At 44.5% G+C, this 433,771-nt stretch overlaps 4 protein-coding genes and 1 long non-coding RNA gene across 9 annotated transcripts; 1 reads left to right on the top strand and 4 right to left on the bottom strand.

The window, feature by feature from the left end:
• Positions 1–25,375: 25,375 nt before the first annotated feature.
• MTHFD2 (methylenetetrahydrofolate dehydrogenase (NADP+ dependent) 2, methenyltetrahydrofolate cyclohydrolase) lies at positions 25,376–49,185 on the bottom strand. Its single transcript, XM_029604153.1, has 8 exons — positions 49,011–49,185; positions 36,564–36,748; positions 34,054–34,176; positions 33,360–33,512; positions 31,215–31,322; positions 31,040–31,132; positions 29,199–29,324; positions 25,376–28,067 (listed from the first exon to the last, which is right to left on the bottom strand). Exons 1-8 carry the CDS (start codon positions 49,100–49,102, stop codon positions 27,928–27,930), a joined length of 1,020 nt encoding a protein of 339 aa, XP_029460013.1. The 5' UTR covers positions 49,103–49,185; the 3' UTR covers positions 25,376–27,927.
• Positions 49,186–65,894: 16,709 nt separating this feature from the next.
• Positions 65,895–118,616, top strand: MOB1A (MOB kinase activator 1A). Of its 3 annotated transcripts, none has more exons than XM_029604156.1 (6): positions 65,895–65,988; positions 84,128–84,294; positions 93,242–93,335; positions 101,641–101,774; positions 113,966–114,129; positions 114,617–118,616. In XM_029604156.1, exons 1-6 carry the CDS (start codon positions 65,981–65,983, stop codon positions 114,692–114,694), a joined length of 645 nt encoding a protein of 214 aa, XP_029460016.1. In that variant the 5' UTR covers positions 65,895–65,980; the 3' UTR covers positions 114,695–118,616. The 3 variants fall into 3 exon arrangements, with proteins under 3 accessions (XP_029460016.1, XP_029460017.1, XP_029460014.1); XM_029604154.1 differs by lacking the exon at positions 65,895–65,988 and adding an exon at positions 66,033–66,249; XM_029604157.1 differs by lacking the exons at positions 65,895–65,988; positions 113,966–114,129; positions 114,617–118,616 and adding exons at positions 66,020–66,249; positions 112,592–112,719.
• A 23,045-nt stretch (positions 118,617–141,661) lies between these two features.
• BOLA3 (bolA family member 3) lies at positions 141,662–152,956 on the bottom strand. Its single transcript, XM_029604152.1, has 4 exons — positions 152,797–152,956; positions 151,952–152,075; positions 150,252–150,340; positions 141,662–141,972 (listed from the first exon to the last, which is right to left on the bottom strand). Exons 1-4 carry the CDS (start codon positions 152,830–152,832, stop codon positions 141,907–141,909), a joined length of 315 nt encoding a protein of 104 aa, XP_029460012.1. The 5' UTR covers positions 152,833–152,956; the 3' UTR covers positions 141,662–141,906.
• Positions 152,957–179,061: 26,105 nt separating this feature from the next.
• On the bottom strand, positions 179,062–419,720 carry TET3 (tet methylcytosine dioxygenase 3). Of its 2 annotated transcripts, none has more exons than XM_029604150.1 (12): positions 419,448–419,720; positions 415,461–416,275; positions 379,721–379,777; positions 265,629–268,275; positions 233,062–233,152; positions 214,526–214,619; positions 213,172–213,380; positions 212,655–212,805; positions 206,935–207,024; positions 206,064–206,201; positions 203,356–203,692; positions 179,062–184,837 (listed from the first exon to the last, which is right to left on the bottom strand). In XM_029604150.1, exons 2-12 carry the CDS (start codon positions 415,776–415,778, stop codon positions 183,045–183,047), a joined length of 5,925 nt encoding a protein of 1,974 aa, XP_029460010.1. In that variant the 5' UTR covers positions 415,779–416,275; positions 419,448–419,720; the 3' UTR covers positions 179,062–183,044. The 2 variants fall into 2 exon arrangements, with proteins under 2 accessions (XP_029460010.1, XP_029460011.1); XM_029604151.1 differs by lacking the exon at positions 419,448–419,720 and adding an exon at positions 417,295–418,156.
• LOC115092818 lies at positions 282,935–290,212 on the bottom strand. 2 transcript variants are annotated; one of them, XR_003857088.1, is made up of 2 exons: positions 287,640–290,212; positions 282,935–283,829 (listed from the first exon to the last, which is right to left on the bottom strand). It is a non-coding gene; the product is annotated as an uncharacterized LOC115092818 (long non-coding RNA). The 2 variants fall into 2 exon arrangements; XR_003857089.1 differs by having other exon boundaries at positions 289,734–290,212.
• Positions 419,721–433,771: the final 14,051 nt, after the last annotated feature.

The raw sequence follows: 433,771 nt of genomic DNA, 5'->3' as shown, positions 1-433,771 counted from the left end.
ACGCCGACCCCTAGTTTTATAACTTGCGCGCTCAAGTTATAAAATCGGGTGACCGTGTGTGCGCGCCGGGTAGCACACGCACACCTTTTTAAAATCTACCCCTGAGGGAACAATGCAATAAAGTGCACCCAGCCTAGCACACAGGTTTACATGTGGTTGGACGCACTAGATTAGCACTCGATGCAATAAGATTAGTGCATCCAAAACAGGCACCCGAACAAATACATAGCCAATAGCACCCATCACATGTAAATTCCATGCAGATGAGGCTATTACTATTACTCCTGATGCAGAAAATTGCTGGGCGCCCAACACACACTTTTTAACGTGGCAATTTTAACTCCAACCCCGGAGATGGCGTAAATTATGAGAAATTAAAAAATAATGTCCTCTGTGGTTCCTCCTACTTAGTATCATTGTGACACTTAAATTTACTGCTTGCGGTGTTGAAAAATAAATGTATATTGGCTTGATTAAAAAAAAAATAAATCTTATGGCCAGACAATTTAGATGCCCATAGCAAAGGGGTGCTTAGCTATGGGTATCTTCAGCAACCACAGCAAAATCGGCCAGAAGAAGCGGGATAATAATAACAGACACTCGTACTGAGCGCCCGTTGCAAAGATGGGCACCCGATGAATCTGAGTGTTAAGGACGCACAAGTCTCCCCTAGTGCATCCATTTTTACACAGCACTTCATTTAACTTCTGCATCGGGCACCCAGGGGATGTGGTTGCGTGGGCGTTAGGAAAACAGGCGCTCAGTACAAGCACCCATTTTCAATGCACATCTTATTGCATTGGCCCCACAGCCTCCCTAAAAGCTAATCCCCCTCCATCCAAGTTCATCATATTTAGATCAGAGCACCTGTTCTCTTGCTCCTTATAAAGCAAATGCTTATTCCCATAGATTTAATTTCCAATTTATATTCCACCTTTCATAACTGGATCTCCATTACTTTATAGGTTCTTGTATCTTCATCTCCATCTTTTCTCTTAAAGCCAAAGGGGCTGATGCAATATCATACGTATAAAATGCATCCAAACTGGGACCTGTTTTTTCAGTGCACGCACATCCACCTCTCCTGGGTGTGTGATGCTATATTTTAATGAGCTGTCATGTTAAAAAGCAGCGGACGCCCAGAAGAGCTGTAGCTGTGTGCGGGTGCTCAATATGAGCGTCTTGTTTTCTTGCCCCACAGGAATACTAGAGAGCGCAATCTGGTCTTTTGCTCTTTGGCAGATTTGTTTTATACATGTGTTCATTTCCGTTGCATTGTTTAATGCATGCATGTATGTTTCTGTGCATTTAATTTGTGTGTGTGTGTGTGTGTGTGTTTGTGTGTGTTTTTTTAAAGAGACAACAGGGGCTGTCTTCTCAGGCTACTCCTCTCCTCTCCCGTAGTTGCTAATCTGCTCCTAGCAGCCCCCTAGAGTGCCTCAGTAGGGGGAACCACAGAAAGCGGGCACCCAGTACAGCAGGATATTAGTCCTCACATATGGGTGACATCATCAGATGGAGCCCTGTCATGGAACACTTTTGTCAAAGTTTCTAGAACTTTGACTGGCACACTGAGCATGCCCAGCATGCCATTAACCCTACAGCCACCAGGGGTCCCCCCTCAGTCTCATTTGTAGCAAAAGTACGAGCGAAAAATAAAATAATAAAACGTAATCGAACCCAACTCCACAAGGTGGCGGGCGGGTTTCGTGAGGACTACATCCTGCTGCCCTGGGAGAACACCTGTTACAGGTAAGCAACTCTGCTTTCTCCCAGGACAAGCAGGATGGTAGTCCTCACATATGAGTAAATAGCGAGCTACAGGCTGTCGTACGTATATTTATTTATTTATTTATTTTTGGGGGTTTTTTATATACCAATCTTCTTGCATTGGATGCAAATCAAACCGGTTTACAGTGAAACAATTCAACTTGCCTAAGAGCATTACATGGAACAAAGAACATGGAACAAATAAGAATGCTTGTGAGCATTCCATAAAAAAACGAGGAACATTTAAACATTTAGAAACCTTTGGTAACAATTCTTATACAAAATGTGAGTAAATGTGTCATCACTGTTAAGACGAAATCAGGCGAATGATTGTCTCGATTGAGAAGGAATACTGGGATGGGAGAGTGAGGGCGAACACAGGGAATGGAAGATAGGGTGGAGGGGCGAATAGAAAAGAAGGTGTAAGGTGGGGGAGGATTTAAAGGTTAATTAATAACATATAGAACCAATCAAAGTTGTCGTGGGTAGTACATTGTGGGCCTTCAAGGAAATGCAAGGCTGAATAGCCATGTTTTCAGTTTTTTCTTGAAAGAAATCTGGCAGGAGTCTTGTCTGAGTTCTGGTGGGAGTGTGTTCCAATGGGTAGGACCTGCAGTGGATAGTGCCCTATTACTTAGCGAGGATTTGGCTTGAGGGATGAAAAGGGTGCCTTGGTAAGCTTTTCTGATTGGTCTCGTGGATTTGTTGGTGCGTAGCTGAAATGTGAGATCCATTGGGGCTGAGTTGTATAAGGATTTATGCATGATGGTCAGGACTTTGTATAGAATTCTGTATTTGATCGGTAGCCAATGGAGGTTGTAGAGGATAAGTGTGATGTGGTCTCTCTTATTAGAGTTGGTCAAGATCCTGGCCGCAGAGTTCTGTAACATCTGTAGAGGCTTAATGGTGGTAGCTGGTAGACCGAGTAGCAGAGAGTTACAGTAATCAATTTTGGTAAGGATAGATTGTAGAACCAGGCGGAAATCTTGAAAGTGCAGGAGCGGTTTTAGCTTTTTCAGAACTTGTAATTTAAAGAAGCAATCTTTTGTCGTGTTGTTTACAAATTTTTTCAGGTTGAACTGATTGTCGAGGAGCACTCCTAGGTCTCTTACGAAGGCTGAGTTTTTGAGGTTGTTCAGGATAGTTGATGTGAGGTTGGAGGGAGAGTTGAAGACTATTTGTGGTTGACCATTTATGGGTGAGGCTGTTTCTCTAGACAAGGGGTTGTCTTCCTGGGAGATGAAGAGGTATTCCGTCTTGTCTTTGTTGATTACTAAATTGAGTTTAGTGAGGAGGGCGCTGATTTCATGAAAGCAATTCTCCCAGAAGATTTAAAGAATTTTGTAGGGATTTCTTAATCGGGATGAGAATTTGGACATCGTCCGCGTAAATGAAGTGTTTGATTTTCAGCTTAGAAAGGAGGAGGCAGAGAGGTAGCAGATAGATGTTAAAAAGGGTAAGGGAGAGGGAAGAGCCTTGAGGGACTCCCAGGTTTGAGCTGATTGATTGTGATTCTTTGTTATTGATTTTTACCTTGAATGATCTGTTGCTGAGAAAAGAGCGGAACCAGTCGAGGGCAGCGCCTGAGATACCAATATCAGCTAGTTGGTGGAGAAGGATTGAGTGGTTGACCATATCAAAGGCCGCCGAGAGGTCGAGGAGAATAAGTAGGTGTGGTTGTCTTTTTTCTGAGCTCAATAGAATGGAGTCCAAGAGAGAAATCAGAAGGGATTCTGTGTTTCGGGATTTACGAAATCCGTATTGCAATGGAGCCAGAATAGTGTGATCTTCCAGGTAGTCCGTGAGTTGTTTATTTACTATTTTTTCAATGATCTTGGCGATGAAGGGTAAGTTGGCTATGGGACGGAAGTTGGATGGATCATCTGTTGACAAATTAGGAATTTTTAGTAGAGGCTTCAGTATGGCTTGCTTGAGAGAGTCGGACACTTGACCTTGGGTTAGTGAGCAGTTGATTTCTGCGATGGGTTTCGCTATGGTATTTGGAATTGAGATGAGAAGGTTTGATGGGATGGTGCCTAGCGGATGAGAAGAGGGTTTGAGTTTCTTTAGGATATTCATAACTTCGAGAGAAGAGGTAGTCTCGAAGGATTCTAGCCTATAGTTCTGATGTGATCTTGTGGTTTGCGAGATGGGTGTGAGTGGATTGGGGTGGAGAAGTGTTTGGTGAGATTTATAATTTTTTTCTCGAAGAAGGCGGCGAATTCTGTGGCTTTGGAGAGAGCTTGCTCGTCTGGAATGGAAGGAGGAGAGGGTTTGGTGAGAGCGGAGACGTATGAAAAAAGAGCTTTAGAGTCGAAGATGAAGTGGTGAATTTTTTTAGCGAAAAAGTCTTTCTTTGTTTTGAAGATAGTGTTCCTTCGTATTTGTTGAGTGTGGACTTGTAGCTTGCTAGAGTTGTGGTTGAAGGATTTCTGCGCCAGATATGTTCTTTGTTTCTGAGCTCAGATTTGATGGCCTTCAGTTCAGGAGTGAACCAAGGTTTTCTGTTATCCTGGGCCTTGTGAAGCACCTTGGTAGTTAGTGGGCAGGTTTAGTCTGCGACTTTGTTAGTAATCGCGTGCCAAGACGTGACAGCTGAGTTCACATTGGAGAGGTCGAGCTGTGTTAGTTCCTTCTCAAGATGATTGGTTATGACTTCAGTGGAGCAGGGTTTCCTGAACTGAATAGTGGTTTTGGGGAATGGAGGGGGCAATGTGTCTGCTGTCTTAAGGACTGTTGTGATGATTAGGTGGTCCGACCAGGGTACTGGTGTGCAGGTTGGACGAGATGAGAGAGAGATGCCTTCATTCACGAAAATCAGATCCAACGTATGGCCTGCTTTGTGAGTTGGGTTGTCAATGATCTGTTTGAAACCCAAGTGTTTGAGTGAGGATAGGAAGGATTCGCAGTTATTGGAACGTTTGTTCAGGTCTACATGTAAATTAAAGTCTCCTATAATTAGTGCAGGGGAGTCATAGTTGATGTGTTTGGCTATATATTCTATCAAGGGAGATGGGTCGGCTTCTAAGTTTCCTGGTGGGGCATAGATCAGGCATATTTGGAGCTATTTGGATTTGAAGTAAGCACATTCCAGGTTCGAGATTGAGTGGGATTGTTGCAGGGTTATCTTCAGGTGTTTCTTCGCTGCGAGAAGAAGTCCGCCTCCTCTTTTTTTAGGTCTGGGGATCGAAAAGATGTCGTAGGTTTGAGTGGGGAGTTGATTTATAAGTACTGCGTCCGTGGGTTTTAACCAGGTTTCTGTGATGGCACAGATGTCTGGGTTGGCCTCTGAGAGATAATCATTTAGAATGTGGGATTTTTTAGATAGGGATTGGGCGTTGAAGAGAGTCAAAGGGGTAGATTTTCAGACGAGCGCGAACAGCCTACTTTTGTTTGCGCTCCAGGCGCAAACAAAAGTACGCTGGATTTTAGTAGATACGCGCGTAGTCGCGCGTATCGGCTAAAATCCTGGATCGGCGCGCGCAAGGCTATCAATTTCGTATAGCCTGCGCGCGCCGAGCCGCGCAGCCTACCCCCGTTCCCTCCTAGGCCGCTCCGAAATCGGAGCGGCCTAGAAGGGAACTTTCCTTTGCCCTCCCCTCACCTTCCCCTCCCTTCCCCTACCTAACCCACCCGCCCGGCCCTGTCTAAACCCCCATCCTACCTTTGTCGGGGGATTTCCCCGCGCGCCAGCGGGCCTCCTGCGCGCCGGGCCGCGACCTGGGGGCGGGAACGGAGGGCGTGGCCACGCCCCCGTACCCGCCCCCAAAACGCTGCCGACACGCCCCCGCAACGCCGCGCGCTCCGGCCCCGCCCCTGACACGCCTCCCGACACGCCCACTCCGAAAACCCCGGGACTTACGCGAGTCCCGGGGTTCTGCGCGCGCCGGTGAGCCTATGTAAAATAGGCTCACCGGCGCGCAGGGCCCTGCTCGCGTAAATCCGCCCGGTTTTGGGCGGACTTACGCGAGCAGGGCTCTGAAAATCCGCCCCAAAGAGAATAGAGAGAGGCCTAGTAGTTGTGTAAGTGGTGAAATGATTATAGGGATTAGTCTCTTCTGTTGGATGAGATGAATCTGTGGAGGTTTCTCTTTGTATCTAAGGTGTTTGCTGATGATAGGGATGGTACAGGAGTGCATTTTGAGAGAGAAGTGAGCTCTTTAAGGCCTTAGACCAACAGATAGAAAGCAAGTCTGAGTCTGAGGGGGGGGGCCAAGTAGCACCGAATATGTGCAACAGGCACAACAACTTGGTGCAGCTGGCAACTATGAGCCTGAAATTCACAACAGGTCATGGTAGGATGAGTTGGGTTGTAAAGATGGAAGAATTTCTTAGTACATACAGGGTAAAGCCAGATTGGTGTCATTCGGTTTTGTCTAGGCACTAATGGACTGCGAAGGAGTAGAGATACGTCCATGTCACAGTCTCATAGGTGTTGGCATCAGTTTTATACGGTTGTATGTTACTGATGTTACTATGGTCTTTTTAAAATGCCTTTACTTATCCTAGAAATGGAAGGATCCCTTGCTGATGGCAGAATGCAATGCATTTGTTAAAGCAGGCAAAGAAAGGTGTTATTTTCATCGTAACACGAGATTAGTTTAGTAAAGAAACCTGAGTCATGTGGATGTCATGTTGGACTGCAGATCTTGCAGATAACATGCAAGCTGTATGCTACAGTCCAAGATGTGTAAAGGTCAAGCCCTTGAGTGAGAGTAAGATCCTTGAAGAGTATGGACTGAGTTTGTGGAAATCAGTAATCACCTGAAGAAGGTATGCGAATAACCAACAATGCGAGTAAATGTTATGGTTACAAGGAAAGAATTTTGTAGGAAGAAATCTATATTTATTTATTTATTTGAAAGTGTTTGTATACCGCTTTTACAAATACAAATTTAGTCAAAACGGTTTACAGTTTAAAACGTACATAATCTCAATAAAAGACAATAAAATAGACACATTTCTGCGGTCTAATCTACCACAAACAGTGAAGCTCTTTATACGAGCTTTAGAAAAGTGCCATAACTCGCTTTGATCTTAACTGGGTGTTAGAAGTGGTTGGGAATAAGGGGATGTAAATAACCTGGTGTGCCACCTGCAGTGCCTCTGAGAAATACTGAGTCCAGCAGATGGTGACAGTGTAAAACCTGCACACTCAGAATTAGTTTAAAAAAAACCTCGCAGGGTTGTAGTGCAAGGTCTACAGTATTGTGGTATGCCATGACTGATGGTTGTAGAGAGCTTAAGGTGAAATAAGCTTGTCCTGAAGCAACTCACCAGGGATTGAACCAATACGGAACATCCCTCATACCTGTATGAGGTACAGCAATGGCACTGAAGCAACTTTGGGCAGAGGAAATCTGAGACCAGAGTTGAAGAATTGCCATAAAGAGTGGACTGTGGATGAAGCTCGTCCCTGTGCACTACCAGGCAGAATCCTGCCATATAGAATGGTAAGAATTTTGCATGGAAGTGTTCATGAAACTACAAGGACTGGAGGAACGGCAGCAGAAAGATGGAAGTAGATGTGGCACCGTCTGAAGGGGGCCATGAGTATCATGGAGCCTGTGTTATGTTGCAGATTCATGAGAGCCTTGCTATAAGTGGCATCTGATGGGACATTTATAGCAGACCTATATCTTGAGGAAGAGCTAAGGCATCCCTGGATGGTGCTCATCTGTTCATGTGTTGGGAGTAGAAGCACCCATCTTGCGGTTCAGATGGGACGCAAGAATGAATGGTTGATGAAGTCTGTTAGTGGATGGTTCTGCTCGCAACAGGGGATCCAAGCACCACCCAAGGGGCTGGAATTGTTGGTTGAGTCGAGACGTTAATACATTCCATACACATACCAAGATTGGTGCTTAACACAATGGAATACCGTATGGACTAGGGTAAAATCTCTGTCTTTTCTGGCAGAGGTGGTAAGAGATTGAACTGCCATGTTTGTTCAAGTATTAACGTGCAACCTGGTGGTCTACGAATGAAGACCATCTGGTTGGACAAGCAATTCTTGAAAGCCTAGAAAACGTACCAACTCTTCCAAAAACTCCAGGAAATAGTCTTTATAGAACACTGAGGGCTATATGTAAGTATGGAGTTTGAAAACTTGTGATCTGGGCAATCCAACATAGGAGGGAGATGTCCATAGTGTAGGTCACCTTAGTGCTAAATGCCTGAATGGTAGATTTGCAATCAGCTTTGTCTTGTGTCCACAAAAGACGACACTGAGACTGAAAGTTCAACATGTCAAGCTCCTAGCCATTTATGCCAGTGTGGTGATATGAATTGTTGAGATTATATGTTCTAGCTAGAGCAATAGTTGAATCAAGAGTGTCGCTCGATTGCGAGTAGCTGGCAAGGATAGCGTGACTACACAATTATTCGGGAGAATCCTTTGGCTAATGTAAGGTGTAATTCAGCTCTGAAAGAGGAGATGAGGAGATGGTGCAGAGAGGGATTTCAGATAAGAAAGTAGAAACTCCTCTGAGCACAGTATCCTTATGAGAGAACTCTAATGAGTCAAGGGTACACATCTGGACTAGCTTTGTAAAGATAGATGTCCAGATACAGAGAAGAAGGTGACACTTCAGAGTAATTGTGCAGTCACTACTGGTCAGTTCCTTAAAATTACTCGGGTGCCGAGGAAACACTAACGAACAGTAGTGTGTGTATATGAAAGAAACGTATGTTTATGAATGACCATAGAACAGATTCAGTCTCACTGATACAGAAAGGAAGCCTGGTGCCCAGTGACATCATCATAAGCCTGTCCTGGCAAGGAAATGTGTGTAGGGCAGACCGGTGGAAAAGAAGTCGGAGACGACTGTCCTTTTTTTTTTTTTTAAGCAGAACTCTCCCCTGGTAGGAAAATGGATTATGGTTCTGGGATACCATAGGTACGGTACTCACGGCTTCACAATGAAAAGGTGAGTCCAGGGTGTAGGTATTAATCTTTGTCGGTTTCCTACTGAATTCAAGTGAGAAAATGATCTGTTTGCTGGAATAATGTAAAATGTAGCCAGAGGAGCAGCCTGTGGAGCTGACTGCGCTCTAAGTGTCCTTGCTTGCTGTGTAATTCCCTTCTGAGGAGCCCTAGTCCCTCGAGTATGGGACGCAGGGGGATAGTACTTGCATGGTCTGTAAAATTGTCTCCTGACGTCCCTTTGTGTTCCCCTGCGGGTATCAGAGGGTACATCTGGGGAAACAGAGGACAATTGATACAGGGTGTCATGAAAGTCTTAATTGAGCCATGCATCTTAGATCTTGTCCCCGAACAGGTTGTCTCCTGTACAGGGAAGATCTGATAAGTTTATCTTGTACTTCTGGGTGTAGGTCTGAAGCTTTAAGCCAGGCCCAGCGTCTACTGATATCGTGTACTGATATCGCCATTATTTCTTTTGGAGGATCCACAAATTGTAGAATCTCCAACATCTGGTGGAGAGCGTCTGCCTTCGTAACCAGTGGAAAAGGTATTGTTTCAGACATCTCCTTTACAAAATTTGCAAAGGAGAGGTCTTCTGGAGGAGAACGCCACCTCTCTTCCAGCGGGGAGGGCTCTGAGAGTAATTCCTCGGAAGTATGGAAAGAGTCATTGGAGGATTCATCTTCCCAAGAATTGTAGGGGGCTTCCCCTTCTCCCTGTGGACCTCCCTAGGGAGGAAGCACATTAAATCCAAGTGGTCGGGAAGGCCTCGATGGATGGTGGAATTTCTTCGATGGAGGCTGAACTGGCATCGACGGAATCGGTGGTGGCATGGATGGCATGGAAGCGAATGAAGTATGTTTAGGCCATGATATCCCTGATGGTTCCGGTGTAGGTTCTGGCATCTGTGGATTCCATGGAGGGATCTGACTGGGAACCGCCTCATCTTCCTCTGAGGAACCCGGTATGGGGATCGTGACCTGCAGAGGTCTCGATGGATGACCCGCCTGCATATCAGGCATCATAGGACGAGTAAATACGGCACCAATGAGCGTATCTAGGCACTCGAAAAGTGGTGCGAACATCGAGGGCGCCAATTGCGGTGCCAGTATGGGGATCAGCACCAGTGGTGAATGTATGCCCCGAAGGGCTTTCAGCATTGTCTCTTAGACCATTTCGTCCAATTGCCTCTTTGAGGTTGGCATAGTTAGCTCTGTGCCTAGGGTAGGAGGCAGGCTAGGTGTTACTGACTCCTCCACAGGGATCTGTGGAGGCTCAGTACCCAGCACCGATATCGGTGGAAAACGCCTCAGGGACCTGGGTCCAGAGGAAGATGGGGGCTCCTCTCCCCGGGTTTTCTTTGTGGGCGGCTCGATAGCCGTCGATGCTGCTATGGAATCGGTGCCGGCACCAGTCGGGGACTCATGTCTGTGCTGGTGTTGGTTTTTCCCTCGATGCTCAGCCCAGTCTTTCTCCGGCGCTGAGGATGATGACATCGATGTCCTTGAGGGGGTTGGTAACGGACGGTCACCTGCCCCGTGATGCTGCTGGCTAAGCGTCCCTGAGGTTGATGGACCCTTTTTGGACTGCATGCTTTGAACCAAAGAGCTGCCCCATTTTCTCCAATCGAGCATGGCGTCCCTTTGGGGTCATCTGTGCACAACTCTGGCACCGATGAACATTGTGCGAGGGTCCTAAGCACAAATCACAAGTTTCATGCGGGTCCGTTATGGACATGGTCCTCTGACATTCAGGGCATTTTCTAAATCCGGTCGCCATTAGGAAAAAATTGGCACATGCACAGTCGATGACCATTGGGCACCAAAGAAAATGCCGGCGGGAATTGACCGCAAAACCTGGGGATGTCGATGGGGGATGCTGGTGAGGGTAATTTTATGAAGAATGAACTTCGAAAGCTCCATGAGGAAAAGTTGTGAGAATTTCTCACAGAGCTCCTAACCACGAGGCAACTTGCTGTGCGGAAAAAAAGAGACTGAGGGAGGACCCCTGGTAGCTGCAGAGTTAGTGGCATGCTGGGCATGCTCAGTATGCCAGTCAAAGTTCTAGAAGTGTTACCCATATTTGAGTACTACCATCCTGCTTGTCCTGGGAGAAAAGCAGTATATTTGTTTTTTTAGTTGAGCCCTTGACACATGACAAGACTTGCCAGCTCCGGGGCTGGTGTTAAATTACTGTGTTAAAAAGTACGCAGACACACAGCCATTTTTTGCATTGGAGTAATAGATAATAGCCTCATCTACATGGCATGTACATGTGATGAGCACTATTAGCTACGTGCATGATAGATGCACTAATTCCCTTATCGCATCGGGTGTTAGTCTACTGCGTCCAAAACATGCGTCCAACTGCATCAGCCCCACAAATTGTTAGTACATGCCATCCATTTACCTTTAAAGTTAAATGAAGTATTGTCATATTTGCAAGCTTTCCCTACAGACATTCAGAACTAGTACAACCCAACAGGCAAGCTAGGCGGTTGCCATTAAGGGGTAGCAGAGAGCAGCCATGTGGGGTCACAAGCACTGCTGATCCTGCTCACAGCCGAGAGAAGCAGAGGCTCGGCGGGTCATGAGTGGCACCTCTGTGTATGTGCGTGAGTGAGATGGCTTGTGTTCAAGAGAGCAATGGTGTTAGTGAGAGAGAGATTCCTTGTCTCATTCACACAAGCTCCCTAAGGGGCAGATTTTAAAACATAAGTGCGGGCATACATTTGTATGCGCAACCCGGTGCGAGCAAATGTACACCCGATTTTATAACATGCGCGTGCAGCTGCACGCATGTTATAAAATCAGGGGTCGGCGCGCGCAAGAGGGTGCACAATTGTGTACCTTGCGCATGCCGAGCCGTGCTGCCTTTCTCCGTTCCCTCCCAGACTTCTCCGAATCAGAGCAGCCTTGGAGGGAACTTCCCTACCCCCCACCCTACCTTCCCTTCCCTTCACTCTCCCGCCCCCCAGCCCTAAGCTAAACCCCAGTAAAAAAGTTATTTTACCTAGTTATGCCTACCGGCCAATGGCCAGCCCACGATCCCGGGCACAGCAGCAAATGGCTGCTGTGCCTGGAGGCTCCAGCCCCGCCCTCAAACAGACATGCTTCCTGGGGCTTTACACACGCTGCCGGGCGCGCATAGGGTTTTGAAAATCTGCCCCTAAGTGTGTCTAAGAGAAGGGGCCTGGCTGACTGAATGCAGTCAGGGCCTTGGGAGGGGGGTTTACGTGCGAGGCAGAAGGCTCAACTAGGGCACCTAATACCCTTGCACTAGCCCTGCATGGATGACCTCAGTGTATTCTCCACTTGCCCAATCTGTTTCACAGGAAAGCTCTGAACAATTTTTCAGAATTGTGAAGAGGCACCATGGGACGCCATTCTAAGAACATAAGAAATTGCCATGCTGGGTCAGACCAAGGGTCCATCAAGCCCAGAATCCTGTTTCCAACAGAGGCCAAACCAGGCCACAAGAACCTGGCAATTACCCAAACACTAAGAAGATCCCATGCTACTGATGCAATTAATAGCAGCGGCTGTTCCCTAAGTAAACTTGATTAATAGCCATTAATGAACTTCTCCTCCAAGAACTTATCCAAACCTTTTTTGAACTCAGCTACACTAACTGCACTAACCACATCCTCTGGCAAGAAATTCCAGAGCTTTATTGTGCGTTGAATGAAATAGAATTTTCTCCGATTAGTCTTAAATGTGCTACTTGCTAACTTCATGGAATGCCCCCTAGTCCTTCTATTATTCGAACGTGGATACAAATGTGACTTGGGTTGTTCCACAGAGAGATCTCTCCCACCTTTCTCCAGCAACAAGCATGCCCTCCTCCTCACCCTCAATATGATTGTCCATCACTTCCCCCTACTTTATCCTCACTTACATATATGACTTTCCAAAGAACATTTAATGAAAATGTTTGCCTGGTTTTCAGCCTAAAATAAGTTTCCCTGGATTTGGTTAAAGAACCCTGAATGCTGGCATTTGATACTTTTAACTCAAAAAGTTTCACAATCTTGTAAGGAACATTTTGAATTAGGATAAGCTGAACTAACAGACCTTGCCTCCTACTACTGCACTGGGCTTAGATAGATAAAAAGTTTCCCTTTCTTCAATGTGGTTCCTTGTGCCAGGAAAGGCTAAGGTCCCCTCCCCCTCCTTTTCCAATCAGATGCTCTATCCAGAAAGAAACAGTATCACAAGCCCTGCCACAGGTAGCTACTAATAAAAAAAAAAAGAAAAAAGAAACAGGGAGCAGGGAATTGGAAGTAACACTTGCAGTTAATATTTGCAAACAATTTGCAAAACTATGTAATTGGTTGGGACCTCTCACCCCCAAATTCAATCCAAAGTGTGTTTAGTTTTCAGCACCCTACCCAGGGCTTGATCTGCCCAATAAAGTTTCCAGTTAAAATAAATATCAGTTCACACGCACCTACTTCTATTTTCTTACTGGCTGAAACCCACAAAAGATTTTACAAATTGTCAAGGGTCCTGTGTCACTCTCTCCTCCTTTACCCCCACCAGTCTCATTCTCTCCCTTTTCTCTATTTGCCACTAGCTTCTCTCCCACCCACCCTTCCTAATCTTATTGCTTCAGTGCTGCATTAAGCCACATCTAGTCCCAGGCTGCTGCTTATCTTCCAACACACATGGGCCTTCTAGTGCCCCTTCCCCACTTCTCGCGCACATGGTCCAGGGCATTCTGTCCTCTGACAGATTTGCTTCTGGTGCGTTAGACGTGTGAGGCAGCTGAATGTCTTTACCAGGCCCCTCTAGGGTATACAGATTTAGGTCCTTAAATCTCATGTGGATGTTGCTATAGACTCTCTGCCAATTTGGTAGCCTTTTTAGGATTGCCTTTCAGAAGTCTATGCATCCTAGGCAGCCCTCTGGCTCTGGCCACCACTTTCACAGGTTCACTACTTTGAGATTAAGTCACCCTTACTTCAATCCCCTCTTCACCTAATCAAAGAAATGAATCAGGCTTTGACTTGACTATCTCCCTTGCAAAAAGTCAATAAATAAATTATTCACTAGCAGATTTTATATACTCAGTTACTTAAAGATGGAGTGCTAAAAGGGATAGGGAGAGATACCTTAGACATGGTCACTCGCTACAGCTGGTGTGGATTCTTGGCATTGTGGGCAGATAATTGCCAGCTGTTAGGTTACTATGGCATTAAATTCAGAATTAGGGCCAAGTGAAAATACATTTGGATTGTGTTCTTGGCTGTTTTAAAGAAATCAAACACAAAATCACTGTTGCAGGGGTAATTTTTCTAAATTAAAAAAAAGAAATAGTAGGTTGGGCTTAGGTGCAACTTTGCCTCCAGATACATGGAAAGGAGTAGTTTATAAGTCAGCTATAGAATTTGCAGGAGGGTTAAAATAGCTTTCTATCCCTGCCAGCAATCCCTATTACAGTTGTCATCTACTGTAGCTGAAGACTGGAAGGTGGCCCATTTAACCCCAATATTTAGAAAGGGCTCCAGCAGTGATCCAGGAGGCTATAGCCTGGTGAACCTAGCTTCAGTACCAGGAAAAATTGTGACTGTTATAAAGAAACCATATCTATGTTCTGTGATTGTATTAACAGGACACAGCCCACATGGCTTTATCCAAGGGAAGTCTTGCCTCACAAATCTGCTACATTTTGTTTGAAGGTGTAAATAAACATGTGGCTAAAGGTGAACCGGTAGATGCAGTGTATTTGGATTTTCGGTGTTCAACGAAGTCCCTAAGAAAACTAAAAAGGCATGGGATAGGTGATGTTCTTTTGTGGACTACAAACTGGTTAAAAGGAAATTTGAGATTAAGATTAAATGGTCCCTTTTCACAGTGGAAAAAGGTAAACAGTGGTGTGGCTCAGGGATCTATTCTTGGACCTGTGCTTTTTAAAATATGTATAAATGATCTGGAAAGTGAGGTGATCACATTTGCTGATAACAAAATGTTTTACACTAGGCCCTTATGCACCAGCGACATGAGGGTGGCCTGCTGCTAAGGCAGCTGCTCAGCCACCTCCTGCACCTTCTTCCAGGTATCCCACAAGTACCGGCTCATGTAGAGCAGCAATGCAGGCAATAAGCATGCTGCTTTGAAATACTTTCCTCTCAAGAGTGTCCAGCGCTCTAGGATCCTTCGCTGCGGGTGCTGAGGAACGAGTCCCAGCGTGCTTGGCCCTTGAGGGAGATTCCATCACCACTGACTGCTTGGACAACTGATGCTTATCGACTGCAACAGCCTTCTGGATGAGGTAACCCCCTGTTGGGAATGAGAGAGTAAGGTACTCTGACACAATATCTATGACATCATTTATTAATGTGACATCATGGTAATATACATTATTTACAGAAAGTTATTTACATACCACATGATTGCATATGCCATCCAGCACCCTTCGTGTCATCAGCCTTGTATCAAGGAGTCGTCAGGTCAGCAAAGGCGAGAAGGGGGTTTTCAGTGTCCAGCACTCTATACGTCTATAGAGGCAATATCTCCTACTCCCGCCGGAAACCAGAAAGTCCTGCTCTTTTATACCGTGCCGTAAACAAGTGTGCGTGTGAGAGAGAAATGATTGATCACTATCCTGCCCCCCCCCCCCCCCCCCCCCCATGTTATGTGTCAACAGTTGCTACTGCCCACTCGGACTCATCCTGTCCCTGGCATGTAGGCGGTTGATCAGACTGCCTTATTCCTGACAGGGAGCCAGAAAGCTGAGCTGCACAACCTGTTTAACAAGGACATGTTTATCCTACACTCCACCCTTGATCAATCATTCTCCAATGCAGGCACCACTGCATACGAAGCCACTGTAGTGGTATATTTACTTTGACGTGCTATTTTATGCACTCGATAGGTAAGATAACATGTACACACTAGGCACAGGAGGCATACACACATTACAATAAGGATAGGATGAAAAATCCAATTCAGAGTCGTAGTAGTAGAGGAACGTCCGAAAAACACATCCCACTAAGAATGAGAGGTGTCTTTAATCAATTATAGAAACATAGAAACATAGAAACATAGAAATGACGGCAGAAGAAGACCAAATGGCCCATCCAGTCTGCCCAGCAAGCTTCCCTCATTTCTTCTCCCATACTTATCTGTTTCTCTTAGCTCTTGGTTCTAATTCCCTTCCACCCCCGCCATTCATGTAGAGAGCGGTGATGGAGCTGCATCCAAGTGAAATATCTAGCTTGATTAGTTAGAGGTAGTAGGGGTAGTAACCGCCGCAATAAGCAAGCTACACCCATGCTTATTTGTTTTTACCCAGATTATGTTATACAGCCCTTATTGGTTGTTTATCTTCTCCCCTGCCGTTGAAGCAGAGAGCTATGCTGGATATGCATCGAAAGTGAAGTATCAGGCACATTTGGTTTGGGGTAGTAACCGCCGTAACAAGCCAGCTACTCCCCGCTTTGTGAGTGTGAATCCTTTTTTCTTCTCCCCTGCTGTTGAAGTTATGCTGGATATGCGTGAAGTATCAGTTTTTCTTTTCCCCTGCCGTTGAAGCAGAGAGCTATGCTGGAAATCCGTGATGTATCAGTCTTTCTCCCATGCCGTTGAAGCAGAGAGCCATGCTGGATATGCGTCGAGAGTGAAGTATCAGGTACATTTGGTTTGGGGTAGTAACCGCCATAACAAGCCAGCTACTCCCCGCTTTGTGAGTGCGAACCCTTTTTTCTTCTCCCCTGCCGTTTAAGCAGAGAGCTCTGCTGGATGTGTGAAGTAACAGTTTTTCTTTTCCCCTGCTGTTGAAGCAGAGAACTTACGCGAGTCCCGGGGCTCGCGTAAGTCCCAGGGTTTTCTGAGGGGGGCGTGTCGGGGGCGGGCCTGGTCGTCGCGGCGTTTAGGGGGTGTGTCAGCAGCGTTTTGGGGGCGGGTACGGGGCGTGGCTACGGCCCGGGGCGGTCCGGGGGCGTGGCCACACCCTCCGTACCCGCCCCCAGGTCGCGTCCCGGCGCGCAAGAGGCCCGCTGGCGCGCGGGGATTTACGCCTCCCAGAGGGAGGCGTAAATCCCCCGACAAAGGTAAGGGGGGGGCTTAGACAGGGCCGGGTGGGTGGGTTAGGTAGGGGAAGGGAGGGGAAGGTGAGGGGAGGGCAAAAGGAAGTTCCCTCCGAGGCCGCTCCGATTTCGGAGCGGCCTCGGAGGGAACGGGGGTAGGCTGCGCTGCTCGGCGCGCGCCGGCTATACAAAATCAATAGCCTTGCGCGCGCCGATCCAGGTTTTTAGTAGATACGCGCGGCTCCGCGCGTATCTACTAAAATCCAGCTTGCGCCTGATGCGCCAGCAAAAGTAGGCCAATTCGCGCTATTTGAAAATCTACCCCATACAGTTTCATGGAATGGAATTATGAAACCAGTTACATTATCAGGTAATATTAGAAGGCTACAGTGTGCCAAAGGTTGCTGCAATGAGCCATCATCGGGTAATGTGGAATACATTAAAGGGCAAGCCAATCCCATTAGTGTAGGGTACATATTGTATTGTCAATAGTGTGATTATTGGTGGTCCGTATCCAATTGTTAGTATGCAAAACTTGTATTAGCACACTTCCTCTTTCAGGAAGATAGACTGGGAAAGGAAGTGATGTAAATTTGCATACAGCATCTGTTAATGTATTGGAGGCGTTATAAAACGTGATTCAGCCTGTACACCAATTTGTGTCACATATCGTATACTGTGGCTGTGGCAGCCCGCCTACAGGATATTGGTATGGTACATATGATTGGAACAATTCCTTCCAAATAGGAGAATTACTCATGTATAGTTTGGTTTGTATCATCTCTATCTGTTGCATACGGGATTGTGTCCAATTAACAAATGCAGTCAGATTATGTCCCATTTCCCAAGTGGCATTCCACCCTTCTATAACCAAATCATTATTTAAATGCAAATACTTCTGCACATACTGTTGCATGGGTGCGGGGTCGGGACTCCAATCTGCAATAATGTTAGTGATGAGGCCTGTATCCCCTCCGGCCGTGGCAATTCTGTTCACTAATACCTCTATGTCCATAGTATTTAATGCTCCCATTCCTCCCAATAGTGTATCATACCATGCTCATTTATATCGTGTAAGTTTGGGTCGGTGGGGAAACGTTATGTTAAATTTCAACACATGTTTTGTAACATATGGTATAAAAGGAATGCATGTCTCGGGGAATCGGACCACCAGCTGGGAATGACTAGTAACTTCTTTTGTAGGTAGCATCGTCCAAAAGTACCCAAAGCGGATTCAATTTGTAATTACAGTAGCATTTTCACATACTAGCACCCAGTCATTAATACTTGTAAGTGTCATATTGAGTGATTGGATTGGGGTGGAATTGCATATCTTCTCCTTCCACATAGCTCGGGTATATTGTAGGCAAGGAGCCGAATAGTTACGACACTGTATGGCGGTGTAACTGGCTATAGAAAACTGATCCCCGCTGTGATACTTGACGAGTAATCTAGTGATTTTGTCCTGTGTTGTCTTTGCTTTCACTACTTTTGCAGTTGTGGTGATGTTCCAAACCACACAAGCATCGTATGCTTTACATGTGAAATTATCCTGCGTCCGAGAGGAGGTGCTGTTCTTCCACTTGATAGTCCCCCATCTGGAGGTTACTTCTACAGGCTGTGCACCACACCAATGATGGCAAAGAGGTTGATCGCCATAAACGGGAGGTACAAGCCAACCTGTAGCGAGAGAACACATCGTTAGTTATTCCCTTAGTTTACATCGGATACTGGGTACCTGTATCCAATGTTCATCGCCTTCTGGTAGTACAGTCAGTACTGCATCTTTGCCAACAGCTAAAATTTCACCTTTCCTAGGTTCTCTATGAGGTGTGAAGATCCATATTTTAGCTCCTGGATGTAGTTTACTTGGATTGGAGGTGCTTCCAAAGGCACCTTGTCCTCAGGGAGTGGAATTGGGAATTCCCCATAGCATTTGGTCTGTTACATAGGAAATAATAATCAATTGTACCATTTTGGTTTGGGCAGGAACTTAAATTTCTTTATTTGTCAAGTTGTGATACAGTACATATATGGGACCACGGTAGTCAGAATCAATGATTCCCCCCAATACAGTTATGCCTTGTTTTGCCCAACTAGATCGAATACACAACCATCCGAAATGTTGCTTAGGGATGCTGCACCCAATCTGTAAATCATACAATAAAGATTCATGGGGAGGTATCACTATAGCAGTGGGATTGGTTACATCATATCCCGCAGCTTCATAACTATTTTGGCGGGGCAATTCGACATTTCCCGAAGCCGTGGCCCAGCAAATGATATTTCGGATCTGAGTAGAAGCGGGTTCCTGATTATATAACTTCTGGAAAGGAGTCTTTCCGTCCTTTTTTAAAGGTCTATTATTTAGCAGCTGTATAGCTGTGGACAATACAGATTTCCACCCCTTCATGGTGGCAGATTTTGTAAGAGAGCGTAACATTTTTTAATAACCCATTCATACGCTGAATAAGGCCGGCAGCTTGCGGATAATATGGAATGTGAAAGATCCATTCAATGTAGTTGTCTCTAGCATATTGCTGCACTAAGTTACCAGTAAAGTGAGTCCCTCTATCGCTCTGAACTTGTTTTGGTATTCCATAATACCGACTCATTTCATTTAAAAGTTTTAACGTAGCTTTCTGATTAGCCTCTGGTGCAGGCACAGCCATCATGATTCCACTAAATGTATCTACTGCTGTACATAAATATACATCTCCTCAACATTTTTGTAAAGGGCCTATAAAATCTATTTGCCAAATAGTGGCAGGACTTAAACCACGATGGATATGCCCCTGCTCAATAGCTTGTGGTGACCTTGGATGTGTCAATTGACAATATTCACATCGTGTGAGTATGTTTTGAAAATCAGAGAGGGATCCTGGTATCCCTCTGTCTTAGGCCCACCTGTGAGTAGCTTCCACCCCCAAGTGGCCACTTTTTTCATGTGCCCATTTCCATAGCCCCTGCTCGTTTGTGGTCGTGACACTGGCTCGGATTTTTGCGTGTTTATCTGCAATGGAATTGTACAGATTAGATAAAGAAACATCTTTCACATGTGCATCTACATGGAACACTGTAACATGCTTTTTGTGACACTCAGCCCAGATTTTTTGCCAAAGGTCAGCGCCCCATACCGGGCGGTGATGTATCTTCCATTGACCTTTATGCCATTTTGGCATCCCTTTCATGACTGCCCAACTGTCAGTATAAATGTGGCAATCCGTTTCCCCTTTTTGTAAAGCCATCCATATGGCATAAAGTTCTGCAAACTGGCTAGATTTGCCTTTCCCTTCCTCCTGACTTACTTCGTTTGTATGGGGATTATACACTACAGCCTTCCATAATCGCTCGGTTCCCTTCATTCTAGCTGAACCATCTGTAAACCAAGCATGTAACTGCTGTTCTTTGGGTAATTGGTCAAATGGTACCCCAGTAGTAACCGGAGAAGGAGGAATATCCAATGTTTCTATCTGTTCTTTTTCTTGATTAATAGGAATTTCTGCTACCTGTTCATGGAGCATGGAGTGCCCAGCCAAGCCTGATTTCGTCCTTTCCTGGATATACCATTTCCATTTTGCAATGGAAGCTTCTTGCACATATCCTAGCTGATGGGTATGCGGGGTGCAGTGTACCCACTGCATAATTGGGATTAAAGGGCACATAAGGATTTCATGGTTCTGAGTTAATTGGTCCGTGTCTAACAAAGTCCAGTAACATGCTAGTAACTGCTTCTCAAAGGCTGAATACTGCCATGCAGCATCAGGTAATTTCCTGCTCCAAAACCCTAACGGTACTCGTTTACCGTCTTGTTTCTGCCACAGACTCCAGTCCGCATGACAAGATGAAAATGAAACATAATTCTACTGGCCCCTCCCTGATAGGCCATAAGTCTAATGCTGTTTGGATAGTGACCTTAGCCTGATCAAAAGCATCTTGTTGTAATCGTCCCCATTCGAATTTTTCCTTTTTTCGAGTGACTTTATACAATGGGGACAATACTTGCCTCAAATGTGGAATGTGCTGTCGCCAGAATCCAAATAGTCCTATAAACGTCTGGGCTTCTTTTTGATTTCACGGCAGGGAAAACAACAATAATCCTTTGCCTTTGGTAAGATTTCTCTTTTACCATTCGACCACTGTAGCCCCAAAAATTTCACAGTTGTTGCTAGGTCCTTGTATTTTATTCTTGTTAATTTTCCAACCTCTATTCTCCATATTTTCTACTACTTGTGCTAGAGCTATCGCTACTTGCTCTTCTGTATCCCCTTGTACTAATATATCATCAATGTAATGAGTTAATTGTATGTCTTTTGGACAATCATACCTTTCTAAATCTTCTGCCACCCTCCGGTGACATATGGTAGGGCTATGTAAGTATCCCTGAGATAGTCTAGTGAAGGTATACTGTCATCCTTCCCACGTGAAGGCAAATTGTTCTTGGTTTTCTTTACAGATAGGAATTGTGAAAAAAAGCATTTGCTAAATCAATTACAGCATACCACTTCCCCGAATGTTGCTGTATCTGCTCTACCAATGTTACAATATCGGGGACCACGGCAGTCAGAGGGTCCGTATTTTTGTTCAAAGCCCTGTAATCTACTGTCATTCTCCATGAACCATCTGATTTCTTCACTGGCCAGATGGGATTATTCCAACCGCTAGTGGTTGGAATTAGCACCCCCGCTTCCTGTAAATCCTTAATTGTTTGTTATCTCTTTATGTCCTCCAGGTATCCGGTATTGCTTTTGGCATACCGGACCCCCTTGTTTTAGGCAAAGCTATTTCTGGTCCCACAGTTCTACCCACTATTATTGCTCTGGATAGCTATACTGGTCTATTGTTTTCAAATGCTACTTGCTTACTTGGCGCCTTTCCAAACACCATTTGCCCACATGTTGTATTCAACTTAAGTCCCTGTAATAGATCCATCCCAATTATATATTCCTTAATGGGTACAATTGCTACCTTAGCTTGAGGAATTTTGTATCCTCCCACGACTAAAGAAATTATGGTTCATTTTCCTATCACAGTTTTTCCTCCGAGACCCGCTAATTCTACCTTTTGCCCCCCATGTTTCTTGGGATTTCCAAATATTAACGTGGCCTCCGCCCCCATATCTACTAAAGCCATCACCTGCTGTGCCCCATGTCACCATTGTATTTCTACCCCAATATGGGGGCGATTATCCACGGTGACGGCAGCGATTTGGGGGGGTATGGCCTTTTTCCTATTGTACCCAGGATAAGTCCTGATACAGTCTGGTACTATTGGCCTCCTGAGGTGGGGCGCTGGGTTGTACGGACTCAGACTCATTTATGAAGGGGTTTGTAGCATTTACCTCTTGTTCTTTTTCTCTTGCAACAATTGGTTCATCTTTGTTAGTAACACTGTTCCCCCCTTTCCACGTAAACTTTGTTTACCCTTGCATTTTTGTAGATACAATTTATACATGTCTTTGGTTGGAATACCATCTATTTTCTCTTTAGCCACTCCGGCAGCTATCAATGCTGCAAACATATCTCTCCTCGACACCCTTGCGTCCGTATCTTGGTTTCGGAGATCCCTGTATCCCTTTCGAATACCTTCTCCTCTGTCACATACTTTGCCTTTAAATGTGAAAGTCTTATCATTGCACTCTTGTATCCCTAAATCTAGGACCTCTCTGATTGCCCGAATCAAATCTCCAATTTTCTTCCCAGCCGTATTTAATAGCAAGGTCAACATAATGGACCTGTGTGCTGGGATTATGGTACGCATAATCTCTGCCCGAGCCGTACCGGGCACAGGTAGGTCCAGGAAATCTCCCTGCAAATTCCTCAGACACCATGTTTGCATGGTAATTTCTTTGATACGCTGTATGATATCATGCATATTATATAATGGTTTGTTACTGATGGGCCAATCTAATACAGTGCTATACCTTGTTTTAGTGGCAGCGGCAACTACTTGAAACAAGTCCGTCACATCCCCTTGCCAAACTACTGTTCTGATAGCTGCCCTTACCTCGGGATCGGTAGAAATCATAGTGAATCTTAACATCTTTTTGATCAATCATGTCTCCCGCCCCCGATTCGTATAATCTCACTAGCCAGCAGTCAATAGGTTCTCCTGGTTTTTGCCCCATGCGATCCAATATCTCACTCACTTCTTGTTGGGTGAAGTCCTCCATTACTTGTGTACCCTCCTGTTCTATAGCTCTACCATCGCTGGTCTGCTTTAATTTACGCCTGACTATGGGACAGGCTTGCTCTACGGGGGGAGGGGGTATTACTGCCTCCTCCTCACTGTCGGTAGAGTCCCATATGTCCCCATCCCATATCTCTGGATCCCAGTCATCTTTCATAATACATGCTCGTATTTTAGAATGATTTACTCTTCCTCTTCGTTTTCTATATTTGTGTTGTACTACCCGCACAGTGGCTCATTCGGCCACCGTCCGATAATGTTCTGCCTTCTGTTTAAACGTCTCTAAGTGACACCTAAGCATAACATTATCTTTGAGGAGGTTGTCTTTCTCTCGCTCAAGTTAAACTAATTTCTCTTGCAACACGCTTTTTTGTTCATGACATTTCCTATATCCTGTTAATACTACCCATCCTCTCCGTCCCACTGCCCCCAATTCTTTTCCTTTTATTACAGGGACCTGTTGGAGTTGATTTACAATATCTAAAGGTTCTCCTCCTATATCCCAAGCCTCCACGAGCCCTGTATTCGTAGCCCATCCCTGGGCCAACATTTTATATGTGGTTTTTTCCCATCCGGGAATTTTTAGATCTACCGGGCTTGGTGGTTCGGATGTCTCTTTTCTGTTTTTCCTTTTAAATAGAGACATCCTGTTCAGTGATGCCAAATGTTGGGAATGAGAGAGTAAGGTACTCTGACACAAGATCTATGACATTATTTATTAATGTGACATCATGGTAATATACATTGTTTACAGAAAGTTATTTACATACCACATGATTGCATATGCCATCCAGCACCCTTCGTGTCATCAGCCTTGTATCAAGGAGTCGTCAGGTCAGCAAAGGCAAGAAGGGGGTTTTCAGTGTCCAGCACTCTATACGTTTATAGAGGCAATATCTCCCACTCCTGCCGGACACTGGAAAGTCCTGCTCTTTTATACCGTGCCGTAAACAAGTGTGCGTGTGAGAGAGAAATGATTGATCACTATCCCCCCATGTTATGTGTCAGTTGCTACTGCCCACTCGGACTCATCCTGTCCCTGGCATGTAGGTGATCAGACCCGCCTTATTCCTGACAGGGACCCAGAAAGCTGAGCTGCACAACCTGTTTAACAAGAACATGTTTATCCTACACACACCCCCCCCCCCCCCCCCCCCATCTGCCTTATTAATGGGAGGCACCGTGAGGGGATGTTCCCATATCTTCGGCAGCAGCTCCTGAGAGATCTCATGTACCAGGCTCCACCAACTGGAGAATGTCAAGTATTTTGTGCCTTTGGCATAACTAAAGAGGGATAACTTCCGCCATCACCTTCACAAACCCTGCAAAGGTAAAGTCCTCAGGCAGAGACTCCCTTCCCTCCTCTGAAGGGTCTTAAGGCAGGCCCCTCTGAGCAGGACTCCTAAATGTCATCCCCCAGGAGTTATAGGGTGCATTATCCTCACTAAAGGTGACAGGGGATGGGTCCCTAGGTGCACAGCCTACGTCCATAGGAGCAGGGACTGGTAGAAGTGGATATATATGGGGGGGGGGGGGGGGGGGGGGGCAGCAGGCCTCAATGAAGCTTACTCCTTGGAGAAACCAGCAATGACCACCTGCTTGCACTGATGCCAGCTGGGTCAGTAATGCACTGATGCACACATTGAACTTCCCCAGAAACAGTATGACAGGAGGCACCAGGTCTGGTGCAGTCTGTGGCACACAAATGCTGCAGGTCTTGATCCACTGCTAGCTGGATTCAACACTCCAGCTCCACATTGAATGCTACTGCTGCCAAAATGGAGAGGAAGGAGGGTTAGCTGGACCTTTGGACCCTCTAGGTGGCTTGGTGACTGGCATCAGGACTGGTGGAGAGAGTCATGGACCTCCAGCACCAATGGAGGACTGGAACTCCTTGGTGCAGGGTCACTTCGGGGCATTGCAGCAAAAGCTGGTGCATCCCCATGTATCCACAGGGCCTGTGCCAATGCTTCTTCAGCTTACTTCTATGCTCAGCCCAGTCCTTCCCCAGTGCCAAGGCCAATGATGAGGAGCCAGACGTCAAGAAAATGTAGACAGCTCAACACTTACTGAACTGAGCAATCATAGCAGAGATGTATTGCTTCCAAAAAGGATGACACTGACCAGCATGTGCACCAGAGACCAAGACATCACCAGTGTAATCTTTTTCCTTAAATGGAGAAAATGGTTCTTGCTTTAAGAGATCCCAAAAGTTATCCTTCCAGATTAAAGGCACCAGTTGACAATTTTACACAGTTTGTGGGTTCAGATCTAACCTAAATCCATAGCATGCGAGTCACAGAAGTCCCAAATACTGTAATAAAAACTTTCAAGGAAGAGATCAGCCATAAAATGCTAAAATATTGAGTTGCTTGTTTATGGTGTAATACTCAGCCCATTAATAGTACTTCAAGATGCATCCAGTATACTTTACTGTACAGGAATAAAGAGAAGACAAGAAATGTGTGTTCAGTACCTTTATCAGTCATTTCAAATTTTCCACAATACATTTCCATGCTTGCAAACAGCTTCAGCAGGAAATCTGCCGTGTCTTATTGCCATTCAAGGTGGTCACTCTCTCAGTTCTTTGGTTTGAGAGAAAATAGTTGAATTTTACAGAGTATTTCCCACTGATTCATAGATCTAAATGGCCAATGAGCCTTTGACAATAAATGCCCTGTTCCCAAACTTTAAAAAAAAAAAAGTGATGCTTAAAAACTAAACATTTTACACAAGATACAAAGGCTAAACTGTTGGTTTTAAATTCTACAATATGCAGTTTTGTTTTTCCCAACATTTTGACCTAACATACTTCAGGCTCAAATGAACCTGCAAATGAATTTATAACCTATAAAGGCCTCTTCTGCAAAACTTCATAAGGTGCAAAAACATGCACAAGAGTAAAGCTCTGCAAGCAGCAGGATATTTTCCAAAGCCTGCTCAGATTTATTATGCAGCACAAAAAAAATACATCTTCAGATTTTCAGCCATTTACAGGGGTCAAAAAAGTGTACAGTAATGTGGCCATTACTAATGCAGAAAACCCCAAATTGTCTAATCAGAGGCCTATATCACAGGGTCTGCCACAAACTAGGATGTCAACAGCAGAATTCTGGCAATGTGACTAGAAATTGCAATTGCAATTAACATAAAACTACTTTTGTCCTTTCAGAATATTTTTGCATTTTAATATACCTTAGTTTTCTATTAGATCAGCTAGTCTATTTTGCCTGTTTCCACATTATCAGGCCGATGCAATATCAGCATGTAACACACGTGCATCCAAATTGGGCACTCATTTTTTGAACACATGCTTGATGCAATAGGCAGATGAGCTGCCACACGAAAAGGGACAGGCAATGGGTAATTTGTGCATCCCTAGCACTCTCAGGTGCCCAGGAGATGTGGCTGTGAATCTAGAACAGCCTGGCCAGAGCTCCCCCCACCCCCCCACCACTGGCAGGGCTGTTCCTGATTGGTCCTTTTCAATTACATGTGACAGTGAATGGACCAATCAGCAGGAAGTGAAAGAGTAAATATATCAAGTGCCCAACACTTAATTATTCACTCTTTCACTGCCGGCAGGAGGCCAATTGAGCCAAACCTTGGGGACAGAAAGCAGGGTTTTTTTGTTAAGCCCTTGAGTGGGACAATTATACTTTCTGTGGTTCCTCCTATTTGGTTTCACTAAGATACTAATAGGAGGAATCACTGAAAGCAGGAAGTTTTCATCACCCCTTGAGCACCGCATGCTTTAATGACTGTTCCTAGGCAGGGCATTAATTTTGCAGCATTAAAGTGGGCACTGTGGCCATGTGACAATTTTTTTTTTTTTTGCATAGAGGATAATAGCCTCATCAACATGAATTTACATGTGATGAGCGCTATTAGCTACACGCTGATTTGGATGTACTAATCCAGTTATTGCATGAGGTGTTTTGGACATGCATCCACGCGTGTGTAAAGCCGTGTGCTTGGCCGAGCACAGTATATTGCATCAGCCTGTATGTGACTTGACACTAACTGCTCCAAATAATGCTACTCCTGCAGTTTGTAGTCACAAAGCTGAGATGAATTACACAGCAGAGATTTAAATGAGCTATGACAGTGTCCTAGCTGTTTAAATGGACAGCTGATAAAAGGGGAAAATAGACCCTAGAAATGTCAATTAGCAGGGAGCTTGAAAAGTAGAAGCAAGTCCCCTATTACCATTCAACATCTCCATAGTTTTCATGGAGATATTCTACACCTGAAACTAAGGCCAAACTCTCTTGTAAGTCACCTGGAAATTGGGAGTTTCCCTTCCTGTATTGTGCTCCCTTTTGTTTACCAACTGTACTTTGTATTCCCCCCCATCATGACCCTTGCAAGTCTCATGCAAACCATTAAGGGATTCTCACCCACAGTTTAGGAAATACTACTCAAAACCAGTGACATTACACGAAGAATCACACCTGCTTTGCAGAAGGTCAGTTACGTCCTACACCAGGGGTGGACAATTCTGGTTCTCGAGGGCTGCAAACCAGTTGGGTTTTCAGGATATCCCTAATGAATATTCATGAAATAGATCTGCATACAACTGAGGCAGAGTGCATGCAACTCAGAGATATCCTGAAAACCCAACTGGTTTGTGGCCCTCGAGAACCAGAATTGACCACCCCTGTTCTACACCACACCCTCTGAATGACATTAAGACAAGCTTTCTGAATCATACTGTAACACCTAGACTCCTTACTCTCCTCTACCAACAGCATGCCCAGCTGACAACACTGGATGTCTGGGTTTGGGGGCAGAGGGGTTGCATAAAACTAGCTGGAAATTATGAAAAACAGCAAATTCTTTGGAATCATTATCCTGCCAGAAGCAGCACCAAGATATGGATGCTCCATGCACGTGTAATAAATAACTGATAACGTCAAAGTCACTTCTGTACAATAAATAAAAATATTGCATTTCTATCGGCCTGTTTTTGGGAGTTGTTTGGAATGTTAGAGTCAGTTGTGAAGAGACGGTGTTAAACTGCCACAGCTTGCAGCTCCTGAGGTTTCAGCATCTTCTTAGCAGCAATGATTGTGTTCTTCATTAACATGGCCACCGTCATGGGGCCAACTCCCCCAGGGACTGGAGTGATGTAACTTGCCTTCTTTCTTACCCCTACAAGGATAAAAATGCACACATGATCAGAATGCAAGGCTGGATACCCCATAGCGCTTTGATGAAAAATGCTGATTATAGCAATTCCTTAGTGGAGACATGGGCTGAAGCTTCTGGCTACTCAGAAGATGAAATATTTAATAGCAACCAATTTGTCTCAACATAAGCCTCATTTTATAAAGGTAAACTGGCTTCTCAGAATGTATTTTGGATTTTCTCAAACATGAATTGCTTTCACCAAGCCTAAGAATTTGGTTAAATGAAGATGCAGTGATCTTTCATCTTTCTGACTAACAAAATCATTGATCAAATTGTGTTATGGTGTTATCGTGGGTGTTAGGGCCCTAGCATCTGTGATAATGCCATAAAACGTGATAAATAATGCATCACAAGATGTGCCTGCAAATTCTAAAAATTTAGTCAAAAGGGAGGAGTTTGGGCAGAGTTTATGAAAATGAGGGGTGTTTAATGTTGCATGTGATAGTGTTAACGCATGCTATCGCACGATTTAATGCTGAAAATACCTACACCTTTTTTCATGGTGTCATGCCCGAAATGGGATTTGCAAATCCCGTTTCGGGGGGGAGGGGAGCCTTTGAGGAGGCACATTAGTCAACTTTTTATATCACTGTAAGCGGTGCCATTCTGAACTCAAGGTGATAATTTAGTGGTGGCCTAGGTTTTGGTGGGGAGGGGGGTGGAAGCCAGTTTTACATGCACAGGGATTTATAGCCCACCAATCGAGAGTTCTTAATGGGGCTGAGCAGAAAACACTAGGCATACAGAAAACTATTTTTGGATTTGAGGAAAAACTTAGCTTTAGGATAGTACTGAGGTACTTTCAAGCGATGGAATTCCTAGAATTTACTTATCAGTAAAGAAATTCATAGCACAGAGATCCACCTCAACAATCACTTCATACAGTTAATTCCTTGGATGTTTTAGGAAAACCCATATCCCACATGGACAATTCAGGCCAAATTCAGAAGATATTGTAGCTCAACTGTCCAGCATTTCACTTTTGCTTTTCGAATTTGGAAGACATGCAAGATTTTCTGAGTACCAGACTGCTGGTGGATGGGTCAAAGTTTCTTCAAAAGGAAGCTGCTGCCACAACCTAGTCCATCTTACCCTCAAAATCAACATCTCCCACCAGCTTGGGTTTGCCAGTGACTGGATCCTGCACACGGTTTATCCCCACATCGATGACTGCTGCGCCTTCCTTAATCATATCTGCTGTGATCAGATTTGGAATGCCTGCATTTTGGAAATAAATTGGTTCAGTGGGCAGAGAAGACAAGATGTGCCATGCTGGGTCCGACAAGCTCTATCAAGCACAGCATCCTGTCTGACAGTGGCCAGTTCTGTTAATGAGTACCTGGTAGATCCCAAAAGCAGATCTATTTCAAGTTGTTGCTCCCAGGGATAAGATAGTTTTCCCAAGTCTACTTGTTTATGGATGTTTTCCCAAGTCTAGCAGCTGTTTATGGATGTTTTCAGGAATTTTAATTCTCAAACCCAGCTGGGCCAGCTGCCTCAATCACATCTTCTGGCAACAGATTTCACCAGCCTGATTGTGCACGGGGGGGGGGGGGGGGGAATGGGGGGGGGGATGGACATTTATTTTAAATCTGCTGCTATATTTCTCCTGGTTTTATTATTTGAAAGGGTAAATAATTGTCCCCTATTTACTTGTTCCACCCCACTTGTGATTTTATAAATCTATTACATTCCCTCATTTCTTTTCCAAGTTAAGAGCCCTAGCCCATTTAACCAATGATAATCAGAGCATTGGTCCTCCGTTCTCCCTACCCTGATATCAGCTTACTAGGATCACAACAGCGGTGCTTCAAGGCTACTTCCTCCTTGGTTGCCAGACTTCCAGCCTTGTACTTTGAACTACATAGGACATCAGTGCCACATGATTTAAAAAGTTTGACATCAGGGCTTGGCATTAGAGGACATGGCCTGAAGCGTTTCTGCTTTGCTCTTAGAAAACTGAGATCAAGGCAGGCTGGGGAAAGAGTGTGGACGACCAATGCACTGCCCCAGATGCTCTGGCTAATATTGCTACATGGCCCCGGGGTAAAAGAGAAGGACGTGGCCTATGGTGTACTGCTGCTCTGAGATAGAGGGGGAAAAGAATGAAGGATCAAAGGCAGGCTAGAGAGGGAATCTCAGGGGTTATGGAAAAAAGGTGAGGGAGAGGAGTAGAAGAGTTTCAGGGAGTTTGATAAGTGAGATCAAAGGTACTGTGGGATGTACTTGGAAAGAGTGAGGACTGAAGGGAGTGAGGATAGATGTCAGGGGAGGAAGGAATCATCAAGTCCTGATGTCCTCTTTTCTCCTGTGTCTATCCTCCTCCATCCCTTTTCCCTCCCCCCCCCCCCACCCCAATCAGATTCCTCTCCCTATCTACAGGGCCATCTGCCTTCAAAGCACCATTCACTAAAGAGCCAAACTGAACTCACGTCAAAAGACAAAGTAAAAAATATACAATATGCAAAATTAGGCAACTTTTCCACATAATTTCAAAAACTGCCACAAAATTTGCTAATCTTGAAAAATCTGCCACAAAGCCAGGGGCTTGAACATAGTCAAGTTACATGATTACCAAAGGAGGGGGAGGTGAATGTAAAATAAACCACCAAGTTATGAGAACCTTTTCTAGGGTAACAGTAAAGTCCTTGGTTTGGAGCCAGAAGATTGCACATACAAATTTATACTCCAAGTTGGAAAATTAAACTGACACTGTACGGTGAAAAGTGGCGTTTTCAGAGGGCATGTGAGATTAGCAAAGAGACATGCCCATATCTGAAAATATTTATCAGCTATGTACTACACAAAACTGAAAACCTATCCCCTCCCAACTTGGGGACATTTTCTTGTATACATAGCAGGCTCGCCTATGACTATCTGGAACATTGCATCCTTACTGCTTTAATTTTTAAAGAACTGGAAAGCAGACTTACCTGCAGCTGCCACCACAATATCTGCCAGCTTGGTGTGCTGTTTGAGCTGTTCCTTTGGAGTATAGCGGTGCGATATTGTTACTGTTGCATCACCTGTAGATGAAAAAAAATTCAGAGCCCTCCTTGTAATGGACCCACAAATTTACTAGTTCAAGTAATGGTTAGTGTTACTCACCTCCAGGACGTTCATGTCCACCATCTGTGTGTAGCAGCATAGCAATGGGCATGCCCACGTTCTTTGACCTGCCAGCCACAACTACATTCTTCCCTAAGGTCGGGATGCCTAAAGATCAAGAAACAGGAAGTTACAAGCCATAACCAATAATGGGAATTACTAAGTGCATCATGGAGAACATTCTCTTGTGCCCCGATACCTCCTATTGTACCTCTCTGGGACAAAAGCCCTGTTAAAGAACTGCCCCTCAAGCAGCAATTAACTGCTGAGAAATAGCCAAGTAGTTTAATGTAGGTGTAACATGTCTCAGCTCATTTGCTGTTGGTCTACTTGAAAATAGGAAAAAAATGTTTCTACTTCATGGTGAATTTATGAAAGATATAGATTCTTTAAGCTGTGTAATATGATTTTAAAGGCAAAGCTGTCCTGGATAAGGAGAGATGTTCTAAGCTGTCACACTATTTCCCTGCCATCTATTGTTAGTTTCTAATACAATGTCATATCTTACCCAAAATGTATTTTCTGTAACTTATCGCTCCAATTTTTTGCATAACTGTCACTTTTTTTTCAGAAATCTCCAAAACTGCCTTCTGCAAGTTTATAGCAATTCACTGCTACTGCCAATAACCCTTAGTGCTTGAAATTAGCCATTAACACATTTGTCTTGATAAATTGCAATATCTAGCAGTTGTAAATCAATGCGATGCACATTTAAAAATAGTACAAATAGTAAATCAAAACAAAAGTAATAAATTAACTTGTTCAATGGTAAAATTATCTATTTTGTTAGCTATTACTACAAATAGCAAACTTAAATGGTAAAACAGTTAAAATCAAGGTAAAATATATTAAACAAAACATCTTAAATGTAATAGATAGTAAAGGGAAAATAAAATGGATGATAAAAAATGATAGTTAAAACTTGCAGACAAAAGCCTCACTAGAAAAACAAAGTCCTTGTTTATCCTGAACAAACCATGACCAGATGACAGATGTCAAAGGGGCTGTTTAAAGGACAACTATAAACATATCTACAGGGATTGTCCAAAAACGTATTGGAATGAACTAAAAGTATACAAGATAAAAATCTCATTGCCCATGTTCTATATGGTGATGCTTTTGGAAATGTACATAACATAAGAAATTGCCATGCTGGGTCAGACCAAGGGTCCATCAAGCCCAGCATCCTGTTTCCAGAGGCCAAACCAGGCCACAAGAACCTGGCAATTATCCAAACACTAAGAAGATCCCATGCTACTGATGCAATTAATAGCAGTGGCTATTCCCTAGGTAAACTTGATTAGTAGCAGGTAATGGACTTCTCCTCCAAGAACTTATCCAAAGCTTTTTTGAACCCAGCTACATTAACTGCACTAACCATATCCTCTGGCAACAAATTCCAGAGCTTTATTGTGCGTTGAGTGAAAAATAATTTTCTCCGATTAGTCTTAAATGTGCTACTTGCTAACTTCATGGAATGCCCCCTAGTCCTATTATTCGAAAGTGTAAATAACAGAGTCACATCTATTCGTTCAAGACCTCTCATGATCTTAAAGACCTCCATCATATCCCCCCCCCCTCAGCCGTCTCTTCTCCAAGCTGAACAGCCCTAACCTCTTCAGCCTTTCCTCATAGGGGAGCTGTTCCATCCCCTTTATCATTTTGTTTGCTCTTTTCTGTACCTTCTCCATCGCAACTATATCTTTTTTGAGATGCGGCGACCAGAATTGTACACAGTATTCAAGGTGTGGTCTCACCATGGAGCGATATAGAGGCATGACTTTTTCTGTTTTATTAACCATTCCCTTCCTAACTTTTGTATTTCATAAGAGAATTTGTCCAATTTTCTGCTCTTGGTTGCTAAGCTTACAATTGCTTCTAGATTGAAGCATGCAAGTTACCCCCAAACCTCCAACTGGTAGATTAAAATATGGCAAATTCTAGAGCTAGAATAGTTAGCTCTAGTAAAAATGATGCATTTGAATATACCATGAAACCTTTTCTAAAATATGCTGAATGCCATGCTATTCCTAATGTAACTTGATTCTTGACTGTAAAAATCTTTTCCACAAGATTATGTCTGATATGCTTCTGTTACATATACATATTGGATTATTGTTAAAGAATTTAAAAGAAAGTTCCTACCAGTTCGCTTGATGATTTCCCATACACCCCAAGGTGTTGCTGGAAGCATGGAGTACTGGTCCAAACACATACGTCCCACGTTTACTACATGAAACCCATCCACATCTTTCTCAGGGATCACAGCATTACACACTTTTCTTTCATCAATGTGCTCTGAAAAAACACAGTACCTTTACTATAAGGAGTAAATGAACTATTACATGATGTGAGACCCACCAAAACCAAGATGATGCAACAGAGGTCCTTTATCCAGATTTACAATAAAGGTTCCAGGGAATATTATCAGGAAAAACTGGCATGTAAATGCTATACTAACAGGAAAAAAAAACCTGCAGCAAAAAAAAAAAACAAAAAAAAAAGCTTAATGTAAGATTTCATTTCTTCCTGCCCACTAAGTTAGTTTCTCATAAATGATCACTGAAACTGACAAATGCTCATTACAACAGAAACAGGATGTGATTATGTAAGCAACAAAAAACATGACCCAACAGGCACTCTGACTGAAAGAAGCTTGTATTATTTGTTATGACATGGGACAGAATAATGTCTGAATTTCTGAAATTCAAGGACTCCAGCCCAGTCCAGTCTCGTCTCAGTACTGCCACTTACTACAGGTGGCTATGACAAGCTGATAGTGAGGAACATGAACAGAAAGAACTGTTATCAAGGCTTGATTCACAAGAAGCCACCTTACCAGGCAGGGGAAGTTGCACCAGAAGGCCATCCACTTTGTCATCATTATTCAGCTTGCTGATCAGTTCTAGCAATTCCTCTTCTGTGACGGAGGCTGGTTTCAAGATTGTTTCACTACTGATTCCTATATATTTCAGAGAAATTGAGTAATTAACTTGGTAACAAGTAAATCTAAACAGACACCAAATGTCCCGTTCTGAGATTAGGATCTCAAAACAGGGGAAAATATTCACAAGAAATTTGCATTGTAAGAAAAGTGAGTTGGATTTCTTTTTCAGAAGTAGAACAATCTATAGACTGCCATTTCCTATGGCAGTTCACCTCTGAGATGGGGTATTGCCACCTGCCCCAGACCAACCCTAAAGGGTCAATGCAATGTTCTTAAAAGCCACATGTAGTCAGGGACCTTGCATCTGAGAAGAAAGTCTAAGAATGCTGTGAAATAGCATTTTAAAAGGCTAATTTTTCAACTCAAGACCAACTATTGCCTTATAACACTTGGGATCAGAAAAATACTCGTTCTACAAATTGCCAAGAAAATTCAGATTTAATATGATTTAGGGCTTTTTGCTTTGCAGATATTGGCCAAATTCAAAGAGCATTAGGTGACAGTAGTATCCATTCCACACTTGCTGATCATGGGGCAGTCTCAACTGTTTTATTGAAATGCATAAGTTTTTTTATTTTTTGGTTTTTTTTTTAACTTTTAAACAATTCTGAGGTCTAAATGTACCTGCACCCTATCAAATACCTGCCCTTCTTGGTGGTACAACTTGGCAACCTCAGGTGATTGGTTTAGAGATTACTACAATTGCAATTGTTAATCTACCCATATTAACTGCATTATAGAAACAGGAGCTGCAATGTAAAACAAATGTGAAAAAGCAGTTCCAGTAATAAAAAATGTCTTACAGCTTCTGCTTCTCCACAGATAAACATAGTAAGGTAGCTTTCAGGGATAGTGCTACATAGTGGCAGTTAATATATTGTAAGTTACAGTATTTGGATAGTTATTGTGACAGCAGCCAGGCACTTACTTACTCCTGCAATCCCTGCAATTATCACACAGTGGGTGTGGCAAACAGTCTTACCAAATCATTATGACCTCAGATGTCCTTACACAAAAAAAGTTCCAGCAGAGATGCCAAGGGGACATCACAAACAAGAAAGGAAGGAAACGCTGGCTTAACCTTCTGCAGGACACAATCGCTGCCCAGACCCTAAACTTGGTCATGCATGATTCAATCAACTAAACTTACTGAACCTATTGAATTACAAACTTTGCGCTCACTGCACTCCCAGTAGATCATGTTACATACAAGAAAGCCCAGTCCTTCATACTGTCCACAATGCAGAAGCTACTCTATATAATTAAGACTTTGAGGCATAGGAATAACTGCCTCCTTATCTAAGTGCAACTGTTTTTCTTTTTCAGTAGAGTTTTAAAGGGGGTGCACAGAAGGAGGATATATGGGAGAAAAACACTGATGCACAAAAGTTCAATGCTAGTTTTGTTTATTGTATTACTGTTAAGTATGTCCTGATATCTTCTGCTTTGTAAAAGCTATTTGATTTAAAAAAAATTTAAACTCTAGCCAATGTGCAAGTTAAAGTCCTACAAGCAGGACTTTGAAACTCAAGGTGCATATTTGCACTGGCTATTTAAGAAACTCGGGAGCAGGGCCCATTTCCTATGGCAGGCAACCAACTGCAAGCAAATTAGGATAGAAATTTTAATGGCTTTTAGGATTAAGATACCCAACTAGACTGAATAAAATACATGAAGGCAGAGTAATTCAGAGTTTGAAAGAATATCAAACATGCAAACTACACCATAAGAGGATACTCCACAGAACCTATGCCAGAAATTTTCATTTGCAGCACAATCGTTGGAGTCTCCCCCTGTTGTGGGGTAAGTTAATAAGATATCCTGTTACATGTATTACAGCTAATAGTCCCACTACAAAAAAACAGAAATCCAAGTCATGTCCTCAAAGTAAATGTTGCACTTCTACAGTAGTCTCTCTGCTATACCAATTTAAACTGTTGCCACAGTTAAGAGAACCCACTGAATTTAAAATAAGCTTTGCATATATTTCATGCTCCACTTCATACCAGCACTGTCTACCTACAGCTTAAGTGCACCTAGAATGTAGGTATTGGAGCTTTTGAATTCTACAACTTCAGCAATTGCCACTACTGGATAATATCCTGTAATTGTGCTATCCAGCAAGTTCACATCTGACGGATTACCGCTCTCCTGATTGACTAGATAGTAAAGATTCTCGGCTAACAAGTGAACATGCAGCAAACGCTTCCTGACAGCATAGACACCATGCAGCTACATTCCTTGCCTCAGCATGGCATCTGAGCTAGAAATCACAGCTTCACTACTGGGTTCCGGGTACCGTTCCAAGATACAAATATATAACAATGCGCATTGCAAGACAGATGACTTTTGGAAGGCCAGAGAAGCCAAGCTAAAACTAAATATGGTAAAGACAACCCTACCTACATCTGCAGCAGCTTTGGTTTTGTTAAGTACATAGGAGTGACTTGCAGGATTTTCTCCAACTAGAACTACGCTGAGGTGAGGTCTCTTATTACCAGCTGCAACCCACTGTTCCACATCATGTCGAGCTTCCTGCCGGATCTGCCGTGCTAATTTCCTTCCAGAAATGACAACCGCTTCATATCTGCAAGAGAAGAAATGAATCAACCTCAATGCTTCTCATTCCAATAGAAAAAGAGAAAATGTGTTTCAAGTCCAGTTTAAGAATCAGCACAACCACTTAAGACATAGCACTTGTACCCTGGTAGAGAAAGCTTTGCTAAATACTATCCTTAAAGTGACATCTTGTGGCCAATCAGATACACTGGAAGCAGCTGCACAGTTTAAATTTCACTTTACTATAGCAGTGTTTCCCTACCAGTCTGATTTTCAGGATATCTTTAATGAATATATATATATGAGTTGATTAGCATACATTGCACACTCAGGGTATGCAAATCTATCGCATGCATATTCATTGTGTTAATACTGAAAACCCAACTGGATAGATGTGCTTCTAGAAGAGGGTTGGTATATGTTGCACTATAGGGACTGCTTTTTATAAGAAAGGTATAGTAAAAAAAAAAAAAAAAAGAAAGAAAAACTCACACTACAAAGGCCATGCATTATAAATTGCTTCTAGAGCTAGTGACACTGGGAAGAGAAAGAGTACCCTGTTTAACCAGCTGCTCTTATTTCAACCCTTACTGCATGCTGCAAGGAGCAGTCTCTTACTTAACACCAGGCAGAAGTTTAAATAAGTTGAATTATACATCCAATGCATAGACAAATGGCTGAAACTGAGAAGGCACTACTGTTGTTCACAAGATGCAAAACACCTTTTTATTTTGAAGTACTAGTGCACACTTATCAGCAAAGTACATGTTCAATAAACAGAGCATGCTCATATCATGGGTATGGTTATCAATCTCAGGTGTTTAACAGAGGAGGCATAGCATGGTGTGTTTAGTTTGCCACCTGTATTCTATACAAACATGAAATGTTAAGTTGCACAACAAAAGTATGCACAGAATGGTGTTAAGGATAGAAATCACTACAAATCTCAATGTTTTGCTGAATACAGGAGTGGTTTAGTGCAAACCTATGCTTAAAACGTTTTGCCCTCTTGCTACATGTAATAAAATTGAATGTACTTCAGAAGGATGTGTACACTTGTCCCTTAACATTCTATTTCCATGATGGGCCACTTCATACATTCCTAGACCAAACTGGTCTCAGGAATACAAGTACCATTGCCAACACATTCCAGGAATCAGATAACCCTTACAGTATGGAGAATTCAGCAAAGATGAAGGCTAAATTTAGAATTAATTTGAAAATGTCACAGCTGCCATTTACACCAAGTGAAAGAAATACCCTAGGTTTACTTCTACTTCATTTCAGTTGTGCATGTCCTTGCAGACTACAACTATGGTGTTTGTATAGGATGACAAGGCACAGGCATTTTCAGACAAATCTGATACCGGAAAAAGTTACCGTAATTTCTCACTTCAGTAAACACTGGGAGCAAGCCTTACAACTCAGTCTATAAAGGAAAGATTCTGTTTTGGTAGTCACTTGTTTGCTGACTGACAACAAATCTAACAGCAAAACTAAAAGGTTAATCCTAAGAGACTATATTTAAAAAATATATATGTCTTGATTAGATTGTAAGCTCTATTAAGCAGAGACTGTTTGTACATTGCTGTGTACATCAAGCAGCACTACAGAAGTAGTAGAAATAGTAAACTTGTCTTAATTTCCTTTAATCCTGCCAGACCAGTGGGATATGTCCTACCAGCAGTTGAAGACAAAAGTTCAAAGCTGACTTCACTATCCCATATACGTCTGGTGCTGCCTTGAGCTTCTCAGTATCCTATGTCAAAGCCAAGATAGCCAAAGGCAATTGTTTTAGTTTCTCAATCACTACAAGCAAAAGCAGACAGACATTCACCCAGGAATCAATCACCAAGATCACAATTAGGCCAGCTGCCTTCAGAGTGAGCAACATACTTGCTATTAGATTTCTGAACCTATCAAGCTGAGAGCCTTGATCACCACAGCCTCCTTGGGTGGGTTTTGAACTAGTCTGGCAAGACTAAAGGAAATTAAGTTTAAATTGTATATTCCTTATTGTCCATGCCAGACTAGTGGGATGTACCAAAGCTGCACCTAGACAGGGCAGGAGAAAGCCAGTTAGCTCCCCATGACTCCTGCAAAGGCATAGCCTTTGACCTGCACACCCATCCTGAGATTTAGAGCAGGGATGCAATGGAGGCAAAGGTGCTAGCCACCATTATCTTCTCTGAAGAGACTTCCTCCTGCACACTCAATGAGAGGGGAACAAGCCAAACGCTTCCTTTAATTATCCCTGAAATTAATGCTTTAGAAACCACTGTGCTTTAAGAGATCAAAGATATGAGAAGAAATTGATCACCCATAAACAAAGGTGACCCTACATTGGAGTTGAAGTGGCCATCCCTGTCCCAGCCTACAATCACCCGACTTTCTCACCATCATAAATGAGAACACCCCAATTTAAGAGAACTGAAACACTTCTCTCCAAAGAAGAAGATACACTGCTTTAAAATGATCAAAGGCACCAAGGAGACTGACTTCAACAAAAGAAGTTACCTTAATAGCTTGAGAGGCATATGAAATCCCTTCAAAACTAAGCTCACTTCCAAACTAGGAGAACTCTCATAGCTGAGGACTTGTGTTGACTCCTAGGAGGGAAGTATCTAATTTCCGTGTAGAAAGCTTCCATGACTGTCCCTTGCAGCAAGCTAGAGTCAAGTCTCAAAACCATGGGGTGCACCCGTATTAAAGCAGCGCATGTCCGCTCAGTGTCCACCAGCAAAATAGATTTCACTTACCAGTGTGCTCTGCTCCCCTCCCTGACTTTACCCTTACATTGCATATTTAGGGTGCGTCCCACCTTTGTTTTGCATCCCCCCTTTTCCTTTGTAGTATATCCTTTCCCTCCTTGGTTGTCCAAGGCAGACCTGCAGCAACACCAGTCTATATGAGGGTGTGAGGCATCTTTGCCCATCCAACCTTGAGCCTCGGGGGTCATGTCTTGGGCATCCAAAACCCCAAAGCATCTCTTGCCAGGATGATGGTCCTTTTCCCTTACTGCTGACCACCCCCCAGCAATGTTGAAGAAACATAGGCAAGCTCTATAGTTAATTTAGATAGGTTGTTTTGTCTTTCAGTTCTTTAGGCCAGGAATACTAGGTGTCTGGTCTTAGTTAACAGGTTCAGTGACCCAAAGAAGCTTCTAAGTTTATAGTTTTAGTTTGGTATCTTGGCTTAAAGGTAATGAAATAGAATCACACCACCAAAAGGGGAAGGACTACCTTTGGTGGCCCCCACCAGCTTAAATAGGTCTGTTCTCAGATTTCTGAGTTATGCCTTCATTCCAAACTCCTCTGGTGGAAGGATAAGATTTAAAGAATGTATCCTTCAAAAGGAAAATGTCTTCCTGTAAATTAACCTTGCAGAGGCAATCTCAGGTCCACTATGTTCTCTTTCACACCACTGAAGATTAACTAGACACTAAGAATCATTGCTGTGCAGCCTGGTTGACTTAGCCAAGATTTTAACAGAATGGAAAGGATCTTTTTAGGGAAGAAAACTTGAAGCAACACCCCTGCCTGAACATTAAGGGAAAGTCCAGGCATCTGTCAGAAATAAACACTGAAGACAGGCATTGATCAAGGCCACAGCTACATCCTCACCTTCCTCGACATCTCTGCACCGTTTGACACTATCACAACCTCCTCCTATCCAGTCTCACTGTTGGCATTTCTGGCACAGCCCTCCTTTGGCTTGCATCATACCTAGCCAACAGAAAATTCTCCATCAAAATCAGCAACTCAGAATCCTCTTGCTACTCCCTCACCCAAGGAGTTCCACAAGGCTCTAACCCTCTCCTCCACCCTATTTAATATATACCTCCTACCACTCTGCCACCTCCTAACCGACCTGGGACTCAAATTTTACATCTACGCAGATGACGTACAAATCATCATCCCGATACAAGACTATTTCAGAAACTCTAAAGTTCTGGGAGAAATGTCTAAACTCCATGAACAATTTACTCCACTCTCCACCTAGCTCTGAACTCCAAGACTGAGCTACTTCTCACATCCAACCATCAAAGCCTGAAGCCATCACTCTAGTGACCCAGCCTTCAACTCCATTGCTTCTCAACCCTACGTACGAGACCTTGGAGTCCAAATTGACCAATCACTAAATATGAAAAAACACATCAACAAAGTCCTGAAGGAAGGATTCCACAAGCTCAACATCATGAAAAAGCTCAAACCGCTTCTCCACACCCACCACCTCCGCACTCATTCAGGCAACCCTCTCATCCAAACTTGAATACTGCAACTCCCTCTTTCTTGGCCTCCCCTACTCCATTATAAGACCACTACAAATGCTGCAGAACGCTGTAGCTAGAACCATCACCCATGCACGCAAATCCGACCACATCACCCCTATCCTCAAAGACCTTCACTGGCTCCCTATCCCTCTCGCATCCTCTTCAAAACCCTGACCATTATTCACAAATCCATTTACACACATAATTCGAACTGGCTTGACGAGCCCTTCCATGTCATACAATCCAGCCATCCCACTCGAACTAACCGCAATGGCATGCTCCATATCCCCTCCCTCAAAAAGGCACACCTATCTTCCACAAGAGATCGAGCCCTGTCTATTGCAGGCCCCACCCGCTGGAACAAACCACTTGTGAATCTCCACCTTGAGCCCTGTACCAACAAATTTAAAAAAAAAAAGCCCTGGCTCTTTAAAATGGCATACCCAGAACAGGACCCTCCTCCTCTACTCTTCCCACTTGCATCCCCTTTCCAATTATTCTTGATATATTTACCTTGAAACCTGTAACCATGTAATCATTACTCCTGCAGCTGTTTTGTTGGTGTTATGACATTACCTTGTAACGATAATCATGTTATTTATTATGCATTCTTTGTTCCTCTCCTTCTGCCTTTCCTTAACTATTTACTTTCTCTTAGCCTCAGCTATCCCACCCCACCCTTGTTTTATGTAAACAGATATGATGTTCACACTAATACCGGTATAGAAAAGCATCTAAATAAAGACAGGATGCTGGTAATAGTTCTACCAGAATATTTAGCCTCCTAGCTCCTGCTTTCCTTTTTCACCTAAAGAACTTGCTCCTCTTGTAACTTCACCAGGCTGATCTGAAATCCACTTATAAAAGCACTCCATCTGGCCTCTAGTGGGCAAAGGTCACTTCTGCCAGTCCTTATACTTCAGAGTCATAACAGCATCAGGTCAAAACATTTTTCTGTACAATTACAGCATTGGCCATGTGAGTTGATGCTAAGGTCCTATAAGGGAACTCAGTACCAGACCAAATGACTCACAAGGGTGAGGTCTATTAGCTTCCTTAGTTTGTTCACATCAGCTAATAGTGTTACATTGAATGCTATCCCCCGAGCTGTCTTCTGAGCTAGAAGCCAGGATTTCTGGAATGCTAGATGGCTGACCATTGACCTAGATATACTGGCTCTCCACTATATTCCTGTCCCCACTTCATTTGTCCCGGATCATAACTCCCCTCTAAACCTATAAGACTCATGTCTACAGTGCGAAAGAACCATAAACTAAACAAAACTCAAAATCATTCCTTGCAGGAATGAACTGTGAAAGAACCATTAGATTGGGCTCCTTATAACCACCCTAGCCTTGTGACAGTGAGCTACTAAATATTCCTGAAAGGACAGTGAATTAAGTGAAATACATGTGGGTCTTTACCCAAGGTACTATATTCAGGTCCACTGCTCTGATGCCTAGAACTTGCAGAACAGACCATGCTTGGATGTATATGGAAATAGAAGAATCTGACACTAAGAGTGAGGCCTTGAGCTCAAGACATCCAAGGCCATAAGATCATTTTCTTCTGAGATGTAAGGGCTTCCCCTATACTCCAGACCAGGAAGGACAAATTACTATTTGAGATGAATCAGCATGGAGTTCGCACACATGCATAATCCTGGGCTTTCCAGCTCCACTTCAGCCCTCTGACTAACAAGGAGAGCTTTACTACCCTTGACCAACAGGTATCTGGAGTCCTAGGGGCCGATGCAATAATTTTCGCAGCAGGCGCTGACTTTTCAGCGCCCGCTTTAACGCACGCATGGTGCCCGCAAGGGGGGCACCATGCAATAGGCAAATTAGGGGGTCATATTAGCAAGGAGGTGCTAGGGTTGCTTCAGCGAACTTAACACCTCCTTGCTAATGCGACCCCACAGCTGCCGGTTATGAAGACTGATGCCAGTAAACTCTGCATCTGTTTTCATAACCGGCCGTCTGCCAGTATTGAAAATGGACGCAGAGTTTTATCAGCGTCTGTTTTTCATTACTGGCAGACGGCTGGTTATGAAAACAGATGCCAAGTCTACCGGTGGTCTGCAAAGGTTTTTTTTTTTGTTTTGTTTTTTTGACTGAAGTACATAAAAGCATTTTTTTCTGCTTTTCTGTACTTCTTTTACATGCGCTCAGCTATTAACACCTGCTCCAGGCAGGTGTTAATAGCTTTAATAGCTGAGCGCACATTTATTTTTTTGCATTTGGAGTGAATGAGTAATAGCCTCATTCACATGCATTTGCATGTGATGAGTGCTCTCTCATTCACTCCGCGTCGGACGTGCGTTAAATGGGTGTTAATCCCCCTATTGCATTAGGGGGTGGATTAGCGCCTATTTAACCCGCGTCCGACTGCAGGTTATACACTGTGCTCGGCTGAGCGCACTGTATTGCATCGGCTCCCTAGTTAACACATCCTGATAGCTGCCAGTGAGGGATCCAGGATAATGCTTCTGAGAAACATCTGGTATTGAACCCCTGGAGGGGATAAAAGGGAATGCCCCTATGTATCTATGTAGGGAACTCCCTAAGAAAAGGTGTACCATTCTCCACTGGGACCCAGGTTGCGGGAGAGAGAGAAATACTGAAGAGCTGAAGGCAGTGCCAGACCTTTTTAAGGATAGCAAAGTCAGCTTTGAGGTTTTTTTTCTGTCTTCATTTACTGGTAGGATTTAACTCAACTGTCTTGACTGGTCTGGCATAGACTATAAGGAAGAAAAACTTAAGTGTGTTCTAGTTTCCCCTTTTCCTTAGGAACAAGGGAGACTGTGGATATAACCAGCACCTTCAATTGTGAAAAATATGTGCAACAGCAGACAAAGTTCTGCTGATTCACCAGCAAATAATGGTCCCCAAGTTTCATATTTTAAGGCACAGGCAGGGCCAAAGTTGCTTATGTGTTAATGTTATTTTCTATCACTATTCCAAAATATAAGAGATGTGGCTGGACTCGATCCATAGAACAGCATCATTCTGGGAGCGCCAAAACTGAATATGCAGGCTTGAATGTCCTAGCAACATTGCTAATGTGTAGGCACCTTAGCCTAAGAATAACATGCAGTGATATAGCTGCTGCCAACATACAGGTCGATACAGTAACGTTCAGTTAAAGATTCCCCGTCTGTAACATGCTGGGAGCGCACAATACAGACGAGTAAGGCGGTCCAGCAATACAGTCTCCAGTTTCACGCGTCCTTAGCGCTTCCTAAAATAAACACATAACCCTTTCCGCACCCAGCATGTAAATGAACGAAAAAGCTGTATAATGAAGGAATTAGCTATTCCCCTCCGATACTGTAACAGGCGCTGATATTATCTCCTCAGTAACCTGCTGTTCTGCCGCGGCCTTAACCTGCTAGTTTACCGCCTCCCCCTAGTAGGAGTTAGTGTAGTGTAAAAAACATTGCTTACCCGCCCTGGTCCCGTCCGGTCTCCGGTCCAGCCGTCCGGTGTAGCCCCAGTCCGGTCTCCTGCAGCCCCGTCCGGTCCCCTCCTCCCGAAGCAAAAAAAACCAAAACGAAAAAGTAGCAAGGCTCGGGCCTGCTACGGTAGTCCCTTCTCCCTTCCTCCCGATTTCGCGGGTAAGCGGCAGCAGGGGGGGGGGGGGGGGGGGGAGCGGGATCCGGGGGGGCAGCAAAGAAGCAAAAAAAGCGGCATCCGGGATCCGGGGGCAGCAGCGGCAGCGGGATCCGGGGGCAGCAGCGGCAGCGGGGGGGGCAGCAAAGAAGCAAAAAAAGCGGCATCCGGGATCCGGGGGCAGCAAAGAAGCAAAAAAAGCGGCATCCGGGATCCGGGGGCAGCAGCGGCAGCGGGATCCGGGGGCAGCAGCGGCAGCGGGATCCGGGGGCAGCAGCGGCAGCGGGGGGGGCAGCGGGATCCGGGGGGGCGAGTAGGAGGCGGCGTGTTCGATCGGGCGGGTGGGTAGGTGGCAAAAAAAGATGGCCGCCTGCACGGAGGGGGGGGGAAGCGTGCAATTGGCCGCCAAACGTCGTGACGTCACGTCTTCAGCGGCCAATTGCATGCTTTCCCCGTGCAGGCGGCCATCTTTTCTTGCCACCTACCCGCCCGATCGAACACGCCGGATCTCGCTGCCGCCCCGGATCCCGCTGCCCCCCCCGCTGCCGCTGCTACCCCCGGATGCCGCTTTTTTTGCTTCTTTGCTGCCCCCCCCCGCTGCCGCTGCTGCCCCCGGATCCCGCTGCCTCCGGATCCCGGATGCCGCTTTTTTTGCTTCTCGCTGCTGCCGCCCCTGGATCCTGCTGCCGCTGCCGGACCCCCCGGATCCCGCTGCCGCTCCCCCCCTGCTGCCGCTGCTACCTACCCGCCGCTCCCGGATCCTGCTGCCGCCCCGGATCCCGCTGCCCCCCGCGCTGCTGCCCCCGGATCCCGGATGCCGCTTTTTTTGCTTCTCGCCGCCGCCTGCCCGCCCGGACCCACGGCCCTCCGACAGGTATTTAAAAAAAAAAATTATTTTTTATATAACACACAGGTTTTTGGTTTTTTGTTTTTTTACACTTTTTACACTTCCTGGTGCCTGTCATTTCAAATGTCATTTGAAATGACAGGTACCAGCGCACCCAGGTTACTGTATAGGCGCTGTATTAAGCGCCTATACAGTAAAATGGGTTGCGCGGGCATAACCCTTCCCTAACGCTTCACAGCCTCGGCATGCATTTGCATGCGATTAGAAGAGAGTATCAGGCGCTAGGTCTAGAGAACTGTGCGTGCGGGGAGGAAGGGTGCGCCTGACACTGCCGCACTGTTTTTACCGCGGCCTTACTGTATCGAACTGATAGGCAGGGAATTTTGAGCCCAGAATGTATATAAACACAGGACTGCACATTCAATATAAACAATAACTCATTTTACACATCTGGCTTTAAAAAGCAAAAGAACTTCCTGGTACTGTAGAGAATTATGCTTCTAACTCATCTGACATTTCACTAGTATGGCAGAAGAAACTGCCTATTAGTTGTATAATTCATTTAACTGTAGCTGAAATTCTTTAGAAGGTATACCACACATCAAAATAAATATGATAGAAAAGTATTTATAGCATCTCAAGTCTGTACATATCTAGTAAACCCTAATCTAAAAGTTCTTAGGCCATGTCTGAATCAGATTGCCAGATATAACTTCTACAAATTGTAGTCTATATTTTAATATTCATTTAAACCAGAAGTTCTCAACTCATTCCCGGGACACCTAGCCATTCAGGATATCCACAATGAACATGCACAAAATGGATTTACATGTAATGGAGGTAGTGCATGCAAAATCTTCCTCATGCATATTCACTGTGGATATCCTGAAACCTTGACTGGCAAGGTGTGTACCAACAACTGAGTTCAGAACCACTGATTTAAAAACTATTAGACTATAATCATGCTTGGATCAAGACGTGCAGTTGCCATGTTAATCCACCTGAATACACAGAATCGAAGGTTAACAAAAACAAAGGAAAGCTATATAAGGCAGCGTCTTTTTATTGGACCAACTTAACACATTTATTGAATAGCTTTTAGGAGATATTCTCTTCCTCAGGTCAAAAAATCGTGCTACCAATGTTGTCCATATAAAATATTAAGGGCCACATTTTAAATCACTTATGTGCGTAGGTGGGCCTTATGCGCCCCGGGCCAATTTTCAAAGGCCCGGCCACGTGCATAAGTCCAGGGGTTAGTGAAAGGGGCGGTCAGGAGGCAGGGCTAGAGGCAACAGGCACAGCATGCCGACATGCTCAACTTGCTCCTGCTCAGGAGCAGGCGCAAAAGGGGGGGTTCCCTCCAATTAAGGAGCGGACTGGGAGGGAACGTAAATGCAAAAATCTCCCCCCCCCTTGCACACGCCGACCCAGCATTTTATAACATGTGCACGTCCATGTGTGCGCACACAATGTTTTAAAATCTACCCTTAAGAGAACATAAAACCCTGTATAATAAATGCTGTTCTTGGATTCTTTTCTCCTAGGTCAGGGAAGGCCAGCTCCAGTTCTCAAGAGCCACAAACAAGCCTAGTTTTCAAGATATCAACAATGAATATGCATGAGATCGATTTGGAGAAAGCACATGCAAATTTATCTCCTGCATATTAGTTCTTGATATCCTGAAAACCTGACCCATTTGTGACTCTTGAGGACCAGAGTTGGCCACCTCTGTCCTAAGATAGGTACCCTTTATGACTGCTTCAGTAAATTTGCTGCACAAAGACTGGAGGTTTCTAACTAGTATGTGCGAGCTCCAGGGCCATCAGGAATTTTGAGGCCCCATACAGCCAAAATGTCTGGGCCACAAGCATTCAGTGGATAAAGTATATGCAACAATGTTTATACCTATGTGTAGACGTCCCCCCAGTAATAAATAGATAATGCACCGGCAAAACAAACTTGTTACTTACCCTTTGCGCTCCGGGGACTCCGCGGCTCCTCGGCCTCCAGCTAGCAAGCAGACAGCGACGGCCCGCGCGCTTTGCCGGCGCATACTGTCTGACGCGGCGGTGACGTCACAGCCGCGTCAGACAGTGAACGCTGGCAGGACAGAGCGCGCGGACGAGTCTCTGTCTGCGGTGCTCTGTAAATCAATGCTATGCGTGTCTAAAAGACACGCATAGCATTGATTCTCTCCCTTCTCTGGGGCCCGCACCCAGGGCCGGCTCCAGGTTTCAGTAGGCCCCTGGGCGACAGACTGTCGGAGAGAGCCTCAGTGGGCCTCTTTGCCATGAACTAATACATCCCCCAAGCGCACCTGCCGCCTGGCGGCTGCGGGCCCCCATATGTGGCAGTAGATCCTGGGGCCCCATACTGCAGGCCCAAGAATACTGCCCTGATGGCGGCCCTGGCGAGCTCTAGTATAATCAAATTCAAACTGAAGGTCAAGAAACAGATAAGAGAAAACCTGTGATTAGTTAACAGGAAATGCCATTTTGGGGTGCCAATACAGTCAATTGTTACAGCACAATTACAGCTTTTACAACTAAATATGATTTAATACCTCTGACTCCTGTATAGGAAAACATTAGGAGGCACACAGCAAAGGACAGAGTACGTTAGATCCTGGGAAAGGACACAGGAATAAATCAAATCTAAAGTATTAAGATCTAGTTTCCAAGTAACAAAAGTACAGGACATGCTCTGCAACAGGACAGAGAAAGTGGTGAGACATACAGAAAAGGCTGAGTGCCAGGATGGGAAAGAGACGTGAATAATAATTTAAAGATTAGACAATCCATATAAGGCAGAGCACTCTTATGTTTGGCCAAGACACTGGAGCAGATGAGACTGCTACACAGAAACTGAATAGGAAAGCCGATGAGAATCCTAAGGTCCATCTAGTCTACCCAATTTCATTCCTGGGGCAGCTTCAGACCCCACATAACCACTCTTCATTTCTTTGCTTATCCCCTGGGTTCTTAATTTCTGTTATGTTTTGGCTCCCCACAACCTCCTTTGAGAGGCTACTCCATACATCTTTGGAGGTAACAGGTGAGCAGGGAGAAGAAACTGGTAGTAGGAATGGGCGGTAACAACTTAAAACCGTGCAACAGAGCGGCAGGATTTCATCAGCCATCCTACAGTTCCCCCTGTCCACCGCCAGGGGCGCCGCCAATTTCCCGGAGCACCAGCCACACAACCCCCATAGAAACACATTTGCGAGAGCACGCCCGGGCTCCAGAGCCGCCAGCTCCAGGAGTAAGGTCACATACCCCCGAGTAAGTGTTACGCTACAGCACAGCCACAGATCTAAAGCCTGTCCCAGCAGCCGGGGATGGGGGGGGGGGAGGAATAGAGAGTCAGCAAGTAGTTCATCCCAGATACACAACGCTGGTCTGTCCACTCCTCACGCCCACCGAAGCAGAAAGGAGGAAGCAAACCAGGTCCTCCTAGAAGGATAGCGGCTGTCCTGGAGGATGAGGGGGAGCAGGGATTCAGAGCAACGTAAAAATGCAACGGGAGAAATGGTGGTAGTGGGCGCGGCCCAACTTACCTGGCGGCGGTGAGGTGGAGACGGCGGCTCTGGGTGCGCACCACGGCGCGGCACACAGAATGCAGGGCCCAGAGGGGAGTGAGCGTTGCCATGGGGATGGTGGGTAGCAGCGGCCACAGAGCCCAGGCTGCGACCGACAGACTTGATTAAACGGGAGGGAACGGCGCGCGTTCTCTCCCTTATAAAGCCTCGCTGACGTCAAATGTACGCCTCGGGGGAAAAATCACGCCTACTCACCGGGTCGCGAGCCAGAAACCGCTTCGCGAGCTCGCCCGGGTCACGAGACTTTCCGAGGCCTGCCCACCTGGGTCACGTCAGACTCCCAAGCCGATGACTCGTTGGTTAGGAGAACCGTCAATCCTACCATTAACGGAGTCCAAGAACCTGGAGGGGCGGGGCAGGGCAGGCTTCTTTGGCATTTGGGAGAAGGCGCTCGATGACGGTACAGTGAGCGTGCTTTGTGACAGAAGGCCGTTGATGGGCGGAGCCGAAAAGAGAAGATCGTCTTTGGAAAATGTGCAAGCTGGTATTATATTGCATAAGCAGCAGTTCTCGGAGGCTACGTACAGGGCTATGGAAAGATTTAAACGGTGTGCATACAAATGTGCAGAGAGAGAGAGATACAGGCCACAATGACAATTTTAGTCTGCTTACTAGGCTCCTGCACCAAAAAGCTTGCAATCGAAGTATTTACTGGTTAGTTAACTTTTTATACCACTATAGGAGGGTCATCTAGTAACGCCAGGTGAGGTTTTGGTGGTGGTGGTCTAGGATGGGGGGGGGGGGGCAGTTTTACATGCACAGTCAGATGGACGAACAGTACAGTACACAACATTAAAGATTTGATATGATTTGGAATGAGAAAAGATACACAAAGATGAGATTTCTACAGTGTACTGATGTGTACCGTGCTATTCATAGGTCTGACTGAGCATGTAAAACTGGCCCCCAAACCCTAGACCATCACCAAAACCTCACCTCTAGTTACTAGATGCCCCTCCTATAGTGGTATAAATAGTTAACTAATATGTATGCCACCCTAAAGGATCTCTTTCTCTGGCAAAAAAAAATTATAAATAAATTGCAATCTAAATTTTGCACTGTGTTTTTGTGGCTTTTGCCTACTGACTATCAACGTTTAGTCCTGCTTCTAACAAACTAGTAATTTTTACCCTTTGTGACCATCTAACACAGCTATTTTTGGCTCCTAGGCTGTTTTTTTTTGGTTTTGTATTGTTTCTCTGGAAAACTAGCTGATTTTTGTAGGTTACATTGTATTTTAATAGACAATTGACCCATATTCGGTATTGCATTGTTCAATTCTTTTGGGAGAGGGTATTAATATTGCATTTATGACTCTCACCACTGAAGGTTGTGGTGTGTCTGGTATTTGGGGGGGCTTGGGATTTATGTTTTTATGTCTTCAAATGCTAAGTCAATACATCCTTGGTCTTATCCTTTGGGTGGGAATTGCTTTGTTAGGAATTTTTGAGCAGGGTATAATAAGCATGTGAGATTTTACATTTGTTTTTATTTTTAAGAAGATTGCTTCCATGTTATTTCTGGATTTGTTTTTATATATGGAGGCTTAGACTGGGAGGCCTCTTTGAATTGTATTTCTCCTTTTTTTTCCTTCTCTTGCACCTAACACGCTCTGTTGCATGACCTAGAATGTTTCTGGCAATGGCTCTGATAAAGGATTTTAAAATGTTTTACAATACTTGCAAAGTCATACAATTAACATTGCTTTCTTACGAGAAACTAAACCCTCCAATCTTCAACATTCTAAGCTAAAATATCAATGAACGGGAGAGGCCTATTTTACTTCTTCTGGCTCTGCTCAAACTGAAGTTGCTTTCTTAATGGATAAAACATTACCTTTTCAGTTTTTTAAATTATTGCTGACCCCAAAGGCCACTGCTTAATAATATAAGGCACTTTGTATGATATCCCTTTGTTAATATGTAATTTGTATGCCCCAAATGTCTATCCATAATCTCTTTTTTTTTTTTCAAACTATTTCTCAACTTTTGAGTGGTTTTGATATTTCTTCAGTGTTGATTTTCACAGTGCGCACGCATGATGAATCACTGGGGTGCGGTGCAGGCAGAGACTTCAGGGAGTTTCTTACTTATGTTTATAATCTAGATTGGAATGATCCCTGGTGGGAACTGCATCCTCTGGAAAGAGCCTGCCTGCTCGTATGTCGTGTCCACGCTAGTCACTCGAGCTTAGATTATCTCTTACTTTCTCAAGCCCTTTTTTCCTACGGTCTCAGAGGTGCATAATGGTTTTACAGTGATTTCTGACAACTCTTTAGTCTGATTGTCACTTGAGGGTCTTAGTGATGCCTCAATTAGGGGTAGATTTTCAAACTATGCGAATAGGCCTACTTTTGCTGGCGCATCAGGCGCAAGCAAAAGTACGCTGGATTTTAGTAGATATGCGCGGAGCCGCGCATATCCACTAAAATCCTGGATCGGCGCGCGCAAGGCTATCAATTCTGTATAGCCGGCGCGCGCCGAGCCGCGCAGCCTACCCCCGTTCCCTCCAAGGCCGCTCCGAAATCGGAGCGGCCTTGGAGGGAACTTCCTTTTGCCCTCCCTTCCCCTCCCTAACCCACCCACCCGGCCCTGTCTAAGCCCCCCCCCCTTACCTTTGTCGGGGGATTTACGCCTCCCAGAGGGAGGCGTAAATCCCCGCGCGTCAGCGGGCCTCCTGCGCACCGGGATGCGACCTGGGGGCGGGTCCGGAGGGCGCGGCCACGCCCCCGGGCCGTAACCACGCCTCCGGGCCCGCCCCCGAAACGCTCCCGGCACGCCCCCTAAACGCCACGCGGTTCGGGCCCGGCCCCCGACACGCCCCCCTCAGAGAACCCCGGGACTTACGCGAGTCCCGGGGTCTGCGCGCGCCGGTGAGCCTATGTAAAATAGGCTCACCGGCGCGCAGGGCCCTGCTCGCCTAAATCCGCCCGGATTTGGGCGGATTTAGGCGAGCAGGGCTCTTAAAATCCGCCCCTTAGTGTTTTTCTTCCCATTTTTTTATGATCAATCTTTTCATGCTTATCTTGGTTACAGATAGAGAGACTATTTACATTTCAACGGCCAACAACAACAGAATCCACCTCTTTTCTGGGAGACTACTAAAGTGGTTCTTCAGGGAGATATTGTTAATTAGGAAAGGAAGCATAAAGAGATTGTCTCTCCAAGGTCAATATGGAATTATCAGTTACATATTGAAAAACTCCATTTTTATGTCTCATCCTTCCCATGTTAATAGAGCCAAATTTTTGACCTCTTAATTCATCATTGAACTAAAATGGTGTTTTCTTTATTACAAATCCCTTTTTATTTTTTGAGTCTGAATACAAAGTGGACAGAATACTTGCTCGAATTACTAAATCACAGTATTATTCTCCAGTCCTTAACTCTGATTCCCACTTTCTTACTCCTTGCTGCATTAGGGGTTAACCTCGTTTCTCATGCCGTGCTGGACACTAGAACCTGAGGGCTCAGTCTGAGGTTGGCATAGATGGAAGATGCCTAAGTTTCCTGCTTTCTCTTTCATTGGCCTGGATTCACTTCTCCAGATAGTAGACCATGCATTCCTAGGGCAACCCAGAGATGACTGTCACAATTATAACATGGAATATGCTGTGCAGTGACTGCAACAGATATATCCATTCAGGGGCAGACTTCCAGAAAATATCAGGGTGGGATATATTTTTAAAACCAGCCCATGGGGTATCAGACTCCCTCCTGCACTTTCCCTGCAGCATGTGTTTCAGTGGCTTCCAAAAGCACATCAAGTCAATCCTGTGACCTAGAGACTGGCAGAATTGAGCCAAAAAATCTCCAACATAAAATTTCTCATTTTTCCTGTGTGACCAAGATGAGATATTCTGCTACTGTGTAGTTTTTATGTCGTGATTAGCAGCCTAGCTTATTCTTTCTAATAGGTGTACTGATGTTTTAGGGCCTGGTGTAATATTTGCATTGTTGCCTTTTCATAGGTAGGGTTGTTACTGTTTGAGTGCTGGCAGTTAGTGCTGTTTTGGTTTATGGGAGGGTTTCTATATTGTAATTGTAATTCATGTCTTCCCAAGCGCCAAGCCCACACCCAGTGCGAGCTGCAGTAGGCCTAATACCTTATGAGTTCCAAGTGTCTTTAATTTTGGTTTTGTGTTGTCATTTTTCAGGGTTTTCCGGTTGGTAGTGCATTAAATATAATTGTGAAGGGTAGCGGTTATGTGAGCCCTTTGTGTTGCAGCATAGTTGATACAGCCTCGAGTCCTACCCACGAGGCCTATGCTGGCAGCTGGCAAACATGCCCTGTAGTGGGACAGTCTAGAACTTCATCTTTACCAGCCACCTTTCCCACAGGTAGAGCCCTTGGGTTCTGGCGGCTGGCAGGACTTAGGTGGATCCCTAAGGCGGAGAAGATAACCAAAGTCCAAGAATACACCAGGTTCAGGGCAGACAGCAGACTAATGGAGTCAGAGACAGGCCAAGGACAGGGCAGGCAGTTGGCAAAAGTGGTCAGGTCCAGGGAAGGAGTCAGATCCAGGCAGCTGGAAATCGTAGTCCGGTCCAGGCAAGGGGTGAATTCCAGGTGGCAGGCAATCGTCATCAGGTCGATTCAAAAGGTCAAGGTTCAGAAAGTCAGGCCAAGGGTGGATGAAGACACACTGAAGACACGGGACAAGAAGGATAAGATGAGGAAGGCTGGAGAAGACCAGAAACAGGAACACAGGAATCAGGAACGCTAGGCAACACGCACTGCAAGACAGGAGACTCATTGCTGAGGTGAAGTAATACTGCAAGGTCCTTGCTTAAATAGGCTGGTAGACCTGACATCATTGGAGGGCACCACTTATAATATGTGCCTAAGGAGGCTCCAGGATAGGAGCAGCATGTGGTTGTGCCCGGAAGTGCTGAGGAGTCGGAAACATCTCAGCCATAGAAACATGCTGACAGCGTCCTGGGCTGTTCTCAATGGCATTGGGGTGAGTACAACAACTCACAGGGTCTTCCTGCAAGCCTTGTTCCTAACAATGATATACATATGTGTGTGTGTGTGTGTGTATGCCTGACACTGGCTGGCAGTGTGGTTTTCGCATTACTTGACAATGCATTCAAGAGTTGATTGGTTTGCCAGAGGCTATAATACCAGACTACGAATCCAAGATATAAATATGAGAGATGTAGCCAAACTTGTAGGGGATCCAAAAGATTTGCATGGATGGAACACATACAGGCCCTCAAACATAGAATAAAGAGACCATAAAAAAGAAATATGCAGACAAAAACTGAACAGGAAATGGCAATTAACCAGACTCCCTATGCAGTACAACAATGGAAAAGCAGAAATATCACTACTCATCATAAAACAAATTAAATCAAACAATATAAAAAATCATAATAGTAAAACCATCCTAAAAAGAAAACAAATATTTCAAAACAGATGATGAATAAAATATCCAATAATTAAAACTCAAAAATTGTTTAAAATTTCCCAAACACCAATAAAATGTTTCAAAAGACATCAAATATCACCCAATTATTAAAACTAATAAAGTTAAAATTTAAAAAATCCACCACTTTCCATCCCTGAGAAATTGATTCCAGTACCCTGAGATTGTGGTAGATTAATCATCATATACACTCTTATATACTTATTGATTCACACTCATGCTCCCTCATACACAATTTTACTTTCACACATGATGACTTTCTTCTTTCCTTTTGCCTATGAATAAGTAAAAATTAGAAGGTGAACTTTAAAAGCCCCGCGCACACCAAAACTGAGAGATGCAAATATATCAGACCAGCGCATGCTGAGTGGAGTTTAAAAGGTGCCCGCATACGCACATATATCCCGCTATACGCACAAATGAAAAGTTCCGAAAAAGGGGCAGGGCGTGAGCGTTGGCAAGACATGGGTGTTCCTGAATTTCAACTTCAATTTTGCATGCACATACGTGCCCAGGCGAGTGCCAGGATCCCCGGCTGCGTAACTTTACTTCTGCTATGGATGGTGGGTAAGTAGTAAAACAGATACAGGCAGATCAGCGGGGTTTTAAAGGTAGGGGCTAATAGGGGAGAAGGTGGGCTATTAAACTAGAGGGGTTTGGAAGTCCCAGCCCTTACCTAGTCAAACTAGGAACGAACTGGGAAAACTAGCAAGTGTCTATTAAAATCCTCCCACTTACATGGTAGAAGTGGCATTTGTGCGCGTCCACTTAAAATTGTGCACGCGGTCAGTCTAGTTTATAACGTGCGTGCATACACGTGTGTATGTTATAAAATGGCCACTTCCCAGGGTGCGGCTAATGAATGCGCACACGTTCTCCTGTGCTTGTTTAAAAATTGCTGTCTTTCTCTTTACTTACATTGGTGATCTGGCAGGAACAAGGAGAATGGAGTCTGGGTGGGCTGGAAGGTCCCGATGCTGCTTTTTTTTTTTTAATTATTATTTTTTCCCCATGGCTCAAGCATGAGGAGAGCCAGTGGCAGAAAACAACATGGGGTGTTCAGCCAGCAGCAGGTCTGCTGGCTACTTCCGACCGAGATAAGGCAGAGCCGGAGGGAAGGGAGACGGTGGGAGTGTTATCTGCCACTGCAGTGGTGGGGGATCTGGAGGGAGTAGGCCCAAGGAGTCACTGCTAGTGCAGGGAAAATGAAGCAGGAGTAAGCAGAGAGCCTTGGGAGGCTTCTGCTGTAGGAGAACAGCTGCTGGGGGCCTGTTGTTGGTTGCAGCGTCTCCACACACACGGTGCCACTACAATCAATACCAACCGTGTGATTAACTTGATCAGTCCACTGGGGCATGCCCAAAGGCCCGATAAGCCAATCCTTCCTTTCATCTACCATTTAGATGCCCAATCCCTTAGTCTTGCAATCCCTTACAACAGGCTTGGGATTTAACTACCGGTACTTTGAATAATTTTGTTTCATCCCCAGATCTGATCACTCCCTTTTCCAGAACACCGGTCCCAGTATAGATCCTTGGGACATTCCTCTATTTACCTTCCTCCACTGAAAGAAACGGCCGTTCAGTCATACTCTGTTTCCTATCTTTTAGCCAATTACCAATCCACAATTTGACAACGCCTCCTATCCCACGAATTTTCAGTTTCCTAATGAGCCTCTCATGAGGGTACTTTGTTAAAAGCCTTTTGAAAATCCAGATACAATATATCAACAGACTCACCCTTGTTCACAACTGTATTAATCCCTTCAAAAAATCATAAAGATTTGTAAAATGAGACTTCCATTTGCTAAATCCATGTTGGCTCTGCCACATCAATCTATGTCTGTCCAGATGGCCAGTAATTTTGTTCTTCAGAATAGCTTCCACCATTTAGCCTGCTACCGATAAGCTCACCAGTCTGTAGTTTTCTGCCACTCTCCAGTCCTCAGGGATGATAGCCGATTTGAACGAGATGTTAAACATTGTAGAAATAAGTCTGCAATTTCATTATTGAGTTCTTTCAGAATTCAGGAGTGTATTTAGGGACCTTCCTTTTCAGTTTTTGTTTTTTTTTTATTCCTCCTGGGAATTTCAATGGGAACAACATTTTAAAAAAATCAGACAAAAAATGAATTTTCACTGATTTTTCTCCTATTTGTTATAATAGTCATTTTTCCACTATTTTTTGTTATAACAGTGAAATTCCTAAGAAAAAAATAAAATGAAAACTGACAATGAAAGTCCCTAGGTGTTTACCATTCAGTCCTGGTGATTTGTTACTCTTTAGTTTATCTTCCTGGTTCACCATGATTTGCTTCAGTTCCTATGACTCATCACCCTGCGTAGATCTCACTGATACCCTTCTCAGTAAAGTCTGATTCAAAGAATGAATTTAGTTCATCTGCTATGGCTTTGTCTTTCCCGAGTGCCCCTTTTACCCCTTGTTGATTTAGTGGCTCATCCAATTCTCTCACAGGCTTCTTGCTTCAAACATATTTAGGCCGATGCTATATCATGCACTGAGCCTAGCGCACAGGCTAACAAGCCCTTGAATGCACATTTTGGATGTGCTAGGCTAACACCTGATGCGTTAAGGGGATTAGCGTGTCCAAAACATGCATCCAAACCAGCTAATAGCACTTATCACATGTAAATGCCATGATAATGAGGTTATTAGCTAGTACCCCCGATGTAAAAAATCACTGTGCGCCTGATGTGCATGTTTTAACATGGAAAAGTTAACACCAGCCACTGGGCTGGCATTGCCTTACGCGCTCCAAGCTATCTAAAAAAAAAAACTCTCCATAAAGCCACAAAAAAGCCGAAAATACTGCTTTTCTGTGGTTCTTCCTACTTAGTGTTGTCTCAATACTAAGTAGGAGAAACCACTGCTCCTGGGGGAATTCTGCGCTATTGTGGAATGCAGAACTTGCGCAGAATTCCTCCCTCAACTCACAGACTTCTTCCCTCGTTGCAGTTCCCGCAGATTTCCTCGCTTGCTGCCCTTCCTTGCACCGTTGCCTCGCGATTTCCTCCCGCCACGGAAAAGGAAAAAAAAGCCGGAAGCATGCCGCGCACGGACAGCGGCCAATCCGGGACAGCGAAGTCAGGTGGCGCATGGAGAGTGTGGGCATCGTATCGCAGCAGCTCGAGGTTAGCATGCTGTACCGTGCTTAAAACTATAAACAACGCTGGGGCTCCCTCCCGCTGTCCATGACTGGTCGGGTTAACCTGTTCAAAATGACCATTTTGCCTAAGTGGCTATATGTCTTCCAAAATCTAATTATTAGGCTTAAGGCTCGAGATATTAAAAAACTTGAAAGTGGCATGCGGAGGTTCTTCTGGCGAGGGAAGAGGTCTCGGATCCCCTTGAAACAATTGCAGGGCGGATGGGGTGGGGGTGGATTGAGCGTACCTGACCTGGGTCTTTATAATTGGGCTAGTAATTTACGAGTGGCTCGGGAGTGGTTACTTGGCGAGGGATACTTTGTTAATCTAGACTCTGAACGGGAAGTGTGTGGGGATAAAGATCTACGGTATGTCCTGCAGGCTTCCTGGGATAGATTGACCATCCCTGACCCCGTGGCTGCCTTGATACGCCCAATACGAGGCGCTTGGCTCCGGTTGCTAAAACTTTTGCAACTCTCGCAGGGATGTGTATTTTTCCTCCCATTGCAGGGCAACCCAGATTTTTCTCCAGGATCGACCTCTGTGGTGTTCCGGCGATGGGCAGCTCGTGGGATTACTCAGGTGGGCCATGTTTTAGACAGCGAAGGCCACTTGTTGCAGCCTGCTCAACTGTCCTCCCTGTATGGCTTTGGAAATATTTCAATGTTTTCCTATTTCCAAATTGCCCATTATGTACGCTCCCTTCCGGAGGCTGGCTTTCAGTTGAGTGGTTTTCAAGCTCTGGTGGCGTGTTTTTTACTAGAAGGAAACATTGTGCCTTCTCTTTCTCATTATGCCCACCTGCGGAAGCTCACTTATCGGAATCCCTGCCCTGATCTGGCAGACCGATGGCACAGGGACGGGGTATTTCAGGTCTCGGCCACCCAATTGGGAATTTGCTTTCGGCGTATAGCGAGAGTCTCTCCTAATTCCTACTACCGGGAGATGCAATTTAAATTTCTCTGGAGGGCGTATGTATCTACACCAGTGGCGTTCCACTCAAACTTGGTCTCTTCGGCCACCTGTGGGAAGTGTACCACGGGGGTGGGTACTCTCTCACATCTTTTTTGGGGGTGCCCCATAATCCAGCAGTTTTGGAAACGGGTGGTTGCTTATTTGGCAAGGCTGCTGGGTGTGTTCCTGCGAGCTTCACCATTGCTGATTCTTTTTGAGTCTGTCCCCCTGGCGCGATTACGGCCAGCGGGACATCGTCTGCTCTTCATGAAAGCTTGCTTTGTAGGTAAACGGATGATTCTTCTGCACTGGCGAGATACTGTGGCGCCTTCCTTCTGGGCATGGCGGAACCATTTCCACAGGCTTATGCAGATGGAACATTTGACAGCACGCGCCTCCCCTCGGCAACTCCGTCTCTTTTTGCACGTTTGGGAGCCGTATATTCAAGCATTGCCACATCGTGCACGGAGTTTGATTTTGAACAATTGACCATTGTTGCTTTGACCTCCGATCGTACGGGTCGCTATATTCTCCACTTTTGCATCACAGTATGAATGTAGGGTTGTTTGTCTGTTGGGGGGGGGGGGTTGACTTGGGGGATTACTTCTGTATTGATAAGTAATGGCGACTTCTCTGTTCTATTGTCCGCCGGACTCTGAAGGGTACCGATTCTTGTTTTGTTACATTTACTAAGCAATAAAAAATTGTTTATGCTAAAACTATAAACAATCGAAAATAGAAAGGGGGAGGGGGAATGGAGAAAGAGGGGAAGGGGAAAAGAGAGGAGGAGAAGAGGGAGAGAGAGAGAAGGGAGGGGAACAGAGGGGAGGGGGACGGGGGACAGAGAAAGAAGGGGGGAGGGGGAAAGAGAGGGGCTAAACCCAGGCCCTGGCCCTGAGAGTGTATGTTTAAGCCCTTGTGTTTGGTGGGTAGGTGTCTACCTGGGAGTCTGTATGTGTGTGAGAGAGAGTTGTATGTGGGGAGACAGAACATGTGTGTGACAGATGGCATGTGAGAGAAAGCATATGTCTGATATCATGTAAGAGAGACAGTGAGCATTTGGGGATTCATCCCAAGTCTCCCATACGACAGTGCATGATGCAACCATTAGAGAAACCATTTCCATGCCACAGAGGTGGAGGTGCAGTTGCATCAGAGCCCATGCAGTGAAGGGGCCCTGGTATGGATACTGAGGTGGGGAGGTTAGCAACAACTGCAGCAGTCCCTGCCAGCTTGGCTCATCTGTCAGCAGTGTCAAGTTGCCAGGGACTGGATCGCACTGAAATGCAGAAGAATTTGCCAAAAATATTGTGTTATTTTGAAAAATAAATGTGCAGAATTTTGCAAAATTCAGAAAATGTATGTGCAGAATTTTCAATTTTTTGTTGCAGAATTTTCAATTTTTTTGCACAGAATCCCCCCAGGGAGTAAACCACAGAAAGCAGCATGAAAAATAAAAATTTTGTTAGCGGACCAGTTAGGGAAACGGACGCCCATTGAGGGTCTGTTTTCCTAAGCAGCACAGCCACTTCTCCTGGGCGCCCAATGCCATAGACACGCTAGGAATGCACAATTTATCCCTAGCGTGTCCTTTTTAGTGCGACCCCCTCATTTAAATAATGCATCACGCGCTGGGCGTGCGTTACGAGAGTGGGAGCTCAGTCATGGGCGCCCATTTTATGCGAGACGATATTGCATCGGCCTGATTTAGTTTTATTTTGGATTTTTGCCTCACTGGCAAACTCGATTTCAAATTGTCTTTTGGCCTGCCTTATGAATATATATCTAATTTGTCAATGTTTAAGCTCAAGCTCTTTTCTGTTTTCCTCATTTGAATCCACTTTCCAGTTCTGTGGCACAATTTGCAGGCTACTGTCCATCAATACTCCAAGGAACTTGACAGTGGTTGACAAAGTTTGTAAAGCAGAATGGTATAATATTGACAAATCTAGGTGTGTGAAGTTAGTGGAAACCTATCCAAACAGACTCCAGCTATAATTACTGCCAAAAGGCGCTTCCAGCAAGTACTGACTTGGGAGGGCACAGACTGATCCAGTTGTTGGATTTCAGTTTTGTTTCTGAATATGTATAAACTTTGTCCACCATTAAAACATTTTTGTCCTGAAAGATCTTGAAGTATGTTGTGTTGATGAGGGCAAAAATAATTACTTAAATATATATAGAAGTCTGATGTACTGACAAGAAAATGTGAAAAAATAGTCAAGGGGGTGTAAACTTTCTATATCCCCTGAAGATATCATCATGTCCACTCTAGCCTCTCTCCCTCCCTTCCTATTTACTGTATGACAAGAGGGGAGGAGCTGGATTAGGGAGTACAGACCCTCATTCTGGTTCTGTCCTCTCTAACCTAACTCCCATGCTCTCGCGTTTCCTGCACAGTGTCTGGGAGGGGAAGGGTTGGAGCAGAAAGAGAGCTGTTGTGTTGTCCCAGATTGGAGTACTGGTGAAGAGTGATAAGGAAGAGCTCTGTGTTCTCATGCATAACAAAGGACCAGAGGCCGTGCCCAAAACTGCTGAGCTGCAGGCCATCTATTCTGGCATTGTCCCTTGCCTGGTACACAGAACCTTGCTATTGATGTGCCTGAGTCTTGTTACAAAACTGCAGCAGCCCTGTGTGGCAGGCTGAACCAGTGTTATACTGGGAGCATTCATGTTTTATAACAGTAAGGCCAGGGACAGTGTTTTATACTAACAGTGCCAAGAGGATCATAAAAGCAGGCTTAATGGAGCAAGGACTATGAATACAGTCTTGGTTTAGAAAGGTCTTCTTGACTGGAAGGTTGAAGAGAGTGTGGTGGTGCTGGACAACCACCAGGGCCAGAGGTTGCTGAGCTGAAAGGTCTGAAAATGGAAGATCTTGGAACACTAAGGGCCAGATAGTCAAACCTACACGTGGGCGTATATTTGTGCGCTCAACCCGGCGCGCACAAATCTATGCCCGATTTTATAACATGTGCACGCAGCCGCGCACTTGTTATAAAATCCGGGGTCAGCGCGTGCAAGGGGGTGCACACTTGTGCATGCCAAGCCCTAGGGAACTTTCCTTCCGCTCCCACCCACCTTCCCCTCTCTTCCTCTATCTAACCCACCCCCCTGCCCTACCTAAATCCCCCCCCCACCTTTGTTTTTGAATTTACGCCTGTCTCTGGGCAGGCGTAACTTGCGCGCGCCAGCCGGCTGCCAGCATGCGAACCGCCGGCACAGCCGCTGTGCCAGAGGCCTCAATCCCGCCCCCCCGCCCACGATCCCGCTCCTTTTTCAAAGCCCCAGGACATACGCGCGTCCTGGGGATTGCGCGCGTCGCCGGGCCTAAGTAAAATAGGCTCGGCATGTGCAGGGACAGGTTTTCGGAGTTGTGCGCGTTACCCTTTTGAAAATCTACCACTAAGAAAGCACCAGGAATGAGCATCATCTGTACTCCTGATCCTGAAAAACTGATAGCTATCAATGTCCACCAAACAGAATAAGACCTTTAGTAGCTTGGCCGCACATTTTACTTTCTGTATTTTGGGCGACTAACTAATAGGCGATGAGATGAGTGCTATTAGTTTTGGGGGGGATTGGCTGTGCATTTTCCACGCACTATTACTCCTTACAGTGTAAGGGGTAATGAGATCTTGAATCCCATTCTCCTCTCTCAGGGCATCTCTCCCCACTCAGTCCCTCAGTCTCTGCTCCTCCTCCCCCATCCTACATCCCTCCCCTTGCTTTATTTCCTCCCACCATGTTGCAGGCAGAACAGGGGGGGGAGACCAAATTTGCCACCACTGTGTGTAATTTTTATAAAGTGAGCAGAGGAATATAGCCAGGGAAAAAAAAAACCCACCAAGAAATCCTAGGCAGATGTACTATCCAGATTACATGATGCCCAGGGCAGGCTACGTTTCAGGCTGAACTTCATTTGAGGTTTTGCTCTTATCTACTCAAATGGGCTTAGTCCCAAAAAAGGGCAGAGGATTTCACCCTGTTTTAAAATGCTGTCATTCTGCCCCATTATCTCACTGCAGAACGCTATTTCTAGCCACTATCCATCCAACCAGCTTCCCTGCCATACTATCTCTTCAGTACCGGGCGATAATGAAAGAAAATACTTTTGCCCAATGTATGGCAGGGCTTTAGTCTTAACTAGGTTGAACATCCGTTTTGCTACAAGCAGCGTATTCTGTGTTAGAAAGGCGATGGGATTGATACATGCTCCCCTCCTTTTCTTGCATTTGCCACAGCTCGAGGAAAATCCCCCCTAAATTAAAACACTGTATAAACCTAGCAAACAAGATTTCCAGTTCCTTGGATCAGCGGATGATGATCTTCCTCAGCCCTCTTTATCCGTGCACTGCAGCTGGGGGTTCATATGAGCTGTGAAAGTCGGTGGAGGGTTTCTTAGTGTCAGGCTTGCAGCCCATATAATATTTATTTTCCTAACATCCAGTTGGGGATCCCGCAGCACAGAAAGTGGTGATGCATCAGGGGCGGATTGGCCTATTGGCCAATGGCACCTCTGGCCACAACTGCACTCCAGCTTCCTACAAAAGAAAAAAAAAAAGGCTGGTATTGACCGGCTCTGCCATGGGACACTTCTGTCTCAGTTGCTGCTTCCACAGCAGCACTGCATTGTCCTCACATTGGTCTGAGAGCTGCAGTGTGGTGGCCCTGCCCAACTAGGCCTCCCTGTCCCATGAGACAGCCAGACAACTCCAGCGGTTTTGTTTTGTTTTGTTTTTTGCTTGTTTGGTTTTTAATGCAGGCAGCTGTAGTTAGGGCCAGAGATGCCATTAGCCAATAGGACAGTCCAACTCTAGCTCTTGGTGCAACTTTCTGGGGGTGGAGAAATGGTCAAATTAAATTTATCTTCCCTCTTTCCAATTCTTATGGGCAAATACCGAGGTCAGGTTACACTATACCATGAAGAAGTGTAGTGTATTCAAGGGACGGGATGCTGCAGTACAAGGTAGCGCAGCAAGTGTCTCCATTCATAAGCACAACAAGCTTTGAGGCTACTGCTGTTCACAGGAGGTGGGTATGGGAGAAGAGGGTGGGAGGAGACCACAGAAGAGTGCAGCATGTGAGGCTGGATCCCTTCTCACCCAAGTCTTCCAAAGCACCTGTCTGATGACTGAGGCTGAGTTGGCTTGGCAGAGTTTTATTGCTTATCTTCTCTATAAGAGTGCAGTAGCCAGATCCCTTGATCTGACACTTGTAGTTAAAGGGGGGGTGGGGGGGGGGATGGGAGAGTTGAAGATCACCTAGGATCAATAGCACCTTTAATCCCTGCTACTCCGAAACAGTAACATGCACTGCAAAGTTCATTTCTCCACAACCACTCCTGACCTTGAGTTCACATGTGCTGGCTTTACAGTTGCATGTTATCCATGCCAACTGCCTGATCTGCTAGCTTTTTTGTATCTCGAGAGAGCTATCTGTAGCAAAAGATATTGGGTAAAAAATTGAGTTTTATTATCTCTGGTACAACTTAATAGTGCACAGTTCCAATAGCCTCATCCTGCAGTGCCACTGCACAGCCTGTCACAGCTTGGCTTTGACTCCTCTGTCAACTAAAAGCCAGACTGTGACAGGCTGTGCAGAGTGCCACTGCAGGACAAGGCTATTGGAACTGTGCATCATTAAGTTGTACCAGAGATACTTTCTCACCTTCTTTGTCAGAGAGACGGAAGAAAGTAGGGTTTTGTAGCGTGCACTGCATGACCAACCCAAAAGAGAGTGCTTGTTCTTCTGTCTATTTAGCCAGATGAAGACAACAGAAAAGCGTTGCCACTTACTGGCTGCCACTTTGGTTTCTAAATCATCAGTGAAGAAGAAAACTAATACTCACAGTACTGTGCTGCAGCTTTACTCGTCACTGCTAGCACGTTGGCACAGGGACACAGCAGCAGTCTGTGCAGTTGAGACAGGCAAGGTGAGCAGCAGATCTAGAAGATGACGGTTTCCATCACGTGACCAGCCTGACTGGCTCACTGGGGCATGCCCGAACACCTAATAGGCCAATCCACCCCTGTATCTATCTTTAGGCCTAAAGAGTACAGGTGCACTGTTTCCCAACCCTTTCTTGAAGGCACACCCTGCCAGTCTGATTCAAAAATGACACAATGGATACACATGAGATACATTTGCATACAATGGAGGCAATAGACACATCTATATGTATACCATGCATATTCATTGTGGTAATCCTGAAAACCTGACCCTCCAGGACAACATTGGGAAACACTGCAGTGGTGTGACTGTACAACAATCATTGTTTTCACACATTAAACAATTTGCTACATTTGTATGTTGGTCTCTGTCAGTCACACTCCAAAAAAGCATATCTGCATTGCCTTTCTGGGGCATTTAATAATTTATTTTGCTTTCTTAGGATTCTCTCTTCACAGAAAGAAGAAAAAGTCAAAATCCCTTTTTTGTCCAAGGAGAAAAATCCTCCCCCACCCCCATGCTCTACCTTGTCCCCTTTGGGACTGGGAACCTCCAAAAAGAGGGCTTGTACTGCTGATGTAAGTGGCTTGGCCTAGTGCCTGCATCAAAGCTTTTCCAGATCCTGCAGCAGCAGGAGAGAGACCTACCATCTATCTGCTAGAGACAGAGAATACTGGATCTCTGCAATGATGTCACAAGAAAAGACAGTGTATTCTACATCCATCTGTTGGTAGGGGAAATAACCCACCTCTAAGGACTGGACTAGTGTAACATGATCAAATGTAATGGTGCCTTAATTACCTTGAGACAACATGCAATAAAAATGATTTTCTCATGTGACACAAAGCTGGCAATTTTCTCTATCTAATGTGGGTAAAAATGTGTTTCCATGCATAAGATGGAATTTAAATCATTGCCCAACCCTGTGCGAGTGCTTTTATCCACTGAAAAACGTACATATGCTATTTGCTGCGAAAGGAGCGCTCCACGAGGGCAGGTCGCGATTGGGAGTGACGGTACATGCATGGCTTTTTCCCTGTCATGTCCTTACCTCTAGCAGTATTTCCTGCTTTTCCCCTAGAGGATCGCCAGGGACAGATTCATATTGTCTGCTGTGCTGTCACCATCTTGTGGGGCGTGAAATAGGGCAGCTGGTTATACACATGCCTAAGGGCTGCCGGGGATATAAAGGCCGGGTCGAGGACGGCACATACTGTCACTTTAGTTCATGCGCCAGCTCAGACTTCTAGGGGTACAAATAAACGTGAGGCGGCCCATCCCAGGGCTCCAGCTTATGTTAGCCCTTGTTTGCCGGTCGCTTGGAGGGGGGGGGGGGGGGGAACATCCCATTGCCTGGCAAATGGCGCTCGCTGACCACGGCCAACTCTTTTCACTCCCAGGGCTGGCTCGCGCGCCGCGCCTCCATGTGGAGGTAGGTGACAGCGAGGGGGAGGGGGGGAATGAGACGAAATCTCGCGAGAAGTGGATCCTTAACGGGACTTTGAGGACTTGTGAGGAAGCAGCAGAAGCGGCGGCGGCTCCAGGTCACGGTGCCGAGTTTTGGTCTGCGCGGCCCCTTCCGCGTGGTGTGGGGCGGGGGCAGCAGCAGCAGCAGCAGCAGCAGCAGCAGCGCCGCTTTATCCAGGAGCCTGAAGCGTGGCCGGTGACCCAGCGGGAAAATGAGTTTCCTTTTGTGAGTCTTCCGGGGGGGGGAGGAGAGGGAGGCTGCAGTTTCTTCTTCTTCCTGTTTCCAGGGCGGTCACCAGGCCTCGGCTATTCTATAACCGGTGGTGGCGGCGGCCCTCGGCTACAAAGTATCCTGTGATCCGAGCGCACGCCTCCCCCTTCCTTTCCTGTGGGTCTTACTGTATCGGAAGAGTGTAGGGAGAGGTCTTACCTGGGTAGGCGTAATTTGTAGTTACTGCGGGGAGAGGCTGGCATGCAAAGCCCAGGATGTGTTCTGACAGGAAGAGATCCCATGCCCAATCCCAGGCTATGGGTTCCGCGAGGGGGCACGTCCCGGTCTTTGGGATTTGAGCGGGTAGTGAAGTTCTATTTCTCTGCGGTGAAGCTTTTCAGGAAAGAGAGAGTGAAGTTCTCTGTGGACAGCATTCCACGTACACGGGCGATATTTGCCGCACCGTTGCAGGGAAAAAAAAGGACCTGCCTCTTCTAGCTCCAAAAGTACTGGAAAAACTTTCAGAACCTGGGCGTATCTTCCTGTGCTACTGCTATTGTGTGATAATATCTCCGGTTTTAATCCAGCTCAAACGGGAAATTTAAAATTTTTGGGAGGTGGGTGGAATTATGGGGCTGTTATGTAATGCTGTCCACTGAAAACTCCTGTTGCAGGTTAGCAACATTGCTTTCTCTGTGGACAAGCATTACAAAAAGCCACAAAAATGGGAACTCCCAAGCTTTAGGAAGTGCTTTAGTTTTGCTTTAAAAAACAAAAAAAATTATTGTAAGCCAATGCACTTCCCTACTTTCACTGATAAATTGAAGTTATTTTGAACTTGCATTTCCTACCATGTAGACAGATGGACTCGGTGGGTTATGCACCTCTACCAGCAGATGGAAGATCGAGCAAAATGACATCACAGGATATATACTCCTGCGATGACAGCCTGCCAGTATTCTCCATCTCCAGCACATGGTGGCACGTGCATCTCCCTTCTGGGGATTGCTTCAGCTTTTAGATGGAGAACTCTGAAAGGAAAATTGATTGCCCCCCCACTCAATGGTCTCTCCTCCAGTTGAGACATCCTGAGGTGATTTCCATCGTCCCTTAGATGTATGCCTTAGTCTGGTAGCTGGTTTTTCAGCCAGTGTAGACTTAGCTGATTGTACAGCTTAAAGGCAGGGGGTGCAGGAAGCCAAGTACAGTGGTGAGGCATATGCTCTCTCCCCCCTGCAGCCGGAGACTGTCTTTGTGCTCAGCTGGGAAGGGCTGAGCTCACACAAGTGTTAGGAGAAAAAAAAAAACTTACAGAGATAGTGAAGTTGTTTCCAGGGTTTCCCCTTCTTCAGTCTCTGAGCTCGGCATGCCATTCTGACTTTCATTCCGACCCGAGGTAGGTTCCAGAATGGGGGCATGTTCCGGGATTGGTTGAGCAGCCTTTTTTGGCTAGGCCCTGCTCTGAGGCTTTTCCACTTTGCACTGCATGGTAGGCTGTGACAGCGTTTTTGCACGTGCATTCAGCTGCCCTATTCTGGACGTTGGTTCAGTGAGGTTTCTGGTGCTGTGTGACTAAGTTGGGCATCCGGGTGCACTAACTGGCAGTGGTTGGGATGCCTCCCATTGCGACACCTAAAATTTTAAACGCCCAAAAAAATACTGAGCCCATAGCTAAGAAACCTAAGCACCTTGCCCTATGAATTGCCTGTCACCTATGGGTGTCTCAGCCTGGCATGCCCTCTAACTTGTGCCAGTGCTGTTTAGAGGCTCAGGGAGAATTACCTTCCTCTGATTTTTACTAAACATGATTCTTCCAAGCCTGATGAGGTTTTTGGGTAAAGATGTGTCAGGAGGCATGCCTGATATTGGAACTCCCTTGACGAGTTCCTCAGCAGGGGATGGCAGCTCAGTGGGTGCTGCACAAGTGCCTCCTGGCTTTGGTATGGATCCTTCTGCCTTTTCTTGGGTAGAATTTTTTTCAGGGATTACAATCCTTCCTTCAGGCTCAGCCCTCAGTCCCATCCTGTCAGACCAGATCCTCAGACAGTGGCCTCTCCCTCCTCCGGTACTACATTTAAGTACCAAAGTACACCTTGAGCTGCAGGTGTTCCTGACAAGAATCCTGAGGGCACTGATGATGAGGCATATTCTGACTCTCTAGTCAGAATATGCCTCATCATATGGCTCCAGCCCCAGGGGAAATTCCCCTGGGGCTGGAGCCATATAGAACTGTGTTGCGTTTCTTTTCATAGAGATGAACTGCCGGCCCTGATCTCCCAGACATTAAAGATACCAGGAGTCCCTGGGACGGATTCCATGTCTGAACCAGAGAAAAATCCCATTTTGGTTTCTTTGCATAAAGCCTCTTGTTTCTTCCTGGTTATGGAGCCATTCAGGAATTGATTGATCTTGAGTGGGATGCCTGGGAAGCAAATTTTAAAGGGGATTGGACCTTGGAAGGCTTATACCCCCTGGATCCAGTGGTGAGAGAGCACCTGCGTCTTCCAAAAGCGAATGCGCTTGTCTGTGCTGTCTCTAAATGGACAACTATCCCTGTGGAGGGAGGAGCAGCCTTGAAGGATGTGCATGATAGGAGAATTGAGGCCATCCTTAAACAAGCATTTGAAGCACTGGCAGTGACATTGCAGATAGCTTCCTGTTGTTCCTGGTGGCTCACTCTTGTTTGCTTCTCTCTCAGGAGGTTGATGACTCTGGAGTGAATTCCAGGGCAATTATGGAACCTGCCGCCGCCTTTTTAGCAGATGCAGGCTGCGATTTGGTCTGCTCCTCGGCCAGAGAACTGATTTCAATAATAGCAGCCAGATGACAGTTATGGCTGAGGAATTGGTCGGCCAATTCGACCTCCAAGGCTAACCTTACAAAATTCCCTTTAAAGGTTCGCTGTTATTTGGAAGTGAGTTGGAGAAGCTGGCTAGTAAGTGGGGCGAATCTCCGATTCCTTGGTTGCCAGAAGATGAGAAGCAGTTACTGCGCCCCTTTGGTACGAGGGGTTGTCTCAGAGGTTCCAAGCATTTTTGTCCCTACACAGGAACCACCTTTCAGAGGACTTGGCCTTTTGGCTGGTCTCAGTCCTTTTGTCCCAGGCAGCACAAGCAGGGTAGGGGCTCAGATAGTGGAGCCTCCTAATGAAGGTTGGCCGACCCATCCCTGGTAACAGGAGATAGGGGGATACCTCTCTCTCTTTTATCAGAGGTGGGTCGAGAACACATTGGACCAGTGGGTCCTGGAAGTGATACAAAAAGGATATGTACTGGAATTTCGTAGTGTCTTCTCGGAATGTGTTCATGTTGTCTCCCTGCCACTGCCCGCAGAAGAAGCAGGCGGTGGAGTCTACCCTGTCATAAGAAATTGCCATACTGGATCAGACCAAGGGCCATCAACCCCAGCATCCTGTTTCCAACAGTGGCCAATCCAGGCTACGAGAACCTGGCAAGTAACCAAAAACTAAGTATATCCCATGCTACTGATGCTAGTAATAGCAGTGGCTATTTTCTAAGTCAACTTGATTAATAGCAGGTAATGGACTTCTCCTCCAAGAACTAAACCCAGCAACACTAACTGCACTAACCACATTCTCTCTCAAGGCTCCTCGGTCCAAATGCTGTGAATTCCAGTACCCACATCTCAGGAAGATATGGGGTGATATTCCATTTATTTTGTTGTGGAAAGAAGGAGGGCTCCTTTCATCCCATCTTGGAACTCCAAGGGGTCAACCGTCATTTTGGGTGACTCATTTTCGCAAGGAAACATTGCGCTCAGTGATAAATGGCCATTAAGTCAGGGGGAATTCCTGACTTCCTTGGATCTGTCCGAGGCATACCTCCATATTCCTATTCGATTGGAATACCAGCGTTTTCTGTGCTTTGCGGTATTGGGATGCCATTATCAATTTTGGGTACTGCCTTTTGGTCTAGCCACCACTCCCAGAACCTTTTCCAAGGTTATGGTGATAGTAGCAGCATAGCTGAGAGAGGATGGGATGCTAGTACACCCGTATTTAGACAACTGGTTAATTTGAGGTAAGTCTCTCGAAGAGAGCCATCTGGTGACCTGCAAGGTAATATCACTGTTGCAGGACCTTGCCTGGATGGTGAACCTGACCAAGAGCAGTCTTTAGCCATCTCAGTCTTTGGAGTATCTGGGTGTGCAGTTTGACATGAAGCAGGGCAAATCTTTTTCTTCCAGAAGCTCGTATTCAGAAATTGATGTCCCAAGTGCGTTTCTTGGTGAACACTATATTTCTGACAGTATGGTCCTATCTACAGGTGCTCGGTTTAATGGCGGTGACCCTGGAAGTGGTGGCAAGGGTGCATATGCGTTCACTTCAGCACTCCCTGCTGTCTCGTTGAACTCTAAGTCTTGGGACTATTCGATTTATCTTCACCTGCCAATGGAAGTTCTGCTTTCACCTCCAGTGATGGTTGCAAGCTGATCACCTGAGAAGGGGCATCTTCCTGACATCGCTGGACTGGTTTGTGCTCATGAAAGATGAGAGCCTCCAGGGTTGGGGAGCTCACTGTCAGGAACTGTCGGTGCAAGGGCACTGGAATACAGAGGAGTCTCTCTGGAACCTCAATCACCTGGAAGTCCAGGCAGTCCAGCTAGCGTGCTTGCAGTTAAGAGACAGGCTGCAGGGTTGAGCGGTCTGGGTAATGTCAGACAATGTAACAATTGTGGCTTACATCAATCGGCAGGGAGGAACCAAGAGCAGCACACTGAGCCGACGATTTTAAAGTATTATCCACTATGATGCCTAGATCTTTTTCCTGGGTGGTAGCTCCTAATATGGAACCTAACATTGTGTAACTACAGCAAGGGTTATTTTTCCCTATATGCAACACCTTGCACTTGTCCACATTAAATTTCATCTGCCATTTGGATGCCCAATCTTCCAGTCTTGCAAGGTCCTCCTGTAATGTATCACAGTCTGCTTGTGATTTAACTACTCTGAATAATTTTATATCATCTGCAAATTTGATAACCTCACTCGTCGTATTCCTTTCCAGATCATTTATATATTTATATATATTGAAAAGCACCGGTCCAAGTACAGATCCCTGTGGCACTCCACTGTTTACCCTTTTCCATTGAGAAAATTGACCATTTAATCCTACTCTGTTTCCTGTCTTTTAACCAGTTTGTAATCCACGAAAGTACATCGCCTCCTATCCCATGACTTTTTAGTTTTCGTAGAAGCCTCTCATGAGGGTCTTTGTCAAACGCCTTCTGAAAATCCAAATACACTACATCTGCCGGTTCACCTTTATCCACATGTTTATTAACCCCTTCAAAAAAAATGAAGCAGATTTGTTAGGCAAGACTTCCCTTGGGTAAATCCATGTTGACTGTGTCCCATTAAATCATGTCTTTCTATATGCTCTACGATTTTGATCTTGAGAATAGTTTCCACTATTTTTCCTGGCACTGAAGTCAGGCTCACTGGTCTATAGTTACCCGGATCGCTCCTGGAGCCTTTTTTAAATATTGGGGTTACATTGGCCACTCTCCAGTCTTCAGGTACAATGGAGGATTTTAATGATAGGTTACACATTTTAACTAATAGATCAGAAATTTCATTTTTGAGTTCCTTCAGAACCCTAGGATGCATACCATCCGGTCCAGGTGATTTTCTACTCTTTAGTTTGTCAATCTGGCCTACTACATCTTCCAGGTTCACAGTGATTTCGTTCAGTTCGTCTGACTCATCACCCCTGAAAACCATCTCCGGAACTGGTATCTCCCCAACATCCTCATTAGTAAACACGGAGGCAAAGAATTCATTTAGTCTTTCTGCAATGGCCTTATCTTCCCTAAGAGCCCCTTTAACCCCTCTGTCATCTAATGGTCCAACCGACTCCCTCACAGGAGATCCTGCTCATTTTGGAATTGTTGCAGGATGGGTTGAATAAAGAATTGGCCCTTAATTCCTTGAAGATACAGGTAACAGCTCTTGCCTGTTTTCGGGGCCAGGTGAATGGTGAATCCTTGTCGTCTCATCCTGATGTGTCCCGCTTCTTGAGGGGAGTGAAACATCTTTGTCCTCCCCTGCGTTTTCCGGTTCCTTTGTGGAGTCTTAATCTGGTGTTTGGATTTCTTGGTGGTTCCTACATCTCTGCTGCTGTGGGGCTTCTCATTGCGGCTACTGAACGTAAAAAGTTTTTCTTGTGGTATTATGTTCTGCATGTCATTTTTCTGAGCTGCAGGCCTTGTCTTGACAGGAGCCGTTCCTTCAGGTGACTTCAGGAATGATACAGCTGCATACTGTTCCTTAGTTTTTTGCTTAAGGTCTAAGATTTTCACTTAATTCAATCCATTTCTTTGCCATCCTTGGATAAGGAAAGAGATGCAGAGGAATATTGCTTGTTGTGTTCCTTGGATGCCAAGAGAAATGTCATGAGGTATCTGGAGATTTCTAAACCTTTCCAAAAGACGTATCGCCTGTTTATCCTTTATGGTGGAGGAAAACAGGGCGAACCAACTTCGCAGGCTACCATAGCTCGCTGGATTAAGGAGGTGGTCACCGTTGCGTATATGGCTGCTGTAAAGCCATTGCTTACTCAGGTTAGGGCTCATTCCACTAGGGCTCAGACAGTGTCATAGGCAGAGCTTAGATTGTTGTAAGAAGAACATAAGAACATGCCATACTGGGTCAGACCAAGGGTCCATCAAGCCCAGCATCCTGTTTCCAACAGTGGCCAATCCAGGCCATAAGAACCTGTCAAGTCCCCAAAAACTAAGTCTATTCCATGTTACCATTGCTAATGGCAGTGGCTATTCTCTAAGTGAACTTAATAGCAGGTAATGGACTTCTCCTCCAAGAACTTTATCCAATCCTTTTTTAAACACAGCTATACTAACTGCACTAACCACATCCTCTGGCAACAAATTCCAGAGTTTAATTGTGTGTTGAGTAAAAAAGAACTTTCTCCGATTAGTTTTAAATGTGCCCCATGCTAACTTCATGGAGTGCCCCCTAGTCTTTCTACTATCCGAAAGAGTAAATAACCGATTCACATCTACCCGTTCTAGACCTCTCATGATCTTAAACACCTCTATCATATCCCCCCTCAGTCGTCTCTTCTTCAAGCTAAAAAGTCCTAACCTCTTTAATCTTTCCTCATAGGGGAGCTGTTCCGTTCCCCTTATCATTTTGGTAAAGTCTGACTGACTAGTACCCACTTTCAACTTCCCTCTCTGTTTCCCAAAGCTGGATTCAAACTCACAGCCCTTGATACTCCAAACACCTCTCCAGCCAGGCTAGGCCCGATCCACATGTCTCCCAGTGACATTTGCGGAGCTGCAACGTGGTCCTCCTTGCACACATTTTCCAGGTATTATTGTCTTGATATGCAGGCCCAGGGGGACGCAACCTTTGCACACGCGGTTTTGACTGGACTGAGGGCAGCCTCCCACCCTATTTGGGAGTAGCTTGGGTACATCCCACTGGTCCTGAGTCCATCTGTGTACGTGCTAGGAAAGGAGAAGTTACTACTTTACCTGATAATTTCGTTGTTTTTAATGTAGACAGATGGATTCAGCTTCTCGCCCTTGGCTGCCGAATCATTGTGTTATGGTTCTGTGTGGTTACATGTTCCAGGGGATTACTGGTAAGTATTCATCTAGACCCTAGACTAGTATTTATATGTTCTCGCCTGGTTCAGAGCTGCTTATTGTTTCAGTACAGAAATAGTTGTCTGTTTTTAATCGTTTTTTGCTAGCCTGTCCACAGTTGCTTTTGAAGAGAATAGTGGTAGGCTAATGTCACCGCAGGAGTATATATGCTGTGATGTCAGCTTGCTCCATCTCCATCTGCTGGTAGAAGTGCATAACCCCACTGGTTCTGAGTCCATCTGCCTACATTAAGGAAAACAAATTATCAGATAAATAGTAATTTCTCCTTGTTTAAAGCAGATTGTTCTAGTGATTGCTCATGGCTAGACTCATTATGCAGGCAGTAATACTTTGTAAAAGTATGTATGGTTGTCCATGTTGCTGCCCTGCAAATTTCTTGTGAAATGTGAGCAGTGGAACTTGCTTTCACTCATAATTGATGAACTGTAACCAAATATGCTAATGGGATGGAAATATATATATACATAGTGAAATCCAAGATAAGATTTGCCTTCCTACTAGTTGACCTTTTTCTATTTGCATCATAGAAAACAAACATTGGTGAGGTTTTCAATATGTTCTTTGACTTAAGTAAAAAGTAGTGCTTTTCTACAGTCAAGAGAATGGAGACATTGCTCTCGCAATGAAGTATGGGGTTTGAGAAAGAAAACTGGCAGTACTATTGTTTGGTTAAGATAGAAAGATGTTACAACCTTTGCTAGGAACTTTGGGTAGGTTTGCAAGAGAATCTTAGTAGGACCAAACCGTGATTAAGGAGTCAATCTCTGGAGGGATCAAAGGGAAACAGAGTTATATAGAGGAGACCTTCAGGGACATAGTAGAGAAGTCCCACCTACAATCTGGTAGCTCCTTTGCTGCCTTGGAGAAAGTTCACCTGGAAAGGGAGAACATCACCTTGGTGAGGCAGAAGGACCTGTGTTCAAAATGATGTAGTATCCTCTCACACTGAGGATATGTATCCAGGAGCACATGCCCAGGAGGGAAGGCAGTTGTAGTTGGTGATTTGATTATTAGGAAGCTAGATAGCTGGGTGGCTGGTGAACGTGATGATTGCTTGATAACTTGCCTGCCAGGTGCAAAGGTGGCGGACCTCACGCATCCTACATAAGATTTTAGATAGTGCTGTCTTGGTACATGTGGTATCAGTGAAATAGGAAAGTGCGTAAGGGAGATTGTGAAGCCGATTTTAGATAGAAAGTTGAAATCCAGAACTCCAGGTTAGCATTCACAGAAATGGTCCCTGTTCCACCTGCAAGATCCCAGAGGCAGGCAGAGCTCCAGAGTCTCAATGTGTGGATGAGATGATGGTTTGGGTAAGAGGGTTTTAGGAACTGGGCATTAGTCTGGGGGAAAAGGGGTCTTTTCTGAAAGGATGGGCTTCATCTTAACCAGGGTGGAACCAGGCTGCTAGCACTAACCTTTAAAAAGGAGATAGAGCAGCTTTTAAACTAGGTGATTGGGGGGGGGGGGGGAGAGCCAACAGTTGCTCAAATGTGCATGGTTCAGAAGGCTGTATCTTTGAAGGATACTAAAAGAACAGGGAGTTTAGGGCATACATTACCTGCTATTACCGGTAATTAAGTTGACTTAGAAAATAGCCACTGCTATTACTAGCAATGGTAACATGGAATAGACTTAGTTTTTGGGTTCTTGCCAGGTTCTTATGGCCTGGATTGGCCACTGTTGGAAACAGGATGCTGGGCTTGATGGACCCTTGGTCTGACCCAGTATGGCTTGTTCTTATATTCTTCTTACCTCTCCTAGTAGAGAGGTTGTAATAAATGCTAAAATAATCAGAAAGATTCCTGATAAGCAGGTTGTTAATGCAAACAAAAAACATACTTTGAAATGTCTATATACAAATGCAAGAAGTCTAAAAAAAGACGGGAGAGTTAGACTATATAGCACTGGATGAAGAGGTTTAATATAATTGGCATCTCAGAGACCTGGTAGAAGGAGGATAACCAATGGGACACTGTGTTACCAGGGTACAAATTATATCAAATGATTAAATTGATGGAGGGGTGGCACTATACTTTAAAGAAGATAAGTTCTGCAGGAACAAAATACAATGTTGAATCTTTATGGATCGAAATTCCAAAGGAAAAGGGGAATAAAATAGTAGTGGGTTTGTATTACCGTCCATCTGGCCAGAATGAAGAAATAGACGATGAAATGCTGAAAGAAAGTAGAGAAGCTAACAAAACCAGCAGCAGAGTAATAATGGGTGATTTCAGATACCCCAGTATTGACTGGGTGAATGTCACATGAGGGACATGCTAGAGAGGTAAGGTTCCTAAATGAAATAAATGACTGCTTCATAGAACAGCTAGTACAAGAACCAACAAGAGGGAAAACTCTTTTAAACAGGGTTTGTTTCAAGGGGTAACAGTGTTGGATCCACAGCAAAAGTGATCACAACATTATCAAATTTGACTTAATCACTGGAGGGAGGAAACTAAAGAAATCTACTTGCGACAGCATTTAACTTTCAGAAGGGTGACTGATAAACTGAGGGAAATGGTTAGGAAAAAACTGAAAGGAGCAGCTGTAAAAATTAAGAGTTTACATCAGGCATCAACATTGTTTAAAAATATCTACTTTGGAAGATGTCTTCCGCGCATTAAAAAAGGTGGAAGGATGGCTAAATGAGGTTTGAGAGGCTATAACAGCTAAAAGAACATCTTTCAAGAAATGGAAAAGGGATCTGAATAAAGAACACATGAAACAGCGTAAACACTGCAAAGCATTGATAAGGAAGGCAAAGATAGAATTTGAAAAGAAGCTTACCATGGAAGTAAAATAAACTTTTTTAGGTACATTTGAAGTAAAAAGCCTGCAAGGGCATCCGTTGGACCGTTAGAAGATCAAGGGGTACAGGGGCACTTAGGGATGACAAAGCCATAGCAGGGAGACTAAATTAATTCTTTGTGTTTGTTCTTCACTGAGGAAGATGTAAGAGAGATACACATGCCAGTCATGATATTCAAAGGTGGTGATTCAGCAGAACTGAAACACATCTCAGTGTACCTGGAAGATGTAATAGGGCAAATTGATAAACTGAAGAGTGGCAAATCACCTTGACCAGATAGTATACATCCCACGGCACTGAACGAACTGAAAAATGAAATTGTGGACCTGCTAAAATTAATTTGTAAACTATCATTAAAATAGTCTATGGGACCTGAAGACTGGCGGTTTGCCAATATAACACCAGTTTTTAAAATGGGATCAAGGAGTGACCCAGGTAGCTACAAACCAGAGTCTGACGTCTGTGCCAGGCAGTATGGTAGAAAATATCATAAAGAACAAAATTGCTGAACATATAGATAGGCATAGTTTAATGGGACAAAGCCAACATGGATTTAGCCAAGGGAAGTCTTTCCTCACCAATATGCTACATTTTTTTGAGGGTGTAAATAAAGGTGAGCCAGTTGATAAAGTGTATTTGAATTTCCAGAAAGCATTTGACTAAGTCACTTAGGAAATTTAAAAAGTCATGTGATGGGGACAGTGCCCTATTGTGGAGCTGATTAAAAGATAGAAAACAGAAATTAGGGCTAAATGGTAAAATTTCCCAATGGAGCATACCCCAGGGATCCGTTCTGAGACCACTGCTTTTTAATATATTTATAAACAACCTGGAAATGAGAGCAGTGAGTGAGGTGATCACATTTGCCAATGACACACAATTATTCAAAGTTCTTTAAATCACAAGAGGACCTTGCAAAATTGGGAGACTGGGCATGCAAATGGCAAACTAAATTTAATGGGGACAAATGCAAAGCGATGCACTTAGGGAAGAGTAACCCAAACCATAGCTACACAATGCAAGGTTCCACGTTAGATGTCACCATTCAGGAAAATGATCTAGGTATCATCGTTGATAATATATTGAAATCTTCTAGTGTGCAGCAGCAGTCAAGAAAGCAAATAGAATACTAGGAATTATTAGGAAAGGAATGGAAAATAAAACAGAATATCATATCACTTCATGGTGCAACTTCATCTTGAGCATTATGTACAGTTCTGGTCACCACATCTTAAAAGAGATATAGCAGAATTAGAAAAGATACAGAGAGGCAACCAAAATGATAAAGGGGATGGAACGATTCCCCTATGAGGAAAGGCTAACGAGGTTAGGGTTCTTCAGTCTGAAGAAGACTGCTGAGGGGAGATATTTTATAGATCTTTATCATAAGTGGAGTGGAATGAGTAAATGTTAATCAGCTGTTTACTCGTTACTAGGTGACACATTTAAAACTATACAGAGAAAATATTTTTTTACTCAACACATTATTAAGTTCTGGAATTCATTGCCAGAGGATGTGGTGAAAGCTATTAGTGTAGCTGCATTTAAAAAAGGTTTGGACAAGTACCTGGAGGAAAATTCCATAAACCATTATTAAGGTGGAGTTGCAGAAATCACCTCTTATCCTTGGGATAAGCAGCATAGATTCTATCTATCCCTTGGGGTCTTGCCAAGTACTTGTAACCTGGATTGGCCACTGTTAGAAACATTAATAGAAACAGAACGTTTGGTCTAAGTATGGCAAATCTTATGTACTTATGAGCATAAATTACTAAAGTTTGTAGCTTGCTAATTCTTCTTCCTGTTGTCCCGTATATATTTGTCTATAATAAGTTGATAGGTGATTTTGAGACCAAAATCCATTGAAATGCATTGATTCTTGTATAAGTTGAGGTTTAACATGAGTGATTTATCAGGAAGATAAGCATTCAAGAAAAGTCATGTTCAAATAAAAAAAAAAAACAAAAAAAAAAACATGCTGTGCGCTAACTTTGGGACAAATCAGTGGCACTGAATATTGGGGTTAGCCACTTAATTTTATGCAGCTATCTCTGCTCCTTTCCTCCAATTCGTGCTTATGCATGTGCATACCTCGAGAACTTTATAGTATATGTGGAAACATAGAAATGACGGCAGAAAAAGACCAAACAGCCCATCCAGTCTGCCCAGCAAGATCCAAAACTTATCTGTTTCACCGACCACCAAGTTCAGGGCCCTTGTTGATAATTGTTTTGATTCAAATTTCCTGCCACCCCCTGCCATTGATGCAGAGAGTAATGTTGGAGTTGCATCAAAGGTGAGCATAAGGCTTAATGGTTAAGGGTAGTAACCGCTGATCAAGCAAGTTACCCCAATGCTTATTTACCCAGACTGCACAGATCAATGCCTTGTTAGATGTTGTCTGAATATAAATCCTGCCATTGAAACAGAGAGCAACGCTGTATATGCATTCAAAATGAAATATCAGGCTTAATTGTTTTAGAATAGTAACCGCCGCAATAAGCAAGCTACCCCATGCTTATTTGTTTACCCGAACTGTGTAGTTCAGTCCTTGTTGGTTGTCGTATGAATGTGAATCCTCTTTTCCACATTTCCCCTTTGCCATTGAAGTAGAGAGCAATGTTGGAGTTGCATTAACCATGTGAAGGATTATTGAGTAAGGGTAGTAATCATCAGGGCGTAGCACCATTCCAGCAAACCACCCCCATGGCTCTTCTCTTCATTCCCATCCTCTAGCCTTTGTGGATCCACAGTATTCCATGCCCCTTTGAACTTCTTCACAGTTTGTCTTCACCACTTCCTCCGGAAGGGCATTCCAGGCATCCACCACCCTCTCCGTGAAGAAATACTTCCTGACATTGGTTCTGAGTCTTCCTTCCTGGAGTTTTAAATCATGACCCCCTAGTTCTACTGATTTTTTTTTTTTTTTCCAACGGAAAAGGTTTGTTAACCATGGATCATTAAAACCTTTCAAGAATCTGAAAGTCTGTGTCATATCACCCCTGCTCCTCCCCTCCTCCAGGGTATACATATTTAGGTTCTTCAATCTCTCCTCATAAGTCATTTTATGAAGACCATCTACCTTTTTGGCCGCCCTTCTCTGGACTGCCTCCAACCTATCTCTGTTCCTTTGGAGATACGGTCTCCAGAACTGAGCACAGTACTCCAGGTGAGGCCTCACCAAGGACCTGTGCAAGGGGATAAATAATCACTTCTTTTCTCTTACTAGATATTCCTCTCTATGCAGCCCAGCATTCTTCTGGCTTTAGCTTAAGTCAAATTGTCTTTTTTCAGGCCTATTTTCCAGCATAAATTTCTTGACTTATACTTTGGTATATATAGTAATTGCTAATAGGAACAACTGCCTGTTGGCAGTTCCATCAATTGTAACAAAAAGAAAAAAAAAGAAAGATTAAGATCTCATTGTTGAACAGGCTTTTTCATAGGAGTTTTTAGATGAAATAAGCCCTTCATTAAGTTTGCTACTGTTGGATAAGACGTTGGTCAGTCCATTACTAAAGTATGGTAAACCGAAAGCATACTCAAGTGATTTTTTTACAGCACTTAGATTTAAAAACTGACTGTGAAAGATGTAAGAGATATTGAAAGAATGTTATCTACCAAGCAATTGAAAGAGTCCAACTCTTGTGAGACACCAAACTGAGAACCTTGTCTATTTGCTTTTATACAATTTAAAGATGCTTGGCTTTTTACTGCTTTTATGTTTTGTGAATAGAGTAATGCTAGTGAACACAGGTTTGGATGAATGATGGAATTGTTTTGAGAGAAGAGGTCCAGAATAACAGGTAGATGCATAGGATTGGCATGTGCTAGAGCCCATAGACATGGGAACGAAATGTGCTGAGGCCAGAACTGCACTATTAGTATCTGTTACTCTGTCTTTCTTTGCTTTGATCAGAGGAAATGTGTTCCCCAATCTATCAGGAAAGCATCCTGGGTTAAGATCTCATTCAACGATAGTCTTGAGCAGTACATTGCAAGCTTGTTCCAGGGGGATGCAAAGACACCTATCTTTTGGGTCCTCCAGGCTTCAAAAATTTTAAACAGTATTCTGTTGAGTTCCCACTCATGAGGTTGCAGGTATTTACTAGATTGTCTGTACATATCTGAACTACTAAGTAAGATATCCAGCTCTCAATTACTGTTAGTAGTTTGTATACTGCTCTCATTTCCAAAAGGTTGATATACAGAATCCATTCTTCTGACCTCTGTGCATGCCCTTGTGTACACATTCTGTTGTCCCCCAGCCCTGGAGTGATGCATCTGTTGTAATTATATGGTTTAATTCTGGAGCTGTGAATGGTTTGCTCAGCTTGAAATGATTTTGACATTTCCACCATGTCAGGGACCTTGAAAGTGGATTTGAAACTGTTATCCTGGGCTTTAGTGATTGTGAAGGCTGATTCCATTGGCTCTTGAGAACCCACTGAGGTATTCTCATGTGAAACATGGAATGGTATAAATAATGGTTGCCAAATGACCTGACATCTTCAGAAAAATTAATGCCAAGACTGTGTTTCTTCTTGAAACTTTGTTGACCATGTCTTTTAAAGTATTAATTATTTTTCCTGAAAGGCATACTCTTTTTGTAGCCTCCTATATCTAATCTCTTGCCTATGAATTCCAGGCACTGAGCTGGTATCAGACTCAACTTGTCCCAGTTTATCTTGGAGCCTAAATGATTCAAGCATTTTGTAACATTTGTTAAATCCCTTTGAGACTGTTTGAAGGATGTGCTTGAGATCAACCAGTCTAAGTATGGAAAAAGTAACTTTCTTTAACCTCAGATGTGCCGCTTCTACCGCCAGGCACGTTGTAAAGCCTGTTGGTACCACTGAGAGCAGGAAGGGAAGAACTTTGTATTGGTAATGCTTTATCCCGAAGATTAAATGAAGAAGCTGTTTCCTTAGAAGGGAGATGCATATTTACAGGAGTTAAAGTCCAACGAATTTAGCCAAATGTGCTTGTCTAGAAGGATCATTCTAACAAATTCATCTTGAATTTTTCTTTTACGAGAAATACGTTTTTAGTTCCCTTAGATCCAATATTAGCCTTTGCCCTCCTGATTTCTTGGAGAATAGAAACCTTTCCCTTTTTGAATTTTTGGGAACTTATTCTATTGTTTGCTTCATGAACATGGAGTTTGTTTTTTTTAATATAGTGTGAGAATGACTGAGGTCAATTTTGAACTGGTGTCTCGAAATCTGAGAAAAGATCCTCTTCACATTATTGAAAGTATCCAAGTGTCGTAATCTTGCTCCATCTCTGGTAAAAGAACTGCAGTCTCCTCCCCCCCCCCCCCTCCCCCCTTCTAGATCAGCAGGAACAGCAATAGCTACATGAAGACTAACATGGCTAAAAGCATCCAAAGTAAGAGAGCCATCTATGATAGGGTGCATCAGTAATCCTATCTGGGGGACAATTTGGCACAAAAGTCCAAGAGATGCTGGGCATTTTGTTCTCTGGCAATCTTTATCTTGAATGACAAGGGTGTTTTCTCTTTAGTGATCTAGAAAAATGCTCAGATGAATCTGATGATGCTGAAGATTGAGGTGTTGAAGTATTATTTGACTGCGCTGATATTTTTTGTTTTCAGCGCTGATGTGTGCACTATGGAAGACGGTGCTAATAAAGGCCCTGTTGACACTGGCATCGATAATTTCACCATAGATGATGCTGAAAACTGCACAGCTGATGGCACAGGCACTTTTTTTGAGCTAGGCTCCTTTATTTGCGCCACTGTTGATAGTTCTAATTTGTGCCATTTTTTAATGCTTCTAAAAGCTCTGAAATCGAATAAAAAGATGGTTAACTTTTTTTTGCATTCTAGACTTTGATATAGGTCTGTTTACTTTGCTGTGATGATCAGGAAGCATCACATTTCCTTTTATGTGCATGCTTTTCAGTTCTTGAAGATTCTTTACCTGTACCAAACTCTAAAGCATCTTCATATTTCTTTATTTTATGGCTCTAGGACAGGAATGACCTCAAGAGTCAAAACAGGCTAGGTTTTCAGGTTATCCACAATGAATATACATGAGGTAGATCTGCATATAGTGGAGGCAATGCATGCAAATCTATCTCATATATATTCATTGTGGGTATCCTGAAAACCTGGCCTGTTTGTAGCTTTCGAGAACCAGAGTTGCCCGCCCCTACTGTAGGTGACATCCTTGCCAATGGGGCACACAAAGAGGAATCATGCGAAAGCCCCAAACATATTCCACAAATTTCATGTAAGTCTTGTGCTCCATTTTCTTAGCACATTGCTTACATGTTTTAAACAGAGCCTTTTTGAGTCTGCCATATTTTACATTTTTTTTGTTTTGGTTAGAGTGAAAGGAAAGCCAAAATAACCACAAATACTTAAAACAAAAAAATAAAAATAAATAAAATTCCTGACGTAATAGCAGATGAGATTAGCTGATCTTTCTATGTCTGACTGGGGTGTTGTCATTGGAACATGCACGCATGATCTGAAATCTTTTCCAGTATTTTCAGAGCTGGAAGAGACTGGTCCTTTTTCTGTTGTGATGCTGCAAATGATGTCACCCGCTTGTGGGATATTTTACAGTGGTTGTCCATGGAGAATGTCTTTTATGCACTAAGCGATTTTGACATAGCAGTGGGCCTCAGAGTATATGAAACCATGGCTGTTAGGGAATGCAGTTTTAAAGCAGTATTCAAGTGCCTGTATCACAAACAGACTGATGAACTGAAGCTCCTTAGCGCCCCACCCTCTCTACAGCTCTTCAAAAGACTCAGAGGGTTTAGGGAAGCTGTGAACTTCTAAGGAATTTTCTTCTTTTGGGTGTAGATATGATTCTGTACTTGTGTATTTATACATTCTGTAGCATATATACAGCAACTTGGTCAAGATGAAATGGTTAATGGGAATTGGGTTGGGAAGGGATGAGAAAAGTCATATCCAGTGCTTCCTAACTTCCCATTGAACTGGTTTCACTGTATTAGTTGAACAAATCAAAACAAGCACTGCTTCCTAAGCTGAAAAGAAGGGGCAGTTGGCAACCTGAATAATGCAAGGTAATGAAAAAACCTCTCATTAGAGGTGTGGCATTTGGGTGTACCTAGCCCTCAAGACATCATTATTTGTCAAAGCTTACCACATAACTTAGGATTGTATGTACTACACATTTTCTGCTTGAACAAAACCCTCAAGTAGAATGCAGAAGTAAAATCTGGAGACTCAGGTTCCGGTTTCACCTCCAACATGTACACTTACCTTGAGCTAGGATCTTAACTATCTTGTGCTCAGATATGACCTGTAAGCTTTCTGGGACAGGGAGTTTGTGACTTTTTTTTAACCTTGTACAGTATTGTGTACACTAGCAGTATAATGGAAAAAATTACCTAGATATAAGTAGATTTCTCTTTGTGTTCCTTTAGTGGAAGCCGCTCATCTAAAACATTCAAACCAAAAAAGAATATTCCTGAGGGATCCCATCAATATGAGCTCCTGAAGCATGCAGAGGCTACCTTGGGAAGCGGGAACTTGAGGCAAGCAGTCATGCTGCCAGAAGGCGAAGACCTCAATGAATGGATTGCAGTTAACAGTAAGAGCTTGGCGTGTGAGATCTGCATATATGTTAAAATGGGTATCCAAGGCAATTTTCATATGGTGCGGAGTAATGGGGTTGCTGTTAAAATCTTAACAAATGCATCATAGACCAAAATTAATGTATGAAGGCTTCAGGCAGGAAGCTTGTGGCAACTTGGGTGACCCCCTTTAGGACTACAGAGTAGCATGGAGTGGTTCTGTCTCATCAAAGGCTTCTTATTTGGCCTTCATTTGGTGGAGACTGTGTCTTGTTATTGCAGAAATTCCCAGAGGAAAGTGGTTGGTGGAATGGGAATCAGACGCACACAGCTCATTTTCCCGACGATAAACAGGCTGAATTATCCATTCTGGGTGATGTCCTCCAGGCGGCACGCGGCGGAGCTTTCTCTTAGAATGCAGAGGTTTGCTCCACATGCATGTGCAGTAGCTTCCCGTGCAATCCCATCTTCCGCCTCCAGTTTTTTTCCTTCTGTGCAGCTGGACAGTAGTGCAGGAGGCCTTTCTCTTACCTTCTCATTTTCGTCACTTCTAGCAATCCCCAAATAGCACTTTTAAGTGCTACCATGGCTCCAAAAATACCCAGGTTTAAACATTGCCAGTGTTTCAAAATTATGTCCATCACAGATGGACATAATTACTACTACCTGTGCCTCGGGCTGGATCACCAGCAGGCTTCATGCAGTGACTGTGGACGGGTGTCCTCATGGGCCAGGAGGCAGCGCACAGCCAAAATTGAATGGCTGCGGGAAAGTGAGGCTTCATTGGAGTCTTGTGCCCCCCCCCCCCCCCCCATCAAAAAGGCCACCATTCAGCCCAATCCTTGCCTGGGCACAAGATGCAGTGAATCTCACATGAAAAAAGGGTGGAGGCAATGGGCCTAATGGACACCTTGACCAAACATGGCCAGATGAGAAAAATTCCAAGAGCCAGAGCTATCACAGGCTGCTGAAAAGAGACACAAAACGATGGCATGTGCATCAAATTGCATTGCCGGGAGGGCAGGAGCCGGAGGGCCACCCGGCACATCCAAAGTACGACTCAGTGATGCAGAAGCCCAAGACGCGCCCTTCAGCACACTCCAAGCACGACACACCCAAATGCAACGTAAAAGTGGAGGGAGTTTGCGTCGCATCGACAGAATCAACTGACGCACAACACATCCTCAATTACCCGAAGCAAGAGTCAAAGGCATAGAAGCAAGCCCCTCCTGCGTCGCAGCTTCAGGAGCACCCGACACAATTGTCAAAGTGCACAAAGCAATCATCGAAGCAAACGACTGTCTACTAAGAAACCACAGCACATGCCACAACAAGAGATGAGTGGCAGTCACCAGTCCAAAGGGAAGCCTGTGGACTCGCATCCCTCCAAAAGTCATAAGTCATGGGATCCTTCGATAGTTTTCCTACCAGAAGAGCTCAAGGGGGGGGTAGGAGAGAGAGACCCATCTGCTAGCGAAGACATTCAGTCTTCTCCACTAGAGTTTGTCAGAGGGATCCTCTTCATCCTCCACAGAGTGTACTCTGTCATCCGTAACATGACAAAAAAGGCAATCCCCTCCAGGAGCCATTTGTCAAGAGATACAAGTCAACTCAAGACCAATGACCATTGGAGCACCATAGAGGGCCAGACTCCTCTATATTGATGGCAGCTATGCCTATGCCTCATAAAATGCACAGGAAATCGAATTCACGACCACGACCGGACAGGGAAACAGTCTTGACTCCACTCGGAGGAATACATTCTGCTACTCATGGGGAGTGGCCTCACCGGCTATGACCCAGATATCGGCCATTCTTAAAACCACCTTCTCCTTGATGGACATGGAGCGATATCCGCACTCTCTCCCTAATCTGTCAGAGGAGGAAGAATCCCCCCCCCCCCCCCCCCCCCCCCCCCCCGGAGCCTCTCTCATCTCCAGATGACTATAGCAAATTGAATAACTCAATGCATTCAGTTCTGCTGGCTCAATAAAAGCACACAGTTAGAGCCATGGCAGCTTCTATTGTACATCTTTACAATGTACCCTTATTGGACATCTGCAAGAGGACAACATGGTTTTCTAGCCACACTTTTTTTTTTTTTACATCTCACTACTGCCTCGACCAACAGTCAGCCTCGGACAGCTTGCTGGGTTCATCAATGTTGCATCATACCATGGGAGGTCAAGGCTGTCCTCAAATTAGGCGGGTTGCACATAGTACCTGTGCAAACTGAGATCCTTTCAGAAACACATCTCAATGATCAGGTGACTATGTGTATACTCATAGCAACCGATTGGGGGGGGGGGAGCAAATTTGCTTACCATAAACTGTGTTTTCCGTAAATAGGATAAATTTACCATGCAGCCCTGCCCTCTTCCCTGGACAGCTTCCTTTTTTCACATTGCTGCACTGTAGTAGCTTTCGTATCAACTGAGGGGAAGATTTGATCATGCGGGAAACCTGTGCACAGAGCAAAGCTCTGCATTCTAAGTGAAAGCTCCGCGCCTTGCTGCCTGGAGGACATCACCCAGAAAGCATGACTAATTCATCCTGCTATCTACAGAGAACACAGTTTGCTTACTGTAATCTTGCTTTTTCACGTAGATAAGCAGCTGAATTATCCATGCTGTCTGGATACATCGTCTGTGCCACTAGGTAGCGGAGCTCTCCAAGATTAGTAAAGTCTTTCAGCTAGGTGCTCCCTTTTGTGTCTTCCCGTATTTGCCTGAGGCTCCTCAGTCTGTTTTTTTTCCGTGCAACTGATCGCACGCGGAGCTCTTTTCTCTTGAGAAATTTTCTTGTGAGGTAAAAAAAAAAAAAAAATCCATCAAAATCACAGGAGGATCAATCCCAGTCAGGATATCTCGACCAGGGTTTAAATTCTGTGCCTGTGGCAAGATTATGTCTGTTACTGATGGCCATATATCTTGTTATCTCTGCCTGGGGTTGGATCATGACCAGGCAAACTGTGAGGACTGCAGCTGCATGTCCCCGAGGGCACAGCATCAGCGAGTTTCCAGGATCCAGCAACTAAAAGCAGGACCATCGGGCTCTTATGCCCCTTCTGAGGCCTCTCCTAAGATCCTCCCCAGACCCAAAGAGAAGAAAAGTCCCCTTCTCATAGACGGGCTTCTTCTGTGGACCTCCCCCCCCCCCCCCCCCCCCCCCGGTCAGAACACCCGCCGTTGATGCCCCGTCAAAAATCGACGCAGGGTGCGGGGTATGCATCAGTAGCATCATGGCCGCATGCAACATAGACGCCATCGACATACCGGTGCATCGATGCAAAGATACCGATGCGTCGCATCAACATCCTGCCGACGCACCACAGATACAATTGACTCACATCGGTGCACATCTAATTCCTCCGACTCCACCAAGGCAGCCTAAGCCCAAGAAGCACACCACTGGTCATAAGAGACCTAGAGAGGTATCACTTCTACTAGTCATCGACTCTGACCTGGATATTGCTCCTCCGAGATTCTCGGGCAGCGCATCATCTTCCCCAGGTACACTTTCGGGCTTTTCTTCATTCTCCATCGGCTGTACCACCTCCGGTCGTCCACTTGACCACTTGTCAGACCTCAGGGAAAAGTGACATGCACTAAAGACACACTGGCAGATATACTCAGGGCTGACCTACCACACATAGCAGATCCACCGCTTATCCCTTCTACCTCTGGATTAGCTAACCAAGCTATGTCCCAGATCACGACAATACTATCACATATTTTACAGTCGGTGGAGTAGTCAAATCAGCCACCTCTACATATTCCAGTGGTATCACCAAATGTTCCAGAAAACCCTGCTATTCCTGGTCCAGCTCCTAAAGACCTGCCAAAGGGGCCTTTCTCACCAGTGGAAGATCTTTTAGATATGGATTCTTCAACAGGCTATCCATCTGACCCAGCTGAGGTCCCACCTGAACCGGCCTCTCCACCAGAAGACCTCCCCTATTACCAATTTTTGGAAAAGGTAGGTCTAATGCTCAATGTGGAAACAAAATCCCATATTTACGGCAGGAAATGTTAGGGATTTAAAAAATCTTCAATGCTCCAAATGAGCCAGTAGCACTCCCGCAACACTCTGTACTGACTACATTGATGGAGAAGGCATGGGATAACCCACTATCTACTCCACCAACATCACGAAAAATAGGCCTAAAATACCGCATGAAGGACTCCTTCCCCCCCCCCCCCCCCCTTTCTATTTGGCAGTTCAACTCCCACATAATTCTATAGTGGTCGAGTCTGCAATGCAGAAAGCAAGGAAGTCGTGACTTCATTCGAACACCAGCTCGAGATAAGATATCTCAATGACTTTGCAAAAAAGTCATTTCAATGAGGTATGCTAAATGCACGTTTTCAAAACCACCAATTTTTCATGGCACAATATCTGTTTGAGAACTTACAGGCTCTAAAGCCACATCTGCAACAGGGATCCCCGGAAGCCGGTTTGCCCACAGAATACCATAATCTGGAAGAAGGTCTCCGACACCTACTTCGATCGGTTTACGAAGATTTGAGATTTCCTCCAAAACCTTGGAAAACGCTATAGCAGCAAGAAGGCTTGCATGGTTGAGATCCAGTGCCACCAGGGACGACGTACATAAGTTAGCAAACATTCCATGCCATCCTGATAATTTGTTTGGAGATAAATTTACCAAAATGGCAACAAAACTTAAAGAACAGAAAACAGCAGTTCTTTCACTGACATCCCCTCATCAGCCTTCGACATCCAGATGACAATATTCTTCTTCTACTTACAGAAGAACCAACTACAGAACGTACAAGCCGTACTCATTCTATAGGCCTCCAACTTATCAGCCTTCCAGGCAACAACCTTACCAACACCAGGCACCATGCCAACCACTTACCAACCCAGAGCCCCTTGTCAGCCCCGTCATCAAGCTGACCCTCAAAGACCCAGCCGGGTTTTTAGAAGTATGATCGCCACCGGCTCAGACATCTTTGGTAGGGGGCAGGTTGTCAAAGTTCCTCCCAGCCTGGAACCACATCACATCCGTTCAATGGGTCCTGACAATAATAAAACAAGGTTACTCTCTCCATTTCACATCCCTCCCAACCCTCCCACACTTAGTTCCTCAGAAGCATCAAGCAGTACATCGAGGACCTCTTCTTCAGGAAATCAAAATGCTCCTCAAGTACAAGTACATTTGGAAATTGTCTTCCCCACAATTTCATCAAGGGTTCTTATTCACAATACTTCCTTATTCCCAAGAAGTCAGGGGGGCTACGTCCCATCTTGGACCTATGCTCACTCAACAAATACCTTCACAAAGAGAAATTCAAAATGACTTCCCTCAACTCCATTCTTCCCTTCCTTCAACCCAACGATAGAATGTGTTCACTGGACTTGAAGGATGCATGTGCTCACATACCAATGCATCCCAACTCCTGGTGTTACCTCTGTTTCGAGATGGACAACCAACACTTTCAGTGCAAGGTTCTTCCATTTGGCCTCTCCTCTGCCCCCAGAGTCTTCAAATGTCTAGCAGTAGCGGTGGCACACCTCCGTTGACAGGGGGTTCAAATATTTCCTTATCTGGATGATTGGCTTATAGTAGCACCCAATCAGACTCTTTTATGGGACAATCTACTTCGAACTATTTCTTGCCTGGAAAATCTAGGTCTCCTGATCAACTACGAGAAGTCAAATCTACAACCAATGCAAACCTTACAATTCATCGGGGTCTACATTGACACCATTCAAGACAAGGCATTTCTGCCACACCCGCGAGCACTAGCTCTCTCCACCCTATCTTCAATTCTACTTCACAGTACAACTGTTCCGGCCTGCCAAATCCTAACTGTTCTAGGACACATGGTTCATCCATCTACATAGTCCCATACACACATGTGTTGCTTACAATGGGGGCTGAAGAATAAATGGACCCAGTTCCTTCATCCACTATCAACTCCCATCACCCTAACCATCAGCATGAAAAGGGACCTGCAATGGTGGCTACTCCCATCAACATTAATGACGGGATCACCTCTACGACCCCCCTCGACATCAGATAATACTCACCACAGACACCTCTCCCAAAGTCTGGGAAGCTCACCTAGACCATCTTCAAACTCAAGGACTATGGTCCACGAAGGAAAACACGCTACACAAACCCCTTCTAGAACGTGAAGCGGTCAAAAACCGCTCTTCGAGCCTTCGAAAAATCTCTGCAAGGGAAAACAGTGATGGTTCACACAATCAAGTCACAATGTTCTACATAAACAAAGAAGGAGGGTCCAGTTCTTGCAGGGAAACAGTCCAACTCCTGGAGTGGGCTCACCACAGGTCCATCTCTCTACAAGCAACTTACTTGCCCAGAATCAGCAATTCCAGAGCAGACAAACTAAGCAGAATATTTCACCCCCACGAATGGGAACTACATCAAGAGGTAGCGCATCGCATTTTCTCCACTTGGGGGGACCTTCCTTCCATCGATCTCTTCGTGACAGAGAATAACAGGAAAGTGGAGAACTTTTGCTCAGTCTATCCAAGCCCACACAGACTAGCTCAGGACGCGTTTCTCATAAACTGGTCTCGGGGTCTTCTGTACGCATTCCCTCCGATACCACTCATCTCTCGCACAGTCCAAAGATGCATCGAGGACGAGGCAGATTTTGATTCTCATTGAGTCAGCGTGGCAAGGACAACCACGGTACAACTATCAATACACAACCCAATTCCCCTGGACAACAACCCTCAGCTACTTACCCAGGAGAATGGATCACTACTTCATCCTCTTTCCCTCCTCCATGTACCTCATGGCATGGAGATTGAAAGGCTTGTGTTCCAAAACTTAAACATTCCTCCTTTTCTTCAGGACATACTAGTGTCCTTGAGAAAACCATCGACCAGACTCAACTACCACAGAAAGTGGTCATGCTACGCTTCCTGGTGCTCAACTGCAGGCATGGACCCATTCACATGCCCTCCAGAACGCCTTCTGACCTACCTCCATCTTCTCTACAGCGAAGGCCTAGCTATGACCTCACTCTGAATGCATATACATGCCATAGCAGCTTACCATAGTCCCCTAAACGGGCAACCTATATCATGTCATTCTCTTGTATCCAGATTCATGAAGGGGGTCTTACACTTATGTCCCCCCGACAAGAAAACCACCAGTGCCTTGGGATATCAATAAAGTCCTCAAGCAACTCATACTACCGCCTTTCGAACCATTGAACACTTGTCACCTACGATACTTCTTCTGGAAAGTACTCTTCTTAACTGCCTTCACATCGGCACGGCGGGTTAGTGAGCTTCAAGTCTTAGTTCACTACCCATGACAAAGTGACATTGCGCACACACCCAAATTTTCTACCAAAGGTGGTTTCCAGTTTTCACATTAACCAAACCATCACTTTACCCACTTTTCATCCAAAACCTCACGCCAATGACAATGAACGGAAACTTCATACGCTAGATTGTAAGCATGTGCTTGCTTATTACAAACAGTGCACCCATTCGCCCAACAGACCCTCACAATTCTTCCTCTCTTACAACCCGAACGCGCCAGGATGTCCAGTGTCAAAAAGAACTTTATCTTCCTGGATATCCAACTGTATACAATTCTGCTATCAAAAGCGTTCCGAGCAACTATCTGTGACACCAAAAGCGCATCAAGTTCGAGCAATAGCTGCTTCGGTTGCCCACCTCCATGAAGTGCCTCTCATAGACATCTGTAAAGTGGCAATGTGGCCATCACTACATACCTTCACATCTCATTACTGTTTGGACAAACAAATGGCGGACGATGCATGCATGGGGCGGACTATACTACAAAAGAGCACATGTTCCACACACAAAATGCCTTCATAAGAACTGTCCGCCTATAATTCCCGTATTGAGCGAAAATAAACAGGCTACACTCATATCAATATGCTCAATACGACAGCTGGGGACTCCCAGACAGCATGGCTAATTCAGCTGCTTATCTACGTGAAAAAAGCAAGTTTGCTTACCGTAAACGGTGTTTTCCATAGATAGATGAATTAGCCATGCTGACCCATCCGCCTCCCCGGACAGTTCCGACATGGCATACTAACTTGCTTTGATACGGACTGAGGAGCCTCAGGCAAACGTGGCAAGATACAAGAGGGAGCACCTAGCTGAAAGACTTTACTAATCTTAGAGAGCTCCGGCACCTAGTGGCACAGAAGATGTACCCAAACAGCTTGGCTAATTCATCTGCTATTATGGAAAACACCGTTTACGGTAAGCAAACTTCTGAAACTTTTTTTTTTTTTTTTTAAATTGTCACCACTCTTTCAGGGTAATTGCTCAGGTGATTTGGACCCCTGTGCTACTAACAAATAATTGACCTAGAGAAGCAAATGTTAGACTTTTCTTCCCACCCACCTTTCTTAGGCAGGAGTGCATTGTTGTCATTCACATATCGGTGGACAGGGGATCTGAATGCCATGTTGTACTGCTACTATCAAGCCTGGAATGCTTTTGAAAACTTTCCAGAATCACAGTGAAAGTTAAAGATTTCAGAATTATGCAGACAAGTAACTGGTGATTTTCTGCTAGGTTACTCACTGGAACGTTTTTGAACTTGCTTTCTTTTCCCCATTGAGGAAAAAGTGAAAGATGGAGGCTGCTGTGAACCTAACTTGCTATTGCTCTGATGCAGAATGGTGGTGTGTTTTTTTTTGTTTTTTGTTTTTTTTTGGTTTTCATCATGAAATGTGTTCTATCCAAATCTAAAGACTTGGGGGCATTAGTCAATGAAGAGTGTTTTCCATAGAGATATAGTGGATAGAAAGTCCATTTTTTTTTTTATTATAAGGAATATGTCTTATTTCATGTATGACAATTGTGGGATGCAAGTGAATCAAACAAGTAAAAATCCTGCTGTGCGCAATAAACTTCAGAAGTGGAGACTCTCTCTGAGGGAGGAGAAGTCTAAGTATGATCTTTTCCTTACAGCTGTGGATTTCTTCAACCAGATCAATATGTTATATGGAACCATCACAGAGTTCTGCACAGAAGTCAGCTGTCCTGTCATGTCTGCAGGGCCAAGGTAGGCAACCAAGCCATGCTGACAAACTAACGTGCATTCTATTCTGTATATTCAGCAGACAGCCTGAAGATATAATATAGTGGAAGCAGTATCCATTACTTGCTGCAGATTGTAAATGTGCATTGGGCAGGAGGCTAGGGGAGGAATTGGAAATGATTTGCTTTTTCCCTTGTTTGCTTTTAAAGAACAAGTTAGGCAAAGGAAAAATGGTTGGCGCAAATGGAAACAGAGCCCACAGCATCTCCTGCTTCCCCTATTGGTGCAATTGGACAAGTTCCACCAAAGTAATCTCTAATTTGTAAAGCATTGTGCAAGATAAATCAAGTGCCTATAAGTTCCCTATCTCAGAGAGCTTATAATTCTTATTTTATAGGCCCCATCACGTTGTGCCAGATTGTTTACCTCCTTCAAAGCTTATATTTTGAATCTTCATGAGTGTTCACTGTTTACAAAGTCAATCTGAAACAAAAATGAGGGAGCACAATAATCTCTGAGGGTGTTCTTTACATTTTAAGCACGCATGTCTTGTACAAATGTTTTTAATTAAGGTTTCTTGCTACTTTAGTGCTTTGTTTTAAAAAAAAAAAAAAACAAAAAAAAACCCAAAACTTATTTCCTCTTTATCCAATCAGACCAGTTCAGGCAAGACACAAATGGGTTATGCACACTAGCCAGGAGATGAGCTCAACAGACTCGCTAATATCACCTCTTATATACCTCCATGCTGACACCAGCCTGCCAGCATTCTCTTGTCTCCAGCAGATGGTCGATCAGCATTCTTTGCTGTGTGCTTGGGCCTGTTAGACTAAATAGGGAAAGCTTCTAGGCTCCTGAGGTGAAAGATTTGTGTTCTCCCTCCCCTTAGTGGAGCAGGATCCCTATCTATTTCAGCATTTAAAAAAAAGATTTAGGGGACAATCTCCAGAGGTGTCGGCAGTTGCTCCTTCTGTCTGTTGAGCAAGATAGGACCATGGGGCTTCCAGGGGGATTTGGAGTAACTTTTCTTTCCCCTTCCATCTTTTTTTGGGTGCTTCCTTCACTAAATCATTCACTCTTCTGAGACAGGGAGCTGTTGCTTTAAGGCCTCAAAGACAGAAAAAGTAGCAATACAGTCACAGAAGGTCTGCTCAATGATTCTGAGCCGTGGCAGTGATTGGACTCTTCGAGGACAGCGTTTCTGTATCCCCTGATAAGTTTGGGAACATTTGGGGAGCTTTTGGACAGGAACTGCTTTCTTCTTGCAGTGTCGTGGCATGAGCAAAATAGCAAAAAATACCACAATATTCCCCAGTGTAATCTTAAATACTTTGTTAAATTTTTTGTTAGATTTGTTGGACCTTCATGAGTACAACTTGAAAGTGTAAACAAGCTGTGTCCCTCTGGTCCACTTTTACTTTATTTATATTCTTATTTCATTTTTTAGTTTCTTAAAAATAGTCCCAACCCATGAAGGTCCCTTCCTGGGTCGCTTATCAGTACACGTCTTATTTCAACTGTTCATCAAGAGAGCAACAAAAAACTATCAAAACTTATCTTCAGTTAAGATTACACTGGGGAATATTGTGGTATTTTTTAATATTCTTTGGGATTTCCTCAGATTGCTGAGTTTTTTGTGGGGCTTTTTTGGATTTTTTGGAATGAGCAAAATAGCACCAGCAATGGAACATGGGTGAAAAAAATGCAGTTTACACGGCCTGCTATATTCCGAAAGTGCAGGTGGGCAGTGCATCCAGAGTATGTAAAGACTGCTCTGTGCCCAGGGTGAGTTGTTAAACTGTGGTTTTTTTTTTGTGGCCAGAGGGGTCTGGAGTGGGGGTTACCTTAGGAGGAGAGTGTGCACTGCAGTCTTTGCTGGAAGCCCTGACAGCGTTGTCGCAGCCACAGGGCTGTGGAGGGGACATTGGGTCCTTTCCTCTGTCCTGAGCATTATTTGGACCTTGCAGTGGGTCCTAGGCTAGTTTCCTCTGCAGCAGTAGTCCCTGCTGATCCTACTCTACATGTATACTTATTTCCCTGGGCAGTGACTTCCCAGGAAATTTTGAAGGGTTTGCATGCCTTTTACATGGGGCCTGGAATCATCTCTGTCCTACCAGCACCTCCTACTCGAGCCCTTCCTGCATTTCCGATCTCTGTTCTCTTGGGACAGAAGAGGGCTAGGACATTGACCGACAAGGTGGGACCAACAAGGACTTGTCTCCCTCAGACAATTCCCTGGACAAGTTTAAAACTTTCCTCCATGGAGATAGGAAAGGGGACTTTGAGGAAGGTGAGGTCCTTCCTAAAGGAGAGGACCACTCTTCCATGCTGTGCCTTTTTCCACAGGGATGAGTTAACATCCCTAATATCTGTCCTATTATACACTGCAGATCACAGATGACAAAAAGGATGAGGCCTCAGTTCCCAAAGAAGACCTTTATAAAGGGAGTTTGCACAGTCATGTTGTGTTTTGTTTTGTTTTTCCCCTCTGCATCAGGCAATACAAGATTTGATAGATTTAGAATGAGAACTCTGGAGGCCAAACTATATCCCTTGGATCCACAGGTGAAGGACAGGTTTTGGCTTCCTAGGGTGGATGCCTCTATGTGTTCGGTGACAAAGGGGACCACTATCCCAGTGGAAGGTGGCACTACTCTTAAAGATGCACAAGATAGAAAGATTTTCTTTGCTGAAACGGGCCTTTAAGGCTGTGAACATGACTCTTCAGGTTGCAGCTTGTTGCATTGTTGCAAGATCTGGGTTGTGTCTGGCTCAGCATGACCAGGAGGAGTTAGGGGAGGAGTCCCTGCCGTGGAGTCTTGTATGTCGCTGATGCCAGATAGGATTTGCTGCACTCTTTGGCCAGAGGGGTAGCAGCTTTAATAGTGGCTCAGAGACTACTCTGGATCTGAAATTGGTCAGCAGATTCTATCTCTGAGACTATTTTGACCAAATTGCTCTTCAAGGTGCAGCTCTTGTGTGGAGAAGATGGCAAAAGCCTGGGGCGACTCAAAAGTGCCAAAAACTCCCAGAGAACAGAGTGAGGGCACATTCTCGGAATTTCTCCTTTCATAGGTATCCAGGAGATTCAGGTAAGGCAGGAGTTTTGTAGATCAGAGATTTAGATCTTATGCTAAATTCCAGTCTTTTCACTCCAGGAGGGGGAGGTAAGAATGGATCCTCTGGAACTGCACTTTAAGTGCTTGGAGGCCCTGTCTCTGATACCAGAGGTAGGAAGCCATCTGTCACTGTTTTATCAGAGATGAGTCTGGATTATGTCGGACCAGTGGATCCTGAAGATCATAAAACATAATTGTGCTGTTTCTGATGCTTTTAAGGTTTCCCCTTGTCAATCGTCTTGGAAAAGAGAGACTATAAAGTTAGCTCTGCAAAGACATTTGGAATTGAAAGCTGTCATTCCTGTTCCGAAAGGCCAAGAAGGTTGGGAACGCCGTTCCATCTACTTTATGATACCAAAGAGAGACTGGTCCTTCATCCTATTCTGGATCTGAAGCAGGTCAAGGACTTAAAGGTGGCCCGCTTCTGGATGGAAACTTTAAGATCAGTAATTCTGGCAGTGCAGAAATAATTTGTGACATCCTTTGACTTAACAGAAGATAATCTTCGCATTCTAATCCAAAAGAATCATCAGCACTTCCTGTGTTTTGTGGTATTGGGCTGACATTTTCAGTTTTATGCCCTGCCCTGTGGGTTGGTCATAGCCCCAAGAACCTTTTCAAAGGTGATGGTAGTGGTGGCAGTAATGCTGCGTAAAGAAGATATTTTGATGCATCCATAGCTGTATGATTGGCTGATAAGAACAAAGTCCTTTCAAGAGAACATCTTGGTCTCTCAATGAGTAATCCTGGTGGTTACAGAACTTGGGATAGATTGTCAATTTTTCAAAGAGCAATCTTCAGTCATCTCAGAATCTGGAATATCTGAGTGTTCACTTTGATACAGAGGTATGTCATATATGACTTACACTACAGAGTTCAAAAGTTGTGTGGCCAGATCCAGGCATTGGGGACATCTAGAAGACTAATGGTGTGGTCCTGACTCCAGAGACTCAGATCCATGGCAGAGGCCTTAGATCTAGTGCCATGGGTTAGAGCACATATGAGCCCTCTTCAAAAGGCTTTGTTCTCCAGGTGAACTCCCCAGTCCCAAGACTATTTTACACTCGGTAAGGCAAAGGCTGCAGTGGTGGCTGGACAGCAGGAGCTTGGAACAGAGAGTGGAGTTGATAACCCCGACTTGGATCTTGGTGGTAACAGATACCAATCTGTCAGATTGGGGTATGCACTGTTTGCTGAGGGTCATTGATCCCCTAAGGAAGCAACCTTATCCATAAACCACCTGGAAACCAGGGTGGTTTGGCTGGCTCTCCTTAAATTCTTGCCTCGGATCGTAGGCGGGTGATTTGGATAATGGCTGTTACACCACTGTAGTAATATACATAAATCATCAAAGGGAACTCGGAGTCTTCAAGTTTAGTTGGAAATGGATTTACTCCTCCCATAGGTGGAAAGGAATTTTGAAGGCCTTATGTGAGACGCTGACAGGCGCAGACAATGTTCAGGCAGATTTCCTCAGTCGCAGTGTCATAGACTCGGGAATGGTCTCTGTCTTAGAAGGGCCTTCTATCAGATTGTCGCCAGTAGGGACTGCTGATCTGATGGCATCCAGCCAGAATGGGAAGGTACACAGAATTTTCAACTACAAGAGGGACACTCTCTTATGTGGAATCAACACCCTAGTTCAAGAATAGGGACTGGTATTTTTTTCCTCCTTGGCCCATAATAGGCAGACTGCTTCAGAAAATAGCCACACATCCAGGGATAATGGTACTATTTGCCTTGGATTGGCCTTGTTGACTGTGGTATGTGGATCTCCGGCGTCTACTGTGCGGCAGCCCTCTGAGGCTTCCTTCTCACAAAGTTGCTTTACAAGGGTTTGACATTTCATGAGGATCCAGATTGATTTTATCTTGCGGTCTAGTCTTTGAGAGGGCATGCTTAGTAGTGAAAGGTTATTCTCCAGCAGTGGTGGCTACACTCCTGAAGGCTAGGAAATTCTCCACTATCCTTTCTTATGCATGAGTTTGGAGACTTTTCAAGGATTTATGTTCTGGGCATCGGTGTTCCCCTTGCACAGCACTGATTCAATTCATCTTGGAATTTTTGCAAAATGGTCTAGGCGTCATAGTGGTGAAATCGTCGGTTCAGTGTGCTTTCTAATAATTCCCAAAAAGAATTGGAAATTATTAGAAAGGGAATGGTGAATAAAACTGAAAATGTCATATTGCCTATCTCTATGGTGAGACTGCACCTTGAATACTGTGTACAATTCTGGTCGCCGCATCTCAAAAAAGATATAGTTGCGATGGAGAAGGTACCGAGAAGGGAAACCAAAATGATAAAGGGGATCGAACAGCTCCCCTATGAGGAAAGGCTGAAGAGGTTAGGACTGTTCAGCTTAGAGAAGAGATGGCTGAAGGGGGGGGGGGATATGATAGAGGTGTCTAAAATCATGAGAGGTCTAGAACGGGTAAATGTGAATCTGTTTTTTATTCTTTCGGATACTAGAAGGACTACGGGGCACTCCATGAAGTTAGCATGTGGCACATTTAAAACTAATCTGAGAAGTTCTTTTTCATTCAACACACAATTAGCCTGGCAACAAATTCCAGAGTTTATGTGGTTAGTGCAGTTAGTGTAGCTGGGTTTAGAAAAGGTTTGGATAAGTTCTTGGAGGAGACGTCCATTACCTGCTATTAAGTTGACTTTGAAAATAGCCACTGCTATTACTAGCATCAGTAGCATGGGATAGACTTAGTTTTTGAGTACTTGCCAAGTACTTATAGACTGGATTGGCCACTGTTGGAAGCAGGTTGCTGGGCTTGATGGACCCTTGTCTGACCCAGTATGGCATGTTCTTATGGTCTCTCTAAACATTTGGCTCTTAAAATGTTGAAGGTGCAAGTAGCAGCACGCTCTTGCTATTGAGGCGGTATTCAAGGTAGACCACTGGCTTCTCATCCAGATATTTCTTGTTTCTTGAGGTACATTAAGCATATTCAACCTTTTGCTTTGGATTCCGGTCTCACCTTGGGATCTCAGTTTAGTTTTATCCTTCATTGGCAGGACTGCAATTTCCTCCTAAAGACTATTTCCTTGCAACTGCTAACATTAAATACGATCTTTCTGGTTTCTATTTATTCGCTTGGAGAATATTGGGTTTGCAGATGCTTTCTTGTAAGGAGCCTTTCTTTTTTTTTTTTTTAATTGGTTATGAAAAATAGGGTATAGATTTACATGGTTCCCTCCTTTGTTGCTGAAAGTGATTTTGGAATTTCATTTAAATCAGTTTCCTTACTTTCATTTAACAGACAGGCAGATTCTGAAGACTATGCACTTCTTCACCCCCTCGATATGAGGTGACATCTGTTAAGATGTCTCAAGGTTACTCGGTCCTTCAGGCATTGCGTTCATCTTTGTTCTATGTGGTGGAATATGGAGATATGAAGCGGCCTCTAAAGCTACAGTAGCATGCTGGACTAAAGAGGTGATTACCGCTGCTTATGAGGATTCCAGCACTCCCTTCCTGAACCAGGTATGGACTCATTCCACGAGGGTGCAAGCAGCTTCATGGGTAGAGTTGCGGTTGGTTTTTCTCTGGAGATCTGTAAAACGGCGAGTTGGTTGTCCTTGTGTACGTTTTCTAAACATTACCAGCTGGTTGTCTCAGCTAGAGAGGAAGCCTCCTTTGCTTTGGTGGGGCTTTTGAGGGGCTCAAGCAGAGTCCTGTCTTGTTAGAGAGTAGCTTGGGTACATCCTACTTTGCCTAGATTCATCTGACTAGATGAAGAGGAAAGTGAAATTACTTCTTACCTGATAATTTCCTTTTCTCAAATAGACTAGTCCAAGACCCTTACTATGCTGCCAGTATCTTTCAGTGTAATTATCTGTATGCCTTGCACAGAGTGTTTTTTTCAGGCATATCTGCAAAGTTGGGAAGCATAATGGCGGTTTATACTTCTCTGCAGGTGAGTCATTTCTTATTCACTGTAGGAAAATTCTTCCTTTTTGTTTTTTGCTTCTTATTTTCTTCTGGAAGTCCACTGGGTACTATACCTTGAAACCTCCCTTCCCCCCCCCCCCTCCCCCCAAAAAAATGGATTTTGGATTTTTATATTGAAATTGTCCACAGTTAGCTTGTTACAGGAATACTGACAGGCTAGTGTCAGCATGGATGTATGTAAGAGGTGACTTCAATGAGCCTATTGATCTGTCTCCATCTGCTGGTTGGCATGCATAACTAGCTTGTCTTGCCTGAACTGCTCTGACTATTCAAGGAAAGGAAAATATCAGGTAAAAAGTAATTTCACCACTTGCTTAGTCTGTCTACATTGTTTATCTATAATAATCAGACTTTCATCTATATAAAAGCTATAAACCAAAATAAGATTTTCCTCAACGTGAAAGATCTAGCCTAAAATCTGACATTTTCTCATTATTATTATGTTATTCTTGTTACCCATTAAGGTCTGTGGATTAGCAGGCAACAAATTTGTAAAATAAAATAGCTCTGCAATTCTTTTCTTTAACTTATTTGTGTGTGCACATGTATTTTGTTCTCTGGCCTCAGAATTGGTGTAAGCAAGTCAGTCCACTCTGATATCTTGGAAACATTTTTATTAGGATTTCCCAAACCAGTCAAGTTTAGAAGATACTGTTTCTACCATAAATATGCATGAAATTAAAATTTCAAATACAGGGTCTGCAATGCATACAAATTATTCTCATGCATTTTCTTTATTGATAACCTGAAAATCTGACTAGCTATGGGGGTCACCAAGATGGGTTTGGGAAACCTATTTTATTCCTTCTCATGCTTTATCCTGTGAGTATAGAGGAGACGCTAGTTTTTGTGGCTTGAGTTTTGATGAAATGCCTTCAGAGTTTTCTTTTTTTTGGGGGGGGGAGGGGGTTAATTTTTTGCCTGCGATAATTATTTTATTTTTTTTTTAACTTCCCCCTCATTTCTTTAGCAGAACAAAACTGCATGATCAATGCAGTCTATGCATTTATATTTAAATTATGTATAGAATAATAACTATACACATGCGTCTGTGGTTGTTGGGTTTTTTTGTTTTTTTTTTTAACCTGTTGCACTACCACAACCCTTGTTTAATCTCCAAATTTTACCCTCGCGTTCCCATCTTTTCTTGAATCCCAATAGTGTTTGCTCCTGTCCCATCTGTTGAGAATGGAGTTTGCAGTTTCTTCTACAATTAACTTTAATTAGCATAAAAATTGTTTAACAGGTATGAATATCACTGGGCAGATGGCACAAACATAAAGAAACCAATTAAGTGTTCTGCCCCAAAGTACATTGATTATTTGATGACATGGGTACAGGATCAGCTTGATGACGAAACTCTATTTCCATCAAAGATTGGTGAGTACAGTTGTAACAATCATTTTTATCCTGCTTGACTCTTTGCCATCTTTTACATATAGTGCCACCCCTACCACCAATATGATCTGCCCCATCACAATTTATACCCTGGTATCAGTGTGTCCCATTGATTATCCTCTTTCCAACATGTCTTTGAGATGCTTGTTAGGTCTGTAGTCTCATATAATGCTATACACGCCTTCGCCCCAGTCTTACTATTCAGACTTCTCTCATTTGCATACAGACATTTTAAAGTGTTCTGTATTTCCGTATTAACAGAAGATACAAGCAGTTTAGTTATTCACATGTTATGTTCTTCTATTTACATCCATCTGGACTAGTACTAATTTATTTAAATATTTTATAGACCACCTATTACCATTTCTAGGTGGTTACAATTTTACATTCATAAAAAATGAAATAGAATATGACAATAAATAAACTAATCACAACCTCTCTAGTGGGATATTCTAACTTTCCTGAGTTACAAGTATCCTTAGATGATTCTTCCTTCTGAACTATGCACTTGTGAGCCACTATCAGCTTTCCCCATAGTCTACTTTAAAAGCTGTTCTATCTTCTCTTTAAATGTTAGTACCAGCAGCCTGGTCCACCCTGCTTAAGGTGGCGCCCATCATGTCTGAATAGGCTTCGCCTTCCCCAAAATGTTGCCCGGTTCCTAACAAATCTAAAGGCCTCATCCCTATATTTTCATCTCATTCACACATTGAGACCCTGGAGTTCAGCCTGCTTCTGGGTCTTGTATGTCGAACAGGAGCATTTCTGAGAATGCAACCCTGGAGATTCTGGATTTCAGTTTCTTACCTAAAGACTTATATTTAACCCTCTTGCATCTTCCTATGATGGTAATACCAATATGTTCCTTGACAGTCAGTTTTTTCCCAGCGCACACTCAAATTCTATCTAGGTGGTCCTCTACCTTTGCATCAGGCAGGCAAGTTACCAAGCAAGCCTCATACCCATCAGCCACCCAGCTATCAGTATTATTAATGATCAAATCACCAACTACAATGGCAGTATTAATCCTTTCCTCCTAACCACATACTTCTGGAGACTCATCCTTGGTATGAGAAGATAAGGCATCACCTTGAGGGCAAGTCTTAGCTACAGAGTCACTTACTGCCACACTAAAGTGATGGTCTCCTTCCAGGTGACCTGGCTTCTCCAAAGTAGCACAAGTTGGTAGACTGGAGTTGGGTCGGCTCTCCTATGTCTTTGAAGGACTCTTCTCTGTACGTCTCCATCTGCCTCAGCTCCTCCAGGTTTGCCACTCTGGCATCCAGAGATTAGACTAGATCTCTGAGAGCCAGGAGCTCTTTGCACACATACAACTTATCACCAATAGGTAGATAATCGTACATGTGGCACTTGGTGCAAGAGATTGTATAGTCCCCATGGACTTCTGTCTGCATCTTCATTTTTATTGGGTTAATTTTTAAAGCTATTTATAGAGTGGTATATGTTTAAATCTAAGGGTTTTTAAAATTTGATTAGAGTATCAGTTCGATCAAATAAGTGACCTTTGCGAACTCACAATAAACTTAGAATTACATTCAAACCTTAAACTACACACAGGATTAATTCAAATTCTGTTTCCAAGAACATACAAAATTATACATTTTAAAATTAATTTCTAACCTTAAATTCTCTCTAGTCCTGTAAGCATACAGACACAATACAAAGTCAGGGAAAAAAAACAAAAGACCTTGGAAAAGTGACATGTATACCAATCCTTAGGAAAAGATATATCAAATGTTTATATAATGTTTTGTTAAAACTTCATGTGTTAAAAGAACCTGGGTAGACAAAGGACGTGCACTTAACTTCTCCCATGTCTGTGTTTTCTTATCGTGCATGCCAGACTAATCTAGATAAGTGGGGTATGTTGTCCTGCTGGCACATGGAAACTGAGAAAAAATATCTCAGAGCTGACTCCCCTATACATATCTGGTGCTGCCTTTGGTTCTTCAGTATTTCTCTGTCTCCAGCAGAGGCTGCAATTGTGTGGACTGGTACTACAGCTATGAGCAGGCTTTTAGTCCCAGTTTCCCGGGGGAGCATAGGCAAAGTCCTGGGGGTGCTCTGAGCTATGGTCCTATTAGATTCATTCTCCCTTCTCCCTTGGGAACAGACTGGGGTCAGAGTTTCCACAACAGTGGGTCAAGCACTGGGTAGTTTTTAATGACTGTTCCCTTGGTGGGTCCGGCAGCAGGAGCTACTGAGCAGTGGTCTTTGGGCTAAACTTCCTGGTATAGTGGATTCCTAGGGCAATGGTCTTTGGGCTGATTACCCTGGCAGGGTGGGATCCCAAAAAAGAAGCCATCTCCTATGGTGCTGTGCCAGATTTGGACTCTGTCTAGGGGTTGAAGGTGATTAACATTTAGTCTCCCTCTGGCTTCCATTTTCTTGTTGGGGGGGGGGGGGGATAAATGGAAATGAGGCGCTGTGGGTAAGTCACAATATCTCAGGAGGCGTATTCTGCCTGGCTTGTGAGGGCTCCTTTGGTGGAAGGCAGAGCTTGGTGCACATGGAACAGGACTTGATCAGCGTGCCCATTTTAGCAGAATTAGCAGCTATTTTACTGCCGCTTTGAGTCAAAAAAAAAAAAGAAGCTATATAAATAAGCATGCTAGATTCTCTCTTCATGCTGATAGTTGAATAGATACATTCCATGGAGAGGTGAAAAAGCTACAGATTTACCCTCAGGCATGGCAGAGTCTGCACAGCTCCAGTTAGCTATGGAGTAGTTACTGCAGCAGGTAATCTCCAGACATGTTGGTGTTCTTCTCACCTACTCTCTCTGTTCGTGGAGCAATCAAAGGAACAGCCTCTGGAACAGATTCTCTTCTCCTCTCCTCTACACAAAGGTTTACCAGAGGGGCTTTTAAGACCAAATTGTAGACTTGTGGTGTGGAAGATGTCTGCAACCTGTTTAGAAAAAAAATCCCAGGGTGTTTCTGCTTGGACAGCACCTTTTGACTCCTACTTGACCGCTTCCCAGCCATAATTCAGGTTCCCACATGGAAGAACTTTAGATTGGCCTTGGCAATATTTGAGGTGTTCCTCTGGTTGGGACAGTCTTAGGAAATTAGTAGAAAAGGAGAAGGAGATTGCTGTGCCTCTTTATAAGGGAGGATAATGCCTCTGTGGGTAGGTTAGCTTGTGACCCTTAATTCTGGGGCATGATCTCCTTCAGTTTTCTGAGGAGTAATGGGAGACAGTATGTAAGGGGATCTGCTACATCTGATTGTTGGTAATGGGATCTCCTTGATGTGAGCCACTTGCCTTGTGTGAGATTCCAGCCTTAAGGTGACAAAGACTGAGGAAAGAGAAAGATAAGGTATTGGATCACTAGTTGCCCTCGTCTTTTAAGACCATAATCATGGAAGCAATACAAGTGCAGGTAATAAAGAAGATAGAGGATTAGTTGTTCTAGTGGCTCCAGATTTGCCATAAAAGCCATGGTGCACAGATCTAAAGAGGCTATTAATAGATCAGCCTCTGCTTCTTCCACAGTTCAAGGGTCTGCTCCAAAAGGGGCCTGTGGAAATGGAGGCCTCAACTCTGTTCTCTCTAACGGCTTGGCTCTTGAAAGGGCAAGATTAGTGTAAAAAAGAGAGAGACTCTCCACCAGTAACTGGTACAATGTTAAATTCTAGGAAGAGATCCACTTCTTTATTATATAACAGTGAGGCGAATTTTTGAGAATTTTTGCAGGTGGCATGCATAAATTGGAAATATTTTTTCATTTTTACAAAGTGGTCTGGATAAGGGATTGGCCTTAAATTCTTTAAAGGTATGGTTGGCAGCCATTTCATGCTTCCGTGGGAAGATAAAGGGAAGCCTTATATCTTCCCATAGGGATATTTAATGTTTTCTCAGCAGGGTAAAAACATGTATAGCCTCCAGTCAGGACCATGATTCCACAATGGAATTTAAACTTAGTATTGCGGGCTTTAACTAAGCCTCTGTGTGAGCCTTTGAGTCAATCAACTATAAAGGATCTAAATTTAAAGACTATTTTTCTAGTGGCTATTTCTTCAGCCAAACATATTTCAGAATTGCAATCTTTGTTAAGTCAATTGCCTTTTCTGAGGTTCACTAAAGATTATTTAAGATCGGTCCCTTCCTTTCTTCCAAAGGTAATCTCCATTTTTTTCATATGAATCTGAACAAAGTGCTCCCTACATTCAGCAAAGAGGGGGAATGTAGGGCATAATTGCAACCTCTACGAATCTTAGATGTCAGATGTTTACTGACTTATCTTGAAAGAACCAAGGCTTTTTGCCAGTCTGACAGATTTGTTCTTTTCAGTGGACCATGAAAGGGAAAAGCAGCCTCAAAGGCATCTATTGCTAGATGGTTAAAGGACATAATTTCCTTGGCCAGGTTACGGTGGTATGTGCCGCAAAGGGAATTACGGTCTGTGAATAAAGGTCTTTTAGTGACCGCCTCAATGAGCTTGAACATGGTGTGTGAACGAGCGATTACAGTGGCAGGACCCGTATGCTGGACTTCAAAGCCGGAGGAGTTACAGCTAATGAGAGCGCATAAGCTATTTAGGAAAATGCTAAAAATCTGGCTTTTTAAGGAGGCTTATATCTAAAGTTAGAGACAGGGCTGAAGAGTTAAGCAACAAGAGGGTTTTGAGGGAAGGTCAAGAGTTGCTTATTCATGTTGTATGTTTTGTACTATTTTGTATTGGTGTTTTATTTATTTAAAAATTTTATGTATGTAAAATTTGTAAACTGCCTAGATTGATGATAGGCGGTATAGAAAAAGGAGAAAATATGTAAAATATGTTACAAGGAAAACAAGCACCAGGAATTATTAGGGCTCAGACATAATCCTAAGCTTAAAGAGGGGCAGTGAGCCCAGTAAAGACTTGCAAGGGTGCCACCTGGACTACTTAGGTCCATTTGTGAGGCATTATAGGTTGGATCTTCCTGCTAGACAGGATACGGTTTTTGGTTCTACAGTCGGAATTGTCATCAACCCACCCATCTTAGATGGGCTTTGGTATTTCCCATAGGTTTTGGGATCTGGTGAAGCAGAAGGAACCCCATCCTTTACAAGATTAAAAAAAAAAGAAAGAGATACAATATTTTCAATGTTTGAATAACAAGAGCCTTTCTGCAACTGTTTTAAAGGAGCTGGTGCTTGCTGTGACAATGAAAGCATAATTCCAATGCAAGAAAGACTTGATAACTATTTGCAATTGAGGAAAAATGTTTAGCTGTTTTTTGCTTTTTGCTATTGGCAGTCAAGTGTTTGAATTTTACAATAGCTTATAGCTATGATAGTATACTGGCTAGATATGTTCTATGCATGCCATACATACATGTGATGTCATTTAAAAAAACCAAAAAACCCCTCTACCTCCAACTGCTGGGTGAGAGGACATAACCCATAGGTTCTGAACTGGTGTAGCAGAAGTAAAGGAAGGAAAATTAACAGGTAAGACAATTTCTTCTCCTTCCCACCTGTTCTGGGTGGAGCTCTGGTACATCCCACTTGTCTGGACTGGTCTGGCATGGATGATAAGGAAGGTGAAATTAAACTTCCTCTTCATCCAGTCAGACCAGTCCGGACACATGGGTTATGCACACTGACCAGCAGATGGTAGACAAGCATCCTATGCTGTGGACTACGGCCTGGTAGGCTAAAAAGGAATCACTTCAGAAGCTCCTGAGGTGGAAGACTAGCTCTTCCTCCCTCAGTTGAGTGGGGAACTAGGCCTTAAGATCCAAGAAAAAGGGGTGCCTAAGGAGAGTGAATTGGTCTCCTCCCTCAGGGCACTTGGTCAGGACCAGGGAACTTCCAAGGGGATTGGAGTCTTTCTCTCCTCCCCCCCCCCCTCACAATTCTTCCACATCTCTATTCTTCTTATTTTCTTTCCCACCCAACACACACTTCAGCAAGGTGCCTTTTCCTTTATTGCCAGCATAGCAAGCAGTCAAATCTTAAAGTATCCAGAAAAAGAGGAGCTCATCAGAGGCAACCTAATTGCACAGTCCTATCTTCAGCTTCTAGGAACTGTGGCAGTGGCACTGGATTTGGTTCCGTGGACAAGGGCCCATGTGCACACACTTCAGAGTTCTATTTTCTCGCTGGGATCCTTAGTCCCAGGATTATGCATTACAGTTCCCAGTGACTGAGTCTGTCAGAAGTAGCTTGTAACAGTATTTGGATTGCAATCACTTGGAGCAGGGAGTGGATCTGGAGACCCCAACCTGGGTGACAATGACATTGGATGCTAGTCTGACAGACTGTGGAACCACTGTCTGGAGCAGTTTGCTCAAGGGTGATGGATTCCCAAAGAAGCCAGTTGATCCATCAATCAGTTGGAAGTCAGGTGATTCATTTTATCTCTTCTGTAGTTTGCTCAACACTTGGTAGGGGAGGCGGTCAGGAAAATGTCTGACGATGTCACAGTAATTGCATACATAAATCATCAAGGGACAAGAGTGTCCTCAGGTAGTGGAGATAAACTTGCTCGAGAGGAAAGAAATATCCATAAGTTTAAGAAGAATCTTAAAGCATGGTTATTCTCGCTAGCTTTTGACCTCTAATTAGTCTAAGAACTCCCGGCAAATCATCTGCTGGTTACTTCTGATTTCTTTGTTGTTCACTCTACTCTCTGATTTATATTGTTTATTGGCTGTACCATATTTTATATTCTATTCTGTTTTTATTACCATTATTTTTTTTACTTTTTATGTACTTTAATTTGTGATGTTTTTATGTTCACTGTTGAATTTTATTTGTAGTTTTATTACTGTACATCGCCTTGATTTTATAAAAAGAAGGGTGAATCATCAAATAACTAATTAAAGCAATTTGAAAGCCTTATCAGCATCACTCACTGCAGAGGCGAACACTGTTCAGGCAGATTATCTCAGCTGCAGTGTGGTCGAGCCAGGGAAATGGTTTCTGTTGTAGATGGAGTTGGCAGAAATATGAAAGTACAAAAAATTTTCATCCGTAAAAGAGACTCGTTCGTCTGGGATCGTTGCCTTGGTTCAGATCTGGCCTGTGAGAGAGGTTTTGTATGTATTTCCGTCTTGGTCTAAGATAGGCAGAATTCTTCAGAGGATATCGAGTCACCCGGGACTGGCCACAGTGCCCATGGTATGCAGATCTGATGCGTCTAAATTGCGGCAAACCTCTGAAGCTTCTGTCACGCAGAGAGTTGCTTTTGCAGGGTCTTATTTTTCACAAAGATCCAGATCGGTTTTGTCTTTTGATCTGGCCCTTGGGTATTTTTAGTGAAGAGAGCATTTTCTCAAGCAGTGGTAGCTATTCCACCATTTGGGCGTATACGAGCATCTTTAAGGATTAGAATATAAGAAATTGCCATGCTGGGTCAGACCAAGGGTCCAAGCCCAGTATCCTGTTTCCAACACAGGCCAAACCAGGCCACAAGAACCTGGCAATTACCCAAACACCAATACTGATGCAATTAATAGCAGTGGCTATTCCCTAAGTAAACTTGATTAATAGCAGTTAATGGACTTCTCCTCCAAGAACTTATCCAAACCTTTTTTGAACCCAGCTACACTAACTGCACTAACCACATCCTCTGGAAACAAATTCCATAGCTTAATTGTGCGTTGCGTGAAATTTTCTCCGATTAGTCTTAAATGTGCTACTTGCTAACTTCATGGAATGCCCCCTAGTCCTCCTATTATCCGAAAGTGTAAAGAACCGATTCATCTACTCGTTCAAGACCTCTCATGATCTTAAAGACCTCTATCTTATCCCCCCTCCGCCGTCTCTTCTCCAAGCTGAGCCCTAACCTCTTCAGCCTTTCCTCATAGGGGAACTGTTCTCTTTATCATTTTGGTTGCCCTTCTCTGTACCTTCTCCATCACATCTATATCTTTTTTTTTAGATGTGACCAGAATTGTACATAGTATTCAAGGTGCAGTCGCACCATGGAGCGATACAGAGGCATTATGACATTTTCCGTTTTATTTACCATTCCCTTCCTAATAATTCCTAACATTCTGTTTGCTTTTTTGACTGCTGCAGTACACTGAGCCAACGATTTTAAAGTATTATCCACTATGATGCCTAGATGCTTTTCCTGGGTGGTAGCTCCTAATATGGAACCTAACCGTGTAACTACAGCAAGGGTTATTTTTCCCTATATGCAACACCTTGCACTTGTCCACATTAAATTTCATCTGCCATTTGGATGCCCAATCTTGCAGTCTCGCAAGGTCCTCCTGTAATGTCACAATCCGCTTAATTTAACTGTTCTGAATAATTTTGTATCGTTTGTAAATTTGATAACCTCACTCGTCATATTCCTTTCGAGATCATTTATATATATATTGAAAAGCACCGGTCCAAGTACAGATCCCTGAGGCACTCCACTGTTTACCCTTTTCCATTGAGAAAATTGACCATTTAATCCTACTATCTGTTTCCTGTCTTTTAATCAGTTTGTAAACCACGAAAGGACATTGCCTCCTATCCCATGACGTTTTGGTTTTCTTAGAAGCCTCTCATGAGGGACTTTGTCAAATGCCTTCTGAAAATCCAAATACACTTCATCTACAGGTTCACTTTATCCACATGTTTATTAACCCCTTCAAAAAAATGAAGCAGATTTGTTAGGCAAGACTTCCCTTGGGTAAATCCATGTTGACTGTGTTCCATTAAACCATGTCTTCCTATATGCTCTACAATTTTGATCTTTAGAATAGTTTCCATTATTTTTCCTGGCACTGAAGTTACCCGTATTGCCCCTAGTGCCCTTTTTAAATATTGTGGTTACATTGGCCACCCTCCAGTTTTCAGGTACAATGGATGATTTTAATAATAAGTTACACATTTTAACTAATAGATCAGAAATTTCATTTTTGAGTTCCTTTAGTAACCTAGGATGCATACCATCCGGTCCAGGTGATTTGCTACTCTTTAGTTTGTCAATCTGGCCTACTACATTTTCTAGGTTCACGGTGATTTGGTTCAGCTCGTCTGACTCATCATCCTTGAAAACCATCTCCAAAACTGGTATCTCCCCAACATCCTCATTGGTAACACGGAAGCAAAGAATTAATTTAGTCTTTCTGCAATGACATTATCTTCCCTAAGAGCTCCTTTAACCCCTCGGTCATCTAATGGTCCAGCCGACTCCCTCGCAGGTTTCTTGCTTCGGATATATTTAAAAAGGTTTTTATGAGTTTTTGCCTCTATGGCCAACTTCATTTCAAATTGGTGTACTGGGCATGAGTGCACTCCTTAGACTTCCTCAATTCCTGAGGAATTCTTGCAAAAATATTTGATTAAAGGCTTGGCCCTTATCTTAAAGGTACAAGTTGTGGCTAGCTTCTGCTATAGAGGACATGTCTTGATTTTTGAGAGGAATTAAAAAGGTTAGGCCTCCACTGTAGCTCCCCGTTCCATCTTGGGATCTGAATTTGGTTCTGTCTTTCCTAGCAGAAGCCTCAATGTCTGTCCCTTAAGGGTATTTCTCTGAGGCTGCTTACACTGAAGTCTTACTGGCAATCTGTTCTGCTTGGAGGATTTCAGAGTTGCAAGCACTTCTTTGCAGAGAGCCCTTTTTTGATATCGAAGGATATGGTCTGGATTTGTACAGTTCCATCCTTTTTTTGCCAAAGGTAGTTTTAAATTTCAAGCTGAATTAGACTTTCTTTGCCTTCATTCAAAATGTGAGGAGAGCAAACTTCCTCGAGTCTTGGATGTCAGGAAAATCCTTTTGAGATATCTAAAGGTTTCTAAGGCCTTCCAGAAGTCAGATCATCTTTTTGTTCTGTATGGTGGAGTATTGTATGATGAAGCAGCCTCTAAGGCTTCAGTGGCGTATTGGATTAAAGAGGTAATTACAGTGGGCCTACAAGACTTCAGTACTCCATTGCCTAAACAGGTGTGAACTCATTCCACTAGAGCTCAGGCTACCTGTTGAGCGACAGTTGCGTTTGATATCTTTCTTGGAGATCTGTAAAGCGGCTATGTGGTCTTCCTTGCATACCTTTTTCTAAGCATTACCTCTTAAATGTTGGGTTCGGAGAAGAAACCTTGGAGGTTTTGGGTAGGGCTTGGGCAACATTCTGCCCTATTTGGGAGTTGCTTGTCTGGACTTGTCTGACTGATTGAAGAGGAAGATTATTTTACTTCTTACCTGATAATTTTCTTTCCTTTGAATACAGTCAGCCCAGTACAGGACCCTCACTGTGATGCTATTTTTTCAGTGTATTTTTGATGACAAATTGAACAGAAGATCAAACATCTTGATGTGCTTTAATGTTGAGGATATGGCCTTGTTTGAGGTGAGTGATAGCTTTCGTACTATGTAACTTTTGCTGGTTGGTGTATAACCCATCTGTCTGAACTGGTCTGAGTGAATTCAAGGAAAGGAAATGATCAGGTAAAAAGTAATTTCACCTTGCCTGTGCATTTTCTTTCCTTTAGTCCAGCCAGACCAGTCAGAACCCACCCAAGGAAGTTGCAGTAATCAAGAGCTCACAATTGAATGGGTTTAGAAATCTAACAGTGAGCTTATTGTTGCCCATTCTAAAGGCAGCTGGCCTAATTGTGAGCTTGGTGTTGGGATTCTTATTCCTGGGTTAATAACCATGGCATGATGTTTTTGGCTGTATCAGGTTTTGGTTATGTGGTGGTTTGGAAAGGAAAACAAACAGTTGCCTTCTATTGTCTTAGCTTTGCCATAGGATACTGAAGAGCTGAGGGCAGCACAAGACCTACAGTATATAGGTATAGTGAAGTCAGCTTTTGAGCTTTTTTTTTTTTCTCTCTGTGCATAGGCTGGCAGGAGGACATAATCCACTTGTCTGGACTGGTCTGGCAGGACTAAAGGAAAGGAAATTAACAGATAAGTGTTCACCTTCAACTCTCTCCAGAGACTCTGTACCAGAAGGAAATTGGACTTCCCAACATTGAATCAATTTTGGTGGGTAACCCCACACTGGAGCTTTCAATTAATATGAAAAGCCTCTGTTGTAATTTAATCTTTAGCGTTTATCAGGTGTTGCTTCCTTTTTATATATCTTTTACCCCAAGATTCTGAATTGCCCACCTTGGGCTTTCTTCTCCTTTTTTAGTGCTTTTCAACTAGGGCTGAAGCTTTAAAGCAGTGATTTAGTCTGTCCATCTATCTGAGGACCTGATAACTTCTTTAGTGATTTCTACACTTAATTTGAGTTTTTAGTTCATATTACTACAAGTTCTTTTGTCTTTAAGTACCATAATTTTCAGGTGTATTATTGCAGCAGTGCTTTCACTGCATATGAGGGTGTAGGAACCTCAGGAAGTCTTAGAATATAAGGAACAGAGAGAAAGACTAACACTAGTGTTATAGTACCCTACCCTAAGGGCTTAGGATTGAAGTGAGGGAGGACAATCTGACAGGAGAGGAGGAGGAAGGAATCCATACTAGGCAGTAGCCTTAGCAGAGGGTAGTTGATGTGGAGAGAGAGTTACCAATGAGCAGGGTCACTAACTAGGGGCCAATGCAATAATCTTTGCAGAAAGTGGACGCCGACTTTCTTAACGCATGCGTGGCGCCCGCGAGGGGGGTGCCATGCGATATGTAAATTAGGGGGTCGCGCTAGGAAGGAGGCGCTAGGGTCGCTTGTGCGAACTTAGCGCCTCCTTGCTAACGCGACCCGCCGCGACTGCTGGTTATGAAGACAGACACAGGTAAACTCAGCGTGGGTCTTCATAACTCTGCAGTCTGCTGAGATATTTAATTTTATATTTTTTTACTTTAAAAAGAAAGTACAGAGAAGCTCCAGGCAGGCGTTAATATCTGAGACGCACGTTTATCTTTTTGCATTTGGAGTGAATGAGCAATAGCCTCATTCACATGCATTTGCATGTGATGAGCGCTAACTCATTCACGCCGCGTCGGACACGCATTAAATAGGCGCTAATCCCCCTATTGCATTAGGGGGAGGATTAGCGCCTATTTAACCCGCGTCCGACAGCAGGTTAAACAGTGCACTCGGCTGAGCGCACTGTATTGCATTAGCCCCCAAGGGTGGGATGGTTTAAGGCAATTTACTGAACCTTGTATAGCTGAGGAGGATTTGGACAGGATGCCTTCCAGAGTACCTTTCTGCTCACAAATGCTGTATTTGGGCTGTAAAAGACATTAATGAGTCACCTTGGCATTTTAGGGGTTCCTTTTCCTAAAAATTTCATGTCCGTGGCAAAGACCATCCTGAAGCGTCTCTTCCGGGTTTATGCCCACATTTACCACCAGCACTTTGATTCAGTGATGCAACTCCAGGAGGAGGCCCATCTGAACACCTCATTTAAGCACTTCATCTTCTTTGTACAGGTATGTGTGGATAACTACAGGCCTACCTGCCTCACACTGCTAACTGCTCCAAAACAGTTTGGCTGATTTCTATAGCAGCAATGTGAGGAAACCCTCCTATAAAGAATGAATAGGCCTGGTCAATTTGTTCTCCATCTTTCACCAGCAAATTTGATTTTGTTTCAGACTATTTCAAAAACGTATTTCTTTACAAATTGATGGCTTTTTTTTTTTTATATATATAGTATTGTAGAACATAGTAAGCTAGCAACGCAGTTCTGACCTCCAAAAACTTTACTGTCTATGTAATTACTCTTATTACCTGCTCTGGGAGACAGGAGCTTGTCCTAGGTCTGGAGATGCTCAGAATCCAAGGTATATGGCTGGGGCTACTGCCTTTTCCAAAGTATTCCTCATAGCATTCCTAAAATGTCACAGAGAGCATGTTTGTGTCGTTCTTTTTTTTCAAATGTTAATTTGCAGTAAGATTTGTATTTATGTATCGTAGGAGTTCAACCTGATTGATCGCCGTGAATTGGCACCCCTTCAAGAGCTGATTGAGAAGCTTGGATCTAAAGACAGATAAATGTCCTCCCTGGAGGATCCCTGCCCCCTCAGGACTTGCTTACACAATTCTTTCCTGCTTCATGTACCAACTGCAGAGGGATTCTTTGTTTTTGTCACACAGTGTCTATTAGTGATGGCAATCTCAAGAAACACAAGTGCCATCGAACTTGTATCAGGCCTAAAGCACTTTGGAGCTGCAGTGTTACCAGGGTGTGAAAAATTCTGGGTTCCATACGCTGGGGCATTAGTTGAATGCGTGCCCATTGGCATGATGAAAGTATTTGAGTGGTTTAGGTCAAGCTGAGGGGGAGAAAACAAGGGAATGGAGCACATGGCTTGTTACTTTTTTTTTTGTTTTTTTTAATTCAGTGAAAAAATTTAGCATTTGGGGTCATGTCTAACTTTGCCTTGCTGCACAGTAGACAGGTGAGTCTGGGCATGTTCTTTGCTCACCTATCTGTTGAGCTAGATGATCCTCTGGATATTTGTCAGACTGGTGACCAAATAATTGTCCAATATTCCTTGCCCAGGCATGGAAGCCTCCTATCAAAATTGTGCAGTGAAAAACACCATAAACCTTTTTACTTGCGCTGTCAAAACCAACGGAAATATTGTGGGCACAACTTGTTCTGAGAAGAAAAAGGTGATGGTAGAATCTGAGATACCAGCCTCAGGGGAAACCCCTGTCAGGATTTTTTTTAGCATGATGTTGACATTTCCCAGTTTATTGTGCCACATTGGTCACCAGCCAGCGGTAGTTTTGGTTTTCTTTGCAGGGGTGACCCCTGTTTGCCAAAGAGTTCTCTGATTTATTTATTTTTGTAGTTATCTGGTATACATGGCCCCTGCTTACCTTCTGCAAAAGCACTGCTGCCACTTCATATTTTAGGAACTTGGGTGGCTCCAAAGGTGAAGCTACTAAAATTGTCAAAAGTATTTCAACAGAGAACTCCACTCTCTTTCTTCCTCCATTAGTACATAACATGACAATAGGCACCCTACTGCGGAGACCTTTAAATGGAAGAACATCAGGTATCATTTCTGCACAGTCCATTTTTGGCTAGCTAAGTTTAAATGCTTTGCTGCTGAGGAGAAAACAGTCAAATATGCAAGACAGAAGTTATGCAAAATAACGGTGTGTGCCATCCTGCAATCCCTCTCTTCTCATAGACGCTATAGGATACCAATTATTAAAGATTGGCTGCTTCTTAGATCACCATTCCTTAGTCTGTTTGTATGCAGTCTGTCAAAATCAGGTTCAGAGGAGTCCTTCTAATACGACAAAAAGCAGAGTGGAGGGAGGGAAATATCTAAGAAGCTACCACCTCAGAAAAAAAGATGGCAGCTGAGACCAGGCTTTTAAGGATGCAAGTATTGATCTAGTTTCTAGTTGGAGGAGACTGTGTCCTATATTTTGATGGACCTGCAGCAGTTCAGGATGCAGAGAAGCAAAGCAGCTTTGATATTGTCATAACTTTTTTTTTTTAATTGATTTGTGTTCACCACTAAAGATTGTCTGTCACTGTGATACAAACCTTTAGCACAGGAAAGAATGAGAGACATTTTTTGTATATGTGCTTTGTGTGTCCTTTGCTTCAGTATTGGCCGTCATCTGTGCTCAGAATGTTTTTGGCCAGGAGACTATTATGCTGATGTCACTGCAGCCCTCCGATGTGATCCAGTGTTTCACAAACAGCCATCAGACTTGAAAAGCAATTACTTAAAAATCATTATCTAACGTTGCTGGGGTTTATTTCATTTTTTTAAAATATTTCATTCAGTGCTGTTTAAGCTGCTCGGTGATGTTTCAATACTTTTGCAATTTTTTAATAAGTTTCCTATTTTTATTTAAAAGGTTTTCAGCTTTTGAAATACTTCATTAGCTATCAGTGGCTTCCTATCAGGTTTGGATGGGAGGGCTGCATAGTAAAGAGTTTGTGGCTTCCCCAAAGTGCGCAGCTATTTTTTTTTATTTTATTTTTTTAAATTCAGTGAGAACCAGCTTATTAAATATCTGTCTTGTAGACACTAAGGACCTGATTCATCCAGGGCTTTGCACATAGGCACTAAATGGGAGACCCTACCCCTCCAGAGACATCTGGGTACGAGTCCTCTTTTCACAGCACCCGTTATAAAACGCAGTTAGAAAATGGTTTAATTATGTGTCTGCCCTCTTTTCCTTCCCTTCTTAAGGAGTGAATAAGGACATAGTTGTTAGAATGTGGGGGAAGTGTACTGTGCATGAGCCATCTCTGCATGAGATAATAGGTACTGGAATGTTACCACATATTGTACCGCCATGGCTGACCTCTATCTGCAGCTTCCATCTCAAGTTTTACCATTCTGTCACACCTAATAATGTGTGGCACAGATTTATACTGAGCAATCACAGCAATCGGATTTTTTTACTGTACATATGCACCCATCAGTTGTGCACAATATTGAATACCACAATAAATAATGATGTATAAGTGGAAGGACCCCCGACACGGCCACGTTTCGCATCAGGGCTGCGTCAGGGGGACCAAAGAATTCACCAATTTGTATTCTGTGAACGCGAGCACCATGCCTGCTGTGTTCTCAAAAATAGTTCAGGACAGGCTGTCGCGAGGACAATACAGATAGTTGGAGCCACGGGGGTAGTCGTGACACCAGAGTAGTTGGTTGCCTTGCAAAAATTATTGGAGTCCGAAGGGACTTTCACAACTCAAGCCCTTGTGAGAAACCGGGGCATTGAAAGTGCTGAGACCATCGCGAAGAGTGTCCAAATGTCAGGTTATTAGGAGTGAGTCCAGCAGACTCCTCAGCCACGATGTCTCAGCAAACCTAAGGTATATACAGTAAGTAACTACTACTGTCATGTTAATGACCAAAGTCCATTTCCAAAAAAATGGAAAGTGTGTTGAATTAAATAAAAACTCATCTTGAAAAGGGTAAGTAGCATAGAAGGGAAACTCCTATGTTTAAATATGAGCAAATCCACTTGGGTACGGGTTTCTTAGAAAACAGAAAATAACTAATTAGGCTTCCTGGTGGAATTTGGAGAAGGAGTCTGCATTTTCATATTTGCTGGTTTGTTTTTATGTACTTCAAATGCTGGATAGAAAACTAGTTTTGGTGTATGCTTTTGGCTTGAATTGGTTCTTTTTTGTTTTTATTTTAGCTTGTTTTAAATAGGATCTCTTTTAGTTACTATCACATTTCATTTCTTTTTCCCTTTTTAGTGTCACTCCTGTTCCCTATGCGTTGGTTTCTGTTAAGTCGGTTGCCTGGTGCCTGCCCCTTTTGCCAGTTCTGAACTCCACTGCTGGGCTCTTTTTTGTGTCTCTGAAATCTGCTTTGGAATTGGAGAATTTGTGATAAGTGGACAGATCTGGTGCCTACCTCAAAACCATCAGATTACAGTGCACTTCAGTTTTGGACTGTGAATTAAACCACCTTAGATGTCTGTTGTGCCCCTTTAGAGAGTCGGTCTGCATGGGTTTAAAGAGATACTACCCCACTGCAATTTAGCTATCCTACCTGCTTCTCTTCTGGTGTAGTTTTCTCTTGCAAGTGTTAAACAAGCTTATCCTTTGGGTCCTAAGAGCCAGAGTTAGATCGATAATTGTGGAGGGGTAGGCACTGCTGAGAAAATAGATTAGAGCCACAATTATATCTGATGTTGGGATAGCCCTGGGAGGAACCATAACCTTAACATATTTAAAAGAAAAACTGGTTCAGCCTGCATCGTTTCAGACATGAAATGCTTTTGTTTAAAATATTTGACTGTAAAGTTACTATTTGTAAAATATTTTCAGCTGCTGCTTTGAGCCTTTGGTAACATCCATATTTTGAAACATTGACCTCACAGCCCCTAGAGCAGAGTCCCCGAACTTTTCAAAAGAAGGGCCACACACGGTATTTCAGACTGGAGGGAGGCCCCCCCCACCTTGCATTTTGTGGATGTAGATGCGTGGTTCTTTTGTTGATTTGAAATATTGGGAAAGGGACATCAGGGGCAGGATCCCCATAAATGTTAATGATATTTCTAGATTTCTCTGAACTATGGCAACTGTGCCACATCCTTGGGAATCCTGCCCTTATGTGATGTAGATCTGGATAGTGGGTGGGGGAACTCACCTTCTGTACTTCTCCCTTTTTTTTTTTTTTTTTACACCTCCTCACCTTTCGCTTTTACTCACTTTCTTTCACCCTCTCTTCCCTCTCCCCTTCTTCACTCACCTTCCATCTTCTTCCCTCCACTGCTCCCATCTCTTACTCACCTATCACCTTCCTCCCATTGTACTCTCTGTACCTTCTCGTTCACTCCCCTTCCTCTTCTCTCATCCCCCACCCACCTTGATCGTCACGGGAGAAGCTTGGCCTCTCCACCAGCTCCTGCTTCCAGTGCTGCAGCCTGGTGTTGCTGGTGAGGCCTGGCCTCCCCACCAGTGCATGCTGTCTTCTCGTTCTGCTGATGAAGCCTAGGAAACTCCACCAGCTTTACTACTGCCTCTGCACCAGGCTGTAGTTTGGGGATCCCTGCCCTAGTAGTGGGGAGCTGGGCGAGCTGCTTTTTCTCTTTCAAGGTTATACAGGGTAACATTTTAGTAAAACCTTTACTCTTATCACCCTCAACCCTGTATCTGGGTGCATTGCAAATTTGCCTTCAGGCCTTAAGTAGATTGTGTTAGAGTAGAGCTGTGAGAAACTAGCGTAGAAATTAGAGCAATGGGCTGCAAACCAGGGTTCAAATTCCACTTCCCCCACTGATGCTACTTGTGACCTTGGACAAGTCACTTTCACCTGTTGCCTCGGGTATCCACTTGGATTGTAAGTTCTTTGCAAAAGGGACTTATTTTACCTGAATTAATAATGCTGTAAACTGCCTTGAGCATTATTTGGAAAGGAGGGCTAAACATTTAAAATATATATTACACAACCTCATACAGGTGATATTCCCCCCCCCAAAGGCTGCTATCACCTCTATCCCAGCCATTTGCTATTCTTCCCTCCCCTGCTCCAACTTAAACCAATGCAAGCAATCTTGCTGTTTCTCCTTCCGTTCCATCTACCTGCTTATCTATTAACCATGGCTCCATTCGGTACCATGGCACTTAGTCCACTAGGCACACACGGGCTCTGCAGCAGCAGATGGGGTGCATTAGTCTGCACAGGCTACCAGCCACCATGTCTGTGTGTCTTGCAGCGGAGGGTACCCACATAACTTGGAGCTATGTGCCTAACCTCATGTGAACATGTGTAAGTTCCAAGCTATGTTCTGACTTGCCTATGAGGTTTCTGTGATCATTATTCCTTGCCATTGTAAGGTGGCAGGCTGCCTAACCCCATTTCTCCTCTCTGATTTGCTAAAATATACTGGCAGTAGCAGTCTATTCCAGCACTGCATTAAATTATTTTATAACTGTTTACAGAGAGCTAAAATCTGCACGTAGAAAATACTCACACTTTAGCCTGAATTCTCAAAGTAGATTTGCATGCATAAGTCTGTTTTGAAAATTAGGACAGAGTTGTGTATTTTCATTTATGCATGTAAATGATTCCCTGCCCTGAAATGCCCCTTTTTTTTGTGTTTGTAAAAATGAGACACTTTTACACACACAGGACTAGGGGGCATTCCATGAAGTTAGCAAGTAGCACATTTAAGACTAATCGGAGAAAATTATTTTTCACTCAATGCACAATAAAGCTCTGGAATTTATTGCCAGAGGATGTGGTTAGTGCAGTTAATGTAGCTGGGTTCAAAAAAGGTTTGGAGAAGTCCATTAACAGCTATTAATCAAGTTTACTTAGGGAATAGCCACTGTAGCATGGGATCTTCTTAGTGTTTGGGTAATTGCCAGGTTCTTGTGGCCTGGTTTGGCCTCTGGAAACAGGATGCTGGGCTTGATGGACCCTTGGTCTGACCCAACATGGCAATTTCTTATGTTCTTATGAGCAATTTTCAAAAGCCCATTACACACACACACAACCTATAGAAAACTGGGCCCAGTGGGCATTGTAATTTGCATGTGCCATTGCTAGTCCTAACATATCCAGACTGGTGCTTAGCCATTCCAGGTCTGCTGTGAATTGCCTTGGTGGTCCCACTTATCTATTTTGCATGAATCATTCTCCCTTTTGAGAACATGCTTCTGATCTGTCATTTTAGACCCTGTGTTCCAAGGCTGGGGCAATGTCTGGGATCATACTATGCTCCCTGGGTGAAAAACCTTTTAACTTTAGTGGCATTTTTAACATGTTCCTATTCTACAATGCAAGCTGTTTTCTACACTATGTGTGTGTGGGTTTTTTTGTTTTTCTTCATGGAACAATTTACTTTACGAACAATTGCAGCTGCATCTTGGACCTGCATCTGATCCTCAGCGAGGAGAATGGAATTCAGTGCAAGGCCTATGTTTTGTCTTAAAAAATCCTTTATTTTTTTCTATTCTCTGCCTTCTTCCTCCTCTCCCACCATTTTTAAATAAAAGTGTTTTATAGCCCCACCAGGCAGCTATAATCGTTTGTCATATTTACCTGTCTTAAAAGACTAGATGCACCCTATTTGTCCTTATCTGCTGTCAAATTCTTTGCTCCTACAACTAGAATGTTTACCTAATGACAAATTACAATTTCAGCACCATTTCAATGTTTTGTACAACCTAGTGTGACTTAGTTATGGTACCTTGTACGGTGTAATTCTGTTACCTTGGGCAATTTTGGGCAGAGATGAGCAAATGAGGTACCTTGGCCAAGACTGAACTGATTATAAAATGCCTTTCATGTTTCTAGGTATCTTATACTCTTCTATTGTATGTTTTTAAAATAGTGCTTGTAATGGGCATGTGGAGCTTCTTGGTGAGGAACTGGCAGAAGTGGGATTAGAGGTTTATAGGTCACCAGGCTACACTGGCCGTATAAAGGAAGGGTGTGCATAGAAAACTTTGTTTATTTCATTTTGTTTCAAAAGTATACTGTTTCATTTTAGCATACTATATTTTTATAATGTATGTACTTTACTAAATTTTGTGAATAGCATGTACTAAAAACATATTTCAGATAGGAAAAGTCATAAAATAATATAAAGATACAGCTGATGTTTTCATGGTGTCTTAAAATGGTAGCACATCACTAATGAGTTGTATTTTAGGCTTCCAAAGTAAAGCACCTTACTGTCAGCAGGCACAAATTTAATCAGTTTAAAAATGCCAGAGGAGAAAAAAAGCCCTTTTTGGTGAGATGAAGTGAAAAATGTTCTTCACCATTTGAGGGGAAGAGAAGTGATTAAGGGAAGCATGCTATTTTAATTACTATCCTTATAGCAAGATGCTTTTAACTACTAATTTTTATTGTGTCTGGGACAACATCACCAGAAATGCAAAGCTATTTTTCCCTTATTAGATGATAAATTAAAAAAAAATTTAAGTTAAGAATATGCCCACCAGCAGTCATGCTGGCAAATGCTCCACCCGCTAAGATCTCTCCCGATCCAGAATGCCCTATTTCTCTTCTTTCTTTGTATTCCATCTTGAGTAGAGGAGCATACAAAAGCCTCACTCCAATTCCCTCCAGCACCCTACCTTTCCCATGCCTAAATACAGGGCTCTGTAATCTAAATTACTAGCAACCTTGAGCCTCCTTGCGCCCCGCTGTGGTCTGTCTGACCAACCCAACTATGTGAGCACCTATGTTTCTGCTGTCTAAATATTAGACTTTAATATAAAATTTAATATTTAGACACTGCTAAGACTTCTAATTGTAGAACTTGCAACCTTCCACTCAGACCTAGTTTGATTTTAACATGCCAATATGATCTAAATAACTACCATTCTTAGGTAAAATAGGTCATATGGTCTTTCTGCTATCGGGTTTCTCTCGAGCCTGCCCATCCACACAACTGTTCAGCTGTACGTCTGCCACTCCTTCAGCGATCCCTGTGATTGTCCTAAGCTTTCTTGAATTCAGATCTGGCCTTGTTGTCACTGTCCTTTCTGTAAAGAGAGATTACTCCTCAGTTAACCCTCTCACCAGTATCCCATGACTACTGGTTCCAGAGTCTCTGTGCATTGATACTGCGAAGGTATTTAAATTTCTCCCTAGCATGTCTTCCTTTAGGATATATATGTTTAGATCTTTGTCTGTCCCCATATGCTTTGCTGTGAAAACCACTGACCATTTTAGTAGCAACTTTCTGGACCAACTCAATGTGGTTTATATCATTTCAAAGGTGCAATCCCCGGATTTGAACACAGTATTCCAAATGTTGGCTCATCAGACCATTAGTCTCCCTATGCACCCAAGCATCCGTTTGGCTTTTGCCTTCAGCATTTTAGCCACCTTGAGATTATTGGATACAATCCACCCTGATACCACTCTTGTTTTATGCATAGAAGTATTTCAACTCCTATACTGTACTGCTCACTGTTTTGCAGCCCAAATACAGGGCCCTGCTTGCTTTTTTTTTTTTACATTAAATGCCAGATGCCAGACCATTCCAAGCTTTACTAGATCCTTTATTATATTTTACACATCTTCCTGAGTATCTACCCTGTTACAGATATTGGTATCCTCTGCAACAATACAAATCTTTCCCAATATTTCTTCCACCATATCACTTTCAGAATTGTTAAAGAGAACCAGTCCAAGCACTAATCTCAGCAGCATACCAGTAGTAATACCCCTTTCTCAGTGGAAAAGTGCAACAAACAGGCACACAAGGATGGGTGATGTTATTAGCCTGGGCCGAGTCACATTATTTTTCTCTCATTGATCAGAAAGTTAAATTCTGCCTTCTGAGCATATGTGAGCCTTCCCACACTACCAACCCCCCCATGTGATTCTGCCTGTCTTTTTCTTTTTTGTCTTCATCGACTCAGCAAACGGTTGGGAAAATTCTCAGTGACACTGTGTCAAAATTGGAGAATGCTGATAGAAAACGCCTCTTCAGAGAGGAAAAGGAAGAGCCCATGTTAGACATGTTGACCCAATATGTCTTAATTTGGACTTGCATTCTTATTGCCTAAAATGCCACCAGCTGAACCATGATATGATTAACTGTGGCCTCTGTGAATAAATGTCCCCCAAGGGCACTAGCATACAGAGGACTCATCCTTAAATATGAGGAACTAAGCTCATCTGATTGGAGTACATAGGAAAACATCTAAAATTGAATTTGTCAAAGCATGAAGAAAAGCATAGGCACAGAGTCACTGCTTCAACAAACCATCGGCACCAAAATATTGGAGCCAAGACTACTCTGTGCCAAAGAGACATAGTTCTGAACCACTGGTGTGGAAAGATCAGAGCTTAGACCCTTCAGTACCAAGGAGTAACAGTGCTGAACCATTGGTGCCAAGAACAGTCAGCACTAAGGGAGAAGAGCAGAATCAGTGGTGCCAAGATTCACCATCACTGACTATGCTGACATGCTGCAAATAAGCTCCTTGGCACTAAACTCAGCATCAGATGTATCTCACAAGAAACATATAAAGAAAAGGAAGCACATAGAGTTGACAAATGACAAGTCATCACCTCCTCTCTTACAACTTCAACATAATTAAACCTGTAGGTCCCTGAATCCTACTGCAAGAACCTATACAGGAATGTAAAAACATACATGAAATAGATGCCTAAACAAGAGAAATAATTCATTCAACCAGTACTAGAAAGGCTAAGAGAAGAGCTTCATGCAAGACTTCCACCTTCCTTTTTTGAGAAGAAGAGAACAGAGAAAAAAAAACAGAAGTTGGATACAGCTTCATTTAAAGAAATAAAATCTGGTGAATCACAGAATTCATGTGACTCTATATATCAATACAATCTGAAGTACCATCCCAGGATCTACTATTGGACTCTATGCCCAACTACCCCAGGAAGTTAACCTCACCAGAAGACTCTACATAACCAACATTTTATGCAGAAAATGTTCGCTTCATTATCATTCGGCCTGAAGGAGGATGCTGAATAAACAAGTGACTTACAAGGAGTCTTAAGATTCATCCAACTACAGAAAACATATAAAGCTCTACCAATGTATAATACTCCTAATAAAGGTTCCAAGAAAAAGATGGGGAAAAAGCCTTTCACTGGTCCACTAGTACCAAAAACCATTGATATGAAATATAGAATACAGAAAATGCTCAACTCACAAAAAAGTACAGCTTCTTTCATGATTCCTTAATTGTGGAGACTGCAATGAAAAATGCCACGAATATGAAAATTTATGCAAATTCACTTCCAGGAAAAGGACCCAAGCCTTTGTCAATACAGTGGAAGAGAGTATATCAAGGAGCTACCTTACAAGCAAGAATTGGTGTGCACCAGATACAAATGATTCAATATATTTATATAACCTTGAAAAACCTCTACAAATGTTAAAATAAATAAATACATGTACCAGAATAACAAGCCTTCAAGTGGTTCCCTTTGTTAAACAGACTAGCAGCAGGTACACCCGTAACGTTACTGGCAATTCCACAACTGATAAGTCATTCATCCCAATCTTCAGTCTATGGCAGCATGAATATTGAGAGCAACAATCGAGCAGTTACAATTGCCACAAAGAGTAAACTAAATTCTCCAGAAAATCTTCCACAAGGAAATCGTACAACTTCAACTTCAAATAGAGAAGATTTGCTAAATGGTGCTACCAGCATGGAGAGCAACTATTCATATGCTTGATTTCAAAATTACTCCATTATTTAATTCACCTGATTGATGCAGGTCTCAAAACAAATTCCATCAAAGTGCAATAGCAGCTTACCCCATTTCCAGCTGAAGGTAAATGAATTTCTCAGCAGCTGATGGCTGCTAGATTCATATAAAAGGTTTGTGCACCTACAACCTTCACTAAGACATCCAGCACCAAAATGGATCCTAAATATTGTGTTGGCACAGCTAATAAAATTGCCATATGAACCATTGGCCACAAAAGAAATTAAATTTTTGGTATGGAAAATATTTTTAATAACAATACCATCAGCCAGATGTGCAAGTGAGCTACAGGCTGTAGTGACTTTGACCGTACACATGGATGTTCAAAAACAAAATACTCCTTAGAACTCATTCAAAATTCTTGCTGAAGGTGGTACCAAATTCCACCTAAATCAAGAGAGTACTTCCCAATTTTATTTCCAAACTACATACCAAACTTGCAGAACTGTCCTCTCCTGTTGAGACTGCGCACACTCAGAAAATCAAATCAACTTTTCATATCCTACAATATAGCTAAAAAAAAGGCTTAGCAGTGAAGAAACAAGATATTATCAAGATGGTTGACTCTGTTTCTCATTGCTATCTACCATTGGTCTGAGCATACCATAAGCAATAAAGGCACATCAAGTTTGAGCATTGGCCCATCTCAACTCCACAATTAGCCAAGATTAGCTGTAAGGCTGCCACATGGTCAATGATACACATTTTTACAAAACATTACTGTTGGATAAAGACCTCGCGTAAGGACAGTATATTTGGACAAGCAATGCTTAAGAACAATTTTTAAGTAATCAAACCAAACATCCTGCAGAAAAACCATTGGAAGCTTAAAAAAATAGCTCAAAGGCAACCCTCAGCTGGGGAATCTCATCCTGTGTGGCAGTTTGTTGTACTTGTCCATGCAGAAAATGAAGTTGCTTACCTGCAACAGGTGTTCCTTGTGAACAGCAAAACAAACAGCCACACAATCCTGCCCAATTCCCAGGAAAACTTTCTTGGCTTGGAAAAAGTCTGAGGCAGAATTGTGCATAGGGACACTAATTTGGGAAGACTTGAGTTTGCTTAGAAGGCAAAGTTTAACTTTCTAAACTGAGAGAAAAATGGCCCAACTCTGTGCTGTTGGATGACATCACCCATCTTGTATCGCTGTTTGTTTTGCTGTCCATGGAGAACACTTATTACAGGTAAGCAACTTTGCAATCCTTGGAGTGAAATCTATTTACTACTACCCTTGTTTTGTCTCCCACTCATCCAGTTTCTAACTCATTCACTTTAGAGTCCAGTTAATTTATTTATAAGTTGCCCATGTGTCAAAAGCCTTATTGAAATCCACATACACTACATCTAGTGCTCTTCCCTTATCAACTCTTTAGTCACCCAGTCAAAGAAATTGAGCCGATCCATCTGACAAAACTTTACAAAATCTAAGGCTGCATGTTTAAACCAGTTATCTAGTGGATTCCAGAAACTTTGGGGCAGATTTTAAAAGCCTTGTGTGCGTAAATCTGGCGGGAAGGGGGCGTTGGCAGTCTGGGGGCGGGACTGAGGCTTCCGGTACAGCGGCCATGCTGGGGGAGCGCGTGCCGGCAGCCGGCCATGGCACACAAGTTACACCTGTGACAGGCAGGCGTAAATAGCAAAATAAAGGTGGGGGAATTTAGGTAGGGCTGGGGGGAGGGGGCGGGTTAGATAGGGGAAGGAAGGGAAGGAAAATTCCCTCTGAGGCCGCTCTGATTTTGGAGTGGCCTCGGAGGGAACGGGGAAAGCCATCGGGGCTCCCCTAGGGCTCGGCGCACACAAGCACCCCCTTGCGTGCACCGACCCCGGATTTTTAACGTGCATGGCTGCACACGCATGTTAAAAAGTCGGGCCTAGATTTGTGGGCGCCGGGTTGCATGCACAAATCTATGCCTGCACGTACCTATTAAAATCCGGTTCATTATTCTCTCCCTAGCAGTGATTCCATTAATTTACTCACCACAGGTCAAAGTAACAGGCCTGTAGTTCCAAGCCTGCTGCATGCTGACCCTTTTGTGAAGAGAAACCCCCCAGCTGTTTGACGTCAGTCTTCTGCAACTACTAAAGCATTGAAAAGGTCAGGCAGAGAAGCTGCCAGAACTTCTCTAAGTTCTCTGAAAACCCTCAGATGTATCCTGTCTGGCCCAATCGCTTTATCTACTCAGGAACATAAACCTGAAATGATTTTCAGAAGAGTATCTCATTTACAATCCTATTTGTATCAGTTTGCTGTGGTCCTACTACCATTCCTTCAGGGAACACTGAACAGAAATATTAAACAATTCTGTTTTTTCCTCATCAGCCTCTACATTTATTCATTTAAAAAATTATGGATCACTTATCTACAATTCTAAGCAATTTACACAGTGCTCATTCAAAATATAAAATAAAACAAATTAACAAAATACAGTACAATGAATCATAATAGCAGTTTTACTCTACCTTGCTGGCGCCATAGGCAGCAGGGGCCGATCATTTATTATACCTTGTAGCCCTATGTTAACAGAGAAACTTTCAACGACTTCCTAAATGTTGTCACTACTTCATTTTATTTTTAATAAGGATGGTGGCCGTCTTATTCCTACCTTGCTGGCTACATACACATCAGGTAGTGATCATTCATTATACCTTGTAGGCTTGTGTAAACAGATAAGTTTTCCACAACTTCCTGAATGTTGTCATTACTATTACATTTTTGAATTGCGGTGGTAGCATATTCCACAGCATTGGCCCCTGAACATAAAATCGTCACTCTCTAGATTCTTATAACCTTCCAATTTGTATGATGGACCATCTAACTTTAGAGGCTGCACATAAGTTTCTCCATGGACAGTACAATTCCAGTGCAGCGCAATGTACACCATTAATGCTCTATACCACCCTCCACACTACTGGTGGCCAGTGATGTTTCATTAGCTATGATGTAATACGTTGATGAATTGGGAATCTTTTTAATAACTTTCATTGCAGAATTCTGCTGTACACACTGCAATGCTCTCATGGTATTCATAGGCAATCCTACATAAAGGGAGCTACAGTAGTCTATGGTTGATATTACTATGGAATATACATATTACTCCCCTTCCCCTCCTGGGCCTCACATTGCCACTCTTGAACTTCCTTCTATCCACTAACTTATCTAAAATAGTCTTCTCCCCCACCTGTTTTACCATATTTTTTTTCTTCCATTGAATCTTTGCTCTTAGCTAAGAACATGCCATACTGGGTCAGACCATGGGTCCATCAAGCCCAGCATCCTGTTTCCAACAGTGGCCAATCCAGGCCATAAGAACCTATATTGTCACCTGTCTTCCTTTTCCTGCAATCTCTTGTAATTTATTAATGCAAATTTTTTTCCCTCTTCCCTATTCAACTGCTACTTTAGAAAACCATAGCAGCCCGCTTTTTTCTTCTTCTACCTTTAACAAAATTGCCCTTACAATATCTCTCCAGTTTTGCCCACTGCTCCTCTACTTCCCCCAGATTTTTCCATCCAACTAATGACCCCTTGAGGTACTCTCCCTCTCCCCAACCATTTTTAACAGTTTTCCTGAAATTTAGGACCCTTAACTTAATGAACCATGCTGATGTCCTAATACTGTACCACACCATCCAGTGCAAACTGGATCCCACATAATTATCCATTACAACATTAAAAACATTGTCTCAGTTGGTAAGCACCAGGTTCCATTCTATTGCTAGTTGATGGAATAGTTTTCCTTGCAGAGAACCCAAGATTTCCCTACCTTTAGAAGACACCGTAACTGGGATGTCCCATTCAGCATACAGCAGTTTGAAATCAACCCAGCAATATCACCTCCCCGTTTCCATAGCAATTTTGTGAATATCCTCCATTAAATCTCTATCCATTTCTTCTGCCTGCAAAGGAGGTCTATAATTCACCAATTATAAATAGATGTTCTATCTCTTCTTTCCAGATTAACCCACTGTGCAGTTCTCTTGCTTTAATATTTTTTATATATAGTATCACTTCTCCCCTTTCTTCCTATGCTGTCCTTCCTGAATAGACTGCATACCGAAATAATGATATCCCAGTTATGGGGCAGATTTTCAAAGCCCTATGCGCGTAGGGCCTATTTTCAAAAGGCCCAGCAGCGCGCGCGTGTAAGTCCCGGGGCTTGAAAAAATGGGTGGTCTATGGGCATGGCCAGAGGCCTCTCCACGGCCGCTGGGACGGGGGATTGCGCACCAGCAGTTGGCCGGCGTAACTTGTGAAATAAAGGTACGGGGGGGGGGAGGTGGGCTGGGGGGCAGGACAGGTAGAGGAAGGTGGGGGGGGGGAAGCCAGCTGGTCTCCCGAGGGCTCGGTGAGCTCAAGGTGCACTAGTGTGCACCCCCTTGCGCACGCCGACCCCTGATTTTATAACATGCATGCAGCTGCGAGTGCATGTTATAAAATCGGGCATACATACCTTTTAAAATCTGCCCCTATGGTTTTTCCATCTATCATGTTTCTGTGATTGCCACTACATTCAAGTCTGCCTTCTCTTTGACTGCCTTAAGATTCAGGACTTTATCTCCTATACTACAGGCATTAGTATAGTTAGCTTTCCAGATGTTGCCCTTTTTTCCCATCTTTTATACAAATGTTTAATGACTTGCTTATCTGATTGCTTTTTTCATCCATCCCCCAACAATCCTAATTTAAAACCCTCCTCAGTAGGGTGTTCAGTCTGTTCTGGAAAAACACACTCTTGAGACGTGGCACAATTTCTGCTGAGAGCAATCCTTGGAGAGCCATCTGATGGGCCAGGAAGCTGAACACATCCATTATGACAGTCTACACAATCAGTTCCCTTTTGAATCAAACAGTTACAACAAGGGCCCTGAACGTGGTGGTTGATGAACAGATAGGATGGGAAATAGTGTGGAAGCTTGCTGGGCAGACTAGATGGGCCGATTGGTCTTTTTCTGCCATCATTGTCTATGTTAAGAATGCGAGTTTTCTCTGCCTCAGCCTTTATTCTCAACTGGAAAATTGAGGAGAAAATCACCTATATACTGTTTCACCTCTCCCGAAAAGTTACTTTTGATGGTTGCCGGGGATACCTAGCAATATCATTTCATGCCATCATGGATGAGCATACCCCGCAGATTTGCACACATCCTGCAATAGCATTTCTGGCCAGCAGATGGCGGTCTCTGTGCCCTTCAGAAGAGAGTCACCACCTACTCCCCACCTTCACTTCCTAGACCTAGTACTGCTGATCTACAGATTTGAGGATCACAAGCTATGGTTCCTCTTCATCCTGGGATGATTGTTTTCCATTTCTATTTCCTGTGCTGCACAGCTCATCAGTTCGAGGGAAGGTAGGATTGGGGTGAGGATTGTATTGGCTTTGGTAATCTGTGTCAAACTGTTGTCTTGGCAGTGCACAATTTCCTTCCCCTCTGCTGGCGTTTTACATCTTAGATGCTTCAAGAAGCAGTTCATGATGTAGTCTTTTTTTTTGTCTTGAATATGTCTAACCCTTTCCATCTGTTTTCTGAGTGAGTCAACCTGTAGGCACTTCCCACTGAACAGACTCCTTGCTATAGATCAGCACATCCATCTGGACAGAGACAGAAGTAACTGGTGGCAGCTTTGATGCATTTTCCAGCCATCCTTTTGCTCTTTTTAGGAACTTGGTACCTGTCTAAAGAAAAGAGACCTGCCAAAGTCCCTACCTCTTCCTCAGCTAACCTGCAATTAGATTATAGTTATAGCTGACTTCCTTTCTGTACCACCTACCCCTCAATTCCCTTTATGTAGCTCTTTGCTTGTTACATGTAATTGTGATATGGAGTGTGTTTTATAAAATGTGTTCTTTGTTTCTGGCTGGTGTGTAGTGAATAAATAATTCTGTAGCCTGCCAGACTTGGCTACATAAGTGCCTACCTTCTGCAGCTTGTCAGACAGACTCAACAGGCAAGTGGGTCTATCATCTCAACCTGTCAGATAACCCAGCCATGTTGATGCATATGGTATGTGTCATTCATAAAGGCTCTTTAAAGCATGTGTGATAGGTGGACTGTGGTCTGAAGCAAGAGATGGATCAACTGTTTGTCCATTTGGCCCACTACATTCCATCTGTCATTTGGAAAGAGACTCATCCCTTTCATCCATGCATTTCTATAGCTATCTCTAATCTTGGCAAGATTCTGGAGGACTCTAAAGTTCTAGAGAGCTTCCCCCCCCCCGAGTGTATCATTTTGACATAAAAGTGCTAGATGATATTTCAGTTTTATTCCCTGTAGTTTTAACTCTTTTATGATAGATTGGCTGCTAAAGAAACTTTCTTGTTGCAATAGCAAGACAGAAAAAGGTTAACCGTTTTTTTTTTGTTAGTTAAATACCATCAAAATTAGCTATTGCGACTGGAGCAGCGATCCATAACATAGGAAGCGCAGGTCCTGAGCTTAGGTTAAGTGGCCAGGCTCTAGGACAGGAATAGTGTTTACATTTGCAAGCTCTTCTACTTCTCAGCTAGTTTACATGACTGTCCTGTTCTAGATTATTTAAACTGGCTTTGCTCCCTCTTCTGTTCACAGTAAAAACCTACTCCAGGAGTAAATGTAGAATCATTTATGAGGATTTCTGTTGTAGACACTTTCATTGCAGGAGTATAATCTGATTCCTTTCATATACATTCATGCTGTTTTTATACTAATCTCAAGTGTAGTTTTGTGTGTCACTTTTGCTTCAGGCTCTTTTGCTAGTGCTCAGATGAGGAGATCGAAACATTCTGTATTAATCCTGGAGTAGCTAAGGCTAGATTAAATGCATATGACTAACATGAGGCATCCTGGATTTTAATTTTTTCTCTCTCTATGCACAACCTGTGCATTTTGCATGGACTATCCTAAGTAATAGCAAGCAACAGGATCCTCGAAGGTTCAAAAGCCCTCTACCATCAGCTTTAATAGAACAAACTTTGAGCCAGCTGTTTTTGAGCTCCTACAGTTTTTCCAGTTTGGTGAGGATCATATTGGCAACCTAATTCATTTCTAGCAGAAATCTGCCACTACTCCCTGCATAAGGCTGTTCTGTTGACCAGGGTTCATGCTGTAACTTTCAACCATTGGTACATATTTTTTCTCCCTACTTTACAAGAGACCTCTATCTTTTTAATGAGTTTTGATTACATAGTTTTTACTGTAAATTTTAAAAAGTCTACTTTTTATAAAGTGCATAGTATTAAAAGAAGGGGAGAGTTTCTTGGGTTCTCTCCTGCTCGCATTTCAATTTCTTGCATAACTAAGCTTGCCAGAGTCTGATAGCTTCAAACTATTTATCTGGTCAGTACCACTAACTAATGTCTTTTACTCTCTCAAATTATTTTCATTGGTTGGGGGGGTTTCCACTAAGTTACAAACTTTAAGTTTGATGTGTGCATTTGTTCTTTACCTTTACTGTGATGCCTGTAAAGTCAAATTATTTCCTTTTAGCAATGTTCAGTTTTTCTATGAATATTCAAATTCTCATAGATTCTAGGATTTTTGTTTTGTATTTTAAGTATATTTTTGAAAGTCCATTGTGGGCTTTGCTTACAGATCCATTTAAATTGCAAATAAATGTGTGGTACATTTGTTCATGTTACATGAATTTTAAGATTTGCCTTCCTATTTTTGTAGTTACACAACTTGCTATTAAAAATGTTTGCAGAAATCACCTCCCTGCCATGGTCATGTGTGGTAGCAGCAGCCCATGTAATAAGACATGTTGATATAAGTATGTAGTGTTAGGACCTACACTGCCTCCGTTGAGGGTAAGTTTGCAATCGCTGATCTAGGGACAGGACTATCTGTACCTTTCTTGGTGTCTGTGTTACGTGGTTATTGGGTTTATTTTTTGTTTTTAATTTATCACATTTACCACTTGGGTAGAAAAAGTAATTTGGTAATGTGTAGTCCCACAGCACAGCAGAAGAAACTGATTTGCCATCTGTTGTACTAGAGCCATAGTGGTCTGCATTCTGCTTCTACATTAAGCAAATCCTATTAATCCATGGAGTAGTTCAGTTACATTGGTGGTGTCCTTTAATACAGAACACGTATTGAGTATATTTTATTACAGGCTTTAGATATGGCTTTGTTTTTTCTTTAACTTATGTGTATCTCAGCAAAAAGCATACCTATAGTGTAACCTGTAGGCAACTTTTTTGTGGTTGGAGGAGGGAATGAGACAGTGGTGGAATAGCCACCTAGACTTTTTATTTTATTTGTTTGACACATTCTCACACAAATATTAGATCATTTTCAGATCAAATAACTGACATGTTTAAATATGAGGTTCACCTGTAAAGATGTCTTGATCTCTATGTAAAGTGAAATCTGCCTCTAAATGTTCTCCCGACACCAGCCCTCCCTTCTCCCTGCTTTTATAGTACAGAGATTGATGATGATGATGTTAGCAGTGGGTATCTATGCAGCTGTGGGATAAGTTTTGAGTAGGGCGGTGCCATACCCTGGCATTCTACTGTAAGGGCAGGGCCTCACTCAAGATCTAACCCAACATCGCATAGGGACAGGTACAAGAAATCAAAGGTGTTTATCACTTTTTAAAAGGTGGTAAAACAGATTTAAGCATGTCCCCTTCAGATCTTAAGTGAGAGGAATAAACTCGTGCGAGTGATTAGCACAGCTCCATCCTACAATTTGATGAGGTGAACTCTCAAATGGCACAGTACTACAAGCAGAAGGTAATGGGAACCCAAGGATTATCCAAAGGGAGAAAAAACCTTGCAGGAAGTACTTCTTCACCTCTCCTTTGTGACCTGGGCAACAGTTCAGAAGACGACATGGCTTGCAGCAATACTTGCTGTTGTCTCTATTAAAGATTTTACCATTGAATCATGGTTGAAGTTCTTTAACCTCCTCCCCTGTGAGCAGACATGTTTGGATAATCCGTGGGCTCCCATTACCTTCTGCGTGTAATACTGTGCCATTAGAGAGTTCACCTCATCACGCCGTAGGGTGGAGCTGTGCTAATCACTACCACAATTTTATTCCTCTCACTTAGGATCTGAAGGGGACATGTTTTACCACCTTTCTAAAAGTGATACAAAAAAAAACAAACCACCTTTGATTTCTTGTACCTGTCCCCATGCGACATCTGGGTAGGTTCTGAGTGAGTACCTGGTTGCCTTGGTGGGATCATATCAGTTAATGGCTCCCTAAATTGCATTCAGTGAAATCAGATTGACAGCATACTTCCCTTGCCAGAAAAAGCACATTACATCATATCAACTCTATATTTAAAAACTGAATACCCAGCACTGCCTAAAAGTGAATAACCATGTTTGCTGCTTTAAAACCTTTTTCTGTTCAGAAAGGTTGAGCTGACAAATTTGAAATGTATATATTGCTGGCAGTTTTATTAAATGGTACTGATGGCAGCAGCAGCACTCCACTTAGGGTTGTTCACAGAAGAAACCTTCCCCTTTCTGCTGACGTTTCCAGGAACCATCTGATGGTAATAGGCTAGACTTGCTGCCCCTCACTGCTATACTCATAAAGAATGGGGTAGTGTGTATGAGTGGGACAGCTGATGGACTCAAGTTTTTGTCAGGCATGGTAATGTAGAATATATGGCTGACACAGGATACTGGGTGAAACTCAGCCAGCATGTGCTTCCCCCTCCCCCAACTGCTTTATTGGCTGTTGGCTCTTAAATTATAGAAAATGTACACCCTGCTGGCTTATGTATCATTTCCCCATAATACTGAGGCTGTTCTACATCCTAAGTGAAGCAACAGCATAAAATGGTATTTCCTAGTGCGTCGCCAGATGGTCTCAGGACCGATGGGTTTATGCTTCCCTGCCAGCAGATGGAGACTGAGTCAGGTTTCAAAGCTGATATCACTCTAGCTACACACCTGCAGTGAACTCAGCCCTTCAATATTTCTCCAGCAGATGCAGACATGTTTTCACTATGGGGATTGCTGTACCTTTTGGGAGAAAAAAATTGAGCCCCTGCTCTCCTGTGGTGATACCTAAAGGTCCCTTCCCCAGTTGAGAATCCCTGAGCTGATTTCCAAGATCCCTCAGCAGAGTGCCTTGATCCGGTAGCTAGTTCCTGGCACGGATTTAGCTGCTGAAGCAGCTGAAAGGCAGCGGGTGCAGAAAGCAGAGCACAGCAGTGATGGCCAAAGCCCTCTGCCCCTGGAACCGGAGACAGCTGGTAAGCACTGAGCCCAGGTAAGTTTAAAAAATAAATAAATAAAGAGAATTTCCTCCTGATTCAGAGATGTTGGAGGGGTTTCGGTAAGACTTCCTCTGGTCTCCTTGCTCAGCGCACCATACTGACGTAGTTTTCGATCCTATTGGGGGTAAGGGGACGTGGGCTTCGAATGGGTTGATCAGACCCCTGGTGTGCTAGGCCTTGCTGTAGGCTTGGTTAGCAAACTGCAGAGTAGGCCGCAGCGGCACCATTTGTGCCTGTATTGCCCACCATAGATCTTCATTATGAGCAGTATATCAGTTCTGTGCACACACTGTGCACATAACGCCACACACGCCTAACTTACTAAAATACAAATAAAGCCGGGCACACTAGCTATGTGTGCTCCTCGCTGCAGCCCGCAGAGGTGACTGAAATCTGCGCATAAAGTTTTAAGCGAGCCATCCGAACTCGCAGTTAGCGACACCAATGGCTTCAGCAGCAATGAAACAAATGCCTTTCTACACAGCTTGTCATACTAGGGCTGTACATTCTGACCTGGATTCTTGCTTATGTCAGCACTGTGAGGAAGCCCAAGGAGACCTCCCACGACTTTGCTAAGAGCAGCTCCTCCCATTCAGAGGATGGGTCAGTCACAGCCTTAACCAGATGTACCCTGGATCCGAGTAACCCTGAGACTGGGTCAGAGGGAAATTTAGTGACACCTACCCCAGTACCTCCTGGGCTAGGCATGGACCTGGCTGCCTTCTCTTGGGTGGAATGCTTTCAAGGCCTTCAAACCTTCATACAGGTGCAGTCTGCTACCTCACACCTGTCCGGACGCAAACTCAGTCAGAAAGCTTTCCCTCTCCCAGTCCTATCGGCAGACCTCGAGGCATGCCTTGACTCACCAAGGGTATCCCTGGCAGGGACCCAGATGGTATAGACGAAGGATCCAGATTCCTTGGAAGATGGGAAAATCCCCCTGGTTTAGAATCGTATCAGACCATGTTATGGTTTTTTCCATAGAAACAAATTGCCAGCCCTGGTTTCCCAGACCCTGAAGATGCTGGGAGTTCCTGGGGCAGACTCTATAATGGAACCAAAGAAGAATCCCATTCTGATTTCCCTACAGTAAGGCTCTTGCTACTTTCCAGTACTGGAAGCCATCCACGAGTTGACTGACCTGGAATGGGATGCCCCAGAAGCAAGTTTTAAATATGGACGAGCGGTAGAAGCTCTATGCCCACTGGATCCGACGACGAGAGAACATTTGCGTTTCTCTAAAGTGGATGCACTGGACTCTAAACGAACAACTATCCTAGTGGAGAGAGGAGCGGCCTTAAAGGATGTGCATGATAGGTGGAAGCAGTCCATCCTTAAACAGGCCTTTGTTGCAATAGTAATGACCTTACTGATTGCTTCTTGTGCCCGGGTAGCTCATTTATGCCTGCTTCACTCTCAGGAAGTGGATAACTCAGGGGTGAATTCCAGAGCAGTTATGGAACCCGCCACCTTATTAGCTGACGCGGGCTCAGACCTAGTGCGTACCTTGGCCAGAGGAATGGCCTCAGTGGTGGCAGCCAGAAGACAGCTATGGCTGCGGAATTGATCAGCAGATGCAACCTCCAAGGCAAATCTTACAAAGATGCCCTTTAAAGGATCATTCCTCTGCAGAAGTGACTTGGTAAGGCTGGACAGTTAATGGTGTGAATCTCCAGAACCCCAGCTACCAGAAGATAAGAGAAAGCAGTTACAGTACCCCTCGCCTATGAGGGGGGGGGGGTGTCGACCCAGGGGATCAACGCTTTTGCCCCACAGAAAACTTGACAAGTCAGAGGTCTCTGTTCTTTTGGAGTCGGCAGCCCAAGAGAGAGTCAGGCTCAGGTTTAGGTTTGTCTCGACCCCCCCAATGAAGTTTTGCTGACCCACCCTCGGCACGAGGAGATGCGGGGGGGGCAACTGTCCCTCTTCTACCAACAGTGGGTCAAGATCACTTTGGACAAATGGATACTGGAGGTCATTCGAGAAGGATATGCACTGGAATTTCGCAGCACTCCTCGGGACATATTCATGATATCTCCTTGCCACTCCTCGCACAAGAAGCAGGCAGTGGAGACTACTATGTTAAGGCTCCTCAGAATGAGGGCTATAATCCCAGTACTTGCATCCCAGGAAAATATGGGGCATGACTCCATCTATTTCATCACAGCCAAGGAAGGAAGGTTCCTTTTACCCCATCCTGGACCTCAAGAGCATCAACCGAAATCTACGAGTGATTAATTTCCACATGGAAACCCTTGCTCTGTGATAATGGCATTACAATCAGGAGAGTTATTAACCACCCTGGACCTATCCGAGGCCTACCTACATATTCCAATCCAGCAAGAACAATGTTTCCTACGCTTTGCGGTACTGGGTCGCCATTATCAGTTTCAGGCACTGCCCTTTGGCCTGGCCACTACCCCCAGAAGATTATGGTGGTTGCAGTGGCAACATTGAGAGAGAGGGAATCCTGGTGCACCCTTACTTGGATGACCGCTTGATCCAGGCAAAGTCCATGGAAAAGCATCTCCGCGTGACCAACAGAGTGACCTCCTTGCTTTAGGAACGAGGTAAACTTGGACAAAATCAGTCTCACACCCTCCCAGTCCTTGGAATATCTGGAAGTCCAGTTTGACACCAAGCAGGGCAAGGTCTTCCTCCTGACCACGCAGATAAGGAAGTTGATGTCCTAAGTGCGTCTTGATGAAGATGATATGCCCAGCGGTGTGGAGCTATCTTCAAGTCCTCAGTTTGATAGCGGCAACTGTGGAAGTAATGCCATGAGCAAGGGCACACATGCAACCACTTCAACGCTCCCTGCTGTCACTATGGAACCCATTGTCTCAAAACTATTCAATTCGCCTCCATTTACCAATGGAAGTATGCTCTCTCCTCTAGTGGTGTCTGCAGGAAGCTCATCTGGGCAGAGGTGTACCCCTGTCCCCTCCGAACTGGCTGGTCCTCATGACAGATGCGAGCCTCCGGGGCTGAGGCGCTCACTGTCAGAAACAGATGACCCCGAGTTTTGGACCATGGAAGAGGCCCTCTGGAACAAAAACCGCTTGGAAGCACGGGCAGTCACATTGGCATGTCTACAATTCAGCCACATACTCCAGGGTCAAGCGGTCCAAGTAATATGGGACAACGCAACAATAGCCTACAACAACCGCCAGGGTGGAACCAAAAGCCAGCAAGTATCACAAGAGATCTCCTTATGGAATGGGTAGAAATACATTTACAGATTTCCTGCAATGTGGGAGGCTGAGATAAAGACAAAGTCAGAGCAGCCGTTCTAAGCAGGGAGAGTCTGGATCCAGGACAGTGGGCATTGTTGGCCAAAGTCTTTCAGCTGCTATATGCCTTCCCTCCATGTCCCCTCCTGGGCAGGGTCTTTCGCATAATCAAGTACCACAGAGGATTAGTCCTACTAGTAACTCCAGATTGATCCAGTCATCCGTGGTATATGGACATGCGGAGACTCCTGGTGAGGACCCTCTCTTGTGCCTCCCACTGCACAGGGACCGGCTACAGCAGGGACCGGTCCTTCACGAGGATCCAACTCTATTCTGTTTTATGGTCTGGCCCTTGAGAGGGCTCGCCTGAAGAAGCAAGGATATTCAGCGGCAGTAATTGCTACCTTACTCTGCATGCAGAAGTTCTCTATATCTCTAGCATATGTGTGGGTCTGGAGAGCATTTGAGCCTGGTGTAAGGAACACAGATTCCCCTTGGACGGTCATAATCCCACTAATTCTGGAATTTTTGCAGGACAGCTTGAATCAAGGTTTGACCCTTAACTCCTTGAAGGTCCAGGTAGCGGCTCTCTCCTGTTTCAGGGGTGAGATGAACGGAACCCACCTGTTGGCACACCCGGACATGGCCCGTTTTCTGAAAGGGGTGAAGCATCTCTGTCCACCCCTACAGAGGCCGGTTTACTTGTGGAATCTTAATCTGGTATTGGAGTTTTTGGCAGGACCCTCCTTTCAGCTGCTGCGCAGTCCTTCCTTGCATTTATTAACCCTGAAAATGGTGTTCCTGGTGGCTATGCTCGGCGCGTCGCATCGCTGAACTACAGGCATTGTCGTATCGGGAACCGTTCCTCCGGATGACTCCAGGAGCATTACAGCTTCAGACCGTTCCATCCTTCTTGCCCACATCAATCTCGGAGTTTCATTTGAAATCATTCCATTTCATTGCCATCCTTAGATAAGCACAAGGATGCGGAAGAATATTGTCTCCTCCACCATTTGAATGGCAGTAGGCTTTTGGTATGGTATCTGGAAGTTTCAAAACTGGTCCCAAAGATGGACTGCCTGTTTGTCCTTCATGGTGGAAGGAAGCAGGGCAAACCACCTTCACAGGCTACCATAGCTCGCTGGATTAAGGAGGTGGTCAGGAAAACCATTACCCCTTCAGGTTAAAGTTCATTCCACTATGGCTCAGGCAGTCTCATGGGTGGAAGCTAGACTGCTGTCTCCTGTCAACATCTGCTGAGCGGCGACGAGGTCCTCCTTGCACACCTTCTCCAAGGTCTATTGCTTGGATATTCAGGCCTGGGAGCACGTATTGCAAGGGCGTGTTGAGCAGACCGTGGGCAGCTTCCCGCCCTGATCAGGAGTAGCTTTTGTATATTCCATTGGTCCTGAATCCATCTGGCTACAAGCTAGGAAATGGAGAAGTTACTTACCTGATAATTTCAATGTCCTTAGTGTAGACAGATGGACTTAGCATCCTACCCACGACTGCCCAAGGATTCGTCAGAGTGGATATCGATGCCAAGAGTTTACAGATAAATTGTCATCCAGTCCCTACATTAGGGCATCTATAATCCTACTGGGGTTCAGTGTTTAAATTTGGTTGAGTACAGTTACATTTATCCATTTTTAATCAAGTTTTTTCGATTAGTACATCCACAGTGGTTTTTGAAGAGAATACTGAAGGGCTGAGGTCACTGCAGGGGTATATCTAGGGTAACAGGTTTGAAACCAGACTCAGTCTCCATCTGCTGGCAGGGGAGCATAAACCCATTGGTCCTGACTCCATCTGTCTACATTAAGGATACAAAATCATCAGGTAAGTAATTTCTCCACTGCCGAAGGTAAGTGTAGTTGGAACACCAAGATTAGATTGATATGTGTGTGTTATTTTGGTATAGCCAATACGAATCAATCAGAATTCAAGAAGTAAGGTCATTTGTTTTTTCTTGTTAAGCTGGCTGTTCCCCCAGAAGTGCAAGGTACAGTTTAAAAGTTGTATAGCTATAGTGTGCACAAGACCCTAGCAATGGGGGAATCAGCAGAGTGAGCTGCACAGGCTAGAAAGAGGCTTGGGCATAGACCTCCAGCCTCCTCCACCAGAAGATTCCATGTAGGCACCAGACAGCAGGACCCACCATGGAGCACACTTAACGTCTCCATTGGCACTTGCAGCGCAGCAGAGGTGGTGGTATGCTAGGGGACACATGACACTGGCACTATCGGGCTGGGGAAGCAAATGCTGGGGACTGCACACAAAGAAGGATATAGTAATCCCATGCTTCTGCAACTATTGTGCAGGTGGCTGTTAATATATATTATTGCTTTTCCTATCTCACTTTTAAAATAAAGCCAAGTACAGAAATTTTTTTGCTTTTGAAGGGAAAGGGGTTCTCCTTGTAGGGACAAACATGCTTGTAAGTTCTTTGACATCACATGCCTAAGTGCCAACACTAACTTATACACAGGACAAATATGAGTAAAGTGTATTAAAAATATTGCAGGGACAATTTTGAGAGAGCCTGCATAGCAGCAATGCTATGGGGAAACTACTCAGATCGTTTCCATATGAAAACTATCTACAAGATCCATAGGTACCTTGCCCCTGCCTTCTGTATGGGCAGAAAATAGCTGAAGAAACTCCACGCATTAATCTGAAAATCAATGTGTAAGCATTGTTTCCCTCATCAGCCCCAGCAAGGTCTCCCCCACATGCTGGCTAAAATGAGGCCAAGTTACCCAAAGTCTGTGCAGGGAAATGGCTTTGAAAACGACCACGCCGGGACACAATAAGGTTGCTGAAACCTCTGCTTTGTCATCTAAATTTTTAATTTATGTACTCGGGAAATATCCTGTTTCGTATAATATATTAAGTGAAACAAAAAATAAAGCTAGAGAGAAAAAAAAAAAAAAGCAGCCTGCATGTTGACGTGCCCAGGCCAGAAGAGGCCTGTGCTACACGTGGCATGGGAGCTCTTCAGGTGCACGCACAAGGTCGGATTCTAGCCGGTCGTGGTTTCCTTGTGCACGACATCAAACCATCCAAGTCAGCTTTTCAGTGTTTTGGCAGAGATGTGAAAATCCTTAGCCCATGCATTGCCTTAATCTCATTTTCAAGTGCCTGGGTAAAGAGACCCCAAGAAAACAATATATTACCACCAATGCATATCTTGTAACATAGTAACAGAACAGATGACAGCAGATAAAGATTGTTGGCTCGTCCAGTCTGCCCTCGCCCCCAGCTAACAGCCATCGAAGCTTGGCCGCTTGCAGGATATCACTTCTTATCCAAGTTCATTTTTGTTATTTTCTCTCAGGTTCTCCACCACGCTGGTCGGATGAGCACACAAGTTCCCCTACTTGGCCCAGCACCTAGGCCCTTCCATCCCCTTTCCTTACCAAAGTGCTTTGTAATAAACACAAACAACTATGAAATTACTGAATCTGTTGCCCAAACATCCGACCTTCTAGGTCCCTGTGACTTTACTTTCTCCTCGCCCCCATCTGTTAGCAGATCCTGCCACTTTCCTGCAAAGAGGTTTCACTGGACTGTTTTCTTTTGGGTGGGTGGAGAGAAAATATTTTCTTCAAGTAAATATTTTTTTTTTTTATTATTCAATCTCTTCCTATCACTCTGACTCGTAAACTCACAACTTAAGAAAGACAGAAAGATTAAACTATTCCACAACACTCTTCTCTTCTGGCACAGAGCAACACTGGATCCTCAATAACTGAGTTACAGAGAAATGGAGTGCATTAGATTTTAAATGAACAGCAGGGCTGGCGGAAGCACTAGGTGAACTAGGCGGATGAACCACCGGTCGGGGGGGGGCAGTAACATCGTGACTTCTTCCTGCCCATGCGACCCAGAAGAGGAAGTGGTGTGTCCGCTTGGGCGGGAAGAGAGGCCATGCAGGAGAAAGAACAGCACATCCCCTGGGTCGTTGTAGGAAGAGGCAGCATTGGCCCCAGGTTCATATGGCATTTGAGCACAGGAGAAGTAACAGCACCCCCGCCTCCATGCAGGCCCATCCCCTGGGCTGTCACAGGAAGAGCCATCATTTAGGCCAGGTTCAAGCGCAGGAGCAACAGCGCCCCCTTCCCCCTGCAAGAAATGGAGCACAATCAGCCCCTATGGCCTCAAAATAGAAATTGAAGAGTCCATCTGCCATGGGGGCTGAAAGAGGAGGCTGCCACTGGAATTGTACTTCTACTAGGGAGGGGGAGGAAGTGAATGAGTGAGAGTCTGTGTGTTTAGGGGTAAGCGTGTCTGTGACAGCATGTATGTGTGTATCTGTAAAAGCGTACCTGTGTGAGAGTATGTTCTATGACAGAGCGTGTGTGTTTATAAGAGAGAGACAGATTGCTAATACACGACAATCTCAGGGCATCTGGAAATCAAAGGTATGAACAGCTGGGATTTTTTTTATCCTTTTTCAAATATTTTATTGGTCTTTGGAAAATGTATACGAGTTTTAAATTATTAGATGTTGTTCTATTTGCCATCTTTTTTGAACTATTCTTTTATTAGAATAGTTTTACTTCTATAGATGATTTAATGTTTTCTGAGGAATTGTAACATTTCTGTTTTTCCATTGTTGCACTGCATAAGAGTCAGGCCTGTTGCGGTTAACAGTTCAGTTTTGGACTGCATATATTACATTACTATTTTATGGTTACTTTATTCTGCATTTTTGCGAGGATCTGTTTATAGTCTGCTAGTGTATAAATTCTGGGTAGGGATCTATAGCAGTTTGGCTTTTTCTGTTCCTAATAGTAGGTGTATTAGCTTTTTAGAGACTGGCCTAATAATTGCAGTTTTGCCTTTTCATAAGTAGGATCGTTATTGTTTGAGTGCTGGAAGTTATTGCAGTTTTTTGGGTTTTATTTTTCTATAACTTTTTATTTAACAATTTTCAGACATACAATTAATCTAAACAAAAGTACAAATATCCATCCAATGAAAGTGTACATTCTCAGCATGCAACCACGTATTGGAATTGCTGTGTCAACTGTCCAATACTGGCTGGGCAAGCCAGCAATTGTTAACATGTAAACCTGTGCATCAATAAAGGCAGGATATTTTCCTCAAGTCTAATACTTAAAACCCTAATTTACCAAATTATATTACAATTTTTACATGGCAGCTATATGCACCACTTGCCCCCAACAGTGATCCACTGACAGGCGAGACTTCCAAAACTATGCAATGGCGAATCTGGCAGCTAAAATTAAGTGGCTCGCTAACAGTCAGAGAGACCATGGGATGAGTGACCTCTACCATACCCCCAGCAAGCCCAGATTTGGGCAAATACCCAGGATATTGGACATCTTTTGGATGTCCAGGATATCCCAGGACAATGCCACCACATGTGAATAAAGGTGCCCTGTTCTCCACAAACCATCCAGAAACTGGTGTCATATGTCAAGAACATCTTTGCATAATAAACTGGAGTATGGTATGTCCGGTGGAGGAGTAAGAAAATTGGTTCTTACCTGCTAATTTTCATTCCTGTAGTACCACGGATCAGTCCAGACTGTGGGTCATGCCTCTCTTCCAGCAGATGGAGACAGAGAAAAACTTGAAAGGCACCCTCTCTTAACCCGGTGTGCCACCTGCATCCCTTCATATAAAGATTATCCAACCCGAATATAATAAGAACATTAAGAACAACGAATCAAGCAATAATTGAACTGTAACTGTAGAAGCGCAAAACTGAGAGCAACTTGTGGTACTTCCCCTTAGTGTTCTGCATTAAACTGAATATGAGCACGGACTCTAAACACCCACTCCCCCGGCGGGCGTCTGGATTGATCTGTGGTACTACACGAACGAAAATTAGCAGGTAAGAACCAATTTTCTTTTCCCTGTATGTACCCAGATCAGTCCAGACTGTGGGATGTACCAAAGCTTCCCTATGCAGGGTGGGATGATGAGAGTCCCGTGCGAAGAACTCCACTGCCAAAATTGCTGATATCTGGAGCCTGAACATCCAAGCAGTAGTGTCGTGTAAATGTATGTAACGTTTTCCAAGTAGCAGCTCTACAGATTTCTTGTGGCGAAACCAGCTGGCATTCAGCCCGAGAAGCCACTTGGGAATGAATGGAATGGAATGGGCTTTCAATGCCTCAGGAACGGGCCGGCCTTTACAAATGTAAGCGGAAGATATGGCTTCTTTCAACCATCGTGATATTGTAGGTTTAGATGCTTTCTGACCTCTCTTGGGACCACTCCACAAGACAAATGATCCGAAACTCTGAAAGGATTCGTGACTTCCAAATAACATAATAAGGCACGTCTAACATCTAACTGACGAAGTTCTCTCGCGTGTGGGACGTCAGCGGATAAGTTTGGAAAAGCTGGGAGCTCTACTGATTGACTTAAATGAAAAGTCGAAGCAACCTTTGGCAAAAAGGAAGGGACTGTTCTAAGATACTTCCGAGTCAGAAATTCTCAAAAAAGGTTCCCTACAAGAGAGGGTCTGTAGTTCGGAGATTCTGCATGCCGAGCAGATGGCCACCAAAAATACCGTTTTTAATGTGAGATCCTTCAACATTGCCTTTCTAAGTGGTTCAAACAGCGGGTCACACAAGACACGAAGCACCAAGTTAAGGCTCCAGGACAGGCATACAGGACGTACAGGAGGAATCAAATGCCTTACTCATAAGAACATGCCATACTGGGTCAGACCAAGGGTCCATCAACCCCAGCATCCTGTTTCCAACAGTGGCCAATCCAGGCCATAAGAACCTGGCAAGTACTCCTCTGAGGAAATGCACTACATCCGGATGCGAAGCTACTGAGCTACCGACGAGGGAGCCCAGGGCCACCACGTGTACACGAAGCGAATTAAAAGGCAAGCCCTCGGCTAAGCCGCTTTGCAAAAAGGCCAAAATATGGCAATCAAAGCCTACAGTGGCAAGATTCGATCCCGACACCAGGTCTCGAGAATTCTCCACACCTTCACATAAAAGAGAGGTAGACATTTTCCTGGCTTGTAGCAGAGTAGTTATGACGTCCTCTGAATACCCTTTCTTTCTTAATCTCCTCCTTTCAAAAGCTAGGCTGCTAGACAAAAGCGATCTGCCTGGTCGAAAAATACAGGGCCTTGCCGCAGAAGATGCCCGAGTCGTAGGGGACCGTCCACCGCCAGGTTGACTAGGGCCGCGAACCACGGACGTCGAGGCCACTCTGGAGCCACTAGAATCACGCTCCCTAGATGAACTTCTATCCTGCGGAGAACTTTGCCCACTAGTGGCCAAGGCGGGAACACGTACAAGAGAACAGAGGTCGGCCAGGGAAGCACCAGTGCATCGACTCCCTCTGCGCTGTGATCTCTTCTGCGACTGAAAAAGCGAGGGGCCTTGGCATTGTCTTGTGTCACCATCAAGTCCATTTGGGGTGTCCCCCACCTGCGTGCAATGAGATCCATTGCTCGGTCGGAGAGGTCCTACTCTCCTGGATCTATGCGTTTCCAACTCAGGAAATCTGCCTGTATGTTTTCCTTGCCGGCGATGTGAGATGCCGCGCAGCGCAAGATGTTCTTCCGCCCAAGCCATGAGATGCTCCGCCTCTTTGGCTACAGCTTGACTTTTTGTGCCTCCTTGATGGTTGATGTAGGCTATTGTCGTCACATTGTCGGACAGAACTCGGACCGCCTGACTGCGCAGTAACGGGAGAAAGTGCTGCAAGGCCAGCTGAACTGCTTTGGTCTCCAGGCGATTGATTGACCAGCTGGATTCTTCCTCGTACGAGCAGCCCTGAACAGAGTGGAATTGACAGACTGCTCCGGAGCCGGAGAAACTGGCATCCGTGGTCACAACTATCCACTTCAGGACTTCGAGATCCACCCCTCGAGACAGATTGTACGGGCACAGCCACTACCCAAGACCGGACCTGGCATGATCGGTGAGTTGTAGCGGGAACTGAAACTCCTCTGACTTGGGATCCCAATGGCAAAGCAACGCTCATTGTAATGGCCTCATATGAGCAAAAGCCCAGGGGACCACCTCCAAATGTGGAAGCCATAGAGCAGAGGACCTGGAGATAGTGCCAGGCATTGGGAGGCTGGAGCAACAACAAGCGCTGAACTTGCTCCATCAATTTGCTTCTCTGGTCCGGAGGGAGGAAAACCTTCCCCACACTGGTATTGAAGCGAGCGCCCAGGAAGTCCATTGTTTGAGAAGGGACAAAGTTGCTCTTTGCTTGATTGATCACCCAGCCGAGCGACTCAAAGAGCCTGACAATCTTGCCGACAGCGTCTATACAGAGATCCTTGGACTTCGCCCTGATGAGCCAGTCGTCTAGTTAGGGATGAATTAGAAGGCCTTGCTTCCTCAGGGTTGCTGCCACAACCCCCATAACCTTGGTGAATGTGCAAGGGGCTGTAGCCAGCCCGAACGGCAGTGCGCAGAACTGAAAATGCATACCTAGTATCATGAAGTGGAGATATCTGTGATGATCCTCATGGATTGGAATATGTAAGTATGCTAGTATCAGATCCAGAGACGCTTGGGGAACCGGCTGTATTGCCCTGAGAGCAAGGAGACGGTCGAGGGTCTGCCATATGATCTGAGCCTTGGGTTCTTGCCCCTCAGGGGGAGACCGTGAAGAAATCTTGGAGTGGCCAAGCAAATTCCAAAGCGTAACCTCGTTCTATGATGCTCAGGACCCATTGATCGGAAGTAATTCTGACCCATGCCTTGTAAAAATGGGACAAACGTCCCTTTACTCAAGGTAACGAGGGATGGGTTGGCCTGATCTCATTGAGAAGACATGGAGGCAAGGGGCGTGGCGGAACTTGTTTCGTGATTGTTCTGCGCCCTCTAAAGGAAGAATTCTAGAACAGAGTCCTCGGCACCGGCTTTCTCTGCCCTGCAGGCTGTGGTCTAGCCTGGCGAAACCTCAGTTGTCCTTGAAACAGAGATCGGGTTGATGGAAAACCCTGGAGGGCCTAAGCCTGTCCTCAGGGAGTTTATGGACTCTGTTTTCACTCAGACTTCAATTGCTCCAGATCCTCCCCGAAGAGGAACTTTCCTTTAAATGGCAACGTGCCTAGCTGAGTGTTAGAGGAAACGTCTGCTGACCAGTTACCCAGCCAAAGGAGTCTCTGTGCAGAAACAGCAGACGACATGGTGCGGGAGGACGTACGAAGGAGATCATATAGCGCATCCGCTCTATATGCCACCGCTGCTTCCAAGCGTTCCACTTGCTCTGACTCTCCGGGAGGAAGATCTCTTGAAGTTAATAATTGTTGTACCCATCGGAGACTCGCCCACAGCATGTAGCTACTGCACACCGCTGCACAAATACCCAGGGCTGAAACCTCAAAGATGTTTTTGAGAAGAACCTCAAGTTTTCTATCCTGAAGATCCTTGAGGGCTGCCGCCCCAGCAACAGGAATGGTGGTTTGCTTTGTGACCGCAGACACGGAAGCGTCAATATTAGGAGACTTCAAAAGCTCCAAGGAATCCTCTGGCAAGGGATAAAGTTTATCCAAAGCCCTACCTACTCTCAAGCCGGCATCTGGGACCTCCCACTCTCGTGTCATCAGCTGGTGCAGCATAGGATGAAATGGAAAGGCTTTAGCTGGAGCACGCAACCCCTCTAAGATCGGATCCACAGAATCCTGTGGGAGGATATCTTGTGGGAGATCCACCCTCAATTCAGATAAAACTGAGGGAATAAGAGGCTCCAACTCCTACCTGTGAAACAGGCGGACCACCTTCTGGTCATCACCAGAGGGGAGTGTTTAACCAGATCCTCCTCGGAACCCGTGCGGGGTGGGGGCAAGGATGGGGCCAGTGCGTCTGGAACTCCACCATCCGCTGTGTCCGCTCCTGCCGCGGATGATCCATGCAATTTAGCGACCCAAAGGGACGCCTGGGAATCTGCGCGCTTAGCAACTTTATTTGGAGGGTCAGCAGAACGACTCAAACGTGAAGCACCACTTTGCTGAGTCTGAGAAGCCAGGAAAGCCTTGTGCATGGGAAGCACAAAGTCCAGGGTGAATGCATTAGAACCAGCCCCTTCCCCCACCAGGGGATCGGGCTCACCCTCAAAAATATCCTGGTCAGAAGGGTCCCCAGGACTGATAGGCACCGGAGATAAATCAGGAGGTAGCTCCCAAAGCTCTGGCTTCTGCTGCTTTAAAAGATTCCAAAATGGCCGCCATTCCTGTGGTGAGTGGGAATGGATCGGCCCTAGGCTCCCAAGGTGCTGATCTTTTCAAAGCACCTCGGAGCTAACAAGCTGCCTGCCTCCTGTGCCGAACTGCCTTTCCCACTGGAGAGGCACTGAGAATAAAGGCCTGCAAGGGAGAGCCTGTTGAAAGACTCTCCACAGGCACTGCAACAAGATGGCTGCGGCATCGAGACAGAGCTAAAAGAATCGCGGCAGCAACAAAGAAACGGCAGAGAGGTAGAAGAGCGCGTGGTCAGTAGAAAGAAATGCCCCGACTCAAATCGCACGGCCAGACTTGAGAAAAAAAAAGCAACAGGCTGCTCTGTTTACTTTTTTTTTTTTTAAAATCGGCTCATGGCAGCAAGGAAGAGGGACCGGACCACCGGTATCTTCTCTTGAGCCTTACCTTGTGGGAGCCCCACGGGGCAACCAACCCCAGCTCCTTAGCCCTCAACCAGGGGGGGGGAACGGCCCACCAGGACCCCCTGGAAGGATTTTTTTTTTTTTTCCAAAGTTCCTTTTTTTTTTTCTTTTTTTAAAATCCTGATTCGTTGTCAATAGCTTTGTTTCCTTTGGGGTTTTTTTTTTTTGTTTTTTTTTAAAGGGATATAGTCCCAACCCTAAAATTAGGGCAAGATTGCAGGGTTTGCATCACCTTCATCTGCTAGAGACAGAGAAATACTGAAGGGATGCAGGTGGCACACAGGGATAAGAGAGGGTGCCCTTCAAGTTTTTCTCTGTCTCCATCTGCTGGAAGATAGGCATAACCCACAGTCTGCACTGATCCCGGTACGTACAGGGAACTAATCATCAATGCAACCCTTCTGCAGCATATGAAAATGCAATGTGCCACTGTCTAAATCCGTTTCCATGCTTTATCATCACGTTCTTTACCTAGACTATCATTCCATGCAGCTATATGCCGAGCTGGAGTTTCAGCCCCAAACTTATATATATATGTATTGTAAGTGATATTTTTACCTCAGAAGATTAAATGATCTTGTTCATGTAAAATCTATTATAAATGCATAATTTGTAAATGTGTGTGCAGAGGGTGTGACCGGGGGAAGCCTGAAAGTTTCACCTAGGGTGCCTAATACATTTGCACCAGCCCTGATGAACAGGCCACTATTTTAAACCAAAAATATGATTCTAAGAGTTTTGTGCTGCACGAGAAGAGTGGAGCAGGCCAAGCAGTATCATCTTTCACCTTTTACCTGATTAATCATTTGGTGCTGCTGCACTGTTCTCTTGTCTTTAAATTCTTCAGATTCTACATGGATTTCATACATTGCTCCACAACCTCCTGAAAGAAGTAACATTTACAGTCATGTTGGGAATTGCATCTGCCCTTCTGTAACTAAGATCATGATAGCAGAATATAAGGCACAATGCTACATGTTCTGTCTGGACTGAAACCCAAAGAAGCTGGTTCAAATGGTTTGTAAGCAACCACTGATTTCGGCTTTAGTCGATGAAAAAGTCCAATGTGGCTCATCTGTGTTGATCTGCCCTTTGACAATGAAGATGGTGCAATATTTAAAATGATTTAATAATAAATAAATTTGAAGTGGAAAGAAGGTTCAAAAACTGTGTGTGAGATTTCACTTATAGGTGAAGAAATACATACTCAAAGTTCTGCCTTGATACCATCTATTCAATTCATGTGTGACAATGGTGTAGAGAAAAAGAAAAGTATGCACCATACTGGAGGGACAAGATTAAACAGCACAATGCTTAAATGGGACAAAATGAATGGCAGTAACTTTAAGCTTCATATTCCCAAGGACTGTACTATTGGATAACAGATGCACAGCCTTATGGGGGCCCATCCTCAACTACAGAAAAAAAGTCAACTATTAAAATAGCTAAGGCTACTGAAATGTGATTTTGGAATACAGATTTTAGTTTGCCAACTAACTGCAAAATGGATATCTGAACAGGAAGAAAGTTTCTACAAGCACAGAGTTTTCCCATCAAAAAAACTTTCAACCATAGTCTAAGGGTTCAAAATATAGGGCAGGTTATTCAAATTTTATTTATAAGGAATTTTAGTTTTATTGCTATATGATCTGCTTTAGATACTGGTTAGGAGGCTTACATGGTTTCTAAGCTGGTGTTTATCACTCTTTGTTCTGAGAGTTCAGCACAAGCTCGGTCACATGTTTATAGCTAGGGGCTTTCTACCTAGTCAGGTGTTGCTCATGATAAAAGACAGAATGGGCTCACACTGCTACACACCTGGAGTTTTAAAATGTTCCAGGGTTCTCTGTGCTATGGTTCAGAAAACTTCAATTTTGTACCAGACCTGATGCTTCCTTACAGAGTGCCTAAACTTGATGCATAACAAACATGGCACATTAGTATGATGGAAAATATAAATATAAACTTTACCTCAGAATGCTCTCAACAATGAATGCATGCAGGCCTAAAAATCCATACAAAATTAACACAAGTTGGCCATACCAGACAAAATGTACTGAAGACATATACAATACCTTAGCACAGAAGATAGCCTTCGGTCCTTGAGGCTGCTAGCTCTTCAGATTTTCAGGATATTCACAATGACTATGCACAAGATGAATTTGCATGTAATGGCCACAATGCATGCAAATATATTGTATGCATATTCACTGCAGATGTCTTGAAAATCTAACCAGTTTTAGCACTTGAAGATTGGAGTTTCCTACTGCATTTCCATTCCTTCATTAATTCCTCTTTGAAGAGTGAAGGTCAGGTAAAACCACAACCTGTGTTTTGCTTGCCTTTAATGAGCTTTTGTTTGGCACTTTGGGGAGCTAATTTGGGATAACTGTTGAAAAAGGAGATGGTCCGAGTATCCAGATATCCAAGGCATGCTTGGGCACCATATTAGGACTCTGCACACAGCAGTCTTAATAAACATCAAGTTAATTACCTGAAATGTCCACTACTTTCACAAAGGAAGCCAATGGAAACTTTTCTTTAAGAATCTGGGTTATTTTGATCTCACCATTGGTACCTGAAGTTAAAGTCCTTTGTGTCCGAGACAGCAGAAGAATCTACCAAAAGTAGCATAGACAGAATACAGATATTAATATAGTTCTCAGATGAGACATACTTTAACCCAACCCATTAAAACTAGACAGTAAAGAAAAGAATATAACTCGCAGGGTACACTTTAAAAATAGAACTTACTTCTTTACATAGAGCTCCTCTTCAGATGTGACCATTAGACATAAATCAAATCAAAAGGGAACTACAACGGGCTTCATGTCCAACATGATAATTCTCGGGTTAATCAAATAAAAAATATCAAGACTGGCAGAGCCGTCAATACAGAAGCCAGGCATGCCAATCTACACCACCTTTTAAAGAGCAATGGAAACGTTTCTACCTCGATGTTTCTTTTGCTGCTATGTATTTGAGAATGACAATATTCTAATTGCTTTAGGATACTATTGACAAATTATTTCAAAGGGGGGATTGTTCTTTTGCAGCATTTATTTCCTTTGGCCACTGTAAACCGTGCCTATAAGCCAAGTTCCTGTATCCCCCATGACCCTCCCATCCAATCTTTAAAAGAGCACTCACTTGTCTCCATTAAATGTTAAACACTGGTTATGAGGGGAGGGAGAGAAAGCCCATTTAAAGAACCTTCCACTGCCACCATTAACATTTAAAGGGCCTTCTCTCTCAACTCCTTAAACCCCCATTATGTTTAAGAGGGCTCCTCCTAATCCACTGTTGAAGAGGACCCCCGCGTCAAGTTTCCTCACTCACTCCACTCCTGCAGAGCATCCGCCCTGCCCAGTTCATTACGGCGTCCGTAAGCGCTGCACAGACCTCCAAGCCGAGCCTAATCTCTCTTCGGTGTCAGCCATAGACTCTCAATGTTACAGAGCCGCCATAGGCTTAGGTTACGTCATATCCGCGCGCCGGGAGCGGGCAGAAATGGGACTATCCGGCGCGCGCTGGTGACGTCACGTGGCCCGCCGCGGAGGCCATATTGTGGTTGTCAGAAGAGAAGCGCGAGTGCGTGATGGTAGCCGAGTTTATTTTATTGGTTAAGTTACTTATTAATCAGGGGGCTGTGACCTAGGCTTTCATGTGCCTACAGATGGTCTTTTGTAAATATGTTGACCGAGAAAGCCTGCTGAAGTAGCAGGGTATGTGGATAATCTTGAAATAACTGGCAGAAGTTTACTCCTTGGGTATCATTTGCTGCAGTCTGAATTTTACAGAGTAGAATCCAAAATATAGAGACCATATATACCACCACTAATACAGAAAGAGACTGCTTAGAGCAGGAGTAGGCAAATGTATTTATTATTATTATTTATTAAAAAAGATTCCACATACCATGGTAATGTGCTAAGCGGTTTGCAATAATTAACAAAGAAAAAAATATACATACAGATCATATTCAAAATAAAATGACAATAAATACAAGACAAAAGCAATTAAGAGAATAGAAATTGAACATAAAAAAATATATTATTGAGCAGCATTAAACATTAAGTATTAAAATTCAATCCAGTTGAAAGGCCGCTTTCACTTGTTTTCTAAAAACACCAATATCTTTGGTAACACATTGTGCCAACAGTAGTATGTTCCAAAGGCCAGGCCCCACTACAGAGAACGACCTTTGATGTATCTCCTTTAAATGGGAGGTCTTAATGGAAGGAACTAGCAATAAGTTCTGATCTGAAGAATGCAACAATCGATTAGGAGCATAAGATTGCAGCAGGCTTCTAGATTTCAGGTATTTGTATACAATATATTTGTATGCAGATTGCCTCAATTTCATGCATATTCATTAGGGATATCATGAAAATCTTAGAAACCGAGAAACATGATGGCAGAAAAAGGCAATATGGCCCATCTAATCATCTTATCTGCCCAATTAATTTAGCTTTATAATTCCCATCACTCCCTTAGAGATCACCTGTATTTATCTCATGCTTTCTTGAATTCAGATACTGTTTATGTCTTCACCACCTCCAATTGGAGGCCGTTCTATGCTCCACCACCCTCTGTAAAGAAATAAGATTATTCCTGAGTCTACCCCCTTTTACTCTCATTCCATGACCCTTTGTTCTAGAAAGAGACGTGCTTCCTGTGCATAGAAACATTTGAGATATTTAAATATCTATCATATCTCCCCAATCTTTAACTACTTGCTGGCCCTCAAGCACTAGAATTATCCGCCCCTCGTCTAGGGAAAGTAACAGTGAAACACATATTTGAGCACTCACAGACTGCAATCTGGGGAGGACTCCCTCCTTTCCATATTTGCATTGAATTATTTTATATGATTCTAGTGCTGCCACTTCCCTCCGTGTGCTTTTGCCCCATTGCATCATTGGACTTGTAGTCCTGCCCTTCCTAGAGAAATCAGAATGACAAGTACAGAGATGCACTGACTCAGGTGGTAAACCCTATGTAAATCTCTCCTGGTACCAAGATAGTCTTCCTATCCAGAGACTGATGGTTGTATTACCCTTCCTTGTAGCCCTTTTTAATTGTAAACATAAAATTATATTTGTGACCCCTGATTATTTGGAATCAGTTTCCTTTATGAGTGCTGTATTTGTACATTGTCTGCTTTGTGCTGAAAGCATGTAGGGGGAAACCTTACCTGTGTATGGTAACCTGATCATGCATAGCCTTCAGAAATTTGTTCTGCTGTTCTGAGTAGTGTAGAAACAGAGAAAAATGATGATGGCTTATCTAGTCTGCCCATCCACCCAACTAATTTTGCTTTACATTTCCCATCACTTTCTGAGATCCCTTTGTTGCGCCCGTCGGTCGCAGATGGCTGCGACCTCTGTTGCTCACCTCTCTTTTGCCTGCTCCAGTGATTTCAAGGAGTCTTTCAGCCTTAGCCTACAAATGCCACTCTCCCCGGCGTCCCCGGGACAGCGTGGGTGATCCCAGACGCCATCTTGATGATGGAGTTACCTAGGGCGTGCTTGCGCATCAGCCTCCCTCTTGTTCCCATCAAGGCGGGAACCTCTGGGGTGTTCCCACCTGTGATGTCACCCACCAAGAGGTATTTAAACCCTACGCTTCCTGACATTCAGCGAGTTAGCAAGGACTTCCATCTTGTCTGATTCCACTCCTATGGAGATCGTCTCTTCACTTCACAGTATTCGTTCCTGACTACTGATATTGGACTTAAGGTACCCGCTCCTCGAGGGCCTATTGTGCTCTGGCTATCCACTCCTCAGAGGGCCATCTTGTCTGCAGGAATCTACTACTTCTGTCTGTGAGTACCATCATCTACCACCTTGGTGACAAGACCTCCAGTGTACCATGTTCCTCGGGCCACTACCAAGCGCTCTCTGTTACCTGCCTCATCTCTACCGAGTGAGTGCCCTCGTCTTCTCTGCTACGAGTGCTTCTCTCTCTTCTCCACCTGATTCACGGTGTAACCCGTGCTGCGGGCCACTACCAGATCACATCTAGAAGCATCTCCACTCCAGAAGAGCTGCCCTGGCCTACCCCGCTCTGCGGACCATTACCAGGAGGACCAGCTTCGCACCACTGCACTCCAGATTGAGTATATGCCTACCTAGTGGGATTCCTACGTTCCTGCTTAATGAAATCTATTACTGTTGTCTATTGAGGCTAGAGCCTGTCGTAGTGAGTCCACAGGGCTCCTCCTTGTGGGTGGAGCCAACTCTCACTACGACCCAGAGGTCCACAACCACATCGAACAATAACACCCTTATGTTTATCCCATGCTTTCTTGAATTCAGATACTGTTTTAATTTCTACCACCTTCACTGGGAGGCCGTTCCATGCATCCATCACCCTCTCTGTAAAGAAATATTTTCTAAGATTACTACTGAGTCTACCCTTTTCACCCTCATCCCATTATCTCTCGTTCTAGAGCCTCTTTCTACTGAAAAAGGCTTGTCTCCTGTACCTGGAAGCCTTGGAAATATTTAAATATCTCTATCATTTGTCCCCTGTCGCAGTGGTCCCCAACCCTGTCCTGGGGGCCACTAGCCAGTTGGGTTTTCAGGATATCCACAATGAATATGCATTAGAGAAAATTTGCATGCACTGCCTCCATAACATGCACATTTTCTCTCATGCATATTCATTGTGGATATCCTGAAAACCCGACTGGCTGGTGGGCCCCCAGGACACGGTTGGGGACCACTGCCCTATCTCACCTTTCCTCTAGGGCAGTGATGGTGAACTCCAGTCATTGAGTGCCACAGACCAGTTTTTAGGATATCTACAATGAATATGCATGAGAAAGATTTGCATGCACTGCCTCCATTGAATGCAAATCTATCTCATGCATATTCATTGTGGACATCCTGAAAACCTGGCCTGTTTGTGGCTCTCAAGGCCTGGAGTTCGCCATCACTGCTCTAGGATTATGTTCAGATCTTTAAGATTGTCCCCATGTGCTTTATAACAAAGCCTACTGATTATGGTAGTGGATTCTCCCTGGACTGACACCAACCAGTTTTTCTCCTGAAGGTGTGGTCTCCAGAACTGTACAAATACTTTCAATTTGTACAGTTTGTATCACCAGGGACCTATACAAGGGCAATTTCACCTCTCTTTCTCTGTTGAACATTCCTCTTCCTATGCAGCCAAGCATCTTTCTGGCTTTAGCTATTGCTATATCACCCATTTGGCCACCTTAAGACCATCAGATAAAATCATGCCCAGATCCTGTTCTTCTTTTGTGCTTAAATTAATTTTCCCTGCAATACCGTATCTTTCTCTTGGGTTTTTGCAGGCAGGAACAGTAACTTTAAAATGAGTGCCCCCATATAGGTGCATAAGTGGGCATGCAGTCACATATGCAGGAGTCTTATATCGACCAAGCAAGTGAATGCGCATTTTGTAAAATATGCTTAACGCACATATGTGTGCTCCTAATTTTAAGAATTTACACAAGCATTTGTTAATGGCGCATTTTCCTTGAGAATTGTTCACTTTTACACACACAAGTGAAGCAATTTTCTAACATGCACGCGTGAAGGAAATAACCAGTTTAACCAGCTCATCCACCATTTTGACCAGTCTAGCTCTAGGTCATCAAGCCCCCCCCCCCAGGTTCTTTAGCCTGCACTCCCCCCAGTTTGTCCAGACCCCTTATGCAGGCCATATTTGGCTATACATTGTTTTATTCAGACTTGCACCTGATAAATAGCAGAAGTAAATATGTGCAGGGAAGAGCCATGTACGCACTGAATTTGCAGAATATAAAATCGCTACTTACGTGTGTATGTTGCTCCCGCTCTGGAACATCCCTGTCCTGCCTCAACTCCACCCCTTTTTTCAAGATGAAAGATATTCACGCATTGGTACTTGCGCGCGTATGTGCGATATTTATAAAATCTCCCTAGCATGGGCCGGATTTTTAAAAAGTTGCGCGCGCAAATCCAGAGGCTTTACGCGCGTAACCAGTCCTACGCGCGCCGGGCCTATTTTAAAAAGACCCAGCGATGCGCGTAAAGCCCCGGGACGCGTGTAAGTCCCGGGGCTTTACAAAAAGGGTGGTCCGGAGGCGGGGCTAGAGGCCTCCGACAGAACGGCTATTGCGGCTTTGTCGGAGGATCGTGTTCCGGCAGGCTGCCGGCGCGCGCAAAATGTAAGACAAGAATCGGGGGGGTTAGAGTAGGGCCAGGGGGGCAAAGGTTAGGGGAAGGGGATGGGAAGGTTAGGTTAGGGGGAAGGGAAGTTCCATTCCAGGCCAGGGAGGGAATGGAGGAAGGCAGCGCAGCTCGGTGCGTGCAAGGTGCACAATTGTGCGCACCCTTGCGCGCGCCGAACCCGGATTTTATAACATGTGCGCACCTACACGCGTGTTATAAAATCGGGCATACATGTGCACGCGCCGGGTAGTGCGCTGCGCGCACTTCTTTTAAAATCTACCCCTATATGTGCATGCATTTCTGACTTTTTTGCACGCACAGCACTTTAAAAATTCCCCTTAATGCATAACTGCATTTTTTACCATTAACTCTTGGTTGCCAGACCCTAGACCATTCCTTGAGCTTTGTTAGATCCTTCCTCATGTTTTCCATACCTTCTTGGCTGTCTACCGTGTTGCAGATTTTGGTATCATAGGCAAAAAGACCGACCTTTGCTCATAAAAATGTTGAAAGGAACTGGTCCATGGACCAATCCCTGAGGCACCTTGCTAGTAACATCCTCCTCCTTGGAGGGAACATTTACTGCTACCTTTTGTCACCTCTCACTCAACCAGTTTCTACATCAGTCAGTCACTACAGGGCAGCGGTCAGTTTATTTATAAGTCATCTATATGTATCCATGTCAAAGGCTTTACTGAAATCCTAGTACCATCTAAATCTCTCCCTTGATCCAACTCTCTGGTTACCCAATCAAAGAAACTGATCGGTTTGTCTGACAGGATCTACCTTTTGTAAAATCGTGCTGCCTTGGATTATGCAATCCATTGGATTCCAGAAACTGCACTATCCTATCCTCTGTTTTAGCAACACAAATTCCATTAAGTTGCTCACTACAAACATCAGACTAACCCAGTCTGTAATCCCCAGCCTCCTCCTTATTTCCACTTTTATTAATAGAAATTGCATCCACCTGTCTGTAGTTCTCTGGAACTATTCCCAGCTCTAAAGAAGCATTGAAAATGTCAACCAAACTTCCCCAAGGTTCCCTTAGTACCTTCTGATATGTCCAATCCGGTCCATTGCCTTCTCTAATTTTAATTTAGTTGGCTCCTCATAAACATACTGTTCCGAAAATTGATTGAGGTTTACCTCGCTTCCAGTCTTATTTGTGTTTGTTTTATGTGGTCCTGCTACTGGCCCTTCCACACTGAACATCAAACTGAAATATTTGTTAAACAATTTTGCTTTTCCCTTATCAGGGTCTACGTATTTTTCCTTTTCACCTACCACTCTCACAATGCCACTTTTGTAGTTCCTCATATCACTAACATATCTAAAAAAAACATCTTGTTCTCCCCCATTTTACCATATTTCCATTTTTAATTTCATTTCAATTTTTGCATTCCTGACTGCTTTCCCAAATTCTCTTAGCTTTTCCAGATATTGGAGTCCGCCTTTCTCTTTTGATTATTTCTTGTACTTTATGAACACTAACCTTTTCTCCCTTACCTCTTCATCAACTTCTTCAGAAAACCATAATGGCCACTTGTTACTCTTTCCTTTATTTTCTTTCATCGAGGGATTAAGGAAATTGTGCAAAATAAAAAAAATATATATGGCAGACGTCATTAACTGAGTAGAAAGTGTGTTAATAAGAAAGTTCTTTTCATCATAACTTTAATGTTTGTTATGAAACTCCTGCCCACGGGTCCCCCCGTGAGCAGGTACTGCTTACCTCATGCTGCCTGTTTCCCCGACGCGGCACGGATGCCGCCGTCGGGCCTTCACCATGCGGCCGGAGCTGCGGACTTTGTTGCTCTCTGGCGGCCCGGAGGCTGCCCCTGTTATCATCTTCACCGCGGCTGGTGCCGCGGACTTCCCAGCATCCTCTTCGCGGCCGGAGCCACCACCGACTTCAACCTCTTCTTCGCGGCGTGAAGGCCGCAGTCCCGGGCTCGAGTGGCGGCTGGAGCCGCCCCTGGGGAGCTTGCCGGCCTGGCGGAGGGTAAGACCGTCAGCCATGGTGGAATATGCCGTCAACCCTCGGTTCGATCCTGGATCCGTCTGGGGTCGGGCTGAGGCCCATGGGCACACTAAACCCCCCGTTTCTAACAATGTTGATGTCTCCATGCTGTAATCCCAGCTGAGCCCATTAAAACGTTTTCCCTGGTTAGGCTCAGGAGGGATTCTAGCACCACTGGGGAAAGAGCTAATGTTTTGCATTGAACTCCCCTTCCTTTTTTTCTTTTTTTGTACCAGCTTCCTCCTGCTTTTTTTGGTCTCCCAGATTGATCAAAACCTGACCCTGCTAGGTAAGATTGCCACTCGGCTGCATGTCATAAGGAACAGGCTAATTGCAGGCTGTAGATTAAAACCAGGACTTGATTACCCTGGTACTTATGACATGGAGCCAGCTGACAGCTCTGCCTAGATGAGACAGATTTTGATTATGACTAGAGCTCCTGATTCTAGGAATTTATAAAATACAAATTTAGAGGGTTATTTTTCATGGAGTACTAAAAAGGTGTTTATTGGTGTTTTCAAGGCACAAATTAAAACTGTGTGCTCATTTTTAGGTGGATTCAATTTAAAAAGGGGTAAATCATTTTCCCTGTATGTATTGGATCAGTCCAGACTCCTGGGTTTTGCCTCCGCACCAGCAGATGGAGACAGCAAAATTTGACTGGCTCTGCTATATATACCAGGGTGCCACCCACAGTCTGACAGTATTCTCTGTCTCCAGCAGATGGTATGGGTGCAACACTCACAGTCTCTACTGATTCTTTAGTAAAAAAAAAAAAAAAAAAAGGAATAGAAGTAGACAGGGTTTAGTTTGGTTAATTAAGTTTTGTTTAAAAAAAAAAAAAAAAAAAGTAAACTAAGAGTCAGGATCGGTAAGGAGATCAGCCGGCTGAAGGTCTCTAGCCTCCCAGGGGGTTGGCAGGTCCTGAGGGGACCATCCCCCCTGGTTCTGCAGGCAGCTGTGGCTCAGGGTCGAGGGCCTGGGGTGATACCGGGGAGCCCGGATCACTCACCCCAGGCAGACCGCTTCAGGACCCGACCAAGATCAGCGGAACAGGTTGGAGTGAATAAAAGAAAACAAAAAACAAGCGGAGTAGCGAGGATCTCTCTTGTCTTTTCTGCCGCAGCGGTCAGGAAGCGTTTGTTTCATTCCCCCTCCCCCCCTCCCCTCCCGGTTACACAAAAAAAAAAAGTTTAATTTTTTGCTGTTCCCAGCCCTCTCATGCCGCGCGGTCCGTTCTGCAGTGTGTGTGTGGCTCGGGGTGCGCGCGCCTCTTGAGGGATGGGCTATGCTCAGCCTGCATCCCCAGATGGGAGGGAACGTCGAGGTCTGTCGGGGGAGTGGTTGTTCGTCGGCAGTCGGGGGCGATCGCGTTCGGGGAGCTGCTGGCGTCTGCTGCAAGGCCCTTACCGCTGAGCGCAGGAAAAGGTGCCATTTTGGACTCCATTTCTTTCGCAGGTCAACTCGCGGTGGGAGAGGGGAATTCCCCTCCTCCTCTCTCCTCAGCAGCCAGCCCCGAGGCCTGTTTCTCCTTCGGGAGCAGCTGCTGTGGGGCAAGATGTGGATAATACAATGGATTCTGAGGAGTCTTGTTCTTTTTCTTCTGATTTTATTCTGGCCATGCATAGGGCTTTCAAGGCGCGTTAAGGCATCTAAAAGATCCGCTGCCAAGCTGGGAACTCCTCAGGGCCGATTTCTCTGGGAAAAAAGCGACACCGGTCGGCGGACCATGGGTGGGGGGGGGGGGGGGTCTTCCAAAGCGAAGCGGCCCCTACAGTCCATACCACCACCAGAGCATTCAGACACAGCCTCTGACACCCCGGAGTAGGAAGATCCAGACATTCCGGCCCTGCCCCCGAGGGGGGTAGAGGGTGACGGTGATCAGCAGCAGGGTGCTGATAAGCAGGGCCACATCGCCAAGGGCAATGACCCGAAGGTGGTCTGCTTGTTCCGAAGGAAGAAACTTGGGCCTTTCATTCCTGCCATTTTGGGAGAATTAGGGATTGAGGCACCTCCTGCAGAGTCTCGCTTAGGGTCTATGGATCCAGTATTGTTGGGCTTGAGGGTCCCCCTACATCTTTTCCCTTTCATTTCTCTGCTAAGGACCTGCTTTTCAGGGAATGGGATACCCCAGATCTGGAGTTAAAGGTCTCAAAAGCAATGGATAAGCTTTATCCACTGCCGGAAGAGGCTCTGGAGGTTCTCCGAGTTCCGAAAGTGGATGCAGCAGTTTCTGCGGTCACGAAAAAAACTACTATTCCGGTTACCGGGGCCACAGCTCTCAAGGACCTACAAGATCGCAAGCTGGAGCTGCAGCTTAAGAAGATCTTTGAGGTCTCCGCTCTGGGGGTCAGGGCGGTGATGTGTAACAATTTTGCTCTGAGAGCAAGACTCCGCTGGGTGCAGCAACTGCTAGCCAATGAGGGCCTTTCGGAGGAAGAAGCCTGGCAGGCTGGCCGCCTAGAGGCAGTGGTGGCTTATAGTTCAGATGCTCTGATAGATCTTTTGTGCACTTCCGCTTGGTCCATGGTCTCGGCAGTCTCGGCACGGAGATTATTGTGGTGGCGGAACTGGTCTGCGGATGGGTCTTCCAAATCCCGTTTGGGTTCTTTACCATTTAAGGGCAAGCTGCTATTTGGAAAGGGACTTGAAGACATGATTCAATCCTTGGGCGAGAATAAGGTTCACCGTCTGCCAGAAGACAGGCCAAGGTCCAGAGGAACTTTTTCTTCCCAGTCCCGATTCCGGGGAGGTCGAAGATCTTGACCAGCTCAGGTGCCCACTTCTTCCTTTCGCCACAATACGGGCAAGCAGCAGGCCTGGTTGCAGCCCTTTCGCGGACGGCGTTTTGGCAGACCTGGGGCTTCCCAGGCAACTTCAGGTGGTAAACCTGCACAATGATGGCCTGCCGGTCCATTCCTTGGTACCGAAAGTAGGGGGCAGACTGTCTCTGTTTTATGAGGAATGGGCCCCAATCACGTCGGACCAGTGGGTGCTTTCTGTGATAAAACATGGCTACACTTTAGATTTTGCACGACGGCCCAGCCTGCGGTTTCTGATCTCCCCATGCGGGTATGCCGATGAACGTCAGGCAGTAAAGCAGACCTTACACCATCTTCTCGATCTGGGAGCGATTGTTCCAGTTCCTTCTCGGGAACAGCGGAGGGGCCGGTACTCCATATACTTCATCATTCCAAAAAAGAAGGGTTCCTTCCGACCCATCCTAGATTTAAAGAGAGTCAACAAATGCCTTCAGATCCCCTGCTTTCGCATGGAGACGTTGCAATTGGTCATTGCTTCCGTTCGACCAGGAGAATTCCTGGCATCTCTGGACCTGATGGAGGCGTATTTACACATCGGAATCAGGGCGGACCATCAAAAATTTCTAAGATTTTTTGTCTTGGGAAAACACTACCAGTTTCAGGCTCTGCTCTTCGGTCTTGCGACGGCTCCCAGAACATTCACCAAGATCATTGTGGTGGTGGCAGCACAACTACGCAGGGAGGGCTTATTGGTGCATCCGTACTTGGACGATTGGTTGATTCGGGCGGTCCGAAACTCTGTGTCCATCAGCGATCCTCCGGGTGCTGCAGTTGTTGAAGTCTCTTGGTTGGGTGGTCAACTTGGCCAAGTGTCACCTCATTCCCTCTCAATCATTGGAATTTTTGGGAGCTTTGTTCGACACCCATCAGGGAAGAGTTTTTCATACGTCGGACCGAAGTCTCAAACTACAGGGACAAGTAAGGACTTTGCTAATGAAACATCCTCTGATGGTCTGGGATTACTTGCAGGTCCTAGGTTCCATGACTTTGATGCTGGAACTGGTCCCGTGGGTGTTCGCGCACATGCGGCCCTTGCAATCAGCATTGCTTTCCCGGTGGAGCCCAATTTCCAAACAGTTCCACCTCCCTCTGCCGTTGACGAGTCCGCTCGGTCCAGCCTAGCTTGGTGGCTGTGCTTGGACAATCTGTGCTGTGGCATTCCCTTGATGGTTCCGGACTGGATGGTGTTTACCACGGATGCCAGCCTTTCTGGTTGGGGAGCAGTTTGTTTGCGGAAGTCGGTGCAGGGACTTTGGTCTCCAGAAGAGTCTCGGTGGTCGATCAATCATCTGGAGACCAGAGCGGTGTGACTGGCATTGCAAGCCTTCCTCTCTCTCGTCCAGGGGAAGTCGGTCAGGGTGTTGTCCGACAATGCAACCACAGTGGCCTACATCAGTCGTCAGGGTGGGACCAAGAGTCGTCCAGTAGTGTTGGAAGCTCGACTGTTGGTCCATTGGGCGGAGCAGAACTTGGCCAGCATAGCCGCATCCCAAATAGCAGGGGTCGACAATGTACACGTGGATTTTCTGAGCCAAAATCAGCTCGACCCCAGAGAGTGGGAACTGGCAGACAGGGCCTTTCAACTCATCTGCGACAGATGGGGCACGCCGTGCATGGATCTGATGGCGACATTCAAGAATGCCAAGGCGCCGCACTTCTTTGCACATCGCAGGGACACAGGGTCAGAGGGCGTGGATGCTCTTGCACTGTATGTGTTTCCTCCTTGGCCCTCTTATCGGCAAAGTGCTTCGTTGAATAGAGAACCACCCAGCGGTTGTGATCCTGGTGGCTCCCGAGTGGCCCCATCGACCGTGGTTCACGGATCTGGTCAACCTCGTGGTGGAGGGGCCACTGTGATTTCCGTTCATTCCGAACCTTCTTCACCAGGGGCCTGTTTGTTTCGATCAGGTAGATCGCTTTTGTCTAGCAGCATGGCGTTTGAGAGGCAGTGTCTAAAAGGCAAAGGTTACTCGGACGCGGTGGTGACTACTCTCCTGAGATCATGCAAAGTATTGACTTCGCTATCTTATGTGCGAGTTTGGAAGGTTTTTGAGTCATGGTGCATTGATTGTAGGATTGTTCCCACTCGGGCATCCGTGTCCAATATACTAGGCTTTCTGCAGGATGGGTTAGCTAAAGGCTTGTCCTGTAGCTCTTTGAAGGTGCAGGTGGCAGCCCTAGGCTGTTTACGCGGAACCATAGACGGGGTGACATTGGCGGCACACCCCGATGTTGCTCGTTTTCTTAGAGGGGCGAAGCATTTACGTCCACCGGTGAGTTCTCCTTGTCCAACCTGGAATTTGAATGTGGTTCTTAAGGCTTTATGTGTGCTCCCATTTGAGCCATTGAAGAGGGCTACTTTGAAAGACCTCATGTTGAAGGTGGTATTTCTGGTGGCTATTTCCTCGGCGCGTCGAGTTTCTGAACTACAGGCGTTGTCATGTCAGGAACCCTTCTTGAGGATTTCTGATTCGGGGGTTAGTTTGCAAACGGTACCATCCTTTCCTCTGAAGGTGGTTTCCTCCTTTCATTTGATTCAGTCAGTGGAACTCCCCTCGTTTTCTGATCTGGATAGATTGGATCCTCTTTCGAAGGATTTGAGAAAGTTGGATGTCCACAGGGCGCTGCTGCATTATCTGGAAGTTACCAACACTTTTAGGATCTCGGATCATCTCTTTGTTCTCTGGAATGGTCCAAAGTGGGGGCAGACTGTGGGTGGCACCCTGGTATATATGGCAAAGCCAGTCAAATTTTGCTCTGTCTCCATCTGCTGGTGCGAAGGCAAAACCCAGGAGTCTGGACTGATCCTTGGTACTACAGGAATGAAAATTATCAAAGGTAAGACATAATTTTCTTTTATCTTAAGCATTTTTCATACTGTGTTCCATGGCTTATGGCTAGCAGGGAGATGTTAGGGTGTTATGTGGCTGGGGGATGGAGATAAGGATGGGGTGGTAGTAGGGTGTGTATATGGGCAATGCTTGGGGTTGATAGTGTGTGTGGCTGGATGGGGTGACAGTCTGTGTGTATTTGGCTGGAGAGGGATGGAGATAAGGGTGGGGTGGTGCTTGGGATGGCAGGCTGCGTGTGTGTATGGCTGGAGAGGGTGGCAGGGCATATGTGTTCTGGAAGGCATGTGTGTGTAGCTATGAAAAAGAGAAACATGACAGCAGAAGACCATATGACCCATCTAGTCTGCTCACCCGTCCAATTAATTTAGCATTTTAATTTCCTTCACTTCCTTAGAGATCCCCTGTATTTATCTCATGCTTTCCTGAATTCAGATTCTGTTTTTGTCTCCACCACATCCACTGGGAGGCTGTTCCACACATCCACCACCCTCTCTGTAAAGAAATATTTGCTAAGATTACTCTTGGGTCTACCTCCTTTCAATCTCATTGCCTGACCCTTCATTCTATAGCCTCCTTTCCATTAAAGAGGCTATCATTCTGTGCATGGAAATCTTTAAGATGTTTGAATGTCTCTATCATATCTCCCCTATCTTGCCTTTCCTCCAGGGTGTACATGTTTAGATCTTTAGGTCTATCCCCATATGTTTTAGAACAAAGACCATTTTAGTAGTCACCCTCTGGACCAGCTCATTCCAATTTATATCCCTTTGAAGGTGCAGACTCCATAACTGTACACAGTATTCCAAGTGAGGTTTCACCAGGGACCTATATAGAGCGGCATCAGCTCCCTTTTTCTGCTGGCCGTTGCTTTATCCACCTGTTTGGCCACCTTAAGATCATCAGATACATTCACCCTCAGATCCTGCTCTTCCTTTGTGCTTAGAAGAATTTCACCTCCAATACTGTACCTTTTCCTTTGGCTTTTGCTTCCTAAAAGCATTACTCTGCATTTTTAGCATTAAATCATATCCGCCAGACCTTAAATCATTCCTAGATTCCCTCCTCATGTTTTCCATATCTTCCTGGCTGTCCACCCTGATACGGATTTTCGTATCTTTGGCAAAAAGACAAAGCTTCCCCAACAATGTTTCAGTTATGTTGCTCACAAAAATGTTGAAAAGTACCAGTCCATGGCCCGATCCCTGAGGCACACCACTAATAAAATCCCCCTCTTCAGAGAAAACTCTATTTACTACTACGTTTTGTCACTTCCCACTCAGCTAGTTATTAACCCAAACAATCACTCTATGATCCGTACCAAGGACACACAATTTATTTATAAGTCTTCTGTGCGGAACTATATCAAAGGCCTTACTGAAATCCAAGTGCACTACATCTAGCACTCTCCCTTTCATCCAACTCTTTGGTCACCCAAAGAAATTGATGAGATTTGTCTGACAAGATTTACCTTTGGTAATAACCATGCTGCCTTGGATCTTGCAATCCATTGGATTCCAGAAATTGCATTATCCTCTGTTTTAGCAGCGATTCCATTAGTTTTCTCACCACAGAGGTCAGACTAACCAATTTATAGTTCTCAGCCTCCTCCTTTCTTCCACTTTTATAAATAGGAACCACATCCGCCCTTTTCCAGTCCTCTGGGACTACTCCAGATACTAAAGAAGCATTGAACAGGTCACCAGCGGAGCTGCCAGGACATCTCTAAGATCCCTTAATACCCTCGGACGTATCCCATCTGCCCCATTGCCTTATCTACTTTAAGTTTAGTTAGCTCCTCATGAACACACTGCTCTGAGAACTGATTGAGGTTTACCTCACTTCCAGTCTTATTTGTGTTTGTTTTATGTGGTCCTGCTCCAGGCCCTTCCTCAGTGAACACCGAACAGAAATATTTGTTAAGCAATTTTGCTTTTTCCTCATCAGTCTCTACATATTCCTCCCCTTCACTTCAGAGTCTCACAATGCCACTTTTGCACTTCTTTCTATCACTAACATAAAATAAAAAGTCTTGTCCCCCTGTTTTACCATATTTGAAAGTTTGCATTCCTGACTACTCTCCCAGCTTCTCTTAACTTTTCCAGACATTGTCGCCTGTCTTCCTCTTTCTGGGATCTCTTGTAGTTTGCGAAGGCTAACCTTTTCTTCCTTACCTTTTCAGCTTCTTCTTTAGAAAGCCACACCAGCCTCTTTTTCCTCTTCCCTGTGTATGTGTGTACTCCTTCCGCTTCTATCCCCATTACTCTTCCCCATCTCCTCCCCCTTCCCTGCTCCTACTGCTGGTGCTCTTCCTTTGACTTGGTAGGGCTTGGGCTCCTTGCAAGTTCGCTACTTCCACACTCCCTTTCGTGGCCCTTGGGCTCCCTGCTGGCCTGATGCTGGTACCACGCCTCTGTTTTTTTGGCACCAGTGATGCTTGGGCTCCCTGCCAGCCTGCTCTAATGACATCAACTGGCCACTGCTCACAGCAGCTGGATGACATCACTGGCGCACTTCAAGGTAGGCCTATTTTCAGTTAAAACCGAAAAAAAAAACAAATTTCCCCATCAGGGGTGTTTTATCGGAGTTTTTCAGCTTTAACTGAAAATCAGAGGCCCTAATTATGACATCAGGCACTTTCATTCATTCACAGTTCCCCTTAAGTAGTACTGCTTTCATGTGATTATGTGCTGTCACTCAGCATTTCTCTATCATGTGGCAGAGCCTGGCAAAACAATTTAGGTGGCTTTTGTTTTGTTTCTTTTTTTCAATATGAATTTGTATGGTACTAAAAGTAAGGCTTGAATATTTCTTTTTACAATACATTTTTAGTAAAAGAAGGAGACGAGAGTTTAGTTTCTGTTCTGTTGCCTTTAATGGGAAGACAGCTGTGCAGTTGAACATCTGGAAAAAGCTGGGATTCACAAGTTCATTCTGGCACGGTTGACCCAACGTTTCCTTCTTCCATAGTAGATAAAGCAAGCACTAATTGGGGGGGGGAAGGGGCAGCGGGATTGTTATAAAAATAATTTTATTATGACAGTGGAGAACTTTGGGCAAGGGACTGTATAACCTCTCAGATGTTTATCAGGGGTCAGCAAGGCTTTTTGGCAGAGTGTCAAAAACCCCACCCAGTATCTCTTGCCGTGGAGAGAGTCCCCAGCTCCCTAAACAAATATTGCCCTGTTGCTCCTCCTACTCAGCCTGGGGGCCATGACAAGGAGTGGGCAAGCAGGGTGACTGCCCTGGCCACCAAGCCATGAGGCATCATGCCGCCCTTTTGAGTCAAGTCTGTGATCACATGAGCCTGAAAAGGAAATGAACTGCCGAAAGCAACCCTTGTCTAGCACCTGCCCTGCATTCCCCCACCTGCCACATCGCTCACTGTACAATGTCAGCAGTGGGAGACGTTTTGAAGCTTGCCAGCCAGAGGTGGTGAGCTTGTGCATTGTGAGATCGGTGCAGCTGGCCTGGGATGCTTGAAGATGCCTGTGGTGCCGGCTTTGTACAAAAAGTGGCATGTTGGGTGGGGTGGTCATGGGGGCATGCGTGCAGGAGATTGCCAAATCTTATTGTGTATTGTTATTTGGATCTTTGAAATTTCTGCTGAAACTGCTCTGTCCATGACAGCATAGCATGTTCCATCCATTGGGAACTGGACTGTAACGGCAGCCAGATAATGAAGGTTTTCGGAGAACTCGTTATCTCCAAGTGCTGCATTTTGAGGCTGTTTTTTTCATCTTTTTTTTAGTTCTTGCAATTACCTGCATGACTGGCTTGATATTATGCAGGATCGGACATACTCATGCTGGAGTCACTTGTTCAAAGAGCAGAATTTTTTGGTTGTGTTTCTTAACAGAGGAGCAATTATGGGGTAGATTAATCATTCCTGCCTCTGATGCATAATTTCCCAGTGGCTCCATAATTAACATTAGAAAGGTTATTATCCATAATCAGGGTGCCTCATAGTGGTTCTCTATATCACTTATTAGGTTGTATTCATATTATTTTCCACTAATTCTGTGCACTTAGTCCATATTGCTTGGCCACTGTATAACAAGGCAATGAGTTACAAGTAATAAAATTCATTTAACATACCATTTTTCCAAACAAAAATCAAAACTGTGTACCTGATCACTTTTTTGAAGCGCTAATAAACATAAAAGATGAATTAGGTAATTGAATGCATCACTGGTTACTAGAAAGCTGGAGTCTGTGCGGGCTGTAATACCGTGTATTGGGCCAGTGTAAAAATGATGGTGAGGTCCTGATAGGCAGGTCGTGCCTGCCAGCAGCACGGACCTGTGTGCTTTGGGAGCTAGCTGGTCAGTCCTCCCAGCAGTCTGGCCTACACTTCTCGCTGGCAGCCATCTTTCCTGCCTGAACGTATATAATTTCAGGGCTTTCAGTCAGCATTTCTCATTCTGCAGCCTCCTCATTGCAATCCTGCTTTGTCTCTTTTGCATTGGTTCCAGCATATTCCATTGCTTCTCCAGATCTGCTCATTCATCTCATCTGGTCTAGTTTTCAGTTCGCTTGTGCTTTATACTGTGTTCTTGCTTAATCCTGGTTTGGGGCCAATTACCTGTCCTGTCAGCCAGCAGCATTGGAGGATCAACCCAAGGGGAAGGTGGCTATTGCCAGGCACAACACACTCTTCTGCTATCACGGTTGGAACTCACCTTGCCGGTGTAGGGACCACGCCAGCCTCGGGATCACAACCCCAGTGAACGTGGCTGTCACAATCAGACATCATCATGCGTGCAGGAGCTTTCAGACCACACAGGTCTTTCTTCAGAGCTGTGGTATGTTGTCTTAAAGCTCCTGTCCAACACCGTCTTTGGATCCTTCTTACACTCGTTCCATGCAGAGGGGTTGCACCTCCGAGCTTCGTCAGGGCCAGCACAGCTGCAGCAGCCAAGGATATAGCACTAATGACCCCCCATTCTAAGAGGCTTTCTCCCTATTTGCTTAGGAAGTAATTCTCAATAGGTTTTATGTGCGTAAATGGGCTTCTGAAGATTGCTAATTTTTCGCGTGTAGCTCCTTTGAAAATGCACTCCTAAGTGCACAAGCCCCTATTAAACATTTTGGGTGAAGATAAAGGAATTTAGCCTGGCTCCCCTTTCACTGAACTGGAGAACGTTTGGTTAATAAATGAAACATGTTAACTTTTTCAAGAGTGTTTTTGGATTTAGGAGTCAGTGAATGAACTAATTGATACTTATAGAAAATATTTTTATTACCTTTTGCACATGTACCTCCAGGACAAAACCATATTGAGGTGAATTATACTTGTATACATGTAAAAAATAAATGAAAAAGGAAGCAACCTTGTATTAAGTAGTCACATTTTTTTTCTGACAATAACTAAAAACTTACAGTAAAACAATATCTTTTACAACAGCAAGTCATTTCCTTTTCTAGTTACTGGAGTTATTGGTAAATGTCTTTACAATGAATTGGGGAGGCAGCTAAGGTGCTAGTGACCTTCAAGCAGGTGTGGTTGTGATTAACATCATGCAAATTAACCCCTGAAATGTATGCAAAAATACATCATACATTCTGCATATCTTGCTTGAAGGACTGAAGGCGCACAGCAGGAACACTACTCTAGGGCTGCCAGCTGGCTTCCAGGGAGGCTGAGCAGCTCTTGGGTCTGTAATATTGGATGTAGGCCAGGGGCTTCCCAAATCTGTCCTGAGAACCTTCCAGCCAGTTGGATTTCCAGGATAGCCTCATGTCTGTGCATGAGATAAATGTGCATACATCAGGGGTACAGTATATGCAAATAAAAATTCACTATGGATATCCTGAAAACTTGACTGGCTTTGAGGTCACCAGGACAGGTAGGGAAGCTCTGATGGATGTAGGGACTCGCAGTTTTTTCTTCTCAAATGAAACCAACTCCACCATTCATATATAAGCAATAAGACGGATGTGACAACACCTGGCTCAGCTTGTCTCTCAGGACCCGGACTTCACTGGTGGTCCTTAACAGTATAAAGACACCTTGCCTTGGTTAGCAGTGACACTAATGAGCCATGCCTGAGGCTCCCTCTCCTTCCTCAGGGTGTGAGTACTCCCTCCAGGTCTCTGGCAGCCTGGCTGGGCTACCAGGGCACACCTATGATTTCAGCCTCTGAGCTGCAAAACCTGTAACCCAGCCTCTGTCTTGCCCCACAACCTGTCTCCTCAATAAATGTGACTTTTACAGGAACTTCTATTATAACAGGGTTTTTTTTCTGAAAAGAAACAACACTGAGTTTGAGTGCAAAAAATAAATATAAAATTTATTAAAACACCCACAATATTTTAAAGTTATCAGGAATAATACATTTCACAAACCAGCTGTTTGTGTAAATTATAATAAAATACAAAATCAAGGTAATAAAAAAAAAATAAAAAAAAAAGATCCATACTTGCAATTATTTTTAGGTATCCTAAAAATAAAATGACAGAAACACTGAACAAAACAAAGCATAAGGAAAAATACAAAAAAAAACCCAAAAACAGGAGCAGGTAAAATTATACAAAATAAAATTCGCATAAATTTATGGTACTAGGATTATCTACAGTTTAATACACATTAGTCCTATTGCCTTGAGACAACATAATCTACCAGTCCTCAACCTCAAATCAACTTCGTTTTCAAGTAGCCACTGTCACAAATCAAGAAAGAAAAATGTTCAAGTATGCTTCCCAAGTGGAAGTCCATTGGAGACCTCGTTACCAAGTATGAAGTTAAAGAGACAGCAGGAATCAAAGGAAAACCTAACACACCCACAAACTACAGCTCTACATTACTATACTGCATTAGTATGCCACAATCCCACCTCTTCTCCTTGTTTCTTTTTTATTATTCAAATACATAAAATATAAATGACATCATACCTATACATTTTTTTTTTACAACAAAAAATCCTAAATGACTGAAAGCTTAAACAGTAAGTAAATCTCTCTCTTGCTCTCTTTTTAGTGAACAACGGTGAGTAGTCCCTGAACAATGGATGTTAGAAAAAATGAGAAAAGAAATGGCAAATCAAATTGCTATAGAAAAAGTATCCCTGATATTAGAAGTGAAATGATTATAGTGAGGCCAGAAATGCTCTGTTCTTAGGCAAACTGGAAACCTTACCGGCTCGCGAGGCCGAGCCCGGAGAAGTGCGCCCACCAAAGCCCTCTGGCGAGAAGGCCGTGCTCCGAACTCTTTCACGACACGTCTGGCACTCGCCGGCATGGTGGGGCTTTTGGGAAGGGCAAGTGCTTGCTTGTCGGGATGGCGCTTTGTTCAAGGAGAATCTCATGTGAACTCTTCTGCATCGCAAAATGCAAACTCGCCGGGTCAAGTTAGGCAAGGCGAGATAACCCCTGGCCAACGTTTTTTAAATCCCAATTAACACTTCCCTGCCAGACATAACCGGATGCTGACGGTGAATGAATTCACTGCTTTTGGAAATTTTCTTCCTCCCCCCCCCCCCCAATTCAGATGTTGCCTAAGAAGAGAGCTGAAATAGCTGCTAATTATCTACATTGTCAAGTACAGTGTCAGATTAACAAAATACATACCCTAGTTTTTATATTTATTTACTATTATTATTATTATTATGTGAGCTATATCTGAATCATGAATTGTCACAATTAGCTATTTTGAGGTATTTTTTCTTACATATTGTGACAATGGGAAGCTTACATAAAGTTTACGTTTCTGTACAGTTTAAACATCAACTTACATGAGCCTAAATAAAAAAATATAGAGTAGCACCAAAACAGAAAAGAAAACGCATTGTGGAAAACTTTTAAGACACAGTTCTATTCACAAACACTGATTTACAATGAAAATCCCCAAACCATAATAAGCAATAAAATGAATGCATTAGAGGTTACCATGTCCTTAGGTTAAATGACTGTAGTTACAAGGCTAAGGAGTGGAGCTGTCTCAAAGTAAACACTTCTTAAGATATTTTAAAATTCCTCCAGTTCATTAAAAAAAATAGATGAATGCAAGATCTTAATATACAGTTCTTAGGAAGCTCGTTTCCGTTCCATGGAGTGCTCAGGATTATATAAAAGTGTAAAATATTTCCGGCACTAAAGGGGACACATTTGGTCAGAACTGAAGGTGTCTCATTGTCCGGTGAGGTGAAAAAGTGCCTGCCAGACTGGACATTAGGCATAAGCCAATTGGCTCCATTTTATTTGTAATTTTTGGATTGGTTGATCCAGTCTTGGTTTTACCCTCAGTGCGTGAGAGGATTTCTAATTCTGCTATTCCCTATGGTTGTCCCTAAGAAAAGTAGGACTACAAGTCCCTGCAGACTGTGGGCTAAAACCAGGACTGGATCGATCTGTCCTGAAAATCTGGGGCCAACTGGTGCCCCCAGATGTGAGCCTAGTTTACCTTGAAGAGGTCTTCGAGCTGGCAGGATCTGCTTTGTGCCAGTGGCAGAGTGGTGATGTTAGCCCATCCCCCTTCCCTCCCCCTGTCCCCCCCATCTTCCACAACAGAGGGAGGAGGGGGCAGAGGATATGGGATGATATCATGGCTATGTTGCAGCCTCTGCAAGGTGAACCAGTTCAGACCCGTTTCTATTTCAAATTTGCTGTGCAACCCAGCGGAACAATAAATCACCTTAAATTTTGAGAATGGCAGTTCGTCTTTTACGAGAATAAAGAAATACCCAGACCATAGGATTGCAGAAGTTCTGATCAGTTTTGATTCTTCAACAGAGCACAAGCTCAAGTAATGAATTTGTCTTATGCTTGGCATCAGGGAAGTTAGTATCTTAATTTATTTTAATATGAAGGATAACTTGAGCCAGTCAAGACTGTGTGAGTGTGCATATAGATAATTTTATATATATATATATATATAATTGTAAAAACGCTCTGGATTTTGAGACAGTGATTCTAAAAGATGTTGCTTAAAAATCTTGTGACCCGCTTAGATGTTTTACAACAATACAGGATGTAAATGATCTTAAATAAATTCTCGATCACTTTTATTTGTTCTGGGGGAGTTCTTTCACCCAGACAGTGCATGAACCAACATTATTAGCACCATTCTATTTCACTATATCATTCCACAGCCCGCCACGCATTCTTCTGCGAGGAGAAAGCCATGCTGGACACAGCAGTGCTAAGATTGCAAGGGCAGAGAATAGCTGAGGCTGATTGAAAGGGGATTTGCTTTTCTTAGGATAGCGTAAGACCTCATGAGGGCAGCTCTTACTGTTCAGTATTGGTTCAGTTCTTGGCAATTTCCCAATTTGTTTTTAGAAAGAAAATTAAGAAAAGTCCAGGTGCAAACCAGCAGGTGCAATTCTTTTTCTGACTTTTGAGGCACATGAATTATAACTGGAGAGGGGCCTGATTGCTACCCAGACCCCAGTGGATTTACAATGCACAGGCATTACAGACGTGTGATCTAAGTCCATCTTATAAATTCCTAAAAATCACACCCAGCAGTCGGATGTGATCACAGACACACTGTGGAACGGGTTTCACGGCTTCCCTATCCACACAGCACATATAATGATATAGCTTCCCTGCCTACCTGCTTAAGTGAGTGCCCCCAGCCTACAAACATTGGGTGTTGGGGCATGATGGGAGTGATATCAGCCATTTGAGAAGTGTACCTGCAAAAGTGGGCCCTCAAAACAGAGCTCACTTACTAATGCAATCATCTCCTGTTTCCTGCCTGAAGACTGATGAGGCTCACTCTATTAAAAGCCTGGCGTTCTGGGGTGAAAAGTACTTACAAAAAAAAAATCAAATTTATGATGTCACACCTGAGTGCTTATGCTTTAGCTGCATCTCCAACCATCAGCCAATCGGATTATTTCAGTTTTCCAAAATCCTTTTAAAAGTGAAAATGGAAACATACTGAAGGCAAGGATGCTGGAAAGACACCACTTAGTACTTATCAAGGTCTTAATAAAATGCAGACTGGTAACCCAACTGTGTTTTGGAGAGTGGTGCTAGGGGTAAGATTTACTGTCTGGGGGTTAACGACAGAAACGTTCAGCTGCTGCTGCACTAAGAGCGCTACTAATTAAAGAAAGCCAGCAGCACTCATCTCAAAAAGAAAAATAACTGAACCATCCCAGCTGAAGAGCCTTTTGTACATAATACTGCTGGTAGGTGAAATGCAATCAGTACTGGGGCTGCAAGGGTATTTTTTTTTCACATTTCTTAAGCATGATGAAATATTAGTGAAGGCTCCAATGATTTTATAAGTGCTGGAAATAAGTGCAAGCAAATACCACCTTTCAATGTCACCGTTGTATCTCAGTAATAAGGCATTTATTGCAGTGCAATTTGGTGGCAACCCAGAGCCTGCTGTGATTTAGAAAAAACCAACATGAACATTTCATTTAATCATGGTTTGCACCCTGCACAGAGGCGTTTGCAGTACTAGCACCACCTGGAGGTTATACCGGCTAAGAAATTCTCATCCTAAAAACTAAAATCACTGATGCACATTTTCAACAAATCATTCAATTGTGCTCCAAATTAAAAATATCCAGTGACGAGAGATGCTCAGGTTTTTTAAGGAAAAGATGTCAGCTGAGCTAAGGCTTACTGTATCTTATCTGGAGATTTATAATGTTTTACTGGTACTGAAAACCTTTTTTTTTTCAAGACACTTTTGGCAGGAAGATTAGCTCAGTAAGAGTTTTTGAGATATATATATTTTAAATCTACTTTTGCATTGCGTTATCAGCAGTTCTACATTACAGTAAAAAATACTATTAAAACAATGACTGCACTGATTATTAACACTCTGTTCTAAACAGAACAATTATTCTTCACTTACACTTCTAAGGCACTCGCCAAAATGTGCCCAGGGGATGCCAAGCTTTCCAATGTTATCCCACCTATTGCTTGAAATTGACAGAGTGGCATGTAAGCAGCATTGCCTGCCTGCTTGGAGGATTCTGGCACTACTGAGGTAGGAGACATCTGGCTTTGCACCTACTGCCTCCAGGCCACAGAGGGACACTAACTCCCAGCCCCAAGTAGTCTGTGCTGTGCGGTTCTGTGTGTCTGTACAGAGGAAAGCACAGCTACAAATTTCAGAATCTCCAAACTAGGTTAAAAAAAACCCACAACCACACTGAACTGTGTCAGGCTTGGTATGGTTCAACTCAGGGGGAATGAGGGGGGCTTTCATACAGATACATGTCACAAAGGATTGGCTGATCCAGTCCTGGATTTACACTACTACATGTCAGGACTCGTACATCGGATTTCTCTACAGAAAGTCAACATAAAGCCAGGACTGGCACAGGGAACCATGAAGGACGGGAAAGGGATCAGGGAGCATGGGTGGCCAGTAGCACCACTGACGGAGGCACTGCAGGAGTTCGGGGGGTGGGGGGTGGGGTGGCATGTTCCCTTGCAGGCTTTGACTGGTTTGGGAAATCTGGATTGCTCAGTGCAGCCATCGCAGAGATATCTGGAAAGAGCCGGGGGTTAATGAGGAAGTGAGAGAAAGGAAAATGAACCCAGTATCCAAGCCTTAGGCTTAATGTGCTTTCTGCTTTACTTCTCTGCGCAAAGCCAACTCTTGAGAAGCATCACAGAAGACTGAAAAGCCTTGCATCGGAGCTTAATGGTTACATGGTATTCCTGCCAAAGGTGTCCTTTTAAGATCCAAACCACAAAAGAATCAGAAATGGCTATGTGGGATGGATAGCCCTGCAAAAATTCAGCAGCCTGTGGTAGCCAAAACTCTTTCCCAGCTAACACAGTCTGTTATCATAGCGCTACCAGACAGTGCTATCAACTTTGCTATATACAAAACCAAAGAGAAAAAAAAGGATAGTTTTACACTCATCTGATCCATCAGGGATAGAACAGTAATGTACTGCAGGGCTATTACTGACGAAGAAGAGAGAAGAGGCAGATAAATAAAGGCTATCTGTCAGAATTGCATTGTCATGACTTAAGTTTTCCGTACTTAGTTGAAAAGGTACCGCACAGAGCAGTGACGCTGCACTCAGGAGCTCAGCCCATTCTTGCTGAAAACCTTATCTCTACTACAAACAGCTGCTGGAAAAGAGAGATCTCACAAATTTAAAAAAATAGATCCTTCCCCTACATTTTGTTGGGGTTGTCTGGTATTTTAATCATTTTCAGGGGCCTTGTGAGAGAAAATATTTTAAAATGCAAAGAGCAGTGGCATTCAGGTAAGATTAACATTGATCTTAGTTTCAGTCTCTCATGACGGGGTTGCCATGTCCCCTCCGGGCCAACTGACCAGGCTGATCAGGGCCTACGTCTACCCTATTGCAGGCATGGAGTTGGAGTCGTGATTTTCCCATTGATGTCCCTAAATAAAATCAGAACTACAACTCTGTGCATACAATGGGACAAAACCAGAATTGGACCAGGCTTTTCCTGTTGACCTGGGTTGAAGTGGCAACCCTCTGCCATGATGCAGATACACAGAACTGGAGGAAACGTGTGAGAATCTCAGACACTGACAGAGATTACTGAAGACTGAGATTGCTTGGGTGCATTAGGTGATACAAGAAAGGTTGAAATCTTAGAAGGCGATGACCACTGTTGCTTGAGGAGACAGGAAAAGGTTTGCCAAGCAGAGGAATACTGGGGAATTATTCCAGTACCCTGGGGTGAGTAATGACTGCTTCTGTACAGCCTGAAATAAATATGCTTTGGGTAAATTTTTTAAGCATTTTTCCCATAGACATGAAATGGGGGAAATCTGCCCCTGTAGGCAAGGTGACTTCACCAAAGGCACACAATTGCCAACAAAGTGAGCTCTAGAACTCGTGATTTAGAAAACAATCAGCAGTAAACACAACCTAGAAAATGCCAGACCAGGAAAGGTACACATTTTGGCTGCTGCCCCAGGTAAGCGAGGTTTGTTTGTGAGACCTCCCCTTCAATGTGCCAGGTGCGCGCCCTTCCTTTAAGGGAGTGCCTGTGTACCTCCTGGAGTGGACTGGTTATCCTCTTTCAGCTCGCTCCTGATTCTGCCTCAGCACTTGAAAATGTAGCACTGCTTCATGCTGCCCAGTGTCTCAAGCGCAGCCACATAACCACCCTTCACAGCAAGACAAGAAAAAGCATGAATCAAAAGCCAACTGGGATCCTCACAAAAAAGGGAAACCTTGTCAAGTCAAGAAGAAGAAGAAAAACTACAGAGAGAACTTCAAGAGCCTTCAGCAGCGAGGTTAGTGAGCGGTGCATAGTTTTTGTTAAGTTGGAAGCATGCTAATTTTTAACGCCTAAGATTTGAGGTAGTTTATATGTAGTGTAAAATCTCTTTGTTTTGAACATTGCATCTGCACTTCTCTCATTGTTCCCAAAAGCTCTTCTGCTTAATCCTCTAGTTCTCTTCCTGCCTCTAGGTTTTATGATACCCCCTTTCCCATTCCACAAACCTGGGAAATAACCACAGCAGAATTGTTGGTTAGCTTTCATGCCGACATCTACAGAAACGTGTACTGTTCAAAGGCGCTGATGCCACATAACACGACCAATTATTGCCTCTGCATCTTACAGGGCTGAGGGTTGGAGCCTTCAAAAGACTTAGCTGTAAGTTCCTCCAATACGTTTTATAACAATTTGTTGCCAGAGGATGTGGTTAGTGTAGCTGTGTTTAAAAAAGGATTGGATAAGTTCTTGGAGGAGAAGTCCATTACCTGCTATTAAGTTCACTTAGAGAATAGCCACTGCTATTACTAGCAACGGTAACATGGAATAGACTTAGTGTTTGGGTACTTGCCAGGTTCTTATGGCCTGGTTTGGCCTCTGTTGGAAACAGGATGCTGGGCTTGATGGACCCTTGGACTGACCCAGTATGGCATCTTCTAATAATAATATGGATTGATACAGCTCAGGATCTCACCATGCTTTATAGTTTATAGTATTTCAGGCTCACGTGGACAGGTCTGAGGGATAATTCTAGCTCTGTATCTCTGGCGCATTTATTGTGGAGGCACAGAAACACATGACCACATGAGGCATGCATGCACCGCATCTGCATTTCTCTCTCCCTGCACCTTCATTTTTTCATTTTATATCTCCACCTGCTGGTCGAAGGTGAGGGGAAAATTTCCTCTCAAACAATCCTCATCACCATTCTTAAGCCAGCTGGGGTCACTACTGAAGCACCATCTGTCTTCTCTCCTTTCCTGGAGCTCAAAGACCTAACCACAGCAGTGCCACATAAACCCCGCTCAGCTCATTGGGAAAGAGATTGCAACCCGAGGTACAGGTCCATTTCTGCAGGTGAAGTGTGGCAGTTCTGGAGAGTAAACCTGCAATCATTGAGGCTGGGGGAAACACATTGCTAAACTTCATTTTAAAAAAATTATGCTGGAACAACTTACAGAGAAGTGAATGGATAGTCATCCATGGAAGAGGAAGTCAAGTCTGAACACTGAATTTGCTATCTGGCCATGCTGCTTTCATCCCAAGTGAGGGACCGTAGAGTGTAGTTAATCTCACTCTGCACCAATGCGCCCATGCAGCTTTGAGGGAGCCCTGGTGTAGCGTTCTAGCAGCTGGGTTAGTTCCAGAGAAATCCTGGCTTCCTCACAGGCTCTAAGAAATCTCACTGGGCCAAAGATGGTCATTCCCAAGACAATTCAAGACCACACAAGGCCCTTCAGCAGACGTGACCACTGTGAACGTTTCTTTGGCATCACTTTCAGCTTTCTTACAATCCCACGTGCATCTGGATCTGAGTAGAAGTACTGGTGCAATAGTCAAACGGTAAAATGGCCTTTCAAAACAAAACTGTAGGTTTAACTTTTCCTCAAAAAAACTAGAAAATTAGCATGCTTACATTAGCTTGTTGTACTACGAAGTTCAGCGGCATTCCTATAAAATCTTTAATTTTGAATAATTCTAAAACCCTGATATGCTCCTGGCAAGAATTCTGACAGTAAAAGTTCATTTTTCTACTGCAAAAGAAATGGACCTTTACAAGTACAATCACATGTAGGACGGTCAAAGCCTACTAAATATTCTGCCGTTATTTACAGTTCTCCCTCAGTTATCTGTTTTCAAACATAATGGGCCTGATTTCTCAACGGCTTTTTTTTTTTCCCCACAGACGCGAGAATGAGCAAAATCCTTTTGATAAATCCATGCCTATACTGTTTTCATCCAGGTGAAAGTGCTTAAAAAAAAAAGAAAGAAAGAAAGAAAGAAAACCTTTCATTATTTACAGGTAAACGAGATCACATGAATTTGTTATAGGGATCCCGTTCGTTCTTCTGTGCCAGTGTGCTAGGAAGAAGATTACAGTAAAACATACGAGACGTTCATTCACAGCTCTCTGTAAAGGCACTGGAGAGTGCAGAGTGGACTAAATGGCTCATCCAGTTGTCAGGGTTGCATTTTTTTTTTGTTTTCTAAAAATAAAGAACCTTTTTTTGCATCAGAATGCCATTACTGCAGTCCTAGGGTGTGAGGACTGCTGACTGTGTGTTGTTTTAAAGGAACCACTGCTCCACTGGGCAAAAGTGGGATCCTGCGGATGTTACCCAGGAAGCACGTCTGCCCTCTTACCTCCAGGTTTCGCTAGCTTAGTGAAAATGATTTTTAGGGGTGGAGAGAATCTTTTTCTGTTTTGCTCTCACTCACAACCCATGCAAACTGCAAAGGGCTTAGTTTGTGCGTGTCGCGCCCATGATACAACCAGTGACCAAAACATTGGCTGGTGAGATCATGAACTAAGAGGCTTGGCTTTACCAGGCAGACACTGAGAGCATAAAGGGTTGCATTTCACTAGAAATCTAAAAAGGAAATCCTTATGTGGAAGTTGGACAGCAGTCACATCTGTCCCCTGCCCACATTAAAAAAAAAAAAAAAAAAATCCTTATTTTCACAGGGTGGCATTTCTGTAAGGAGAGGCCCCTTTAAGAGATTTTCCAATACTGCTAGGTTACATTTCTACAGGATAGCTTTATGCTATATATTTTCTGCTCAGACCACAAAATATACTTGTCTCCCCTAAACTGCTTGTTTGTTAGGACAGATGATACCAGCAGGTGACATGAATCAAGTTTTAGGCTAGCAACCTTTTTTTTTTTCAGTTGAAAAGCACCACTGTGCCGCCGTCATCATTCAACGTACGGCACAGGAAATGGCACCACATGAAAACCTGGGCTTTTAAAAAAAAACACCTTTGCATCTGAAAGTGTCGCTGTCGGACATCTGTCATCGTTTTAAGCATGCACCATGTAGGAGGGGGGAGGGACATGTGAAAACGGACTCGCAAGTCACTCCTGTAATTCAGTCTGCTGGGCCACTTCAGTGCAATAGGTACCGAAGATGAGGATGCCCCAGGGGACTGACAGCACCAGACAGAGCAACAGTGATGTACACAGAGCAAAACTTTAGCTATTCACAGTTTTTACCTTTGAGTAAAAGATACAGTAGCCCTTTTTTTTTGTCTGTTTCTGTCCTGCTGTGGGCAGAGCTTTTTGCTGCTGTAGCATTAATCGTGTGCCTTGTCTTCGCACCTCAATAATAAAATACTACTAACGTGTAAATTTCATTTAGAAGCACCCAGCTAGCATGTGCCTCCCCAAAAAAAGGTCTTGCTAACCAAATCCAATCGTCTACTATGTTATCCTGTAATTGTTTGGCTCATGTGGATTAAATTCAAATATAAAAGTCTCTTAGCAGATGGATACAAGAAAGCCAAGCTAGTTCTAATTAAGCTGTCTTCTGTAAAGCACTTCTAATGCCAATAGTTTAACGGAAAACTATGGATAAGGCGGAGAAGGGTGAAAGGACTGGGCTACATCCCTCTCTTCATGAGAGCTGCAGTGCGTAGAGAAGGGAGGTAAGAGTGCTCTGAGAGAGCCATGGGAGAGGACAAAATCCAGGCAAGGGACCCGGAGAAGCCCAAGTAGACAAAGGCCCTACTGTACAGGCATCACAACACTACTGAAGAAGCCTCGTGTGACTTCTAGGAACTTTGGAGTTCAGGATTACTGCAAAATCCCAGCACCCAGACATGGCCAGGTTAAAACTGCAGACACATCAGGCGTGCTTTATAGAAATGTAGCTCACTGAAATCAAGTATCTGCCGAGAGAGAACTATCTGCTGCTAAAACTTGTGGCTGTTGTTTTTTTCTTAGAGGATCCATTTTTTTTCCATTTCTTTTTCAAAAGGGATACTGTATCTGTACATGATTTATCAGGCTGCACAATATGCACATTATTTAATTAGAAATATGGTGTAAAACAGTTTCCAAATTACTTCAAAGAACATGTTTGGGTGGGTTCCAAGCTAAGATTCATACCAGCTTATAATGATCTGTACAGATTTCGCTGGTACTCTTTCATTTTTTTTATATATCTCTCTCTTTCTATATACATATATCAGTTTCATTGTTGCTATAAAAAAATCCAATAAATACATATTTAAATGTAATTAAAAACCTTTCCTCTGTGAAAGGATGCTATAAATTTCTTTCCATTCTTTTGATGTACAAGGATTGATTTAAAAAAAATGCAGAGATATAAATATTAGATTACTGAAAAATGTTCAGCAAATAGTTTGTTTTGTCTTGGTTTCCTCGAAGTGCAGTTTTAGGATTTGCACTTGAGCAGAATTTCCCCTACAAGTGTTGGAGGAAAGCACCACGTTGCAGCACCGTACTCCAGTGCCACAGACACTGAGGTAAAACAGCCCTGTCCAGCTGTGCCAGTCTCATATCCAGAGACTGTATGGTCCAGTCACCTTGGTACAGGCATAGGAGGACACAGTGGTAGAAGAGTTGGTTGGAATGGCCACCGCTTGCCGTACTGGAACAGAATCTTTCTTCTCTTGGTTTTGGGGTTCTAAAGGAGTAGCACCTCCCCATTTACGCTTTTTCCCAAAGGGTTTGATATCCTCCTGAAGTCCAAGCCTGGCTGCCTCTTCCTGCCTCGCTCTCGCTCTTTCCGCAAGCTGCTTCATCTTCGCCTCCCAAAGGGCCAAGCCATGATTGGGCTGGTTTAGGTTCTTGTGTTGATAGAATACCAGAGAGATGCGTGTAGGGTGACGCCGATTGGGTTTCTTCAATGGAGTGGTAGCGTGGAGCTCTCGCCTTGCACATTCAATCAAGATGGAGCCATGAGCTGGTGCAACAGCAACTCCACCGATATTTTCATCCAGGAAGTTGTGCTCACTGTCTGACCAAACCTCTTCCTCCTCTTCCTCCTTCACATTCTTTTCGGGCAAATCCTCCATGTTATCATCCAAACTATAAGGATCCCACTGCTTTTCTTGATAACTGAGACCAGGTAAAAGTGGGCTGCCTTCTGCCTGAAAAGAGCTACACAAGGTAGTGTCTGCTGCTGATGCACTGAATGAATTCCATGATTTCCCGTGCAACCCTGGGCTAGGTGTCGGAGTCTGCCGCTCATTGAACTTCAGAGAATTCCACAGCTTGTTTGGAAACAAAGAGCTTCCCTTATTGATAGCTGAACTAAAATTTAATTGCCCAATATTCCATGCCTTTTCCTGTAGGCTGGAGTTGGCAGACACAGGAAGGACTGAAGCGCTGTCATTCAGTTTGCAAGAACTCCACACTGTTCCCATGAGATTTGTGTTATGCTTTGATAGTTGCTCGTCACCAGGAAATAAATTCCACTGTTTGTCCTGGGAGCTGGGTAACCTGGCAGAGTTTGGATGTATAGAATAGGAACTCAGCTTGTCTTGCATGCTGCCATTCTCATTGGACGTAAACAGATCCCAAGAGCTATTTGTGCTAGCCCTTTCAGAAGATGACCCATTTCTGTTTGGTTTGTAGGACTCCCACAGGTGCTCTTGACTAGCATTCTGTGATGACGTGGATACCCCAGACAAATTAACGCTTGCATTTTGTAAATTTCCAGTGGCTCTCTGAACGGGATCTGTATGTGACAATGAATCCACTGGTTCCTGTTTAACTGCCCGATTAAAACAGCTCATGTTTTGTGCAAATGTTGTGGTTTCCATCGGAACTGGGGTAGTTCTATGAGACATGGATACTGCGTTCTGGCTCGCACATTCCTTAGGTCCTTGGAAAGTAGGCTGGTAGAGGGGATCATTTGGTACAGCGTGTGGTGTCTGCTCTGAGAACTCCATGCTCCGGTACCCAAGACTGGAACCATCTTGCAGCGCTGGGATGTCAGGCTTTTTCTCAAAGCTGCCGCTCAGCCACCCACCACTTCTTGAGTCTGTGGTACTGTAATTTAGAAACTGCGAGGGAAACATATGGTTGCTGGGAAAACTGTAATATCCAAAAGATGGAAGAGCAAATTTGGAATGAAACCCATTTATGGAAGGCAGACTAGGCTGTGCATAGTAGGAATGGTAAGAGTAAACACTATTCATGCTATAGGGATCTGAGGGCCTGCAGCTTCCTAGCACAGAGTAGCTTTCCACAACACCATTGCCACTGTACTTGAAGTTGCTGTAGTGATTCTGAGGTTCCACCTTGATCGGCTGCTGAGGAAGTGCGCTATTCAGTGGCACACCTGTATACAAAGTGCATAAGATGCATGCTGTTACAATACGCCCCAGGATGGCAAAAATAAGCATTGTTTCTTAGAAGATAATTACAAGGATCAGATCCAATTAGTTGCAACACTTTGCATTCTGTCCCAGTATATATATAGATCAGGAGAATGAGCATTTCTGCACAACAAAACTATCTTTTATTCAGGAAGAATTTAGGTCACTCTATACAACCTGGACTGGAATCTGGCTAAGATCTTGAGCTTCATACCCTCACAAAAATTGTACTAATGTTACTATCAAGTATTTATAGTAATGGCTGAAAAAGACCAACGTGGTTCATCTAGTCTGCCCAGCTGAGATGTGTTCACGTTGGGTAGATGTGCATACAAATTCCAATATGCAACCCAACCATGGCTCCCCCTTCCCCTGTGTCTTTTATCTAACCTCACAACTCTTTTCTTACTGCTGCCTTCCATCTAGAACTCTGCAGGATATATAATTCGTACACTTACCCCCTACCTTTCCAAAATTTGAGCATGCAGAGGGGCCAGCTGACTTGGATAAGGAAATTAAACTGGATCTTAAGTAGTCTGGATAAAGACATCAGCTTGACATCTCTCTTGAAATACGGAGTCACAAACTCTATTGTATGGACCTATAAGGAGCATCCAGTCCTCCTGAACTAGGACCTTGGTGGGTTTTTTTTTTTAAATTCGTGACATTAAATCACTGCTGTTGACTCCAGGAGGACAATATGCAAAGCACGATCCCCAGAGACACACAGTTGGAGAAACTCAACTATTTCTGGTTGCTCATCTTTTATCCTAAATCTTCTATAGAAAGTAGTAAAGACTCATTTTTGCTGCCAGTCTCTTAATAATTTTTAGTACCAACCACAAGTAAAAATTTGAAAGGAATCATAAAGCACAGGCAGCGGTATCAAATACCCTAAATCAGAGGATGCACTGTTTTTTTGGGGGACCTGGTAGTTTCCTCCTTATACTTCCAGCTCAGTTGGAACCAGGGTTGAGATCTGGTGCCGTAAGACTTCATTTACAAATACACGGGGTATTTTTCCTGTTGATAGCAGGGCTGAATTAGCCATGCTGTCATGGGGAACGTCCGTTAGGTGTTGAGAGGCGGAGAGTGCCAAAACTGTTACAGTCTGTCCTTTCCGTGAGCACGAACGCACACAGAGCTGTGTTTCTCCTCAGCCGGACAAACGATTAAAAAAAAAGAACAAAGAGAAATAGCGAATCTTCGACTCCGCAGCACACAGCAGGTATGCCTCGACCATCGGGCTTCAAACCATGTGCATTCGGCAAAATCATGTCCATCCCCGATGGACACTCGGCCTGTTACATTTGCCTCGGCCCTTCCCACGACCAGGCGACATGCAAGCACTGTGGCTGCTTGTCGCCTAGGGCTCAACGACAAAGAGCTAAAAAATTGAAAAATTGAGACACGCTGCACAGGGCTCATATTCCCACCGACGCACCCATTGACGCAGACTTCTTCGGTGCAGCCAACGAAGCACATGTTGTTGAAGCAACCATCGAAGCACTCATCATCGGCGTGCCCGTTGACGCAAACGACATCGTCGAGGTCATCGACGTCAAAGCAGCCATCGATGTAGGAATCTCCGACGCACGTGGTGCTGCCATCCTTGGAGCGTCCACAGGAACCAAGACCACTTGATCCGGAGAGTGACGTCCCCTCCAATCACACACTGCTTCCACGGCCAGAGCCACACAAGCGTGCATCGGACCCCAAAAAGCCAGAATCAACCACCAGGTCAGAGGAGGAATGGGTGGATGTGTCTTCTCACTCCACCTCCCAAGATTCCTCGTCTTCAACATTTGTACAAGTCTACTCTGATCTCTCAGCAATTTCCCAATGACATCACTCCTCCAAGCAGCTGCAGGAACCCTTGCATAAGAGAATAAAGGCACGAGAAGATGTGGGCCTTCAGAAATGACGCCCACAGGCTCCCAATTCAGACATTCTCCTAGCAGCGATTCCACACCACCGCAGACGGAATCAGCCACCGGCTCTACCGTCCCCAATACCAGACATGGCCCAGCAGGCCATCACTCTGATTTTGGCCGCCCTCACAGGGTTCTTCTCCTCTCTCCAAACGGGGTTCTCGTACCCGAATCCCATCCCACTCAGCCTCCATGTATCTCCACCACAGTCGCGGGAGCCCTCACCCTGTATATCACCAAGGAATACCTTGCCCTGATAACTGCCTATTTCAGGGCAGTTATCAGGGCAAGGTATTCCTTTACCCTGCCACCGAACCTCACCGATGTCAACTCCACAACTGGATTCTTCGCCTTCGTCACCAGGGTCATCCACAGGATACCCTTCCGACCCTCCAGAACAACCCCAGGAACCCTACTCCCCTCCAGAGGATCTCTCCTATCCTAAATTCATTGACAAAGTCGGAACCACCCTAAACATTGAGATCCATAAGCTACTAGATCCAAGAGCAGAAACCTTAGGCATTTTAAAAATATTCGACCTTCCCTCAGAACCAACGGTTCTCCCTTCCCACCACGTGCTAGATGTGGTCCTGGAGAAATCCAGGGAAACACCGTTCACCATGAAACTGTTTTCCAGGAAGACCGACTTAAAGTTTCACATGAAACAATCCCCATTATACATGCCACCTCAGCTACCATATGCTTCTATCTTGGTAGAGTCGGTGATGCAGCTAAAGAAGAAAACAAGATTACACTCCAACACTCCACCGGGGAAAAACCACCGATACCTCGATGAGTTTGTCAGGAGATCCTTCCAATCTTCCATGTTGGGCACTCGCATCCACCAACACCAATTTTAAATAGTACAATATTTGTACGAATGCCTCCAAGTCGTTAAAGGTCTTCTCCCAGATGCAGCTTCAGTGGTTCTCCTACCGTAACCGATTCAGGATATGGAGGAAGGTATATGCTATCTCCTGTGTACGATATATGAAGCCTTTGAAACATCATCCAGAGCATCGGCATTGGCAATAGCTGCACGGCGCTTGGCATGGCTTCAAGTCAGTGCAATACGTGAAGATGTGCACGAGAAGCTGGCCAACCTTCCCTGTCAGGGAGATAATTTTTTCGGCAGCCGATTACAAGAGACGGTCTCCCAGCTGAAAAAACAAAGTGTGGCGGTGCAATCCTTGACCAACCTGCCGGCCCACGCCGCATTGCCTCGATGAAACTTTACCCCTCTTCGCAGGCAATCACATCAGAGTCACCCTATTGGACCTACCCTCCATATTGTCCACCTACCTATTAAAAACAACACCAGCAATCGCAGCAGCAGCAACAATGGTGAGGTAGACCCAGAGCCCAGCAACAAAAGGGTCAGCAACCCCTTGCCAACCTGAAGGCCCCACCATCTTTTTAAACTCAGCGGGGCCACCACCCCCCACAGCAGGAGGGAGGATATCGTCATTCATCAGCACCTGGTCATGAATCACTACCGATCATTGGGTTTTGGAGACAGTAAGTCACGGTTATCAACTCCATTTCATATCCAGACCCCCCCCTACCCAACCTCACCCCCATCAGTAGAGTACGAAACAATCATCTACAGCTAGTGGAAGAAATCTCAACTCTTCAGCTTCAACATGCAATCCAAGTCCTATCCACATCACTCTAGAATGTGGGTTTTTATTCCCCTTATTTCCTAATACCCAAGAAATCAGGAGGTCTTCCTCAAATATTGAACCTACGCAAGTTGAAAAAGTTTCTGATCCGAGAAAAGTTCAAGATGGTCTCCCTCAAGACTTTCCTTCCGCTTCTTCAACCCAATGATTGGATGTGCTCCCAAGAAAGAGATCTAGGCATCATAGTGGATAACACATTGAAATCGTCGGTTCATTGTGCTGCGGCAGTCAAAAAAGTAAACAGAATGTTGGGAATTATTAGAAAGGGAATGGTGAATAAAACGGACAATGTCATAATACTTCTGTATCGCTCCATGGTGAGACCGCACCTTGAATACTGTGTACAATTCTGGTTGCTGCATCTCAAAAACGATATAGTTGTGATGGAGAAGGTACAGAGAAGGGCGACCAAAATGATAAAGGGGATGGAACAGCTCCCCTATGAGGAAAGACTAAAGAGGTTAGGTCTGTTCAGCTTGGAGAAGAGACGGCTGGGGGGATATGATAGAGGTGTTTAAAATCATGAGAGGTCTAGAACGGGTAAATGTGAATCGGTTATTTACTCTTTCGGAAAATAGAAGGACTAGGGGGCACTTCATGAAGTTAGCATGTGGCACATTTAAAACTAATCGGAGAAAGTTATTTTTCACTTAATGCACAATTAAACTCTGGAATTTGTTGCCAGGGGATGTAGTTAGTGCACTTAGTGTAGCTGGGTTTAAAAAAGGATTGGATAAGTTCTTGGAGAAGTCCATTACCTGCTATTAATTGAGTTGACTTAGAAAATAGCCACTGCTATTACTAGCATCAGTAGCATGGGATAGTCTTAATTTTTGGGTACTTGCCAGGTACTTATGGCCTGGATTGGTCACTGTTGGAGATAGGATGCTGGGCTTGATGGACCCTTTGTCTGACCCAGTATGGCATGTTCTTATGCAGTCCTCACAACAGACGCTTCACACAAAGGATGGGGTGCCCATCTGGACCACCTGCAAACAGAAGTTCAATGGTCCCCTTGTGAACAATCTTATCAAATCAACCTCCTGGAGTTGAGGGCTATCAGAAATGCTCTACAAACCTTTGTCACTCACTTACAAGGCAAGAGGGTCATGGTGTATACCGACAATCAAGTAGCCATGTTCTACATCAACAAGCAAGGAGGGTCTGGTTCATGGAACTTCTGCAGAGAAGCGATCCTCATCTTAGAATGGTCAGTCCGCCATTCAATCCTTCTACAAGCAACGTACCTCCAAGGAATCGACAACAATCGAGTGGGCAGATTGAGCCTAATATTTCACCCTCACAAGTGGTCGCTACACCAAAAGGTGCCCGACGACATTTTTGCCCACTGGGGAATTCCAACCATAGACCTCTTCGCCACGGAGCAGAACTGGAAGGTGCTACGTTTCTGCTTGGTGTTTCCCAGTCCTCTCCGCACAGCACAAGATGGCCTTTCTACTCCCTTGGTCGGAAGGACTGCTGTATGCCTTTCCCCCGATTCCACTCCTTACTCGCACAATTCAGAAGTGCATACAGGATGCAGCAGATCTAAATCTGATTGCTCCGGCATGGCCCAGGCAACCCTGGTACGCTTATCTCCTACGCTTGTCAGTTGAAACTCCCCTTACATTGGACTACAGGAGTGACCTCCTATCCCAAGAGGAGGGCTCCCTTCTGCACCCGATGCAGGATTCGCTGCATCTAATGGCATGGAGATTGAACGGTCATTACTAAGTGAGCAAGGAATCTCCCAGGGCGCTCAGGAGGTCCTCATTGTCGCCAGAAAACCCTCTACCAGACGAAATTATCAGTTGAAATGGAAGCGATACTCGACCTGGTGCGTTGGTCACCACTTCGATCCATTCGGCTGCTCGCCGGAAACCCTCCTAGATTACCTACGCATGCTGTATACAGCGAGAGTGGTGACGGCTTCAGTCAGAGTCCACTTCAGTGCCATTGCAGCCTACCACAAACCACATCTAAATCTTGTAACCCACTTGTTACAAGATTCATTAGAGGCCTCTGTCATCTTCGACCCGATGTCTAAACCACAGGTGGCCTGGGATCTCAATCTCATTTTGGAGCAGCTAATGGTGCCACCATTTGAACTCATGGAGTCATCGCACATAAAATACCTCACGTGGCAGGTGATTTTTCTTGTAGCAGTGACATCAGCAAGACGAATGAGTGAACTGCAAGCGCTAGTACATTAAACACCGTATCTACAGTTTTACCCCACAAGGTGGTGCTCCGGACTCATCCCTCCTTTCTACTGAAGGTGGTTTCGGCCTTCCATCTTAATCAGTCCATCAAACTCCCGACGTTCTTTCCAAAATCCCACCAGAATGACAGAGAACATCTATTGCACACACTAGACTATAAAAGAGCATTAGCCTACTACAAAAGTCGGACTCATTCTGACATCTGAGCATCGCAACAATCTGAGCATCGCAACAATTTGTCTCCTTTAGCCCGAACGCCCCTGGCCTACCAGTGGCAAAGCAAACTATTTCCAGCTGGATTTCCTAATGCATCCAGTTCTCCTATGACAAGAGAGACATTCCGCTCCCATATAAGCCAAATGCTCATCAACGACGAGCGGTCTCCACCTCGGTGGCCCACCTATGGCATGTACCACCCATGGACATCTGCAAAGCTGCCACCTGGTTGTCTCTCCTCACCTTTACATCTCACTACTGTCTGGACCGCAGACATCCAAAGATGCCAAACTGGGAAAGGCAGTGTTGCAGCATTTTACCACATAAACAGTCCAGGCGGGCTGTCCACGGCTTCTGGGTTACACTTGAGCAGGTATTGCAACAGTACACGAACCCTTGCACATCTGGGAGCTTGAGACTCCCATGACAGCATGGCTAATTCAGCCCTGCTATCAATGGGAAAAAGCAAGTTTGCTTACTGTAAACGGTGTTTCCGTAGATAGCAGGATGAATTAGCCATGCTGACCCACCTGCCTCCCTGGACAGCCACGCCAGCGCATATTAATGCATTCTTTCTGCTATTATACAGACTGAGGAGAATCTGCCTTCCTGCACGGGAACACACGCGCAGCCGCACAGAGCTCTGTAACAGCTTTGGCAAGCTCTACCTCTCAACTCCTGATAGACGTTCCCCATGACAGCATCCTGCTATCTATGGAAACACCGTTTACAGTAAGCAAACGTGCTTTTACCCATTTTATATGTCTTTTCCTCACTAAGGTTGGTCATCACACTGATGGTCCTTGGCTAGGGTCATGTAATTACACTCCCATCAGGGCATGCAATCTTGGTTTCTGAGTGTAGCCACTAGGTGTCGCTGCTGAGCGATAGCCAATACTTTCCTCCCCCCCCCCCTCTACAAGGGCTGTGAATATGTCCTCTGCAGGGCTGGTGCTTCCATTAGGTTAACTAGGCAGTTGCCTAGAGTGCCAAGATTTTGGGGGTGGCAAAATCCTGTCAGCATGAGGTCCAAAGTGATGCTGTATCAGAACCAATGCCACCAAAGAAGGGCGCACATTGCTGGAGCCACTGCCACCAGTAGGAGGGAGCACTGTGCTGAAGCTGCCAAGTTGGGGGGGAAGTGAATGATCAAAGGTTCACCTAAGGCGCCAAATATTCTTGCACTGGCCCTGGTCCTCCATAGCAACTCCAGCTCCAGTTGGCAAGCAGACTCCTGACCCAAGCCATGAACCCAGGTCCTCTGCACTGGTCCGGTCTAGAGGTGGCACTGCTACTGGACAGCACCTGTAACCCGAATGGGGCAGTGGTAAAGCTACTACTCACACGATGTAACAGATGCTTCAGTTACTACCTTCTCTCATCCTGAGAGAGTACAGTGCACCCTAAGCCGCCTTCTTTTCCTACTGCTGCTATTAATCATTTCTATAATTCTACTAAATGTATTCTTGGAAGAGATTCCTTGTTGGGCAAATCTTTGATGTTTTCCATCATTTCCATCCTACAATCATCCTTCACTGCAGTGGGGATAATCAGCCATCTGTCTAACCCTAAATCTCCACATCCAAAGCTTTCAGATGTGGGAATGCACAGCTACACACTTAAGCAAAATTCACATCATAAAAACAAAGTGCTAGCCTTCTACTCTCTCTCTCTTTCCCTGCCCTTGCTCTCCCCTCTGCCCTCCACCCTGAAAAGGAATTTATGAAAGTCACATGTGTAAAGCATGCAGTATACAGGCAACACACGTGTATTTCTGCAAGGGTGAAACCAACCATGGTGCATCCAGTGAGCATTAATAGCTGCCCCTCAACCAAGTCAAACTGCTTGACATCAGAACCACCATCTTATCTGGATTATGGGGATGCTTAATACAGGGCTGTGTTCATATTCTCCGATCTGTTGACTTACCCCTGCTTGCAGCTGTAAAACTATAACTTGAGTTTGTAAGGAGTGCAGGATTTGGTGGGAAAGGTAAAGGTAGTGGAGCCACTTGGCAATAGTGATCATAACATGATCAAATTTGAACTAATGACTGGAAGGGGGACAATAGTAAATCTACAGCTCTAACACTAAACTTTCAAACGGGAAACTTTGATAAAATGAGGAAAATAGAAAAAAACTGAAAGTCTAAGCTGCAAAGATTAAGAGTGTACAACCGGCATGGACATTGTTTAGAAATACAATCTTAGAAGCGCAGTCCAGATGTATTTCATGCATTAAGAAAGGTGGAACAAAGGCAAAAAGATTACTAGCATGGTTAAAAGGTGAGGTAAAAGAGGCTATTTTAGCCAAAAAAAATCCTTCAAGAATTGGAAGAAGGATCCATCTGAAGAAAAGAGGAAAAAGCATAAGCATTGTCAAGTTAAGTGTAAAACATTGATAAGACAGGTTAAGAGCATATGGAGTCTATAGTACTCATTTTTGCTTAATGTGATTCTATGATATCTTATGTAATCATAACAATGTGCTTGGAGAAGGGAGGGGGGAATGACTAACAACTAATAACTGATGTATAATGTTATTGTATCACTAAACAGAAGCGAACACCTCTCAATTAGTTGTAAAGTGTAACACTCTAGAGAGGGAAATAGTTTTATAACTATTTACCACCACCACCACATATCAAAGACTAGACTAGAGACAATATCATAGGCATTCGCTCACGGTGGACTTTTAATCCGCTGTCTCTCGCCCGCAATGGGCCGCAGGCAGTAATCAGCCTGTGAGCTCAAAGATTTTTTAATCATCTATTGTCTCATGTCTACTCATCCAACACTCCAAAATCCATTTTTTATTAGTAAATCTACCTTATAAATGGCCTGTGACCGACGGCCCGCAAATGCGCGGTAGAGACCAGCTCTACCGCGCATGTGCGGGCGAGCACGTCGCTCTGAGGCAGCTTCAGAAAGAAAAAAAATGGCGGCGTCCAGTGGCAGCAGCGGGCAGCGGCGGCGGTACCGGCAGCGGGCGGCGACGGCGGTAGCGAGCGGCGGCGGTAGCGACGGCGGTAGCGGCGACGGCGGTAGCGGGCGGTAGCGAGGGAGGGAGAAGAGAGAGAGAGGGAGGGACGGACTGAGTGGGAGGGAGGGACGGAGAGAGAGAGTGGGAGGGAGTGACTGAGTGGGAGGGAGGGACTGAGTGAGAGGGAGGGAGTGGGACTGAGTGAGAGGGAGAGGGGGGACTGAGGGAGGGAGTGGGACTGGGAGAGAGGGAGGGAGTGGGACTGAGGGAGAGTGAGTGGGACTGAGTGAGTGAGAGGGAGGGGGGAGGGAGTGACTGAGTGGGAGGGAGGGATTGAGTGAGGGGGAGGGACTGAGGGAGGGAGTGGGACTGAGGGAGAGAGAGGGAGGGAGGGAGTGGGACTGAGGGAGAGGACGGAGGGAGTGGGGACTGAGTGAGTGAGAGGGAGGGAGAGAGGGGGGAGGGAGTGAGTGAGACTGAGTGGGAGGGAGGGACTGAGTGATAGGAGAGGGAGGGTGGGGAGGAGTGGGTGAGGGAGGGGGTGGTGAAGAGTGAGGGGAGAGAGAAAGAGGGGGAGGTGAGAGACAGAGGGATGTAGCCCGTTTTAACGGGCTTAACGGCTTGTTTATATATAAACCATTAAAGTGCAAATTGTTCAAACAACTTATTTTGTATCTTTTCAATTGAAAGATACAAAATAAGTTGTTTGAACAATTTGCACTTTAATGGTTTATATATAAATTTACTAATAAAAAATGGATTTTGGAGTGTTGGATGGGTAGACATGAGACAATAGATGATTAAAAAATCTTTGAGCTCACAGGCTGATTACTGCCTGCGGCCCATTGCGGGCGAGAGACAGCGGATTAAAAGTCCACCGTGAGCGAATGCCTATGATATTGTCTCTAGTCTAGTCTTTGATATGTGGTGGTGGTAAATAGTTATAAAACTATTTCCCTCTCTAGAGTGTTACTCTTTAATGTTATTGTATTGCATATGAATATAAGAAAAATGCTGGCGGAAGTTTAATGTAACCACGAGTCCTTGTTATCTGTATTTTATTTTGCCAATAAAGCTTTAAATTTAAAAAAAAAAAAACAGGCTAAGAGAGAATTTGAAATGAAGTTGGTTGTAGAGGCAAAAACTCATAATAAAACTTTTTAAAATATATCGGAAGCAGGAAACCTGCGAGGGAGTCGACTGGATCGTTAGATGACTGAGGAGTTGAAAGGGGCTCTTAGGAAAGATAAGGCCATTGCAGAAAGACTAAATGAAGCTTCTGTGTTTAATAATGAGGATGTTGAGGAGATACCGGTTCCGGAGATGGTTTTCAAAGGTGATGAGTTAGATGAACTGAACCAAATCACTGTGAATCTGGAAAATGTAGTAGGCCAGATTGACAAACTAAAGATTAGCAAATCACCTGGACTGGATGGTATGCACCCCAGGGTTGTGAAGGAACTCAAAAATGAAATTTCAGATTTATTAGTTAAAATTTGTAACCTATCATTAAAATCATCCATTATACCTGAAAACTTGAGGGTGGCCAATGTAACCCCAATATTTAAAAAGGACTCTAGGGGTGATCCGGGAAACTATAGTCCAGTGAGCCTGACTTCAGTGCCAGGAAAAATAGTGGAAACTATTCTAAAGATCAAAATCGTAGAGTATATAGAAAGACATGGTTTAATGGAACACAGTCAGCATGGCTTTACCTAAGGCAAGTCTTGCCTCACAAATCTGCTTCATTTTTTGAAGGGGTTAATAATGGAGAAATTACTTACCTGATAATTTCGTTTTCCTTAGTGTAGACAGATGGACTCAGAACCAATGAGTATTGTGCTCTTCTGCTAGCAGATGGGAGATGGAGACAGATTTCAAAGCTGACGTCACTCTAGATATACCCCTGCAGTAATCTCAGCTCTTCAGTATTCTCTTCGAAAAGCCATTGTGGATATATCTTTGCTTAAATAACTTGATTAAACTTGAGTAGAACTTGAACTGGTTCAACTAATTTCCAAACTGGAGACCGCCAGTGCACTCAACCAATTAACGCGACACCAGATAAACTGTGGGTGTCTTGAACTAGGGATAGGCCACGGCTTAGTCTCGAGATTTGCTATCCAAGGTTCTCCTTTTCTGGGGCAGCCGTGGGCGGGATGCTGTCCATCTGTCTACACTAAGGAAAATGAAATTATCAGGTAAGTAATTTCTCCATTTCCTAGCGTGTAGCCAGATAGACTCAGGACCAATGGAATGTACAAAAGCTACTCCCAGTAGGGCGGGAGGCTGCCCGTGGCCCACTTAATACTGCCCTTGCGAAAGCTGTGCCTTCTCGGGCCTGAACATCCAGGCGGTTGAACCTGGAGAAGGTGTGTATGGAGAACCATGTCGCCGCCTGACAGATCTCAGCGGGCGACAGCAGCTTGGTTTCTGCCCAAGAGACTGCATGAGCCCTCGTAGAATGAGCCTTAACCTGTAGAGGTAAGGGCTTTCCTGTCTCTATGTAGGCTGCCTTGATTACTTCTTTGATCCAGCGGGCTATGGTCGCTCGCGAGGCCACTTCTCCTTGTTTCTTCCCGCTGTGAAGAACGAACAAGAGGTCCTTTTTGCGCACCGGTTCCGATCTTTCCAGGTACTGCACTAGGAGTCTGCCGACATTTAGATGGCGAAGAAAGCGTGAGTCTTCTGAGTCCTTATGTTCATCCGGAGATGTAGCGAGATGGTTTGGTTCAAGTGAAACTCGGAAACCACTTTTGGTAGGAAGGAGGGGACAGTGCGTAAGGTTCCAGGTGTAAACCTAAGGAACGGTTCCCGACCGGATAGTGCCTGTAGTTCAGAGATGCGACGAGCTGAACACATTGCCACCAGGAATACCATCTTCAATGTTAAGAGGCGTAGTGGCAGACTGCGAGTTGGTCTGAAGGAAGCCCCAGCTAGGAAGTCTAATACTAGATTGAGATTCCATAGAGGCACCGGCCACTTTAGGGGTGGTCGGAGTTATTTAACCCCTTTCAGTAAGCGGGACAAATCCGGATGGGTTGATAGCCGGATACCGCCCACTTCAGCTCTGAAGCAGGCCAGTGCGGCTACTTGGACCTTGAGGGAGTTGAGGGACAACCCCTTCTTCATACCGTCCTGTAGGAACTTCAGAATCATGGGAATCTTGGCTGACTGTGAGAGAATCCCGCGGTCCTCACACCAGGCTTCGAATACTCTCCAGATCCGTATGTATGACAGGAATGTGGAGAACTTGCGCGCTCGGAGCAGGGTGTCAATCACGGCCTTTGAGTAACCACGCTTCTTCAGGTGAGTCCTCTCAAGGGCAAGCCCATAAGAGAGAATCGAGATGGATCTTCATGGAGAATCGGGCCCTGCCGGAAAAGGTCCCTGTGTGGAGGTAGGCACAGAGGGTTCCCCGCAAGGAGTCTTTGCATGTCTGCATACCATGGTCGTCTTGGTCAATCCGGGGCCACTAGTAGAACTAGTCCCCTGTGATGTTCTATCTTGCGGATGACCCTGCCCAGTAGTGGCCATGGGGGGAAGGCGTACAGTAGGTCTTCCTCTGGCCAAGTTTGGATGAGAGCATCGATTCCTTGGGATTGTGGCTCTTATCTGCATCTGAAGAACCTGGGGGCTTGGGCACTGAGACGGGTGGCCAGTAGACCCATGGCTGGGAGGCCCTAGTGATTTACTATCAGTTGGAAGGCTGTGGTCGACAGCATCCATTCCCCTGGGTCCAAGCTCTCTCTGCTGAGGAAGTCTGCTGAGACATTGTCTTTTCCTGCGATGTGGGAGGCCGAGATCCCTTGTAGATTTATCTCCGCCCATGCCATGAGAGGGTCTATCTCCAGAGACACCTGCTGGTTCTTGGTTCCTCCCTGGCAGTTGATGTAAGCAACCGCTGTTGCGTTGTCCGATATTACTTGAATTGCTTTGCCTGAATTGCAGGCACGCTAGTCTGACTGCTCGAGCTTCTAGGCGGTTTATGTTCCATTCCGCCTCTTCCTTGTTCCATTGTCCCTGGGCTGTCAGTTCCTGACAGCGGGCTCCCCACCCTCGCAGGCTCGCATCCATGGTGAGCAAGACCCAGTTCGGTGGGGATAGGCTTACTCCTCTGTTTAGGTGGTCTTTCTGTGGCCACCACTGGAGCTGCTGGCAGTTGGAGGCAAATTGAGTAGTCCTGGGGCAGTGGGTTCCATCGTGACAGTAAGGAGTGCTGGAGCGGTCACATATGGGCCCTTGCCCAAGGGATGACCTCCAGGGTTGATGCCATGAGACCGAGGACTTGAAGATAGTCCCATACCTTGGGGCGTGCATTGGTCATCAATCGTCATAATTGTTCTTTCAGTTTCCTTCTCTTCGGAGGAGGGAGGAAGACTTTGTTCTGTTTGGTGTCAAAACGGGCCCCCAGGTACTCTAGCGATTGAGAGGGCTGCAGACTGCTCTTGCCCGTGTTCACAATCCAACCGAGTTCCTACAGTAGGCTCTTGACTCTGCTGGTCACCTGCCAGCTCTCTTCCAAAGACTTTAACCTGATTAGCCAATCATCCAGGTAAGGGTGTACCAAGATCCCTTCCTTCCTCAGTGTTGTCACCACGACCACCATGATTTTGGTGAAGGTTCTGGGGACAGTTGCTAGACCGAAGAGTAGTGCTCAGAACTGGTAATGGTGACCCAGTATCGCAAAGCGCAGGAAGCGCTGGTGATCCTGATGGACTGAGATGTGAAGGTAGGCTTTGGAAAGGTCCAGGGAGGTTAGAAACTCTCCCGGTTGTACTGCCATTATTACGGAGCGAAGAGTTTCCATGCAGAAGTGTAGAACCTGCAGAAATTGGTTGACGTTCTTGAGATCCAAGATGGGCCAGAATGATCCTTCCTTCTTGGGAACGATAAATTAGATGGAATAGCGCCCCGTATTTTATTGGGGCGTGGGAACCGATTATTGCCTTCAAACTGAGTAGTCTTGTTAGAGTGGTTTCTACTGCCAGTCTCTTGGAGTGGGAATGGCAGGGTGACATCATCAATTTGTCTTAAGGGATGTTGCAGAACTCCAGAGAGTAACCTTCTCGAATGTTTAGAACCCATTTGTCCAATGTTATCTTGACCCATCTTTGGTAGAAGAGGGCAAGTCGACCCCCTATATCCTCTTCCTGTGGATGGGTCGGCTCATTCTCATTGTGGAGCACGGCTGGAGCCTGCCCCCAAGCCTGCTTCTCTCTTGGTCTGTCTGTTCCAAAAGGGCTGGGACCTTCCGGAGGGATGACGTGCCTGGAACTGCAAGTTCCTGTAGGGTCAAAAGCACTGCGATCCTCTGCCCTTGGTTCTTCTGGGGGAGGGACGCTGAGATCTTTTACTCCTATTTTCCGGTAGATGAGGCACTGGGGATTCACCCCATTTGCTGGCTAACTTCTCCAATTCCCTTCCAAACAAGAGAGATCCTTTAAAAGGCATTCTTGTGAGATTCGCTTTAGATGTCACATCCGCAGACCAATTCCGTAGCCATAGTTGTCTTCTGGCTGCCACTACTGACGCAATGCCCCTGGCTGAGGTGCGCACCAGGTCTGAGCTTGTGTCCGTGAGGAAGACTGCTGCAGGTTCCATCGTCTCACCGGTATACATTTCGGAGTTATTTGCCTCTCTCTCGAGGAGCAAGCAGGAACGTGCCACCAGTGCGCAGCAAGAAGCAATCTGCAGTGTCATTGCTGTTGCGTCAAAGGCCTACTTAAGGATGGATTCCAATCGTCTGTCCTAAGTGTCCTTCAATACAGCCCCTCCCTCAACAGGAATCGTTGTTCACTTTGAGACAGCACACACCATGGCGTCCACTTTCGGGAAACGCAGGTGTTCCTTGGTCGCTGGTTCTAGAGGGTATAGGGCTTCCAAGGCCCGACCCCTTTTGAAGCTGGCCCATGCCAGACCCGACCCCTTTTGAAGCTGGCCCATGCCAGGCCCGACCCCTTTTGAAGCCGACCCATGCCAGGTCAATCAGTTCCTAGATGGTTTCCATCATTGGAAAGTAGTACGAGGCCTTACAAAGGGACATCAAGATGGGGTTCTTCTTTGGTTCTGCCATAGGGTCCGTGCCAGGAATACCCAGAGTCTTCAGAGTCTGGGAAACAAGGGTTGGTAATTCGTCCTTGTGGAAGAAGCGAAGCATGGCTCAGTATGGTTCCATTCCTGGAGGGATTTCTCCTTCTTCCAGGGAGTCACTCATCATCTGAGGTGTCTGGGTCCCTGTTAGGGAAGTTCTTGGTTAGGCGAGGCATGTCTCGAGGCATCCGAACCGGGCCGGGAGGATCTTGTGCTTCCAGCGGGGGTTGAGCCTGGGGTGCAGCTGGGGCTGATTGCGCCTGAAGGCTTGCAGCCCTTGGAAAAATTCCAACCAGTAGAAGGTCCCTGGGTCCATGTTAACCCCAAGGGGAGTCGGAGTAGGGGCCCCAGAGATTCTCTCCTTTGCGGAAGCCATCTCGGAGATGCATAGGTCCAGGGAGCTATTGTCAGTAGTTCCGGAATCATCTCTTGACAGTAAGGGGCCAGGCTTTGGTTCCCCCTGGGCTTCTTCGCAATGTTGACACAGGCAGGACTCCAATTCAAGCTGCATGGCTCTTATGTGGCAGGCTGTGCAAAGAGAGTGCCTTCTGGCCTTCTTGGGTGCTGGTGCCATTGTCTCTATGTGTTTGCGTGCGTGCGTGCAGTTGTAAACGTGGCTTTGCGTGTAGATATGTGCCCGGGTGTGCTCAGTTGTGCGTGCCGGGTGCACTCAGTTGTGCGCATGGGGTGTGCTCAGTTGTGCGTGCCGCTGTGCGCGCAGATATGCGCGCGTTTGTATTGGACATGCGCAAGTTAGGCGCATCGGCCATCCGGCCTGCCCCGCGTATACCGCCGGTCGAGAAGAGAAGATGGCACCAACGACTCCCCCCTCCTGCGTAAGATGGCGCCCCCCCGAGGGTCTCTACGTGTGTGGACCCTTGCACCGGATCGGGGCCTAGCCCAACCAAGGCTGCTCAACCCGATCGGTGCTCCCTTCTAACCTCGCTGGGGACGGATTCGGAACAGCAATCCGAGCTCTGGAGACCGGAGACCTGAATTTAAAATTTTTTCTTACCTGGTATCGGCGCATACCAATCGTGTGTCGGACGGTCTCCAGTTGCAGGAGGAGAGGGAATTACCTTCACCGCCATGCTCGTTTCTGCACCCACTGCCTTTCAGCCACACTGGGGGCTAAGTCCACGCCGGGAACCGACTACCGGGCCAAGGCACACCTCTGAGGGATGCCGGAGATCAACCTCAGGAATTCTCGACGGGGGGAGGGACCCTTAGGTATCACCACAGGAGAGCAGGGCTAGATCTTCCATAAGGTAAATTTTGTTTTTTCTTTGCTGTAATTCTTAACACTATTCTAGTGTGTGGGATAGTGTCCGCATCTGCTAGGAGACGGAGAGATACTGAAGAGCTGAGGTTACTGCAGGGGTATATCTAGAGTGATGTCAGCTTTGAAATCTGACTCCGTCTCCCATCTGCTAGCAGAAGAGCACAAAACCCATTGGTCCTGAGTCCATCTGGCTACACGCTAGGAAAACATGTGGATAAAGGTGAACCGGTAGATGTGGTGTATTTGGATTTTCAGAAGGCGTTTGACAAAGTCCCTCATGAAAGACTTCTAAGAAAACTAAAAAGTCATGGGATAGGAGGCAATGTCCTTTCGTGGGTTACAAACTGGTTAAAAGACAGGAACAGAGAATAGGATTAAATGGTCAATTTTCACAGTGGAAAAAGATAAACAGTGGAGTGCCTCAGGGATCTGTATTTGGATCAGTGCTTTTCACTATATTTATAAATGATCTGGAAAGGAATACAATGAGTGAGGTAATCAAATTTGCAGATGATACAAAATTATTCAGAGTAGTTAAATCACAAGCGGATTGTGATAAATTACAGGAGGACCTTGCGAGACTGGAAGATTGGGCATCCAAATGGCAGATGAAATTTAATGTGGACAAGTGCAAGGTGATGCATATAGGGAAAAATAGCCATTGTTGTAGTTACAGGATGTAAGATTCCATAATAGGAACTACCATCCTGGAAAAGGATCTAGGCATCATAGTGGATAATACATTGAAATTGTCAGCTCAGTGTGCTGTGGCAGTCAACAAAGCAAACAGAATGTTAGGAATTATTAGAAAGGGAATGGTGAATAAAATGGAAAATGTCTTAATGCATCTGTATTGCTCCATCGTGAGACCGCATCTTGAGTACTGTGTACAATTCTGGTTGCGCATCTAAAAAAAGATATAGTTGCACTGGAGAAGGTACAGAGAGGGGCAACCAAAATGATAAAGGGGATGGTATAGCTCCCCTATGAGGAAAGGCTAAAGACGTTAGGACTGTTCCACTGGAGAAGAGACTGCTAAGTGGGGATATGTTAGAGGTCTATAAAATCATAACAGGTCTAGAACGGATAAATGTGAATTGGTTATTTACTTTTTCAGATAACAGAAGGACTAGGGGGTATTCCATGAAGTTAGTATGTAGCACATTTAAAACTAATCGGAGAAAATTCTTTTTCTCTCAACGCACAATTAAGCTCTGGAATTTGTTGCCAGAGGATATGGTGTTAGTACAGTTAGTGTAGCTGGGTTTAAAAAAGGTTTGGATAAGTTCTTGGAGAAGAAGGCCATTAACTGCTATTAATCAAGTTGACTTAGGGAATATCCACTGCTATTATTGTCATTAGTAGTTTGAGATCTATTTTGGTTACAAGTATTTGCCAAGTTCTTGTAACCTGAATTGGCCACTGTTGGAAACAGGATGCTGGGCTTGATGGACCCTCGATCTGACCCTGTTTGGCAACTTATTAGGTTCTTATGAGTATTAAAAGCTGCACCCAACAGCCCAGGTATACTAAAAGTTGAGAGCACTTGGCCAGTCAAAAAGTCAAGCTTTAAAGCTGCAACACTCACTGGAGTCTTCAATGTGCCTGTATCTTGGCTCCTTTATTTCTTCTTTTGGGTTTATTCCTAGGTCTCCTATATTCATTGCCCTAATATATTTTAATTCTCTTTTAATTTTTTTTTTTTTGGTGGGGGAATTAAAAGTTTTATGTACATAGACCCTATATATATATTATTAAAAAATGTCCTTTTCGGAGTCCATTCTTCAGCTGCCCTTGCTGTATTCTTACCTTACGAGTGTCAATGCGAAACCTGCATGAGGTCCTGATGAAGAGCAGCACAGTAATGCTCCCAATTTACTTGCAATTTGTAAAGGTTAGAAGGACTGAAGGAAATAGGGCTTTTAATAACTTTACATTCTAATAACTCCCAAGGAGTGAGATAAATATCAGAGCACAGAAGGAAGGTCTTAATGATTTTTTTTCTTTTAATTGCAAACTGCATCATTCCCAATATTTCTGTTAGCTTGAAAGCTGCCGTACCAGGGCCATTACCTGTATTTTGCTGGAGTGTCTGTATATCCACTGTCTCCTGCTTGATTTTCTCTGGGGTAGCCAGTTTTTCCTTCTGCAGTTTCTTCTTCTCAGCTGCAGCTTTCTTGGCTTCCATCTGCCTCTGCCTGCAGGACTTTGCTGGCTCTGGTAGCTTCCTGACCTCACGGGGGAACGAGGTGAGCACCTGGATTGCCCCATTGTTCATCTTCTCGCGCTGGTTCTCCTCACTGCCGAACTCATCAGTGCTGGCAACTTTGTACAGCGGCAGCACGTGCAACTGCTCGTCGTCTGGGATCTGCCCAGTGACGCGATTGTCTTCTTTTGTCAAGGTGCACACCTGCAGCGAAAAGGCAGCTTTCACCGTTATGGTACAGAGTGGCCAGGGAAGAAACCCCTCCACCAGAAACTGTGTCGGAATGTAAATACTGGATTCTTTGCAGGTTGTGATGAGCATATAATAAATTAACCAAAAAGGATGTACAAGACCACACAGAGACCTGCACATCTGAAGACAGGACCTGTGTACTCCCAAGATCTTATCACAGCTCCTTTGGGAGGACGTGCATGTGGGTGGGGATCTGGGGGCCATGTGCACCAGGTTTTGGAAGGAGTCAGTCTGTGGTTCCCTGCTGATAACAGTCACTGCAGTGGCTGGGTGACAGAGGGAAGAAGGCAAGTAGCAGTTATCAATGCAGGTTCATGGCACAGTAAGCCCTAGCTAGGGCAGTTTCCAATTGAGCTGAAAACCACTGGGCTAAATTTAAAATAGATTTTGATGCATGCCCCAGAGAAGCCTAGAGCAGAAGACTGAGACACATCATGGAAAATGTCTTGCAAAATGGAATTTCTCTTTTGTACTGTTTTAAACTTTAACTTTTAATCTTTTCTTTTACTGTTTGTGTAACTCGGCTGGAGTTTCAGTAGAGCCATAGCACACTGCGACGCCATTTAATTGCTCAAATTCCAATTTTGCTGCTTCTTTGACTACAAATTGGGATAGAGTAGGAAGGGGGAGATCCGCCAATGAGGAGAAATACATTTTGTAGCAGATCTCCAGATATTACAGTCGCTTGACTTTCAGATTACTGCACAGTACCAATGAATCAATAAAGGGATTTATTTCACGAACTGACATCGCTGGATAATGTCTTCCTTTTTTTTTTTTTTTTTTGGACCCAGCAGTTTTCCAGCTTAATTGGAACCAGGGCTGGGAGTCTGGTGCCCTCAGTTTGGATTTTCCCCTTATTTTATATTCCAAGTCCCCCTCCTCCAATACCTAATCTGGTTATTGCAGCAGCGCTCTAGGGCTTCTTCTAGAGCCCTGCAATCATGGACCCTGAATCCTGCCACTAGGTGCTGTCCTTGAGCAACAGCAACAACTCCCTCAATGGGGGCTGTGAGCGCCGTCTCTGTGGTGTCCCCAGCCTCAGCCGAGACCCAGGGGGCCTTCTGCATGGCAGAGCTCCCTGCCACGGAGTCCCCGGATCAGCCCGGACAACGTCTCAGAAGGAGAGTTGCCAAGTCACCCGGCCTCTGGAGGGAAGCGCCATTTATTTATTTATTTGGGAACATCTGAAATTCTGCCTTTTCCCAAAGCTGGTCTCAAGGTGCATTACAATAAGTTTATATGAGCAGAGGCATTAGCATAGCTTACAAATGAAATCAGAACTTGCCATTAACGTATTATGGGGATTCAGCATAGACAAACCCATTTGTGAATAGTTTCGCGGCCCAGTTGTGTCCCTGTTGAGTGTATCACAGACCCTCGTTGGGTGTTCTTTAGGCGAGTCCTGATCTCTGACACCCTCCTTTCCCCATATTTGATGCCGTTTGTTACCGGTAGTTTCTCGGGTGGGGGCCAGCAACTTTCTCTTGCTACGTTAGCTCAGTTGGAACCAGAGTTGGGATCTGATGCCATGAGCCTTCATTCACCACTACTCAGGGATTTTTCTCCCCTGTTTTATATTGCCTCCCAACTTACTTTAGGCAATGCTGCTGAGGGCCTTACACCGCTCTCTCCTTCCAGAAGCCTACAATTGTAAATTCTAAATTCAGCCACTAGGTGTCACCACTGTGCAATGATTATGATTCTCTCCCCACCATCAAGGGCTATGATTGCTACCTTCACAGTTATCCCCAGCCCCAGCCAACCCAGTCAGTGGAAGTGCTACCGAGTCACCAGGCCAGCCCTTTTGGTACCTGTACTGACATCAAATGGAAGAAGCAGGGACCACAAATCCCACACTGCACTGGGCTGCGATGGTGAAAATTCAGGAATGATCAAAAGTCTCCCTCCAGAAACTGGGTCACTCTGCAGCTCTGAAGAATCATCCTGAGCTTTGTACTGCACTGCCTTGACCACTTGCAAAAAGACTCTTATTATAAATGCACACATGCTAGCACAGAAACCAGAAAAAAACCAGTAAGCTTAGCCATCTGACCTAAAGCCCATCCCAGGACACATGGGAAATATTCTGAAGAGGAACACTCAGAACAGGTTCAAACAGGATCAAATCATGCCCCATAAAAATTAAGGAAGTTGCGATCTCAGAATCGAGAACTGAAAATCTGACCCACTGATTGCACTCCTGTTTTTTTTTTTTGTTTTTTTTTTAAATTTTGCGGTGGTTTCAAAATGTGGCCATGCTAGCAAAAGATTCATGAGTGAACTTCTCCCAAAGAACTCCAACAGCTTCTTTGTTGCTTACCACGGTGCATCCATTGTAGAGATTGTGCTGGTCTTTGTGAGCATGCGCACAGAAATCCATGCAAGCCGTCACTCCAGAGAACGGGCGACCCTCTTTCAGGCCAAGCCGACAGTCTATTGCGGTGTCCTCATTCCTGACCTGCAGCAACAGGACATGGCAGAGAGTCAGCTCACGGCGATGGAGGTGACCAGTGGACAGCTCAGAACTAGGGAACCTTCCTTTTCAGTTTCTATTTTACTTTTCTCTGGAAGTTATCGGTATTTATTATAACGAACAAAAATGGGAGAATAATCAGTGGGGGGGGGGGGGGAAAGTGACATTTTATTCCATTGAAGATCTCCTGTTTTTGTTCATTATAATAAACACTGACAAATTCCTGGGAAAAACAAAATAAAATCTGGAAATGAAGGTCCCCTAGCCAAACCAAGCAGGGTATGCATGCATTGCAGGTGGCTATCGACACACATTGTGTGTGCTGTGGTCAGCCTCATGTCTTCAACCACCCCAGAAGGGCAACTAACCAGCAACGACACGCATCCCAGCGAGCTCTTCTGCGAGCACACCGTGATTTTACTCTTTCTTTCTACACAAAACAAGTGACCCTTTTTTTTTGGGCTCCTGCCTGTACCTAAGTCATCGGTACAGATCAGAAACTTCAGCATCCAACTGAGGGGGGGGGACGATTCCTCCTGACTTGCATTATATAACACTAGAGTCATTTTTCCAGTGCTCCTCACCTTCCTTCAGCACGGAGAACCTCCCCGAGCCCCCACCCCAAGCCATTCAATAAGCTTGGAAGAGATCACAGTAGAAAGCAGAGGCATGGGGGTGGGGATGGGTGGGGGAGGTGCCTGTGTCACTCTCTCATTACCTGATTATGATAAGCCTGGGGTGCCAGCCTTTTGTACAATGGAGCAACCTCGGTGGCCAGGTCCTGAAAGCTATTTCTGAGCACCTCTTCCTATTGAAAGAGAAAAGTCAACAGTCTTCATTACGCCCGGACCTCCCTGAAGCAGACATTACTTTTTTTCATTTTCTTTTCTTTGTTCCCTTCTGTGTATCCCACCCCCGAGCACGGTCTGTTACTTCCGGTCTGAACTGAGACCTTCACCCCGTTCCTCACCCTGGCACTTCCTGGTCAGCTCACTCTACTGCCCAGCTGCCGCGACAGAGCCACAGCGCTCGCTATATGGGGCAGAGGCTCCTGGGGCTTTCTGTTATCACTGAAACCGGATCCCGGACCTGCCTTGGTTCCTGTCACAGGAATCTCTGTCACTGCAGGTTTTAGAAAGCAGTTAAAAGCTGGAATGAAACAGGTACAGTGCAGCCTGCTTGGACAAAGTGACTCTCCTGAGGTCTCTTCCAGCGCTAATCTGTGATATTTTTCAAGACTGCCAGTGCCTACTGAGCTGCTTTACAACAATTTCTTTCAAAGCTAAACTTCATTACAGCTTAGTATGAAAGATCGTTTATCCATCTAATGCCTTTGATTTTTCCTCCCTTTAAATCCGCAGTACTACCCACATCAAGTGCTGAAAGCATTAACTTGCCTCTCGACTTTCATTTTCTCTCTGAGGGTCTTATTCCTAAGTATCCTTTTTATTCTGTCCAAACAAATGGTATTTCTTATGCTTTTATTCGTTTGCAACACAATACATGCACTGTTCCCTGGGGCCACTCTTCGGGCAATGCATGCTGCACCCATGCATTTCGTGCGCCAGGGTAGCTACTAGCTCAGACTCACAGCGATCAGCACAGCAGCACCCTTAATTTAAAACTGGTGGGAGGACCTATGTAAGAGGCTTTTCCAAGAATTTCAAACATATATTTTCTCCCCAGCAGCAAGTCACAAATAAAAAAAAAAAAAGTAGAAATGCTGGCAATATGATTTGACCTAACAGCTAATTATTAAAGAAACTTTTTTCAGTAGTAATGTGCCACTGAAGTGACAGGATGTGGCCCTCTCCAAATATATCCCATGGTTCTGTTAAACATGTCCAAACAGTCTCTCCCCACCAGGGCCTCTGTTGGCCTCCTCCACAGCAAACCCTCTCCCCTCTCCCAACACAAGAGCAGAAACAGACCGGGAGCCAGAATGGGTTTCTCACACAGTACAGCATTTTGCTGCCACTGGCCCATGGTTTACTCTTAAAGGGAGGGATGTTGTCAGTTGATAAAATGGGAAAAGCCTCTGTCAATTTATTACAGTCTTACATCAGCGTGATAACTACCCCAAAAGAAGAGGATAGGCCCCTCCCGCGGAGCTGGATCTAGGGTAACTACTGTGCTTCTGTGTTTACTAATGAGGATGTTGGGGAGATACCAGTTCCTGAAATGGTTTTCAAGGGTGATGAGTCAGACGAACTGAACCAAATCACTGTGAACCTGGAAGATGTAGTAGGCCAGATTGACAAACTAAAGAGTGGCAAATCACCTAGACCGGATGGTATACACCCCAGGGTTCTGAAGGAATTAAAAAATGAAATTTCAGATCTATTAGTAAAAATTTGTAACCTATCATTAAAATCATCCAGGAAACAGAGAGTAGGATTAAATGTGCAATTTTCTCAGTGGAAGGGAGTGGACAGTGGAGTGCCTCAGGGATCTGTATTAGGACCCTTACTTTTCAATATATTTATAAATGATCTGGAAAGAAATACGACGAGTGAGATAATCAAATTTGCAGATGACATAAAATTGTTCAGAGTAGTTAAATCACAAGCAGATTGTGATAAATTGCAGGAAGACCTTGTGAGACTGGAAAATTGGGCATCCAAATGGCAGATGAAATTTAATGTGGATAAATGCAAGGTGATGCATATAGGGAAAAATAACCCATGCTATAATTACACAATGTTGGGTTCCATATTAGGTGCTACAACCCAAGAAAGAGATCTAGGTGTCATAGTGGATAACACATTGAAATCGTCGGTACAGTGTGCTGCGGCAGTCAAAAAAGCAAACAGAATGTTGGGAATTATTAGAAAGGGAATGGTGAATAAAACGGAAAATGTCATAATGCCTCTGTATCACTCCATGGTGAGACTGCACCTTGAATACTGTGTACAATTCTGGTCACCGCATCTCAAAAAAGATATAATTGCGATGGAGAAGGTACAGAGAAGGGCTACCAAAATGATAAGGGGAATGGAACAACTCCCCTATGAGGAAAGACTAAAGAGGTTAGGACTTTTCAGCTTAGAGAAGAGACTACTGAGGGGGGATATGATAGAGGTGTTTAAAATCATGAGAGATCTAGAACGGATAGATGTGAATCGGTTATTTACTCTTTCGGATAATAGAAAGACGAGGGGGCACTCCATGAAGTTAGCATGGGGCACATTTAAAACTAATCGGAGAAAGTTCTTTTTTTCTTTTTTACTCAACGCACAATTAAACTCTGGAATTTGTTGCCAGAGGATGTGGTTAGTGCAGTTAGTATAGCTGTGTTTAAAAAAGGATTGGATAAGTTCTTGGAGGAGAAGTCCATTACCTGCTATTAAGTTCACTTAGAGAATAGCCACTGCCATTAGCAATAGTAACATGGAATAGACTTAGTTTTTGGGTACTTGCCAGGTTCTTATGGCCTGGATTGGCCACTGTTGGAAACAGGATGCTGGGCTTGATGGACCCTTGGTCTGACCCAGTATGGCATTTTCTTATGTTCTTATGTTCTTACCTGAAGACTGGAGGGTAGCCAATGTAACTCCAATATTTAAAAAGGGCTCTAAGGGCTATCCGGGAAACTATAGACCAGTGAACCTGACTACAGTGACAGGAAAAATAATGGAAACTATTCTAAAGATCAAAATCACAGAGCATATAGAAAGACATGGTTTAATGGAACACAGTCAGCATGGATTTACCCAAGGCAAGTCTTGCATTACAAATCTGCTTCATTTTTTGGAAGGGGGTTAATAAACATGTGGATGAAGGTGAACCGGTAGATGTAGTGTATTTGGATTTTCAAAAGGCGTTTGACAAAGTCCCTCATGAGAGGCTTCTAAGAAAACTGAAAAGTCATGGGATAGGAGGCGATGTCCTTTCATGGATTACAAACTGGTTAAAAGACAAGAAACAGAGAGTAGGAATAAATGGTCAATTTTCTCAGTAGAAAAGGGTAAACAGTGGAGTGCCCCAGGAATCTGTACTTGGACCGGTGCTTTTCAATATATTTATAAATGATCTGGAAAGGAATACAATGAGTGAGGTAATCAAATTTGCAGATGATACAAAATTATTCTGAGTAGTTAAATCACAAGTGGATTGGGATAAATTGCAGGATGACTTTGCATGACAGATGAAATTGCATGACAGATGAAATTTAATGTGGACAACTACAAGGTGTTGCATATAGGGAAAAATAACCCATGCTGTAGTTACACAATGTTAGATTCCATATTAGGAGCTACCACCCAGGAAAAAGATCTAGGCATCATGGTGGATAATACATTGAAATCGTCAAAAAAGCAAACAGAATGTTAGGAATTATTAGGAAGGGAATGGTGAATAAAATGTAAAATGCCATCATGCCTCTGTATCACTCCATGGTGAGACTGCACCTTGAGTACTATGTACTAGAGATGTATATTCATGGTTCAGGAGCGCTCAAAAACGAAATAAATGTTTCCGAAATTTCGGAAACATTTGTATTTCATGTTAGTATGTGCTAAATTCGGGAACCACGAAAAAAAACAAAAACGAAATGCGGAAAAACGTAATAACCCACGGGAGACCCAAACCGAACCACAAAAAAAAAAAAAGAAACATCACTACTGTGTACATTTCTGGTCACTGCATTTCAAAAAAGATATAGTTGCACTGGAAAAGGTACAGAGAAGGGCGACCAAAATGATAAAGGGGATGGAACAGCTCCCCTATGAGGAAAGGCTAAAGAAGATAGGGATGTTCAGCTTGGAGAAGAGAGATGGCTGAGGGGGGATATGATCGAAGTCTAAAATCATGAGAGGTCTAGAACAGGTAAATGTGAATCAGTTATTTACTCTTTCGGATAATAGAAGGACTAGGGGGCATTCCATGAAGTTAGCAGGTATTAATCAGAGAAAATTCTTTTCCACTCAATGCACAATAAAGCTCTGGAATTTGTTGTCAGAGGATGTGGTTAGTGCAGTTAGTATAGCTGGGTTCAAAAAAGGTTTGGATAAGTTCTTGGAGGAGAAGTCCATTAATGGCTATTAATCAAGTTTACTTAGGGAATAGCCACTGCTATTAATTGCATCAGTAGCATGGGATCTTCTTAGTGTTTGGGTAATTGCCAGGTTCTTGTGGCCTGGTTTGGCCTCTGTTGGAAACAGGATGCTGGGCCTGATGGACCCTTGGTCTGACCCAGCATGGCAATTTCTTATGTTCTTATCTTCAGGTCTTTGTGGTTTCAATTTGCATATCCAATGGGTTCTGACATTGTGTCCCATTAAAAAATGTAACCCTCCTGTTCCCCACAGCTTGGGCTGGACCCCTGCAAGAGGGAAATGAGTTCAGATCGCTTCCCCCCATCTATCAGGGTTGGTTGGGCCTGGGCATCATTGAAGTGGTGCTCTTAGGCCTGGGGAGGGAGAAAAGACAGCGCCTTCTACTTTGGGGGCTTCTGTCAGCCAAGGAGTGGGACGTGGCAATCTCCTCGGAGGAAGCAGCCCTCCAGATGTCTGGGGGGGGGGGGGGGACTGGGAAAAGATCAAATAAAAAGGCAATAACTTATTAATGAAATCAAATTGTCAAGAGGCAAAGGTTAAAAGAAAAGCAACGTTTGGGGGCTAAATTTCAAAACAATGCTCAGTTCCTAAATTAGTATCCAAAAGTAACTGCAAATAATTACAGTGCCTGACCTGTAACTCGCCTTGAGCTAGGATCTGGCAACAGAGAGCAACTCAATTTTAAATCCAGATCCAAATTCATTCGTCTAGATTTAGTAGCCTAAGTTAAGAGCCAATGCTGAAAACCAATGCCAAGCACTTAACTTTTTTTTCCACTGTAGCCACCCACTTTTTAGACTCCTAAATTTAGGCGCTTGGACCTAATTTTCAAAAGGGACTAATTTATGCCCCTAGCTCCCTAAGGGCCGGATTCATCAAGGTATTTTCCCATAGACGCAGAATGGGAGAAAAGCCTTAGTGAATCAGGCAGTAAGTTAGACACCTAGCCCTTTGAAAATTGATCCCATAACGAAGTATATGGCAATGATAAAATTAGTTAAAAGAAAACTATGAAACTGGGGTAGGGAACTCCAGTCCTGGAGTGCCACAAACAGGTCTGTTCTTCAGGATATCCTCAATGAAAATGCATGCACTACCTCTATTACATGCAACTATATCTCATGCATATTCATTGGGGATGGTCCGGAAAAAAGCCCTATTTGTGGTACTCCGGGACCGGAGTTGCCTAGCCCTGCCATAAAAAATAATTACACAGAGGTAATTCTAACAAATATTTAAAGGCACCGGATTTTGAGCCTACCAAGGTCCGTTCCTCAGGAAATAATGACAAATAAGTAAAAAGCAGCAAGCCTTATCTTTTCGGGGTTTCCCCTGCCCCTCCTGTGACCAGCATCCCTAACACAGCAAGAGTCTCACTCACCTCCTTGGGATTGTCCCCCACTAACCGGAACTTGCGCGGGGTTTTGCTTCGGGCGTATTTGCAGCCATTGAAATACATACTCCAGGAGCAGCCAAAGGAGAATGAGGCACCACAAGTGATGGGGTCTTTGCCCTGACATGCACACGTGCGGCTGCAATATAAAAACCCTTACACGTTACCAACAAAATCTGGCAGAGGTCAGGCCCACTGAGAGACATTTTACCGAACTTAAAAACCAAACAAGTCAATAAATTAACCTCGCTAAATTCTGGAAGCCATGTCTTTCATGGCTATGCTGCCAAGTGGAAAAAAAATTAGGCATCATTTAAGCTGATCGTTTATCTGTCACAAAATCACTAAAAGCATGTGCACAACAGAGCACGATCAGAGAGGTGCAGGAATGTCCGCGTCCAAGAACAGAACGGTAAGTAGTGCATTACAAGGGTGGGCAATGGCCAAGCCCTGAATTCACCTCAAAACTCCACTAAGCCAGGCAAGAGATAAAGGCAGGACTTACTCATCGTTCAGGCCACATCTGCGGGTGGTGGGGTTCCCATGCTTGGTGATGGTGTCAGTGAGCTCCTGGTACAGAGTGTCACCCAGGGAACGGGGAATCCCCTCCCAGGCCATTATCAAGATGATGATCACGGCGTTCTCACAGTGGTGGCCAGACCGATGACGCACCAAGCACAGCAGCTTCTCCTCCAGACTGTGTCTTCTGATCACCTGCAAGACAAAAACCCATCAGGAAACTTGGGCAGTGAGACAACAAGATTCTTGTTTAAAATTAAAAAAACAGAGAAACTTCAAAAGGCCAAGGGCATTTTCAAAACAAAAGTTAGAAGTCTAAGATATCTGGGGAAGGGACTTCCCTGGACTATGATAGCTATCTATATCTAAAGTTACATATTCCATCTCAGCTTAGCTTATGTTGTACAGAGTTGTGCACACTGTCAGAGCTATATAAAAATTAGAAATGATAAGAGGGTGTCAGGATCCAAAGCTTCTTGGGGGTTAAAGACACAAGGCAAAAGAACAGCTCCAGACATTTACAAGTATCACGTAAAGAGAATAAATGCACTGTGCTTATTGAATGTATTCACTCAGGAAACAGTTGTATTCTGCAGTGTGACACCGTGAAAGCTGAAAGGTTTAGAAAGGAAAAGAAATAAGCTACCAGTCCAGATCCAAAAAGTTGAACAGATGATACCCACCAGCTTCTAAATGTAGACATCTTGCAACCCTGTGATTACCAGAGATGATGCTCTGGAACATCTATTGTCCATCAGAGTGTGCCGCCTGGGCCTATGGTCCATCAGGGAGCATGATCTGTGTCTGTTGTCTGTCAGGGAAGGAACTCAATACCTGTGGTCCATCAGAGAGGACCGCTCATGTCTGCGGTCTTTCAGGAAACAAAGAATGTGCCTGTGGCTCTCTGAGTGATCAAAATTATGTGCACAAACTAGTGCAGATGTAATCTAAACCCATAGGCTTGCATCTTCTTGTGCATTTTCTCTACAGCTTTCATTGTGTGTGTGTGTGTGTGTGTGCCAGCCTGCTGTCATTCACCGACCTCTTCTCATCTTTGCACTCCTCCATGTGTCTTCAGCCCAAACCACTTTTCTGGGCTGCAGCAGAAAAGCCACGATTGTAATACTGTCCATTCCCCTTTGTGTGGAAGAGGTCTTCTCAGTCAGGTGTACTATTCCTCAGTCACTTTCTTCTGCTACGCTCATCCACATCCCATTTTCAGTTGTTTGTGTTAAATAAGTACAGATCAAATGGATACATCAATTCTGTATTTTCCCTTCATATCTGGAAGAGCTAAGAACCCCGCTCAAACCACACAGTGCTCCAGAGATGGTACTTACCCACTTAGCAATAGGACAGCCACGGGAGCTTTTGCCTTCCTTCCCTGTGTAAATTACCTTCTCAATTCTGATTGCTTTCCCCTTCTCTCCGTACCTAGTAAAGAACATGCGTACGTGTCAAAGACACATGTGCAGAACTGAAATCTCTAAGGCACAGCAAGGGCATTTTCTCTGGTGTATTATTTGGCATGGCAATGCCATAAGGCATGCATTCACTATAAAGCAGTGTTTCCCAACCAGTCTGGTTTTTCAGGATATCCATAATGAATATGCATGTGACAGATTTGCATACACTGGAGATGCCAGGCATGCAAATCTATCTCATGCATATTTATTACAGATCTTCTGGAAACCTGACTGGCTAGGTGGGCCTCCGAGAAGAGGGTTGGGAAATACTGCTATAAAGCATGAAGGGGTAAAGGCTGGCCTGACTGAACATTCAAATAGTAAAAAGGAATAAGAAATAACCCAGAAACAATCAAACCCACAAAAAAACAGTGGAGAGCAAAAACAATTCAAGCACACACTCACATCACCAAAATAACAAAAACAATTCAAGCACACACTCACATCACCAAAATATCTGGGAACAGCAAATGGCATGGAACCTTGGCTCAGTTTCATACCTAAGGTATCCACATACCAATCAACATTTGCCAGTCACAACGACTCCGCTTTATTAGAAACTCAGTGCAAAGAAAAGTATTAACACAAACAGTTCCTATTACACAGGTCCCGAAGCAGTTGATGGAAACAGCACTGTCGGGACCCGTTGGCAGTAAATAAGCATATGGGAGTTACAATGGATAACAAAAGGAAGAAAGCATTGATACTAAGCACTTGGATTGCATTTGGCTTTTTGTAACATTTTTCCCATTGTTGGGCTTTACAATTTTGAAATTTCTCCCTGAATACTGTGTGGAATACCTTTGCACTTTGAGCTTCTAATAAAGTGGAGTCTTTGTGACTGGAAAAAGATGATTGGTATGTGGGTACCTTAGGTATGAAACTGAGGCAAGGTTCCATGCTTGTTTGATGCCATTTGCTATACCCAGATATTTTGGTGATGTGAGTGTGTGCTTGAACACACTCTGACTGAACATTCCACAGTCTCTCATTCTGTGCTCAGCGCTAGTTTACACTAGGGGCAGGGACGACTACTTTGTGCTAGTGCAGGGATAGGTAACTTTGGTCCTGGAGTACCTCAAACAGGTCTGGTTTTCAGGATATCCACAATGCATATGCCTGTGGTATATTTGCATGCACTGCCTCCACTGTATGCAGATCTCTTGCATGCATTTTCATTGTGGATGTCCTGAAAACCAGTTCCATTGGTGACAATCCAGGACTGCAGTTGCCTACGTCTGTGCCAGATTCTTCCAGCAGACTGATAACAGCACACAAGACCTAGTAACCTTCTAACTCAACCTTGTTCTTGAGAACCATCTAGCCCAGAGGCAGGTAAGGTATTATTTCCTTGGAAGAGGAAGTGAGCAGGTAGCAAGGGAAAGAACAACAATGCTGTAGCTCTGTGGCGGCAAAGGCCCAGTGTTGTGTGTTTTAAGACACAAGAGATATATGCATGGCAGCTGGACTACCCTGCTGACATTGGCGTAAATGGCCTCTGAGCTAGAGCATAAGTTATCCAGCTCCAGGAGGATGATTTTCGGCCAGTCCTGTGTTTCCGACAAAACCCCTTTCTGATGCACTATGCAGCACTAATTTCAATGGGTAAAATCAGGGACTACACATAGCACCCTGCTTTAGGATGTAAATTCAAAGCTAGAACTGTCCAAAATGTTCCCTTCCTAGAGCTGAGCAACTTGGCAGCTCTGCAAGTGGACAAGATAAAAGTGCCCACCTCTGCCCTAGTCGGGTTTACAGGCTATACCTAATGAATACGCGTGATATGCATTTGCACACAATGGAGGGGCAGTGCATGCATATCTATCACCCCACACCTTCATTAGGGATATCTGGAAAACCTGACTTCCTGGGAGTAAGCTGCTTGTTTATGACCTAACTTATGTAACAAACACAGAGGGAAGGCGAAACAGTTCTTCTGCGAGGGGATATGATAGAGGTTTATAAAATCATAATCATGAATGGAACAGGTAAATAAGGAGTGGTTGTTTAACCTTTCAAGCAGAACCAAGACTAGGGTAATGGTTCCCAAAGCAGGCATGGAGGACCCCCAGCCATTTGGGCTTTCAGGATACCTGCAAGGAGTATGCAAGTGATAGATTTGCAAGCAATGAAAGCAATGCATATTCACTGTGGATATCCCAAAGACCAGGCTGGTTTGTGACTCTAGAGGACAGGAGTTGCCCTCCCCTGACCCAGACTGTCCACTGCTGGGTTTAATGAACCTTTTGTCTGATTCAGAATGGCACTTTTTATGTTATGTTCTTACGATAGACCTTTAGTCTGACCCAACATGGCACATTTTATGTTCTTCAAGGTAATGATACCATTGGAAAGTGAGTGGCAGGGTCGCCTGTTCTCTCCCTCTATGCCACTTTCTCCTAAAACCTATGCCAGGTAAACTAGACCACCGCTGGTCTTCAGGCTGGAAGGCCTCAAGGAATGAGCTCAGCAAGAAGACCTTCAGTTTAAAACTCAACATTTTTATTAAAACCACAACACAAGGGCAGAACATCTGTGATGGCTGGTTCAGACTCTGGAAAGCACAGATGCTCACGCTGCCATTCGTCACCAGAGCCCTCCTGCTCAGTGTGTCTCCACAGAGAGACGGGCGCAGCCTGCTGGGAAGAGGGTGAAATTATACAGCATTCCCCCGGTGGCTTAAAAAACATAATCAGCTTTTTACATCAGAGTTGATGTGATACATTTAGTATGTAAAATGAACCACACACCTTGACAAATACCACCTGAATAATGATGCTTTATATAGCTTACTGTCACTAGGCCTTCTGCTGGCCCTTTAAATGCAACTCTCAGGGATGGGCCGGAGTTAACAGGGCAGATCTGGGGTCCTTGGTTGACAGTAATACAGTTTTCTATAGGATCTTCTTTCTCTGCAGCCGTTTTAACAAACAAGCAGCTTTTTTTTACCTGTCTAACTGGTATTTTGGCTCAGCAGTGTAGAACTTAAAACAAACAGTCTAAAGGGTGTGTCTATTTTACACTAAAAGTGTTATAGAGTCAATGTGTCTAAAATATGTTTCCTAATACTTTGGCTAGTTCCCTAGACTTTTTTTTTTTCTACCCCTGAGTTAAACAGCATTCTTGTACTGTCATGCACACGTTTAGACACTCCACCTAGGATGGATTTGCTCATCAAGGGGAACATAAAAACTACAATAAAGTACTTTGGAGAGGTTGGAATGTAAACCACAGCTTCATGTATTTGCAGTATTTGGTCCCTCTCTTCCGGAAACCTTCAGTTGCCAGCACACACAAAGGCCGATGCAATAAACCAGCACGGAAAACAGCGCCCAGTGTTGAGCGTCAGCTTTCCTAACGCGCGCCCAGCCACCTCTCCTGGGCGCGCGACCGAATGTTTAAATGAGGGGGTCGCGCTGCCAAGGAGGTGCCAGGGTCAAATGTGCACCCCCTAGTGCCTCCCTGGCAGCGGGTTAGGAAAACGGACTCTCAATTTTACACGGATCGGTTTTCCTAACCTGACTGCCAGCACATTTTTTTTTTTTAATTTTACATTCTTGTCCTTTTTGTTCCTCTGCCTTAATATCGCCACGATATTAAGTCAGAGGTAGTAGGGAAAAAAAGCAGTATTTTCTGCTTTTCTGTACACTTTTTGGGATGCTCAGAAATTAACGCCTGCTCTGGGCACACTTTTTTTTTTTTTTAATTGGGGGAGAATAGCTATGAGCCTCATCAACATGCATTTGCATGTGATGAGCGTTATTAGTTTCGTGGGAGGAGGGGGGGTTGTACATCCACTTTGGACATGGTAATCCTCTTATAGAATAAGGGGCCGAGGACCTGCATCCAAAACCCACGTCCAACCATGCTGAGCGCCCTGTGTTGCGTCTAGAATGTAAAACTACTTAGGCAGCCCTTCCCCTGGGACAATCCTCAGGTTATCAGCAGCTGGAAGCATTTAATTTGGGCTGCAAGCAATGTGAATCCTTAAAGAAAAGCCTTTTTTCAGGTTCGTCTAGCCTGCGACTATGCCAACCAATTTCTCTTAAATTTGGCAGATTGAGAGGGGGGAGGGGATTCAAACCCTGTCTGCTGGTTTTGGGGGAAGGAAGGGAGTTAAGAGCAACGCCAGCATAATGAGAACCTGTTTCTGATTAAAGGAAGCAGGTCTCAAGAGAAAAAAAAAAAGAAACGTTTTGCACGGTTCTAGGAACCAGCTGCACCTTACTTGATCTCCGGTTTATATTATACCTTTCCTTTCTCACCGTTTAATCCCATGTACTTGCCCTGGGCTGCCACGAAGAGCAGAACAACGGCTGAACAAAATCAGATGGAGGAAACAGGAAAGTGTTTAGAGAACAGGGGGTAAGGAGGGGGAGGAGGAGGTGTGTGTGTGGAGCTGTGCGTGCCGTGGGTGAGGGATCCACTGAATCCCGAGTGATAGCCCTGGCTGTTAGGATGCTCCAACGGGCTAATTCACCTACCTTTCGAAGCCAGCTATGCTTCACAGTGCCCAGTGGCAGTGAGCGCCACAGGTTAATGATATGCAGTATGGGGAAGTACTGTCTTTTGCTGGTTTTTAAATTTTCTTTTTTTTTCCCCCCCCCCCTTCCCTTAACCGTCTATTCAGAGGTCTCAGAGTCATGCACAATATGAAGTAAAGGCACAGCCTCAGAGAGGCAACCTCTTGCAAGTCCCCTCTGATATGATGAGCAGAGGAGATAGGTCCCCGCCTCTGCTGGAGGATGTGAAGGGATGGCCCATCATGCAGGAGCAGCCGTGGCACTGGAAAAACGCTGGCCAGCCACAAAAGTAAATTCTCATGAAGCTTCTCAGCTTTATTTCCACCTGTAGCACCCCCCTCCCCCCCTTCTGATGGACCATTCAGCTCTGTGTCCGAGGGGGGGACGAGCTGAGTCAGTCCTTACCTTACCCCCAGTGCATGCAGGGAGAAAAAGCACAGAGAACCACTTCTCTGTGGCCACTGGCTCAGGAGATTCAATTCATTACATGTCTACAAGCCACTTTTAGCAGGCTCAATCTTTCAATGTCCAGAAAAGGCAGGGGAAACGTGCTTTTTGCAATGAGACTAACAGAAAGACCAACACCTACACAAACTATATATATAGTTTGCTCTGTGTAGGTGTTGGTCTTTCTGTTAGTCTCATATAAATAAATATATATATATATATATATATATATATATATATATATATATATATATATATATAAATAAATTATTTTGAATTACTTCTTTGGTTTATTTATGAGCAGTGGGCAGGCCTGAGTGGTCTGCACAGAAGTGAGATATTCCCGCCCTAGCATGAGTCTCAGAGGGATCACACCTTGGGTGTAAGAGAGCACCCTTAAAACCCCCTTGCCAGGGAAAGAGACACTCACCTCCCCTTTGCGGATTATGGTTTACTTGTTACATGTGTTTCCTTTATACACTGTTGCTCATTTTTTATTTAAAGCCACATATTATCCAGGTCTTCAGTTGTTTTCAGTTATCAACTAGTTCTTTTTTAGTTTTCTTTCCATTTCAGACAACTGTTTTCCTCCACCAGGGGAAATCATTCTGCTCAGAAAACTGACAAGGGAAATCAGAGCTACATCTCCTGCGTCCAGTGGGGTCAAACCAGGACTAGCTCCACCTCACCCTCCCTGCAGATGTAGTTTTACTTATTTGAAAAATGGACCTATTATCCACTTACATTCACGTTTCAGTTATAAGGTCATCCTCCCTAGTTATTTAGCCTATAGTTAGATTTAGTGACACAACCTGCTTTTCCCTATCACTTGCCACAGAGTTTCATTGCGCTGCAGGGAATCGCTGTCTCTGTTGTACAGGGGAAGCAGGGACTGTCTTACCAGAGTGAAAAGACCTGCAACTAATTAATCACGCTGTGGAGCACTTGTTACGTGAAACACTAAAGTGTAAGTGCTGTTAAATTGCTGGTGAGTGCTCAGATGGGCAGATACAGTAAAGTGCGGTCCGGTGGAGCGCACTGTTAGCCCCGGTTTGGCCGTTCGTTTTCGATGCGCTACTTTTACCCCTTATACAGTAAGGGGTAAATAGCGCGTCGAAAACGCACAGCCAACCCCCCGAAACTAATAGCGCCCGCAACATGCAAATGCATGTTGAGGGGCCTATTAGTGATTCCCGCACGATCCAGAAAGTAAAATGTGCAGCCAAGCCGCACATTTTAATTTCGGCCGGCGCCGGGGAAGTGTACAGAAAAGCAGAAAAAACTGCTTTTCTGTACACCCTCATAGTCGGAGGTCCCAAAAGTAAAATAAAATTTAAAAAAAAAAAATGTTTAATCTGCCCGCGGGTTGGAAGACGGACGCTAAATTTTGCCGGTGTCCGTTTTCCGAACCCGTGGCTGTCAGCGGGCTCGAGAAATGACGCCGGAAAAATTGAGCATTGGCTGTCAAACCCACTGACAGCTGCCGCTTCTGTCAAAAAGGAGGCACTAGGGACGCGTTAGTGTCCCTAGTGCCTCCTTTTACCTCGGGCCCTCATTTACATTTTTTTACTGAATCACGCGCCCAGGAGAGTGGGCGCTCGCCGGCTCTCCCGCAGGTTTTTCTGTATTGGCCTGTTGTGAGAAGGAAGGCCGGGCCTGAGCTCAGTGCAAATATTGCCGGCAGAAACTAACGCTCACTCGCTTAACTGCCTATGCAGATGCACTGCTGGGTCTGCCAGGGGGGATCCATATTTTCAAGACAGGCTGACCTGGTACCAGTTTTATCTCCCCTCCCCCACCCCCCGCCCCCTCATTATTGCAGTGCGGTGACTAAAACCAGGACTGGATCGGCCTGTCCATCAAAGAAAATATGGAGGTATCTGGCAAGCCCTTGAGAAGGCCTGCAGAAATTACTGGCCCCCATTTACTTGTTCAGCAGTCAGACTAATCCTGAAACCTTCTCCTGCAGTGACAGGCCGATGCAGTAATCTGGGCACTAAGAAAATGTGTGGTTTTCAGCGCACATTTTTAGTGCCCAGATTATTTTTTTTTTAAACTCCTGCTGCGGTAAGCGAATGCTACGTTAATGCGGCAGGACTTAAAAAAAACATCTAAACTTTACAATGAAGAAGACACATTTTAACTTAAGAACGGAGGTGTCATCCCTGAGAGGCTACTGCCACCACCACCTCTTAGCCGGATAAATACTGATTCTTGCAGGTATCTGGCGGCTGCTTCCCACTGCCAGACAGACAAATCAGTACTTGTTCAGCTAAGTAGCTGCCACTTACTTGGATAAGTTAGTATTTATCTAGTTAAGTGGTGGTGGTAGCTACCAGCATTTATTTGTAGAAATCCTGACTATCTTTTTTAATTTTTTACTTTTTTTTTTTTTTTCATAGTGCTGGAAAGTTAACTCCAGCCCAGACCCAGGATCTCCAGCGCTAAAAAAGGCACACTATCCAGATGCAGTCTCTCTGCAGTGGGGGGTGGGGGGGGGTACTGCTTAATGCCCTCATTTGCACATGAAAGACTTGGTTTAATGGAACAAAGTCAGCATGACTTTACCCAGGGCAAGTCTTGCCTCACAAATCTGCTTCATGTTTTTGAAGGAGTTAATAAACATGTGGATAAAGGTGAACCAGTAGATGTAGTGTACTTGGATTTTCAGAAGGCGTCTGACAAAGTTCCTCATGAGAGGCTTCTAGGAAAAGTAAAAAGTCATGGGGTAGGTGGCGATGTCCTTTCATGGATTACAAACCGGCTAAAAGACAGGAAACAGAGAGTAGGATTACATGGGCAATTTTCTCAGTGGAAGGGAGTGGACAGTGGAGTGCCTCAGGGATCAGTATTGGGACCCTTACTTTTCAATATATTTATAAATGATCTGGAAAGAAATACGACGAGTGGGATAATCAAATTTGCAGATGACACAAAATTGTTCAGAGTAGTTAAATCACAAGCAGATTGTGATAAATTGCAGGAAGACCTTGTGAGACTGGAAAATTGGGCATCCAAATGGCAGATGAAATTTAATGTGGATAAGTGCAAGGTGATGCATATAGGGAAAAATAACCCATGCTATAGTTACACAATGTTGGGTTCCATATTAGGTGCTACAACCCAAGAAAGAGATCTAGGCATCATAGTGGATAACACATTGAAATCTTCGGTTCAGTGTGCTGCGGCAGTCAAGAAAGCAAACAGAATGTTGGGAATTATTAGAAAAGGAATGATGAATAAGACGGAAAATGTCATAATGCCTCTGTATCGCTCCATGGTGAGACCGCACCTTGAATACTGTGTACAATTCTGGTCGCCGCATCTCAAAAAAGATATAATTGCGATGGAGAAGGTACAGAGAAGGGCAACCAAAATTATAAGGGGAATGGAACAGCTCCCCTATGAGGAAAGACTAAAGAGGTTAGGAATTTTCAGCTTGGAGAAGAGACGGCTGAGGGGGGATATGATAGAGATGTTTAAAATCATGAGAGGTCTAGAACGGGTAGATGTGAATCGGTTATTTACTCTTTCGGATAGTAGAAAGACTAGGGGGCACTCTATGAAGTTAGCATGTGGCACATTTAAAACTAATCGGAGAAAGTTCTTTTTTACTCAACGCACAATTAAACTCTGGAATTTGTTGCCAGAGGATGTGGTTAGTGCAGTTAGTATAGCTGTGTTTAAAAAAGGATTGGATAAGTTCTTGGAGGAGAAGTCCATTACCTGCTATTAAGTTCACCTAGAGAATAGCCACTGCCATTAGCAATGGTAACATGGGATAGACTTAGTTTTTGGGTACTTGCCAGGTTCTTGTGGCCTGGATTGGCCACTGTTGGAAGCAGGATGCTGGGCTTGATGGACCCTTGGTCTGACCCAGTATGGCATTTTCTTATGTTCTTATGATTTCCATGTGAGGGGGCGAAGCAGTACTCCCACGTAGAAATGTATATTTTGTGTGTGCAAAACTCCTTGCTGCATTGGCAGTAAATTTTTGTGCCCAGAAAATGCAGAATCCCTAAACAGGAGTGCTGCTTACACCCTCACATGGAAACCCTTCCGCATTAGCCTGTGAGTAAAACACTGAAGCAGGGCTGGTTTTTATTGTGTAACTAGTTGTTTTTTTTCTGCAGATTCCCTCTTCTCAAGGGAAGCCCTGTGATTAGCAGAAGCTGAGTCATTTGAAGTTGAGCTAAAGCCAGAGGGATGTGGTGGCCTAGTGGTTGGATCAATGGTCAGGAAACCAGGGTTCAATTCTCCCACCGACACACACAGAAACACAATGGCAGCACAAAACTGTATGGTTTATTTAGTCTGCCCATCTAATTTAGCGTTACAATTTCCATCATTCCCTCAGAGATCCCCTGTATTTATCTCATGCTTTCTTGAATTCAGATGCTGTTTTTGTCTCCACAACTTCCACTGGGAGGCTATTCCATGCATCCACCACCCTCTCTGTAAAGAAATGTTTCTAAGATTGCCCCCTGAGTCTACTGCCTTTCACCCTCCTTTCCATTGAGAGGCTCACCTCCTGTGCATGGAAACCTTTGAGATATTTTAATGTCTCTATCATATCCCCCCTATCTCCCCTTTCCTCTAGGGTGAACGTGTTTAGATCTTTAAGTCTCTCCCCATATGCTTTAGATTGAAGACCACTGATCATTTTAGTAGCCACCCTCTGGACCCACTCCATCCTGTTTACATCCTTTTGAAGGTGGGGTCTCCAGAATTGTACAGAGTATTCCAAGTGAGGCCGTACCAGGGACCTGTACACCTGAGGTAAGTTGCTTTCTCTCCCATTACCTTAGGTACCCGCTTAAATTGTGAATCTTTTGGGCAGAGAGACATAATTCCTGAATATTTATCACCATTTGTACAGCACACTGTTTGTCCAGTAGCACTAAAAAATAAGTATTATCATGATATCTAGACTACTTGCACTGTATCTATGTAATATGGTAAGTTGTTTAAAACATTTTGAACCCATGTCACTGTTCCTGTCCCTGAGCAGAAGGGGCATTTCAAGGTGAAATTCTTAAAAATAAAAAAAAAACCCCGTTATTTAATTTAACTGAGAAGTTGCTGCTAGAAAGGCCAATAGTCATGCGCAGAGGCTTTCTCTGTTCTTCCTGTAAACCTGACAGCTCCGGGCAGGGGTGACCAGCCAGGTTCATAAACACATGAAGGGAGGGAGAAAAGATGATGGGGACCCTGAAAAATTTTCACTGGGCGTGAAACAGGAGGTAGGGACATCACTTTCTCCAGGTGAAAGGAATGGTAGCAGAATGAGTGGGGATAGATGAGAATTAGAGACATTCATCTAACTTGGTATGTGTACTCAAGATATATCATAATACACAAGCAGACAACTGTGTACACAATTTAAAAAATATGAATTGTGATGGTTCTATAAAATACAATTCAGACAGTAAAGGAGTGGATGTGAGCTGGAAGTCAGAGAGCAGCAGTCCAAAAGTTGCTGTTTAAAAACAATCTGGCTTTTCATGCAACAGGCACTTGCCAATGTACGTCACTCTCTGGGGCCGATGTAATAAAACCTATGCGAAAATCGGAGTTAAAATTTTAGCTCCAGTTTTACTTAACTTAAAAACAGAGATCCCAGTAAGTTAATGGGGTACAAATTAAGCAGGAGTAAAAAAAACAAAAAACACTCAGTGAAAAAAAGCACACTGAAATGTGAGTTAACCTGAAAAATCCACACTGAGGCAGAAAAGTGCTTTAAAACAGGAGGAAGGTAGTAAGTGCTTGAATTTGGAAAGCATATGATCAAAACGACTCTGCATGCAAGAAGACTGGCACTGGGCATCCTGACTTGAGCACAATCTTGCAGGCAAGGCTACTTGGGCAAGGCATGCCAAGTGAAAGCAAAGGGTAAGCTCTGTAAAGAAGGCACTTATTGCTGAATGCTACACACGTTGGTGCTGGGCATACCTAAAGGGGGTCATTTTCAAAGGAGTCACGCATGTAAATGTGACATACTATCGTAGCAATTTTCAAAAGCTATTTACTCGAGTAAAGTGCATTTACTTGAGTAAATCCTATGGACAATTCAATGGCATATATTGTAGCAATTTTGAAAAGCCCACTTACTTGAGTAAAGTGTATTTACTCGAGCAAAAACCAGTTTTGCTCGAGTAAATGCTTTTTAAAATCTACCCCAAAGGCTGCAGTTACTCACACTGTTTAGGCAGGCACCAATCATAGGCTTTCTTTGTTTTCCTGAATTGGAGGATAGTACACACACACAGTGCTAAAATGTGCACTGTTCAGCTGTTGGTGCCCACCCAGAAAGCCTATGCTTTGTTCATCTAGCTGAAGGTGCCTTCTCCAGAAAGCTTATTCTTTTATTTTTCTTGCCATTCCTTGTCAAAATGGCCTTGAGTGAGAGAATATGCCCACTAGGTGGGATGCACAGCAGCAATCTCACCTGCAAAGCCATTTTGGCAAGACATGGCAAGAAAAATCAATGCAAAAGTTCTCTGAGGTGGGCATCTTGAGCTGAAACGAAAGCCCTTTGGCACTGTGATTCTGACTCTGTTGTTCTGTCCAGCTGTAGGGGCTCCCACAGAGAGTTTATGCTTTCTTAATCTAGCTGTAGCTGCTCACCCCAAAAATCTTATACTTAGATTTTACTTGCCATTTCTGTATGCAATAATTTGCTCTCTAGAGTGGGTACTTACAGCAAGCTCCCTGGGGTGGGCAACTGCAGTTAAATAGTATGCCTGCTCACCCTGAGAGCTTACACTGGAAATTAAAAACTGGGTGTGAGGTGGAATAAACAATTTCTGGTGGCCAAAGTTATTCCATTGCTGTGTGCAGTGTGGTAGACACTAGCACGCCGGGCACAGCAATACTATAACATGGTCACCAGAAATGTGAGTTAAGTTTTGCTTCTGCTATGATCTAGGAGTTACATTTCCAGTGTTAAGAAAATATGGTTTCAGCTGTCTGCCCTTTAATGCATCTACCTGTATTGCTAGGGCATAGCTAATGCCTTCTTTTACATGCACTCATGCTAATTTTAGTGCTGGTTTTTAATCCTGGTTTAGTGCAAATGATTTAGGAGTTAAAACCCCTGTTAAATACCAGAGTTAATTTATTGTAGAAAAATGCACACTAAAACAGGAGTAAAAACTTGTGCTATCATTAGCATCCCTTATTACATCGGACCCCCTTCTCTGAGCCAAAGCTATCCTTTTGCAAGTGAAGTGCACAGAGTCCTCTGATCTGTCAATGGGCTTGCTTTAACTTAAAAAAAAATCACTACCTGTCCCTAATTCTAATTAGTAGTTTGGATTTACAAGCATGCTTTTTTTTTTTTTTTTTTAAACTAAACTGCCTCCTTAACTTGCTTTGTAATGTGATATTTAACTATGTAGGCATACAGCTACCTCTGGGGTAAAAAGGTTTGGCTACCAATGCTGATTTGAGCCAACTACGTCACTGGAGGACTGTTACTTTATCCCCAGGCCCGTCACCATGACTGAGTAACGGCCACAGAGTCACACACTGGCTTTCACTCAGGAGTCTCAAGACGCTCTCCTGGCTTAGAATTCTGATCCAACCACATCCATCCTCAAAAAGTTAGAAAGTGGTATATTTTTTAATGAATTGTGCTGGAGCACGAGAGAGAGGAGGAGAGATGAGTGTCTTTCTTGTGCCCTTTTTTTTTCTGTCTGCTGAGAAAATGCAGTTAGATAGGAACTGTTTTCTGTGAGGAACAATTTGCCTAGGATCCATGTTGCAGGCTGTCTCTGGTGCTGGGAGAAGTCACCACTCCCAGGCTCCTTGTTGCCACAGCCTTTGGTCTCCACTTCCGATGGCTCTGGCTCTCATGCCTAAAAATACAAAAATCTGATTTCTTGTACCCATCCCAACCCTAAAACCACATTTATAGTGTTCTGGCTATACAAAGGACCTCCTCCAAAACAATTACTCTTAATCCTTTCTGGAACTGAATTCTTTCTTCAGCTGGGCTCTAGTATTGCTTTCTATCTTTTAATCTACTTTTATTGAAGAAGTATTTATTTACAAGTATTCAGTCTTGTTCTTCCTTCTTATTTCATTTTATGACTTGTATTATACAATTCCCTATTATCACCCTTAGATGCAAGAAGAAATGGGCTGGGACTGTCCGTAGAGCAGGATTCACAGCTGCACCCATGCAGCCTTCAGCATGGAAGCCCTTCTCGGGAAGGGATGCATTAACCATGCAACTTTCTGCACAGTGCTGAATATACCGGAAAGTGTCAAAAAAGCAACAGTGCTGCTGCTGGCACGCAGGAAAAGAGCACCCCGCCGGTCACTGGCCCTTGGGCCTTGCTACTACTTCCTGCTCTCTCTCTCCTTTCCTTCATGATGGCTATGATGTTGCCAGTTTTTTAATTTCTTGCCTAGAAATCCCTCTTTGCTGGTCACTGTGGCTGTAAGAAGATGGGGGTTCTCACAAGCACGGCAGCACCCAGGCCAAAGGGCGGGCTTTCTCTTTTTTTTTTTGATTCATGAATAGAAAAAAAAAAAAGCCAATCATAGAGGGCCACAGGACTTTTGCCTAACAGGGAATAAAACCAAGAAACAGGAACATTAAGAAGAGGAGTTTTGCCTGTTCTTCTTGGGTGGGGGTTGGGGGAGCCTGCGGGCCTGTCTGTCCTCCTTTTGCCCTGGGAAGTGCAGCGGGCTTCTCATTCCCTTCCTCCATGCTTTTATGAAGTGCAAGATACTGGAGCATCAGCATTGGTGTCTAAACTGTAATACAGCGTGAAGGGATGCTATTTGTTTTTTTCAGTTTAAGGTTAAAAATCACACACGTCTTGGTACACCACACTGCCATACGTAGCATAATGTGTGCACGTCTCCCCCATTGCTGTATGGGGTGGGCTAAAACACTTCATCTAGCTACTGGACAGGGTTTTGCCTGGGTCAGGGGAGGGCTGATCGTTCTCTCATACTCACTGGGTCCCAACCGAATGAATGTGCCTTGAGCAGCAGCTGCTTCAGCAACACACAAAATCCAAATACGATTTGTAAACTTTTACCATTTGAGAGCCATACACGCAGCCCCTTTTTCCTAATAACTCTACCTGTATTCCAGCCATAATCTCCCCCCACCCATCCCCTGGGGGGGCCTCCCCTCTCTCATTCACTTTCTGCCTTGCTGCAAAGTGCCTGCCCTTTTACTCTAGTACCAGAAGAACCCAACTCCAGTGCTCGAGGGCTGAAGACCAGGCTGGTTTTTCAGGATTTTCACAATGAGCATGCATGAGATCTGTTTGCACATACTGACTGCATCCACGGTATGAAGAGATCTCATGCATATTCATCGGGGAAAGCCTCACAACCTGACTGGTTTGCAGCCCTTCAGGACTGGATTTTGGGACCCCCCTGCTCTAATCCTCTTATGTCCGCAGTACTTCTTCTCTCTTCCCAGCCCTCTCTGGTGAGAGCCGGATATGAGGACTGAATTCCCCCTGCGAGGTGACTGAAGGGAAGAGTTCCAAGCACCTGCATTAATGCTCACTGGCTTTGCCAGCGTGAGCTGAAGCCAGCCTTTCGTTTGGGTGCTGCCATGTGTTTAGTACAGGAGTGAGCAACCCGTGGTGGGGGGTGGGGGGTGGGGGGGGGGGGGAGTGTGAACAATCTTAAAAAGGTGGCACACTGGCCACCCAATCAAGGAAATTCCTCGTCGAAGCTTCCTATGATGCTATCTTTGTACAAATTTTCAAAAAGCCAGCAATATATCTATTTACCCCCTGAAGAAGCCAAACATTGGATGGCAAAACACAGGCCTCAGGATGGGGTACTAATGTGCCTTGTTACACTGGGCTGGTTTTCACGGGAACAAACATAAGGCTTTTAGCGATGTAGATACCCTTATAATAGTCTATATGACACAGACAAGAAAGAGTTCTTACTATATTTTCTACTCATTCATTCTGTGGTGTGGCATCTGGACAAAATACTTTTTTATATTGCAGGGGTTTTTTCAAGCCAGTACTGATTACATTTTCTTGAGGCCTGTTGGCACATGTGTGACAGGTTTGCAAGACTGCTTGCTGGGTTTTCAGTAAGTTATGAATAGGCTTTTCTTTACCCTCTGTTTTTTAGATATAAATTGATATAAAAAATACAGAAGCAGATTTTTAAAAAAACTATACAAAATGATATAACAAATTTGTTTCATTAAAGCAGTGGCGTTTTTTATACAAATTTGTTTGCATCACTACAATTTGACTATTTTAGTACTGCCCTTGGTGGTTGTTTATATATATATATATGCACACATGTGTGTGAAGTACTATTTATACATTTCAAATAGGCTGAACTCAGTTAATAGCATATTAGCATATGAGTACTGGGAAGGTAATTGATTTTTATGACTGATTTATCTTTTGTTTTTGAAATTTTATGCAGTATTTTTGAATATATATGTCGATTATGAACTTACTATTATAAACTACCAAGAAATGGTGATTGGCGATACAGAAATGTTTTAATTGAATACATAAATAACCCATGCTGGGGATGGCATGAATGGAAGGGACCCACGGCTCACAAAGTTTGCTCCCTTCTGGTCCCAGTAAATGTGCTGTGGCTGAAGTCTCACACGTGATGTGCCAAAGGTTGGTGATTCTAGCTGGTGTCAGGTGACTGTTTTGTTTCCTTCAGCCCTGCAGCTGCTCTCAGCAATCAGTGTCTGCCCCTGCCTTCCATAATGTCTTGGGGCCTGTTACTGAAGGAAGGGAAATGGTGCACCTCAGCTCCCACCAGCTTAGCAGGCTGCAGTCGGCCCAACCGTTATTCTGATTTTTAAGTTAAGCAGCAGGCATATTTTTCAAAATCCTGCCGTTATAAGTGGGCACCTTACACTGATGCACTCTTACTTTAAAATATTCAAAGCTATTGTCTGTTACAATCACAAATTTGCCTCAGGTTACTATGTTTAGATTGGGTTTGTACTGTGCGCACTATGGCAGGACGGACTCGTGCTCTTACACCAGGGTATGCAGGTATCTTAATGACTCAGATTTACTGCTAGTGTGTTTCTTAATACTTGCACTGTGCCTTCTGCAGCTCCTAGCATGTAATACATATAGGTAACCCTGAAGTGAGCGTAGTTCTTTTTTAATCAGCTTCATGGCATCCAAGACATTAGGACTATTCTAGAGCTTTCTGCCACATGTTCTTGGTCTCTCTTTGCATCTCTCGATACTTGATAATCTTCTGTTTCTCCAGCCATAGTACAGAACGGTAGCTTGGTATTGATACTTTCTAGAAGCAGTACTGTTCTTGTGTTTTGCTCCTTTCTCAGCATGTTTGGCTGTCTGGCATTTCACAACTTCTTAATTCTCTGCAATTCTGTCAGATTTGCGGTTCCAGCGTAGCTGGGGAAGGCTGCATTCTTTACACAGTTGTCAATGGAGGATGAGCCTGCCTGCGCCCTCTAGTGCTGGCACAGCACTGTATATCAAACAAACTTTTTCCTATAGCGTTAAGTTGTTTCCTCCTGCTCGATCGCTCTAGCGAGATCAGAGTTCCTGAACAGTCCCAACCATTTTCTCCCACCCAGCCCTTCTAGTACTGTGAGTGTGAGTGAGTGTGAGTGTGTGTGTGTGTAACTCTCTCCTGTACAGGTACAGCATTCCCTGAAAGGCAAACCATGGGCCAGCTGTTGGTTTATCAGTTGCTGATGGAGCCAGGCAACGCTATACAAATGAATCATTTATAATATATGTTGAGCCCAAAGGAATGCAGTGGCAGGATATCGGATCGCTCTTTGCCTAATCCTGCCCAACTGCTCTTTTCACCCACGTGCCTCCTAAAGCTTCCCTGTGGTGTCTTGCATCTACATTTTTTATGCCATGTGTTAAGTAGCATTGGAATAATCGCGTTGTGCAAGAGGAATTCACTGCTTTGGCTACATCTTTTGAATCTTACGCACTCCAAACCAGTGTAATGGGAGAAAGTTATCTTCAATGATCCGAAGTTGCTCTTAAGGTATAAACAGGCCATCAGGTGCTTTGGCGATGGGACTTGACATGACTAATCACTAGGGTAAACACAGTGGGGCCGATGCATTACAGTGCGCTCAGCTGAGCACACTGTATTACTCGCAGTCTGACGCGGATTAAAAAGACACGAATCCACCCCTAATGCAATAGGGGGATTAGCGCCTATTTAATGCGCATCGAATGCGGAGTGAATGCGATAGCGCTCATCACATGCAAATGAGTATTTGCATGCAAATGCATGTGAATGAGACTATTACTCATTCACTCTGCAGTAAAAAAAAAAAAAGTGTGCGTCTCAGACGCACATTTGTCGCTCAGATATTAATGCCTGCCTGGAGCAGGCATTAATAGCTGAGCACATGTAAAAGAAGTACAGAAAAGCAGAAAAAACTGCTTTTCTGTACTTCTTTTTTAAAGTAAAAAAAATAAAATAAAATATCTCGGCAGACCGCCAAGTTATGAAGACCGACGGCGGTAGACTCGGCATCCGCTTTCATTACTGGCAGACGGCCGATTATGAAAACCGATGCTGAGTTTACTGGCGTCGGTTTTCGTAACCGGCAGCCGCCACGGGTTCATGTTAGTAAGGAGGTGCTAGGGGCGTGCAAGCGACCCTAGCGCCTCCTTGCGAGCACGACCCCCCTAATTTCCATATAGCATAGCGCTCCCCTTGTGGGCGCCATGCGCACGTTAAGAAAGCGGGCGCTGACTTTTCAGCGCCCGCTTTCCGTGCTTTTTTTTGCATTGGCCCCAGTGAGATTAAAGAGTCACTGCACGAAGCAGCACGGCAGGTCCCTGCGACCATAGCTCCAGCTCCAGGAAAGAAATATGGTTGATGGGAGTTAACAAGGCAGCGTATCAGGGCCTATTGTACCTAGATAGTCTAGAAAGAAGAACAATGCTCAGTATGGAGAGAGAGGGTACAGTGAGGTGGGATGGACCTGGTGACATTCTGCAAGTACCTAACAGGTCCCTAGTGTTAGTACAGGTGAAGAGATGTTTAAGGTGCATGAACTCAGTCAAATTGAGGGCCCACAGGGTAAAACAGAGTGCAACCCTACTTCTAAAGCAAGAAAAATCACTTTTTTACATTATTGGTGAAAATTATCCTGTGAAACTATTCCCAGAGTAATTGGAGACCATTTCAGTAAGAATTTAAGAAAAAATGTTGGGTATTCAAAAGAAATATATATATTCCATATGCTTTATTAGCAGATTTAAGACTGGATCTCTAGAAGGTGCTGAAGCAGGCACCCTTGGAACTTCACAAGAGCTGCAAGGCTCGACTGGACAAATGGCAGCGCGAGCATCAGGGTTCATCAAACCAGCAGCCAACAGCCCTGTCGGATTTAGTTTCACTTTTGTAACTTCAGAACATCCTAACCCAGTTTCTGAGGTGAGCCCGACTTACCTTTCTTCCATCAGTTCCCTTATGGATGCCACAGTTGGCCCAGATCCCAGATGAGTGTAGTACGGCCCTTCATCTTTCTCAATAATTTGTTCTATTAAATATTAAAAAAAAAAAAAAGAAAAGAAGAGAGTAGAAAAATTATGACTAGTTCGGAACTGGTTGACACACTCCTCTAGCCAAGCAAATTTTTCACAATCGCTCACAGGTAGAAACATGGATGTCAGCAGAAAAAGACCACTTGGTCCACAAGTGTAACCATTTGGGCACCTGCCTAATGTGATGACACCGTTCTTTCTTAATCTGTTATCTTCTCCCTCCTTCATCACTTTCCCTCTCTCATGCACGCCTGAATTCTCACACTGTTTTGGGTCCTGTAACCTCTCCTGGAACTGGTTCAAGTGTCCACCAGCCTTTCCGTGGAAAAATAAATATTTTCTCCCATTCCTTGTAAGCTTCCCTCCCCTTCAGCTTCACGGCATGAGCCCTTATCCTTAAGCTCCTTTCTGGTACTCTGATACCTTTTTAGATGTTTAATCGTTTACATAATGCCTTCCCTTTCCCCTCGTCCTTCTAAAGAGGACATCTTTAGATCCTTCAGTCTGTATGGTTTATAGCACACAGGCCTTGCATCATCTTGAACTGCATGAGAGGAATGGTGCATCGCTTTAATCACAATCTTGTTTTGAGGCCACCACCCCCACAAGAAGGACATTACCCTCTTAACCAAAGTGGTCACCTCCAGAGACTTCGGCTGCATTCCCCTCTTACATGAAAACGCGTCCAAAGTCAAGGCTGCTTCTTGTACAGACGGCTGAAAGTATCCTCACGACTGGTCAAAAGGTTTCAGCTCACCTGGAAGATGGCTCTCTGTCACAGGAAGTATCAATGTCCAAATTTGTAGCCAATGTGACCCCATTTTAGCACTTGAAAGTTCACATGACCCCAGAGGACAACCAAAATTAAATTAGCAGGGGTTTGGTTCCCCTCTAACAATCGCTTCACTCTGATCATCTTTCTCAACCTCCACCCTCTTTAGTCAGTCTTGTCTCTCAGCCTCCACCCCTCCAAAGAACATCCTCCCCTCCACCAGACTCCCTCTCAATCTCTGTCCCCGCAGCAAATCCCCTCTTACAGCTCCCAGATGCTCTCATCTATCCAGCCCATCCTCTCTTTGACCCCTTCCAGCCCTGTTTGCATCCCCATATTGATCATCTTTTCACCTCAAGCCCTTCTAATAACAGCCACCTGATCCTCTTTCGTCCCCATCCTCGCTTCACTGTCATCGCCCATCCTCTCACCCCCAGCCTCATCTCCTCCCCTTCTTTCACATCCCCCAGCTGATCGCCTCTCAATCTCAGCTCCTCTCTCACATCTCCCAGCTGATCTTCTGTCATTTTTCCCCCTTCTCATCCTCCACAGCCAGTCCCCTCCTGCACCCAATCCATTCCTTCAAACAACCCGCCCTCTACACATCCCTCTGGCCAGGGTCAGTGCATTTTCCTTTGGGCCCCAGGCCAAAGGTGGATGACAACTGGTGGGAAGAGAAGGAAGAATGACGACGAGGGGGAACATGTTTCTCTCGGGTAAGTTCAGAGGTGGATGAGGAGAGAGAACGGTAGTGATCTCCACACAGCCCTCTCAGTATCTCCTGGCTGGTTCCAAGTAATGATCTGCAAGCAGCAGCAGCGGCGGCATTAGTAGTGAAAGTCAGCGAGGGTCTTGTGAGCCAAGGCGAGCTCACAGGCCCTACCGTGGTCCTAAACTTTCCTTATGCAGGGCTTCCTTTTCCCTCAGAAACTCTTGCGAGGAGGCTAGGGGCTAGGAATGCATTCTGACTCACAAGTTCCACGCTAACATACTCTTAAATGTTCCTGCCAGTTGAGACACTTATGACCCCAGATGAAGATTCTGTGACCCCCATTTGGGGTCCTGACCCATAATTTGAGAAGCTCTGTCCGACCCTAATGTGTATGTGATGGCACATTGCCCGGCACTGCCTGCTGTCCTGCAGCAGGAGCAACACGCAGATCCATTCAAGGCAAGGTAGCTCGTGAACCATTTTGGTCTAAAACCTATTTCCAATCACAGGAGCGTGTCACTTGGTTCAACAGTAAGCCGTCTGGAAATCTGAAGATGAGCATTGCCCCTTAAACAAAAACCTCATACAATAGCAACTTGCTTGATTGGAAGCCTTGAGTACAAAGCTGAATGTGGTGATGCCTCCTTGACATGGATTACAGCAGAACTTTTAAAAAGAGTTCAAAACATGGCTGTTCAGTATGGCATTTCCTTCTTAACAATGTCCAGAGCAACAATATGGAATGTTAATAGGTTACGTTTTTCATTATTTGTAATGTTGGACTTGTATATTGCAAAGCATTGTGGTCTGACACAGAAAAACGGTATATAAACAACATGTAAATACATAAAATAAATTTAAAAAACTTGTGTTCTAGCACATGGGAACACTGCTCCGTGTGAGCGATTAAAAAAAAAGTTCAAGAACTGGCTGATTGTCTTAGGTGGGCCTTCGCCAAACCTTTTCATATTAAGTGCCCACAGTCTTTAGCCCTTCCAAATGCTCACAGAAACCTCTGCTCATGAATGACAGACAGAGTAATCTAAAAGCAGAAGTACATGGAAACAGAACGAAAGATATGGCCAGTGGCTGAGACGACTGAGTTTGAGCTCCCTTGGTCATCCGTACACCTTTCTCCGGCTTCACGCCAGTAGAAGGTGCTGACTGCCTGACTGCCAGGTCTCCTGTTTTTCCATGCAAGACATTTACCTTTGCTGACATTACATAATACTGCTAGTCGGTCACATAAGGATGAGTAGAATTTGTCACAGAAAAAAACACACCCAGTACCCATGTTTGGAAGAGCATGCCAAAGACTTTCAAAATTACGTGACCGAAAACATTTACTATCCTGCAGTCAAAATACCTATGCAATACTAGTCTACCACAGAATGAGTGGCTTGGGTTTATCCATTCCCAAATTATTCCAGGCCCTCTTTCTTGGCTATTGGCTAAATTGACCAGCTTACAAGTCTTTGCACGTGGCGGCCGTTCTCAATGAAGGTTATGGTGGAGCAGCCTGGTGGCTCCGTGGCAGTTGCTTCGTGGAAGACCTCGATTCAGTTCCCAGGTCAGGCGTCTGCTCCTTGGGCTGACAGGGACTGGTGCTGCTGTGCAGGCGGGGGAAGGGGAGGGATTCCCAGTCATTGCTCAACAGTGACCCCCTAAAAGCCAGACTAAGGGCCCAAATTAGTTGAACTCCTGAGGGAGCTACAGCACGTGGCTTCCGACTCTATACTGCAGCGATGGCTTTGTTAGTTTGGAAGGGGCATCTACAAATTAAAGGAAAATGCCCTGGTAAGTTGCACATGAAGGACCACAGTGCCATCACCCAACAGAGGCTGGAAGGCCAGAAGAGAAGAAGAAATTGCCATGCCAAAAAAAAAATCCAAACAGTTATAGAGAGGTGGATGGGATTTTAGCACAAGAAACATGGGTGCTACATGCCATACAGAGCCTGCACCACACACTTTTGTAAGGATGAAGCACACATGCAGTAGAATTCTGTAAGGGAAATGATAGGATAATGTGACGAGAGGGTCAAGGGTCTGAGCTTCTGGTGGTCTAGTCACTAGGTTACCTATGCCAACTGCAAACAATGCCATCTTCAATGCTCATGCCAAGCACTGAATACCAGTACAGTGGGTTCCACTGGCACAATATCCTCTTAAAAGCACACCACAACCACGTGTATGGTCCTTATCATAGGAACATCCTATTTGCAGGAATGACTTTACATCACATGTTAGAAATAAACATCGGATGCATGCATTCTGTTTTGTTTCAAATTTCATTCCTGGGGTGAAACCCCAAATACATTTCTTTTTAAAATGTATTTGGGGTTTTTTTTATTTATTTACTATTTTATTGCATAACATGAATATACACAAAAACAGTATAACAATATCAAACACTCATAAAGCGGTAGCTTCTGCTAGGAACATCTTAAAAGTCGAACCTCAAACATTGTCATCTACTTGCAATAAACCGTTGATTACAACATGTGTCGACTCTTACTTTTGTTGTCATGTCATGAGTTTATAACATATCTTCCCCTTGTTGCCCCTCCCTCCCCACCTCCCATTCCCACCCACTCCCCCTGTTCAAAATTGTTATTGTCAGGAATATTGTTATTGCAGGTGAATGATCAGGAAAAATCATGATAAAAGCATGACCGTAATCTGAAGGTATAAAGTATGTAAAGCTATGATATTCTCCACTTTAGCTGGTGGTGCCTTATGGTGCTTATGGAAAGATACCCGGAGGGTATCTTTCCATAAGCGATAATGCTGCCATGTGCTATGGAACCTCCCAATAGTCTTACGATAATGTGCAGTGATTTCCGCTAGAGCGTAGATTTTCTCCACTTTAAGCTGAATTTCCGCTATAGTAGGGATACATGAAAGCTTCCAAAAGCCTGCTCTGACAGTTCTAGTGGCTACCAAAATATAATTAACCAAAGTATTATCACTAGTTTATATGGGGACCCCTAACACGGCATGGTGTGGTTGCAGTGATCCGACATTTAGATTTAAGTTGCCAAGCCATAAATGCATTTGGTTTTAAGAACACAAAGTTCCTGTGGTTGGAGTGCTGCTCCCATCCTCCTACATCCAAGAACTTTAAGGAAAAGGAGTTATTGGAAACAGTTTGTCCCGCACACAGCATAACCAGGACAGCACTACAAAATAGCACTACAGTGCCAAACAGGATTCCCCCAGGCTGCTGAAGCACTTCTTTAAAACATACAATCCAACAACACAGACAAACTTACTTCAGGCAGATCACATGACAACAGGAAATTAGCAGAACTGGAAGGGACCTAGACAAAACATAAAGGTTTTCAAATGTCTGGCTTCACCAATGCATGCTGAATGTAGCAGCAATGCTTTATTCCTGGTGAGGGATTCAACTTGTCTGTTTCCTGAAAGCACTGGTCTGTCAGGAGAGGGCAGACAAAGGCTGCTATGGAATACACAAGCACAGGAAACACTTGTAAGCGTATAAGAAACAAAACACAGATCTGCACTCCCTCCTCCCATGTGATTTCCTATTTGTGAGATTACAAATTATTTCCTTTTGTAAAATCGGCCTAGCAGTATGCGGTAAAAGCAGCACAGCTTACTATACGGTATGTGCAAAGCACCGGAGTGCTACTGTGTATATCCCACTGCATCCAGAGAGATTCAGCTCTGCTTGCTTAAGGAAATCAGAAGGACATCTCTCTGCAAGATAAAACCAGGACTTACAGCATCAAGTTATTCAGTCACCTTGTCCTGATATTCACCCTTCCCAACCTCAGGGAGGCATCTCGGAAAATCCCACCCGTGTGGCTGCTGCTACAGGGAATTTATTTCACGCTACATATTTTGCAAGTGCAACGCATGAAGGATAAGCAACATGCGGGGATTTCATAATAAAATCCCTGTGTGTAACCCACCTGCCCTGCCCTTACCTAGCCCCCTCCCCACCCCTGGCACCACCCCTTTTCCCCCCAGCAAAGGGTGGGCAATTTTAGAAGGGGTTTTTTCCCCTCTGGTTGCATGCCCATTTACCCTCAAAATTCCCTTTAAAAATTGCTGTCGTAACTGAAGCTGCCTCGAACTTGATAAAGGTTACTTTGTAAAACAAAAAAAAAGAAAAGAAAGAACCACTCAAAAGAGCCCTTTAGGTTACTGCAGATATGGGTCAGTTATGATTTCTTTTAGGCTTTTTCTCTGTCCATTTATTAATGAAATGCCGGGGGCCCCAGGAATGGATGCACACCGGCTACAGGTGGCCCAACAAAGAGAGGAGTGGACCGCTAAGGCTATGGATGAGAAGACCAGCTTCAATACAAACTAACTTAATCTTCCTGTCCTGAGTATCTTTCAGAGCCCTGCCATCTTCCACAGGTCACAGTCGACAGCAGGGCATCCACCTTCAGAATCCAAAACAAACTCCCACTCACTTTGATACGTAACGGATACAGCTTGCTGATTATCTTGCTCTTCACTAGCCTGCTTTCACCAATACCAAGCAATTATGCACTTTGTGAAAAGGGTAAGCCTTAGAAGGTCTTCTAACCCCTTCAAGGTCGTCTTCAGAATCCTCCTATTTAGAATTTGACACGTAGAAGGAGGATAGCAACTGAGCAATAAGAGGAGCCAGCTCTTCCATCCGAAACAACCTGATTACTGCAGAATCCTAAGAACATAAGAAATTGCCATGCTGGGTCAGACCAAGGGTCCATCAAGCCCAGCATCCTGTTTCCAACAGAGGCCAAAACCAGGCCACAAGAACCTGGCAATTACCCAAACACCTAGAAGATCCCATGCTACTGATGCAATTAATAGCAATGGCTATTCCCTAAGTAAAATTGAATAATAGCAGTTAATGGACTTCTCCAAGAACTTATCCAAACCTTTTTTGAACCCAGCTACACTAACTGCACTAACCACATCCTCTGGTGACAAATTCCAGAGCTTTACTGTGCGTTGAGTGAAAAATAATTTTCTCCGATTAGTTTTAAATGTGCCACTTGCTAACTTCAGGGAATGCCCCCTAGTCCTTCTATTATCTGAAAGTGTAAATAACCGAGTTACATCTACTCGATCAAGACCTTTCATGATCTTAAAAACCTCTATCATATCCCCCCTCAGCCGTCTCTTCTCCAAGCTGAAAAGTCCTAACCTCTTTAGTCTTTCCTCATAGGGGAGCTGTTCCATCCCCTTTATCATTTTGGTCTCCCTTCTCTGTACCTTCTCCATCGCAACTATATCTTTTTTGAGATGTGGCGACCAGAATTGTACACAGTATTCAAGGTGCGGACTCACCATGGAGCGATACAGAGGCATTATGACATTTTCCGTTCTATTAACCACTCCCTTCCTAATAATTCCTAACATTCTGTTTGCCTTTTTGACTGCCGAGGCACACTGAGCCAACGATTTCAATGTATTATCCACTATGATGCCTACTTGCCTAGATCTTTTCCCTGGGTGGTAGCACCTAATATGGAACCTAACATCGTGTAACTACAGCAAGGGTTATTTTCCTCCATATGCAACACCTTGCACTTGTCCACATTAAATTTCATCTGTGAAATGGATGCCCAATCTTCCAGTCTTGCAAGGTCCTCCTGTAATGTCTCCTTCACAGCACTCAAATATACTTTCCAAATTTAACTCATTCCCCAGATCCCCAAATGAACCCAGAGGATAATCTTCAGGGGAAACATCTAAACCAAGCTTTAGGGCTTCCCTGGACAACATAAGGTGCTTGGGAACAAGATCACTCCTGGACAAGGCATCACTGAGGTCCCCCACTAGGCCTCTGCAGGGCCAAAAGAACCTACTGAATCATCTTCAGAATCTCTTCTGAGAGCCTGTCCTGGGGAGCAGAAAAAGAAGAGCTAGCCATTCCTGGCCCTAATTCTCTTTCAGGGGACCCCAAAATAACTGCTGAATATTATGTGTGCCGTCCACGGCAGACCTGCGGCGCGGCCCTCTCACCTTTCTATACAGACTCCAGCTTCTGGTTCCTCCTCGCTAGTGGCAGTAGGCCACCAGCTCCGACCTCAGACCGCCCCTGGTGCCTCCGGTTCCGCCACAGTTCCCAGTGACTAAGGTCAAGATGCCATTGCTTGTCGGGCCTCTCCGCGGACCACGTGGAGAGACGCCACTACCCGCGCTGCGCCCCTCCCTAGGCGCACACGCGCACTTCACTGATCCTTTTGAAGGGCCTGCGGCAGGAACCTGGCTGTGGCCCCGGATGATGACGTCAAACTCTTCAGTGTATTTAAGCTCAGGCCTCGCTCCATAGCATTGCCTTTGCAACAGGTCTCCTCACTATTCGAGTACTCATTGCTGATAGAGAATTGTCTCTACACTTTGTTCCTGGTTCCTGTTCTCCTTGTTCCTGCCCTGTCTATGTTTTGGATTGACTGCATGGATATCGACTTTGCTTTGCCTGACCACACTTCTGCCTATCTCCAGACCTCCGCTATGCTTGACCACACTTCTGCCTATCTCTAGACCCAGACCTCCGCAATGCCTGACTACGCTACTGCCTATCTCCTGACCCAGACCTCCGCTACGCCTGACTACTACTGCCTATCTCCAGACCCAGACCTTTGCTATGCCTGACTACGCTACAGCCTATCTCCAGACCTTGATTATTGCTTTGATTGACTCTCGCTATTGACTTCTCCGTGATCAGATCTCAGCACTGCTTGCCACGACTTCCGCTTTGCCGCTGGCCCTGATCCAGGCCTGTCATTGTTGCCTCTTCTAGCCTACTCCCTGGACGTGGACTTATTAGGCTTCGGCTTACCATTGCTTGCGCTCCCTCAGCCAACCTCAGTTCCATTGGCGCCCGAGTTCCAGCACCTTACCCAGTCCAGAGTGCTGTCTCTGGACTGAACCAACAACTCTTGCTAACCAACCTCGAGGCCCACCTAAGTCCTGCCGGCCCCAGCACCCAAAGGCTCAACCCGCGGGGAACGAGGGCTGGTATAGGTGAAGCTCCAGCAGCCTCTGCATATAAGCCCACTCCACCTGCCAATGGTGGGGACCTGTAGGTCCCTACCTACGGGTTGCGTCAACTCCACCTCGGCCCAAGGGTCCACCTCCGATGCAACAGGTTGCAAAGGCCATGGACTCGGTGGAGCCACGTGCCCTCCAGGCCATCCCAGGCCTGGCATCAAAGGTACAAGAACAGCAGCAGTTTCTCGAGGCACTGGCCTTCTCCATGGATCGTGTTCATGCCAGGCTTGATGCCCCCACTAATAATCCAGGTTCGAATATGGCTTCTCCTCTTCCACAGCCATCTCCATCAATGCCTCAAGCCTTGTTGGCCCTCCCAGCGCCCCTGTGCTTCAATGGTGACTCCAGGCTTTGCAGAGGGTTTATTAACCAATGTTACATGCAATTTGCTCTGAAGCCTTCCGTCTTCCAGGATGAATTGACTAAAGTCACCTTCATCTTATCCTGCCTTGAAGGTAAGGCGCTGGCTTGTGCTTCCCCCTTTTGGGAATGCTCTGACTCCTTGTTAAAAAAACTGACTCAGTTTGTGGCTGTGATCTGACGGACTTTTGATGATCCTGGGCGACATGCCGTGGCAAGCACTAGTCTACAACATCTCCGTCAAGGTCAAAGAAGTCTCTTCGACTATTCCATCGAGTTTCGGACTTTGGCTACCAAGCTCGCTTGGCAGGAAGACTGCCTCCGAGCTATCTACCTGGATGGACTCTCCCCGCAGCTGAAGGATGAGTTGGCTGCATGGGAGCTCCCTTCTTCTCTTGAGGACCTTATAGACCTAGCAGGCCGAATCGACCACCGTCTCCCAGAGCGTCATCGGGAGAGTCAGATGCCCAAGAAGCCTTCGTGTGCTCACTCCTATTCACCACCTATTACCAACCCTGCTTCTAGCAGAGACACTATGGTGGCTAACACAGAAGAGCCTGTGCAGTTGGGTCATGGGCGGCTGACACCGGAAGAGCGCCTCCAGCGGAGACAAACCGGTCTGTGTCTGTATTGCGGAGCACCTGGCCACCATCTCCAGACTTGCCCCATCCATCCAGGAAACTTCCCGATTTTCAGTAGGGGTCCTGAACTTGGGCGCAACCTCTCCGGCCCCTCAGTTATCTGTACCAATTATCCTTTCCGGTTCTTGCTCTGGTGGATTCTGGAGCAGGAGGTAATTTTATTCTTAAGGATCTTGTTCAGTTCTTGGGTATAAAAACCCCCTTGCTTGAAACCTCCCTATGCATTGCTTCTATCTACGGAGAGCTGTTACCCGGCCAAATTTCCTTGACTACGGAACCTGTCCAGCTATGCACTGGTGCCTTACATACTGAGGAAATCGAATTGTTAGTGTAGCCAAGGGAGCCCAGTAGTTCTTGGGCTCCCTTGGCTACAGAAGCATTTCCCCCAATTTAACTGGGGTTTGTTGCAACTGGTGAAGTGGGGTCCTGCCTGCCACCAGTCCTATCTCCAGAAAGTGACACCTCCATCCGTGGTTCCTCTGGCTACTACGTCCTCTGGCATTCCTGCAACCTATGCAGCCTTTGAGGATGTGTTGTCCAAGCAAAAAGCTGATCTTCTTCCGCCTCTTTGAAGGTTTGGTTGTCCAATCGATCCTTCCAGGGACCATGCCTCCTTGAGGACACACCTAACCCCTGTCTCTCCCTGAGACAAAGGCTATGACAGAATATATCCAAGAAAATCTTGCGAAGGGATTCATCCGCCCCTCTACTTCGCCTGCTGGGGCGGGATTCTTTTTTGTGACCAAGAAAGACAGGTCACTTAGGCCGTGTATTGACTACCGCAGCCTAAACACCATCACCCATAAGGATAAATATCCCTTGCCATTAATTTACTAATTGTTTGATCGCCTCCAGGGTGCATCCATATTTACAAAGCTGGACCTGCGCGGAGCATATAACCTGGTCAGAATTCGTCCTGATGACATTTGGAAAACCGTCTTTAATACCTGGGACGGACACTATGAATACTTGGTGATGCCCTTTGGCCTCTGTAATGCACCCGCAGTATTCCAACGAATGATGAATGAAATTTTTAGAGATCTATTATACACCAAAGTCGTGGCTTACCTGGATGATATCCTTGTCTTTTCCAAAGACCTCGAGACTGATCGCACTGATGTCTGAACCGTTCAACGCCTTTGTGCGAACCATCTGTTTGCGAAATTGGACAAATGCTTGTTTGAAAAATCCAGCCTACCTTTCCTTGGTTATATCATCTCCCGACAAGGGTTCTCCATGGACCCAGCCAAATTAAAAGGAATCCGGGATTGGCCACAGCCTAAGGGTCTCACGGTGCTCCAGCACTTCCTGGGATTCCTCAACTACTATCGTCACTTCATTCCACATTATTCTACCCTGGCTGCTCCATTGACGGCCTTGACTCGTAAAGGTCAAGACACGCGGAATTGGACTCCGGAAGTCGTCGCAGCCTTCCATCACCTGAAAGAAGCTTTCCAGAAAGGGTCCTGTGTGCATCATCCCGATCCAAATCGTCCTTTCCTAGTGGTTGTTGACGCCTCCGCCACTGGGGCTGGGGCAGTCCTGAGCCAACACACTGCCTCTGGTACCATAGTCTCTTGCTCTTTTTACTCCTGGAAGTTTTCATCTGCAGAGCAAAATTACAGCATAGGGGATCGTGAGCTGCTCGCCATAAAATTGGCTCCCGAGGAATGGCGCCCATGGCTAGAGGGCGCACAGCAAAAATTTACTGTGTTCATCGATCATAAGAATCTGGAACGTTTGAGTCAAGCCCAACGCCTCAATGCCTGTCAAGCTCGATGGGCGTTGTTATTTTCCAAGTTCGATTTTGAACTCCACTATCGCCCAGCCGATAGGAATCTCCAAGCAGATGCCTTATCACGATCCTTCGAGCCTGAAGATACTCCGGAAGAACCTACTCATATAATAGACCTGCCTATATTTGTCTATCTGCCACTCATCCTTTTCCTGCTGGAAAGTCGGTCGTGCCCCGATGACTCCGTGAAAGAGTTCTCCGCTGGGCACATAATTCCAAATTCGCTGGTCACCCAGGATGAGCACGGACCTTGGCACTGCTCCAGCGGTTCTTCTGGTGGCCCACCATCATCTCCGATGCGAAAGCATACGTCGAATCCTGTAACATCTGTGCACAGCAAAAAACCCCAGTCGGTCGACCTTGGGGTCTTCTACAACCACTTCCAGCACCTGAGGAACCTTGGACTCACCTGTCTATGGATTTCATTGTGGATTTGCCACTTTCAAAGGGTCACACCATAATATGGTTAACCATAGACAGATTTTAAAAAATGGCCCATTTCGTCCCTCTACTGGGCCTACCATCTGCTCCAGAGTTAGCACGTTTGTTTTTCCACCATATTTTCAGACTGCATGGCCTACCCAAAGACATTATTTCGGATAGAGGGCCTCAGTTCGTTGCCAGGTATTGGCGCACTCTTTGCCGAAAATTCGGTATTAACATCAGTTTAACAACTGCCTATCATCTCTCAGCTAACGGACAAGCTGAGCGAAGGCCTTCTTGCGTGCGTACATCAATGACAGCCAAGACAATTGGTCCGAACTTCTATCCTGGGCAGAGTTTTCTCACAACTCTCATATCGCCACTGCTACTGGAACATCTCCATTCTCTATTGTCTATGGGAAACAAACACGACCACCATTGCCCATACCTCTATCAGTGCCATTCCCTGCGGCACAGGCTACTGCGAATGCCCTTAAGACATTATGGGAGCAGACAAATCTCCGCTTGCGTCAGGCCACTTCCCGGGCCAAGAGAACTGCTGTCAGTTGACGTTGCTCGGCTCCTGAATTCCTCCCTGGCCACAAAGTCTGGTTAAGTACTCGGTATATCCGACTTTGAATACCATCCCAGAGATTTGTCCTTAGATATACTGGTCCTTTCTCAGGTACCTGATGCATTGAACCCGTCACATACCAGCTTCAGCTGTGTCTTACGCTAGGAATACATAATATTTATTTATTTATTAACTTTTTTATACTGGCATTCGAGGGCACATCATGCCGGTTTACATTCAACAAATGGTTGGAAATACATTTCATGTGAAGCTTTTAAAACCTGTGATCCTATCTTGGCCTGCCCGGAAGGCTCCTGAGCCACCTCCATTGGTGGCAGAAACCGATACGACGTATAAGGTGCACGAAGTCCTTGACGTCCGCCGTAGGGGCCGCCGGTGGGAATACCTCCTTTCCTGGGAGGGTTACGGACCCGAAAAGAATTCGTGGGAACCAGCTCAGAACATCCTGGACAAAACTCTTCTCCTGAATTTCCATCGTGCCCATCCAAGCAAACCCCGACCTCCAAGAGGGGGAAGTAAAGGGGGGTACTGTTACGCGTGCCGTCTGTGGCAGACCCACGGCACCTTTCTATACAGACTCCAGCTTCTGGTTCCTCCTCGCTAGTGGCGGAAGGCCGCCAGCTCCAACCTCGGGCCGCCGCTGGTGCCTCCGGCTCCACCACAGTTCCCAGCGACTCAGGTCAAGATGCCATTGCTCATCCAGCCTCTCCGCGTGGCCCGCAGAGAGACGCCACTACTCACGCCGTGCCCCTCCCTAGGCGCACGCACGCACTTCACTGATCCTTTTGAAGGGCCCACGGCAGGAACCTGGCCGCGGCCCCGGATGATGATGTCCAACTCTTCAGTGTATTTAAGCTCAAGCCTCGCTCCATAGCACTGCCTTTGCAACAGGTTTCCTCGCTACTCGAGTACTCGTTGCTGATAGAGAATCGTCTCTACACTTTGTTCCTGGTTCATGTTCTCCTTTTCCTTGCCCTGTCTATGTTTTGGATTGACTGCACAGATATCGACTTTGCTTTGCCTGACCACGCTTCTGCCTATCTCCAGACCCAGACCTCCGCTACGCCTGACCATGCTTCTGCCTATCTCCAGACCCAGACCTCTGCTACGCCTGACTACGCTACAGCCTATCTCCAGACCCAGACCTTTGCTATGCCTGACTACGCTACAGCCTATCTCTAGACCTTGATAATTGCTTTGATTGACTCTCGCTATTGACTTCTCCATGATCAGGTCTCAGCAGTGCTTGCCACGACCTCCGCTTTGCCACCAGCCCTGATGCAGGCCTGTCTTTGATGCCTTTCCTAGCCTACTCCCTGGACGTGGACTCCCTGGCCTACCTTTGCTCGAGCGCCCTCAGCCAACCTCAGTTCCATTGGCACCCGAGTTCCAGCACCTTACCCAGTCCAGAGTAGGAATACATCACCTATCGTCTGCTATCTCTGGGCTGAACCAACCACTCTTGCTAACCAACCTCGAGGCCCACCTAAGTCCTGCTGGCCCCGGCACCCAAAGGCTCAACCCGCGGGGAACGAGGGCTGGTATAGGTGAAGCTCCAGCAGCCTCTGCCTATCAGCCCACTCCACCTGCCAATGGTGGGGACCCGTAGATCCCTACCTACTGGTTGCGTCAACCCCACCTCGGCCCAAGGGTCCACCTCCGACGCAACACTGAAGTCTTTGCTGATTTGGACTCTCCTTGAGAAAGACCATGTGGGGGATCGAAAATGGTGGCAGTTCCTGCCAGAACCCAATACACTGCACTGACTGAAGCCAAGGCCGCCTCCTTTTCCATACTGATGCCACATGTAGGAGGAGCACCCATAGCCACTCCATCAGAAGCTGGATCACAGGAGGGGCAATAGGAGCCTGCAGCACTTGAAATGTACCAGCCCTTCTCAGCCCTCCCACTAGCAAAAATTCAAAACATAGCAAGGTCCTAGCTTCTGAGCTGCTTCTCTCTTCCCTATGGAATGACCGGCCCTAATTGGAGCCTGCCCCTTAACCGAAGATTCTCTCACCCCTCACCCACTGAGGCAGCCTCAGTGAAAACCACAGAAAAAACAAAACAAAAACAAGGCCAAGAAACAAAAAGCCAGTTTGCTTACCATAAACAGGGTTCTCCTTAGACAGCAGGATGAATTAACCGAAGGGACCCCTGTCTCTGAGCTTAGCAGGAGCGGGAGTTCCTGTGTGAGTGCTGCCTCATGAGCCCTCAGCCAATTGTAGAGCTTAGCTTTAGTTTAATAGCTGACTCTCCAGGGAGGCGGGTGGGTATTAAGTATGGCTAATTCATACTACCGACTACAGTGAACCCCATCTGCAGTAAGCAGGGCTGATTTAGCCATGACGCGTGGGGAGTCCCAAGCTGAGGGTTGCATAGTGGAGCACTTACTAGAAAAGCAACCCGTGGAAAGACGACTACTAGGCGAATGGATTACACAAGACTGCTTGCCCAAAGCTATTGTCCCTCTTTGAAAGTCTGCCCAGACAATAATGGGATGTGAAGGTGTGTACAGATAAGCAAGTCACAGCTTTGCAGATATCTTCAATGAAGATGGCTCTAAGATATCCATCATGAATATGCATGAAATACATCTGCATAGACTGGAAACAAATACATGCAATGGATATTCATGGTGGATATTCTGAAAACCCGACTGACTGTGGGCTCGCAGGTTTGGGAAGCTCTACTCTAGCCACTGGATATGCGAACAGATCAGCCAGGCACCTACATTTCATGTGTGTGGGTTGGGGTTTTTTTGTTTTTTTTTAATAGTTTCAGTAAATGATGTTCGCTTGTTTAATTTTAATGTTTAAGAAACAATTTTGCATCATACATGGCTCAGAACACGGTGTCCTCAAACGTTCAAGGATCCCTAGATACTTAATCAGGTCTGGCTTTCAGTCACTAATAAATTAATAATATGCCAATATATTTTCAAAGTAAATATTTCTTTTAAAAGGAGTGCCTTGTGTATTGTTTTCGTGTGAGGTCAGATGTTGCAGAGTGAAAACATTTTTATTATTATTTCTCGCCTCCCTGGCAAACTTCTTCTCAAAATCCTTTCTGGCCAGCCTTATCAATTTTTTTACATCTACTCTGGCCTAGTTTGCACTTTCTATTTTTATGACTTGGGTCGCTTGCTGAAGAAAAATAAGCAAATTGAATAACTACTTGATGGTGGGCGAACTCCCCCACCGAGCATCAAAACTGGTGCATCAGAAAAATAAGGAAATTTAAAACCATATGAAAAGCTCTACCTAAAGGATCAGAGGGTGAAAAACAAACCACGGGTCCCTGTGAGAAACAACTCCTGCAACTCCAGAAAACTTTCCCTGCAAGTAGCAGCTATGAGACAGATGAACTACAGCCAGGCACACGAGGCCTGTGACTAGGGCGGCAAAAATCTAGGGGGCAGCAGACTGGCTGAGTGATCCTGCTGCTTTCTCATCCTAATCCTGGTCCTTCACCCCATCTCCGAGATCTGCTCCCTATACTGATACTTGACATTCCCTGTCCTCACCCAATAAGTGGGAAAAAAAATTACATAGACACATGTAAGGTTTATAATATAATATAAAAGATGGAAATGTTTGTCCATGTACTTTAGAATTTTATCAAATTTGTATCATCTACCCTTGAACTGCTGCAGAAAATGATGGGGCTATGCCTTAGATCTTACTTTGGGGGGGGGGCTGGCAAGACAGCACCATCAGTGCCTAGGGGGGCAACAAAATCCTAAGTCCATCACTGATCACTGACCGCAAACTACAGGCTCTGCTGAAAAGATGAGACTGACGGCGCTTGCATGTGGCGCTTGCATGTGGCTCCTAGAAGCTTTGATGTCAAATTTCTGTGCCAGGCTCCACCCATGTGTGAGGACTGTCAATTTGCTTGTCCTCTGAGAGCATGCCTGAAACACTGACAAAGTGAGAGCTCATGTGATGCAGTGAGGGGAACAGATGTGATTTCCCTTCTCGGCTCCCTGCTTCTGCATCCAACCCCATCCACATCTGCCAATCCCCATTGGCTTCTCTACTAGTCTCTGCCAGATAACCAGCCTTTATCAGGACTCTGTTCATTTGCATGATGGCATCCAGGATGGCAAAGAAGGATAAAGATAAAGACAAACCCAGGCCTCTCGAGCAGCAGCCGGAAGATGAAGCCGGCCTCCTAAGACCACCCATACTACGGTTCTGGCCAATATAAAAACGGCAGTGAAGGAAGCCTTAGAGCCTGAACTCAAGACTATTTCCATTAAATTGGTTGAATTATCAGCTTCAATTGCAGGATTTGAAACGCGCTTTTCAGACACTGAACAAGTGTCAGATGTCCAAGATGGCCTCCACACGTCTCAGGCTGAAATCTCCTTGCTAAAATCTTCCCTGGCTAAGCATGCCGAACGCCTAGAGGACAAAGAACCACTCGCGCAGATCTAATCTGTCCTTTACTGGGCTACCTGAGACGCTGGCAGAGAAGGACTTACCACAATTTCTGGAAACATGGATCTCCCGGGAATTGGGCCTCTCTCAGACTCATGGCCCACTGTGGGTGGAGCACACTTACCGGTTGGGGCTTAAAAAAACCAACATGGCCCGTCCCCAAGTGATGATTACAAAAATCTTCAACTTTGCTCACAAAAGTGAAATTTTGCAAGCAACGGATCCAGCAAATCTTTAACCTATGTTAATAAAAAAATCCTGGTCTTTCAAGATTTCTCCGCGAACCTCATTTTGCAGCACCAAGCTCTGGCCCCACTATGCGCCAAACTGTATGCCCTTGGTATGAGAGCTACGCTTGTCTACCTGGCCAGGCTGCATGTGGCAACCCCTGAGGGCCCACGCTGGTTTTCATTGGCTAAAGATGCTCAAAAATTCTTAAGTGAGTAAGGCGCATCGACGTCTAACATTCTGGCAGTACCTCACACAGAGGCTTCATGAGATCGTGTGACGAGTCGGACCAAGGCGCAGCAATCTGGTTGGAAGCTGGCGATTTTTTTGGCCCCTTCTGACACCTCATTAATCTACAAATCCTCCTTGAACTTTGATAGGGGTTCCGTGTTTCTTGGACCTTACAGTTTGGTTCACCTTGGAGTACAGGCATATTTTTTGCAGATTCACCTCTTGTTTATTTTCAAGTTTCGCTGCTTTGGAAACTGTCCGTTCAGCTAACATTCTGAGGGCGCATTTGCTCTATGGGCCCAGCTTCATAACATTTATCCTAGGTGTCACAACCTGATGTCTAGCACTAGCGTAGGCTAATTTCTATCTGTGGGTAGCTGATGATACAGATTGGGTTCCTTTAACAGGAAGTATGGTGTGGTTGGGGTTGGATGGGGATGGGGGATCTGATAGCATGGACGTGATCTCCATCGATAGTTGGGATAAGATTAGCTTTGGGGAATTTGGGGTAGGGAGAGGGAGGGGGGTTTGGGGTGGGGGAATCAAAGGATATTTACAGTTTTTTCTCATGGTGTGCTGTGCCTGTATATTGTATATATTTATCAAGCCATGTCAGATCTTTCCTGGGAAATCCTTGATAGATGGGGGCCTCAGCTTGGAGGATCCCCATTGCAATGGTCTTTTGGATTACCACAGATGACTAACCAAGGGATTCGTTTATTCTCCTGGAATGTCTATGGTATTAATTCCCAGATTAAGCAGTCTAAAATCCTTACAGTTTTAAAGAGAAAGTCGGCAGACCTAGTATTTCTACAAGAAACACATCTAAGCGACTTAGAGCATAGGAAACTATGTCAAAACTGAGTGGGAGCAGTCCATTTTGCATCGGCATCTTCCAAATTTGCCAGGGTAGAGATATTGGTTAACAAGCAGCTGCCCCTCACCGTTCAAACAGAAATTAAAGATCCACAGGGACAGTACATTATTTTAATTGCTGAATTTAATCATGAGACTCTGGTTTTGTGCAAACTTTATGCCCACAATAATTATAACCCTGTTTCTTTTTCAGGATATCTACAGATTACTTCTCCCGTATATGGAACACATCATCATTGTAGGAGGTGATTACAATGCCATTCGCAACCCCCAACTACATGTCCTATGCCCACTCGAAGGACGACAAACTTAGCAAAGGTATCTCCTTCTTAGAGCACTCTTTGCACTTGGTAGATGCATGGCGCATACTTCATCCCACCAATAAAGATTTTACTCACTTGTCCTACACCCATGCAACCTTTTCTAGATTGGATTATATTTTAATAAGTAATCACATTTTTTCTAAAGTTCGGGATGCAGGCATTGATATTATTTCTGATCATGCCCCCAATATGGATTGAATTAGCTTAGTCCCCTCCATCTCCATCCTTTTTTGTCTGGTGTTTTCCCTATTTTTTTAGCTGACGACTCCCATTTCCATGAATACCTCTGTACTAAATGGAATGATTGCTCACATCTTAATGTGCGCACACAAATGACCCTGTACTGTTTTGATACACTGCAAAAGCAGTTATGCATGGGGACATGCTTTCCTATCTGGCACATAGGCGAAAAATTTTAGTCAAGCACCTTTTATCTTTGAGCAACCAACTTCAATGTCCAAAGTGTGCCCTAGCACGTTCTAATTCTCGAATAAATAAGGAGAGTTTTCTCTCACTGCAAGGGGCCATTAATTCTTTACTGCATCAACACGCTAAAAAGAGCTTGATGTACTACCAGTTCAAGCTCTTTCAATTTAGCAATAAATCTGGGAAACTGATGGCTAATTTATTCAAAACAGCTCGTGGCTCTCGGCACATTACAGCCCTATGTTCCTCCTCTGTCCGAGTGGTGAATGATACTCCTACTATATTAATTAGTTTCAGGAAATTTTACTCTGATCTTTATACTTCTGAGGAGGGACCAGGAGGCTTGTGATCGATTTTGCACCCAAGTCAACCTCCCTCATCTAACTCCAGATTAACAAATTTGGTTCAATTGCCCCATAACGGAAGAGGAGGTTAGGTTAGCTATCCGGCAGGCAAAAAGATTTAAAGCTCCAGGCCCCGATGGGTTCACAGCTGAGTTCTATAAATGTTTGATTGACTCCCTGAGCCCCTTTCTGTACTCGCCTTCAATGCGTTGATTAGCGCGGGGACATATTCAGCTCACAATAACACAGCCCATATCACTCTCATTCTCAAGCCAGGCATCTTATTGTCCTATTTCCCTACTGAACTTTGACCAGAAACTGCTGGCTAAAATATTGGCTGATCACCTCGTGGACATTCTTCCCTGTCTGATCCGTCCAGGTCAGTTAAGTTTTGTTAGGAAACGTTATGCACTTACTAACATTAGGCTCGTATTGACAGCTATGGCTCTATGCAGCCATGCGGAGGAACCCTATCTGGTAGTCAGCTTTGACGCCAAAAAGGCGTTTGATAGGGTGGAGTGGGGATACCTGTTTCATATATTGCGCTGTGTGAGAATTGAGGGATCCTTTTACGACACGGTTCAGCTTCTCTATCATGACCCCATCACGTTTACAACAGATCGCAATCGGATGTGTTCCTGGTCCGTAGGGGTACATACGACAGGGCTGCCCTCTCTCTCCTCTTTTCTTTCTTTTACAGCTTGAACCCCTTCTTTTTTTCATCCAATCTGCTTGGACAGTGAAGGGGGTACAGCTTCATACAGAAGTTTTCAAATACGCAGCCTTTGCTAATGATGTTTTGGTCTTTTTAACAGACCCCAAGCATTCGTTACACTTTCTTTTATCAATATTTCAGAGTTTGGTACTTTCTCCAGTCCAAAACTTAACCCAGTCAATTCTGAGGCCTTGGCCTTTCCGGAGGCACTCTGGGAGAGATGGGGAGAGCCTTTTCCCCTGCACTGGGCCGGAGATACTCTCTGATATCTTGGGATTCACCTTTCTACTCAGCTGTCTAAATTGTATGATTTAAATATTTCCACTTTGTTAAAGTCTTCCCAAGAACGGATACTGGCCTGGAACGCCTTACCACTTTCCTTGGAGGAGGGGCCATATTAATTTATTCAAAATGGTCATTCTCCCCAAATGGCTCTATGTTCTTCAGAATTTGTCTCTTTCTATTAAATATAATGAACTGGCGAGCTTAGACAAGGTATTGCGTTCTTTTATATGGCGGGGTAAGAGGTCCAGGATCGTCTTGCATTGGCTGAAAGACAAGTGAGATATGGGAGGCTTGAGTGTTCCCGATTTGGCAATCTACAATTTAGCGAGTAACTTGCGAATCATATGAGAGTGGCTCTTGGGAGGCTCCTTCTATGTTAATCTTTCAGCAGAAAGAGCTTTGGTGGGCCCATTGGACTTGTGGTATGTTCTGCAGGCTCCTGCGGACAGGCTTCCAACCTCTCTTGTCCATATTTTAATTTCCCCCATTAGAAAAGCTTGGATTATCTTAACCAAACTGATGAAGATGCCTCGGGTCTGTGCTTACTTGTTGCCAATTCGAAGTAACCTAGACTTTACTCGTTTCTCAATCTGCTGAGTTTCAAATATGGACATCAAAGGGAATTACTCAGTTGGGGCATATTTTGGACGACACAGGCCACATATTTATGTTACAAGGGCTGACAGACATATATGGCCTTCGTAGAGCTCATGCATTCTCTTACCTACAAATACAACATTATATTAAGTCCTTGCCGGCCGCCTCCTTGCAACCAGCATTATTTCATTCCTTGGACACTCTGTTCCTTTTTGACAAAGCGCAGCATCCCTCTCTGTCCAAGTATTACAAAAGTTTTAAAACTCACACTCGTATAGATAATTGCTCCAGATTAGTGGAAAGATGGAATAAGGATGGGGTATTCACGGCATCTGAACCTCTTCTTCAGTTTTATTTGAAGCATGTGTCTGCTGTTTCCCCGAACATGTATTATAGGGAAATGCAGTACAAGTTCCTTCGGAGAGCATATATGTCTGCCTCGGTGGCCTTCCATTCGAAACTCCTTCCTACAGCAGTCTGTGAAAAACGTCATATGAATGTTGGTACATTGTCCCATTCTTTTTGGGTATGCCCTCTTATCAAGCGTTTTTAGGGACAGATTATACGCTATGTTGCTAACCTGTTAGGAATTTCATTCCCGCTATCTTCGAAATTATGGCTCTTTGACTGCATTCCCCCTTTACTAGTTCGAGGTATTGGGCCTTGCTTATTTCTTACAAAAGCAAGTTTAGTAGGGGAAAAAAATGATTCTCCTCTGTTGGAAAGGATCTGAAGTCCCATCTTTTTGGGCATGGCATAATCACTTGCACCGCATGATGCAGATGGACAATATGACATCCCGCTTCTCTCCAAATCATCGACGCACATTTTTGCAGATATGGGAACCATATATTCAAGCTCTACCACATAGATCCAGGAGTTTGGTTCTGAATGACTGATATTCATTGGCATTGACATTGGTTCTGTACTTTGTTGGCACAGTGCTGGATTTGTCTTTTTGATTATGGGCAGGGGAAGGGGGAAGGGGTAAAGGGTGGGGTTGAGTACAATGTTTGCATCTTTATTGTTGTTATTTCATGTTTCTACTTATGGGTGCATCAGAAACCCTGCATCCTAAATCTTGTCTGATTATTTACTGTTTAAACCAATAATAATTATTTGAACAAACACTGACAAAGTCTACTCCTCTGCAGTGAAGATTTTACTTTGTTTGCTCATCTACTTCTAACTATGGTAGTTCTCTCTTTGTTGATCTCCTTTTCTCTCATCTCACTATCTGGTTTTTAATTCAATAAAAACGCGCTCTTTTTTCTTCTATGGCACATCTAGGTTTTCCTGTTTTGCAAGGAATGCCACTAACTTCTTGCTATTTTCAGAATTCGCCACACACTCTTTGCTTCCACCTTTACTACTATTCACTCCATTTGCTCTCTCCTTACTACAACCTTTGTCTTTTATATGAAAAATGTACTCTGCTAAAGGTCTATTTCTTACACCACACAACAGTGGGGAGTTCATAGAGTTAACATATGTTTACTATATAATGTTAACGTGTGTGCTTGATTCCTATTGAGTTCCTCTATCTTCCCTACTGTCAATTTTAGGGGCAAATTTCAAACTTCACTTTTACTGACAATTCCATGGATACTTTTTACCGTTGGAGTTTACATGACATTTGAAACCCAGTGAAAAGTCCAAAGGTACTACAACTGCTTTCCTTTTTTGCAGGTAGATGTTTTTCAAGGGAAATTAACACGCTTAAAATTGTGCTTTACACACGTAAGTGCACTTTTCTTGAGTAAACGGCTTCTGACAATTGCTCCAATAGTAGTTACATTTCCAGGTGTAAATCCTTTTGAAAACTCACCTGTATGTGTGATATTTTCTGTAACTGCCTCCCCAAGTGCACTGTGAAACACTGCATGTGCTTTTAGGCAGACTGGGGAAGAGCAAGCTCACAGGGGTGGGCTGCTATTTACCCCGCTTGGCTGGCTGGCTTTAAAAAGGACACTTTTTCCCACTGTAGCCCCCTACTCTTGATTTCTGTTACCCATTAGTCCTTCTCTTTTCTTTTTCTCATTCATTGACTCCCACCAATGGAACAACCGCCATCTTTACATTTTTGGGGGTTTGTTTTTTTTTTTTCTAAATTTCAGAAAAACTTTTGAAATTGAATTTAGTTCCTTGTCTAGCTTTGAACCATCCTACTTACCATAAATGACTTCTATAATCTGTATGGCCTTAGCTTCGATTGGATGGAAAATCATTTTGGAAGAAAAGTGCGATAAACATGTAAAACTGTCCCTTTATCAACATGTGGTGGCTTTGAGCAAACTATTTTTTCCCTGATACCACTTCTTACTAGCTTTGTGATAATCGGTGGTGCCACGAGCTTCTGTTTTGGACTGTGTGTATTCATCTGACTGAATCGACACAAGAAAGATGAAATGAATCTTCATTACATGCCCACAGCTCTGTCTGAGCTCCCAAAGTAGGCAATGATGGCCGCGTCCAGGGAATGCAAACAGGGAGAAGCCCCCCAACTTGTCGCACCTCGCACCCCAACCTCGGCATATCATAGCGCTGTAATTCCCAAGAGCTTCCCCATCGCTGGTGTGTCTGGAACAGGAGGCAGGAGTAGTATGCATCGGTCTGTATTATTTTTCTTTCACCCCTGCACCTGGCCACCCCAAGACGGGGAACGTAAGCAGGGCCTGGTTGGACTGCAGTGGTGGAGAGCAAAAGCTAGCAACCTCCAGGGAAGACCGGCTTTGCTGCAGCCTCTCAGAGTGGAGACACCAAACTGGATACCACTGTTATTTTAAAATCAGTCCAACAGAACATTACCCCATACCACAAAAATTACAAATCTAATACATCTATTTTTTTTTTTGGTTGATGCTTAATCCATGGCCAAAAGAGTCACAGCCTTTGTTTATGCATGTTGGTCAAACAGCACAATGTGACATGGCAGAGGCAGACAGACAGGGATTGATGGACTTCAAATTCTGAAAGGCCAAAAGTACCAATTTTGAATGAGGAATATTGCAGAATGCTAAAATACACAGGTGGCATATCTTCATTTGCTTATACTACAATGGAGAGCTACACTTCATTTACTGTGCTATTTTAGTATATCTTCCACCCAATTAATTTTTTCTTTTTGAAGAAAAAATGTCAGTATGCAAGACTTGAGAGCCGCTACGCAGGAGGCTGCTCATTTCGCCTCCTCATAGACCTCCAGTTGTTTTCTGCTGGGTGTCGCTCTTGAAAAGTGAATCACAAGAAGTGAGGATCACAGTAATTTAAAACAAAAAAGCATGCAAATGTGAGTAAGAGTGCTGTGGGTTATTGAGCTACAGTTGGTCCACACTTATTCAGCTTGTTGCATGCCACCTTTCTGCTTTGCCTCTCTGCAGCAGAAGAATCCGGTAAAGAACACCACAAGCTTGATTGGCCGGCGGTGCGCTCAGTCCCTGGCCTGAGAGTGCTGGGACTCTTGAGATGGGCACAGACTTTATTATTAAAAAAAAAAGTTACTTCATGACAGTCCAGGATCTCACCCTGGTTTCAAAACCATAACTGCTGGAAACTGGGAGGCATGAGTGAAGCTACACATATACACTGCTTCTTATTAAAACGCTGGTGGGTACATGGAACAGCCTCCCAGTGCAAACGGCCTGGGACAGGCACAGAGATCAGCTGTGCTTTGTGGTACTGCAAAGTGAAGCTTATTGGGCAGACTAGGTAGGCCTTACCTAAGTCCTTATCTGGCATCAGATTCTGTTTCTAAGCACCCGCTGTTTTGCCGCTGTCTGAGAAAGGGTGCTGGGTCAGATGGGGCTTTGTGTCTGACTCCCTTTAACAGTTCTTACAAGCAGCACCCAGCTGAATAGGACTGAAGACCCATGAAAATTCAACTCTTGTGCTTGAAAATAACTCTTCTCCCCATGCCAGCATCCCCTTTCTCTATCAAAATTTTAAAGGAACAGAGCCCTTTTTTACATAAAGTTTTTTTTTCGTTTTGAAGCGCTTGTTGGTCAGCACGGACTCCAGTTCATGCTTCCAGAAACATGAAAATCCCATCTCATTCTATCAGGGAGAAATTCTGTGCTGGGTCCCCCATCAAAAACAACTACTTAGCTGGATAAGTGATTTATCTGGCTTCCTGGCAGCTGCTGATAGCTTTTTTGCTGCCCTGTGCAAACAATTACTGTGCTCCCCCCCCCCCCCCCCCCCCCCCCCCCCCCCCCCCCACACGATTCATTCAGTCTCTGTCCCATCAAATAAAGCCCAGCTCTCTCCTGCAATCTATATTTTTAAAAACTTGACATGCCCACATCCACCCCAGAAACCCATGGATAGGGAAGGGTATTAGGTACCCTAGGCAAACCTTACAGCCTTGCACTCACGTCACCTACCCACATGCACACACAATTAAATTATGCATTCATAACAAATTTTATATGACAAAGAACATTCAAAAGTACAGTCTTCTGAGGCAAAAATAACACTTACAACATGCATTATTATATTTACATGCACTCCTGTGGAACCAACCAGAAAACTCTGCAAAAAAAAGACACTTGGAACTCCTACGGAATTAGGAGTGTGAGCTTGGCCCTCAGAAAGCCATGAACAAACAGAATTACCATTACAATATAGTAAACCTCCTATACCAAAACAACCCTAACAACCTTATCTATGAAAAGGCAACACTGCACATATTTCACAAGGCCCTAGAACACCAATAACAATCTTATTAAGAAACCAGGCTGCTATAGATCCCTGCACAGAAATTACATGCTAGCAAAATACCTCACCTCGGTCACATGTGCAGACCCTCACCAAATACAGAATACAGAGATCATAAAGTATAAACAGAAACTTGCTGAGAAGAACTGAACTGGAAGCCACAACAAGCCAACCTCTATATACAGAGCAACAATGGAAAAACAGAAACATTACCATTCTTCATAAAACATTAAATAATAAAATCAAGAAATATAAAACAATCATAATAGTAAAGTCATATTCATAAAAAGAATAAATATTTCAAACCAGTTAATGAATAAAACATCCAAAATTTCCCAAATTTTAATAAGGATTAAAAAATTTTCAACTCTCCATACCTGTGATCTTCTGATTTCCAGTCACCCTGAGACTGTCATGGATTGGGGGAGGTAGGGCCACACAAATTTTATATTCTCACTCACACACATGCACACATTAATTCTCTCACACACTCCCTCTCTCTCACATACACAGGGTCCCTCTCCTTCACAGGTACATTGTGTGTGTGTGTGCCTGTGAGAGCCTATATTGACACATGGCTCTCTCAGGCACACAAACAGACACAGACACACAAGCACACAGGCTCTCACATAGACACATTCACAGGCACACAGACTCTCACACAGACAAACAACACACATACACAAGCTCTCAACAGGCACATTCACAGGCATACATACTCTCATACAGACACAGACACACACAGACACACACACACACACACAGACTTTCACAGATACATACAGACTGTCACTCGCTCACACACATGGCCTCCTGTTGTCATTGGACCATGATGCGATAAGCTCCACCATGGCCCACCAGCTTTCCTGCTTGTGGGGGGGAAGGAGGGAGCAGAAGCTAAGTGTGTGCCCACTGGTAAAGTTGTGTGCTAGGAACATACACCCACGGGAACACCGGCCTTTCATGTTAAGCCGCTGAGCTGCCGGTGGGTTGGCTTCCGTTCCACCAGCAGCCTCTCTCCTTCTTTGGCCGCCGGCGGGTTAGGTTCCACAGGCAGCCCAGTGGCATATTGAGGGTCTCCAGCGCCCAAGGGCCAATGCATTTGTGTGCATCTTCAGCGTCCCCCCATCCTTCTTGTACTAATGCTTAAGGCCACAAAAAATCAGTGGTGTCTCTAGACAGAAGAATTTGGGGGGGGGGGAGCCAAAATGACATTTCCTCATCACACCCACCTCCTTAGCATGGCCCCCTGCTTTAAAACTGGCTATAAAAAAAAGTCTCAATAAGAAAGTCCCAAGGGTCTTCTGCGTAATTTTAAAAAGCTGGCCAGTTTCACACTTCTAGTAAAACTACCATTAAAATTATTTCATAGCTTTATTCAACTAATTCTATATGGCTACGAGAGTGAAGTCTGGAATGTATACAGGAAGGAAAATAATGTCCATATAAATCCGGCACCTCCAGTTCTGTAACGCACTGTGGTTTCCAGCAGTGGAGCTTGGATGTTTCCCTTACAGCTCATCATACAAAAAGATATTTTCAAATTCTGGTATCACCTCATAGTAATAGCAACACCAGCATCTTTCACTGCCAGACACATTGTGAACTAACAGCAAACCCTGCAAAAAAGGCACTCAAAATCTATATTGCAAGCCCATCATAACATAACAGTAATAACACCAAGGACTCAAACAACAATAACCCTACCTGTGAAAAAGCAAGGGTAAATATTACACTGGGTCCTAGAATACCAATACACCACCTACTGAGGAAACAAAACAAACCCGATTGCTATAGATCCCTATGCAAGCAGAATCTCTCATGGTCACACACACAGAGCAGAGACAGACCCTCACCAAATACAGAATATAAAATAAAGGAGCACAAATTTGACAAAAACTGAAATGGAAACCCCAAGAAGCCAGACTCTGTGTATTAACAATGGAAAAACAGAACCACCATTCCTCATAAAACAAATAAAATCAAGAAACATAAAGCATCGATTATAATAGTAAAACCATACTGATAAAAGAATAAATATTTCAAAACTGATGAATAGAATAACATCTCTTAAAGTCATATACATTTTTTAAAAATTTCCCAAGCACTAATAAAATATTTCAAAACAGCAGATACATTAAATAACACCCAATAATTAAAACTAATAAGGATTTTAAAAAGCCCTGCTGTCCATACCTGGGAACTCTTGATTTCCAGTCACCCTGAGATTGTTGAGGATTAAGGAGTTAGGAAAGTAGACAAACTTTATCTTCTCTCTCTCACACACACATACACTGTCACATACACACATACATGCTGTTATACACACCCACAACCTCTCTCTCTCTCTCACAGACACTGACACACTCTCAAACTCTAAGTCTCTCCTCCCCACAGCCCCCACATACAAGCTCTCACTCCCCCGGATTCTCTCATACACACACATGCTCTCACTGGCTCCCTCACATACACATACATCCAGGCAAGCTTGCATTCAATCTCAAACACACACACACACTCAGGCAGGCACCCATTCTCACACAGACAGACCCCCAAGGCAGGCTCCCATTCATACACATACACACACTAAAGGCAGACCCCCTCTCTTTCTTTTGCCAGCAACCTCGGAGCCTCTCTCATTCCTCTGCTGCCGCTGTCACTGCTGCCATGTGGCTATTCTGATCACTGTTACTGGCACTGAAGCCCATTCTGCTGCCTCCTCTGTGCAGGCCCCGTGGGTTTCCACTTCCTCCATGCTGATCTCGTAGATTGTGAGATCCGCATAGAGAAAGTGCTAATCTTGCACATTCCCCAAGATAACATGTGCCAATCAGTAAAAATAAAAAAAAAAAATGTTTTTTACCTTTGCTGTCTGATCTTAGTTTTCTAACCGGTTGATCACAGGCTTTTTTTTCCATGTTCCCTTTCTTGGTCTTTTGTCAATTCCTTTTACAGAGTCTCTTTTTTTTTCTGTTTCTTCTCTCTCCCTCCCTCAAACACACACTCAGGCTCTCATTCTCATATGCTGTCTCTCTCTCATACACACACACACTGGCTCTTTCACATGCTGTCTCACTCTCTCTCTCACAGACAGGCTCTCACTCTCACATGCTGTCGCTCACACACACACACACACACAGGCTTTCACATGCTGTCTCTCTGAACATACAGGCTCTCACTCCCACACACAGTCTTTCAACTCACTCTCTCACACACACGCACACGATCTCTCAACTCACTCTCAAAAGACACAAACTCTACAGGGCCTCCATGGGTCGCAGTGATTTGGGCTTCATGGCGGGCCTCCTCTTATCTGCCTGCCGCAAGGTGAGATCTGCAGCGGCCCTACCACAGAGGCTGCTCCTTTTCTACATGCGGGCTGATACTCCTCCTCCTCCTTCCTGCCTGTGCAGCTCCAGCAATGTTTTTCTTCTGGGGTCACACAGGCAGGAAGGAGAAGGAGCATCTGGAGATTTGGAGGTTTCTTCAGGCTTTGGTGGGGGCCCTGACAATTTTCCTGCTGTGCGCGGTCACGCGCGCAGCTTAGCAGGAATAGTGGCCGGCACACAGGATAGGAAGGGGTCTATCCGCGGCCGCACGGCTTGTCTTTCTGTTGATGGGATCCACCAGCGTCCCCTATGGCCCTGCGCCCAGGGCATTGGCCCCCTGCCACCCCCTCAGTATGCCACTGTGGCGGCCCTGTGACCTCTCCTTTTGCTGCCGGCTCGCCGCCCCCCAGGTGTGCCGCCCCATGCAAATGCACAGTATGCGCACCTGGTCGTGCCGGGCCTGCTGCTGAACATAGCCTGATATTCAGTGACCATCACTTAGCCAGATAAGTCTCACTTATCCAAATAAGTAACATTTCAATATTGACTTCCTGATTTTATAGTAGTATTACCTACAGAACTGACGTTTTTTAGTCTTGTTTTCCCCTTTTGTCCTTAGGTTGGTCTTCTTCAATTGTATTCTTTTTTTTCACCCTCCCCAAAAAAGTATTTTGTTGTCCATGGTGAACTCAAACTTTATAGATGTCAGTATAAAGCCTGTACAGGTTAGTGATGATCAGCACAGCAGCACCTTACGTTTACCTCTGCATTGACAGTGGTGTGAGCAGCTATATCAGAGCTTCTCAAATATGTCCTAGTGACCTCTCAGCCAATCAGGGCTTTCAAAATACCCACAATGAATATACATAAGGTAAATATGCATATAGGAGAGACCTAGTCTATTCAAATTTATCTCATTAAGCATATACTGAAAACCAGATTGGCTTTGTGCTCACCAGGACAGGTTCTGGTAGCCCACGGCTAGGAGGAGAAAAATATGTGGCTTAGCTGAAGCTAAACACAAGAAAGAAAACGAGCGAGCTATTCTAATGAATTTAATGATAAATGATTAAAAATGATGAGGATGTTAAATAGATTATTTAGACCAGCAGTCTTAAAAAACATTTTTAGATGATTCATTTTCCAACTAAAGCAAACAAAATCATTAACTCTTTGTTATGGCTCTTATTTCATTCTTTAGTAGTTTTACAGATTTTCCAAAGCTCCTGCTTAGCCATCATATAAATCAGGGTAGAGGGGGTGCAAAGGCAGTGCTGATCCTCATCAGAGCTCCCATGTAGGTGTCACACCTATATATGTAAAACAGCATTTCCCAAACTGTGGCTTGCAAAATGAAACATGTCCAAAAAAACCCAAAAATCCACAAGCAAGGTCAGCACAATGCGATCAGCTGACGCAAACAGTTGAGGACAGTGCGGAGAAGGGAGCCAGCTCTCCTGTGAGTCTGCTGTCTGAAGAGCGAAGACCAGGGACCAAGTTCTTATATTGCCACTCAATATCACTGCTTCCCTCCCTGGCGATCACTGCTACCAGTCCCAGCTGTAAATCCTGCAGGCCTAGACTCAAACTTGTAATAGCTGTTGCCATCAGCTCAGGCCTGCTCTCCGCCTCTCTCTCCATGATCACGGCTTCCATCAGCCTGAATCTACACCCCTCTTGCCCCAGCGAACACCTTGGCTACTAGCATGGATATGCTCCCCACCTTTGGTGATCACCACTGCTACCACCAGCCCCAAATCACCACCACAACTCTGGACCTGCTTTCCCCATCTGGCAACCACCGCCACTGCTGCCACCCCAGGTCTGCATTCTCTCCTCCTCCCCACCACTAATAATCATCACCACTGCCAGTATAGTTGCTGCAGAGGAGGAGGAGGACGAGGAGGAGGAGGCAGTGGCAGCAGCCTGAGGTATCAGTGTTCTCCTCCTCCTCCTGCCAGAGGTGGATGCCAGATGTGGGAAGGTTTTAAAAGGGGACTGGTGAGGGAGGGAGGTTTAAAAGGGGAAGGAGATGGGTGGGGGGGGGGGCCTTCGGGATAGAGAGGATCAGAGGGTGTCAGCCTGGCTGGTGTATGGAGAAAGGGGGTGAGAGCTTATGAGTGTGGCAGAAGGGATGAGCTGGCCATATGAGCAGAGGGAAGAGTCTGTGGGAAGTGTGCCTAGTGGCAGAAGTGGGGAGAAGAGAAATGATCCTGGGGAAAGAGTCTAGGGGGTGAGCCTCAGAAGAGGGGATTAGCATGGGGAAAGGGGGGGAGAGAGAGAGAGAGAGGTTCAGTATGGAAGGGTGAGCTGAGGGAGAGATAGAGAGAGAATATAGATGGGGGATGGGCAGTAAGCTGGAAGGTGGGTGAACTGAGAGTGAAGAGAGTTGATGAGTCATGGAGAGGTAAACCCTGGGGGCGGGGGGGGGGGGGGGAGGGGAGGAGAGTGGATGAGCCTGGGCAGGGGAAAGCCTGGAGGTGTGAGAAGGGGTGAGCTAGCTTTGTGTCCTCTCCTCTACCAGTGCTCTTTGGCATTACCAGTCTTGTGGGGGAGAGAGAGGAGATGAGGCTTACCAGTGCTGGGCAGAGGATGGGGAGGAGGAAGTTTGATGTTGAGGCCCCCAAGTCTCTGTTGTTCTTGTAGAGGGAGAGAGGTGCTATTTGGGGATGCCAAGTCCCTACTGTTGTAGCCTAGAGCTGGCCATGGAAATGTGGTGAGAAGAGGGAGTGCACCTGGAAGAGTGAGGGAAAAGGGATTAGCCTAGTGGAGGGTGCGCCTGGGAGAGTGGAGAAAGAAGGAGTGAGCCTGCAGGGGGGGTGGATTCAGAGAGACAATAAGTCTGGGTGTGGATGAAAGGGGGAATGAGCCTAGGGGCGAGTGAGATATATTGAGAGCTATGGGGCTTAGCTGTGAGGGAGGAACCGGGGATGTAACAGAGAAGCTGATGGGCTGTGAGTCTGGACAGGATGGGAGATGTGAAAGGGAATGAGCAAAGGGATCAGCTGGAAGGGGAGATTGAGAGAAGGGAGTGAGACTTTTGAAGTGGCACAGCACCCTTACCCCCACCACTAATTCTGCAGAGGTGTTTACATCCACTCTTCAAGGGCCACAAATGGTCAGGATTTTGGGATCACCCTAGTGAACATGCATCAGAAAGATTTGCATATAACTGAGGCAACGTGAATGCAAATCTATCTCGTGCATATTCATTAGTGATATCCTGAAAACCCAACCCGTTTGTGGCCCTCTAGGAAGTGAAGACCAATGCTCTAGGGTCATGCGAATGTTCCAGTGGGGTCATGCTGGCTAACCGTTTGGAAAGCCTTGATGCAAAGCAAGAATACAACACAGATAACTGGAGAATGGATGCAAGGGAAAAAGATTTTTTTTCCCCCAATGAACAGTGTGGACAGAAGATACATAGCACAACACTGGAAATGGTAAAACATAGCAAATAAGAAAAGAGTCTTGAAAAGAAAAGAAAGTCAAGACAAGTTCGTATTTTAAGGAATCAAGCTACTGAAACTACTTAAAATCAAGATTTATGGTACCACACAGCTGGCCTTCACCAGGAATAAGTGTGTTTTGGTTTTGCTATGTGGGAGATATCAAGATGAAGGATTTCACTTACCCACACAGTCACAGGTGGGGAATTCTGCCTGAGCCTTCTTTGCTGGGGTGTCCAACAAGCTCTTGGTAGGAGAATCCAGATACTTCATAGGAGACTCCAAAAATCCACTCAGAGTAGGCATGAAGGGATTCTCAGTTTTGGTAGGCGTCCCATCAGGATTCAGGGAAGCTTCTGCATTTTGGTTTTCCTCAGAGTAAAAACAAGTGGTAGATAGCACGGTAATAGCACCAGAGGATTCAATTTTGATCCGCTTTGGAGAGTTGGCTGCAAAGATGCTCTCAAAATCCTGTGAAATTTCTTGTGAGAGTGAACATATTTTATGCACCGAATTGGGAGGGTTTGCAAATGGCGGATCATCCCTACACAGCAAACTTTGGGATGCCGTGGAGGAGCCGGTGGGTTGTCCTGGTTCTGGAGACTGATGGCTGTGAGACTTCTGCTCTGCCTGTGTTCCCTCGTTGCTCGGGATTGGAAGTTCAGAATTTGGCACCGGGAAAGTCTCGCCAAATTCTGCCTCAAACTGCCTCATCAAATCTTCAAATTTATAATCCACTTGAAGGATTTCTTGCTGGACAGGTAGAGAATCCACATGCTGACTGTGGGGTATCTCACCCTGCCTGGAACTGCAGACGGCATCGGGCGCGGAAGTCGAAGAGCACATTGGGTAGTTTGAGAGGCCGCAGCCAGGTGGAGTGATGCCATCTGCAAAGTTCTGGGTCTGCTCTGCACCGCGATGGTTTACAGAGCTTAATTCCTGAGTATCGGGAGCCTGGCCGTTGACAAGCTGTTTGTGTAGCACAGGCTCCGGCATGCTCTGAGGGACTGGCAGAGAAGAGGCTTGTTCAAGAATACGGAGCAGAGGCTGTTCTACTTGCATGGTTTCTGCCTGATTTTCCGAATTCTCAGGCGAACGAAATCCTTCCAAACTTATCTGTCTCATGGGCAAAAAGAGTTGGTGAGCGTCTTTCTGCTTTGATTTCCTGATCTGAATTTGTTTTCGTGGTGGCTTGGGCTTGGCTTCAGTTTGTTTTTGAATAGGAGACTGCCCTCTCTTTTTCCTCTCCTTTGCAGGCTTCTCGCTCGGTTTTGGGGCTGGGATTGGCGAGCTGGGGGTCCACCACTTCTGCTGCTCCTGTGGGCTGGCCTGCATCAGCGTTTGCTCCAGAAACAGATTTCGTTTGTGGTGGAGTTGCCGTTGCAGCACAGTCTGGGTCTTCTTGTGAAATTCCGTTTCTGGTAGAAGCTGTGACAATTGCTGGTTGGGTGACATTTTCAAGTAATCTGGACTAGACTGCTCCTTTAGGGGTGAATAGAGTGGATCCTGCTTAGATTTTAGAGTTTTTACTTTGTTGGGCAAAACTTCTGGTCTTTTAAACACAGATCTGATATAATCATCAGCATTGCCCAGCAAATGTTTTAACCCAGTCATGGGGTCAGTGTGAGCTGTAGGCTGATCTGGACTGAGCAACCACATGCTTTTAACTCTAGCTTCTGCTTTCAATTGCTCAGGAAATTCTGGTTTTTGTGGGGTGGTGGGAGGTGCAGGGAGATGATCAGAAGAGTTGTGTAAGGCGTTCAGGTCAGGAATGTAATGCAATTCCTCTTGGCCAGTCTTCTTGACCTGTTCCTGGGAGGTCTGTCTTTGAGCCGGCGATACGTTAGCACCAATGTAAGGCTGAAGACTTTGATTCTGGAACAGGTCATGGCTGGACATGGGCAAGACCTGGCTTTCCTTCCCATCTAGACAGGTGGAATGCATAACCTGGGCCTGGGAAACCAACGCTGTGGGCTGAAGAGGGCCGTTATGAGCACCTGATACCTCCCTTGTTGGCTGTGGAAGTGCCGACAATTGGGTGAGTGCTTCAATGGCGATGGCGGTCTTAAGGCTGATATTCTTTTCCTTTGCAATGTTTAATGCACTTTGGGAAAAGAGAAGGGCTTCAGAAGAGTATTTTGCAAGCGGTTTCTCTACTGCAGGCACCGGATCTGTAAAAGCACCTTTTTCTACAGGCTGATTTTGTACCTGGCTGAAAGGATGGGAGAATCGGCTCTGTTCCTCATTTATGGCATATTTTATTTTCTTCTCCAGCCATTCCAGATAGTCGGGGCACTCCGGACCATCACAGTTACAGTTTGGGGGCTTCATACCATGCTTGGCAAGGGCCAGTGCTGCCTTCAGGGTGTTGAGATCCTCGCTGGTAGAGAAGTGATCGGATGATGGAAGAGTTGGGTTGCCCACCTCTTCCCTGTTGTTCATCTCGGAGTTAAATTTCTCGTAGAGTTGCATTGACAGCAGTGATGGAGACCCTGATGCTGGTACGCCGTATGAAGACATGGCTTCCGCCATTGCAGAGAATGCAACTAAGTTTCTAGCATCCTCCAACTTTGCATTGTTGGTAGTGGCTGCCTGATGGTGCCCCGGAGTATGTTTCCAGTTCAGATTTTCTTTGAAGGACTGGGTGACAGGCTCATTATTTATCCAATTATTTGCTTCCGGTGGCTTCTTGGTTTCTGTCAGTTCACATCCCCCATTCACCAGACTTGGGGCACCTTGCTGTTCTACCCTTCTTTCTTCAACATTATTGGTTGGGCCTTCTTCCATTTGGCCTGTTTTGGGTCCATCAACTGGGGTACACTCTGAACCAGTCTAAACACCACAAAAAAAACAAAAAAAAACAAAAGCAAATTATTTTGAATTCTAGCTCCACAGTAACACAATATTTTCTATTAAGAGAAAATTACATATGAGGTCCAATTTGCAAACTCCTTGCAGTGCCTGCAAGCCCATGGTTCAACCAAGGTACAGAGACAATAGGAAAGAGTTAGGGCAAACATAATCTAAGGTCATAGACCCTGTTTTCTCAGGGTGCACTGTGGCAGCCCAAGGCAAAATCCAGAAGTGCTGAATCTCGCCCATAAATCACACCTGCAGTGCAGCTTAATAAACAACATTCTCACTTTCCGGCTCTGACACAGGAGACAGGTCAATCAAGGAACTATGGGAAGGCGGTGGCTCTTTAAAGCAGCAACTGTAGGGGGAAAGGGCCCAGCTGGCAGCTAATACAAGCAAACCTATTAAAATCCCTCTTTATTTTTTTTGTTTGCATTTCTACTTAATCTGTCAAGGAATACTCAGATTGAAAGCTTTTGAAAATACTTCCTGTTTAGCCAGTCCCACCATGATGAACCTAATCAAATCAGGGGGTGCTGTTATATCGATTGTCATGATAACCTCATGGATAGGGCTAACCAACTAGCGCCATGTCATTAAGAGCAGGTTAATCCAGTCCCGGTTTTGCCCCATTTTAGGCAAGGAATTTTTTAGCTCTGATTGTCCCATCGATTTCCCTAAGAACAACAGAAGTACAAATTCCTGCCTGCAATGCGGTAAAGCCAGGAGTGGATTAGCCCTGCTCCTTCTAACACGGAGCCCATGCAGGTATCACCTGAATACAGTACTGTAAAGCTGCAGCACAAATAACCGAAAAGCAGAACCAAACATAATTATTAAGAACATGGAAAGGAAGAGGGCAGAGACTGGAGGGGCCTGGGGCAGTCTGTAGCCATAAAAACGTGGAAAAATAGAGGATGCAAACTTGTAGTAAGGGGAAAAAAACCCAAGAGGAGTAAGATTCAGAGGAAGCAATGGAGCCTAAAACCCAGCTGGCTGCTTATTTTGAGGCGTGGAAGTGGTCAGGCTGCTCTAAGGACAGAGTGAATATGCCAAGCTCAGGGGTGGCTGCTTCTTTCCAAGCAGCAAAGCTTCCTGGGCAGAACTGTCCAGTCTTGGAGTATCGGGGCTGATGGGGAGGGGGAGAAAAACTTGGGTGAATTATGAAGGTAGAAAATGTCCAGAACAGCAAGACTTCTGGGCTCTAATACTCAATACTAGGACTTGTAGTTCTATTGGACACATGCAGCGCTGTACATTGGTGATAAGCATTTAGGTACATTAAGCCCCCTTCCCAAAAGAGCTGGCAGACTAAGTGGGTACCTGAGGCAATGGGAGAAAGTGGCTCAAGATCACCAAATGTACAGGTGGAAGAAGCACGATGTCGACCCCGGCTTCTCTGGCTCTCAGCCCATAACTCTCATCACTTGGGCCACTCCTCCTAGGTTTCCGAGTCAGGCCCCGCACCTCAGTTGCACCTGCCTGAATGGGAGCTGCACAGCACTGCTCCAGGGACCATGTCCCCCTCCCTGTCAAAGAAAGGGCAAGCAGCTGGGCTCTCCAGCTTTATGGTGAGGTCATGTTTTTTGGGGGGGAATGGGTTATGGCATTTCTATTGAAAACCTACAAGAATGAATGATGTAAAAAGGGAAGAATATAAAAGGCCGAAGCCCTGAAAAATACTTTAAAAAATGACACTGGCATTAAATAACATTATTATAAAGATCATCATTCTGAAATTCAACAAACAGCGGTAAATTAGGAGCCGTACACGATAACTCATTGCATTAGAAGTATGAGTGCACAGAATCTGTAAATTACCACAGCCAGATATATCCACATAAACATTTGCACGGGAATATGCATGCAAAAACCACACACACGTACACTCACAGACAGGGACAAGCAAACAGACAGACACACATACCCACAGGCACCGGGACAGATGGGCACATGTAGCTACATCATCTGACCCTGAAGCACAATGGAAGTTAGGCGAAGTGAACCAGAGGCGACTGTGGACGGGTCTGACCAAAGTGCAGAGGGAGCCCTCCGAAGGCTTAGAGGCAGAAAGCAGTGTTTGGGATTGGACTGCCGCATCCTCTGCCCGGTTCCCATGTGTCAACATGCGTCAGCGGTAACATTACCAGGAAGCTGGAGAGGTGCCCCTGCCTCACCGCACCATGTGCACGAGCATTGTCATAAAGCAGCGCCTTTCCTAAATAGAGAACTTTTCTTTCCGAAGGGCATACCTGCAGCGCCTTAAGTTTCCTGAGTCATGTAGAAACTCATGGCTGCTGCGCTGCATAACGTCCAGTCTCCTGACTTTTTTTTTTTTTAATTTATATTTGTAATCGGGAGGCAGACGAGACAGGGAGAGCCGAGCCTGAAAATGCTCTGCTTGTATCTGACGGGGGTTGCGGGTGAGGGTAAGGGTTCAAACAACGCCAATCGATTCTAACTCAAGTATTATTAACTGGCAAATTAACCATGTGCAACCGTGATAGAAAAAAAAAACCAAACCTGAGAATTTAATGCAACACTGTTTCCCACTTCACTCCCAGTCCAATTACAACGTCTTCATTCATTATTCATTATTCGAATCTGTTTTCCATGTTTTCCAAGTTCTATAACCTTGTTATATGTACCGCCTCTTGGCATAATTTTTATGTTTCAATGTAAACCGATGTGATCTGTATCTTAATACAGGAACACCGGTATATAAAAATCTAAAAATAAATAAATAAATTATCAGTTTGGACCACGCAGCTGATCTTCCTCGGATGCAAACAAGAGGAAAAAGCTTTCAAAAGGCCACCTTACCTCCGATGACCCACAAAACTTGCTACACTAGTTGAAACACTCCTTGTAGATCAACAGAACAAAAATATAGCACTGGCTGGTTTTATGTTATTTCCTCAGCAATTGCAGGGCCTTCTTGCAGGTACAATGCACATGACTGAATTCTGAACGTTTGCCGGAGTTTTGGAGAGGCAGCAGGTATGTAATTATCCACTCCCGACCTGCCAGCATGTGTCCCGTATGATGAGTTAGGCAGACCCTTCAACTCGTGATGGTGCTACTGGACAGCTGCCATGGAGCACTCCCCCAACCCTTTCGCCTCCAACCAAAAGGAACGGAACACAAAAAATCCCAGTACAATCTAAATTACTGGGAAGAGAAATAACTTTTTACTAGACAGGCATTTTCTGCTCCTGAGCGAGCGCAGAATGATATTGTATCTAGGGAATATCTGTCAACACAACTTTAGGTGCCGGCTAATCTATAAGTGCAGCTTTAGAACTGCAGCTGAAGAGAGATAGACATTTCCTATATGGGGAAGCGGTGCTGGAGCTGGTCCTTGAGAAAAATGGATCCTTTGTAGGCTGCGATAATTATGTTGGCCCTGATGACGCTATTAAAAAGATGTTGTACATGTACTCCTGAGACTATGTAGGTTTCTTTTGCAGATGTGACAGCACAGCTGTAGGAATCTAACATGAATAGGTCCAGAGCGTGATAGAGAGCTCATGTCTGTTTACCCAGAGAAAGCTTACGCTGCTCCAATGAAAGATATTGCAGACATCCAAAAAAAAAGAAAAGGGAGAAGCTGGGACAGGAGCAGCTCAAGGCAATCTGCTGCCTGAGGCAAAGGATTACATGGTACCCCCTTCCCCCCCGCCCCCCCCCCCCCCATAGGCTCCCTCTCTCTGGCACCCACACGAAAGCACTCTCAGACATGCTCTCTCTCACACTCCCCCCAAGCACTCTCACACACCTCCAAGCACCCTCACACATGCTCTCTCACCCCCTCCTCCCCCCACCAGGCTCACAATCTCTCTCTCGCACACACACACACACACACATAAGCTGCCACTCACACACACACACACATACACAAGCAAGCTGCCTCAAACGTGCACAATTGCACAAGCTGCCTCTCACCCAAGCACAAACACACAAGCAAGCTTCCTCTCTCTCATGAAGGGTCTCTCTCTGTTCTTCAGCCGGCAGCGGCCCCAGCCTCTCTCCGTTGTTCTTCTTCTGCCGCCGCCGGCCTTAGCTCCGGTGGCAGCCCCAGCCTCTCTCTCCATTCTTCTTCAGCTGCTGCTGGCCTGAGCTGAGGCAGCCGCGGCAGGGACGGGCAGGGTCAGGCAGACGCCGCAGCAGCGCTCTGAGAGGGGCATTTTTCGCCGCCTCAAAATTCTGTCGCCTTAAGCGCCCGTCTCACCCTGCCTCATTATAGAACTGACCCTGGGCTGGGAGGTGTTGGAAAGTGAGATCTAATGCAGGAAACAGCTCTTTCACTAATCAAGGCAAACAGAAGGTATTTCAGCAAGCCCCTACATGAGAACATAAGTAGATGCAAGGCATGAAAAAGGCCAATTTGCTCAATAAGCTAGTTTCCTTTAAATGGATCCCCTTGGACCCTACCCTTCAAACCTCCCCCCTTCCTCCCAGATTCATATAAAACATTTCATTGTTTTTTAAACTCAAATCGCAAAGTTATCTTTTTGCACAGCCCTGTTGCAAATCATGGTTATTTCTGAATGAGGTGCACTGATCTCCTGGTTGTGCAACCCATCTTTCACTCTAATGTTTACAGATTAAAATGAATGATCCCAGCCCCTCTGGCTCAGACTGTAGTACTGTGTGGGGGATCTGGGTATTCGGGGGGGGGGGGGGGGGGGGGGGGGGCGGCACACCGCAGAGGTGATGCATTCAGTGCAGAGGGCTGGGAGGAAGAGGAGGAAGGATGACTGCGACTGCTTCTTCTCTGGTGGCCCCCACCAGTCAATGACCAGCACTAGAGAGTGCACCTCAGGTTAGTGAGGGTCCCCCGAGGTCTCCAGGCAAGCCAGCTAGGGAAGTGAGGATTTGCAGAGACTGCCGAGAGAGAAAATAGGAGGTGTGGGGGGGGGGGGCCCAGGAAAGATGGGAAAAAACATCTGGGACCAGTGTTGCTACACTGGTCCCAGGAAAAATAGGAGATATGCAAGGATGCCATGGTTCATGAGTCTTCAGGCCCTATGACCCTTCTATAAATGTTACATTTTTACCTGGCATCCATCTGAGATATTATCCATACATTCAGGACAAACACTCTCCCATCCAAAGGTCAATTCCCTATATGTAACAAAATGTATGAGCACTGGCACAAAAAGCAAGTTTGCTTACCGTAAACGGTGTTTTCCATAGATAGCAGGCTGAATTAGCCATTACATGTGGGTGGCGTCATGTGGCAGCACTGAACAGACTTATCTCTCCAAGCTTGTAGAGCTTTGAACTCTACTAAGCATGTGAGGGAATTCCTGCATGGGCATTGCCTTATGAGCCTCCTCAATCATTATCAGAGGTGAATCTAGCTATGTGGTCAACTCTCCAGAGAGATGGGCAGGTATTCCATGGCAAATTCATCCTGCTATTTATGGAAAATACCATTTACGGTAAGCAAACTTGCTTTTTCTATTGATAAGCTGGCTGAATTAGCCATTACATGTGGGTACTCCAAAGCTAAGGGTTGCAGTGGAGCGATACTTAATAAGCAACTGGACTCCATTGTAGAAAGTGGACTACAGTGAGAATAGATTGTGCAAAACTGCTTGCCCAGATTTTCTGTCTGTCCTCGAAAGGTTATTAAGGCAGTAGTGGGCCCTGAATGTATGGACTGAAGACCCATACTGCACTTTCTTGAGTGTTGCATTCGTGGACCCTTGGGCCAAGGCAGGATTAGTGCTATCTGCAGGGAGGAGGCCTGCAGATTCCCACCATCAGCAGGCAAATCCAGACAAAGCAGAGACCCAGCGGGAGCTTCACCAATACCAGCCCTCGTTCCCCGCGGGTTGAGCCTTTGGGTGCTGGGCTGGCAGGACTTAGTTGGGGTCTCTGCTGATGGCAGAAGAAGAGGTTTTAGGGTTGCTTGGATCATAGGCAGGAGGAGGTCAGGCACCAGGCAAATGTCAGAGGCAGGCATCAGTCAGTTGGAGGAAGCAAACAAGCATATCTGTGATCAGGCAGGGATCAGAGGCAGGCAACGGTCAGGTGTGTCTGGGATCAGGCAGAGCTCAGAACCAGGAAATATGTCGGAGAGGAGAGGAGGGACGGATAAGCAGGGCAAGTAGGTAAGGAGAAGAACAGGCGAGCAAAGAGAAAGAAGCTGAAGAGCTAAAGAAAGGATGCTAGAACTGAAGACAAGACACTAGTAGGAATGCACTCTACTGAGAAGTAGGAGGGCCTGTTGCTGAGGCAGTGAGAGAATGCCAGCAGCAGCCTTTTATAGGCCTGGAGGATTGATATCATCTGGCACCCTCAGGGCTTTCTCATCGTTAGCCCTTTAAATGGGGGAGTGCTGGGCACACGCACTGCTATGGAGAGGTATGTCAAGATGGCCCGGCAGCATCTTCCCGCATATGAGGCTAGCGGCGTCCGGTTGCAATGTATCATGGTGTCCAGCCACGTGGGGGGTCAGAGTCTGCCGGCCGCATTGGAAGAGAAGAGAGGTGATATGGGCAGAGAGTTGAATGCAGCGGTCATGGGGGTCAGCCCATGGACTGCCAAATGCAACATTGAGGACCCAGATGTCCTTGGTTATTTGACACCATTTCTCCAGAAAATGTTGAATTCTACTCGCTACCAGAAGGGAAGAGAAAGGATTGGTTGACAGATCAAAAACTAGGCCCTGATTTAGGCTGACAGATCAAAAACTAGGCCCTGTTGAGTGCTTTTCGGCTGACAGCACTTGCTCTGTTTAGACCTGGCCAGAAGCTGCTGGTGTCACTGGGCCAGAAGCAGTAGAAAGTGATACTGCTGAAAAGGCTGGTACGGACACTTGTATGGATAATACGGATGCTACAGTGGAGTGCGTTGCTCAGGCACCATGAAGGGAGAGATATTGCCACATTCTGGTCCTTTTCCTGGGAGACTGTTTCTCAAAGTTTCTTTCTGAAGAGGTTGTCTCCAAAGCTTGGGAGGTCTGCCCACTCACATTTTGTGGACATCTTCATGGATGGAACTGGCTCTCTGCCACACCATTTGGCATACTCCAATGAAAGCTGCGAAGATACATGCAGCAGAATCAAATGATTCATACACTAAATGAAGCAGGCATTGGACAGCCTTTTCTGCATCCCAGAAAGGCTGAGGAAGTGCCTTCTTGTAGGAGGAAGGTAGATATGGTTTTAGCTTCTGAAGACAATCATGGAGGTATTGTACCACGTAAAAATGATGGATTATTATGCAAGCAGAAAGCCTAGCACTCTGAAAACCCTTTTGCCAAAATTGTTCAGAAGTTTATGATCTTTACCCAAAGTGGAATAGGAATAAATGTGAGTTTACTTTGATTTCATCATAGCAGAATCCACGCCGACTAATTGGAGCAGCAGGAGGACCCTGTATTTGAGGTCCAATTTTCAAGCAATGGAAGGACCACCTGAAATTGGCGTTTCCCACAGTTTCATGGTAGCACTTTTACAATATCGTGAACTGGTAAAGCAGCCGGTTCAGCCAGAATTTTGAGAATTACAAGTAGTTCAGTACATGGATCTTTATCAGACATGAACACCTAGTGCTGCCCCTAATTTCTACATGAATTTTGAACAGGTGAGATCTTCCAGAGGGAGAGTGTGCTCTAGAGGATCTGGTAGAGGATCTGAATGTATTCCTGTAGAGTCTTCATTGGAGCCCCAAGGGTATGGGCTCGCTAGTCCAGGACTCCAGTGACAAAGGCAGTGAATCAGGGAGTCCCTCCAATTGAAGCTTCAGTGAAACAGCCTGGCCTACACCCTCCAATTGACTAGACTCTGCTGCAACTTAATGTGTGGATGAAGAACCCCTGATTTGGGGTTCTGATGATGTTTGCACCCTTATGGGGAGCTGGGGACTCCAGCTTGTGGAATTGCTGAAGCGAGAGTTGAGGCTAGAATGTTCCATCTGTCTCCTTAGAGAGGTAAAGAAACTCCTTATGAACCCTGCAATTTGGTCAAGTGAGTGTTGTTTTCACTGGTGTGTGGTAGGGAGGAACATCCTCTTTCGACACTAAGATATCTTACATTGCAACAGATGGTCTATTTGATGAGAGTGGAATTATTGAACAGATAGGATCTGCTGTTTCCAGGCAAAGGCCTTCTGCTACCAATCTAGGCAGTATTAGCGTTCTGATAATTGGAAGAAGAGTAAGTTCATGACTTCTCCTACAGATTTTGAATGGCTAGCATATTGCTGTGTAACAACCCTACTGGGTCTGAGGGAGTAAACCTGCTTGGGAGTAAACCGCTTGGTGTTTTAGACCGTGAGACTTTCATAGAATGTTCTTGAAGGAATTGAGTTAGCATTGCCCAGGGACACCATGGAATGAAACATGCATCGGGTGGACCGGTGGTTTGTGCCTTGAATGCATGGTTGCATCAGCAAAGTCGCAGTGCATCAAAGCAGTGTGCACTGAGTTCACTGGTGGTAATGCATCAGGCATCGGACTCCTGGTTGCACTGTGCATTGGATGCATCGATGCACCATGCTTTGATGCACCGTGTGCTACAGTTCCAAAGAGGAACAGTCTAACTGCACCGGTGCTGATGCACCAGGGCTAGAATACGTATGCTTCTTTGCAGTAGGTAGGTAGGGTGGGTTCTCGAGAAGGATGCCACTTCTGCTTCAGCTCCAAGCAGCAGGCTGAACTCAACATCATAGTCTTGGCTTTAGCGGACAGGGGATTTTTGGATGAACTGCTGTGCAAGCTGTTACCTGAGAAGGCAGACGACACAACACTTCAGGAGGAAAATCAACTGCGATTCTGCAGAGATTTACACAGTTCTTCCATATGTATGGCCTTTGAGTGCTATGAGCATCCATTCACAGACTACAGAATTCTTCTGGTCATGATCCCGTCTGAGGCATCAGTAACATAAATTGTGGCCATCAGTGAGGGACATTTTCTTGCTGTGAGCAGTTCTTAAAACCACCCACTGTTGTGGATTATCTGGCCCGGAATTTCCTGTGAGGCAAACTCTTTACTTGAATGTTTTTTTGATAGCACTTAGAAATACCGTTACAGGACTGCCCATTACATTCATTAATAAGTAGGGGATATGTGACTCCTAGAAATTACATATACATTTTAATCACCAGGCAGTCATTGAATATACCAGTCCAACACACATGGTGGAAGAAATGTCATGCATACTGAAAATAGAGAGGAAGCATTTAGGACTCCCGTATTTCTGATTAGACAAGGCTATTCCATGATATAACTCTGACAACAGATGCTTTGTACAAAGTAAATCCTCTGTAATTCGATCAATAATAAAATTAATGCTCCCTCTACATACACAGATGTGTAGAGAAAGACAATATGGAAGATTATAGATAGAATTCCATCTACATTTTTATATCAACTGTGTACACATGCACTTTATACTTTCCTACAAGAATACAACCCAAGCGTAAAATGCAGTACTGTCCATGATCTAGCACAACTACTGCTGGCACTGCTTTCCAGCAGTTCTGAATGCTCCTACTACTGCTGCTGCCTGAAGAAAGAAAGGGCCGCCCTGGCTCCTCCTGCCCTGCCCACATTCTTCTCCCCTCCTCTCACCCGCTGGCCTAGTTTTGTCTCCTCTTGTTCCACTGACTAAGCACATGGCCAGCTTGTTCCTTGCCAGTGAGTGGAGATCATCTTTAAAAAAGTGAAAGCAGGTCACGGCCCTCGCCGCTTCCACGTGACCACTTTGGCCGAGTGCTCCTGCTCTTTTACAGAAAGAGCACACAGGGCTACGTTTTTAAATGCTAATTCTGGACTTAACCACGTAAAATGAAGCATTTCACACATAACTTGGCCTTGTGCGCTCAGTGTGGATTTTCAGCCCCTTAACGTTTATGCATGTAATTGCAGAAGAAAGAGATGTTACACAGAAATGCAGAAAACGACAGCAGAGAAGAACTGGAAGGCGTATCCAAGTCTTAGTTTTGATCCTGGTTCAGTGCCAGGATCTCTATGTTTCCCCTCACTTCACTGCATCCAGAGATCCTCTGTGTTGATCCCAGGCTTTCTAGAACTCCTCTTACTGTTTCTGTCTCCACCACCTCCCCTGGGAGTCCGTTCCAGTCACCCACCACCTTTCCCCTGAAGAATCTTTTTCTGGTGTTGCTCTTCAGGTTATCTTCTTGGAATTTCATACCATGAGAACATTAAGAGATTTACATGCCTAACTCGGACTTTCAAAGAGTTATATGTATAAACAGCATGCCATTTCCATGTATACTTTTGTAGCCCATTCGGCAACGAATAAAGTTATGCACAAAGGTTTGGTCACATAGCAACCCGACCTTCAAAGTCAGCTTGAACATGTGTGTCTGATATTTGAAATTCAGGTTGGTTTTACGTATGCTTGAAATTGTGTGTGTGTGTGGTGTATACAGCAAGTCCGCAGTTAGATGCGCTACTGAAAATGTACCCCGTCGGGCAAAAGATTTATTCTTCACTGCTCATGAAAGAATGGAGACATTTCTATAACTCCTGAGTGATAAAGTCACGAGCTCCTCATGGAAACTCTTCCTCGCATGACTGAGCAATGACGATAACCCCAACACCTCATGGGCAGCTAGTGTGCATTTTGTACAAAAGCCACTTGGTCTAAAAAGAAGTAACCATTCCTAATGTGGTTCTTTTAAAGCAGTTTGGATTGGACTCCGAACCCACCGGCATTGCCTATATGATGTAACCACCACCGTTGGGGAAAACAGGTGACCGTGTGATCTGACAGATCAGCAACATGCAGTTGCACCGCTGCACGCCTCTCCCTGCCTGATAACGAGAGCTACATAATGCTTCCCGGACGCTCGTGCCACACTGCAGTGCTATCTACTTGTACAACTGCCTAGAAAGGTTTCTTTTCTAAATTGTGTGCAGTTCAGGAATTTTGCAACATCACAATCACGGTTTTTAAGCAAAAACCAAATCTGAGCTGATCACCTGCAAACGTGGAATGTCTTTAATCAACTTCCAGTGAGACGAGGCACATGCTCTCTAAAAACACAAATTTACCAGGGGTGAGGGGGAAGGGTGCCTGGTCTGGTCCACTAACAATCACAATTTATTTATTTAAAAGTATTTATTACCCACCCCTCCAGACTTTGAGGGCATTACAATACAATGCAGCTGTTTTGAATTCCGGGACAACCTGTGACTGACACATGACACCAACTGTTTGCATCGTCACATAGTACCTGATGGCAGATAAAGACCAAATTGGCCTGTCCAGCCTACCCAGTTGTCTTTCCCCCTCGGTTCTCTACCACTGTGGGTAGATGAGCATATAAATTCCCATGCTTAACCCCACACAGACTCCACCTCACCATGTATATGTTTTACTCTATTTCTCAAACCCTGTGTCTACCACTGCCTCTCTATGTCCTTAGTATGTTTATATTACACTACAATGTGGCCTCCACTGGTTGCCTGTTTCAGGCCTTGTCATGTCCCTCTTTTTTTTTTTTTTTTTACATGCAAGTTCCATACTGGGACCAGGGGACACTCCCTGTAACCAACAAGTAGCAGATTTAAAACAAATGTTTTATTTTTAGTCAGCATATAATTAAGCTATGGAACTTGTTGCCGGAAAATGTGGTTAAAGCTAGTAGTATAAGTTTAAAAAGGTATGGACAAGATTCTAGAAGACAGTTCATAACTAGCCAGATAAACTTTGGTTTCTCCACCTCTGAATTCTTACAGAAAGCTACATGAAACAGACTTTTATAATGGATTTTCTGGGTCCTTCCAGGTAATCTGGACTGGTCAGTGTTGGGAGACAGGATGCTGGGCTCGATAGATCGTTCATTGGTGTGACTCAGCATGGCCTTTTTTTTTTTTTTTTTTTTTTTTTAATCTTCTTATAGTTTTGCCACTACCGAAGTTAGACTCAATAGGTCTTGGTTTCCCACTTCTTCTTTGTGTGTGTTTGTCATGTTTGTATGGCGGGACTCCATCCTGCTTTGCTCCAGTCCTCAAAGCTACACTGCTCCTCCCCCTCTTCCCCACCAGGGACAGGTTGAACAAAGCTGTGAGGGGTATGTGGTCAGCATGAGGTGCACTCTATCGGGCCCCACACCCTTATCTTTTGTACAAGTACTTTTGAGTACCTCCTCATCTGTAATTCGGTTTCTAATCATTTCACATTTATCAATGCCGCTTCCTGCTTTAGGTGCATTGTCTTCCACTTATTCTGTATATACGGAGCAAAGCTTTCGGCTGCTCCTCCTCTTCATAAATCCCACATTATTTCTTTTACCTTGCCCAGTCCCTTTCATTTTTCACCTCTCAAACTGTCCATACTGGAGAAAGTCAGTGGGTACATTTGCACCAATTCTCACCTTGGAACTTCCTTAGGATATAAGTGCATGGAGGACATTTGCACCTGCTTTTTGTGTTAATATGTGTAGAGCTAAAAATACAATCTATGCATGGTATTTCCCCCTCCCCCATCCACAATCTAAACAGGCATAAACTGCTATTTACCTCCATAAATGGCTTTACATAGTTAAAGGAAGTTTTGTCTTCTTTTACTAACTGAGTGGTTTTCTACTTTTGTTTGGGTCCTTCTTGGTCTAATCTAACCCCTCTCTCTGCCTCTCAGTTTTTCCTGATAATTCTCCCAGTCTTCCTGTGTGTTTTTGTATTTTTTCAGTGCTAACCTCTTTGAGCTTAGAAGTTCTGCTACCTCCTTGGAAAACCGTTATCAATCCTTTTTCGCCTTTTACCATAACTAAGAAAATATCAACATCTTGGTCTCGTTTCTGAGAAGAATAAACCCATAATATTCTGCTATCAGCAAAGCCCTTCTGGCTGTGGCGCAGTTGTGAGGGAACACTATAGCCGAGGTGACTACACCACCTCTAGCCTCCACCTTGTGCCCGGGCCTTGCCTCTCTCTCTGCAGTTCTAACTTCCTCACCTGTGCTTCATGGTAGCTACCGATATCTTATTTAAACACTTAGAAAAACCTTAAGCAAAAAAAAAGTCCAATCTAGGACTCTGAAGTCCTCAGAAGCACATAGTGCATGAATTTACTCAAGTAGTAACACTGTTACACGGGGGGAGCACTGCGGCCACTGCATGAAATGGTGCATTTTCTTTGGCAGTCACACAGGGCCATGCTTCAGGGAGCACTGCTAGGAAGTTCTTAGCAATCTTCTCAACAGTTTTAAATGAACCCAAGAAAAATACGAGATTTAACAGTTTTTCAAGATGGGAAAAACAAAATGCTTAATCCTAGCTTACTTTTTGAAAAGAATCTTTTTTTTCTAAATCATAAGCTTTTGAAAATTTAGACCTACGTGTTAACTAGGACGTAAGACACAAACTAAAGAGATTTGCAGGTAAATTGACTATAGGCAGACAATATGGATTTTCAGCAGCCTTAAAATATGCGCATATTTTCATCACCCACATAATTCTGCATTTCGGGGGGGGGGGGGTTGCCAATAACTTATGCGTTTGCCAAATTTTCAGAATATTATGCACATAAACAGCACAGTTACCTGTGAACATCTTAGAGGCACAGTCACCCAGTCTTCAAGGTCAGCCTGTACGTTTACTGTGTGTTTGAAAATGGGAGGAGATGGGGTTGTGCACCCTTGAAAGTATGTGTGCAGGTCTGATTTACGCCCAGAAATGAAAATGTAGTCCCTTATTTCCAGATGTGGTGGTGTTATCATGGCATTTATTCTGAACTCTGATGAATTTCAAAGAAGAAAGCAAACGGCTTAATTCCTCACTGACATGGAAGGGCTCAGGTTAGTATCTCATGGCAATTGACTTGTCAGTATTCGGGCATCAACAACTTTCCCACTTGTTGGCAAGAGATAATATGGTTCTTCCCTGCTGATTTGCTGGCTTCTTTCCTCCGCTGATTTACATGAAGCGAATCCAGTGATGTGCTCAAGGACACCTGGGAGTCCTGTGATATATTCATGAAAACAGAGCGTGCCTCATGAGTGCAACAACCTGGTGAAAGTCTCGTGATAAGATATTGGTAACATGCTTTTGTGGGGATGGGATCTCTTACCTCACTGTTTTTGATGCCATATTTTTCTACCACATGAATATCTTTAAACTTCAATGTGAACAATGCAGCTCAAGTATTATATATAATTAGTAACAGAGAAGTAAAATAGTAGAGGAGGCTGTTTTAGCCCACCAAGTCTGACCATTTGTCCCTTCCTTACTATAATCAATGCAGTTCCTGCTCAGTTGTCATGTCCATCCCCTGCCCTCTGTATCTTTTCCAAGTATTCTTTTAGTCTGAAACCGTTTTGCTTGCTACCACTTCTGCTGGTAGATATTCAGGGCATCTGTTGCCTTCCTTTAAAAGACGCATTTCCTCACTTCCTCCAGTTCTCCCCTCCTTTCAATATCATGATGCCTTGTCTTTAAGCTTCTTCTATGGAAAATACCACCACCTTGTAAAATTTGGATTTTGGAAATCAAAATACCTTTTCCTGTTTTCAGTGTGCAAATAAAAAAAATAAAAGGGAGATAGGAACTTAATAGTCCCATCGATATTTAAAATGAGCTTTTTTTTGTATTCAAGAACAACTATTCCCTTTTCAAAAGTGCAAATGAAAACAAAGATAGGACAAGAAAAGAAATGGAATGTTTTGATTTTTATTTTGCCATTTGATGTTTGCAGAAAATACCTCAAAACTTTCAGCAACTCTCATTGTAGACAATTGGGAAAGGAAAGAACAATTATGTACATCAAAACATTTCAAGAGAGCAGACCAACTCCTGTATTTGCTTTCCTTTCCTAGAGCAGCAGGAAATCACCTCACTCCCCATATACCATAACAGAAGAGCAGTACTAGCAGAAAGAAGAGCTGAAAACTAAATATTTTAAGATCAGGGCTAGGCCAACCTTTTAACCCAAGGGCTACACTGGAGGCCTTGTCTGGGTGAGGATGGGGGCCAATGAGAGTATCTGGGAGAAGGGGCATCCCCACCTCAGACTCCAATGATGTCCCTTGTGGATGGAGCTGGACTGCTCCTGGTGCCACAGACCAGGACCTGACTCACCGGCATGGGCTGAATGTGCTTTTCAGGCTGGTTTACATAATAAAGTTAGCAGTTAAAACAGCACTGCTTGAAGACCGTGATACCTTTTTACTAATCGGAGAATTACCTAGAAGGGCCTTAGGGACCTTATCAGCCACCATATTGTTTCTAATTATCCACACATTTTGAATATGAACCTTTGCGACCACATAGATCTGTAGTTTTCACAAGAATCAAACTGGCCACCAGAACTCTGCATTGCAGTTAAAAGAAACCAAACCATTGACATTCCTCATTTTCAGTCCAATTTTATTATTTTCCATTGCTGAGGTGGTGTTAAGGCCTTCGATCTTCCATTGGTTTGTCCCAGAGGGCGTAGAGCAGGAGACGACTTTGAGAACTGCTGCCCATTCAGGTTTAAAACATCTGAAGACTCCAACTTCAACCCAGCTGATATGAATCTGCAGCACGGATAGCCGATGGCTGGACTTAAGGCAAGAGTTTTAAAAACAGGAAGTTATAACCCTAATTCAAGGCACATCTTTTTATTGAAAAACAAAAATAAAAACATAAAAAAATATATGCTTGAGATTCTGAAAATCCCTGAGCAGCTGTTCCCTCCTGTGCTCAGAGCATCTTAAGAAGGGAGAAGAGCCTGACTCAATTTCCGAGCACTGAAGTTTCTTTTGATTTTTTGAATCTAAACACAGATTTTGGAAAGAATCAAAACCATTTCCGAGCTATACTGATTGTTAACTTTGTCTCGGATCCAGATAGGGACTGGGTTCTCCATTTGTTCTGTTTTGTTTTTCAAGCACGGGGATACCCAGTTCCTGCATTATAAGATCAGAGTTGTTTCCCGATGTGAAAAAGTCATGCAGAAGAAACACAATCAATTCTTGTTATTAAGATGTAAAGTTCTTCAGACTTAAGTATCTTTTTTTGGCTTAATGTGCTGCCTGATATCAATATTTATCTGTAAGGTATATATTTTATGAACCATTCCAGCTCACAGCTTTGAGTAATAAGGCGTCAAAGGAACCCTACTGCCACTTCCTCTCTTACCCATACTGTTCCCATTTCACTTTCTATAAAGTCCTTATGTAAGAATACAATAGTGCCCAGCAGGGGTTTTTCCGCTTTTGGACCATGTTAGATGGAAGAGTTTACTCCAGTGGATTAGTTGCATTGAAAAATAGTATTTTTTTTTCTCTTAGAATTACAAAAAGAAAGGAAACATTAGCAACTTTGTATGATGCAGCTGTGTACAAGATTTTTTCTTGGCTGTACGGTCAAAATCTTATGCATACAAAAGTAAAAATATAATAAATAAAATATTATAGGGACTAAAAAGAGAAACGACCAAGGTCTAGGAGTAAAAATATAAGAGGAATAGAATGGGTATTTTTCTTTCCACCAATTACTGTTCTATTAAATGATACAGTAATCAGAAGCAGAGTATTTCACCCCGACCAGCAGCTTCAAACAAGAAGTTGCATCATAGCACTTCCAGTCCTATCTCCTCCCTCCTACTGCAGCAGTCCTTCTCACTCAAGTCTAAACACTTCTCCAGCAACTCATGATCTGAAATGCACATCTTCAGAATGTAGAAATTAGGGGGCCCAATTTAATAAGCCGCGCTGGCTCTCCCATGAGTTTTTAGTCCAGTTTCAGTGCAGGTTTTTTGGTGCTAACCTTTCCCAGGTATGTAATAAGGGCTTAGTGCCGAAAATACCCCTGCTAAAAAACCAGCAGCAAGCTTAGCGCATCTGATACGAATTGCAGGGTAATAAGCCTTATTAGCTATTATCCTGCAATGCCAGGAGGCGTGCTAATAAGGAGACTTCGTAACTTGCCTCCGTTTAATGTGGGAAACAACTCCTGGTCAGAAGCATGTGTTTAACTTCTTGCAAGAGTGCAGGAAACAAGGGGGCATCCCCCTTCCCTTCCCAAACCTCCACTCTCAACTTCCAGAACCCCCTCCTAACCTATTTTCACTACCAAAGCTGCCCAAAATCCCCCCAACTCCCTAGTAGGAGAGATCTTACTCCCTCGGCAGGGCTTCTCACTCTCTCTCTCCTGACAGCTGTCAGTGAAAAGTGCAATCCTCTTTCAGAATTCTGAAAGTACAGCCTTCTGAAAGGGGATTGGTTTTTCACCGTCAGCTGACAGCAGAGGGACCAATGGGCGGACAGCAGGGAGCTATTTTATAACAGCCCGCAGAAGTTAGCCAGCATATTTACGCTTAAGTTGCACCAGTTTTTAGAATGGACTTATGCGACTACGTCCATTTTGAAAATTATCCCACCAAATGTACCTGCACCAATTATATCTGCTATTATGGGTGTGGAAATTTTTCTTGAAATTTTGCGCGCACGCACTTTTAAAAAAGCAAAAGTATGTGCACAGGTGCAAAACCTTCCCCCGGGAACACCTCCGTTCAGGCCTGGGTAAATTTACATATATTCATGACATACACATAGATATTTACCTGCATATCGGACAGGTAATTTTATAACAGACTATTCCTGCAAGTAACTTTATCTGTGGAAAATGACCCTCACGGAGTAGTCTAGTCTAGCTGAAAACGCTCAGAGGAGTCCTATGGGCTTCCCTGTATAACTCCATGATACAAGAGCTAATCTGTTAAAAAGTTGACAAGACTTTTTTTTTTTTTACTGGAGCCACACAAGATAAATAATTCAAGATTTGCAAATAAGTTTGGGTTTTTCAGGTAATATTTTAATGTGCTTTTGAGATCCAGATTGTAGCGGTATTCATGGGTTTTTTTTTCTTTTTAGGATTCCTGGAGACAGAGTAGGCAAAACAGTTTCCTGGCAGTGATCAACAGACTGAGTGATTGTTAATCTTGAGAAAGCTTTTTTAAAGATCCAAGATAAGTACAATTGAAAGATTAAATGACTGGCATAGTACTGAAGAATTACTTTATTGTATTCTATTCGGACTTTCACCTGGGCACAATGAACATAATTTAAAAAAAAAATTAAAAATCCAAGTTTAGATCCATGATTATAAAGAAAATTTGGCACCATTTGTCAAGTTATTGAACAGGTGCTGATTTTCGGTATCGGGTATGGTAATGTACAGCAGATTTTTTTGTGATATATTGTTGTAGATTGACGTTTGAATAGTAATTGTTTTTAGTGGTCTCTCTTTTCTCTGCACTTTGCTTTACTGTTAACGAACATGAAACAGGCTGTAGCACTGCCGCGTCTGGGAAAGCAAACTACAGGAAAGGCAACACCGAGGACAGACCCCTCAACTCACTCATTCGCCTTAACTCGGGCAAACTGGCACCAAACATTTATCTAAATGGTCAGATAATAAAGGTATGTTAAACCCATCGGGAGTATTCAACGTAGCATACAAATTCCAAGGCCTTAGGCCTCTGCAAATGTATTATTCACTTACTCTAAAAAAAAAATCTCACCGTGCCCAGGGAAGATTACAAAGAAATATCATTAGAAACAGCAGTCGCATGATCTCTCTGGATGCTACTGTTCAGGCGAACAGAGGCCCTGAAACAAAACAAAATCTCAAATCTGGCTAACGGAGGCTCTGGCGTGCCTGCCTTTACACAACAGAATAAACCATCTCCTGATAGCATAACAGACTGTGTAGGTAACTTTCCTTGGTCTCCACAAGACCTGAAATTACAATGTCAGAGTAGCCCTCGGATCTTAAGGTATTCCTCAACCTCCAAACTTTGTCTTACATCTTGTGGGGCTGGCAACCTGAGACATTCTTTCATATCCAGCAACTCTGAAAACCAAAGGTTATCTTGGCCAGAAATGTAACATCAGTATTGCCTCTGCTATCCAAAGTCCTACCTTTGCTAGCACTAGAGGCAGCTTGCCCATGGAGGAAAAATACACAGAAGTGAATTTTTTTCCTAGTCTCCATCATGGCTGGGAGTACAGGCAGACACACCAGAGCTGCAGGCAGTGCTACTCCTGACACTCAAACAATGTTGCATCAATGACTTTTTGAAGTTTTGTTTTTTTTTTTGCAAGAGTCCAGATATAGCTGCTGTGAGTCCTTCCTAGCCGGACACCAACAGAAAACTGGGCAGGAAGAAATGCTGCAGATAGAGAAGGAGCAGCAGCTGAGACAGGAAGTGCTATGATGCAGCTTCTAATCTACTCTCAATACTCTCCCCAAGCAATAGTGCTCAGGGGAGAACCAAGAAGCAGCAAGTTAAGATATCTGCGAAAATGTGAACCAGTTTACCTGTTTTAAAATATGATGATTTAATAAAGGAGAAGCAAAGTATTTACCCATGCTTTCAGATGATTATTGGCTCTACCGCTATGTATAGACAGCAGCTTTAAACCGTTCCAGATGTTATCAGATGCCACAGCTGTCCTTTGTTCTCCTGATGGCATATCTCAGTTGGTAGTCAGGTGAATGTTGCAGAACCAATGTTAGATAATTTGTGCAGGGCTAGACAGCTGCTGCCTTCCTCCCTCCCACTCTGTCATTCCATGGCTATGGGGCTTATTTATTGTTAATAGTAACATAATAAATAGCCTCAGATACAGACTGAAATGGCCCATCCAGACTGCCCAGAAAGGTGCTTAGGGTTTTAGCTGCTGCTCTGTGCAGGTTACCCCCATGCCTTCTTGGAAGCACAATACAGTCAATTCCACTGCTGTTTCGGACTGATCCAGTTTGTTCTCCAACAAAAACCATGCTGTGCGACCCTAATGCTGCTGTGACTTAGACTATGTGTTTTATACATATATTTTTTTTATCCTTGCTAGGATGATATTTCTCAGCTGTGCAGAAAGAAGGTTTCGCTGCTTTAACAATTCTAAAAGCTGGAATGAAAACAAAATGGCCAAGAAGAAACACCAAGCACATGAAAAGCAGTGGAAGGAAAGAACAAGTGACATTTCACAGTAAAAAAAAGAAAGAGAGCAAGGAGTGAGACTATGTGCCCTCCATCTATCACTGGACTCCGGTGTGATCTGAAATCCGGACAGCCACAGCGCCGCCACTTTCCACAGACTGCTTGCATCCCAAGGGGTTAATTAAAATCTGATATCATTTACGGATCCAAGCCAGCTCGTGCGTGCGCGTGTGAGTGCGTTTGGTGGGCTGAGCCAATTACATCGGTGCTGGCTGAATGGCCTTGTGCACTCACTCTTCCTTGCTGGACTGCTCTTTTGTTCCCTAACAGAGCAGGAAATGTTGGTTGAGGGGAGGAGGGGGCGGCAGCACCAACTTCCACCTGCCCCCCTTTGCACACTGACCTGCTATGAATGGACCTCAGTGGGACTGGGGACCTGCACACTGCAGTTTAGTTTATCTGTGTGTGTATATATCTATACACATAAGATATACGCACACACATTCGTTACTTATTCCGCATGTATGAGAATTTCCTTCTCAAAACAGAAAGTAAAGGTAGACCTCAAAAGACTACAAAATGACTCTGGGAAAACATTTTCTCCTATTTTCTGCCTACAGACCAAGTCCCCATATCACTTCTTATGAACCACACTGGACTTTCTCCCTCCACTGTGCAGCTGGTATTTTAGTTCTCTTTTACTATTAAGAAAAAGAAAAGGCTATCTATGGAGAACAAATTTGTAATAGAAAAAACAGCAGTAAAAGTACTGTGCAGCATTCCAGAAATATTCCATTTTTGTTTCTGGTATCTCACAGATGATAACTGACAGCTTGTGTTTAAAGTCAGAGGTCCTGGGTTGGGAATGGGGCTCATTTTAGTTTGTTCTGCTCCTTGGCTCTTGGAAATTCTCCAGTTTTGGCTCAGCTGCCCTTTTCTTTGGGAAATACTTTAGCAGGCACCCAACACATGCAATTAATTTCCTAGACTTGTGCACTCTGGGCTTGGAGGCACAGAAGTATATCAAACTCATTGTTACAGAAATACCTTCTATCTCCCGCCCCCCAAAGCCAACGTGAAACGTAACCCGGAATTTGTGACAAAGTAAAAGCCCTCCCCCTCTGTGCAAGCAGCCATCTGCACAAAATGTGCATATGGACAAGTAGGGTAAATTAGTCCAATAAAAAGGTATTACCTACATCTTGTTTTCTGACTTCTAGTTCGACTTTTTGGGACATGAACTATTTGCTGCGACAGATTAATAATAGTTTTACTTTTCTGCCAATCCTGTAAAGGTGGCTTCTCACACAAAAGGTTTGGCGAGTGTACAGACGCACGTATGCACGCACCACTATCTGCAATGGCTGTTAATCCTTGGGGGGAAGAAGGGAGGGGCGGAAAACAGAGCCAGTGTTCAACTCCCAGCCCAGCGTACACAAAGAGCCAACATTAAAAGCCTTTTGCAGAAGGAAAGAGAAAGGACCGGGCACAACCACAACACAAACAAAACAGCACTTACATTTCCAGGGTCCACCAGAAAACAAATGAAAATGAAGAACTGAAAGAAAGAAAGAAAAAAGCCCACGGAGAGTCTTGACATGAGAAAGTAAAGAACAGAGAGAAGGAAGCAAGGACCTGGTTAGTTATTATTCAGCCTGCAGACACCTCCTCCCCCCCCGCGGGTAGGACCATTATCCCCGTCACACAGTGCACGTACGTAACCCAAACAGCGGGCACTGGGGGACGTTCCACTCTGACGCACGGGCTGCCTTTTCCGAAGGGTACGGGAAAGAAAGCGAGGGCAGAGCGGGCTCGCGCCCCCCTTCTCTCTGAACCCAGTTTTGTTTTTTTTCAGCACAGCGGGCTTGCGTCGGAGAGCCTTAAATGGCCCTACGGTCTGTTCCGCTTGCCTCGTGTTCGCCGCACGGCGCGCTGCAGACGCCCCTCGCGCCGAGGATGGTCCCGCCCTGTCGGAGGCACGTCAACCGATGTTGTGCTTGTACGGCATTCCCTGCGTACTAGTGGGGCTTGTCTGCTCTACAGTTAGACGAGGAACAGAGGAAAAAAAAAAAATCTCCTGCACGCAGGAGGAGGAACTGGGGAAGGGAGGGAGAGAAGCCACAGATCTCTTTCATTTGCCAGAGCTTCTTCCTCTGATGCAATAGGAGTGCGCTTATTGGAAATAGTCCACGCCGAGTACCAATAGTGAGCCACACTTGGCAATCACAGGCTGCAGTACAGTTCTTTACCAGGAGCCTGCAGGTTTTCTCGATCAGGTTAAAGTGAAAATATAAAAAATAGATATCAAAGTGTAGGGAGGGGGATTCTGTCTTATATTGTTAGCTTTTTGGGGGTAGAGCTCTTCTGTTTCTACTCACTGCATTATTGTATTATTTATAATACGTTTTTATTTTTACTTTACTGTCAATAGTCTGCTTCACATTTCCATCCAAAAGCGGATTTCATTTAAAAAAAAATCTAAATACCACCTGTGTAACGTTTTTCTACAGTGGTTAATTTGGATTGCATTTCATGTTACATGTATGGTTATCCAGCTCAAGCCCTTGGTTGGAGAGGTGGTTTTATAAGTGTAAGAAATAAATATATTTTCAGATTTTTCAAATATATTCTAGTAGTGGTTTACTATAAGGCCCAAGCCAAAAGTGTATGGCACATTAATGGTGCTCCTCCCAGCAAGGTTCCAGCTGCGCTACCCTGGGACACCCTGAGTCACCATCCATTTCACAAGGTTTGTCCAGGTCCTGCCTGCCTTTAACATGGAGTGCAGAGTTCCAGAAAGTGGCCAGGTTCTGGAGAAAGCCCGAGTCCTTGCAGGTCCTAAAACTTTCGCGTGGGCCAGCAGATGTAGCCTCAGATAGTGCTGATACATGAGCTTCCTAAACGATGTAGATCCACACCCTGGCCCTCTCCACTCATGATCTCCAAACTTCACTGCTAACTACACTGGATGATGCTCCTGGTGAAGTCAGTTAAATAGTGCCACAGCCTACAAAGTGCCCCCGTTTCAGCAGTGTAAACACATGGGAGAGGAGCAGGGCAGCATTGGTGGCACCACATCTATCTCCATGAACCGCTAAGAATATTAGTGGAATAGCACCGCTGAGGGAATTAAAGCTGTCTTCTCCTCAGTTGAAGGAGCATTACCGGGCTCATTCACGAGACCATAATGTGGCACTGGGGGAAACGGGTGAGGTGGCATAAAGAGAAGCCACTTCCAAGCAGCATCCTCTTTCTGCACTGCAGGCCGAAGGAAGGACAGGATCGCAAGCCGGGGGAATTGCCAGCTCACCGCCTCCCGGCCTTGTCCCACAGCTCTGCCAGGGCCGGTGCCGCCACTCAGGAGCAAGAGCATCCAAGACCGTCTCCAGTCAGGGACTGTGAATGCAAAGCAGTTCCCCCTAACTGGCCAAAGCAATTCAGCACTGCTCAGCAGCTACCAACGCAGACAGAGGCAAAACTAAGTCAGTCAGTGCTCGGAGAGCCTGTAGTTTCACACGGAAAGGGAGAGGAAGGTAGGAAAGATCTGCAGAGCAAGTTGACTCCCTAGGTCCAGGATCAGAGAGAAACTGCAAGCAAGCACACAGGACCCTCACCCACCCTGCAGCATGTAGGAAGGAAATCACATCTGATGAGTCCCCAACTCCTGAACATAGCAACTGCAGCCACAAGCAAGACCATCAGCAGAGGGAAAAGGAGCAAGAAGCTGGCTCCTAGTAAAGATAGCCCACAAATGTCCAGCGCCTTTGCATCCAAGAAGAACACCAGCGCTAGACAAAAGTCAGGAGCAGTCAGCGGATCGAGAATCCAGGCCATCTTCCAGCCAGCAAGATGACAGCCTCGCGCAGCTAATACTTCAGCTGAAGCGAGGTGAGACGCGGCATTACATGGTACACCGTGCGTCCACGAGAGGAGAGAAGCCACAAAAAAACAGAAAGGGCAACTGCCTGTGAAGTGGAGGAGGACACAGAATGACACAGTGAACTGAGAGGTACCAACCCAGCATGCCACGCTGGTCCACGATTACAGGAGCAGCTGCCTTCAGGTGAATTGCTTTACGTGTCCAACAACGAAGGGGGCAATTTTGTGAGCGAGATGGGGGAGCAGAAGGCAGGGAGAACCAGCAAAGGGTACATAAGAAGGATAAGGCAAAGATGATGAAGGACATGAAAAGTGCTATTTAAGCTCTTGGGCAATAAAAAGAAAGAAACGGGTTAGAGGAACATTTAAAGTGTGGAAATGCTCAGGGTTCGGACTGCTCCAGCACTAGTGATTTATCTTCAGATTGTAGCAGCCCAGTACCGGTAGCTGGTGTTGGGTTTCGGGCCTGTGTATGGGGGGGGGGGGGGGGGGTGACAGCAGTAGGGGGTACATGTCCAATAGCAACGCTTGATGTCCATGTCCCAAATAAGATAAAATAAAAGATATGGAAGGGGAAATATGCAGATGTGTTTAAGCTGTTGTTGAGCGATCCTGAGGAGGCAGGTGAAGAGAAAATGACAGACAAAAAAAAAGCAGGCAAGAGGATCTAGGAAAAGACAGCAAGTGCCCAAATCTGTAAATAACTGGCTCTGGGGTTTTCATGTATTCTACTGGCCAGCATTACTGGGAAGAGACCTGGCCTGACTTGCAGGGAGGTCGATGGAGGTACTCCAGCGTGATAATCAGAGCCCACAGAACCTATGGGGGTTGGGCCTGGTTAAATGATGGCATAAAGTTCAGATACAAACCTATGGCTCAGTGAGATGACCCTGCGGTGGTCACAGTCTTTGCGGCCAGAGTCAGGGCTTGCTGGGACCCTTGCATAAGGCCTATGGGTCAGGGCAGCGCAAGCACTGAGGCAGTCTGTCAGCAGTTCCGGATGCATGCCTGCAAGTTGAAACACAAATGTGCTAGCTATGGGGATGGACACCAAGCCATGCCTTGCCAAAAGAGAACTCACACCAGGCCATTTAAAAATAATAACAGAAAGACTAGGGGGGCACTCCATAAAGTTAGCGTGTGGCAAATTTAAAACTAATCGGAGAAAGTTCTTTTTCTCTCAACGCACAATTAAACTCTGGAATTTGTTGCCAGAGGATGTGGTTAGTGCAGTTAGTGTAGCTGTGTTTAAAAAAGGATTGGATAAGTTCTTGGAGGAGACGTCCATTACCTGCTATTAATTAAGTTAACTTAGAAAATAGCCACTGCCATTAGCAATGGTAACATGGAATAGACTTAGTTTTTGGGTACTTGCCAGGTTCTTGTGACTTGGATTGGTCACTGTTGGAAACAGGATGCTGGGCTTGATGGACCTTTGGTCTGACCCAGTATGGCATGTTCTTATGTTCTTATCTTTACCTGCAGTGAGCTCATGGCTAGGTAAATACCCAGATTGTAAAGTTGCATGGTTATAGGGGAGGGTTTTTCATTAGGATTCAGAGTCCCTTACAAGGGGCCAGGGACCACATTTCAGGTAAGGAATGCGAGTATTAGAGCTGAGAGGCGAGTACAGCTGAAGCTGCAGAAAGAAATTGATTTAGGGAGGGTTGTGGGCCCCCTTGAAGCCCCCCCCCGACAGCAGCCAATCTGCATGTCTCTCTTCTGGGTATAATCCCCAAAAAGCAAAAGAACAAATTCAGGCAGATTCACCACCTTTCGTACCCTGAAGAGCTGGGGGTGAACAGCCTCTTAGATCAGTACTGGACACATCCTTTGATCCTGAGGTCAATCTAGTGAGGAACTGTGGCCGGGGAGTGCTGATGGCAAAGGCTGACATTGAGTCAGCTTTCAGATTATTGCCCATATATATTTTTTTTTAATTTATTTTGCTGGGTTGATTTGCCCGTTGCCACCTTGGCAGGTCTTGCCTAGTTTCTGAATTCTCCTGACTCTCCACTTCCCTACTCGCCCGTTGCTATGTCGTGTGGCCTGACAGCTTCTGAACTCACCTACCAATTCTTTTGAGCTTATCGGATGAAACACTCTCCTGTGCTACAAAAGTCACGGCGCCAACGTGGAAGGGATTCGGGCCAAAAGCCACTGGCTCAAAATCCACATGTAATATATATATATATATATATATATATTTTTTTTTTTTTTTTTTTTAACCGATGTAAACTGGAGAGAAGAGCCATCTTGATGAACCAAAAATGACTCCCTCCCTACCCTTCTAATCTGCATGTGTGGCGAGGCAGGAGACAGTTTCCTCTACCTCCCGCAAACCAATCCACAACACCTTTAGCATCCCGGTCTGCCTTAGACCTTCTGCTCCTGTAAGCTGCCTTCTGCCCCTGGTTGCATGGAGGAAGACACTAACTCGCTCACCCGCAAGGTGGCTAAAAACGATAGAGGAAACTCATTGCGTCTCATAAGGGGAGAATTATACAGCGGCTGCCACCCTCCAAGACCTGGTATCGACCTACGATAATCCGGGTGTTTTAACTGAATGGCTGCCCTGCTCCGTGCTTGGAGGATCGTCCGCACCAGGAAGGCTCCTGTGGGGGCCGGCTGTCCTCATAACTTGGTGAAAATTCCCGATTTCTGTGCCCGCATTAAAAAGCTGACTAAACGCATCTTGCGACTCAATCTGCCATAATCCATGTCGCTTTCTGTGCAGAAGGATGAAACACAGCTGCCATCCTTTCCAATAAGCTTTCCAGGGACTGGGAGCCAGAGCTTTCGATAGCAGAATGGGAAAGTCGCGTCTTCAAGGGCCCAAAGGCCGGGTGGCATCTTCGTACCTTGCTTGCCTGAAGTCGATGCCAACGACCTGAAAGCTGAACACTTAAACCTAGACAAAGCATCAGTCCCTATATTGGGCAAACTTGGCATGGGCTTAGCCCTCATTAGCAGATTCAAGCATAGCACATGCAGAGCTATCAACCTCATTAGCACCGCTATAAACTGGCATTTAGCTGTCTATCTATTGATGGCTGCCACTACTGCAGCTTTGTCCGAGCGAAACAACACTGCTCTCGTTGACAAGCTTGCTGCCTCACAACACTAGTGCCACTAGTATGGGGAAGAGTCTGGACTATTCCAATGCACTGGCCAAGGCTCCACCCACCCACTACCTTGGAATATTACACCAAAACCCTGACCTCACAAGGCATCAGAGAATATAGCTCTCTAAGTTCCTACCTCAGTGATACCCTGTTATAGGGGTTGAGGAGATTCTGCCAGACTTACAAGTCCTTTTTTGAACCACTTGTTAGCCATATGCGATGATGCTTTGCCTGACCCCAGCAGTAGCCTATGAATGAATACTCTTCCCATAGGTATAACCCTGCATGGAAAATTCAACTGGCCTATCAGAGACTGGACCTGTCTGAGGGTTAACTTCTTGTTTTGCACGACAAGCTATACCAACTTGGACAATCTCTGCCCTTTATCCACTGGCAACTGAGACACTATTTTCTCCAAGTCCAGCTCTATACCCAAACAGATCAATCTATGGGTAGGACTTCACTCTTGTCCTCGGCAAGCGGGATGCCAAAGTCCTTAGCTACTGCCCTGAATACATTTAGAAGTCTCTAGCAAATTTTCGATTGGCTAGAGTCCACAAACAGAAAGTCATTGAAATAATGTGTAGCTAAACTTTGCCCCGCCCGCTGCTCTATAAGCCAATGGTCAAATGTGCTAAAGGCCCCAAAATATGTGCAATAAACAGAACTCCGTCGACATGCATTTGTCAAAATAATATTGGCCTTGGAAACTAAAATCTAGTAGTCAGAAGGAATTGGGATATATATTTTTTTTTATATACACGTGAAAGAGGCTGGGTCAGCTGTTAACCGAATCTTCGGATTTTGTTTTAGGTCAGCTGAAGCAGATTTGGATATTCTGTCACTCATATGTTTTCTGGACAGGGAAGAGAGCATTAGAGCGGCCACAACTGAGCATTTGGGATTTGCGCAGGCAGAAGTTAGGATTCAATGGATGTATGATCACAGCATGAAGTGGAACCTAGTTGCTGCTGACCTTGATACATGCAGCTCACACCAAACCACCACCACCACTTGCTATACCGATACACCTGGGTGGCAATGACTTGCCAGGTCTGAAAGGAGATGAGATAATTTTAAGAATTAAGAAAGACCTTGCACACATTGCAACATTATTTTCTAGGTCGCATATAATATGGTCTGATGTTACCCCAAAGAAAGTGTGGTGCTCAGACATGAAGATAAAAAGATATCAATAAAAGGAGAAAGTCAATTGGGAAATCTCCAAGTTGTTTCCATCCTAGGCGGTGCAGCCCTGAGACACAATTTTATTGTGATAGATCTGGGGCTGTACAAGCTAGATGGCTTGCATCTTTCAGATACTGGTACGGACTCTCTATTGTGCCCCTTTCAGGATGCAGTGCAGGCAGCTCTACATAGCAGGACTTCAACCACAGTGCATGGGGGGAGACAGGACAGCATCCTAGCTTGTCCTATCTCTTGGTGGGAGATATAACAGATCACAGGTTCAGCATGACAGTAGCAGGATGGAGGAATGTAGAGGGAACTAACAACACTCTACGGCATCCCTGAATTAGGCCAGAAAGGAAGAAGATATAATTTGAACCATTAAGAGCACAGCTGGACCGGTCTGACAGGCTATGAGGACAGTTATCACAAGCAGAAAAGCAGCTGGGTCACTCTGCCAGGGTACATACACACAGGCTGATTCAATATCAGCATATATAAAACGGGTGCTCGCGATTAAGCAGCCACTCTCCTAACGTGCACTGATTCACCTCTCCCAGGCGCCCAATTTAATATTTAAATCGGCTGCCGCGGTAAAATCGAAGCACAAGGGGAAACTGTGCATCCCTAGCGCCTCCTCTGCATCAGGTGCCTAGCAGAGGTGGCTGTCAGCCAGTTAGGAAAATGGACGTTCAATTTTACGAGCGTCTGTTTTCCTAACCTGACCGCCGGCAACATTTTTTTTAATTATTATTTTTTCCCCTTAATATCGCCACGATATTAAGTTGGAGGAAGTACAGAAAAGCAGTATTTTCTACTTTTCTGTTAACTTTAGGGGCTTCTCAAGAGCAGGCGTTAATTTTTTATGGTAAAAATATACACGTTGGACGCACAATTCTTTTTTGCATAGGTGGGTAATAGCTAATAGCCCCATCAACATGAATTTACACGTAATGAGCGCTATTAGCTTACACGAAGGCATGGACGTGCTAATCCCCTTACTGCAATAAGGTATTTTCGATGTGTCCCCAAAATATGTGTCCAAACGCGTGTAAAGCCGTGCGCTTGGCCGAGTGCACTATATTGCATCAGCCGGCATGAGTGATGAAAACAACCGTGGACAGGAATAACCTGATGGGTCTGGCGGGCTATGAGCGCCCCATCTTGGCCAGCTCTGTCAGGCAGGTTGATGGCAGCAGGGCAATTTAGATTGACCAATTAATTGCCAGAATATATATTGTAAGTTGAACCTTAGATAGTCAGCTAGGATGCAAAGGATGCAACTGTACTTTTGGTTTATAAATAAAGTTGCGGCCAGAATTCTTGCACAAAGAGACTGCCTGCTGACTTATGTATGTTCTCTTTTATGTGCTGTGCGGGTGGGAGAGACGTGGGGGTCTAAGGAGATCGTGGGCAAGCAGTGACGTGCTGGGCCAGGACTTATGGTGCCCACATTATGCCACATACCTGGTTTAGATTTTCCCACTCACAGCCTCGCTGTTTTAATTTTGAACCTCTTATTTGTTCTTTTGTCTGTATGTCTTGTCCATCTAGACTGTAAGCTTCAAGGAGCAGGGACTGAATCTTGTGTGTCTCTGTGAAGCATTATGTATGCCTTATAGTGCTATACAAAATGACAATAATAAGAACAAGAAACTGAAACCGGGTACTTGCATTCACCATGATAACATAACTAGTTTTGTGATTTTTTTTTTTAATTATCTGGCATTTATTTGCTCTAGTTTGGTATTTATTCGCTCGAGATCTATACCAAATATATATTTTTTAAATTAAAAAAATCTGGTATTCCTTTTCTAATCAGCAAACTATTTTTCCAATGGAATCTCTTTACCAAAGAGATATCAAAACAAGATGCCATACATAATCTGCTGCAGCTCAACAGTCCACATTAAAAAAAAAAAAGTAGTTCAGCAGATTTTACATTTATTCATTGTTTGATATAAAAGTCTAATTCAGAAAGTGAAAAGATCAACACCGATGCTCTGCAACATGTGCCCTCGCCCACCATCTACTCCAAATGCAATAACTTGTCAAAGTCAGATTACAAGCTGGCCAGGACGGAGGCTGCTCCACGCTGCCGTGATCGCGACCTGACGCTAAGTGCACATTATGAGCAGACAGCAGCAGCAAAAGATAATGTTTGCTCGGGGACAAGTGAAATGTAAGGGCAGCGCCCAACCCACAAAAGGAGCTGTGCCCCTCCGATTGATACCCAGGCTCCTATGCGAGGCAGCAGCAGCCAGAGCAGTGGCGGAAACAATTTCTCCTGAGAATACCTTTTAATTGTTGTCAGTCATTTGTAAACAGTAGAAAAACCTTTGGCTGTCCAGCATTTAAAAAAAAACACAAAAAAAAAACCAAGCCATGCAAATAATGTGTGCTATTCATTCCCGCCCATCCTACTGTAACCTTTGCGTCTGTTTTCATATTCCAAGCTGAAGACACAGCTCGTGTGTGTGTGTGCGAGCGTGCGTGCGTGCTGTGCTTGGGAGCCTGGCGTTTCATTCAGGCAAAAGTCAGGCAGGGGAATCCCCGGGCTGTTAAGCGTACGGTACAACACTGAGGTGACGCATTTCAGCGGCTCCTGTCCAAGATGGCAACAATTCAGGAAGGATTCTCAGAGTCAGCGCTGCGGGCTCGGGTGATGCAGGACATGCTGCCGGCTCGCCGCAGCCAGAGACGAGGCAGAATTCATCAGCGCCAGGAAATGTAGCCATTTTCACACACCACACACACACACACACACCCTTCTCCCAAAAGGAAAAGGAAATGTCGCCAACTTGAAACTTCATTCTACGCCAGCTTACCTTGCAATAGGAACAAAAAGTTGTACAAGCTTGGAAACTGCCTAAACCTGGCCATTTAACCTGATCCTACATTCTCAAGGCCGCTGCAAAGCTTCCGGCTGTCCCATGATCAATGTTCCCTCCAAGGAGTGATTAGGTGTGTGTGCAAATTTTATTTTGGTGTAAGCAACAATTTGTTTTAAACCAACAATTTTATAGCAAAGAGAAATTATGTGAGCGGCCATGTAAAGCTTGTAAGCGACACTCTGACATGTATGAGCAATTGCTCACGTGCTCCTTTTAGAGGGAACGACCATGCATGTGATCCAAAATGCGGCACCCCCTGCCCAGTACCAGAACTGATGACGCTCCCACAGCCTTCACTTATAATGTTTCATATATCCCTCTCCTCCCAGACCTACCTCCATCACTACTAACGCCCACTCAGCTCCTCAAATATACACTGGGCAGGCACCACGGTGCTTTCCCTTCCATCTCACTTCTTCTGATCTCTAATCATTCCATTGCCACTTCACATCACTCATTCTGTTGCATCTCCCCCCTCTATCCTCCATCATCCCATCCCTCCCTCTCAGTCTTCTATCTTCCCGTCTCCCTCACGTCCCCCCTTTGGCTCTCTTCCTTCCCTTCTCATACCCTCTCTTATCCTTTTCCCTTTGTATCTCTCCCCTCCTCCCATTTGTCAGTGCTTTTCTTTTCCCCTCCCCATTCGTATGCTTTTATAATCCCTCTCTCCCCCCCCTCATCTTGCTCCTTTCTCTACCCATGACCTGCCCTTGCATCTCTCCTTCATGACCACCTTCTGGCCCTCTCCCCTTCCTCTCTTGTGCCTCCTATTCCTCAGCCATGGCTCTATCCCTTCCCTTTCCTCCCCCTCCATTATGGCTTGCTGCCCTCCCCTGGTACCCATTTGTCTCTCTCTCTCTCTGCTCTCCATTCCACCCATTTCTATCCCCTCCCTCCCGGGTTGCTAGGTTTTTGGGTTTATTTTTTAAGCAGCAACAAGCAATAAAGCTCTGTTATAAGACAACTACAATATAAACCAGCAGGAGGACAAACTTAAATGCACTAAATCTCCTGAGAAACGTCCAGGTAATATGGCATTAAAAAGGAAAGACGAGATTTGATAGAGGACTGTGGCAGGTAGAGGAAAGAGAAGACCAGAAGTCCATGAATTATCAGTTCTCACTTTCCAGAGGGAATGTATCTCTCTTCCTAAACCACCTCCTATCTGCCAACAGCACAGGACTGAAAGCTACCAGGACTTGTCAGAGGCATAGATACCGAGAAAGTTAAACACCTTAAAAAAGAAATCAAAGCCTAAAGCACAGAACCTCAAAACTAAAGAAAGCCATGTTGAAAAGGAGCACCTGACATGGTTACATAGCTGCACAGACAAAGGGAAGTGATGTACAGCACTGATGGCTCTTTGAGTTTGTGTGGCTATCAGAACCTGTGTTGCTGTGACTATAAATTTCGTTTGCCGCCCCGTAGACGCTGCTAACAAGTGCTCATACACAATTTGCACAGTGGGTAGCAGTGGCCCTGTAAACTCTCCCTTCTCTAAACCGAAAAGCATTCACGTCTTTTCACACGTCAGAAATGAAAATAGTAAGTCAGATTTCTGGAAGGGAAGATATTTTGGAAGAAAAATATAAAGCCCATAAATCTTCAAATGGAAATATGGCCCAGGAGCACACCACTCAATCTTCCCAAGCCGGTGGCACAGCCTGGAGTTATACACAGATGCCTGGTTAAAATAAAAGTCAGTGGCATGACTGTACTTGGGAGAAAGTTCTGAATCTTCTATTCACTGGCACCGATGAATTTTGGGCACACTGCTGTAGTGTTGGGGGATCGGGATAAGGGTAAAGGATGCAGCCCAATTTCTCCCAGGCTTGGATGCTTGACTCCTGCACCATAACATAGGGTGCTTAAGAATTCCCCCTTCAAGCTCTCCAGAATGCCAGGGGAATCTAGGGCTTGGCCAACAAGACCACTGAGGATAGAGAATATGAGGATGGGGGGTGCTGAGGATGGAAACAGTAAAAAAATATAATAATAATAATAAAGAGATCCCCTTCCAGTTAACTAAAAGGCTGCAAATCTACATAAATAACCTTCTCACCACATGTTTTCTCCAAGAAAACATCTTTTTGCTGCTGGTGTGTTTCCTTCCCTCCCACCTCCTCAGTCTCTCTTCCCTTTTCTGCTAGCCTCCCACTTGTTGGAACAAAACCTTTGCAATGTCCTCTCCATCCCCGGTCTGAACGCTGATCCCTCCCTGCTCAAGGGAATCCAACTCCAACGTCACTGTACAGTGAATTTTGAGATATCAGAACTGGTTGATTGTGTCACTTTCAGACACTAAAGAACTGAGCTGAGTTTGCGCCAGAGATCTAGAAGGGACGAACTGATCTCCCCGAGCAAGCCGTGCTCTCTAACAATCTTCAGGTGCAGATCTAGACTTTTCTCAAGGTGCCATGATGCAGTATACCAGGAGCAGCAGCAGCAGCAAAGGTCTCCTCTTGGGCTCGTTTTAACTAAAATCTAATGGTGCGATCTGTCACATGAGCTGGAGCCAGTTCCTTCTTGTCCTAGTATGAGAATCTGTACCATAGCAGGGAGGTTAACGCCCTGCCATTTGACCCTGTTGGGAAGACAGTTGTGTTACAACCATTTCCAAAGCAGGAGTCCAAATCTCCTGTCAAAAAAAAAATTAAAGCAAGCAACAGAGAAAATACTTTCTTCAGGATTTACACACACACACACGTTTATCTATAGGGAATCCTTTTCCTCCACAGAGTCCTGAAGGATATGTTCTGATAGGTGTAAATTGGGGAAGTCTAAATGAACAGGAATTACACCACCTACTCCGTCCTGTTTGTGTTGTATTCCTTAGCTTGGCAGAATGGCCAGGGAAAGAGGGAGGGGCAGAGCAGACGATATCAGAAATGTAATCACTCGCTAGACAGTAATGCAATAGGTAACCTGGGGCCAAGCAAGTCCACACTGTCCTTCATGTCTGGCAGAACACACACACACACAAAGAATAGAGGTAAATCATTAATCAGAGTCACATGAAGTACTGTGGCTTTTTCATTCAGTTTTAGAAGGTACATCTGACTTGCTTTCATAGCAGGCTCAATTCTTCCACCTATCAACTTGCCAGTTTTGGAGTCAGAGGTCCATATTCTGTAAGCCGGGGAGCAGATAAGTTATCTTGCCAAGGTTTACTGAATAACTCACTCACTAAACATATTTGATCCAAGTTATTTGGTTAACTGTAGCCAGACAATTTTAGCCACAGCCTCTTAATATACCTGAGTAAGTTATTTGGGTAGGTTTGTCAAGGTAACTCTTAATGTAGCTGATTAAGCCACAACATCCTCCCACCCCCCAAAAAATGAAAAAAAATAAAACACACCTCAGCCAGCAGGTGCTATCCCCACCACCCTTCCCCCACAAAAGAATGAAAAATATATGGGGCGAGTGCCCCGATTCCACCTCCCCATATCCCCGAAAGAATTAAACATGGGGGGGGGGGGGCAGGGGAGGGAAGGACAGAGATGGTGCAGTGTCTCAGCGGATGCCTGCTGAGACCGGGCATGGCACTGCATTTCCTTGAAAAATGTTGCCCTTTCCTATCTTAGGATGACCAAATGCAAGGGTAAATAAAGCCTAGCATGTACCTGTGCGCACGTGAGAAATAAGGGGGCGAAAATGGGAGGGAGATGGGTGTTCTGTGGTGGGGCCAGCATTTACAGGCGTAACTCTGTATTTTAAAACTGAAAGCCACAGCATGCGTACGCTAGATGTGTGCGTAACTTTACTGCTGCTCCTGAGGAGGAGCAAGTCTGGAGAATCTCTAGGGCGCATAAGACAGGGTGAGGGGTCCGGGTCTGAAAGACCTCACTCTTAGCTGGAGAAACTGGTGGAGTAACTGGACATATGCACATAAAAGCCGACAAAGTCCTATACAAGACACACGCATGCTAGCCGTGCTCAAGTAACCTCTTAAAATTAGGAGCATAATTGCGCACAGCTGGTGTATTTTTAAAATACACGTGCAAATGCATGCACAATTTAAAATTTATTTTTTTATTTAAAAACTTTTCTATACCGTTGTTAAGTTAAATAACCATCAGAACGGTTTACAGAAGGGCACGATAAAGAGAAATATGGGTGGTATAGATTACAAATTAATCATGTGCCATCATAGTACGGTAACAATTTAAAATAATAAATTGTGTGTAAGTTAATCCTGATTGTTAGGAACAAATTAGGCGGTTTGATTTTAACATTAATATGCTTTTGTAGGTTGCTAATAACTTCTAGCTTGGTGCATCCTTATCTATCAACTATTTTTCTCCTTCCAGCGTACCTTCGCACACACGCGCTCGTTTCAAAATGACTTTGTTTTCCAACAGAATAGGCTGTACCGACATCATCTGGCCTCAACTACTCTCTCCTTATGTAGCCCGGTGCACCATCATCTGTTCACAGTGGCAGCTTGTACAGAGTGGTGATAGGGGGGGGCAGGTAAGCTGCTGCCCTCCATGGTGAAACGGTTTTTGTCCCTCAAGATTAGGACCTCAGCCCTGCAGATCTGGTGGGAGGTTCCCGGAGGATTTCCCTCCTGGCACTCTCTGATGATAATCAAAGGGCCGAAGGGAGGGGACCCGCTCTCTGCTTGCCAGTGAAGTCGACAGTGGTGGAGGTGGATGGATTCATTCTGACAAACAAACGTATTGCTCCACAGGGAGGGACCGAACCGGGTAGTTGTGGAGATGAGAGTGGCGACTGTGGTGAACCCTGGGGACTCAATATCCCCTTGGAAATGGGTTTGTTACTTTAATGCAAGCAATGGGATTTCAGGCAAGTTTTTCTTCATCTACAATTCCTTTGTTAATTTCAGTAAAGCTGAGGACAGAGTCTTTGGACGATCACTGGGAAGCAATTTCTGGTATGAAGACGTCTTTAAAGGTTCGTATTAACATTTCAACCCATTTCTGAATTCCCTGGGTAAAATAACTAATTTGGAGGGAAACACCAAGCAGTTAAGTGAGGTTGTAGAGAAGATAAAGAAAACTGAAGAATGCGTGATGAAGGACCATGTCTTTCTTCATAGAAAAACAGAGAGTGGAACATCTTAAGCGTCAAACCTTGAGGCTTATTAATTTTCCAAAGATACTGATGGGAACTTCCACAAAATTGTTTAAAAGATTGTGTGTGTCAGAGGTTTTAAAAATATCTCCACAGTCCTTTCCACCTGGGTCTAGTAGTTACCTCCTTCCCTCTCTCAAAAAGGCTGAGGACTAAGTTCAAACCTCACATTTCTTGAATTCAACTCAAGTTTTGGAAGGGAATGAAGTGAAGTCGGTTCCTGCAACTTTGACAGTTGACTTTGGCTTACACCTGGATAGGGACTGGGCTTTTCATTTGCTTTTGGAGCATTGGGTTCACCCAGTTCCTAAACCCTGAGATCAGAGCTTTTGAAGATGTAGCTAAAGCCACCCCAATGAAGTGAAGGTAATTTCTTAAAACCGAAAGTTCTTCAAATTTGGGTTTTGTTTTGGTACAATTTTCCTTGTAAATGTATTAGAACATATCACTTTTACAACAGATAAAATATGTAATATGAGCTCTCTCATCTAGTGCTTTTTTGAATAATAAAGAGGTTCCGGATCCACTTGCTGCTGCTTCTCCCATTTCCTCTGTTTCTATCTTCCACTTTTCTTGATAAGAAGATACTGGTGATATAATAAATCTCTACTCTTTCCCTTTAAGCAATTCTGATCACTACCACCTGGAACTGTGTTCTCCACCCCCTAAACTTGGTGGACCTGTTGCATTGATGTAATAATAATTATTTTTATTTAATTGCGCACCATTTCCATTCAGCATCATTACAGCGATTTTCAAAATGGGAAACAATAATAATTACAAATTGCATGCAATAAAAATAATCAAGTAAGAAAACACAAAAAAGTTAATCAACTAAAATATAAAAAGCAAATTTTCAAACAAATATAATTCAATAAAAAGTTTTCCTATTCTCTTTTGAATCTTGTATTTGGTTCAATCACTTTCTCAATGCTGTTTTGTATGAGCTTTTTTTCCTTGGCATATTTAAAACTGAATAAATATAAATTTAAAAAATAAAGGAATTACACACCATTATGGGCCATAGCAGCCCAATAATCCAGCCTCTCTCCACATGAAATTAAAAATTAATTAAAGAAGGGATCCAGATATAAGGGTGCAGTTTGGAGATACAGGCACCTTCCACCTCTATTCTGTACCATGTCTGTACCGTGCCGTTGTACTGCTGTTCCCAGTGGCATGTGCTAATGTTTCTCTCAGGTAATTACTAGGTTAGAGCAAAAAAGGACATTGACAGGAGTGCGGTACAGGCACTCCCAGCTTCGGATGCGGCCTGAGAGGTTTGGGGTGTTCCGAGTGGGTTGAAAGGGCAGGGATGGCAGTGTGGCAGAAGAGAGGGGTAGGGGATGACCCAAAGCCACTCTTTAAATTTCTTTGAAGGGCGCATCAGCCCGCTATGGCCTGCATCAGTGTTTAATTCTTTGGGTTGGGGGGGGGCACGATTGGATACTATGCCCCTTATGTTTTTCGTTCTCTTTTTTTTTTGGGGGGGGGAATGGAGAGGAGAGATAATGGGAGATGGGGGCCTGCTGGCTGAGGTTTTTTTTTTTTTTTGGCTTGAACAGCTCTACTACACTTAATAGATTATGTTCTAAGTTATCCAGTAAACCCCTACCCAGATAACTCAGGACTGCTCTTCACCACGCCCAGACTGACAGGCTGATACAGTAACCAGCATTTGGACGTATGTTTTTGACGCGCTAGCTTTACCCCTTATTCAGTAAGGGATAATAGCGCGTCGAAAATGCGCATCCAACCGCCCCCGAGACTAATAGCGCCTGCAACATGCAAATGCATGTTGATGGCCCTATTAGTCATTCCCGCCCGATACAGTAAGTAAAATGTGCAGTCAAGCCACACATTTTACTTTAAGAAATTAGCGCCTACCCAAAGGTAAGCGTTAATTTCTGCCGGCGCCGGCAGATATTAAGTCGGAGGTCCCAAAAGTTAAAAAAAAGTTAAAAATAATTTTAAAAAATGTAAAATCAGCCCGCGGCTCGCGGGTTGAAAACTGAATGCTCAATTTTGCTGGCGTCCGGTTTCCGAACCCGTGGCTGTCAGCGGGCTCGAGAACCGACGCCGGCAAAATTGAGCGTCGGCTGTTAAACCCGCTGACAGCTGCCACTCCTGTCCAAAAAGAGGCGCTGGGGACGCGCTAGTGTCCCTAGCGCCTCTTTTTACCGTGGGCCCTAATTTAAATATTTTGTTTTACTGTATCGCACACAAGACACTGGCCTGGGCAGCACTGATTTTCAACCCTGAAACACCTTTGCTGCCTCTTTTTTTTAATCAGTCTAAAACTTAAGTCAGTAGGGGGGAGGGGCATATTTAAACCCCAGGATGCCTGGGCTAAGCCCCAAACTTAATTCCTGTTCTCAAGGTTATTTCTAAGTTTCCTTTCAACCTAATATATTTGGATTTTCATAGTTTCATACCTTTTACAACTTTTTTTTTTCTCTTAATTCTTAGTTGTCATTACGGATTCCTTCCCACTCTTCAGCTGTCCGTGCTGTAACCATGCTTTACACGCCTCAGAGCTCTGATAAAGATCCGCCCTTTGGTTGCCTGCGCTGCAGTCCTGCTTTACGCGTATTAGTGTAACAGCTGCATGAGGGTCAGCACAGCAGTGCCCCCAATTTACTTAAATCCATCATCCTAGGAACAGCAAATTAAGAGCTTTCAAAATCTGTTAAAAGAAAGAATTGCGTTCCCTCAAAAAAAAAAAAAAAAAAAATAAGGAGGCTTGTCACGATTCTACATTAGCTGCTGAGTAAATGACCTTAACTAAAAAGTCTTTGGTTGGTATTGCTGTGTTAGTATGACAAATTCCAGGCAAGCCTGTGCCCTGAACATTTCACAATGAAGCTGCAGGTTGTGAAGGAGGAGGGGGAGAGGCATGGGATACCTGAAACTGCCTAACTGTGGCGATGGTACTAATCAAAGCAAATCGTGGCAACAGGAGGGAGGTGACCTGGCACCAAAGTAAGGCAGAGATGATGAACCCCAGTCCAATCTCGGTGCTCAGGATTTCTACAATGAAGATGCATGAAGATTCACAGACACTTGATCCAAGAAACAGATTTACTTGCATGAACTTGGCCATTCTGAAAACCCAAAGCTGTTTGTGGCACTGCAGGATCGGAACCTGCCATCTCTGTGTCACAGACCAAGGCAACTGTACTTGTATGTTTTGGAGTAGTATCCACTTGTTACAGCGGATTTGGTTTGGAGTAGTATCCGCTTGTTACAGCGGATTTGGTTTCCTTGTTACAGCGGATACTACTCCAAACCAAATAAGCCTGATACTTCACTTTCAATGCATATCCAGCATAGCTCTCTGCTTGAATGGCAGTGGGGATGAAGAAAAGTGGATCTATATACAGAGAACAACCAACAAGGACTGAATTACATAGTCGGGGTAAACAAGCATGGGTGTAGCTTGCTTATTGCGGTGGTTACTACCCCTAACTAATTAAGCTAGATATTTCACTTAGATGCAGTTCCAACACTGCTCTCTATATTAATGGAGGGGGGAAGGGAAACAGAATCAAAAGGTTACTAAGGGCCAAGAGTAACAGATAAGTATGAGGAGGAAAAAAAAAAAAAAAGAGTGCGAAAGCTTGCTGGGCAGACTGGATGGGCCGTTGGTCTTCTTCTGCCGTCATTTCTATGTTTCTATGTTCCGTCTTATGTCAAACCACAAGAAGCATGAGCCTAAGTTACCAGCACCCTGGGCCTTATCTGGGCCTGGCTGGATCAAGTATCCCGATTTCTCCAAGTCAAAGCACAACATTGCATGAGGTAGCCAGGTGATGCTTCTCTCTTTATGCCTAGAGTAACTAGTGCAATCCACACCAACTGAAGGGGCAGAATGTGCTCTGAAGCATAAGACAAGCCATCAGCATCCTCTGGAGTCCTGCCCCTTTGGACTTCCAGCAGATCAAAACCAGACCCATCTAACCACTCAAAATGACTGCCGCGTAAGACTAGATCAGATTGCAACAGGCTAGCCGGCACACAACATCCAAATCAACTGGGAAAGCATTCAGCATCAATGTCATTATCTTTACCCGAGAATCCCTGGCTGCTGTGTCTGACATACACACTTTTACATTCCAGTATGCTTTCAATTTTCAAAATAAGAAAGTAAACAAAAGTAATTGTATTCTGTAAAATTCAAAGCTGATGATTATTGATATCCCTTGCAATAGTTTACCCAGTATGGTTTTAAACAAATGAGCTAGAACAGGAAGGATGACTTGGATGCACTTGGGAAATATTTCTTAACATCATTGCATATTTTAAAGGATTTTTAAAAAAATCAATATGCAGCATGTATTCTTCCATTTGTTTATACAGGATTAGGAGTATATTCTTTCCAAGATAATTCTGCTTCTCTTTTTCACATGAGACACTAGTTATCTTGTGTATTTTGACTTCTCGCTTTAGATCCGCCAAAAGGTAAGACAACCTGCAAAAAAAAAAAAAACAACCACCCCAACGCCAGCCACTAGTTTTTCCGTGGACCAGCTTGGCAGCTGGAACACTCTTCCCTCAGGTATTTAAACATATGTTTTTATGCACAAAAGTTGCCTACCTTGATGAGAAACTGGAAGAACTGGTTTTAAATTACTTGGTAAATGTGAACCACTTGTTTACACTGCAAAACTTTTTTTTTTCCCCATGTTAATTTGATGGTGTATGTTCCTGCACTATTTGATGATCTAGAAATCCCCCCAATTGGGAGGCTGGACAGAAAGTTAATAATTGATTTATAACTTGCAAACAGATGCTAAGGCTCAGGCTGACTGGGGAACTTTGCTTCTCAAAACACCAACTGCTTGGAGATCTCTGGCAGCACCACCTCCCAAAAGTATGCAGAAGCAGCAAAGGGTGGGGGAGCTTCCCAGCCCTACTGTTTGTTGTCTGCTGTGCTGCCAGATTAAACACTCTTGACACAAAGGCAAATCATGCGTCCTCTCTCTCTCTCTCTCTGTGTAGAACAAGTGAATATTTTTGTGAGGTTAGGATGTATGGCGTGTGGCACTCTAGAAACATAGTAGTAGTTAGGAGGACTAAAAGCAGGTACAGTAGCAGAGCAGAAAGTGTACAGAGCTATAGAGTTTGGGGGCTGTGTTTATATTCTGCTTTTCCAGAGTAAACTCAAGGCAGATTGCAACAATTCAGGTATGACAAGTGCCTGCCCTCCAAAAAGCTTACATGTGTGGCTACCTACGGCAGCAGGGGACTTGCCCAGTGTCAAGAAGCATCAATGTGAAGTAGAATTTGAACCCTGGTTCCCAGCACACTGCTTTAACCACCTAGTATCACATCCAAGGTGGCCATTGCCTTTAAAGTCCTTCTCCCCCATCCAAAAAAACAAAACCAAAACAAAAAACAGCTTCCAACCTCATGACATAAAAACGAGTAGCTGCTCTCAGATACATTATAACTTGACCTCAAATACCTTTCAATACATTTCCATGTGGGATGGTGGACTACATAAACAAATGGGAACACGAAAGGGTACGTTTCAAAAAGTTAATCGGGACTTAGGCACACAAAACAAAGAGTTATGCATGTAAGTCAGCCTCATGTGCTGGTTACCTATTCAGACAGCCAGAACTCAGATTTCACAAAAATGTATCATCTTTTCTTTCCAAATTATACAGTGGCTTGTGGAAAAAAAAGCAGGTTTAGACTAAATGAGAAAAAAAGAGGGCCACCCCATGGCTCAGTCACAGATCCCTGAGTGAGCCAAAGCTGATGCCGAGGCAGCATTCACAGCTCCCGGAAACACGAGGGATAGCTTGTCCCAAGGAGTACTCACAACTTCATGCCTGCCGCAAGCCCAATGCAAATGTTCTGACATGGCAGAACTCGCTGCTGTCGTTAGATAAATTACAGTGGTAACAGTCACCAAGGAACGATTAGAGTCCAAAAGCTCTACTTTCTGCTCAGAGTAAATTGAAAGTTATGGTCTAGCCAAAGCAGCTCAGGATGTTCTCTTCATTATGGCCTTAAAGCCTTCTTCCACCTCATCTAGGTTCTCCAAGGTCAGCAGACTCCAACATTTTCACACACAGGCCGCCAGATGGCATCAAACTAAGATCTCCCAGGTAAACAGGAGTTTCTGGAGCTCCTCAGCATCCGTCCCAGAGTTCCTTGCCAATCCTGCGTTCTAATTGGCTCAGCCTGTCTCTTAAGGCATTGAATTTGTTGGCAGTCCCACATACTTTGTGGCCTCAATTAGTTGATCCAGGAAGGCCTGTAGGTAGTTGAGAAATACAAATATGAAGTGACCTCTGCCCTTACTAAAAGATAAATATTCTTTAACACAGACTGGTACATTCCTATACATCCCTTTGGGTGTGCAGTAGGTGGTTTCTGCCATTCAAGGGTACGCAGAGTCTCCTGTAAGGAAAAACCAGTCATTCAGAATACAGCCTTAACCTACATCTGGCTCTGGATCTTGGTTCAGATGATCTCTCTCTCAACAGAACAGAGAAAGCAAGTTTGCTTATTGTGTACTATATTTTCTGTGGATAGCAGGATGAATTAGCCATTACATGTGGGTGACATCATTCGGCAGCATCGGACTCATCTCACCAAACTAGTAGAGCTTTGAGCTTTACTGAGCATGTGCAAGTATTGCCTCGTGAGCCTCCTCAGTCTATATCAGAGCTAAATCTAGCTATGTAGTCAACTCTCCAAGGAGGTGGGCTGGCATTCATGACAAATCCTATCTATGGAAAATACTGTTTACGGTAAGCAAACTTGCCTTTTCTGTTGATAAGCAGGCAGAATTACGTTGCATGTGAGGAAGGTTGCAGTAGAGCATTTACTGTTGGCATCACTTGGAATATCTATTCCATCTGAAAGCATAATTCCTTCCTTTCTGGAAGAGACTAGAATGTCTATTTCTCTGGGTAAGTGGAGATCCATGATCATTGAGCGCTCAATATTCAAACCGTTAGGTTAAGGGCTGGAAGATTGGGATAATAAAGCATTCCTTCATTGAGTCAACATTCCCAAATGTATGGGAGGACTGCTGGAGAGTTAAAACATAAGAACATAAGATATGTCATACTGGGTCAGACCAAGGTATCCTGTTTCCAACAGTGGCTAATCCAAGTCACAAGTACCTGGCAAGTACCCAAACATTAGATAGATCACAAACTACTATTACTTATTAATTACTGTCATAGCAGTTTATGGATTTATCCTCTAGGAACTTATCCAAACCTTTTTTAAAACCAGTTACACTAACTGCTGTAACCACATCCTCTGGCAATGAATTCCAGAGCTTAACTATGCACTGAGTGAAAAATAATATTCTTCAATTGTTTTAAATGAGCTACTTGCTAACTTCATGGAGTGTCCCCTAGTCCTTCTATTATCTGAGAGAGTAAATAAGCGATTTACATCAACTTGTTCAAGTCCTTTCATGATTTTGTAGACTTCAATCATATCCCCCCCTCAGTCGTCTCTTCTCCAAACTGAACAGCCCTAACTTCTTTAGCCTTTCCTCATAGGGCAGCTGTTTCATGCCCCTTATTTTGGTTGCCCTTCTCTGCACTTTCTCCAGTGCAGCTATATCCTTTTTGAGATGCAGTGACCAGAACTGCACACAGTATTCAAGATGCGGTCTCACCATGGAGCAGTATAGAGACATGTCATTCTCCATTTAATTTTCTATTCCCTTCTTAATAATTCTAACATTCTGTTTGCTTTTTTGATCGCAACAGCACACTGAGCCAACGATTTTAATGTATTATCCACTATGATGCCTAGATCTCTTTCCTGGATGGTAACTCCTAAGATAGAACCTAACATTGTGTAACTACAGAAGGGTTATTTTTCCCTATATGCATCACTTTGCACTTGTCCATGTTAAATTTCATCTGCCATTTGGAAGCTCAATCTTCCAGTCTCGCAAGATCCTCCTGCAATTCATCAAAATTCATTTGAGGTTTAACTACTCTGTATAATTTTGTGTCATCCACAAATCTGATCACATCACTCATTGTACCCCTTTCCAGATCATTTATAAATATATTAAAAAGCACTGGTCCAAGTACCGGTCCAATTAGATCTGCAAACCATATCTGTCAGGGCCATGCTGGAGCTATGAGGATTAGACGAGTGTGATCCTGGAGAAGTTTCTGCACTGTTCTGATGATCAAAGGTATCAGCGGGAAAGCGTACATTAGGCTTATTCCCCAGTCAAGTAGGAAAGCATTCTGAGCCAGCCTGTTTGCTCGGTAGAAATGAGCAAAATCTAATGTGAACAGATCCACTGACAGCAGATCCCATAAGTTGAATAGTCTGCTACTGATTGCTGTAGGGACCACTTGTGTGGATGAAGCACTCTGCGGAAGTGATCTGCTAGGATGTTGGAGATCCCGGGCAAATACGTGGCTTGTACAAGAGCTCTGTGCTTGACTGCCAATCCAAAATTTTTAGCGCTTCCTGACAGAGAGGCCAGGACCCTGTGCCTCCCTGTTTGTTGACTTAAAACATGGTGACCTGGTTGTTGGTCTGAATCAGGATGTATCTTCCTTGAAGAAGATGTGCAAATGCTGAATGCGCATACCTTATTCCTTATTAAATCAAAAAGGATGATCTGAAACTGACTTTATAGAAACCAAGTTCCTTGGGTTCTGAAGGATCCTGTGTGAGAATTCTTACCTTTGGTGGAGGCATCCATCACCAGCATTAGTTAATGAGGAAGTACTCAGAGAGGGGCTCCATCTGTGAGTACTGGGGGAATGTACCCACAATTGCAACTCCTGTTTCATGTTCTCTGTAACTTGTACCACTGTCAACAGCGGTTGGGTCAGCTGATAACATTGAGAATGCAGGCCCCATTGAAAACAGCAGATGTGGAGCAGATCAGCGGAACTATGTGGATGGCTGCTGACATATTTGTTAGGACCATTAGCAGGATTTTGGTTGTTGAGTACAGAGAGGACAGTAGCTTGTGCATGAGTGATCACCTGAGCTAAAGATTTACTTACAAATTATCCCTATGAACTGAAAAGCAGGTTAATACAAACAAAAAACACACTTTAAAATGTCTGTGTGCCAATGCCAGAAGTCTAAGAAGTAAGATGGGAGACTTAGAGTGTATAGTAGTAAATGATGAGATTGACATAATTGGCATCACAGAGATGGGGTGGAAGGAGGATAACCAATGGGACACTGCTATATCAGGGTACAAATTATATCGCAATGATGGGGAGGATCAACTTGGTGGGGGTGTGGCACTTTATGTCCGGGAGGGTATAGAGTCCAACAGGATAAAGATCATACAAGAGACTAAATGCTCAGTAGAATCTATATGGGTAGAAGACCCATGTGTGTTGGGTAAGAGTATAGTGATAGGAGTATACTACCATCCATCTGGACAAAATGGTCAGACAGATGATGAAATGCTAAGAGAAATCAGGGAAGCTAACCAATTTGGCTGTGCAATAATAATGGGAGATTTCAATTACTCCAGTATGGACTGGGTAAATGTAACATCAGGACATGCTAGAGACAAAGTTCCTGGATGTAATAAACAACTGCTTCATGGAGCAATTGGTTCAGGAACCAGTGAGAGAGGGAGCTATTTTAGATTTAATTCTTAGTGAATCGCAGGATTTGGAGAGAGAGGTAACGGTGCTGGGGCCACTTGGCAATAGTGATCATAAGGCGTCCCAACACTGTTCACACCTTTTCCACAAACTCAGAATAGGTAAAATCTTCCAGGGGCGAGGTATGATAAAAGGAGGATCCAGAAGCAGATCAGAAGGAATACCTGTAGTATCTTCCTCTAATCCCTCTGGCAAGGGGTCACTTATTCAGGACTTAAATGATGACGAGGGTGAAGAAGGAGGCTCTTTTGCTTGTCCCTGAGGAGATATGTTCTGGCCAATTGCCTCTGAATGACTGGACTTCACTGCTATAAAGCGCAATGATGAAAAACCCTGAATATCAGTTCTGATGATATGATCAGGAGAAAGGCAAGATTGGGACTCTGATCTGAGGAAACACAACAGTGATGGAGGAGAGGTTGGATTGTTCCTTCTGACTCACTAGTCAGAGAAGAAAGAAATTTCTCACAAGCCTACAATTTGGTCAAGCATCTGATATGTCTTTTGACTTGGTGTGGACAGTGGTACAACCTCTTCAGAGACCAGTATAGGTTTCTGCATTTAAATTAGTGGCTTATTGGAGGCAAGCAGAACGATGGAGCACACTGGATCTGGTGTTTCTAAGTGAAGTCTCTCAGAAAGCATCCTTGTTGGAGTGAGGGTTCTAGATATTGGAGGGGTTAGCTGGAAGCATGACTGCTTCTCCTACAGATCTGTTATTAATTGTGATAGTTGTGGGTGGGGGTCGGTGGCAGATGACCACGCCCACGGGGGAAGATCCCGAGAGGGACCACCGGTCAGGCTCAGAGTTAGGAGACAGACACACACAAGTTCTTTTATTAAACAGTTTTTGAGAACCACCAGAGGTGGCAGTAGTGAGCTGGAAGAGCCCGGCTGGGCTGTAGTCCCTCAGGCACTGGAAACAGCGATCCCAGGAAGGCTGAGCTGTAGAGAAACTGAGATAGTGAGTAGGCAGAGTATGCAGAGTTCAGGAACAGAACCTTGATGGTAACACTCACACTGTAGTCTCTTAGAACAGCCCAGGAGCTGGAATGAAGTAGGCCCTCGAAGAGCGAGTACCTGGTTCCAAGGAAAGCTCTGAGAGAGAGATGGTAACTCACTGGTGTTGTAGGCAGCGGTGACTTCCTGGCAGAAGTTATATTCAGTAGCAGGTCTGGGACGTGGGCCCTCGAGGAGCGAGTACCGGTTCCAGACTGCGACCTGAAAAGTAAGAGAGAGCAAGGCCCCCGAGGAGCGGATACCCCTGGTAAAGTCCGATGAGGCAGAGTAGCAAGGTATGCGGAGAGCGAATCCCATTCGCAGCAATACCTGGAGGCAGCTAAGAGGGAAACCCTTTGCTAACTCGATTAGTTAGCGAAATGAAAGACCTTTAAATATCCGAAGATGATAACGTCATCTCAGGGGGACGCCCCTGAGGTTTGCACCACTGCTGGTACTTTAGTCGGGGCCGCGCCGTGCGCACGCCCTTAGGCCTCAGGAGAACATGGTGGAAGGCAGGGTCTAGCCGGTCCGGGAACGCCGGAGGAGGTCGGCAAGATGACGCCGCGGCAGCCAAACTTCCATCAACCCAGGAGAAAGTCGCCAAAGAGGTAAGGAGGGCGGAGTGGAGACGTCGGGCAGCGACGATCAAAACAAGATCTAAGCTGTGTTGGTAAAGCAGCCTGAAGAATCGGGTGAGATTGTTGTGTTGAGAGCTTTGGTGGGGTGGAATGCTTAGATATTTTAGAACAGAGCTTCAATTGTGTCGATTGATGTTTAGCAAGATGTGTCAATGAAACCAGTGCATTTTGGGTCGAGTGCATCAATGTATCATGTGTCAAATACTTCGATGCTTCATGTGTCGGATGCACCAACGCACCAGTGATGGCTGCTTCAACGGCACCAGTGCCAGTGCACTACACTTGGAAAGCTTGCGTTTCTTTGATGCAGACTCTGACTGCTCCAGTGACTGATGACGCTTCTTCTTTGATGCAGGGTACCTGACTATATTCAATCCTGCGGCTTTAGCCTAGCCGACAGGAGGAGTTTTGAGGAGCTCCTGCACAATTCTTTTCCTGGCGAGGCAGATGACGCTGCACTGCGGAAACAGAACTTGCTGCAACTCTAAAGAGATTTACGTAGCTCCTCAATACCCTGGAACACAGGGACAGCCATCCACAGGCATAGTAAGTTGCCTGGTGGTCCAAGTCAACCACAGCAAAGCTCATGACCATTGGTGAGGGACATTACCTTGCCATAAATGCTTTTGAAACCACTCACTATTGAATTTTTTCTTCTTTTCAGACATATTAAAACAGCAAGGCTTCTAGAAAAATAATTTCTCTTTCTTTTTTTTTTTAAGTTAGCACTAAAAGGCGCTGTTGTGGGTACTGCTGAGGCAATGAGGCAACTACAAAAAGATAGAAGAAGCTCAAAAAATAGAATTTAAAAGTTTAGTGAAAAAAAGCATCAGGAGAGACTGAGTACAAATCCATGCAGTGCTCGGACAAAAATGACCAGGAGGCTCACGAGGCAACACCCTCACAGGAACTCCCACCCATGCTCAATAGAGCTCAAAGCTCTACTAGCCTGGAGAGAAGTCTGTTCGGTGCCGCTAGATGATGTCATCCACATGTAATGGCTAATTCAGCCTGCTTATCAACAGAAAACAGCTACCCAGAAAAGTGGAGGGCAGGAAAACAGTTCAGCATGTTTTAGGGCAGTCAGAAGAGGGGCCAGGAAGGCCATTTGACCTGGGGCTCAAGCTCAAAGGAGGCTTCAACTTTTTTTTTAATTTTGTTATGGCTAGGGGGCCTCAAAAATTGGAAGTGGCCCAGGTTTTTCTAGACCTCAGAGGGCCTGTGTCTGAGGTTACCATGTCTGCCTTTGGAATGAACTAAACAAAGTCTAATCACTCCAGTTCAGGTCCAGTAAGCTAAACTACACGTAGGAGTGTGAATCTCTGGGAACTCAGTAATCATACTTATTAGGGAGGAAAGAAAAGATCCAAGAGTATTCTAGCGGTGTGCAGAGGACAATACTCTGTTGGAGGCAACAGTCTGGGCTTGAAGTAGATGGAGATTATTTTGAAGAAAGGAAAGGACTTTCTTACTCAAGTAATATCTTCATGCCAAAACCTGATCTCTAACAAAAGGAAAAAAGAACACTATAAACTCTGCTGTAAATACTTTTCTCTCTCTTAGTAAAAGGAGGTCTTTTTGAACAGCAACCCAGCGTGTGTTACGTTTTCATTGTGATATGTGCGGCCTTCCACCACCACTAGAAGGCCCTATTTTTCCTTCTAAATGGACATAAACCCCCTGTGGCAGCCTCCTGTAAAAAGTGAGTTGGGGATACAAAAAAAAAAATATTAATTAAAATTAGTACTTTACAAGGCTAGCTAGGTTTATCATTTCAAGTAGTGCAAGAATGCCTTATGACTTCGCCGATTTCTGTCCAACCATGTCGTTTTTCAACTTACATGTATGTGCAAGGCAAAGTTATACACGCAAGGTAAAAAAATAAAATAAAATGACACAAGGCGCTCCTATAGGAATTACTGTATCATGAAAGCAGGCAGTGACCCGGAGGTGGCTCACTTGGGATAGAGGGTGAATTGCTGCAGGTGGTTAGGAAGCAGAAGAAATAGAGGAGGTGCGCAAGCGTGCTGGGGTGGAAGACTGCGAGGAGAGAAGAGGAGAGCGAGAGGGTATGAGTGATGGGAGGAGATATGGGCCCTGCACCAACACCTTTGGTTCAAGCTGACTGGGAGTGGAGACTGAAGGTCAGGAATAAAGTAAAAAGCACTCTGCGAGACACACAGGAGGGAGGAGGCAACGCGCGCGCGCACACACACACGGCCTTATAATAAAGCCTGAGACACTTTGCAGAGTACATGGGATGGAGAAGGCAGCACACACACACACGGCCTTATTAAAACAGCTGAAGGGCAGTTAACAGGCGACAATCCTCATTAAATAATTAAGGGGAGGTTGTTGAACGCGTGTAAATAAACCCCAGATGTGAATATGCTCCTCCGTACTATACACGTGCTGCACTCTGTCACCTTTCAAAGCCAGGAGTCGGGCAGGCCTGGTGGCTCAATGGCAAGTGCTACCCGCTGTCATGTGGAGGGACCCGGCTTCAGTTCCAGGCACAGGGCCCCGGGGGAGGAAGGAGAGAGGAAGTCATCACACAGTGGCCAGGCACAGTTGCTGAATTTAGGGTCCTAGAGTACAAACCCTAAATTCAGTGGGATATATAGGGAGGGGGGAAAAAATCACCAGATAGATGCTAATGAAGGCTCAGGGTGCCAGATGACAGCCCAGACTCCAATAAAGCTAGAGCTCAAAAGAGCAAGAGGAACACTGCTGGGCCAAAAATTAAAAAACAAAAACCTGATGTGCACAGCCAGAATATTAAACCGTAGGATTTCTGGAAAGCCATTTTCATAAATTTCAAAATAGTTTGCTATATCAGTCTTGTCCATCAAAATTCAAAGACTCTCAGGTCCATAGTGCTGATCTGGATAGATTAGAAACAAGAACTGATCAGCTTCAGAAACATGAACAAATCCTTGCGGTCGTCAATTAGAATTAATTAAAAAAAAGTCTAGAAAATTCTCTGCAGAGGAGGAACTTTTTTTTCCCCCCCAAGAATTCCTCTGGTTTCCGCTAATGATATGTTTAAGAAATTTTCACTTGAAACTCTCAAAAATTCCCTCAGAGGCTATACCACCATCCTCTAAAGTGCATTATTTATCTCCTTCCAAAGAAGAAGCAAATAAGAGTAACAAGGAGAACTTATCCTCACAGGACTTCTTGAATATATATATGTAGTGATTTGCAGGGGCATCTTTAGCACCGGGCACACGAGGCCCATGCTCTGAGTGACACAGTAACATAGAAATGAAGCCAGAAAAAGACCAAAAGGTCCATCCAGTCTGCCCAGCAAGTTTCTTACGGTAGTGACTGCCGCTCCGTGCAGGCTACCTGCAAGCCTTAATGTTAAGGGTAGTAATAGTAACAATCGAAACCAAGCAACTGTCAAACCCATAACAAAATTACTGCTAGCAACATGTTTTTACAGGGTAAGCAGCCTTCTTGATAAGTCAGACAATGCTGCTAGAACGTGCTTTGCTTTTGTACTTGGCTGTAGAAGCAGTCCTGCATATCAATACTCCAGACCGTAAAAGTCAGGGCCCAGTGTTGTCTGAATCTGTGGCCACCACTAAATTTATTTTTTCATTTCCCCCCACTGCTTGTGCTCTGCTGGGTCCCTACTCCCTGCTGCCCAAAGAGAGGAAGGTAACGCATCCGCTGGGCCTTCGTGGCAAAAGATAGGAAGCTGCTACTGCTGCTTTTAGGGCTCCATGTGGCCCAAGCAGGAGGCTGCCACAGCCACAGGAGCACCTAGCCGGCTTCTGCTGCTTGCAGGACCAAAGAGAGGAGGCTGCTGTTGCTGACTGCAACCTGAAGTTCTGGGGAGAGAGAGACAGTGAGCGTTTGTGTGTATGAGAGAGCACTGAGAGAAAGATAGAAAGAAAGTGTGTGCGTATGAGAGTGTGAGACAGCGTCTGTGAGAGACAAAAGTATGTGTGTGAGAGAGATGCTGAGTAGTCCAAAAGAGGATGCTCCTGCTTCCTGCACATTCTGGGAAGAGAAAAGGGAAGGAGCAAGTATGTGTATATTAGAGAGAGAGAGAATATGTGAGTGAGAAATGTTGTGTGGGCCCAAGGAGGCAGCTGCACATTCCAGAGAGGGAAAGAGAGCAGAGTGTGTGTGTCTGTGTGTGTGTCACAGTTTGTGCATCCTCCTCCATTAATCCATGACAATCTCAGGGTGACTGAAAAACAAATGTTCCCAGGCATGGAGAGCTTTTTATCCTTGTTTTAATTATTGTATATTATTTGATGTCTGCTTTTTTGAAATATTTTGATATTTGAGAATTTTTTTAGATGAGTTTTTAATTATTGGATATTCTTTTCATCAGATGTTTTCATATATTTATTCTTTTTATAGTATGGTTTTATTATGATGTTTCATATAGCTTGACTTTGTTGATGTTTTATGTAGAATGGTGATGTTTCTGGTTTTCATTGTTGCAGTGCACACAGAATCTGGCTTGTTGCAATTTACAGTTTAATTTTTGGTGCACATTTCTATTTATACTTAATGGAGTCTTTATTCAGTATTTGGTGAGAGTCTTCTGTGTTGTGCATGTACAACCACGGTGAGGTATTCTGCTAGCATGCAGTTTCTAAAGGGATCTAGAGCAGCTCAACTTGTGCGGTTTTCCTAATAAGAGGTGCATTGGTGTTTTAGGACCTGGTGAAATATTTACTGTGTTGCCTTTTCATAGTTACTGTTTGAGTGCTGGCAGTTAGTGCTCTTTTGGTATGGGAGGTTTATTATTTTTGAATTGTAATTAACTTTTTCGGACGCCTCATTATCAATTTGTTTTCAGCATCAAATAAAAAAAGACAGCACAATTTTTAAATGTCTACGATAGTATAACCCAAAAGCAGTGAGTAAAAGGCTATGTTTCATTCTGTGTTGTATCTGGGTCCTTCAGCCAACTGTAAGAGCACCTTAAGAGATCAGTGAAGGGTTAGATGATTGAGAATTCCTCCTTCAGATATATTTTTAAAAGTTTTTATTATGAGTTTTTTCCTCTACATCTAGCTTCTTTTCAAATTCTTTTTTAGCCCTTAACAATGTTTTATACCAAACTTTTGCTTTTTCCTATTTTCTTCAGATGGATCCTTTTTCCAATTTTTGAACAAAGTTTGGGATTTTTTTTGGATAAAATAGCCTCGTTCATCTCACCTTTTAACCATGCTGGCAAATGTTTGGCCTTCCTTCCACTTTTTTTTTTTTTTTTATGTGTGGAATACATCTGGACTGGGTGTAAAATCTGATGTTAACTTTTAACCTTTATAGCTGCACCTTCAGTTTTTTCTTTTACTATTTATCTCATTTTATCAAAGTCTCCCTTTTGAAAGTTTAATGCTAGAGCTGTAGATTTACTTAATGACTGGAGGGAGGACATTAAGTCATGTTTGATCACGCTATGATCATTATTGCCAAGCAGTCCCACACCGTTACCTCTCACACCAAATCTTGCATTCCACTAAGAATTAGGTCTAAAATGGCTCCCCTCTCATCGGTTCCCATACCAACTGCTCCTTAAGAAGTCCTTTATTTCATCTAGAAACCTTACCTCCCTAGCTTGTCCTGATGATAAACTTACACAATCAATTTTAGGGTAACTGAAAGGTACTATTACTGCATTTAATCTCCTGCAAAATCTTTATCTGTTGGACTCTGTGCCATCCCTAACATAACGCTCCATCCTCCACCCCAAGTTGATCCTCCCTATCACTGCGATATAATTTGTACCCCGGTATAGCACTGTCCCATTGGTTATCCTCCTTCTACCAGGTCTCTGTGATGTCAATTATTTCTATCTCATCATTTACTGCTATAACACTAACTCTCCCATCTTCTGGCACACAGACATTTCAAAGTGTGTTTTTTGTTTGTATTAACAACCTGCTTATCAATTGACATGGGTAATTTGAAATATTTTAACTCGGGTGGTTTTTGGTTTGTTTTTTTGTTTTTTTTACTTGTAGGCACATGGGCTATTTTTTTCTTGTATTAGAACCTCTTCCTTTAGTGTCCTTGGAAGATACTTCCCTCTGAACCTTGCACTGCAGAACAGCTGCAGTGCACGGTTCAGAGGGAAGGGGAGGGTCTCTCCCCTTAGTCCTCAAATGTCCAGGATTGTGGGGAAGTTAGCAACCTTTGCCGGGAGGGAAGAGGCCTATGGGCCTGTGCCCTGATCTCTGTACCTAGCAACACTCCTGGCGATTTGACACGTAAGGCTACTATGATAACTGACTGTTTTAGAACCAGATATTTCCTTCATGTCAACGATTTATTCTTAAATATGGTGCTCTGAGTTTTCCCTGTGTTGCAAACAACTCAAATAAGGAAAAGATTTCTTGAATGTCGCATTTTTTTCAGTTCTACGGGGCAGGTCACATTTTCCTCTTAGATTTTCAAGCAAATGTCTCCTGATTTATCAGGGAAATTGGTATGTTTTATTTAGGCCCAGCATAAGTTTGCATAGATTATTTCCATCCTTCACTTTTGCCTGGTTTAAATGCTTAGAACAGTATGTGGTTGCCTCACCCTTCACGTTTTCAACTTTGGTGTTACAAGCTGTTTGGCTATTTATGGTTTTCCCCCCTCTATCTCTAGTCAAAAAGAGAGGTATCCTAACCTTAGTTTCTTCTGAACAGGGTACTTATTTAGGGTCAGAAAAGAATATGCAAGGAGGCACAAAAATATATAGCTCACGCTGAGCCAAATCTACTGTAAATCTAAAACCAGATGAGCAAGTCAGGCAGAGAAACCATTCAGCACTCCCAGCTCAGAACAAAACAAGAAAAGGAAAAAAAAACCACAACCTAGCAGCAAAACTGCTGCTGCTACTATTAGTCACTTGCATGACATTCCCACTCACTACAACTTTCCCAGAAGCAGAATTAAAAGAACATATAAGAAAGTTTAAACCAACATATAATCTTGCAGCCACTTCAGGAATTTTTTTTAAGTTGCTCGAAACATTCTGCTAAAAGGCAGGACTTTCCAAACTGTGAGCTGGGACCCCAAATGGGGTGACAAGTGTTTCTAATGGGCTGCATTAGTAAAGGAAGCCAGCATGAGGCCTGTGGAGCCAGCACCCATTCACAGGTCCTGCAGCGGCACTGCCCTTGCATGAGCTTGTGGTAACAGGAAGCCCTGCACAAGGAGGGATCTGGGACCCTGCAGTATCTCACAGGCCCTGTTCTGACTTTCATTACTAATGCTGCTGCCGCTTGCAGGTCACTGTCGGGCTTGGGAAGGGCAAGGCTGAGGGTGCACAGGCCGGTTGAAATTACCACTGTTCATCTGTTCTCACCCACCGATGAACGCACCCAAGAGAAATACAGAATATTGCCCCTATTAACAGCCTGTCCTCTCATCCCACCATCTTTGGCCCAGGGTTCAAAGGATAATGCTGGTGCTGTTTCCAGCCAGGAAGATGTTTGCAGGAAGGGGCTGTTTGAAGAGAGGGATCAGTTGTAGGAGGGACTTGAAGATTGGACAAAGTGGATAAGGGACTGGAGGGTGAGAGAGAGGGAATAGACTGGGGGATGTAAGAAAGGAGACGGGGCGAGAGTTGCTCAGCTGGGGAGGGGGGGGAGTGAAAGACGGGTTGGGGTAGAAGATGAGATAGAAGGGAAGGGGATGAGAGAATGAGGAAGGAACAGGAGGTAGGGAATGACCTAATCAACTGCGGGTTATAAGAAGAGTTTGGGGTGAGTGAGGATCAGCTGCGGGGATGCGAAAAGGGCAGGATGAGATGAGAGGTGGGCTGAGCTGGGGAGGTGAGAGGAGATCAGCTGGAGGAGTGGAAGAAGAGGGAAAAGGTGGAGGCTGAGGGGAAAAAAAAAAAAGATAATTTGGAGAGGGTGGAGGTTGAAAGAGGGGATCGGCTGAAGCGATTGTTAGACAGGGTCCAAACCCCTGCTAATTTAATTTTGGTTGTCTTCTGGGGTCGTGTGAATTTTCAAGTGCTAAAATGGGGTCACATTAGCTAAATGTTTGGGAAGCCCTGTGCTAAGGGCTGCTGAATTGCACCATTAGCCAGTGTTCCACGCTGTGCCAATTAATAATCTTCACGTCTGCTTTGCTCTTCTTTAGCTCTCCCTCACTGATAAACAGGACCAGTCCCAGTTAGGGTGTGGGCTTCAGTCAACAGGGCATGCTTCTCTCAGACAAAGGTCTATTTAAAGGCTGTAGTTTTACCATCTCTCTTTGGGAAGTCAGAGCAAACACACGGGTTTGTTTGAGCTGCCCGGACCCTGCTGTGCTCTTTGAACAGAAATGTTCCAGTATGCAAAACCAAACTATTGCCAGCGTTGGTTTCAGAAAGAACCTTTCACAGGTCACAGTGGACGGGCAAGGCCGGAGGCGTGTAATAATTCTGTGCTAGGGCAGGTAAGACGCAAAATGGAAGATGGCAGGGCCTGAAATGGCCCACCAATGGATCATCACTATAACAGATTGTGAGCATGCTTGGGGCATATATGGAGGGCAGTGATAGGAAAAGAGTTGAGGTGTCCAGTAAAGGACATGGGGGGGGGAGGGGGAGAGTTGATGTGGGTGTGCACATGGGAATTAGAGTGCACATCTACCCAAAGTGGACCAGTCGCAACTGGCCAGACTGGATGGGCCATTTTGGTCTTTATCTGCCATTGTTTACTATGTTAGGTTGATAATTCTTCCTATAGTTGGGACATGGAACACAGATAATGTCATTAAAAAAACAAAAGCCAACATTCACTCCAGTACAAATCAGGAGGATTCATCAAGCAAAGTCATCAGTGAGACAAACATTTCTCCTGAGATCTCGTTAAGGATGTAAACATTCTCAGTGTTTGTGTCCATGATATAGTACTACATTCCAAGAAAGGGGAGCTTTTCTGCTCAACCAGTGCACTCTCTCTTAAAACACACACGTGTAGACATGATTCTTCCTCCCAGCAGCCAAAAGTACTGGGGTGACCACACAGCCCCAGGTCAGAAAGGACAGGTCGAGCCAATCCTGGTTTTACTCCTTTTTCCTCTTTGGACTTGAATAAAAAAAAAAAAGTCAGGACATTCTTCTTTAAAAGAAACCAAAGCAGGCTCTCCTTGGGTCTGAAAGTTGTCACGGCAGTTAAACCTGGTTGCGTTTTAAGCATCAGGATCCCTCCCCCTAGCCCCCCTTAAAAGATGATGCCTCACATCTGGAGGGGGGAAAAGACAGAAGAGGCTCAAGTTATAGTCCCATTAATCCAACCAGATGACTCCCGGTCTCTGTTGCTGCTCCTCCTCTGCTCCCTGATTACAGAAGCAGCAAGTTCCCATAGGGGAAGAGGAACCGAGGGGACAGGGAGCACGGGTGCACCAGGTCTCCAGCCTGCTAGCCCAGCACTACTCTGCCCCACGCGAGGAACCTTAAGGAGAGGAGGGGGGAGATCGAGAGGAACCTACAGGCACATGGAGGTGAGAGTAGAGGAGGAGGATATGGAAAAACACTTAGGGCAGAGAGGCAGATTAATTTAAGGGGGCAGGAAATGCAAAGGTGCCTGAGGGAAGAGAGAGTTACTAGGGAAGCAACCCAGAAGAGGCAAAGAAAAGGGGGAGAGAGAAGGGGAGAAAGAATAGAAGGGAAGATGATAGGGAAGGGGGCAGAGAAAGAGAGGGTGGTGATGTACCACACCATCTTTCCCCTCCCCTTCCAACCTTTAAATCCTACATCTACCCATGTGTCATATCTGAAATCCATTCTAATTTCTTTTTACATGAAAGGAGGGACTGAGAAACAGGACAACTGAGAGTCCTGTTCTTACTTAAGCCACAAGACGATTCCTTCTACAGTCTTGTCATGTATAAAGCAGGACATCTGGTCACTCTGTGCCAGTCGGATACCATCAGAGCTCTCAAATTCACTCAGAACTCCACAAGTCCTTCTCCCCTGTCCACGAATACGCTGCAGAAGGGCAGATGCTGGCTTAAATACAAACTTATTTTGGTATTTGCAAAGGGCAAATTCAATGCCAGTTTTTTTTCTTCCACATCAATTCCAGGTGAAAAGATGGGAGAAGATGAAATATCTGAACTGGTTTAAACAAATGGATCCTGGTTTTAACTGGACCAAAACGTAAACTCTGAGCACACATCCAAATTCTGGATGCACACCTTAAAGCATACTCATTTCTAAACTGTTCATTAGTATATATCTATGCATAGACACAAACTATATATGCACACATGATCTTTTGCACCTGCTCTCTATCTAGATAGATAGGTAGATAGATAGATAGATAGATATAGAGAGAGCACAAAATATTGTCTGTGTCTGGTGAGGGAATGGCCAACAGGCTGCAAACCAGGAAAACCAGAGTTCAAATCCCACTGGCAATCTTTGTGACTTTAGGCAAGTCACGTCAACCTCCATTCCCTTATTTACTAAGCCACAATAAGGAAATGTGTTAAACGTGCTTATTGTGCGATATCTTCAATGTATTTCTCCGATTATGGCAATAAGCTGCTTTGCATGCATAAAATTGCCTAATGCATGAAAAGCAGTTTATGCATAGGCAATTCAATATAAATAAAACAAGTGACTTAGAAAAAAGTCAGCCCTATTATCCTATTGTGTTTCAGGGAGGCATACATAAGCCACTGTAGGGACATCAGGACCAACGTGCATAGCGATACCCCTGCAATATTAAAGGACCAAGCAGCCCGTTTCTATACCTCCTGAAAAGCACTGCAAAGCCCCCGGGGGTCAATGGCAACCACTGCCATTGTAGTGGCAACTCTCACAAGTGTAAAAAAAAAAGATAAAAAAATTAATGCAGAACAATGCCCTGCCCCCCTTCCCTAACCCTCCCCCCAGAATACAAAACAAAAAAGGTGCCCCCCCAGTATCAAATCACCACATTCCCCGCTCCCCTCTCTGGTCCAAATAAAAGCATATTCCTAGAGTCGTGTCCCCCCAAGCCGCTCCCCCTCAAATCCCCTGCATACCTCCAAAATTCATCATTGGGGTTCAGCGGGGGCCCAGAGCCCCCCCTTTGCTCCGAACCCAGTTAACAACATTTGTCAAAATGGCATTGACCTGCCCTTGCCGCTATGAAACCCAGTGATGGGATTTGGAGGTATTGGGAGGGGGGGGGCGGGCTTGGGAAGTGGGAGGTATAGCTGCCCCCACCCCAGACCAGCAGGACCTTTTTTTGGGGTGGGGTGGGGCTTGGAAGGCTATTAGACTCCATGGATACGTTTGCATTTGGACTGGGGTGGGGGAGGAGGAGGTTGAAGGGGGATCATTTGTCTTCAGCAGGAGATTGGTTTGGATACTTAGGGGAGGGGTTGGGACGTCGCTGCCTCTATGGGCAGTGGGGTCACCATTGATCCTCAGTGGCTTTTTTTTAGGAAATTTGGAGTGAGGGCTATTTGAGCCTCCGGCCCTTTAAGCAATGACAGCTCTGGCCCTGCTTGGCTAACATTGTGCACATCAGGGCAGTTTCATGGCACGATGTTTTATTGCATGTTTCTCCTGAGATAAAAGATTGCATCATGTGAATGCCGCAATATTTGGCCGGGGGGGGGAGGCAAACTATTGCAGGATGCCCCCCACCCCCAAAATAATTTGCATTTCCCATGATATATCACGGCTTGAAAAATCTCCCGGTTAGACTGTAAGCCCTGTGAGAATAGGGGGACCTACAGTACCTGAATGTAATCAGCTTTCAAGTGTTATGAAAAGCAGAAGACAAATTTTAAAAAAAAGATATATATTTATAGATATAGATATTCAAACTTGCATATGCGTATGATAAAAATTTCAATCACATTTACCTGATTTTTTGGCTTGGCAGTTTCCTCCTGCTCCTTTGGGATTCCAAACGCTGTGAGCCTTCATTCACCTCGAAGCAGCTTCCTCACCCCCAATCCTGCATTTTTAACCTTTTCCCTGCCCCATCCCTCAAATTCTAGTTCAACCATTGCAACTACATTCCTTGGAGAGGGGCCACAGACCACAACCTTTCTCCCAAACCAAGTATTTGCAAAATCTTAATCTGGCCAGTAGGTGTTGCTGTTGTGTAATGTTTGTAAGTCCCTCCACAGCATCCCCAGCTACCCCTTCCCAATCACCCCTCTCCCATGATAGGCCTAAGGCACAGACGCCAAGCTCGGGAATGAAACCCACATCTCCCATGCTAGGCTAAAAATAGAGGGGGCCAGCTTGGTAGCTCGGTGACAGTGCAGCACGGACCCGGGGTCCATCCCTGGCTCAAGTCTCCTTCTCTGCAGCTCGGACCCGGGGTTGGTGGTGCTGTGGAAGCAGCCTATGCAGTCCTTGGAAGGCAGGTGTCAAGGAAATTGCATGTCTGTCGTGGTTGCTGGGTGACATTTTCAACTAGCAATATGTTTTATTTGCCTATTTAACAGTATTTTTCCCTAATGTGTTTCTAGTGGATTGTTTAGGATGGAAGAAAACAGTATTAAACTAATTTGAAATGCTGTGTCTGGGAGTCAATTTGAAGTATTCACCAAATAAAAAATGAGATCCTTAATATCACAAATATATAAACCAAAAACTTTATCAATTACTTTTTTTTTTATTAACACTAATCAAAAAATGTGCTTAACTTTAAATACATATAAGTATTTATCTTTGTTGGATATAGGGAATGTTTTTTTTTTACATGAGAGGTTGGTGAACTCAGAACAAAAGTTTCCAAAATCAGCTCTTCTTTCATTTGCTATTTTGTACTTGGTAAATTGTTGTTTACTTGTAAAAATGAATACACAGATTTAAACATAAATACATATATGTGTGTGTGTGTGATTGATGTCTTGCTTATAGAGCTGACTGGCTTATTTGAATTGGTGGGAGGAGCTTGTGATGGTTGGTGCAGCTCTATAACCGCTAGTCATAAGGTCCAGTGTCAGTTAGCATTATCTATGTATACAAGGAGGCGAGAAATGTTGCTGTGGTCTACCAATTTAGATATAGAGAACAAGGAAGTAAGTCTTTTACAACACTACTTCCACACCTTGCGAGTTTAAATTTACAAGTCATAAATTTAATATTAAATTTGTATAATATTGTTTATATATCATTTATTTTCCACAGAACATACAAGTGCTTCAAAGAGGATCAAAAGGAAGGAGAACATTTTCTGCTATTAAAGCTGTGAGAAAGCATTGTGCCAGATAAGTTTACAGTTTTACTTTCTCCATGTTGTGAAGGTTTGCAGTGTGACAGGGGATAATGGCTTTGAAAATTGAATTGGGAGGGGGGGGGGGGGATTATGACAGATGGTCTACTTAATATAATTGTTCCCTTGAAAAAGCCAGTATTTTGTCAAAATAAGGACCTTTGTCGGACTCTCAAAATAATTTAAGCTACCTTCTATAGGATTCTGCCACATAAATTGTTATATTGATTGAGATTATTTTCAAAATGATTCAGGTTTATCTCCTATAGGAGTTTGTTGCAGAAAAAAAAGTGACATCGCTGGCACTTATATATACACATTTTTATAGTGGTTTTTGACCCAAACTGATTATTTTAAGAACGGTTGTCACAACCAGAACACATTTTTGGAAAGATTGGGTCTTTTTCTTACTCATATATATTTAAAATTCAGCACATTTTGGGATTAGTATAAAAAAAAAGTAATTGATTTTAAAAAATTGTTTGTGATAAGGATCACATTTTTATTTGGTGAATATTTTATATTGCTTATGGGATCATTTTTTAGTTACATTTCTTTGCCAATATTATTTTAGACATTTGTCAAATTTAGAGTGGCAAATATTTGTGAAAGACATGTCCCACCCACCTTACCCCACACCTGCCCATCCCACTGGCTGTTTATCGTACATAGATTAAGAGAAGTATTTCCTTGTAGTTGCACTGAATTCAAGTTGTTCTTTCCTCAGTTAATGCCACCTATGACCCACCTGGTATCATTCTTTCCAACCATGGCCTCCCTGTTTTAATTCTAAATCTCTTTTTTTGCTGTGTGTTTTGTCTGTCTTAAAGAGACTGTAAGCTTCAGGGAGCAGGGACTGTCTATTGTGCATCTCTGTAAACAGCTGTGTATACCTACACTATACAAATGACCATCATCATACACTGGTGACATCTAGTGGCTGGATGTAGGGCCCATGGCTGCAGAGTTCCAGAGCGCGGCCTGATGCATGGCCCCTGGCCAAGGACTTCTCATTGCAATGGATGAACTAAGTGAGCTGGGAAAGGATATAAAGTAGAGGGGAGGAAAAAATCCCCTATAGTTGTAAATGAAGGCTCCTGGGACCAGATCCCAGCTCTGGTTCTGACTGAACTGGAGACCCAAAGGAAAGGGAAATTGCTGAGTCAAAAACAAAATACATAGACCAGAGCCAAGTCATTGCAGTATTTGAAATGTGGTGTTTCTCTACATACATTCTTGGTGGTTGTTGACATAAAAAGAACTTTCCACACCCAACAGTGAAAGCAGTGGCTGCACTGACAACTCTGTGGCTTCAGAGGACCTATCTTTATGGCAAACAACCTCTAGCCCTTAAACTACGAACAGGCTTCAAACCTGCATGGTGGTGTTACGCCTTGTGAGTTTCAAACCTGTCAATAATTTAACCATATTTTGCTCTCTATCACAAATCTAATACAGGTTGAGTACTTTTCTAAAATCTCAATGGACACAAACAGGGCTGCTACATATTATTTTTAGTTTGTACAACTTTCATCCATTTAAGGCCTCTCATCTTCTGACTAGGCTGACCCCCATAGTTCCATGACAGAAGGGGCACCAGGTCTACCCCACTGTACACGCAGAGGTACAGTCCTAATGTCTACTTCCCCGGTCTGGCATGTATCCAAATCATGCCACCTAGACAGCAGCAAAGCTTGAAAGAGGCAGGAAGATTGAGGAAACACAGCAACTGGGAAAGAACAGCATTCTCCAGTTGTACCATCGCCTGACTCAAGCAATATAAAGCTCTGACCAGGGGTCATCCAGGACAGCAAAGAGTGCTAGACTCAGAGTCCACATCAAGAACGAGTCCTCCCTCAGTCTGCTGAGCTGGAGCAGCTTCCAAGGACCCCAGCTGCAGCCACAAAGATGGTACAGAGCAGCACCAGAGAGAAAGACTAGGTTTGGAAAATGATGGTTTAAAGAGCAGCACCAAGAAAGGTGGGGAGTAGTGGGGGTGGAGCAGTACCATGAGTTTTGTAGTCAATTTCTAAGCAATGAATCAGTTTGCGCTGACTCTTTTTGAAAGGAAAGCAAACCCACAGCACATGTAAATGGGATCTGATGTCTATCTGCTGAGTTAGAGTAACCAGTAGTAAGTGAGCTACAGAATTTCCTCATTTCCTATTCACAGGAAGATTAATGTGAAAATATCAGCTGAAAATCTTTTTTTTTCTGTTTCAGGCCCACACAAGAGCCATGACCTAGAATTGACAGGAGTTGGGTGGCATCTAGGCCAAGAAAGAAATCCTTCCTAAGCCCTGCAATCTGAATTCACAACTTTTTAAGAAATGTTCTGGACACAGCAGGTTCCTCCTGCTCCTTTTGTGCTTCCAGCTCAGGCAGAGCCAGGACTGGGCGATATGACACCCTGACCCTTCATTTGCAACTATCCAGGGTTTCCCCCCCCCCCCCCAAGTCACCCCAAGTCACATAGTCTGGTCATTAGGGCAATGGCCCAGAATGGAGCTCCTTCCAGAAGCCTGCAATCATATACCCTCACCACTAGGTGTCACCCTTAAGCAATGACCATTACTCCATCCCTTCTGGGAGGTGGAGAAGGCTGTGAATACTGCCTCCATAGCAACCTAGAGAGCAGAAGACCCGACTCAGGATTCGAACCAAAGTCCTGCCACATGGCAGCACTGCCACTGAGCCACCAGGCCTGGACAACACAACTTTTAAGAGCTCCCTCCTTCCCCTCCCCTACAGATATTTATTACAAATGCTGCAAAATTAAAACTCCTTGGATAGACAGATGCAGAGTTCATGTTACCACGATGGGCCTGGGGGAAAATGTGGTTCCTTGCAGGCTAGACACCTTCCATTGGACCAACATACGACATATCCAAAGATACTGCTGTTGCACAACAGTTTTTGAGACCATGCCAGGTCCCCCTTCAGCATCTGAGGAAAAGGCCCATGCAGTTCTTCAAAGCATCATTCTGGAATAATTCTTATATTGACCTGATAGAATATATCAAACAACCTACAAGGAATCCATACTTGCTGACAGAACACAACTGAAGGGCAAGCAGAGTTCTGGCAGAGCCGCATTAATCCTGGAGCCCTCGTTGTCTTGCACTACCGCTTAAAAGGACCAAGAAAAACAAGATGTTGCACTATGTAGGCTTTCAAGACCTCACAGGCCCCTTCTTCGGATTTCTTTTTCAGATAAGAGCACACAATTCCCTTTAAAGGGTAAACAGATGATTTACAGCTACAGAGCAGACAGGTTTCTTCACAGTGCAAATAAATGATAGAGCAATAATAACGCAGGTCCTATCCCTTAGGCTGTAAAACTCTGCTCTGGATCTCTAGTTGCACCCTTTGCTGCCGCCCAGTCCTGCAAGCCCTGGCTTTGTTCCTACCATACACTGAAGCAAAGTGCCGAGACACCCAGGTGGCTGATCAGTCAAGCCGGAGGAAAGCACCCTTTTCACAACAACTGCAGACCCAAGCCAACCTTGGAAGACCAACAGCCTCCCCACTCCCAGCCTTTTATCCCTTCCACTGCTGAAAGCATCTGCTTTGTACAAGCCGCAGCAGAACAGTCAGTGATGCCAGAAAGCCTCTCCCCCCAAAGTGCAGAAGGATTGTATACCAGAAGCTGTAAGTCTACGACATGGGCTGTAAAATCATTAAGAGAGTTAGAAAGGACCTTCATACTAAGCATGTAATCATTTAATCATAAAGCAATGAAGGCTTAAAGAGCCCGTAGTGCTTAGAATGAAGGTCCTTTCTAACTTTCTTAGTGGTTCCAATTCTTACATGTTTTCCTGTTTAGTTGTATTGTTACAAACACGCCGGTGACTCATATTTTCTATGGGTTGTAAAATGCCACTTCTACTTTCCTCTCCCCGCCTCCATCCAAAAATATTTTTACAAATCTTAATTACTTTTCATTTTAACTTTTCAGCATGAACATTTGCCATGAACCAAGCAATGCTCTCCTCTTCCAAAGACCTGGAACAGTTGATTTTTGCTCATAAGCAATGCCAACTGCCACTGGTAAAAAGCACCGCGGTGTCTCACAGAAGTCTCTTCTGGAAATGGCAGGTCTCTGATCTAACCGGAGCACCCTGATTCCACCCAAAAATCTCTAAAATGTATATGCATAAATCTTTATCGTAAATAAAGCCATACAAAGTCAATAGGCACGCCCACCCTGGGTGACTTGGAATAACAATGAGCCCAATTCGCCAAGCTTGGTAGTAATGATGGGGAGACCGTTCTAAGCATTTACCAGTGCTCTTGCTTTTTTCACTATTCACTTTAGCAATTATACATTTCCAAGACGTAATCAAAGGCAATAATGAATCATCTCTTCAGAGCTCCAAGTGCGCGTCTCATTACAATAATTGCACTTGCCTCCTGGGGCTCTGATAGTAAGATGCGTTCCATGTGCTCTCAGGTAGGTGGTGACTCATCGTTCGGTCTCCAAGCGGAACAGGGGGCCGAGGGCGGCTGTCTCCTCCGTTGCCCTTTCCTACCCGGCTTCTGAAGGTTGCTGTCGTTTAGGCTCTGCCCCTCTGAAGTCGTTTCACTCGGCAGCCGGCAGTCCAAAGCCCACGACTCAAAGTCATGCAGCAATCGATGAAAGCAGAGGGGAATTCCTTCCTCCCCAGCAGTTTCTGACCCGCTACGTGTGCACAGAGTGCTGGAGAGATGCTGTACTCATCTCCACAACCCTCGCCAAGGTCACCAAGCCCATGCCTCGCTACTGGGAAGACAAGATCACAATTCTGAACACAGGCTGGAATTATATAAGTCATTTTCTTTCAATGCACTTGAAGCAAGCATCCTGTCCTAAAGAGGTAGGTAGGGAGACTGAAGAGGGCAGCTGGGGGCTCCAGGAATTCACATCAGACCCTTTAGCCAACAAAGTTCCCAGGACGCCTCCCTGGCCCTATCCCAGCCAAATCTCTTCTGACTCTCAGTGTGCATTTTCTAGGGGTTCCAGAGCCTTGATGGATCATTATGGCTTCTCTTTCCCCCCCCCCCCCAGCTCCTCGTCGTCCCCAAATCAAAGTGGGCTTCAGAAGGCCATTCCAACCCCCACCCCACCCCACCCATTTCTGGCAGCAGGAACAAGCAGCGTGATCCTATCCGCATGTGACCTCTGCTCCTCCTGAGCTCTCCTCTCTCGCAGCGATTTCCTCTTCTGAAACATGCACGTGCAGTGTACAACAAGCGCGCAACATGTTTGATACGTGCGGCACCCATGTAGCATCCATCCAGATCCATGAGGCGTTTCTTTATCCCTGGTTCAGACATATTCAACCATTTGTTCCTTAAGGCAGCAGTAGCAACAGCCCTAAATAGATAATTTATTCAAAAACATTGCCCTTGTAGCAAGCCTGTGTTTGCTGTAGTTTTGTGTTCCTGTGGAATAAAATGTAGTTTTATTAAAATTTGTATCATGGCTCATTCCTACTTCAAGAGCTCGTTTCCCACGGGCCACTCTGCAGCTCTCCATTCTGTAATCCCGCTTTACACGAATCAGGCTGCGGGCGCCGAGCACAAAACTCAACCCGCTATCTGTAGAGTAACATAATAAAGCAACTTTAAAAGGACATTTGACCATGGTGTTTAGCCTTAATGTTTCTTTCAGTGAGCTGCTACTCATCCATGCCAAAATCCTTCCTCCCCACCCCCAAAAAAATTTTTTTTTTGTTCTAACAGAGCTTCGAGACTCATTGAAAGAAGGCCTTTCTTTTATGTTTTTCTGAATTTATCCTCCCCTGGATTTCAGGGGGTAGACCTCAATTTGTACTCAAACAGATCTCCCGCCAAAGTAATCCTCCTTATTCTCTCTAGTTACTTAACACAGGATACATTTTTCACATTATTTAGATCTAGAATGATTAAAGTGATTAAGTAACACTAGCTCCGAAGAGCTTCAAACATTTATTTATCCTAAAAAATATTTAAAAATATGAAAATAGAACAAACATCTTTAACACTGCCTGTTTACCTCCCAAATGAGAATTATTATTATTTTTTTAAATAATTGGACTACTAACATGAAGGAAATGGTAACTGTTGCAGGACTGTCAAACAGAAGGACCCTGAAGGATGTAAACAAGATATTAAAAACAAAAACCTAGGCTGTGCGTGGCCATGTGAAGAGACAAGGGTTTGAAACCCAGGCTAGGCTTAGTCTCCTAAGGGTATCCGGGGCTGAAGAATGCTGAGTGTTGCTGTGGGACACCCTCCGCCAGGCACCAAGGACTGAGCATGCAATGTCAGCAGAATGTAAAATAGGGGTAAAATATCCTGGATAGCTGTAAATGAAGGATGACCGTCCCAGCCCCAGTTCCAACTGAGCTGTAAGCATACAGGAGGAGGAAAAAACTACTGGCCCTCCACAAAAAAAAAGAAATAAATGCAGAGAGTTCAGCGGTGATGAAGTCATGCCCAGAAATAAATCTTGCAGGGCAGTGTGTGCCAGCAGGGCCGCTGGAAGGACTAAGGTTGACTGAGTGCGCACCTAGAATGCCACACTGTTTAGGGGGGGGGGGGGATCGGATCAAGCCAGCATCAATCAGGCCAGACAGCAGGCTAGGCTAGATTGACTTGGTGGACTTATTTTCGCCCACTGCCGCCCCCCACACCCCCCCCCCCCCCGGCATCACGCCGAGCCCGCACCTGCAGTCCCCCAGCATGCACTGCCGCAGTAGGAGATCCCCCCCCTGCAGAGGAGTGCATGCTACATGTTGCACGTGCACAAGGAGACAGGCAGACAGCAAGAGCGGTGTGGTGGGGAGGATGACTGAGGGACGTCTTCTTGGGAGGCCCTGCTCTCCCTGCTGTCTATTTCAGAACCTCCCAGGTCACTCACACTTCAACCCAGCGGGGCTGGCCCAGCCCCAGTTGAGACAGAGGACTGGCACTGCCTTGGAAAGCCCCTGAAGGGAGGGAAGGAGGGGGGATACTCAGGGAGGGAGCAGAGAATGTTACTGCTGCAGGGAGGGGGAGGAGAGCTGAAGAGAGCAGAAGACAATTGCTTGGGTGAAAAGGGATGAAGAGAGCAGAGGAGTCCTTGTGTGGAAGGGCAGTTTATAAATTGAAGCTAATAAATAAATAAATGTTAGGTGGGGAGGGTGCTGAAGATAGAGGATGTTGCTGCCTGGGGAGGAGGGGAAGAGCATAGCTAAAGGTCCGCCTAGGGTGAGGAAATCAGTGGGAAAATTACTTTTCCAATGGCTTTACGCCTGTTGGTTATAAAGTAATGTTTCCATTGATTTTGTCATAACATGTAAATCCCCATGAAAAATAAAAACTGAAAACGAAGGTCCCTAAATATACTCTGCTTTAATGTACATGAAACTCGATATTCTGGCCTAGTCCGGTGACTCAGAGGCAAGCGCAGTATATGCTGGGGTGCAGAGGGACCTGGGCTTCATTACTGCCTCAGGTCTTAGTTTAGTTTACTATGTCTGGGTGAAGCGCTTTTTTTTCACAAAAGAAATCAAAGCTGGACAAAACCAGGCTGGGATCAGCGTTCACAGCCCCCCCAGCAGGGGACGCTTCATGGGCATCTCCCAGTGGCAACATCTAGTGGCTGGCTTTAGGGCGCCCAACTGCAGGATTCTGGAGGGAGCCCTGGCGTGCGGGCTCCAGCCAAAGACTAATCTAATCTAGGCTGAGTTTTTATTTACCGCCTTTCTGATCCAACAAAGGACTACCCAATGCACTTCACAACAGCATAGAGAGAGAAATCAAATACATTTACATAATACAAATGAATATCTTCCAAGCACATACTCTGCAGCGACAGCTAGGAACAGGTGCGTGTGTGTGTGCACGCGGAGAGTGAGGGTCTATTAAAATACGACAAAACCCCCCAAGCGGTTGCAAATGACAGCTCACGCTACCGGATCCCATGCCTAGTTCCAAGAGAGCTGGAATTTAATAAATAAATACATAAACAAACAAGGAGGAGGAGGACTTACTGGCCCAAAAAAAGGAAACATTTTCATTTTGGCCCAGTGTTACATCAACAATGAAGCCCCAAAATATATCAGCTGATTATTAAAAATATATGGATGGGCACCAAGTTTGTGATCTTCCCGGCAGCGTTTGCTGGATGTACCTTCGGCTTGCTGTGCGAGATGAGCTGCGTCAGGGGAGAGGCTGCTGCCATAACTGGCCCAAGGGCGGAAGGGACCGTCTCCCTGATAACCTCTGCAAGGAGGCTCGCTTCAAAGCATTTTAGAAAACTCTGTTTATACAGAGCTGCGATTAAACTGTACGGGTAAGCTTTACCTAACAGAATAGATGGAGCACTGTCTTCACTGGGAAGGAGTAGAGCGCTGGCTGCATTATGATTGGTTTTACATAAACCGTTTAGGACCTCAGGAAATGCGGCAGAGAAATCCCTTTTTTTTAAATACATTTCTGCTTACTTTTTTTGGAACAAACCCCCAGCTACATTTACATTAAATTCTGCTTTAAGGAATGGTCTTTGTCACAGGAACCTAACCGTTTTCTAGACAAGAGACATTGACTGTTGCCTGCCTACTCTTCTTATACCTCTCTTAATTAGTAATTGGCATAATAGGGCTTGGGGTTGTGCTTACATTGCCCTAGAGATTTATCACAAGCATACTAAGGGGCCGATGCAATAAAGGCGCGTAGAAAGCGGGCGCTCAACAGTCAGCGCCCGCTCTCTTAACGCGCGCATGGCCCTCCAAAGGGGGGAGGGGGGGTGCGCCATGCAATATTCAAATTCGGGGGTCGCATTAGCGCATCCTTGCTAACGCAAATGATTTTCGTGACTGCCGTACGGCAGTAAGGGAAATAGACGCCGATAAACCCAGCGTTGGTTTTCGTGGCTGTCCGCCACTAAGGAGCTTTTTTTTTTTTTTTTTTTGAGGTTTTGCAGCACCTGTACTGTCCGGAATGGCCAGCAAAAATGGATGCTTTTCTTCTAGTCACGAAAACCGCCGGGTTTATCAGCATCCGTTTTCGTGGCTGTCCGCTCGTCAAATTTTTTTTTTCTTTTATTTCTTCTTTTTTGAGGAGCACATCTATTAACGCCTGCTCCTAGCAGGCGTTAATAGATGACAGTTAAATGTGCGTCAGAGATGCACATTTTTCTTTTTGCATCGGGCGTGAATGCCTAACAGCTTCATTCTCATGCATTTGCATGGGAAGAGCGCTATTACATTCATTCCGTGTTAGACGCGCGTTGAATAGGCGCTAATCCCCTTACTGCATTAGGGGATTGATTAGCGCCTATTCTACCCGCGTCCAACTGCACGTTAAGAGTGCGCTCGGCTCAGCGCACCGTATTGCATCGGCCCCTAAGGGAAACTAATAGTGGCTACTGTAAGACAGGGTTTCATTTTCAAAAGATTAGTCAGGATCTACGCATGTACACGGATAAATCAGCTGAGACCATGTAAGTGGATTTTCAGTTGCTGGATAATAGCGGTCCATATTCAGCAACTTTTAGCTGGATAACCCGCTAAATGCCAACTTTTGAATATTTCCGCCACTTATCCGGCTAAGGTTTACCCAGATAACTCATTATGTGGCATAGAATGTGATAGCAGAGAAATGATCTGGAGCACAGTTACATTAACTGGATAAGTTATCTGGATAACTCAAATATTCAGGTAGCCAGATATCTTATCTGGCTAACTATGAGATAATTGGGTATATTCAATTGTGCGACTGCACTGCTGAACATCTCGCCAAAGTTAGGAAGATTCATTTATCCAACTAACTTTGCAAGCCACCCAATGGCTGAATATTATCCCCCATGTGTGTACTTTCAGCTGCATTAAAAAGTGGTTTTACTGGGAAGTGTTTCTGGTAATTGTGCACAGTAAGCATAGTACTAGCATACATACTTCAGACCATCTTTCAACACCGCTTCGGTGTAAGCATATGTTCTTAGCTATATAATAGGCCCATCTTCAAACACAATATATATGTGGACACCTTGTTTTTGAACACTGACTAAAATGTAACAAAAATGATTGCTCATGATCTCAATTGCTCATGATCTCAATTTCCCTTTGAATCATTGAAACAGCTTGAATTTTTAGCTACATGCTTTCCTCAATTATTGCCGCCATTTTGAATTTTTAGTTCTGTGAACTGTCAAAGGTTCACAGCAAATCTCCTAAGGCCATCTAACTTTTATAAAGACGAAAATTGCCCAGCGCTTGCATTGCTGGTATGCAAATTGAGCTCTGCCCCCCTCCCCTCCTTGTACTCTCCAGCTCTGCCCCCTCTCCAGCACCACCCCTCTCTCTCTCTCTCTCAACTACCCAATCCACTCTCTATGAATACCTATGGAAATTTAGCTCTGCCTCTCTTTACTACCACACAGTACACTGGCAATCAGCCTGCACTCTCTGTCATTACACATCTCAATTACGCACTTCCTACACTTCCTTGGACGGGCTTTTACTACTAGTACAGTCTAATCAAGCAAACTCTACTGTTGCATTACATATGTACCTATAAAGAATGTATTATATGTGAAATCCATATATACACTATGTTCGTATGCTGCGCTGTAAAGATGTGCACAATGTAAGATATGATGGTTATTAAAGCCCAAAAGCAAACTTATACACCACAGTTGACCACTAGCTTTCCCTTTACTTCTTTGCAACTAGTGATCCTCTTGGCTTGTTCCAAGCTACAGATTTTGCCTCCACCACTGGCACTGGAAATCCATTCCATGAATACCCTACCCTTTCTGTGAAGCAATATTTTCCCCGATGTTACTCCTGATTCTACCCCCTTTTTTTAATGCAATTATCCAAAATCTCCACAAAGTAACTCTGCTACAGGAACAAAGTGAATCACAAAGTAAAAAAATAAATAAGTGCAAACAAAATCAAATCAATAGATCTCACTCAACATACTTAATATATGGTAAGAGGAAGGTAATCAAGGAAGCATCACATAGAAAAATTAAAGAAATTAGTATCCAACACAGACTTTACTCATTACTCCCTGTGAAGGAGTAATGAGAAAACTCCCTCAGACTACCTTAAAGGACCAGGCACAACTATCTCGCCCTGTCCTCCTTAAAATCTAGATCCAGAGGAAATCCTGAGTGAAGGGAGGAGCCCCTCACCAAAGTTTAAGAATTTAGGGCCTGGAAGGGTTAAAAGGGGAGCAGGCAGAGACCTACCTTATGCCCAGACCTATTACATTTAAAGGCTATGTGTTACATGAAGTTAAAGGTGAGCTGCACTGATTATTTATAATGGGAAAAACCAAAATCAGAAAACAAACTGCACCTAAGGAAGAGCCAGAATCTGCCTCTTTATTTCTCTGGCTGTTTCTAAGCCGCTATCGTTCAAAGTTACCACATAGGGTGGCAGCTCAGGCAAGAGCCCACAGCCGCAGCAGAAAAAAAAAGCAGAAAAAAAAAACAAAAAAACCTGCAGTTTTTTTTCCTCTTTTTCCTGGGGTAGCCCACTTGTGCAGTCAGGGTTCAAGCAGTGAATTAGGGCCAGGCAGGCCAGCAGGTTGTTTTTTTTGTTTGTGTGTTTTTCCACCTCTCCTTCCCTCGGAGAGATACCTAATTTGAAGGCAGCTCGATAAGCAGGGAAGATGGAGCAAATGATCCAGGTCCTTGCTACCTAACAGCATCAAATTAAGATTGCCCTGCAAATGCAAATTGATCAGCAGTAGACATTGCTAGAGCAGGTGGTGCAGCAGCATATGGTGCTAATCCAGATAGCACAAGTTGTGCAAGCCGTTGTAGCCAGTCCCTTTCCCATGTCACCAGTATTACTTAAGATGATCCCAGAAGAAGACCCTGATGGTTCCCTGAAAAATACCAAAAAAAACAAAAAAAAACTTTGAATGCCCAGCATGACTGGGCCAGCGGGCTACCTATCTAGGGAATCTACTGACCAGGAGTAGTCAAGATGCTTTCCAAACCACCAATCCGGGAGGGCGGGCCACATACCAAGAAGCCAAGGCAGTTGTTCGAGAACAATCGCAACTCACTCCAGAAACTTACTGACAGCATTTTTCGCTGGGGAGTTCTGCAGGCTGGAAAAACCCCCAAGGAATATATTCCACAGACTTAAAAAGATGTTGCTTGGAAGTGCTGCACCTGGAAGGGAAGACCGGGGTGGAGGTAGCCAAAGCAGTTCTGCTGGAACAGTTCCTAGTCAGAATCGAACAGCTTATGCAGCAGTGGGTTTGACGACACCCAAGCCTTATAGTTGAAACAGCACTGGAAGTAGCTTGAGTCACCATAGATCCCATAGAAGCCACTCGACACGGGTAGACAATGGTGAAGCCCTAAGAATCAGAGGTCTTGACAACCAGTAACGTTGATCTGGCAGGACTTTTCACCTCACCTGCAAACCTCAGCTGGACTGCCATGTTTCAGCTGTGGAGAAAAAATGCCATTTTGCCAGAGAATGTCCCCGCAAGGAAGAACAACAAATGGACACGAATGTTGTGACTTCACACTTTTGTAATTTTGTGGATGTCCCAAGCCAGGGAGTCTCTACTTTTGTCTTGTGGTTGAACTGGAAGGAGTTCCAACCCGGGCATTAGTGGACTCGGAGTGTGAAAATGCTCATATGAAGAGAGTTAATGAAGTGAGTCCTGAATCACTACAACCAAAGTAGTGACCCTGGCATGCATCCACATGGACCAATGGCGGTATCCAACAAGCCAGGTATAACTAAAAACTCCAGTCAGCCAAGACAAAATCGAGGTGGGAGTTCTTCCTTGGCTACCCAACCCCATAGTGATAGGACAGGACTCTCCAAATATCAAGAGCCTCCGGCACCAGTTCACAACTGACTTGTCAACCCACAACAATGAAGAATTGGAAGATCCAGATCTGTATCATTAAGACTCATAAGTCCTGGAGGCAATGCCAAAAGGATAAATACAGATATGCAGCTAACTTAGAGGCAGCTAGGGAGGAAGAATTGGACCCAGAAGAGCAGCCTCCCACCCAGAATGTCTTACCTGGCCCCTTTGAGTGGGAAAAGATGGGTGAACCGGGGAGCTTCAGGTGGGCCCAGAGGGAGGATAAGCCTTTTAAGTGGGCCCAGAAGCATAATGGACAGAAAGCTAGTCCCTGGAGCACAGGTTACAGATTATCCCCCCCTTATTTTGTGATGAAAGGGGATCTACTATACCAGGTAACAAAGGGAAGTATAGAAGAGAAGTTGATAGAAAAACTCCTAGTTCCCAAACCATATCGTCAGAAGAGCATGCAACTAGCACACAGCACTTTCTAGGTGGTCACCTAGGGGAGGAAAAGACCAGAGAAAAAATATTGGCATGGTTCTATTGGCTGGGCCTACATAAACAGTCCAGTTGTATTGCTAGTCCTGTCCTACCTGCCAATTCACAAAGCCTGCCAGTGTACAGGCAGCACCCCTTATGCCATTGTCCATTATCAAGACCCCTTTTGAAAAGTGGGCATGGACCTTATGAGGCCATTAGAGAGATCTACTCGAGGAAATAAGTACATCCTTATTATTCTGGACTATGCCACAAGATAGCTGGAGGCAGTACTGCTATGGAATATGAAGAGCCTGATGGTAGCAACCAGCCTAGTGGAGGTTTTTCATGACTTGGGCTTGCTAAAGAGATCCTGACTGATCAGGGAACCCTGTTCGTGTCAAAGGTAACAAAACAACTTTGCACCTTGCTCAAGGTAAAATCTCTGCATACCTCTGTGTATCACCCGCAGACCAATAGCCTTGTCCAACTTTTCAGTCTGTCGCTCAAACAAATGTTCAAGAAATCTGTGGGTGAACAAGGCAAGAATGGGGCTGCATTGCTACCCTATGTGCTGTTCACAATCCACAATGCACCACAGAGCTTGATGGGGTTTTCCCCTTTTGAGTTACTGTATGGGAGGAGATAAGTGAAAAATCCTGAACATAGCTCGCGAGACTTGGGAAGATGAAGGAAACTCTAGGCAAAACCTCACTGACTACTTTCTCTGAGTGCAAGGTCAGCCCACCTATACCTAAAAAAGGTTCAGGGTATCCAAGCCCAAGCCTACAACTGCCCCACGGTCCATAAGAACATGCCATACTGGGTCAGACCAAGGGTCCATCAAGCCCAGCATCCTGTCACCAACAGTGGCCAATCCAGGCTACAAGTACCTGGCAAGTACCCAAAAACATAAGTATTCCAGCCAAGGGACCACGTCCTTGTTCTCCTCCCACCTTTGGAAAGCAAGTTGGTAGCCCATTGGCAAGGACCCTATGACGTTTTGGAGAAAACAGGGCCCTTGGATTTCAAAATAGTCCAGCCAGATGAACGAAAGAAAACTCAAATCTACCAGGTAAACCTACTGAAGGAGGTTGTCAGGAGCGCAGAGTGGTACAAGAAGAGTTTGGTCAAAGGTCAGACCTGAAGTAGACCGAGCCCAAGTTCCTTTCAGAGAGTAGCTGTCCACTGCACAGACAGCTGACTTAAAGCAGCTGGTAGAGCACAAGGAGATTTTCTTGAACCTGACTAGTCATACCCACCTGGTGCAGAATGACAGCATTATGCCTCCTGGAGTTGTGGTATGGCAGTGACCCTATTGGATTCCCGAGGCCATGCGCCACGGCATTGAGACTGCAGTAAAGTAGATGCTCCGGCTCGGGGTTATAGAAGAGTCTAACAGTGACTGGTCATCACCCATAGTGTTGGTGCCAAGCCAGATGGGAGCATAACGTTCTGCATTCACTTTAATTTACATCTATTGATCAATAAAGAAGAACCAGCAGAATGCATTGCATCTTATACACTTCACCAGTTAATAGTATACAAAGATAATCATGAAATAAGTACAACCCCCCTCCCCTAACTGTCTAACGTAGAAAAGGTCCTCGAAATAAGCATGGACATAAATGACTGGTGAGATTAATTGATACTGTTCACCATTAAACAACTCAGTTTAGGAGGCAATGATTGAAGATAGTGCTCCCAAGTTGCAGGCAATTTTTGTTTGCACTTGAATGACAATGTTGAAGCTTTGTTATCCATTTGTAGAAGGTCATGCAGAGAATTATGCCATTGCCAGAATGGACCTTCGTTATCCCTTCAGGACATTAATATAGCTTTCCTTCCCAATCAGCTTGCTTTCCTAAACAACATGTTCCCCTTATTTTTAAAGGAAAAAGGCAAAAAGTGTTCAAAAAGTATAGCTTCTGGGGTTGTCGGGACTTTGTATCCCATAGATTATCTCTCAAACATGAACTACTTTGTTCCAGAATCAGCAAATTTTCAAGTATGTCCAGAAGACATGGGTCAAAGTGCCTACCTCCAAATGACACTGTCCACAGGTTCCAGCCTCAGTAATGCCAGCTTTATATGCCTGAAACTGGGAAATGTATGCCAGTTGCAAGAATTGTGCTGAAGCTCTCGGAGATATATATTCCCAGAGAGTGCGAAAAGCTGTTCTGTTAGTGCAATACTACTCTTATGAGTCCGGCGATCTTTGAGAATTGTGTGGTTTATACCAGCCTTGTTTTATTGCAATTGTTTCCGCAATTTGGATAAAGATTGTTTGCGAGACTTGGGGCAGAAAAGTTCCTCCAAATCTCCACAAAAAAGAACTTCAAATCCTGTTTCAGCAACGAGGCAATTTAATGCTTCAGCTGTAAATATGAAAAAAGTACTCGTATCCCGCAAACTGTACTGATCCTGCAGAACAGGAAAAGGTAATATTTGACCCTCTTTGTTTAGTACATGTAAGTAGCTGAGTAATCCCATGAACCTCCCAGCTTCTGAAATTTTTGGAGTGACATCCAGGGGTAAAATCTGAATTCCCCTGTATAGACAGCACTTGGGAGCAAAATGGGGGATTTTGATAAGTCTTCGCCAAGCGCTTCCAGGCCCATCTCACTGGCGCAATTAGAACATTATCAGAAATACCTCTTGGCAACTCTGCTGGAGCTGTATGTAATACAAATTTCAAATCTAAGGGAGTAACGATTTTTCCCCGTCTAAATTTATGTATTCAGATTTGCCATAAACCCAGCTGCATAAAATTCGCAATAAACTAGCAAAGTTGTTTTCTTCCACATTTGGCAACGCCAAGCCTCCCTGACCCCACTCATACTGCGAGCATTCCAGGGGAATATGTTTTTTTTTCCTTTCCAGATGAACCTTATGAGCATAGAATCCACCTGCTTCAAATCATTCCTTAACAACTTTATTGGCAAATTTTGGAAAACACAGAGCCACTTTGGAAAGATCAGGATTTTATACAGATTTATCCTCTCTACCAAGCAGTTAAACCCCTCCAAGTCTGAAACTTCTCCTTAGTATGTTCCATAAGTCTGGTTACATTCAGATCACAAAGCTCATCTGGATTTGTAGACAACAGCAATCCTAAGTATCTAAAAAAACCTATCTGCCTATTTTAAAGGAAAATAATCCCCCAACGTTCTTTCAATGAGATTGCGAAGGCAAGTGCCTCTGATGTGTCAGTGTTCAATTTAAAAACAAAGGGCACCCCAAATTCCAAAAAAGAGCTTCAATACATTTCTAAGGAGAATATTGGACAGGTGAGAAGCACCAAAATATCATCAGCAAAAGCTGCATATTTGAATACATAACTTCCTATCTTTAATCCTTATATGTCCCTTATCTCCTGGAATGCGTGCAATAAGGGCTCCAAAAACAACAGGAAGAGGAATGGGGATAAAGGGAAACCCTGCCTCATTCCTCTCCCAATATTAAAAGGTATCAGAGCATGTGGTGTTAGACAAAACAAATGTCCTTGCGTTAAAATAAAGCCAATGTACTATATTTTGAAAATGGCCTATCACACCCATAATTCCCATGACTTCAGATAGGCACAATCGACTGTCGAACGCATTTTAGGCATCGAAACTAACCCCTAGGAAGGGCTGCCCTTGTTATCTGCATCGAGTCATTGCAGACATTATCAAGCGGGCATTTGTCAAAGCACATCTGCCCCTCACAAAGCCCACTTATCTGCAATTAATCAGTTTGGGCAAACCTACTGCCAATCTTTCTGCCCACATATTTGCTAAGAATTTTTATCATTTAAAAGGGATATGGATGATAAGAGGCTGGTGAAGACTCCTCCTTACCCTTTTTATGAATTACAATTATCTGAACCAAATTTTCTCCTTCAAAGTATACCCCCCTTTCCGTTAAGGCCTGAAACATATTATTGAGCGGCTCAACCAGCAGAATTTTATAGAATTCACTACTGAAACCATCAGAGCCTGGGAATTTAACAGTTTAGTTTGTCGAGTTTGCACCCTGACTTCTTCATCACTGACTGGATGATTCAGTCAAGCTAATTGATCAACTGTGATCTGTGGCAAAGGTGTCTTTTTCAAAAATTCCCTCCCCTTAGCTGAGTCATTGCCCTCAGAACTATACAATTGTTTATAATATTCCATCATTGTATTAGCTATCTCTTTATTGTCTGTTACAGGTTCTCCTTCCTTGTTCCTGAAGGAAGCTATAAAACCTCAGGCCTTCACTGGCCCTGACCAAGTTAGCCAAAAGTTTGTCACACTTATTACTATATTTATATAGTTTATATTTATAATAAACACTTTTCTTGACTCCCTGATGTACTAGTATATTTAGCTAGGATCTTATTGCCAAGTAATTGTCCCTATTTTCCTTTGTATTATTACTTAATCGCTTTTTTGCTCCATGCAATTGCCTCTCCAACGAGGGCTCTCCCTGCATCACTGCCTTTGCGGCTTGCCACAACAAAATCAGGTTATCTAAATGCATTTCATTGGATCTCACATAATCATTTCATTTTTTCTTCAAAAAATCATGAAAATTTGAATCTGTGGCCATATCCCCATCGATGATATCTACCCTCGCCATCTCCTCTAGATAGCTCTATCCAAATGGGAGCATGAGCCGATAAAGTAACATCTCCAATGGCAGCCTCTGTTACCCCAGAAAAAATGGAAGAGGAAACCAACAAATAATCAATTGTGGAATATGTGGAATGAGCCCTAGAAAGATGAGTAAAATCTTTTTCCAGAGGATGGAGAAGCCGCCAAGTATTAACCACTTGCAACCCATTTTCTAAGTAGATGACTCCCTTATTGTTGCGAGACTTATCACCGAGAGATGGGTTGGACTTATCCATCATGGGATCCCAGACCCAACTGAAATCCCCTCCTATCACTAAAACATCTTCCATATGAGGGCAAAGATGTTTGTAAAGCACTTCATAACAACTGCTCTCATAATTATTAGGAGCATACACGTTGCATAATGTGACCAGTTTGTGGTTCAACTCAACAGTCAAGAGCACAAAACGCCCCTTAGTGTCTTTAATCTCTTTTTTAATTATTATGGGCAAGTTTTTCCGAATTAGAATAGCCACGCCTTCTGACTTTGTAGTTGCTGAGGCATATCTAATTTCTCCTACCCACCTTTTTAGTTTTTGATGTTCCACCTTGCTTAAATGAGTCTCCTGAAGAAACACCACGTCTGCCCTTTGTTTATTGAGAGCAGACAGGATCTTAGATCTCTTTACCACTGAGTTTATGCCACACATTCCAGGATATAATTTTTACCTTATTAGATAACATTTAGTATTCTGCCATATGCTAATAATAATTTTTTAATAGAAGAGGGCGCCTTCCCAGCACAAGCTCCCCCCCCCCCCCATGAAACCTCCTTCTCTGAGAACTGGGTAAATAACAAGCCTTCCAAGGACCAGTGACAAACAATAGTACAACGAATGTGGCACACCCCTCCCCCACCCCCAATTTCCCCCAAACCCCCACATACATACCCAAGCAACTAAACATGAGATCATGTTCTATGCTAAGGCCCCCAACCCCCAATAGCAACCTATGCAAACATTCACATTCAACTCCATTATTAAAAAGAAATGACTGAGAATGAAAGAAAAGATGTTACTTATGTCACCTCATAGAAATAAATTATATATACACCCCACAGGGTACAAACAATATTGATCGATTTGTAACTAGGAAAATTAAACATCTGCCCAAAGGCACTGAAGGCGCTGCTGCTCAGCACAACTTGTTTAACATTTGTTCCTTACTGGCCTCGTCATCAAATATAGAAAAAACAAGAAAAATATAATGATTGTGTGTCAATTTATTTCCAGGTGGCAGGAGTTAAGATAACGAAAAAAATCCCTTTCAGGGATATAGCAAAACTCCTGTGGAGGAAGACTCACCGTGGAATATGTTGAAAAGAGGAATCTAGAACCTGGTTTCCCAGCTTTGTCAATATCAAGTAGTTGAACCCTCTCTCATTCTGGTCTCCAGGGTTTCTAGGAATTTCTTTGCTTCTGATTCATTCCCAAACCATTTCACACCTTCTTTGTTTATGAACCTGAGTTTGGCTGGGTACAGAAGGGTAGACCAGATCCCCATCTGGAATAATTTGGAACAAATCAGGGAAAAGTCTCTTCTTTGTGCTGACTCCTTGGAGGAGAAATCTTGGAAACCCATGATTTTTTTCCCATTATACATCAGTTGTTTCCCGGCCCAGATCGCTTGTTGTATTTCCACCTTTTGAGCAAAGTTCAGAATATAGGCGATCACCACTCTGGGCCTCTCCACAAATTTTCTTTCCTAGGGCCTATGCAATGGGCCCTTTCAATGTGAAGATCTCCATACTTGCTGGAAAAATGTTCAACTCTTGGGGCAGCCAAGATTCAAGAAAAAAGATAATTCGTGGTCCTCTAATGTCTCCGGAAGACCAACAAGCTGTATGTTATTATGGCGAGACCTGTTTACAAGGTCTTCAAGTTGCTCCTCTTGTTTCTTTAGTAATGCCTGCATGGCTGTAATCTGTGTTTGCACAGCATGTAGGCTGTCGTGCATGTCAGAGATTCTTTGTTCTGTCTCAAACATTCTCTTTTCAAAACTGAAAAAATTTGATGAGATTTCATCTATTTTGTCAGCGATTTTTCTGAGCTCCAATTCAAATGCAGTGACAACCACAGACATGAGCTCATCGATCACTAACATTTTAGCACCTTCCCTTCCAGTGTCTGCTTGTCTGTTAGCCATCTTGGGAGATTTCGGTTTGCTTTTGTCTTTTTTCACCAGCCTCGCCAACGTACCCAAAAAGTAGAAGAATGTTCCTGGCAAAATAGCAAACGATGCCCCAGTGTTGGAATTGAATTATCATTCAAAGTATGTGCGATGAAGATGGATGGCAAGTACCGGGGCCCAGGAGAACAGAATCTTACATTCTGCTCTACTCACAGCACCAGGTAACCTCCCTGCATTGAATTTAAAAAGATCAACGAGGTCTCAAAACTCAACTCGTACCCAATGCCAGTGGTGGATGAACTAATTGAGCATCTGGGATCAGCCCAGTTCATCTATACCCTGGACATTACAAAAAGTATTGGCAGATGCCTCTCACACCAACGGTGAGGAAGACTGCGTTTGATGCCAGGTGGGTTTTCCAGTTCACCATTCTCCCTTTTGGACTCCATGGCACCCCTGCAACTTTTCAACACTGATCAACCACCTGCTCCACCAACACCATGGATATGCAGCTGCCTACATGGATGGCATCATGCTGTACAGCCCAGTTTGGAAGACAACTAAGCCAACTCCAGGCTATGTTAATCAGTCTGAGGAAAACAGGACCAATGGCTAACCCCAAGACATGCTTGCTAGGAGGACAAGAAGTCAAGTGTCTTGGCTACACACTGGGGAAGAGCAAGGTCTAGGAAGATCGAGGCAATCACCTGGGTGTCAGTCCTGCAAACAAAAGGAAAAGTGAGAGCATTCCTAGGTCTTACGAGATACTACAGAAGGTTTATCCTCAATTACTCAGCCTTTCACAAGGCTGCTATTGAAGGTTGCTATTGAAGGCTGCTATGGACCAGAGAAGGTCCATAGGTCAGCTGAAGCAGGAAAGGCCTTCAGGTCTCTGAAAGAGGTGATATTCTCTGAACCCATCCTAATAAACCTGGACTTCACCAGACCCTTCATAGTGCAGACCAATGTCACAGATGTAGGCTTGGGAGCCATCTTAGTCCAAGAGAAGGAGGGTCAAGAACATCCAGTGGCATACATTAGCCGGAAGTTGATGCCATAGGAAAGGCGATAGTCAGTTGAGAAAGAGGCCTTGGCAATCAAGTGGGCCTTAGAGACATTGCACTACTGCCTTCTGGGATGGCAGTTCACACTTATAACAAAACAGCAATCACTCCTATGGATAAATAGAAATAAGAAGTCCAATGTGAGGGTGTTGAGATGGTTTCTGCCCCTACAGCCCTTCAACTATTGAAAACGGCATAGAGCAGGAAAGGAAAACACCAATGCAGATTTCCTGTCCCTTGTACAGGCAGGCACTCATCTTAACAAGGCTGAGCTGAGGGGGAGGGTACGTGAGGAAGTACAAGTATATAGAAAAAAAACTTCCTCAGACTAATGGACCAGGCACGGCTATCTCGCCCAGTCCTCAAAATCAAGACCCACAGGGAATCCTGTGTGAAGGGAAGAGCTCCTCACCAGAATTTAAGAACTCAGGGCCTGAAAGGGTTAAACAGGCTCTGGGGAGTAGGCAGAGACTCACCAAACATAAGACCTTTTATGTTTGAAGACAATGTGCTACCTGGTTAAGGTGAGTTGCACTGTGTTTTTGATTTTTCCACAGTAAATAAACATAAGGAACAGCCAGAATCTGCCTCCTTATTTCTCTGGCTGTTTCCAAGCTGCTATTGCCCAAGTTACCACACACATACTAATTGGACCTATACCCTAAACTATTAAAGACGTGTCAGGTTTCGAAGTGGATAGCTTACACTGGTAAACTAAATTTTTGTTTCCTTCAGGCTTTTTGGTGTTCCAAATAGATTTTTTGATGCTGATCACAGATATTATTTCGAAATTTGTACATCACGTAAGGTTTTTGAGAAACGGCCAACTTTGTGTTACAATAATTGTGAAATTTTAAAACAATCTCGCGTACATTTTTTTTTTCTGGACAGTAGTTTTTATGATTTTTAAAATTCATGTCATATTTTTGAGGTCCATAAGCAATGTAACATGTAACAGACTAACTTTTTAAAAAATACACCAAGAAACTCTGCCTGATCATGCCAGAACTTGCTCAGGCAAGCCCCAGCTCAGCTGCAAGATTCCAACTTGTTTCCATGACGATGCAGCCTTATATAAGCAGCAGCAATGAGTAGTCTCCTATGTAATGTCTATGTGATTGAGCGAATCGTATCATTAAAACTGTTGAGTTTAAAGCTTGTGAATTTAATTTCAAATACGTTATGAAATGTCGCGCCAATGTCCTAATAGCCGTGACACGGTTTGTTACATCTGTGGTGAGTTAATACTTTATGAAATGTCGCGCCAATGTCGTAATAGCCGTGACACGTTTTGTTACATCTGTGATGAGTTTACTCTGAAAGCACAGAAAAGGAGTATGTCTGCACTCATTAAGAAGGCACACGAGTTATACTTCGGGTGCAAAATTGGTGACCAGGACAGAGCATAGGCTCCTCATATATGTTGCGCATCTTGCGCCAGTAGTCTGCGAGCTTGGCTGAAAGGTGAGCGACCATCCATGCCGTTTGCCATCCCAATGATATGGAGAGAACGAACGATCATATAATTAACTGCTACTTCTGCATGACAAAAGTTTCAGGATACTCAAAGAACAAGCAGTGTATTGAGTACCCTAACCTTGCATCGGCAATGAGACCAGTGCCGCATGATGACAGCCTTCCTGTTCCAAAACCACCAGAGGTGTGGACACTTGATGACAAGGATGAGGAGGTAGGCGATAATGGCGAGCCATCGCAGATGAAAGCTGCGGCTGATCCTGACTTTGTGCCATCAACATCCAGCGATCCTCATTTAATATCTCAGTCAGAGCTGAATGATCTGGTCAGAGATTTGGCTTTATCGAAGAGTCAGGCGGAGCTGCTTGGGTCAAGGCTGCAAGGATGGAATCTTTTGTCATCTGATACGAAAATCTCAGTATTTCGCAGTCATGATGAAGATTTGACAAAATATTTCAACCAAGTAGACAGCCTGGCTTTTTGCTGTGACATCAATGGATTGTTTTGTGCTCTCGGATGTGACCAAAACCCAACAGAATGGCGACTTTTTATTGATTCATCAATCTTAAATTTGAAGGCTGTTTTGCTGCACAACGGCAATATCTACTCATCAATACCTGTCGGACATGCTGTTCATATGAAAGAAACATGAGAACATGCAGCTACTGCTGAACCACATTGAGTACTCTAGGTACAACTGGAATTTGTGTGGTGATCTCAAGGTAGTTGCAATTCTACTGGTTCTGCAGCTTGATTACACCAAGTATTGTTGCTTCCTTTGTGAGTGGGACAGTCGAGCAAGAGATTCGCATTACATCAGAAAAGTCTGGCCTCTCCGCAAGAAGTTGGTTCCAGGGCAGAAGAATGTTGCACACGACCCATTGGTGGATCCAAGATAGATATTTCTTCCACCTTTGCACATCAAACTTGGGCTGATGAAAAACTTCATTAATGTAATGAATGAGCACAGTAAAGCCTTTGATTATTTGCTGCAAATGTTTCCACACATAAGTGACGGCAAGATAAAAGAAGGTGTTTTCGTTGGCCCACAAATCCGAGCTGTGATGGACAGCCACTTTGATGGTCTTCTGCAAGGTACAGAACGTGTTGCATGGACAGCCTTCAAGAATGTTGTTTGTAACTGTCTAGGCAACTATAAGGCAGCAGACTATGTCGAACAGGTTGAAAATCTGCTTCAGGCATACAAATTGTTGAAGTGCAACATGTCATTGAAGATACATTTTCTTCATTCCCACTTGGACTTCTTCCCTTGGCGCTGTGAGTGAAGAACATGGTGAAAGGTTTCATCAAGACACTGTCAAAATGGAGAAATGATATCAAGGCAAGTGGAACCCCTCCATGCTGGGTGACTATTGTTGGACTCTCATCAGCGAAGTGTCAGACAGTGATTACAAACGAAAATCTGCGGCAAAACATTTTTAGTTTTGTTTTCTGGTGCCAACATTGCCATTATAGCTTATGCCGCTACAGACACGTAACAATGCTTAATGTATATCACACTTTTCTGGCAAATGGTACATGATACAGACATAATAAATGCATATTTGTGTTCAGCTTGTTAAAATCTACTTGTTTCACAGAAAGTTGTGGAGGAAGAAAATGTTCCCAGAAATTTGTTTACCAGTGTTATCATGAAGAAAACTATCTGAAATGTTCTGGCAGGTAAAAAAATCATAATTGACAGAACTATATTTAACCAAACATCTACAGCGATACTCCAAGGACCTTTGTTTCTTGGCACATATTTAGAAATTTCTATTCATCTTTCTTGGATAAATTTAGCCAGGTCAGGGTCTATTCATACTCCTGTTTTAGTATAACAAAGTGATTGCATAATCAAATTCAAAGCCTGTTTGAAACTACAGATATAAAAAGTGTCACTCTCTCTCTTGCCTATCTATAGTGAATTTCTCAAAAAAGCAATTGCATTTAATAAATTCACAGAAATTTGTGCAAATTCCCGATTTTCTTCTTATATTTTTCTCCAGGTTTGAATAGGAAGACACTAAAGTCTATTAACTGGTGGAATAGTCCCAGATGGTATATTTAATACTTCAATCAGATATTTTTTGAACAAATCAAAAGATGTAATCTCAGGAACTTTAGGAAAATTTAACATAGGTAATTTAAGTGGCTCAGCTGATTTTCCAAATTCTCCAATTTGCTGTGTAAGTCAAGCTTATCTTGAACTTCTATTTACAATTTCTCAAGTCTTTCCACATGGTCATGTGTATCTGAGCCAACATGTCAGACTTCGAGAATAAATCCAAGCTTTCCGAAGCACATTTAGATAAAGCATCCATCTTGACTAGGACCATCCATAATCTAATGTGATTAGTTTAGACTTCTTAGAAATAGCTGGGGACTCGCCAGGACTTTGAGACAGGAACCCTCAACCATTCCACAGTATCCCGGGTAATCGAGGAGAATATCCCAACTGTCTGCCCCATCTCCGCTTCTCCTGTAGCCCCAGAATCTACCATTGGTCGTCTTGCGGCTCCCTCAGACTCTTGCAGCAATGACCTCATCAGTTCTTGCCCCTCCAGCAGTCACAGACAGCCCCTCCTCTCTCACTGGGCAGCAGTCTAAAGTCCAGAAGGACTCAAGGACACCTCTTCCCCTGGTGAAAATGGTGCTCCCTCGCTGCCAGTCACAGCAGGACCACTTGAGCCAGAAACTCCAAAATTTGGGAAAATAAACTGTCTATAAACTGCTGAACAAGAAGTTCAGACTAGGTGTGTCTGAGGGAAAGATCTTAGCCTTCCCTTTTCTCTTGGGTGGCATTCTTTGCAATGGTCTTAGGAAACAAAAATTAATCACAGGAATAGCACTTGCCCACTCTCCTTGAAGCCATGTGATATAGAAACTACATACAAAGATATAAAAGGCCTACTCTAGATCTACAAAGGTAAAAACCAAACAAAAAAAAAACCCAAACAAACAGGAGATTCATGGTTAAAATGACTGAAATCTTCCTAAATGGATTTTCAGTGGGCAGTACACATGTACTTTCAAAATGCACAACCTTTTTACTACAGTTAAAATAAAATAAAAAAGAAAGTTGTTCAACGGTGCAACTTGGTCAGAGGAGAAAACCATGCATGTACATTTTTATCTGCACGCGGGTAGTCTGAAGATCAGGGCGGGTTGTGCGGGCTGAAAAAATAGGTACCTAACCTATAAAATGCGCACCTTACTGAAAATTTACCCTGTTACACAAGGGCTGGGCCCTCACGACTCCGCTGTAGCACTGAGATGCAGTTTAACTGGGGTTCAAGCCCGTGGTGTTACGCTTGGGCTCCGGTCAGGAGGCGTGAACATCACCCAGCAGGGTGGCTCCAGGTGGAGAGAGACAGGAAGCTTAGAAACAGTGTCTGGTTCCAGGCTGGGTCAGGGCAGGCAGCAATAAGCAGTGTCTAGTTCAGGCTGGGTCAGGGCAGGCGGCAAGGAGCAGAGTCTAAGTTCAGGCTGGTTCAGGGCAGGCGGCAATAAGCAGTGTCTGGGTCCAGGCTGGGTCAGGGCACAGTAAGCAGGGCAAGGCAGGTCAGAAGGCCCGTAGGCCACACACACACAGAAGGCCCGTAGGCCACACACCATAAGCGGGGCAAGGCAGGTCAGAAGGCCCGTAGGCCACACACACACAGAAGGCCCGTAGGCCACACACCATAAGCGGGGCAAGGCAGGTCAGAAGGCCCGTAGGCCACACACACACAGACAGAAGGCCCGTAGGCCACACACCATAAGCAGAGCAGGGCAGGTCAGAAGGCCCGTAGGCCACACACACACAGAAGGCCCGTAGGCCACACACCATAAGTAGAGCAGGCAGGTCAGAAGGCCCGTAGGCCACACATACACAGAAGGCCCGTAGGCCACACACCGTAGTCAGGGCAAGCAGGTCAGAAGGCCCATAGGCCACACATACACAGAAGGCCCGTAGGCCACACACCGTAAGCAGAGCAGGCAGGTCAGAAGGCCCGTAGGCCACACATACACAGAAGGCCCGTAGGCCACACACCATAAGTAGAGCAGGCAGGTCAGAAGGCCCGTAGGCCACACATACACAGAAGGCCCGTAGGCCACACACCGTAGTCAGGGCAAGCAGGTCAGAAGGCCCATAGGCCACACATACACAGAAGGCCCGTAGGCCACACACCGTAAGCAGAGCAGGCAGGTCAGAAGGCCCGTAGGCCAGGTGAGAACAGCGAGGAAGGAGGCCCGAAGGCTGCGCAAGGCAAGGCAAGGAAAGGCCCGAAGGCCGCGCAAGGCAAGGAAAGGCCCGAAGGCCGCGCAAGGCTAGAGCAGGGAGCCCAGGTGAGCTCGATGCCGAAGCACCGAGGCAACTGTCAGGCAGGGTTATAAGGGCACACCCAGAACATAGAGTGGACAGAGGAGATGGACTGGACCTGTCCGGAAAGCCAGCACTAGAGGGACCCCTGGTGGTGAGGCGGTTGCACTGCAGCCAAAACTGTAACACGTGGGGGCTCAAGCAATGTCGTAGTGGTGAAGGAAGGGAAGACCAACTGCTGCATTACTGCAGTCACTTTCCTGCTGGCAGAAGTGCAGCACCAAGGGGTTTAGTCTTTGTGGAGGCTTCCGCGCCAATGCTCAGCCACCAGGAGAGTTTACATCATCCACGCATGCCACCTGAGGAAGGGGGTGAGGAGCGTTGATGTGCGAGTAAAAGCAGGAGTTTGGAGGAGGAGGAGGCTATGAACATGCACAACAACAGTACAGTTATATTTTCTCTCTCTATAGTTACAGAAGTGTAAACACACACTGCAGGTACATACGTGCGCACACACACTACGGAGTAGCGTGCACACAAGTCTGTGTAGAGTACGTAAAGAGAGCTCTTCTTGCAGGTGCTATGTTTCTCGTCATAATGCACAGCAGACATCTTCTGACAGTCGCCTGTGCAGAACAGCATGCATCCAGCAGCTGAAACCCCCCCTTCTCCTCCTCCCAGTCACTCGGGCATGCAAAGAGTGCAGGGCTCCAGCTCCAGCTCTGCACAAAGAACATTATTATAGGTTGGAGGCTGCTCCATCTGTTTGTCTAGCCAGTGGGGGATGGGAGGCTGTGACTCCTCCCTTACCAAGGAACTTTTCTACGTTCAGGCTCTTAGGAGGAGAAGGGGGGGGGGGGGCGGAAGGATTGTAGATAATTTCACCAGGCCAGAGGTTCTTCCCCTCTAAAATTTCTTTTCACAGCGGGCATCTTCCTCATCATCTGTGCTGCACATACCAGATGCAGATGCACATATAATGCACATGCCCTCCTCCTTGGAGCTTACAATCTACTCCAGACAAATAAACAAAAAACAAAACGAGAGGCTTTCAGTTAAATTCAATACTACATAAAATATTTGCTACCTTTTCACATCTTAGCAGTTTTTAAACAAGCTGCTGTGTGAACATTTCATGATCCCCCGGTTTCCTTCTTTGGTACAGAAGTGTTCACGTTGGTTATGACCAGCACTGATTTTCTGTCACGTCATGCCAGGTCATCCACCCGCAACCTTTTTGAACTTGCTTACCATTTCTCCATTGGGAAAACGTGGAAGGTGGAGGCTGCGGCTGGACCCACCTTTTTATTATTATTTAGAGGACTATCGCTTGTTACGACAGAGAATGTTACGTGAAATGCTGTGTAATAAGCACCTGGTTAAACATTAGGGACAGCTTTTCCCTACAGGAAACTGTGCAAGAAATGGAGCCAGCCAGTGATCACAGACACTAACCAACGGCAGGGGAACTTTATAAATGCTCGATGAGATCCAAACGTGCTCAGACCTCCCTGACACTTCAACTGGAACTGATATGAACTGGCCCACTTCCCTAGAGCAAACAGGTTGGAGAAGCGTTAAGCTATGAGCACAACACAAAGGCGGCGTGTTTCACAGTCTTCTTGTGCATTACGCACCTCTTCCTGACACAACTACTGGGCGCTCTCTCCCTGGATGGATCTGGCAGGAGTGCTGGAACCTCAGTAAGAAACTTACCAAATTTCAGCAAAAAAAAAAACCTGTCGACGGGGAGAGGCCCAGATGCATGCATACAGATGGCCAGACACGTGCCAGCAATAGGTGCTCTACCCTAATGAAATGTGTGTAACAGAAAGGAAAAAAAAATGTTTTCTCTAAAGGTTGGGAAAGGGATGGGCCGGAGAGGTCACTGGACACTGCGCGGTCTGTAGTACAGATTTAAATGAAATTGGAAGAATGGTGGAGGGGGTGTGGGAGCAGGTAGATACAGGGACATATTATCCTTATAAAGGAAATTTCTTCTATAGAAAAACAACGCTGAAAACTAGAATAAAAAGTGCTTCTGCACTCATCCACCCTGGCAGAGGAATCGAGTAACTCATATATCACATTATGCTCATCCAAAATCTGGACAGCACCCTCTCTTCTCACAGGAGATTCTCTTGCAAATGTCAGAGTATGGGTATGTTTGATTGAGTGAAAAAGAGTAAAACAAAAACAAAATTTGTACTTTTTTTTTTAAAAAGATATCCTTAAGTGTCGGAAGAGCGGGGAAAGGAGGAATGATGACGACAGTGAAAAGTGATGAGTATTGTAATGCAATTTCACTTGAATTATTCAGATATTCAACTTGGTAGGTGTAAAGGGTAGGTACAAAGCTCCAGTTTACTGAGCATAAGAGCCTGCACCACTACTTTAGCAGCAGAAAGAGAGAGCGAGTGGTAGGGAATGACAAGACGCTGTTGTGTCAGACAAGAGCGGTGCAGAGAATAACTGGGTATACTTGGAATGTGAGGCATTCTGCACAGGAGGCAAGAGATGAGAAGAGGATGGAGAGACCCAGTAAGTAACAATAGCAACTGGGATACAGTACTGAGAAAAAAGAGAGGTCTCTCACTGGAGCAGAAGAGGACCAGAATCTTAGTAAGAAACTCTCTGGAGCAGTTAATGGTGAGGTGAGACCAGGGCTCAGAACCTGGCAAACCAAGAGAAAATGCCCCATGAATTTCATGGTTTTCGGAAGATCTGGAAATGGGAAAGCAGCTAAGAGGTGAAGAGCATCAAAGGATTACTATTTTTCTGAATAGGAAGACAAGTGCAAATTTAAAAGAAGAAGGAAGCACAACAGATGCAAGATACATGGAGGGTGTTACAAAAAGAGAAGATGATGATCAGAAGCTGCAGGAAGGCAAGGGGCATAGGATCAGTGGGACAAGAAGACGTGGGGCGAAGATCAGCTGGATAGGTCATCACGCTGAGTTTAGGGAGATGGAAGGCAAGGGGCACAGTATCAGTGGGATAGGTCATTAGGTCATCAAGTGCAGAGTTTAGGGCAATGAAAGGGAGGGCTGTAGGATCAGTGGGACAAGTTATTAGGCAGAAGTGCTAAGTTTATGGAGTTGGAGCTGCAAGACAGTGAAACAAACAGGGACTGAAAATAAAGGAGAGAGAAAGGAATGACGACATTTTAAAATGTAAGATTTTTATTGTTCAAATTTTCTTTAAAGAAAGAAATATGCAAATGTTCTCCAGGAATGGGGAAATGAAGAGGCTGCGAGACCGATGATGAGACATGGAAGGAAACCAAAAGGTGGTAAATTAAAAATGGTTAAAGATTTAAATCCAGGAATAAAAAAGCTTAGATGCTGATCATTCGGGATCTAGTCTTGATTATCCTAACAGCAAGTGCTGTTTCTAGACACGTAGCATAGCATCCGTTTAGAACATGCAATAACCAATACCATTCCCGCAGGGAGCAAAATGTAACAGGGGCTTCTTTTTATTTTAAATCCTTAAAGTAAGTCTTCCAACATTGGATTTGCTTTCCTCTCCCCTCGTCCATTTCCAACCCAGAACACCAATCCCTTGTCAATTTTCATTTTAGTAAGTTAAAATAAAAATAATTGGTCTGATACACACACAGGTACGCGGCCCTACAACCGGGCCTGCGGGGCAATGCATCACTGATCGGGTCAGTTCGCAAACTTACACCACACTGAAAGGAAAGACAATAAATCAGAACATCCCAGTCCCATCACAGGATCAAGGGCTCACGGTAACATTCACTTTGGTAGGATGGGCTCCGTTTTCAAGAGTGGCTTGACAGGCTTCACTGACCGTGAAAGTCTCTTTCAAACACCCAAGTCTGACAAATTTCACTTGTGTTTTTCAAAAGAAAGTTAAAAAAAAAAGAAGAAGAAATAGTTTAGTCATCCCCCATCCCCGCTACCTCCTCTCATTTCCCTTTTTCCGATCAATCTATTTTGAACCACGTACATGATGATTTCAGCTTGGTGAAAGAATGTAACACTACCACCGCAGCTGGATGTGTGTGGGGGGGCGGAGCAACACATTTGCATACTAATATTCGGCATCCCTTGCCACTCACGCCTCCATGTCACAGCTGTTGCTGAGTCAGGGTTGTGAAATCAAACTGAAAAGTCTGCGCAAGGCAAAAAAAGGGTGACTGTCCCAGTCTGGGCTATGGAACGGTTCTCTGGCTCCAGTTTTACAGTAGGGTGCTCAGAATTCACTGGCCTCCAAATAAACACAGTGTTGGCCTTGAGCTGCCTTGGTCCTTTGGCTAAGCCTGAGCACCTGTAATGGGGAGAGGGGCAGAGGGAGTGCTACCCAACCCTATTAGTAACATGATCATCTCACAACCATTGCCAAAGGAGAAGGGTTCTCTCATTCAGATTCAGCTGAACTGATATATGCTGCACTTAGCTGCTGACGGGACTGTCCCTTTGAGCGCAAGCTTCTAAAGAGATATTTATGCTTATGATAAGGGCACATCCTGCTAGCCGAGTCACCAATCCTAGGTCATAAGAAATTGCCATACTGGGTTATCCATATGATTTATTTATTTATTTATTTATAATTTTTATATACCGACATTCTTACATTAAAATGCAAATCATACCGGTTTACATAAAACAGAAAAAGCAGGAAAAAATATTTCCATAGTCAAATACAGAGAACATATGAATATATGGAATATGGAATATGCCAAGGACAAGCCATGCCATATTCCATGTTGCAGAAAAGATAAAAATTAGCAACAATCTTGTTGCCCTTGCATGTCTACCTGAATTACTACATGATTTTTGAGGGGAACAAATAGAGCAGGGGTCTGAATTAAAGCTTCGGTGGCCAGGTGGTAACCCCAGCACTTCCCTTAATCACCTTGCCTCCAGGTCTGTGAATGCTGATCATTGGTCCAGTGGGCCTAACATTTTCAGCAGCACCATTCTGAACACAATCTTCTTTGGCAAATATTTTACCAGTCAATCAATCAATCACCTTTTCCAAATGCCCATTTAAAACCCTTTCAGAGGGAAAATACAAGTGCATGCTAGCAATCATGGTATCCTGACAATGAACACCGCTCAGAGGCAGAAACACTCGTGCGATTAAAACAAAAGAAGGCCCGAATGAAGACATGCCTCATTATCTGGCCCCAGGGGGACAGGTATTCTCTGAATACCACCTTTCTAACACGAAAGCATAGATGCCCACGGATGCACATTAAGCATGGATAGGTCCAGATGCAACTTTAAGGGACAGCAGAACAGATAGCCTATACTGGAAATAATATATTACCCAACATAACAATTGTAAAGTATCTACACCTATGCAAATACTCATGGAGCAGGTTACCAGTACCCAAAAAACAAAGACCCAGGGCAGAGCACTGGGTGCAGGTGCTGGCGTGCATAGGCTCTGTGCCTACTGCTGTATCTCATGCTGCCAGGGTCCATTCCCCAAGTTGAGACTCAGAATCAGAGTCTGCAACTGTCCAGTTTCACTCCAGATATTCTACCTCCGAACTAACAGAGCAGAGTTGAGTAGGAAAATATATTTACTCTCAACCTGGTTGTAAAATTTTCTCTTCTCACACTGCCTCTCACAGGAGAATCCAATCCACTTATATTTTTTTTGAGCTTTTCCAACCAGGCACTCAAGGGCATGGTATAACAAATATAAAACACAATACGAAAACATAAGCAAAATATCATACATTGCAGTTATAAACGGCTAATACTATGGCTAAGAACCTTGTGAACCTAGGATTACAATTTGATTGGAGTCACCCAAAAGGAACTCCGGCGCATAGAATCATGGATGAGCAGCTATGGATTATTCAAACCATCTCTAGCATCTTAGCTCACTGTCTATGCACCCTTCCATCCACACAGGGCCCAGCACAAAGCCCTCCCCCTCCCTTCCATTCTCCATCAAGGCATTCGTCCCTGTGCCCCTCCTGCCTTCCGTCCTCATGGAACCCAGCCCCGAGCTCCACCTCCTGCCCTCCGCTGCGTGGGTCCTTCCTACCTCGTAGAAGTCTGCCATGAACAGTTTAACCTGGGGGGGAGTCACCGCACACACCTTTTCTCCCTCTATGGATCAGGCGTCTGTGGCTGCTAGGAGTTATGCACACGTTTGATATTGCTCATGCACAGACATTCACGTGCCATAAACTCACAGCTTCATCGCTTGTGGTGGAGCGCCACTTCTGCTGGCTTGCGATATGAAAGCACGTATGCAACCCCTGGGAGAATAAAACAGGACCAGGCAGCAAGAGAACATATGCAGAATAATAAGTACATTTACCTGTGATTCCTTGCTCAACTGGGTATTCTGAACTTACAGAGATTGCCCGTTTTCACCAGAAGTGGCTTTGTTAGGGGTTTGGCAGGGGACAGTGCTGTGCTTGCACTGAACAGCTGCTAAAGCAAAAGATCCAACCTGAACTCCACTTTCTTGGACTGGCTCCGTGGCTTGTGGTCAGCAAACAGCTTGAAAATTGTAAGCTGTACAGGACTTTGTGCTGTTCTGTATACTGCTTATGGTGTTAAAGCAAAAAAAAAAAAAAGTGAAAATGACTCTTATTAGAAATAAATGAGAAATACAGTACGAGAGATCCCAGATCCTATAGCCCAGGATTCGTTATTATGCTGAAGGGCAAGAATTTGGGCTGTTTGCCCAGTTAAGTTAATGAGCTGTATATAGGATAAGAGTATGGTAAAATTCGGGGGGGGGGGGGGGGGGTGTTCTCAGCTCTGGTCTTTGAGGTCTGCAGACCAGGTCTGAATGTCAGAAAATCCACAAATATCTATTTGCATATACTTGGTCCAAGAACTGAGTTGAGTTGCACGTATATAGTTTGCTTTTGCAGAAAATCAGACTCTCAAAAACCACTACTTCAGAAACCCTTAACAAGAAATTCCATGCAGAGTTAATGAAGCCCCTGCTTTTCAGAACACGAACCCACACATATCCTGTGGGTAGATGTGGACCCCCAAACCCACACCCCGGTCAGTGCTCTCTTGCCTCTGCTGAAAACATAGGGGTTGATTTAAAAAAAAAAAAAGTGTTGTTTATGCTAAAATGCGCACATATGCAAGAATGTGGACTGCACGCAAGCGACGCATATTTACAAGCTGGAAATTACGAACGCATAGAATGCGTGCGAGAGTAAAAAAAAAAAAAAAAAAGGGGGCAAAAAGGAGCGGAGCTGGGACGGGGTATGGGCATTCGGGGGGGGGGGGGGGGGGGCAGGGCCAGCAGTTGTGCGCCTAACTTCCGTATTTTAAAACCAGAGACCGCAGCGCACAGTGGCTTGTTAGCCACGTAACGTTACTGCTGCTCCTGATGAGGAGAAAGTCTGCAGACCTTGCGTTTTTGGGCTTACATGACAAGGTAAAGGGGAGGGGAGGGGGGGCGTGCAAGATGAAGAACCAGAGGGGTCTGGATGACAGACATTGACTGGGCAAACTGGTGGATTATTTGGAAAAGCTGGCATGTTTTTAAATCCGCTTACATATGCACGCCAGCAAAATCCTATGGGAGATGCGCAGTGTGTTTGCTCGAGTAACCTATTAAAGCTAGGAGCATATTTACGCACAGTAGGCGTATTTTCCATCATATACATGCAAGTGCATCCATAATTTAAAATTCAAGCATATCTCCGCTCGCACGCTGATACGCTCATGCGCGTTCATTTTAAAATTAGCCTCTTAATGTGGATAGGACAGCAAGCACCCAGACATACACAAGCACCCAGACAGAGCAGTCTAAGACAGGGGTTCCCTAAAACTATGGTCCACGGGCCTCATCTGGCCCCCAGAAAAATTTGTTTAGCAGCCCACCAAACACTCTCCTGCCCGGTGCTGAACTGGCCCACGGAGCAAGGTTTATATTTGGTTTTACCAGGAGCGGTAGCAGAAGTAGCGGGCAGTCCTGGTGTGGTCCCCCCAGTTCCTGCCACTAGAAAAGAAATCCTGTAGAGTGAGAGGATCAGGGGGTGAGTGAGGCAAGGGGAAGAGGAGAAGAACGAAAATGGAGAGGGGAGGAGAGTAAGTGAGAAGAGGGGAGCTGGTAAGAGGAGAGGCGATGAGGAAGTGAAATGAGATGAGGGGATATGAGGAGGGGCAAGTGAGAGGGGGGTGGAGGAGAGGGGCAAGAAAGGATAGGGAGAAAGAGTGTCATTACCTCACATTCACCAACCTCCCCCTCCCCTCTCCCAGGCGTCAGATGCTGGCGAAGCAGGGACGATGCAGGTCCCAAGGGTTTCAGGGGTGTGAAAGAGCTCCTTAAAAATATTCCTAGGAAGTTGCAACCCTATCTGCCATACCTCTGCAAAACCTGCCGCCTGCCTCCTCCCTTCCATTCCATTTCAAATCTCCTAAAGGGTCAGACTCCCAGGGACCACCTACCACCACCACCATGGCCACCCTACCCCCTCCCACTCATCAAAACTCCAAGGGGATGCAGCTACCAACCCTCCCCCTGAGCCTCTGGGTGATTTAAAATGCTGTATGCGGCCCTTCGTTTAAAAGGTTTGTGGCCCCGTGGGTATCGCATATCCCAGGTAACGACATATTAAAAGCAGAATTCTTGTGCATTTCCGATATCATGTCTTTCTGACCAAACATGGCATTACACTGCTGCCATATTTATAATACCGGGAAAGACCTCACAACTGGAGCACGAAGCCGAGAAAAGAATCTAGTTAAGAGGAAGTCTTAGAGGCCCACAAGTAGAATGTTAGGAATTATTAGGAAGGGAATGGTTAATAAAACGGAAAATGTCATAATGCTTCTATAATCGCTCCATGGTGAGACTGCACCTTGAATACTGTGTTCAATTCTGGTCGCCGTATCTCAAAAAAGATATAGTTGCGATGGAGAAGGTACAGAGAAGGGCAACCAAAATGATAAAGGGGATGGAACAGCTCCCCTATGAGGAAAGGCTGAAGAGGTTAGGGCTTATCAGCTTGGAGAAGAGACGGCTGAGGGGGATATGATAGAGGTCTTTAAGATCATGAGAGGTCTTGAACGAGTAGATGTGATTCGGTTATTTATAATTTCGAATAATAGAAGGACTAGGGGGCATTCCATGAAGTTAGCAAGTAGCACATTTAAGACTAATCGGAGAAAATTCTTTTTCACTCAACGCACAATAAAGCTCTGGAATTTGTTGCCAGAGGATGTGGTTAGTGCAGTTAGTGTAGCTGGGTTCAAAAAAGGTTTGGATAAGTTCTTAGAAGAGAAGTCCATTAACTGCTATTAATCAAGTTTACTTAGGGAATAGCCACTGCTATTAATTGCATCAGTAGCATGGGATCTTCTTAGTGTTTGGGTAATTGCCAGGTTCTTGTGGCCTGGTTTGGCCTCTGTTGGAAACAGGATGCTGGGCTTGATGGACCCTTGGTCTGACCCAGCATGGCAATTTCTTATGTTCTTATGTTCTTAAGTAACTAACTAGCCACCTGCCCAATGCTCAGACGCCAAAGGTTTTCTCCCATGCTACATTGTATAACCTACTGCTTTCATGTAATTAGCTTAAAAGTCAGTATTTTCAGTTGTGCTGATCAACCAGAAACTCATTGTGTATAGGTAATGAAACCCAAGCACTTCATTTTAGAACATGCCAGGAAGGTGCAGTAAGATAGACGGTCATGTGCCATGTTTGCCTCAGTGGCAGGATTCAAGCACACTTGGGACAGATACAGAAATCAGTGGTAGCAGCGAGGGAGGGAGCAGACCAAACATTAAATGGGATTTGGGGTGCCACAGCAGGCAAGGGGGAAAACTGGGCAGACTGGATGGACAAAAACATCCTTTATGACAATCACTGTGTTATGTATCTTTTTTTTTCCTTCTTCATGCATTGTGCTTGGTGAATATGAGCTCATGGGCAGAGCGTGGAAGAACACTGGAAGGGAGAGGAAGAAATCGGACAAACATTCAGGGTGATATTCACCCTAAAAACACAAGGCCCAGCCCATTCAGAGCCCGTCGGATGATGCTCCATCCGCAGTTAGTGGCGCTTACCCCTCCTCCCGTGCATCAAACTGGAAAGGTGAACGGCACAAGTGGTTCGTGAACAGTGATTGGATTCCCCCGCATGGGTGGGCAGTCGGTCAGCTGACTGCTAGCGCTTTCCATGAGACACTCGTGGCACTTGCACACAAAATACAGGGCATCATGTTGCTAAGCAACTCTAAAAGCAGAACAGGAAATGCTGGTTCAGTCGGTTTCTCCTGTTTCCCTCCTGCCTAAGCTCCTGAGGGAGAAATGTTATTGGGGGAGGGAGCATGTGAAGCTGCAGTTCATGGACAACGTCAAGACACTGAATGAAAACACCACTCAGACAAGAGATTTAGGGGCTAGTGTAATAAAAACCCATGTTAAAATCAGAACAAAAATGTTAGCGCAGGTTTAATTCACATGGTAAAAACCCGTAGCCCAGCGGGACTCAGTAAGGAAATGCCCTGCAAATAAATAAATAATGTTTTTAAAAAAATCTACGCTAAATATGAAAAGTATGCTTTGCAGTTTTTTCTGTTTGTTTTTTTTTTACTTATGGACGTATGTGCTTTGCATACCATTAAAACACAAACCTGTGCTAAAAAAAAGGGGTAAAAAATTTCTAAAAGTTAGTTAAAAAAAAAAAAAAAAAAGAAAAGCAAGATCTAGCAGACATGGGTGCTATCTGACCTTCACCCATTTTATTTTATTGTAGCCAAATTAAAAAAAACAGAAGGCAGAGTCAAGATGTTGGCCTGAATGGATGCGAAGCTCTCTCTTCACAGCATTTCTTCCCCTGATATTTTCCTTTGTCTGCTCTGCCTCCAAAGAGGGAAGGGAGACTTTACCCTTTATTTATTTATGGTTTTTATATACCGGAAGTTCCTGTATACAATACATATCACTCCGGTTCACAGGTAACCGAGATAACTATCGCCATTGCGGCGGTTTACATGGAACATATCGAATATAATGAACGGATAATCTATAATAAAGTACAATCTCTTGTGAAACAACTAAGATCAACTTAGAATGCAACTTGCAACTTGGAAACATATAACTGAAGCAATATAAACATTATATTATTGCTGTAAGACAAGGATGTTGTTCTTCTTGCATTTAGCTCTCTTTACCCTTCCATGCCCTCTGGATCAACTCAAGAAGGAGGGCTTTGCGGGTGTGAAACAGGGGGCTTTGGCTGGAGGAGCTACTGAAGCACATGCAGGAGAGATGCCCCTCAGCCTGCCTGACCGTAAACCACCGGCACCACCCAAAGTGTCTGTCAGTGCCAAGCAGAGGCGCCATTTCATGCTGGCTGGTGGAGGGGCTAAGTCCCAGCATGAGGCGCCTTCACGTTTGCTCGACGTAGGGGTTTGAGGTCTGGGTCACAGAGCACATAGAAGGCATGATGGGGGGGGGAGAGAGCATATTGGGCTCTGGAGGGGAGTTGCAGGGCTCTCCAGCAGGGACTTTATTCAAGGCGGCCAGCGTTCCTTTGCCACCTCTTATTAAATCCTCAGCGGTTGCACTTGATGCTCTCTGTTGCATTTTGTGCTTCTGATCTTGCTTCCCTCTTAAAAAGTGTCTCTTGTTTGGCACATACCCAGGAATTCTGGTCTTTGGAAATCGGGGAGGAGGAGTTGGAGGGTACTGAGAAGATGATGCAGGATTTAAAATCTATTAATGCAGCTTTGGCGCAGGATAAAAGTGATGCTGCATAAGAACATGAAGCACTGGGAGAACTATTTTTAGAAATTTAAATGTCCGCCATCTAATTTCTTCCCAAAGTGCCTGAAACAGCTCAGAGATCTCTTCAAGAAACATTTTCAGGTGGGGTTGAATAATTCCCCCCCCCACCCGAGACATAATCCACCTGTTAATAATATTTGAGCAGCAGCATAACTAATAATACATTTACAGGGATAAGGTAGGGAAAAAACCTGCCCCAATGGCGTGGGACTCCTGACGCAGAGTAAGGAGCATTTGCCTCCTCTCCCGAAGTAGCTTTTGAACTATCTGGATAAATCTAGATCCTCTGCCCCGCAAACAGTACTTGGGCTCTAAGAAACTTAAGGCACATAACCATAGTAACGTCTAAAAACAAAAGAAACCAATAAGATAGCTCTTTCAGCTTCCTCCTCGTTCCAAGAAGGCTGCCACATCCAGACTGCCACCCCACCACCTTCCACCTCCACATTTAACTCCAAGTAAAAGAAAAAATGATTTTCTTGCTCTGAATAATTGCATTTCCTTTTATATACCAAGAAAAGCCCTGGAGCTGCTCTTCAGACTTCTATACCGTAATGGGTTCATGCATCTGGATTTATTGCTTGCTACCTATTTCTTGATTTTAGGTTCAAATCTTTTTTTTTTTTTTAAATCATCATTCCCAAAACAGCAATACAGTATTCAAGGAATTCCACAAAAACAAAGCAATGTTCACAGAGTAAATTGCAAAGAAGAATAAAACCATCATCTCCCTTCAAATCCCACTCCCCTTCCCCAACCCACATATGAGCAAAGACATGTCATATTACTGAGAACTGCGAGAAGCAAGAGGAAAAGTAAGCAGACCCCTCCCAAGATGACAACCAGGTGAACATAAGAAATTGCCATGCTGGGTCAGACCAAGGGTCCATCAAGCCCAGCATCCTGTTTCCAACAGAGGCCAATCCAGGCTACAAGAACCTGGCAAAACCTGGCGAAAAATCATCCCGATCTACAATTCTAGCAAGAGAAGGTAAAGCCTGAAGATAAAGTTCTCACACCTCGAGAAGCATCTTTTTCTTTTGAAATGACCCTTACTCCCTAGCAAATGTTTCCATTAGAAGGAAATTATGTACAGCAGTCCTCCCGCAGGTTCTAGGAGATCTCCAGTAGTACATCATGGACTTTTTAACCATCATGAATGCCTTCCGCACCCTGGGTTTCTTAAATACAATACCACAAGGCAAAGATGACACATCCTCAACCGAGCTAGCTCCAGAGCATGTCGTATCTTAAAACCAACAATAAACTCAATAAATGCAAATACGCCACGTCAAAAGTATTGAACTGTTTCTTGATTTCTCCTCTTTTTTTCCTTTCTCCCCACCCCCGATTCAGAGATCTAATGGGGATTGTGTGGCTTTTCACAGTTTTCTTTATTGTAATTTTTCTTCTTCTTGGCCTGATATCCAGCATTTCTTATAAAAGGTAATCTTGTTTACATTGATTTTGAATCTGCATAAATAAAGTGTATAAAATAAAAAAAGAGAGAGGGAGAAAGAGAAAACATGCCATTCAGTTCCACTCTTGCGGTGCATAGAGGCAGATGCACCGGGGAGACCAGAGCTCTGGGCTCCAGACATAAGTGCTAGGGGACAGGAGCATAGGGAAACAGGGAGAAAGCCCAGAGAGAAGAGGGGGCATTTGTGCATAGGAAGCAGCCTTCCAGGAGGCGGAGAAGGCAATCAGCAGCCGTCACCCTGGGGATCAGCAAGGCAGGAGCCTGAAGGTTTGGGAGAGCAGCAAAGGGTGGGGGGGGGGGGGGATCAATGGCCAGAGCAGGAGCGGGCAGGATGCAGGAGGGAGAAGGAGGGAAAGCGAGGACAAGGCAAAAATCCACATGCTGGGGGACATCAGCTGGAGGAGAAAGCCTCACTTCCTCCCGCTGGGCTGCTGTCAATGCTGATACGTCTGAATGGGGATTGGTCCCTTCACTGACAGCTGTCAGTGAAGGGACCAATCGGTTACCACTGAAAAGTGAATAAATTAATATTAAATGCCAGCACAGCTGAGCACTATACCAGCGGTACTGACAGCTGCCCAGTTTGGTGGGGGGAGTGGGGAGAGTTGTACTTGGTCACTATTTTCTTTTTTTTTCTTTTTTTTTTAAACTTGGGTGAGTGGGAAAGGGTTGGCTTGCTGAGCCTGCTCAGGGGTTACTGAAAATAGATCATCCTTTCCTATGCTGAAGCATCAATCCCGTTAAAAAAAAAAAAAAAAAAAAGTCTCCCCCCAAGTCCAAGAACCGTCTCCCGCCCATTTAGAAACCGCAATCCTATGGTAAAACTCCAACCCTGACTCAGTCAGCTTTCCTGGCGGTTCATCCTCCCTCCCACCTCCCTTCACCACCGACCCCAGCGATGATCAAGCAGTTTTCTCAACTCATTCTCCCGCCCACCACCGCCCAGCCCAGCGATGATCAAGTAGCTTTCCCGACAGCTCATTCTCCCTCCCACCGCCCGGCCCAGCTGCTGGGGAAGTTGCCCGATCATTACGAGGGTCGGGGAGAGGAGGTGAGAGAGAGAGAGAGAGGGAGGATCGGACTGCCAGAGAGGCTGTCTGGTCATCAGGTGGCCCGGGGAAGGGGTAGATGTTTAAGTGACCTGAGCTGAATATTCCCTAGATCTAGCCAGTCAAAATTTGATTGGCTTAGATTTAGTCCTGCAATGGTAGCGCCTAGGTCTCTAGGAGTCTAAAAATGAGCACCGCCACTTAATCTGCTTCTCATGGCCAAAACCCATCCCCCCCTGAGGTTATCCACATGTAGAATGGCTAAAATGTAATCACTCAGCTGGAGGAAGTTTTTCCAAAGGCTTCACTCTAGCCAGCTAAATCCTTACTCAACTGAATGGCTATGAAAATCTACCCCTCCCCCAATGGGCACATACATCTGTCCATTCGCCAGGAGTTTCACATATTCATTCACTGCACAGTCACACATGCACCCTTCAGCACAGCCATCTTAGGGATGGAAAGGGTGACTGCCACATTTGGATCTCTCACCTACGTGACATATCCCAAAGGAGAGGGGAGACATGGAAGAGAGGTATTACTATTGCCCAATCAGAGTTTGGTAAACTGAAGCTGGGATGGGTGGTGGGTGGCTGGCTGGGTGGCAGGCTAGTTTGAGGTGCTGCAGGTTTTCCTGAATCCGCTGATGTGATCCTCAAAGCGCTCCTGGAACTTCACCCAAATGAGTCTAAAAGGATAATGAGAGAGATCTGCATGCAGTACGTATCCAATGCATGCAAGCACATCTCTCCAGTATTCATGGTGATGTCCTGAAAAGCAGACCTGCTGGGGGGAGGCTGCAGTAAACCACACCACCATTCACCGTTTTGCTGATAAGCAGGTGCCACAGGGACACCAGTCTCTCACACAGTGTTTTTACACTAATTTAACCAGCACAGAGAAAAAAAAAAAAATATATATATATATATATATATATATGCACAGGAAAAAAAGAGGTGTTTTTTTTAATTTAATCTGGAACATCTGAAGTTTTAGGAATTTCACACAATTATTGTGAGGAAAGCAGACAGACAGACTACACCTATAAACTTCTGGTCTAAGAGCATCAGCTCTACCAACCAGCCAAAAAGGAGTAAGCACCTCCTGCTGGTTAAACTCTAGTACTCCTGTTAGCTTTTAATGTCTCGCTAGTAAGAGGTATGGTGGTCATCACACTACCATTATGGATCTAAGCCCTTTAACGTCCGGTTGTGCCATACACTTGCAGAAAGTGAGTAGCACCACTAATTGGATAAGATCCCAAAAAGTATACTGGACTTTTGGTGGGCAAATCCAGGTCACTTGTTATGGCACAAGTAGAAAACCCAGTTTCTGTTCCTCTGGCCAGCCTGGGAAAGCTGTAGAGGCAGTGCTTATAGTCCCCCCTGATACAGGGCATCCTATTTAATGCTCACCAGCAATAACTGCTGGCCAGGCACAGGGAATCAGCTAAAGATGGACACTGCAATGGCTAGGTTACAGGGAAGGGTAATTCAAAATCAGGGCACCTCTCCCCAGCTTCAAATGAAGGCTTGTGGCACCGTAAAAGTCAGTTTCCACTGAGCTGGAAGCCCAAAGGAGCAGGAGGAAAGCTCAAAAGAAACCAACACATATACAGACACAAACTGAAGGCAACGATCCTGGCTCTGCAGGAAAAAACAGATTTTTTAATCAAAGTATTGAAAACTGCCATTTATCATCAAACAGACAAAAGAAAAACCCCACTCAGAAGAGTAGCACCGGCCAGAAAGGTTTTGTTTTTTTTGTTTGTTTTTTTAATTAGTACTGCACTTACTGTTGGCAGGTTTGCACAATTCCCCCCAAATCACTGTTATTGCGGGAATGTTGCTATGTTTGCTTGCTCTTTTGCTGCAGCCTATAATATCCACCTCTAGTGTGCAGTTCTCTGTGCACCTGATAGGTGAGGAGTAGTTCCAGCTATGCACACGTCTGCCTGCCTTCGTATATTTGCATATGCTTAGGTCTGCGGGTCATGCGCGCGGGTCCCTTCCTCCTACACATGTTGAGAACTTTGGCCAACAGAGAGGAAGACCATCTCATGATAAAAACTTAAAACAAGGAAGCGAGGCATGAAAATCTGGAGGTAGCTCTTGTAATCACCCCAGTGTACCTCAGTATTTTCTTTTCAGTGCCAGAGATGCAAGATTAAAATATTTATAGAACAAATGTCTCTGAAAAGAAGAATGAGGCAGGGATTATTTTATGGGCTCTAAAATCACTGCTCTCGTTCTCTTTAAAAACGGGGATTTTATTGTAATGGTTTTGTGTGTACCAGGAAACAAAAAAAAAATATGTTTAAAGCGCAGATGGGTGGAAATAGGGGGGGTGCTGGGGGGTGGGATTTTGTTCTCAAAACAAAAGTTTAATATAAAACCTACAGCAACCAGAAAACCGAATCCAGTCTCCCAACTAAAGAACCATTCTGATGTCAGATGTGAACAATTACAAAAGCAAAGCAGCAGCTCCTAACAATACCACTGCATTCCCGAGTAGCGAAAAGTTTCCATTTCTGTTACCAGCTGGCTTTGCATCCTCCGCTTGGCTGCCAGAACTGCTTCAGCCTGAAGGTGAGACAATGTCAAACTGGGAACAGCAGTGCTCCAGAAAAGCAAAAGCACAAAAAAATAAATAAATAAGCAGTTATGTTGTCTCCACTGGATAAGCAAGCAGTGTGGTTCACAGTTCTCCTTGTCAGATTACGATATGACGTGATAGTGTAGCCCTTCAATCGCAGAGCATGACTTATACTTGTTTGCTGTCAGTTCATTCCCGACGTTCGCCATACGGTAAAATAAAGTCATTCACCACTTGACTCAGCTGAATTGATAAAATGGAGAAGGCTGCATGCAGGGAAAGCTGGAAACTGCAAATGAAATATTAGGAAAGAAAAACCCCCATGCAAGCAGAGAACGTGCTTGGAGCTTTGTATTCCACACTCTGAGCATGCTAGAACGTACCCCCCCAGTCAAAATCTCTGGCTGATAGGACCAAATAAACAGCCTGCAAAAAATATACCATGGGGCTTCCGTGGTCAAGGGGGCTTTACCTATCACTCAGCCTCTGGTGCCTCAACCCATCATCAGACACCGTACTCCAGGGACGTAAGGTTGGTGTCAGTAGACCAGCACGCTCTGCAGTGAAGCCTTTAACTGTCGTAGCTACCTCACTTTCTTATGTGAGCGTTTACCACTAATCACGAACAAAAAATTTGGCTTTGCACTCTCGGTCCTTACATGACTTTGTCTACGTTTTAGGAATTTATTTTTTTTTTCTTTTTCAACCAGAGCAGACACCTCCTTCTCTGTCTCAAGCGCTCGCTTCTTCCGTATACAGCTCTGAACTCATATGACGGAGGTAGCGACTCACCAGTGACGTGCGTAGAGGGGGTTGAAGTGTTTGTAAACCAAGAAGCCACGTGCGGGCAGCCAGCGTGACTTGCCAGGAGCCGAGCCTGCCAGCAAGATGGGAATCCCACTTCCCTCCGCGGAGACGCAAGGGGCCCCAGGATAAGCTATAAATAGATACCAGTCCAAGGCTTCAAGCGCTTGCTTATACTCTGAGGGTGGCGGGAGGGGGGGAGTGGATTTCTGAGGCCGAGGCAGCAAGATTATGGCTCGCTGCACAGGACTGTGTGTGCAAGGCGCATTCCCATTTTTTAACTATGAAAGGTTGAAGCATAATTTCCTACTGATCAAGGAACGGTCGACATGTGCTCAAGATGCCATTGGGCAAATCGGCAGTCAACAATGCTAAAAAGTATGTATTGCAGGAGACTGGGGGTGAAGGGGTTGGCGATATTTAAAACATACTAAGGAATGCATGATTCTCCGATCACACCTCCCCGGAACGGTAAACACATTGGCATAGTCTTCCCGATTTTACGGTCTCGCCAGAAAAAAAAAAAACCTCCCTCTGCTTCAAAACTGAACGATGCAAAACTAGTGAAAACCATGGGGGCCGAAAGCCTTTCCACGTTTACCATCCAAATCGATTCTTCGCTGCGCACCATAGTAATTTTAATATATTGATCCCAGAAATATAAAAATGCAGCTGAAGCTCCACTTAGAAGACTAAAAAAAAAAAAAAGGGGGGGGGGGAGATATTTATTAAAATTCTGCTCCAATACAAAAAGCTGCTTCAAGCTTATCAGCAAATGTTTCCCAGTTAATGGGAAAAACTGAAGAATTGTCACAAAAAAAACCTGATCTCCCCCTCCACCAAGTGGTGTATAAACCACTGAGCAATAATGCAGCGGAAGGACTGACCTCATATTCAGGGTGTAGCTTACTAATAACAGCAAACGTTTGGATGTGGAAGAAATAATATTTCAATTGTTTTGGCCCAGCAGCTTCCTCCTGCTCCTTTGGGAATCCCCCTAACTGGAATCAGCCTCTTTTGGGGCAATGGCACTATAAACCTGCTTTCCCATCTAGCTGGGATTCCCTCCCCCCCCCCCCCCCCCCGTGCTCCTTTATAACCCCCTTCCTGTCTAGCCCAGCCATTACACAGATAGCCCTCGGCCAGGGGCCGCAGAGCGCATCATCATCCAAAACCTGGTACCCATGCACCGAAACTGTGGCTGTTAGTGTGATATGATTGGGACTCCCTCGCCTTGGAGGCCGTGGTCTGGACAATAAGAACAGAAAGAAAAAAAAAAAAAAGGAGGAACGAGGCTAACATTTCTATTCTGGAATGAGCGGTCCACAAGAACACACAAATTCTGTTCTCACTGGGAGGAACACTTGGGCAGTGGCTCATCATACTGTCATTCGTCAATTCTTTCAGTCATTTCTTCCTATGATAAATGTATCTCTTGGACTCCTTTTTAGTTGTTTCTTACTGACATGAAAGGGCCCATAACAGTAATGAATTCAAGAGCCTGGGATAAGAACAGAGGAAAAAAAAAAAAAAAAAAAGCAGAGATCAGTCTATGGCAGTGCACCAGAAGCACGCGAGGCAGACTAGGTGGGCCTTATAAGAACATAAGACTTGCCACACTGCTTCAGACCAAAAGGTCCATCAAGCACAGTATCCTGTTTCCAAGAGTGGCCAATCCAGGTCACAACTACCTGGCAGGATCACAAAAGTTCGATAGAGTCTATGCTGTTTATCCCCATGATAAGCAGTGAATTTCTTTATTTGCCGTCACATTCCATGTTTCTACACGTTTCTCTGCGGCCTTGTGTCAGGGAGGCTCTGGCTGAAATTTGTTTTGGGAGAATAAACTTTTACCCTCAACCTGGCAAAAATGCACCTCTGAGAAATCAGACAGGTCCAGTTTCCCCACAGGCAAGCTATGAAATACACTTATGTTGTGGTACTCTGCCAGCACACACATTACCACTGTGTTATTTATTGAAGCTAAAAGGGTCTTTCATGACTGGACCACCACACTCACTTGCCACCCCCATTAAGAGCACCTCTACATACATAACAAATCTTCTGGGCCCCATTGCTGGCTGCAATGGACAAGTTTAGATCTCTCTTCAAGATAGTTGTATATATTTCATTCACAGCCCTTTACTACTACTTCCAAGACATCCTGAAACACATGGACATCTTTCTCGGCTGCCACAAACAAGCAGCTTTAAACCAAGATTCTGAAAACCTTGCTGAACATCAAAGGCACAAAAACAATGGGACATTTTCTCAGATATATTTTGTTGCATTTGGGTTATTTGCCAAGGAAGCCATGCACCAGCTTGAAATCAAGACAAAAATCACTCCCAGGCTGTAATATTTTGTTCATTTTGTGCAAAAGCAGAGGCGCAAAACAAATTTGTAATTCAGGTGACTTAAAAGTAAATACATCAAGAAAGGGGATTAACCAATTAAACTCACCCAGCCCGATAAAGCAATACCCAGAGTAATTTAAAGTCTCTGCAAGAGTTGGTGCAGAGGAATCCAAGTAATGGAGGGATGTGCTTTACTTACGGCACTATGAAATCACCAGTGTCTTTTCAAGCATTTCCCTTCCCTCCCCCTGTTAAATTTATTTATTTCAGGCTTTTCCATGTTAGAGAACGTCAACCTTTATGATGTCTCAAATAAAATAAAAGGGCGCAGAAATCATTACAAAGTACATCAAAAAACAAACAGATGGGGGGAATGCATCAGAGAGGCCTTAAGGAACATTAGGAAGGCAGAATGTAAATCAATAAATAAGTTAGGAAAAACAAAAAAGGAACTTGTCAGGTAGAGCATATAATTACTGGTTTAGTAGCATAAAGTGGTGTGTGTGTGGTGTGTGTGTGTGTGTCCGTCCGTCAAGTGGGCTCTCAAGGATCCAATATCCTGCAGTATTTTAAGGAACCAGAAGCAAGGCTTGAGAAATGAGCCCATTTAGGTTTGTGGCCCAAAAGCCATCTTGAAGTGCCACATTTTTAGTAGTTTTCTGAAAGCTTGCAAATTTGCGGCTGTTCTAACGTTGAGCGGTGAAGTGTTCTAAAGAGTTGGAAAGGAACCAGATTAGGTTCTTCATCTGAATAGTTGTGAGATGACCAAGAAAGGAGGCAAAGCTTTGAAAGTATCTTCTACATAGCTGACTGTATTCAGGTCAGTGGTGCCATTTTGCCAATCGCTACTCTTAATCTAATCTAACATCACTGCAATCCATTCAAAGTCTGAATCTGGCATCCTCTCCTAGGAGTAAGGGATTTTCGTGGTCTCAAAAGCTCACGTCCTGCAATGTTTCTGGGTGATTCTCATGCTGGCCCCGTAAAAAGTATCACAATCTACGATAAACAGCATCAAGCGCGAGGTTTTGGACATGATGTTGGAAAGGAGGGAGATTGGTAGAACTCTAAGCAATAAAAGTTTCTCTGGACATAAAAAGGAGGGAGACCCTAGGAATGAGATAAAAAAAAAAAGAGGGTGGAAAATGGCCAGGGAAGGGACAATTGATATTTAGAGGGAATGCCTTGTTAGGATGGTTTTCCCTTTGGGGCAAACATCCTAACTGATCTTGTTGTCAAGGGTAAGAGATCAAGGAGTCATTCGTGTCAGCAGCAATGGCCAATGAATCAAGTGTTTGTAATTGTCCAGGATGAAATACCGAGCTGTGCTTCTTTCTGCTGAAAGAACCCAGCACAGACATCACAGGCACAATCAAAATTGATTAAGACAAGAAGAGCAGCACTCAATGCAAAGTAAAACAAAAACAAACATAAAAAACCCTTATTTTGGCAGCAATAGACTTATGGAGTCCTAGAAAGGTATGAGTCCCAGAGGAAGCACTGAGGTGAAACTCCATCAGATCAATGGCGCCAGAATAGAGAGAAGATTTTTTTTTTTTAATGTCACCCTATACTAGGGGTAGGCCTGGAATGCTACAAACAAGTCAGGTTTTCAGGATATTCACAATGAATAATGAGATACATTTGCATTCAATGAATCCAAATGTGGCTCATATATATTTGTGGATATCCTGAAAACTTGACCATTTCTGGCACCCTGGGATCAGAATGGTCTACACCTGCCCTGTACAATGCAGTGCTCCTCTTCTGTTTTAGCTGAATCCTCCACTCTGTTTTTAACTTTGTCCTTGGCTGGGATCATGATTTGGTCCAAAAGGCAACAAAAGGTTTCACGGAGAAGAATGATGGTGGTGCTCTGTCCACCTTTCCCCTGCCACCCCTCCCCATCCCCTCAAAGCCCAGATTACAAACAAATCTCACTTTAGTTCTCTGGGCAAAAATACAACTGGATCAGACATTTGTCTAAGTGGTACTCTTGACCCTGGGAGAATCAGGGAACCCCTTAAGTGACAAGGGCATGAAATCAAATGACGTTGTACTGCATATGGGAAAAGCATTTTTAATGAGAAAAATTGAATTTAAAAAAACTATTTATTGGTATTTTGGTTGTGCATTGAGATTTGAAGAGTTCAATCAACACAACAGCATCAAAGTCAAGAAACCTTTTGCAGAGTGAGAACTGAACATGTGTTTTTCACCGTTATACTACTACAACATAGAGTTACATAATGCCATTTGCCTACTTGCAGTGCAGGCTTAGCATTACCAGATTGCTTCCCTGAGGTCATGGTAGAATTTACTTCTCTGGGACGCCTTCCGAGTTGCATGCATTAATGAAATCAAACTGGTTTCATCGGTTAAAGAGAGAAAACTGAATGTCATTCATGATAATTATAAATTTCAGAAATAGGGACCAATACCTAGGTAGGGCGAAGGTTTGACAAATCTGTCCTTCAAGATATCCAAAATGAATAGACACATTACAAATTTGTATACAGCAAGTCTCCCAATGTATGCAAACGTACCTCATGCACAGTACATTCATCATGCATTTCCTGGAAACAGACTGGCTGTCAGGTCACCAGGACAGGTTTGGACAGCCCTGGCCTAGGACGTTCAATGCAGAGTCCAAACATAAATCTACAGCTCCAGATCGATATCGATGCCAGACGTTTGGTGGTGTCTGGGAGCCAGGTAGCCAGTTCTTAGGGAAACAGCTTCACCGGTTTTGGTGGCTGGTTAGATCATCACTAAACTTGGTGGCAAAACATGGAACTGGGACCAAGTACCCAGGACTGGAAAGAGCCAAAGAGGAAGACAGACACTGGCTTGGATATGGAGTGACATCCTACAATCACTCACGCTTCTAGGGCTGGCAGCTGGGATACGTGCTTCAGTGGAGACAGGAATAAGCGCTATGGATCTTTGTCTACATCTTATTTATTTACACAAAATTCCAACTCGTGTGTGAACTGGGACACGGCCATCTCCCACCCCCATGTCTTTCTCAAGCTTACTATCCTCTGTCCCACCAGCACCCAAGAGCCCTCAGCAGACTTTAGGCACCTGCCTGAAAGTCCCACGGTGATATTATTTTTACAGTTTGGATACTGAACACTTGGAAAGGAAAACTCCTTCTGACGATATGCGAACAGCAAGCAATAAATGTCGTAACCGGCACCACCGAGAAACGTGGCGGGCACAATTATGCAGGGCTGTCAATGCAGTGTAGGACACTAGAGCGTCCCACCACCTCACTGTCCCTACCCCCTCCAAAACGCCATAAGGAGATGTGCAACATTGCTACGAGTTTCCTTTTCTGCTTCAGGTTTATTCTTAGGAAAAATGTTGACTCAAAGCCTGCAATAAGAGCTACAGACAAGCAGAGCGCACCCCACTGCAGTCACGCTCTCCCCCTCTCTCTTCCAATGTCAGCGCAGATGAATCCTCCAAGCGTGTCTGAACCAGGAATGACGGCTATCGCCATGGTTACCTTCAACGAGTCAAGTGATGTCATACCGGCTCCAAAAAAAAAAAAAGGTAGAAAGCTGCATTTTCCACTTTTTTTTTTTTTCTTATTTCACTGTCCAGGTGTATTGCACCTAGAACCGTTCTGCAGCTTTCCCTAAAATAGTAGGTGTGGGCTGTTAAGGCTGTAGACATTGAGCAGGGGTAAGGAGCAGATCGAAATTAAAACAAAAAAACGTTTATCATGTAGGAGACAATCACACAGTCATCATCAAGACAGATCCAGCAGGAGATGCAGACATATTAATAACACTGCAGTACACAAGATGGGCTCGTTTCTAGCCTACTTGTAAGTCTCCATCACTGATTTGGGTGGGGGGGGGGGGGCTTTGTCCTCTGTCTAAGAAAAAAAAAAAAAGTACCTTTGAAGCCTGCACCTGCTTCTTCCTCCGGGGCTCCTCGCTGCCCTTTATTCCCACCTGCAGAACGAAAATTGGGGGGGGGGGGGGGGGGAGAGAATAAAAACAAGAAATTATTAAACACAGCAAAAGCAAGGGATCTTTATGCACCAAGACAGTACCGGCATTTTATTTTGTGCACATTTGTTCTAAGATGTATTTTAAACATATGCACGGATATCCCCCTCTGATGCTGCATGCCTCACAAAATGCTGCGATCTGCTTTCCAAACAGTGAAGCATATATTTACCTTCCTCTGCTCCCCCCTCTGTCTCCAGCCTCCTCAATCCCATGCAGAATCCACCCCTAGCAGGCAGCCATCTTGCCTCTCTTTCTCCTTTAAGCTCTGTTACAGACGCCCTGCTGCATTAGTGCCTTTTTTTTTTTTTTTTTCTTTTCTGCCAGACGCTAGAATCATTATCATACCACAGAGCACTCCGGCTTCCTCCCTTCCCCCCTGCCCCCCCCAAGCCAAGCAACAAACACCACTGTGGACGTGACAAGCATGCCCACCCCTCTCCCCCCTGGCTCTGGCAGGAGGGCCAATCCCGGGTGTGGGGGGGAGGGGTGCCAGGCCACTCGACTATCTACTTCTTTCAGGTCTTCCTAAACAAAGTAAAGCAGCATGTGGTTTGCCTAAGCCAGCTACAAGAGTGGGCGGTAAAGCCCGGACTGGAGTCCTCCCATTGCTAAGGGCAGCACCTCCTGCCTTAATCCTAAATGCAGCAGCATTAGCTGAAGATTTTCTTTTGTGGGGGAGGGGGTAATGGGGGAGGAGAACATGAAATTTTGGAAGGTAGCAAAATAAAAAAAAACAAAAAACATTAAATCAAGCTCTCCGGTCCCTCTTCTTCATCATGCCAATCTCTTATTTCCCTCCTAACAAGGCAGGTGGGGGTGAGGGGGCAGCAGCGATGGGTAAAAGCTTTGGAATAAACTCCTCTTCCTCAGCCACCCCCATTATTATGAATAAGCCGGGTGCAGCCCTCTAAACCCCCTCATCAGTCGCCCATGTAGGCATCACAGAATGTGCAAGCGCAGAGGGCTGAGGAGCACATTCAGGGGACGGTTTGTGTGGCCATGGCAGAGAAAGAAAAGCACACTATAAGGAATACGAGACATCAGGATAAGAGAGAGAAAGAAGGCTTAGAAACAGGAACCCCTGAAGTTGAAACAGCACAGGCGTGTTGCTATTTAGAGCAGTACAACTGCTAGATTATCCCTTTATAAAGGCATCAAAGGGCACACTAGCTATATCCCATCCAGTACTGCAGTATTTCCCTGAAGCAGCAGGAAAGACTTGCTTATTTATTCTTGAAGTATATATTTCAGTAGAGCAGCCTCTTGCAGATGAGGAAAATAGTCTTCCCATGACTGTCCTATCAGTGGGTCTGAAGATGATTGATAAGCCCGGTTCAGGATCAGATTGTTACAACAAAAGTACGTTTCCAAGTGGGACTGATGGCCTTGGGTGGTTGGTTTAGTACGTGGTACCTTGTTTCTGCCATTCCACCTACTGTTGCTGTCATAGGATTGCTGTGGCAGATTCTTCCTCTGTCCGGGGAGGACTGAAGCAATAGCCTCCCACAAGCTGATGTCAATCTTGTGCTTCTTCATGGTGGCCACAGGAAGCCCTTGAATCTCTCTGTCTCTGCCTTCCTCAGCAATAATCCAACTTGCGACTCTCCACCTTGGCTTAATTTTTGATGCTATAGGAGATAAAATATGTATTTCTGCTTCCAAAGGGAGTGCAATTCCTGTTACTCAGGAAAGTACGGCAGCCTATTTTTCTTTAGTAAATTTGGAGCTCATAAAATGTGCCAGATTGACAACACTGGACACGTATGTCCCTCTATTTTTCCACAGAGCAGTGCAGGCACCAGTGCTGAAGTTCCCCATTCTGCCTTCTCAATGTGCTTCAAGCCTGTTCTGGAGGGAGCATCTCTGTGACAAATTGTGAGAATGGTTTTAGTGATGTAGACATCGGTCTGCTGTCACCACCTGTTTGGCCAACATTCTAGTGACGTCATATAAAGGTATTGGGTAGAAATGCTGCTCAACTCCCCGCTACCAGTTTGGGATCCTTTGTTTTCTATCTCTGACTGAGAATGTTGTATCCATCGGAATATCGCACTGGGCACACAGCCTCCGCATATTGCTGCCTGCAACAAAAGACTGGCCAACTCAAGAGATCTCTTTAGCTGGGACTCCACCTTTCTATCTTGAGAGTCCTTCAGCACTGTTCCTCCCTCAACCTGTATAATAGCTTGATGCACGACTGCCACCACAGAGATATCCACCTCAAGCATTCTAAATAGATGCTCCTTTTCACTCTGCTAAAGAGAATTCAATGCTTCCATATATTAGTTATACCTCAATGCTAAGTCTGGATTATCCCATTCAGCCCCAGTCATATCTTGGATAGCTGGATGCAGGGGCAGACTGCAGGAAAATATCAGCCCATAGGGTATCTGTCCGACTCTCTTGTAAACTTTCCTTGCGGCGTATGCTCCAACAGTTCCCAAAAGCAAGCCAAGCTGACCTTTAAGACGTACATCATGTGACCTAGCGCCTGGCAGAATGGAGCCAAAATATAAATTTCACATTTTACCTAGCTAACTAAGAACAACACTCCATATACCAGGGGTAAGCAAACTGATCTGCAGTTTCCTTCTATCCATTAAACTGGTTGGGCTCCTCCCCCACCCTATTTGGTTAAATCTCACACACAAATATCCTGAATTCTTGGCCTAGTGTTAAAGTCTCTTGTCAACCAATCTGCTCTTGAACCACCTGCCAAGCAACAAGGCAACCACACAGCAAGCCAGTGGATCAGACAGACACAAACTATCTCGTAGGCTCACACACACACACACATACATTCTGTTATGGTGCTGCTGCTCATGTGCTCACTCAGTGTATGCTTGCCACCTCAGCACTGCTGCATCATTATATAAAAGTTCTTGCTTGCTACCAGCCCTTCCCCAGCAGGCAGGGCCCTCCATTCCCACTCTCCAGGAGACTGACTGGTTCCACAGCCAGCTGCCCTTCTCAGAGTTCAGTCCCGCTACCTCAGACAAAAGCCTCACTAACACTGCACAGGCACTGCCTCCTGGCTCACTCCCTCCCTCCCTGTGACTCTAGCTTTCCTCCACTTTTCCAGCCACTCTTGCCCCCAAACTGTAGCACATTCCCATTGACTGTGCATAACACAATGTCTGCTGCTTTTATAGTTCTCCAATTCTGCTCTGCCTACCTACTGTAGGGGAGGGGAGACAATAAGTGATCCATGCTAGCAGCATCCTCTGGGGCTAAAAAAAAAAAAAGAGAAACTAAAGCCCTAGTTGAAAATGCATGCGTCACTGCTGCAGCTGAGACTGGAGAGAGTCACTGACCTAAAGCAGTAGAGCACCAGATAGAATCCTGCTTTCCCATAGAGTTGAGCAGCCAGGGCTGGTGCAAGGGTATTAGGCACCCTAGGAGAACCTTATAACCTTGCCCTCTCCACTAGGGTCTCACACTCTCTCCCCACACATAATTAAAAATTATGCATTTATAACATTTTACATGTAAAAGGATATTCAAAGCACAGTCTTTAAAAGGTTAAAAATATCCCTTACCAATTCATATGTATTATTTACTTGCACTGCTGTGATGCAAACCTGAAAACCCTGCAAAAAAGACACTTGGGAACACACACGATATTAAGCCTACTCTAACGTGCTATGAGGGCTTGCCTAGCAGAAAGCCATAAAATTATAATATAGTAAACCTCCAATAACAAAATAGCACTAACCATCAGCACTCAAACAGCAACATCCTTACCTATAAAAAAAAATACAAAAACCACAAATATTACACCAGGTCCTAAAACATCAATACACTTCCTATCAAGAAAACAGAGCAAACTAGGCTGATATAGATCCCTACATAGAAACTACATGCTAGCAGAAAGCCTCAGTCACACATGCAGAACACAAATGGACCCTCACCAAATACAGAATAAGGGATCACAAGGTAGAAACAGAAATGTGCAGATTAAAACTGAACTGGAAATCTCAAGAAGACAGACTCTGTATGCAGTGCAACAATAGAAAAACAGAAATACAATCATTCCTCATAAATCAAACAATAAAAATCAAGAAATATAAATCATTAGAATAAAGCCATACTAACAAAAAGAATAAATATTTCCAAAGTGCTTATAAATGGAATATCCAATAATTAAAAACATGCAAATTTTTAAAAGCTCCCAAACACTAATACAATATTTAAAAAAAAAAAAAAAAAAGCAGACATATCAAACCACCACTAACAATTAAAATTAATAAGCATTAAACAATCCCCACCCTCCATACCTGGAAACTTTTAATGTGGATTAGTCAGGAGTGGGGGATGCATACTTTTCTCCTCCTTTCTTGCATATATACACATGCATGCATGCTCAATGACCCACATTCACACACGCTCGCTGACACTTTCACTCACATATGTACACTCGCCTAAGAGAAGAGTGGGCCCAGGCTGCCACTGTGGGGAACATAAAAAAAGAAACACACTAAATAGTGAGCAGAGAGCAATGGAAAAGGATGCTGTGGGAGCTTGGGTTGGTCGCATCTTCACAGGCCCAGGGGACCACTGTGACCAGCATGTGACTGACCTGACCAAAGTCCCGACAGGCCAATCCGCACCTGGCCAGATGTACCAGGAATGCTTTAATGGGCTTCCTTACCCTTGCTAATAAAAGGCCTCACATTCATTGGTTGTTCTTCTGACACCCTCAAGGACTGTGAGGCTTTTGGTAGAAGGGCTTCTTGTTCCTCCCCCCCCCTAAACATACATACAGTCAGCTCCCCTTCCTCCCAGGAATCCCACTCAGCTACCCCTTTTCTCCCAGAGCTCCTGTGGACTGAGAAGGATGGCAACAACTCCCCAAGGGGAGATGCGACTCACTTCCAGCCGGGACCTCTTCCCTTACGGATCGGGAGGTGGCACCCTGGGGAGAATCCCTCCCCCTCCTTGCTGCCCTTCATTTGACAGTAAGCCTTGCGCTGATTCTGCACCAACTTAGCAGAGAACCTGTGTCCCTTGCACTCAGGGGGGCTTTTGGTTCTTGTTCCACCCTTGGGCCTGTTTAGGACAACTTGGACGCCACTGAGGAGTGTTGAGACCGTGCTACAGCCGAGACCCCTGAAGCCAGCAATGCGGAGAACATGGCTGCCATACTTGTGTGGAACTCAAGCTGCACCATCTCTTCTTCTGTGCGGATCAGTCTGCTTTCCTACTCTTCTCTCCCCCTCCCCAAGGTCTCTCTGACATTGCAGACCTTACACAAGGAACTGGTTATGCTAGCTTGCTGCTGCACCCCAAGCCGCCTGCCATTATCTTCCCTTTTCCAATCCACCTTCCTTTGTGTGTGTGGGAGCAGCCGTGGTCGGACTGAGACCACGCTGCAGGCCAAGAGATCCCATTCAGACGGCTCACCCCAGCAATGCCTTTCTTTGTAGCTTTATTGATCTCTCAATGCAGGGAATTTCAGCCTCCAGTGAGGCTCCAATTCCCCAAGGAAGAGAGATCGGCCTGAAAGACTGTTGTGCCTACTTCCCCGACTCAGTCTTGGCTATCTCTTGGGAAAATCAGCCTTCTTCACTGTCCTGCGGCACCAGACCGGACTTCTACCATCCACTGAAGGCAGAGAACTATTTCTCTCGCTGTACACGACTAGATTGGAAAGAGGACCATCAGAGCAAGGTTTCACTTTCTACCTCCATCTGCTGCTGGTGGGGGGGAGGGGCAAATCCCACAGGTCTGGACTGGTCTGGTAGAACAGTGAAGAATATATATTCTCAGACTTGTTCTAATGTACTTGTATATATGGTGACTTGCAAAAGTATCTGACCCTCTAAAAAGTCAGATTTGTGTGGATTACACTTACACAGATTTTTTTTTTTTTTTTTTACAGACAATAGGTTTATTACAAACCAGTATGCTCTTAAAGTAAATTTTCAAAGGCGCCATTCATTATTCTCTGTTTTTTTGTAAAATTAAATTAAAAACTGAAAAAAAATGCTACTTGATTAAGTATTCAATCCCTGTGCTGTGGAAGCTCCAAGTTTACACAAATGAAAGATATTGCCCTGCAATTGGCCTCTACCTGTGAATCATTAAAAAAGGTCAGCTTTTCTGGATAAAAGACCCCCTAATTCCAGTTCTACTGGTCAGACTGTGAATCTGAAGAAAAGCTGTGAAAATGAAGGCCAAAGAGCATTGTAAGGAAATTAAAGTTACAGACATGCATAAGATAAGAAAAGGTTACAAAATAATATCCAAAGTGCTTGGATATCCCAGTGAGCACTGTTGGATCAATTTTGAGGAACTGGAAGCTGCATCATACCACCCAGACACTGCCTGGACAAGGCCATCCCTCAAAACTCAGCATCAAAGCAAGAAGGAGACTTGTGAGGGAAGCTACAGTGAGGCCAACACAGTGGCTGAGACTGGAGTGGAGGTGCACCAGTCAACCATATCATGAACTCTGCATACAACTGGCCTGCATGGGAGGGTGGCTAGAAAGAAGCCATTACCGAAGAAAAACCATATCAAAGCTCATCTGGAGTTTGCAGAAAGCATCAGAGTGACCCAGCTAAAATGTGGGATAAGGTTTTGTGGTCAGATGAGAAAATAAATGGAGGTTTTGGCCAAAATTCAAAACGCTATGTGTGGCACAAACCTAACACTGCCCATTCCTCAGCAAACACCATCTCAACAGTAAAGTATGGGTGGCAGCATCATGTTGTGGGGATGCTTTTCCTCAGTGGGGACTAGCCATCTTGTTAAAACTGAAGGACAGATGGATGGTGCAGGGAGATATTGCAAGACAACCTGCTTCAGTCTGCTAAAAAAGTTCACCTTTCAGCAGGACAATGATTCCCAAGCACAAGGCCAAAGCAACACAGGAGTGGTGGAACAACAAAAAAGGTGAATGTTCTACCATGGCCAGGTCAAAGTCCAGATCTCAATCCAATGGAGAATCTGTGGCATTATTTAAAAATTGCAGTCCATAAGCATCATCCAACAAACCTGAAGAAACAGGAGCAAACCTGCCAGGAAGAATGGGCAAAAATCACTCCCAAACAGTGTGCAAAGCTGGTAGAAACTTAAAGCTATTATTGCAGCAAAAGGTGGTTTTACCAAGTACTAGTCTGAAAGGGTTGAATACTTAAGCAAGCAGCAATTTCAGTTTTTAATTTTATTTTACAAAAAAATGCAAAGAAATAATGACTTGTGTGACTGAAAATTTACTTTGAGAGCATACTGGTTTGCAGTAAAACATACTGCCTGGAACAATCTGTGTAAGTGTCATTTGTAACTCACACAAATCTAACTTTTTAGGGAGCCGAATACTTTTGCAAGCCACCATATTTATAAGAATGTTCTTGTATGGTATTATACTGTTCTATTTAATCTACTGTGTAAAACTAAGCATTTACTTTTGCATACATTTTGAATTTTTTTGGCATATAAATTCCCCCGGATATACTCAAGAATCAGAACTTTAGTCTGAGGAGCTTAAATCTATACGGACACACAACTGGAGCCAATGCAGACTATGAAGCAAGGGTGGGGTATTAGTTCTTGTAGTCCAGTCTAGACAAGTTTGTTAGGGAGACCCATGTTTAGACTATTACAGTAGTCCAGCTGTGCAACGGCAAAGGCCTCCAATCAAAGTCTTCAGAGCATGCGTTTCCAAGTAAGGACATAACTTCCTTACCACCCTCAGTTTTAGAAAGACATTGTGTATGACAAATGGACCTTAGATTCCACGTCAAATAACCTAGCCAGAGGCACCCCTAGATCTTTCACTACTAAAAAGGTAAGAGGCATCCTCTACACAAGGGTCAGCAATGATAGAACCACCTTAGGTCCTCCAATTTTCAAAAAGTCTTTGAATCATTCAGAGCTAATTTGATCTTTAATAGTCAATTAGTAATAACTTTCTATTCAACGGTAATGCTGCCTTTGTAGATTACAAAGTTTTTTTGATTAAGCATGGGAAAGGTGGATGTTGGAGGGAACTAATTAGAGATCTTTTACATTTTTCTACCCAAGATGGTAGAGTACAAAGAAAGATAAAGACTGTCTTGGATAAGGAGAAATCTTGCAGATGGTCACACTCTATGGCTGGCAGCTGGGATACATCCTTAGGGACAGAATACCTGGGCAGACTGGATGAACTAGATGGTCTTTTTATGCCATTATTTAATATCTTACTATGTAGCTGCCAGTGCCCCACTGAGAGATTTGTCCGAAATATTCTACAACACGTCAAATATGCTTTTACATAGTGCAGAAATACTTTTCATAGGACCCAGAATCCAGCAGTGTCTGATATCTCTCACATAGGAGAGAAGATAAAGTCAATAACTCTTTAGAAAAAAACTGTACAGCCATGTGTGTGATGTGTGGGTTCAGTCCTTTGCTGCCTAGAGTCCAGATTATCAGCCTAGCAGGATGAGCAGGTCTGGTTTTCAGTTAACCAAAATATGTAAATTGACCATAAATAAGAGTCCCTGCATGCAAAATAAGTCTCCTGAACAATCATTGTGCGTAACCTGAAAACCAGGCCTGCTTTCGGCCCTCAAAGACAAGAGTAAAATAATAGGAGGCCAGTAACTGCAAGGGGTTAAAAGCAGTAATAGCCTACAGCCACTGGGATTTGACCCTATGAACTCCCTAGAGCTAAGCAAGGCCAGATTAGCACTGAGATGGAGGACCCACAAGGAACACCAGGGGACACCATTCTTTCTGTGCCGATGCCTCAATGCTTCGGAAGGTGCAGCCTCTGCTAAACCAAGGTCCTCACTAGTCATATGTGCTTGAGAGCACAGACCCCCAAGAGCATGCATGCAAATCCCACAAAACCCTGGTATTTAATAGAAATTCGCTCACAGAAATGACCTAATTAGCCAACAGGGAGTGTCAGATCTCCGTGTTCCTTATACTCCAGGACTCCATTTAACTTTTTCCCCTCTACACATTTGAAACTGGCTTCAAACCAGTTACAGATACATTCCAATTAACTTTGCAGCTTTAAACTGGTTTAAACCTAATTTCCAGTCACACAAAGGTGCAGAGAATTAAATGAGAACTGATTTGCATTTACTTGGAATTCAGAGCTCTATATATATTACATAAAATGCTATATTTTGAAAGATTATCTGAAAATCTATTCATTACAGAACTGATTTTAAACTGGTCTATGCAAGTATAACTGTCTCAGATAACTGAAAATCCATTTATCAAACCAGAACCTTTTCTGCTTTTCTGTTCAAGCCCGTTATCTCAGGAACGGCACACACAGAAAAATTTGGATATATAAAACCCACACACACACATCTACGTAACCCATTTTGAGCTTTATTAAATACTGTAATGTCAGTTATAACTGAAAAGTTTGTTAATAGGTTCCCCAGCACAGTTTGTAAGTAATTGCCTACATCTTCTGACGCCTTGATAAACCATGACACCTTTTAAAGGACCAACAGAAAAAAGGATGGAGTATATGAACTTTTGAGATCACAGGTCCCACTACGTGTTTTCCGTTCATCCTTTAAAAAATAATATCACAACTTTCACAAGCTTCTGTTTTCTCAGAGATCGCACGAGGCACTGATGGCCTCCAAGTGTTAAACACCATATAAGACGATAACAGAGGAACCTTTTTTTTTTTTTTTTTTTTTTAGTGTCCAGCAGAGTTTCTTTTTCTGGTAAGTAGGTCACATTCAGGTTATTCAGACTTCTCCTCTCTACATACCAGTCACTGCCAGCCTCTGAACTATTCAATGCACGGCACTTCAAAAGTTATTCCAAAAACTGCACGTGTCGAAATTTTGTCAGCTCGGGCAGCCAGAAATCCTGTAAGTCATGCAGTATGTGATTCAGGGCTATCCCTTCCTTCTAGGTATTGCAGGCGTGCTGCGCTCTGTAACCACCGAATAAAACCGCTGACTTCAGAGAGAGACCACGCCAACTTTTATAAAGCAGTAAGTGAAAGCAACCTCACGGTCCTTCGCCCAAATGCATCAGAATCGTAAAACTCCTAGGAAGAAGCTAATTTTTTTTTTTTTTACCAATTTACAGGACTTTCCATTTTAAATGGGAGAATTGGAAAGCCTGCAGTCACTTAGTTCACAGATTAGATGGAATCTGCAGGGTCCTTGGGTTGTGGAGGTTAAACTTGTTTTGCCATTGCAAGCACCAGCGAACAAAGGGAAGACTGCCCAGGGTATGCCACCAACACACGGATCACCTGAATACACAGCACGGACCAAAGCTTTCCCCTTGCTCTCCCTCATTTTAAACAACCAATCTCACCATTGAAGATATGTGCAACATTTTATTATTGAGGAAATACAAATTAAATGTATTTTACAGAAGCAGTACTAGCTAGATTCCTCAAAATACTAGTGTGTCTATTCACAATTTCTCTTTTGCTTTTATTCCTACTTCTCCTTTCTTTATGTCCTAATATACTCTCGTGTGTTTATAATAAGTGCACACTTTTTAAATAAAGTGTGCACTTATTACAGCCATATCACTAATTTAAAAAAAAAAAAAACACAACCTCTTTCCCCAGAATCTACTCTTCAGATGTTTATGATAGATTTCCAAATGGAAACCTACAAAAATTGATTTTTAAAAACTGTGGCCCAAGGTAACTTTTCACCTATCCTGGGAAGGAGTTCCTCAGCCCTGCATTCAGTTTGCACTTCCTGAGGCGGGATTCCCCAGCACACACACACTCTCCTCCTGAGGAAGGCAATCCCAAGCTCTACATTCATTCTCTCCCCTCCCAAGGCAAGGATCCCCCAAGCCTGTGCTGACTACATGACACAGTAGTCTGCATACACCAGGTAGGTCATCCTAATTTAGTGGCTCCCAAGTGCACTCTCTCCCACTCCCCCCCCCCCCCCCAAAAAAAAAAAACAAAAAATGGGTCTAGTTTTCAGGGTAACCAAAATGTGCAAGGCAGAAGAGCCTAGGTCAACAAGAAGTTCATGAAAACAAGGAGGGTCTATTTGATAAACACATCAACATATGCACATCAGGGAAGGAGGCAGTCCTTGACTGTGTGTTGTGTCCATGCTGTAAATAGCTTCATCTGAAGAGATGGCAACAGGTGCTTCTATGGCAGCACAGCACAGCACACAAAAAGATCACATATCAAAGTGCAATGACAGGGAATAGGACGACTCCAGCAGCACAGTGGGCTCCTTCATTTAGGGGTCATTTTCAGACTCCCCCATGGAGCTCCCCTTTCAAAATACAAAACAGTGCTCATACTGCAGATACCAGATGAAATCCCCAAGCATTCTTCCCTTCTCCTGACACCCCCCACCCCACAGGCAAACGCTGGCACGCTGAAACTGTGTGTACTTTTACCTGCACCCTGCAAGGTAGGGAACGTGGGGCCTGGAATTTTTTAAATGGCTTTTTATACAGGTAAACATGTTTTCTGCCATGTACAGAGTTTGGAAAATTGCCCTCTGAAAGGCTGGTTGGATTTTCTTTGAAGGACTCAGTAGCAGATTTCAGACATGCTCTTTTATCAGACTGATAAGGGAAGATTAAGGGGCCCTCAGCCAATACAACACAGGAGGCTGGAGAGCACAAAGTACAGCATTTTACTAGCAGGATAGTGTGGGGTCATGCAGTTTCCTTGGGCTGTTCCCATAATACTATGGTTGCGTATTTTGTAAACAACTTGTCTCTAAAGGAGCAGGAACCACAAAATCAACATTTTAATTCCTGAGATGTTAACAACGTCACTTTTTAAAAAGGTTTAAATCTGACTTACTTATGAAGTGAAACAGCTGAACCTTTACTTTTGAGAGCAGTCCTCTGCTAACTGCGCTAAAATTCATTTGTACAGAAATCTACAAGGCCACAGGTTTGGCTGGTCAGAAGAAAAGGCGATTCTGGAGGTATTCCTGGAGTGGATTTACGATTTTGCTGTTACACAAAACAGCAGACCCAAATCTAGCCTTGAAGATTTAATTCAGCTAGATTTAGGAACTTTTTCAGTTAAAAATCTAGCTGGTTAGGTTTGGCTGAAATTTCAGCTAATGACAACCAGTTGCTTGTTGAAAATTGGCCCACTAGTGTTTAAAGTTTCTAAACGCGCCCTCTGTTTAGCCAATGCCAGTATGATGGGCCTAGTTATAAAATAATTTATTGAATAATGCTTTGCTAATCTCAGTAAATTAAGGATGCAGCTGTGCTGATGCTTACCAAAACCCCATGCAGGCATTGCATCGATACCTGTAAAGCATGAATACAACTGAGAAAAGGATCTTCATCTCAGCCCTATGACATTGATACATAGAGCAAGAATGAGGCATAGACAGTCAAAGAGGGAATTTGTAATAGATTTTATTTTTTTTAAACAAGGCACATGGCCATACAAGTGCTCACTTTTTATTCCAAAAAAAGGAATTAATGTATACAAAATACAATCAGAGAAGCACAGAACAAGAGTCAGATCAAAGAGTGAAACCCAGGAAATGAGCAAGCTGATAAGTTGGATAGTATACATCTAAGGCTGCTGGGACATATGAACTCTTCTAGCATTAGAATAATATGGGACAAAAAAAAAAAAAAAAGCAGGGGGGAAGGGAGGACAAGGAATTTGCTTTAAGAACTGCTGTATGGAGGCCCCTGCTGGAGACAGTTTCTGAGAAAGGTGGGAGCCAGATTCCCTACTGTGCTGGTCACAAAGGCCCATGGTTTGACCTTTCCCCTGATCAATGATGATCCCTCAAACAAAAAGGTAGCATTCTCTTTCACTGGAAAGATGGCTAGCACCCTATTCTTCCCCCACCCCCCACCCACACAGCTGAAAAGTCCTCTTTTCTTCAATGTCCAGCACAGAAAAGTGATCAGCAATAAAGACGGATTCTTAGCTTCATTGGCATGTAAAGTATCTTTGCTCTCTCTCGGTCCCTAAATACTATGCAAAAGGACTGCACAACTTCAAGACGCTCTCAAGAGTGGCCCAACCCGTCTTGCGCATTTCGGGACGCTGGCTTGTAACTAGACCGCAAACTGGGAGCCCTAAACTGCTACACAGTTATAAGATTCATTAATGAAACTGTGATTAAAAAAAAACAAACCAAAAAAGAATTGCTAAAGTAGTCAAACCAGGGCCCACCACAGGCACACAGGAAAGGATCTGAGTGAGCAAGCCAGACTCTGGTCCCCATAAAGCCAAGTGGTATAACAGAAGCAAAGCTCAGGTTTAGAAACACTCAGGGAGAGTAGGGGCAGCGTTCTCCCACCTCCATCCAGAAAATAAATGGAATGGGAAAGGAGAAGGCAGAAGTTTGAAGCTACAGAATAGCACTTAAACCTCTTTGCACATGGCTGGCTTCACCGTGTGTGTTTTCGGTTTGGACTTTCTTGCCATTTTGGTCCTACGGAAAAAAAAACCACACCGAATTCTGTGCAGGCTGTGACCTCATTTATTGCACCAATGTAAGAACTATCCAGAGATGATGCAGGTCTCTTCCTCGTGTGCATCATCTCTATCAGGGCTGGCCTTCAGTATGAAGCCCTGAAATCCTAGCTTATCATCACACAAAAGTTTTTCAAAAAGCTTCTCTCATCCAAATAAAGCCATAAAAGTAAAAAAGGTTGGATGGGAGACAAAAACAAAAGCATGTCTTCTCTCAGTCTAAAACTGGTCCCCTTAAGGGATGCTCAGAGCACGTGCAAACCACAGTTCATGCTTACTCCACAGGGCCAAACTTTTAGCCTTCAAATAAAGCAATCTATATCATGGTAAGGATGCCAGTGCGTCACTCACTGGACACCAGGGGCGTGGGAAGGGAGCACACGGGCAAATGAAACAACGCTTGCAGCCTGGAGCGGCCATGCTAACCTCAGCCTTTGCTGCTGGGCTCTAGTTACTTTCTCAGTTGCTGCTGCTGCCCCAGAACTAGTGAATTTGAGGTATGTTGGGCACTTCGCAGGACTGGGATGGGATGGGAAGAGGGTATTATTCCCCTTCACAACTGTACTGCAACTTCCTCGTGCTCTCTCAACAGGATTACATTCAAGCCTGTTTGGGACGGATACAGACAGCCTGATAAGGGAAATAAGGGAGATGGTCAGAGACTGGGGGGGGGGGGGGGGCATAAAGGTCTGCCATGACACAGAAGCATGGACAAGTGGACTGAATGGAGGGGCCAAAAGGTCCTTAGCTCCTGACTACTAATGTTTACAGGTAACACCTGCCTCGTCATTCCTTAAAGCAACAGTGCTAGCAAATACATTTTCTACATGTCTGTTGCTCTGTGTGGGGAAACTATTTTCCACACACACGTGTGTGTGTGTGTGTGTGTGTAAAATATATATATATATTGTACCCGCCTACAACTGGAAGTGTAGGGGAGCCTTCATTTTCAGTTGTAATTTAAAAAAAAAAAAAAAAAGTAGCAAATTGGGGGCAGTGGGGGCTACCACTCTCCTCTCTAGATGCAATGGAGAAAAGGAAGGAAGTTCAAAAAAGGTTCCAGCTTAGCCACCTAGCATAATCTGACAGAAAAACCACCACTACAAGCAAATCACTTACGTTCAAAAGCCATTGGGACGCTGCGTCATTATGAAGGGCCCGTGAGCGTCTCTGTGCCCGCTCTCCCTTTCTTCTCAGAGACTTGGTAGGACTTTCAGGCCTTCCCTCGCTCTTCTTTTGACCATATGAATCCTCTCCATGACTGCAGCCTGCTTTTATTAAAGGAGGGGTGCCTTAGGCTTGAAACGTTTGGAAAACACTGGTTTAGGCTTTTCATAACATCTGGTCACTGGAACATCTTATGAGTTATCAAGGTAGCTACTGTAGCACCGAGATGAAATCCAGAGTCAGATGAGGTGTTGAAGTAAAAGGGGTAAAGGACATTTAAAATGGTCCTGCTGAAGACGAGCACATAAGACAGTGAACCTTCTCCGTTTTAAGTTGCAAAATCTTCTGGGGAAGCATTTTCTTGAAACTAGCAGAATTTTACTCATCTCAGTAGACAACTGAAGAGAAAACACTAGTTGATTTTCAACATCTATACAGTCAGAGCCAAAAAGACTGAAGGTTGGGATGAAGAAGATTCCTGTTTGCACTATTTGATCAGGGATGGGAACATGTGCAATCTTATCAGATGCTGAGCATCTAAGTGTTATAGCCACAGAAACCAAACTTGATGATGCCAAACGAGGGCTATCAGAATCATTTGCCCCCTTTCACTTGTTAACGTCTAAATTGTATAATAAGTGGAATTGAGAGAAATGCATACAGAAGTCCTCGATTCCACAGTATTGAGAAAGCATCTGCAGCCGGACTGTTCCCAGCTGGTATCCTGGAGCAGCATGTGGGATCTTTGCTTTTCAATGGCATCACAAAGAGATCTGTGGTGTGCCTCAGAGCTGAAAAAGCTCCTCTGCTATTTGATTGTTTAATGACCCATTTGTGTGACTGTAATTGTCAACTTAAGCTGTCTACTATTCGATTCTAGTTTTCTAGAAGATAGACAGCTAGAAGAAAGGTCCTTTGGGAAATTGCCCATTTCCAAATCTCATATGCTTCTCGACAGACTGAAAGAGCTTGTTCCTCCTTGTTGCTAATTCAGAACATGAATACTTGGTTGTCTGTTTGAATTAACATTACTTTGTTCATTAACCATGGACTGAACACCTTGAGTGCATTGAAGATTTAGTTTCAGATGGTTTACATGAAATAAGTTTTCTACTGGTGACCAGGATCCTTGAGAACAAAAGGTTGTTCAAATCAACTCTCCAGCAATGACTCAAAACATCTGTGGTTACATTCTTTTGAAACTAAAATTGGTGAAAATACTGACCTCCAAGTTGATTTGAAGGTTTAAAATCACTATGTCAGAGAATAGATGAAGGCTGGATATCTGTAGCTTGTGAAACAGCTGTTGCAGATGTTGGGTTACATTGAGAATTTAGAAGCCATCAAGCCTACCTTATGGCCAAGACATGCAAAAGGGGTAACATGGACTATTACCACCATGTAATCCAATATCCTCATATAGAGACAGGCAGAAACTTTCCTTTGGTTTGAAAGTGACTAGATTATTTTCATCAAGTCGTGTGCCCTCCGTTGAGTGAGGAATGTTTTCCCTTGTGTTATGCACAGGCAAGCGCCTAAAACGTCTACCATGGTTCTATATTGGATTTTGGTAAATAGATAATACATTTTAGAGACTGAAGTGTGGAGGAATGAGCATCTACAAGGGTTTGGCTCGATGGAAGCCAGTCATCTAGACAGGAAAATACAAATACATCATTTATCCTTAAGATGTTGCTTAACCAAATTTCCCATGCAATTTTCCAATTTTCAAACTGGCTAGCTTGTTCACCAGTCTATATGGAGCAGTGTCAAAGGCCTTAACAGATTTCAGCTAGGCCCTATCTACTACTCCCTCCCACCCCCGTTATCATCTACTCTGATCACCTCATCAAGCAAATCAATCAAGTTTGTTGGTCAAGATTTTTACCCTTGTGAACCATGTTCCCTATGATCTTGTAATCCACTGGCTTCAAGGTGTTGCACTAGTATATCCTTCATTTAAAACTAACAAGAGAAAATATTTGTTTACTCAACGCATAATTAAGCTCTGGAATTCATCGCCAGAGGATGTGTTGAAAGCTATGAGTGTAGCTGCATTTAAAAAGGTTTGGAAAAGTTCCTGGAGGAAAAGTCCATCAACCATTATTAAGGTTGATGGACTTTTCCTCCAGTTGCAGAAATCCACTGCTTATTCTTGAGATAAGCAGCTTGGAATCTATCTACCCCTTGGGATCCTGCCAGATACTTGTGACCTGGATTGGCCACTGCTGGAAATAGAATACTGGGCTTGATAGACCTTTGGACTGACCCAATATGGCAAGTCTTATATTCTTATGAGCAGCTACCACTGCAGTGCATTTTGTGAATGGTCTGGGAGCTGCTGAGAGAAATAGATACTGATAGTGATCATTCCCTATGGTAAATCATAGCAATTTTCTATGAATTGTGAATTAGTATGTGTATGTATGTAATCGTACTTGAGGTCCAGGGTAGCTAGGTAACCATTGATTTCTAACTGGGGTAGGATGGTAGCCGAATGAGTTTATCCTGAATTTTTCTCTTTAGGTACTTGAGATTTCTGAGACCTAAGATGGGCCAGAGACTACCTGACTTTTTTGGCATTAGGAAGTATTTTGAGTAGAAACCTGTGTTTGTTTCTTATATATTTATCTTTATTCACATTTATTAATCACCTAAATAAAACTAGGTAATGTACAAATAGAACATACATAAAAATGCTGATTATATATAATGTAACTTTTTCAACAAAAAATGTGGACAAATGAGGACCTGATAGAAAATCTAGCAACAGTGCCTTAACTTAATAAAAGGCTTGCTTAAACATCCAGGTTTTTAAGTGTCTTGAAAGTTTTTAGACTGTCTGCTAGTTGCAACGCCTCTGGAAAGTGTTGTTGTGTTTGTGGCATATTTGTGGACTCTTGGTCGAAGTGGCGATGACTCCTCCCATGGGGAGGGGCCCCGTGAGGAACCACAATTGGCTAGACTCTTAGTAAGCAGATACTGAGGAAAGAAGGCTTTATTATACTGCTTTTGAATCTTGCCCAAAGAATGGACAGTACTGTAGTCCAGTGATATCGCAGTAAGCTCAGACAGTCTCTGTAGATGAAGGTCTCACCCAGATGTAGCAAAGGTCCGGTAGTGTTCCGCAGCGGGGGATAGGCCATGAATCTGAATGGTGGAATAGGAAGAGCTGGAGCATAGAGATACAGAGTGGCAGTGCTGATAAACTTCCTTAGGTAGTAGAATGAAGAGAAAGACCCATGGTCCGAGGTGCAGGATACCCTGAGCAGAATAGGCCCTCGAGAAGCGAGTACCTAGGAGAGCAGAGGGTTCCTGAAAGAAAGCAGACAGGACCCCCGAGGAGCGGGTGTCCTTAGGTTAGGCAGTTGAACCCCGAAGGGCAGATAGAAGTGAGAGGCCCCCGAGGAGCGGGTACCCAGAGCTTCCGTAGGAGTGAGATACCCCGGAGGGTAGCGAGGAATCCAAGCGAGCAGCTTAGAAGCGATCAGAGTAGCAAAACCGAAGTCCTTGCTAACTCGATGTATTGGAGCGGAGCTGAGGTTTAAATACCCAGAGGTACTGACGTCATGCAGTGGGGATGCCCCTGAGGTTCCCACCATGACGTATTCAAAAGCGTAGGCAGCATGCGCGTGCCTAGGAGGCCTCAGGAAGAATCATGGCGGACGGGGACGCCCATGCTATCTCGGAGACGCCGAAGGTTCCGGCAATCAGCAGCGGAGGCAGCCATCTTTCCAAGGGAGGAGTAAAAAGATAGAAAAGAGGTGAGGCACAGCGGTCGCAGCCGTCTGAGACCGACGGACGCAACAGAAAGATGTTCCACATAACCGGGAACACTGGAACAGATTCCACAGCACTGTCCAAGAGGAGGGTTGACAACTCTCACTATAGAAGTTTGAGCTGTTCTACCTCTTTGGAGGACTGTCTAGTGAAGCAAATTTGAAATTTAAATTGGTATCCTTGTTTTATGGTCTTTAAATATCAAATGGTCTATTAAAGACCATAACTAGCAGGAAGTGACACCTCCCTTTCCCCCGAGATGTTGATCAAAGTCTTTTAGGGAACTTTTTCTTGATATTATAATAAAAAAATAGGGTTTGACCTGGACTGTATTTGCTGCAGAGATCTGGATTGTATTTTTGCTCCTGACACACAGCCTCATCTGTTGCTGCTTGAGGACAGGGTCGCTGAAAAGGACAAGGTTGATATCACCTTCTTGAGCAGAAGTATTGAGGCTGTGCAGTAACTGCTGACAGGGTAAGGTGTATAGCACGATGATCTTTAATAAGGTCTACTGTTTCTTTTCACTTTTTCTTAAAAAGAGACAGTCACCTGTGTATGGAGCATGGGCAAGTTTTTCATGCACATTTTTCTAAAAGTCCTGAAGCTCAGAGCAAGGTTAGTTTTCTGGGCTTAATAGCTACTACAGATGTCCTAGAAGTAGCAATATATGCATTATAAGTTGAACTCCAATGCTTACCACATTTTTCAGCTTATTGGACAACTCCTGGCTTTAAAATCTGCTGGAAGGTCTTTTGCCATATTTTGTGATTTCTGTAGCCAAGAATGCATGTACTGCACCATATGTAATTGACAGCTAGCTATCCTAGAATTTAACATGGCTAATTGGAAAAAAAAAATCTCTTTACTATACTATCCAACAATTTAGCATCTTTATGAGGAGGAGTATTAGCATGTTCTTTAGGTTGCTTTGCCTTCTTTAAAGCTGATTCTACCATCCCTGAATGATTGGGGAGCTGTACTTTTTAATGGCCTAGATATCTACATCCTCATCTGATATCTAACAGGCCTATGCAATATCAGCGTGCATTAAGAGGGTGCTCAGTCATGAGCACTCGCTCCCTTAACACGTGCAGATCCTGGGCACATGGGTGCCGCGATAAAAAGGAGGCACTAGGATGAACTGTGCGGCCCAGTGCCTCCTCAGCAGTGGTCGCCCAGGAAAGGTGGGGTCAGATTAGGAAAATGGACGCTCAAATATATCAGCATCTGTTTTCTTAACCTGTGCACAGCCTCGGGTTAGGAAAATGGCCGCTCATTAATCAAGTGTCCCTTTTCCTAATATGACCGCCAGCACACTAGTTCACTTCCTGAATTAATATCGCAACAGTTTTTTCTGCTATTTTTTTGGGCTCCTCAAAAATTAATCGCCTGCTCCGGCCAGGCATTAATTTTCATGGGATAAAATGTGCACCTCAGGGGGGGGGGGGGGGAAGATAGGTAATAGCCTCATCAACATGAATTTACATGTGATGAGTTCTGTTACCTACGCACTTGATTGGACGCGCTAACCCACGTTTTGCAGCGGGGGTTATGGACATGAGACAGGGTTTTTATTTGTTGAGCCATCGTCTGTTTCTTGAAACTTATAGCATAAAGGTGTTTGTCACATTCTTGCTTGCTGTTCTTATAGCAGTCTATGGCCTGGAACTGTCACTACTTGCTTTGGAGTTTGAATGTACTTTAATAAGCCAAAATATCTTTTCTAGGCTCTGTCTCCTGCTGCAAAGTGAATGGAATTTCTTTGGCCATCTTGTGGATAAAAGCAAGGTATGATGTACCCTCAGGAGGAAATTGTGGAGAGGGATCCAATGGGAGATCAGTGGAATTGTCCATCAGAATGGAACAACAGAGAAAGATAAAAGGATTCAGATTCCTCCTGTGAGTCAGACAATATAGAAGGATCCACTAAAGTAGTTCCAGCCCTAGATGAAGATGAACCACGAGATTTAGGCTGTAACTGAGACTGGGTTACTTCTTCCCTAAACTGATCAGCTGGGATAGTGGAATAATGCTCAAACTTGGGTGTCAGGCTAAAATTGGAGGCATCTATTCTACTGATAGAGAAGCAGAATATCAGCAAAATTATTATTTGTTTATCAAATCCAGCCACATCTTCCTTACAAAGGAATGGCATTTTGCTACAAGACCCACAGTGGAAGAATTTTTCAATTCAAATACTAGAAACATCAGTGTTGAAGATTTGTTTATATGGGAAGTTTCAGAATGATCCCTCCCGCCTCCTGTGCCAAGCATTTTAGTACCCTTACTTACTGATGGTGTTGATAATTTGTCTATGTCGAACAGAGATTCCACTAACAGCAACTGTCTCCACATCAATTTGTCCACACAGAAGAAGCCTGCCAGCGCAGCACCTGTATGCTTCAGCACCAAAGAACGCGACTTACTGTTACACGCCCCACCCACAGTCGTCCCGCGCACAGGACCGCTCACCTTTGGGGTCACACAGCGGGTCCCGGTCCTGTCTCCCTCGCGGCCCTTGCAAGTCTGGCTAGGCCCCAGCGTCCCGCAGCGGCAGTCGCCGGGCCTTCAATCGTGCACCGGGCCTCATGCCAGGCCTCGGCGTCTCAGCAGCTAGCCGCGCACGCGGACCAGGCGCCCTGATGTAGGTTCCAGGGCGGGGCCTAGTTCCGCGGCGCACCCTGATTGAACCCATGTTATAAGGAAGTTCCTGGCCTCACTTCCTTGCCTTGGCAATCAGGTCGGTTTGTTCCTGAGATTGCCCTTGCTCGTGTTCCTGCTTGCTTTTTCCTAGTCTCGTTCTAGGATTCTTCTGTTTCAGTTCCGTTCCTGCTTGTACCTGCTTCCTTGTCCTGCTTGTTCCTGTGTTCGTTGTTCGTCTCCCTGGTTTTACCTAGGACTGACTTTCTGGTAAAGACCTCAGCTTGTTCATGACCTGCCTGCCACTTGCCAAAGACCTCAGCTTCTTCCTGACCTGCCTGCCTGCCACCTGCCAAAGACCTCAGCTTGCTCTTCGACCTTGCCTGACCTCTGGATCTCGACCCTTGCATTGTTTACCACTCCTCGGGCTGATTCTTGGACTTTGACCCTGCTCGCCTGACCTTGCCTGATTCTGGCTCTGTCCCTAGCCTTGTCCTCACCAACTCTATTCTAATTCGCTCTCCTCCAACCTGTTTCAAGCTTCGAACCCGATAGCACTCTCCTAGTGTCTGTGGGTACGCCGGACTCTGACATTCCCAGGAGACCCTGCGAGGCCCACCTAAGTCCCAGCAGCCCGGGTCCCTATGGGCTCCTCCCGGGGGGACCTCGGGCTTCCAGTGGTGAAGACCTACACCGGCGCTGTCTCCTTCTGTGCTCTGCCCCCTGTGGCCAGTCCCTGTACTGCCACAGGACAGGGGTCCACCCCCGAGTGCAACACTTACCTCCTTTTCTGGAGGGAGAAAGCTGTCCACACCAAGAATTCACCGGGTCATAGTACAGATTATGAGAAGACCAAGCCTTTTTTTTTTTTTCCCCCGACTTGGGTGATGGCTTCTCAGTCAGAGATGGTTTCCTTTTTACCACTATGGTAGAGGCTTGAGGGCACTGTAGAAAGTCTCTTACATATATAGCTCCTAGATCTGGCCCTTCAGGACATACGAGCACAGGCCACACAGTTAGATACATCATGGGAAGCACTGAGACACCTAACAGAGTGGGGTCTTAAATTAGCAGCAGGGGTCAAGATGGCAGCCTGAATGCTAGCCTGCTTCTTCCCCTATTTCCTCTAATTTTTGTATTCTCTAGGAGTTACTATGCCTTCTAAACGGAAAGGGAGAGTCAGCCTCTTTCCCTGGGAGCCCACGCTTCCCTCGCGGCAGCTTACTGTCTAACAGTGCTTGTACCCCGTGTTGGAAGGGGCCTCGGGCCCTGTTGCAGAGGTAAACGTTGGACAGCTTACCCCAGCAGTGGACGAAACATCCCTTAGCCCTTTAGATGACCGGCTTCCGCCTGCAGTTTGTGGCTCAATGGCTGAGGCGACGGATCCAGGTAAGGTCAATTTTGCTGCCTAAAATGAGGGAGCAGGGGCATGTGGAAGCCCCATTCAAGTGCTCCTGTCAGTGGCGGGAAGCAATCCTGGAATGTTTGGACATGGCACGGCCCTCTCCATGTCAGAGGATGAAGTTTGCCTTTCTCTTCTGGATTTTCAGTCTAGCGGGGTCTTCTTTTCTCCAGAGAAGCCGGCAGTCGTTACCTTAGATTCTCTGGGATCTTATGGTTAACCTTGGAAAAGCCTTTAAGTCTTGTGATTCAAAGGTAACTGCTGTTTCCCGTCAAGTTGAAATATTTCTTAGAAAAGTCTCTCTCAGCTTCAAGAGATGTCAGGGAAGATTAAAGAAGTGGAAGAGGGAGTTTTAATACCTTAAAAGAGTGCAAGCTTCAATTATGCAAGGCTGTAATTTCCTGAGTAGAAGATATGAATATATAGAAAATAAATGGAGACATTTGAACTTACATCTGTTAAACTTTCCAAGGGTAGTGGATGAAATTCCTCGTCTTACATTTAAAAGATATCATTTGGATATATTGGCATTTTCCTCTGATTCTACCCCTCTGTGGACAAAGTTTATTTTTTGCCATCTCGCTTTCCTAATCAAAACCAAGATTTAGATGCCAACTTGACCGCTTTTCTTGAATCTTCCAATTATAAGGTTTCTAAGAGAGCTACTTTATTGGTTTCTTTTTTTTTTTTTTTTTAACAGAATATGATCTAAGCTCAGTTATGAAAAGTTAGTTTTAGAATTTCAATGCATTGTTTATGGGTCAAAAAGTGAGGATATTTTCCAGATCTTTAAAAAATGAAGAAAGGGATTCTTGGCTTTACACCAAGAAACCCAAGGAATACGTGTGACCTACCCCTGCAAATGAATTGTGAGCTACAATAATGATTGTTTGTTTTTTTTTATGTATCGGAACAGTTACATAGAAACATAGAAATGACAGCAGAAGAAGACCAAACGGCCCATCCAGTCTGCCCAGCAAGCTTCGCACTTTTTTTTTTCCTCATACTTATCTGTTTCTCTTGGCTCTTAGTAACCTTTTGGTTGTATTTCCCTTCCACCCCCACCATTAATGTAGAGAGCAGTGTTGGAACTGTATCTAAATGAAATATCTAGCTTAATTAGTTAGGGGTAGTAACCGCCGCAATAAGCAAGCTACACCCATGCTTATTTGTTTACCCAGACTATGTAATTCAGTCCTTGTTGGTTGTTGTCTGTATATAGATCCACCTTTCTTCATTCCCCCTGCCGTTGAAGCTGAGAGCTATGCTGGATATGCATTGAAAGTGAAGTATCAGGCTTATTTGGTTTGGGGTAGTAACCGCCGTAACAAGCAAGCTACGCCCCGCTTTTTTGTGAATGCAAATCTTTTTCCACATTTCCTCTTGCCGTTGAAGCTTAGAGCAATGTTGGAGTCACATTAACCATGTGTATGTTTATTGAATAAGGGTATTATCTGCAGGTAGTAGCCGTCATTCCCGCGAGCCACCCGCTCTTCATTCATGTCCTCTAGACTTTATGGATCCACAGTGTTTATCCCACGCCCCTTTGAAGTCCTTCACAGTTCTGGTCTTCACCACTTCCTCCGGAAGGGCATTCCAGGCATCCACCACCCTCTCCGTGAAGAAATACTTCCTGACATTGGTTCTGAGTCTTCCTCCCTGGAGCTTCAAATCGTGACCTCTGGTTCTGTTGATTTTTTTCTGACGGAAAAGGTTTGTCGTTGTCTTTGGTTTTAATGATCCAAAGACAGCGGGTGCTGCTGAATGCTGACGATGTGAGCTCTCCTCCTCGAAAGCGTTACTGATTGGTACGCAATACCAGTATTTTCAGAGCTTGCTCCAAAACCTAAGAAACTCTTCGTGCCATTTCAACTTGATTTTACTTGTGATGTTTTAAGCCAACTGATGTGGCTTGTAAGCCCCTGAGGCAGCTCTCTGAGCGAAACTCGGCCAGAGTCGGGCATGCTTGAATAAAATTCTTGTTTACTCCGATCCATCTACTCGTTTTCATTGCCTACAGCCACCTTGGATCGGCTACCGGTTTGTTTTCTTGGACCATTTCCTAATTTGTTTCTGATAAATCTCCTCCAATATTTTTTTTTCTCCTCCCCCAGGTTTCCTTTATTTGGGGACTAATGCAGATGCTATCGTTTCTTCTTAAAATTATTACTTATGTGTATTGTTTGTCACATCTGTGTTTCTTTCACAAAGTGGATGCTTTGTTATTATTTAAAACCGAATAAATAAATATTAAAAAAAAAAAAAATGAGCAGCAGGGGTATCTTTTTGAAGCCCTGTTATAGTTTCATCCCTCTTTAAAATTGCAGATTAAAAAAAAATGACTTTGACTTTGCTAAGACTTGCAAAGAAAAAAATAATAAAAAACTGAATAAAAAACTGATGAGCAACTGAAAAATTGAGCCAAACATATCTGTTTGCCCGCGTGGAAGAAAAAAAAAATAAAAGGATGGAGGGGGACTCGTGCGGCAGCGGCAGCACAGGAGGCTCTGTAGAATTTTCTGATCTCTGAGAGCGCTCTCCCACCTCAGCACTATCAAGTGATGTCACCTGATTTGTGTAACTGATCTGTCCTGCTTCATCAAGGAGAATACGAAAAGAGAGAAAAATCCCCAGGTAGCTGCAAATGAAGTCTCATGGCACTAGGCTCTCAGTCCAGGAGTAAACTACCTGGTGAAAAATAACCCCTAATACCCACCAGGAGAAGACAACAAGAAAGGACACCTAGGAGTAAAAAGATAAAGGGAAGCAATAAAAAAAAACAAAGAATGGGCGGGCAAGTTGATATTTGGAGCACTGTGGCTTTAAAATTTATGGGTGAAGAATTGATAGGGATCAGAAATGGAGAGCAGCTTCACTGCCTTAGGTACTAATCCCTGTCCAGCCCATTTTGCACCTTCAGTAGTCACCATAACAGCTGTAATATGCGCCTGGGTGATTATATGGGAATCTGTGAGGGGGGCCTGAACATTTTCACAGGGCATCTCATTATCATTAGCCAACAATCTTGAGTTTTTCTCTTATCTTCTTTCAATTACAGAGGCATTAACCCCCTCCCCCCCCCTCCTGCAGGAGCAATGATCTATCAGAATCCATACATTCCTGCATTAGGGGGGGGGGGAAAAAAGGGCACAGGCCAGGTAATTACAGACAAAAGCAAAGAGAGGAAGAAGAGGTGTCCCCAATAGACATTTCACACAATGAGCGGAAAAGATAAAAGCTGGAGGGAAAATTATGTTTTTTAGCAGATTCCCTCCTATAAAAGCACTCTAATGTGGCATTTTATTCTCAGGACACCCCCCCAAGATCTTTTTCTTTACCTAGAGGCAGTACCTAAAGCAAGTGCTGGCATTGTAGAACAGGAGAATTGCTTTCTGTATTGATTGGCAAGGGAACAAAAGGGGTGATCCACACCACTCATTAGAAATTTAAATAAAAAATATACAATGTACAGGTTTCCTTTTAAGTACAGTCGGAATCTCTGGATGATGATATGGAACTGATTTTTTTTTTATTCCTTTAACCGTTTCTGAATAAAGGTTTTGAAACAGTTTGCTTATTTTGTTTTTCAATACACATCACTGACCAGAAGAGCTCAATGTTACACACAGCTTAATATTTTCTGAGTGAAATAATTGCTCTAATCCAGCATTCCCAATAACTGTTGGGCAGATGTAACAAGGCCTGCTTGGTTATGTGAACAACTTTACTTCCGACTTAAAAAGTTTAGAACAGAAAGATGTGTGCACAAACCAGAGTAAAGAAATGTGTGCATAACTTACCACTTCTCCGTGCAAATCAAAGCATTTAGCTATTACTCCATTGCAAAGAAGCTCGCCTGCTTACTTCAGAGCCAAGCGCACTGTTTAACCCGCAGTTGGACACAGGTTGTGTAGGCACAACCTAATCCCCTTATGCAGTAAGGGAATTAGCGTCTCCACAATGTGTATCCAACGCGCAGGGAAACTAATAGCGCTCATCACATCCATATGAATGAAGCTATTAGTTATTCACACCCAATGCAAAAAAAAAAAAATGTATATTTCTGTGCTCAGAAATTAATGCCTGCCCGACACTTTAATATTGATTTATTCATTCCTTCACTTATTGCTGATTGGTCCATTCACTGTCACATGTCAGTGAAAAGACCAAGCACCTTTCAGAAGACTGTCCTGAAAGGGGATTGGTCCTTTTCACTGACAAATGTGAAAAGGACCAATCGGGAACAGCCCTGTCGGAAGAGGTTCTCCAGCAGGGGTTCTCGGCCTGCAGGAAGGAGAAGATCTGAAGTTTTCAAAGGGCTTTCCTAAGGACCTCCATTCAGGTACTGAACGCCCCCCCCCCCAAATCTGACCTTGACCACTTGGCCTTTCGGGCAAGACCTTGGGAGGAGGGAGTTTAGGGCAGGTCAAGCATGGGTGCCCAGCCATGTCTCCCAGGCACCCAATGTCAAGGACGCAATAAGGGCGCACAATTTTCCCTAGCGCAGCTGGTCATTTAAATATGCCATTGGGTCCCCGGGAGAGGTGGCTGGGCGTGCATTAAGAAGGCGGCGCTAAGCGTTGAGTGCCCGCCTTTCTATGCGCCGATATTGCATCGGCCCCTTCATGTTTTCTTAATGCAGGAAATGTAACTCCTGGTAAGAGGCAGAGTAAAGCTTTTGGATAGTGTTAATCTGTGGGGCTAAATTTAGAGTTTATGCTGTGAGGATTTGTGCACAAATCATGTTTTCAATGCATAAAGCACGTTGTGTGTGGCTAGGCATATCTGTGCACACATTTGACTCCCAATACATTAGCATACCATTAACTTAATGCATTGGAAGTTAACTTGTTAGCTCGTGAGTAAAGACAAAATGTGCTCTGAAGGGCGGCAAACAATTTCACTTGCTTTTCATATTATGTTGAGTTCTGTGTGTGCAACCTAGTTGAGGAAGTCATCATCTCCCTGTACCTCAGTTCTAATCCCAAATGCCACAGAGTGTAGGACCACGAGCTTGCCACTTTATCTTCCTGAGGCAATAACCTAACCTCAACTCCAGATGTTGTATGGAATCCCTGAAGCATTGATGCAGTATCCATACAGGGAAGTAGTGGCATACGTTAACAGTGTTACCGCTCTAGTAAAATGCATTTTACAATCAGACAGCCACACAGGCAGCGGGTGTCACCTGCTGTCCTTTCTTGGGATTAAAAGTGCATTTAACACTTTTGCAAAGCCACTGCTATTTTGGGCCAACCTGTTCTATGACACTCGACCTTCCTACAGAGTCACTGCTCTTGCCTGGCAGATATGCAACAGGAAGCTTCAGTTCAGTTACAAAGTCACTGCTGATCATGTGGGATATCTTACAAGAATAAAAAGCGTCCTCAAAAGACCCAGTTATTTCTGAAGAGGCATCACTCCAGCTGCAGAATCATTGCTGGTTCTGAACAGATAATATTATAGGGACACAAGGACACTACTGATTCAAAAAAGTATGTTCAAGTATCTCCCAAGCAGTCACTGAGAAACTGTTAGAGATAACACTGTGTTAGAAATTTTTGCTAAAATAGGAACAGTTTATGCAAGCCTAAATCTGTAGCTGCCTTGGTCCTCTCAATGACATGTCCTAACCAGTGTGTCATATTATCAAATGATGTCTCTGAAAACGAATCATCATCTCAAGAGAATCAAAGCACACATTTACACTAATATAGATGATTGAGGACTGAGAACCGCTGGTAGAATATAAAATAAAGAAATTATATATATATATATATATATATATATATATATATATATATATATATAAAATCAGACAAAAATCATTTATTTTGAAATCAATTTAAAAAAAAATTCCATCAGCTTGATGTACTGTTCCGGTGTTTGCATTCACAGAAAATGAAACATTTTCAAAGCTTGGTCACACACAGAGAAGCTTATCCAGGAGATTTGTGCTGCAACCATAGATGCTAGAATTCCCAGAACATGACACTGATTACCAAAAACCTGCCTCACGTAATGGGGATATTTTGCATTTAAGGAAAAGACTGATGCCGTCTCAACAGCGGCTCTGCAACACCTCCACAGGGGTAGTCATGCTGCCTAAATTCTGTGCGTCCCTTCAGAAATACTACGATGCCACCAGAATAGATGCCTTTGCTGGTCAGGTCAGTGGTTAAGTGCTGTGTGCTGCTACACAGAAGATCTGGGTATAATGCTTGGGCCAGGTTTCTCCTTCCAGGACTGGCCTGCAATGCTGTGGAGGCAGTACTCACAGCTCCCTTAGAAGGAAGGAGTCCAAGCCATCATTCAAAAACGACGCCTAGTGGCTGCATTTTGGGCTCATGGTTGCAGGACTCTGGAAGGAGCCTTGGTGCATGGTTGGTTGCTTCAGTGACGGGCTCAAATGAGTTTTGGCAGGTAGACAAAGTAGAGGAGAAGAAATAAAAACATGCGTAGTTGTAAATGGAGGTTCATGGCGCCATAACCCAACACAGAACAGTCCCGACAGAACTAGAAGCCCAAAGAAGCAAGAGGAATCTGCCAGTCCAATTTCCCCCCTCCCCCACACCCAATAACTAAAAAGGAAAAACAGAGAATTGTGTGATCCTGCAGCCCGAGTGCCAGTAACTGGAAGTCCTCAATATGCCAACTGAGAAAGATCAAGTTCAAGGCAAACCTGCAGGCCTGCCTCCCTGCTCTTCCCAAAAGCCAAATACCATGCTTAGTAGTAAATCACACAGTTTCTCAGCTCTGGGAAAAAAAAAACATTTGACAAAGAGACAAATATCCATGCCATGGGGGTTTTATATTCATAAACTGACAAATTCCATGATGATAAAACACCGAGGTGAAATATTTTTGCCTGGGGCAGAGAGATGCAATGGCTGCTGACTGTGTGACTCCTCTTCCAGGCATTCCAATGTTTTTGCCCATCTCAGATCTTGTGACATTTAGAACCAAGTCACCTCCCTTCCCATACCATCCCTCCACCCCCCCCCCCCATATCCCTACCCCCCCCCCCCCTCATGGAGTGGAAAGCATCTGATGCCTTTAGAAAATGGATTTTCAAGCCTAAAAATGCTGTCATAGCCTCACTTGAATTTTCCTGCTCTGGCTGGCTGTCACCTCCCCCTCCCAGCACACGAGGACTGCAGGAAGCATTCTTGATGTCACAAAAAAGCAGAAGAGGCTGGCCAGAAAGCACACGTGGGAGTGTGGGGAAAGACCATTGATTGAGAAGCACGAGATCAAAACCGATGCACATCGTTTCCTTCCTAAGAAAGTAGAACTTGAGATTTAAAAAAAAAAAAAAAAAAAGCGCCTCAGTAAAGCTCCTCCATCTCAGCCTTGGCTGGATTCAGGGCACTGCTCTGTGCTGAAACTTGGTTGCTTCAAATTGAACAACATCTGCCAGTTTGCTGACCTGAATTTTGTGGCTTTTGTGGGCACCACCTCTCCCATGTCCCGTCCCCCCAACAACAAATTGCCATCACATTAGTTCCTAATCAAGTCTGACTGTCACAGTCAGAACTTCACGAAACAAGCACACCAAAAACAAAACCACACCATCCTATTTGTGACCCAACAGGGGACATTGGATAACTTTACAGTTTTCCCTAAACACTGGAACAAGCTATCTAGGAAGACGATTTACCTTCCATCGTTGGAGAATTTTAGAGAAACATTTGACTGAAAGAAAGAGGTTTCTGAGGGCCTTCCTAGCACTAGATAGAGGAAGAGTCTGCTATAAGGATCTCAGCTCTTCGGAGCTGCACGTAAGTAACAGAAGGTGGATGAGCAGGAGTGGCAGAAATGTTATGCCAAGGGTCAAAGCCGCCACCACCACCACCACCACCACCCAGGGTTACCCATCCCGCTTGGAAACATGTGCCCAAACTGCAAGTCTGTCCATCCCGAATCTTTGGACCCAGTGATCACGGAAGACAGCGAGGCCTTACCCATTATCTACATAGGAAGCACTGCCTTCCAGTAACTCCATTTCACTATTCCATAAATGTATCATGGGAACAGGTGAAACAGCAATGCCATGAATCTTATAAGGTATGCAAAAAAAATCAAGACCAAGCTAAAAAGCTCTCTCATAAACCAAAATCTCACTTAACAGCAAACAAAGCTAAAGCCACATGGATAAGCTGCTCGATTTCCCAGGAGTCAAAAAAGAATAGAATGCAAAAGGACAAAAAAAAAAAATAAGAGAAATATATATAGACTGTCATCCTTGTTCAAGACCAACTTAAAATCCACACCCCTTCCTGTAATGCAGCGATTATTCATACCCAGAAAAAAAAAATGGCTTTTCTCTATTATCACACAAAAATGCAGTCAAACACAGTTCAAATAAAACCAGATCTCCCCCTGTTGATTGTAACTTTGACTTATTCCTACTTATTGTTATCTTTCGTTTACGTGAATTTGTTACTCTAGTTTTTTCCCTTTGTTAAATTGTAAACCGATCCGATATGGTAATTTACTATGAAGGTCGGTATAAAAAACTGTTAAATAAATAAATAAAATAAATAAATAAATATACCCCAATGTTAAAAATGTATGGATGAGAAAATAAATGCCAAAACAGTATCAAAGTGCCGGATAAAGGACACTAGTGTTGGGCTCTGTGGTTTACAATACGGAGGCCAGCAGTATCTCTCTCTCTCCTCTCAGCTAAACAAAGCAGAGTTTAAAGGCCTGTTCTCCAGCACACCCAATCACAGGTTGTAACCTGCCTTCTCTCAGAGCTGAGCCCATGCTGCCTTCCCCTCCCCCACTGCAAAAAAATGCCAAGGAGGAGGGTGTCTTTGCAGGGAGAAGAAGTGTTAGAGATGGAAAGGGAGAGCTTCTTGTGCATTTATGAACCTGGAATGTCCTCCAGCTACAAACATCCCCCAACCCCCACCAAAAAAAAAAAAAAAAAAGATCACACCAAAAATCTTACTTTGAAGAGGCCTCCCTAATAGCTGTTCAAAATGCAAAGAAGGAATTTAATTTAGCACATAAATTCAATCATTAGTCAGTCAATTAAGAGTGAAACCTTAAGTAGAGTATTTTTGAGGAGTGGAGAATACACAGAAAGCCAAGGATGTCCATACTAGGGAATAATAAAGCCAGGCTGCAAAAATCTACAAATCCCCAGGACTTCCAAGATAGGTATAGATAGATTTAAAAAAAAAAATGTAGACTATCATATGTGTCTTAACACAAAGTTAATCACATATTTAAAATCAATTACTGCAAGAGACATCACACCTGACCTCTCTCTGCCAGGATGTTCACCTCAACCTATTTATCCTCATCTAAACAGCAACTCACTACTTGCTGGCCTCCTCAAGACCCAACATGTCACACTGCAATGTCTACAATGCCTCTCCTTATCCATACTAGGAAACTGGGCATCCAAGTGGCAAATTAAATGTAATGTAAACAAGTGCAAAGTGATGCACTTGGGGAAGAGTAACCCAAATTATCTAACTAGATAAACGATGCTTGACAGACGTGCCGCAAATGCGCAGTAGAGAGCAGCTCTACTGCGCATGTGCGGGCGAGCACGTCAGTCTTAGGAAAAAAAAAACATGGCGGCGGGCGGCAGCGGCGGTAGCGGTAGAGGGAGGAGAGAGAGAGAGGGAGGGACGGACTGAGTGGGAGGGATGGAGAGAGAGAGTGGGAGGGAGTGACTGAGTGAGAGGGAGGGACTGAGTGGGAGGGACTGAGTGAGGGGGAGGGACTGAGAGGGAGGAATTGAGTGAGGGGGAGGGACTGGGAGGGAGGAGTGGGTGAGTGTGTGGGAGGGAGGTAGGGGGTGGGGAAGAGTGAGGGGAGAGGGAGAATGAGGGAGAGGTGAGAGTCAGGGATGTAAGTGGAAGGGGGAGAGGGAGAATGTAATGTAGCCCGTTTTAACGGGCTTAACGGCTTGTAGTTACATAATGCAAGGTTCTACATTAGGAATCGCCATTCTGGAAAAGGATCTAGGTGTCATTGTTGACAATACATTGAAATCTTCAGCAGCAGCTAAAAAAACGAATCAAATGCTAGGGATTATTAGGAAAGGCATGGAGGATAAAAACAGAGAATATCATAATGCCTCTGTATCACTCCATGGTGCGACCTCATCTTGAATACTGTGTGCAGTTCTGGTCACCACATCTCAAGAACGGTATAGCAGAATTAGAAAAGGTACAAAATGATAAAGGGGATGGAACAATTCCCCTATGAGGAAAGGCTAAAGAGGTTAGGTCTCTTCAGCTTGGAGAAGAGAAGGCTGAGGTGAGATAGGATAGAGGTCTATAAAATAATAAGTGGAATGAATGAGTAAACAAATAATAGTACAAAGAGCAGGGAATATACAATGAACGTATTAGTTTTAAATGGTATTATTCAGTAAGAGAAAATATATTTTTACTCAATGCATAATTAAGCTCTGGAATTCGTTGCCAGAGGATGTGGTGAAAGCTATTAGTGTAGCTGCATTTAAAAAAGTTTTGGACAAGTTCCTGGAGGAAAAGTCTATTAACCATTCTTAAGATAGAGTTGAAGAAAGCTACTGCTTATTCTTGGGATAAGCAGCTTGGAATCTCTCTACCCCTTGGAATCCTGCCAGGTACTTGTGGCCTGGCTTGGCCACTGTTGGAAACAGGAAGCTGGACTTGATGAACCCTCAGTCTGACCTAGTATGGAAAGCCTTATGTTCAAAATATCCTATCCACAGGGTACTGCAAACTCCCCATCTCTTTCAGGGTAAGATGACACCCCTCCTTCACACCACAGGACTATCCTTCCAAACCTCCTAACTTGTTCTGTCCCCCCCCCCCCCCCCCATGAACTCATCCATGACCTTACCACTCTTGATGGAGTTTTGGCTCCCCTCCTTGCATCTCTCTCATCTGATGCCTATTGCCTCCTTCTCTGTTTCCAAGTCCTTTCTAACAACTCATCTTTTCTCCCCCTTACTCTAATCAAAAGTCTCAGATTGGTATTTAAGCTTTCAATTTCACTCTGCCTCCTGTGACATCTGCCCTCTCTGTGACCTGTACTGAGTGATTTGGTTGCATTTCCAATGATGACTAAAGCATTTTTTGGCCACACGTGTACATACAAAAGATGAGGCCAAAGCAAAATTCCGTCGCTTCACTAGAAGTTACAGCCATTCTCAATGACACGAATGTTATACTGTGGAGTCCACACAACTACAGGGTCACCAGGCATGCTGATCAACGTTATTCAAAAGTTTTTCCAATAAGCTCAAAAATGCAATAAAATGCTTAATTTTTCAGGCAGGCTAATAATTTTCTCTTTGCCTCCAATTCTGTTTTGAAAACTAAAGAGCTCATTGCTCATAATTTAATTTGTGTACCTATAACTGTGATACCTTAGAATAAGATGATGTAGCAGGTTCTCTCTTTCAGATGTCATCTACAAGATCTCAAAAGCTCATGTTGTACTTTTTTTTTCAAATTTGATCCAGTAAACAGTATATCATCCTGCAAAAAGCCCAGTTTATCCAGTTCCGATAGGGCTACTAGAATTCTACAAAACGCAGTAATTCATCTGTACACAAGGATACTCGTAAAGAAGATGTGTGGTCTAGACAGCAACTGAGAAAAGTTGAACTAGTGAAAACAAGCAACTAGGGACATATACTCAAAATCCTTCTCACACCAGTACCAGAAATTCAAACTCCCTGACTTTAAAATATCATAAACATAAACATAAGGAGCCCAGTTTTCAAAGGGGCTTCTACTCAAGATTCTTGTGGCTCTGACAAGTTTCTACTGAAAAAGGAGGGCTCACTGAATAAAAAATCTTAGTAGTATACATAGCTCTCTCTACAATTACTCTCATTGAGCTCCCAAGTTCCTACACTCATCCATTGGCACACCTTACACATAGATGTTTCATGTCACAGTCCAGATGGTAATTTAGTTTCACAAGCAAACATTGCACGTAACAATTACTGGATAAATATTATTCTTTTATGAACTGCTCCAACTTGAGGTCTCTAGATGTTCTGAAAGAGACTTTGTATCACTGGAGTCTAAACTCAATTCATTAAAAGCATCCTTGAATGACTACCCTTAACAGAAAGCATGGGGGTAACCTGCACGGAGAGGCACTTATTCCCATAAGCAAGTTGCTGGGCAGACTAGATAGACCATATGGTCTTTTTCTGCCAGCATTACTACATTAGCCCTTAAATATATACATTTAAGATGACCTCTGTCTAGGATTACAACATTGGGATAGCAAATCTTAAAAGAAAAAAGTGAACACCTGGGACATTCCTCCTACACACACTGGGTAAGCAGATAAAAGACGGTGTAAAATACACCCAATCAACTTATCGGCATCAGTAAAGTTTTTCTTTTGCCACAGTTGGTCAACTTTCCCAAGATTTGTTTAGCATTGTCTGGTTAAACCCTCAAGAAACCTAAAAATCTAAATCATAACCAGGCACTCTTAATTGCATCTTCTAGCATCATTCCCATTCCCTGGTTCCTACAGCATCTTCCTCCCCAAACCACCTTCTAGTGCTTCTCCTTCCACTCCAGTCCTCCCCCTGAGGTGTGCTGGACAGCTTGTAGGAACTTCAGACCATGCGCTCATACGTCATAGTCCCTCCTCCTACAGGAAATCCATGGGAGGAGAGGCACGACTTCTGCAGGGGCTGTAAGCACAGCTGTAGTTGGTGGCAATCAGTAAGCTTTCTCGCTCAAGAATGCTATATGCAGTTTGTGAATCGTCATGAACAAGTGCCCAGTGAGTGCATTTTGAACTCAATGGACTGGGGGTCTTATTTCAGTAGGAGTATAGGTCTGCTTGGCACTCTGGCATGGCATATTTTCAAACCCTTGTCCCTGAATGCATGGATTTAATACATTTAAATTAAGTAATAAATGTGTAGGACATTAACCCTGGATGTCTACTGTTCAGAAAGAGCCTTGAGAAGGTGCATTTAATGCAAATTGAAAAAAAATTGTTATTAAAAAAAAAAAAAACTTTGACCGCACTTGTGTCACTTCAAACAAAGCAAAGATATCTCCTCAAACAAACTTAAGTTTACGCTAGCTTGACATCCTCTAGACTGACAGCTGTTTACTTTAACCACTATCCCATACCACAGTCACAAGACAAAAAGTACAAACCATTTATTTAGGATAAACAACTAAACTCCGAATACCTACCTTTGCCTTCTTGACGCTCACCAGTTTCTTCTTCAGCTCTTCGCACTTCCTTTGCTTGCAGATCTGATGACTTTTTGAGCGATTCACACAGTTAAAACAGGCTCCACAGGGCTCCTTCCTCAGGCATGGAATGCACTGCCCACAGCGTTTCCGTTTCTTCCGCGGCACGGGGTCTGCCTCCAAGCTATTGCCGGCATTGCCCTTGTCCCCCACCACAGAATTATTTTTGTTTCCACCCATTGTGTTTTTGTCTTCAGTAAAGTCATAAACATCTTGCACCGATTTCTTGGGATGAATGGGCACCTGTAGTTTCTTCATGGTCTTTTCTCTCTTCCAGGGTGAGTTTTGGGGCAAGAGCTATCGCCGGGGTGATGCAAGGTACACCGCACAGCCTGATATGGGTGCTACCTTGAGGTAGGCAGCTGGAAACACACTTAGTCCTTTTCTTCTTTAAAAGTTCAGAAACATAAAAAAAAAGGAAAAAAAATAGCACATATTGAAAATATGAAATTCTAGTAGTCTTGTCTCATCTTAAAAGTACTCTTTCCAATCCACTTGGGCTCTCTGTTGCTCTTTCATCTGGTCTTACAACCTAGAGGCTTTCCTCTTTTCTTGATGTTCCTCTCCCACACTTCGGCTTCTCTGGTTTTACAGCTCCTGATGACCTCCCGCAAGTGAACCATCATGGAGAGGACACTTTTCCGTGTGTTGGGTTTTTCACGTTAGTGTGTTGCCACCCCGCCTCTCCGGTCTTGGTCCAACACTTCTGGCCTCTCCCTGTATTAGGGAGCCAACAGAATTAACCCAAGTTCTACCTGAAAAAGACAGAGGGCCATGCATTTTAAGAAACTTTACTTTGGCCAAGTCCCCTCACTTAACAGTTTTGTTTTCCAAAACTATTGCAAAATACATCAGAGGACACAGAAATGTTGCATAAATATGTTTTCACCTAAGCACAAATTTAAAAATGTATAAACTCCAGAAAAATGATTTTCCTTATTTTTTCCTCACATTCATTCTTTTTTTAACACTATTTTGTTTGGCTTTTTTATTTTGCACTTTTTAGTGTATATATATATATTTTCCCTTTATTTTTAGCTTTCTTAAATTTTAAGCACCAGATACAGGAAATGTGCCAAATTTTAATTACTTAGGTGACCTGGCTCCTGGGGCTTTTCCAGCCCTGGACACAGTACCACTAAACTATTTTTCTACCTTTAACCAAACAAAAAGTTAATAAATTAAAACAATTATACAGATACTGTGCTTGACTGGAGAGGATACGCCCACACCAAATGTAATCTGAGTGGAGAAATGGACTGAGAATCAGGGAAGGTGGGGTTCAGATCTTGCTTTTCCCACTGATGCTTCATTTGACCTTAAGCAAGTCACTTCACTTCACTCACTAATAAGTAAATAAATAAATACTTAAGGTACAGGATTATATTATAAACCTCTGTGGGATCTACCTATTGTTCCTGTATAGTAACTCATTTGCATCACAGGTTTGGAAAGGTGAGTAATTAAAAGCATCACATTTGAGAAATGCATATATTGGGGCAAGTCCAATTCCAGCAAGATAACTTCAGTCAATGTGACAAGAATGGTTGCTCCAGACATGTAGCATCTTGTTCCAAATATACAGATGCCCAACTAGAAATCAGAATGATTTGAGGGGTGCCCAGACCCTGAATCAAAGCCCAGTTCCAACAAAGTAACCGGGCATAAACAGCAGCAGAGTACATTTTGGGTCAACATTAGGAAATCGTTCTATGAAGGTAGTGGTTTTGAAATAAACATCTGTCTAGAAGGATTTAAATGCAAGGGTTCTTACCTGGAGACTGGGGGGGATAAAGCAGGTGACCTTCTGAGGTAACCTGAAACTATATCTTTCTACAGCTGCTACAGACTTGATTCTTGCCTAAATTAGTGGGTCAGAAAGAAAACACATGAAGCACTTTTATGTTTATTGAAGAAAAGAGGGCCAGTGAGGCTACTTTGCCATTGAGGACATTTAACCTTCCACTAACATACACTCACTAGAGGGCCATTTTTTTATTTTAAGAAAAAAGCGGGCAGGGAATTAATATTAAAATAAAGTGAGGCATGATCCCTCAGAAAACTTGGAAATCCTCTTAGCAGAAAGCAAAAATAATTTGTAAGTTTTGACCCCAATGACCTTGGCTAGAATCATTAGTTCCCAACTTGCTCTCAGGACATCTTACTTTCGTTTCTATAAAAGCTGCTTGAGTATCCTCCGAGAATAAAATAAAGCGAGCACAAAAGAAATGACAGCCAAATCCTATTCAAGCCCTGTTTGCTAAACTCTCGTGTATTGCAAGGGAGCAAAACCTCCTGCATTAAAGAGCTCCAACTCCTCTTGCTAGTGCATGAAATGAAAGGGCGGGAGGGAGAGCGAGCTCTGGTAATGGCCGCACGCCTCTTTCCCCAACGAGTTCCCACCAAATGCAGGAGCCTGGCTCAGAGTTGGGGGGAGCAGGGGGGCATCAGGTTCCGCCGCTTCATGGCGGGAGGAGCAACTTGGGCCCACCCGGTCTTCTCCTCGCTCGGAGTCGGGAGGGGATGCCGGAGGCCCTCAGCTTCTTTGTTCCTGCATCGGGCGGGGGCACGGCCTGGGGGCTGGAGGAGGAGGAGGAAGAAGAGGAGGAGGAGGACGGGCGGGGGCGCTGCCGCTTCCCGCATTCTCTCTCCCCCCCCCCGGGGGCACGTGCTCTGGAGACCGTACCCCTCCCCTCAAGGGAACAGTCAAGGATACGCTGGCGATGGGCGAGGAAAGGGAAACGCCCCCTACCCGCCCTGAAACAGTGCATCCTGCTTCCCCCACCCAAAAAAAGAAAAAAAGGGGAACTCCCAGGTATAGTCTCCCCTCCCCCCCCCCCCTCGCATACCACAGATCGGAGCGAAGCGAGGAGCTGCCACCATTCAGCGCCTGCCCCCGCTCCTCCGCCCGAAAGAGGGGGGGGGGGGGGAGACTCACAGCCCTGTAGGCCAAGGCGAAGCCGTAACTCCAGCATGCCCCCCCCCCTCCCCACACTAAAAACACCCCCTCACACACACATCGACTACACCAGAGAAAAGGGGAATTAGGGACAGTGCAGCTTCCATCCCCCGCCGCAAAGTAAAAGGACAATTCTCTCGCCTTCTCCCGGGCAAGTGAGGAGATTCGGCGACTCACCTCCAAAAAACAAAAAACCAAACAAACAAACCCCCGTCTATGCCCCCCACCGAAAAAGATCAGGTAGAATCCCCCACAGCGCGCCCCCCCCCTATCACCCAGTGAGGTGGGGGCGGATTACTATCCTCTCCCCAGCTCTTTAAAGCGCAGGATGGGAGACGGGGGGGGGAGCTCTACCCGCTCGTTATTCCGCCCCCGGATATTCTTAGCGCTGCCGAACACCCACAGGGGACTTTCTGTCTCAAAAATGCTTTTTCGTGACTAGAACAGGACTAACCGCCCCCCCCCCCCGCGAAAAACCCTGCCGGTGGGGGAGGGGTGGACTGACCCGATATCTCGGGGGGGGAGGGGGGGCACGAACCGGATTCAGCCCACTCTCGGCTGGTCCTGCAGCCTGGCTAACCCGTTCCTGGCGCAGAGGGCTAACCGGGGAAGGAGGTCTCGAACTGACTTGCCCCCTAGATCCACAGCGGTATTTGCCTAACCCGTCCCTGTAGCCCAGGCGAGGTGTCCGGAACGACTCACTCCTGGACCCCCTCCCCCCCCCCTAAGCGATACCATGCTTACTCGATCCTAACCCCGGGGAAAGACACTGGACCCGTGCTAACCCGCTGGGGCAGCGAATGATCCTGGATGGGTGTAAAGGGGAGAGGGGGGGGGGGGTTGGGAATCCCTGGAGCTGTCCTGATCTGCCCTTTGCTCAGCCGGCCCGGCCCGGCCCCCCCGGGAGTAGATCTGGATCTGCTCCCTCCTCAGCCACCTCGGACTGGCCTGGGCCCGATCGCACTCACCTCTGATCCCCCTGGAACCGGTCCAGACATTTCCGTCCCCGAGCCCGAGTCCAGACTTGCGAGAGCGCCCCTTCCTCCGGGGCTTGGGCAGCAGCATTCAAACAATGCCGAGCCCTGTCATTCAGAGCCGAGGAGGAGGAGGAGGAGGGAGGGGGGAAGGGGAGGGGAAGCGGCCAGGGGAAGGGGGACACAGATGTGGAGCAAACAAAAGACAAGTGAAGAGCGCGGATCCCAAAACGCGAAGTGGACTTCCCATTCCGACCTGTCAGGCAGAGCGGTGGGCCTCGCTTAACCCTTACCTCGCTCCTGGCCGCTGCACGTGGTGGTGCCTCTTTAAAGCACACGGGGGCTTTAAAAACCTGCTGGCTGGAGGCCGGCCGAGGCGAATTTCCTACTGTATAGAAACCAAACCCTGCAGATTTTTCTGTGCACGATGCCTAGCGTTAACATGTCTTCCTTTTTCTGCTTAACCCTTTCGCAGCCGCATGGTTTCCTGCTTTCAAGATGAAAACAGCTTGGGTTTCAATGTTTATTGAACAAAGACTCGAAAAGCTTGGTTATTTCAACCAATTGATTTTGTTAAACCATATTTAGATGTATTTGGTTATTTCGTACAACACAATTCTAAATTGTAACGTTGGAGCCAGGCTTCTGAACATATATTGATAAAGAAAATTTGTGGGGTTGCACATATATTTCATCTGACTTTGTGCATAATTAATCCACTAAAGTACAGTGGGTAGGAGTTGCCTTTATTAAGGATAATTTTGCCCATAGGTATAACATTTGGGGGGGGGGGGGGGGGGTTGCAGAGCAAAATAAAAAGCTTCTCCACACGTTTAATGTAAATCAAAATTATTTGCTCCTTTTAGAAATAGAAGGTTGGACCCTCTCTTCTTCATTTCATTGAGACAGAAAACTGAAGATTAGTGCCAGCCCATCAGCAGCCACAAGGACACCTCTCTATCATCATGCCCTCGCATAGGTTGACTTGTATGCAATGTGTACTATAAACTTCACTTGGTTTGCAGGATTCGTCCTTACATTGAAATAAATGATATTAAAAACCTATTGTTCATTCTTTAATTTTAATACCTCTTGATTATTGTAATATTTTATTTCTGGGCTTGCCAAATATAACATTAAAAGCATTGCAATATGTTCAAAATTCGGCAGCAAGAATTATCTCTAGAACTCCTATACGTCAACATATTTCACCAATTATGAAAAAATTTCATTGGCTTCCCATCCTTTGGCGAATCAAATTTAAGGTCTTATTGTTTGTTTTTAAGGAAATTAATAGTCTCGTGCCCTTTAGTTTTAATGCTGTTCTAAAATTATATCAGCCTATAAAAACCCTTCGATCAGCATCTCAATTATATTAGAGGTTCCATCAATCAAATTTATACGGTTAGATGAGTCAAGTGAGCATCTTTTTATGATTCAGGGTCCTTTAATCTAGAACTCTTTACCTTTAGAGATAAAGAAAGAAATTTCTCTCCTTAGTTTTAGAAAGTTGATTAAAACCTATTTGTTTAATTAGGCCTACAATAATATGTAGTTTTCTTTTAGGTTGACTCAGATAACAATAAGAAGGGTATGGCGTCTAGTCAAATATAATATTAGTAGGTGATTGATATATTAACATCTGATGTAATAAAGTGCTTTTTGTGATTTGTTAATCATTGATTATCTTCATCTATTTATTTCTTTATTTCTTTTATATACCGTCATTTGGAGGAACCTTCACAACGGTTTACAAAATTTAAGAAAAGGAATAAAAACATAGAATTATAAAAATAAAACAATAATAGTATAAATATATAAAATCAGAAAGGCAATAATAAGAGATAATTAAATCTTTAGCTTAAGCAGGGTTCGTAAAATATCAGCAAAAGACATGACTAAGGGCCTCATTTTCCAAAGTATCGCAGGCCTGCGATACTTTAGAAAATTGCGCTAAGGGGGGGCAGTCCTGTGCTAGCCGGCAGCGATCGCACCGCTGTGGTGCGATCGCTACCGGTTTCGCACCCAATAGCGCCACCGTGAAAGGTGGTGCTATTGGGCGCGAAATAGGACGCAAAAATGCCTTTACCTTTTTGCTGTCCACGTCGTCGTCGCAGGTCGGCACCGGTGATGCCCCGACTCCTCCTCTTCCGGGGCTAACTCCACCCCGATGTAGGTAGCGCAGGTGTGTGCTACCTTCGCAAGCTATCGCAGGCTCACGCTGTTAGCACAAGCCTGCGATAGCCTTGGAAAATAAGGCCCTAATACAGGTAGAAGCATTAAGATCTCAGGTAATGGATATATCAGGCATTAGAAGCAGCTAAGAATGAATTTTGATTTTTATTGATTTGATTTTATGATTTGTTGTGATTTAATTATGTTTAATGTATGTATTTTTATTATGAATGTTTTATTGTGAACCACTTAGAAATTTAAATATTGTAAATAAATAAATGTGGTGGGCATTAACTGATGGTAAAATCCTGCTAAATCTCACCATTGAGTCAGGGATTAAAAAGAAAAGAAAATCATATTCAAACTAATGGGGGTGGGGGGAAAGGCATTCAAATACCATTTTATAACAATGCCTGGTACCAAGGGCACTATCGTTATTAGTCTCTCACTTTCTTTTCAGGCCCTGTGTATGGGCCTGGATATCTACGTTATATTTATATGTGGCTTTCTTTATAATACTTGCTCACATAGGCACTAGTGATTAAATAGAAGCCTGCTGGGAATTCACATTTTAAGTTTCAGGATTCAAAAAAATTATGCAATATTAACCTCTGGGTTGGATATTCCAGCTAGTGACCAGGTGGGAGGAGGTTTGAGGACTCGAGGACAAGCCGAACATTACAAACCCATGGGGATAGCCACTGCCAAGGATAATATAGTTATTGTAAGTGCTTTACATACATATTTAAAAATTTCAAAGTAAATGGGGTTTGACAGTGGTTTTTGAGGCTCTGAGCACCACCCAGAAAGGAAAACAATGTATATATTTGAAAACATTTATGTTCCGTTAATCCATAAGTAAGTTAGTAGAGTACAGCATTAAAAAATACACATTAAAATAATCAAACAATAATATATAAAACAAAATCATAAATAAGATCACAAATTAAATTAGCAAAATGACAAAACCAGTAAAAAGCCTCAACTGGCCACACTGGGAAAAGCTTGCATAAAATAAATAAAGGTTTTAACTGTTTGCAAAAAGTGAAATAAAATCCCTGAAGATGCACTTTAAATTACCAGAGTCCTTTTCTTTTCAGTCAGTCGGTGGTGTTCTTCTGTCCATCTCTGTAGCCAGCCAGGCCACTCCATGCCTTCCCAACTGTTCATTCAGATATAACAATCAGTAAAAGTTATTTTCTTTTGGTGTTGAACTTTCTGAAAAGCCGGGCACTTTCACCAGAGTAATTGTCCTTGAGTCATTTGATTCCCTCGCCCTCAGCTCTGGGCATCAAACTTCTGATGAGAGAGCTGTCTGCTGTGGCGCTATAATATATAATGCTTCTCTGAAGACATATCATACCATTCCTTTCTGAACATGTGCTAGTAAGTAGATGAGACATCTATAGAAGCTTTTCCTGCTTTTGAAATGTCTGAAAGTACTTTTTCCAAAAGATACATTTTGCAAAATAAATAAATAGATAAATAATCTTGTTTTGTTAGATTGTATTAAGGCTGTGATACCTTTTTCAGACTAATGCAAGAAAAATGTTTCCACATGTAACAACATACATGAGCTTTCCTAGGCCAATGGCACAATGTCATCTCTGAATAATTCATATGTTGGTCCCATTAAAGGTATCACAGCCCCGCAAGAATCCAGATTTTCTCCATGACTGATCCAGCTGCTAAAATTCTGCGCTACAGAATTTGACCAGCTGGAAGGAGTCCCCTCTTGTGGTGAATATCCGAACAAAAAATGTTTTCCCACTATCTGTGCAGCAAGCTAAGATTCTCCTTTGGCTGCAGTGGTAATAATTCATTTTATTTATTTATTTATAATATTTACAGCAGCTACACAGAAAGTCTACACCCTCTTACAAAATGTTCATCTTTTGTTGCTTTAAAGCCTGGATGTAAAACAAATTGTAAGTGTTTTTTCTGTGTATGCACACATCCTATCCTACAACTGCCAAGTGAAAAATATATGCCAGAATTCCTTAGAAAATGAAGTAGAAATAAGAACATGGAATATCTTGTTTGGATAAGTGTCCACCCCTCTTATACTTCCGTAGGACTCCTAAGTATTTAAAGTTCTGAGGTAACCAATCATCTTCCAAAGCACATGCCTAGTAAATTGACCCTACCTCTGTTAAATTATACTGCTTCAAATGATGACATGATTAATTCAGCCATTCCTGCTGGATAGTGCATTTCAAAGCAAAGACCCAACCATGAGCAACAGGGAGCTATCCAAAGAATTCCAGGACAAAGTTGTGCAAAAGCATAGATGTGGGGATGGGTATAAAAGAATTATAAAGTCTTGGAAGATCCCTCAGACTTAGAGCATGAGCAAGAGGATTAAATAGGTGTAAGGCCACCACCAAGACCTTGCCTAGATCAGGCCATCCCTCCAAACTGGGTGACCGAGCAAAAAGGAGACTGATCAGGGAGGTAACCAAAAGACTAAAGGCAACTTTGAAAGGGCAACTATCATTACCAGAAGTGCTTACTTATTTTTTAAACACACCATCAACTAGACGCCTAATATTTAATTGACCTTCATAATAGGCTTTATCATGGAGTAGTGAAACTTTTTAACTCAGCCTTTTCGATAATCATTGGTCAATATTGTGAATGTATATTTTTTCCGAAACTTTTTTTATAATGCAATTTGTCAAGTGTTTCAAATGTTAACGCTGCTGATGTTTTATAAATGTTGAAGCCTTTCAATCGAAAACAGCCCGACATGGGACCATGTTTCGAACGAATGTTCTTTCTCAAGGGCACAGTCTACCGCGTTATTTGTGTATTCTTCTAATATTTATCATGGCGATCGAGCGTTCTTTTTCCGGCAAATATATGCTGGCAAAAGAGCCAGAAAAAAAACCTGCTCGATCACCATGATAAATATTAGAAGAATACATAAATAACGAGGTAGACTGTGCCCTTGAGAAAGAACATTCGTTCGAAACATGGTCCCATGTCGGGCTGTTTTCGATTGAAAGGCTTCAACGTTTATGAAAAATCAGCAGCGTTAACATTTGAAACACTTGACGATAAGTTGGCACTTATTCCTTAATATTTATTTGAATTGCATTATAAAAAAAGTTTCAAAAAATATATACATTTTTATTTTTTTTATTTATTTATTTATTTTATATACCGACATTCAATCGAGATATCACATCGGTTTCCAGGTAACTGAGAGAATAGGGCGAGTTCTGCCCTATTTTACATTATAACATTTTTACATTATAACATTTTACATTATAACATTCACAATATTGACCAATGATTATCAAAAAGGCTAAGTTAAAAAGTTTCACTACTCCACGATGAAGCCTATTATGAAGGTCAATTAAATATTAGGCATCTAGTTGATGTTGTGTTCAAAAAATAAGTAAGCACTACTGGTAATGATAGTTGCAAATTGTATTCATACCATAGTCCTTACACTGAAATTGAAGGGTTTACGTGATTTCACTGTTGATTGAACTTTGAAAGGGCTACAGGCATCCATGGCCAAAACTGGTCAAAGTGTGCATGTGACAATAATATCTCAAGCACTCCACAAATGTGGACTGCATGGCAGAAAGGAATTATTCAAAGTCCACTTTTAATTCCATTTGAAATATGCAAAAGAACTCTTGGGGGAATACTGTAGCCATCTGACAAAAGGTTTTGTGGACTGACAAACTAAAATAAAACCTTTTGGCCTGAAAGCAAAGCATTATGTTTGGTGCAAACCCAACCCAGCACATCACCCAGAGAACACCATCCCTCCTGTGAAGCATGGTGGTGGCAGCATCATGTTATAAGGATGTTTCTCATTGGCAGGATAGAAGGGACAAAGTATCGAAAAGTCCTTGAGGAAAACTTGCTGCTTTCTGTAAGAAATCTGAAACTGGGTCAGAAGTTAATTTTTTCAGCATGACAAGGACCTGGAGCACACAACCAAGTGGCTAAAGAACAAAAAGATAAACGTCCTGAGCCCCAAACTAAATCCAGTCAAGAATCTGTGGCATGCCAAAATTGCTGTCCATCAATAGTTTTGTAAATAAGAATGGTATAATATTGAGAAATTCAGATGGGCAAAGTTGGTGGAGACCTATCCCAATGACCCACAGCTGTAGTTGCTGCTAATGGTGCTTCCAGCAAGTACTGACTCGGGGCTGGAGGTGCAGATGATCTAACTGTTGTATTTCAGGGGAGGGATGATACATATATGCTTTCTGCCCCAATAAAAAGAAGGAATTTAAATGCATGCAAATGTGATGCACTAAAACAACAACATTTTTGTTAAAGAAGCACTTATCTGTGTCTCCTGGTCTAACGGAAATCTGGAGATAGAAAACACCAACTCAACACGTTTCGATACTTCTTCAGGATCTGTGTTTGTCAATTTGTGTTTTGTAGAACTCTCATGAAAAATCATGGTTCACCAGCATTCAGAACATGTGTCTCAGGGTCTCAAGCAAATTAATCATTCAGACAAATCAGTTCATAGTTTGTGAATTTACCCATTATTTGATTGATATAGATTTCCACAGTCGATTTAGTTCTTTTTGTTGATTGTTTGGGATATAGTTATACCTGCCCACAATCTATTCAGGAAGGACTGATAGGAAAGAAAGGAAGAGGCGTGGCATTATATATAAAGAACAATATTAAAGCAACAGTATTTGGCACCTGGGGCAAATACTTCTTTGGCACCCTCCCCCCAATATATAATTTTAAAATTTCCTAAACATCGCTAAAATATTTCAAAACAGCAGGCACATCAAACAACACCCAATAATTAAAAGTAAAACAAATTTTAAAAATCTCCCGCTCTGTTGTTTTGAGGAATTTTCCATTGTTGCACTGCATACAGAATCTGGCTTATGGTTTTCAGTTCAGTTTTTGTCTGCATGTGTGCGTGTGCATGTGAGGGAGAGAGACACAGAGGAAGAGAGTGTATAAGAGAGAGATGGAAGAAGCATGTCTGTGTGTAAAAGGGACACAGAGGAAGTTTGTGTGTGAGAGAGGTACAGAGAAAGTGTGTACATGCTCCCTCTGTCTCTCACCAAGCACGTATGTGTGTGTGTATGAGAGAGAAGGAGCATATTATGTATGTGTGTGTGTGTGCACATGTGTGAGAGGAAGCATATTGTGTGTGTGCATGCGTGCCTCCAGTATACAACAATCTTAGGATTGTAGCTCTTTCATACACACACACACTTCCTCTGTGTCTCTCTCACACAGACATGCTTCATCTCTCTCTCACACACACACAAGCTTCCTCTGTGTCTCTCTCACATGCTAACAAACACACACACACACACACACACACAAATGCTACCTCTCTCTCTCTCTCTTATACACATGCAGACAAAAACTGAACTGGAAACCACAAGCCAGATTCTGTATGCAGTGCAACAATGGAAAAGCAGAAAATCACTATTTCTCAAAACAATAAGACAGAAACAAAATATGCTCCCTCTGCACACACATACACACTTGGTGAGAGAGAAGGAGCTTGAGTATGTGTGTGTGTGTGAAAGAGATAGTCACACACATTTCCTCCATCTCTCTCTCTCACACATACACACTTCCTCTGTATCTCTCACACACGATTACTGTCTCACCCATGCGCACACACACACGCTTCCACTCTTTCAACCCCACCCTCAACCCCTGCATACAGGCAGCCTCTCATACACACCTATATGCACCCTTTCATAAAGAGTTGTTCGTTTAAAAACTTTAATTGAATGGAGACGTATTCTTTATATATTGGGCACAATATATAAAGAATACGTCTCTATTCAATTAAAGCTTTCAAACGGACAACTCCTTGGCGTCTAACCTATTTTGTTGCCCTCACGGCTTTCTTAGATAGCCTACCCTCCTGGTTTATCAGTCCCTTTCATAAAGATACACAAGCACACACATACTCATTCATCTGTACACTCATCATCTCATACACACACAGGCATCCTGTCATACACACCCACACACACCCTCCCATACACCCTCTCATATACTCACACACCTACACTCATACACACATACACACACACACACACCGGCACTTACTCTCACAGTATTAGGGTTTTGTATGGTTGTGGGCTCCTGGGCCGACGGGAGCAATGGTACCACCCACAGGGAGGAGCCCTGTGAGTCTCACCGTCAGGAGGCGAGGTCTCAGCAGGCTTGAGACACAGCTGTGGAATAGAGTATTAGAGAGAGAAAGGGAGAAGTACTGCCCGAGAAGCAGGCAGTGCAGAGACGAGCACAATGTTCATGTGATGGGGTATACCCAGAGGGAATACCTCCTAGTAGCAATCCAGTAATGGTCCACAGAGCGGGGTACACCAATAAGGTCTTCTTGTACAGATGGTTTGGTAGTGGCCTGCAGCGCAGGGTACACCAACGGGGTTCCTCACATAGATCAGGAATGGTAGTGGCCCGCAGCATGGGGTAAGCCAGAGGATTCCCCACAGATAATGGTATGATGGAGGTCCACAGGATAAGGCGCACATAGGAGGGTCCTATGCAGATGTAAGCGGTAGTGGCCCTCAGCGCGGGGTACACCGGAGAGAGGAAGTGATCCGTCAAAGTACTCACAGCAAGGTGCGTTCCAGCAGTAGTCCTGGGGTGCAGGATAGAGCGATAGCCCACAGTAGAAGGCCCTCCGAGGACCGGATAGCCCGAGACAAGGAACGGCCCCCGTGGAGCGGGTACCTAGAGGGTGTCTCGCCAGAGTAGGAGTTGGAACAAAAGTCTGTAGTGTGAGGTGTGGAATCAGCAATGGGGGAAATTGCTGCCAAGTTGTCAGTGGTCAGGTTCAGTTGGCTTAAGTATCCGGGAGCGGAGACGTCATCAGCGGGGGATTCCCCTGAGGTTCCCGCCAAGCAGTGCTTAACCTGACCTGTGTGCGTGCGCCTGTGTGATCCCGGAGTCAAGATGGCGGTCGGCAGCACCCACGCCGTCCCGGGAACGCCATTGGGGAAAGTGGCGGCCTCCTCCAGCTACCACCAACCCACCTGGCGTTCCCGGTGCTAGCATTTTTGCTGCCTTATGCGAACAATTACTAAGCTGCCCCCCTCCTCATTTTTTTTAACACAAAATACCCCACCTCAATTAAACATGCAGAACACAGACTCACTCTCACAAAATTCAGACTAAAGAGATTGTAAACAGAAACGGAACCAGAAATCGCAACAAGCCAGATTCTGTGTGCAATGCAGCAATGGAGAAACAGAAACATCATCAGTCTTCATAAATCATTCATCAAACAATAAAATCAAGGAATATAAATCAATCATATTAGTAAATCTATACTTGGAAATATTCTTTTTATAATGATCTAAGGAGTAGAATAACATCCAATAATTAAGAGCTCATACAACATTAAAAAAATTTCCTAAACAATAATAAATCATTTCAAAATGGCAGACACAGTCATCCATTAAGTTAAATTAATAAGGATGGAAAATTCACCACTCTCCATACCTGAAAACATTTTATTTCCAGTCACCCTGAGTAAAGCATGGATTAGGGAGGCAGCACAAATTTTCTTCACACACACACACACACCCAGGCAGGCTCCCATTCACACACACACATCCCAGCCAGGTTCCCATTGACATACACATACACATCCCAAACAGATTCCTACACACCCCCCCCCCACCACCACCACACACACACACACACACACACACACAGACAGACACACAACACAGTCAGGTTCTCATGCACACAGAAATACCTACACACACACACCCCCCAGACAGGTTCCTATTCACATACACATCCCCCTCCAGTCAGTCAGGCTCCCATTCACATATACCACATCCCCACACCCCAATAAGACTCTCATTCATTCATTCATTCACACACACATACCACTGTGTTATGATTCTGAAGGTGGACCCTTGGTCCGAGATAGAGTTGACACTACCCAAAAGGGTAACCCCTCTTGGGTCCCTACCGTCGGAAGGCGAGGCTGGACTCAGGTGGACCCTTGAAGACAGAGAAGAGATCTGGATGCAGGCGCCTCCTGCAGGTCATATAGTCCAGATAGCTGGTGCCTCCAGCAGGTCGAAAGTCAGTCCAGGAGCCGAAGCTCGAAGAAAGGTCGGAAGCCGGTCCGAGGGTCAAAGCCTGAAGAATGATCAGCAGCCGGTCCAAGGGTCAAAACCTGAAGAATGGTCGGCAGCCGGTCCAAGGGTCAAATCCTGAAGAATGGTCGGAAGCCAGTCCAAGGGTCAAATACAGAAGAAATCTAACCAACTGGACGAGAAGCGGAACCAGGAACAGAGAAGACAGGAACTCGGAATACCAGACCCTCCAACTATGAGCCAAGCAGCCAAGAAGCCAAGGCAAGGTCTGAGGAGCAGACCTTGCCTTAAATAGCAACCCAGAAGCTGGAGTGCACCGGGAGGAGCCCCGACAATTTCCTGTCGTGGCCCCTTTAAATACAAGTTTTCTGCCTCGCGCGCGGCTCTAAGGAGACCCGAGGGGAAGGAGTCAGCCCGGCTGAGAGGAAACACAAGCAGCCGGGTCCTGCAGCGGCAGCAGCCGCAAAAACACCAGAACAGAGGCCCGCCGTGGCCGGTGGCCATAACAGTACCCCCTCCTTTAGGCCTCCCTCTAGAAGGTTTGGGTTTTCCCGGGTGTTCAGAGTGAAAGTTCTGGAGAAGAGTCTTATCTTCCCAGGAATTCTCTTTGGGCCCAAAACCTTCCCAAGCTAGGAGGTATTCCCATTTGCGACCTCTTCTCCGGACATCAAGAACCTCATGAACCTGGTATATAGTGTCTTCTTCAGCCCTCAGTTGTGGAGTTGCGGGAGCCTTCCTAGAGGGCCAAGTGAGGATCAATGGCTTCAACAGTGACACATGAAAGGAATTGTGTATTCTCAGTGTGGCAGGCAGACGTAGTTGATAAGTCACGGGACCCAATTGCCGTATCACTGGGAAAGGGCCAATATAGCGAGGGGACAATCTCATTGAAGGAGCTCTTAGGCAGATATATCTGGTGCTGAGCCACACCTTCTCCCCTGGATGAAACCGAGGAACCGGTCGTCAATGTCTGTCTGCAAATTCTTTTGTGGTACTAGCTGCTTTGCATAGCATCTGTTGGGTGTGAACCCAAAGTCTCTTTAGTTGCAGGGCTGTAAGCTGAGCTGCCGGGGACGAAACCGGCAGAGGTAAAGGCAAAGGCGGCCTGGGTTGACGCCTGAAGACAATTTGAAACGGTGAAGCCCCAGTCGAGGAACCCGCATGAAAATTGTGGGAGAACTCCGTCCAGGAAATCAGTGCTGCCCAGTCGTCCTGGCGAGCATTAACATACATGCGTAAAAATTGTTTCAAAATACGATTAGTACATTCTGCCTGCCCGTTTGCCTGAGGGTGGAATGCTGTGGTGAAGTCCAGAGCAATGAGAAATTTGGTACAGAGGCTCCGCCAATATCGGGCCGTGAATTGTGAACCACAGTCAGATGTAATGTGCTGAGGTATTCTGTGAAGGCAGAAGATATGTAACATGAATAGCTGGGCCAGATGGGGAGCAGACGGGAGGGAGGGAAGTGGAATGAAGTGAGCCATTTTTGAAAATCGATCCACTACTACCCATATCACAGTATGTCCTTCAGAGGATGGAAGATCCACAATAAAATCCATGGAGATGTGAGACCATGGTCTCGTGGGAGTTGGAAGCGGTTGTAATTGCCCCCAAGATTTCCCTGCAGGACTCTTGTGCTGAGCACAGATTGGACATGAATCTATGTAAGCGCGAATGTCCTTGCGCATCTCAGGCCACCAATAATGTTGTTGGATAAGAGCTTGCATCCGTACACGTCCCGGATGTCCAGCTAATTGGGAATCGTGTCCCCATTTTAATACTTTATTACGAAGCCTCTTGGGCACCACAGTCTTGCCAGGTGGGACCGTGAAGGTTGCAGAGAGGATGATGCGAGCCGGGTCAATAATGTTTTGAATTGGCTCCTCAATGTCCTGATTGGAGAAAGATCGAGACAACGCATCGGCTTTGATGTTCTTGTTTGCTGGTCGATATCGCAGTTCGAAATCAAAACGTGTGAAAAAAAGCGCCCAGCGAGCCTGACGCGGATTCAAGCGTTGGGCTTGTTGGAGGTATACCAAGTTCTTATGGTCCATGAAAACAGTGATACGGTGTTGTGCTCATTCCAACCACTGTCGCCACTCCACGAATGCAAGCTTGATAGCTAGAAGTTCCTTGTCGCCAGTGGAATAGTTGCGTTCAGCTGAAGAAAATTTTCTAGAGAAGTAGGAGCACGGATGAGACGTCCCTGATACATCAATCTGGCTCAGGACGGCTCCTGCCCCTTCAGCGGAGGCATCAACCTCCACTGTAAATGGACGTCTGGGATCAGGATGTCGGAAGCAAGGTTGTAGTAGAAAGGATTCTTTGAGAGCCTGAAAGGCTTCTTCAGCCTCTAAAGGCCAGGCCTTGATGTTTGCCCCCTTATGAGTGAGTGCAGTAAGGGGCACAGCCAGCTTGGAAAAGTTCTGGATAAAACTACAATAGTACTTTGCGAATCCAAGGAATCGCTGGAGTGCGCATAGACCACTCGCCTGAGGCCATTCTTGGATGCATTTCAATTTAGTGGGATCCATTTGAAAACCTTGCTTAGAGATGATATACCCCAAAAAAGGTAATGATTCTTTTTCCAAAATACATTTCTCTAGTTTGGCATAGAGTCGGTGCTGTCTCAGACTTGCAATACTTGAATAACATGTTGACGATGCATCTGTAAATCGCAGGAAAAAATCAAAATGTCGTCTAGGTAGACTACCACACAGACATAGAGCAAGTCTCTAAATATTTCATTAACAAAGTGCTGAAAGACGGCAGGAGCATTGGTAGTCCGAACTGCATAACAAGATATTCGTAGTGGCCGTCTCTTGTGTTAAAAGCCATCTTCCACTCATCACCCTCACGAATCCTGACTAGGTTATATGCTCCTCGAATACCCGGGCTCCCTGTAGACGATCAAATAGATCAGCAATAAGGGGCAGACCTTGCCTTAAATAGTAACCCAGAAGGTGGAGTGCACCGGGAGGAGCCACGACAATTTCCTGTCGTGGCCCCTTTAAATACAAGTTCTCTGCCCCGTGGTTCTAAGGAGACCCGAGTGGGAGGAGTCAGCCCAGCCGAGAGGAAACACAAGCGGCCGGGTCCCGCAGTGGCAGCGGCCGCGAAAACACCAGAACAGAGGCCTGCCGCAGCCGGTGGCCATAACACACTGGGAGCTATTCTGTTGCTCTTCCTCGTGTGCCGGCCCAAACGCTAATCAAACCATGCGAGCCTAGCACTTCCTGTATGCTGATCTCATGCATCGCAAGATCAGCATAGAAAGCGTGCTAGCTGCATGTGTTTTGGAAAGCGAACGCCGGCACCGAGAAGAACTAGGAGAACAGGCTCCTTCATCTTTCTTCAGCTGCCTGTGAGATGGGGGTCCACCAGCGGCCTCGCAGACCTCTCCCTGCTCCCAACGCCGCCCCACTGGGTGTGACACTGCAATTGCAGGGTTTGCACACCCAGTGGCGCCCGGGCCTGCTCACAGGGCCAGTCTTTCCCTTCTTCGGCTGCTGGGAGCACCGCAGGGCCTCTTCGTTGGCCGCTGGCTCTGGGAGCACCGGCAGCAACGCTGGGCTTGTTCTTTGCCTCTGGTTTCTTGCCACCGCTGCAGGTCCTTGCTTTTGCTGGGCGGGATTTCCCCCGCCACATCACTGTTCTGCGCCACCGCAGGACCTTCCTGCGGGCGGCAATGGCACCCCCCCCCCTGTTGCCACCTGGGGCGGACCGCCCCCTCCCCCATTTGTACGCCTCTAACTATTTATATTGGTGTAATATACATACAGACCTCTGTTACAGACAGAGGAGATGGAGGATATTCACAGGATTGCTGTGAAAAGGGAGGTGCTGCTGCTAGAGGATTTTAATCTTCCAGAGGTTGATTGGGACATCCCAACTGCAGTATTTTCTAGAAGCAGGGAGATCCTGGATCCTCTGTAAGGAGAACTGTTCTGAAAGCTGGTAACAGAACGCACACGGGAGAGGGCCATACTAGACCTGCTGCTTACCAACGGGGACAGTATTTCTGAGGTTGT

This window comes from Rhinatrema bivittatum, chromosome 5, assembly GCF_901001135.1.
Source record: "Rhinatrema bivittatum chromosome 5, aRhiBiv1.1, whole genome shotgun sequence".
In the NCBI taxonomy this organism is placed as follows: domain Eukaryota; kingdom Metazoa; phylum Chordata; class Amphibia; order Gymnophiona; family Rhinatrematidae; genus Rhinatrema; species Rhinatrema bivittatum.
Note: the sequence above shows the minus strand (reverse complement) of the source record. Positions and strands in the feature narration are given on the sequence as shown.

Coding starts and splice junctions, on each gene's coding strand:
- MTHFD2 (XM_029604153.1), bottom strand. CDS start 49,102: ATGGCAACGCTCACTCCCCTCTGGGCCCTGCATTCTGTGTGCCGCGCC. Junction 36,749..49,010: donor CTCCACCTCACCGCCGCCAG/GTAAGTTGGGCC, acceptor CTTCTCTTGCAG/ATATGAAGCGGTTGTCATTT. Junction 31,323..33,359: donor GGAAATCATCAAGCGAACTG/GTAGGAACTTTC, acceptor CTTGATCTTTAG/GCATCCCGACCTTAGGGAAG.
- MOB1A (XM_029604154.1), top strand. Junction 84,295..93,241: donor TGAATGGATTGCAGTTAACA/GTAAGAGCTTGG, acceptor TTTTCCTTACAG/CTGTGGATTTCTTCAACCAG. Junction 93,336..101,640: donor GTCATGTCTGCAGGGCCAAG/GTAGGCAACCAA, acceptor ATTGTTTAACAG/GTATGAATATCACTGGGCAG.
- TET3 (XM_029604150.1), bottom strand. CDS start 415,778: ATGAAGAAACTACAGGTGCCCATTCATCCCAAGAAATCGGTGCAAGAT. Junction 214,620..233,061: donor AGGGAACTGATGGAAGAAAG/GTAAGTCGGGCT, acceptor GTTCTTTACTAG/GTACGGAGAGAAGGGGAAAG. Junction 206,202..206,934: donor CCCAGGCTTATCATAATCAG/GTAATGAGAGAG, acceptor CTGTTGCTGCAG/GTCAGGAATGAGGACACCGC.
- BOLA3 (XM_029604152.1), bottom strand. CDS start 152,832: ATGAACTGGGCAGGGCGGATGCTCTGCAGGAGTGGA. Junction 150,341..151,951: donor GAAAGTAGTGGACATTTCAG/GTAATTAACTTG, acceptor TACTTCTTTCAG/GAGGTTGTGGAGCAATGTAT. Junction 141,973..150,251: donor AGCACCAAATGATTAATCAG/GTAAAAGGTGAA, acceptor CTCTTTACCCAG/GCACTTGAAAATGAGATTAA.